Below are 576,716 nucleotides of genomic sequence, written 5' to 3' on the forward strand. Positions count from 1 at the left end.
CCACAACGTGTAAAATAACTTATTTTGTTACTATAAATTGTTAAAACTAATTGGCTACTTGTATGAAATTTCCGAAATTGGTTACTATTACTGTGATCAGTAATGTTTGATTAGCCGCGCGGTCCAGGGCGCTGCAGTCATGGACTGTGCGGCTGGTCCCGGCGGAGGTTCGAGTCCTCCCTCGGGCATGGGTGTGTGTGTTTGTCCTTAGGATAATTTAGGTTAAGTAGTGTGTAAGCTTAGGGACCGATGACCTTAGCAGTTAAGTCCCATAAGATTTCACACACATTTGACATTTGATCTTTGACTTATTGTTTACCTCTCCTCCACGGACTATCAGTCACTTACAGAAACGTGTGATAGACCATTTTTCTTGATAGTTTATCGTTCTTAGTAATAACGAGCTGCTATTTACTAAGATTGTTCTTACAGGTTTAAAAGTTAGAAGTTTCTGAGAGGAACTGGATGGTGGAAACGAAAGAGTTCTTTAACACTGTATCCGTAAAAATTTTTGTAGCGTTTGTGTAATTTTTTTTTGTTAATGTATTCTCGAAGGCTTTTGCGGTTTGTGTGCTTCAATGAAATCTTCTCGGTTTACAAGCCGTGTCATTTCAAATAAAACAATCGATCTTTCGATAGCTTTCTCCACCATTGTCATCAGGAGCTGAAATCACTGACTGCCGGTGCCGCCATACAGCTGTAATGGCAGCGTCTGAGACCTTCGAGAGAGAGCCGCAGTGGAGCATGCATGGAAGACTAGTTTATCTGTCGATGTATACCGTAAATATGCATGATTAAAATAGCATTATGTCTTCTCTCTTTGTTTCCATCGAAGGTGCTATGAGAAGGGGGTGGAAAAATCATGTCATATCAGTGATGTGTATAATATTGTAAATAATATTTACTGTAAAAATGGTATGTTAAACAACTTCTATTTCTTAATGTTCCGAACCAGTAAGTGGTTTATGTTGTGCAGTGGAAGAGTACCAATGACACCAAATTCGTATTCAGAAGAAAAAATAGAATTTAGAGAGTCTAATGCTTGTAAATCTGTTGCGGACCAAACGTTTGAAACGGTCTATTGATGCAGTAGCTCACTGTGTGACCCGCTCATTCAGAAAGTGGAAAATTCCTCTGTGCCACAGTATTGCGTTGTATGGCCAGCTGTGAGGAACTGCTGAGGTATGTGATGTTAAGATTCATAAGTGAACGTTGATTCTGAGTGGGTATATTATTCTGGGAAAGGAGAATTTTTTTTTTTTTAAAAAGGCTTCAGTAATAATTGTAATCAATACAAAACAGATAGCATAAAGAGGTATATTATGAAATATGCAGTAATGAGAAGACAATAAGAGAGTATTGGTTGAAAATATCGTGATCAACGTAAGGATGTGGTATCATTCAGACAATGAATACACCCTCTCTTGGCTGGCACGCAAGCCATGAGCTACAGACAGAACGAACTAAGGCGGTGGCGGAAACGGATGCCGTGTTCACAACTTCATGAAGAGGACAGAAGAAGACTTTAAGGATAAGTAACGCAGTGCATATGTTTAAGGACAACGCTTCGGACAGTAAGGTACTGCAGTCCAAATCAGCTGTGGTGCATTTGTATCGACAATGCGCGACAGTACGATCTCAGTGATATGTAATTGTACCTGGACGCATGCATAACTGACACTGTGTGATTTTACTACAAAGAAGTTACTGATATGGTACGCCAAGTGAAAAAAACTGGACGTAGCAAGAGGAATTGAGCCTCACAGTCGAACTATTTAACTGACGCAGTAAGCTACCAGTATTCCAAATTTGCCTGCTAAAAACTCTATATCGCATCGAGACTAATTTACTGAAATCCACCAAACTCACGTTGAGAGCAGTGGAAACCCTCAAATTCTTATCAGTGATGTAAAAGGTTGTTTGGCCATTACTTACATGTTGGTGGTTGAAAAGTAAATAGAAGATTTGATCGCACAGACAAGACTATTTCCTATCATTATGTCATAATTAACTATGGGAATGTTCCCTGTCACTGCCAAAGTAAGACAATATTGGTAATAAAATTTCCGTGTTGAATCGCCTCGTGTGGAGCGGCATTGTTGTTTTTCCCGCCTCCAGAGAGTCTTCTTGTGTGGAGTCTCATGCTGTGGCTGTGAAAGGGCAGACAGTTTGGAAACGTGATTGACGTCAGCGTCACTGTGGACCAAGCTGGTGGGACCGACGGTCGGCGGAGTGGCCAACTGCTGCTCTTACACGAGCGAGCAAGTTCTGGGCAGAACTGAGAGCGAGGACCTCGAGAAACTGGTGTGCTATGGTACCGTCAGCCGGACGGCACTACAGTCTAGGCGCGTTGTGGCCACTGTGCACTCAAAAGCATGATGGAGCAGATAGAGTCTTCTTCCTAGTCGGACGGACACCAAACCCAGTGGTGGTGCTGGAGGGGGCTTCTGCAAGTCAAGACGAGCATTATGTGAGCGCCTTTGGCAGTTGAAGATTTCACGCTCATAGTTTTATACGATGTAATGTATGGTACACCAGCATTGCATTGAGTGTTTGTTAGCCAAACATTCTGCACAGAAGTGTATGGTTTCGTGGGAAAGCTCATGGTTTGTTACTCATGTGGCGTGCATGCTATGATAAAGAGTAGATCCTGGCTATGAGCGTGTTTAATTATGTTAATACTGAAGCGTTTGGCTTAAACTACGCTGTGTGCAACACTGCTCAGAATTCTTCTCGTTCTGTGTGAAAAATCGAATGTTGGGGCCATTGTATATGGTGTAACTGGTATAAGTGCAGATATTTTTATATGTGGTACATTAATATGTACAAACGTCAGTGTGTAGGTTGTTTTCTGTCTGTGTCGAATAGTCTTCCCACAAACACATCACAAACATTACAACCTGATGTTATCTCCAAGGTCGTAATTGCAACTCTGAGAAAACTATACCTGTCAGTGTAGACTAACCGTTTTGCATCCACGCATTCTACACATCCATATTTCTCTTCTTGCTATGTGTGCTTGGAAGTACTAATTCACCTAAAACAATGCTACTCTTATTACCTATAATTATTAGTCAACAAATGACATAAATACTAATGCAATGTTGCTCAGTACACCATTCTGTCACGAACAAAATATCTGCACAGCGACATGAACATGAAAGGGAAGCAGTGGTTGTGAAGGGAATGAGACAGGGTTGTAGCCTATTCCCAATGTTATTCAATCTGTGTATTGAGCAACCTGTAAAGGGAAGAAAAGAAAAATTTGGAGTAGCAACTAAAATCACTGGACAAGAAATAATTACATTGAGGTTCGCTGAAGACATTGTGTAAGTAGGCTGTTTATGTTTTCTTATTGGCAACGTTATGTATCGCTCTGTATGAAAATCACTGGCTGTGCTGAGTGCAGTCTGTGGCTAGTTTGCATTGTTGTCTGCCATTGTAGTTTGGGCAGCTGGATGTGAACAGCGCGTAGCGTTGCGCAGTTGGAGGTGAGCCGCCAGCAGTGGTGGATGTGGGGAGAGAAATTACGGAGTTTTGAAATTTGTAAGACTGGATGTCATGAACTGCTATATATATTATGACATTTGATGACTATTAAGGTAAATACATTCTTTGTTCTCTATTAAAATCTTTCATCTGATAACTATGCCTATCAGTAGTTAGTGCCTTCCGTAGTTTGAATCTTTTATTTAGCTGGCAGTAGTGGCGCTCGCTGTATTGCAGTAGTTCGAGTAACGAAGATTTTTGTGAGCTAAGTGATTTGTAAAACTTATAGGTTAATGTTAGTCAGGGCCATTCTTTTGTAGGGATTTTTGGAAGCCAGATTGCGTTGCGCTAAAAATATTGTGTGTCAGTTCAAGGACAGTCATGTATAATTGTTCTAAGGGGATGTTTCAATTGTAATTCTGTCAGAGACAGCAAAGGACCTGGAAGAGCTGTTGAAAGGAATGGACAGCGTCTTGAAAGAAAGAAGATGTACGTCGACAAAATTGAAATGAGGATAATGGAATGTGGTCGAATTAAATCAGATGATGCTGAGGGAATTAGATTAGGAATTGAGACACTTAAAGCAGTAAATGAGTTTCGTTATCTGGGGAGAAAAATATCTGATGGTCGGGGTAGAGATGATGTAAAATGTAAGCTGGCAATGGCAAAGAAAGCGTTTCTGAAAAAGAGAAATTTGTTAATATCGTGTGTAGATTTAAGTGTCAGGAAGTCTTTTCTGAAAGTATTCGTATGGTGTGTAGCCCTGTATCGAAGTGAAACATGGACGATAAATAGTTTAGATACGAAGAGAATAGAACCTTTCGAAATGTGGTGCTACAGATGAATGCTGAAGATTAGATGGGCAGATCATTTAACTAATGAGGAAGTACTAAATGGAATTGGGGAAAAGAGAAATATGTGGTACAACTTGACTAGAAGAAGGGATCGGTTGGAAGGACATGTTCTGAGGCATCAAGGGATCACAAATTTGGTATTAGAGGGCAGCGTGGAGGGTAAGTGTCGTAGAGGGAGACCAAGAGATGAATACACTAAGCAGATTCAGAAGGATGTAGGTTGCAGTAGGTACTATGATATGAAAAGCTTGCATAGAATAGAACAGCATGGAGAGCTGCATAAAACCAGCCTCTGAACTGAAGACCACAACAACAACAACAACAACAGCAACAACCCGTTACACCCCACACAAGACTTTAGTAAGATATGTGCCTAAGAAGGTTGGTAAATAGGCGCTTGCAGCTTGTTCAGGTAGCTATCTGGTGAGGGTAGTATTAGTAGATGAATGCATAGTTGTTTGTGCTTCTAACTGAGCCCCTTTGACCAGTGAACATGTACGATAGTTACCACTCAGTTACTATTATATACACTCCTGGAAATTGAAGTAAGAACACCGTGAATTCATTGTCCCAAGAAGGGGAAACTTTATTGACACATTCCTGGGGTCAGATACATCACATGATCACACTGACAGAACCACAGGCACATAGACACAGGCAACAGAGCATGCACAATGTCGGCACTAGTACAGTGTATATCCACCTTTCGCAATGCAGGCTGCTATTCTCCCATGGAGACGATCGTAGAGATGCTGGATGTAATCCTGTGGAACGGCTTGCCATGCCATTTCCACCTGGCGCCTCAGTTGGACCAGCGTTCGTGCTGGACGTGCAGACCGCGTGAGACGACGCTTCATCCAGTCCCAAACATGCTCAATGGGGGACAGATCCGGAGATCTTGCTGGCCAGGGTAGTTGACTTACACCTTCTAGAGCACGTTGGGTGGCACGGGATACATGCGGACGTGCATTGTCCCGTTGGAACAGCAAGTTCCCTTGCCGGTCTGGGAATGGTAGAACGATGGGTTCGATGACGGTTTGGATGTACCGTGCACTATTCAGTGTCCCCTCGACGATCACCAGTGGTGTACGGCCAGTGTAGGAGATCGCTCCCCACACCATGATGCCGGGTGTTGGCCCTGTGTGCCTCGGTCGTATGCAGTCCTGATTGTGGCGCTCACCTGCACGGCGCCAAACACGCATACGACCATCATTGGCACCAAGGCAGAAGCGACTCTCATCGCTGAAGACGACACGTCTCCATTCGTCCCTCCATTCACGCCTGTCGCGACACCACTGGAGGCGGGCTGCACGATGTTGGGGCGTGAGCGGAAGACGGCCTAACGGTGTGCGGGACCGTAGCCCAGCTTCATGGAGACGGTTGCGAATGGTCCTCGCCGATACTCCAGGAGCAACAGTGTCCCTAATTTGCTGGGAAGTGGCGGTGCGGTCCCCTACGGCACTGCGTAGGATCCTACGGTCTTGGCGTGCATCCGTGCGTCGCTGCGGTCCGGTCCCAGGTCGACGGGCACGTGCACCTTCCGCCGACCACTGGCGACAACATCGATGTACTGTGGAGACCTCACGCCCCACGTGTTGAGCAATTCGGCGGTACGTCCCCCCGGCCTCCCGCATGCCCACTATACGCCCTCGCTCAAAGTCCGTCAACTGCACATACGGTTCACGTCCACGCTGTCGCGGCATGCTACCAGTGTTAAAGACTGCGATGGAGCTCCGTATGCCACGGCAAACTGGCTGACACTGACGGCGGCGGTGCACAAATGCTGTGCAGCTAGCGCCATTCGACGGCCAACACCGCGGTTCCTGGTGTGTCCGCTGTGCCGTGCGTGTGATCATTGCATGTGCAGCCCTCTCGCAGTGTCCGGAGCATGTATGGTGGGTCCATTTCCAGGAGTGTACATCAATGAAAAAGAGGATGAGGGCTATTCGACGTTTCTTTGCGTACCAATGCCGAAATATCGTCGGAACTCTTATGGGAATTATGATTTGCGACAAGAAACTGTTATGGATGACGGACGCTGCATTGCACGGAGCAAAAAGTTGGAGATTTGAATCAGTCAGGGACTGTTACCGGATGACTGAAGATAGAGGGGTCCGAGTCCTGGTCCGACACAAATATTCAACTTTCGACATTGCATTACCGCAATACCCTGCGCACTTTGCCGCTACGATTCCCCACCCACTCCTTCCTTTTCCGTCTATTTCCCCTTCCTACATTTCATATTTAAATCTATTCAACGTCGAGTAGAAAAAGCGTAACGCAAGAACTGATGAATATAACTGGAACTGGAAGTAGAGATATCTACCAAAGTCCAACGTCTGAGTAGGCAATAGTCCGCCATGCCTCCATAAGGCCAATTCACCGTCATCGCTTGATGGGTGTCTCTTTGCTGTATCTACCTGCCTCAGTCTCCTCTTTCTCTCTCGCTGTCAGACCATCTGACTCCCTCTCTCTCCCTCTCTCGGAATCTTCTCTCCCCCCCTCCCCAACCCCCGCCCCCCCCCCTCACATATCACACAGACTGTTCGAATTTTCTGTAGCATCGACAATGAAGGAAATAAAAGAAAGGTTCAGGAGTGGAATTAAAATTCAAGGTGAAGGGGTCTCAATGATACGATTCGATGATAACGTTGCTATACTGAATGAAAATGGGAAAGAATTACATCACCTGCTGAATGGAATGGACAGTCTAATGAGCACAGAATATGTATTGAGAGTAAATTGAAGAAAGACGAAAGTAATGAGAAGTAGCAGAAATGAGAACAGAGCAGAACAGAGGCATTCGAGACATGGTGCTACAGATGAATGTTGAAAATTAGATGGACTGACAGGATGAGGAATGAAGAGGTTCTGTGCAGAGTCGGAGAGGAAAGGAATATGTGGAAAACACTGACAATGTGAGAGGACAGGGTGATAGACGTCTACTAGGGCATCAGGGACTGACTAGAGGGAGCTGTAGAGGGCAAAAACTGTAGAGGAAGACAGAGATTGGAATACATCCAGCAGATAATTGAGGACGTAGGTTGCAAGTGCTACTCTCAGATGAAGTGGTGGGCACAGGAGAGAAATTAGAAACATGGACTATGGGAGAACCGGAACAGAAGAGAATCCAAGCATTAGAGATGTGGAGCTACAGACGAATGTTGAAAATTTTGTGGACTGGTAAGGTAAGTGATTAGAAGGCTCTCTACAATGAGAAGGAGCAGGATAATAGGACATCTGTTAAGACATTGGGGACTAACTTCCCTTGTACTAGAGGGAGCTATAGAGGAACTGTAGAGGAAGACAGAAAATACATCCAACAGATAATTGAGGGCACAGGTTGCAAGTGCTCCTGTGAGGTGAAGAGGTTGGCACGGGAGGGAGATTATTGGGGGGCCGTATCAAACCACTCAGAAGACTGATGACTCAAAAAAAAAAATTGCCTTGTCATTGGCAGGTCGAATTCACAATTGTACCCACTGCCTGACCACTGTTTCATGACCATGCCTCCCTGTCTTCAGGCAAGGTGAAAATTTCCAATCCTACAGTGGACGGCGGGTGCGACTCAGAAATTCCCGTCTTATTCCCACGTGATTCAACTTGTGGTAGTTTCCACCTTCTGTTTCAATGTCCCCAGCGAGTCGTTCAGGTGATTTTCTGCATTTCTGAGTTATCATGGAAGCCGCCACAGTAAAACAAACCCACTAGTTTATTACGTAAACGCCACTGATTCATTCGAATGTCTGGTCTCCTGACTTATTTGTACCAGCATTGTTGCGAAGCTAAAACGTGAGACAAGAAATCACTGTATTTATCCTGTGGGAAAGTATGATTACCCTGAGCATCGTTCGTGACCCAAGCATCCCCAGGGCCGGTTAAACAATATTTTTTCCACACAACCGCCTTAACATTTGGCGCCTCTCTCACCTCCCCCCCCCCCCCCCCTTTTGTCCTGTACCCTCTCATACGCGTCAGTTTTCGCTACTAACTGTGATAGGTCCTATTTACAAATATTGCTGTTAGGACCCCGTGGCGCCTCTCTCAACTTGGAGCCCCAAGCGACGGCTTTTGTCCCCCGCGCCTTAAACCGGCCCTTAGCATTTCTCCTGTGAGCATTGACTGGCGGTTAAGTATTACATTACACAGTTAAGAGATTCGACTATCATTAAGAAAAAGTTGACAGCTTCGTCTCGTTTCAAAATGGAACCATTGTATCAAGACCTCATTACAGCTGGTGAAAACGTTTGAAAACATAAAGAAACCATCATATGCCCCTATATTCATATCCTTTGGGCCACCACTGTTGCTCTCCTTTACAGAAATCACGTCTGTGTTAACCTGAGCGTGAGCCCTCAAAAGTTGAAAACTGCTACCCCATGTATGTCCTTTGTGTCAGATTCATACTCACGGAGAGGCTCGTTCATGACAAAATCAGCTCAGCCATCAACAAACACGAGCCCACCGTGTAAACTGCGATGAGACCAGCTAGAGAATATGAAGAACAAGTGGTCTCAAAAACCACTCACATCGCAAACGTCTTTGAGAAGCAGAACATAATCAGGAGAGTTTTCGTACAACTAACTGCAGCTTGTGATACCGTTTGACTTGAAAGCTCCTGCTGAAATTCATCACTGTCACTCCACATGAGAACATAATCGCTCCGACTGCCAACATTCTGAAAAATAGAGACCACCAGGAGTTTTCAGACACCTCTAAAAGTAGAGTACACAAAATACATGATATTATCCCACAAGCATCCCACTCCTGTTTTATTTGCATGCGTACAAATCTCTCAGAAACAAAGTCTAGTAAATTTATATACACAAATATTATAGCTATGATTGCACTTTATCAAATCATTACGATAGCTGAAGTGAAGCTAAACTGGATCTGAAAGTGATGAACGAATACTTCAGACATAGCTCTCACTGACTGTATTATTCAAAGAGTCTTATGTATTGCAATGTTTTAAACATGACTGATTGGTTCAGTGACCGTTTATAAATGAAAGTTGTTACCTGTGGCTTTACTGATTTGAGAATCCCATAGTGGCTCGACTTCACGCATTCTTTTCAAAAAAAATTTGTGACTGAAGCCCTTATGGCCTGTTATTTACTTTATACGTGACATGTAAGTACCGTCTCTGTCTTGTATTGTTAGTGCTTATACTTTTACGTAAAAAATTTTCTTTACCGAATAATTTGTAATTATGTTATAGGCCACTTTAAAAGATTTAAATTCTGATGAAGGCACTCTTAGAAGTGTCAAAACATGGTTAATAAGACTAAAAATTGTCACTGAGGACTCACTTGTTCCAACTTTGCTGTTGTGTTAGTTTCTGCTTACGTAATAAACAAGTAAACTAACAACCTAACATCACATTTAGCGATCAACTCTCCAATACTGCAACATTCCAAACACCAAGGTGTTTGACGTGCAATATCCATCTTCCTTATGTGGCAGCTAAGACAAAAACTTCCGGGTGGAAAGCGAGTTCATAATAGACTATTTTCCTTTGTTAAAATGTGGTTGGATTTGTTGTTACTGTGAATCATTATAGCATAAAAAACAGTTTCTGTCAATATTCTCACAAAATACTTGTTATTTTTATGCAATTAAGAGTTTAAAAGGCATTAAATTTCGAAAGGTCGTCTCTGTTTACGTATATTAGATGAGTGTTAGTTGAAATTACTAGTGACTTCATGTACTCAATTCCGCAAATGGTTTACTTTTTAACTATCAAACGCCTTTAAGTAACAATGCAAAGGTATTTTGTGAAACGTTACAGAGGAAACCCTCCAAAATTTCATGTATTTACTGCTCACGCCCGCATCATTCGGCAACGAAGTCAGCCCGCGTCTTACTGGAGTGTGGAATAAAGGAACGAAGGCATGCGGGTTGTAATATTGAAGTTGGTATGGCAGCCAACTGCAGTCTCGAAGGTCGTAGGTTCGTAGGCTGCGTGATACAATTTTTTTTTCTCTCTTCGTGTTTGTACCAAATTCTGAGACTTCGTTAAACATCAAAGTTACGCATTTCTCTAAAATATTCGTTCTTATTTTCATTTAAGAGCGCGCTTTCTCAGCAACAGATATCTTCGATTTCGTGACTTCCATATGTTTAAGAAATGAAAGATGAAATGCCTGTGCGTGAAACAACTGATAGTGACATTTATATTCTTTCTTGTCATAAATAATTCACCATTTTTTCAGAATACGTAGCTATTTCCGAGAGTGTGGTCAGTCAGGAATCTAAGAGCACAACTTAAATTACTACGAATGAAACTAGCAGCAAGCGTCTTTATACTCTAGCTTGTCAAAAGTATTTATCTGCAATCGAATCATTAACAACAATAAACAGAGATTAAAGGTTTCCTCCACCATATTTTCAGACTATGGCACCAAATATGAAACATTTTGATTCAAATGCATGTTATAAACTACGATGAACTTCAATAGCTTCTCTCGCCACACGCTCTCGAAAAGGCGTTTTTTACATTTTGTTTTTATGAAACAAATTGTTGATGCATCGTATAGGGAAGTAGGCTACTTCATCATCTGGATCTCTAACAGCGAGTTACAGCCACATTTTACGCAACTTCTTATTCTTTGACACTTAAACAATTTTTCGGGTTAATGGAGATGTGTTCCGTCTATGCAACTAATTGATGGCAGTTTTTTTATTGCCATAAGAATTTTATTTGTGAAGCATACTCCGAAACGTAAAATCCAAAACAAGACGTCGATGTGAATGAGATTAAAATGACATAATATGACATTTATGACAGTTTCCAGAACACAGTCAATATTCTATCGCTATCATGGATTCATGGAAGCACGTGGTCAGCGAAATTTGAACAGTATTATATATTCTAACCACACTTTTCGGTACTGTGAAGAATAGCGTGCTTGTGTCGGCTGCTAGCCAGTTCGGGTTCATGACGCCGCGGCGCTGCATGTGCGATTCTGAGGCAGATTGCTCTTGATTGATTGGCGCGATAACTGACAACAGCGTTTCGGTTCTTTAAGACCGTTCGACATCGCTTCCGCAATGTTTACAAAATAATTTTGGGGCTGTCCTTCGCGTACCTTACCGATTGGCAAAATGGTGGAAAGACAAAGAATATGGCTCCTGGCTACCGGTTCGTAGTAACGTTCCACTATAACTTCTGAACATGTGAGCTAGGAAAAAAAAGAATGAATACGACCTCTTCATTCAGAATTTTCATTCTCTGATGTCAAGTGGCTGAAGTCTATAATAATATTCTGATGCACAGCAGTCTGAAAAACAGTCATTTAAACGCGCTAGGAACGTGGAACAATTCGTAGCAGGAGCAGACTTTCTTGATGCATCATCACCTAACAAAAACTCCCTGTCAGCAGGTGTTAATCCACTCCAGCGACAGTGGCGCATGCTGAATCTGATCTGACTTCCGCACTTGTTGACTATGGCTACGCCTATTGGGAAGGAAGTCCTGTCCTCAGTGTGACAGTGGCAAAGAGCAGGAACCTGTACATCATATAACATCTGGATGTTCCCTCAAAGTATTCAAAGGATAATCGAAGACTTTCTGAAAAACATCATCTACACAGTTCCGAATATTGGTAGAGTTGACATGTGCGAGAGGTAAGGTCAGGGCAGCAGAGAGGCAGCTCTGAAGTAGCGGTTGATAATGAAACAAGTCTGAAGAAAAATGAAGACACGTTCACAGGATTTGCCGACCTGGAAAAAGCGTTCGAAAAAGTAATTTAGTGCCAGATTTTCGAAATCCTGAGAAAAATAGAGGTAAGATGTAGGGAAAGACGGATAATATTCAGTATGTACAAGAAACAGGAAGGAACAATAGGAGTGAACAAGAACGAAGTATGGATCGAAAAGGACATAAGAAAGGGATGTAGTCTTTCCCCCCTCCGGTTCAGTCTATAAATCGAAGAATCAATGACGGAATTAAAAATGTTCAAGCGCGGGACTAAAATTCAAGGTGAAAGGATACAAACGACAATATTCGCTGATGACTGTGCTATCTATCTTCAGTGAAAGTAAGAACGAAGTATAGTGTCTGGTGGACGTAATGAACAGTCTAAAGTCTACAGAGTATGGATCGAGAGTAGATCGAGGAAAGACGAAACTAATGTGGCGTAGTGGAGATGAGAACAACGAGAAACTTAACGTCAAAACTAGTGATCAACAAAGTAGATGAAGTTAAGGAATTCTGATACCTAGGCAGCAAAATAACCAATGATGGATGGAGCAAGAAGGATATCAATAGCAGAGTATGAATGACAAAAAGGGCATTCCTGGCCAAGAGAAGTCTACTTGTATCAAAAATGGGCCTTAATTTCTGGGAGAAATTTCTGAAAGTGCCCGTTTGCACCACAGCATTGTATGCTAGTGAAACATGAACTGTGGGACAACCGGAACATAAGAGAACCGAAGCATTTGAGATGTGGTGTTACAGCCGAATGCTGAAAATTTGGTGGACTGGTAAAGTAAGAAATGAGGAGGTTCTGAGCAGAATCGGGGAGGAAAAGCTCAAATGACTCAAATGGCTCTCAGCACTATGAGGTCATCAGTCCCCTAGAACTTAGAACTACTTAAACGTAACTAACCTAGGGACATCAAACACATCCATGCCCGAGGCAGGATTCGAACCTGCGACCGTACCGGTCGTGCGGTTCCAGACTGTAGCGCCTAGAACCGCTCGGCCACACTGGCCGTCCGGTGAGGAAAGGAAAACATGCGAAACACTGACAAGGAGAAGGGCACGATGGTAGGACATCTGTTTAGACATGATGGAAAAACTTCCATAGTACAGAGAGAGCTGTAGAGGGCAAAAACTTGTAAGTAGGCTGTTTAGGTCTTTTTATTGGTAACGCCACCTAGCGCTCTGTTTGAAAATCACTGGCTGTGCTGTGTGCGGTCTGTGGGTGGTTTGCATTGTTGTTTGCTATTGTAGTGTTGGGCAGCTGGATGTTAACAGCGCGTAGCGTTGCGCAGTTGGAGGTGAGCCGCCAGCAGTGGTGGATGTGGGGAAAGAGATGGTGGAATTTTGAGAGCGGACGATCTGGACGTGTGTCCATCAGAAAGAGTAAATTTGTAATATTGGATGTCATGGACTGATATATATACATATATTATATGACTTTTGAACACTATTAAGGTAAATACATTGTTTGTTCTCTATCAGAATCTTTCATTTGCTAACTATGCCTATCAGTAGTTAGTGCCTTCAGTTGTTTGAATCTTTTATTCAGCTGGCAGTAGTGGCGCTCGCTGTATTGCAGTAGTTCGAGTAACGAAGATTTTTGTGAGGTAAGTGATTTGTGAAACGTATAGGTTAATGTTAGTCAGGGACATTCTCTTGTAGGGATTATTGAAAGTCAGACAGAATTGCGCTAAAAATATTGTGTGTCAGTTTAGTGTTGATCAGAATAGGTAAAGAGCGAAATGCGAAATCTCTGAGTACGTTCAGTTCTGCTCAGCTGTTTGAAAATCAAATAATGTAAGAGATTTATCAGCACAGTCATTCATTAATTTTTCTATGGGGACGTTTCAAACTGTAGGGGGAAACAGACTGTAATGTAACCAGAAAATAAGTGAACACAAAGGCTGCAAGAGCTACTCTGAGATGAAGAGGACAGAAATTCATGCCGGGCTGCATCAGACCAGTCAGAAGGCTGATGACTTAAAGAAAAACCAGTTTCAAAATTTGTCTGCAGATGCTTCTGAATGGATTTCAAACCTGAATGTAGGTCTATGAACTCATTATGAACTAAACGTTGTGTACAGCTTTCTAGAAGTGAATGAAAATTGATCCCCACTGGAGCCTTTGCTGCGTTACGTTTATCACTGGGATTCTTCGTAATATCGTCGAGTCCACGTTAATGCAAAATCTTCATGCTATGAGCTGTGGTTTAGTATGTCGCTCTCACTTACCTTGAGTACTGAGCGCACAACGTACAGGGAGTAATTTATAAATAGCTATGAATGTGCTATTTATCCAGTTTTTCCGTTTCTATATCACTGAGACGAAAGTTTACTGTTCCGTGTTTTAAAAAGGCCGCCACCCGAGCCACCCTTCTGTGCGTTAAATTAAATCTCTCCGCAGCCAGTGGCCGGGATTTTTTAAGGACTATGCATTATCCTCTGTGAAGGACACGGAATTAACAAGTGCGCTCGCGCGGCGTTGGTGTGCTGAGATTATGCGGGGCAGCGCACACACAGTGACACGAGTTAAGGGCGAGGGAGGAGGGCGCGCGCTCGGCCCGGGGCAGGAATTTCCACTTTGCATAATTCAGGTTTGTGTTTGAAACAGAGCGATCCTCAGAAATGCTGAAGTACGCTCGTAATATGTGCGTGTAACGGGAGCGGAACCCGCGCACCCGACCCATGCACCACTTTAAGGGGGATTTCTGTTCCCTTAATAACTCCGGACCAGAGTGGAACTGGAGAGTGGGAACGCGAGTGACGGCGGTAACGTGGCGCAAAGAGAGGTAAAAAAAGGAAGGAAGAGGGAAGGAGCTCTGTGACACGGTGCGGAGGTGTTGGAACTCCGATAGCTCACTCAGCCGACTACTCAAGGGACAAGAACAATCGGAGACTCACGGGTAGTTATTTCCGGAAATTCCAGGTTTTATGGAGTAGCACTGGTCCGTGTTTATCCCTGTCAGTCTGTTCATTTTTAATGTACCAATAAATTGATCGACTGAATATGAACCGACATTAAAATGCCGTAGAAGAACTCCTGACAACACAGAGACTTTGTACTGTTCCTGACATTGTTGTATACCAATATGTTACTGAAAATAATCATTCAGAATTTCGTGTAACTCTTTGGTGCACGAATGGCTGGATATGCATAAATGCATGAGAGTGCTGTGTAAGACACCAAACTTAAAACAAGTAATAAATGTTGGTTTTGAAAGGGTCAGTCATACAGAATGAATATGAAAGTACTTATTATGATATTGCGACTTTTATTTTAGTATAATATGAAATACAATATTGTAAATTATGTTATAATTTTTCGGAGTTCAGTGACTTATTTTCAGTTTTACTAATCCACAGCAGAATACTTTGTCATTAAATGTAATACTCTTCGCAAGAAATTTCACTGTGCCCATTACATTTTTCTTGCATGTCACAATAATTGACCGCTTCTTGTTTTGTACATGTGGGCACATGAAGCGCCTTCGAGTTGCCACAATATTTGTGCCTTGCCACCTAATTCCAAAATGTGCGGTGCGTTGTGTAATTTTGTTTAGGTGAGTGGCTTGTTGGTTCTGCTCTCCGTAGGAGAAAAGTTTTGTTTTTAACAAATCTGGCTTCTATGTAGTTGGGATATTACTGTGAAAATAAGCACAAGATATTTAGGCTACTGCATCAAGTACATTTGTCGGTAAATCAAAATACCATCTTTTTGACGATCGCTTCTAAGTGTGTATAACTGCCTTCTCCTCAACACAGACAGCTCCTGATGTACATTCACTGAAGAAAAATGTTGTTTTTACGTCTTTCATCTATAGTACTGCTGTTTTGCAGAGACTGAACGACATCATTCATTTGTTCTTTTTTGGCCACACAACTTACGTGTGTCATATTGTCTTTCAGACGAAAATGATGACTATAAAAGTTCTCAAGTTATGAATGCAATCATTTCGATTGTATTTTCCTTTTTGTTTAATTCCACTACCTCTCAGCCGACAAGGTGGAGGTTTCATACTGCTGTGTACTTGAATTCTGCTAATTGGTGGCAATTCTATCTTAACCGATAAGGAAATCCGAGAAATTCTGTAGTCTGTACAATCTGATTCCTCACTGCTTGTTTCACCTGGACTCCTAGAAGACTTGAGTTCATCATCCTGATGACCATCAGCGTCTGAACCTCTACTGTCTTCTTGATCAAAGAGGGCTTCATCTTCAAGCCAATCAGGAATAATTGACTTAAAATTTTGATCACTTGTGCTGACTCGAAATGTTCTAGCTTCACCAGTAGTATGGAATATAATTATGTTCTAAGTAAGGAGTAATAGTATATAAAAAACTTATCGTTTATGATACAAAACTTATTTTCACCTGGAAGTGTTGTGGCATTGAGAAAATCACCCACCTTCAATCGAATACTGGGATGTAACTTGTACAGTACTCCTGATAGCATGAAGAGTACAATACGGCCAGATCGAAACTGTTGTCAGTAATCTAGTTAATTTAACACAATGTTCTGGTAAAATATAAATAAATTATGAAAAGACAACTTTTCACTATGGATTCTAAAAGACCTCTGGCATGCGTTGTACGAGCTGGACAACAAAATTCACAAAATAAAATAACAATTTGACTAGCACAAGCTATGTTACTTCTGAAGTAACCCAACTGTAATTTCAAGGATTACACAGGAATGATCAAAAGCAAATAAATTTTACACATTTTCTTGAGAGAATGAAAGTCTTCCAGGTTTAAGCGACACGTGTTATGCATACATGAGTTAAGAAAATTCTTATTTTAATGTACACATAAGTTAAAATTAGAGTAACTGGTAGTTTTCAGTCATTCATTCTTCACACAAAACTTTACATTGGTTTTCATTTCATACTGTTTTGTTACTTTACTGACTGGAATTTTGACGCAAATGTTATAAATATCGAGATTTTAATATGAAACAACAGCTTTCAACACTGGGAATTATTTTTGAAAGCAGAATATTTGTTTTGTTACTTTTATTCTTACTCGCTGGAGTTGGTACACAAGTATGTGACGCGTGTTTAGCAAATATATTTATTACATTGCGCACACAATATGTTTGTTTTATTCTCACACGCTTATAGCGAGCCCATTTAGTAGTTTTTCTTGTTGATACTGAATCTCACAACATTCCTGACGTTCAGCGCTTAAGATGCATTTGATCATTCTCAGAGGATCTACTGTTCTGGGGAAATTCTCCTTGATGGAATGTGTCCTGCTACTTCTTGCTTTCCAATTTCCTCTAAGGATATTCAGCTCTTCAATATTTGATGTTTCTGTTATTCCAATTTGAATTACTCTACAAAACAACTTCATTTTAAGTTTTACCTAATTTATTCTGCTTGTTACGTATCATATAACTCCTGCAGTACTGTTGATGCACTCAAAGCGATAAGTGGCCCGGTGCTGTTGGTAGGTGTAATTGCCATTCCGTATTCCCACTTTTACAAAAAACGACTGTACACTATTTTGTATGGGCTGTGGGCTGTCGTCACTCTCATCCAAACTCTTGTTTTCAGATGCATTACTTCCGTGAACCTGGAAAGAGTTTCTTCATATGTTCAGGAATTTACTAATTTGACCAACTAAATGTCGGTCAATGGTCTGATTTCCATGGTGTAACAATTCAAACTGAACAGAAACAATAAAGATTCATTAACTGAGAAATGCTACACAATTTTATAGAAGAAGGCAGAAACAATCACATTGTTGGAGTTGCAGAGGCTTTATTGATTGTTCAGAGTATAAAAACTGTTATGTATTGCAGAAAGCTAAACCGTGGTTGACATTAACGTAATAAAATTGGTGTAATGTTATTTTGACCACGCTCGGTAAATGCATTTCTATACGCGTATTGCATAGAAATTTTCGGAAAAAGTTACCAAGTATCATAAAATTATCTTGGTATCTTAATAATGAGAAACGAATACTATAAACAGTTCGGATCACACAGACCTAAACAGAACACCGCGGTTTAAGAAACCACCAAGAGCTTGCAATCCGACAGTTTAAATTTATCCTAACTGCTTTTCATCTTTCAGAGATGTGATTTGAAAAGGATGGAAGAATAGTGTTCATTGTTCCGTCATTGGAGACAAATATCCCGTACGGAACAGGTGATGATTGAGGAAGGAAATTGGCTGAGCCATTTAAAATGAAACATCTCAGCATATATCTGAAGCAGTTGAGGGAAAAAGCACAAAATGTAAATTAGGGTAGGTGTACATAGATTTGAACCACTCTTCTCCTGAATAATATCCGACAGTTGTAAGCACTTAGGCACCATACTCGGTAGAGTTTATTGCACATGAAGGGTTATTACCATTAGCTGACGTCACTGGATTAACTCATCTGCCGTAAGCCGTGCGTAAGTCATGAGACTGCGAGCTGGCTCTTTGCTATTGTCTTCACATTCGTCGGTTTTTAAGCTCTGTAACCGGACATAAGATTCTGAAAACAGTACAACGTAATCTTCTAAAACACTCGCCAAGGTCACTTTTGAAGATTACAAGATTTCCGAACACTTTTAAGGGCAACAGATTTCTATTGGACAGACGTGAGTTGGGATAAACCACAATGAACCTGCCCACAAGCAAAGATAATTAAACAGTGAAATCTTCAAGGTACGCAAAAGCGAATTTCTTAAGCTCTAGAAAATAATTTGATAACACTACCTGGCTCCTAACTCCTTACGTTTACTGGAAATAATCATACACACACACACACATGCAAACACTTTCATAATGCGGCGCTACTGCGAAAAATGTTCTTGCGTAAAATCCGGCTCAGTTCTCGCGGCCTACCGACCTCGTCCGCCCAGTGGAGCTTGCTGTTTCACTTCAGCCCAAGTAATGTAGACTTATGTCTGGTTACCACGGTGCTACAGTTTTATACTTAACATGGCCAAACTTTGGCATGCAGTAGTTTAGTGTCTGCAACTTCTTGTACAAAGTAAGTCCAAATGATACAAATATGGTACATAAGTTGAAATACAAGTAACAGTACATGTGTGCAAAGAAATATACAAAGCTTTGAGAAAATAAGTCATTTTATATATTCTTCATGATACCAAAAACCTAGTACAACAAGATGTTTTTCTGTCATAAATCAATAATATACCTATTTCAGTCAAATACGTTGGTGTAAATACACACAACTTTACAATAAGGTACACAGATTTACAAAGTCATTACAATAGGCTGTACAAGTGTTAAAGAGAAACCTATGAGGCAAGTAAGAATTGCTGTCAATTCAAATGAAGTAAAAAGCATACACACATTTCAGACAACAAGGTACAAAACTTTAAAAATCAGTTGTTAAGATATTTGAGAATATCTTATGAAGACAAGTGAACGCTCTTGTCAGTTCAAACAAAAGAAGAATGATACACGCATTTACAGTATGGAACAAAAATGCTTACAGTTGTAGAACAATGTCTTGCAATGAGAGAAAAAATGTCATGGCAAAATGTCACACGTTTCACTGTTTTGCCATACACACACTTATCACAGCTCCACTAACATGGTAGCATGAATACATTCCTGGGTAGTCTCAGGGAGCGTAGTACTTTGCATTCGGTTTGTCCACTGACAACCCACAGAGCTCAAATTAAGTATGTATCCCATGAGACTCAATGAGGATAAAGTGTCTTGTCACAACCTACACTGACAATCCAGAATTTGAAAACCTGCATTCATCAATTTACAATACCCATAATAAGCAGTGTTTCCAACATTTGTAAGCTTAGACATGTTGTGACATTCAGCTTAGTGCAACGACAAATTGCATGAAATCATCCGGCATAATTTTTGCATTATGCTTTTTGTCTGAGAGTTAACCAAGATCATCTTCCATGCTTGTTCAGAATACATGAAACAAATTTATAGAGGAACTAGATAACAAATTACACTCAATTTAGTGCCAAAATGAACTGTCCTGGAAAGCATGGTAATTTCACAGGAAATCTAATAACTCAAAAATCCTTATCTGATATATATACAGTAGATGTGTTTATCTTATAGCACAGGCATCATTTTTTTTTTTTTTTTTGTCATCAGTCTACTGACTGGTTTGATGCGGCCCGCCACGAATTCCTTTCCTGTGCTAACCTATTGATCTCAGAGTAGCACTTGCAACCTACGTCCTCAATTATTTGCTTGACGTATTCCAATCTCTGTCTTCCTCTACAGTTTTTGCCCTCTACAGCTCCCTCTAGTACCAAGGAAGTCATTCCTTCATGTCTTAGCAGATGTCCTATCATCCTGTCCCTTCTCCTTATCAGTGTTTTCCACATATTCCTTTCCGATTCTGCATAGAACCTCCTCATTCCTTGCCTTATCAGTCCACCTAATTTTCAACATTCGTCTATAGCACCACTTCTCAAATGCTTCGATTCTCTTCTGTTCCGGTTTTCCCACAGTCCATGTTTCACTACCATACAATGCTGTACTCCAGACGTACATCCTCAGAAATTTCTTCCTCAAATTAAGGCCGGTATTTGATATTAGTAGACTTCTCTTGGCCAGAAATGCCTTTTTTGCCATAGCGAGTCTGCTTTTGATGTCCTCCTTGCTCCGTCCGTCATTGGTTATTTTACTGCCTAGGTAGCAGAATTCCTTAACTTCATTGACTTCGTGACCATCAATCCTGATGTTAAGTTTCTCGCTGTTCTCGTTTCTACTACTTCTCATTACCTTCGTCTTTCTCCGATTTACTCTCAACTCATTTTGTGCACTCATTAGACTGTTCATTCCGTTCAGCAGATCATTTAATTCTTCTTCACTTTCACTCAGGATAGCAATGTCATCAGCGAATCGTATCATTGATATCCTTTCACCTTGTATTTTAATTCCACTCCTGAACCTTTCTTTTATTTCCATCATTGCTTCCTCGATGTACAGATTGAAGAGTAGGGGCGAAAGGCTACAGCCTTGTCTTACACCCTTCTTAATACGATCACTTCGTTCTTAATCGTCCACTCTTATTATTCCCTCTTGGCTGTTGTACATATTGTATATGACCCGTCTCTCCCTATAGCTTACCCCTACTTTTTTCAGAATCTCGAACAGCTTGCACCATTTTATATTGTCTAACGCTTTTTCCAGGTCGACAAATCCTATGAAAGTGTCTTGATTTTTCTTTAGCCTTGCTTCCATTATTAGCCGTAACGTCAGAATTGCCTCTCGCGTCCCTTTACTTTTCCTAAAGCCAAACTCAATTTTCTTTTCCATTCTTCTGTATATTATTCTTGTAAGCAGCTTCGATGCATGAGCTGTTAAGCTGATTGTGCGATAATTCTCGCACTTGTCAGCTCCTGCCGTCTTCGGAATTGTGTGGTTGATGCTTTTCCGAAAGTCAGATGATATGTCGCCAGACTCATATATTCTACACACCAACGTGAATAGTCGTTTTGTTGCCACTTCCCCCAACGATTTTAGAAATTCTGATGGAATGTTATCTATCCCTTCTGCCTTATTTGACCGTAAGTCCTCCTAAGCTCTTTTAAATTCCGATTCTAGTACTGGATCCACTATCTCTTCTAAATCGACTCCTGTTTCTTCTTCTATCACATCAGACAAATCTTCACCCTGATAGAGGCTTTCAATGTATTCTTTCCATCCATCTGCTCTCTCCTCTGCATTTAACAGTGGAATTCCCGTTGCACTCTTAATGTTACCACCGTTGCTTTTAATGTCACCAAAGGTTGTTTTGACTTTCCTGTATGCAGAGTCTGTCCTCCCGACAATCATATCTTTTTCGATGTCTTCACATTTTTCCTGCAGCCATTTCGTCTTAACTTCCAACACTTCCTATTTATTTCATTCCTCAGCGACATGTATTTCTGTATTCCTGATTTTCCCGAAACATGTTTGTACTTCCTCCTTACATCAATCAGCTGAAGTATTTCTTCTGTTACCCATGGTTTCTTCGCAGCTACCTTCTTTGTACCTATGTTTTCCTTCCCAACTTCTGTGATGGCCCTTTTTAGAGATGTCCATTCCTCTTCAACTGTACTGCCTACTGCGCTATTCCTTACTGCTGTATCTATAGCGTTAGAGAACTTCAAACGTATCTCGTCATTCCTTAGTACTTCCGCATCCCATTTCTTTGCGTATTGATTTTCCTGACTAATGTCTTGAACTTCAGCCTACTCTTCATCACTACTATATTGTGATCTGAGTCTATATGTGCTCCTGGGTACGCCTTACAGTCCAGTATCTGATTTCGGAATCTCTGTCTGACTATGATGTATTCTAATTGAAATCTTCCCGTATGTCCCGGCCCTTTCCAAGTATACCCCCTCCTCTTGTGATTCTCGAACAGGGTATTCGCTATTACTAGCTGAAAGTTGTTACAGAACTCAATTAGTCTTTCTCCTCTTTCATTCCTTGTCCCAAGCCCATATTCACCTGTAACCTTTTCTTCTACTCCTTCCCCTACAATTGCATTCCAGTCGCCCATGACTATTAGATATTCGTCTCCCTTTACATACTGGTGCATTACCCTTTCAATATCCTCATACACTTTCTCTATCTGTTCTTTTTCAGCTTGCGACGTCGGCATGTATACCTGAACTATCGTTGTCGGTGTTTGTCTGCTGTCGATTCTGATTAGAACAATCCGGTCACTGGACTGTTCACAGTAACACACCCTCTGCCCTACCTTCCTATTCATATCGAATCCTACACCTGTTATACCATTTTCTGCTGCTATTGATATTACCCGATACTCATCTGACCAGAAATCCTTATCTTCCTTCCACTTCACTTCACTGACCCCTACGCAGCCAAAACCTCTCAGACAAACAGAAGCTAAACGATGTCAAAGTTAGCGTAAGGAGGGCTATGCGTGAAGCGTTCAGTGAATTCGAAAGTAAAATTCTGTGTACCGACTTGACAGAAAATCCTAGGAAGTTCTGGTCTTACGTTAAATCAGTAAGTGGCTCGAAACAGCATATCCAGACACTACGGGATGATGATGGCATTGAAACAGAGAATGACACGCGTAAAGCTGAAATACTTAACACCTTTTTCCAAAGCTGTTTCACAGAGGAAGACCGCACTACAGTTCCTTCTCTAAATCCTCGTACAAACGAAAAAATGGCTGACATCGAAATAAGTGTCCAAGGAATAGAAAAGCAACTGGAATCACTCAATAGAGGAAAGTCCACTGGACCTGACGGGATACCAATTCGATTCTACACAGAGTACGCAAAAGAACTTGCCCCCCTTCTAACAGCCGTGTACCGCAAGTCTCTAGAGGAACGGAGGGTTCCAAATGATTGGAAAAGAGCACAGATAGTCCCAGTCTTCAAGAAGGGTCGTCGAGCAGATGCGCAAAACTATAGACCTATATCTCTGACGTCGATCTGTTGCAGAATTTTAGAACATGTTTTTTGCTCGAGTATAATGTCGTTTTTGGAAACCCAGAATCTACTATGTAGGAATCAACATGGATTCCGGAAACAGCGATCGTGTGAGACCCTACTCGCTTTATTTGTTCATGAGACCCAGAAAATATTAGATACAGGCTCCCAGGTAGATGCTATTTTTCTTGACTTCCGGAAGGCGTTCGATACAGTTCCGCACTGTCGCCTGATAAACAAAGTAAGAGCCTACGGAATATCAGACCAGCTGTGTGGCTGGATTGAAGAGTTTTTAGCAAACCGAACACAGCATGTTGTTATCAATGGAGAGACGTCTACAGACGTTAAAGTAACCTCTGGCGTGCCACAGGGGAGTGTTATGGGACCATTGCTTTTCACAATATATATAAATGACCTAGTAGATAGTGTCGGAAGTTCCATGCGGCTTTTCGCGGATGATGCTGTAGTATACAGAGAAGTTGCAGCATTAGAAAATTGTAGCGAAATGCAGGAAGATCTGCAGCGGATAGGCACTTGGTGCAGGGAGTGGCAACTGTCCCTTAACATAGACAAATGTAATGTATTGCGAATGCATAGAAGGAAGGATCATTTATTGTATGATTATATGATAGCGAAACAAACACTGGTAGCAGTTACTTCTGTAAAATATCTGACAGTATGCGTGCGGAACGATTTGAAGTGGAATGATCATATAAAATTAATGGTTGGTAAGGCGGGTACCAGGTTGAGATTCATTGGGAGAGTGCTTAGAAAATGTAGTCCATCAACAAAGGAGGTGGCTTACAAAACACTCGTTCGACCTATACTTGAGTATTGCTCATCAGTGTGGGATCCGTACCAGATCGGTCTGACGGAGGAGATAGAGAAGATCGAAAGAAGTGCGGCGCGTTTCGTCACAGGGTTATTTGGTAACCGTGATAGCGTTACGGAGATGTTTAATAAACTCAAGTGGCAGACTCTGCAAGAGAGGCGCTCTGCATCGCGGTGTAGCTTGCTCGCCAGGTTTCGAGAGGGTGCGTTTCTGGATGAGGTATCGAATATATTGCTTCCCCCTACTTATACCTCCCGAGGAGATCACGAATGTAAAATTAGAGAGATTAGAGCGCGCACGGAGGCTTTCAGACAGTCGTTCTTCCCGCGAACCATACGCGACTGGAACAGGAAAGGGAGGTAATGACAGTGGCACGTAAAGTGCCCTCCGCCACACACCGTTGGGTGGCTTGCGGAATATAAATGTAGATGTAGATGTATATCTAGACTGAGCCTTTGCATTTCCCTTTTCAGATTTTCTAGTTTCCCTACCACGTTAAAGCTTCTGACATTCCACGCCCCGACTCGTAGAACGTTATCCTTTCGTTGATTATTCAATATTTTTCTCATGGCATCATATCAGTTGAATATAGGGCTTGCTAGCAAAGTTGTGGTGTTATTTCAAGCACTACTTAAATACATAAAAAGCTAACCATAAATTTGGTATGAAATGTCAGTGTTGAATATGTATCTCCAGTTTTAAGGTACCTAACGTAATTGAAAAACGGTATGTTAAGTTAATATACTTTTATCTACCTGGGAAAAGTGGTAACTACCACGTATATCATGTACTATAATAACACAATGAAGTATGGTGATCACCAAAATAGCTAATTGGTATATATATTCTCCTAATACAGAAAACCTTATTAGAGTACTACTAATATCAGCCATGTGTCGGTCAGTGTCTTATACTATTGCAGCAAAAAGTTTAGGTGCAACATCATTTAGCATCTGTTTCACTGTTACCATTATTACTAAAATACTGTTGTCATTTCTGGTGGTAAAATTGTAATATATTGAATATATTTTCATTAACATGCTGAAAGATTCTGAAAATCAAAGATCAGATGTCAATCGCAAAGTGGCTCTATTACCTGTTGAGTGAATTCCTCGTACAGAGATACAAACACAGCCAGTTCTGAACCAAAAAATGCTCATCTTAAATGTACTTTGGTTCTTGTTGCCACTGCTACGGAATGTACCTGTAAAATTAATATTGAACCACATAAAGTATCATTACTGGGACGAAAACCTTCCTTTACTCTTCACTGTTTACCTGAAATAGTAATACATGAAAACATCCACATACATAATCAGTACTGAAATAACGCCAGCTTCAACTCCTCACTGACTTTCTGAAATGTTTATACTTTAAAACATCTCTTCATTTAGATGTTGTTGTTGTTGTGGTCTTCAGTCCTGGGAATGGTTTGATGCAGCTCTCCATGCTACTCTACCCTGTGCAAGCTTCTTCATCTCCCAGTACCTACTGCATCCTACATCCTTCTGAATCTGCTTAGTGTATTCATGCCTTGGTCTACGATTTTTACGTTCCACACTGCCCTCGAATACTAAACTGCTGATCCCTTGATGCCTCAGAACATGTCCTGCCAACCGATCCCTTCTTCTAGTCAAGTTGTGCCACAAACTTCTCTTCTCCCCAATCCTATTCAATACTTCCTCATTAGTTATGTGGTCTATCCATCTAATCTTCAGCATTCTTCTGTAGCACCACATTTCGAAAGCGTCTATTCTCTTCTTGTCAAAACTATTTATCGTCCATGTTTCACTTCCTTACATGGTTACACTCCATACAAATACTTTCAGAAACGACTTCCTAGCACTTAAACCTATACTCGATGTTAACAAAATTTCTCTTCTTCAGAAACGCTTTCCTTGCCATTGACAGTCTACATTTTATAACCTCTCTACCTCGACCATCATCAGTTATTTTGCTCCCCAAATAGCAAAACTGATTTACTACCTTAAGTGACTCATTTCCTAATCTGATTCCCGCAGCATCACCCCATTTTATTCGACTACAGTCCATTTCGTCTTTTTGCTTTTGTTGATGTTCATCTTATATCCTCCTTTTAAGACACTGTCGATTTCGTTCAGCTGCTCTTCCAGGTGCTTTGCTGTCTCTGACAGAACTACAATGTCCTCGGCGAACCTCAAAGTTTTTATTTCTTCTCCATGGATTTTAATACCTACTCCGAATTTTTCTTTTGTTTCCTTTACTGCTTGCTCAATGTACAGATTGAACAACATTGGGGAGAGGCTACAACCCTGTCTCACTCCCTTCCCAACCGCTGCTTCCCTTTCATGTCCCTCGACTCTTATAACTGCCATATGGTTTCTGTACAGATTGTAAATATCTTTTCGCTCCCTGTATATTTCCCCTGCCACGTTCAGAATTCGAAAGAGAATATTCCAGTCAACATTGTCAAAAGCTTTCTCTAAGTCTACAAATGCTAGGAAAGTAGGTTTGCCTTTCCTTAATCTAGCTTCTAAGATAAGTCGTAGGGTCAGTATTGCCTCACGTGTTCCAATATTTCTACGGAATCCAAACTGATCTTCCCCGATCGGCTTCTAATAGTTTTTCCATTCGTCTGTAAAGAATTCGTATTAGTATTTTGCAGCTGTGACTTATTAAACTGATAGTTCGGTAATTTTCACATCTGTCAACACCTGCTTTTTTTGGGATTGGAATTTTTATAATGTTCTTGAAGTCTGAGGGTATTTCGCTTGTCTCATACATCTTTCTCACCAGATGGTAGAGTTTTGTCAGTACTGGCTCTCCCAAGACTGTCAGTAGTTCTAATGGAATGTTGTCTACTCCCGGAGCTTTGTTGCGGCTCACGTCTTTCAGTGCTCTGTCAAACTCTTTACGGATTATCGTATCTCCCATTTCATCTTCATCTTCATCCTCTTCCACTTCCATAATATTGTCCTCAAGAACATCGCCCTTGTATAGACCCTCTATATACTCCTTCCACCTTTCTGCTTTCCCTTCTTTCCTTGGAACTGGGTTTCCATATGAGCTCTTGATATTCATACAAGTGGCTCCCTTTTCTCGAAAGGTCTCTTTAATATTCCTGTAGGTAGTATCTATCTTACCTCTAGTGAGATAACCCTCTACATCCTTACATTTGTCCTCTAGCCATGCCTGTTTAGCCATTTTGCACTTCCTGTCGATCTAATTTTTGAGGCGTTTGTATTCCTTTTTGTCTGCTTGATTTACTGCATTTTTATAGTTTCTCCTTTCATCAATTAAATTCAATATATCTTCTCTTACCCAAGGATTTCTACTAGTCCTCATCTTTTTACCTACTTGATCCTCTGCTGCCTGCACCACTTCATCCCTCAAAGCTTCCCATTGTTCTTCTATTGTATTTCTTTCCCCCATTCTTGTCAATTGTTCCCTCATGCTCTCCCTGAAATTCTGTACAACCTCTGGTTTAGTCAGTTTATCCAGGTCCCATCTCCTTAAATACCCACCGTTTTGCAGTTTTTTCAGTTTTAATCTACAGTCATAACCAATAGATTGTGGTCAGAGTCCACATCTGCCCCTGGAAATGTCTTACAATTTGAAACCTGGTTACGAAATCTCTGTCTTACCATTATATAATCTATCTGAAACCTGTCAGTATCTCCAGGCTTCTTTCATGTATACAGTCTTCTTGTATGATTATTTAACCAAGTGTTAGCTACGATCAGGTTGTGCACTGTGCAAAATTCTACCAGGCAGCTTCCTCTTTCGTTCCTTACCCTCAATTCATATTCACCTACTACGTTTCCTTTTCTCCCTTTTCCTACTGACGAATTCCAGTCACCCATGACTATTAAATTTTCATCTCCCTTCACTATCTGAATAATTTCTTTTATTTCATCACACATTTCTTCAATTTCTTCGTCATCTGCAGAGCTAGTTGATACACATCATAATTCAGTACATACTATTCCCTCATTACTACTCAGCATGAATACCATTTATGTCACTGCATTACATCAACATCTTATTTTATTACACAAACGTAGTTACATCATAAGTACATCATTTCTTACCTTTTCACCTCAGTATTTTTTAAATAAATGTGATACTACACCCTTTCTCAGTCATTCTTTACACTTTTTCCTATTTTCTGCTATATACATATTCATTTGAAGCTGGGACGCAATGTCTCTGTATTTGTAGTAGTCAATGGCTAGGATTGTTAGCTTCATATAACTATTTATAAACATCTCAAAATGGCACCAATACAGCAGAGTTCTGCAACATCATTCACAAATTACCAAAGTTCATAGCAAAATAAATTTATCGCCAGTTAGAAAAAAAGTTTCTTTAGTGGAAATTAAACCAGTCTCAAAACTTACTTCATTGTACCTACAATATGATTGTAGGAGACAGTTATTTGCACTTAGTACCTGTATAGGACGTTAGATGAAGTGAACAATGAACAATGAACAATGAAATAAGAGTATAAATAGTAACATTCATCATGAGGAGGTACCAGTTGCCAGTTGATATACCCAAAAAATAGAGATGGATCATCTACCAGCTTCACTCATTAAATATCTTGACATTAGATACATGATGAATACCTCATGATTTATGTGTCCTCAATGTTACCACTTTCACAGAATTTTCCGGAACAATGCACTGTGTATGAAATGGTCCATTTTATAGAAGAAAGAACTTATGACTGAGCGATTTTTTCTTGTGAGAAAGGTAGTGACACTTCAGCAAAACCTTTTTGCCTACATACAACTGTTTGATATTTATGCTTTGTTGCAACTTCTTCCTATTTTCAACATCTCTCTTAATGTTTGCTGAGACTAAATTAATCACTTCATGGTGATGTAAACTTTCTGTTTGTGTAATAATTCAATTCCTCTGAGTCAGGTGGCTGCTTATTCTTTAACACCAGAAGAGGGGACAGAGATGTAGAATCATTTGTTAACTCTTCAATACATTCTGTAACAAATGAAGATACCTGTCACAAGTGTTGTGATTGTGGTTGACAATACAATCTGCAGCATTTGCAAAGGTCTTTCATTAGGTGATCACAAGAGTTTGACGATGCATGATACAAGGAGATGAAGAGAATTTTTGTATAGGATAATGTACACAACTGAAACTTGGATTGGTACTGAGGTCCGTGATCAGATACCACTTTGTGAATGTAATTAACTAGAAGTGTTTCACAAATGCTGCAGGTATATATTTTGCTGTTGCTCTACATAGTGGGGTAAATAACACATATTTCGAAGTAAGTTCTACTGCCATAAAAACAAAAGAGTAACCATTGTTTGTTCCAGGAAGGGTTTCAAATAAATCGACAGCTGATAGTTGTCTTAATTTAATATGGATTGTGGGGAACACCTGGAGCAGAGTTGCATGTTAGGAAGTTTGGTCTTTTGATATAGTTTGCACTTTGAAAGCACTTAGAAACTCTTTTCTCCATATTTGGAAAATAGTATGTCTCACATAACTTGTAAGAATACAATGAGCCCAACTAAGGTATGTGTACCACGTATGTTTACTTGCTACATCATCAGGAATACATACAACTCACAATTCAATATCAGGACTCCTAAATTTGAACACAAAAAAAGAAATTGTTCCACATCAGCTACATTATCTCTGTCATTCCATTTATCTACGATTTCACTCCATAGAGTATCTATCCTTATCTTATTCCTTAGTGAGGACAGAAAGTGGTAGTAAAATGTAATTCTCAAATGCCACATTCTGAATGTGTAGGATTCTAAAGTTATTTTCCTGACAGACTTCTCCAGTTGCTTTGACGAGACCGACAGGTGAATGAGGCTAAGTATCAGCTTTTGTGTTTTATGTTCCCAGAATGTAATCAATGGTAAAATGGAACTCCTACAGAGTTAGAGCCCAACACTAAAGACGATCGTTATTTAACTCAGCAGTCATCAGAAACTGCAGGGCATGGTGATCAGTGTATATCGTTGTATGCTTGCCATACGAGAAGTAGCATAGTTTATCAAAAGCAGAAACTTCAGCCAGGGACTCCATTTCAGTTACAGAGTAATTATGTTCTAATTTAGATAAAATGCGACTGGCAAATGCGATAGTCCTTTTAAAAATGAACCATTTTCCTCAAATTCCTGAAGAAAATGCACACCAAGTCCAAATCTGGAGCTGTCAGTAGATGTATAAAAGTCACATGACAGATCTGAATGATACAGTATACGTGCAGTAACAAGTGCATCCTTCAGTCTTTGAAATTCATCCTAGGCTACCTTGTCCCTAGGGTACATTGTATTCTTACAAGTCAATTCATACAACCTCGAAACGTGCGCCAGTGACTGAGGACGAATTGTTTCAAGAAGAATAATGGTACTGATTTGTCTTAAATATAACATGAAACTTATTGACCTATCTCTTTTTCCAGTTACATGATATGGATTGTTGTAAGAACTCACAATGGCTTCAGTGACATCTGAGCTAAAATAGACAGGATCCCATTCTTCACCCTTCCCTTGTAGACAAATAGATTAGTACAAGGTGGAACAAAAAACTTCATATGTTGCTTTACTTTAAATTCATACAGAAAGGTTTGTATGGTACTAAGTTTGTTGACAAAGACTTCAGAGTGTGACTCTAAGATATTGGATCAAACTGCCTAACTCCTTCAGAAGCACCCTCCACACTATTTTCTCGCATATAATTCCAGAGATATGAAAAGTTTCCTGAAAAGTAACTGATTTCAGATTAATAGCTTCAGTGGAAGGTTGTGATATTGATGAAGATAAAAACTTCAAATAGTGTATGTCTTCTTCCTCCTTTGAAACATCAGTCCTCGAACTGCAAACAGACTAACTTGCCAGAGACTTCAGATTTCGCCTTATAGTCATTAACAATTAGAACAGCCTTGTATCCAGTTAGGAAATCAACACATACCATTATTTGTGTAGTACTAAGGGGCACAATTAAGACGTTGGCAGGGAGCTAATGACCTTGGCAAATGAAATCCAAACGTAATTGGTTTCTGATCTCTACAGATTTACTAGTAATAACTTCCTTAATTTTGATTTGTAGCAATGGAAATGTGGGAAAAACAGTTAACTCCTGACACTTACTGCAAGCTGTCTCGTTGATAAATGAAGTAGGACCACCCAAGTCTACTAATACTGACAAAGAAACCTGTCCAACATTAACTGACAGTACAGGATGGATTAAGATTTTCTGATTGTCTCATTATCTTGCAGCAAGATGTATCTAATGAGCAAACTAGACAAAATGTATTCATCTCTCATCAGAATGCGTGTCACAAAATGTTTCTCTAAGAAAGTATCATCATAATCCACTACAATATCATCAGTTATGTTCCCTACTGCTTGTGGATGCATGCCTGTTTCATTTTTATCCTCATCATCTGACCAATGCATGTTGTTGTTGTTGTGGCCTTCAGTCCTGAGACTGGTTTGACGCAGCTCTCCATGCTACTCTATCCTGTGCAAGCTTCTTCATCTCCCAGTACCTACTGCAAACTACATCCTTCTGAATCTGTTTAGTGTATTCATCTCTTGGTCTCCCTCTACGATTTTTACTCTCCACGCTGCCCTCCAATACTAAATTGATGATCCCTCGATGTCTCAGAACATGTCCTACCGACCGATCCCTTCTTCTAGTCAAGTTTCCACAGGCTCCTCTTCTCCCCAATTCTATTCAATACCTCCTCATTAGTTATGTGATCTACCCATCTAATCTTCAGCATTCTTCTGTAGCACCACATTTCGAACGCTTCTATTCTCTTCTTGTCTAAACTATTTATCGTCCACGTTTCACTTCCATACATGGCTACACTCCATACAAATACTTTCAGAAACGACTTCCTGACATTTAAATGTATACTCGATGTTAACAAATTTTTCTTCTTCAGAAACGCTTTCCTTGCCGTTGCGACCAATGCATTACCCAGTCAAAAACACTTTGAAACTTGCTGGCAGATTAAAACTACGTGCACACACTTTTAATCTACCAGTTGGTTTCATATCAGCGCACACTCCGCTGCAGAGTGAAATTCTCATTCTAAAAACACTAATTATTTTCAAGTTTGGTACTTGGACTTCATCAGTCCCTATAATCGCATGATTATGCTCTGTTTTATCTGACATCTCTCTCTTTGCGATTACTGATAGTTTCACACAGTACAAAATTTATTGTATGAATAGAAAGACTCCCTGTGTCGACAGACGAGTTGTTGGCCTGTACGCTGTCTGTCGTCTCTGTGACGGCCCATCACGCCTGGCATAGCCACGTAGATTAGGTTATCTGACCTCAGTTACTTCAGCGCATAGTTCCACACTAAGGTTTCTGTGTTCACGCCTCTCCTGATTATTCCTTTCACCATAATTTTACGATCACGTGAACCATCTCGTCCTTTATTGTGGTGATAGTCAGGTTGCCTGGAACCAGTGTCCTCAGTTTTGCGGTCTGAATTAACGTGTAGTCTTTCACGTCAGTTAATGTTATTCCTTTCATTATACTGGTGTCTACTGGAAGCACAATTATTGTCGTAATCTCTCTGTTTCTGTCCCAGAAATTTCCGCGATTTTTCAGACTGGCCTCTTGAATGCCAATTTTATTCTGTTCACTACTCTTGATGCAATTTAAAGAATTTCCTTCATATAATCTGTTATGTTGAGACTGTAATTTCTGTCAGCTACTGTCTCTGTATATCTAGTTCGGTACCTCACGGTCAACTTCAGAATCTTGGAGTACATTTTGAAAGGCCTCAATGTTTTTCTTGTAACCTGTGGTTAAAATAGTGTGTCACAAACGTGTCGGCAGTTTAGCCAAATTATTATCAATATAGAGGAACTATGTACACTGGAAAAGAAGCGATTCTTGCGTGTCATGTGCTGAAAATAAACTGGTAGGCTGGAAAATTCTGAGTGTTTAAAATCCTTTAGCGTAATGACACTGTTTTTCACTCTGTCTGGCGTTGCTTCAGACCACTATGCCGACAAAAACGCGAGATATAGTTCCCCTTCAGTTTGGAATTCATGTGCGATTGCTCTCATTCTTAGAGCTGCTTCAAATTCTAAACAGCCACACATAGGCCTGTATCTGTGCTTAAAATGTGTGAATTCCTAAGGGGCCAAACTGCTGAGGTCATCAGTCCCTAGGCTTACACACTACGTAAACTAACTTCAACTAACATATGCTGAGAACATCACACACACCCATGCCCGAGGGAGGACTCAAACCTCAGGTGGGAGCAGCCGTGCAATCCGTGACATGGCACCCGAAGCCGCACGGCCACTCCGCGCTACTATTCGTATTTATGAACAATTAGCGATGAAGGTCGGAAACAATACCTGAAATCGTTGTAGCCACTCTCTGGAGTGAATGTCGCTTGGAGAATTTTGAACAGTGAGGTAATATTTGTAATGAAATGAATCATTCTGGTAGGAGGACAAATTATTTTTCACTCTGCGAGAAGAATGTGCACTAGCTTGTCTCCGTAATGCACTACGTTGGCGTATCAGTTCACCTGCGTGGCACAAATCAAAAAGTTCGCCAGGAGTACTGAAACGCAGAGTATGACTTTGGGTATTATCAAGTTCGTGACTGATTTTCCGTTCATTGTGCGACAATCTATCGCCCATCTTCCTCACATCAGACTTGTACTGTTTAAAACGATGGAGAGAAAGATATTCTTCCGAATTTGCAAAGGGAACAGGTGGGGTAACATCAGTTTTCGTCTGCATTGCCAGTCATTTGGGTCACGGCTACAGAAGGTTAGTCTGCCAGTTTGGTAAACGTATGTAAGTGTTCTAGGGTCGTTTTTTTACCCTTAAATGACGCATATTGCTCTTGAAGACCTTGTACCTGAGTTTCAAACTAACTATCCTTCTTTTATAACTGTGATATATTAGCCGTTTTGACGTGTACGACTCCTGACTTTAGATTATTTATTACAGGGTTTGACTTCTCAAATATATCTCGTTGAACCAGTTTAGCTTGCTCACTTAAATCAGCCTAAATTTAGTCTTCAATTTTTTTTATTATTCTGTTCTAGATCGCTCATAAAATCCCCTAACTTTTGTCCAGTCTTCTGTCATGTTCTTCAGATTTTCTACCCTGTTCTTTATTGTGATCCGATATATCTGCAGAATACTTTGCTACAAATAATTGGTCACATCTTTAGCATGACTAAAGGAAAGGGTAGAGACAGCTCATTTTGATCAACGTTTGCGGAAGAAAAACCTGAATCTTTAACTACGGAACCGGACTGTTTGACAAATTACGTACTACAGATTCATTTTCCATAGCACAATCCCCAACTGCACGTTCTTGTACCATGTTTGAAAGTGAAAAACTATCCTGATCATTCCTTTCAGGCATTGTCCTGTTTGTTTTGGTTAAATAAGTGTTATGGAAGGATCCCTAATGACTTGTCCCTTCTGTGTCCACAGAACCATCATAAGTTGCGTTAGCTACAGCTCTAATATTTGACTTTTGTGTGGTAGCTCTTGAGATTGTAATGCAACTATAATGAAGCAGCAAATAAACAAAAAAAATTCTCACACACGGATCTACAGTACATAGATAACTACTAAAATACCTTCCTATATACGTCAATGAAAACCGAAATATGATGTAGTTATCACCGACAAAGTTCACTGAATAAACGCAAACCCAAGCTACTGATAAGATCACTGTGCAATCAAATATCTACACATCAGTAGAAGACACAAAGTAGCACATACCATAAAAATCGTTGGATAATATAACACATTGACATTCAATATACAAGAATACCCTTAACTGGGAGTATATCATTAGCAAAAGCAAAGATCAAAAGCAAATTCACTTATTCTAAGAGCAATATAGTACTACAAATACACAAAATGAAAGAATCTCATTTGCACTCCACTCTGCAATATTTAAGAGGTTCACAACTGAAAATAAAATACTTGTCACAAAATTGCCGTTCAAATTTGCAGAGAATACATAATACTTCTATTGCTGCACAAGCGAACTTCAACTGTACTCCGGAAAATTTGTCTATATCGTTCCCTCGCAATAGATGTGGAAATAAATTATGTTGCAGTACTGGCAAGCAGTATCTAATTACCTTATTTTTACATCACAAATTCCGAAATTAATTACTAGATCAAAGTATGTATATGTGGCTACAGATTAAAGCTTCATGTGACTGGGGAGATTTGCAGACTACCATGGAATTATGCATCCTGGCAAGGTCGCTTATCAGAACAGTAATCGTAATTACACAGAAAATGAACATAGAAATTAATCCATCGGACTTTCTGGTAAAACAGCTTGAAAATTCAGAAGGTAGAACTATACTAAAATCTTCAACTAGTATCAGTTCAGAGCCATAGGGCATTATTTTCACAAATATACCCTGATAATCACCGTGCCTTACATTGGAAATGAACTTTGATGGTAACTAAATTTAATGGCCTACCTATTTGTATGGAATTCTAGTCTGCTCTGCAACTTGTTGCTATTAGGAATAATAATGTGACAGCCAAATATCCAATTTCATTTGATGTACATGTGATCTGTAATGCCATAAGGTATCTTGTCGACTTTCGTAAAATGCTTTTCTGTACACAACTCATGAGTTGCAATGCGATTATGCAAACAGGGCCATGAAAGTAAAAGTGAAAATAGAGAACTAATCTTAATTACTGATAAATGAGAACAAACACTCTAATTTTAACTATGATTCAATAATGCATTACCGTAATACACCTTCTTATAAAGCTTTCACGTCCAGGTAAATTAGCTAATATATTTCTTAATAATTCTCATGCGAACAGTTGCCTACCTTAAGACTTGTTTTAGTGATAAGATATGGCCATGTGGTTCACTATAAAATATCTATAGCTGGCTTCAAACATATGCAATGCTTTAACATTAATATATTCCTCAGAAAGCATTACAAAATTCTTTCTAAATAATGCTGCCTGCACTACATATTGGGCTAGCTTCTATCCTTTTTAAACCAAGAACATAGCCAGACACTCCAACACACTCTGCTACTGCTACTCTCTGATCTACTCCGACCAGCATGTCAGCTCTCAAACACAGTCTTACAAAGGATACGATTGTATCGTCATCACAGAGGTAGAGTACATTTATCATACTCACAACGTCATTAACATTTACGGCAAAAAATTCCTGAAAATCATCATGGCAAATAGGACAGCTGTCTTTCAAAATGCGGTACATACTTACGTAATGTTGGTCAATACACTGACCTCAGTTACTAAGAAAAGTATCTAAACTTACATCCCTAACACCATATATAACTACTTAGATAAACTATTTCTCTGGTCTCAAATAAGTCGTTGTCTGTAAATACATGTAGCACGTCTGCAACTGTATTAAACTATGATGATTAAATTAGATTTACTTTCATTCCATTTGATCCCTAGTGAGGAGGTCCTCCAGGATATAGAACCTGTCAGAAATGCAATAATACATGACAAATATTTACAACTGAAACGAATAAGCTAATATACTTTCCACACGTCCCTAGTGGAATGATCGCCATTTTTTAAATGAACGCTATATGAAATAATCATTTTGCAAACACCAATGCAGTGAATTTAAAATAAAAAAGTTTTATTTATTTATTAGGTAATAAACATGTAATAGAACTACTATAATACTTATTTACAAGGAACACTTTACTGCACTGAAATGGTGCGGAAGTTAGATTGTATTTACACACGCACGCACGCACGCACACACACACACACACACACACACACACACACACACACACACACACGTATTTACAATGAACACTTTACTGCTCTGAAATTGTGCAGAAGTTATATTGTACTTATATATATACACACACAAATCAGTTTTTCTACTGAGAAATTTATCAATGGAGTAGAAGGAGTTGGCCACCAATAAATCCTTGAGGCTTTTTTTAAACTGAATTTCATTGGTTGTTAAGCTTTTTATGGCTGCTGGCAAGTTATTGAAAATGTGTGTTCCTGAATAATGCACACCTTTTTGATCAAGAGTAAGTGACTTTAAGTACTTGTGAAGATTATTCTTATTTCTTGAATGTTTGAATTTGTTGTATTTATTGACAACAATTGTGCAATCTGTACAATACGTTAACTGGAATGATGCTACCAGTGTGACTTGCCTCATCATCGTCTCAGCCTTTTCCCACGTCATGTGGGGTCAGCGTTGCTTTGCTGGATTGTTCTCTTCCATAAATGTCTGTTCAGTGCTTCTTCTCTGAGACATTCTTTCTCCTGTAGATCCTCTACTACCTTGTCCCTCCATCTCAGTTTCGGTCTTCCTCTTCTCCCCGGTCCTTCAATTTGTCGGTCTTCAGTTCCTCTCCCCACGTAGTAATCCCCTCTTCTCTGCACACGTCCATACCATCTTAGCCTACTTTCTTGGATGTCCATCCCTATGGGCCCCACTTTCACTGTTCCCCTGATGTACTCATTCCTTAGTCTATCCTTTCGTGTCACGCCACTCATCCACTTTAACATTCTCATTTCTGCCACTTCCATCTTTCTCTCTTGGGCTTTTGTAATTTTCCAAGTTTCTGCGCTATACAGCATCGCAGGCTTCACCACAGATTGTAAAGCTTTCCTTTCATTCTGTAGCTAACCTTCTTATCACACAGTACTCCGCTCAGTTTCCTCCAGGTCTCCCATCCACAATTTACCTTGTACTGTATTTCGGCCTCCAGTCCTCCAGCTCTTTGCATGTAAGAAAAAAAGGGTTCAAATGGCTCTGAGCACTATGGGACTTAACTTCTGAGGTAATCAGTCCCCTAGAACTTAGAACTACTTAAACCTATCTAACCTAAGGACGACACACACATCCATGCCCGAGGCAGGATTCGAACCTGCGACCGTAGCGGTCTCGCGGTTCCAGACTTGCAGCGCCTAGAACTGCTCGGCCACTACGGCCGGCTCTTTGCATGTAAGAGTCGAGGTATTTTAATTTCTTGACCAGCTTCAGTTGTTCTTCATGCAGGTTAATATATAGGTCTTTGGTATCCTTTGTACACATATACTCTGTTTTCACCCTGCTAATTCTCATTCCCATTTCCTCTAGAGCTTTCCTCCACTGTTCAAGCTTCTCATGAAGTGCCTCCTGGGTGGGTCCATATATTACATCATAAGCAGACATCATGCTCCAAGGAGCCTCTTTTTTTCACATCTCTGACTAGTACATCCACGAAAAGATCAATGAGATATGGGCTGAGAGCAGATCCCTGATGTAGCCCTATTCTCACTGGAAATGCCTTTGTTGCATCTGCACTGCTCCTGAAATCTGTCATTACACCTTAATACATGTCTTCTACCACCATGATATATTTTCATGGCAGGCATTTATTTCTCAGAAATCTCCATACATTTTGCCTCGGCACTGTGTCATACGATTTCTCAGGATCGATAAAGGCCATATGCAGTTCGACTTGTACTTTTCTGTGTCTCGGCGTCAGTTGCCTTAGTACAAATATTGCGTTGGTTGTTCCTCTTCCTGGCATAAACCCAAACTGTCCTTCACATACTACAGTTTCTAGACGCAACCTCTTCTCAATTATCCTTCCCCACATCTCCATTGTGTCGGACATGAGTTTTATTCCTCTATAATTGCCACAGTTTTGGATATCCCCTTTCCCCTTGTATACGGGAACCAGTATACTGCTCCTCCAAGCATGTGGCATCCTGTCTTCTTTCCAGTTCTTCATACGCCTCTTCCATTGCCTCATCCTTTGCTTTTGCCACTGCTCTTTTTGCCACCTGTTTTGTAGTATTGTAGGCTTCCCTATCCTCCTGTCTTCTTGTTAAGTCCCATTATTTTCTCTTCCTCTTTCTTTACTTTTATCGCTTTCTGAACCTCCTTATTCCACTACCATGCCTCTTTATCTTGTCCCTTTCCTGTTGTCACAGCCAACATATGTTTTCCAGCTTTTGTAGTTACATTGCTATTATAATTCCACCACTCCTGTACATCACTTCTCTTAACACCGTTTTCGTGAATTTTTCTCGCAGCACCTCTCATTTCAGTTTCCACCACTTTATTCTTTTTCTCCTCGCTTGACACATTTACGTCTTTTCATAATCGGCCACTACGAGTTTGTGTTGCGCAGCCATACTTTCGCTAGACATAACCTTGGTATTCGTTATTTCCTTTATGTGTTTCCTTCTGGATAACAAGTAGTCTTACATCACTTCTATGGTCTCCACTCTTCTACGATTGAAGTAGGTATTGGCAATCATTAGGTCAAAAGATACAGGGTATACTGCAATCTTGTGTCCTGCTGCACGTCTTTCTCCATAGCTCCATCCACCATGAATTCCGTCTTCCCCACACCTCCTCTCACCAAAATGTCGACCTAAATCTCCCCCACTTATCAGCCTATCATTCTCTGGTATTTCCATTTTAACTCCATCTAGGATTTTTCGAAATTAGTCCTTGTCCTCTTCCAAACACCCTGTCTGGGGCACATACACACTTAGAACCGTGAAGACGTGTCCTCCGATAGTAAGTTTTACGCTCATGATTCTGTCACTGATTCTGTCCACTCCACAGTCCTCCTCTTTTAGATATTTATCCGAAAAAACCCTACTCCATTTCTGGACTCTTTGTCTGCACTGCTATAGAACAACTTGTATCATTCTACCAATAGTTTGGCTTTGTCACCCTTCCACCTGGTCTCTTGGAAGCACGGGATATTTGCCTTCCTTCTTTGCACCATGCCTAGAAGCTTTCGACTCTTTCCCTTCAATGTCTCAATGTTTAAATTTCCGACTCTGATTTTGCACTTCATTTCCTCTTTCGCATCCTCTTGTTTTGTAGGATTCTTAACAAAACGTCTCCCCCAGAGATCCGAGTGGGATACTATTATTCCGGATCATTTACTTCGAGAAGTATCCATCATCGTTTTGGTTTTGGCAGGGTTTTTTCCAGTCGGACGCCCTTCCTGGCGCCAATCCTCCTCCTTTATCCGGGCTTGGGACCGGCAACAACAGTTAATGAGCTACTCAATCCACTCGCTACCTGTTGCAGGGGGAGTGCAGTGTGATCTGCCCATTAACCACATAAACGTGCATAAATGTACGACGGTTCTCCTGAGTAAATTCAGAGGTGCATTATTGTGCATTACTGAAATTTCTGATAAACTTTCATATAAAATTACAGTTCGAAACGAAACGGTAACATGGAGTGTTTGCTGTATGATTTCTGTTGTGGGGTATGTGACACTTTCAGCCCTATTCTGTTTTCGTTAAAGGCGCGTGGACCTGATACCTTGCAAATGTATGCATTTACAAAACTGTTCAGAAATTACAACACTGTCCGCTGCAAACAACGTATGAAATGACATCATGTTTAGCACTTAACAGTATGATACTTGGGTTTTCTCAGTCAGTGTTAATGAGGTGACAGAAATACGTATTGCGAGAGAAATCTGTGTCTGAGTGAAAACAACATATATTCTTTTGAGAATCTTCAGTGTATTCCACATTTGCCGAATTTTAGTTGGTGTCTACACACAGAGTTCGTTGCGAGGTAAATATTTAAAGAGGTGGCCATCAACCAAAAATTTACTTTTTTGCCCACCTGAGATCTGCTGCTGAGGGCATTCGTAATCATTTTTCAGTATTACTCATATATAAGGTATTCATGTGAAGCTTAAATAATTTTTCTCTACAAATACTATACTATTGGCAATAATGTTACTGGACAGGATGACATTTTACGAAATTCACATGGAGGTTACGTGGTTTGACAGCTACATTGTGACTGACTGCCTCGTTTTAATACCCAGTAAAATAAGAGTCTCTGACTGGCTTGAGAAGGGCAGGGGGGAGGCGGCAATGCTTGAAAGATCAACGTGACGATGTAATGCATTCAAAGAATTAATTACCTCATGAAGTCAAGGTCAAAGGTAACACACGTTTATTCATGACGTGTAAGCAACATTAAGGTCAACTTGTATCGCGTTATTACGTTGCCATCTTATTGAAGTGTTTTATTTTTGTGGCGGTCCACGACCTCAGGGTGTTTTGAGAATGAACACATGGTCCAAGTAGGCTGTATTCCTTTCACTGTCATTCTAATTGGCCAGTTTCAACCGTTGGTCATTTTCCGGCACCTGCAATACGTTCAAAAATGGTGACAGTTGCTTATACATCAATTGTCTACAAGCTCTTACATATAAATACATTCCATAACCGAAGTTACTTATGTATTTTAAGCTTGAATGCACATTCTAATATATTGCTGTTTAATGTGGCCAGGTATACAATGGATATCTATGCGTATGTGGCATAGCCATGTACATTATTGTATTGTTTTTGTGACGTATACGTACAGAAATGCGATGTATATCTGTACATACGCACCAGCGATGTACCAGAATGTGAAATGAAGCTGGAAGCTTAAAACAGGTAAGTAACTTAGGTTATACAGTATGTGTATATGCGAGAGCTTGTAGACAATTGATGTATAAACCAACGTCACCATTTCTGAACGCATTACAGGTGCTTGAAAATTATACAAGTTTGAAATTGGCCAACTGAACGGATAATAAATAGAATAACCTACTTGGATTATGTGTTCATTCTCACTGTTATAGTGTCTTGTTGTATTACATTACATTTGATTTCTTACCCTGATTTATTTTTGTACTTATATTGCACAGAAAACATCTGTTAAACAAATGAAAATATCAGCGCAATCTGTAGTATTATGAGCATTGCATAAATATTCAACTGCAAAGATCGCTAAAATCGTTTATTCTTGTAGATGAACAGATTCGGCAATTCTCTGTTCCCATCTTCGGATCTATTTTTACATCATTACATAATATTTTCGTTCAGTACAGTAAGTGGTGGTACACAACGTACGTCCATATCAATATCGTGAGTAGTACTAGAAGCTATAGAAGAAGAATTCATCTAGATGAGTAAATGATCTTAGCGATTTTCGCAGTTGAAAATTTTCGCAATGTTCACGGTGAAGAAACTCTCCTGGGTGCAGTATTGCTGACAGCATATTCTGACTTTATAATGTATCATATGGGGATTTCAAAGTGTGGATTTACTGAGACGTAACTGAAAAATGGAAAGGTAACCTTATTATTTCTTCGAGGTGGCAAAGCTTTCTGCTTACCCTTCATATAACGTAACATCGCCACGAATCTTACGTTACATGATACTGTCAACAGAACTCTAATTTTGTCACTGTGTCGACTATACTGTGCTCAAACTCGTTTTATGAATAAGTGTGAGTATCAGAACCAATACAGGTAGACTTGTGGCTGGGAGTGTTTTAAGCAGCTTCGGAACTGGATTATATTCGCTGCTAGAACGAGGCTGTCAGAGAGATAGGGAAGTTTCCAGTATCTTTATAATCAGTCAGGAGCTACGTCTGGAGTTTTCACCAAAACGCAGAGACCTCATGGCAGGACTCCGGGCGTGTACCGCGTTTCCGCTCCTCTGCGTTCGTACGGGAAGGCAAGCCAATAAGCCGACCTCCGACTGCGTCGCCATGAATATCGAATATCGGTGCTGCCTCAAACAAGGACGCCTGTTAATGAATCGCACGCCCGTACGTGTTTTGCCTCTCCCACTTGTTTTCGGCTGCCTTTTCCTTCTGGTCGCTCCGCCTGCGTCCAGTCATTATTAAGCCCCGCGGCGTTCGGCACAGTGACGGTGACCGCTCGAACAGTCAGTTGCGGGTAGGCAGAGAGAGAGAGAGAGAGAGAGAGAGAGAGAGAGAGAGAGACATGAAGAGAACGACAGAATAACGGCAGGATGGAAGTGGGAAACAGGGAGGGATGACTAAAGCGACCCTGCGTTGCCATCGCTGACGTCGTTTATGCGCTTGTGAATTTATGTCCAACCATTCGTGTCTGTAAGCCGCGACCTCATTTCTGTTTACGTTGTGCAGGAATGCTTCATGTGTATTTGCTTCTTTTCCTGCCATACTTTGGACAAGTTTCATACTACGAGGGTCCACTCGTGTGTGTGTGTGTGTGTGTGTGTGTGTGTGTGTGTGTGTGTTTGTGTGTGTGTGCCTGTGAGTACTGGTTTCTTCGTCAATCAAGTGAAACAATGTGGCTAGGTGAGCTGACCTTTTCTAAATATTATCTAAGCCTGGTGAAGAAGCGGTCTGTTTCTGGCCTTTCCCCTCACTTTTTGTACTATTTACATATTGAGTGTGCGTGCGAGACTCTCTTGTTTCATTACTCTCGGTGTCAGTTTTTACTTGTCAACATGTCTCCGATTACATGAGTGGTTAGAGGTAGCTAGTAGAAACGTTGAATACCCACATCTCTGTACGTAACATTACGCTTAATTCTTGTAGCAGTTATATGCCGTTAAATGCATCTGGTCTTGACCAGGGGAACAAATTCTCTCTCCGGTGAAAAGAAGAGGAGATTTCACAAGCTTTTGACGACCTTCTGGTCACTCAGAAGGCAACTCCTACGCTAGCCAACCGCACACGCGTCAGGCGGGCCTTTCAAGGATTATCCCCGTGGCTCATGCTCTGCAGACAGCGCCGGTATGGAAGACTGCTGCCCTCTATAACAGAACAGGACACCAATCAAGAAAGGTGTGTGAATTCCACTTGTCACTACCCTTAGAAGGGAGTCCTCAGCTGTCCACTTGCCATTACCCTGCTGTGTGTGATTTCTGGACGTATTTCTTCACGTAAAATAGATAGTAGCTCGTGCGTCTACGTACAGATTTCTAAAGTTTGTTCTTCCCGTATGAACTCTTTGTGAAGTCCAACAAAGGTTACAGAATTTCCAGATTTAGGAGTCTGTAAGTAGGAACAGGGTGACACTCGTTTGCCATTTCCTGGTACTCCAATCTCATTGGCGGATACACCTGCAACTTTTCGGTGGGAGCTGCAGAACAGACTTCGAGATCCCTGATTGGAGGAGCACGTAGGCTCTTTCTGGGATTGGCTAGAAAAGCCGGTACGGAGTACCTTTTAGACATCTGAATCAAAGGTATCTAAATTTGGAGGGGCATTCGTAATCGTATTGGTAAGGGTTTTCTGATTCGAACTTCTACTTGTTGATGCTACTCTGGACTCGGAGCTGTTATGTGTTTTTCTTGACTTTGGCCTTCTGAGAAGCCTTAGAAATTTCCCTTTGACCTTTCGCAGATCCACGATTCGTAGGCAATTAACAACGGCACTGCCCAGCAACAGTTAGCAGCGGACTCTTTTCGGCGTACCTCGACTTGTCGGTAACCACATCAGTGGCGATCAAGGTAAGATCGCTTTTTCAATGCACACTCACGACTTCAGAAATGGCGATACATTGAGGGAAGAGGATTTCATTCCTGACTTCCATTTCTTAATCTCCATACTTGATATACACGTTTCACACAACTGTATGCAAGTTTTCTTACAATTTGATTCTTGCCTCGAAAGGGATTCTTTTCGTAACCACTCTTGTTTCGTTTCGTAATCGATTTAACTCAATGGAGTTCACACGTCTCATGGCGATTCTTTCTGACTGTTGCTTTATTCATTAATCTGGCTCCGGTTTATGTTGCAATGCACATCTTTTTTGTGTAATCACATAATTTTGTGACCACTCTTGAAAACATAACTTGTGCCTCTATCTAATTGGGCACAATCTCAGTCGTATTAGTCGAGTATCATGCTTGTGACGATCCTAGAAACCATTTTCTTGTCATTTCTATATTTTAATCACATTCTGAAACTGTTTTATAACCTCGACGTTCGTGTGTCCTGAGTGATTTTTACGCAGTGTTTGAATAAATATTACTTCACCTAATCATACTCTATCATTCAGCAGCCATTAAAGTAAACTATTATACTGATATACCCATGTCCTCCAGCCACAACCAATAGCAGAGGACCCTGATGAGTTCAGGAACTTATCCAAAAACGTTTTCCCTTGTGCGCGGCAGTTAATTTTTTCAAATAACCCATTAGCTTCACGGGGATACGCTAACATTTTATACGATCTGAGTTAATCGATTCAGCACCAGTCTAATCTACAGACCTACGGAGCCCCTGATGACGAAGAGGTCATGTTCAAAGCACATCTGGCTTCTGCACCCTTTTCATCTATCACAATTCAGAACTTTCCCAACAGCAAAATATGCACCCAAAAATTTACTATCTCTACGACTCGTTTCAGAGATATTTAATCCATGTCTCCACATGGCAAATGCGAACACCACAGACCAAATTTTGGAGGCAGTGATATTTTCTGAGAACAGCTATTCTGGTTTTTGGTACGTAATTCAGAGTAATAATGTAATAATGAGTTACGGTTTTCCTCATCGCAATCACCTTTGCTTCTGGTACTGTGTATGCACAGGTATGTAGTTTCATCAAAATATACAGCATAAAGTACAGAATAATACAGCAACGCCCAGAAGAAGTACTATGTCGTGGTTGTCGTCACCGTGTGAACAACTAAGCAAAATGCCGTCCTGGCGCTCTGCTACCGCATTCAGTGAACCCATACACGGGGTGCACATTCGTCAACTTTTTATCAGCAAACCTGTTCATATTGATGTGTATCTCTGTTAATGTGCACAAACATTGACAGAAATTTTAACTACAGACCGAATCTAGCAGCACTGAATAAACGCTTGAGGGCGAAGAACTGCAAGAAGTTGATTTCCAAACAAGAAATAGAGCTCAGGCTATCGACATTTTCATTTGTTCAACAGATGTTTTCTGTGCACATAAGCTTCTACAACCTTAGTCATCGTTTGCATATTATCTACCACAGCTGATTTATTTACATTCCAAATGTAATTAATTTTTCTTCCATTTACTCCTTCTAGGGACAATATCCGTATACGATATTATAAAAATGGTTGTATGTGTATGTGTGTATGCGTGTATGTATGTTCCACATCTTCTCCTAAACCAGTCGACCGATTTCAACCAAACTCGTTACACATACACCTTACTGTCTGACAACAATACCCCAACTACGTATCAAAGTGGTGTGGGTGAGAAAGAAGCGTAGTACATGACACGTGATTTCCCAAACTTTATTTACCCAGTATTTAAGAATAAGAGCACGTAGCGACTCGCAACAAACATTACACATTGTTTCAAACCTGTAAGAAGCTTTTACTCGCTAACAGCCCTTACGAAGTGACGAAAGAAAGAAAAAGTTTATCCCTTACTACTTTTCCGCTGTTTATACGTTAAAAGTACAACAAGAGGCCTGACGTTATAATTTATTACTTCTCTACAACTTGCTGTATTTGCCACATATTTTGAAGACTGCAAAGCACGGAATAAAACAGTAAAATTTTATTACTATACGAGAACAAGATCAGGAGATATGACGTCAGAAGACAAAGAGATGCACGAAAAACTGCCGCATCACGTATGAAATTAACATTTATTACTTCGTTGCTACTAAATCTATGCAAAACGCATTTCGCAGGCAGGATCCACATATGTCGCTGAATGTACGTACAAAGTGCTATCGTTGTATGAGGCATATTTCAGGAGATACATCATAAACATTAACACTTGAGCAGTCGTATGAAAGACATAGTCACCCAATCATTTTCTTTATGTGGTCACCGGTGCGGATTATCCTCAGAAGAAAATTTTTATAGATTCGAGGTCCACTTTAATTCTCACTGATTGAGCAATGTGCGAACGTGGCTGTTGTTAGGAGGCATAAAAATCACGTTGTGTACTACGGTAACCAAATTGTCATCCGAGAGGCCAATGGTGTCACCATTTCAGTTTCAGTTTCAACAGTGAAGTTACTTATTTTTCAGAATTTAATTCAACAAAACTGAAGATGAACCACTGAAGAGAATAACTTTCCTTATAAATATTGCTTGGGAACTTTTAAAGGCCCAAATGGAAACGATATGTCAAGCACTACAGGTACCTAAGATGATCTGGAGGTGTGGAGTTCCAGCGCGTGGAATGGAGGTGTTTAAGATCGGAAGACGAAAGGAAGGGAAAAAGAGGAAGGTGTTTGGAGTGTGGTAGAGAAAGGGCCAAATCAGCCAGGAAGTTGTGTGTTAGGCGTGATAAGGGAATCCGCCCTGATCATTTGTTGGAAGTTTGTGTCAATTGCTTGGACATTGCGGACTGAGATGATACGTGCGGCGTCAAAAAGTAATTTAGGAAATATTGATTTAACTGTTGTATTAGTGAGGCTCATGTACACGTATTGCAGTGTTTACTTAAAAAAACTACGCTAATTATTCATTGTTGCTGCATTAAAGTTTACTTTCGCTTGTTTCCATTAAAATATACTGGCGGAAAGAAATTAGTAGGGGAAGGTGGGGGAATTACACGCATATGGGTAACCCCATGCAGGCTGATTTACGCAGTTTGAATAGCTCAAGCTGTTCCCAGAAGGTGCTACACCCTTCCGGCAGGAGTAACAACTACTACGCGGCTTACGCCAGCCATTTTGCAGTGGCATTGTTGGAGCAGTGAAGTATTGTTTGTTTTCGGCGTACCTCATGTAATTTTAGTCAGCTGTATTTTGCAAGGTAAGTGCTACTATAAGTTGCTTTAATGTAATTCTTGCGTATCAACTACTAACCCTTGAAGAAACCTTAAATTTAATTGCAGATTTGTCTGGCTATTTCAATTAGGTACCGAGTTATGCTTAGGTTAGCCATCGAACTTACAGTGGGGTAATGCCACACAGCGGTTGAAGTGCGTGGTATTCCCCCTTGGAGGTTATATTTTCAATACTAATGAGGTTTTTTCAATTTCAGATGGGTAGATATTATCAAAGAAAAACCCAGAAAGCAAAATGGACGCAAGAGGAAGTTTGTAAGGCTCTTGATGCCAGCAAATCTGGAAGAAAAATAAGAGAAGTACCAAGAGCTTTCGGGATTCATGAAGCTACTCTGCGAACGAGATTGAACGTTAAAAATACCGAAGGTCCAAAACTTTCAAGAAACCCAACATTTTCGAGAGAGCAGGAAAATGAGATTAGGGATCATGTTATTACAATGGCCAAGCTGTTCTGTGGCATTTCATGCATCCAGCTGCGTAAGATTGCATTTCAGTATGCAGAGGCTAACAACATTGCAAACGATTTTGATAAGTCATCTAGGTTAGATGGAAAGGGTTGGCTAGCTCTATTTTTAAAAAGAAACCCAAGTATTAGCATGAGAAAACCTGAAGCAACTAGCATTAACTGAATACAGGCATTTAATGAAGAAGAGGTTAATGCATATTTTAAAAACTTAGAACATGTCTTTGAAAAATATAAATTTAAAGAGGGGCGAGTGTTCAACGTCGATGAAACAGACATAAATACTGTACAAAGGCCTGAGAGAATTTTGGCTCCTATTGGTGTTAAACAAATAGATTGGTCCTCGTCTTGGGAATGGGGGAAAAACGTGACTGTGATATGATGATTCAATGCTGCTGGTGCCGCCATCCCCCCTGTGTTTATCTTCCCCAGGGGGAGGATGTCAAATCTCTTAAGTAAAGGTGGACCAGTTGGAGAAATATATGGTTTTTCCGTCAAAGGCTGGTCCAATGAATCATTATTTTTCGAATGGATCCCACATTTTCAGAACAATGTAAAATCAACTATTGATGACCCTGTACTGCTGATTTTAGATAATCGCAGCAGTGGCATTTCACTTGATATTTTTTAATCTGGTAAAAAACATTCTATTGCCATGGTAACCATACATCCACACACTTCTCACAAGCTTCAACCACTAGATGTTACATTCTTTTCTTCTTTGAAATCAGCCTCCAATCGTGAACGTGACATGTATATGAAGTCACAAGTGTATCAAAAAATTACACCGTATGAGTTAGCAGAACTTTTTAATAAGGCATATATTAAGGTCGCTACCATGGACAAAGGGCAATCAGGGTTTAAAGCATGTGGGATTTGCCCTTTCAATGCAAACAAATTTCAGCATGACGACTTACAACAATGTGAGATCTTCAGAGATGTTGCCCTTGAAGATAAAGAGGTTCCGAATGCTACAAATTGAAATGAAGTTGTTGCATCTACAAACGAGCCCCATATCCCCAAGATGATTCAAGAACAGATTCCTGGATCTTCAGCAGAAGATGTTCCACTTCTAGTAGGCCTAGAAGAGGTCACAACAACATCAACTAAAAGTACATGTGTCACGCACGTTAATGTATTTGACATATCTCATATTCCAAAACAAAAACATGTTCTTCCTAACACGAAACAAGCCAAGGGAAAGCCTAAGGGAAAGTCAGCGATCCATACAGCAACTCCAGAGAAGAATAACTTGAAGTGTATAAATATGGAATAAGTTTGAGATCTGCTTCGATAGGACTCAATACCTAGTGTACATAAAGACTCTATTATGTTTCACAAGAACGATACTTTCTGAATCCGTGCTGACTATTTGTCCATAACTCGTCTTGTCAGGGGTCATTCATAATGTTCGAACACGATTTATGTTCCAGAATCCTACGGCAAATCAACGGCAGTGACATAATTCAAAGGGTTACACCTATTTCGTTTCTTAAGTATAGCTGTGGCCTATGCAACTTTCCAGTCTTTAGGTACGGATCTTTCATGGAAGGTGCATTTGTATATGATTACTAAATATGGAGCTATTGTATCAGCATACGCTGAAAGGAACTTAAATGGTAGACCGATGTCCTCGCACTTATTGCGTGGTTTAAGTTGCTCGCTACTCCGAGGATATTTGCTTCTGAGCAAGTCGTGTGGGAAGCCGCTCATGATTCGAATTCAGTTTCTATCAACGATTTGCTGTCCTGCCAGAGAAAGTACTGTTCGAACAACGGATGGAGGAGTGGTTCTTCCATTCTTGCGCGATGCATGATCAAGTACCGGCGAATTTTTTCCGAAATGTCGGAGAACATCTTTCGCAGACATATAATTGGCAATGGATTGGGCGCAGAGATTTGGTATTTTAGTTTGTTCGTCCTCTCAATCTTCAAAAAAATGTTCAAATGTGTGTGAAGCCTTATGGGACTTAACTGCTAAGGTCATCAGTCCCTAAACTTACACACTACTTAACCTAAATTACCCTATGGACAAACACACACACCCATGCCCGAGGGAGGACTGGAACCGCCGCCGGGATCAGCCGCACAGTTCATGACTGCAGTGCCCAAGACCGCTCGGCTAATCCCGCGCGCCTCTCTATCTTCATCCATTCGATTTTTGGCTTTGGGGATACGAAGTATTTGGTGTATGCAAGACCTATTAAGGAAGTAAAAATAATTACGATAAGGAATCGTCAGTGTCAACCAACGTATCCGTGACCAACATAGAGTTTTTCAGGGACTGCGTGATTACTTAAGAAATCGGACAAACCAATGTGTTAGCACTACCCAATGAGACGCTGTAGAGAAGTTTGGACTTTAATTGCAGACAGTAAGCCCAAGGATGGTGCTTAGGAAATTTATTCCACAACCTCTTCTCCTTTTCCGGCCAACCTTTATCGATGAAAATATGTTCCATCATGAAGATTCGAATTGGCTAATTCCAAAAGGGTGGCCACCGCACTTTGAAGTACGTCACTTATGGAGGCGGTTTTCAGAAACATCACTGTGGTGTCACCACCAGACACCACACTTGCTAGGTGGTAGCTTTAAATCGGCCGCGGTCCATTAGTACATGTCGGACCCGCGTGTCGCCACTGTCAGTGATCGCAGACCGAGCGCCACCACACGGCAGGTCTCGAGAGACTTACTAGCACTCGCCCCAGTTGTACGGACGACTTAGCTAGCGATGCAACACTGACGAATCCTCGTTTATTTGCAGAGAAGATAGTTAGAATAGCCTTCAGCTAAGTCAATGGCTACGACCTAGCAAGGCGCCATAGCAATTGATAGTTATCGTATGAAGCATGTCTCATCAAGAACGATGTATACATATGATGGATTAAAGTTAAGTATTCCAGAAGCTACGTACTTTTCTTTATAGCATTCATTACGTATCCTGTTTCAGACCTCACGCCATCCTGCGTGAGCTTATAGCGTGCATTTCGGCCTTCTCTAGCTATATAATAATCACAGTACGTTCCAGTCACGTTAGTGAAATTATCATCCACAGAAGAACATTCGCAACGTGTTCGAATACTTCTATGTCACACGGAGGTCTGACGTGGAAGTAGTGCCACGATGTGTCCGGTTTGCATTATGGAATATCCGCTCTCAATATGGATGACAGCTAATCAGAAGTCGTCTGATAAAGTAGCACGTTGCTGAATAGAGGCGGCAGCCGGTTGTTTCCTACGTCACTCCATATGTGCTCGATGGGATTGTTAGCGATACTGTCGTTTGGGTTAAATACAAACGTAGTTTATGAATAAGTTTAACACTACAGTGGGCTTCTCGTGTGTCAGGGGATAATATACCTTCTCGCTACTATACGAGAGCTGCAAGCAACCTACAGAAGCTTATTCGCGAGAGACCAGCGAAAAATGCTCATATCGAATCACAAAAATTATGAATACGTTCCTGTTCATTTAAAATACTATGACTGAAAAGTGAGGCACCAACTGCCTGATTCTGCCTTCCTTAGTAACTTAGCTTTGAAAAGTTCTAAAAATCGTTGGCATGCGAACACATTCGCGTTGTTGTTTTTTTTCACATGCAGCTGACCTCAGAATCTCACACACTCCCCTAACTGTTACTTACTCACACCCCCATTCTCTCCCAACTGCCCCTTGTCACTCACCCATTCATCCCAACTCATTGTCATTATCTCTTCGTGCCTTTCTGTCATCGTCTCTTGTATCACAGCCATCCTCCTCTTCGCTCTGTTCTACTACTACAATCTCTTCTCACTGTCACTGTCTCTGTGCTGCTCTCTCTTACTGCTAATATTTCATTCATTCCATCCTATTGCTGCTGTCTCTTCTCAGTGTCACTATCTCTCTCTTCCTCGTTGTCGCTCTTATAAACTCTCTCATTATGACCAGCTCTCTCCCACTTCCTCTTTCTCTTCATGTTTATTTCTCACCCCTCCCTGGCATAGTCTCATTCACTCTTTTCCTAGCACTGTTATGCCTCTGTCAACTATGTTCCAATAAACTCTGGCCCTCTCTTTCACTCACATTGCCACTGTCTCCTTCGCTCTTCCTATAACACAGCCACTGTCTGCTATTTCCAGTATTTATTACTTTCCCGTCTCCTCGCCAATACCACTGTCGTCTTCTATCTCAGTATAAAAGAGCGCGAATAAGTTTACATGCTAGAATTTTCGGGAAAATATTTAAAGGTGCTAAGGAAGGAAGAATAAGGTAGCAGGTACCCCGCTTTTCACTTAGTCATTTAATAAAACAGGAACATAGGAACACATCCGCATTTTTTTTTTCTTTTGCTCCGTTCGAAGCATTCTTCCGCTGCTTCCCTTCATTTCCCTGTTGGAGAAGGGAATGTAGCTCATACGAAAAGAAATGTATTGGTCAGCAAAATTTAGATAGCTTACTTATGTGAAATTGAAACATCGCAAGACTAATTTTACCCCTCAGGTCGGATTACACGTGGAAAAAAAGCGTATACATTTTTCCATGCTACGTAACTTTATAAACTACGCTTCCGCCTCACAACGGATCTTACGTGCGTATCTTACGAGCGGAAGTAGGGTAACTTCGAACCTCTGTATCTAGAAAACGTATAAGGAAATTCAGAAAATTTTCAAGACTATATGAGATCAGGATCTTAGAAACATATTGCACAAATTTTAGCCAATTTCTATGCATAGTAGTTTTGGAATCCTTGGCTGAGTTTTGGTCCGTTGGTGACGGAAAAAAAAGAAAGTCTATTTTAGGGATTTTCCGAAGTACTGCCCATGAAATGATGGTGCCTCCGTAAGTCCCATCACACCCACCAAAGACCGCATAAAATACAAAAAGAACCAACCGATTTGCTAAGTTCTCCTAGACAGGACAACTGTGTAATATTCATATTTTGACATTGTACTGAAGGATAGTTACACTCAGACGATCCTTCCGTTGGGCATTTAACGGGTCCGTCACAAGTGATAATCAAAACACTTGATCCTACCTTTCCACGACCAATATAGCCCGAGGAATGAGCACCGGTAAATCTCGTTTTTTATTAGTGATGCTTTAGAACGTATGAGGCTGTCGCGTGCATACCGATTCATAGTGAGACGGCACTTATACGAAATACTTTGTACTTGAATGACGGTTCCCTGAGTGGTTAATAACGCAGGTGGCGTCCACAGCCAGTTTTACATTTGGTCGCTCTAGAATTAGAACGCCTGTTGCACCAAGCGAGTTTTTTTTTCTGCTTCTTTTTTGACACTGTCGCGTGAGAGGCGAGTGATGCTGCGGGATTTTGCTGGATTAGCCGATACGTGCTACTGAGCGCGACGTGGCTAACAGCGATATTTTGCCTGGGGCTGTCAGCTGTTACGCTGAACTGCGTGAGTTCACACTTTGTTGCCAAAACCGACGTTCCCCTACAACATAGGCCTACTATGTATCAGTGATGAAGTTAACACAAGTTACATACATCTGTTGCGCCTTCCTAACATGCAACAAACTGCACCATTTTTGATGCCGACGTACCATGAAACTGGGATGTTGAATGTTGTTCTGTACCAAATATCTGAAACATTTCTCATTTCGCATACACCTTGACGTTCACGACCCTCTATCCGTCAAGTACTTGAATAATGATAACTACACCAGCGGCTGTATTTGAAACAAACGTTGTTTATTCTTTTTAAAACATGCATATAAGTTAGATTCTAAATTTTGTCTTCTATGGATAACAATACTATATTTTTCTTCTATAAGTTTATGATGTTATTTATTCCTTTTTAGTCATAAATTATGATTTAAGTCGTGTGTGCTCTCTTACTCGTCTATCTTATTATGTGTTTCCATATGAAGATAACACCATTTTTGGTGTCGAAATTGTTAGCATTTTTTAAAGAAATAAACGACGTTGGATTCAAATACAGCCGTTGGTTTTGTTATCATTATTCAAGTACTTCGTGTCCGGCTACAGTTCCACTTTTCTTGATGGTGTTGTTCTTGGTGCTGTTTGCTTTTTTACAGGAGTAATCATTACTTAATAATCGATCAAAGTACTGGTTCACCATTTTTACACATCAGTTACACAAGATTAAAAGTTTCTTGCGATCCAGATTACACAGCTCCGATAAAGCTACGGAAATGTGAATGAAAATCATCGTGGACGAATGCTCCATTCTGAATAACATTTTAAAGACAGATGGGTGAAACTCATGCAAATTTTCCATGCTGGCAAATATCATAGGTATATCACTTCTGCAGGAATATTTTCAAAACGTCGGGTAGTAGGCCGGCCGGGGTGGCCGAGCGGTTCTAGGCGCTACAGTCTGGCACCGTGCGACCGCTACGGTCGCAGGATCGAATCCTGCCTCGGGCATGGATGTGTGTGATGGCTTTAGGTTAGTTAGCTTTAAGTAGTTCTAAGTTCTAGGGGACTGTTGACAATAGAAGTTGAGTCCGATAGCGCTCAGAGCCATTTCATACGTCGAGTAGTAGGTCGTACAGTTAAGCCTTGTCTGAGGTTGAATGTTACTGGAATAATATGTGTTTACGCGTGAACTGTAGTGTTAACGTCAGTAATTTGAGACAAATGATCGAATGATATAAAGATGGGAAATAGCACAAGAACGTCAAGGAATCAAGAGAAACTGAAGCACAATAGATGCTACTTTCGCTCAAAGATACATTGTGGAGAAATTCTTAGAGTTTAATAACCCAACCTACCTCTGTTTTGCTGATTTATTAAAAGCCTTTGACAGACTTAGAAAAAGAAATATAATTCGAACTTAGATCTACAACAGTCTGCCAATGGATATTGTAAAAATTATAGAAGGTATATACACAGGTAAGTATATACACATATAACAGTACGAGAAATAAAACATACAAAGTATTGGCAGATAGAATTATAATAGATAAAGGAATTAGACGAGAAGACTCACTAAGTCCTCTCCTGTTCAGGTTAATAATGGATCACATCACTGATGCCGTAAGACAAAGCTGGGATACAAAATGAGAAATAAAGTGGTACATATTGTATTTTATGTTAATGACGCTTTGCTGATTGATGCTGATGAGAACAGTTTACAAAGGTTACTTCTTCAATTCAATAAAGCAGCTAAGGATATAGTCTAGAAATCTCATCGAAAAGTAAATGAGTATGGTGATAACAAATACACCCCTCAGATGGAATTAAGACTGAACTCAGAAACTGCGATTATGGTTCCACGTCAGCTGCCACGTATTTCAGAACATATTAGAAGTAGATGGTGTTTCAAGTGATGAACTTTAATTATCTATGGACAGTTATTAACAGCAACAAACATAGAAGTGAAAAACTGAGTTACAAAGGCGGTAAAGCTAGCTGGATGCCAGCAAAATACTATATGGAAAAACAAAAATATGACAACTACGGGGAAAATAAAAATATATAAAACAATTCTGCGTCCTGTTACAACAAGTGCAGCAAAAACTAGAGCGGAAAGGAAAAGCATGAAACATAATTCAAGGGCAATGGAAATGGAGATGCTAAGGCAGATCGAAGGAGTAATCATGTGGACAAAGACGGCAGATTTATTGATAAGGGATCGGTGCGAAATCCATACATATTGTAAATGTGGAGGGGTACGTAAGTTTGTACATGCGTAACAAAATAAAAGGATCACTTTTATTAACCCCTGTAGTGTCTCCCGTTGCGACGCCTGAGTTTTATATTTGGCCTACAGGTGGCTACAGCCTTCCTCTGTGATGGTGCAAAAGCGTGGCGCCCTTCAGTGTCACCCGCAGGCTCGGTGACATTTCGAACAGCAAGGTGTCGTCACATGTGAAAACATGGATACAGCTCAGAAGTTCGTTTGAGTTTTAAGATTGGTTAATTATGTCACGTTGGCACCTAGTTTCACGACATTTCCACCCAAGGCCACCGTGGACCTGTCATGCGATGAGACGATTCTCACATCTCCTCTTGCCTACATTTCGGGCCTTCTTCCGGCGCCTCTGCGATGGAGGTCACAATCACGACACCCAGATTTTATTCCCGCATATTTCGCGGTCAAAAAACGCCAGTTTGTAGCGCGAAGAGCAACAGGACGATGTTTTCGACAATGATCGACATTGCTGCCAATCATGGATGTCCCAAGCCTACTCTGAGGACATCAAGGGGTTGCAAGCCCTACAAACGGGATCCGACCCCATTGTAGTGTACTGCGACTGCTATTTTTGCTCTGGTATACACATTGGAATGACTAGGAACCGTTTAGAACCATTTGACGCCATTTTATCGTGACGCGAAAGAGCAAAGGTTGTTTATTCTTTTTCAGCCCACCTATTCCGCGTCCTCCTGAGGCGTAGTCACTGGAGGCAGGAGTGCAATTTTTACAACAGCATGAGTATAATGTCAAAGGGTTGCTCTAAGACCCCCACTTCGGCAACACACTCGGTACTTCCCAAGCACGTTTGCTGAGCACGTTAAAAATATTCCTGTCAGAAACTTTGAAGGCAATTCAGCGTCGCGGCTGCTTTTGCGTCTGAAGGAAGGCAAACCCCAATTAAATGGTATCGAAGGGGTTGCTAGAGCAGCTGCAAGGCTGAGTTGGTGTCAGAATTTCTGATAGGGACCTTTTAACGTAGTCAGAAAAGATGCGCTTGTGACACTCAAGGCGTTGTCATGTTGCAAGGTATTAAAGCGATCCTTTGCTGTTTTATTCATGCAAAAGTGAAAGGCCAACCTCTCAGAGGTATGGGTGTGAAAAAAAAATCATAAGTTACGAGACGCAAACAGGCAGAAAATGTTCATCCAGCATTTGAAAATGAGAGCACTTAGTTAGTGACTTACAATCATCTTTACATGTAATTCCTAACCTTTACGAGAATTTTTGATACTGCTCCCCCCCCCCCCCCCCCCCCACCCCATCCCAACACACACACACAACTGTTATTGCTCTAGATCAAATGAAATATTCGTATACTTTATTACAAAACTAAATAAAAGATTTACATACGTTTGACATACTTCTTTGCCACAGAGTGCTTGTTGAAATTTACGACGGTCATGGACTAGCAAAATATCACTTGAGCTGTAATTAAAAAACTGCTCTTGAAGTACAGTGTTCAACACTGACAGTAGTATAAGCTCATTCTTTGTATAGCGTATGACAATTTTTAAATCATAATATTGAACTCTGAAATGTTTTGAACTAGTGACTATTTTGTACATTTAGATTAAGAAATGGATTTAGTTTTTGCATATCCTTGACGACTATTTAGATTGGGGATTTTGCTGTCATCCTCGTAATGCGCTCAACGTAACTTTATGGTCGCTATAACCGCGAGTAGCACGCATCAGAACAACTAGAGAGAAACGATAACGACGCAAGACGGGAAGACCGTCAGCGTACGGGATTGAAACCCACGCCGGAGTCGAGCAACAGGGCTCACCGAACGGCGGACCTGACACAAAAAGACAAGTCAGTACTAGCCTATGCTATAACGAACTGCAACAAACGTTCGCCACAACGCTGTCTGCAGATCAAGTAGAGGCACAGTCCAAATCGGGACCAAAGAGCAAACCCAATACGAAAGCAAAGTCGTCGGCAGGTGGTCAGTAGTACGGTGCAGATAGTAACGAACGCTGTCAGACGAACTACTAGACTGATTGAATGGTCTTTCTTTTTCCTATAGAGTTATTTCTTACCCCTGCCCCACGTGGGCATGAGTGGGCTGGCAGCAGCACAATTCGCTGTTCTTCTGTTAAGAGACTATACAAAGTATCACAGGAGAACGGTACACACATAAAACACCAGGATAAAAGATGATGTTTACACATGGGAAGGGGAAACAATTGCAGTTAAAATACGCAAAAAAGGGATAGCTTCACGAGGCAAATTTGCAAAAAATCTACATATAATGGAAATTGAAACATCCCCTTTGAAAAATTAATGAATTACTCTGCTGATAAACCTCTACGTTATTTGATTTTCAAACAGCTGAGCAAAACTGAACGTACTCAGACATTACTCTCTTTACTTATTCTGATCAACACTAAACTGACACACAGTATTTTTAGCGGAACGCAATCTGATTTTCAAAAATCCGTACAAAACAATGGCCCTGACTAACATTAACCTATACCTTTCATGAATCACTTACCTCACACAAATCTTCGTTACTCGAACTACTGCAATACAGCGAGCGCTACTAATGCCAGCTACTGAAGGCACTAACTACTGATAGGCATAGTCAGCAAATGAAAGATTTTGATACAGAACAAACAATGTATTTACATTAATAATGTTCAAAAGTCATAATATATATATCCGGTCTTACAAATTTACTCTTTCTGGCGGACACACGTCCAGATCGTCCGCTCTTAAAATTCTGCCATCTCTCTCGCCCCATCCACCACTGCTGGCGGCTCACCTCCAACTGCGCAACGCTACGCAATGTTCACATCCAACTGCCCAACACTACAATAGCGAATATTATAACAATCCAAACCAGCCACAGACTGCACACAGCACAGTCAGTGATTTTCATACAGAGCGCTACGTGGCGTTACCAGCATAAAAACCTAAACAGCCTACTTACAAAATGACACTCGAAGAAGACGTAGCACATAAACACTAGTAGCACGAATAGCACAATGAAAAACGGTGGTCACAATATAGGACTACGACACTGTGCACACATTGCTCTTATGTAACATACACGGCGAGCACCAAAACGCGGCAGAGAGTACCTGGAATGAAATTGTATCTGCCAAAGGAGGGGAGGTCAGATAGGAAAGAGAGAAGGGGTTCGGCGGAGGAAGGTTCAAATGGCTCTAAGCACTATGGGACTTGACATCTAAGGTCAACAGTGCTCTAGACTTAGAACTACTTAAACCTAACTAACCTAAGGACATCACACACATCCATGTCCGAGGCAAGATTTGAACCTGCGACCGTAGCAGCAGCGCGGTTTCGGACTGAGGCACCTAAAACCACTCGGTCACAGCGGCCGGCGCAGAGGAAGGGGGCTGGCAGCAAGGGGCGGAAGGGGCGGGACGGTAACACACCAAGAGGAAGAAGAGGGGGAGGGTGGGTAGGGAGCAACCTAGGAAGGAATCAAGGACTGGGAAAGCAGAAGTGAGAGGGACAGGGAGAGAGGGGCCATTCAGAACTACTATGTGAGTACCATTTAGTTACATTTTGTCACTTGCCATTTATATACCAATGAAGTTACCTTGTCACTTACTATACTACGACCAAACAGTCTGGAATTAAGTTAGCAAATTGCCAGGGATTTGAATGCTTTTCTTCCCCATTAGGCGAGGCCTAAGGGAAATCCTCGCGCAAAAGCAGAGCAGAAGCCTTCTGTCTAATTGTTTCTAACTCCTGCAACGTAATACTTAAAATCAATCATACACATAAGGTAACATTAATTCCCAAAGATATAGAATGTACGTTGATGATCTGGCAGTAGTCGTCTGGCCATGTCAGTGGTTGAGTCCGCAGTCCGCCTGGACAACGAACGCGAACTGGGCAGCTGTTGGCGTTGAGCGCAAAGTCAGGAAAACAGCATCCGGACCGGCTGCAGAAGCTCATCACTGCTTCCTCCCGACCTTCGCAACAGCTCATCCGGGACCGCGAAAATGAAAGTATCCAAAACGGCATCAGAGTTTCTTTATGACCTTATGTCCGCTGCAAATATCTCAAAGAGGTTAGTACAATATTAATCACGCAAAAACGTTAATTACAGTTATTTGTGAAGTTTTTGTTTGTAAATATTCATTGTAGGAATATCGCAGCAAGTGCCTCCATTTCATGCAATGCACTAACATACACTCCTGGAAATGGAAAAAAGAACACATTGACACCGGTGTGTCAGACCCACCATACTTGCTCCGGACACTGCGAGAGGGCTGTACAAGCAATGATCACACGCACGGCACAGCGGACACACCAGGAACCGCGGTGTTGGCCGTCGAATGGCGCTAGCTGCGCAGCATTTGTGCACCGCCGCCGTCAGTATCAGCCAGTTTGCCGTGGCATACGGAGCTCCATCGCAGTCTTTAACACTGGTAGCATGCCGCGACAGCGTGGACGTGAACCGTATGTGCAGTTGACGGACTTTGAGCGAGGGCGTATAGTGGGCATGCGGGAGGCCGGGTGGACGTACCGCCGAATTGCTCAACACGTGGGGCGTGAGGTATCCACAGTACATCGATGTTCTCGCCAGTGGTCGGCGGAAGGTGCACGTGCCCGTCGACCTGGGACCGGACCGCAGCGACGCACGGATGCACGCCAAGACCGTAGGATCCTACGCAGTGCCGTAGGGGACCGCACCGCCACTTCCCAGCATATTAGGGACACTGTTGCTCCTGGGGTATCGGCGAGGACCATTCGCAACCGTCTCCATGAAGCTGGGCTACGGTCCCGCACACCGTTAGGCCGTCTTCCGCTCACGCCCCAACATCGTGCAGCCCGCCTCCAGTGGTGTCACGACAGGCGTGAATGGAGGGACGAATGGAGACGTGTCGTCTTCAGCGATGAGAGTCGCTTCTGCCTTGGTGCCAATGATGGTCGTATGAGTGTTTGGCGCCGTGCAGGTGAGCGCCACAATCAGGACTGCATACGACCGAGGCACACAGGGCCAACACCCGGCATCATGGTGTGGGGAGCGATCTCCTACACTGGCCGTACACCACTGGTGATCGTCGAGAGGACACTGAATAGTGCACGGTACATCCAAACCGTCATCGAACCCATCGTTCTACCATTCCTAGACCGGCAAGGGAACTTGCTGTTCCAACAGGACAATGCACGTCCGCATGTATCCCGTGCCACCCAACGTGCTCTAGAAGGTGTAAGTCAACTACCCTGGCCAGCAAGATCTCCGGATCTGTCCCCCATTGAGCATGTGTGGGACTGGATGAAGCGTCGTCTCACGCGGTCTGCACGTCCAGCACGAACGCTGGTCCAACTGAGGCGCCAGGTGGAAATGGCATGGCAAGCCGTTCCACAGGACTACATCCAGCATATCTACGATCGTCTCCATGGGAGAATAGCAGCCTGCATTGTTGCGAAAGGTGGATATACACTGTACTAGTGCCGACATTGTGCATGCTCTGTTGCCTGTGTCTATGTGCCTGTGGTTCTGTCAGTGTGATCATGTGATGTATCTGACCCCAGGAATGTGTCAATAAAGTTTCCCCTTCCTGGGACAATGAATTCACGGTGTTCTTATTTCAATTTCCAGGAGTGTATTTAAAATTACTTATTGCTCTGAACGCACTGAACGTAAGTTTGATAGTTTTCACATTATCAGTACGCAATGGCGGCTTCAAATATTTACATTGTCTTATCTGCCTCGGAAACGTTATTTTGCACTCAAAAGTTTTCGCAGTTTAGTCTTAGCAAAGCCAGACGCCGTCACCCAGAAATTTGCGAAGTACCGTTGTTTTCTCGCTGTAGCTGTCCGTCCCGTAAATCTCGAAATTTTCACTGCACGGCACTTTTTATTGCATCACACACGACAGGGGAAATTTCAGTCACTTCTGAGTTTGTTTGGACGCCACTGAACTTAGATCTATTAGCTCTATACATATCGAACATACAGTTTTCCTTATGTCACTTATAAAATCTTTTTACATACATTTCGCGATTACACGATGTACGAGTATTAGCCATCCGTACGTTATTGTCACATATTATAATTATACAGACGCGTCCGTAACTTTTTCTGGATACATAATATACTCACATGAGCTTACATATGTATCCCTCTGTTCCATGTTTTATGATCAATTGACCAGAAGGATTCTGCCACTCAACGCTATGTCTTGACTTTTACAAAGTCATGACCAGCGTACCATTTTTCATGTTCAAGAATACAGTTATATGTGTAGAGGACACCAGTGTAAATTCCTATCTATCCAGAAAAGCAAGTTACCGTTGCCTAATTGCGAATAATGTTGTCGCCAGGACAACATCAGAAACGCGAAAACTAATCGGCAACACTGCCATTACAACGGGTAAGAAAAACTTTATCTCAAAGCAGTTCATACTCTGATAATCCATGGTGCATCCTGTAATATTTGTCAAGGCACACAAGGACATTTAAGTAAATAATGAATCATTGTTAAATTGTGGGCCCAATACGGAACTTGTCCTAACATTCTTATATTTCAGATTCACAAAAAGTCAAGAAGAGACTACTATTCTCATGAAAATTTTTAAGGAAAATAATCTGAATTAAAAGATGAATTAACCATCAGCAATTTTCGTTTCAGGTAAATAGCATATAATGTTGTTCTGTCCCTGTTTAGAATATTGTGTAAAACATATAATGAAAATGTTAGAAAAACTTTTCAAGTCGATTTTTAAATGCAGTAGACCTTATTTGTCTAGACTGATTTCTGCTTTAGTTGCCTCCTGGGCATCCTATTAACAGTTACATTGAAAACGTTACTTGAGATAAAATCTACTATCTTCTGTTTACAAACTAGAAGTATTTACCTCACGAGAAAAAATACGTATACAAAGAAAACAAGTATTATTTATAGAAGTCTCACACTTCTTTTTGCAAGTTATTGTATAATTTTTTTCAAATCCTTATATGGATTCAAGTCTTTGACAGTCATACTGCCAGGTTGTGCCAGCCCGTAACTGCCCCCAAGGGTCTAACCTCTACAACGTTGTAGGGACCAGTGTACAAAAGTTGCCAATTTTTGTTCTATTTTTTAGGGCTCGGAGCGTTGTGATGTGTTCGTATGAACACTGAACCGTGACGAAATGCCACGGTTGGTTCTCTGCGTGTCCTCCTTGTCTGTAGCGCGTTCCTTTTGAAATACCCGCTTCGCGCTCTGTTGTTTCCTTACCTTAGCCAGAGGGAGCTGTGGCGCTGCTGCGGCCGGCTGTCTGCCGAGTTTGCGGGAGAACGTCGGTCTGGAGGAGGGACTCCAATTGTGGAGGTCTGGAAGTGTACAGGAGGCCACGCCGTTTTGTCAATGTTAGGCGTGACTCGTGTCAGGTGTGATGCATCGTTAGTGATAGCAGCCAATGTTACTGTCTTGGTCGCAGATGGATCAAAGGGGATGACGCCTGGTTGTCCATTGAAACTCCTATCCTACGGATGTTGTCGGACTTCAAGAGAGTCATTTTGACCATCATTTTACGTTATTTGCAACCAATTCGGCGAAGATTACTTGTTTCGTCGTTGTGTAAATGACTGAACAAGTAGCAGTTTATTTAATGACCATCTTATGCTCGTGTTCTGCGTGTGCTGTTTGCGAGTGTAAGCAAGACTCTCAGCTTTGTCTGTTGATTTTGAGTGCATCGTGAAATACTGGATCCAAGTAGAGACTTTCAATTAAGTAGCTGGTTTCTTCCTTTCCTCGTCACGATGCGTGTTAAATGGCAAAGTAAAACTTGCTACCTCATTTGCGTGGCTTCAATAATAGAGCCTAACCTGTTAACTACTTAAGGCTTGTGGTAAACAAATGTATTTAAGTATGTCGTTTTGAAATATTCTCTGAAATACGTCAATGATTTATGTTGCGCTGGTTGATTGTGCGGTATGAACGGACGTGTCGGCATGTCTGCCGTGTAAGGGAATCATGCTAGTTTTGATTACCTTCTGACCAGGTTCATTGCCCGACGCTTGTCTTTAAATACGCTGCTAACCTAGTTAGCGTATGTTGCGGCTATTTTAAATTAATCACTGCTCAATAGCCCACACAGTTTTTCTGCCGTCAGTAGCCGTGTATGTGTTATTTATTCCTTTATTCTAGTCACTCTATAATCATGCTATTCTTAATTTGTTACTCTATGTAGCCATTAGGTTGCCATTTTTGGGGTAGTTAGATGGAGTGTGACTCCTTTGAGTATAGATTTGTCAATTTCCAATTTATTGTTTTTCCACCAGTTTTTGATTGTGCTTACGCGAGTCTAAATTTTTTATTACTATTGAGCTGTACTTATTGTCATATTGTAAAGAAAGGAATTTACTGCAGATTAACTGTCGCCTTAAGGTGTCGTGGACGGTGCACTTCCCTGTTATTCATCTGAATGTTCTAGTCAATGTGTGAACTTGCTAATCATTTTCTCCTTACATGGAGTGTGCCTGCTTTGATGTCGTAAGCAACTGTTTCATAACCACCTACGCGCATGTTTATATTTATGGGAGAACTTAATGTGTGTTCCCATGTTGAACTTTAACTAAAGTGCAGAAAACTAAATCAGGGGTTTATTATTGTTCAAGTGCTGTTTTTTGTCAAGTGTAACACGCGACATTTTCTTGGTCTGTTGTCAAGTGTTACAATAAATGCAAATTGCAGTGAAGCGAAGCCCTGTTTTAGTTGTTCCCGTCATTTCCAATCTCCACATTGGTTAATCTAAACTCATAACATTTAATTCTTTAAATATTGAAGGGAGGTGCGTGTGTCCCAAGCACTAACTCTCTAGTGTCACAGTCTCTTACTCTCTTTGCATTTATGTCATTTTCCTTTAGCGTTTGTCTGCTTCTTGAGTTAATTTAATTAAAGTTCAACTGATCTTTGCTTCGCGAGATACTTCTGCTCCGATTAGGTTAGGTGTCAGAGTTGGCCACTCGGTCTATTCTTTAGCAGTTAACATAATCTCCACTGGGATACGCCCAGTGGAAAAAAAGGGGCAAATTATTGTATATTTGCTGAAACTCACCCACATAATCTACACAACGTGTATTTTGTCTATTGTTGTAGGTGCGTATTAAACTGTTAATTTTCTGTTAAGTACCCTGTTTGTATGTTGGCAGCGCTATAGACGGTGTAAATAACGCTGACAGCGCTCTGCGCATTCGGCAAGAGATTCTGTGGTTGGATGGACTAGCAGGTAGCGAGTGGATAGGGAAGTGTATGGACATGGTACTCTTAGTGAAGTGTCTGTGTTGGTAGGAGGTGCATTGTAAAGCGCGATGAAATAATGTGTTTATGAGAAAATACACAAGGAAGTTTATGAAGATGAATGTATGGTTGATAATGTTTGTGCAGTGGAATTATTGAAAACTATATAATTTTTGGAACTTTGTAAGACGGGTATATTTCTATTCTTTATTGTCAAATCACAATTTATGAAAGATGTTTATATTTTATTAATAGGATTAAGTAGGAATAATTAATATTTGTCATGCTGGAAATAATTGTGGTCGCAGGGAATGTCTGCGACAAAGTATTGTTGACAAGAGAGACCGCAAATTTTTAAAAGGGCGGAAGAGACCGCGTATGGATCCATTTTAAGAAAAGAGCGGGAAAGACCGCGCATTGATACATTTTGTAATGGTAGCGGGGATTGTCTGCACCAGAATGCATTGTTGGCAGGAGAAACGGCACTTTAGCGCTCGAAGTCAGTAGTAAGCGAGAAGTGAAGCGAGTCGGTAGCAGGTCTGAAGCGAAAGGTTGAGAGGAGCGGTGTGCCGGCCAGCCACTAGCTATGATTTACAAGAGATTATAAACGGATGTACAGAGACATCGGTTAACTATTATAATAAGAGGAACTAACATTATTGAATTAATTTTTTTGAGAAACTCAAGACTACTGAAGGTATGTTTGCGCATTGCTGGTTGTAGGATTATTGTAAAAGTAAGTCCCATTTGAACGTTTGTAATATCATTTCATTCAGGATATAATTAAGTTTTGCCAGCAATATTGCATTTCTAATTATAAAGCAAAGAGAGCTCCACACCAAGTTTAAACGCAGCCAAAACCTCTCAGACAAACAGAAGCTAAACGATGTCAAAGTTAGCGTAAGGAGGGCTATGCGTGAAGCGTTCAGTGAATTTGAAAGTAAAATTCTATGTACCGACTTGACAGAAAATCCTAGGAAGTTCTGATCTTACGTTAAATCAGTAAGTGGCTCGAAACAGCATATCCAGACACTACGGGATGATGATGGCATTGAAACAGAGGATGACACGCGTAAAGCTGAAATACTAAACACCTTCTTCCAAAGCTGTTTCACAGAGGAAGACCGCACTGCAGTTCCTTCTCTAAATCCTCGCACAAACGAAAAAATGGCTGACATCGAAATAAGTGTCCAAGGAATAGAAAAGCAACTGGAATCACTCAATAGAGCAAAGTCCACTGGACCTGACGGGATACCAATTCGATTCTACACAGAGTACGCGAAAGAACTTGCCCCCCTTCTAACAGCCGTGTACCGCAAGTCTCTAGAGGAACGGACGGTTCCAAATGATTGGAAAAGAGCACAGATAGTCCCAGTCTTCAAGAAGGGTCGTCGAGCAGATGCGCAAAACTATACACCTATATCTCTGACGTCGATCTGTTGTAGAATATTAGAACATGTTTTTTGCTCGAGTATCATGTCGTTTTTGGAAACCCAGAATCTACTATGTAGGAATCAACATGGATTCCGGAAACAGCGATTGTGTGAGACCCAACTCGCTTTATTTGTTCATGAGACCCAGAAAATATTAGATACAGGCTCCCAGGTAGATGCTATTTTTCTTGACTTCTGGAAGGCGTTCGATACAGTTCCGCACTGTCGCCTGATAAACAAAGTAAGAGCCTACGGAATATCAGACCAGCTGTGTGGCTGGATTGAAGAGTTTTTAGCAAACAGAACACAGCATGTTGTTATCAATGGAGAGACGTCTACAGACGTTAAAGTAACCTCTGGCGTGCCACAGGGGAGTGTTATGGGACCATTGCTTTTCACAATATATATAAATGACCTAGTAGATAGTGTCGGAAGTTCCATACGGCTTTTGGCGGATGATGCTGTAGTATACAGAGAAGTTGCAGCATTAGAAAATTGTAGCGAAATGCAGGAAGATCTGCAGCGGATAGGCACTTGGTGCAGGGAGTGGCAACTGACCCTTAACATAGACAAATGTAATGTATTGCGAATACATAGAAAGAAGGATCCTTTATTGTATGATTATATGATAGCGGAACAAACACTGGTAGCAGTTACTTCTGTAAAATATCTGGGAGTATGCATGCGAAACGATTTGAAGTGGAATGATCATATAAAATTAATTGTTGGTAAGGCGGGTACCAGGTTGAGATTCATTGGGAGAGTGCTTAGAAAATGTAGTCCATCAACAAAGGAGGTGGCTTATAAAACACTCGTTCGACCTATACTTGAGTATTGCTCATCAGTGTGGGATCCGTACCAGATCGGTTTGACGGAGGAGATAGAGAAGATCCAAAGAAGAGCGGCGCGTTTCGTCACAGGGTTATTTGGTAACCGTGATAGCGTTACGGAGATGTTTAATAAACTCAAGTGGCAGACTCTGCAAGAGAGGCGCTCTGCATCGCGGTGTAGCTTGCTCGCCAGGTTTCGAGAGGGTGCGTTTCTGGATGAGGTATCGAATATATTGCTTCCCCCTACTTATACCTCCCGAGGAGATCACGAATGTAAAATTAGAGACATTAGAGCACGCCCGGAGGCTTTCAGACAGTCGTTCTTCCCGCGAACCATACCGTTGGGTGGCTTGCGGAGTATAAATATAGATGTAGATGTAGGTAATCCACCCCAAAAACCATCAACGTAAAACTTTGCAAAATTTTATTGTTGTCAAGAAAAAGTTTAACTATGAACTACGTAATTTCTGTCAAATTAATTAAAGAATAACGTCAGCTATGCTATTAAAAAATAACGTCAGCTTTGGTAATAAATACAGCCACTTATTATGAAAGCCCACCAGCAGCTAATAGAGTATAGTAAAACAGAGTAAGTATATTCATGTCGCAGTTTGATGTAGCAGTCAGATGGCGATCCAGTAACAGTAAAAAAGGTAAGGAACAGTTTTGGGTTATTGCAGATAACGACTGAGGGCCACGACGACGACACATTCTATGTTACGTCGAAATAATCAGAAAATCACTTTTAATAAGCAGCAATTAAATTTGTATGCGAAGATAGAGAAAGAGAATAAATTTCAAAGGGAATATTTCATTTGTTATTATTAAGCAAGAGAGAGAAATCCTAAGGGAAGGTTTTATACTTTATTGTAAAAGGGAATATTATCATTAACAAAAGAGATATAGAGGAGGCGACGGGAAGGTTTCACTTGGCGACATCCAATCGGTACGGCTCTTTAGTGAATCTACTGTGAAAATGAATATACTGACTCTGACAATTGTATGAATAAGCTAGTGTAAGTGGCGCAACGCTTATACTAAACTGTATACTTTTAATTCTCAGCCCATCGGCAATTCTGTTTGCTCTATTGATTCTACGTTGAAAAGTGTTTGTTCAGTGTTAAATCCGCTTTGAACAGTGATATATTTTGTAGCGTGTGTTAATTATAGACAACGTCCTGCAGAATAATTACTCGTTCTCAAAGCGATAAAAGTGTAGAAAATAGTGACGAGAAATTCTTTTCAAGAATAGACAGAAATAATGTGTGTGAAAAACGTGGTAGTGAAACATTAGGTGAACAGACATTCGAGAGCAGTAATAATATGGAATCTTTTGATGAACAATCACCTTCAGAAATGCCAACTGATAATGAGACATTAGCGCAAATAATTTGCTTTTAAATGCAACAGACGCTCCACAGCCACAAATTACGCGTAACACACATAATAGTTTCAGTAACGAAACCGCTATAATGCAGTCAAACAGTGTGACTCCATTACGTTCCGAAACAGATTCTAACGGTACACAGATACACAATCTGCGTAGCAGGTATCACAGTTTTATTGATTAAAATTCCAAAACCACGGAAGAGGTGACACGATTACAATCGGCTGAGGATGTTCAAATGAACACAGATGTACAATATTTAACAACGAATACAAATACACACAGAAGTCAATCCGAGACGGATCCAATAATGGCATTTTTGCTACAAATGAGACAAGACTTGAATCAAAACCTTAGCAGAAGGGCACAAGAATCAGCAAATCTAAAACACGAAATCAAAGTAGAAATTCAAGCAGTTGCTGAAAAATCAAACCAAGAATTACACGCCAAGATTCAAGAAATAACAGATAAACAAGACGCATTCGCGGTTAGCATACGAGAAACAATGACAGAGAACTTTTGTAAACAAAACGCTCACATTGATGAACGTTTTAACAATCACACAGAAAACTGTTTGATAAGTCACCGCAAACTGGTGCGATCGCAGGATAAAAAACGAAAAGAACTATTACAAACAATTAATAAACAGCGACAGGACGACAAAAAGAAAGTGTTTGCTCAGGGAAAAACTTACGTGGACAATTACATACACTCGATTTCGGAAGAAACCGAAACGGTTAAGGAGACAAATATTCAAATACAAGAGAGGCTCACGGAAATCCAATCGCACACAATTGAGGCGAAAATTTCTACAGACACTGAAATCCAGAATATTAGGGATAAATTAACAGAAGAAGTTCTGACACTAACTGACAGAATGGAACACATAGAAACCAATCAAAACTCAGAAAATTTGAAAGCAGATTTTAAGAAAGTAACCAAATGTAATCGTAAATTACGAAACGAATTGATAGAGAAGATCAACGAACTCACTACAAGAACAGACCTGTTAGATACTACCAATGACAGTAAATCAGATGACACTACACCAGTCTCAGTTCAACAGATTTCTAATAGTAAAGATACGCAAATTACAAATGTGCAACAAACAATCGCAGACCTAGAGTCACGTAATAATTTGCTACATCTAAAAATTAATTCTTTACAGCAAAGGATAGCTGACACACAAGAAACAACTGCAAACAATCAATTCCAACAGAACACACACCATTACGACATGCTTCAGATGCACAATACATATAATGTCGGTAGACTTCAGAGAGTAAGAGATCTTAACCAGGCAGAAAGACACACAAATTCATATTCACAACATTACGAAAATAATTACACACAAAGACGTGATGGTTTCGACCACAAGCATTTTCTTTCAGTGAGAAAGTTTAAAACATTTAAAAACGACAGGACGCAAATACATCCACTAGAATGGATCCAACAATTCAATGCGACACTCCCACCATCATGGCCAGTTCAACATAAGCTAGAATTTATTATTAGTTTTCTTGAAGGGGAACCAGCGAGAAGAATGCGACCAATTGCTAGACAGTGTTTTTCAGTAGAAGCATTCCAGGAAGCATTTCTAGCAGCATATTGGTCAGATACCACACAGAGTATCATTAAAGATCTGCTAATTAGTCTACCAAATTTCAAGAATTCTACTTTCCCAACAATCACACAATTTTTCGAGTATATGGTTGAACAAAACCAATACCTCAATGAGCCATACAGTCAATCCGCATTAATATAGTTGTGTATTTCAAAACTCCCCAGACCATTGAAAGTGTCATTATTGACAGGCCAGCAAAAGGACAGCGTGTATGCATTTACAGACATCCTGCAGTTGCTAGAGGTACACCAGGCAGATTGTGCGTTTGTTAATAAGAACTTTTCACGACATAACGCAAACCAGGCAAACAATAATCATTTTGAGCAAACACGATTTGGTAATAACAATCATAATAAACGCTTTCGCAGCGAAAATGAAAACTTTAGTCGGGAATACACACAGGGATTAAATAAACAGCAGTATAATAACAATGTACATTACAATTCATGACAACAACAAAGCCATCCAAATAACACGACATATATACGACAGGAAATGCCGAACCGGTCAAACTTTCACATGACTCATCGCCAAGAAAAGGCGACAGGTGCAAACAATTACATGGGTCAGCCGCAAAATACACAAAACGATCAAAGACAGCCTTTTCAGAGAAACACGCGTGCCTCGCCGCATAACCACAGTTATGACGAGAGAAGGAGATTAAACGAACACCGTCCGCAAAGGACAATCTACAATGATAATTTTCATAGAAATTCAAACAGTGCACAACAACCAAGTTATCGTATGAATATACCAGACACAAGATTTCATCCGCACCTACCGCTAATAATCAAAACGGTAGAACAGTGCAGCTCATAGAAAACACACAACACTCCCCAACAGAAAATGTAATGTCAGAACATTTATGACTAGAGATAGCCTGTGATGAATCTCTAAATGACGACACTATGGATAAGGACAGAGAAAAGATAACGATAGAGAATGCCATTACATTCGACGACGTGCGAGACATATTGTTACAAGAAAAACCGATCATGCAAAAAACTATATGCCACCCAATAATCCAGATAAATTTAAAGTCACAAAATATTTTAGCCATAATTGATTCTGGCTCACCAATGTGCGTAATTAACGAAGAAACATTTAACAGATACAATAGCGATAATGATTATGCAGTATTCCCGTTACACAAAACTAAAGTTAAGGGAGCATATCCAGGAAAAACATTGAAGTCAAAAGACAGACACAATTAACGTTTGTTTTTGCAGGGCAAACTTTCCACAGCAATTGTTGGATAGTTCCACATTTAACAACTGATATAATATTAGGAATGAATTTTCTCGTACAGTACGACGCAAAGATTGACTTTAAATCGTCATACCTAACATTACAGAAGGAAGACAGTGAAGTGGTAGTGAGATTTCAAAACACAGTATCCTCAGAAGAACAAAATATGCACAGGATCGAGATTATTGCAGACTCTAAGGATAACGATTGTTATCTCACACTATACACGAATACACATAATAACGACATGGCAGAGGAACAGGAGTATAATGTATTACAGACAATTACACACAAGGCTGGAGACAGTATAGCAGAAGTCGACACAGAACGCACAGAATTAGAAAATATTCTTGTGCAGCATAAAACAGATTTTAACAATGTTACAGGAACGAAGACAGGATTTATGAACGAATTTCAGGTGAAACCGCAAGAGACTTTCAAAGCAAAACACCATCCAATCCCGCATATATACACAAAAGCAGTTAAGAAAGAGTTACGAGCAATGATTAATCAGGGTATAATTGAACCAGCAGCAAGCCAATATACAAATCCATTACACATCGTTGAAAAGAAAGATGGACCACACCGTTTAGTTTTAGATTCACGCGAGGTTAATAAAATAATCATTACAGAAATTGACCGACCACAGACGTTAGAAGAGTTACTGCAAAAGTTTCATGGCACCCCTACATATACCACCCTCGATCTCAAATCAGGATTTTGGCAAATCGAGTTGCATCCAAATTGCCGAAAGTATACGGCATTCCTTTGCTTTGGTGAATGTTACTAATTTTGTAAACTTCCGTTTGGAGTAGCGATTTCGTCTGCAGCCTTTATACGAGGCATTAATACAATTCTCCCACAGGATCTTAAAAACAAAATTACTACATATGTAGATGACATTCTAATCGCAGCAGAAAACTGGGAACAGCACAACCACTCCCTTCAACAATTACTGAATACCTTCGATCAAAATGGTATAACTATAAACCTCCGTAAATCTGAATTTGGAAAAGCCTCAATAAAATTTCTAGGTCATATCATTTCACAAACAGGTATTGCACTAGACTCCGACAAATTGCAAGCATTCAAAGATATCGACGTGCCAACAAATAAGAAGGAACTTCGGAGCTTTTTAGGCCTTATTAATTATTTTGGAAAATTCAATCACTATAAAGCATTAGATACACCCTTGCTATACCAGCTCACAAGTAAAAACACAATTTGGTCATGGAATGAATACGCTGAAGCCGAATTCGAGAATTTGAAAGAAGCTTTACTAAGGACACGTTTGTTATCGCATCCTGACCCAACACGAAACTTTTCCATTGCAACAGATAGTTCAACTACAGCACTAGGAGTACATATTTTCCAGGAAGTAGAGGAGGACGGTAAGATAATCGATAAACATATTGCGTTTGCAAGCAGGATACTTTCTCCAGCAGAGCGCAATTACTCTGTAACAGAATTAGAGACGCTATGTGTAGTTTGGGCATTTAAGAGATTCCGTCATTATCTACACTCCTGGAAATTGAAATAAGAACACCGTGAATTCATTGTCCCAGGAAGGGGAAACTTTATTGACACATTCCTGGGGTCAGATACATCACATGATCACTCTGACAGAACCACAGGCACATAGACACAGGCAACAGAGCATGCACAATGTCGGCACTAGTACAGTGTATATCCACCTTTCGCAGCAATGCAGGCTGCTATTCTCCCATGGAGACGATCGTAGAGATGCTGGATGCAGTCCTGTGGAACGGCTTGCCATGCCATTTCCACCTGGCGCCTCAGTTGGGCCAGCGTTCGTGCTGGACGTGCAGACCACCTGAGACGACGCTTCATCCAGTCCCAAGCATGCTCAATGGGGGACAGATCCGGAGATCTTGCTGGCCAGGGTAGTTGACTTACACCTTCTAGAGCACGTTGGGTGGCACGGGATACTTGCGGACGTGCATTGTCCTGTTGGAACAGCAAGTTCCCTTGCCGGTCTAGGAATGGTAGAACGATGGGTTCGATGACGGTTTGGATGTACCGTGCACTATTCAGTGTCCCCTCGACGATCACCAGTGGTGTACGGCCAGTGTAGGAGATCGCTCTCCACACCATGATGCCGGGTGTTGGCCCTGTGTGCCTCGGTCGTAAGCAGTCCTGATTGTGGCGCTCACCTGCACGGCGCCAAACACGCATACGACCATCACTGGCACCAAGGCAGAAGCGACTCTCATCGCTGAAGACGACACGTCTCCATTCGTCCCTCCATTCACGCCTGTCGCGACACCACTGGAGGCGGGCTGCACGATGTTGGGGCGTGAGCGGAAGACGGCCTAACGGTGTGCGGGACCGTAGCCCAGCTTCATGGAGACGGTTGCGAATGGTCCTCGCCGATACCCCAGGAGCAACAGTGTCCCTAATTTGCTGGGAAGTGGCGGTGCGGTCCCCTACGGCACTGCGTAGGATCCTACGGTCTTGGCGTGCATCCGTGCGTCGCTGCGGTCCGGTCCCAGGTCGACGGGCACGTGCACCTTCCGCCGACCACTGGCGACAACATCGATGTACTGTGGAGACCTCACGCCCCACGTGTTGAGCAATTCGGCGGTACGTCCACCCGGCCTCCCGCATGCCCACTATACGCCCTCGCTCAAAGTCCGTCAACTGCACATACGGTTCACGTCCACGCTGTCGCGGCATGCTACCAGTGTTAAAGACTGCGATGGGGCTCCGTATGCCACGGCGAACTGGCTGACACTGACGGCAGCGGTGCAAAAATGCTGCGCAGCTAGCGCCATTCGACGGCCAACACCGCGGTTCCTGGTGTGTCCGCTGTGCCGTGCGTGTGATCATTGCTTGTACAGCCCTCTCGCAGTGTCCGGAGGAAGTATGGTGGGTCTGACACACCGGTGTCAATGTGTTCTTTTTTCCATTTCCAGGAGTGTATATGGAAGACACACCACAGTATATACCGATCACTGAGGAATCCAGTTTTTATTATCAGCAAAACTTACGCATCATAGATTAAGCCGTTGGAAATTATATCTACAAGAGTTCGACTTTACTATTGTACACATTCCAGGCACGCAGAATATTGTTGCCGACGCACTATTGAGATCTATTCAGGATAAACGACTAGAGAAAGAAAATACCTTCTGCTACAACAACCATAGTATTATGTATATCTAACAAGTAGCTTTCGAAAACTCTATATCATCAGCATTATGGGACGTAGAGAGAGAACAGCATAAAGATGAAACACTAAAAGAGATTTTAACGCTTTGGCGAGACAAGAGCAACGAAAAAATCAGACATAATTACACTATACATAAAAATATTCTGTTTATTTGCTCGTACTCAGACGGCAACAATTGGCTTTTATGCATTCCAGAAGGAATCAGAAACAAATTGATATGGTATACACACCTAAGCTATGCACATTACGGAGCTAGGATTTGCTTTCTAATTCTTCAACAAAATTATCACTTGAACAATATGGAAAAACACATTCGCAAAGTTATAGCATCCTGCAAGATATGTCAGAAAGCTAAATCACCTACAGTATCACATATTCCACCACTGTATCCCATGATACCGGGTAAGTTAAGACACATGGCAGCAGTAGATCTTTTCGGCCAAATCCCCAAAACAAGTAAAGGTTATAGTCATATTCTAGTAGCCGTAAAACTGACATCCAAATTTGTAACATTTTCTCCACTAAGGAAAGCAACAGCTAGATCAGTATCAAGAGCATTTGTAAGAGATTTACTATCAATAGTAGGACATGTACAGAAGGTTATTTCAGATAACGGACCACAGTTTAGGTCAGACATATGGAAACAAATGTTAGAGAGTAAGAACATAACACCAATTTACATATCAAGATATCACAATTCATCTAACCCGGCAGAAAGAATAATGAAAGAGATGGGGAAACTTTGTAGAATTTATTGCCACAGAAAGCATACAACATGGGACGAATACATTTCACAGTTTCAGGAAGTAATAAATGCAATACCTAATGAGTCAACGATGCTCTCACCAACTGTAACACTGACGAATAAAGACCCACCGAATGAACTTAATGAAATGATTACTTTTCCAAAGAAGCGTAGACTTCGTCATTGTGAGATAATAGACATGGCATTAGCGAACATCAAACGAGCTGCAGATCGTCGGAAGAGACAGCAGAAGCAGGTAAGTAGATTACGCAAGTACGAGATTGGCGATAAGGTACTAGTCCGCACCCATTATCTGTCACATAAAGGGAAGAACCGATGCAAAAAAATTGAACTTCTATACGCAGCACCGTACAGAATTCGAAATATTCCGCACGCTAATGTAGTACACATTGAGACACTCACAACAAAAAAATCGAGAGGAAATCATCATATGTCAAACAAAGAAATTCTTAAAATAGAAAAACCTTCTTACAGGGATACATATAGACAGAGTATAACAATGAGCTTTTTGACACATTCCAGCAAGCCCGAATACAGTGAGCTCTTAATAGGTTATTTACGTGCACAACAGGTCACCTCGATTCGTCCGCAGATAAATACACTGAACATTAATAGCAGTCTTAGAAGCGTTCTCGCAGGACATTTATTTCATATTATGTAAGGTAAGTGAAGCAATTAACAGGACTACTTTAAATGTAAATGTATAACACGTACAAATAATTTTCATACAGTAGTAACAATTCGATGTATTCTTTAACCCATGCATGCAGCATTGTTGCCATAGTTCACCAAAAGAAAAGTAGTTTTAGTTATAATATAAGTATTGAATATGGAGAAATGTGGATAAATGCTTTACAGGTCATGCCGAGAGCTGACGCGATTTTCCAGATGCAGAGAGATGTTGAAGTCATGCCGTGCGCTGACGATTATTAACCATGAATATTTTATTATAGGTAATATAGAGAGATATTGAAGTCATGCCATGCGCTGATGATTATTAGCAATGAATATTTTATTATAGGTTATGCAGAGAGATGACACGAGGTGCAAAGGAGAGAGGAGAATGAAGATGTTAGTATGTAAGGAATATAATTTAGTAATGGTTTATTTTGATAACAGGTGACACAGTGCAGTGCAGCACTACGGATGGAGAAACCACATTAAATTGCTTACTATATGTATTTCGCTATTCGAAAAATTTTTTCTGCATTGAACATGATATCTTTTATATCAGATACATACATAGGAAAAACAGATCACACCAAATGTCAGCATACCGATTCGCACTCCGCGTAAAATACAAATGCTTTCTCTTAAATAACAATGACGATATGTGCTAAACAACTCAAACATAATATATAGTCGACTGACAATATGACTCGTAACTGACGATCACATTACCGAATGTACTGAAGTCACAGAAAGTGACATAGTTTGTCAAAATGTACTTTCATATTTCAAAAACTGTGTCTTTATGTAATTATTTATATGTGTACCTGCTAAAATACTTTAATATTTCAAAAACAGTGTCTGTATGTAATTATTTATATGTGTACCTGCTAAAGTCACAGAAAGTGACATAGTTTGTATAAAGGTACTTGTCTATTTTATTTAAAATGTTGATGCCTAAATGTACTACTAAATTCCACTTACAGAAATATTTGTTTATGTTACTGACTGTCACGTAATGTAATATGTATTGTAGGCTGAATTCACTACAGATGGAAAATGTGTTTTTTATGTAATTGTTTAAAACTATAAACTTTTTCTACAGTCACACAAGGTGACATATTTTGCCCTTTTAAACGTAAAATAAGAATACGGTAAAGATAATTTTTATGAGCACAGAGGAAAGAGATGAAGTAAAATTTGGTAGTAACGGTGTCAACCATATCTGTGAACCTTTTGTTAAAATGCTTACACCTGTACCTTAATTGCTGTGCATCCCCATGGTCATGGAGCACAAACAAAGTGGATAGAGGTCCACGTTACTTCAATCTACGATGTTTTCTATGAGGTGTCGGCATACCAAGATGCACACCACAGTCATGATGTACGTCAATAGGTGCTTGCATACCAAGATGCATACCATCACTACTAATGGACAATTGGACTTGGAACTTGTACCTGATGTAGCTGCGGCAACTCAGGCAATTCGATGGTTAACTTAGTGTTTGGTTACACTAAAACCATGGATCAAAGAGACGACAGAATCACATGGCGAATCCTGGTGTTGTGCTACGTGATGGAAAGAAACAGACTTTTGAGTGCATTCACAGACAGTTGCCAGTGCTTTGACCTTGCTATCCAATTCTTTTTTTCCTTCCTTGAATATGGTACTAATAGATGCCAATTTATAATGAAACATATTTATGTTCTCATTTTTGCCATCCATTACTATTAGAAATATAAATAAATTTTACTACCTGCTGGAAATAATTGTGGTCGCAGGGAATGTCTGCACCAAAGTATTGTTGACAAGAGAGACCGCAAATTTTTAAAAGGGCGGAAGAGACCGCGTATGGATCCATTTTAAGAAAAGAGCGGGAAAGACCGCGCATTGATACATTTTGTAATGGTAGCAGGGATTGTCTGCACCAGAATGCATTGTTGGCAGGAGAAACGGCACTTTAGCACTCGAAGTCAGTAGTAAGCGAGAAGTGAAGCGAGTCGGTAGCAGGTCTGAAGCGAAAGGTTGAGAGGAGCGGTGTGCCGGCCAGCCACTAGCTATGATTTACAAGAGATTATAAACGGATGTACAGAGACATCAGTTAACTATTATAATAAGAGGAACTAACATTATTGAATTAATTTTTTTGAGAAACTCAAGACTACTGAAGGTATGTTTGCGCATTGCTGGTTGTAGGATTATTGTAAAAGTAAGTCCCATTTGAACATTTGTAATATCATTTCATTCAGGATATAATTAAGTTTTGCCAGCAATATTGCATTTCTAATTATAATCCACCCCAAAAACCATCAACGTAAAACTTTGCAAAATTTTATTGTTGTCAAGAAAAAGTTTAACTATGAATTACGTAATTTCTGTCAAATTAATTAAAGAATAACGTCAGCTATGCTATTAAAAAATAACGTCAGCTTTGGTAATAAATACAGCCACTTATTATGAAAGCCCACCAGCAGCTAATAGAGTATAGTAAAACAGAGTAAGTATATTCATGTCGCAGTTTGATGCAGCAGTGAGATAGCGATCCAGTAACAGTAAAAAAGGTAAGGAACAGTTTTGGGTTATTGCAGATAACGACTGAGGGCCACGACGACGACACATTCTATGTTTCGTCGAAATAATCATAAAATCACTTTTAATAAGCAGCAATTAAATTTGTATGCGAAGATAGAGAAAGAGAATAAATTTCAAAGGGAATATTTCATTTGTTATTATTAAGCAAGGTATAGAAATCCTAAGGGAAGGTTTTATAGTTTATTGTAAAAGGGAATATTATCATTAACAAAAGAGATATAGAGGAGACAACGGGAAGGTTTCAACTTGATGTACATGAATGAGGTAAAATTTTCTAAATACATTGTTTGCTCTTCAATAAAATCTCTCTTTTCGCGAAAAATATGCCTCCTAATAGTAGAGTCTATAGGAGTTAGAATATTTTTATGGAGATGAGTTTTTGCTACTTTCTGTAATTTCTTTAGTTCGTGTTATGAAGATTTTCTCTGAGGTAAGGAGAAAGAATGGGGTTTATACTATCGTGATTCGTGATTGAAATGACTTTAGGCAATTAACAGGAGGTACTTTAATATTTGAAGGGGTCGGAGAGATATAGTCGTAAGCCACACTTTGTCGGAATTGATAAACTCTGTGACATTCTTAACGATGCCCTCCTCATCTTAGATTAAAGAAGATCCGTCGTTCTCCAACAAGTGGCAAGTGATGACGTAGTGTAGTTCTGTACTTTGCCACCTGGTGTCTTTTTCAGAAGATACAGAGTCAGAAGCCACATCAAAATGGCTGAATGCTCACGTACATCTGATCCTTTTGACAGTGACGGTGATGAGTCTTGGTGTCCATCAAGCAACAGTACTAGCTCATAAAATGTTTCGGTAAGCATACAAAAATATTTTTTACTAGTGATCATTGTTCAGTGGCTTGTGACTTTGCGTCTCGTAGCATTTCTCTCACATTTGATAGTCGTCTTTTGTGTTAGTGAGGAACTTTAGAGCCTAATTTTAATGACCACGGATTGCGGTAATAATACATTTTTCATGGCTACAAACTTGTGAGAATATTTTTATTAGCAGTTCCATTTCAGCGGCATTTAATGATTTGTGTGGGTTGTGTCTATATCTCACGGAAGTTCTGTGACTATTCTTCTATTCATATTACAGCTCGAAATAAGTAGAGCAAATGAAGTATCACCCCAGAAACCAGGCTCTTCAAGAAAAAGAAAACGTAATATTGATCAGTGGAAACAAATTAAGGCCAAACGTCGACGCTAGAGCGGGTCAGCAGTATGTGTCTTCTAAAACTAACAAGACTGGTCAGGTAGCGTCTTTGGGAATTCCCTGTAGTTGTTCAAATAAGTGCTATACGAAACTACTCGGAGAAGAAGAAAATATTTTCCACTCGTTTTGGGACATAGGAAACTTTAATATCCAGAATACCTACATAATGGAAAATAGGGCAAAAAACGCGAAGGTTCGTTTCACTTTTTTAAACAAAAATATACCAACTGTAAAAAATTCACTTTACCTCGTTCTGCTTCACATTTCTTTCTTTCACAGCTATCCAAAAAGACTACAAAGGAAATTCCATCTAGAGCTGTGACATTTTCATTCGGAGTGAAAGTAAATGGAATGGAAGTCTTGCTTTGCAAGCAAGCTGTCCTCAGGGTTCATGGCTTGCAGAACCACACAAGAAGAGTGAGGAATTTGCAACAGCAGATGAAGTTGGTTCGCGCAGTTCGAAAAGAAGATGGATGAGATATTTATATTACACTTTACTATAAGGTATCCACTTTAACCAAATAAAGCTGAAGTATAATAATAACAGCTCGCCCAGTTGGCCGTGCGGTCTAACGCACGGCTTTCCAGGCGATAAGGAGCGCCGGTTCCCGGCACGAATCCGCCCCGGTGGATTTGTGTCGAGGTCCGATGAGCCGGCCAGCCTGTGGATGGTTTTTAGGCGGTTCTCCATCTGCCTCGGCAAATGCGGGCTGGTTCCCCTTATTATGCCTCAGCTACACTATGTCGGCGATTACTGCGCAAACAAGTTCTCCACGTACGCGTACACCACCATTACTCTACCACGCAAACATAGGGGTTACAATAGTCGGGTGTGAGACGTTGCCTGGGGGTTCCACCGGGGGCCGAACAGCAGTGGGGTGGCGGAGGGGTAAAGTGGTCTGCGGTAGTCGAAGTGGTTTGCGGACCACTGCGGCTGCGGCGGGGACTGTGTCTCTCTGTCGGTTATAGGTCCCCGGATAACATAACACAACATAATAATAACATCAAGTAATGTATCAACTCCTGGGCTCTTTTCTTTCAGGTAAACATGGCAATCATCGACATAAATTTCAAGATGCAGCTGTGCAAGGTATCAGAGACTTTCTCAATGCTGTACGAAAACATAACAGTCACCATAGTAGGCAGCAGAACCGCAACAAAATATATTTTGGATATGATCTCACAATTGCATGCTTATTTCGGGACAAATACTCAGCATACTGCAAGGGAAATTGTGTCCTTATTGTATCACAAATCGAATTCAGGGCAATTTTTGTGTCCGAATTTAACTACCGAAAAGCGACACCTGTTCAACATGTGATGCCTTTCTAACAGCAACGAGTAACCCAGAATTATGTACAGGTGAAATTACACAAACGTAAAAACAACATGAGTTGCATCTAAGAAAGGCTGATAACCGGCTAAATATGACCGCGTCTTTAACTTCTCTGGCTAACAATAATGTGAACGAGCACCACGTAATAGCAATGGACATGCAACAAACGTTTCCCACATCAAAACTAACAGTTAGCCCAGCATTCTACAAGAGAAAAATACGGACTTATAACTACGCTATCCACGATTATGGGTCAAATAAGGGATACATGTTTCTGTGGGGTGAGAAGGACGGAGGAAGAGGTTCAGATGAAGCTGGGAGCTGTTGATCAAAATACTTGGAGATAACTAACACTCAAGCCAAAAATCACAGATAACTGTGTCAGGCAACGAATTGGTCTCTTATTGCCCTGGAAAGGACTCTCGTTGCCACCAAACGATTTAAAACTGTGCAGTATTATTTTCCAATGGTAGGTCATACTAGACTTCCACGCGATCGTGATTTTGGTCACACTGAAATTTATGCGAGAAACTGACGTCCAATAGCATACACATCAGATGATTAGTCAGAAGAAATTAAATCTGCTAGCACAAAAAATTACATTGTGACGAAAAGGCACAGATAAGATCTCAGAAGCTTGAGCGATCTGATGTTATTCATCTCGATACCCACTGTGTTCAGATCTGGAGATCCCATTCGTTTTAGTGACGCGACTGAATTTAAGTTTGAGTATAAAAATCCCTTCACGCTAAGCGTGAAGCATTGCTACTCAGATATAGGAACCTTCACGTCAGTGGATCTACGTAGCAAGAGGAAAGGAAGACCTACTGAACCAGATCGATTTCATCTGCCAATAAAATATAGAAAAGCCCTTTAAATTAATCAGAAAAAGATTGGTGACATACCGTCTCTTATGGTATATATACCTGCAGCATATCAAAGCTTTTTACGGTCATGTGCTGGAAATAATGTGAACGATGACGACGTAGAAGAACTTCCTTGCTTTCACATTTGTAGTGTAAAATAAAATATTACAGTGGTTTATCTGTTATTTATGTGTATATGTGAAAGTGCAAAAACAGTTAAAAATTACTAGGTGTTACATAATTTTCAAAATAAAACCTGAAAAACTTATTTTGCGTTCAAAATTATTTTCAGGGAGACACAGTCATAAGCCATTTTCGACCACATCATAATTAAAAATGATACTACATAACAGAAAGAAGATCGTGTATTTGACGGAAGGTTTGCTATGTATTAAAGTACAATTAAAAGCAAAAATGAAATGTCTATTTTATCATCAAAACGTGTATACTGCCATGAAACTTTAAAGTCGCTGAATGTGGCTTGTGATTATATCTCTCCGGCCCCTTCAATTCTTTAATTTCACATTTTTTGATGTGTGTTATTGTTAGGATTTCTTGCCATTCAGGGCCATTCTTTTGTGTTAATTATTGGAAGTCATGTTGTCAATGTATAGCCGTCAGATTGCGTTGGGTTTATACATTGTGGGTAATAAATGAATAGGTTAAATTTGAGTTGTCTTTGCCAGTGAATATTCTGTAAGTCAGTGTCTTATAAAAAATAAGAGGAAGTTTCAATTCGTCACATCCAACAAAAGTCTTACAGTTACATCTGCCTTTGGTATAGCCAGTAGTGGACTGCTAATCGTAGAATAGGAAGACTCTAGAATATTCCATTCTAACGTCTTTCTGATTTCTCTGGTTACCAATTCCTTTTTCGTCCAAGGGACGGAAAAAGGAGCGCGGCAACATGTTTCATGGGAATACGCCGGAATGTTATAATCGTAACCTTTTATGGTTCCTGGTTTCTCACAAAGGAGTCCTGTATAGTTATTAAGTACGCCCATTAATTTTGCGTGCTGCTGCGTATCTAAGCACTCTGACACGGCATCCTTTTGCTGAATAACTGATTTAGTGGCAATTATATCACTGCCTTGAGTAAGTCTTGGTGCTACAGTACCCCTGAGTGGGTACATTGCTGTTTATGTATAACAACTGAGATTGGGTGTACTTAATATAGACACTTGCCATGTAACATTTCTGTGGAGATCAAGTCCAGTACTTTTCTTTTTCCTAAATTATCTACGGTACAGGTACCAGACGAGAGATCGATCGTTGCGTTCCTCTCTCTGACAAATTCCTAACACAGGATAAAGGCCGCTGATATTTTTTTATCACCGAAAACTTGCTCTTAAACGCATAATTTCCCATTAAAAGTTCGGCTTGCACCTGTGGTTTGATTAACTGTAATGTCTCGTTAATAGCTCCGACTACTCTACAGCCTTGTATTAGAAAATCCGGCATTACTCTTTGTATAAACCGAAGTTCGTCAGACTTGTCGTTGACCCTGTATTTATAAATCACAGTAATCGGTATATTGCCTGTTTTAGCGTGCAATGCAGCTTGCGTCACGAATTTACCCGTCTGACCACCGACTTTAGGCTAAGCGTATACCATGACCGTTGTTGTATCGCAACCTGTTTATAATATTCATACAGATGTCTTCACTTCGCTCCTTGACCGCTACTGGAGGGCATGGAGCGGTCGACTTTAGTTTCCACGACTCTTGTCCTCTGGCCTAGATGTTGTTGCATCATGTGACCGTCTTGTCCCTACACGTTACTGTGCTCAGGATTACTCCGGTATTGATTGACCCCAGCACACTGCCATCTTTCGAAATTACATCTACCTGCATGTGACCACTAGAAGTAAGGATTATTTTCCCTATCACGTGTCCGCGTGTCTTCCTGTTACCACCTAGTTGACTGTTGCCGTATCCGTCCGCATTTGAATCATGATACACAGCATTATTTTGTTGTTACCCACCACTACCAATGTTACTCTTGTTGTTATGGTAATCGTTCCTCTTTCGATTTCCGCTACCGTTACCATTGCTATTGTTATTCCCCCTGTGTGGCGGAGAGTAGCTACCTTTATTTGTGTTTTTCTTCTTTCGATCTTCATGTATGGATCGAGAGAATCTGCAGTGGTTAGAAATTTTTCTAAATCGTCTTCAGAGATGTGTACCAGCTAATTCCTCACAGTGATAGGTAGTTTCGGTTTAAGGGTACATAACACTTCTTTCGTGATCATGGATTCATCCCAATAACGAGTTTTATTGATGTAGTTTTCAATAAATTTGCGCATGATACCAAGGTATGAGCTGTACATTGTGGGATTGTACACCTCCTGTCTCAATCGTTCCTGGATGCACGCTCTACTGCCCACAATGCAGCTTCATCGTAAATGTGGGAAGTTACAAACTGTATCTCTTGAGATTATGTCCAGACTTTGGACATAACTTGTCTAAACCTCTTCATAAAAATAACGGGATGTATAGTCTTTTTCTCAAGTGACAACATCTGATTGCCTATGTTTTATACACTACTGGCCATTAAGATTACTACACCACGAAGATGAGATGCTATAGACGCGAAATATAGCCGACAGGACGAAGATGCTGTCATATGCAAATGATTATCTTTTCAGAGCATTCATACAAGGTTGGAGCCGGTGGCGACACCTACAACGTGTTAACATGAGGAAAGTTTCCAACCGATTTCTCATGCACATACAGCAGTTGACCGGCGTTGCCCGGTGAACCGTTGTTGTGATGCCTCGTGTAAGGAGGAGAAATGCGTATCATCACGTTTCCGACTTTGATAAAGGTCGGATTGTAGCCTATCGCGATTGCGGTTTATGGTATCGCGAGATTGCTGCTCGCGTTGGTCGAGATCCAATGACTGTTAGCAGAATATGGAATCGGTGGGTTCAGGAGGGTAATACGGAACGCCGTGCTGCATCCCAACGGCCTCGTATCACTAGCAGTCGAGATGAGAGGCATCTTATCCGCATGGCTGTAACGGATCGTGCAGCCACGTCTCGTACCCTGAGTCAACAGATGGGGACGTTTGCAAGACAACACCATCTGCACGAAGAGTTCGACGACGTTTCCAGTAGCTCGGATACCATGGCTGCGGTTACCCATGACGCTGCATCACAAACAGGAGCGCCTGCGATGGTGTACTCCCCGACGAAACTGGGTGCACGAATGGCAAAACGAAATTTTTTCGGATGAATCCAGGTTCTGGTTACAGCATCATGATGGTCGCATCCGTGTTTGACGACATCGCGGTGAACGCACATTGGAAGCGTGTTTCGTTATCGCCATACTGGCGTATCACCCGGCGTGATGGTATGGGATGCCGTTGGTTACACGTCTCGGTCACCTCTTTTTCGCATTGACGGCACTTTGAACAGTGGACGTTACATTTCAGATGTGTACGACCCGTGGCTCTACCCTTCATTCGATCCGTGCGAAACCCTTCATTTCAGCAGGATAATCCACGGCCGCATGTTGCGGATCCTGTACGGGTACGGGCCTTTCTGGATACAGAAAACGTTCGACTGCTGCTCTGGCCAGCATATTCTCCAGATCTCTCACCTATTGAAAACGTCTGGTCAATGGTGACTGAGCAACTGGCTCGTCACAATACGTCAGTCAGTACTCTTGATGAACTGTGGTTTAGTGTTTAACCTGCATGGGCAGCTGTACCTGTACACGCCATCCAAGCTCTGTTTGACTCAATGCCCAGGCGTATGAAGGCCGTTATTACGGCCAGAGGTGGTTGTTCTGGGTACTGATTTCTCAGGATCTATGCACCCAAACTGCGTGAAAATGTAATCACATGTCAGTTCTAGTATAATATATTTATCCAATGAATACCCGTTTATCATCTGCATTTCTTCATGGTGTAGCAATTTTAGTGGCCAGTAGTGTAAGACTTTCCTGTAATTTGATGTCTGGGTAGGAGTTTTGTTCCTCAACTACAACTACTACCTTCTCCGATGTAGGACTGTAATTGTTCCGCTACGGGAAAGCTATCGGTCCATAGTAATTTTCGTTTCCGTACCTTTTACGATCTTGCTCTTTATTTTGATCACTGTCCTGCACACTAGATTCCTTTCTATCTAGAGGTGCAATACGCGCCGTAATTTCGTTTTTCCATTGTGAAAGTTCCTCATCTAACGTTTGTTCAACCTGGTTTAATTCGATTGTTAATTCGATTGCAGATTCACCACCACTGAACGCTGGTTCAATTGTGGCTCTTTGTACTACCACTTGTACTTCAGCGATTACGTGTTCTCTGACCTCAGCAAGTTTCTTCGCTAATCACTGAGTTACTCCAATTCCTGTTTTCTCAGTTCTTCCATCATGTGCTTTTCTACCTGCTCTGTTTGTTATAGAGAAAGCTGGTTCATACCAGTGATCTCCTGTACTTTAGGTTCCAGGGTATTTTGTGCTTCTTAACACTATTTTAACTCATTCGTAACCTTGGTTACCGCATCAGAAAGCCCACGATAGGCTTCCTTCTTAGTGATCCTCGGTTCGTATCGTCCCTAGCTGTTCATCTAGATTTTGTAATAAATCATCTCGCTTTATTAAAACTACATTTAATTGACGTGTGAGGCTATTATTCCGGTCAGCCGGAGTGACCGTGCGGTTCTAGGCGCTACAGTCTGGAGCCGAGCGACCGCTACGGTCGCAGTTTCGAATCCTGCCTCGGGCATGGATGTGTGTGATGTCCTTAGGTTAGTTAGGTTTAATTAGTTCTAAGTTCTAGGCGACTGATGACCTCAGAAGTTCAGTCGCATAGTGATCAGAGCCATTTGAGCTATCATTCCGCAGTTTCCCTCTAGCCTCTGACCTCTCTTCTCGTTCCCTTTCTTTAAGTCCTAATGTTCCATTCATTTGCTTATCGCTAGCCTCTAGTTGTTGACTCAGCTTTGCTGAAAGAGCTTCGTTACATTTCTTTTCTCTAAGTCCTATTTTTTGACAAAATAGTGTGAAAAAATCATTGCCCGGCATTCCTGCCGGTGATGTTTTAACTACTATTGGATTTGACATCGCTTCGGAAGAAGTCAATGCTACTGATTTAGTGCCATCTTCTAACTTAATTGGTTCCGGACTGTCTGTGTATTAGCTAATCAGATTCCGTTCCTAACATGTTTTCTTGGGAAAATGGTTCGGCTAATTCACTGCCTTCACCTTGTAATTCTTGTAAATTGCCTAGGGATTTGGAATCAGACATTAAATTCTCGCTTGTTGACGTGTTCTAGCCCAGTTCATAGTGTGAATAAATACAAAATTTATTGTGCTTGCTGTAGCGTATAAATCCAGTCAGTTGTTGAGTCAGCTGTTATCTGGCTGCGAGTGAGACTCCCTACTAGCCGCAATAAAAATGTAACTCAAGCTCCACATAGTTACAGCCCATTTCAGTTATACGCTGAAGATACATACAATACTAGGTCTAACACACAATAAATGAAAATGTACCATGGACTATCACAGTAACTTCCTGCCGTATCACCACGAAAACCGTAGGAAAACACATTGGTGTCTTACCTTATTTAAGTGCAGCGATGGATCCAGGTCGTCACGAATGTAGTCTTGCACAGTAATAGTTACATAGTTCCTTGCGGTACAGTTTCTCTCGTCAGTGCAAGGAAAATTTCTCAGCAGCTTTCCATTCATGTAGAAGTCGATGAACATGTGGAAAAAATTTACAAAAATTAACTTCAAGTACAATACAACAAAACACAATATAATAACTCAATGTAATTTTTTCTGTTTCTTCTATTCCGGTGGAAATGGGGCCCCACGTTGGTCGCCAATTACATTGATTCTCTCTTTTTTCTCTTTGTACGAGGTATCGGTTTATTGCTTCAGGAATAGTATAGGTGTATATATTTTCAAGTCGAGACGTCGCTTATAGTTTGCACACTCGTAGTTGCGTCTAAAATATACACTAAGGATCATCCATGTTGCTACGCAGGAAACTAATTCTGAGTAAAGGCACTACGTTGCGTTGTAAAAATTTACTTATGTTATCAACACACACGGCTACCTCAAAAATACGCGTGATTTGTTGGAAACTGTGGTACTTACTGCCCGATAAATAAATATTGCTGCAGAGAGAGTAACGGTATAATCAACTACGTAACTGTACTACTATACTCAAAGTTATGTAAGTTCATTGTTAAAAATTAACCTTTTATACTGTTAATTATTATCTGAATAATGTTTACGACAGTGAGAACAAGATTTTTATCAGTCAGCGATTGACTCATAAGCTTGCCTGAGTCTTGTGTTATTATTTATTGCCTTTGGATTTGTTGCGTGTGTTTAATGAAAACCCTTCTGCAAATAAAAAAAATCCTTCTAGGAAAATATCAAAAATATTATTTCTTCGTATTTTGTGATTAATTGTATTTCACATAATGGCTGCTAATGCGCCATTATGACAAAAGAATGGCAGATAGCCAATGACAAAACTTGAATTCTAGCAATAATAATTGACACTTAATTATATTCATATGGAGGGAGAGTTATGAAATGAGATTGAAAGGATAAATAGTTTTATACACATATTGTGTAAGAAACTTATTTACAATTAACAGAATCGTGCGTTCAGAAGCAGCCTCTTACAAAAGCGTCTAATATATCCAACAGCTGACACCAAAGCGATTATTCTATTCATTCAAGTCATTTTCCCAAACTTGTATAGAAAGTCTTTGTTACTCGTAGTATTTGTTACATAGATATATATATATTATTTAAATTTTTATGTTCACAATACCTAAAGGTGTAGAGTTTTCTCGTTCCAAAATTATATTTCATCATTGATAGCACATTTACTTACATAGACACGCATATTTTTATTTGATATTGACACAGTTCACTTGTGGTTATCGTAACATTTTCCGACGGTATTTAGAAGGCTTTCCAGGAGACAGTATACTTCATTTGCTCCGGCCAGCATTCAACTTTTTAACTGTATACTATAGGACAATTTCTCATTTATTTGAGATGTCTTTTCTTGGATAAACATTTTTCAGCACAACTCTCTGTCTTCTACATCAACTACAGACGTTTGAATAGCACCCTTGGTATTAAATTATTCGTTTAACTTTTGTTTTCTATTTATGTTTATTGTATTAACTCGCAATTCTAGTCAACGCACAGACTATTTGACTGCAGGGTCACAGGTAAAACTTATTATTTGCACTGAATTAGCTGTGTGCCATCAAAGCAGACGTGTGCATCTCTAACCTATTAGTTGAAAGAGCAATTTACTTTAAACGGAGATGAGCGTAGCCCCATTGTAACAACAAATAGAGACGCAACTGATTTGCTCCTATAGGATGCTGTTAGGAAGAGCAACAACACTAGCAGTAACCGTTGGGTACAGTCGCAGGCGTCTATTACAGAATTACCGTGTCACTGGGATATCTGTAAGTCTTCATTTCTTCTCGCTGAACATTAATCTCGTTTCGAAATTTTTTCTTTGTTTTTACTACTGCCTGCCAAATCTACAGATTAAATAGCATTAAGGAGTGTCTGCGACCCTGTCTCATTCCGTGCTCAATTGCCGCTCTCCCTTTCACGCCATCCAACTTTACATCTGCCGTGTGATTTCGGTACAAGTTGCGAATAACCTGCCACTGCCTGTACTTTACGGAAAGAGGTGGCGCAGTGGTTAGCACAATGGACTCACATTCTAGATGACGAGGGTTCAAATCCGCTTCCGGCCATCATGATTTAGATTTTCCGTAATTTCTCTAAATCGCTTCAGGCAAACGCCGGGCTGGTTCCTTTGAAGAGTATGGCCGACTTCCTTCCCCATCTCTCCCTAATCCGATGTGACAGATTCCCTCGCTGTTCAGTCCCCTCCCTCAAATCAACAAACTAGACTGTACTTCATTACCCTTACCTTAGGAATTTCAAAGAGAATATTCCAATAAACAGTGTTAAAAAGCATTGAACCGTAGTATTTACTTTCAAAATTTTTTAAAGAGTTTACTTTATTTACTAGCGATTCATAAATAACATTAACACATTTAATCACACTACGTGAGCGTGGAAGTAGTTGCCAGGAAGAAACTGATTGAAAATGAAGTTACTTTTAACACATGTGAACTTTATTCCTAAAAGCTTTTTCAAAAACAGAATTAAAATTATAAGCAGAAAAGCACCAACGAAGTATCAAGTTACAATTTTATTTAGAGGCAGAAAGAACAATATTAACAGTATGAGCCTTCTGGCTGAGAAACTTGCCCGCTACCCTTCCACATGGCCGTAGTCATGACCACTCACAACAACCTCTGAAAGATACTGGTGCAAATCTGCAAAACACCAGATTACCTTAAACTAAAATTTTTTAATAACTCACACAAACACGTAAACTATGCATCCCGTAAGAGGGATGGAAATGGTACAACATTCAAATTATTTGCCACCGAATGTGGAATCTGTTTTTTCTTTTAATTTTTTAAAGGACTCTTACGGTGGAAGGGTGGCAACCTTATAACCTAAAATGACTATTTAAATAAAACCTGTTGTGTCTAGACAAGACAGCCTAGACACAATGAGAGGAAGCCGAAAGGCACGCGCTACGCTCACGCAGATGGGCGTGAGGTCTGAAACAGGATACGTAATGAATGCTATAAAGAAAAGTACGTAGCTTCTGGAATACTTAACTTTAATCCATCCTTGTTGTATACATCGCTATTGACGATATAAGTGAGACTCCATAGATACATGCAATGTTACTAATGGCGCCTTGCTAGGTCGTAGCCATTGACTTAGCTGAAGGCTATTCTAACTATCTGCTCGGCTAATGAGCTATGCTTCGTCCGTGTAGTTGCTAGGAAAGTCGTCAGTATAACTGGGGCGAGTGCTAATCCGTATCTCGAGACCTGCCTTGCGGTGGCGCTCGGTCTGCGATCACACAGTGGCGACACGCGGGTCCGACATGTACTAATGGACCGCGGCCGATTTACAGCTACCACCTAGCAAGTGTGGTGTCTGGCGGTGACACCACAAAACCCATAAAATGCAGACTTACATAAAATGTACAACATGCCCTACATTCACATATACCACTTTGCAAGATGATGATGTTGTTGTGGTCTTCAGTCCTGAGACTGGTTCGATGCAACTCTCCATGCTGCTCTACCCTGTGCAAGCCTCTTCATCTCCCAGTACCTACTGCAGCCTACATCCTTCTGAATCTGCTTAGTGTATTCATCTCTTGGTCTCCCTCTACGATTTTTACCCTCCACGCTGCCCTCCAGTACTGAATTGGTGATCCCTTGATGCCTCAGAACATTTACTACCAACCGATCCCTTCTTCTAGTCAAGTTGTGCCACTAACTCCTCTTCTCCCCAGTGCTATTCAATGCCTCCTCATTATTTACGTGATCTACCAATCTATTCTTCAGTATTCTTCTGTAGCACCATATTTCGAAAGCTTCTATTCTCTTCTTGTCAAAATTATTTATCGTCCATGTTTCACTTCCATACATGGCTACACTCCATACAAACACTTTCAGAAACGACTTCCTGACACTTAAATCTATACTCGATGTTAAGAAATTTCTCTTCTTCAGAAAAGCTTTCCTTCCCTTTGCCAGTCTACATTTTATATCCTCTCTACTTCGACCATCATCAGTTATCTTGCTCCCCAAATAGCAAAACTCCTTTACTACTTTAAGTGTCTCATTTCCTTATCTAATTCCCTCAGCATCACCCGACTTAATTTGACTACATTCCATTATCATTATCCTCGTTTTGCTTTTGTTGATGTTCATCTTATATCCTGTTTTCAAGACACTGTCCATTCCGTTCACCCGCTCTTCCAAGCCCGTTGCTGTCTCTGATAGGATTGCAATGTCATCGGCGAACCTCAAACTTTTTATTTCTTCTCCGTGGATTTTAATACCTACTCCGAAATTTTTTCTTTGGTTTCCTTTACTGCTTGCTCAATATACAGATTGAATAACATCGGGTAGAGGTTACAACCCTGTCTCACTCCCTTCCAAACCACTGCTTCCCTTTCGTGTCCCTCGACTCTTATAACTGCCATTTGCTTTCTGTACAAATTGTAAATAGCCTTTCGCTCCCTGTATTTTACCCCTGCCACCTTCCGAATTTAAAAAAAAAAATATTCCAGCCAACGTTGTCAAAAGCTTTCTCTAAGTCTACACACGCTAGAGACGTAGGTTTGCTTTCCTTAATTTATCTTCAAAGGTTAGTCGTAAGGTCAGTATTGCCTCACGTGTTCCCATATTTCTACGGAATCCAAACTGATCTTCCCCGAGGTCGGCTTCTACCAGTTTTTCCATTCGTCTGTAAAGAATTCGCGGTTTTATTTAGCAGTTGTGACTTATTAAACTGATAGTCCGGTAATTTTCACATCTGTCAACACCTGCTTTCTTTGGGACTGGAATTATTATATTCTTCTTAAAGTCTGAGGGAATTTCGCCTGTCTTATACATCTTGCTCACCAGATGGTAGAGTTTTGTCAGGACTGGCTCTCCCATCTATCTTACCCCTCATCAGATAAGCCTCCGCATCCTTACATTTGTCCTCTAGCCATCCCTGCCTAGCCATTTTGCACTTCTTGTCGATCTCATTTTTGAGACGTTTGTAATCCTTTTTGCCTGCTTCACTTACAGCATTTTTGTATTTTCTCCTTTCATCAATTAAATTCAGTATCTCTTCTGTTACTTAAGGATTTCTACTAGCCCTCGTCTTTTTACCTACTTGATCCTCTGCTGCCTTCAGTGTTTCATTTCTCAAAGCTACCCATTCTTCTTCTACTGTATTTCTTTCCCCCATTCCTGTCAATTGTTCCTATATGCTCTCCCTGAAACTTAGTACAACCTCTGGTTCTTTCAGATTGTCCAGGTCTCATCTCCTTAAATTCCCACCTTTTTGCATTTTCTTCAGTTTTAATCTACAGTTCATAACCAATAGAATGTGGTCAGAGTCCACATCTGCCCCTGGAAATGTCTTACAATTTAAAATCTGGTTCCCAAATCTCTGTCTTACCATTATATAATCTATCAGAAACCTTTTAGTATCTCCAGGGTTCTTCCGTGTATACAACCTTCTTTCATGATTCTTAAATCAAGTGTTAGCTATGATTAACTTATGCTCTGTGCAAAATTCTACCAGGCGGCTTCCCCTTTCATTTCTTAGCCCCAATCCATATTCACCTACTACGTTTCCTTCTCTTCCTTTTTCCTGCTGTCGAATTCAAGTCACCCATAACTATTAAATTTCCATCTCCCTTCAGTACCTGAATAATAAGATGATAGACAAGATAAAAACATATTTCAAGAATTTGGCCTTTAAACAATAAATTCGTTAACACCGAATCCGACAAACATGACAAAGGCAGCAATTAACGTACGACAGACAGACACTAACTGTCTAACAAATGCGGACGAGAGACAGACGAGCAAGCTGGGGACGAGAGACTGACCAAGAAATCAAGTAGAATTTAACAATTAAATGATACAACACATCTCTAATAAGCTGCGATATCTGGCGATAATCTGGCGCAGCACCCCCAAAACGCTTCCACGAACCGTCCGTTGCCAGCCTCTTCAACGGACGCAGGAAGGCGCGCCGCTCTCCCGTCTCACGGCGTCGAAGCTCGCCCCGGCCAGACCGACGTCGTGGATTGACTCCTGTAGCTCACGTGTCGGCCGCGAAGCCACTATCCCTCGCTATACGGCGCGGCCACTGGACTCATGTGGCGACGTCACCTGTGCCGACGCTACAGGCGGACAAGTCATCTGGTGTCTCAGTGCGCGACAGACAAACCAATCGACCCAACCGCCAATGCCCATTACCTGAGCAAACTCGACCAGACTGGCGGCCTAACACTTACTAGCACTCCGAGCGACAGACAGACAGACACTGACGGGCCCACACTGACCCGGCTGACCAACTGCCCAGACTCGCCCCCTCGTGCCGGCTTTAAAGTTTGATCCTAACGACAGACATACTAGAACTCCGAACTGCGGACAGATACCAACTGCCGCACAATGACCCGTCTAACCAACTGACCAGACCCGCCGAGACTGACAGACTGCCCTGGCTGACCAACTGCCTCCGATTAACTAGACTCGCCGAGACTGACAGACTCCCACTGCCGAGATCATAGCGCCCCTTAATTGCACGTGAACAGGCAACGTTTCCCCTTTCCCACCAGAGGGAGACACCAAAGCTGTGATGCCACAGCGGCGCCACCGCCAGAAACGGAGGGCGACTGCTTCACGCTACGCGCTGCGGCGCGCTCTTCAAAACAAATTTTACCACGGCTCAACCTCCTCTCCTCAAACTAGAACAGGCGACCGAACTTAGAGACTTCACCTGGCTCAAATGGACTCGATATTCCATACCGGTCTGATCATGTCTGACTAACAGGTTAACCGGCCCCAACACACTCGCCCCCCCATCCCTCCTCGACCCTAAACATTCTTAATATAGACTTGATCCCCCGCTTTTCCCTGATAAGGGCGCCTACTGCGGTTGTACCTCAAGGCTTGACGACCATGGGCAGCTGCTATATTGCGACGAGCCCGAATCCAGTTCTTTTTAATTACCTTCCGGGATACCCGCTCAGGAAGTAAGTCTTGCATGGGCCATAAGTTAGACAAAGGCGAATTGATAGGACAGGCCAATAAGAGAGAGGCCGGAAGCGTCTTCAATGCCTCATGAGCCGCAGTGTTAAACGCAAAATTAATCCAGGGTTTCACTTGATGGTAAATTATTAAAGCTGATTTTAGGTTGCGATTCACATGTTCAGCAAAGGACCCCTGAGGGTAATACGGTGTTGTGTTTATATGCTTGATGCCGTTCCCGAAACAGAAGGCCTTAATCTTATCTGGCACAAAAGCAGGAGCATTATCACTAACCAGACTCTTAGGAGGCCCAAAGATCGAAAAGATGTTAGTAAGGTGAGAAATAGCTACGTTGGTAGTACTACTTCTACTGGGAATAAGCCAAGTAAAGCGAGAAAAGGCATCAATTAACACCAAAATATACATATTTCCTCTAATGGAACGTGGAAATGGACCCACATTTTTTTTTTTTTTCATCAGTCTACTGACTGGTTTGATGCGGCCCGCCACGAATTCCTTTCCTGTACTAACCTCTTCATCTCAGAGTAGCACTAGCAACCTACGTCCTCAATTATTTGCTTGACGTATTCCAATCTCTGTCTTCCTCTACAGTTTTTGCCCTCTACAGCTCCCTCTAGTACCATGGAAGTCATTCCCTCATGTCTTAGCAGATGTCCTATCATCCTGTCCCTTTTCCTTATCAGTGTTTTCCACATATTCCTTTCCTCCTCATTCCTTGCCTTATCAGTCCACCTAATTTTCAACATTCGACTATAGCACCACATCTCAAAAGATTCGATTCTATTCTGTTCCGGTTTTCCCACAGTCCATGTTTCACTATCATACAATGCAGTACTCCAGACGTACATCCTCAGAAATTTCTTCCTCAAATTAAGGCCGGTATTTGATATTAGTAGACATCTCTTGGCCAGAAATGCCTTTTTTGCCATAGCAAGTCTGCTTTTGATGTCCTCCTTGCTCCGTCCGTCATTGGTTATTTTACTGCCTAGGTAGCAGAATTCCTTAACTTCATTGACTTCGTGACCATCAATCCTAATGTTAAGTTTCTCGCAGTTCTCATTTCTACTACTTCTCATTACCTTCGTCTTTCTCCGATTTACTCTCAAACCATACGGTGTACTCATTAGACTGTTCATTCCGTTCAGCAGATCATTTAATTCTTCTTCACTTTCACTCAGGATAGCAATGTCATCAGCGAATCGTATCATTGATATCCTTTCACCTTGTACTTTAATTCCACTCCTGAACCTTTCTTTTATTTCCATCATTGCTTCCTCATTGTACAGATTGAAAAGTAGGGGCGAAAGGCTACAGCTTTGTCTTACACCCTTCTTAATACGAGCACTTCGTTCTTGATCGTCCACTCTTATTATTCCCTCTTGGTTGTTGTACATATTGTATATGACCCGTCTCTCCCTATAGCTTACCCCGTACTTTTTTCAGAATCTCGAAAAGCTGGCAGCATTTTATACTGTCGAACGCTTTTTCCAGGTCGACAAATCCTATGAAAGTGTCTTGATTTTTCTTTAGCCTTGCTTCCATTATTAGCCGTAACGTCAGAATTGCTCTCTCGTCCCTTTACTTTTCCTAAAGCCAAACTGATCGTCACATAGCGCATTCTCAATTTTCTTTTCCATTCTTCTGTATATTATTCTTGAAAGCAGCTTCGATGCATGAGCTGTTAAGCTGATTGTGCGATAATTCTCGCACTTGTCAGCTCTTGCCGTCTTCGGAATTGTGTGGATGATGCTTTTCCGAAAGTCAGATGGTATATAGCCAGACTCATACATTCTACACACCAACGTGAATAGTCGTTTTGTTGCCACTTCCCCCAATGATTTTAGAAATTCTGATGGAATGTTATCTATCCCTTCTGCCTTATTTGACCGTAAACCCTCCAAAGCTGTTTTAAAGCCGATTCTAATACTGGATCCCCTATCTCTTCTAAATCGACTCCTGTTTCTTCTTCTATCACATTAGACAAATCACATAGAGGCTTTCAATGTATTCATTCCAACTATCTGCTCTCTCCTCTGCATTTAACAGCGGAATTCCCGTTGCATTCTTAATGTTACCACCGTTGCTTTTAATGTCACTAAAGGTTGTTTTGACTTTCCTGTATGCAGAGACTGTCCTTCCGACAATCATATCTTTGTCTATGTCTTCACATTTTTCCTGCAGCCATTATGTCTTAGCTTCCCTGCACTTCCTATTTATTTCATTCTTCGGCGACTTGTATTTCTGTACTCCTGATTTTCCCGGAACATGTTTGTACTTCCTCCTTTCATCAATCAACTGAAGTATTTCTTCTCTTACCCATGGTTTCTTCGCAGCTACCTTCTTTGTACCTATGTTTTCCTTCCCAACTTCTGTGATGACCCTTTTTAGAGATGTCCATTCCTCTCCAACTGTACTGCCTACTGCACTATTCCTTATTGCTGTATCTATAGCGTTAAAGAACTTCAAACTTATCTCATCATTCCTTAGTACTTCCGTATCCCACTTCTTTGCGTATTGATTCTTCCTGACTAATGTCTTGAACTTCAGCCTACTCTTCATCACTACTATATTGTGATCTGAGTCTATATCTGCTCCTTGGTACGCCTTACAATGCAGTATCTGATTTCGGAATCTCTGTCTGACCATGATGTAATCTAATTGAAATCTTCCCGTATCTCCCGGCCTTTTCCAAGTATACCTCCTCCTCTTGTGATTCTTGAACAGGGTATTCGCTATTACTAGCTGAAACTTGTTACAGAACTCAATTAGTCTTTCTCCTCTTTCATTCCTTGTCCCAAGCCCATATTCTCCTGTAACCTTTTCTTCTACTTCTTCCCCTACAACTGCATTCCAGTCGCCCATGACTATTAGATTTTCGTCCCCCCTTACGTACTGCATTACCCTTTCAATATCCTCATACACTTTCTCTATCTGTTCATCTTCAGCTTGCGACGTCGGCATGTATACCTGAACTATCGTTGTCGGTGTTGGTCTGCTGTCGATTCTGATTCGAACAACCCGGTCACTGAACTGTTCACAGTAACACACCCTCTGCCCTACCTTCCTATTCATAACGCATCCTACACCTGTTATTTCATTTTCTGCTGCTGTTGATATTACCCGAAACTCATCTGACCAGAAATCCTTGTCTTCCTTCCACTTCACTTCACTGACCCCTACTATATCTAGATTGAGCCTTTGCATTTCTCTTTTCAGATTTTCTATTTTCCCTACCACGTTCAGGCTTCTGAAATTCCACGCCCCGAGTCGTGGAACGTTATCCTTTCGTTGATTATTCAATCTTTTTCTCATGGTAACCTCCCCGTTGGCAGTCCCCTCCCGTAGATCCGAATGGGGAACTATTCCGGAATCTTTTGCCAATGGAGAGATCATCATGACACTTCTTCAGTTACAGGCCACATGTCCTGTGGATACACTTTACGTGTCTTTAATGCAGTGGTTTCCATTGCCTTCTGCATCCTCATGTCGTTGATCATTGCTGATTCTTCCGCCTTTAGAGGCAATTTGAAACCCCTAGGACAAGAGAGTGCCCTGAACCTCTATACGCTCCTCCACCCTCTTTGACAAGGCCGTTGGCAGAGTGAGGCTAACTTCTTATGCCGGAAGTCTTCGGCCGCCAATGCTGATTATTTATCAAAATTTAGGCGGTGGTGTGTATCGAACCCGGGGCGGAATACGTTTTGACTACGAATCAATGGCGCTACCCCTACATAATATGTATAAAGGCGATCCATCGGACAATTTTCACGTTCCGAAGACAATAGACCTTGCTGTAGGGCATTGCTAGGTTTCGCGGCCCGGCGCAAATGACAACCGGCTACTAATTTATTAATGTTATTCTCACGATGAGGCCAGGTCACATACTGCTTAATTTTCTAAATCGTTATATATATGCCTATGTGACCTCCCACCGAAGAGGACTTTTGAACGTTCGCTGCTATTGTGAGTGGTAGGCCTTCCCACAGCCCATAGTTCCTGCTCGCGTCCGACGTAAAATGAACAGAACTATGATATGCGTGCATCCCACTCCAGATTATGTACATGCCGTACACAGCATTGGATTACCAACCTCCCATGAAAGTGTGATATGGTAGCAAAGTAGCACTAATTTGCATCTATGCAAATTCAGATTTTAGAAATGTGATGTAGACTGATTTGATAGCTCTTAATAAGGCTATAAAGAGGCCACCGGGCCTGCCGTCATGCAGCACCTGATAGTGTTGCGGGAATTCGGCAAACAAGGAGAATACTATATCGCAGGATTCAAAGGTTCGACTGTTGAGGACGTGACTGAACGAAAAAGCTGTTGACATGAAACTTACGTTGGAATTAATTGGGAGCGAAACTTCAACGCCATAAGCACAGAAATAGATGATTTAGAGAAAAACCCTCATAGTACTAAAATGTAGGATAAGCCAACTCTAGATATAACTCTGTTTGATATTGTGACGCCACTGAACACGAGGAAAGGAACCGCAAAGGATGCAATAGAAGAAATGAAATCAGAATTTAAGGGAAGTCAAAAGCAAACCGTGCATAAATTAAAGTCAGAATGAAAGGAAAATTAACTGAAGCCTGTGAAGTAATTAAAATAAATAATTTAAAGCCTAAAGGAAATAGGGAAGGAAATAAAGGAGAAACTTCAATCAGAATTAAAGTCAGGAAAAAAACCGTGCTAGGATCCAGACTGTTTAATGATAGCCGAGAAAAGTTAACAGTGAACTTCCAGAAAAAACAACAGCCGGTAATCATAGAGTTCAGACAGTAACAGAAAACAAAAACGGTGCCAGATGGGAATCTTACGAAATTTTGATACAATTGCCAATACTGACTTCAGCTGTTTTTGGCATAGAAGTGGTAACTATTTCTGATGCATGAATATTTGTGCTAGACTGGGACTCTAAACCAGACATCCTGTTTATTGCAATCGGTTGCCTTAATCTTCTCGGCTACCCAAGCACGCTTCCAGAACCAGTCCAATCAGAATTTATTCACTATTGCGACAGATATTCGTAATATTACTGTCGTTTCAGATCGTCGCCAAGACCGTTCCTTCAGACAAGGATGCATTAACCTTGTTGCGAGAATGCAGATAATCTGTGAGTAATGGAACGTAGACTCTGCGGCACGTACTTGTTTGGATATATCCTGGAAGTGTGCATGGATAGCTGAGATGGTTAAGGCAACTGCTCGTGATAAGCGGAAAATCAGGGCTCAAGAGATTTTCGTGTGCCACCAACAGATGTGAGTTTCATGCCTAACACAGCTGATGTCAAAAGTATTCGCAGTTGTGAAGAAATTTCGTATAATTACTACAGCTGTATATCGTCACCATTGCCTGTTCCTTCAGACATGCATGCCTGGCTGGAAGAACAGTCATACAATACATATAGGAACAAGTTACGGAGACCGAAGGTACACATAATATGAGTTTCGGCAAGGTAAAATAACATACGGAAAGGTATGGCAAAAAACAAATCGAGCTTGTAATTAGCACTCAAAAAGTGATGAAGGTACTTGTGAAATGGCAGGAAGAAGTAGTCCTACTTGTGAAAGACAAGACAAGAAAAATACATGCACTAAACACAGTAATACAACAGAATGTTGAAAGGCCGTGTTGAGTAAATGATGCTAGAGAACGAATAGAGATGTGTTGCAAGCCATCCCGAAATGAGGGTGAATGGAGATGCATATGTGTAATTTGCAAATAGCCGTAAGTTCTGTAAGTAAGGTGCACCTGTTTGCTTTAATACGCAGTTTCCGTTGTTTACCGCCAGAAGTGTGGAACGACATGACAAAAGTAGATATACAACGAAGCTTAAATTTGGGAACACGGCTTGAAGAAAGAAATTTTCTTGCACAGAATTTGAGACGAAGTTACTGGCTAAATACTGATCTAAAATCAAACGAGATCTTAAATTCGATTTGTAACTGTTCGTACACTCAAGTATATGACACAACTTACTCCGAACATTTGGAAAAACAGTTAGAGAGGAATTAGTACATGGAAGTGCCATATGAAGAACGCCACATAGTACTCTGGGTGGTGCTACGCCTGCTATGAAGTTCGTAGTCACTGATTGGCTTGATAACTATATATGCAATACAGGGGGGGCAAATACTAGCACAGACTGAGACAGAGAAGAAACAAAGACAGAAAAGAGAAAATGTCGATGAAGGAAGCGAGAGGAGGCAAGACCGTTGTCACGAACACGGGCGTGATAATTATGTCCCACGCCCCCCTTTTCCCTAAAAATATACAGGGACGCAGAACTATGTGAAGCGACAGGAGCGTTCGTATCAGATGGTGACCGTATGCTTACGGGCCGGGGAAACGTAACAGCACAGCAGGTGGGATGCACTTCCATACGAACGGCTACAAAGAATGGAGGCGTCTCGTATTAGTTATGGATGACAACCTCTCTGCAACAAACAATAGAACGTCAATGGAGATGAACAGAATACGGAGGGTGTGTGGAATATAGATGGACGTACTGAAAGAAGAATTAATAGATGAAGAAAAAAAATACAACGATGAACGTGAAAGTGTAATTTCAGTCTTTTTAAGTCATCAGTCTTCTGACTTATTTGATGTAACCCACCAAGGATTCCTCACCTGTGCCACTTGCAACCTAGGTCCTCAATTATTTTCTGGATGTACTCCAGTCTCAATCTTTCCCTACAGGTGTTGCCCTCTACAGCTCCACCAAGCACCTTGGAAGTCATTCCCTCATGTCTTAACAGGTGTCCCGTTGTCCTGGCCCTTCTCCTGTCAGTATTTTCCACATATTCCTTTCCTCTACGATTCTACGCAGAGCCTCCTCATCCCTGACCTTATCAGTCCACCTAGTTTTCAACATTCGTCTGTAGCACCATATTTCGGATGCTTTGATTTCTTCCGCTCCGGTTTTCTCACTGTCTGTGTTTCAATGTCATACAGTACTGTGCTCCAAATGTACATTCCCAGAAATTTCTTCCTGAAACTGAGGTCTACGTTTAACACAAGTAGGCTTCTCTTGGCCAGTGCTAGTCTACTTTTGATGTCCTCCTAGTTCTGTCTGTCATTGGTTATTTTGCTGTCTAGGTGGCAGAATTCCTTAACTTCGTCTGCTACGTGACCATAAATCCTGATGTTAAGTTTCTCGCTGTTCTCATTTCTGCTTCGCCGGCCGGAGTGGCCGAGCGGTTAAAGGCGCTACAGTCTGGAACCGCACGACCGGTACGGTCGCAGGTTCGAATCCTGCCTCGGGCATGGATGTGTGTGATGTCCATAGGTTAGTTAGGTTTAAGTAGTTCTAAGTTCTAGGGGACTTATGACCACAGCAGTTGAGTCCCGTAGTGCTCAGAGCGATTTGAACCATTTCATTTCTGCTTCTTCTCATTACTTTCGTCTTTCTTCGATTTACTCCCAATGCCTATTCTGTACTCATTCCTGTCCATTCCATTCAGGAGTTTATGTAAGTTTCTTCGCTTTCACTGAGGATAGCAATATCATCAGCAAATCATATCTTTAATTTCCTTATACATTCCATTTTAATTCAACTCCCAGCCGTTTCTTTTACATCCATCATTGCTTCTTCGATGTACGGATTTAACAGTAGGGACGATAGACTACAACCCCGTATTACACCCTTTTCGATCCGAGCACTTCGTTATTGGTCGTCCGCTCTTACACTACTGGCCATTAAAATTGCTACACCAAGAAGAAATGCAGATGATAAACGGGTATTCATTAGACAAATATACTACAAATGAAATGTGATTACATTTTCACGCAGTTTGGGTGCATAGATCCTGAGAAAACAGTACCCAGAACAACGACCTCTGGCCGTAATAACGGCCTTGATACGTCTGGGCATTGAGTCAAACAGACCTTGGATAGCTTGTACAGGTACAGCTGCCCATGCAGCTTCAACACGAGGCTACAGTTCATCAAAAGTAGTGACTGGCGTATTGTGGCGAGCCAGTTGCTCGGCCATCTGTGACCAGACGTTTCCAGTTGGTGAGAGATCTGGGGAATGTGCTAGCCAGGGCGGCAGTCGACCATTTTCTGTATCCAGAAAGGCCCGTACAGGACCTGCAACATACAGTCGTACATTGTCCTGCTGAAATGTAGGGTTTCGTAGGGATCGAATGAAGGGTAGAGCCACGGGTCGCAACACATCTGAAATGTAACGTCCACTGTTCAAAGTGCCGTTAATGCGAACAAGAGGTGACCGAGGCGTGTAACCAATGGCACCCCTTACCATCACGCCGGGTGATACGCCAGTATGGTGATGACGAATACACGCTTCCAATGCGCGTTCACCGCGATGTCGCCAAACACGGATGCGAGCAGCAGAACCTGGATTCATCCGAAAAAATGACGTTTTGCGATTAGTGCACCCAGGTTCGTTTGGGAGTACACCATCGCGGGCGCTCCTGTCCGTGATGCAGCGTCAAGGGTAACCGCAGCCATGGTCTCCGAGCTGTTAGTCCGTGCTGCTGCAAGCGCCGTCGAACTGTTCGTGCAGATGGGTCTTGCAAACGTCCCCATCTGTTGACTCAGGGATCGAGTTGTGGCTCCACGATCCGTTACAGCCATGCGGATAAGATGCCTGTCATCTCGACTGCTAGTGATTCGAGGCCGTAGCACAGCGTTCCGTTTTGTCCTCCTGAACCCACCGATTCCATATTCTGCTAACAGTCACTGGATCTCGACCAACGCGAGCAGCAATGCAGCGATACGATAAACCGCAATCGCGATAGGCTACAATCCGACCTTTATCAAAGTCGGAACCGTGATGGTACGCATTTCTCCTCCTTACACGAGGCATCACAACAACGTTTCACCAGGCAACGCCGATCAGCTGCTGTTTGTGTATGAGAAATCGGTTGGAAATTTTCCTCATGTCAGTACGTTGTAGGTGTCGCTACCGGCGCCAACCTTGTGTGAATGCTCTGTGAAGCTAATCATTTGCATATCACAGCATCTCCTTCCTGTCGGTTAAATTTCGCGTCTGTAGCACGTCATCTTCGTGGTGTAGCAATTTTAATGGCCAGTAGTGTATTATTCCCTCTTGGTTCTTGTACATATTGTATAATACCCATCACTCCCTATAACGTAACCCTATATTTCTCAGAATTTCTAACGTCTTGCACCATTTTACATTGCAGAACGTTTTTTACAGGTGGACAAATCCTTTGAACCTGTCTTGATTCTTCTATAGTCAGAATTGCCTCTCTGATGTCTTTACCTTTACTAAAGCCAAACTGATTGTCATCTAATACATCCTCAATTTTATTTCTTCTATAGTCAGAATTGCCTCTCTGATGCCTTTACGTTTACTAAAGCCAAACTGATTGTCATCTAATACATCCTCAATTTCATTTTCCATACTTCTGTATATTATTCTCTTAGTTACTTGGATGATATTTATCCGAAAGTCCGATGGTATGTCGTCAAACTCATACATTCTACACAACAACTTGAATAGTCGTTATGTTGCCACTTCCCGCGATGAGTTTAGAAGTTATGATGGAATGTTATCTACGCCTTTTGTCTCATTTGATCTAATATCCTTCAAAGCTCTCTTAAATTCTGATTGTAACACTGGATCCCCCATGTGTTCTAAATCGACTCAGACAAATCTTCCCCATCAGAAATGCCTTCAACGTACCCTTCCCACCTTTCCGCCCTCTCCTCTGGTTTTAATAGTGTAACTTTGGTTGCACTCTTAATGTTACCACCCTTGATTTTAATTTCGCCGAAGGTAGTTATGATTTTAGCATATGCTGAGTTTGTCCTTCCGACAATCATTTCTTTTTTTGGAATTCTTCATATTTTACAGTTATCAAAGCAGAAAAATGTGGAAGGGGGATAAAAATAGTCATGGATTCTGGGATTCAGATCTTTGGAATTTATAAAAATTTGTAAGAAGAGCTGTTGTAGTAGGACGTAAAAATACCTGTGACTTATGTTCGTGATTTTAAGATAAAAGAAGCTGTTGGAGAAAATGCGGAGTGCATTAAATGTCAAATCTTCTCAAATGTGAAGATTGACGTTGAAATAATAAGATCGATGGCGTCGAAGTACTTACTTTGCAACCGGAGTTGATCATGGAATCAAGCTGGGTGATAGAACATCAGGTAGAAATAGATCACAGAATAAAAAAAGATGAGAGCTGTGGTGCTAAAGGCTGCTCAACCCTTTCCTCGTAACCAGAAGAAAGATCATCTTGTAAAAACATTGTTTAGATACTTAGCATCTACTGAAATTTTACTGTGCACTCTTCCGACTTTGTTTTGTGCAGAGACGATGGGAGAAGACTGAGCAGAGGACAGTGGCAGAGCGCGATATGATCTCGAGTTCCCACCTGCAATAGAGGTAGCTCTGTGTTAAGGCGGATGACGTGTCACTGACCTCACTTTTACTAAGGTTGCAGTCGCGCAAAGTTGCAGAAAAATGGTGACAAGACTGACCCGAACAACTACAGAGGAATATCCCTAATACCGGTCACATACAAGATCCTCTCTAAAGCTTTACTAAACAGACTAGAATGCCAGACCGACCACTTGACTGGGAAATACCAAGCAGGCTTCCGTAAAGGGCGGTCTTGTGCGGAACAAATTTGGAACCTGAAAATGATTTTACAACACAAACAGAACCTGATCATTACCTTTGTCGACTTTAAAAAGGCGTACGAGTATATCGACCGGAAAACTCTCTTCAAAACTCTAGCAGAAAACAAAGTAGACAACAAAACACGGGCTATCATAGAGCAAACTTTAACGAACACGACCTCCAAGGTAAAGTTCTGTGGGGAACTATCAGAGCCCTTTGAAATTCGCACAGGTGTCCGACAAGGCGATGGCCTCTCACCTCTCCTTTTCAATCTGGTGTTAGATGAAGGAATAAAAGAATGGGAAACATCACAACAGGGGATAACCTTAGGAAACCTACAGATTAACTGTCTGACTTTTGCAGACGATTTGGCTATTGTCACGAAAGGTATTAAAGAAACAAAAGACGCTATTGAAAACTACACGAAATCGCTTCCAAAACTGGACTACAGATCTCTTACGAAAAGACACAGTTTATGAGCACAAAGAAACTCTCATCTCTGAACACAAAGTACGGCACGATTTACAAAACGGCAAACTTCAAATATCTCGGTGAAACACTACAAATGAACGGACATAACAGAGACTCAAACGAAGAAAGAAAAACTAAACTGGACAAGGCATACAAAGCAGTGTGGAATCATTACAACAAGAAGTCTATCTCACAAAAAGCCAAATTACGCCACTACGACACGGTGGTGCTCCCCGAGGCACTATATGCAGCAGAGACCACACTAATACTAGGGCATACACGTATCAGACAACTAGAAAAAGTAGAACGGAAAATACTTAGGAAAATATTTGGCGCAACTGACAACAGTGGAATATGGATCAAGAAACCAACAGAGTAACTATACAAACATACAGAGACAATCACAGAAATGATTAGAAAACGCAGACTACAATTCTATGGACACCTATACAGAATGCGATCACACAGAGTGACCAAACAGATCTTTGACTGGGTAACCACTAGAAACAACAAATAGGCGGCAGAGGTGAAAAACGACCTGAACCAACTCAACATAACAGCAGACACAATAAACGACAGAATAAAATTCAGAAACAGCATTAAGAAAAGTAAACTACATGAAATACAATGGGACAAACGAGCAATAGTAAAATGGACTGAAGAACGCAAGCAAGATCACAGCCCTAAGATGAAAGAAATATGGGCAACCAAAAGGGCTTTTGGGGGATTGAGAATTCGAATTTCGCGATCGAGAAGTGTCTTCACCCTAAACGCGTGACTGTGTCGTGTGCAGTGTTCAGCCACGAAATAATTGCTACGATATTCCTTGGTGGCAAGGTGACCACTGAACGACACATGAAGAGTTTGGGAGATGATTCCATCCCCATTGCCGAAAGTGACCCTGATTTTTATAAGATGTGTTTCATACAAGACGGAGATCGACCCCAACGAAACAGGAGAATATTTTATGTTCTGGAGGAACACTCTGGGGACCGCAATCTGGCTCTGGGGTACACAGACGCCACTGTCAAGGGACCTCGATTGGCCGTAATATTCTCCGGATCTGAAAAAAGCGACTCCTTTTCACGGGGCTATATTACAGACAAGGTGTATAGAAACAACCCCAAAATCATTACTGAGCTGAAAACAGCCATTCAGAGGCCACAGGCAGCGTCGATGTCCAGACGTTTCAGCGGGTCATGAAGAATTTCGCTCTTCGTCTGCGCCACAGCATCGTCAAGGATGGCAGACAAATCGAACCTGTCATAACATAAATCCGAATATCTGTAGTGATGAAACTTCCTGGCAGATTAAAACTGTGTGCCCGACCGAGACTCGAACTCGGGACCCTTCCCTTTCGCGGGCAAGTGCTCGCAGGAGAGCTTCTGTAAAGTTTGGAAGGAGGAGACGAGGTACTGGCAGAAGTAAAGCTGTGAGTACCGGGCGTGAGTCGTGCTTCGGTAGCTCAGTTGGTAGAGCACTTGCCCGCGAAAGGCGAAGGTCCCGAGTTCGAGTCTCGGTCTGGCACACAGTTTTAATCTGCCAGGAAGTTTCATGTCAGCGCACACTCCGCTGCAGAGTGAAAATCTCACTCTGGAAATCTGTAGTGATGTTTACTTGTTGAACGAAGTGTGTGCATGCGGTAGATTGTAACGAACTGTCACACAGCACCATCTTTGTGTTAACACGGATGACGTGTCACTGACCTCACTTTTACTAAGATTGCAGTCGCGCGAAGTTGCCCCTCTACTTTCTTCCACCGACCTGTTTGGAATGCGTAAGTTCTAATTAATGTTCATCAACCCGCAATCTTCTGTGGTTTTTGTCCACTCCGCAGAAATCAGGCTCTGCTCGTGAATCCGTTACCTTGAGGCTGTAACGAACTCATAGCGAGGAACCTGAGCCGTGCCTTCCTACGATGCTCTTTCCAGGATAGTTGCTCTGTCGAAGTTACGCGCTTTGCGGGGTCCTGGTTGGATAGCGCCTACTATTTAGGACGGCCGCGATTCGCGAGAGAAGACTCGGTCGGGACAGTGACGGAGACTCGGTTGGCGGTAGCGGCAGAGGGAAGACAGCGCACGGATCATCGCGAGTAGTCAGGCGGCGCTTGGTGTACTGCGAGGACGCACTGTGTTGACATTCCGGCGCCTGGGTCTGGTGTGACTATTAGGCGCCGTCAAACGGTGCTTTGGTATTTAAGGTTGTGTGCAGATTGTCTGGTCATTATCACCTTGAACTAGTTGTGATTTATAAATTTATCAAGTGAAATTTCACGTCACTGGAGACTGTTTAATGAACTACTGCTTCAATACTAACAGCGATTGTCACTCTATGAGGTTTAACATCTCTTCCTGCGTTTGGCGCTACCCAGCGCTTGGCTGTTTATTTTAGTATTTTAGTGAACTGTGTATTAATACTGGGTCATTGGTGAGCGCAGGTCCTCCAGCCTGTTGTTGACACTTCAACTCTCGAGCACGGAATTTATATACGCGGCCGATGTGAACGCCAAACGTCGAGAATGTGCCAAATGATGTGAGGATCTTTCAGGGTATGATAACATCATGTTGCCAAATGTTTTCCCATAATAGTTAATTCACATATTTTTGAGATCTTGCTATTTGAGCATTTTTTTGAAACCCAATAGCTTTTACAAATTATTATTTTTCGTATTCAGAAGGCCTGATAATTGACTAGTGAGCTGAGATCTGCCGTTCTTCTCTTTTCTTCTTTACTTGCATAAAGTAATTTTTTTATGAGTTTTAAGTTGGGGACATAAGGCCGTTTCTCTTTTAAAAGGTTTGAATTATTCTCATTGCTTTTATACAACTGGATAATTGGTGTAGATCACCGCATTTCGCAAATAGTAATTAACCATTGTGTTGTTACCAGAGCTCTGTTTTAATGAAGGTGGTGAAAACAAAATTTTGTTATCCTTATATGGCTTTAGCATTCCTCTCCAGCCGCCCATGTGCCCTGCTTACCACCCCAGACCTTACCAGAACTTATATTTTAGAAATAATTAAATTTCCAATTAGTTTGTTTGTGGGGGATGCCACTCACTTTTCATTAGCAAAACATGAGAAACTGCACAGTTACATTCTACTTTACAGTCACAATTTCCATTCTTCAAGAAAATATAGAACTGCATATTTCCGTAATTACTATCACGCTGTTCTCAACAACATGTACAAATAACCAAAAATAGCTAGTAAAGTCATAACTTACACCGACCGCGGCAGACAAAATTTCTGTCCTCCGAGGCTGCCGAACCAGCTCTGTTCTTAGAGCCGAATCACTGCACCTCGCATACAAGTTAGGGATGATCGGTAGATCACTGAAGTGCTTCGTATGCCTTTCCGTTTAGCAATTTTTTTATACTTGTGTTAATTAACGTTGTTGAAGAAATGGAATGATAGCCTGCCATTGAGAGATGCTTTTATATCAAATGCAGGTAAATACACTGTTTAGTTTTTCTAATAATAATACACTCATGCTCATAAATTAAGGATAATTGCAGAATGTGGTGCCACACAACGTGGCACTAAACAAAACAGGCGCTAATAGCATAGGCACGTAGGGAAAACACACGACACAGATCTGTAAGTCCACGGTATTAGTGATAAGTTGAGAAAACCGTTCCGAAACACATGTGATACAGAGCGCCACTGTTTCCTGAGCATGTACCGCGACATCAATATGGGATATGATCCCCATGCACACGTACACAGGCCGCACAACCGGTTGGCACACTCTGGATCAGGTGGTCGAGCAGCTGCTGTGGTATAGCCTCCCATTCTTGCACCAGTGCCTGTCGGAGTTCCTGAAGTGTCTTAGGGGTTTGAAGACGTGCAGCGATACGTCGACCGACAGCATTCCAGACGTGCTCGATGGGGTTTAGGTTTGTAGAACAGGCAGTCTACTCCATTCGCCTGATATCTTCTGTTTCAAGGCATTCCTCCACGGTGGGGGCTTCTGGAGCCGTGCGTTATCATCCACCAGGAGGAAGGTGCGACCTACTGCACACCTGAAAAGGTGGACACACTGGTGCAAAATGACGTCCCGATGCACCTGACCTGTTACAGTTCCTCTGTCAAAGACATGCAGGGGTGTACGTGCACCAATCATAATCCCACCCTAAAATGGTTCAAATGGCTCTGAGCACTATATGACTTAACATCTGATATCATCAGTCCCCTAGAACTTAGAACTAATTAAACCTAACTAACCTAAGGACACCACACACATCCATGCCCGAGGTAGGATTCGAACGTGCGACCGTAGCGGTCGCGCGGTTCCAGACTGAAGCGCCTAGAACCGCTCGGCCACAGCTGCTGGCAATCCCACCCCACACATCAAACCACGACCTCCATACAGTTCCCCTTCAAGGACATTAAGGGGTTCGTACCTGGCTTCTGGTTTACGCAAGATGAAAACCTGGCGAGACTATACCTGGACTCGTCCGTGAACATAACATGTGACCACTGTTCCAATGACCATGTACTGTGTTCTTGTCACCAGGCTTTACGGGCTCTCCTGTGAGCAGGGGTGAGTGGAATGCACCTTTCAAGTCTCCGGGCGAATAAACCGTGCCTGTTCAGTCGTATGTAAACTGCGTGTCTGGAGACAACTGTTCCAGTGGCTGTGGTAAGGTCCCGAGCGAGGCTACCTGCAGTATTCCGAGGCCGTCTGCGGGTACTTCTTGTGGTGTTTTACACTATGGACATCTCGTACTGTAGCGCCTGGAAACGTTTCTTGTCCGCTGGAATCGTTGCCATAATCTTGAGATCACACTTTGTGGCACACGGAGGGCCCGTGCTACGACCTGCTGTGTTTGACCAGCCTCCAGTCGCCAAAGTATTCTACCCCTCATAACGTCATCAATATGTGTTCCTTGAGCGCCGGCCGTTGTGGCCGAGCGGTTCTAGGCGCTGCAGTCTGGAACCGCGTGACCGCTACGGTCGCAGGTTCGAATCCTGCCTCGGGCATGGATGTGTGTGATGTCCTTAGGTTAGTTAGGTTTAAGTAGTTCTAAGTTCTAGGAGACTGGTGACCTCAGCAGTTAAGTCTCACAGCGCTCAGAGCCATTTGAACCATTTCTTTGTTCCTTGAGCCGTTTTCAACACACAGTCACCATTAGCACGTCTGAAAACATCTGCACACTTACTCGCTGCACCGTACTCTGACATGCACCAACACACCTCTGCGTATGTGGACTGCTGCCAGTGTCACCGTGCGACGACAGCAGGTCGAATGCACCGTGTGGTTATTCCCCGAGGTGATTTAAACCCGCAAACCGCTCACCAAATCGTTGTTTCACCATGTATCAGCATTATCCTTAATTAGTGAGCATGAATGTAGAGTTTATCATTTTGGCTCGCAACTTCCGAACACAGCAGCCAATGACGGAGAAGGACCACATTTTAGGCGCTCTTTCTTACGATACCCGTATCGAACAAATCATCTGTCATCGGTACCTCTCACCAAATGACGATCTTCCTACTGCTGCCTTCTCAACTACTCTGAAAAGAGCATCGAGAAGTTGAATATCATGGCTGTAAAGAAAGAAGTATTAACGTCTTCCATCCCTCCCCTTCCGCCCCGTTCTGAGGTTTCCAAAAATTGGGATGTTATCGCGGACAACATTCAATTTTTGAAATAAACAATTTTTTATTCGAATTTTTATAAATTTTTCAGCTATGATCCCTCAAGAGCCTTATCATTCTAATAAACTTGTAATTTCTAATTGTTTCTAAAAAGTTGAATGTAGCTTATAATTTTTCGTTCTCAGATTATTAATTTACTGATGCTATCACAGACGTAATAGTTTTGTGATTAGAAACAAAATAATTGTTACCCTCAATAAATTCTTGCATAACCTTATGTACCAAAATCATTCATCTTAATTAAGTTTTCAATACTAATAACATTTTTCTTATAACTGTAAAGGTTTGCATAGTATCATTATTCTACATGTTTATATTGTTGATAGACTTTTGTCAACTTAGTCTACCATTTCTGCTAGAATACTCTAAAGCGGTCTACTACCTCCAAACCAATTTTAAGTCATGTAATTTTATACTGCTGTTATACTATTATCCGCTTATTGCCGTCCTTTCAATTCGATGAAACATTCTTTACACTTTACACGTTTCCTCACTATGTCGGTACCGTGCCGTTCTACATTTATCCATATTTGAATGCGACATAAAGATGTCCACTTCACATGGTTACAAATAAAAAAAACACAACACCTATACATTTTACAAATTTGTGGAGACGGAAGTACATTATACTCACATCTTTTACCAGAACGTACGCAAGCAGCTCACCACAGCGACATATTTTGATGATTCTGTTGTCCACTATTTGTTCTTGCAATTCTGAAACTCCAGACTTTCCCAACTGATGTTGAGTTCAACAACTGTCAGTCCATTCCCTCTGCACAGAGCTCCATTACAATTCCATGAAACAATACAAAATGTCTTAATTTAGTTTTCTAATAATTTCAAAGAAATTTTAAATAAACGTGTTTTGATGCACTATTAAAATATAAATGTATAGTACCTAATGTATTGTTTTGAGTTTGGGTGTTTATAAACAATGCCACTGTTTACTCGTACTACGACACTGGTTCATTACTGTTTTTGTTTTGATCGGAGCTTTGGCTACTTACAGCCGGGGCATTGCCCGTCGCACTCTGAAACAGCTCTGTGTTTGCTCGCATCACCTATTACTAGTGACTTGCTTCGGTAATGACTCACGTCACTAGCTGGTGTCACCTGCTTTGCTCTTTAAATCTTACCAGCGGCTGCTAACAACTGCGGTTCACTGGTACACTGAGAGGACCTTTCAGAATTTTGCTTCGAACAAAATACACACACTCATTAATCAAAATGTTGCTTCATTGCACAGTATGAGACATTATTCCGTCTACATCTGAGCTTCATTGTTGCTACTAAAAGTAAAGTGGCCCTCTGTTCATAGAATGACTGTGTATTCTGTAATGATTTTCATATGCAAGCATTATGTGACTTTGTAATATGTAGGTGCTAACTACCTTATCCTTAGCCAGACCTTTATTCTACCTTCATTTCATATTTAAAATCAGAGTGTGGCATTACTCTCTAGCCTTCATGTTACATGGCCTCCTATTTGGACGAGTTTTTATTTCGTTATTGTCTTTTATGAGGCTTCCATGTCAGTGATGTGTCGTATGTCGAGAATATTTCGACAATATGTCTACTCACTTGTATTTCATAAAATAGTTGGCGTAAAACACTTCGCCCATGAATACTACTGAATGGCCGATTAACACGTTGCTTTTTGCATTTCCTCTCTTGCTGCTCATAACTAACTGTTCGACTTTTCTGTTGCGTGATACCAGTCTTCACCTTTCTCTCTCTGAGTACACAATTGGCCAACTTTCCAGCCGCCTAATCTATAACTACCAGATTAGCTCTTTTCTGTCTTCGTAAATAATTGGCAGACTATTGACGCCTGGGAACCATAACTCTACATTTACCATAAACCTCTTTATCATGACTATACCTAGCCTATCAGTGTATCATAACTCATTACACTTCGCCATTTCAATTCGTACTAAGCAGAAACAATATGACTGTTCTGACACAACTTGTACGTCATCTCAAGACTACATTTAGTGATTTACATTGATTTTGCCATAACTGTTTCTTCTAATGTACATTGTCATATTCACTTACCTGATTTAGCGTTGTCCTCTTTTTCCGCATTTTCTGCTTATTTATATACGTTATTTCATCTGAATAGCCCTTGTCTTGCTTCCTATTGTAAGAATATTTTCAGACATAAAAGTTGGTGTACTGCCGTTAGAAATATTTAAAAATTATTCCACTACACACAGTATAAAATATTTTTCTTATATGTATTACTCTGGTATTGTTGTCTTGTTGTACTTATATACTGTGTCCTCTTATTACTGTATCTGTAATCGTATAGGTAAACGTAGCATTCAGCGGCCGTTGTGACAGTCAACAAAATTCTTGTGGGTTTGTGACCGCATTGTCAACTATAAAATCCGAACGTTTCGGCGACTATTGTAAGACGCCTTCCTCAGGGTGTATGGGCTAAATGGCCGCTTGTTTAATTATTTATAGACTACGGGGGAGTGCTGGCTTTTCGGTGGTCTTTAATTGGTCTTTGCATTGCGTCTTGTCGTTGGCGGACATAGGCGTGCTCAAATGGAGTTTCCTTTAGTGCTTGCCATAGTTGGAAATCGACGAATAGGAAAATTGAGCGGCGACTGTCACAGCAGACATTTTTATGCAAGCGTTAGAAGTAACAGCACTTCAGTCCGCACCATTACGCCCAGAATGCTGGCTACGATACGTTGACGACACCTTTGTAATCTGGCAAGACGGAGAAGAAGAGCTTCATATCATCCACCAACATCTCAGTCCGCAGCACTGCAAAATTCACTTCACCACAGAGGTAACTGTGGTGTCACCGCCAGACACCACACTTGCTAGGTGGTAGCTTAAATCGGCCGCGGTCCATTTAGTACATGTCGGACCCGCGTGTCGCCACTGTGTGATCGCAGACCGAGCGCCACCACAAGGCAGGTCTCGAGATACGGAAGAGCACTCGCCCAGTTGTACGGACGACATTGCTAGCGACTACAATGACGAAGCCTTTCTCTCATTTGCCGAGAGATAGTTAGAATAGCCTTCAGCTAAGTTCATGGCTACGACCTAGCAAGGCGCCATTAGCCTTACATAGTTTGATAGTTATCGTATGAAATGTCTCATCAAGAACGTTGTAAACCAATGACGGATTAAAAGTTAAGTATTCCCAAAGCAACGTACTTTTCTTTATAGCAATTCATTGAGCGTCCTGTTTCAGACTTCAAGATATTCTGCGTGAGATTATAGCGTGCCTATCGGCCCCCTCAAAATAACACTGTGTCGGCACTTCTGTCGCACATCAGTAACAAAGTGCGTTGTATAGTCTTTTCTCGACGTGGAAGTTTACCGTAAGCCTGATGGGAAGCTTGGACACAGAGTTTACAGAAAGCCCACCAATACGGACAGGTATCTGTATGCACCCTCCCACCATCGTCCTACGCAAAAGAAATTCGCTTTGCAATCTTTAACTAAGAGGGTCCACAGGATCAGCGATGAATGCAGTCTCAAAGCTGAACTACGGAACCTCAGGTCCATTTATGGAGGTAATGGCTACGACATGAAGATAATACATAAAACTATAGCGCCAGAGGAGTAGAGCAATTGGTAAATGCTGAACGAAGCACGGAACACCGTCCTGCTACCATATGTACAAGGAGTCACTGAACGTCTGGGCAAAATTCTCCGTCGGCCAAGTATTAAGTCGATGTTTCGTAGCAACAACAAAATAAACGAGACCTTCGGCCCGAAGAAACACACAATTGACAAGTTTCATGTCACCAGAGTTTATGGAAACGGGAGCGAATATGGACTGGTGTATGTAGGCGAGACTGGGCGTCCAATAAGCACAAGGTTTTCTGAAGGCGAGAGATACGTACGTCTCAAAAAATACACAAATCAGCGGCGGCAGAACACCAGGAACAGTGCAGGATAAAGATTGAATTTCGAATCACCCGCTAATGCCGAAACAACCGTTTAGCTTGAGGAGGAAGGTCAGAGATGCTATAGAAATAGCCAAGTGACCCGACAACATGAATAGAGAAGACGGACTCCCAACGTCTCGGCTGCCAGCAGTGACAGCCTTGAGGAAGGACAGCTCTCGCCAAGCATCAGGCGCGATACCCCACAGCAGCGGAGCGTACATAGAGTGCTGACGCGCCCTAGCCGACACTAGGCAGCAAACAGCGCTATTCCGCAGTCTCCGCTCAATTTTCCTATTCGCCTATTTCCAATGACAAGCAACAAAGGAAACTCCAATGGATAACGCCAGTTTCCGCCAATAACAAGAAGCAATGCAAAAACCAATAAAAGGTCACCTAACCCCCCTCCCCCTCGCCCTCATATCCAACCACAGCACTCCCCTGTAGTACATATGTAATGAAACTATTCAGTAGTTAGCAGTAAACGCTGAGGAAGGAGTCTTGCAATAGTCGCCGAAACGTCGGAATTTTATAGTTGACAATACGGTCACAAGCACAGAATTTTATTGACTGTAATAACCCTATACTTCGTATATTCTAACCTGTCTACATAATTCCAGTAAGTGTCTGTTTTTCACCCCTACTGTGGAAATGTTTATTTTGCTGAGTTACTTTGTTTGTGTCGTAGCTTGGCTCAAATGGCTCTAATCACTATGGCACTTAACTTCTGAGGTCATCAGTCCCCTAGAACTTAGAACTACTTAAACCTAACCAACCTAAGGATGTCACACATCCATGCCCGAGGCAGGATTCGAACCTACGACCGTAGCGGTCGCGTGGTTCCAGACTGTAGCGCCTATAATCGCTCGGCAAGCTGTCATAGCTTGTTTCGTTGTTGTCGCGCTGAGCGTAAGGAAATTCTCTATGTTGATAGTGAAGAATGTTAAAGATTTCAGCTATAGTTCTGAATGACAGATGGGGAAGATCTAACAGCAGGAAAGAAAATGAATCATTCTGTCAGTTAGTGCGGGCACAAGGTAATTGTCAGTTACCTAGCAATACAAAGAACATTATTGCCGCTGAGGTTTAGTAGTCATATTTTTTAATTTCACTGACTGACATTTCATCTAATAATTGTTGTGGCGGCATTTCCATGGTGGAATGAGGCAATTCATCAAAAACTTTCTCAAATTTACCAGGTGATCTATCCCCTTATGATGCTTCTTCGACCTGAACTGATAGCTTTGTCTCCGATGGACGAATGCAGAACACATTTGGCCATTTTTTGCTAGTGGTCTTCGACAGAAGTGACAGAAGCTGAAAGGTGGCTACACTGAGTCACAGCGCCAAAGATTATTATTCCGCCGCCTCCACTGGTGCAGTAGTAGTTCAGAGGATGTCGAGGGCAGTTGTTGTTCTGTTGGGCGAGACAGTAGACGCTTTTAGGTTGGTGTAACGTAAAGATGGAAGAAGTTGCAATTGTCAGAACAAAGTTGAGAAAGCAGATGGGCTTTAGATTTATGATGCTGGTGTAATGGCATATTTTCGTCAATATATTATGAGGTAAATAGGTATTACAGTTTTCTTTAATAGCAATTCCTCTTGTTCACAGGTACAGTCAACAAATCATCTGGCTTGTGTTCATTTATTAGACTTCTAATTCTGGTTTCTATGTGCAATTACAGTATTTCTGGTTTTTCAGTTACTTCACTGTAAATGGTGTTTAAAATATTTTGTCGCATTGAGAAAGAACCGAGCCAGGTACATGTACTTTGAGTCACACCATCACACACAGAACACTTAAACTTGTGCTTTGTTGTTTCGTAGCTATTATAGTTGCAGGGGACTTAATTAATCAGTTGTGTCAATGGAAATTCCTTGTCATTCTTTATTTTTATTTTATGCAGTCAGATTGCAAGCTAATACAAGTCAGGGCCAACCGGTTACGAGAATTCGTAACCGGTCACACAGCTACTAAAATTATTGCATTTATTCATTAATATTAGTCCTTTTTCTTTTTAATTAAGCCGCCATGCAAAGCTAGCTGTCAAATCCATATTTATTACTATCCTGACGCCACTGAACTTTGGTACAGGGCTTTCCAGTACCTTACTCCCATCCATTTCTTGACCAATGACTTTTGCACCATCAAATGTTTTGTCCACAAATATTTCACTTCCCGCTCGGTTTTGTGTTCTGCCAAACCAGTATTAATCCAAGAATGCTTGAAACAATTGTTTATATGTTTTATATGTGTTATGACCATTGTTCCCCATGATGCTGCTTCCTTCTCCTTCTAACCTACTGGCCACGGATTTGATTTTTTACTGTTCTGTCATGTTTTCAGGAATGATGCCCTCAAACTGTCTAATGAAGGCTACTGGGTGTATAATTCACTTACTAGAGAAATAATCGAATTTACGAGCATTAGTGTAATTTCCTACGTAACATACGTGAACAATATCTTTCTTTCTTTCTCGTTCACACCAAATTTCTACTTTAACTTCATTAAATATTTTGTCTTGCATCTCAGAAGTACGTTTTACTCTATTTCTCTCAGTTTGCCCTGAATCGCAATTATGTTTTTTTTACGAGAGGATTCTACACGTGAAATATTACGATTAAGTTTGCCATGGTCGATTCTGATACATTGCAAATTATTCCACTACATTGCATGCTTGTACTGACATTCTTCGATAGTTTTGCTTTGTTCTTGTCTTATATTACTAATTTCATTAAGTTTGGTTTGTATCACCCCGTTTCGATCCTGAAAATTCAAATTCTTATTTCAGTTTTGGACTTCATGGTCAACCTTTTGATTTATTTCTAACTTACGACCTTCTAATTTTTTACCCTACTTTTTTGTTTCCTAATCTATTTTCCTCTAACGTCCTTCAGTTTTAGCTGTAAGATATGTGACCTTTTGTTCCTAAGCATTCAACTTAACATTAATTTGAGGTATTCCTACATTGACTTCTTTTAATCCCTTACGTATTTTGTCTATTTTGTTTTGTGACATTCTTGATTCCGCTTTATTTTTGTTTTGTGTTTTATTTTTCCTCCTCATATTCGTTTTGTGCTTCACTTAATTTCTCCTTATATTCATTTCTTGCTAGGTTTTGCTCTCGCAAAATTAATTTCAATATAGACCTTATATCCTGATAATCATTCTCGGTTGAAGTGTCAGCCGATGCTGTACCATGATTTAACGTACATGACTCATCCACTGCTCATTAGTAATGACAACAGTCATTTCATCTGGAATCGTCATTCGAATCAATCATTTCATTTTGACTAGGCACACATTCTGGGTTCATATTATGATTGTTTGTCACTAAGTCTTCATACTCACTATCTTTACTATTAATTAACTCCACATTTGTAGTGAAATCATTGATGGCTACTTCAGAATTCCCAATGAGATTATTGGTTATTGGATTTACTATTTGGGACTCAACACTAACGTCTGAATTTGCATTTTCACTCGGGTTACCTTTGAATAAATTTGACATATCAGTAAACACATAAAATACACTACCATTTATTTCTGACCCACCGGATTCCTGCGGTACTTCTGAGAGTGTATCTTACTTTCTCTTCCCCTGAGATTTTACCAGTACTGATGTTCCAACTACAAATCTTAGACTGCTGTACGTAAGCGCAACACTTACACTATTTTTCTTCCTCGGCTTAACGGCACTGATTCTCGTAGCCGCGGGCTGCATCGCTGGCTGCAACTCCGCTGGCGTCGTGTGCTGTAGCTGACGTTCCAAACGGGACCTGTACTGTTACATGTGCCCGCCGCTGAATGCTGCCGCCCCACCTCTTGGCCTCACCTGTTGTCTGTGGCTGTGTCAAGCTGCTGTGAGCGCTGCACCGTCTCATAGCATTATGAATCTTGAAATAATGATTAATAACGTAATCCCACGGATCGCTCACGCTACGTTAGCTTTTATTCTTATATCACTTCAGCACCCCCTATTCCTCAATCACCGATACTACTTTCACTGTAACAGGAAATTTGAGCTTTTGGCATCAGATATTATAGTTCAACTGAAGTTCAAAAACAGTTCAAACTCATTTCAAAGCCAACTTATCAAAGTTCCCATGTAGTTCTCAGCCCATTCAGAGTTCACTCATATCACAGACCTTACACAGTTCACTTATCGGTTACAGTTCACCGTTCTCGCTATTAAAATGTAGTCTCATAATTCCAAAACACTTCGACATCAAAGATTATCCCTATAAGGGATGCCATGTATGGCAAGTGGTTTTATCACATGTGCTTGTGGTAGAACCTAAAGAAGACTTACCTAAAGGCACCGCTGTTGAGCTCACCAACATATAACTGCAAACAATTTTTTTCGCTAAAGCCAAGAGTGGTACTAGGATTGCCCTACAAAATAAAAATGAAGTACGATCTATTTCACACATCCATATCTGATTCTTCAAGCAATAAAACGCCAATAAAAAAGGAATTGCGAAAGTTTTCGCAGCATGAATAATAGAGTGTGGTTGCAGTCTATACAGCAGTTCGTATTTTGTTGTATGTAAGGAGGGAGGAGACGTCCATGTTGTAGTAAATGTACGGAAGCTGTTTCAGATTTTCTAAGATGAAAGAGTTTGAGCGGAAAACATCGAAGAGTTACTGCAGAAGTGTTGTGGCGCTGAAATGTTTACAAGTCTGACATGACTTCAGGGTGTCACTCGGTGATACTGGACCCCCCACTGCAGACAATACGCGACCACTACGGTCGCAGGTTCAAATCCTGCCTCGGGCATGGGTGTGTGTGATGTCCTTAGGTTAGTTGGGTTTAGGTAGTTCTAAGTTCTAGGGGACTGATGACCTCAGAAGTTAAGTCCCATAGCACTCAGAGCCATTTTGCAGACAATACACTGCGTTTCTAACGAAAAGCGATGCTGCCGATATCGAATGCTCCTCTTTGAGCTAAATGTGGCCACGTAAGTATTTATTTAGGCACTGGACAGAGTTCTCATTGAAGATATAATGCAACACATCACCTTGTATGTAGATAACAAACTGATCACGAGTAGTAGGTCGAGGGAAAATTTGACAACGTTAGAGAAAATGTTACAGAAATTTGAAACAGCGGGAGCTAAATTGAACTTAAGAAATTCAAAATTTTGTAGTCAAGAAACAAAACTCTTAGGGTGTGTAATCACACTAGAAGGTAAAAATGTACAAGAGTTCTGAGTTTCTTGACGTCCAATGGCAAGAAGCAACTCAGGAGTCTCTATGGGCAATGCGTCTTCTATTTCTTTTTCGTTGACTAAACGCTAAACAACGAAGGCTTCCACATTCTGCTTCAGAAAAATAGTCTTTACTCATGGACAGAAAAATGCGAAGAAGCATATCAATGGATTAAAATAGTGTTTATCAACACGTCGTTATTGTCCCTCCCAGAACTTAACAAAACTTTTTATTTAGCCTGTTATGTCACCAATTACTGCGTGGGAGTGGATCAGCATGAGACGGATGAGGAACAGGAATCCTGTTTTGTGAACAAACGTACTCGGTAACAGAGATGGAAGCACTGGAAATACTCTTTTGATTCATGAATTGCCGTCGTTATCTAGCTTACCGGAAACATGCAGTGGCAAAAGTGGACTGTTCGTTTTAACAAATAAACTAGTACGAAAAAGATTATCGACATGTACTTTAACTCAGCAATAATATGAAGTACAGTTGTGTACCAGGAGAACAGAATTTGGTGCCCGACGCACTCTAGCTATTACAAGTGTGCCTAAAAGGACGAGAAGCATGACTACTGGCATCGGGAAACAGGATACTACTCATTAAACGTCTGGTTCCTAAAGAAACAATCCGCAAAATACTGAAAAATATGCCACTAGCAAAACACCGACGAATGTCCATGGTTGCTGAAAAGTTTGTACGGATGGTCTCGGAAAGAGAAAATCCGAGCTTATTACGTAGCATATAGTCCCGAAGAACGAGGAAAAGCGGAATAGAAATCGTGCGTACAAGAACAAGCCATAGAACACCTCGTATGGGACACACTTTCTAGCTGTGGGCACATTGATCCCAAGAAGTGTCTGAAAAAATTTAGGCAAAATTGTTTATTTTTCAACATGGCCAAGAGGATACAACCTTTATTGAGGACGTGAGAAATATTCCAGAAATAAAAAACTACCACCATTAAGCATGAGATTTATTCACCTATTGTTCACAAAAGCTCTTAAAGTGTCAATATCTCTCCGTCCGAACATCCCTTGGAAGGCCCAACGGTAGCGACATACCGCCGTGTTATCCTCCGCCGATTGGCGTCACTGGATGCTGATATACAGAGGCATGTGGCCAGCATGCCGCTCAGCCTCCCGTAGTCAGTTTTCATGACCACAGCCACTACTTCTCAGTCGAGCAGCTCCTCACCTGAGGCCGTTGGGGAAGTTTCGATATCAGTCGATCTAATAGGTCAAGTACCTAGCTCGACAGGAGCAGTATGATAGGATGTTCTAGTTATTGAGCTTTTCTCAGAATACGTAAAATTTAATCCACTGAAAGAGAACACGAGCAATAAGATAGTTGGGAGTATGGGAAGAGACTACTTCATAAACGTTTGTACCTCGAAACGAATTGTTAGCGATAAGAAAAGGCAGTTGACATGCAAGAAATGGACTGATACTTTAAGAAGACGCAATGTAAGACCAATATTTATTTCAAGCTGCTTCAGACACTACAAAACGGATTGGGAATGTGTAAAATAGCATGTGTCGCGTGTACTGCCATTATAGGCATCTGACAGATGTCTAGAGGATCTAAGCAACAATGAGTCATGCATTCATGTATGATGTGTGGCAGCAAAAATTCTGTTTCACAGGACGCCTGACTGTCTGACTGGAGAAAGCCTGAATTTCCTCACGAAGAAGAGACGTGGGAGGAGAATATCACGAAGAGGGAACAAACGCTAGTGCGAAACACTCATGTCAAAGTAGCAGTATCTTATGTTGGGATGTTGGGACATCCGATTATGTATAGGAAGAGATACATCGTTTCTCTCAGGACAAAAATTCGGTACAAAAATGACCACGAAATGAAAAACTTCCATAATTTATGCGAAGGCCACATGATTGTAGAAAATAGACACTCGAGTACCCTAAAACCGGAAAAAATATACAAATTCTGAGCGTTTGTGGAAACCTCGAAAACCTACAATTATCCTACGATGTCAGAAGATGGCAGGAATGTCGGCAACGATGTAGCTGAACATGATCTAGGCCAGCATGAACCACGAACGCTGAGTGGAACCAAAAAATAAAGGAACGATCAATTTTTGTTAACAGTGATTTGTATAGTGCTTCTATTCTTTGTGACAATATATTGTATTTGTAGCACTAGTAGCAAAGTAGGCTGTCATTTCTGCGAAATGTGGACGTTTCTATCCTTTCTTTTGGTGTTTGGCATCATGAAATGTAATGCAGTTTCCCTTTTATCTTGCCGTGTCCGTTGCTACATATCGAGGCAACGTACGAAGCTGAAGCTATAAATCGATCCGCTCATCCTTGGTAGATGCATGGAAAGGGGCAGCGCACAGGTACGCTATGCGATCGTCCTGATTCACTTTTCACATTCTTCTGGGCAATCTAAAGGTAATCGACGTCACCCGCACTCACAAAACAGTGCGAGCGACTACTTGGCATACCTTCTGGTTGGGCGACACCAACGCATGATTGTTGCACCCTAGCAAATCCGGTAGCAGACACCAAAATCAGGTGTTATGTACCGTGCCCACGGAGTATCTTTATGGTTTAACGCGTTGCATGGTACACAAAGAAGAGAATTTTGTGTAGAGCAGTGCCGCGTTTCCTGTATTACTTTAACAAGTTTAGCAGCTATAAATATATTTTGTTTTACATTACACAAAAGTAAACTTTTTACCTATTTCTTGATGTCACGCTAGTTAAGACTTGAACACTGATCACACCATACACATATATGATTTCTTACATTGACGAAAAAAATATCACAACACAAAAAAATTATTAATGTAATGTAATGAAATGTAGAGAATAAATTTGTCTAGGTAACTTATTTAAGTTAACGTTTACATATTAACGTGAGCGCGAATAATCCATTGCAAATCTCAAACAATGGTGCATTAATAGCCAGTGTGACCGCCAGAGTGCTGAATGTAAGCATGCACACCGCTTATCTTATGTTAGTTTGTGGGATGACGATCCATGCCTGTTGCACTTGGTCTGACAGTAGGGGGACAGTTAATGCTGTTTGTGGATGACGCTGGAGTTGTCGTCCGTTGATGTTCCATATGCTCGACTGGTGACAGATCTGGTGATAGAGAAGGCCAGGGCGACATGTCGACACTCTGTAGAGCATGTTGGGTACGTGGGCGAGTGTAATCCTGTCGGAAAATATCTCCTGGAATTCTGTTCATCAATCGCAGGACAACAGGTCGAATCACCAGACTGACGTAAAATTGTAGTGTCAGGATACGTGGGATAAACACGAAATTGCCCCTGCAATCATACGAAATCGAACCTCAGACCAAACGTAGGCCCAGTGTGTCCAGCACGCAGACAGGTTGGCTGCAGGCTCTCAACAGGCCTCCTAAACAACATGCGGCCTTCACTGGCACCGAGGCAGAACCAGCTTTCATCAGAAAACACAGACCTCCATCCTGCCCTCCAATATGGCTGGCTCTGAGCACTATGGGACTTAACATCTGTGGTCATGAGTCCCCTAGAACTTAGTACTACTTAAACCTAACTAACCTAAGGACATCACACACACCCATGCCCGACGCAGGATTCGAACCTGCGACCGTAGCAGTCGCGCGGTTCCGGACTGAGCGCCTAGAACCGCTAGACCACCGCGGCCAGCCCTCCAATATGCTCTCGTCCCATTGAGCCACTGAAGTCGAAGATGGTGGTGGTTTGAGGTCAGTGAAATACACAGTACAGAGCATCTGGCTCGGAACTTTCTTTGAGGTAACCGCTTTGTCCCTGTGGTCCCAACTACTGTTTAAATTTTTACTGCAGATGCAGTACGATGTGTCAGAGCCATACGCCGAACACAATCGTCTTCCCTCTCGGTAGTGTCACGTGGCCACCCGGAGCACGGTCTTCTTGCGACCGTATATGCTCTATGCTCATGATCACCGCTGGAAGCAATCATGTACAGTGACTACATTCCTGCCAAATCCTTCTGCGGTATAGCAGAAGAAACATTCAGCTTCTCGCAGACCTAATACACGACCCCGCTCAAGTTCAATGAGGTGTTGATATTGGCGTCTTTATCGCCTTAAAGGCATTCTTGACCAGCATCAACTCACCACATACAGGGTGTTACAAAAAGGTACGGCCAAACTTTCAGGAAACATTCATCACACACAAATAAAGAAAAGATGTTATGTGGACATGTGTCCGGAAACGCTTAATTTCCATGTTAGAGCTCTTTTAGTTTCGTCCACCTACGCTCAATGGAGCACGTTATCATGATTTCATACGGGATACTCTACCTGTGCTGCTAGAACATGTGCCTCTACAAGTACGACACAACATGTGGTCCATGCACGATGGAGCTCCTGCACATCTGAGTCGAAGTGTTCGTACGCTTCTCAATAACAGATTCGGTGACCGATGGATTGGTAGATGCGGACCAATTCCAAGGCCTCCACGCTCTCCTGACCTCAACCCTCTTGAGTTTCATTTATGGGGGCATTTGAAAGCTCTTGTCTACGCAACCCCGGTACCAAATGTAGAGACTCTTCGTGCTCGTATTGTGGACGGCCGTGACAATACGCCATTCTCCAGGGCTGCATCAGCGCATCAGGGATTCCATGCGACGGAGGGTGGATGCATGTACCCCCGCTAACGGAGCACATTTTGAACATTTCCTGTAACAAAGTGTTTGAAGTCACGCTGATACGTTCTGTTGTTGTGTGTTTCCATTCCATTATTAATGTGATTTGAAGAGAAGTAATAAAAGGAGCTCTAACATGGAAAGTAAGCGTTTCCGGACACATATCCACATAACATATTATCTTTCTTTGTATGTGAGGAATGTTTCCTGAAAGTTTGGCCGTACCCTTTTTGTAACACCCTGTATAAACCCTAAGATTACTAATGCACGCGTCATTTACAGCGTGTATTTAAAGCACACCTGATCTGCATCCTGGTAGTGGTGCTACTAGCGACTGCCGGCCGCTGTGACCGAGCGGTTCTAGGCGCTTCAGTCTGGAACCGCGCGACCGCTACGGTCGCTGGTTCGAATCCTGCCTCGGGCATGGAAGTGTGTGAGGTCCTTAGGTTAGTTAGATTTAAGTAGTTCTAAGTAGTTCCGAACTTATTTGATCAATCATTTTAATAGTCACTATTGTACTGCTACCTACTCCCGACACAACTTCACCCACTGAAATATGAAAACCCTTCCAAAAATTTACACAAAAAAAAAATGGTTGAAATATCTCTGAGCACTGTGGGACTTAACACATGAGGTCATCAGTCCAATAGACTTAGAGCTACTTAAACCTAACTAACCCTAGGACAGCGCACACATCCATGCCCGAGGCAGAATTCGAACCCGCGATCGTAGCAGCAGCGTGGTTCCGGTCTAAATCTCTTAGAACCGCTTGGCCACAACGGCCAACTACAAAATACACACACTCAAGTTGAACTACTTACTTAGTTGCAGTCAAAGTTCATGGCTACGTTATCAGTTTGCTAATGTCTTTCCCAGCTTTGCAATAATAATTATTCAGAAAATTTCCCCACGTGACTCTACATTCCAATAAACATGAAAAAGCAAACATTATCTTTACTTGGTTAGCTAAAATTCGACTCACGCTTTCACACGAGATGCCACGTGTCGTTAACAAAAGGAGCCACGTTACTAAATCTTTCAGGATTGCTGATATGTAGGAAAATTGGAAAATTATGACAGTACTTAATTCCAAACGCATATTCCATGTAAGAGCACACTTCCTATTTACATGCTATAGGTCCCTATCACTCGTGCCTCCACTAGTTATAAGATTCTTGATCAGCCCCACGTGGTGAGTGCCAGGTGTAAAACTAAATAAATTGCCACACGCACACAAATAATTCATTTTTCCTAATGAACATGCTTGCTCAACAAATTAAGATTCACCGCGAAATTCTTACAAAACCTCAGAATTGCGAATTACTATCAGAAAGCAAAGCAACATTTCTACATCACATACTACTGCACACTACCTACCTAAATAAATTTCGATCCCCCAAAATATTAATATTACTTTACGTCTAGCTGCAAAAAGGGGGTTGCTCACATGTGAAACCACTGAACATAAATATAGCACATTTCCCACACTCAAATGAGCATCGCTCGACCCATCTCAGAAAAGCGTCCTCTCTCGACCAAGTGTTCAGCAGCAGTACCCGACTCGAAACCAGGCTACTGTTCTCCTCGCCTGACCGCGGTGGTGGTGGTGGTGGGGGGGGGGAGGGGGGGGGGGCGGCTCCCAACCAATCATCAGCTCAGAATTTCTCCGGTTTAAAGTTGCCGGTCAGACCACTACTAGAAAGTGGTCCACACAGCATTACCACAAAGCTGTCCAGGACGGCCAGACCATAATTACACGACACTCTTACGTCACAGTCCGAAGCAACCACTCCGGACGATCAGGGACTACCTGCAGATGAGGTCGCAGATTTCTACATACCCTGGCGTCGTGTCCTACTGCTTTCTGAATTTTTTTTTTTTTTTGTTTTTTTTTTTTTTTTTTTTGCAGGTTGAGGTACAGCGTCACCGGTGTATCTCGGTCTTACCGTCCTGATGTAAGGGTAAATTTGTCCTGTCCTACAATGATGCCATTCCAGTGACATCATTTTAGTACACGTTCAAGATGTGGCGGTGGCACTTGAAGTTCCATACCAACTTACGACGGTGGAAGTTCATGGTAGCAGGTAATAGGTATCACAACTATTTAGGTTCTAAGCGCGACAGTCTTGAACCGCGCGACCGCTACGGTCGCAGCTTCGAATCCTGCCTCGGGCATGGATGTGGGAGATGTCCTTAGGTTAGTTAGGTTTAAGTAGTTCTAGGGGACTGAGGACCTCAGAAGTTAAGTCCCATAGTGCTCAGAGCCATTTGAACCTATATAGGTACTGATATTGGTGGTCGACGTATATAGAGTTGTCGTATAGACTGTGACACTTCGTTAGTAACCGCAACAGGGATATCGTTAGCCATGTTCTGAATCTGATCTCTGAAAAACGGTGAGAGGAACTGGCTGGGGGTGGCCTTCTGGCTGATAAGGCCGATTGGCGGATGGATCTTCTGGGACTATTCTCGATCATGTCAGTGGTTTAAGAAAAACAGTCCGCTTGGTGATGGCGACTTCTGTCGCTGCTGTCGATCCACGATACTTGGACAGATGAGTCTGGTGGCCGTTGGCTGGGATGCGAGGCTTTTTTTTTTTTTTTCTTTCTTCAGTGATACCGTAAACATCTGCTTTGGTTTCACTTGCTGTGATTAAGGCTTCCCGCATCTCTGCTCTGTCATGCGGGTTGTGGATGTCGCAGGCGGATGGGACGGACTCTGCAGTTTTAGTATGTTGGGTGTACCACATAAATTAATTAGCTGCCGACATATGTTGCCGTATTTATAACGGCTTTATATTTAGTAATTGAAAGTAACATGAGAGCGGTTTCAGCTAATCTGTTTTTTTAGTCTTTAAGCTTAATTGACTTCCTTGTATGTCCTACATGTACTTAATGCCATTCATTTATAAACGTATTATAACATCAGGTCTAGGGATGGGAGAATTTGAAGCGTGTCTGATTTTTTTGTTGTGTTACTGTTAGAAGCAGGGTTCCATTGCTGACTTGTCGAAAGTGTGCTGCTACATATATTTTTATGCTTCCGACATCGTTATTGAGTTCAGATTTTCTATAGAGATTTGCCGTTTGCTTTTGGGCTCTGAAAACACTTTTTTCGAATTTTAATGGAAAGTCTGGTGGGGTAGTACGCAGCAGAACATCGCACATCATCCAGTCGCTAGTTCTCTAAAATTACGGAAAAAGGGAACCTGCTGTCCGACAGGGGCGCTGTGAAACAAGGCCAAGCGATACGAGTCACACCAGTCACACTCCAGTATGAGAGGATGAAGTTGATGTACGGGTTTTGTGTGGAACGGTCGCATGTTGTTATGCCAGACGTAAATTATTTGAAACCAGTGAACGAAACAATATCACCATTCTTTGGCAGCATCTTCTATTCCGAAACCTGCTATTATATGAGGGAGCTATAAAAAGGCTATCATGGACACTTATTCGGAAAATCAATCTAGCGAGAAAATAGAATAATTAACAATTATAGAACAAAAGTTATTTCTGAAGATGACGACCACCTACTATCTGAACTGCAGCACTTGCGCCACATGCTAAGAGAGAAAGGTTGTATCAAGAGAGACATTGCTAACGGTTTCAGGTTCGACCGAAGAAGAAGAACCTTGTGAATCAGCAGAACAGCCGGCTCCTCTCCTGCCATAGTGTGGGGGGACGAGCAGCAAGATAAGACGTGTGCTACAGAGGCGTGGACTGAACCAGTGTTCCGGACCGCCTTGCAGTATACGGGATGTGCTGAGCCCTGTTAAGGACAACATAGCTCTTCGTGTGCCCGGTGTGTATGTTGTACTTGCTAATGCGGCAGCATCTATATAGGTCAGACAGTTCGCAGGCTGCAGAGCGTTGTACCGAGCACAAAAGACACGTTAAACAAAGGGAGTTCGACATGTCGACCACGGCTGAGCTTGGCCTCGTAAACGGATGCAAAATACTGCTTGAAAAGACAAGAGTCTTGACTCATGCGTCAACATATTATGATTCCGTTATAAAATAGATGGCTGAGAGTAGAATGAACCAAAACAATTTCCACAGAGATCTGGAGTAAACATTCAGTAGGGCGTGGGCGTGGGTGTTGGCGCGAGCTTTGGATATCGAAAAGAAGCGACGACGGATGCTTGACACTTGTAGGGAAACGGGAGCGGCATGTTCAAACGTGGATCTGGCCCCTCACACCATCTGACGTCACTCGGTCCCGCTCGAGGTCCACGAGAAAGACGTGCTGCAGCTAGAACGTCACAAGGGTAGGAATGAGCTCGTTCGCTCGCTTAACTCAGCTGGCAAAATGCGTTTCTTTACCTGTCAACTCGCAACTGGTTGTGCACGTATTAATTAGAACTGCACCCTCTACAGGAATTGATATTAGGAAGTCTTACCGATTGCTAGTCCTACAGAAAAATTAAAAATCAATTCCCGACATAAATGGTATAGCGGATTGTCTATAGCATTTAGTCCCTTCTGCGTAGCAGTCCTCAATTCATAGAAGATGTGATACCTTATGCAACTTATAATCATTTTGGCACGATGTTAACTATATTGTACTTCAGTACATCCGTAGCAGATCATTAGTAGGCCTATGTAGGACTAATAACAATAAGATTCCATAATAGTGGATTGCAGTAGAAGATGCAATTCTCGTTTGTACATTCACTCCTAGTTACGAGTTAACAGGTGTGGAAGCGCAGTTTGTCTGCCGAGTTGAGCAAGCTTGGCCTATCTTCGTGAAGCACGCGCCGCAGACTGTCTTTCTGGTAGGCCTCGCCTAGCCGTTTTTTTTTTCTTTTTTTTTTTTGGTCATCAGTCTACTGACTGATTTGATGCGGCCCGCTACGAATTCCTTTCCTGTGCTAACCTCTTCATCTCAGGGTAGCACTTGCAACCTAAGTCATGAATTATTTGCTTGACATATTCCAATCTCTGTCTTCCTCTACAGTTTTTCAGTTTTTGCCCTCTACAGCTCCCTCTAGTGCCATGGAAGTCATTCCCTCATGTCTTAGCAGATGTCCTATCATCCTGTGCCTTCTCCTTATCAGTGTTTTCGACATATTCCTCTCCTCTCCGATTCTGCGTAGAACCTCCTCATTCCTTACCTTATCAGTCCACCTAATTTTCAACATTCGTCTATAGCACCACATCTAAAATGCTTCGATTCTCTTCCGTTCCGGTTTTCCACAGTCCATGTTTCACTACCATACAATGCTGTACTCCAGACGAACATCCTCAGAAATTTCTTCCTCAAATTAAGGCCGGTATTTGATATTAGTAGACTTCTCTTGGCCAGAAATGCCTTTTTTGCCATAGCGAGTCTGCTTTTGATGTCCTCCTTGCTCCGTCCGTCATTGGTTATTTTACTGCCTAGGTAGCAGAATTCCTTAACTTCATTGACATCGTGACCATCAATCCTGATGTTAAGTTTCTCGCTGTTCTCATTTCTACTACTTCTCATTACCTTCGTCTTTCTCCGATTTACTCCCAAACCATACTGTGTACTCATTAGACTGTTCATTCCGTTCAGCAGATCATTTAATTCTTCTTCACTTTCACTCAGGATAGCAATGTCATCAGCGAATCGTATCATTGAAATCCTTTCATCTTGCATTTTAATTCCACTCTTGAACCTTTCTTTTATTTCCATCATTGCTTCCTCGATGTACAGATTGAAGAGTAGCGGCGAAAGGCTACAGCCTTGTCTTACACCCTTCTTAATACGAGCACTTCGTTCTTGATCGTCCACTCTATTATTCCCTCTTGTTTGTTGTACATATTGTATATGACCCGTCTCTCCCTAAGGCTTACCCCTACTTTTTTCAGGATCTCGAACAGCTTGCACCATTTTGTATTGTCGAACGCTTTTTCCAGGTCGACAAATCCTATGAAAGTGTCTTGATTTTCTTTAGCCTTGCATCCATTTTTAGCCGTAACGTCAGAATTGCCTCTCTCGTCCCTTTACTTTTCCTAAAGCCAAACTGATCGTCACCTAGCGCAGTCTCAATTTTCTTTTCCATTCTTCTGTATATTATTCTTGTACGCAGCTTCGATGCATGAGCTGTTAAGCTGATTGTGCGATAATTCTCGCACTTGTCAGCTCTTGCCATCTGCGGAATTGTGTGGATGATGCTTTTCCGAAAGTCAGATAGTATATCGCCAGACTCATATATTCTACACACCAACGTGAATAGTCGTTTTGTTGCCACTTCCCCCAATGATTTTAGAAATTCTGATGGAATGTTATCTATCCCTTCTGCCTTATTTGACCGTAAGTCCTCCAAAGCTGTTTTAAATGCCGATTCTAATATTGGATCCCCTATCTCTTCTAAATCGACCTCTGTTTCTTCTTCTATCGCATCAGACAAATCTTCACCCTCATAGAGGCTTTCAATGTATTGTTTCCACCTATCTGCTCTCTCCTCTGCATTTAACAGTGGAATTCCCGTTGTACCCCTAATGTTACCACCGTTGCTTATAATGTCATCAGAGGTTGTTTTGACTTTCCTGTATGCTGAGTCTGTCCTTCCGACAATCATATCTTTTTCGATGTCTTCACATTTCTCCTGCAGCCATTTCGTCTTAGCTTCCCTGCACTTCCTATTTATTTCATTCCTCAGCGACTTGTATTTCTGTATTCCTGATTTTCCCGGAACATGTTTGTACTTCCTCCTTTCATCAACCAACTGAAGTATTTCTTCTGTTACCCATGGTTTCTTCGCAGCTACCTTCTTTGTACCTATGTTTCCCTCCCCAAATTCTGTGATGACCGTTTTTTGAGATGTCCATTCCTCTTCAACTGTACTGCCTACTGCGCTATTCCATATTGCTGTATCTATAGCGTTAGAGAACTTCAAACGTATCTCGTCATTCCTTAGTACTTCCGTATCCCACTTCTCTGCGTATTGATTCTTCCTGACTAATGTCTTGAACTTCAGCCTACTCTTCATCACTACTATATTGTGATCTGAGTCTATGTCTGCTCCTGGGTACGCCTTACAATCCAGTATCTGATTTCGGAATCGCTGTCTGACCATAATGTAATCTAATTGAAATCTGCCCGTAACTCCCGGCCTTTTCCAAGTATACCTCCTCCTCTTATGATTCTTGAACAGGGTATTCGCTATTACTAGCTGAAACGTGTTACAGAACTCAATTAGTCTTTCTCCTCTTTCATTCCTTGTCCCAAGCCCATATTCTCCTGTAACCTTTTCTTCTACTCCTTCCCCTACAACTGAATTCCAGTCGCCCATGACTATTAGATTTTCGTCCCCCTTTACATACTGCATTACCCTTTCAATATCCTCATACACTTTCTCTATCTGTTCATCTTCAGCTTGAGACGTCGGCATGTATACCTGAACTATCGTTGTCGGTGTTGGTCTGCTGTCGATTCTGATTCGAACAACCCGGTCACTGAACTGTTCACAGTAACACACCTTCTGCCCTACTTTCTTATTCATAACGAATCCTACACCTGTTATGCCATTTTCTGCTGCTGATGATATTACCCGATACTCATCTGACCAGAAATCCTTGTCTTCCATCCACTTCAATTCACTGACCACCTACTATATCTAGATTGAGCCTTTGCATTTCCCTTTTCAGATTTTCTAGTTTCCCTACCACGTTCAAGCTTCTGACATTCCACGCCCCGACTCGTAGAACGTTATCCTTTCGTTGATTATTCAATCCTTTTCTCATGGTAACCTCCCTCTTGGCAGCCCCCTCCCGGAGATCCGAATGGGGGACTATTCCGGAATCTTTTGCCAATGGAGAGATCATCATGACACTTCTTCAATTACATGCCACATGTCCTGTAGATACACGTTACGTGTCTTTAATGCAGTGGTTCCCATTGCCTTCTGCATCCTCATGTCGTTGATCATTGCTGATTCTTCCGCCTTTAGGGGCAATTTCCCACCCCTAGGACAAGAGTGTGCCCTGAACCTCTATCCGCTCCTCCGCCCTCATTGACAAGGCCGTTGGCAGAATGAGGCTGACTTCTTATGCCGGAAGTCTTCGGCCGCCAATGCTGATTATTTATCAAAATGTAGGTAGTGGCGGGGATCGAAACCGGGACCGAAGACTTTTTGATTATGAATCAAAGGCGCTACCCCAAGACCACGGGTAGATCTTACTCCGGAATTGTTATGAGTTCCCCAAATCACCTTCTGCGCACACGTCGTTTCGGCCCTCTCTTATTGGCGCCAGAGGCAGCAATCTGGCCTAGATAACCGGAAAACCGTAATGGCCCCGTAACCACCAGTATCAATAAGCCAATAAAACCCACAAGAACAAAGACTTATAAGATTATCAGTAAACTCTGACGCATCAAGACTATCACTGGAAACAAAAATTATGGAGTTCTACACAAACTGCTGATCAGATTAAATATCCCAAGGTATAAGTACTCTTAGTCACCCACCGCCGTATCAAGAGTGATTTAAATAACATATCTTGATTCTTATACACTATATGATCAAAAGTATCAGGACATCTGGGTGAAAATTACCTACAAGTTTGTGGCGCCCTCCATCGGTAATGCTGCAATTCAATATGGTTTTGGCCCACCCTTAGGCCTGATGACAGCTTCCACTCTCGCAGGCATACTTTCAGCTGCTGGAAGGTGCTGGAAGGTTTTTTGGGGCAAGGCAGCCCATTCTTCACAGAATGCTGCAGTGAGGGTAGGTATCGACGTCGGTCAGTGAGCACTGGCACGAAGTCGGCAGGTCAGGACTCTGTGCTGGCCAGTCCATTACAGAGATGTTTCCAGAATGAGATTTTCACTCTGCAGCGGAGTGTGCGCTGATATGAAACTTCCTGGCAGATTAAAACTCGAGTCTCGATCGGGCACACAGTTTTAATCTGCCAGGAAGTTTCATATCAGCGCACACTCCGCTGCAGAGTGAAAATCTCATTCTGGAAACGTCCCCCAGGCTGTGGCTAAGCCATGTCTCCGCAGTATCCTTTCTTTCAGGAGTGCTAGTTCTGCAAGGTTCGCAGGAGAGCTTCTGTAAAGTTTGGAAGGTAGGAGACGAGACACTGACAGAAGTGAAGCTGTGAGACCGGGCGTGAGTCGTGCTTCGGTAGCTCAGATGGTAGAGCACTTTCCCGCGAAAGGCAAAGGTCCCGAGTTCGAGTCTCGGTCGGGCACACAGTTTTAATCTGCCAGGAAGTTTCACAGAGATGTTATTGTCGCGCAACCACTCCACCACAGTCAGTGCATTAGACACACGTGCTCGATCGTATTGAAAGATGCAAACCATAACACCAAGGCCTCAGAATTTTACTGTTGGCATTACACACTCTGACAGATGACATTCACGGGGCATTCGCCATATCCATATCCTGCCATCGGATCGCCACGTAGTGTACTGTGATTAGTCACTCCACACAACGTTTTTCCACTGTTCAGTCGTCCAATGTTTACGCTCCTTACACCTAACGAGGTATCGTATGGCAAATACCGGCGTGATGTGTGTCTTATGAGCAGCCGCTCAAACATGAAATCCAAGCTTTCGCACCTCCCGCCTACCTTGCAGTGGATCCTGATGCAGTCTGGAATTCCTGTGTAATGGTCTGGATGGATGTCAGCCTATCATACTGTACGATCCTCTTCAACTGTCGGCGGTGTCTGTCAGTCAACAGACGAGGTTGGCCTCTACGATTTCGTGCTGTACGTGTGCCTCCACGTTTCCACTTCACTATCATATAGGAAACAGTGGACCTCGGGATGTTTAGGAGCGTGGAAATCTCGCGTACAGACGTATTACAGAAGTAACACCCAATCACCGTACCACGTTCGAAGTCCGTGAGTTCCGCCTCATTCTGCTCTTTCACGATGTGTAATGACTACTGGAGTCGTTGATATGGAGTACCTGGCAGTAGGTGGCAGCAGAATGCACATAATAAGAAAAACGTATCTTTTGGGGGTGTCCAGATACTTCTGTTTACGTAGTGTATCTTCGAGGGAGTCATAGATGGAAAGGATATAACACGACATCTAAAACAGCCTGAAGGTTTGTTGAAATCCACCCCGATTGCAGTTTTTAGGGGAGATTTTCCGTCAGTTTCAACGTGTGCCCCAATAAAAGTCAAACCAACAAATTAAATAATAGCAGGAAATAGAAGATGGTACCCTACTCAAATTTGAATAAAATAAAGAGTGTCACCACAGTAGAACCTATAACATTTGGTCCGAATGAACCAAACGGTTGTTCGAAAATGGACATGCTATCCCCGTCAAGGATGGGGAGTAAAGTGGTTTTGCCCCTGACGACGATGGGCGAGATAGCCATCGAGTGCTTGAAATTTTTTTCGAATTCTCGTGACTTGAAAATCGAGAGGAATTTTTTCAGGAAATGTGTTACTTGCAAAAAGTCTATAAACGAAAAGAAATCAAACCATTCATTCCTTATAAGCAACATTTCTCCACCTAAATTTGATGAAATTTAATAATCACAGATTAGAGAACACAGTCAAATTTATTTTGCAACAAATCTGTCCCTGTTAACCACTGTGCAACGAAGTTCGATCACTGCAAAATTAATAGGAATGGAGGTTTGGGGGGGGGGGGGGGGAGATAACATAGCACTAATAGATAGGAACTAGTTATTTTATTGTTATTTTGTTGGTGACTTGGACCCATGGTAGGAAATAAATTGTTATTAAACAAAACAAACGATTGCTGGATTTATTTCTCTTTCGGTCAGGATTTCAGCGGGTGCGACGTTTCAAGTGATTTCTCACAGTGAGGTATATTGGCATATTTTATTTATTATTAACAGGCAGTCTATGTCCTGTCCACGCATATTTTCATACATCACTTTTCACTTCACCTGTAGAATGCATTTTACTGAACACCCTGGACAGTATTGGTCCCTAAATTATCACAAGGATAACTCTTCGTTGATTTACATGCCTATATCGTTCTCTTGTCTAATTCTTTAAAATGATAGTATCACCGAGCACGGTATACATACATGCACAACTCATCTTCACCTACCGTAACGAAGGGCCATCCTGTGTTAATGCGGCCATTCACTCTACTTATAAATTTTGTTTGTCATCAGTCTTCTGACTGGTTTGACGTGGCCCGCCAAGAATTCCTCTCTTGTGCCAATCTCTTCATGTCAGAGCAACACTTGCAACCTACGTCAGTTACAGCTTTTGTCCTCAAAGCTCCCTCTAGCACCATGGAAGTCATTCCCTGATGTTTTGACAGATGTCCTATCATCCTGTCCCTTCTCCTTGTCAGTGTTTTCAAGATAGGAGTTGGAGCTAGACGCATGGAACATTCCATTTCGGATATCGTTAGGGAAATAAATATTCCGAGATGGACAGTGTCAAAAGTGTTCCGAGAGTACAAAGTTTCAGACATTACTTCTCACCGCAGACAACGCAGTGGCCGACGGCTTTCGCTTAACTACAGAGAGCAGCGGCATTTGCATAGAGTGTTCCTTTCCTATCCGATTTTCCGGAGAACCCCCGCATTCCTTATCTTGTCAGTCCATCAAATTTTCAACATCCTTCTGTAACACCACATTCTCCCCTGTTCCGGTTTTCAAGACTGTATTTCGCTGGATCCTAAAGTCATCAGTGAATCTTAACATGATATCCTTTCACTTTGAAATTTAGCTCCAATCTTGAACTTTTAATTTATTTTCCTCATTCCTTCTCCGATGGATAGATGAATCATTAGCGGTGAATGCTTACGTCCCTTTCTTTTAATCGTAGTACTTCGTTCTTGGCCTTCCTCTCTTATTGTTCTCTCTTGGGTCTTGTCCATATTGTACATAGCAGTCTTTCCCTAAAGCTTACCCCTATTCCTCTCAGAATTTCGAACATGTTACACCATTTTATATTATCGAAGGCTTTTTCTAGGTCGACAAAACTTATGAACGTGTCTTGATTTTTCTTTAGTCTTACTTCCATTATCAGCCACAATGTCAGAACTACCGCTCCGATGCTTTTACCTTTCCTAAACACAAACACGTACTCAGTTTCCTTTTCCGTTATTCTGTATGGGAACTCTTTGTCAGCTACTTGGATGCATGAGTTGTTAAGCGGATTGAGCGATAGTTCCCGCACTTGTTGGCTCCTGCAATCTTTGGAATAGTGTGGATGATACTTCGCCAGACTCACACATGCTACACACCAACGCCGGTAGTTGTTTTGTTGCCTTTCCCCCAATTATTTGAGAAGTACTGGTGGAATATTGTCCATCCCTTCTGCCCTATTGTGTCATAATCTTTCCAAGGATCTTTTAAATTCTGATTCTAATACTGCCTTCCGAATCCCTTCTATATCAACTCCTGTTTCTTCTTCTCAGACAAGCCTTATCCTTCATAGAAACCTTGAATATACTCTTCCCACCTATCCGCTGCCTCCACTGCATTTAACCGTGGACTTCCGATTGCACTGTTAATGATACCACCCTCTCTTTTAATTTCATCGAAAGTTGTTTTGACGTTCCTGTATGCTGAGTCAGTCGTTCCGACAATCATTCCTTTTTCGATTTCTTCACATTTTACGTGTTAAAGCTTCGCCTTAGCTTCCCTGCATTTGATATTTGTTTCATTCTTAAATGACTCGTATATCAGAACTTCGCTGAACCCTTACACACTTACATCTAAACGCTACCGGCTTCTGCTAAATTGGTCAGGCCGGATAATGTCACTCCTGTGCAGAAATACTTATTTGATCGTTATCGTGCGTAATGGAAAGGTGTCGGACTATTTTTGTTTCTCTAAAGATATCTGTAGAGAAGAGTCAACAGCAGAACAAATGGAAATCGAGCCACAGCTCTATCTAAACTGCAATTTAGTAAAAGCAAACGGTCACCAATCTAATTAGGCAGTGTGGTACCAAATAGTAGCAAAGCCCTTTTGGGACTGACTTTATACTAATATTCTGTTTTCGTGCTAAGATACGAGGCAGTAGTGCAACGTAGCAAGTAACGTATTATTGGTCTGATATGAACTACATGGAAGAAGTCTTCGGCCGCCAATGCCTATTGATAAACAATAGTGTAGTATTTCGTGGGCTATGGGCTGTGCAGCTGCTTGTTCGTACCACATGTCGCTCCTGGTCTGCAGAGAAACGTCCTCTAGCAGCCGTGGAAGACGATCTGTTAGGAAACTGCAATACTTGGTGCGTTCAGTATTCCGTCTACGAAAAACAGGTCTATTCGCTGATGGTTCACTACACCACACGTTTATACTCCATTGACGCTGACGTTCCACCTGATGAAGTGAACGGGGATTGTGAACAGACCAGTTGCGCTTGTTTCGGCGATTTATCTGGCCATCATTGGTAAATATGGCTGTATCACTAAACCAGATACATGAGACGTCTGGAGTATCCTGTCTTAATGCCCATACACAGATGTGAACATGATGCCTTAATCGTTTTCATGAAGCTTTTGATGGAGAGAGATGTGATAGGGATGGAATCTATGTCGATGGAGAATGCGTAGGTCACTTTCCTGACTCAAGTCACTTCTTCGTGCGATAGCGCGGGAGCTAATGTGCAGATCAACTGCAACAGCAGCTAGAACATTAATTCCCCTCCACCCTTTCTATCGCCAGTTTTTTCTTTCTGTTACGTTTTCTAGGTGTGCCGCTACTCCTTTCGCTTAACTAGTTGAAGAGGTTGGTAAGTAATTGCCTAGATGGTTGACGTGTGTTGCGATATCATGCCGTATAAACCGTACAAAAACGAACTGCGTTCTTCCTACACTCTTCACACACCATTTCCCCCGGCGGGACCGTGGGGTTAGAATAAGCCAAGGTATTCCTGCCTGTCGTAAGAAGCGACTAAAAGGAGTCTCCTACTTTTCGGCATGGAGGAAGATCGTGAAGTTCTTCATCCAGCAGCATTTGGCTCCTCTAGCCACTGGCAAGTGTCCGCTGTGGCACTGGAAGAACATTGGAAGAGAGTCCCAAGGGACCCCTTCCACACGAGAGGAGCCGGAGGAGGCTGTTGCAGGTGGAGCCACGATGAGAAGAGGTTCAGGAGATTGAATCTAGTGGCACTATTGATAACTGGTGCACCACGTAAGGCGTTCTTCTCCATATGGCCGCACTTCGGTCGAATTTGGGCAGCAGACCTCTGGTCTCCGCAGCTATAGTGGATAGTACAAGAAATGTAGCGAATGTACTAGTGTCAGGTGGAGTTTGAGTATGTGTCCTGAACTCGGTATGAAGTGAACCTGTGCCCTTCAAACATCTCTTGAAGCTGTGGCTGTCAGGATAAGGACAACACAGGAAATAACCAACTGCCACGTATATCTTTCTTCAGATGGTGCAGCACCCCTGAACGTATTGGGTGCACTGATTCATCAGCTCCCTAAACCTATCTTACTTTTGGGAGATTTTAACCCACGTAACCCCTAGTGGGATGGCACCATGCTTACTGGCCGAGGTAGAGACGTCAAAAATTTACTGCATCGACTCGACCTCTGCCTCCTAAATACTGGGGCCCCCACACATTTCAGTATGGCTCATGGTACTTAATCAGCCATTGATTTATCACTCTTCAGCCCAGGACTTCTCCCATCTGTCCACTGGAGACCCGGCCGAGGTGGCCGAGCGTTTCTAGGCGCTACAGTTTGGAACCGCGCGACCGCTACGGTCGCAGGTCGAATCCTGCCTCGGGCATGGATGTGTGTGATGTCCTTACGTTAGTTAGGTTTAAGTAGTTCTGAGTTCTAGGGGACTGATGACCTCAGAAGTTAAGTCCCATAGTGCTCAGAGCCATTGGAACCGTTTTTCCACTGGAGAGCCCACGATGACTTGTGTGTTGGTTGAGAGATTCTCCATCTTCCTGTCACTCCCCCCAGATGGGCTTTAAATAAGGCAGACTGGGAAGCTTTCACCTCTGCTGTCACCGTTGAATTTCCCCCACACGGTAACACCGATGTTGGGGTAGAGCGAGTCACCAGGAAGATCGTTTCTGCAGCGGAAAACGCGATCCCTTGTTCCTTAGAATGCCCCCGGTGAAAGACAGTTCCTTGGTTGTCGCCGGAAATTGCTGAGTCAATTAAAGAGCGTAGGTGGGATCTAAAGCGAGATAAGTGGCACCCTTCCCTGGAGCACCTAATAGCTTTTAAACAACTCCGTGCCCGCGTTCACCAGCTCATAAAAAGATGGAAACAGAAGTGTTGGGAGAGGTACGTCTCGACCATCGGGTGCCATACGTCACCTTCCCAAGTCTGGACGATGTTCACACGTGTTTTTGGGGACCAGACCCAAACAAGTGTCCCAGTCATTCGTATCAATGAAGTGTTAACTACCGATGCAAATTCACTTGCCGAGCACTTTGCTGCGCACTATGCTCTGGCCCTGCGTCGGAGAATTATCTGCCAGCCTTCTGGACCCTCAAACGGCGGATGGAAGGGAATCTCCTATCGTTCATTACACGCTACAATGAACCCTATAACTCTCCATTTACTGAATGGGAGTTTCTCATCGCCCTTGCTCATTGCCCCGATACAGCTCCTCGCTCAGATTGGATCCACAGTCAGATGCTTGAACATCTCCCATCGGACTACCAGCGACAAATCCTCGCAATCTTCAATTCCATCTGGAGCGATGGCGTTTTCCAGTCGCAATGGCTGGAAAGCACCATCATTACGGTGCTTAAACCGGTTAAAACCCCTCTATCGGCCCATCAGCCTCACCAACGTTTTTTGTAAGCTACTAGAACGTATGGTAAGTCGGCGGTTTAGGCTTCTGGACTCACATGGCCCATTGACTCGATGACAGGGTGGTTTCCGCCAGAGTTGCTCTACCTCTGATAATCTAGTGTCCCTCGAGTCTGCCACCCGAACAGCCTTTTCCAACCGCCAGCACTTGTTTGCTGTCTTTTTTGATTTACGGAAAGCTTACGACACGACCTGGCGACATCATATCCTTGCCACATTGTATGAATGAGGTCTCCAAGGCCCGCTCCCTATTTTTATCCAAAATTTCCTGTCACTCCGTACTTTCCGTGTCCAAGTTGGTGCGTCCCATAGTAGCCCCCATATCGAGGAGAATGGGGTCTCGCAGGGCTCTGTATTGAGTGTATCTCTATTTTTAGTGGCCTTTAATGGTCTAGCAGCAGCTGTAGGGCCGTCTGTCTGACCTTTTTCAGTATGCAGACAACATTTGCATTTCCTACTGCTCCTCTAGTACTGGTGTTACTGAGCAGCGCCTACAGGGAGCCATGCACAAGTCGCAGTCATGGGCTCTAGTCCCAAGGTTTCCATATTTCGGCTGTGATATCTTGTGTCATGCACTGGAACCCGAACTTTACCTTAAAGACGATCCACGTACTGTAGTGAGGACATATTGATTCTTAGGACTGGTTTTATACGCGTAATTGACTTGGCTTTCTCAGCTTCATGAGCTTAAGCAGAAGCACTGGCTGCACCTCAGTGTCCTCCATTGCCTGAGCAACACCAGCTGGGGTGCAGATCGCTCTACAGCCCTTGTTCAATCCGGCCTTCGCAGTGGAAGCCTGGTTTATGGTTCAGCCACGTCCTTGGCGTTGCGGTTGCTTGACCCAGTGCACCACTGTGGTGTTCGACCAGCGACGGGAGCTTTCATTACGAGTCCGGTGACCAGCCTACTTCAGATTCTGGAGACCCTCCAGCGCAGATCAGACGTGCACAACTGCTCGCCAGTTACGTTTCTTACATTCGAAGTTCTCCTGCGCATCCAAATTACCGTCTCCTTTTCCCAAGCATGGCGGGTCATTTCCCACATCGGCGTCCCAGGTCCGGGACTACGATTGAAGTTCGCATCCGATCCCTTCTATACGAACTCGAGTCCTTCCCTTTACCACCTCTACTCCAGGACCATTCACACACAGCTCCATGATGTTACCCTAGTTCTCAGATTCGTCTGGACCTTCCGCATGGCCCTAAGGACTCAGTTAATCCTGTGGCTCTCCGCCGCCACTTCCTCTCGATTCTTGACGAGTCCAGTGGGTCTGAAGTGGTTTACACCGACGGCTCGATGGCTGATGGTCACGTTGGCTTTGCCTATGTTCACGGAGGACATATTGAGCAGCACTCCTTGCCAGATGGCTTCACTGTTTTCACTGAGGAAGTATAACCATACCGCGTGCTGTTGACCACATCCGTTTGTGCTCTGGCGAGTCATTTGTTATCAGTAGTGACTCCTTGAGCAGCCTGCAAGCTATCGACAGTGCTAACTTCGTCATTCTTTGGTAGCGACAATCCAGGATCCCATCTATGCGCTGGAACGGCCCAGTCGTTCAGTGCTGTTTGTATGGACCCCAGGACACATCAGAATTCCAGGCAATGAGCCTACTGACAGACCGGCCAAATAATCTACGCAGAATTCGCTGCTGGAGATGGGCATCTCTGAAAGTGACCGACGTATATAACTATGCGGCAAGGTTCTTCGGCTTTGGGAGACGGAATGCCATAAATTTGGTATGCACAACAATCTACCTGCCATTAAGGAGACTATGAATGTGTGGAAGTCTTCCATGTAGGCCTCTCGCAGGGACTCTGCGGTTCTCTGCCTTCTCCGCATTGGCCACGTTGGCTGACCCACAGCTATCTCCTGTTCCATGGAGACCCACCTATCTGTCAGTGCGGCGCCCTGTTGACAGTGGCCCATATTATGTTGCGCTGTCGTACTTTGGCTGCCCTACGACGAAATTTCCAGTTACCGGTTTCGTTGCCGTTAATTTTAGCAGACAAAGCCTCATCGGCTGATTTAGTTTTACGTTTAATACGTTAGGGGGTAGGGGGTTACCTTCTATCTAAGTTTTAGCACTTGTAGTTTGATCCTCTGTGCCCTCCACCCTAGTTCTTTTAGGCTGGATGTTTTAATGTGTTGCAGAGAGGCTGGCTTATCCTTATTATTCTCGTAGTCAGTCAGCCACTGTCATCTGCTCTTTTGTTTTAATCCCTTCTACCTGCTTCTTGCGACTCTCTTTCTCTGGTTTTCTTGTCCTATTTTGTTCATTGTAGTGTTTGTCACCCTCCTTGAGGTCTTTTTTCCTTTCTCCCTGTTTTGTGCTGTGAGTGTCGCTTGTTTTATTCTTTCTCTTGTAGAATTAATTTAATAGGAACAACGGAACCATGACCTAGCAGTTTTGTCCCTTCCTCCCTCTTTAAACGAAGCAACCAACCAGCACCATGAGTATGCCGGCTTCTTCTGAACTGACAAGTCCGACCATCCACTTAGGACCTACTGCTTGGTCTGTCACACACTAACTGACTAGTAAGTCAAGGAACACACGAGGACGTAACAAACTACATCGTATATGGCAACTACGCAGGTTGAATGGAACAAACAACTTTCGGTGTGGAAACTTCTTAAAATACTACATCTAGTAAACGACTCGCGCTAGAATTCTGCAACGAACGTCTCTGACGTTCATATTTAGGGGCCTACCCTTCTTTTAGTCTGGTAATGTCAGAGGGCATTGTTCCATTCATAAAGTGCATGTTCGCACTAAAATATAATTTCCAGATCTTTTCTGTTTATCCGCTAACAATACGAACCCCTGATTACCAATCCATTTTGTGAAAACTGCAGATCAACAGCTCTTTCCATTTCCGGAATATTTGCGGGTCAAGTATCAGGTGATTCAACCTGAAAAACGACCTTTGTTTTAACGGTTGACACCGTAATTCGAGTAGCATATCCGTGGCCCTTTTTCCCTATTTCGCGATAAAATAAAACGTGATGCGAATCTTTAGACTTTCTGGATGTCCTCCGTCAACCTATCTGACGTGGATCCTGTATCGCACAGCAATACTCCAGAAGAAAGATAACAAGCGCCGTGCAAACCACCTCTTTAGAAAACTTGTTGCATTTTCTTTCTTCCAATAAATCGCAGTTTTTGATGTTCTTACCCCACGACATCGTTCCAACTTACGTTATTCGTAATTGTAGGCCTAATGAATAATTACTGTATTTATATTTTTGTGACTTGTCTGTAACCGAAATTTAGTGGATTCGTTTTAGCACTCATGTGGATGACTTCACACTTTTCATTATTTAGAGGCAGCTTCTACTTCTCGCATCATGTAGATATCTTGTCTTAATCATTTTGCAATTGGTTTTGATCATCTGATGACTTCACGAGACGGTAAATGATGGCATCATCTGCAAACAATGAAAGAGGCTTGCTCAGATTGTCTCCTAAATATTTTATGTCTATCGGGAACAGTAGAGGGCCTATAAAACTTCCTGGCGGAACGCCAAATTTGCTCGATGACTTTCCATAATTTAATACAAACTGTGACCTTTCTGACAAGAAATCATGAACCCAGTCGCTTTCAGAGACGGTACTCCGTGGGTTAGCTTTTGAAGAACGGTTTCAAAACCCTTCAGGAAAACTAAAAATTTTGAATCAAACTGACATCCATGAAAAACACGTAAATCGAAAATGTTTTATACAATGAGAAATTCATAGCTGACAGAAATCAGCCCTTATTCGGCTTGCACAGATGAGAGCTAGATATGTGTCATCTCGTAAGGATGTAACTGAACATACGTTTCAGTGCTTGATAGTGTAATTGCATTTTTTATGAACTGTAATATATAATAATTTGACTTAGACCAGTGTTGTATCATCGCCTTAATGTGCAGTCCACCATATGAAAGCAATATATTAATCTCTTTACACTGCGACAACTTCGTGTACGTTTGTTGAAAAGAGGTTATTAGAAAAGTGATCAATCAGTAACAGACACAAAACATCAGGTAGGTGTTTAATAAACAGCTCTCAAATGAATTTTACGAACATGACACGTATTACTGCGAAGCTTGTCACTTTTTATCTCACGGCAAGCATCTAACAGTCGACCCTAAGTGAAATGTAAGTTTTCTTTTATCTTTTCTCGGCAGCCGCAAGAACTGAGGAAATTGGATCTCTGATTCTCTAAGAAATACAGGCACCTCTGATTCCTTCCTACAAGCGACCTCATTTCAGTGTTCTTTGCTCTTTCGCTCCCATCTGCGCTCCCCCCACCCTCCCCCCACCCTCCCCCCTTCCGTCACTCTCTCTCTCACTCTCTCTCCTCTCTCCTGGCTGTCTTCTCCCGGCTGAATCGAGGGATAAAAATCTCTTTTCAAATTAATGAACATACGTTCCTGCGAGGGTTAAATTTCCCCAGAGATAGCGGCCGACGCATCCCTAAGTCGCCCTGCCACTCAGCTTACGTAAAAGGCGCTTAATGCTTGCGCACAGTAGAAGATTTTTTCCAGTTTGCTTCTGAGAAGACCGATTTCCATTAAGGAAGGGCTATCGAAATTTTCCATTGCGAGGGACGTTCAAAGCAGATGCGCGAATCGATCGCTAGTGCGGGAGAATTTTGAGAAACTTGCATAGCTGCCTCCTAGATTCTGCATTGTTGCATTATTCATGAAGTGTCCTACTCGCTGAGAGCGCATATCCCTGCTGATACTGAGGGAAGTTTTACTGGAGTACAGAACTGGACAAGTCCACGAAAATTGTAAATGCTAACCATCATGTTGTAACCTCCCAACAGTTTACTTACCGTAACCTCGGAATAATAATATGACTAACTTCTAAATAAAATTGTGGTTCACATATAACCTTTCAATAATTAACTGACTGCGAATTTAAACTGGTAAATTTTGGACGTCAGCAGTGCTGCGTCATGGCCCTGAAAGATAATTCTGAACAAATTGAAAATTCTTACCTCAGTGAAGTCGCCGGATAACGCGTATACAGGATGAGTCACCTAACGTTACCGCTGGATATATTTCGTTAACCACATCAAATACTGACGAACCGAATCCACAGATCGAACGTGAGGAGAGGGGCTAGTGTAACTGTTTAATACAAACCATTAAAAAATGCACGGAAGTATGTTTTTTAACACAAACATACGTTTTTTTAAATGGAACCACGTTAGTTTTGTTAGCACATATGAACATATAAACAAATACGTAATCAGTGCCGTTTGTTGCATTGTAAAATGGTGATTACATCCGGAGATATTGTAACCTAAAGTTGACGCTTGAAACCTCCGACGTTTAGTTGCGTGATGTAACAAACAACTGCAACATCGCGTTTCTACAGAATGATCAGCCAACGTTGCTCGGAAATGTCCCACTGGATACGCGTCGACGTATGTGGTATCAGCATGATGGTTCACCTGCACATTCCGCAATTACCACTAGGCTGACCCTTGACAGGGTGTTCGACGGGCGTTTCATAGGATGTGGAGGACGCATAAATTGGCCAGCCCGTTCTCCTGATCTTACACCTCTGGACTTCTTTCTGTGGGGTACGTTAAAGGAGAATGTGTACCGTGATATGCCTACAACCCCAGAGGATATGAAACAACGTATTGTGGCAGCCTGTGGCGACATTACACAAGAAGTAGTGCGGCGTGTACGACATTCATTACGCGAGAGATTGCAATTACGTGCAGCAAATGATGGCCACCACATTGAACATCTATTGGCCTGACATGTCGGGACCCACTCTATTCCACTCCGTAATTGAAAACGGAAACCACGTGTGTACGTGTACCTCACCCCTCATGGTAATGTACATGTGCGTCAGTGAAAAAGACCAATAAAAAGGTGTTAGCATGTGGACGTCATGTGCTGTTCCAGTCTCTTCTGTACCTAAGGTTCATTACCGTTCCGTTTGGATCCCTACGTAATTCGGTGCTCTCCGATACACACGATCGAACAGCAGTGGAGCGGTACTGAAGCGTCAACTTTAGGTTACAATATGTCCGGACGTAATTAACATTTTACAACGCACCAAACGGCACTGATTACGTATTCGTTTATATGTTCAGATGTGCTGACAAAACTAACGGGGTTCCATTTAATAAAACGTAGGTTTGTGTTAAAAAACATACTTTCGTGCATTTTTTTATGGTTTGTATTAACCAATTACACTAGACCCTCTCCTCACGTTCTGTCTGTGGAACCAATTCGTCAGTATTTGATGTGGTTTACGAAATATATCTAGCGGTAATGTTAGATGACTCACCCTGTATATCTCCTCCTATAAGAAATTTTTCTGGCACAGCCCAGTGCAATGCTGGCCACTAGATTTGTTATGTATAAAAAGAAACAACTGATTTGTCTTTACGATAATAGGGATGACCATGGATAGGAGAAATTAGTAAAATAAATTCAGATGAATGATTATCAAAAATTATCTTTATAAGAAAGATTATTATTAAAAGATTAAAAAAAACATTTACATGGTACTTGATATAACAAGAGTACAAAATCAGTTGTTACAAATTACACATGCTCGCGGCTGCTTTTACCTTATACTACATCGTTCATGCATGGCCATCGCTCTCCACGCCCGACCCAACCGCCCGACTGTGAGCTACGCCCACTACAGCAGTCGACACTGCTCTCTGGTCTGCGTTTCTATTGCAGCTTACATATCGCAGGCAACGCGTGAGCAATCCATCGAGCGCTAGCAATAAATTCCTTAGTCATGGACCTCTTACTGTGTACCTATGTAATTGAAATACCGTTATAATCAACCTGCAAATCAAGAACATGCCAGTACTGAATTCCAGCCATAATAATACAATCATTCTCAGCTGTGCATACGCTTGATATTAACTTATGCTTCATACACGACATGAACTGAAATTAATAGAATAATTGCCAACAGAGACCATAAATAAATTTCTTAAGATTAAACAAACCAAAAATAATTGAAAACCGCATACTTCATCTAAGAAGAAATACTACACCAATTTTTCACAGGTGTGCTACTTGCTATATCATTATTACTGACAACATCGTTCTTCGCGTATATGTCATCGTGTTCTTTAAAATTAAGTTTGTATTCAGTACCTATGAACGCTTCGAATCCTTTATTGTGAGAGCGCTGTTGCGGCATTGTCTCATTATGTTGCAACTAAAATATTTATATGTGACGGGGAATAATTGCGTGTTCACCATTATCAATGGAAGTAATTGTCACGTGCGTTTTTGTAAATAGATGATGCTACATTTCGCAGTTCTAACAAACAATACTCTGTGTATATGGAATTGTTCACAGTAGACTACATAGTACTTTTTCCGAACTGCTTTTGCACCAATATGTGATTGACTCACAGTTTGATTGTCGCATAAATTGACTATAAATCAGTGGACTCCGGGAGGATGACTGTTCGAATTCGTGTTCGGTCACAAGATTTTAGGTTTCTCCTCAACAGCTTAAGGAGAATGAGATTTCCTTCTCCATCATATCAGAGCCCGATATCTTATTGCAACGACACCGATATCGATAGGACGTTGATGCTCAATCATAATCATAACAGCAAAATTTTCCTGTGTTGTACTTCTTATGGCAACGGTCATTTTTCAATAGAAATCCGTGCTTTTAACAATATGTTCCGTTGTCGTCGTGAGAAAAGAAACAGACTGACATGGACGAAAGTCATTACCTCACATCTTCGACATTTCTCTGGTGATGGCAGTGGTGGCTAATGACGAAATCTCTGATCTTCACAGAGTAATAATGCGACGCGTGCACCGAATACTTGATATTGAAAAGTGTCGCCTCTCCGTTCCAACTTCTGTCATGACTGCCAGCATTCTGTTAAGTTCCAAAGAATGGTTGTTCTAATAGTCTATGATAATCTTCAAGCCTGGCTGGGTGCGATAATTACACTGCTTGACAGTTTATGAGGAACAGACCAATTGTGGGAGAGGAACAGGTACAGGTAATGATGGGCGACATGAAACACAGTATATACGAAATAGAGGTGAGTGGTATATTTACACAGAGTTGAAGAAAGGCACGAGACAGCATGCGCACTTATACAGAAGGCGGTAGTGTCGTGTACGCGAGGTATAAAAGGGCAATTCATTGGCGGAGCTGTGATTTGTACTCAGGTTACCCATCTGGAAATGTGTCCCACGTGATTATGGCCGCACGACGGGAACTGACAAAATTTGAAAGCGGGATGGTAGTCGGAACAACCCCGCATGCCGCACTTCACTTCGTAATTCGTTAGGATATTCTATACTTCGAGATCCACAGCGTCATGAGTTTGCCGAGAATACGAAATTTCAGGCATTACATCTCATCAAGGACAACGCAGTGACCGACGGCTTTCACGTAACGAGCGAGAGCAGCTGCGTTTGCGTGGAATTGTCACTGCTGACAGACAAATAACACGCTGTGAAATAACGGTAGAAATAGTGTAAGACGTATGATGAACGTATTCGTTAGTACAGAGCAGCTTCATTTGGCGTGAATGGGCTATGGCAGCTGGCGACCGACGTGAGTGCTTTTGCTAACAGCATGACATCGCCCGCAGCGCCTCTCCTGAGATCTTGATCATATCCGTTGCACCCTAGGCGACTGAGAAACCGTGGCCTTGACAATTGAGTCCCCATTTCAGATGGTGAGAGCTGTTGGTAAGGTTCGGATGTGAATCACAACCCCACGAACCCATGGACCCAGTTGAAAAAAGGCAGTGTGCAAGCTGTTGGTAACTCCATAATGGTGTGGGCTGTGTATAAATGGAATGGACTGGGTCCTCAGATTCAACTGAACCAATCGTTGACTGGAAATTATTGTCTTAGGCTACGTGGAGAACATTTGCACCCATTTAGTGATGGAATGGTTACAGATTACACTAAGCCATGTTACTAGGCGACGATTGTTCGCGATTCGTTTGAACAACAACCTGGACAACTCCAGAGAATGATTTAGCCACCCAGATCGCCTGACAAAAATCACATAGAACACATGTGGGAGATAACTGAGCTGTCATTTTGTAAACAAAACCCTGCACCGGCAGCACTTTCGCATATGCCAGATGATCAAAAAGTCAGTATAAATTTGAAAACTTAATAAACCACAGAATAATGTAGATTTTGTTGTGGTCTCCAGTCCTGAGACTGGTTTGCTGCAGCTCTCCATGCTACCCTATCCTATGAAAGCTTCTTCATCTCCCAGTACTTAATGCAACCTACATCCTTCTGAATCTGCTTAGTGTATTCATGTCTTGGTCTCCCTCTACGATTTTTACCCTCCACACTGCCCTCCAATGCTCAATTTGTGATCCCTTGATGCCTCAGAACATGTCCTACTAACCGGTCCCTTCTTTTTGTCAAATTGTGCCACAAACTCCTCTTCTACCCAATTCTATTCATTACTTCATCATTAGTTATGTGATCTACCCATCTAATCTTCAGCATTCCTCTGTAGCACCACATTTCGAAAGCTTCTATTCTCTTCTTGTCCAAACTATTTATCGTCCGTGTTTCACTTCCATACATGGCTACACTCCATACAAATACTTTCAGAAACGACTTCCTGACACTTAAATCTATACTCGATGTTAACAAATTCCTCTTCTTCAGAAACGCTTTCCTTGCCTTTGCCAGTCTACATTTTATATCCTCTCTACTTCGACCATCATCAGTTATTTTGCTCCCCAAATAGCAAAACACCTTTACTAATTTAAGTGTCTCATTTCCTAATCTAATTCCCTCAGCATCACCTGACTTAATTCGACTACATTCCATTATCCTCGTTTTGCTTTTGTTGATGTTCATCTTACATCCTCCTTTCAAGACGCTGTTCATTCTGTTCAACTGCTCTTCCAAGTCCTTTGCTGTCTCTGACAGAATTACAATGTCATCGTTTTTTATACCTACTCCGAATTTTTGTTTTGTTTCCTTTACTGCTTGCTCAATATACAGATTGAATAACATCGGGGAGAGGCTACAATCCTGTCTCACTCCCTTCCCAACCACTGCTTACCTTTCATGTCCCTCGAGTCTTATAACTGCCATCTGGTTTCTGTACAAATTGTAAATAGCCTTTCGCTCCCTGTATTTTACCCCTATTACCTTTAGAATTTGAAAGAGAGTATTCCAGTCAACATTGTCAAAAGCTTTCTCTAAGTCTACAAATGCTACAAACGTAGGTTTGCCTTTGCTTAATCTTCCTTCTAAGATAAGTCGTAAGGTCAGTATTGCCTCACGTGTTCCAATATTTCTACGTAATCCAAACTGATCTTCCCTGAGGTCGGCTTCTACCAGTTTTTCCATTCGCCTGTAAAGAATTCGTGTTAGTATTTTGCAGCTGTGACTTATTAAACTGATAGTTCGGTAATTATCACTTCTGTCGAAACCTGCTTTCTTTGGGATTGGAATTATTATATTCTTCTTGAAGTCTGAGGATATTTCGCCTGTCTCATGCATCTTGCTCACCAGATGGTAGAGTTTTGTCAGGACTGGCTCTCCCAAGGCCGTCAGTAGTTGTAATGAATTGTTGTCTACTCCCGGGGCCTTGTTTCGACTCAGGTCTTTCAGTGCTCTGTCAAACTCTTCACGCAGTATCATATCTCCCATTTCATTTTCATCTACATCCTCTTCCATTTCCATAATATTGTCCTCAAGTACATCGCCCTTGTATAGACCCTCTATATACTCGTTCCACCTTTCTGCTTTCCCTTCTTTGCTTAGAACTGAGTTTCCATCTGAGCTCTTGATATTCATACAAGTGGTTCTCTTTTCTCCAAAGGTCTCTTTAATTTTCCTATAGGCGGTATATATCTTACCCCTAGTGAGATAAGTCTCTACATCCTTACATTGGTCTTCTAGCTATCCCTTCTCAGCCATTTTGCACTTCCTGTCGATCTCATTTTTGAGACATTTGTATCGTTTTTGCCTGCTTCATTTACTGCATTTTTATATTTTCTCCTTTCATCAATTAAATTCAATATTTTTTCTGTTACCCAAAGATTTCTACTAGCCCTCGTCTTTTTACCTACTTGATCCTCTGCTGCCTTCACTACTTCATCCCTCAGAGCTACCCGTTCTTCTTCTACTGTCTTATGCTCTTCCTGAAACTCTGTACAACCTCTGGTTCTTTCAGTTTATCCAGGTCCCATCTCCTTAAAATCCCACCTTTTTGGAGTTTCTTAGATAGAGAGGTAAAAATTGACACACATGCTTGGAATAACATGGGGTTTTATTAGAACCACTCCATATTGCTAGACGCGTGAAAGATCTCATGCGCGCGTCGTTTGGTGATGATCGTGTGCTCAGCCACCACTTTCGTCATGCTTGGCTTCCCAGGTCCCCGGACCTCAGTCCGTGCGATTATTGGCTTTCGGGTTACCTGAAGTCGCAAGTGTATCGAGATCGACCGACATCTCTAGGGTTGCTGAAAGACAACATCCGACGCCAATGCCTCACCATAACTCCGAACATGCGTTACAGTGCTGTTCACAACATTATTCCTCGACTACAGCTATTATTGAGGAATGATGGAGGACATATTGAGCATTTCCTGTAAAGAACATCATCTTTGCTTTGTCTTACTTTGTTATGCTAATTATTACTATTCTGATCAGATGAAGCGCCATCTGTCAGACTTTTTTGAACTTTAGTATTTTTTTGGTTATAATAAAACCCTATGCCATTCGAAGCATATGTGTCAATTCGTAACTCTTTATCTACATTATCCCGTGATTTATACTGACTTTTTGATCACCCGGTACAGATGGCTATAAAGGCATCTCGGCTCAATATTTCTGCAAGACACATGCAACAACTTGTTGAGTCTATGTTACGTCAGGTAGCTGCACAATAGTGTACAAAAGAAGGTCCAACACGACATTATTAGGTATCCCATGGCTTTTGTCATTTCGTACAAAACGAAATATGGTACAGATTTCGCCACATGAGGAAAAAGGATAACAGACGTAGGTAACGTCCACGTTTCACACGTCAGACTCTCAATAATGGATATGCCTTCCTCGGGCACTAATGCTCGTTTTTCATCTGTTATTCATCCTGGCTACCAGTCTGTTGAGGACTCCTTGTTCTTGAGTGGCATTGTCCCACACCTCTCTCAAGGCGGTGTTCAGTTCCTGCACGGTTCGAGGAAGGGGTGTTCGTTGAGTAACACGTCTGCCAAAAGCATCCCAGCATGCTCTATACAGGGTTCAAGTTTGGGGAGTATGTAGGCCATTCCATACGTTTCATATTTCCAATGTATCCTTCACCTCATCGGTCCTGTCGTAAATAAATTGGAAGTCGAGACCCACTACACCCCTAAACAGTCGGACATGATCGAGAATAATATCCCGGAAATGCTGCTATGCCGTATTAGTACGCTTGCAAAAATATGCAGCGGTGTTCGGCCATTCTGCATAATGCGTGCCCACACAATACTACCTACGCCATACCAATGACGTTCGTGAACATTTTGTGGCGTTTAACTTGTTCCCCTCCCTCTTCACACAAAGTAGTGACCAGAATCACTTGCCACAATGTAGCGGGATTCATCGGAGAAGAACACTCTTCACCACTATTCCTTACCCCAACATGATCACCACACGAACGAAATCTTTCTCGACCATGGCGTGGCTGAAGTGGTATGCATATAACAAGTTTCTATGCACAAACCCAGTGTGATTTATTTTCTGCGAAATGGTTCTGGCAGAGACACTTATACTACTGGCATTTACAAGATCTGCACAATCTGCCTCTTGCGATGTTGTGGTCGGTCTACGACCACCAGCATGATTCCGCATTGCATTTCCTCGTTTAGCACCATTTTTTTAATCTTGAGATGACACTTTTGGGCACCGTCCCCGAGCATTCCAACTGCACACCCACTACCGTAAGCACTCGAATAATGTCTTGCAATCATGTTGCCGTCCCACACAGAATGTTGCACTGATCGATTTCACAACAACCATCGTCAAACACAGTACTGCATGGACTGTCGAATGCATACAGTACGTCCGAGCACAGGCTTCACTGAAGTTAAGACATCCTATCCTCTTCATTTATTTTTACTGTCATTGGATGAGTGATCCGTAACAATTTTCGGTTGTTCCGTGAAACAGGCAGTTGTTTCTTAACAAGTGTCAGTTCCACACGTGGAATGTGTGCCCGTCTTCAAGGAACTTAGCCTGTGGGAGCCAATCATGTGTTCGGCGCTCAGATTTAACGTGGTCGCAATAGGAAGGCCTTTTGGGCCCGGCTTTGGTGCCGTTGCGACACTCAGGTGCCAGTTTTGGGACGATTTCTGCAGTTACAACACGTTGTTTTACGCACTTGCATGATGTCGCTGCATGCTTCAAACTTACACTGTAAATTTCACGCGTACCAGTTACGTTTCTAGCGCATCATATTGCTTTTCACTCAGTTTACACAGAATAAATTCTCGTGTCACATTTTTGTTTATGTTACAACAAGAAACATTTCTTTGCGATCAGATCGGAACCGTATGTTTAAGCAGATGACGATATCTAATTGCGAGTAATGCACACGTGAGCGGTAGTGGCATTTAAACTCTCTCTTTCTCCCTGATAACAGTAGAAAGGACGATATCACTGTATGACTTTTTTGATGATGAATTGGTTATTGTGGCAATCAACAGCGTGGTTATCAGCGCCAGTTCAGAGTCCCAATCTGCCCAGTCTCGCCATTTTGATGAAGTAATGAGGACAACTCGAACACTCCAGTCGCCGGGAGGAGAAAATACCCGATTCGGCCGGAAATCGAACGTGGGACCCGTGATCCAGACGCAACAACGCTGATCACTAGACCACGACCTGCAGACAAAACTTCTGCCAATGTCGGGACTTTAACCCAGGTTTCCTGTTAACTGGGTAAGTGTGTTTTTCACTACATTTTGATTTTTTGGTCCTGTTATGTACAGACGCTACTCACGGTTAATGAGAAATATCCGAGAAAAATTTCGCATGAGAATGCGTACTGCATAAAGAATCTTCTGAAAAATTTACATTTGTTTACAGCGCAATTTGTCTCCCATCTTTCATTGCATTAAAACGTTTCCTTTGCTTCAAATGACATACACGTGGTTTTCTATATTTGCACCAGTGCTGGGTTTCCTCACAGGGTCTATCCCCTTTCAACTCTTTTATGTCGCCATCTACCCTTGCAGTGTCTTGTGTAAGATTTACAGCTATCGGGTAAACTGACTTGATGCAATTTGCTGATGTACGCAGCTCAAATCAGCGAAATCACCAGAATAATCTCTTACAAGGGGAGGCCGCCAATTGTGAAATACAGATTCGATTCATACTGCGCATAATAAAAGCTCGTGGCCAGAGGTGTAATGTGGCAAAGCACCAGGATGCACTACTCAGCCGTTGTCGAGAAAATCGACAGTTAAAAGAAACCGTTGCGGTGAAATACTCTCTACGATTAGTAATTTTCTACAGCGTGTTGGTGCAGCGGTAAGCGATCGGGTTCGTAATCCGAAGATCGCCGGATCGAATCTCCCGCCGTGCAACTTTTTTTTTAGTATTTGTTTTTTGTAATTCATATATATATATATATATATATATATATATATATATATAATTCCCGGCAATCAGTTGCTACAATTATGCATATAATAAGTTGTTGAAAGTCGTTTGTCGTGGAAAAACTGGCGACTTCGAACATCATTATGTTTTCCGCAAACAAAGTTGTGTTTCACAAATGTTATTAATAGTCTTCATAATGTTAATCACGTATAGTTAACGGAAGACGTAGAAACGAATACGTATAGCGTAAGTCAAGCGTTCGAATTAGAATAGAGACCCCACGAACACAAACTTGCTGTGGCAGGTATGAAATATAAACTCCGTTACTCGTTCGTTACACTTGAAGGACAGATGTTGAATGGACCGAAACGAGCCGCCCCATAACAGCGTAGTTGCCTGCTAACTTCGAAAGAAGGTAGATGCGGTCCCTAGCGCAACTTGTAACATCGTCGAAAATCAGTGCGGACGGGACAGCTTCGGTACACCCTGTTAAACAAACGGAAAAATGGAGGCGGTACAATTGGAGAGTGATCCGCCTTCACCAACATGCGTAAGCAATTCATTAATAGTTTATATATATATATATATATATATATATATATATATATATATATATATATATTTGAATTGCAAAAAAACTAATAATAAAAGAAATATTGCATGGCGCGAGATTCAATCCGGCGACCTTCGGATTACGGACCCCAGCGCTTACCGCTGCGCTATGACGCTGTAGAAAATCATTAATCGTAGAGAGTATTTCACAGCAACGGTTTCTTTTAACTGTTGATTTTCTCGACAACGGCTAAGAAGTGCGTCTTGGTGCTTTGCCACATTACACCTCTGGCCATGAGCTTTTATTATGCGCAGTATGAATCGAATCTGAATTTCACAATTGGCGGCCTCCCCTTGTTAAACATAAATTTTGTTATTGTTTGTTAGCATTTGAAAGGTCTACTACCGATAGCTTATTGCAGTACGTAAAGTCCAAGCTGAAGGATGAGAGATGGTGCGCGTAAAAAAGCAGGAAGATGCGTGCAGCGCCTAACATCGTTGACGGGGCCCTCCTGCACGGCCCCTCTTATCCACGGGGATGGACATCAGACGACTGAGCGGCTCGCGGCACAACACCGAAATAGCAGGAACCACGGAATCAGACCGTGAAGGAAAACTAGTCCACACCAGCGCCATGGGTATAGAAATCGCCCTTTGTTTTCGATCGCACAAAAATGACAACTATAGATTTTAACTAAGTATTTCTAAAGATAAAAGTAAATTGTAAAAATCTACTTAATACAGTTAAGTGCATATGCAATGTAACAAATGTACCAGACGCCACCTGTCGGTAGTTTTATAATTCATACAAATGAGGGCATTCTGCCAACCAATTTAATGTGAAGCAGCATGTGAAGGTTGCTGTGTGTGGACGGGTTACTCCTGTAACCGAAATTGCAGGTGCGTTCTGGTACATTTGATGTTGATCGGATAGGAGGAAGAAGGTTTGCGATTGTGAAATAGCAAATTAGTGTCATTGTCTTTTCAGATCTGACGATGTTCTAGAGGAACCGAAACCGGTCACGTGAATGAACATTTTTGCAATAAAGACGGATTACAGGTAACATTGTATAACCAGTGACTGCGGTATCCCATCAGACATTATGTCTGTTTTTGCAAAATTTAAGTTTTATGAACATGATGAAAGACTTCCCTCAACGAGACTTAATATAAAATTACAGAATAAGTGGGACAGTTAACGAAAAAATTCCATGGATCAAACAAGTTAAAGGAATTCGTCGAAAAATTAAGGAATATACTATAAATCAAACAAGTCAAAAATGACCTCGAGAAAGCCAAAATAAAAGCAGTGGAAGTGGTAGATGGGAATCTTTTCAGTCCAAAGAAAATTTGTTGGTTAGAATGAGATCAAAAAATACGAAAGAAAAATAGCATACGGAGAGAGAGTGAGAGATTTAGGGAAGATCAGAAAAATGAATCTAAAACCGCTGCGTGATACAACAGGGTCGTAATAACAATAATAATAAAGAAGAAATTTTATTTGTGCATACATTACTGGTTAGAAGTGGAAGAAAATATCTATAATTAACAGATGAAAAATTGCCCTTTCTACAGTTATGTTTGTATTGTAATTTCACTTTGGATTTCTTTGTTTTGAGCGAAGAAAGCTCAATGATTATGACATCAAAGGGGATTGTAACAACTGTGTCGCCCCTACGGACAAGATGTTAACAGTATGCTTTCCCCTACTACACTGCAGTCCCTGGCAAAGCTGTTTCGACAGCTACATTCAAAAACCTTCAAAATATTCAAAGTGGACTCCTTTTTCTAAGCTTTTACTCTGCTCTTTCATTTAGAACTTGAAATCAGTAGCTTCTATAATTAACTATGTTGTAACAATGAATCATGAATCTGATGTATTTGTCACCAGTATCAGTTGCAAGTTTTTGTAAATAAGTTGCAGAGCTCTCATTTAGGGTGTTTCTTGACAGGAGAAGTCAGATGAAAAGTTGTGATGTATGTGAGTTCTGTTCTCCATTACAGTTATTATTGAGTTAAATACCTTGGAGCACTGTAGAAAGCTAAAACTTTTTAATTCCAGTCCTCATTCGGCAAATGGATGCCTTCAGTCAAATAGAATAATAATTAGAGGTCCGACAATGTCATAGCGCAGTAGCCGCAGGATAATGATGATGATGAGGTCTCACACTCCGAGGAGCGTAGCGAACGATGCGGGAGACCCCCACCGCCGACGAGGCAAGGTCCTAGCGGAGGTGGTTTGCCATTGCCTGCCGCGAGAGCTCCAGTATTTAACACGAGCGAATCATATAAGCGGCACATATTTCAACCAAGCACACGGTTGTCACGTGAAAAATCTTAGTGACATGCGTCTTTTCGGTAGTAGTCGTTATTTCTTGGATGAAATGACATTGTAGAAATGAGAGTGTAACAACCGTGTTGGAGACTTCAGTCAATTCTTCTAATTTCGTTTCTGTTTCATCTTAATCCCGTAATTTTGGTGCGTGCGCGATTGTGTGTGTGTGTGTGTGTGTGTGTGTGTGTGTGTGTGTGTGTGTGTGTGTGTGTGTAGTCTCAAATTGTATTTAATGCTCAGCAGGCCGTTCATTTAATCAGTTCTATCATTCTTCCTCGCATTCACAGAGGACAGTAATGTGAACATCGAAGTCCGCAGTTCGTGGTATAGTGGCTAGCGTTACTACCTCGAAATCACGGGGTCCCAGGTTCGATTCCCGGCCCAGTTAGAGATTTTTCTCACCTCGGGGACTGGATGTTTGTGTTGTCCTCATCTTACCATCAGCATCATTTGTGACTGGCTAGATTGGACTGTGTAAAGAAAATTGGACTGTGTAAAAATTGGAACTTTTTACGGGCGCTGATGACGCCGCAGTTGAGCTCTCCACAAACCAAACATTATAGACATCGAATATTACCACTGACATTCTTTCACCCTGAAATACAATCACGTTACTAAAACCTTCTGCTTCTTACGTCGTTACTTATTCCATACAAATTTTGAAGTTGTACTACCAGCTCTCTTCACTAGTATTATCTATATGCAAATGATATCAGAATGTAAACTAGGTAAAATTTACAATAATCTGTGGCATAAAAAGAGTTTTTTTCTGTCTGAATCATAAACCTCGGCCAAAGGACAGGGAAATGTGCACCACAGTATTTTATTTCAACAAGCATTCCTATGTGTCACACTATTTCGTCCTATCTATACCTTTTCTAATGTGTATGAGGGTATGATATGAGAGTGTAATGGGATGTAGGCAGATGAAGGACTAACACAACGATACGAGAAAGCAGTAGGCTTGTCAAAGCACAGGATGAGAAGTATAGAGTTTGTCTCAAGGGGCTTAAAGACCGATTCGGAAGAGAGTGGAGGGCGTAGATTGGCCTTCAGCCGATGAGGAACCTGCAGTTTGAAAAATCGACCATGGCCTCCTGAAAGCAACTGTGTTCCTGCAGTTCTGCTAGCACGGTCGAGCTGAAGAGACGTGTTTTTAGCTGAGCTAATTCTGGTATGTGGTAGGCAGTTTAAAAAATCAGTTACATAAATGGGGATAGGACTTGCGATGTGCTATCTAGGACTGATTTGATTACTGAAAAGTCAAATATTGATATAATGATTATTATTTTTTCAGAATAAAATGATGACTGAATGATAGTTGCAACCACCTTTGAACCAGTGCTGACAATCTGTCTTGCACCTTGTACGAAAAGCTTCATAGTATTACATGGTGTTATTTATGTAAGAGGGTGAAGATATTTCCTTTGTAAGAAAACTTTGTGGAATGGAAGTAAATTTCAAAGCAGTTTTCTTTGAAGTGGGACCTAAGCCACCGGTTAGCACCGTTCCTGGAATGTCACAGTAACTGCAGAAAATACATACGTTTGAAATGGGCCCATAGCAGCAACATTCGGGAAAGACAGTAGAAAGCGGAATGGAATGCCTTCAGTTAATTTTTGACGAATTCGTGGCTATTTCGTTGTAGCTTGTGTTCGCGTGACTTCCGAAAGACAGCAATAATGGTCAGAAATCATGATCGGCGAGTGTTTAACTGTGGTAAGGAATTATTAGAGGTAACATGAATTGCAGGATAGATTATTTTACTCCATTAACTGCAGTGTTGAGCTGACTCTTTGTGGTTCGCGCTAGATGCATTGTACTCGCCGTGTGTATGTAAGTGGTAGGCAGTGTCTCGAACAATGCAGCTAGGTAATAACACAGTCTCAAAAAGCGGGTTTAATGTGGAACACTTTGTTGTTGGTTTTGCATGAATTTAATGTAATTTTGAATTTGTTTCTTTGTGAAAGAGAGATAGCAATGTGCTTAGCAGGGTTCCATGTGGTGCTTGTTCTTTCAATTTCAAAATCAGAATTATAACGCCTTCAGCCAAGTATATGGCAACATTCATGAGGATTTTGCGTGAATGATAGCAGTTCTGAGTGTTCCCACCAAAACGCGTAGTACCTTCATGTCTGTTCATGTCATTACGTCAAGTTGTAAAATATTTTCTGTATTATTAATGGCCATCAAAGCCTCCCTTTGAACGTGGTTTTGCTCATTAACTCAATTTTTCTCACTCACTTCACCAGCTTACTTAAATAAGGCACTTTGACGCAGAGGTGTCGCACGATGTATGCTTACGCAGTTAGTCCTATCACTAGCGTACTGCTGCTTTCGGTGTGCGTATCTACAAGAGTCATTGCATGAAAAAGTATGTTATTCTTAGAGCGTTTCCCCTTCTTGCCTTCATGATATGCGACCAAGATGAAATTTATGGTTAAGAGACTGGTTAACACCCTTTCATTTACTAGTAACGCCATATAACTAAAGTGTACATTATTCCAATTCAGAAATAATCTTGATTAAAGTCCGTGTCTTACCGGCTGACAAAGGCAATGCCACAGTTGTTGTCTCCCATAAGGACTACACTGATAAGATGCAGAGCCTGCTAAATGACGATTCCTACCGGAAGATCAGCGTTGACCCTACAAAGAAGGTGGAGAACAAGACGAGGGCGCTTCTCAAGGACGCAGATTTACCGGAGGGTGACGCTAAGAAATTGTTACCCCAAGGTCCGGTACCGCCTAGACTATATGGACTCCCGAAGGTTCACAAAGAGGGGGTACCATTACGCCCCATTGTCAGCAACATCAGGGCACCTACATATTTGTTGGCCAAATACCTGACGGGAATATTAAGTCCTTATGTGGGTAAATGCCCTCATCACATCCGTAATTCCGTGGATTTTGTTAAACGCCTTGATAGCTTCAGGTTGGATGAGTCAGATATCATGGTGAGTTTTGACGTCGTTTCCTTGTTTACGAGGGTACCCCTGCGAGAGTCACTAGAACTGATTAGTCAGAAGTTTGACGAGAAGACCACTGAACTTTTTAGGCATGTCTTGACTTCCACGTATTTTCTTTTTAATGGAGAATACTACGAACAAACGGAGGGAGTCGCCATGGGTAGCCCACTCTCACCGGTGGTAGCGAATTTGTACGTGGAGAATTTCGAGGAGGAAGCCCTGTAGTCATCCGTATGGAAACCTACTTGCTTTTTCCGTTACGTGGACGACACGTTCGTCATCTGGCCACATGGTATGGATAAATTCCTTGACTTCCATACACATCTAAACTCCATACACCCCAACATCAAATTCACTATGGAGACTGAAACGGAGGGTAAATTACCTTTCCTTGACGTCTTGGTCAAGAGAAGGGCTGACGGCACCCTAGGTCATGGGGTATATCGGAAGACTACGCACACTGATCTGTATTTGCACTCAGACAGCTGCCACCACCCTTCACAGAGGAATGGGGTACTTAAAACTCTAGTACATAGGGCGCGCACTATCTCTGACGCAGAGAGTCTACCCCAGGAATTGGAACATCTGAGAACTGTAATTCGAAAAAATGGGTACTCAGAGTGGCAGATTCATCGTGCTCTCCGCCCAACCACTGCAGTACAACCTGTTGAGATGGATGAAATCACGAGGGAGGTGGTAGGCACTGCATTTACTCCATACACAGGCGCACTCTCGGGGAAAATCGCCCGCATTCTGAAGAAACACCGGGTCGGAACTGTGTTTTGTCCTCTAAATAAAACTCGTGCATTGGTGGGGAGCGCCAAAGATGACCTCGGTTTGAGGAAGGCCGGCGTGTACCAGATTCCGTGTCAATGTGGCAAGTCGTATATTGGTCAGACGATGCGTACCGTCGAGTATCGATGCCGTGAACACCAGAGGTACACTCGACTGATGTATCCGAGCAAGTCGGCGGTCGCTGAACATTGTTTGTCGGAAAATCACGCCATGGAGTATGACCGCACGAGGATTCTGGTACAGACGTCGAGATACTGGGGCAGCGTTGTTAGAGAGGCCATCGAAATTCGCACCAATGACGACCTCATAAACCGTGACTGTGGCTATAATCTTAGGAAGGCTTGGGAACCAGCGATCGGGTTAATCAAGAGTAAATCGAGCAGACGTATAGTTGTGACGACCACGGCGGACAGAGCCATCACACCGACGTCATCTCAGACGCCGTCGCAATCTGTTCCACCGCGCGACCGTGGCGTGGGGCGCGAACGGCGGAGGGTGCGCGCCGCGGGCGGAGGGTATTTAAATCGGCCGCCGTCGCGACCGAACCCAGTTCCCTCTGAGCAGCCATAGCGTACGGATCTCCGTGCCGGCACGTTCACAGGAGCTCATTCCGTCAGTTCACCTGATGATGGCGATATGTATGATCGCCGAAATATTGTGCCTGTTGGACACTATAGACCGGCAGCATACACGTGGATATCTTGAAAGTCCATGTAGTTCAGATTAGGAGAGAATGTTGTGTGATACAATAAAAGAAGATAGTTCGTTCTTATTATGTGTTGCTCATTGAAATTCCTGAACCCATCTTTATTAATTGAATAATGCAAATCAAATATAACTTCCATAAGAGGAAAAAGTAGCAAGAATATTAAATGAAACTAAATCACATATTTAATAAAATTCTGATTTTTCACTTTAGTGTCAGCTTGATTAGGGGCATGTTTCAAGCAAGCGATTACGTACCTCTATGTTTAAAGTCGGGCCATTGAGAATAAAGAGAATCTTAGCAGCACAACCTCATCAAAATTTCTCTTAATAACGTGCCATACGATAGCAAAGAGGCAGTACCGATAGTAAAGAGGCAATAACGGCCGCACAAACGTATTGCTTCATGTACTCGGAGGAACGCCAAAAGGAAACTAAAACACACCACTAGGATAACCGTGCAACGTTTTGCAGTTTGGAAGAAAGGTTCCATTTCAGTAAAACGCCTTTTGAATCGATCAGTTCAACTTATTCCTCCCTTTTCATTACTTCCTCTTCATTCTTGCACCAACTGTGTATTATTTGCCATTCCCTATATCCAATATTAATTTTTCTGCACGATTTTTTTTAAGTCGACAAATTCCAAGCAAGGGTCTTGATTTCTCATGCACCTCCCCTGTATTAGCAGATGTAACGTCAGATTTACCGCCCTGGAGCATGTTACCTTACTGATGCGTTTACCTTCCTTCACACCAACCTCATTGTCATCAAACAATCCCCACTTTTCTTTTATGTTGATCATACTCTCATAAATTCTACGCACTAACTTGAATAGTCGTTTATTTTCAACTATGTCAGGAATATTAGAATTTCCGAAGGAAAAATATATTTTGCCTTTATCTTATTTGATCGCAAATCTCTCAAGAACTGCCAGAGTGTGATTCTACCACTGCATCCTCTACGTCTTCCAAATTAACACTCATGTTTTCTTCTGTTAAGCTACAGCGTACTTTCTTTTATGTGGATTATACTCTCATAAATTTTACTAATGTTAATAGTTGTTTGTTTTCCACTGCCGGCAAGGGTTTTAGAATTTACAGTATAAAGGAATAGTATATTTCGTCTCTGTCTAATTTGAACGGAGATCTCCCAAAGAACAGCCATACTGTGATTCTAAAACTGCATCCTCTGTGTCTGCCTAATGAACACTCATTTTCTCTTCTGTTACGCTACCAGCTAGTCTCTCTCTAGGAGTCCTCAGTAACCTATTTCCAACTATCTGCTACTTTTAAAAATGGAGTTATTCGTAATTCTGCGTTTTGGCGTTATTGTTTAAAATTGTACGAAAATTATTTTAACACCTCTGTTCCCCCAATCTGTGGTTCCGACTTCCATTTTTTGCAGTTACATAGACTTCCTATTGATTTATTTTATAACTGACTTATTTCTGTATTGCTTTCCTATCCCGAAAATTTTAATATCAATTATTTATTTCTACCCGATTTTCTTTGGTTACCCTAACTATTCCTGTGCATGTCTGCACCAATTCAATGTTTACCCATTGTTGATATTTCCATTCGTCCCCAAGTGGATTATTCACTGAGTTACCTAGTCTCAGACAATGACGAATAATGTTTCATCAGTAATTCAAAGAATACGTTTATTCATCCTGACAGTCTTACACAGTACATAAATACACAGAAATATAATTAAATAGAATTAGACATGTACAGTAATCTAATTAAAAAAATGTTGTAGGTCAAAGACAAAGTAGTGGAAAGGTTATGTTAGCAACACTACAAAACACAAACCACAACACATACTTGAAGTACAAAAACAAACAGAATACAGTGGTGTGCACAAAAATGTGTTGTAAAAAACGTAAGACGTAAGAAATGCGTAGTGCTTCGGAACATCTAAACATTAGACTAAAATTATCAGTGCCTATTGCAGAAAAACAACGATGTGCTAGCAGACGACATTTCCCGATGCAAGCGAGAAATCCACCAAAATTCACAGTAAGTACAAATCAAATTTATTCTTAACGAACTGTTTTTCGATCTAAAAAATGGTTCAAATGGCTCTGAGCACTATGCGACTCAACTGCTGAGGTCATCAGTCGCCTAGAACTTAGAACTAATTAAACCTAACTAACCTAAGGACAGCACACAACACCCAGCCATCACGAGGCAGAGAAAATCCCTGACCCCGCCGGGAATCGAACCCGGGAACCCGTGCGTGGGAAGCGAGAACGCTACCGCACGACCACGAGATGCGGGCTTTCGATCTAAAAGCAAATCAATAGTAAATGACGTAATTAACAGACCACTGACGATGCTTTATTTCAATCAAGTGAAACGCGTCTGGTGAAAAAAATCACGCATTTCTGTAGTTCCAACGATAGAACAAAAATACCCTCAAGAATAATAAAGTAAGTACGGACACAAATGAAGAATTATGAGGAGGTCATTGGAGCAGAAGCTCGGATTAGGGAAGGATGGGAAAGGAAACCGGAGTTGCCCTGACAAAGGAACCATCCCGGCATTTCCCTGAAACAATTTAAGGAAATCACGGAAAACCTAAGTCAGGATGGCCGGAGATGGGTCTGAACCGTCGTCCTCCCGAATGCGAGTCCACCTGCGCCACCTCGCTCGGTGAAGAATTATGAGTCACCCCTGTAAACAGTACTGTCAAAGAAATATCTGAGAGTAAATAAGATCTGAGCATAAAATGGTAAACCAAGTGGCAGGCTTACATTAATTGATAATAACCATCTACGAGTGGGAGTGCTTATAAAATACATACGATGACAGTAAGTACACTAGTCTGCTGTTTGTAGTCTTTATCAAACACAACTAAATTGCATTGTGGGTACAAAAAAACGATTTTTAAGTTGCAATAAAAGCCCATGTTCTAATGAACAGCGTCGATGGTTCTACATCATAGGGTCCTGGGTTGCAGTTGCGGCCAGGTCGGAGATTTTCTTTGCTCGAGGAGGGGATGCTCATATTGCCATCCTTTCGTCACATCTTCATCCGCAAGTAAATAGCCAAAGTAGAATGACTTGCACCTGGCGACCGAACCACGCCAGATGGTGACTCACGGCGAATAATGTCTTACAGTTATTTACTTTTGGTTCAATTAAAATTATGAAAAAAGAGTTACGCTGTTTTTCAACCAGTCTTCAGGCTTGGTTCCCTAACTAGTCATTTTGACACTGAAATTCCAATAACAACGAGAATTTGATTTCAGATTTTCGAAAATAAGCTTGCGTTAAAGGACAGCTGAGTAATAATCTTTGTATTACAGACGAAATTCACGCGATACAGTGTCTCTTAGGTGAAAAAAGTCATCCGATTCCTCCAAAGATCGTGTCAAATCTTCTTTTGCCTGGCTTAGTGTAGCAACTCGAAGTGGCATAGGCTCTATCCGTCCATAATAGTGAAAATGTCACCGGTGTTGGATTTTGTGCAGGAACTCACCTCTCAGTTATATACCATAGATGTAGATGGGATTCATGTCGGGTGATATGAGTGGCCAAATGATTTGCCTGAATTGCCCAAAATGCTCTCCAGACCACTCGCGAACAACTGTGTCTCGGTGGCGTGACACATTGTCATCCATAAAAATTTCGTCTTTGTTTGGGAACTTGAAGTCCGTGAATGGCTGCAAATGGTCTCCAAGTAGCCGATCATAGTCAATGTTCTGTTCAGTTGGATCGGCCAGTCTGTTCCATGTCAACACAGCCCACACCCTCATGGAGCCCCTACCGACTGAATGAGTGCCTTGTTGACATATTGGGTGTAAGGCTTAATGGAGTTTGCGACACACTGGAACGCTACCATCAGCTCTTACCAAATAAAATCGGGACTCATCTGTCAAGTCGATGGTCTACACTGTGGACGTGCAGATCAGCGAGAAACATAGGAGGGCAGCCCACCGCCAGTATCTATGGCGATGAACGAGGATGAAACCCGCGAAATCTAGGTGCAGCCGCATTTAGGCGGCAGAACTTCTGGCCAAGGAAAAAATATGACTAGCTTCCTATGGCAGGTGGGTGAGGAGGTAAACATGAGGTCGATCGCCGCATCCGTGCACCACCAGTAGACGCATTGTAGGATTGACACTTGCTGAGAAACACGAACCAATGCGCTACCTGCAAGGGAGAAAAAACGCACCTTGCTAAGCACTCCACGAAACACTTGGTCCCTGGCAGTATGGAGCGTGACAAGCTTGACATACAGCGTAAGGTTGGCCATGTGTACCTCTAATCGGTTTCCAGGTGAGAGAAGAATTCGGGTTCCAAGCCGAAGGGAGGCTCGTGACTTGCCCAGGAGCATATATGATTACCAAGTCAGGTTGTTGAACTGTACTAAATGTTTCAAACGTAACTTGAAAAACGTAGAGCCAACCACTGAGGGCTGCATGGCATTTAGGTGAGAAATTTTGACGACACCGTGGAAAGAGGGAGATTCATTGGAAGAATCCTAAGGAAATGCAATCCGAAAACAAAGGAATTAGGTTACAGTACGCTTGTTCGCCCACTGCTTGAATACTGCTCAGCAGTGTGGGATCCGTACCAGATAGGGTTGATCAGTTAGTAATCGCGAAAGCGTTACGGAGATGATAGATAAACTCCCGTGGAAGACTCTGCGGGAGAGACGCTCAGTAGCTGGGTACGGGCTTTTGTTGAAGTTTCGAGAACATACCTTCACCGAGGAGTCAAGCAGTGTATTGATCCCTCCTACGTATATCTCGTGGAGAGACCATGAGGATAAAATCAGAGAAATTAGAGCCCACACAGAGGCACACCGACAATCCTTCTTTTCACGAACAATACGAGACTGGAATAGAAGGGAGAACCGATAGAGGTACTCAAGGTACCCTCCGCCACACACCGTCAGGTGGCTTGGGGAGTATGGATGTAGATATAGATAGATGTAAAGGCTTGTGGTCTGTGAACAGTGTGAAATGGCGGCCGTAGACATAGCCATGAAACGTGGACAAAGCCTCTTTTACTATCTCAATGTAGTCACATTGTGCAGGAGAGAGAGTCTGCCACAAATGCAGTTGGTTGCTCCACCCTGTCGATAACATGTGATATGACTGCCCTCAGCCCATAGTGCGATGGATCAGCTGGCAAGATTAGGGGCTTGACAGGCTTGTACGCTATGAGATACGTGGGGCGGATGAGGTCTGTTTCCAAAAATGGTTCAAATGGCTCTGAGTACTATGGGACTTAACATCTATGGTCATCAGTCCCCGAGAACGTAGAACTACTTAAACCTAACTAACCTAAGGACAGCACACAACACCCAGCCATCACGAGGCAGAGAAAATCCCTGACCCCGCCGGGAATCGAACCCGGGAACCCGTGCGTGGGAAGCGAGAACGCTACCGCACGACCACGAGATGCGGACAAGAGGTCTGTTTCCATTCCCAGAAAGTTCCATCACATACTAGGATCCACAGTCAGTGAACGTTTTTGCGTGAGAGTTGGTGAAAGGGTTTTGCAATGGCTTCTGCATGCAGAATAAATGCACGGTAATAAATGAGCTTCTCCAACACTGATTTCAAATGACTGGTATTGGTGGAGGCCAGAAATTTTTGCAACGCCTCCTTATCTTGAGGAGTAGGCAGATGTCGGACACTGAACCTGTGACCTACCAAGAAAATTTATTGCATTTTAAGTTGGACTGTTGAAGGAATGTGAAAAATGCGTGAAGGTTATTAGGGAAGTCCTGTATGTCCTAGCCTGCAATAAAAACTTCGCCATCCCTGGGGCACTGATGGTGAAGTGCTCGATGTAGTTCTGAAAAATAGTAAGAGCACTGACAATGCCAAATGGAATTCTGCTATACTGAGACAGGTGCGATGCCATGGGCTAAGAAGTATTGTCCATGAGCGCAATTTTTTACGCCCGTGGCTCGACCTCAATAACGAACTACTGCGACGGTGGGGCCGCCGTCCGGAAGCCCATGGCACTGGCGATGACATTGGAGTCAAGGTGGGAGCGAAGTTTGAAGAGCTCCAGAGACCACATGGAGATGACTGCCAGCCGCTTAATCATGAGTTCATGGGCGTGCTCCATCTGCTGAAGCACTAACAACACCTAGGTCGAGATGTCTTATCACTTACGTCATGCTAGAAGCTATATCACAGTAAGTGGCCTTGAAAGTGTGACTGATAATCATTTAAAAATGGAGATCTATTCAATAGGCGTCTCTCGAAACAAAATTATAGTCCCTACATTTCTTGTTGAAGTTATACTGGTAACAGAAAGCTGTGTGGATGCAATCGCCTTTGATGTGCATGGTTCAGTGTTTTTGTATAAAAATGTTATTTCGAAGCATGTCAGTGTTTTTACTCTGTCACTACTGTATCTTTAACAATGGCCCAGATGATCCTAACAGTTCTCAAGCACTAAAGTAGTGCATTTTTCAAAGAAGTTTGCGGCTTTGCTTACAGGCGTAGAAGTCATGTGCACGAAATTAATTACAGTTATGCTTTGTTAATAGTTTGAGCCTCATTTTCACGTAAACAATTGTATATGTTTCCTCTGTTAATTAACCTCATTTAACTATCAACTCCAGAATAGCTAATTTCAGGAGTCGCATAATTGTTTTGGTGTTGGCCGCTGTGAATTACGACCGTCGCTTATGTATGACGTCACGATACGATTGTTTGGGCTTTCATACTCATAATACAACCTCTGGTAGCCAGACCGTACGGATCATTCAGGTGTGCAGGCATCAAAAGATGCTCATAGGGGCAAACATTCCAAACAAACTGACATTTCACATGATTCATGTGTCTTCCTGTGTAGGTGAGAGTCCACAATATTTTGACATTCGAAGGAGAAAGTGATATGATTTTGTGACCAAATCGAAAATCATATCCAGGTCACTCTCTCCCCTGTTATGCCATGATACTAAACAAGGTTCTGTTCTTTCATGTTTTTGATATCTTCGTCAGTCCTATCCGGAAAGGATCCCACATGGAGCACACGTACTCCATAGGATGACGGACAATTGTATCATAGGTAGCCACGTCAGCACATTTGTTGCACCAAAGCGTTTTGCAAACAAATCTCAGTCTTTGTTTCGCTTTCGACAAATCTGTTTTCTGTTTGGAGGTTCCAGCTTATCTCTTTGGTAATTGTAAATATTTAGTTGAATGGACAAGCTTCAAATGTGAGACGTTACCGCGTAACCGAAATGTAACGATGTTCTTAGCACTCGTATGAAGGAAATCAGAATTTTTACTGCGATTCTTCAGTTTCTCCCGGCGTATTTCTTGCTCGAACAGTCCACGGGTGTACTGCCGGTCCATAGTGTCCTCCGAGTGCAATATCAGGTGCTCTGTCAAACTGAGCTCCTACGCTACGCAAATTCACGGGGCTTCGTACTCCGGTGTGTTGTAGGGTGAGCGGATCACGCCTTCCCTACTTCTGAGTGTGTTGGAAGTTGTCATCTCGTCAGAATCTTCCTCACGGTTGCGTTGCTTCTTTTAGTTCATCTGGCTCATGGTGCGGCGTGCCTTTACTGCAGCAACAGGGCTGGCCACCTTGTGGTCGGGCGCCAGTGCACTTGGTTTCCCAAGTTGCGTATGAGGTCGTTCTCCGACATCTGGGCGGCCGCGTAAAAACGATGTGCCGCCTGCCGGAATCGGTGTTTGAGTAGCGGGACTCTTGCTACTCTGTGGAGTTCTCTGGTGCTGAATTCTCGTGGCAGGTGAATCGCTAATCTAAGCGCATTGTTCTGGACCGTCTGGAGCTTTGTGATGGACGAGCCGGCCGCGTTGCCCCACACCAGAGCAGCGTACTGTAACACTGGCCTGATTTGTGTCAGATACAGAGTTATGCCACAGTGTGAGGGCAGAGTCGTCGCTGGGTTGAGTAAGGGGTACAACAGGGCAATCTGCGAAGCGCTTTACCCCTTACTTCCCTGATGTGCGCCTTCCACGTCAGGCGCCGGTCCAGAGTGACGCCTAGGTAGCGTCTGGTGTTCTACCATGGGATGGGGGACTGAACTCCTGACGGCGAGCGGCCGTCTTAAATCCCTTCCTCCTGCGATGCATTCTCTCCGCGATCCGCGCCCGCTGCCGCTCGTCGGCGGTCGCTGAGACGCTGGTGTCGGCGTCTGTTGTGGCGTCGGTGTAATACCCCCGTCCGGCGTGGTCGCTCGTTCGTTTTGTTTGCTGAGCGTCTTTTTAATTAGAATCGATGCTGGTTCCCATGTCTTGCTGAGGTTATAGCAGCAATCTCGGTTTATGAGTCCGTCCCTGGCAGGAATTTCGATTGCCTTTCTAATGACGCTGTCCCAGTATCTCTGTGCAAAGACCATTGTATGTTGGTAGTCCATTTCATGATTTTCGGACAAACAGTGCTCTGCGACCGTAGAGTTGTTAGGGTACCTAAGTCGTGTGCCTCTGATGTTCTCGGCAACGATTTTCGATGGTACGCACCGTCTGTCCAATGTAAGTCTTCCCACACTGGCACGGAATTTGGTATATGCCGGCATTCCGCAGATAGTGCGCCAGTTTACGGTATATAGGCTGTGGCTATCTCTTCCTTTGTGACTTATTCCATCTGCACACACTGTACTGTAGAGGTGGGGCGGAGAGCGCGTCTGATCCGTCATTCCGAGTACCCATTTTTCCGAAATACAGTTTTGAGGTGTTCCAGCTCATGAGGGAGACTCTCTGCGTCAGAGATGGTGTGCGCCCTGTCCACCAATGTGTTTAGCACGCCATTCCGCTGCGAAGGGTGATGGCAGCTATCCTCATGCAAATACAGATCGGTGTGGCATATACAGATCGGTGTGCGTTTTCTTCCTGTATACCCCGTGGCCCAGTGTGCCATCCACCTCTTTTTTTCACCAGGAGGAATGGTCACCTGGCGATGGCGACATGTCTGATCGCCGATATAGTGTGCCCGTTGGACACTATGGATCGGCTGTACACCCTTGGACTGTTAGAGCACAATTTTAGCTGTTTATTGTCAATTGACACTTTTCACACCGAGCAGCTATCTAAACCATTTATTTCGATCTTTAGTTGAGTTTACTAGGAGGCAAACGACAGCACTATCTGCAAACGGTCTAAGAAGACTGCTTAGATTTTCTCCTAACTGGTTTCTGTAGTGAAACGTGTGTTAAGAGTAGCGGAGGGCTTGTAACACATTCTTTTCTTATACTGCTTGAATTTCGCCAGGTAACTTACTGTCACCTACCACGAACCGAAACCTTTCATATAGTACATCACGAATCTAGCTTTGCAACTGAGATGACACTCAATAGAAACGCAATTTGATTAAATGTGGCGAATGGTGTGGAAAGCCTTCCATAAATATAATAATATGGAATCAACTTGCAATCCCCTGTCTATAGCACTCATTACTTCCTGCGAATAAGGAGCCACTTCCATTTCACAAGAACGATAATTGCGTTGATTGCTTGATTACGCATGCTGCTGTACTATGTTGCAAAAAAATGGCTCTGAGCACTATGGGACTCAACATCTTAGGTCATAAGTCCCCTAGAACTTAGAACTACTTAAACTTAACTAACCTAAGGACATCACACACACCCATGCCCGAGGCAGGATTCGAACCTGCGACCGTAGCAGTCCCGCGGTTCCGGACTGCAGCGCCAGAACCGCGCGTACTATGTTGCATTAGAGCAAGAGTCGAAAGAAAGCCTTTCAGTAAGCAATAGGCTACACTGATCCTCCCATGACAGTGCAGACGAGCCGAAAGCTTACGTGCAGACGGCAGGCGAAGCAATTAGCGAGGTGCGGACGACGTATCCGGGACGGCAACATTTTTCAGACCAAGAAAACGAGAGAAAAATCCTTTCCCGTCTGTATGAATACTTACAGAATAATCTGTCTACTTAGCAATGTAAAGAGAGCCATTTATATTCGGCCGCTTCGTGCAGATTTTTTTTTCCTCCACCCCTGTCCGCGCGGGGCGTGACGCCTAGCAGCTTTACATTAGGGGCTCTGGACTATCTCCCGCGGGGGCGGCCACAGGGCCCTGGGCCTGCTGTTGTTATAAATGACCCTGGAGGCGCCAGAGGGAGGCGGCGAGAAGGAAAGCGGCCGCGACCTGGTCGATCGGCCCCCCGCGGAGATAATGGTTCCCGCCCACCCCTTCGTGCGACTGCCGCGTAGGGCCCACGTGGCGTCCACCTGCCAGTCCGGCGCTTCCCAGAACCACTCCACCGGACCACTGTTGTCGGCGCCATCTGCGTCGTATTCATGCACGACAAAAAAGTAACATTATTCCTACACCCAGCCACACCGCCCGCTGTAGGTTACTCAGGGACACGACATTTGATGGATGTGCTCCACTCCTAATAGACAACTTGTCGCGTTACAGGGATCGCTACGTAATTACCCCGTTATAACTCGAAATTTCATAAATTGCATATTTTGAATTTGTTGTATTACATTATTAAAAATTCATTGAGATTAAACAATGTGGAAAACAAGTCTTACATACGAGGGTCTTTCCGAAAGTAATGCCTTCTATTTTTTTGTGGTGACTTTGGATATCTGCGCCAGATGTGGTGTAGTACCAATGCTTGACTCTTCCTCTTTCATTTTCAGGTCGTTTCGTTGTTCTGCGGTTGTTGGTGCCAGCAGAGGTGTGTCCCAAATTGGAGTCTGATGCGGATGACCGCGCAGAACAGCGATGTGTGATGGAATTCCTCGCTGTTGAAGAAATGCACCAATTGAAATCCAACGACGCTTGCTAAAGGTGTATGGAAATGATATAATAGAAAACAGCAATGTGAGGTGAAAGGCACGGAATTTTCAAAATGGTAAACAGGGTTTGCACAACAATCCACGGCCAGTTCGACCCTGCACCCTCGCAATGAAAAGCGTCTTCATCAACTCATCCATGCTGATCGGCGGATAACAACCAGAGAATTTTGTGCAATGCTGAATATCGGCTTTAATGCCTAGGAAGCAATGTTGGAACATCTTGGTTATCGCAAAGTCTGTGCGAGACGGGTCCCGCGGATGCTCAGAAGAACAAAGAACTCGTCGAATGGAAATTGGTCGGGACATGCTGCACCGATGTGAATCTGAAGGTGACAGTTTCCTGAACAGAATCGTCAGCGGAGAGGACGTGGTGTCACCACGTCGAGCCGGAATCCAAGAGAGAATTTATGGAATGATGAAATGCGAATTCTCCGTCAATGAAGACATTTAAGACACAGCTGGCTGCGGGCAATGTGATGTACCGAGTCTTGTGGGATAGCGAAGATGTGGTTCTTTTGGATCTCCTGGAGCCTGGCGAAACTGTCAATCCTGCTCGCTACAAGACGACACTGACTAAGCTGAAAGCCCGAATTTCCATGGAAAAAGACCAACTTTCATCTGCAGCACAACAAGGTCAGGCCAGATATCAGTATTTCAACCTTGCAACTCATTCCAAAATTTGGCTGACCTGTCTTACCACATCCACTGTACAATGCCGATTCAGCGCCTTCAGACTTCCATCTCTTTGGGCATCTGAAAGTTGTAGTACGTGGCGAACATTTTCAAGACTTAGATGCTGTTGCCAGAGTTGTAAGGAAATGGTTAGACTCAGCTGGTCCAAATTTTTACAAGTGCGATTTGCAGGCTCTGGTTCATCGTTGGCAAAAGTGCATAACGAATGGTGGTGAATATGTGAAGAAATGACAGTCTGTAGCTGAAATATTGCTCTATGTAGCTGGCCTGTTGTGATTTATGTACCTGTATCTCTTGTCGGATAGACCATCAGTGACAGAGCGCCTCGTGTTCCTGCTGATAAGAAGGCGAGTACACAGTTTGTTTGTTGTACACTTTTACGAGCTCCCAGAAGGAGCGACTAATTTATTAATTTACAGATGCCTGTGTAGTTACAAGATTATTTTTGTAATTTCTTGCATGTTTGAGTGCCTACTAGGCACAAGCTTTTATTTCGATAACAATGTAGCGTACCGTACCGCCGTTGCTATCGACCCTTATATCGACCCTCGTATCGTACAGGCTTATGTTTGTTTTGGTTAGTTTAGTTCAGTGTCGTTTAGACCGTTAGTAACAGAGCACTTCGAATTCCTACTACTAATAAGCCGAGTACATCGTTCGTTTGTTGTATATTTTTATCAGCTTCAAATGGGAGCGACTGCAGTAATGGGTGGGAACGGTGATTGCTGTGTACAGATGCGAGCTGAGTTGGCTAATCTTCGCTCACAGGTCCAGGCTGCGTTGGCTTCCGTCACACAGCTTAAGGCTGCTGCCAAGGGGCATCACTGTGGGGGGGGTCAAATGTAGGGCTGCGAGAGACGTCGAGCACGTCCCACGTGTCCGCCGTTCGGTCTGCTGCTGTGGCCGCCCCAGGAACTTCCTGCACTGAGGTTGACCCCTCACCCATGGTCGCGTGGGAGATCATTCCAAAGTCTGTCCGGCAATGAAAAACTTTCCGAGGGGTCGATCGTAGGGTCTCCCCAGTTCGTTTGACGAACGGGTTTTGGGCGTTATATGTGGCTGAAAATCTCTCTGAGCCGCATGCAGTCGCCCACCCTGTTCCAGAGGAAGCTTCTCAGCCCACAAGGTCTGGGCGTTCACAGAGGGTGGGTTTGCTGCTAGTAGGGAGCTCCAATGTTAGGCGCGTAATGGGCCCCCTTAGGAACATGTCTGCCAAGAAGAGAAAGGATGCCAGTGTGCACTCAGTCATTCCGAGTGTGGAGAGGCTGCTTCCGGATGCCATGAAGAGTACAGGGTACAGCTAACTGCAGGTCGTGGCTCATGTCGGTACCAATGACGTATGTCGCTTTGGATCGGAGGAGATTTTCTCAGGTTTTGGGCGGCTAGCGGAAATGATAAAGACTGCCCGTCTTTCTTGCGAGATTAAGGCGGAGTTCACCATCTGCAGCAACGTCGATAGAAACGATTGTGGTCCTTTGGTGCAAAGCCGAGTGGAGGATCTGAATCAGAGGGTCGGGAGGTTCTGTGAGCGTGTAGGCTGCAGATTCCTTGACTTGCGCCATCGGATGGTGGGTTTCCGGGTTCCGCTTAATAGCTCAGAAGTCCACTACACACAGGAAGCGGCTACACGGGTAGCGGGGGCCATGTAGAAGGGACTGGGCGGTTTCTCAGGTTAGAGGGCCTCAGGGAACCACAGAAACGGCGCCCGTCTAAAAGGGCGCAGGTAAAACACAGTATGGTAGTTGTAGAAACGATCGGTATTGTAGCAGTGTTGGAAAAGAACGAGAGATCCAAGCCCTAATAGAAAGCACTGAAGCTCAAATAGTTATGGGTACAGAAAACTGGACAAAGCCGGAAGTAGGTTCAGCAGAAATTTTTTCAAACGGTCTGACAGTGTTCAGAAAGGCTAGATGAAATACAATTGGTGGTATTTATTGATATCAGAAATAGTTTGTCTTGTAGTGAAACTGAAGTAGAAAGGTCTTGTGAAATAGTGTGGGTTGAGGTTATACTTGGCAAGCGGACTAAACTATTGATTGCGTCGTTTTACCGACCACCCGACTCAGGAGATGTAGTTGAACAGTTCAAAGAAAACTTGAGTCTCATTTCAACTAGATACCCTACTCATATAATTATAGTCGGTGACTTTAATCAACACCCCACACGCTGGAAAAATTATACGTTCAAAACCGGCGGCAGGCATAAAACGCCATCCGAAATTGTACTGAATGCTTTCTTAGAAAATTATTTTAAACAATTATTTCATGAGCCCACTCGAAGCGTAAACGGTTGCGAAAGCATACTTGACCTCTTGGCAACAAATAACCCTGGACAAATTGTGAGTATCGTGATTATTACAGATATTAGTGACCACAAGGCAGTACCAGCTAGGCTGAATACCGTAACTGCTACAACCATCAAAAAGAAACGCAAAGTATATGTATTTTCAAAAAAGCTGATAAAAATGCTCTTAACACCGTTTTAAGAGACAGTCTGCACTCCTTCCGGTCTGATCATGTAACCGTAGAAGGATGGAGTAATGATTCTAAAGAGATACTATCGACACCAATTGAGACACATATTTATGAATTAATAAATGATGGTACTGATCACCCATGGTACACAAAGCGGGTCAGATCGCTGTTGCAGAAGCAGCGAAAAAAGCATGCCAAATTTAAAAGAGCGCAAAATCCCCAAGACTGGCAACGTTTTGCAGAAGTTCCAAATACAGCGCGTACTTCATTGCCAGATGCTTTCAATAATTTCCACAACGAAACTCTGTCTCGAAATCTGGCAGAAAACCCAAAGAGATTCTGGTCATACATAAACCAGTGGCAAGACGCAATCAGTACCTTCACTACTCGATGAAAACGGTGAAGTCACTGATGACAGTGCAACTAAAGCAGAGTAATTAAACACGACTTTCCGAAACTCCTTCACCAAAGAAGACGAAGTAAATATTCCTGAATTCCAATCAAGGACAACAGTCAAGATGATAAATATAGAAATAGATATCCTCGGTGTAGCAAAGCAGCTTAAATCACTTAATAAAAGCAAGGCTTCCGGTCCAGATTGTATACCAGTCAGGTTCCTCTAAGAGTATGCTGATACAATAGCTCCATATTTAGCAATTATATACAACCGCTAGCTCACAGAAAGATCCGTACCTAAAGACTGGAAAATTGCTCAGTTCACAACAATACCCAAGAAGTTCAGTAGGAGTAATCCGTAGAGTTACAGGCCCATATCACTAACGTCGATTTTCAGTAGGGTTTTGGAGCATATACTATATTCGAACATTATGAAGTACCTCGAAGAAAACGATTTATTGATACGTAGCCAGCGCGGATTCAGAAAATATCGTTCTTGCGAAACACAACTAGCTATCGACAGGGGCTGTCAAATTGATTCCATATTTTAAGATTTCCAGAATGCTTTCAACACTGTGCCTCACAAGGGTCTTCTAACCAAACTTCGTATCTATGGACTATCGCCTCAGTTGTGCGACTGGATTTGTCATTTCCTGTCAGAAAGGTCACAGTTTGTAGTACTAGACGGAAAGCCATCAAGTAAAACAGAAATATTCCCCGGCGTTACCCAAGGAAGTGTCATAGGCCATCTATTGTTCCTGATTTATATTAACGACTTGGGAGACAATCTCAGTAGCCGTCTTAGATTTTTTGCCGATGATGCTGTCATTCACAGTCATCAGATGACCAAAACGAATTGCAAAATGATTTAGATAAGATATCTGTATGGTGCTGAAAGTTGCAATTGACCATGAATAAAGACACATGATTACTAAAAGAAATCCGCTAAATTTTGATTACGCGGTAAGTCACACAAATCTGAAGGCAGTAAATTCAACTAATACTTAGGGTTTACAAATACAAATACACTGAATTCGAATGATCACATAGATAATGTTGTGGATGTTTGCGATTCATTGGCAGAACACTTAGAAAGTGCAACAGGTCTACTAAAGAGACTGCTTACACCACGCTTGCCCGCCATATTCTGGAGTATTGCTGTGCGGTGTGGTATCCGCATCAGGTGGGACTGACGGATTACATCGAAAATGTACAAAGAAGGGCAGCTCGTTTTGTATTATCGCGAAATAGGGGAGACAGTGCCACAGGCATAGTACGTGAATTGCAGTGGCTATCATTAAAACAAAGCCATTTTTCGTTGCGACGGCATCTTCTCACGAAATTTTAATCACCAGTTTTCTCCTCTGATTGCGAAAACATTCTATTGGTACCCACCAACATAGGGAGAAATGACCATCGCAATGACATAAGAGAAATCAGGGCTCGCGCAGAAAAAATTTAAGTGCTCGTTTTTCACGCGCGCCGTTTGGGAGTGGAACGGTAGAGGGATTGCTTGAAGGTGGTTCATTGAACCGTCTGCCAGGCATTTTATTGTGAATAGCACAGTAATTACGTAGATGCAGATGGAGATGTAGTTTCCTTGAATGAAGCTGTATTACAGACACAGGCCCTTCCACTGTTCAGATATGTCACTAAACCCGCCCAAACATATAAGCAACCTTGCATGAGCAGCGCCTTTTAAACAGAGTGGTCCGACAGCCGATCAGTTCCAGTCATTCCACCAGGAACAAGGTACACGGATCGTGTTGTCTCTAGTTCAACAAGGCCTAGACAGTCAATACCACGGCTCGATCGCGTCCGCATTGTTACTTGCTGCCAGGAAGGGCTCTAACAAAATGGCTCTGAGCACTATGGGACTTATTTTCTGAGGTCATCAGTCGCCTAGAACTTAGAACTAATTAAACCTAACTAACCTAAGGACATCACACACATCCATACCCGAGGCAGGATTCGAACCTGCGACCGTAGCCGTCGCTCGGCTCCAGATTGTAGCGCCTAGAACCGCACGGACACTCCAAGTGTCCAGGCGACGGGGAGTGAACCAAAGTGATGTTGTTCGGACATGGAGGAGATACAGAGAGAGACAGGAACTGTCGACGACATGCCTCGTTCAGGCCGCCCAAGAGCTACTACTGCAGTGAATGACCGCTACCTACGCAGGGCACATCGCCGACATTTTCACCTTTGCGAAAATATTTTCTTTGAAATAAAATTACAAAGATGAGTTGGGTAAAGGAAAGATGAGCATTGCGATTACTGTGATAGGAGCTAACGAATACTTCGAGCACCTGAAAGAAACGTACTCTGTACTTACGAGACGTTCGTGCACTGACTTAGATTGAAATTACAGTCTAAATGTTCTGTCAAGAGTGTGAGTAACATTTATTTAACATATGTAATTGTATCTGATGACATATTCTGTTGGTGTGTTCATACTCCTGGCGCTCTGGTCATAATATCTCAATGTTAATCTCGTAGTTACCGACAGCCGGCCGGCAAAGCGGATTGAAATTTTATTTTGTGCAAACCTGTATGGAATGTGCAATGCACCCTCCACTAAAACATTAACAAGACATGAGTAATTAACAAACGATGGAACTTGACGTTCAGCCAAAAACATTTCCAAAACTTGAAGACAGTCTTACCTGTCTAAGGCTGCCAATAGTAAAAAGTTTTGAAAGTGGTCTCGGTTATAAAAAATTACTTAGTCTGCTTTGTGCCATCGTTGAACTGAGAAATTTCTGTATTTCTCGGCATCAGTTTCGGCTAGCCTGCCACAAATGATATTTCTCCCCTGTCCGTTCTGAACTAGAAGCTAAAACCACTAGGGGAAAAGGTGAGTTCGTGTATCAGAATTACTGATTGGGAACCATTTAACATTTCAGTCACAAGTGTTCCAAATACACTGTCACTCTATCACATGTGAACCGAAGTTAATGATACAATAGGTTTTAGCACACAATAATAATTCACTTAGTTACGAACTCCGAGCATGCTTGAGTAGTTGCTGGGCAGCAGCTTATGTTATTGAGTAAAACCGCAAAATCAGTCAAAGTTCCAAAATTCACTTTTATTTACTTGATAACGAATTTCGGTTTGAGACCTTTTTTCAAATTATCCTGCATGACAGAAAACCAAAGCTGCAACCTTGTACAACACAGATGTTTAAAAATTATTAAGCAATCTTAGCAAATACAGAACGTATTGTTTCAAGATGTACGTAGCAGATTGGCTAAATAGTATTTTCCAAATTATAAGAACCATGTCAAGATAACATACATACACGTATACGAAAGTGTAAAGAAACAGTTACAGGGCATACAGATATCTGACAATCTACTACTTCCACTGCCATAAAGAAACCTCGGGAAGTGGCGCCCTATCAGGATACAGGAAACATTTTTGTGTTTTTTACAATTTTCTCCACTCATAAAAAGACAATTAATGGAATGAAATTATAAGTCTACAATAAAACTAATATTTTTAAAATTTCTCCAAACACAGGAAAATACTTAAAATTACCGAAGTCTAAAGCATGTTAGCACCACTTACGGCACTTATAACAGAGTTGTGCGTCATTGTTTCATCTTCATATAATTCTGTAAAGTTTGTTATGGTTAAGTTCTTACGCTTTAAAAGGATTGGAACTGATGAAGTATTTTTTAATGTCCTGTTATTATTATTTCTTTAATATGGTTCAAATGGCTTTGTGGTCATCAGTCCCCTAGACCTTAGAACTACTTAAACCTAACTAACCTAAGGACATCACACACATCCATGCCCGAGGCAGGATTCGAACCTGCGACCGTAGCGGTCGCGCGGTTCCAGACTGAAGCGCCTAGAACCGCTCGGCCACTTCGGCCGGCTTTAATACTAATGTTGTGAATCACATTAAATGATTTTTACTTACCGTCATGGCATACACATTTTTGCGGTGCTTGACTGTTCGATGATTTTAAGTATTTTACAGCTTTTGGTAAACGTATTAAAAGTATTAATTTTATTGTTGACTTGTACTGGTATTGTGCATTTCCAACTTCTCGCGGCGTAATGAATAGTCCATTACATTTTTGGCATGCAGCAGCGCAGGTAACCTACCAACAAGGTGACAAGAAGGACTGCTGCCTTGCTGAACGCTTCATCACTACCAAAGGAAGTCTTAAGAAATTCCGAAGTGCAAGGTGCAGTATCAGGCTTCCTAAAGTTCACAAGATGGATAAGGATGAGCGTCTAGAGGATTTGTCTATGAAGCCTATAACAACAGCTATTGGTTCACCAACGTATTTTTCTGTGGAATATTGTCGCAGCAGAAGCTGAGTAGTGCCGTGCTTATGATACTAACCTGTTGCATGGACGGTCGTGAGTTCAAAATTCACCTTGGACTGTACTATTTTAATTTCTATATTCGGTTCGGGTACATTCTAGAAGTATTCACAAATGTTGAGAATCGTTGAACTGGAATGTTCCGTAACTGTATATATACTGTAAGTGTAAAGGACGGAGGCACTTCGCTTCGCGCTCTTGTATGTGCAAGTGCTGAATATACGTTTGTTAAGTGAAGTTAGTGTTCGTTATTCATCTAATTACTACTTCTTCTACGTGACATCATTCTGGTTGAGGCGCTGGGTATTGGAACTTGTGGTACCGCACATCATCAACGACACAGTGGCTCCCATCAGGCCACGACGAAGCCACCATTTACGTGGCGAGAAACCCGAGTTCGAGCCATATTCAATAGATCGCAATCCATCGGAGACAGGAGAAGAAGAGGACGTTACGATGACAGCAACTGTGTGTCACTATATCCTTGCTGGTTCTCTGGTGACGATGGCCAGGATCCAAACAAGTGGCTGAAGGTATATGAGCATATAGCCAAATTTAACAAATGGGATGACACCGTGTGTTTGGCTAACGTATTTTTATACTTCGAGGGCACTGCCAAGCAATGGTATGAGAACAACGAGGAGATGTTCAAAAGCTGGGAAGTATTCCAGGCGGAACTGCGCAAGTATTTCGGCGACACACAACGACAGACGTGCAAGGCTGAAGGTAAATTAAGGAGCAGGGCACCGCATCCAGGAGAAACTACAGCATCCTACATTCAAGACGTCTTGGAGCTGTGTAAAATAGTGGATCTTAGAATGATGGAGGAAGATAAGGTTGCACATCTCATGAAGGGTGTTGCTGAGGACATTTATCAAGCCCTACTCCTGAAGGAGATTTCGACAGCAGACGACTTATAAAATGGTGCCAGTATATCGAGACAATGCATCAAAAATGAATTACACGCAAGAAGTTTGAACGAGTTCCAAACTTCGTATCGATGTCTGTGATGGAGGCAGAAACTGATTTCAGAAGTGTTCTTCGTCCAATAGTGGGAGAGGAAGTTCAGAAGGCGCTTAGATTGCACGGCGCGCAGAAAACCGAGACGTTTCTAGAGGTCATAAGGGAGGAAGTGGAACAGACATTGAACCCAATCTCTCGTCCTTCATTTCCCTTTAAAACGGTGAAAAAGTGGAGACCCAGTCGGAGTTACGTTCCTACAAAGCCGCATGAGGAACCTGTTTGGGCACCAAAGAAGACTGACGTCTGGAGGACCCAGCATAACCAACCTGTCTGATTCCACTGCGGATGACCGGGACATGTGGTGCGCTGTTGTTGAGAAAGTCGGCGGATATTTGATGACGTCCGCGGCAGAAGACAGCAGACTGTTCTTAGCCGACGCCAAATCCGGGACGACGAAGATGAACAAGAAGATGTTGGTGCAGGACAAGGAAGGTGACCATCGCCGCAAGCTAGCCACTGGAGGGGATGCTCCCCAACACGCAGACAAAGGTCTCCATCGCCACTTAGAAGCTCCAGCTGATCACCTAGCCGCCGCAACCTGGAAAACTAAAGGGTGCGACCTTCCTTGGAGGTGAGGCCGCTGAAGAGAAAAATTCTCCTCCGTCGATCATTATAAAAATGATAGGAAACTACATGGATACCCTCATGGATGGCCGACCAGCCGAAGCTAGAGACTAGATCTTCTATCTCGGCTATCACCAGGTCTCACTATGGAACAACAGAGGAAGCTACTTGCCATTCTTCAAAAGTTCTCTGAATGCTTCAGTCCACAGGTGGAGGGCATATTAGACAAATCGACGGCGTAGTACCGGATTAGCACTGGAGACCATCAACCAATAAGCCAGAGAGCAAACCGCGTATCAGCAACCTAACATCGAATAATTCGCGAGGAGGTAGAGAAAATGATGAAGAATGACATCATTCAGCTTTCGCAGAGGCCATGGTAGTCGCCAGTGGTCCTCGTCTGTAAAGAGGGTGTTGATTACAGGAAACTTAATAACTGAAAAGAACATTTACCCTCTTCCACGAATTGACGATAAACTAGATTATCTGAAGGGGGCTAAGCTTTTCTAAACCATGGACATGTACTCGGGATACTGGCAAATCGAAGTAGATGAGGCTGATCATGAGAAAACTGCATTCATCACCCGTGAGGGCCTGTATGAGTTTAAGGTAATGCCGCTTCGTTTGTGTAATGCACCAGAAACTTTTGAACGGATGATGGATAATCTTCTAAATCACCTGAAGTGGACGACGTGTCTTTGTTATTTAGATGACATTACAGTGTTCTCAGAGACGTTTGATTAACATGTAAAAAGACTGAGGGCTGTTCTAAAGTGTCTCTTACAAGGCGGACTGAAACTTTGTCCAACAAAGTGTCTCTTTGGAGCAAACGAAACCAAAATACTTGGATACCTTGTGTCAAACGCAGGTGTACGGACAGACCTAGAAAAGGTGAGATCTATAACGGAATTTCCTACTCTTAAAAGTATTACAGATGTGAGAAGCTTCCTTGGACTATGTTCTTATTATCGTCGATTTATGAAAGACTTTTCTATCAAAGCCAGGCCACTCCAAGAGTTGTTAAAAGCTAATGCTAATTTTATCTGGGGTGGTGCTCAACAAGATTCTTTCGATATGCTGCGAAAAGCTCTGACGACTAATCCTGTACTTGGTCCGTATGATGAGAGAACGCCTACATAACTACACACAGATGCCAGCAGGTATGGGATCGGTGCTGTTCTGGTGCAAATTTCGGATGGAAAACAAAAGGTTATAGCCTATGTGTCTAGGACACATAGGCCGAGAGAAACTTCTCAACTACAGAAGGAGAATGTCCTGCTGTGATCTGGGCCATGTGCCAATTTCGACAGTATCTCTATGGACGGCCATTCACCGTAGTTAAACTTTGTTGGTTGACAGGTCTTAAGGTTCCAACAGGACGACTCGCCAGGTGGGCACTACGTCTTGAAGAGTATCACATTACCATAGTGTACAAAAGTGAAAGAAAACACCAAGATGGCGACTGTCTCTCAAGAAACCCTTTGCCAGACCATCAAGACGTTGATGAAGGTAGTGAATGTGTCGCTGCACTCCAGGATCTCTCTGCTGAGCAGAAGAAGGATGCCAAGATATCTCAAATTATGCTTGCCTTAAATCGGTCAGAGAATGTGACACGACAATTTAGGGTTGTTAATGGATATCTTTGTAAGAAAAATCCGTTTGGAAAGAGGTGGCTACCAGTGATTCCTAAACACATACGCTTAGATGTTCCACAGAAATTCCATGAGACACATGAGGCCGGACATTTGGGATTTATTAAGACATGCGATAGAACCCGCAAGAGATTTTTCTGACCAGGTTTATTTAGGAGTGTCCGTCACTATGTGTCGCACTGTCGAGAGTGCCAGAGGAGAAAGGCATTTCCTCAGAAACCACCTGGCCGACTCATACCTATTCCACCAGGCGAAACGCCTTTCCAGCGTGTTGGGATTGACCTCCTCGGACGATTTCCAACGTCTGCTAGTGGCAATAGATGGATTATTGTTTGCACTGATTATCTGACATGCTATGCCATTATAAAAGCCGTGAAAACAGCCGAAGCATTCGAAGTAGCCAGATACATCGTGGAAGGTATTGTATTAAAACACGGTGCCCCAACGTCGTTAATTACGGATCCAGGGAAAGTTTTTCAATCGAATCTTGTGACAGAGATAAACCGTCGTGGAACGTGACTCATCGCATGACAACTCCCTAACACCCGCAAACTAACGGGCTTACTGAACGCCTTAACAAGACCTTGGCCGACATGACATCAATGTTCGTCAATGTTAAGCAGAACAACTGGGATGAGGTGCTACCTTTCGTGATGTTTGCCTACGACACCGCCAAACAAGACACCACAGGGCTTACGCCATTTTTCCTGTTGCATGGGCGTGAGGTGACTAAGACGATGGACACAGTGTTTTCGTTACATCCGGATGACGTGGACGACGACTGCATCGTCCAGCTGTTAACCAGAGCTGAGGAAGCTCGGCAGTTAGCTCGACTCCGTACGCTGCAGGCTCAAGGAAACGATCGCCGAAGGTATGACGCGAGTGAAAGCCATGTTGTCTGCCAGTGTGGTGACCTCGTCTGGATCTTCACTCCTGTTCGGAAGGTTGGTCTCTCTGAGAAGCTCCTCAGGCGCTACTTTGGACCTTATAAGGTAGTAAGACACTTGTCTGATATTACTTACGAAGCTGATGATTTCGACCCTGACACGACGAAAGATCAGACATACAGTCTACGTCCTTAGAATGAAGAATCCTGCACCCAGCGTAAAGTCGAAGCTCCAACGACAAGCAAAAAGGGAAAGGTGACGAAGAACGTAGCGGCAAAAGAAGTTCTAAGAAGATTACTGCCAGGGCGAGAATCAGCCATCGGGAGTCGGACTATGCAGGACCGATGACTCGTTCCCGGACTAGGACGGCGAAACACAGAGACGATGTTCTCTTAAGGAGGGAGCAATGACGGAGAAGAAGCCGAGTAGCACCGTGATGTAGCGGTTATGTTACTAAACGGTCGTGAGTTCAAATTTCACAAGGACTGTACTATTTTAATTTCTATATTCGGTTCGAATACATTCTGGAAGTATCCACAAATGTCAAGAATCATTGTACTGGAATGTGGCGTAGCCGTGTATATACTGTACGTGTTCTGGCCGGAGGCAGTTCGCTCCGCGCTCTTGTATGTGCAAGTGCTGAATAAACCTTCGTTAAGTGAAGTTAGTGTCCGTCATTCATCTAATTACACCTTCTTCTTCGTGACAATATTTAACTTCCTTATTAAATCCATTGGTTGGAAAATGTAGTCACCGCACTCGTGATTCGATGGATTTCATTCAGAAAATTAGCAAAGCCAGGTTAAATAGTACGGATGTGCTCGTTAGTTTCGACGTGGGTAACTTTAGAGGATTGTTTATCTCTCTTTGCCCAACATTTTGATAAGAACATCACGGCCTTATTTGAACATGCGCTTTTGTCATCTTATTTTCAGTCTTGTGGTGAATTTTATGAGTAGAATGATGGAGTTGCTACGGGAAGCCCCCTCTCCTCTCTGGTAGCTAATCTATTCATGGAAGAGGTCGAGAGCAAGGCACATGTTTCAAACCAACGGTCTCCTGGAGCTACGTGGACGACACATTTGTAGAACGGCACCCAGTAATGCATAAATTACATCGATTTCCTGAGCATTTGAATTCTATCCATGCTAGTATCAGATTTACTATGGAAATAGAAAAAGACGGTCGGCACCGCTTTTTGAATGTTGTCGTTGGCCGTAAAGTTAATGGCATATTAGGACATGCCATATATCGTGAACCAACACATACAAATCAATATCTACATGACAGTACCTGCCATCGCCCTTCACAGACCACAGCTGCCCTTGCGACCTCAGTGCATAGGGCGCACTGTATATCCGATAAAGATAATTTGCAAAAAGAGCTCACATACCTCAAGAGCATTTTTAAAGCGAATGGGTTTCCTGTGCAACCAATTCGTAGAGCATTCAATGTAAAACCTAGAATGCAGGTATGTGGTGGGGAAGAGGATAGTAACTCCTTCGGATCAAGAGCGTTTTTGACCTAAGTGTCTGCTCCTTCCTCGAAGATAGGTCGTATTCTCGAGAACCACTGTGTTAAGGGGATCTTCCGGCCTCCCATGAAAATTGCAGCTTTATTCGGCTCTGTAGAGGACGCTTTATTGGTTCGTAAGGCACGTGTGTATCAGATTCCCTGCGGGAAATGTGAGAAGTCATACACAGATCGAATAACACGCGCCGTTCATTAGAGACGTGTGGAACATCGAAGATACATACGCCTTTCACAATCAGACAAGTAAAATGGGGCCAAACATTACATCGATACAGGGTATTCCATGAACTACAGTGATGTGAATATTTTGAACATCCGCCTTTTCGTTTTGGGAAGCTGTCTTCAGGGAAGCTACAGAGATTAGATTAGCTAATAATTTAATAAATGGAGATAATGGTTTTAATGGGCTCTTTGGGAAATTAAACTGCAGAGAAGTCGTCATGATGTCACCGCCGCCGAAGATACATCGATAAGCGAATCGAGCGTCTGTACGCCTTCGCCACAGGTGGCGCGTGTGTAAGCAAATATCTTTGCCGCCGACCAGCGAGCGTTTGTGAGCCGCATGCGCAGTACCGACGCGGTGGAGCATGTAAGACAGTACTTGGCACCTTGTCGTCAGTCTTGCGACTCACTCTGAGGACGGCCGGACGATACGCAGACGAAATATCAGTGGAAGAAATTTTATTTGCGCCGCTACATACCCGAAATTTATTGGATTATATTGATACTATATTAAGTGTTGTGTTTTTAACGATTGGAGAATATTATAATAAATACTAAAGACGTTTACTGTATCGTGAAAGGGCGCCAACTTCGCGGGAAAGAGGAGACTACCAGTTATCTGTACGCTCAGTAACTGTCCATTTGCAGTTTCTTATAGGTATACGTACGTTATCATGACGTGGTTGTAATTTTTTGGGAAATACCATTTCGACAACCGGAAACATACACTACCGGCCATTAAAATTGCTACACCACGAACATAACGTGGTACAGATGTGACATTTAAGCGACAGGTATAAGATGCTGTGATATGCAAATGATTAGATTTTCAGAGCATTCACAGAAGGTTGGCGCCGGTGGCGACACCTACAACGAGCTGACATGAGGAAAGATTCCAATCGATTTCTCATACACGAATACAGCAGTTGATCGGCGTTGCCTTGTGAAACGTTGTTGGGAAGCCTCGTGTAAGGAGGAGAAATGCGTACCAACACGTTTCTCACTTTGATAAAGGTCGGATTGTAGCCTTTCGCGATTGCAGTTTACCCTATCACGACATTGCTGCTTGCGTTGGTCGAGATCCAATGACTGTTAGCAGAACATGGAATCGGTGGGTCCAGGAGGGTAATACGGAACGCCGTGCTGGATCCCAACGGCCTCGTATCACTAACAGTCGAGATGACAGGCATCTTACCCGAATGGCTGTAATGGATCGTGCAGCCACGTCCCGATACTTGAGTCAACACATGGGGACGTTTGCAAGACAACAACCATGTGCACGAACATTTCGACGACATTTGCAGCAGCATGGACTATCAGCTCGGATACCATGGCTGCGGTTACCCTTGACGCTGCATGACAGACAGGAGCGGCTGCGACGGTGTAGTCAACGACGAACCTGGGTGCATGAATGGCAAAACGTCATTTTTTCGGATGAATCTAGGTTCTGTTTACAGCATCGTGATGGTCGCATCCGTGTTTGGTGACATCGTGGTGAACGCACATAGGAAGCCATGCTGGCTTATCAACCAACGTGATGGTATGGGGTGCCATTGGTTACACGTCTCGGTCACCTCTTGTTCGCATTGACGGGACTTTGAACAGTGGACGTTACATTTCAGATGTGCTATGACCCGTAGGTATACCCTTCATTCGATTTCTGCGAAGCCCTACGTTTCAGCAGGATAATGCACGACCGCATGTTGCAGGTCCTGTAAGGGCCTTTCTGGATACAGAAAATGTTCGACTGCTGCCCTGGCTAACACATTCTCCAGATCTCTCAACAATTGAAAACGTCTGGTCAATGGTGGCCGAGCAACTGGCTCGTCACAATACGCCAGTCACTACTATTGATGAACTGTGGTATCGTGTTGAAGCTGCATGGGCAGCTGTAACTGTACACGTCATCCAAGCTCTGTTTGGCTCAATGCCCAGGCGTGTCAAGGCCCGTATTACGGCCAGAGGTGATTGTTCTGGGTACTGATTTCTCAGGATCTATGCACCCAAATTGCGTGGCAATGTAATAACATGTCAGTCCTAGTATAATATAAGTGTCCAATGGATACCCGTTTATCATCTGCATTTCTTCTTGGTGTAGCAATTTTAATGGCCAGTAGTGTACATCTTGAAACGAGAGGTTCTGTATTTTTTACGTGCATCTAACAATATGGTGACACCTGTATTGTTCATGATTGTAGTTTTGGGTTAGTGTCCTGTAGGACGATTTGAAAATGTGTCCCGAACAGAAACATAAAGTAAATAAAAGCGAAATTGGCAACATTGACTGCTTCTCCATTGTATTAATTCGCCTAGTGATGAATTATTTACTTTACCTAGGTACCCCCTGGGAGTGGCATTTGGATACAGAGCACCCTTTGCATGCCTGAGCAGGGCCGCCTCTGTAAACAGATGATGAATTTACTGCGCCAAACGGTCGCGTCAAAAATCGTGATAGCTCCCCCCTGCTGCCGACGGCGTTCCGCAAATGACGGAGAAAACAGTGAGATAGTAGCGGTAATTAGGCGAGCACACACGCAAACAAAGGTGGGGATATCGCGCTGGCCTTAAACGCCGCCTGCGGTCCCCCCCTGGGTGGGTTCTGGAGCGGCGAAGCGCCGCTGTCGGCGCTGAAAAGCACGCTAATAACTGCACGGCAGATAAGGGCGGCATTATGATGCAAATTCGGCGGCGCGCTGGCCGGCGCCGGCAGATTGGGGCAGAAGTTCACCGGAAGGCCTTTCAAGAGCAGCGCCGTCCTAATGGAGTTTGCGTGTCTGCGCTGGCCGCGACCGCGTGATTTAATGAACCCGGTCTCGGCGCGGGGCCCGGGGGGGCGCAGCCGCGGAGGCGCCCTCGCAGACGTCCCGCGACAGACAGCCGAGGAATCTGCCGGCAGAAAACTGATCTCGCCCGTGTCTGCCAACTTGGGAGGTTGTCGCAGCTGGCGGGGTGCTGCAGGTTCCGCACGGCGTCTAAATTAAGGCCTGGAGATGCGGCTGTCAGGAGGTATTTGCTTCCGTTCAACGTACAGTACCAGCACCACTCCACAGATTCACTGTCAAACTCACTTCGCTGCAGATGAGTCTCCCAGATTGTATGGCTGTGATCTGCAAAACCAGAGCAGCGCCGGACATCTTCAGAGCGACTCATGGTTCCGCTGAACCTTGCTGACAGACAGGTTAGACGTTGGAAAATATCAAGCTCAGCTGTGGACGTCGCGTTAGGAACGGAAAAGTTTCGTGGACTGCGGCCGAACAACTAGGAATACTCACGAGCAGCGGCGACAACGGGCCATGAGAATCTTTATTGCACACAGAGCTGACAGAATTCGTGAGATACAAAATAATCCCCGAGGTAGTGCATCAGCTCGGCATGGACACAGCAAATCCCCTGCAAAAATATTGAGCCGTCAATAATTGCAGCATTTTGTATATGAAGTGACCTCTCGATTACATTCAATAAATGTTCATTGGGATTCATACTGGGTGATTTGGGTGCCTATATCGTTCACTTGTCCTGTCCTGAATCTTCCTCAAACCAGTCACGAACAATTGTCGCCTGGTGACGTGACCCATTGTCATCGATAAAAATTCCATCATTGTTTGGGAACATGAAGTCCATGAATGGCTGCAGATGGTATCAAAGTAGCAGAACATAGACAAACTGCCTATTGGCTTCTGTCTCGGGTTTTTCGGCCGACGTTCATCTAATTATTTTACTGACGTTTCACCAGAAGGAGTGGCTAGCATTGTCAAATCTTGACCCTCCACTGCCGGTGGTGAACTGGAACCGATCTCGCGGTCGCAGACTGTATATACCTGGCGCGCCAACGTCCGAGTGCTTCTCTGCGGTCATTTCCGGAGCGGTTCTCCTTTTGCTACCTGCTACGGTCGTTCGCTTCAGTACGGGAAGCCAGGATCCGTTCACCTTATGGTTTTTCTCTTTCTTGTTGTAACTGTTCGCGTGTTTTTGTAATTCTACAGCTTCTCTGAACAAGCACGTGTGATAGTACTTCTCGACAGCCAGAATTTCCGTGCCGGCGAGTTTTATTACGTGGTCGGACTCACTCAGTGCGTGCTCTGCCACGGCCGATTTCTCCAACTGCTCCAACCTGTAATGTCGCTTATGTTCTTTGATCCTGGTGTTGATCGATCGTCCAGTCACTCCGACATAAACTTTTCCGCATGTGCATGGTATACGGTATATTGCAGACATTGCATGTGGGTCCCTTTTTTCCTTTGCCGACCTACGACACTCTTTGATCGTCCTTGTCGGTTTGAAAATCGTCTTTACGCCATGTTTGCGCAACATACGGCCGATTCTGTCCGTCACTCCGGCAATTTAAGGTAGAAAGGCCGTACCCGACATTTCTTTTTCTGATTCCTTACTTCTCCGAGTGTTTGGCTCTGTTACACTTCTAATATAATTTGTGGAGTACCCATTGCTGCTCAGAACACTTCCAGGTGCTGCATTTCGCGACGTACATTCTCAGACAATTCTTCCTCAAACTAAGGCCGGTATTTAATATTATAGACGTCTCATGGCCAGGAATGCCGTTTTTGCCATTGCTAGTCTGCTTTTGATGTCATCCTTGCTCCGTCCGTCACTGGTTATTTTACTGCCTGGGTAGCAGAATTCTTCACTTCATCTGCTTCGTGACCGCAGATCTTAATGTTAAGTTTCTCTCTGTCCTAATTTATATTACTTCTCATTACCTTCGTCTTTATTCGATTTACTCTCAATCCTTACTCTGTACTCATTAGACTGTTCATTCCGTTCAGCAGATCATGTAATTCTTCTTTACTTTCACTCAAGATAACAATGCCATCAGCGAATCGTATCATTGATATCCTTTCACCTTGAATTTTAATTCCACTCCTGAATCTGTCTTTTATTTCCATCACTGATTCCTCAATGTTCACATTGAACAGCAGGGCCATAAGGCTACATCCTTGTCTTACACCCTTTTTAATACGAGCACTTCGTTCTTGGTCGTCCGCTTTTATCATTCCCTCTTGGCTGTTGTACATATTGTATATGACCCGTCATTCACTACAGCTTACCCCTACTTTTTTCAAAATTTTGAACATCTTGCTCCATTTTACATTGTCGACGGCTTTTTCCAGGTCGAGAAGTCCTATAAATGGGTCTTCATTTTTTAAGCCTTGCTTCCATTATTAACCGCAACGTCAGAATTGCCTCTCTCTTGGCTTTAGCTTTCCTGAAGCCAAACTGATCGTCATCTAGCGCATCCTCAACTTTTTCCGTTCTTCTGTGTATTATTCTTGTAAGCAACTTGAATGCATGAGCTGTTAACCTGTTTGTGCGATAGTTCTTGCACTTCTTAGCTCTTTCCATCTTCGGAATTGTGTGGATGATGCTTTTCCGAAAGTTAGGTGGTATGTTGCCAGACTCAAATATTCTACACACTTACGTGAATAGTCGTTTTGTTGCCACTTCACCCAATGATTTTAGAAATACTGATGAAATGTTATCTACTCCTTCTGCCTTATTTAATGTTTTAAATCCTCCAAACCTCTTTTAAATTCTGATTCTAATACTGGATCCCCTATATATTCTAAACCGACTCATGTTTCTTCTTCTACCACATCAGACAAATCTTCCCCCTCATAGAGGCTTTAAATGTATTCTCTCCATCTAACCGCTCACTCTTCTGCATTTAGCAATGGAACTTCCGTTGCAGGCTAATGTTATCACCCTAACTCTTAGTGTCACCGAAGGTTGTTTTTACTTTCCTATGTGCTGAGTCTGTCCTTCCGGCAATCGTTTCCTTTTCGAGGTCTTCACATTTTTCTTGCAGTCATTTCGTCTTAGCTTCCGAGCACTTCGTATTTATTTCATTGCTCAGCGACTTCTATTTCTGTACTCCTGAGTTTCACGGAACATTTTTGTACTTTCTTCTTTCATCGATCAATTTAAGTATTTCTTCTTTTATCCATGGCTTCCCTGCAGTTACCTTCTTTGTACCTATGTCTTCCTTTGATGGCCCTTTTTAGAGATGTCCATTCCTCTACAACTGTACTACCTACAGAGCTTTTCCTTATTGCTGTATATATAGCCTAGAGAACTTCAATCGTATCTCGTCATTCCTGAATACATCCGCATCCCACTTCTTTGCGTATTGATTCTTCTTGGCTAATGTCTTAAGTTCCAGCCTACTCTTCATCACAACTTTATTGTGATCTGAGTCTATATCTGCTCCTGGGTACACCTTAAAATCCATTATCGGTTTTCGGAATCTTAGTCTGACCATGATGTTGTCTAACTGAAATCTTCCCGTATCACGCGATCTTTTCCAAGGATACTTCCGCTACTTGTGATTCTTGAACAGAGTATTCGTTATTACTAGCTGAAACGTGTTACAGAATTCAATTAGTCTTTCTCCTCTCTAATTCCTTGTGCCAGGTCCATATTATCCTGTAACCTTTTGTTTTACTGCCCGCATCTCGTGGTCGTGCGGTAGCGTTCTCGCTTCCCACGCCCGGGTTCCCGGGTTCGATTCCCGGCGGGGTCAGGGATTTTCTCTGCCTCGTGATGGCTGTGTGTTGTGTGCTATCCTTAGGTTAGTTAGATTTAAGTAGTTCTAAGTTCTAGGGGACTGATGACCATAGCTGTTAAGTCCCATAGTGCTCAGAGCCATTTTTTTCTTTTACTCCTTCCACTACTACTGCATTCCAGTCCTCCATGACAATTAGATTTTGATCCCCCTTTACATAATCCATTACCCTTTCAATATCCTCATTTACCTTCTCCATCTCTTCATCTTCAGCTTGCGACTTCGGCCATGTATACCTGAACTATCGTTGTCGGTGTTGGTTTGCTGTCCGTTCCAATAAGAACAATCCTGTCACTAAACTGTTCACAGTAACACTCTATCTGCCCTACCTTCCTTTTCATAACGGATCCTACTCCCGTTATACCATTTTCTGCTGCTGTTGATATTACCCTATACTCATCTGACCAGAAATCCTTGTCTTCGTTGCACTTCACTTCACTGACCCTACTGTACCTAAATTGAGCCTTTTCATTTCCTTTATCAGAGTTCCCCACCACGTTCAAGATTTTGACATTCGGCGCACAGACTCGTAGAACTTTATCTTTGTGTTGATTATTGAATCTTTTTTTCATAATAATCTCCCCCTTGACAGTCTCCTGCCGGAGATCCGAATAGGGGACTATTCCGGAATCTTTTGCCAATGGAGAGGCCATCATGACACTTCTTCTATTACAAGCCACATCTCCTGTGAATACACGTTACCTTTCTTTAATGCACTCGTTTCCATTGCCTTCTGCATTCTCATGCTGTTGACCATTGCCGGTGCTTCCACCTTCAGGGGGCATTTTCCCACCGCTAGGGCAAGAGAGTGCTCTGAACCTCTGCCCACTCCCCCACCCTCTTTGACAAAGTGGTTGGCAGAATAAGGATGACTTCTTATGCCGGAAGTTTTCGGCCGCCAATGCTGACTATTAACCTAAATGCAAGCAGCTTCAATTTTCGAACCCGGGCCCAAAGAATTTTTGATTACGAATCAACGACGCTACCGCTACACCAGTCTATGCAAACACCGCTGCTGTCGGTTGTTACATGTGGGCTGTGGGCCACAGCGTGGTGAGAAGTAATGCCTGAAATCAGGTATTCTCGATACACTCTTACCACCGTTTATCTCGGAATGTTGAATTCCCTAACGATTTCCTATATGGAATATCCCCGCGTCCAACTCCATCACCATCAGCGTTCAAAGTCTATTAATTCCCGTTGTGCGGACATAATCACGTCGGAAATCTTTTCTAATGAACCACCTTATTGCAAATATCAGTTCCGTCATTGGACTGCCCTTTTATACGTCACGTCCGCGATACTATCGCCATCTACGTATGTGCACATCGCTATGTCATGACTTGTCACCCCGAGTACAGTCACACCTACACTCCTGGAAATTGAAATAAGAACACCGTGAATTCATTGTCCCAGGAAGGGGAAACTTTATTGACACATTCCTGGGGTCAGATACATCACATGATCACACTGACAGAACCACAGGCACATAGACACAGGCAACAGAGCATGCACAATGTCGGCACTAGTACAGTGTATATCCACCTTTCGCAGCAATGCAGGCTGCTATTCTCCCATGGAGACGATCGTAGAGATGCTGGATGTAGTCCTGTGGAACGGCTTGCCATGCCATTTCCACCTGGCGCCTCAGTTGGACCAGCGTTCGTGCTGGACGTGCAGACCGCGTGAGACGACGCTTCATCCAGTCACAAACATGCTCAATGGGGGACAGATCCGGAGATCTTGCTGGCCAGGGTAGTTGACTTACACCTTCTAGAGCACGTTGGGTGGCACGGGATACATGCGGACGTGCATTGTCCTGTTGGAACAGCAAGTTCCCTTGCCGGTCTAGGAATGGTAGAACGATGGGTTCGATGACGGTTTGGATGTACCGTGCACTATTCAGTGTCCCCTCGACGATCACCAGTGGTGTACGGCCAGTGTAGGAGATCGCTCCCCACACCATGATGCCGGGTGTTGGCCCTGTGTGCCTCGGTCGTATGCAGCCCTGATTGTGGCGCTCACCTGCACGGCGCCAAACACGCATACGACCATCATTGGCACCAAGGCAGAAGCGACTCTCATCGCTGAAGACGACACGTCTCCATTCGTCCCTCCATTCACGCCTGTCGCGAACCCACTGGAGGCGGGCTGCACGATGTTGGGGCGTGAGTGGAAGACGGCCGATACCCCAGGAGCAACAGTGTCCCTAATTTGCTGGGAAGTGGCGGTGCGGTCCCCTACGGCACTGCGTAGGATCCTACGGTCTTGGCGCGCATCCGTGCGTTGCTGCGGTCCGGTCCCAGGTCGACGGGCACGTGCACCTTCCGCCGACCACTGGCGACAACATCGATGTACTGTGGAGAGCTCACGCCCCACGTGTTGAGCAATTCGGCGGTACGTCCACCCGGCCTCCCGCATGCCCACTATACGCCCTCGCTCAAAGTCCGTCAACTGCACATACGGTTCACGTCCACGCTGTCGCGGCATGCTACCAGTGTTAAAGACTGCGATGGAGCTCCGTATGCCACGGCAAACTGGCTGACACTGACGGCGGCGGTGCACAAATGTTGCGCAGCTAGCGCCATTCGACGGCCAACACCGCGGTTCCTGGTGTGTCCGCTGTGCCGTGCGTGTGATCATTGCTTGTACAGCCCTCTCGCAGTGTCCGGAGCAAGTATGGTAGGTCTGACACACCGGTGTCAATGTGTTCTTTTTTCCATTTCCAGGAGTGTATATACGCTGTATATCGGATGTCAGAGGTGGGGAGAGCAGTACTGCTAAAAATGTTTGAAATTGTCGTGTGAACCAAACCTTGTCTGCATCTGTTCCATCGATTATTTATTTCTTTTTCCTTACTGTTTTTTCATCTCTCTTGACACACAGAAGCGGCGATTGGGTTGTCAGCATTACAATATGCCGCTCTTCAGCCATACGATTTCAAAATTTTAATATAACGTTAAAAGGCATTAAATATTGTACGTTTTCACCAAAATGAAACACAAATGTTCAGTTGTTAATTGTGGAAAACCCCCTGTGGGTGGAAACCTATCCGGTGCCAGAAAATGTACTGTGAGCCAGGTACGCCTTTAAGACCTAAGTTAAAAATTTTAATGTGTGCAGTTTTAATGGATAACGCCATTTCTAAGGCCCTAAATATAAATCCAAAAGTGGAGATCTACACTAAAATTTTTAGCATGCGTGAAAGTTTGAGAGGTGGCATGAGCCCCGTCTCATATTTCTATCTTACTCTGAGTACTTCGATTTTCCTCTCTGATTGCATGAAGTGAAAAGTTGCTATTCCTTCACACGTGGACTTCCCAAGCAGCATCTCTCGTCACCCAGGTGGTCCGGTGACAGGCGAGTCCTCCTGAGCTTGAAAGGGTTAGGCTAACGGATGTAAGGGAGTCGAGTGGATGCTTTCCAGACGCCGAGATTGTCATAAGAGCGGGAGCGACACGCCCAGATGGGCCGGAAGGGGCGGCTGGGCTAGAGATTCCGTTACTTCGCAGAAACTTAGTGAAAACCGTTTCTGGCGGGCTACCGGCGAGGTGTGGGAGTGACTTGTGTTCCCAGGCAGTCTTGGTGGGCAAATTCCCGCGTTTTATGCAAAATCGTAACTGTGATTGGCTTGCTCAGGGCACAGCTCCGTGACGTAGCAAAATCGGCGCAGAAATTGGAGCCAAGAATCTCCATTGGTGGAATAGTAGTGCGTTGGCAATAGAGTGGAATTTTCCGCCGGTTTTCGAGTTGCTGATTGGAACGTTTAACCACGGCCACTGTCGTGGGGGCGGGAATGTTCTGTGTTCGGCTTGTACAGGTGCTCCTGAGGGAATCGGCTCTCGCCTTTAGGTCGGAGTAGGTTACAAGACTGAGCTCTCGCTGCTCTGGACAGGCTGACTTCCGTTGGCTGTCTGATATACTTTTATTTGATTGTAACTGTTTGACGAAGTTGCTGAAGTTTCGACTGCAACGTAACTTTCCGAATACAGTTGGCAATTGAGCGTTCTGCGTAGAAGCGGCCTATGTTGTCTGTCTTGGGCAGGTTTGGCTAAAGTTGACTGTATCGGAGTTACTGTGTGACTTCGCTTGTTGAAATCGGTCACTGTACCGTCAGTGATTGTGTGGCCAGCCTTCTTTGTCTCCCTCAGAGGCGCATTTGTATTGATAGGAAGACTTTAGTCTGAAACAACCAGACCAGGATAATTTGTTTTGGGCTATACTCGCGACATTATCATCACCACGACGGGACGTCGAAGCAACCAGCCATCGCTTCCGGTACGCCAGATTGTGTCCTTGCAATTAAGAAGACAGCTTGGTAATGTATGTCCGCAGCATCGGCAGATTAGGGAATTTGCACTGTGATAATCAGAGCTCAGCAGAGCGCGCCTGTTCCCGTCTTTTCTTACGTGGTTCTGTCCTGGATGTTCATTGTCTGAGTTCTCACTACTGTAGCAGCAATTAATGTTGGGTTGGCTGGGTGTTTCTCTTAAGATTTGAGTTGTAAGGGATTGGCTCCACATACCACTTCATCATAAATGTCACAATCTAATTTATGGACAACTTCACCTTCACAGCATTTATTTGAGTATCCAATTTGATGTATTGTAAATGTTTCATGTGTTTTGTTTATGATTTTGAGTTTAGTCATAATAAATCAAACTGGACAGAATTTTCATTCTGTTAATTGGTAGAGCAACCATTTCATTTCTCACTACGTTACTGAAACTTTCCTTTATTTAATTAATGTCTCTCAAATTAAATTATTGCGGGTGCCAAGCTCTTTTCTACTCCACTGCAGGGTCGATTACAGTCAGTTAGCGTTTCTCTTAATCCATGTGCAACAGCAAAAGTAGGAGTTAGAAAAGGTGGGGCTTAGAGCATCATTTCCATATGAAGATTCGAGAAGAATTTAGTGTTAAATACACTGCTAACCCCGGAACCTCGCAAGGTGTGTAATAGAGGTATTCTATCAGTAATCACAATAACTTATTCTATAAAATACAGTAAAAATAAGGAAGTATTCAAGACTGCTGAATAACTTGTAAACGAAATGCATATAACTACTGGATTTTGAATGGTTTAAGGAGTTAGTTTCCCCACAGAGATAACTAAGCCCTTCTAATGCAAAATATCATACAGGAAATTTATCTGAATCGAACATAGCAGCTGGACACCTGTTTGTTGAAGCTAGAGGCTCATGTACTCTATACAGCAGCTATGAATCTGAGACAAGTTATTCTAGAAAATTCTCCAAGTGACGACCAAGAATGCCCTGACACATAGGTGCTGCAGCTTAGACTCACCATAACTGTTGTCGGACAGCTGTGGTGGACGCCAGTGACATGCACAGGGCAACTCCGAACCCCGGTCGCCTGCCACTTCAAAGTCCCGGCTGCATGTTCTGAACTCCATGCACTGTGGATCTTAACGACGCTGTTCCTATGCGGAGCAATATTTTCCCTGCAATCTCTACACATCCACCAAAACCTAAACGTGCAGAGAAGGTGCCCAATTGAACTTATTCCCTCTGTCACACAGTATCCCACCAAGAGGATCCGTCACAATACTAGTACAAATAGTATCGAAAATCGCCTTGTCACACCTAAAAACAGTCGATTCAGATCCGGCTCCATAATGTCGATAATTAATTAACCAATGGCATGTTTTCACACCCTGCACTAGCATCGCATCAGTTGTTGAAAGTAGGGTGTCCTGGCTCGTCACTTCAGCATTCCGTGTTTGTTTGGGAAAGCGAGCAATGGCTTTATTCGAAACAATAGGAATGCAGCGCTCCTCTGCTGTCTGCAGTGCGACTCGGTCACAATTCTGCTACTGTTCAGGGCTAGGTTGCAAACTACACAATAGCGGCTGGGACCCTCTTTGCGTGCTGGCGACCCGACTTCTGTGAACACATGCTGCAGTCTATGCTCATGGCAAAGGCTTCCTCTTTTCTAGTAGCCATCTGTCCATCTTCTGCCAGATCTGAGACTCTGCGCCCTGCCACACTTAACAAAAGTCATCCAGAAAACAAGTTGTTCCAACACAAAATTAAATTGAAGAGAAATGAGACTTAACTATGTCCAATTCTAGGAATTCGATATACACACATCAAAAAAAGTTTTGCATCACCTCGGTTCAGATAGTTCCGGAACCAGTACAGAAAACTGGAATAGAGATCAATATAAACATCATTTCCGCCCTTTGTATTGCTCATGAAAACCACATGTTGCGTGTTGTACTACCACACAGCGAGACATTCGGAGGTGGTTGTCCAGATTGCTGTACACACCGGTACCTGTAATACCCAGTAGCACGTTCTCTGTTATTGATGCATGCCTGTATTCGTCGTGCCATACTACTCAAAAGTTCATGAAGGAGTTGTTGGTCGAGATTGTCCCACTCCTCTACAGCGATTTGGCGTAGATCCCTCAGAGAATTTGGTGTGTCACGTCGTCGATAAACAGCCCTTTTCAGTCTACCCCAGGCATGACCGATAGGGTTCATGACTGGAAAGCATGCTGAACACTCTAGTCGAGCGATGTCGTTATCCTGAAGGAAGTCATTCACAAGATGTGCACAGTGGGGGCGTGAATTGTCGTCCACGAAAACGAATGCCTCACCAATATGCTGCCGATATGGTTGCACTACCGGACGGAGGATGGCATTCACGTACCATACAGCCGCGCACGGCGCCATCCATGACCACCAGCGGCGTACGTCAGCCCCACATAATGCCACTCTAAAATAGCAGGGAACCTTCACCTTGCTGCACTCGCTGGACATTGTGTTTAAGGCGTCCAGCCTGACAGAGTTACCTCCAACCGACGATTGTCTGGTTGAAGGCATGTGCGACACTCATCGGTGAAGAGAACTTGGTGCCAGTCCTCAGCGGTCCATTCGTCACGTTGTTGGGCCCAACTGTACCGCTCTGAATGGACGTCAAAAGTGAAGTTGCGAGTCATGCAGGCTATTGCGCACGGTTTGAGTCGTAACGCGACCTACTGTGGCGGCACGGAAAGCATTATTCAACATGGTGGCATTGCTGTCAGGGTTCCTCCGAGCCATAATCCGTAGGTAGCTGTCATCCACTGCAGTAGTAGCCCTTGGAGGGCCTGAGCGAGGCATGTCATCGACAGTTCCTCCCTCTGTATCTCCCCCATGTCCAAACAACATCGCTTTGGTCCACTCCGACACTCCGAAACGCCTGGAAACTTCCCTTGTTGAGAACCCTTCCTGGCACAGAGTAACAGTGCGGACACAGTCTAAACACGATATTGATCTAAACACGATATTGACCGTCTAGGCATGGTTGAACTACAGACAGCAAAAGTCGTGTACATCTACATCCATACTCCGCAAGCCACCTGACGGTGTGTGGTGGAGGGTACCTTGAGTACCTCTATCGGTTCTACCTTCTATTCCAGTCTCGTGTTTGTCGTGGAAAGAAGGATTGTCGGTATGCTTCTGTGTGGGCTCTAATCTCTTAGATTTTATCCTCATGGTCTCTTCGCGAGATATACGTAGGAGGGAGCAATATACTGCTTGACTCTTCGGTGAAGGTATGTTCTCTAAACTTTAACAAAAGCCCGTACCGAGCTACTGAGCGTCTCTCCTACAGAGTCTTCCACTGGAGTTCATCTACCATCTCCGTAACGCGTTCGCAATTACTAAATGTTCCTGTAACGAAGCGCGCTGCTCTCCGTTGCATCTTCTCTATCTCTTCTATCAACCCTATCTGGTACGGATCCCACACTGCTGATCAGTATTCAAGCAGTGGGCTAACAAGCGTACTGTAACTACTTCCTTTGCTTTCGGGTTGCATTTCCTTCCGATTCTTCCAATGAATCTCACTCTGGCATCTGCTTTACCGACGATCGACTTGTATGATCATTCCATTTTAAATCACTCCTAATGCGTACTCCCAGATAATTTATGGAATTATCTGCTTCCAGTTGCTGACCTGCTATTTTTTTAGCTAAATGATAAGGGATCTATCTTTCTATGTATTCGCAGCACATTACACTTGTCTACATTGAGATTCAATTGCCATTCCCTGCACCATGCGTCAATTCGCTGCAGATCCTCCTGCATTTACCTGCATGTACCTGCTTCCTGGTCGAATGACTGGAACTGATCGACTGTAGGGCCCCCTCCGTCTAATAGGCGCTGCTCATGCATGGATTTTTACATCTTTGGGCGGGTTTAGTGACTCCTCTGAACAGTCAAAGGGACTGTGTCTGTGACAGAATATCCACAGCCAACGTCTATCTTCAGGAGTTCTGGGAACCAGGGTGATGCAAAACATTTTTTCATGTGTGTACTGTAATAGACATCAGCGATGTAATCCTTCCTTGAGGGAAGTTTGGAGCCCAATCCCGACAATGTTATATTTACTGACTTGGCTTCCCTGTATTTCAGGAACCACTGTAGCCATTTACATTAAACTTTTACAGGACATTACACTGTATGTTCTGAATCTACCGAACTACAATAACTGTATTTCAGGCACTGCTTTCTGGAAATACAATTGCCGGACCGAGACTAAAACCTGTGTCCCGAGTTCGAGTCTCTGTCCGGCACACAGTTTTAATCTGCCAAGACCGAGCGAGGTGGCGCAGTGGTTAGACACTGGACTCGCATTCGGAAGGACGACGGTTCAATCCCGCGTCCGGCCATCCTGATTTCGGTTTTCCGTGATTTCCCTAAATCACTCCAGGCAAATGCCGGGATAGTTCCTCTGAAAGGGCACGGCCGACTTCCTTCCCCATCCTTCCCTATTCCGATGAGACCGATGACCACGCTGTCTGGTCTCCTTCACCAAACCAACCATCCAACCAACTAATCTGCCAGGAAGTTTCATATCAGCGCACACTCCGCTGCAGAGTGAAAATCTCATTCTGGAAACTTCCTCCAGGCTGCGGCTAAGCCATATCTCCGCAATATCCTTTCTTTCAGGAGTGCTAGTTCTGGAGATTCGCAGGAGAGCTTCTGTAAAGTTTGGAAGGTAGGAGACGAGATACTGGCAGAAGTAAAGCTGTGAGGACGGGGCGTGAGTCGTGCTTGGGTAGCTCAGTTGGTAGAGCACTTGCCCGCGAAAGGCAAAGGTCCCGATTTCGAGTCTCGGTCCGGCACATAGTTTTAATCTGCCAGGAAGTTTCATATCAGTGCACACTCCGCTGCAGAGTGAAAATCTCATTCTGGATACAATTTTTTAATTACACGTTAAGATTTTCTGTACTTTTATGTACGTTATCCTCAATAATTTTAATAATACGTAACATTATGTTCTTCTTTTGGTTCAGTTGGCTCAGGATACGTATGTGATTACTCCCTGAAAATTTGAATACTCTACTCAAGGTGGTTTCTGAGATTTAGGGAAAAATGCAACAGAAAATGTAAATTTTAAGGAATGGCTTCTAAAGTTTCAAAAGACTGTAACTGAATATATGGTTAATTTTTTATTTTTAGTCACTCAGAAGCACTCTGCACCATGCTGTATATCATCCTCTTGATCTTTTTCCAAGTGTTTTCTTTTTTCTCGACTCCTTAGTGGTCAAATGTGCTGCATACTCTGCATTATAAGTGCAAACCTGGTCCATCCGTTCAAGTTCACTGACAAAGTTTGCTCCAGGGTTAATTCCCATATTTCGTAGCGCTTTTACCCTACCAATGTTGTCACCATTAAAAGCAATGACAGTATCACTGACCTCCCTCTTTAGTGTCTTCATTCCAACAAAAATGTTTTTTGGTAAGCGAGTACATAAAATACTATTGAATGACTCATTGGGATTTTGAGTCTGACCATACAGACACTTCTTCAGTAATTCAGGATTTGTTAGGTCTCTGTAAATATGTTTTACGATAACCATGACTGCTGATGGGATGGAATGCTTATGGCTATGTGAAATGTTTCAGTACTGGGCATTGTGGTAGTTGCACCATAAATCTGGTCCAGGAGGGCAAAGGTGGTGTACTGGTTTTTCATCAGTTGACAGTCTGTGGAAGAAGGTAGCTCGTACTGCCTGCTGCTTTTTCAACAAATCGTTAGTATTATTTCTAATGGTCATCCCATAATACAGCAGTAGTTAATCAATCATTTAGTCTGCCAGCCTGTCTTTCATGGTTTTTACCATCAGAAAGTTTCTTGTCTCTCAAACTTTGTTTCAACTTCCTCAACCAGGTGCCCATCCTCTTCAGGAATAACCAACATATTCCAGTTTTGTAATTATCTTCTCATCGTAAGGCTGAGCGACTACAACACTGTTATGTGCTTTTGAGTCTCCATCATATAAGAATTTACTGTAACATACTCCTCTTTCTTTCACAGATCGACTATAAATTTCAGTAGCTGCAGAGGCCTCCATACCACCACTTGTTCCTTCATGATTTCTATCATAAATATGTTCTACTGCATTCCTTGATTTACACTTATAACAATGTTTGATTAAAATCTGCAAATGTATTATCTTTCCAGTATCCACTCTGATCACTGTAGCAACAGAATTCTTAGAACTGTTGCCGTGCTTCTGACAAGTGCCATCAAAAGCTACTGGTATATCAGTCATACCATCATTCAACAGTTTCGTTTGCAGCACTGTTCATCGACTCCCATGCAACAGATTCCAAGCAGCACCAATAAATCCTGCATAGTTATCGATTTTACAGGGTGGGCGTGACATTTTCATCACAGCACAGATTGTTTCTGCTGCAGTGTGTCATTTGCCGATAGCTCTCAATCCATAAAGCCCCCTAACATTTACTTCAAAATAATTATCTTTACACTTATCAGAATTCCAAAATGAATCAGTATATTTACAACTGGCACAATTAATGATGAGTTTCCTGGCTTGTCCATTTGATACCTCACTGTATTCATGTAAACTAAAGGGTCTTCCAAATATTTTACAACACACACGTTCACCTAACGCCATTGTTAGGATGTGTAAATATATCAGAATATAACGTAACCTACCATTTACAACACTTTTGTTTTGAGAGAACTGTGCATCACAAAGTTTTATTTCAATCTTAGTAGCACTAATGGGAGTATCTCCAGATACTGCAAGATTGCTTGTATTTCATTGTCTGTAACTTGAGACACCACATGTTGAACACAATGTTTCCCTTTATTCAAAAATCTGATGCCATGAAACCCACGTTTCTTAAAAACACTTCGTTTTGGCGTCATACTTCACTTGTGAGAGATTTATGAATGTATTCGCCACTTTTCCTCGGAAAAACATTCGCACTTCGACATACAGCGCTTGTTTATACTATGATATGATACGATACTGTTTCTGACAGTGCTACCGATACAAACACGTAATTTAACCTTTAAAACACAGCAATCCACAACCTTCTGTATACAAATTACCAATTTTTTTAGATCTTGAAGTATTGCACGTAAAAATTTTACTATTTTCAACCAGTTTAGATTATATTTAAAAAAATTAAATTAAATGCTTCCGGTGTGAGTTTATAAGTGACATATATAACATTTTATTTGGAAAATTGCAAATTTTATAATGAGGATAAAATCCCTAAGTGTGAAAAAGAAAAAAATTATTTCCATTCTATCTCCCTTTACCGACTTCATACTCAATGACAAAGTCATGTGATATAGTATGTGAAATAATATGTTTTAAATGTTTAAAATACTGATAAGTAAAAGAATGGTGTGATGAGCTTATGTGGATTAGCAGGGTTAATGGTACTATGGGGACTGTAAGGTTTTGGGTGCTGTGCAGATGGATTTTATACACGTGGGTGCTTAGATGAGCGATTTGGGATGATGATGAGGGAGAAGTTCTGAAACAAGTCTGAGAATGTTGATTGAAGTGAGTAGTGAGGGCAGGAGCAATGATAAGGTAAGGAGAGATGGGTTATGGTAGACCTGGTACGATCTGGGCAGATTTCATGATTATGTAAGGGGAAATGTAAAAGTTTCATTGGAAGAAGGTGTGGAAAATATGTAGGCGTAGTATTGGAGGAATGTATTGGTAGAGGTACAGCAGAATACTAGGATCAAAGAGCGCCGCGCGCGATTAGCCAAGCGGTCTTAGGCACTGCAGTCATGGACTGTGCGGCTGGTCCTGGCGGAGGGTCGAGTCCTCCCCCGGGCATGGGTGTGTGTGTTCGTCCTTAGGATAATTTAGCTTATGTAGTGTGTAAGCTTAGGGACTGATGACCTTAGCAGTTAAGTCCCATAAGATCTCACACACATTTGGTCAAAGATCAGTGACACGGGAAACTATATGGTGGTTAGATTCACCGTCGTAAGTGTTCATAACGGAAAAGAAGGGAAGTTAATTTTATAGGTCGATGGAAGCTTTCTGTAGGGGAGAGTAAGCGAATCTGAAAGGCTAGGCAGACTGCTTGGAGATTTGGATCTGTAGGGACTGACAGAAGTTTGGAGAAGTGGAACACGCGCTATCTTTACATAGTAGGGGACGGATAAGATGAGGGATTTATAGATATGTAGGATTGAGGAACGATGTAGTGTCCATGAATGACTGTTATTAGTTTTAATAGTTCAGTCTGTTGTGTGATTTCAGTTGAATGGTTAGTTAGGGGGGGAGGGGAATAAATGCAAGCTGATGGTCATGTGTAAAGTTGAGGTATTTTAATGTAAGATTTAACTGGATAAGACAGTCGCAAATGGTAAGGCACGAGTTTTGGAGTCGGAAGCAGCAGATAGTTCATCCTATAATTAATTAATGGTTCAAATGGTTCAAATGGCTCTGAGCACTATGGGACTTAACATCTATGGTCATCAGTCCCCTAGAACTTAGAACTACTTAAACCTAACTAACCTAAGGACAGCACACAACACCCAGTCATCACGAGGCAGAGAAAATCCCTGACCCCGCCGGGAATCGAACCCAAGAACGCTACCGCACGACCACGAGCTGCGGACAATTAATTAATGGGTTTTGGATTATTTTATATTGAGTTGCCACTGGTAACAACAGGAGCTGAAATGTTTGAGATTGATCAGGAGTGACCCTTGGTTTATTGGTAGGGCAGAAGGCTATCTGGATACTGGAGGGGATGTACTGAGGACACGGCTGACACTTATCGGCTGTCTGCAGGACATTCCGGAGTGGAGAGAGCATGAAACCTTGTGGCACACTTGCAGTGGGATAGATGGTAAGCGAACTGATGTTGACGATGCTGTTATAAAAATAGTATTTGGATAGTAACCCTCGTGGAATTCACAGCTGGTTTTTAAAGCGACTTGAAAGCGAGTGGAGTGCATTCGAGTATTCCAGTGGACAAGTAGCTACCGCTTTAATATTCCACAATGATAATGTAGATTCGGGGGCGTAGACCTTAGCGATATCTGAGTCAACACCTCCAGATCACGTCCTTACGAGTCGCCAGCAGTGGTTCAATGAGGACCAGACCTCTAGTGTGTGTGACCACTGTCGAGCCTTTCTACGGCAACAAGCGTATTGTCACAACGCCAATTTCTCTCCGTATGAAGCCTCAGATCATACACTATTACAGTGCCAAAACAACGACCCAGCACTATTCTATTAGGTTTAACTTAAGTTGCTACGGACTTAACTCGCGACGTAATCTACTTTCTCATGATGCGTAGACGCCAAGTATCACAGCTCAATGAAACTTATGCCGTACAAAAAAAGAACTGCTATAGTAGAGTACTGTACTGTACAGAAGGTTACTGAAAGAAACACGCTATGTCACAAACAAAAATGACATACACATTCAAATACAATAAGCACAATAAAGTCACCGCGATTGATGATGGTCCCTTGGCTGTTACACGCTTTTTAACAGGGTGACTAATCAATGCAGACGGGAATTCATGGTCTGCGATGTATTTTCAGGCCGACCAAAGGATGGCAAAGAGCTCCTGTGGTAGGACGTTGCATTTCTCCACCACTGCGGCAGATGGTCTTTCTTGCAAGAGGACGCCTTGCCAGTGCATCCCATAGAGGTTCGATGGGATTTAAGTCAGAGGAATGAGCAGGCCATTCCATTCGCAAACATCTTCCAATTCCAAGAGCTCATCAGTGCTGTTCGGTTTGATTGCGCATTGACATCCATAAAAACGGAGTCATTCCCGAATGCACCGCTGAAAAGACGCAGATGGAGGAGTGCAGTGTCATGATGACGTTGACTAGTGGGTGTACCATGTTCAAACATATGGAGGTCAGCATCCTCATGTAAAGTTATGCCTCTCCGCCACAGAACACCAGGACAACCAAAAGGGTCATACTCGACAGTTTTCCCGGGTGCAAACCAATTCTCGTCATGTACAGAAATACTACTCACAATCAGAATGCATCTTCTCTCATCCGAGAAGATCATGCAATTCCACTCCTCGTTGATCCAATTCAATCGCAAATGTGGCCGCCGATCTGAGTGCGACAACAGATACAATGTACTGGTCGCCAGGAAAAGAGACAATAAGCAGACGCCTTGTTACTGTGGAGCTCGGGATTGCGTGCCTTGCAGTCCTGCGATTTCACCCGCAGTTTACTTTGGCCCTTTGTTGCCTTTTTTTCCTGTTTCACAGTGGAGCCATCACCTGCTGCTGTAGCTGACCGTGGTCGGCCACATCCTCTCCTTTGAGTAGCAGTGCCCGTGTTTCGGAACGCTCCGCATACACATGAAACAGTGCTTTGAGCAGCACCAAATTTCTGGACTACAATCGGCTCTTTTCGTCCTTCTTCTTGTATCCCGACAACTCCTCCTCGTGTGAAATCACACACACACCGTGTACGGGTCATACTGTAATGAAGATAACCACCACAGTGCATCGTAGCTAATCGCTGATTGACACACGCTATACTTTTCTGTTTCTTCAGTAGCATCGTGTTGAGGGACCAGCTACATTTGGCGCTGTAGCCAAGCTGACCTCACGCTATGTGACGCCCAACTTCCTGTGAACGACCGGGAAACCTCTGGCAACACACTCCCGCACTTTCCTTCATTTCCACCATGTAGCTAATTTCTTACGTTACTTTACCGCGTCCTTAAGTTTTGCAGAGCAGTCTACTTTCTAGAGTGAAATTTTCACTCTGCAGCGGAGTGTGCACTGATAAGAAACTTCCTTGAAGATTAAAAAAGTGTGTGTTGTTTGGAACGCAGGAGACGTGGTACTGGCAGAAGTAAATCTGTGAGGACGGGGCGTGAGTCGTGCTTGGGTAATTCAGATGGTAGCGCACTTGCCCGTGAAAGGCAGAGGTCCCGAGTTCGAGTCTCGGTCCAGCACACTGTTTTAATCTGCCAGGAAGTTTCAGTGTAGTTTCTAGTTTTCAGTTAATCTACTCATCTTCATCGGCATCTTACATGCTGACGGGATTGTCTGTAGCTCCGATATATCTCGTTACCACTTCAAATAGAAGGTTACTTACCTTCGCTGCTCTGTGCTCTTCACCATATACAACTATCGTGGACGACAGAGGACGTTCTATAGGCAAACTTTTTCATTAGTGCATAATATGATGATGCGGTATGCATTAGTGTTCCACCTAACACAGAAGAATACAGTAAACTACTTCTAGGATATCCAGTTCCTTACCGTAGCGATTGTATTGCTGTGTTGTTTTACTCGAATGACGAGTTCAACAAAATACGCAAAATATATTTTTGTGTTTCAAAATCACACACAGACGATAACTGTCTACGTTTCATGATTTTCTGAAGACGTGTATAGATAATACTCCATACAAACAGCTTATACACCTGCCAAAAATAATGTGTCAGTACATTTACGTTCAAAACATTACCGTTCGCCTCTAATTTTGTCCCCGGCTCAACACCAATCGTGATGCTGATTTTGTTAATAATGTTTACAGAGGAAGTCACATTTAAACAAGGTAGAATCAATAACTCAAGAAATAGCCATCAATGGTCACGTTATCATAATTCACCAATGTTGCATTAATGTAGCCGTGCTTATCTATTTCTCCACATCTGGCAACAATTGAGGCGTTCTCCGGAATAACATCTTTAAGTATATAAAGTCGTTTTTCCGTTTCCTGCAGATACTGAATCTCTAGTGAAAAGTTTTCCTGTTCACAAAATACCATCACTCTCCGGCAGACGCAACGCGCCCTAGAAACACTTGACAGCCGTGCTGCACAAAGTTGTTGTTTCACAGACCATTGAAGACGTGGAATGTCCGCCAGCTTATTACAGTGCTGCCGAATCCAGCACTCTTCGAACTGGTCGGAGGAGTGCACGTTGTTCAGAACTGAGTATTGTCATTATTACTATTCATGAAAAAAATCATGAATTCTAAACATGAACGTAGAAGACTGCTTCCGCAAGAGAAAAGTAACGCTCAGAATCGCAAATAGAAAAAAATGATCATCAATACGCGTTCGAAGACTACTGAAGATCGTTTGAGAGCAAGTCATTTTGTGCTTTTTACTTGTTTATTTATTTTAAAAATGCATTTACTTCACATTGTTACTTATAGGTTTTTAAAGACAAATGTTCTGTGTTACATTCAATGACTGAAGAAACAACTTTAAAATATCCGGTTACTTTGAAAATTAAGATTATTTGTTTCATAGAAGTACGTCTGTTATCGGATTAAGGTCTGAGGATGTTACTTTTAACTTCAACAACTGTTGAATAGTAATATAAGAAAAGTTTTTATTTTTTATGTTATACAATAATCTATGAAAGAACAACTTAAGTTGGTACTATGCCATCACATCATATCAGTAAGTCTTCCATGCTGTATTAAAGTACGTCATGTATTCTGAAACCAGAACATTTCCTTTATGTTTGAACGTAGTTTATCCCACGTGTGAAAGAATGAATTGATTACAAATATTCTATGTTTAATGCTCTTTACCTTACATTCAGTATATTTCAGTTAAGTCGTTGTTCCATAGAAGGCCTTAGTTTTTCCCGTGGGAGTCCAACTCCTGTTCACACAATGTGTTATAGAAGATCCTCCCATAAAGATTCCGTCAAAGATTTCTTAAGTTTCTAGTAGCCAACTGGGCATCTAGAGAAATTCAGCTTTTTGTTTCTGTAAGATGCGATTCCTTATCAGCTTCACGAGTTGTTCTTGTAAACCTGGCTCCTGTAGTTTACTCCTATTTGTGATGTTTTTGTAACTTTCCCGTATCCACCCCTCTGTATTGCTATCACCTCTCATCCAAATGCCGTCATATTTTAGCATTTATAGCCAGAGCCTGTGCCACTCCAAACAAATTTCTACCATACTTCTTGATTAATACGGTTGCTGATTGTTAAATTACTTTTTTCTCTTAACGTCTTATTTGGTCATTGGTGTCCTTCTTTTAATTTCTATCAAACTTCAATTCATCTTAGTTACTGTACTACATAACTCCAGAATACATTTAGCTGCTTTAATGTTTGCTTTGTAATATAGCTATCCGGTTAAGATTATGTAACTCAATCATTTTTGTTCTATTTGAGTTTATCTCAGCTTACGGTTGATTAAGACATCAGTCGAAAATCTTAATAAACATTCCATGTCCTTTCCTGTATATACATAGATGAGAACTATGTTCCGAGATAAAGATGAAAAATGGTTCAAATGATTCTGAGCACTATGGGACTCAACTGCTGTGGTCATAAGTCCCCTAGAACTTAGAACTACTTAAACCTAACTAACCTAAGGACATCACACACATCCATGCCCGAGGCAGGATTCGAACCTGCGACCGTAGCGGTCTCACGGTTCCGCACTGCGCGCCTAGAACCGCGAGACCACCGCGGCCGGCCCGAGATAAAGAATTTAATTGTAAGACTCCTCAGGAGTAGAGAGCACCGAGCTAGAAGTAATCTTTCTAGAAATGTGTGGAATAACCAAGCTTCGGAAGCTTCGATGTGCCGTACGTGACGCGGTTTTTGTGAGAAGAGGAAAGCGTTCTGAAATTCCGAAAGTAGTGGTCACAGCCTAGCTCCAGATGGTACACTTGCTAAATACGTGCTTGTATTCCACCAAAGTTATGGATGGTCCAATCTAATCCCTCAGTACTGTGGGCGTCTTTGCACTCCTTAGAGCATGAGTTTCTCTCCCGGGACACTATACCTCAAGAGACAACAACGGACATATGACAGATATTCACAGGACCTATACTGGAATACCTAACTCAAACTCATACACTTGATAGATGAATTATTTAATTTAAAAGTGGTTTCCTAGGAAAGCTGAACACCTTATCCTTAAATATGAAAGAAACCGCAAAGAAAAATAAAAACTCAGCAAATACACATATATTTAGTCTTCCTCGCCTTAGTGTGTCGACCAATATTGCAATCTTGGGTCTTTATCTTGAAACTATTGATGCAATCAAATCTCTCTGTTTGGCTCAGACGCAATATAAAACTGAACCCTTATCAACTTTCCTATACAGTGTGGTCCATTATATAAATGACTGAACTTAGCTAACTTCCTCTCCAGGACATCTCACTTTTCGTGTCTTCTAAATGGGATCAAATCTCCGTGTGCAGCTGGGTGTACTTTCGCAGTTGTTCACGAAGTTCTTTGCATTTTCTTTCCTTTTACTTACCACTTCTACAGCTAACGCAATCTGTTTTCCCCATGCTGGCTCTGGAACAGAAAATACGTGTATCATATCTTCTAGTGCTACCTTACCGGGTCATCCAAACATTAACTCATTCTGCTGGAACATCGTAGAGGATTGCACTAGTGCGTTTATGACATCTAACTATGGCTTCACTTAGGCTACGTTTCACAGGATTTCCTACGGTGTGGTAATAGCTCGTTCTCCCTCTCCTTACCAAGTTTCTGAAACGAGCATCGGGCAGTTGCCCAAGGAGACCACATGTGTTTTCAGAACTATTTTACTTACCACCCACAGCACACAGTGAACACTATATCGGTCGTGACTCTCACTGGATAACACTTGATGTGTTTAGTGAATAAATCGAGTGCTGCAAGCATACAATTAATATGAGAAGCATTTGTGAGGACAGTGGTAAGGAATGCGAATGCTCGATTCCAATTTATTGGGAGAATTTTTGGAAAGTTTTGTTCCGCCTTGAAGGAGACCGCATATAGAACGTTAGTGTTCTTGAGTATTGATAGAGTATTTGGGATCCGCATCAGGTCGGGTTAATGGAAGACATCGAGGCAATTTAGAAACGGGCTAATAGATCTGTTACTGGTAAGCTCGAACAAAACGCAAGTAGTACGGAGATGTTTGGGGAACTCAGATGGGAATTCCTGGAGGGAAGGCGACGTTCGTTTCGAGGAACACTACAGAGTTAATTTAGAGAACTATTCTGTTCTCGCCAACACATATTTCACGTAAGGGCAGCGAAAATAAGGTACGAGAAATTAGGACCCAAAAGAAGGCACACAGGCAGTCGCTCTATCTGCGAGTTGAACAGGAAAGGAAACAATTAGTAGTGATACAGAGCACCTCCGCCACACATCATACGGTGGCTTCTGGTGTATAAGTGTTTACGTAGAAGTACACCCTATTCGTAATTTACCCATGACGTCGACGAATACTGGCTCTTCCATTGGGTTCGTGGTGCAACCTGCCATACAGCGTTTCCTCTGTCGGCTTCGCCCTCTGGCACTAAACACAACCGTGCAAGCTGCTTTGCCGTCTTTCACGACATACCGTTAAAGTATGTGTTCCTGCCGGCCAGAGTGGCCGTGCGGTTCTAGGCGCTACAGTCTGGAGCCGAGCGACCGCTACGGTCGCAGGTTCGAATCCTGCCTTGGGCATGGATGTCTGTGATGTCCTTTGGTTAGTTAGGTTTAATTAGTTCTAAGTTCTAGGCGACTGATGACCTCAGAAGTTAAGTCGTATAGTGCTCAGAGCCATATTTGTTCCTTTTCAACGCCTCCAGATACTTGGCTGCGACCTAATAACCGAACAGTAAACGTGTCCAGTGAAATATCTCTACTTTCATGGATTCAGGAATACACACTCCTCAATTTTTGAGTGGCACTAGAGCACCTATGATCTTATAATGCACCGAGATCAGGTCGTCTGCATAATCTCCGAGAAGATTCACCTAACTAAAGGCTAATTTCTGTCCTCAGAGTGGCGTCTAGCTATCTCCTTCAGGCTCTTTTCACTGCTAGAGCCCAATTGGACCTCGCGGATCGTTTACACATCTGCCTATTGTCTCTTAAATAGTAACAACAACTGTGCAAAATGTAGGTTACTTTCGTTTGCTTTAAATAAGTACTAGACATAAAAATTTAGATTCTTGGTTCAAATTGATTTAAATACTGGTTAAACAGATTGCCAACAACACATCTTACATCGTTAAGTGATCTAAAGAATTAAATATCCTCGTACTTGGGACACGACATGTTAAAATTTTACTGGCTGTTATTAAGAGAAATAAACCTTATAATTTTTAAGGAACCTAACTAGGAAGCAGAGTTCTGCTGCAAGGTACAACAGATACAACTTAAGAAAATCACTGAATATTTGTTTCTTAACTGTAAACATACGAGGATATTAAATAAAACACAATTGCTTCGAATGGTGGTGCTCAAAATTCGACACATGGCTCCCTATCTATCGTAAGAACACAGCCTCCCACACGTGGACCCAAATCTCCTAAATAACCCCTTGAATTTACTTGATGCCCACACGAACGTTCACACTGACCGTCCATATAGAGTTTGGAAGAATGTCTCCATATTCTACGTTGGAGCAAAGAGTAACTGGTTTGACGGTCAACTTCTGAGGACAAAGGCCTGGTCGAGGAATTCGGCACGAAGTTACTACTTTCAGGGTACACACACACACACAAAAATCTACTCCGTAGTGAAATTGAGGATACAATCCGATCACAAGCAGAGATTACGTCGTATCGTACTCCCATAATGTATGAGAACGCACGTGGTGCATCAGAAATTAAGTAACTAAACCCACGAAGATAAAATACCAAAGGGATGGTAAATCAAATAAAATTTAGCACAAACACACAGAAAACATGCAAGACATTCACACATGATACACAAACCCTGAGGTATTGCGTCATTTGGCGTCATCGCTCGCCACCGCCAAGTTGCAACTGAAGAAAGGAACACATTAGCTAAACTGAATGTTATTAACAATTACATCGTTCCCTAACTGAAACGTTTTTGTGGTTACCGATGCCTAAATTGAAGAAAGACTGCTAGAAACTATGACAAAACTAAGTTTCACACATTTCAAGTTACGCTGCTAGAGATGACCATTGAGACCAGCCTTACGCACCGGGAATCCAGGAACAAATAAAAGCTTACACGCTACGGTAGCTGGGGACCAAGCAGAAGCCGGAAACGCTCAGACAGCCTATGCAGTTTCAGAATAGCTGTTGAATAATTGCCAGTATTGGCTCTTTGACCCAACGTAGCTCTATTCAAACTTTACACAAAATTTGACTAAACTGCTCAAATCGTCCGCAGTAACCTTCTTCCAACCAAAGAATTCTGAAGTACCACACATAGACAACTGACACATTCACCCAAGTAACGAACCCAGGAACAGGAATGATATGGCATGGATATACGATAAACAGGTTATATGGGCATACACAAAACACGATGCATAAACTAGAAATTGAGCAAAAACTCTCTCTTAGTGCTGTACTCCCCCTGAGGCTATTAAATCACGTACTCTCCCGTTCCTCTTTCTCTCAAGTTTCAAGCACAGACGCACCGAACAGCGAAGGTGCGATAAGATGCTGCAAAACTGCAGACTGTTTGCAAATTCTGTGGAATAGCTCACACGGAAGCGCTCCAATAGGTACCAATCGAACTAACTGACGACGTGTACTACCGTCAGTTGAGTAGAAGCAAACAATTCCACGATATGGTCGATACAATTTGCGAGCTAAAACATCTGAATTTGTCACACGTGATGGATGAATCACTCGGGTGATTGTGTCCGCATATATACTGCTCGCTACTCTAACACTATTCAGCTAGCTACTGGCTAGAAGGCTCACTAGGGCCGCCAGGTCTGAACCGACTCGGAGATTGTGTTGGCAGCACTGAGCGAGCTCACCCGCCGCTCCGGTCCCCAGGTGCCATTGTCTCTCTGCAAGGCGCGCCACCTGCCGGCGCCCGTGGCTCAGCTCTCGCCTCAAAGTCTCCCCGGCCTTTGCCGGCACCTCCCTAACCTATTGAGCGCCGCCGCTTTGTCAGGACTCAGCGGGGGATTGACGGACCTTGCTAGCAATGTCCTCCAAACTTTGCAAACCTGACACAATAGGGCCCAGCTTCTCTCTCGGCTCGGCACGACGTGCAGTAAAACGCTTGTCTCACAAGGTACTCAGCTATCGAAATTTAACAATCCTATAGTTGCTGTGATAACTACATTTAACATGAATCTCGATGTCTACTTTTTCTGATGGGAGTTAGCTGTCGACATTACTGGTTACAAACGCTAACCTAGTTTCTAACCTCTTCCGTTTGTTTTCCCCTTGTGTAGTATCTTGTCCACGGACATGCCCTGACCGAATGATCGGCAAAACAAAAGCAGTCTGCTGCTGATTAAACCTAGTGTTGAAGCCTTCAGTTTTTTTCTGAACTGCAGATATAATTTACTGTTTATTGCTTGAAATTTTTTAAAACCACTAGATTGTTCCCTTAACTAAATGCCAAGTTTCCTCATTCTGTATCCTGACTTCTACTGCATGCTTCTCAACTTTACTGTTCAGCCTGAAACGGAATGGGGTTACATTTTACTTTCAGAGGTGTGCTCAAATGTAATGCCTGAGGACCTTTTATGTGAAAACTCTTACAGCATTCTAAATAAAACAAACTTTATTAACGTTCTGCCCTTTATTCTCCATTTCAACATGTTTATTCCTCAGCATAGTCATCCTGAGACGAATACATTTCTCCCCACTACAGACAAGTCTGTAGATATCGCCACTGTGGAACATTTTACTTTGTCTCTGTTGGACCACAATGGACACGGGACATCGCCTGGATAAGTAATTGTCAATGCCAATGAAATTCACAAACAGCTGTGTAGCTTAAGATGTTACTTTATTTTATTTTGTAGGTTAGCAGTTTCAGCATTTCACTATGCCATCTTCAGGCCCCATATGCATCTCTCCAAATAAACTAAAATGTCATATGGAGCCATAAATCTCAGGATGTCATGAATTCAGTCGTTACACTAATGATTCATTCGAAGACTTGAGTTGCTATAAAGTCTTCGAATGTAGCACTACTGTAAAGGTTGAATTCGTGACATCCAGAGATTTATGGATGTATATGAAACTGGTAGCCTTCAAAATAAAATTAAATAACATCTTAAGCTTAACGGCCGATGGTAATTTCATTGATACTGACAATTTTACTTCGTTGATGGAGCCAGAACCTTATCTCTGCTTCATCACTGTCAGAGTATGTCCTCGTAGATATTTCTTAGGTTTTGGAAACAGATGAAACTCTGATGTTTCATAGTCGGGACTGTATGGAGATGATCACAGGCGGAGAACTCAAAGGTTCCCGATTGCTGCAGATGTCGCAGTGGTCGTGTGTGGTCTGGCATTCTTGGAATTTTCTATTACGAAAATTATAAATTTCTGCGAAAGAGCTGAGAACGCCATTAAGCTTGAGGACGGCCAAACCCGTCGTTCCATTTTGTGTTCAGTTTTTCAGTGAAAGAAAAAGGGCACTAGGTAGGCCCAGTGGACAGCGCCGAGACAGCATTGCAAAGTGTGCCTTGTTTCCTGTTTTTGTGAACTCGCATCATGTAGAACGAAGTCTACTGCCGACTGGCTAAACTGTAGGTAGAAACTTGCTAACAGTGTTACAGTGAGGTCATATTTATGCTGAACAAGACTTTAGATGTCGCTGACAAAATTAGCACTAATTATGGAAGGAGTCGATAGTTATCACTTCTGCGAATGATAGCTGTGGGCTTTTTCAGGCTACAAAATACGGTGTTGCAGGATTTATACCATCTTGCTAAAATAATTTTTTCGAAAAGGAAACATTATGGAGACTGGTATATATAACTAATAAGAGACGTGAACAATTTGCAGGAGTATTTGTGCAGCCCATTCTCAACTTCACTGCTTCCGACAAGGCAAGCTGGAGGCAATGTAATTCGTTGTTTGTGTACAGGAATGTGAGATGTGTTAATACAGGCTTTGTTGAAATGCGCTTTGGGTTCAATGTATGGACAGCTAATTTAAACTATGTTACTCTGTCATAAAATTATTGTTTATTGCGTGGAAAAGTCACAACAATGAGTGCCTTGTTTGTATGATTTATGAAAGTAAGGAAGTGGAAACGCACTGCTTTGATCTGTCACATTTGCTGTATCCTTAGTGGACAAGCAGAGCAAAAGTATGGGTTCAATTTGAGGAAGTTTTCCAGGATGTGAGGATATGCAACACAAAGCAAACAATTAGTAATAACTTGTATTAAGAGATAAACAATTACATAACTTCTGATATGTTGAGCGAAGCAAAGCGCAAGATACAATGTTCATAGATAATTTGTTCTTCTCCGCTGGCTTGCCGGTGTACGTCTGCTGTATGGCTCGTGTTCTCAGCAGGAAGACTCGGTGCTCTTCATCTATTGGCTGCCGCGTGGCGGGGCCCCCTCGTAGCGGCCCGCAGCAACTTTGCTGCCAGCCTGCGTTTCTTCTCGTGGCAGGGGCAGTATCGCAGCTATCGATACTTCCACATTTTTATCGCACTCTGTTAAATTTTATTTGCTTAAATTAATTCAATAAAACGCTCAAACGTAAAGAAACTTTAGTGAAATGAAATTTTGCTAAATGAATTTTTGTTTTGCAAAGTTCGCTAATTAATGTTTAAAAAGAGACTCATTAAACATCTTGGTAGCTTCAGAATGATACAAAAAGTAATTATTATACGCGGCCAGAAAAAAATTAGTACACCATTTTAGAGATTTCCAATTAACTAAAGAGTTATTGTTGCAATAGTCCATATGAAGCTCATGAAATGGTTACATTTACATATCAATAGCACCAGTAGTTCCAAGGTACCAATGCTGAAACAATCATATTTTTGAGGTGTAGCCTTCCCAGGCGGAAATTCGGGACCTGACTCTGGTATCCAGTCGATTGTACATATGGCGAATACTGTTGTGCGACACGTTATTAACATTCAGTTTACTTAATGAGTTCCTTTCTTCAGTCGCAACTTGGCGGTGGCGAGCGATGACGCCAAATGACGTAAACCCTCAGTTAGTTTTGTGTATCATTTATTTGAATGTCTTGCGCGCTTTTCTGTGTACGAGCGCTAAATTTTATTTGAATTACCATCTATAGTTTTGTAACTTGAGTTCTGATGCACCCCGTGCGTTCTTATGTACGTACGTTATGGGACGGAGCAGTTAAGGCTAAACGCCCAGGGAAACTGCGACAAGGAGTGCTTCTGCTTCTTGATAATGCGTAGGATACTCGAGCACACGCCCAATAGTCCTTATCTCCCTTAACCGATCATCACGCTTCCAGTCCCTTACAAAATGCCCTGAATGGACGACGATTCCCATCAGTAGAGGACGTCCAGCAGGCAGTACGGGCTTCTTCACAGAGTTGGACATTGTTTTTTGCCAAATGGGTATCTTCATCCCGGTGTGTCGTTTGAATAATTACCCCAATACTCACGGATATTTTTCCTGATTGGCATACCTGTTTTCGATGTACGACCTTTGAGCGGAAAATTTATGATCGTCCCTTATACAAGCTCAACTAGTTCTCCACCATCTGCACCACACCGACCACAGGTTTTTATAAAGTACAATAACGCATAATCTGAAGAAACGCCATTTAATTTTGATACTTCAGATCAATGCAACTAACACCGGTGTTAATCAAAAGTGATCTAGATATTCCTTGGAATAATTTGACTGTCGTTTACGTATAATGAGATGTTAGACATTCGCAGGCCATTATAACCGACTGTGTTCTGTCTTCCAGCATAATGAGTGTGTGTGGCAGGAGTATTTGATCCTTCTACTTTCGCTTGAGGATGTATGCATCTCATTATGATGGCAGTCTAATACATTCTGTAATGGTAAACTGTGTGCTATTGCCCATACAGTGATACAAATATGTATGGAAGAATCGCAGGCAATGTCCTATTATCATACACTGTATTACAATTTTATAACAATCTTCTCTGTCGCATCTGGTATACTTCCCAAACGAGACAAGCAAAAGAATTCCTTAGCACCGAAAGAATTTCATCACAAATGATTTACAAACCCTATGAAAACATGTGCTATATATGTGCTGACCGGCCGTTGTGGCCGAGCGGTTCTAGGTGCTTCAGTCTGGAACGGCGCGACCGCTGCGGTCGCAGGTTAGAATCCTGGCTCGGGCATGGATGTGTGTGATGTCCTTAGGTTAGTTAGGTTTAAGTAGTTCTAAGTTCTAGGGGACTGATGACCTCCGATGTTAAGTCCCTTAATGCTCAGAGCCATTTGAACCATTTCGTATATGTCCTACAGCTAAATGACTCCACATCATCTACAGCATTTCAAAAAATGGTTCAAATGGCTATGAGCACTATGGGACTTAACATCTATGGTCATCAGTCCCCTAGAACTTAGAACTACTTAAACCTAACTAACCTAAGGACATCACACAACACCCAGCCATCACGAGGCAGAGAAAATCCCTGACCCCGCCGGGAATCGAACCCGGGAACCCGGGCGTGGGAAGCGAGAACGCTACCGCACGACCACGAGATGAGGGCTACAGCATTTCCGAATAGATATACTGCACTACCACCTTTCTTCGTCCGTTAACTTCGACACCTGTCATCAAACTTTCATGTTCGAAATACTTAGGGTCTGAAATCACAAAATGCCGGCCGCGGTGGTCTAGCGGTTCTAGGCGCTCACTCCGCAACCGCGGGACTGCTACGGTCGCAGGTTCGAATCCTGCATCGGGCATGGATGTGTGTGATGTCCTTAGGTCAGTTAGGTTTAATTAGTTCTAAGTTCTAGGCGACTGATGACCTCAGAAGTTAAGTCGCATAGTGCTCAGAGCCATTTGAAATCACAAACAACACATCTTCTAAATTCTTACGGTTTTCTTAATAGAAACAATACAATACCACAGATATCTAGTTTCGCGAGGTCAATGCATAAAGCACCTGTGTTCTACTGTCAAAGACATAGACGTTGGTGGTTCACAGGTCCATATGTTGTTAAGCCCAAAAAGACAGCACAATAAGAAATGTCCTACGTACAACGTAAAATACATAATATATGTCAGGAATAGCTTAAAATCGCCTAAATACTGACTCGCTTTCTGTTTATGGGAGGATAGAAGATTGGAGCTTTGTGTGTCTTGCGTGCATAACATATGGACCTAAGAACTAGATGGCGTTAAATCACCAGCAGCATGTTCGCAATGTCTCTTGTGCAGTCGCATTTTGTGTGCATACGTCGGATACAGTAGGAAACCTTTCCATCCGAATATATTCCACTCAAGATAGACGATAAATACTAACAAGTTCAAAACTGCTCATTTTAGTCCCTTTCAAGCTATCAAGTACATGTCCGATCCCTGTAACATAGAATCACGACAGTGCACTGTGTGCGGTAAAACAAGGACGAACAAGATAGAAAGGAGGCCTTCACTTTTCCAAGAACTGTCATCGAGTTCATGCAAGCAACTATAGATGTATATCATGAACTTTGACTCATGGGGTTTTTGTCTCTGAAAATTTTGAAAGATATCTGTTGATTCAGCTATCATTATTTGAATCACATATTTTGCGCATAAAATACGGGAGGGCTCTTTACCTTTATTTTCCGATCGTATGTTGATCGATTTCGATATTATATACACTGTGTGATCAAAAGTATCCGGACACCCCTAGAAAACTACGTTGTTCATATTAAGTGCATTGTGCTGCCACCTACTGCCAAGTACTCCACAACAGCGACCTCAGTAGTTATTAGAGACCGTAAGAGAGCAGAATGGGGCGCTCCGCGGAACTCAGGCACTTCGGACGTGGTCAGGTGATTGGATGTCACTTGCGTCATACGTCTGTACGCCTCATTTCCTTGGTCCACTGTTTCCGATTTGATATTGAAGTGGAAACCTGAAGGGATACGTACAGTACAAAAGTGTACAGGCCGGCCTCGTCTGTTCACTGACAGAGACCGCCGACAGTTGAAGAGAGTCATAATGTGCAATAGTGAGACATCTATTCAGACCAACACACAGGAATTCCAAACTGCATCAGGATCCAGTGCAAGTAATATGACAGTTAGGCGGTAGGTGAGAAAACTTGGAATTCATGTTCGAGCCGCTGCTCATAAGGCACACATCACACTGGTAAATGCCAAAAGACCCCTCGCTTAGTGTAAGCTGCGTAAACTGAGGACGATTGAACATTGGAAAAACTTTTTATGGAGGGACGAATCACGGTACACAAAGTGGCAATCCGATGGAGGGTGTTGAGGGTTTGGCGATGCGTGTTGAACGTCATCTGCGAGCGTGTGTAGTGCCAACACTAATATTTGGAGGCGGTGGTGTTACGGTGCGGTCGTTTTTTTCATGGAGGGGGCTTGCACCATCTGTTATTGTTCGTGGTACTATCACAGCACAGGCCTACATTGATGTTTTAAGGACCTTATTGCTTCTCACTGTTGAAGAGCAATTCGTGGATGGCAGTTGCATCTTTCAACACATCGAGCACCTGTCCATAGTGCACGGCCAGTGGTGGAATTGTTACACGACAACAACATCCCTGTAATGGACTGGCCTGCACAAGGTCCTGACCTGAATCCTACAGAACACCGACTTCGTGTGACGCCTCACCGACCGACATCGATACCTCTCCTCAGTGCAGCACTCCGTGCAGAATGGGCTGTCATTCCCCAGGAAACCCTCCAGCACTTGACTGAACGTATGACTGCGAGAGTGGAAGCTGTCATCAATGCTAAGGGTGGGCCAACATCATACTGTATTCCAGCATTACCGATGGAGTGCGACACGAACTTGTAAGTCGTTTTCAGCCAGGTGTCCGGATACTTTTGATCACGCAGTGTGTGCTGCATGGAATGTTCTTATGTTTTCAGTTTTGGAGGGGTAGCTCGGCCAGTCAACAGCTATGGCGTGGTCACGCCATGTGAGCAGGAAGAATTGGAAAGGAAGAAGTAGAGACGCAGTTGTATGGAATCTGTCAGTATGTTACCGTCAGACTGGGGTTGCTAAGTAATGCAAAATTGTGGCTGAAAAAAGTAGCTGAAGGAATAACGAAAAATAAATAATGTCGGAAATAGATTTACAAGCCAGAGTATTAATGAAATTGTTGCTGATGCAAGCGGCTCTAGTTATGAAAATCGAAGATAGTGACAAATTTTGTGGACCGGTAACCTCCAATATGCTGATCTTAGAGGTAAATGAATTCTGTTGCTATCCCTTATAGTAATTATATAATGTTGCCGACAGAATTGTATTTAATTCATATCAGCCTTACGATTGCAATCATGAACTGCAAAAAGTTTATTGTTTTGTATAAGATTAAAGAACGGCATGTCGTAACCGTCAGATTGGTTTGGACGAGTTGAAAAACAGGCAATTTACAACACGCTAATGGTTATTATTGCCTAAGGAACTGCACAGTAACATCTGAAAATAATAACTTGGGTACGATCGATTTGAACTACTGTTGTTTAAGGAACACTTAGTTGTCTTAAAAATTGGTGAGTGTAAAATAAGCGCCACAGGAAAAAGCAGATAGCCGCAGCTCACCTGATTAGGCACAGGAAAAGAAATGTTTGCTGACAATTTGCAAGTGCAAATAAAATGTTTGCTGACAGTTTGCAGGTGCGGTAACGGCTAGGACTAGATTCAAAATCCTTAACTGATTAATTGTGCAGCAGCTTACGATTTCTTTACAAATTTCCGTAGACAGTGATGGAAAAGAAAGTTTTGCCTTTTTTCAACTGTTGTAAAATAAGTCCCCGAAACCAGTACATTTCGGAACACAGTACTGTGGATTTCATTTTGTCTTTTCGAGGAAAATCTAAATTCGGGTGTAGTACTCTTGTTGTCCACATTGGTTACCACGACTACGCCTTGAGTCTAAGTTCGTCGAGTCCCTCAAAGGCCTTTGTCCTCTGCTAGTTTGCATTTCCTTTGTCTGATGTCCCTTAATTAAGTTTTGACTAACCGGGTAGTTGGTATAGTGTCTGTTGGTGTCTGTACATGGCCAGCATTTAATTTGCGATGTCAAACGGTCCTGTCCAAATACAATTTAGCACTTCATGTACGCAGCTAATGTGCAATTAGTTTAATACTCTACGTATCAATTGTATGGAACAGAGAAATTATCAGTAGAGCGAGTGGACTGTATACGCATTTAAATTTAGTTGCTTTATTAACAGGAGGCCCAGCAAGAAGAGAAGGATTTTAATGCCCTTAATCAATTTGCTTTTGAGTTAAATGAGTAAAACTGTTTGTAGGATTAAGTTAATCATACCTACTGGCTTGGTTATGATGAAGGGCCTTTGTCTTAAGTTGTTTTGAAATAGACGACATTTTCATACTGTATCATACGTATATAAAACAGTACTTGTCAACAGTTTCTCGTCGGATCTCGAGCGTATAACCTGTTAATTTGCTATTCATACCGGATCACTTTTAATAAGGTATAGACAACTTATCATAAAGGTGAACCACCAACGTTTGTTGAGTGAGATTACATCAGCATTGCACGACATACTCTGATGCGAGACACCAATCTAAGAAAACTTATCATTTTCGTAAACAGCATTCTTGCAAGAGAGAGAATAGTCAGTAGATATTTTTCAGTCACCTTCGTGGTAACTCACTTAACTGTCTCTTAGGTATTAAATTAATCAGCGAAAGGATAACGTTCTACGAGTCGGGGCGTGGAATGTCAGAAGCTTGAACGTGGTAGGGAAACTAGAAAATCTGAAAAGGGATATGCAAAGGCTCAATCTAGATATAGTAGGGGTCAGTGAAGTGAAGCGGAAGGAAGACAAGGATTTCTGGTCAGATGACTATCGGGTAATACCAACAGCAGCAGAAGTTGGTATAACAGGTGTAGGATTCGTTATGACTAGGAAGGTAGGGCAGAGGGTGTGTTACTGTGAACAGTTCAGTGACTGGGTTGTTCGAATCAGAATCGACAGCAGACCAACACCGACAACGATAGTTAGGTATACATACCGACGTCGCAAGCTGAAGATGAACAGATAGAGGAAGTGTACGAGGATATTGAATGGGTAATGCAGCATGTAAAGGGGGAAGAAAATGTAATAGTCATGGGCGACTCGAATGCAGTTGTAGGGGAAGGAGTAGAAGAAAAGGTTACAGGAGAATATGGGCTTGGGACAAGGAATGGAAGAGGAGAAAGATTAATTGAGTTCTGTAACAAGTTTCAGCTAGTAATAGCGAATACCCTGTTCAAGAATCACAAGAGGAGAAGGTATACTTGGAAAAGGCCGGGAGATACGGGAAGATTTCAATTAGATTACATCATGGTCAGACAGAGATTCCGAAATCAGATACTGGATTGTAAGGCGTACCCAGGAGCAGATATAGACTCAGATCACAATACAGTAGTGATGAAGAGTAGGCTGAAATTCAAGACATTAGTCAGGAAGAATCAATACGCAAGGAAGTGGGATACGGAAGTACTAAGGAATGACGAGATACATTTGAAGTTCTCTAACGCTATAGATACAGCAATAAGGAATAGCGCAGTAGGCAATAATGTTGAAGAGGAATGGACATCTCTAAAAAGGACCATCACCGAACTTGGGAAGGAAAACATAGGTACAAAGAAGGTAGCTGCGAAGAAACCATGGGTAACAGAAGAAATACTTCCATTGATTGATAAAAGGAGGAAGTACAAACATGTTCCGGGAAAATCAGGAATACAGAAATACAAGTCGCTGAGGAATGAAATTAATAGGAAGTGCAGGGAAGCTAAGACGAAATGGCTGCAGGAAAAATGAGAAGACATCGAAAAAGATATGATTGTCGGAAGGACAGACTCAGCATACAGCAAAGTCAAAACAACATTTGGTGACATTAAAAGCAACGGTGGTAACACTAAGAGTGCAACAGGAATTCCACTGTTAAATGCAGAGGAGAGAGCAGATAGGTGGAAAGAATACATTGAAAGCCTCTATGAGGGTGAAGATTTGTCTGATGTGATAGAAGAAGAAACAGGAGTCGATTTAGAAGAGATAGGGGATCCAGTTTTAGAATCGGAATTTAAAAGAGCTTTGGAGGACTTACGGTCAAACAAGGCAGAAGGGATAGATAACATTCCATCAGAATTTCTAAAATCATTGGGGTAAGTGGCAACAAAACGACTATTCACGTTGGTGTGTAGAATATATGAGTCTGGCGATACACCATCTGACTTTCGGAAAAGCATCTTCCACACAATTCCGAAGACGGCAAGAGCTGACAAGTGCGAGAACTATCACACAATGAGCTATACAGCTCATGCATCGAAGCTGCTTACAAGAATAATATACAGAAGAATGAAAAAGAAAATTGAGACTGCGTTACGTGACGATCAGTTGGGCTTTAGGAAAAGTAAAGGGACTAGAGAGGCAATTCTAACGTTACGGCTAATAATGGAAGCAAGGCTAAAGAAAGATCAAGACACTTTCATAGGATTTGTCGACCTGGAAAAAGCGTTCGACAATATAAAATGGTGCAAGCTGTTCGAGATTCTGAAAAAAGTAGGGGTAAGCTATAGGGAGAGACGGGTCATATACAATATGTACAACAACCAAGAGGGAATAATAAGAGTGGACGATCAAGAACGAAGTGCTCGTATTAAAAAGGGTGTAAGACAAGGCTGTAGCCTTTCGCCCCTACTCTTCAATCTGTACATCGAGGAAGCAGTGATGGAAATAAAAGGAATGTTCAGGAGTGGAATTAAAATACAAGGTGAAAGGATATCAATGATACGATTTGCTGATGACACTGCTATCCTGAGTGAAAGTGAAGAAGAATTAAATGATCTGCTGAACGGAATGGTCTAATGAGTACACAGTAGGGTTTGAGAGCAAATCAGAGAAAGACGAAGGTAATGAGAAGTAGCAGAAATGAGAACAGCGAGAAACTTAACATCAGGATTGATGGTCACGAAGTCAATGAAGTTAAGGAATTCTGCTACCTAGGCAGTAAAATAACCAATGACGGACGGTTCAAGGAGGACATCAAAAGCAGACTCGCTATGGCAAAAAAGGCATTTCTGGCCAAGAGAAGTCTACTAATATCAAATACCGACCTTAATTTGAGGAAGAAATTTCTGAGGATGTACGTCTGGAGTACAGCATTGTAAGGTAGTGAAACATGGACTGTGGGAAAACCGGAACAGAAGAGAATCGAAGCATTTGAGATGTGGTGCTATAGACGAATGTTGAAAATTAGGTGGACTGATAAGATAAGGAATGAGTATGTTCTACGAAGAATCGGAGAGGAAAGGAATATGTGGAAAACACTGATAAGGAGAAGGGACAGGATTATAGGACATCTGCTAAGACATGAGGGAATGACTTCCATGGTACTAGAGGGAGCTGTAGAGGGCAAAAACTGCAGAGGAAGGCAGAGATTGGAATACGTCAAGCAAATAATTGAGGACGTAGGTTGCAAGTGTTACTCTGAGATGAAGAGGTTAGCACAGGAAAGGAATTCGTGGCGGGCCGCATCAAACCAGTCAGTAGACTGATGACCAAAAAATAAGGTATTAATCAGACAGTACATCAGACTGATCACTAAGTTTCTGTGTAATATTTTCGGGCCTCTATCGTGTTAAAAGGGCTTAGAAGAGTCCGCATAATCTCTCATAACGAAGCAATTACTAGCTGACCTTCCACTAGGCACTTCATCATATCGCAGCATTTCGCAGGTAATAACGAAATACATCTGAGTGTTAAGCGAAGAAGCCCATTTGCATAATGGATGTTTAACAATGCATATGAAGTAGGACTGTTCGGAAAACTTCATAGCAAGAGTGCGACAGCATATCAACTGAAACCATTCACTTACAAGAGTGACTTTCCGATAGAAATCGACTACTCGAAGCGCGTGCGTCTTTCGTGCCACCGTCAAAATCAACAACCAGTCACGACGCAAGTGTGTCTATGACGTCAAAGATCTACAGAGCCGAGTGCGAGATCTACGTTTCCGAGTGTGCTAAACACTGCGCATGTTCAGAAACAGTAGGCTATGACGGGTTCTGCTAACATCGGCAGTTAATCAGTACTGTGCAAGATCACTGCTACTATAGAAGGGCGTGCCACGGACCGAGTGTGTGGACTACGTGCGGACTAAGGCACTTCGTGGTTTGAATTTGCGCGACGTTTCATTGATTACTACGGTGTGACATTTTTCGGTCACCTCAACTCTCTTCAGTTCGTCAGAATCTTGATGTCAGTGCTTATTATCCTTCGCTATTTATTTCGCGGTATGAATGACGTCCACAGGTCCATTGGCTTTTTGCACAAAAGAGGCAATCTAACGATCTACGGTCAAGAGCCTCTAAAATGAGTGGGAAAGGCAGAAGGACGAGAATTCTCATTATATATCACACAGTGTCATAGGTGTCGGGTACTGCAGATTTGCTATGACACAATGTTATAGCACCTTGCAGAAGGAATTTAAAGATTAAGTTCTTAATGAAAGAGCAAAAAACTACAATGATCCATGGACTGGATTCATTGTTCAGTACATCAATAACCACTTTGAGCTAAATTCGTAGACATGCAGCATATGAAGAAATTCGTGGCACGCTTACTAAAATTTCGGGTCACACGCATTATCACACTGTCAGTTGCAACAGTTTTCAGTGGCAATGAACGAAGAGCATATATTACGTTGGTTCAGACAAGAGGTGCGCCTGGAAAGAATTTTGGATGTAAAACTCGCTATTGTTGCATTCATGAAGGAAAAAGTAATGCAGAAACGAAAATTAGAACATCCCGAACGGATTGCAGATCTCGCATTTCAAGTGGACTTGACTGCACTCTGCTCACAATAAGACCTATTTCTGATTTGATGGGAACACATTTATAGAGAAAACCACGTATACAGTTTGATGGACACAGTCCAGATCCTTCAACTCAATGTCGTTACAGGAAGTGCTAAGTTTGAAGAATCCAGTGTGGCCTTGAAAGAATTACAAGGATAGGTTCGTAAAAGTTTTGAAAGCACTCTCAATCTTATATCTGTTTTCGAGACCGGCTGCCATTTTAGTTGAAAGCGCCCTTGTGCGTGTCCAGATTTAAGTGATTGGCCTGCAAAGTAATTCCCGTTTTAATGATAAATCTTTGTATGTTAAAACTGTGCAGGACGCCTACATTGCCTTCCTCAGGTACAGTTTCGCGTCTCCATAATGAGGTTAAAAAGTGCTACAGTATTTCAATCGACATATTTGTGTGAAAGAGTATGGAACTAAGTGGCAACTTGAGTAAGAAAACCTGTGGAATTGACTGTGTATGTCTGCTTGACAACCAGATAAAAATTAGGCTGTACTAGATCTTCAGCGCCCCAAAATTAATTAAATGCTGCTGACAATTTATTTTGTTTGTGATCTGTGAAGTTGCGAAACGTGAAATATAAAACCATGTCGTATGCAGTGCGACTACACTCCCGTTTAAATGTGGCACGTTGCAGCTGCTCAGAGGACGAGGCTTGGCGGTGGGGGAAATGTAAAGCGAGGCTTGCCGCTATGGCACTCGTGTTAGGGCACGGTTCTGAGCCCAAATCTTGGCTATTTCCTTATTTTGGATGTGGATTTCGTCCTTTCGTGTCTCTTAATCTAGATCGTGTTATTTGCTTCGTTTTCATGGCACATTGAAAAGTTACGCAAGGTTCTAGTATATTTTGATATTACTGCTCTCCTACCACAGAGATGAAATAACTGAAACCAAAAAGATACTGAAGTTTTACTGCGAAAAAGTAGACACTGTGCATAAATAACAACTTAAATAGATAAACGTGTTTTAGTGACAATTATTTCAACAGTGAAGAAGTCAGTATTATCTGACGAAAAAAATTTGGCGAAGTAGTAATGATTCGGTGCTACAAACTGCTGTTTTAGTAAGACTATATACACTGAAGCGCTAGAGAAACTGGTACAGGCATGGGTAATCAATTACGGAATACGGAAATAGGCAGAATACGGCGCTGCGGTCGGCAATGACTATATAAGGCAACACTTGTCTGGCGCAGTTGTTAGGTCGGTTACTGCTGGTACAGTGGCGTATTATCAAGATTTAAGTGAGTTTGAAGGTGGTGTTATAGTCGGCACACGAGCGATGGGGCACAGCATCTCCGAGGTAGCGATGAAGTAGGGACCATTTCACGAGTGTACCGTGAGTATCAGGTATCCGGTAAAACATCAAATCTCCACCATCGCTGAGGCCGGAAAGAGATCCTGTGAGAACGGGACTAACGGTGAATGAAGTGAATCGTTCAATGTGACAAAGTGCAATCCTTACGCAAGTGGCTACAGCTTTCAGTGCTAGGCCATCAACAAGTGTCAGCATGCGAACCATTCAACGAAACATCATCGATATGGGCTTTCGGAGCCGAAGGCCCACTCACGTACTAATGTGACTGCACGAAACGAAGTTTTACGCCTCGTCTGGTCCCGTGAGCACCGACATTGGACTGTTGACTGGAAACACGTTGTCGTCAGTCGAATCTAGTTTCAAATGTACAGGTATGGAGACAACCTCATGAACTCATACAGCCTGCATGTCAGCAGGGGATTGTTCAAGCTAGTGGAGGCTCTGCAATGGTGTTGGGCGTGTACAGTTGGTGTGACATGGGACCCCGGATACATCTAGATACGACTGTGACAGACGACACGTACGTAAGCATCCTCTCTGATCACCTGCATCCTGGGCATTCATGCCAACTGTGCATTCCGACGGAAGTGGGCAATACCAACAGAACTATGCGATACCCCACATGTCCAGAGTTGCTACAGAGTAACTCCAGGAACACTCTTCTGAGTTTATACACCTCCGCTGGGTACCAAACTCTCCAACATAAACATTATTCAGGGTATTTGGGATCCCTTGCAACGTGCTGTTAGGAAGAGATCTCCCTCCCGTCGTACTCTTATGGATTTATCGACAGCCCTGCTGGATTCATCTTGTCAGTTCCCTCCAGCACTACTTCACACATTAGTCGATTCCATGGCACGTCGTGCTGCGGACCTTCTACGTGTTGACGGGGCTCTACACGTTATTAGGCAGGTGAACTAGTTTATTTGCTCTTCAGTGTAACTGTCTTTTACAAAACGTATTGGTAAAATGAAAGTTAGTTTTATTTTTAACTATTTTATGTATGTAAACTACACTTAGCCCGCATCTCGTGGTCGTGCGGTAGCGTTCTCGCTTCCCACGCCCGGGTTCCCGGGTTCGATTCCCGGCGGGGTCGGGGATTTTCTCTGCCTCGTGATGGCTGGGTGTTGTGTGATGTCCTTAGGTTAGTTAGGTTTAAATAGTTCTAAGTTCTAGGGGACTGATGACCATTGATGTTAAGTCCCATAGTGCTCAGAGCCATTTGAACCATTTAAACTACACTTATGTAGACTTTCGGAAGACAGTCGTCTGTATATACATCGCAAAATTGGTAACAGACGAACAAATGATTTGTTTTGTTGTACTTTATTGTAGATGTGACTGGTTAAGAAAGGCGCTGTACTAACCCCTATTTTAATGCGATGCGCATATTGGCTGTGAACATGCACTTGAAAATGAAATGCTTGTATTCTGTTCAAATACGCGACGAGCACATTACACAAACATTTGTATTTGTGTGATACCTGTACATTTGTTGTTGACATTCGCTGTATTGATGTCAGATTTAATAAAGGTCCTTAGACGCATCCTGCTTTTAAAACGCGACGTGCCCATTGGGTGGGAACATGCGCTTGTACGTCAGGCACGACGCTAGCGCCGTCGAAAGTTTCATGATGCTGTTGGCAATGTTGACCTCCAGTTTGATTCTGATTTGATATGAGGCGTGTGGGGATTGTGATTTCATCCTCGTAACGTGGGATTTAAAAATTACCTGGCTTTCATATTGTTCCACAAAATTTCGGGATAACTGCCGGATGTTGTAACTCCCTGCCACAACATTTCGGAGGGAAGTCTTCTGGCCATCTTCAGGTGATACTGGCGAAAACGCACTGAGCTCTGGTATTTAAGGCCCGGCCGGCACATGCATGGTGGATTCGCTTGGCGTTGCGCGTGCGCTACTTGGGCGCGCTCGATTCTGCTGTGCCGCGCCGCTCCGTGGCGAAAACTCGCAGCATCCGTATCAATTCGATTGTCTTCGCGCGCTTCCATCACAGAACTACGCCGGCTACGGAGGTCACCAAGTTTTTTCAACGATTGGACTCCATGCCGGTGGGACCTTAAATACCAGCGCTCAGAGCGTTCTCGCCAGCACCACCTGGAGATGGCCAGAAGACTCTGCGCCCAAGTATTGTGGCAGGATTGTTACAAACATCTGGCAGTTCTCCCGAAATTTTGTGGAATATCCTCCTCACATTTATAGAGCGTGTGTTGCCACTCAGTGCTCAATATGAAGATCAGGCACTGTCGGTGCAGGTATGTATGTATTCTAGTAATTAATTTCTGTTACAACTGAAGGTTTGATTGTAACACCACTTTTGTTTTCACTGTTCACTGCCAAATATGTACTGTTTTTGCAGCCTCAATGGGTCAGGTTTGAAAATGAACTGCAACTGTTGACATACCCATTAATACAGGCCTTAAAGAAAATTTGTTCGACGTTATTTGGCACTTAGCAAGAAAACAAGACACAAACGATAAAGCAAAAGGACGCTACTTACTGCGATCTAGACATTGTTTCATGTGCTTCAAAGTCTGTATTATCTCTAACAAATAAATGTATATGTTCTGAAATGTTTTGGTTGATACTTTTCTAATTCTTTCAGTTCCCTGGAGAGTAAAAAGTTTACATGACGATACTTGATCAGGACTCCACTTTGAATTCTGATTTGGTTATTAACAAACTACTATCATTGCTTTTTACTACATTTTGTTACTACTTTTAGACTTTTTCGTAAAAGTATAGTTCGTCAAAATCTCACTTTCATCATTCAGACGTTGCAGAAGACCGCTCTCAAAACGATCGCGGTTATGGCGCTGACGTGTAAAGGAAAATTACAAATCGAGACAAACGAGACTCAGTACAGGAATGAAACGCCATGAGAGCCCCCTTGTCTCGAGTAGTCAACTGAGGCAAGAAAGTCGATAGCGTGAAAGGGACTTCATTTAAATGGTATTGTTTGAAGGGGCATTTAAGTATACAGGAAGTGAAATGGTAAGAGTAAAGCTATGACATGCTGTGTAAACAGCGATAAGGCTCATTGTCGCCAGAGTGAGACTAGTGTTTTTCATTAGACAATTCCACATTGGCAATCGCTTTCCATAGGGATGAATTATTTCAGTGGGGCGGTGGCAACAGCATTGAAAGATTTCAACAGCAATAAGTTTCCATGTACAGGTATTTGCAGAAGAGCATTGGCTTAACGCTGCTGAGGAATATCTTGGCGTATACTTATACGCCAAAGTATAATTAACTAACTACTTATTCTAGGAATGCGATTCTGAAAATTTATTTATCAGTAGAGGTGAGGAACAAAAGAGACTGTTTCAGGAATTTCTGTCAGACATTACGTCCACTGATATCTACATAGCCATTGTTACTCCTCATGTACACTGATGATTTTAATTTATTAAGTATTCTACGGCGGTGCAACGAAGTGGCAAAACTTTAACAGGCTGTCTCTATTACAGCTTCGCGTTGTTTGTGAACAAACCGAAATTATTCACTAATGTAGAACTGCACAGGCTCTATCGCGAGGTTAGGAGAATGAACACTGACGAATAGTTAAAGATACAGCCTCCTTTAAAAAAAGAAGAGAGAAAAAAAGAAAAGAAAAGAAGAAAAATAGGAAATTTACGACCAGCCACGTCTGTTGTTGACTATATACGGCGAAATGACAGCAAAAGTACTTCAAATGAAAGTTCTGAACGAAAAATAAGAGATATCATGCTGAAGCTTGGCACGACACATTCTACTGTTGTCTAGTTCACTACTGGAATACTATATGATAATACAATGATATAAATGATTCTGAAACGTACGGACAGTCATAACGACCTGTGAAACTTCGTATTACTTAGCTGATTATTTATTCGACAAGTAGTAACAGAGAAATGTGGTGCTATCCTACTTGCTCTTAGGCCATTCCTGACATCAGGATAGTCTTTTCCACTTTATTTTATCTAATTTAGTTGACAGTACATGTACGATAGTTGCCTGAAATAGCTAATTCCTTATTCATTCGGTATTTTCTTCAAATTTATTCTCCACGGAATGGTTTTGATACTAATGTTAATAATACTGCATTTGGTTTTTATGGGAACATTCTCTTTAAGGTAAAATTCACGATTTATGATATATAAAAATCAGGTGAGGGCGAAAGTTCCTATGAGCGATGAACTGTTTCCTTCGAAATGATTATAGTTCATTTAAAAGTCCTCAAACTCCTCTTTTTAACGAAGTTTTAATTTTTCCAAATACTTCATATTCCTAACTTTAGTGTACTAGAGTTTTCCTGTCTGTCTTAAATTGTGCTTGTATCCAAAATTCAGCCCTGATTTCTTCCGATTACAAAATTGCCTACTATCATTAAAATAATGCGATAGTTTATCAATTATTCAGATTAGAAAATTTCTCTTTCTCAAAACCTTATGGTGGACTTTGGGAATCCCAGTCTACCTTAATATCACCTCGAAAAATAGCTCCTATTATATTTGCCGATTTCTAGTTATAACGACCTTAGTTAAAAGATATACGTCACTGCTATTGTATCTTTATGCTATTAAAATTTTCATGATTTTTATATTACTGCCTAACTATTTAAACGAAATGTGATTTCTGATTTTAAGTGCCCCTACAAAAATGATGTGGAGTTCAAAGGCTGAGAGAGTCACTATTATCGTTCATTTTGTTTACAGTAACTGTATTAGTCTATCAAGGACTAGGATTCATTTTGTAGACAGCATGTAGTTTTTGCAGTTTATGTTCAGAGGTAATTATTTTAACATCGTGGAGGCCGCCTGTATTTATATGTCAAAATGTGCAGTGTCAATTACTGTATTTGTCTGTCACAAAGAGAACTTTGTGATATCATGCTATTTGGTGTAATTTACTAATCTGGTTCAACGACGGAAAGTCCATATTATGTTATAAAGGATGCCAAAAAGGAGAGATAAAGGAAACAATTCAAAAACTGAGTAAAAGTAAATTTACAAAAGAATTAATTAGAAAGAAAAATCTGTCAGCACATCAAACAATAAAACAGCAGGTAAGGGCATTTCTTGGTTTGCTTCTTGGCATTAGATAACACAAATGATGAAGTTTGTGGGTAAACTGTCATATCGTATAGTGAGTTACATCTCTTCGTAAATTACAAAAATTGTAATACACAAGCATTTTTGAATTCACAGTTTGTGACATACAGATGGACCCTGGCGCGCATATTGCATTTACAGTGTCGATTTAACCTTTGTTGTCGCGAAGTGAGTGACGTAATTTATTATTGCCATTAAGGTATTTGTAAGTACACTATTCCAAATAAAGCGAGTGAACTTAATTTTTAAGCATATTTTGTGTTATGACAAAAATCTGTTAAAAGGGAAATCCAGAATCCTTTAGAAGCAGTTCAGCCAGTAGAAAAAAATGAAGTTAATCATATATACAGGGTGTTCCATTGATCGTGACCGGGCGAAATATCTCACGAAATAAGCGTCAAACGAAGAAACTACAAAGAACGAAACTTATCTAGTTTGAAGGGGGCAACCAGATGGTGCAATGATTGGCCCGCTAGATGGCGCTGCCATAGGTCGAACGGATATGAACTGCGTTTTTTAAAAATAGGAACCCCCACATTTATTACATATTCGTGTAGTACGTAAAGAAATATGAATGTTTTAATTGGACCACGTTTTTCGCTTTGTGGTAGATGGCGCTGTAATGTATTACAAAAGCTACGCGGCAGTGCGCACTTCCGCTTCCTATTCCCCGACTCTCACTGGCGTCATTGTTTGGCATGTGGGTGTCTACATTCACTGACTGGATGTCCGGTTTGATGACACGAAAAAGCGTCTTCTCAAATTGGTACTTTGGATCATACCGACAGACTGAAGGAATTCTATTTGCGGTTAGCTGGTCAGAACACAAAATATTGTCACACATAGTAACCGCAAGTCTAACATTCTGTGTTATCGAAATTACAAGAAGTAATTCGGCTGAAGAAATTGATTTTTCACAGAACACCAACACACTGCGATCTTGTGATCGTGTTCCTTCTAAAATCAGATGGGTCACATTGATTTCGGGTCAATCTAAATGTAAGGTAGCGCAGGATATGTTAATGCTTTCAGTATACAGGCTCGAATCCTTGTGTACTACTTGAACCCTAAAACAATATTCATGCGGACTCCTACCCTTCTTTAAGAATTAATTTATGAACCTCTGAAGTGGTGTTCCGTTTCAGAACAGCATCCGCCAGTAACATGTGCAACTGATCTTTCGCAAGTGGGAAAATTGCTGGCAGTATAAATGACTGAGATAATTGCATTACCATAAACTGTTCGTCCAGCTGCACCATCAATCGCTAGAAGGTTATAATGGCAGTAATAATATCGAATGACAGTGAATCATGCTGACTTAAAATGATAATTTATTGAAACCTTGCCAGAACAGCAGTAACGTCTTTCAAATCGAAAAAGTCAGTCTCAAGAAAGTAACAGTATTATTGGCCTTTCTATGGCTTACTAATTTAAAATGCTGATGGCGAAGAAATGACTGTAGAGTTACTAAGAATAAATGCGTAACTTGTCGGATACTGTGTGTTAACGATGTACGAGGGTGAGTCAAATGAAAACCTTAAATATTTTTTAAATATTATTTAATGATCAAAAGTGGTACAAAGCTGTATCACTTTTCAACATAATCTCCCCCACGCTCAATGCAAGTCTACCAGCGCTTACAAAGTAAATAAATTCCTTTTGAAAAAAATTCTTTTGGTAGTCTGCGTAACCACTCATGCATCGCGTGGCGTACCTCTTCATCAGAACGGAACTTCTTTCATCAAATGGTTCAAATGGTTCAAATGGCTCTGAGCACTATGGGACTTAACATCTATGGTCATCAGTCCCCTAGAACTTAGAATTACTTAAACCTAACTAACCTAAGGACATCACACAACACCCAGCCATCACGAGGCAGAGAAAATCCCTGACCCCGCCGGGAATCGAACCCGGGAACCCGGGCGTGGGAAGCGAGAACGCTACCGCACGACCACGAGCTGCGGGCCTTCTTTCATCCCATTGCGTCTTTGAGTGGTCCAAACATATGGAAATCACTTGGGGCAAGGTCTGGTGAGTATTGTCGATGAGGGAGACACTCAAAATGCAGGTCTGTGATTGTTGCAACTGTCGTACGGGCAGTGTGGGGCCTTGCATTGTCATATTGCAAAAGGACACCTGCTGACAGCAATCCACGTCGCTTTGATTAGATTTCAGGCCGAAGGCGATTTTTTAGGAGATATATGTATGGTGCAATGTTGACGGTAGCTCCTCTAGGCATGTAATGCTCCAAAATGACTCATTTTTCGTCCCAAAATGGAGTCAGCATACCCTTCCCTGCTGACGGTTCTGTTCGAAATTTCTCTGGTTTTGGTGGTGAGGAATGACGCCAATCTTTGCTCGCTCTCTTCGTTTCCGGTTGGTGGAAGTGAATCCTGGTTTCGTCCCCAGTAACGATTCTTGCAAGGAAGCCATCACCTTCTCGTTCAAAGCTCCGAAGAAGTTCTTCACAAGTATAGACACGTCATTCTCTCATTTTAGGAGTCAGCAGCCATGGCACCCATCTTGCAGACTCTTTGAGAAACTGGAGCACATCATGCACAATGTGGTGTGCTGACCCATGACTAATCTGTAAACATGCTGCAGTGTCATTCAGTGTCACTAGGCGGTTTTCCTTCACAATGACTTCAACTGCTGCAATGTTCTGTGGAGTCACAACTCGTTGTGCTTGACCTGGACTAGGAGCATCTTCCACTGAAATCAGACTATCTGCGAACTTTCTACTCCAGTCGTAGACTTGCTGCTGTGACAAATATGCATCACCGTACTGAACCTTCATTCGTTGATGAATTTCAATAGGTTTCACACTTTCACTACGCAAAAACCGAATAAAAGAACGCTGTTCTTCCCTGGTGCAAATCTTAAGTGGCGCGGCCATCTTTATACTGATACTGCGACGGTATGCGTGCATCTGCACTATGCTGCCACCTACAGGCCATTCTGCACGCTGTTTGTAGCACGCTCACCAACTTACGGGATAACGGCGTGAAATTTCGATTTGTTATTACAAATTTAAGGTTTACATTTGACTCACCATCGTATAATGTCACTGTGAAATTTAACCCGTATCATAGTACAGTAACACTTCGAATGTGGAATTAAACAAGGTCCTCAATGCAACAAATTGTCAATGTGAAAATGAAACGGTATTATACTACAGTTTAACACTTCGCATGTGGAAGCAAACAAGATCCTCAACGCAACAGAGCAAGCTGATTTAATCAATTTACTCAATACATTCACGGAAGTGTTCTCAATGAAAAAGGAATAATCAAGGGACATCAGTATAATATGGATATGTTAGTCCACAAAGCCTACTATTCTTCAACATGCCCCACTCCCGCCATGCATCGCTCTCTTATTAAGAGTAGTAGGAGTATTTTTTGAAATATTTGTTTGTAGATGGAAAGCTGTGTATGTCTTTAAGATACCCCTTATTTGCAGATAAGAGCACGATTTACTTTACTTCCAGTTTTGCTATTTCACATACGTGAAGTTAATGGATCGGCGCTGCAGTACGCACCGAGTAAGGAGCGAACGATAGGTTCCCACGCTGGCTGATAAAGGCAGTTGGCCATCTGGCGCTTTCAGAGCCAGAGAGATGAGGTGCCGGTGCAGAAATCGCTCATGATGTCAACAAAGAGATACGTAGGGGTAGTAAATTTATTCTGACGCTAATCAAGTCATTGTCATTAACAAATTTTTGCTATTGGCCACTCATACATTAGGAGGCTTCTACGTGTGACAAATACAATCTTTCACTAATTTCACAATGACAGGAACCGTTGATATTAATAAATGAATAACTTCGTCGTAAGCGAAGATGTATGATCTCACACGGACTATACCGATTGTGCTGGGCACCATAGTCAGCAGTTGTCGATACGATGCCTTTCTATCTAGTCATGCGGTATACCATGCTCTCGTACCGTTAGTGGTTGGCTTATAATCAGTGTGGCCGAGCGGTTCTAGGCGCTTCAGTCGGAAACCGCGCGACCGCTACAGTCGAAGGTTCGAATCCTGCCTCGGGCATGGACGTGTGTGATGCCCTTAGTTAGGTTTGAGTAGTTCTAAGTTCTAGGGGACTGATGACCTCAGATGTTAAGTCCCATAGTCCTCAGAGCCATTTGAATTTATAATCAGTGTGAACAAGTTCATATTACGGTGCTCCTTAAATAAACGCTCCATAACGGCATCCCATGTAAAAATTATTAGCACAAAAATACTTCTGCCTGCTAAATTACGTAAAACGTAGACAAGACTATTGCACTTTCTGTGAAAAATAGGGGTCATCTATAGGGAGAGACGGGTAATATACAATATGCACACGAGCCAAGAGGGAATAATAAGAGTGGACGACCAACAACGAATCACTCGTATGTAAAAGGGTGTAAGATATGGATGTAGTCTTTTCCCCCTACTGTTCAGTCTGTACATGGAAGAAGCAATGATGAAAAGGTTCGAGAGTGGAATTAAAATTGAAGGTGAAATGATATCAGTGATTCGATACGTTGATGACATTGTTATCCTGAGTGAAAGTGAAGAAGAATTACACGATATGCTGAATGGAATGTAATGAGTACATACGTGGATTGAGAGTAAATCGATAAAAGACGAAAGTAATGAGAAGCAGAAGACACGAGAACAGCGAAAGACTTAGTATCAGGACTGAAGGTCACGAAGTAAATGGAGTTAAGGAATTCTACTACCTAGGCTGCAAAATAACCCATAAGCAAGTAGGACATAAAAAGCAGACTAGCATTGGCAAAACGGGCATTTCTGGCCGAGAGAAGTCTACTGGCATCAAACATGGGTTAAAATTTGAGGAAGAATTGTCGAAGAATGTAAGTCTGGAGCACAGAATTGTGTGGTAGTGAAACCTGGACTATGGGAAAATCGGAACAGAGGACAATCGAATCATTTGAGATGTGGTGTTACAGGGGAACGTTGAAAATTAGATGGACTGATCAGGTAAGGAATAAGGAGATTTTGATCAGAATCAGAGAGGAATGGAATATGTGGAATACACTGACAACAAGAACGGACAGGATGACAGAACATCTTTTAAGACATCAGGGAATGAGTTTCATGGTAATAGGGGGAGCTGTAGGGGGCATAAGCTATAGAGGAAGACAGAGATTGGAATACACCCAACAAATAATTGAGGACGTAGTTTGCAAGTGCTACTTTGAGATGAAGAGATTGTCACAGGGGAGTAATTCGTGACGGACCCTATCAAACTAGTAGGAAGACTGATGACCCCCCACCCAATAAAATGAACGTAATTTAACTAGTCATGGGTAAAGCTGTATAAAAATGGGCTACGATAAAAATTTTTGATATCTACTACGATTTTTAGAGTGAAACTACTATTAGCTGCTAAAAACACTACTTGGATATCCTCCCTATTGAACTTTACCTTTGCTTGGTCGTTCTACTGAGCCGGTTGTAGCTACGTGTGCCAATCTTGTACTCTGATTTATTCTGAACAATAATCACTTATTTGAAAACGTTTCTGCAACTCATGTAGTCACCTATACATTCATCTTACGTATTTTCTGTTCTAGAAAAGGTATTTTAGCGAGGATAATGCACATTGTTCGAAAGCCATCATACTGATCACGTATCGCGTACTTCTGTTTGTGCAATTTTTGTCAGATAAACGGTGCATCTTTTTAGTACGAAGTCCGAATCAGTACTATTACACCTAATTAAAGTGGAAACCAAACTAACAATTTACACGGTCAATGGCACGTGCAGCAACACCAACGACCCGATACAGTCGTCAATCAGACAAGCGGTGGCTATTTTATTTTACAGTAAAACAAGTCAGTAATTAACAGTATAATTAAATATTTGTAGTGTGGATTTAAATTCAATGCGTTATACCACTGCTTTTGTAATGTATCATTTAGACGGAAAACCTTTTCTTTCGCACAGCTACAGGCTAGCTGATTCAGTTATCTCTATCATTTTTATTTGCTCTTTGCTGACAAAGGATACATTACGATGAGAAAGTGTGAAGTGACGATGTTGTGTCTTCTCCTGAGCTACACAATGCTATATTTACTACTTGTAAGTAAACGTTATTTGAGATTAAGTAATACACAGACCGCTGCAACATAACATAGATTATTCTCGGTGGTCAGAGAGCTATGATATTTTGGAAAACTCGTTAACATGCCGAATAAAATAATTCGCATTTCATAGGAATTTTAATTATCAAGTATCGCATAAAGGTTGTTAGCCACTGTTGTACATGTCCGAAATAAGGAATGGATCATTGGCCCCTTATGCTGCTGAACGCGTCGTGGCAGTAAATACAAATATAAGTGAAGCAGAAATGGGTTTTTATAATTACTGATAACTACGCTCCTTATTTTTTCTTTAGTATTTCGTTTATTGCTAACAAAATGAACTAAGATTTCTGCATGAAGGAAGATGCTGAAACAATTATATAGTAAAGGGACAGCGAAGAAACTTCAGTGAGACGTTGTTGAAGGTCTTTGCTAATTTTCGTGTTCAGCATTCGATGTAACTGAAGAGGAGAGTAAGTAATCAGTATAAGAATAATGAGACAGAGGTGCGCCTTTATTGCGGGAGACTTTCGCAAGCCATGGACGGACTAGCGATAAAGGGAAAGATGTGTGTTCAACATTCCTATGAGCGACTGGAAAACAAACAAATAAATAAGGGAGCAGCCTATAGTGACCGAAATTGTGACTTTAATGGAAATGAAGATGGGCCACACATTAAATTTTAATCTCGTGAAGGATCCCGATAGATTTATAAGTAATTATTTCACAGTGGATCATTATCAAATCGTGAATGATTAATGGAGTGTCGTTTGGGAAATGCTCCTCTTTTCTGAATTCAAGTACGTAAGAATGGATCCAGACGTCTGCCTGACGGGGGATAGGTGCAACACGATGACGTAGCAAGTGGAAAACGAAGACCGCAGTGCAGGGGAAAGTATAGATGACGCCTTCACTTAACAGTGAATGTTGGGCTGGTTTATGGCAACAATGATGATGATGATGATGAAGCATAGATGTCACCAGCGGTGCTCGCAACAGTAATAGCAACATACCCAGGAAGGGCCACCGCTTGGTCACCAGGTAAATAATTTACATCTAAAGTACCTCTCAAATTGATCGCTGAAGGCAAAACTGCGTGCAGTCATCCCTTGTTTCCTTTCATTCATGAGATGAAACTAAAATGGAATATATGCAACGTATTGACATTGTGATTAATAATGCATGCTGTCTCTCTTGCGAAATGTAATTTACCTGTATATCCAACTACAAACTCCCGTATAGTCGACACCAGCCGCATGATTGGATTCCAGTGGGAATCCTCGTAAGCCTAGCTCTACCTAATATAGACAGCTGCCACTACGGTATTCAAAGGTAGAATGACATAATGCTATGACACTATGTCTTCGTTTACAGTACGAGTACAAAACGGTAAGTATTATGTCTCCAAGACATTAATTTACGATTGTTAACGGATATTTTTTCGTAACAACTCAAATAATGCGTTATTACATTATTATTTATTATTGTGGAAGCGGATGAAAGTACCAGGCTCATGATACATAGTTAACAATCAGATAATGTCTATATGTGAATGCAACCATATCTAGAAAATTGCATGTAGTGAACTTCCTTGTCTTAACACGAAACGGCCTACCTGAATTGAGCTACTGTCGATGGGACGTTAAATCCAAATATTCCTTCCATCTATCTGCGTTTTTGTTAAAATTTACCTTTTAGTACTGCCAGCCAGTTCCAATATTTATCTGGTAATATACAGGGCTCAAAAGAATTGCGGGAATACGTGTATCAACGTCTGGTATATCAAATCTATTTTGATACAGGAGACACCTGTGGTCTTGAGACCTTCACTTTCAATGTAAGCAACAATTAAAATCATTTGCCATCCACTGACCTGTGTTACGCGTCACACTGTCACGTGACTACTCAGGAGAAATTGAATACTGGCATAGAGCGATTTCTAGTGAAGTACAGAGATGGCAGTTGCCATTTGTGGACGTTGTATTCAAATATGCCCATTTTAATGCAGTGCGACATCTTAATGCAGTCCAAGTTTCAAGGGCTGTACAGTTCATTCAAAAAGGATCGACTTTCCGTCTCGTTGCTGAATATGCCAATGCTTCTCCATGCGTCGTCCATATGTTGCGGACACGCTGCAAGGAGACCTGTGAGTACATAAATCAGTTTGGACAAGATAGCCGAAGCATAATAAACATACGTGAAGAACAATATCAGGCCATCGACAATTTTCGGTTTCGTACGGATACCACCAGGGCACTGCAAGGCGATCTCAGAAGTGTTACTGGAACCGTTGTGTCCGATTAGACTGTAACGAAGAGGTTACGGGAAAAGACTTTACGACTCAGACACTTTGTTTGGTTACCCCGCTTGACACGGCAACATCTTGCAGCTCACTTTCAGTTCTGCCGATCCTATGTCAACAGGCAAGTTCGTCATGGTGAAGCGTATTCCAGATATCCTCTGACTACAAGTGATGGCGGTGTTTTTGTGCTGAGACGCTTGGTGAGCAGTACCTCCCACATGTTGCTCATGAAGTCGGCAGGTTTCTAAGGTTCTGTGACGTCGACAGCCATACGCATCTTGTAGCTGTCCATTGTCGCCCTATCGCCAGGCAGTACATCGAACAGATCCTGTTTGACCACGTGGTGGCCGCTAATGCCAGGGCCTACGCGGCGGGCGTCAGAGCGCAATGGGAATTCCGCTGTTAAATGCAGAGAAGAGAGAGGATGGGTGGAAAGAGTAAGTTGAGGGTCTCTATGAGAGGGAGGACTTGTCTGATGACAAGTAGTGAGAAACAATAATCGACAGGGACCAGTGTTAGAATCAGAATTATTGAAGAACTTTGAAAGACTTAAAATTAAACAACGCAGAAGGGACAGATAGAATTCTATCGGAACTTCTGAGCTCATTAGGGGAAGTGAGAGCAAAACGATTGTACAAGTTGGTGTATAGAATGTATGAGACGTTCGGAAAAATATTTTTCACAAAATTCCCAAGACTAAATGAGCCGACAAGTGGGAGAATTATTCGCACAATCAGCTTAACAGCTCTTTCATCCAAGTTGCTGACACCTCAATTGAAAGTGTGTATTGGTACATGTACATCCGAAAAAATCTCCTGTGGTTTCACCTTCAGGCCTGCCTTGCTTAATCGCTCAAAATCGTTCCACAGCGGCGGTATATGTTCCTGAATCGAGTTACTATATGCCACCATATCATCAAGATGATGGTAAACATAGCTAAATAGTATGCGCCTATAACGAATCCAAAGCGGATGCAGTCAAACTCAGATGTATTCCTGTCTGTTACGCACGCTGTAACCGGCCTCCAACCCTTCTCCAACTGTTTCAGGTAATGCGCTTGACTTAAATCCAGGGTGGTATTGGCTCATGGTAAAGACTCTCATTCCATTAAACCATCGAAGCACAAACTTAAATCCTGCAGTAGCACTGATCTCAATATTTCTTATTTAATTCACAGTTGCCCACCATGGGGCGATACTAGCCATTATAGGGTGAAGCAAAATTTGTGCACTTGGGCTCCGCAGCGCGACTCCTCACACGTCAGCGATAAAAAAAATGTCTCTCGCAAAATTTCGTCCAGCGAGTACGTCAGGTAGAAAAAGGACGGTAAAGAGTGGCAATCTGGTAACAGTTTAACCACATGTATGGTAACTACCTCAGTCAGCACGCTTTAGTCGTACTGTGCAGTTGGTGCATTGAGTACAATTTTGGATTAGCGTGCAGGAAGTCAATGGTTCGATCCTGGGTTGACGCATATGTTTTTTATTTGGTAAGGAATATGTTTTTTATTTGGTGAATGTAGTCCAAGTGGTACGGTATTTGGCATCTTAATTGTGAACAGCGATTTCAGTGGGTCCTCTAGAAAACATTTGCACTTAGATGCTACAATCGTAGAAATGGAAGATTCGTAGCTTTGAAAGAAGCCCACTCCACGTCATGGGCGTGAATTTATTCGCAACACTTCATCTACTAGATGCGAAACTGATTTTCTTTGTCCACTCCTCAGTAGCCTCATAGATTAGTCCAACTATGCCGGCCGCGGTGGCCGTGCGGTTCTAGGCGCTACAGTCCGGAACCGCGGAACTGCTACGGTCGCAGGTTCGAATCTTGCCTCGGGCATAGATGTGTGTGATGTCCTTAGGGTAGTTAGGTTTAAATAGTTCTAAGTTCTAGGGGACTGATGACCTAAGATGTTAAGTCCCATAGTGTTCAGAGCCATTTGAATCATTTTTTTAGTCCAACTATTATTCTTGCCTTGTTCAAGTCCATTACATTTCGTTAGGGCCCTACGTTACGAATAGGACTAGCAACGTGCTTTGCGAATAATGTGAAAACTCGGTTATTCTTCGTATGTGTTATCACCGTGGGTTCACTAATTATGTCTTTCAACATTGAACCTGCATGCAATTTCGTACATATGTCAATGCATTATTATTACTATTATTATATCGATGGGTTTGTGCAAACATCACATCTATTACCGTTAGGGAAACAGTGTAATTAGAAACTTGACATTCCACAATTAGCGGTGTCGGAATGAATCACGCAGAATAATATCTGTCAGAGGGGTAACGTGCATTGCGTGGAACATCGCACAGAACTGACGTCATGTTTATACTGTGCTCTGTGAACTAGACAGGGATTAGCTGCGAGTGGAGTAATGCGCCCGTGACGGGCTCCATTGCACGTGCTCACATGTATCGAATTTTCTCATTGTCAACCTCTAAATCAGTGTGGCAGACGCATGGCATACACAAATGGTGAATATGTGGAAATGGTTCTGGTCCTTGGTTCATCTGATAACCGCGCCACTCGAGAATACACTGCTAGATATCTTCGTCGATGCCATCCAAATAAAAATGTGTTTCATCGTCTGGAGCTGTGCCATCAGCAGTCAGGTTCTCTTCTTCCACCATCGCGTGACAGAGGTCGTTCACGGACTCGCCGTACTTCAACTACTGAGGAATCTATTCTGGAGGTCATACACCTCATACAACAAGAACCTCAGCGAAGAACATGTAGCGTAGCAAGGCAGTTGCATGCCTCGCAATGCATGGTCGTTAACGTGCTGCACGAGCATGGGCTGCATTAATATGCTTTGACGCAACACCTGCATCCTGCAGATTGCCATCAGCAGATGCAACTTTGTGAATGGTTCCAACAAAAACAGGACCCAACAGTGACTTCGTGAACACTGTAATATTGTCAGATGAGGCAGCATTCATTCATGAAGGTATCTTCAATATGCGCAATGCCCACCATTAGTGGAATTAATGCGCGACAATATTTGGCCAGAACATGTCCAGGAAAATGGTTTGGACGTGGAGGTCCAGTCGTATGGCCACCGCATTCACCTGACTTAAATCCTCTGGATCTCTTCCTGTGGGGACACCTGAGGGAGCACGTGTACTCTACTCCACCGACGAGTGTGGAAGAATTGGTAAAGCGTGTTCATGCTACTGTTGTTACTGTGGACGAAGCTTTTCTGCGAGGGATTCAGAGCTGTGTGATCTGTCGGGTTGCCAATGTTTGGACATACAGGGAGGTCGCTTTGAAAGTCTGATGTTTTGAGGACAAATTATTCTGCTGTGAAGGTCTGGCGGTCATTAACATGGATATTACTATTGTCACTGGTTGCTAATATGTGACATCTGAGCGCTCATATTACATATAGTATAAATGACAAGTAGATGTTGTTGTACTGTGCTATCATCTGTAGCAGCTAGAAATTGATATTGTTTTTGTAGTTATTCTGTCCTATGACGGATCATTTGTTTCAACTGCCTATTTCTTATTTGTCTAACCACGTATTTGTTATGTTAGCACTACAAAATGTTGTAAATTTAGAATACACGTGACCTAATAAACGGTGCATACTACAGTATTAAAAAAAAAATGCTCCCTAGCCAAGATTGAACCCTCGACCTCTTGCATGCTAACCCGAAACTATGTACACTGCACAACTGACGTGTGCTCAGAAAGATACTTACCATATAGGTAGTTACAGTGTTGCCAGATTGTCGTTATTTAACTCCCTCTTTCTGCTGGATGTACTCACGGAACGAAATTTTGTAAGAGACATTTTTTTATCTCTGGCGTGTGAGTAGTCGCGCTGCGATGCCCGAGTGCGCGAATTTCACTTCACCCGGTATTTAGGAGCAGTGTAAGGAGATTCAGAAGATCGACTCATTCTTTGTTCTAAAATCTTCCCTATATGTTCCCTTAATATCTTTACCCCCGATGGTGACAATTTTTAGCATGATCTCTTAACTAAAAAGTGTTCAGTAATGTAATATGATATTGCAGAAATCTGGTAACTCTCAACTCATTGGTCAATACATCCAGAAAATCAGCACACGCATCTTTTCTTTATTTTCATATGTTCATCTAAGTGAGCTAACTGTTCATCTGTTTCCCACACAGCCTGCCTTCGTACTGGGTTTATCATATGCCACTACCATCCTCCTAGCATATGGCAGCAAAACTGCCTTGGCACCCGTGGCTTGTACTTAAAATTGTCGCTGAAAGGAATCAGGAATCAGTTCCACGTCAACAATGAAATACAATTGGTGTTCAAATTCTCTAAAATCTTAATGCCAACCTACCAAGCAATATCACCACCTGTGCCTTGACCTGTATAAACAACGTTTGATAATCAAACTCCATTCATCTGCAGTCAAACATAGCCCCACATCTGCTACCAACCTTTCTCACTTGCAGATTTGTTGATGCTCCAAAAACAATTTATAATCTACTGCTACCAGTGCTGAATCTCGAACAGAGAGAAAATGAGGAGTTTCTTTATTTTTAATTGCACTAATTAACCAGGTCTGCCCTTGTTTTAATTGTGAAAATTCTTTTCTCAGGCTTTTCTCCCCTACACATTTTCGCCGTACAGGCTGGGGCTTGGCAGACTTGAACAGTTTGTTTCAGATGGAAACCCTGCCATGTGTTCTTGTGAGGTAGTGTTTCCTTGGTTTCCTTTTCTATTAAAGTCTTCCTCCTACTGTCTCCCATCTAAATTTTTACTCTCCCAAACAGCCTCTCATGACCTGGCTATCCCTCCATGAGTCCATAAATTTCGCAGCCTGGGTTTCGTGGACTACCTAGCCTAATTATGACAATAATTTGGGCAACCACGAAAATACCGTTCTGTGTCTACTCTCAGGAATTAGCCAACCTCAAATATGACCTAATACTTGCTCTTCAATATATGTCACCTCCAAGCGCGCCTGGCACCTTTTGACTTGCTCAACGTAAATTGTTAATTGTTTGTGAGTTCTGTGCAAGTCGACATTGATGAGATATTGCCCCTGTGGAGCTCTGGGAGTAATTATTCGGAAACTTCTAGCTTTAAATAGTTTCCAAGTGTTATTTACCCTTGTGTTTTGCAATATCTGTTCACATAAATTATCCTTCACTTTTACAGCGATTAATGTTAAACCATATAAATGACTCATTTGCACGGACCTTGCTCTATTCTGAAACGTCGCAGTTTAATACAAAAATTCCACTATATGGTCAACTGAATTCAAGGATAAATGAGAACAATAATTCCAGAAATTATGTAATTGAGTCTGCAACCTCGCAACAAAGTATCAATGATTGTTTACCCAGCCTCACTAGTACGACATTTCTAATTAAAAATCACTGCCAAAGTCATTTCGTTCGGTATTATGGGCCTGTATCCTTTCATGAATAGTTTTACCACAGATTTCTAAGCACTGATTCTGTTTCTTTCCCACAACAACTAGGTCACTCATTGTATCAATGTAGTGGCTAAAACGGCCCTGTAGTCTCCCTAACTGATCAAATGTACAACTATCCTCACAGTCCATAACCTGTGTCATTTCTTCAACCGTGTCACAAATTGTGGCAGTAGCAAAACTTAACTCATTGAATTCAATTATCATTTCAGTAACTGGTAAATTACTGTTCTGGCATACTTCTCCAACTAGCTCACGGAGAATATCTTTACGCAACACATACTTTCATTTTAATTCTTCCATTAACTCATCTCCTCCCAGGAACGCCAGATTCTTCATATTGCCAGGCTTTCCGAAAACTATCAGACTACTATAATCAAAACTGAAAATAACATTAGATCAGAAAACATCGAGGCCTTTAGCATCAACTGGAGGAATGGATGGTTCTTTTTTGTTATTATTTGTACTTTTTTCTTTTATTTTCTTTAAATGTTTGTGGATAGAATGAGTTTGTGTTACCAGCACAATATTTATATCCTTACTGATAACATAAATAAATAGTATCATAGAGACATAAATCTGACATGACCAGTACTACTGGATTCATAAGCAGAATGTTTCCAAGACCTAATATTAATACACCAATAAATTATTAACAAAGACTCAGAATAAAGTAAATTTAAATCACTTTAGCACAATACTTAATACCGCATCAGAACAACAGGCTGCAGCCACAAGCTTCATTAACAGAAAGCTCCCAAAGGTGATATATTAACCGAAATTCATTGTCAACATAATCTATGATCAAATGAAAATTAAACCAATTTTGCATCATAACTGAACAGAACATGAGGAAATATTTAACCTAAATACTATAACAATTATAAACAATATCATCCCATTGAACGACCGTAGGTGTCTGTCATTTCAGTACTGCTACACACATGGTATACCACAGAAACCAACCTTAAACAATTCAGTATTAGAAACAGATAACACTCGTGCCCCATTCTATCCTTAACAAGAGCTACTCATGGTACACACAACGATTGTAGCAGCACCATTAATCGTAACATGTACAAACATCTAGCAAACAAACTGTCCGACTGGTAACAAGTAAGTGGGAGATTATCCTGTAACCTATACACCAAACTTTATACAGTATAGGCATCCACCTCACATCTTTAGTTACTAATTCAGTCTAATGATGCACTATTTGTCGTTAGTTATAAGACAACGTCGGTTTTAACAAGCAATAAATTATAGTATTTAACTATACAATGCTGTTCGGCACCGCTAGATACATACACTACATTAAGGTAGCAGAAGTACGCGTGTCTGACATGCATGGAACACTGACACGCTGCTAGGAATAGCTATAAGTCACAGTTTAGAGCCCAGCCTGCCCAGTTCAACAGGTCCGTGGTAACTGTCGTGAAATAATTAACTGGCATTCGACTTGTAACCAGACTTCTAAATGCGGCTGATCATCACCATCAGCAGCTGGGCTCCCTCACAGTCCTCTCTGTCATTTCTCTGTGAATGCAAGCAAATATTTCCTCTCCCAGACAAACAACAAGAAGTAGTGCCGATCTAGGAAATCAAGGCAACATAGTGACACACTTGACTCCCAGCAAATAAAACATCGTTGTGTGTGTTCAAACATGAATCACCAGCAGCGCTGCCAAACCACATACAGTAGCAGGAAGTAAATTTCTGAAATTAGGGTCAGGTGTAGTATTTCCATGTACAGCGGCCGTTATTTTTCAACGGTTAAATCTGCAGTGCACTTAAATCATGCCAGAGATGATTAACCAATACGTAAGTTTTCTAAGATTTCAATAGACAGATGTCAGCATTTTACTGCAACAGCCGGCCGGGGTGGCCAAGAGGTTCTAGGCGCTACAGTCTGGAACTGCGCGACCGTTACGGTCGCAGATTCGAATCCTGCCTTGGGCATGGATGTGTGTGATGTCCGTAGGTTAGTTAGGTTTAAGTAGTTCTAAGTTCTGGGGGACTGATGACGTCCGCAGTTGAATCCCATATTGCTCAGAGCCATTTGAACCATTTTACTGCAACAGTGAGCCTAATAGCAAAAATTTTTCACTAAATCAGTATTCAAGACTTAGTATAGGACACTGACTGTAAATAATTTGTTGCTCATTGTAATCAGTCACTGGTCATTCTGTGAACCAGGGAGGGGGGGGGGGGGGGGGGGAAAGAGGGGAGTGTAGCGTTACATTTTTTTGTTACATTAAGATGCAACTGAGATTATATGCAAATATTTTCGATAGTCCTAACGTTTATAGTGCTGAGGAAGCCTCTTCTCAATAAGCTTTAGAAGAATGAGGAGAATTACTCAACCACTTTTCAGAAAACAGAAGCCATTTCGTTCTTAAAAGTTTGGAGACCGCAGACACGTTTATTGTTGCTAATTGTTCGAAAACTGACGTTTAGAGTCACTGGATGTGTACAAATTACAGGATAATTTTCGCATAGAGGAAACAGCAACCAGCCATTTCTAATAACTCCATTTACTCACATAAATATCGCCTTTGCGGGTTCGAACCGGCAGGTTCATTATCGGATGACTGTTAATGTTGAGTCACACGTTCGTTGTTGTTTGCGTTAGTCTTCAGTTTTTATTTCCCCTTGCGGTGACAATCGCGTTGGGATGAGGTGTCATTACACAGCAATGTTAACTTCTCGCGTTCATGCATCAGTGAAAACCGTAACAAGAACGTTATATATATGTATATGTTTGTGTGTGTGCGCGCGCGCACATAGTGTAATGTTACACTCACACACACCAAAAGGTTTGTAGTGCGCAGTGCGTCAAGAAACCATGAATATCAATCAGCATAGTAAGGTTGAGTCATTATGTCATTTCTTTCCCACCATCCATATGGGAAAGAAAAATCTCTTCTCGTGGCAGTTCCTAGGGGCTGTCACTTTTCATTGTGACATATGTCAACTCATTAGTTTATGAAGTGCAGATCATAACTCGAGGTCTTGCACACAGCACATACAGGCCATCCGAAAATTATTATGACACAATATGAGGATTGTGGAGGGTGTCTTGATGAAAAAAACGAAGGTAGGATCCCGCGTCTGGAAACGTCATCCACCAACAACGCTACAGAGCCTCACAATTATAGGCCACAGAGTCAGCCCTTAGGTCAACCTTCCATCAACGAAAGTGATTTTGTGTGCTGTCGGACGGTAGGTGGAATATCTCCCAATGTTGTTTGTTACTCAGCGATCACGACTGATTGCCAGAATCTCCAATGGAGAAGATTGAGCTAGCTGCTGGGTTGAAAGGCCTTATATTATGTGAATGAGACTTTTGCACTCTTGGTGGATGACTGTTTTGGGCACATGTTTCCATTTGCAGGTTATACCGAAAAACGGAGGATATTTTACAGTGTTCTGAGAGAAAAATAAATTTCAGACAGAACCCAGTGTCTCAAACCGTCATCGACTAAAGCAACAGAGCATTGCATTTATAGGAGACATGGACTTAATTACAGCAGTTCGCTCCATCTTCTCCACTGGCGATCAAGGCAATCAGTCTCGATCACTGAACAACAAACCACATTCCTAGACGTTCTGCCTAAGCTCCGTCAACGTACGAAGTCAGGTTTGCTGCACATGGGGTGGCATACCGGCAGGCGGCGGCTGATGGAGGGATGGCCAGGGCAGGTTCTGGAGTGTATAACTTTGAGACTGTGAAGCATCGTTGAATGACGTTTGCATTCTTGATTTGTTCGTCCGGACACGCTAAACAACACCTCGGATTGTGTCACAACTTGTCTGGAACATACTCTACCAAACTGAAAGGATGTAACATTTACTCCTGTAGCTCAAACTGGTACCCAAAATTAACTAAGGGCCTGTTTTAAAGACAGACGACGCTTCATCAAAAGATCTGAAAATACTTCACCATGTTGTACGAGAAATGGGAAAATTGTTTTCACATAGTTGCCATAGCATGACAGAAATTCGCTATAAATTAGTAATCTGTGAGAGTGAAGTTATGTAGCTTTGATTTTGGAACTAAAAAATAGATGAGAATCCTACTGCTTATCCAACTGGGGCTCCTTCAATTAAATTTGACAGTAGTGAGATTCTTACACTGTTTTAAGCAAGCAGCATACAGGTGTTCTCTGCAAAAGTACTTGTCATTCTTGTTAACGTTTACTGAGAGTACCTTAGAGAAACAGAATAAAAGACTGAAGAATGGTTTCATTTTAGAGTGGGCGAAGATATGACAGTTAAAATACTATCATTACATTTAAAAATGGAAGCTGAAAATGAATAACTCATGGAATTCACGAATCGCGAAATAGCCGTGGACACTGAAGCAAATATAGACAGTGAATAATCTGAGATAAACGGAAATAATGGTATTGAAAGAACAATGTACAGTACGTACAAGAGCAAAGTGGCATCAGTAATTTTGGAAATCGGGAAGCACAAGGCTGTCCTAAGAAGGGTGAATGCTAAAGCACAAAGGAACGAAATTAAAGAACACAAATGAAAGATAAAGGCAACAAATTTAAATGGTAAAATTTCTTTGACGTGAAGAAAGTTTCAGAAGAAGGAGAAGTCTAATTAAACATACAAAATAGAAAGATTAAGATAAACAAAATAACTGCTTCCTTCTTTAAACTTTGAGTAAGAAACAGTAAAAGATATGAAATAAATTTTACCACGAAACAAGAAAGATCGCGCAAGATGGAGAGCACAATCAGTAAAACAGAAGAATTTCTGCTACAGATGAATTGTTCTTTCAACACGACAAACTAATGTTGAAATGAATACGTGATTTTGAATCAGTATTTTCAGATCATGGCTTTGAATGAATATGACATGTGACCCGTTAGGAAACGTACATAGAACAAACTGAAGTAATTTGATAACATGGCGTAGAACACCATTAAATATTATGCCTACACATCATACACGGTATAAAGCTCTAATAGAACAAATGAAAAGAAATCTATGTTAGTGAGACATTTATTAAGGCTACCTGGACTGTTAACTGTAGATCAGAACTGTAATGGAGGCACTGGGTTAGTCAGAAAGTAAGTTATTAGCTAATGTGAAGCACACTATCGAGTCTGGTGTTCCTTATTACTTCCAGCAATTCGTTCCCGGTTGTTCCGAAATGGCATACTTCTTGAAATGCCATTCTTAATTAAGTTTCTATGTTCCTAATCTATGATAGCAACATAGTAATTGTACTATGTTACAGTATACAGACTTTGTAAGAGATGGAAAGTAACCGTCTGCATTAAATCACGTTCGTATGTAGAGAGAGGAATTAGAGAGGAATGTAGCGTATGACATCGAACAACATGAAGTAGTAGCTAAAAATGTTGTCTCAACGTATTGAGGGTTAACGTGGTAAGTGGGAGAGTGACAGTTCAAGTAAACAAGAAAGCAGCTATGATAAATATTCAGCGAATGTTTTTCGCTCTCTAGTCTCTATATACGTATTTTTGTTTTCATGATGTGTGCGAAAATACAACGGGTACGTCTCTTTTAATGAGTGTAGTGTATGAACGTTTGTAAGTTGATATATCCCATAAAACCTGAAAAAAAGTATTCGCAAAGGTTCGTCAGCATTCGATATATGTACATTAATTATTATGGCCTTAAAACGTTTTCTCGTATAGGATTACGCTGCAGCAATGGAATAAATCACAGGACTCTTACGTTTAAATATAGCTGTAATCTGCATACACGTAAACTAAAGGTCGAAACTCATCGCGCGCAATTGTCAATGTGCGTGTATACTTTGCCATTATTTAAATTTGTTTGCTGACATGATACGTAGAGCAAACTTGCAGTCAAATTTGCGCTCTGTTTCCACCTCACCATGTTTGTTTTCCGATATACAAACTTACAAATAAGAACTGTTGTTCAACGATATTAACGTACAATACGTACTGCACAGAATAAGTCATCAAAGAAAATCTGTTTTGGATAAATAGGCAGTCACCTGTTTACATTTTTCTGCTTCTTATTTACCCTAAAATATCAATGTGGAACATTGTGAATATAGATTTGGCAGTGTCGTCGGAAACTTTACACTGTGAACCCTAGGCGGTTCTCTTTATTTCCATAGTGAAAACACAAAAAGGTGAACAAGAATATCGCTACGTTCAGTAATTTCTCAAAATAAGTAGTTAGAATGAATTTTCTAAAGATATGTTTCAGTACATTTTAGTATATTTCTCAGTGTATATTTAACTGGTCAAATGTTTAACCGGAGCGGAGTGAAAACAACACTCCGTCAGAAATTACACGACAAATTTTACTCCGAATTTTCATAGACAAACGAGGCTTGGGAAATGAGCAAATCGGTGTTAAAATGAACTTAATAAGGTGAAGTTTTGGAAGAAGTATAATTTATTCTAATAGGCAGGGCAATCAACCCTTCGTTACTGTGCTAGGCTTTCAAAAGCTTTAGACAATTCAGTTCTCGAAGTTCTTCTAAGCTGCTGCATAATTTGTACTTGGGAACTTCGGTATCTTACTTTTACACCTGTAGATGGCGTTATTGTAGTTGACGTCAATTTGACTTCATTTATTGAGGATGATAGACTCGTTTTTGGCCTCTTCTTTCCATCAAACGCGTCCACAATAGGATGGAGTATAACTGTTTTCACAAATGTGGAAAATTAAAACTGTAATTGAAATCAATGCACATGTTACATTCTTTCCAAAGACTGTATCATACGTGAAGCGAATTTATAAGCTTGCTTGGACTCCAGACGGTAAATTAGTTACATCCAAAGAAAATTCATCTACTGGGACTGCGAAGTCATCTTCAACTAAGAATTAAAAGGCAATGTAACACAATATTCAACGAACCAGCCCTAAAAAGAGAAAAAAAAGTTAAAAATGAAGCTTCTGTGCTCTAAATATTACTTGTAAGTATACTAGACATTACGACTAAAATCAGGACAATATAAGAGAAGTTATAATTTCCCCTACTTTTGACAATAAGAGCTTTACCATCGAAAGATACAAGACTTTTCATAATTTGAAGAAAATGATTCTGCTATGGAAAAATCAAAACTGTTTATAATTGAGATATATTGTTTTCACCAATATTTGGAACAAAAGGTTTTTTTATTTCCAAATAAAAATTTAAATTTTTGATTACTCAAACCCTAGCGCACTAACTTATGGTTAAGAAAAACTTGATTTGTGATTTGATGGAAAGTTGAAATATTCACGCAAGGCTGTTGACAGTTACATAAATAAAATGTAAAAAAAATATCAAGTCATATCAGAAATTAAAACCATTCCGCATTTTCTTGTTCTATATATATAGGGAGTCCCATTCATCTTGACCACGCGAAATAATTGTTTGTCCAGATGAAAATTAAAAAATATTCCAAGAAAATGTTCTTTATCCGTCAGGGGGGCATAAATCAGCATGATTTCCTTCGTTGTAGCTTTGTTTTAACAAATATATCAAGGGCGGTATGACTTTTTTAAATGGCAGACTGTATTTTTTATTCGGTAATTTATTTCATCTCCTAAAGACCTATTCAAAAATATATCACAGTGTACCATTCACTGAAACACAACGCTACTAATCACAAAACACAACATTGACTTTGAGCCCGGGATCGCAAACTCGTGCACTTGCTGGAGTTGTCAGAAAACAAATGAAAACCAAATAAAAACATAACACAAAATTTGACTTTGACTCCCCTGTACCATTGCCCAGGAGTAGAACATTCAAAGGTGCTCGAAGTGGTGATCCTGGACCCCGATACACTGGTGCACTCGTTGAACGAAAGAATTATTTACTGCTTCCAGTGTTGCCTGCTGAAGAGAATTACAAGCAAACACGATACGTTCCTGCATGTCCTCTGGAGTTGTTGGAATATGGTGATAGACTACGTCTTTAATGCATCCCCAAAGAAAAGTGTAGATAGGGAAACGTTTATCACGCCACTGAACGATCCTCGAAGCCACGTACAGCACGAAACGGGTCAGTTGAATCCGTTTCATGAATTTTAAGCGCGTTTGGTGCCTTAACAAGCTAATATTGGACACTTGTAGAATGTAGAAGAACAAAGGTATTGGTGTTACGTGAATGCAGTATGTTTATTTGGTTTATTCCGGTCGTTATGGCTAGGGAAGTGTTCCACGATCATCAGCATTTGGATGTTCTCGCTCAATTTTGCACGTTTGTGTGGACTTGTAATGCTACCTTCCGTTCTGACAGTAGAACAGCCAGATGCGTAGTTCTGTCTTGTAATGATAAACATTGCTTACTATTATATCTGATATTGGAACTCACTTTTCTTGACTTTTGCGTCTTGTTTTGTAGGCCATGATTTGGGAAGTGCTGATCTTTGTGTCTGATGGAGTAGCATCTGATCGTTAACTTACCATCGTGATCGATCGATGGTTGCGGTGATGTAATGGTTTTGCTAAAATTATGGATTATAGAATGCAGTACACATCAAATACCTAATACGTGCGTGTTGATTTTATTACAATCCCTACTTCTGAATTTATAGGACCTCATTTAATTACTACAATTCAACTCATCTTGTGGTTTCTAAGATGCTACTGCAGTCAAATGGTGTTGCAGAAATTTCAGCTAAATTTCTTTCCTGTTTTTGAGTTTATTTGGTTTGGGCCTTCGGCCTTCCACATACCGTACATCAAGATAAACCATTTCGGATGTATCGGTGTGCCCAATCATCTTATAACCCACTTCATCCTGAGAGTCAAGAGTACCTATTTGTACGGAAAGTTCCTTCCAGTTGATGATTTACGTACTTACATCTTCTTTAACTGACACCTGTGGTCTAGGGGTAGCATCTCTGGTGGTTCTTCAGAGACGAGTGTATCGCCGGGAGTGCCACAGGGAAGTGTGATAGGACCGCTGTTATTGTCTGTATACACAAATGATTTTGCGGAAAATATGGGCAGCGATCTGCGATTGTTCGCTGATGGTACTGTGAAGAACGGTAAGGTCTCTGAGTTGACTGACTGTTGGATTATACAAGATGATTTAGACGAAATTTGTCGTTGGTGGTCCGCAGCTCGTGGTTGTGCGGTAGCGTTCTCGCTTCCCACGCCCGGGTTCCCGGGTTCGATTCCCGGCGGGGTCAGGGATTTCCTCTGCCTCGTGATAACTGGGTGTTGTGTGATGTCCTTAGGTTAGTTAGGTTTAAGTAGTTCTAAGTTCTAGGGGACTGATGACCGTAGATGTTAAGTCCCATAGTGCTCAGAGGCATTTGAACCATTTGTGGTTGGTGTGATGAATGGCAGCTGGCTCTAAATGTAGGGAAATGTAAGTTAATGCGGATGGGTAGGAAAAACAAACCTGCTGTGTTCGGATACAGCATTAGTAGTGTCCTGCTTGACACAGTCACATCGTTTAAATATCTGATCGTAACGTTGTAGAGCGATATCAAATGGAACGAGCATATAACGACGTTAGTAGGAAAGGCGAAGGTTGACTTCTGTTTATTGGGAGAATTCTAAGAAATTGTAGTCCATATGTAAAGGAACCGCAGATAGGATGATAGTGCGACGTATTCTTGAATACTGCTCGAGTGTTTGGAATGGGTACCTGGTCAGATTAAAGAAATAAGAAATTCAGAGGCGGGATGCTAGATTTGTTAGAGGTAGGTTCGACCAACAGGCAGTTGTTATGAAGATGCTTACGGAAATGAATTGGGGATCCCTGAAGGGAAGGAGATATTATTTTTGAGGAATACTACTGAGAAAATTTAGAGAACCGGCATGGTTCTGTTGCCTCCAATATACATTGCCCTGCAGCAATTGAGAGTCTTTTTTTTCAAAGTTTGCTCTTTAGCGATGAAGCAATGTTTACTAACCACGCTAATGTAAATTTGCATAACAAGCTCTACTCGGCAGTCAAAAATCCACACTGGTTTCGTCAGGTGCAACATCAATGGTCCTGGAGCGTACACTTGTGATGCTGGTTCGTAGGACCTTACTTCATCTCAGGCATTCTAAATGGACATTCGTAGATGGACTTTATAATGAACATTCTGCCGGCTCTTCTAGAAGAAGTATCACTGGAAGTTCGACATTTGTCCAACTCACTCGCACAGTGTTGCAACGCAAATACTGACTGAGTCCTTTCCTGGACATTGGATTGGTTGAAATTCTGTAGTCAAATGGCCTGAGAGTAGCCCGATTTCACTCCTTTTGATTTATTTCTTTGGGGAGCACTCAAATACGTAGTCTGTGACGAAGTTCCAACTACGCCAAACAATGTGTACCGTCGAATCCCCAGAGCATGCTTTACCTTGTCATCCACTGTAACTACATCCGATCATCGTTCTTTCGAACGGTGTTTGGAAATGTATCTTTCAGTCCATGTGTTCGAACACATGCTTAAATAACGGGTGAAGCTATTTTCTAGGAAGACAGAATTTATGTTTTGTGATTAGTGTGTATACCAAATCTTTGTTAGTAAATTGTTTATTTGGTTTGTGTATGTATGAAATTGCATTTCAGTGTCACAAAAGTCGATCTTGTGTATTGCACGTAGCTGGTAGCACTGTCGTTATGAGCTTACGTTCAGCACGAAACAACGTTTATTTAGGATCAATATTGATTTTTCAGTGTACAGGTGGTCAGCAATGTATTTCAGTAATATGTATCCCATATGATATACTGTAGTTAAGAGCAGTGTAGTTAGGGACAGTTGTCCGAAAGGAAATAATTTACCTCTAAGAAGTACACAACTACGTACAGGAAAAAGATACGTCAATTCCTCGTTCTAACGTTTAGGCATGTAACACTGTAGTTGCTTTTTGCAGCGTATAAGAGCTCTTTATTTTTGAAGTATGAACAGCTAATTTCTCTGTTTCAGCACACATAAATCTTGGGACAAAAGTGAAGCAGTTTCCCAAGCCCTTTGTGATGCGCTGGATTCCAGCCTATGTCGTAGTTCCACATACAACATTTGTAGGTGAACCTGCATATAGGTCAAAGTTGGTTCAAGAGGAAACAAAGCTTTATTTTCGTAATGCACGCCTACCTTATGGTATGCAACTACGTACCATCGCTCGAGACGCCTGCTTGAAAGTGTTTGCACCACAAATGCCATTTCCGGCCTTTGTTCTCTCACATTCTAGCACATTCCTTGAACTTTTTTACCACGCGTTTCTACGTCAGCATTAACATTTATATCACTGTAATTGCCTTCTAAAGAGCTATCGAAAGCGCTTGTAAAGCGAATACGGTCCCATTAGAACAAACGTACTTACTTCAATATTTCATTTTATACCAGCACTAAAAACATCAGCTAAACAAAAACGTACGTGTCCGTCGACGCTCTAAAATTTGCCAAAAACCGCTTTTCGATACATATAACCGATCACGAAATAAAAGGGTGTCACGTCCTATATGAATAACCCCATAAAAGATACGACTAATTAAGGCCCATACGGAGACATATAGATACTAGTTTTTACCTCGGTCGGATTGCGAATGGGACACCAAAGGAGCCGATTAGCAGTGAGAATCCGCCCTAAGGTGGATTTCGGAGTATGAATTTACATGTTGAATAATCAAAACGTCGTCGATCCCGAGTTAGAACCATACCACTACTTAAATTTTGAAAAGAAGTGATCATTTAGCCAATAGTCTTTCCAAAGAGCGCGGAGGAGCGAGCAGGAGTTCGGTACACTCCCTAGCCCTAGGATGAGAAACGCCCTCTGTAGGTGGAAGAGTCAGCCATGATCAACGGCATCAGGATGCAGAAGGCAATGGAAACTACTGCAATAAATACGCATAACGTGTATCCAAAAGAAATGTGTCTTGTAATTGAAAATGTGTCAATAAGATCTCTCCATTAGCGAAAGAACTTTCCGCTCTCCAGGAGGGGACTGTCAAGGGCAAAATGACCAAGAGAGAAAGATTGAGTAACCAACAAAAAAGATAACGTTCTACAAGTTGGGGCGCTGAATGTAAGAACTATGAACGTGGTAGGGAAGTTAAGGCTTAGTGGGGATACTGTTGGGCCAATGAAATGAAACGGGAAGATGATAAGGATTTCTGGTCAGACGAATACAGAACAATATCAACAGCAGTAGAAAATGATATAACGGCAAAGGGTGGGGTACTGTGAACAGTTAGGTGACAGGATTGTTCTCATCAGAATTGACAGCAAATCTGCACCGACAGCAATAGTTCAGGTACAGATATATACGTCACAAGCGAATTATGAAGACACTGAGGCAGTATATGACGATATTGAACTCTTAAAACAGCACGTAAAGAGAGATGAAAATCTAATAGCAATGAATGACTGGAATAGGGGGAGGAGTAGAAGAAAGGCTACGGGACAATGCGGGCTTGGTAGTAGGAATGAGACATAAGAAAGACTAACTGGATTCTGAAATAAATTTCAACTAGTAATAGCGAATCTTTGTTCAAGAATCACAATTGGTGGAGGTACAACTGGAAGAGATATGAGAAGATTTCAGTTAGATTACATCATGGTCAGCAGAGATTCCGAAGTACTGAGGAATGAGTAGGTACGTTTGAATTTCTCCAAGACTAAAGATACTGCGATAATGGACAACACTGTAGGCAGTTCAGTTGAGGAGGAATTGACATATCTAAAAAGGACAGTCACAGAAGTTCGAAAGGAAAACGTTGGTACAAAGGACGTAACTGCGAGGAAACCGTGGGTAACAGAAGAAGTGCTTTAGGTCATTGATGAAAGAAGATATTACGGAAATATTCCGGGAAATTTAGGAATACACAAATACAAGTCACTTGGGAATGAAGTAAATAGGAAGTGCAGGGAAGGTAAGGCGAAATGGCTACAGGATAATTTGAAGAAATCGAAAAAGAAGTGATTGTCGGAATGACTGATTAAGTATGCAGGAAAATCAAAACAACCAACTGTGAAATTAATCTTTCGCCCCTACTTTTGAATCATACATGATAAAAGCTATGACGAAAATAAAAGAAAGTTTAAAGCGTAGAATTAAAATATAAAGTGAAAGAATTACAGAACCTGTTGAATGGAATAAACAACCTAATCAGTACAGAATATGGATTGAATGTAGAACGAAGAAAGATAAAAGTACTAAGAAACAGCAAAAATGAGAACAGCGAGAAAGTTAACATCAGGGTTGGTGATCATGAAGTAGATGAAGTTAAGGAATTCTGCTCGTAGGCAGCAATGTAACCTATGACAGAAGTAACGAGTAAAATATAAAATGCATATTAGCAAGGGGTAAAAGGGCATTGTTGGCCAGGACAAGTCTTTTAGTGTCAAACACAGGCCTTAATTTGAGGTAGAAATTTCTGAGAATGTAGGTTTGGAGCACAGCATTGAATGGTAATGAAACATCGACTTCGGGAAAAGCAGAAAAGAAGGATTCGTAGCATTTGAGACGTGGCGTTGCAGAAGAATATTGAAACTTAGGTGGTATGAGGTAAGGAACGAGGAGGTTCTCCGGAGAATCAGCAAGTAAGGAAATACATGGAAAGCACTGACATTTATTAAAACATCAAGAAATAACTTCCATGGTACCAAAGGGAGCTGTAGATAGTACAAACTGTAGAGGAAGACAGAGATTTTAATACATCTAGCAAATAAGTGAGGACGTAAGTTGCAAGTACTACCCTGTGATGAATAGGCTGTCACAGGAGAGGAATTCGTGGCGGCCTGCATGGAACCAGCCGGAAGACTGATGACAATAAACGCCATTTTTGGGCGGAAGACTATGAAGACTGATGTGCTTCTGAGCCAATCTTTGTAGCTCTTTGGTCATTTGAATGATAATAGGTTACAGAGAAATCGTTGCTGTGCTTCTGCATTTGTTCATACATGAGTTCTTTGACTGTCCCCCGTTTCCCTTGCCATGCCATTCCCGTTTTTTACGCTTAGCTATAATAGTTTATGTGTTCCCATTTATTTTACCCTAGAGTTTATTAACGGACCATTTATTGGAAGTTTGACAGTATATTTCAGATAACTTTTATTTAATATACCTTTCAAGTTACAGTACGTTTGTTCAGAGGCCTCATATTTAATGACATGTGTTGTAATGCTCCATTCATCTTGTTATTAAATATTTCTCTTTATTTTTGAAGCTAAAAGAACTATCAAACGAAAGTATGGAAGCCTTGCACAGATATCAAACTTTGTTATGTAATTAATCTAATGAAGTTCCTACAACGATTATGTGTTTCTTATACGTTGCAAATATTAAAAGTATGTATTGGAAGAATGAGAGATGTCATTTTGAAATGATAACAACTTGAATAAGTTTTGTTTACTGTTCCTTTTGTACGTTACACGCTTCTCACATTCTATGTTCATCCATGTTCATCTAACAGTTATGTTTGTTCCACATTCAAATTGAAGTAACCATTGTTACGTGCCGTTTCCACGTTACCTGAACCAGAAACAACTGATCACGAAAGCTTTTCCATTTATGTACTACAGACAACATGTTACTCCGAGACCATAACTGATTCTCAAACATGACACTGTATGAAACGTAAATCTCTTTTTAAATCCCTCGCGCCTTTCCACAGAATAACTAAAATGCTCTTCTTCTACAAACCAACGTAACACTTGCAACTATTAATTGCTGGTTCTACTAAATTCTGCATGTTAATTATCCGCAGTGAGGCAGTACTCGACCGCTCCTAAGGGAAGCTCAACACCGACTCTTCAGACACTCAATGACAGCGCGTGACCCCTAGTCAGGGGCATTGTTGTCGTTATACAACAATATAAAGCTTTGACAAAGGAAGGTGCGCTCAGCCCCTAAGTTTCCAGAATCGAATGATTATGTAAGGAGTACAATATCGATACGTTTGACATGAAAGTTAGCAGTAAGTCTTAAATTCTGCAGGTAGACTTATTTTTCGTAAAACGTGAGAAAGATGTTTCTTGAAATCCCAAAGAAAAAGAAAATATAAATCCTACAGAAGAAATAAATAAAGGATAAACAACCCAGCAGCGGTTCCCTCCTCACTTGTATTTCAAACCAACAGGAATAAGATGTACACCTCAAATTCTTCCATTCCTAAACTGAAAACTACTATCTTTAAATTTTTTTTTTGTATTGAATAAGAAGGTAATGAATACACACATAAATCAAATTTGTCATATCACGAAGTTAAACGGAAAAAATATCAGTTTTCCTTCAGAGCATACCCATATTCGAATCATGCAAATATTAATATATATTCCTGTAGATCTACAGAAGTTATATACACAGCTTTCACAGAAGGAAAATCTCATCTTAAGAGCATTAAGTTAGTGAAAAAGATTTGTCTTTAACTGTACACCATAGCGTAAATAACAAAATATCGTTACACATGTCTTAAAGCAATTTACTCTGGTATGTCATTAGAACAAAGGAAAAACGAAGAAAACAAAGTAATTTTTCACTCTTTATTGTCACATTTATTAGGTAAAAAGTCAATAAAATAAATAAAAGACTTATGTCATAAGAGTAAACAAGATACCAACATGTATAGTACAAACAGTAGTTCAAGACATTTAGTTAACATAACATGAAGAAGTAGATAAAATATGTTTGTAATGTAAAATAGGCAGAAAATGTGGTGTTTGCATATTAAAAAATTAAATAAATACAATTAGCATAAATTGGAGGACATTTTCGTTAGACACAACACACAAGACAGATGCACCCGGCGTTTTACGTTTCCACACAACACTTGTAGTAGCACATACGATGCAGCAGACTGATGACGCCTGGTGGTAAATGCCAGGTTTGGCGTGATGATCGTTGACTGTATCGTAGTAGTCGGTTTCCTGGCGTACGGCATGCTTGAAAACTGTCGACCTTTCTAAGCCTTTCTGAACACGCCTCACCGTGAACGTAGCACCGGGTCGCACTGTAGAAAAAAGCTCTGCACTTTCCCCCTATAGAGTTGAAGCAGATGTGGCCAGGCGGGAATGGCAGCTGCATTATGTCATAGCCCCTTCTGCTGTCCTTTCGGCGGCACCTCGGGCATGTAAATCAAGGGGCTGAGCTTCCGTACGCGCAATAAGAAATCAAAGCAGGCGCAGTACGTAACGCTCATACTTTATAAGTGTTGCAAGTGAATTCCAAGAAGAAGAAAATTTCATTCTACATTACAGCGGTCTATACTGCTGCTATCTTAAACATGTTTTCAGTATTTTAACAAAAGTAATATTTAACTACTAAATAAACTACCGTTATAAAATATTTGACAGTCTTTTTATATTACAAGAGCCATTTAGGCGGTTGGTGGACGTACGAGATGCGCAATGCATTGCGGTGATCTCTCATCTTTCCTCTCTGAATGCACTGCGTAATATCTACGTTACTGTAGGCGACTCACCAACATTATGCCAATTGAGCTCTCTGCTTGCTCCACTTCATACCATTTCCTGCATACTTGTATGACCTTGACCGATCCCAGATCCATCATTCCACTCCCTTTTACGCTTCTTACCATAAGCCTGTGTGCCATAATAATCTCGGACGCCTTGACGACGATAATCGCGTCTTCTGTTGTTCACTTCGATTGCATTTCCTCTTGACTCCTGTCGCTTCTTTTCCATTCTGTTTTGTGTGGAGTTTCGGCACGCGTGCTCCGTCCATAAAATTTTTGTTCCCGTCAGAACACAATGCACTTTTCGCATCAGTCGTTGTTTCGTCCTGCTCACAACTCTTCAGTGAACTTCAAAATACTCGTTCGCTCCTAAATCCTTTTCGAAAACTTCTGTGCGCATTTATTCATGTCTCTTGTTGTACGGATTGTTGGACATAGTACTTTATTCTAAGGTTTCATATTTTTAATCTTGTATTTTTATAGGAACAACATTTCAACCTCTTCAAGAGACAAATTTCTTTTTCTTGCTTCACAAACAACATTTCATCGATTTCCTTCTATGACTGAATAAACTCTGACACTCCTTTCGTTTTTGTTTCTTAACAGTTTCCTGTATCATTTCTATGACGATAAACATTCTTTTCTCTGCTCGGACCTCAGTCTGCTTCACAGTGCCCTAGAACATCTTCTCTCCTTTCTCTGCAGACGATAAAGGTCTGTCTTCTTCCTTACAAGACAACGTTCTATCACATCCTCATTAAAATCGGATGAAATCTGTCATTTTTCTTCTGAATTTCGTTTTCCTTTCGTATCGCTTTGCTTCTCTGCCAAAATAGACTGCTGTGAAGTATTTTCCTTATCGACGGAAAAAACACCTGCACCTGTGACAAGAATGTGTGCATCCTATAATTTACTTCACCGTCAGTGAATGTGCTAATCTCTTCGTCATCTAAGATGGCATCAGCTGTCACTCTGCTTCACATGTTAAATTCAGAACTAGATGCTTCCATTAAGGCCAGTATTCCTTTCATTATATTATTTCCTACCCAGTTTTTTTTAACTTTCCGGTATTGTACTGATTAGTGTTGTCATATCCAGCTGACCGCTATTTTGGGGTGATGGCTGTTCAGTTTTTCGATTAAGTGGTGCCCTCTCTAGTTCTTCACGTATCTGTAACATGGGCGTTGAGGTTTTACTCGCAGTTAACTCCTCCACTCGTTCCATGTCTACCGACTCTCTGTTAGTCACATCCTGAAAGTGGGAATTTTTGATCTCCATGTTATAACGTTCTTCCACTTTATCGGGCAGATTTACTGCATCACTATTGACTGGTATTTGCTCCGTTATTGACGACAATTTTTACATTTGGAAGTTGAAAGTACAAATCACAGTCACAGGACTAAGTAACTTTCTCCACGCAAAAAACGCCAAATAACTGAATAGAATCGCCTACAGCAGCAACTTCAAAATACGAGTGCACAATTGATATTATTGCAGCACTTATATATCTGCGACTGTTGGTTGCTGTGTCGTGCTGTGATGCTGCAAGCTCCGCCACTCCCTTGTCGTGACGGTCGTTTCAAACCACTGTAATCCTAGATGATGTCGATTTTCGTCTCGAAAAACTGCAATCCAAGATGCCATCGATTTCCGATTCACATACTTTCTGTTGCGATGACGCACTACTATTACTTTTTCTGCACGTAGACTCGTAGCTCTATTGTTCACAGTTAATTCACATTATTTCATTTCGATCCCTATTTTTTACCGAACGGCAGTCGTCCTATCACGGTCGCCAGATGCAAAACGGCACGTCTCTAGTTATTAAATGTCTTTTCTATTTATTTTAGCAGATATCAGACTATCAGAGTCAATTACGGGAGCTTTACGCTGAGATCACGCTTCGTGCCGTATTTAACATGATATTGAGCTTAAAACGAATATGTGTTTCTTATACATTGCAAGCATTAAAGTTAAGTAATGAACATATGAAAAACGTCACTGCGAAATGACAACAGTAAAACACAAATAACTTTGGCTTATTCTTCCTTTTTCACATAGCACACTTCCCTAGCAATGTCTACGCTCATCCTGTCTCCATTAACATAATGTTTCTTGCACATATACACTGAGGTTACCATTACTACATTGCGTTTCCACACTAATTAGAGAGGTAATCAGTGATAAAGCAAATCTTTTTATATACTTTATACGGTAAATATTTTCCTCCACGACAATTACTTATTCTCAAACAGGACACCTATTAACCATACTTCCCTTAATTAATTTCTCTCGCCATTCTGAGGATAACCGAAATAATTTTCTTCTACAAACCGACGTAACATTTTCAAGTACTAATTCAACTTTCTCGTAAATTCTGCACATTACTTATCCGTGGTAAGGCAGCACTCAACCGCTTGATAATGAAGCGCAACGCCGTCTATTCTCCTCTCGCCAAGACGGTTCCTGAATGCTAGCGCTGGGGCATTGTTGTTATCAAAAAAGACAACGATGCATTTACAGATGAAAGTTGCAATCAGCTTCAAATGTTCGAGAAGCCAGCGGTTAAGTGAGGCGTACAACATCGTTACGTTTGACATCAAAGATAGCAATGATCCCTACAGCGCAAGATACTTACAAAAACATCTACATGCAACAGCATTGTACTCTGTTGTCATCAGTTCTCAAAACACCATACAACACTATTGCTAACTGTAAAGTATACCTCTCTGGTCTGTATGAAATGAATAATCTCGATACACAGATCGCCCCCGACAGACTTTGATGTGACTTGGTGAACAGTGTGCAGTGGAAACGATTGGAAAAATAAAGGCCACTAACAAATGAGTCGATGGTGTATTCTTGGCCAAAATCAGTAGCATTAAATGAAGTTATTGGATTGATTTATTTAATGTCCGCCTCGACAGCTGTGTTCGATTCCCAGCCAGGTTTCCTTGCTCAGGGACTGAGTAGTGTGTGATCTTCATCATCATTTCAACCACATAGATATGCAAGTCGTCGAAGCGGCGTCAGTTAAAAAGGACTTGTATCAAGGGACCTGTCTTCCTGATGGAAGGTCTTAGACACATACCTTTTTCATCTATACTGACATCAAAGACTGCTTTGACCGTAGTTTAGTGTTGTAAAATTGTAAAAGGACACCAAAACCTTGAATTTGAAATTATACAATTAACTTCTCCAAACCAACAGAGATAAGAGGAAGTTGGAGTACAAAATATTTGCATTAAATTAAATGTAGCCAATGAATGCCAAACGCTCTTGGGAAAAGTTACAGAAAGAAATATAAGATGACTGCATCGATCTACTGCAGGGTAAAAAGAATTACATGCAGGATCACCACTTTCCTGATTCTTTAATGAGCTATCAACACTAAGAACGTTAGAACGAAACACACCTGGAACTGTCTCTTCACTCTCATCTCAAAATCATCTGATGGCCTGAACTTAACATTATTCTTCATTATGAGAAGCTGTCCAGCAACCTCATCCCAGAGAATTGAATACCAAAGTCGAAGTCGCTCCTGTCTCCATGTATCCAATTTTGTCAACTGTCTGTCCCTGAGTTTATAAACTTAGACGAAGAGTCTGGAAGATGACAGACCTCAGAGTCTTCTATGTAGAAATCTCCGAAAACGCCTGTTTGCCAGTCAGAAAGTTTGTGAGATGCACTCCCAATACGATACTGCTTAACAAACATTGCCCTCTTCCCACGAAAAATTCATTGTACCCGCAAGCAAGTCCCTTATCTTTCCAAGTTAAGCGAGATCCTAACAATTTGGCATTAGCTCCCATTGTTGAAAAACGTTGTAGCTCAGACCTGTGCTACCAAACCCATGCTTCCCTTTTTTTTTTTTTTTTTTTTTTTGAGAATGGTGCCCTACCTGCTATCCTGCTTATTTTTTTATGCAGCATCCAGTTATCACCAGTACCACTGTCTTCATCAGTAATTTAATCAACAAAGTCCACAGCCTGGCGACGAAAAGGAATTGCGGTCTTTTTCAAAGAGGGCCCAAAATTTCACCAAACTTTGGTGGCTCAGACGAGTGGTATCGAAACTATGCTTTCTTTTCTCGAAAAATGGAACGCTATCTGCCACCCTACCTCCTTTTTTAGGGAACATCCAGTCATCCAGTCATCTCTGTGCATCAGTTATTGGGTTAACAACCTCAGTGACCTGACGACAGAAAGCCGCACCGGAAATTTTCAAAGAAGGCCCAACGTTCCCCAACTTCTACACTCCCGTGGGCCTAGAAAGCCGTTGTCTACCACTTTGGCCACACTCTTACTGTTCTTTTGAGACACAGCGTCCAGAATGTGGCCAGCAAGTATTACCCGGGTTAGTCTGATTCAGTAGGACACTCCAATAAAATAATCCACAAATCTCCCTCACTTCCAGCTATATGTTTATTCGATATTGGTACAAGTTAGCTGCGCTGCCCACCCACCAGACGTGTGTCCAGTGTATCCTAACAAGTCCCACCGTGGCAAAACCGTGGCGCGTACAGTATATAATGGTCAACCGAGCAGCGACCGATCTCTGGGACAGGATTCACACTTCCTTGCGCATGCGGCGTAGCTCTTAGAACTCGAATTACGTTGTCCCTTGAGGGGTGTCCTCCCTGCAGCTTGCAGGACACCCACTGATACTATGGCTCGCCTAGACTCGGCTAATTCCCCAGACCTAATAGTCTATCACTCGGATTACAGTATTAGAAGGACGTTATGACCTCCGTAATCATCTGTATCCCATTTGGATATACACTCCTGGAAATGGAAAAAAGAACACATTGACACCGGTGTGTCAGACCCACCATACTTGCTCCGGACACTGCGAGAGGGCTGTACAAGCAATGATCACACGCACGGCACAGCGGACACACCAGGAACCGCGGTGTTGGCCGTCGAATGGCGCTAGCTGCGCAGCATTTGTGCACCGCCGCCGTCAGTGTCAGCCAGATTGCCGTGGCATACGGAGCTCCATCGCAGTCTTTAACACTGGTAGCATGCCGCGACAGCGTGGACGTGAACCGTTATGCGCAGTTGACGGACTTTGAGCGAGGGCGTATAGTGGGCATGCGGGAGGCCGGGTGGACGTACCGCCGAATTGCTCAACACGTGGGGCGTGAGGTCTCCACAGTACATTGATGTTGTCGCCAGTGGTCGGCGGAAGGTGCACGTGCCCGTCGACCTGGGACCGGATCGCAGCGACGCACGGATGCACGCCAAGACCGTAGGATCCTACACAGTGCCGTAGGGGACCGCACCGCCACTTCCCAGCAAATTAGGGACGCTGTTGCTCCTGGGGTATCGGCGAGGACCATTCGCAACCGTCTCCATGAAGCTGGGCTACGGTCCCGCACACCGTTAGGCCGTCTTCCGCTCACGCCCCAACATCGTGCAGCCCGCCTCCAGTGGTGTCGCGACAGGCGTGAATGGAGGGACGAATGGAGACGTGTCGTCTTCAGCGATGAGAGTCGCTTCTGCCTTGGTGCCAATGATGGTCGTGTGCGTGTTTGGCGCCGTGCAGGTGAGCGCTACAATGAGGACTGCATACGACCGAGCCACACAGGGCCAACACCCGGCATCATGGTGTGGGGAGCGATCTCCTACACTGGCTGTACACCACTGGTGATCGTCGAGGGGACACTGAATAGTGCACGGTACATCCAAACCGTCATCGAACCCATCGTTCTACCATTCCTAGACCGGCAAGGGAACTTGCTGTTCCAACAGGACAATGCACGTCCGCATGTATCTCGTGCCACCCAACGTGCTCTAGAAGGTGTAAGTCAACTACCCTGGCCAGCAAGATCTCCGGATCTGTCCCCCATTGAGCATGTTTGGGACTGGATGAAGCGTCGTCTCACGCGGTCTGCACGTCCAGCACGAACGCTGGTCCAACTGAGGCGCCAGGTGGAAATGGCATGGCAAGCCGTTCCACAGGACTACATCCAGCATCTCTACGATCGTCTCCATGGGAGAATAGCAGCCTGCATTGCTGCGAAAGGTGGATATACACTGTACTAGTGCCGACATTGTGCATGCTCTGTTGCCTGTGTCTATGTGCCTGTGGTTCTGTCAGTGTGATCATGTGATGTATCTGACCCCAGAAATGTGTCAATAAAGTTTCCCCTTCCTGGGACAATGAATTCACGGTGTTCTTATTTCAATTTCCAGGAGTGTACGAATATTATCTGTAAGTAGTCACATAAATATAATTGCATAAGTGGTCATATATATATATATATATATATATATATATATATATATATATATATATATATATATATCAGGCAATGGCATTACAGTGTGATAAATCATAAAGTATGTTCATTCAATAAAGGGTTTAATATTGGAGACGTGGTGATTGCCTTTGCCTTTCATGATATTATTGTGCTATCATCAGTTAGTTATTAAACCTGTTCTAGTACTTGCATTTTTTTTACCCAGTTGTGTCTATCATTTATGAATGTGATCCCATATACTGTACTTGTATCATAACCTAGCTACAGCTGACTCATGACAAATGACGTTATTAATCCTTATTTCCAGCAATAAGTCAAAAGCAAATATTTTCATGTCCCATCAGGTGACTGTTGATCCCAATGCAATGCATTGCTAGCACAAAAAAAAATTTATTACCAGTCCCAACATTACTAGTATACAACTAAATAATGCTATCAGTTTAAGATATATTTCTAGTCCTAAAGATAATGCAAATTTCTCTGATGTATTGATTCCATCGTTTCTATGTATTATTGGACTAAACACCTTGAATACTAGTTCCAGTGTCTTACATTTTAAATATGTCTTATGTCTCTTGCATGATATCGTATATAAAAACTAACAGCTTGATGCTACACACAATAACTCTTGTTTTGAATGATGACTTGTGAATAATACTGAATAATGTTTTGTAAAACTATATGAATACTTTGTAACTGGGCAATGAGTGCCAATAATTACTGTAACAAGATGACTTATGATGCCAGTGATTACTGTAATATGATGACTTGTGCATAAATGCTATGCCAATAATTAACTCTTGTTTCCAATGATGACTTCTGAAAAATTCATAAAAAAAGCTTTGTAAGTGGACAATGAATGCCACTGATTACTGTAATGAGATGACTTATTAATAAATGCTATGCCAATAATTACTGCAATGATATGACTTCTTAATAATATTTTGTTATACTCCATAAACGAATGCTAATAATTACTGCAATGAGATGAGTCATGAATAGTGTTTAGTAATACCCACATGTTTAGTAACTAGCCACTGAATGCCAATAATTATTCAGATCGGTTGATACACTATTGTAATTCTGAACGATGACTAGCATAAGACTTCATGTATCCTTCACCTTCTGACCTAGTTACCAGTAATTACTGCAATATCCGTATGTCCTGTCCATCCTCATGATCATGGAGCACTATATTTGGTTTCTGCACTAATTCTATGTTGATGTGAGAGTATGGATTCTACAAGAATGTGGTGTTGACATATCAAGCTGTCCACCACCTTGAACGATGGAAATGTCATTATGGTCGAACTGTTTGGTGTACCTAATGTACTACCAAAATGATAACGTACAATATTAAGACAACATTTCAGTGTCTTGGGTACACTGATAAATACTTCTGGGATGAGAAATTCAGATTGTCTCACTTGGTGTTGTGCTTCTATAGAGAGATATGGACTTCAGTGCAGCTACGTGCAACCTGCTGTGCTACAACCATGATATAATCCTTCACATTACTTTCCTAGTTCTTGTAAAATGGTAAAGACTTATACAGTGTGTTTAAATTCTTGTAAAATGCTAAAGATTTTTACAGCGCGTGTGCACTTTATTTCATTTGTTAATATATTTTGTACTCATTGCGTACACATTTTGTCTTTTCTTAATGTGTTCTGAACTTAGTGCTTGTGCACTCTATTTCATTTCTTAATATGTTCTGCACTTATCAATAATGTATATACTCTGTGCTGTAGCCTTAGTAAACACAATAGATTACAGAAAAATTTGTTGCTCATGGCAAGTCCAATTGACTCACTATCGCTGCCAAATTTTTGCTTCCCCAGTGGAGGGTTATGTAAGAGGTCCATGATTAAGGAATTTGTTGTTAGCGCATTCGAGCAGATGTATTTTCGATGGATTGCTCACGCGCTGCCTGCGATATGGGAGCTATAAGAGAATCCCAGACCAAAGAGCAGTATTGTATGCAGTAGGAACTGTGTAGTAGCTGTAAGTTGCTGCTAGCGAGCAGTCTGGTGTATCGTGTTGGCTGGGCCGGCTGTGGTGGAGCGATGGCGGAGCCTGAGCGTTGTAGTATAAGGTAAAAGCAGCCTCGCGCATATCTAGTATTGTTATATCAAGTCCCAAGTAAATGTTTTTAAAAAATCTCTTGATAATAATCTTTCTCATAAAAAGTAACTTTTGACAATCGTTCATTTCAATTTAAAGAATTTACTAATTTCTCCAATCCTTGGTCATCCCGATTTTTGAAAAGAAATATCAGTTGTTTCTTTTTATACATGAAAAATCTATCGGCCAGCATTGCACTGAGCTGCGCTAGAAAAATTTCTTATAGGAGCAGATATATACGCGTTATCCGGCGACCTAAGTGAGGTAAGATTTTTCAATTTATTCAGAATGAATTTTCAGGGGCATGACGCAGCACTGCTGACGTCCAAGATTTACCAGTTTAAATTCACAGTCAATTATTGAAAGGCTATAAGTGAGCGACAATTTTATCGAGAGGTTTGTCACATTGTATTATTGGTAGGTTACGCTAAATGTCAATGCTATACATATTTTCACTGTTGGGTAGTTACGCTAAATGATAATATTATTTATATTGTTTTTACTTTTGGGAGGTTAGGGAATTTATATTGTGGGGAGGTTACAGTCTGCTAAAGCCTGAGAACTTTTTTTCACTTACAAGTTCTGTAAATCATTTGCAGAATCGCTACCCCTGCTGAATTTATAAAGCTCTTAGCTTCCGCTATGCATTTCAGAATAATTTCCACACATCTCAGTCTTTGAGCAGCCTTAATGCAGTTTTCAATTTCGAGCTTATAGCGTCTTACATCTACAATTTTACTCTGAAACATGTCAAACAAAATACTTGTATGCAGCAAAATCAAACTCTACAGCTGCAGTAGCAAAACAAGAGTTTGATTATCCAGTATACTATTCAGGCCAGATGCTTGTTGCATAGATTTAACATCCCACTCTTCATTGCTTATCACATCATTAAATGCTACGCTCAGGTATGTATAACGGAGAATAACGGTTTGTATAGCACATGAATGAAAATTCCACCTTGTTTCACAAGAACTTGGTAGTTTTAATTCCCTTTCCCTAAGAAACTAATTTCCTTTACTGGAATGGCTAAAAAAAATACGTAATGTCCTGATGTATTTGACACAAAAAATTTTACTTTCGTAATTTTTCAACAATCAGAGGACGACCAGGTTCAGCCGATGTGCGTAGCAGTGAATAAGGAAAGCATGAGGATTGCTTGTTTCAAAGTAGAATGGACTCCGTAGTCTTTCCATGCCAGTGCAGTGCAACCGTCTAATGTTTGAGATACTAATTTGTGTTTATCAATATTCCAAATGTTTAACATTTGCAACAAATCAGTGACTATGCCATGTGTACTCCGGTGTGTGGATACGTCATAAAACCCTACACATCTCTGTGGTTCTTCTCCTGATACGTTATTAGCAAACCGTCATTTGACTTCTAGTTCAGACGTTAGTTGTTTCGTCGGCTTGGACTATTTCTAACTGCGCTTGAAATTTGTTCTATGTGACATCCGCAAGACAAGCTGCTAATTCATTCTTTGTGTCAGAGGTAGTGCCTTTAAATATTCCGGATTCTAAATGATGTTTCATGTATGGTTCTACTGCCAAAAAATCCAAAAGTTCTAAATGATTTCCTTTATTTACTGACACCTCAAATTCGTGATGGCCTCTTGCCGTGATAAAAGGCAGATAGTGAAAATAAGTCTTTTCATAATATCTCGGTTTTTACCAACTTTCTTGTAATGTTTCACAGCCTCCAGATGTGTTACTCCTGAAAGAACGTGGACAGTTCTTACTATACGTAGCTGATTGTATTTAACAGCTGATTGTATTTAAGAGCTGCTGTATTGTGCGAAAAGGAAGATTCACGCCTTTTAGCTTTCGAAAGGATATTTTGAAGACTCTTCGCCTACTCCCCACTAACGTCATACAAAACCGTCATTATCCATTCCATATAGTACGCATTAATGACAAAATTTTGCTCCTTACAACGCTCTGCTTAACCATGGTTTTGAATTGTACTACTGTGTTTGGACACGTTTTACAGATTTTCCGGCCGGCCGTGGTGGCCAAGTGGTTAAAGTGCTACAGTCTGGAACCGCGCGACCGCTACGGTCGCAGGTTCGAATCCTGCCTCGGGCATGGATGTGTGTGATGTCCTTAGGTTAGTTAGGTTTAAGTAGTTCTAAGTTCTAGGGGACTGATGACCTTAGAAGTTAAGTCCCATAGTGCTCAGAGCCATTTGAACAGATTTTCCGTAAGATTTTTACTAGACAGACTTCGCGTCGGCTTTTGTTCTTTCACCAGGAATTTACCTTCCAAAGAAAGACGAGAGAAGAATGCACTGTTTTCTATTTCAACATTTATTGCATGTTGTGATAAAATAAAAACGTCCATAGGCAGTCTAGAGCGGTCAGTAATACCAAGCGTTACAAGATATTGATTTCAGTGCGAGACAACTTACAGACTAACTCTCGACAACATACTGGCAAGACAAATTGTCGATGAGGCCTCACACGTGACAGGGCAAATATAGTTCACTAACCCGTTAATCTTTGCCTCTACTTACTATATTTTCTTTACGGAATCCATGTTTCAGGGTTCACCATAAGCATTGTTGATATGAAAACCTACAGACACGCTACGGTACTATCAACGTCTGAAATAAGTAAGTCTACTAAATTACTATATTTCAATCTGGGGAACAATAAACATACATAGGCTATTTCCTATCATTTTGTAACAAAAGCCGATGTGGCGAGTCGGTCCTGTGGCCGAGCGGTTCTAGGCGCTACAGTCTAGAACCGCCCAACCGCTACGGTCGCAGGTTCGAATCCTGCCTTGGGCATGGATGTGTGATGTCCTTAGCTTAGTTAGGTTTAAGTAGTTCTAAGTTCTAGGGGACTGATGACCTCAGAGGTTCAGTCCCATAGTGCTCAGAGCCATTTGAACTATTCTTTTTCCTATGTGGCATTCATATTTGTTTTTCTATGAATTATGAATGGCTTCCTGTTCTTTGTGTTTTAACCAAACAATTAAACAAAGAGTTAATGCTTTATCTTTCTGTCCGGCTCGTTGATAGCGCGCTACACGATGCGAAGTAGCGCTACCTGATATGGAAGTGCTGAATGACTTTTCATTCCACTTAGGCGTGTATCCGCCTTCTGGTGAGAATTCAAACGCCAGCTTTTAAAACCGTATCCATGCTGTAGAAACCCCAGTCCGCCGCGTGAAAGAAATGGGCTAACTGCGCATGCTTGTATAAAGCACGAAATTCCAATCTGTTACAGGTTGTAAAGCCAGAGGAGTGATTCATTATACAGGCAGAAGCATATACGAAGATCAAGCGTAAAACATTTGAAAACGTTTACGAGGATACGTGATAAGATCAGATTAAATTTAGTATCGACTGTTTTTTTTATTCTTTTTTTTTAATTTAATTTTTTTTTTTTTTTTATAATTCATCGTTAGAGCCTTAATGGACGCGACGGCACTACCGGAGACGGAAATCTGAAGACCTTCGTCTGTGGCTCGGAGAGTAGGTAATAATTTTAAATAAGAGACGCTATCTACTGTTCTACAAAATTATACTGATTTGGTCACGAACCACCTTTCGTTTTATTATGCTTTCATGACCTAAGAACTGAAAATTCGGAACCTGGTTCATGAACAAATAAATATACACCAATAGAAAATAATAAAATGTACCCTAGTTAACATTGTTATCGTATTCTATGGAACACTGGCAGAAAATTTAGTTAATGAGTACCTATTATTTCAGTGCTATCAAATAGAAGTCTCTTACGTTTCTGTTTCAACCTTTTACTCAGTTATTGTAATAATAATAGCAATCTTAATAACAATAATAGCAAGAAGAAGAAGAATATATATAAAACAGTAAAAAATAAAACGCTGTTTGTAATAAGTAGAACAATGATAAATCAGTGTCCCTAAATTTACCCCTTCCTGACTGACAAACCAATCTGGATTTGCCGTATAATACTACTGTGAATGTACGAAACAGAAATACGAATTCAGTTAACATTGTAGCTGGCGCTGATAGAGAGGTCACACAGAACATTCTGCGTAATGTGAGTGTTTTACATCATTTCAGTTTTTTACATAATTTTCTTCTGTCCATGAGTATTAAGTTAATTTTTTTGATGTAAGTCACTATTTTTCATCTCGCAAATATGCGACTATAATGCAAAATGGCTTTAATGCCTGCTTTCTCCTACTAGTTTATGAAGACGCTGAAATTTGAATTACATTGCTCACAGTGACCGGTTCAATTACCGTTAGTAAAATGATTGAAATAACATGATGCTTTATAATTTTTTCAAATTCTCCATGTTAAACGTCAAGTAAAATTTACATTGAAAGGTCTATTTTCGAATTACACAATACTTTAAATATAAGATATTAACCTAACTTTGACATTAAAAATGATAGTCAGTAATTTATTGGGGTAACTTCATCGTCACCATTGGTTTTTCAGCTGAGAAAATAAAAAAAAAAGAAAATATATAATGGTTGTGGAAAACGGCCTTTGAAATGTAATAGTTTTTGGGAGTGAATAATAATATAAAATCTGAATAAAATGTGTCAAAGTAGTCTGGAAACTAAAATACACCACCGTAGTACCAATGAACTGCTATTACATATTTCAATAATCTTTCTTGAGATTCGTCTTCTAAATCTGTGTAGGCAGCTTCCGACTTCCTTAGAAACTGAACTGAGCAGATATGATGTTTTCTAACAAATTAAAATAAATAAAGTGACAGGGATCAGCCTTTCTCATTAGTGTAGACGACCTCTTATCAGAAAAAAGGAAAACACATGTAATTGCGAAAAGGTCACACTTCCCCATTCCATATAAATGATCTATGGAAAAACTTCCTGGCAGATTAAAACTGTTGCCGGACCGAGTCTCGAACTCGGGACCTTTGCCTTTCGCGGGCAAGTGCTCTACCGACTGAGCTACTCAAGCACGACTCACGCTCCGTCCTCCCAGCTTTAATTCTGCCAGCTGAGAGGACGGGGCGTGAGTCGTACTTGGGTAGCTCAGTCGGTAGGTCACTTGCCCGCGAAAGGCAAAGGTCCCGAGCTCGAGTCTCGGTCCGGCACATAGTTTTAATTTGCCAGAAAGTTTCATATCAGCGCACACTCCGCTGTAGAGTGAAAATTTCATTCTAGAAACATCCCTCAGGCTGCGGCTAAGCCATGTCTCTGCAAATATCCTTTCTACCAGGAGTGCTAGTTCTGCAGGTCCGCAGGAGAGCTTCTGTGAAGTTTGGATGGTAGGAGACGAGGTACTGGCAGAATTACAGCTGTGAGGACGAGGCGTGAGTCGTGCCTGGGTAGCTCAGTCGGTAGAGCACTTTCCAGCGAAAGGGAAAGATCAAGAGTTCGAGTCTCGGTCCGACACACAGTTTTAATCTTCCAGGAAGTTTCATATCAGCGCACACTCCGCTGTAGAGTGAAAATTTCATTCTAGATCTATGTAAAGTTGTTAATTTAAAAATCCGCAAGATTATTATACAAAAACGTAAAGTTCATGAACACCACTCAGTAGACCATCCTCCAGTTGTTCTCAAGAATGTGTTTACGCTGAACATCCAGTTATTCGTTATGCTGAGCACACGGATCCAAAGTTGTTACAATGAAGCTGTCTAGGACACAGTAATATACCGATTGTTTTTTTAGTAACATGTTACAAGTATATCGTTAGTGTCCATAAATATTTTTCTTTCATGTTATTAGTATGTCTAATATGTCTAAATGTCTAATATCTCAGCAGATTAATGTTATAAATTCTTTTCCGCTGTGTGGTTCTTTGGTGGATATAGGAACGAGGAACAGAGGCTGTTCTTGAAAAGAAAATTCAGATATTAATTTATTCTACTCCTAATATCAAACAGTAAAAATAATACCGAACTTGGTTGCAGCATTTGCAGCGTCAGTACATAACAGTAGATTTGAATGCAGAAACATATACCGACACAAGAGATCTCTATATCTGTCACTCATCAGTATAACATCTGTTCAGAAGATATTGAGCCCTGACCACAATGAAAGTCTGTAAATGTTATTCAACTGCCAAACATACAAAATGGGTTCATTCCATGAATGTTCCAACTTCAGTGCACCCGCCGGTGGAGATCCGTAGAAGGGATGCTAGCGTATCATTGGCAGTGGCGTAATCGTTCTTGGCAGCGCCCTCGAGCAGTGATGGCGGCTGTGAGAAACGGGACGGCGAAACTGGAGGCGCTCGTATGTGAAAGTGCGGACGACCGGATAGCGGCCGATAACGCAGTTATCACCGAAATTCATAGAATGACAGCTGTAACGTATTAAAATACTATTAAACAATAATGAACTTGAAATGGCAGTGACAGTATATTATTTCGATGGACTAAAGTGGCGACAAGATTGGAGCAAGTCTGAAGGGGCGGGAGATACGTCAGCTTGCAGGAATGAGGGATGAATAAGTATAGTCTAGTACTAGGGACTCAAGTGACTGAGAAAGAAAACAGTGAAGTGGTGTGTCCAGAAAAGGATGAGGACAGAATAGTCATGAGAGTAAATGAAGAAACCTCTGCTGCAGCATGAAGAAAAAATCATCTTATACCTCAGTATAGTACAATATATTGTTATCTTTCTACACAAACACTAAAAGTAGGCGAACCTTAAGTACAACTCAGGATATTTGTTTCTAGAAACGGATAACAGCTTTGATGGTCATTTCGAGGTATTTTGCTACAAGCTAAATCCGCACTTATCTCTAAGAAATCGCAGTGATCAGCGAAAGTTACATGTTTGCCCATAGTGCTCTACGCACAAGCACAGATAATTATGATAGTTCGAATGTTTAGAGTTGTCTATACAGATAGAGACTTAATGATGAGGCCCTATACTAGTAGCACTAAACGAACTACGTATTCATTTTTTTCTTATAGCGGCAGATTTCAATGGTATTTACAAACCTTAAGGGAGCTACCGAGACGATTCCATGTTATAGAGGTGATAATGTAATGCCCAGTTACTGAAGGTTTCTTCGTGTGTTTTAGTTTGGCACGTGATGTGGCCTCGTTTATGGAGCGAACTCTGACGTCAGTATTATTTTCGCAGGCGATTTTTGAATCATAAATTTCGTACTCAATCGAACTTATGACGAACGCACCATATATCTCCCGGCTGGGACAGCGGGACGTTTTTAATGTTTTTTAAGACTCGGAAAACGACCGGCGTAAATAATTTTGCGATTTAATTACTGTAAGCCTTTTAAACGTCCGAAATATGGTTGGAATTAGATTGGTAGCGAAGCCCGCTACAGTTTGTTCGCCAAATTGTGTTTGGAGTGAATATCGATGAATGCTAATATTTATTGATGGCTCTATACACCAACAAGAAAAACTCGTTTCGCTTGTGGTGCAGTTGCAAAGTGAAATATTTGAAATGCAAACTGAGCACTGAAAACACGCCACATATATGGAAGTATTCTGGCAAATTTTCAGTCAATCACTAGAAGATTAAAACTGTAATTTCATTAAAGATAGTTTTACTTTCTTTACGGGCTACTGCAATACGTAGAGTCACGTCCTTTACAATTTGGTCATTATCAATAAAATAGTTTTCCATACTTATAGACTACATCACTTAGATGGAGATATCAAAATATCTCGTTAACTATGCATTTCACTAGAAAATAATAAAGTAGAAATTCATTTGAGCGACACTGCCGTTATGACATTATAAGAGATGCTCTCTACCAAAACTAATATTCGGTAATTTCGATACATTACTTAAATGATATAATCAATGGTAGGATTACCGATAGTTTTGGTAGGATTGATAGAGAAAGAAACATAAATGAAATTCTGAGAGAAAGTGACAGATAACCACTTCTCCTTAATTTTTGTTTCTTATTTGAATTGCACATAATCAGAACTGCAGAGTGTTCAGAGTTAGTCCACTGCTAATTTTACATGTACAAACACAAAAGCGCCTGTAGAGGGTGATTCAAAAGTAACTGTACACACTTCGTGCGCGTAATGTAAGCATCAAACAAGCGTAAAATGTTAAATGAAGTCCTGTCCGAAACTGCTTCATTCCAGAGTTGTATCAATAGACTAGGGGTCACAAGAGCAACACAAACAACATAAAATTAATTCTTCTCTGAAAGTAACGACACGAAGGGGCCCCAAATTCAGCTGTACTGTACATTTGCACCAGACATGTTCAAAATTGTGTCAGTATAGGCGAAGGCAGTGATCTGCTCGATATCTTACCGCTTCCGGAATGTTGCAGGATCTTTTCGTCGATTTATGCACAATTGCGCAGCCATTTGCTACATTCCTCATTGCAACTTCATACAGGACCTCCTTGAAGCGATCCTAAAGGTACAAGTGCAAGGGGTTAAGTTCCGAAGATCTGACGGGCCAAGTGACTGTTCCTGCACAAGCTCTCCACTTATCGGGATAAGCAGTATTGAAATATTGTATTGCCTCCCGATTGAAATGTACGGGGGCAATGTGTAAGCCTTAAGTTGGTTCGTGTAGCGAGTAGGACATCGTGTGCAGACCACCCAACTCATGCTCTAAAAAGTGCCAAGTGCTTTGGAACAACATGCGATCCTAGTAACTATACAACAACGAATAATCACTGCAAACCCATGTTGATATCCTCTTACTGTAGTTACGTGAGGATTCCAAAACGACCACACGTGCACGTTATGAGCGTTCACGATACCCGCACAGCACAGAGGCTCTTATAAGCAAAAATGTACCCGACGTCCGAACAGTGGGTCAACAGCATGACGCTCGAGTAAAAACTATAACGTCAAGGGCAATCTACAGGTGTCGGCTCCTGTACCTCCTGCAGGTGAAATGAGTGGAACTGTTGTCTCCGAGGCAGGCGTCATGTAGTTAATCGATGAACCGCTGCAGTGGCAGTTACACGATGGTTACTTGTTGTTGTATCTTTAGCTACCACTCCCAAAATGTTCTCGACAACCACGCCATCCAGTTGAGGCCGACCTAACTGTTGCTCACCATGGTTGCCGTATTCGCGTTGATGCTTACCACAGATGTGGAGGTCTGATGATTTGCTACTCGACTGTTGGGAAATATTTCCATATGCCGTCACCTTGCTGCTCGCTCATGGCATTCTGCTGTGCCTTAAAGTCATGCATATCCGAGTATTCACCGTTTGAGTAAGACATCGGACCGTACACAACGACTGCAGTCTGTGATCTACCGACGGAATAATACAGCCATTACGACTGGTCCTGCTACACAACAAGACCGTAGGGAACCGAAGTGAAGTAAGCGAAGGCATTTTGTGTCAGAATCAACCGAGCAGTGTAGAGGGGTGTACAGAACAACTTCAATCGATAGGCAGATGAGCACGACATTCCAAAAGACTATACTGGCCCATGCTGTAATGCCTATCACAAATGTATTATGCACCATAATGTTTATTTGACATTTTAATCTTATTTTCGTGCATACATTACATGCACGAAATGTGTACAGCTACTTTTGAGTGAACCTATGTTACTAATGTTGTTATTTTATACTCAATAGAACGTTCTTCAGCATGTTGATAGATTCTTGTTACTATTGATAAGTGCTAAAGTTGTTTTCGAACATGAGAAACATGTTTTATATTAGCTCTACGGAATATTAAAGCGATGTTTGATATGATTTCGTTTTGCATTTTTCGTAGATTTTACCATCTTTTTTGAGGAAACTGAGTTTTCTAGCACTACATGATTTTCTAGCGCTGTATTTCTTTTATTCTAACTAGGACATCCCTTCGTTTCACGCTGGAAATAAATCATTTTCGAATTAAAGAATTAAATAATGGCAATTTCAATTTTGCTATAAACACTGTTTATTTTTCAGTAACAGACAGGAGGGTGACTAACTAGAGTAAAAACATTACTTTGGCTCCGCGGCTCTTAGAATACCCTCACTCAGTTTCTAGACGCTTCTCTCTTCCCGTTTTTGGGGTCTATAATAATACACTAATCGCTTACGCAAAGTGATCTAAATGAGGTAACACCCAATAGGTCTTAAACACACCGAACGATCAGGTAACGCAAGTTACATTCTTAACCGACCAATGTTGCTAGGAAAGTTACCAAAGTCTACGCCTACCTATGGTGGTCTACATTAGCCGACAGTAGTTTTATAGATCTAGACATTGCACTTAAAAGCCAGTGCTAAAAGGGCTCAGGAAACATTCACAGATAAACAACACCTACGCGACGTGCATGGAATCTATCTGGCCAGCACAAGTGCCACTGGAGTGAGAAGGCAAATGGTTCAAATGGCTCTGGGCACTATGGGACTGAACACCGGCAATCATCAGTCCCCCATAACTTAGAACTACTTAAACCTAACTAACCCAAGGACATCACACACATCCAGGCCTGCGACTGTAGCGGTCGGGCGGTTCCAGACTGAAGCGCCTAGAACCGCTCGGCCACCGCTGCCGGCAGTGAGAAGGCACTTTCGGGACAGGAACGCTAAGTTTAAGAGATTACGAAGTATTAAGGACGACGGTAATGCCATTCTCTTTTAGCAAAGGACTTTGGTCAAGACCTACATAATCACTTCTATTCGCAAAAAATGTGCTACAGTCTTAATGGAACATCGACATTTCCTCGAACTTGGTATGTACCCTTTTCCAATCCTTTGGAACGCTACGCTCTTCTAGAGACCTACGGTACACCGCTGCAAGAAGGGGGGGGCAAGTTCCTTCGCGTACTCTGTGTAAAATCGAACTGGTATCCCATCAGGTCCAGCGGCCTTTCTCTTTTGAGCAATTTTAATTATTTTTTTTTATCTCCCATTCTGTCATCTAGAGAGGGAACTTCAGTGCAGTCTTCCTCTGTGAAACAGCTTTGGAAAAAGGCATTTAGCATTTCGACCTTTGTCACCCTCTGTTTCAGTACCATTTTGGTCACAGAGTGTCTGGACATTTTGTATTGATCCACCTACCGCTTTTACATAAGACCAAAATATCTTAGGATTTTCTGCCAAGTCAGTACCTAGAACTTTACTTTCGAATTCATTGAACGCCTCTCGCATAGCCCTCCTCACACTACATTTCGCTTCGCGTAATTTTTGTTTGTCTGCAAGGCTTTGGTTATGTTTATGTTTACTGTGAAGTTCCCTTTGCTTCCGCAGCAGTTTTCTACCTCGGTTGTTGTAGGAGAAGGAGTAGGAGATAAGGTTACAGGAGAAAAGGGGCTTCGGCCAAGAAATGAGACAGGAGTGAGACTAATTGAGTTCTGTAATAAATTTCAACTAGTAATAGTGAATACTCTGTTAAAGCATCAGTGGGGCAGGAGGTATACTTGGAAAACATTTCAGTTGGACTACGTCATGATCAGACAGAGATTCCGAAATGAGATACTGGATTGTAAGGCGTACCCGAGAGCAAATATAGACTCAGATGACAACGCAGTTGTGACGAAGAGTAACGTTAAGTTTAAGAGATTAGGCACAATCAGTACGCAGAGAAGTGGGATATGGAAATACTAAGCAATGACGAGATACGTTTGAAGTTCAAAATTGGTTCAAATGGCTCTGAGCACTATGGGACTCAACTGCTGAGGTCATTAGTCCCCTAGAACTTAGAACTAGTTAAACCAAACTAACCTAAGGACATCACACACATCCATGCCCGAGGCAGGATTCGAACCTGCGACCGTAGCGGTCTTGCGGTTCCAGACTGCAGCGCCTTTAACCGCACGGCCACTTCGGCCGGCGTTTGAAGTTCTCTAAGGTTATAGATACAGCAGTAAGGAACACCTTAGTTGGCAGTACAGTTAAAGAAGAATGGACATTTCTAAAAAGGGCAGACACAGAAGTTGGAAAAGGAATCATAGGTACAAAGAAGGTAACTGCGAAGGAACTATGGATAACAGAAGAAATGCTTCAGTTGATCGATGAAAGAAATACTCAAGGAACCACAGGAATACAGAAATACCAGTCGCTGAGGAATGAAGTAAATAGGAAGTGCAGGGAAGCTAAGACGAAAAAGAAGTAATTGTCGGAAGGACCGACTCAGCATATAGGAAAGTCAAAACAACCACCGCTAAAATTAAAAGCAAAGTTGTAGTTTTAGGATTGTATCGCGAATTCCGCTGTTAAATGCAGAGGAGAGACCGGATAGCCGCGGGGAGTAGCCGCGTGGTTTGAAGCACCATATCACGGATTGCGCGGCCCCTCCCGCCGCAGGTTCGAGTTCTCCCTCGGGCATGTATATGTGTATTGTTCTTAGTATAAGTTAGTTTAAATGATGTGTAAGTCTAGGGACCGAAGACCTTAGCAGTTTGGTCCCTTAGGACTTCAAACGCATTTGAACATTTGAAGAGAACGGATACGCGTAAAGAGTACATGGAGGGGGAAGACTTGTCTGATGTGATAGAAGAAGAAATAGGAGTCGATTTAGGAGACATGGGGGATCTAGTACTAGAATAAGAAGTTAAGAGAGTTTTGGAGGACTTAAGATCTAATCAGGCAGAAAGGATAGATTATACTCCACCAGAATTTATAAAATCATTGGAGGAAGTGGCAACGAAACGACTATTCACATCGGTGTGTAGAATGTATGAGTCTGGCGGCAATACCGTCCGCCTTTCGGAGAAATATCAGCCACACAATTCCGAAAACTGCAAGAGCCGACAAGTGCATGACTTATCGCACAATCAGCTTAACAACTGATGCATCCAAGTTGCTGACAAGAATAATGTACAGAAGAATGGAAAAGAAAATTTCGGATATCTATATAACGATCAGTCTGAGTTTAGGAAAGGTAAAAGCACTGGCGAGGCAATTCTCATGTTCCGGTTGGTAATTGAAGAAAAGCTAAAGAAAAATGAAAACACATTCATAGGATTTGTCGACCTGGAAAAAGGATTCGACAAACTCAAATAGTGCAAGATGTTCGAAATTCTGAGAAAAATAGGGGTAGGCTCTAGGGAGAGACGGGTGATATACAATATGTAGCAGAGCCAAGAGGGAATATTTATAATAATGGATGACCAAGAACGAAGTTCTCGGATTAAAAAGAGTGTGAGACGGGGATGTAGTCTTTAGCCCATACTCTTCAATTTGTACGTCGAAGAAGCAATGATGGAACTAAAAAGAAGGTTCAGTAGTGGAATTAAACTTTAAGGTGAAAGGATATCAATGATATCATTCGCTGATGACATTGCTATCCTGAGTGAAAGTGAAGAAGAACTACATTATCTGCTGAACGGAATGAACAGTCTAATGAGTACACAGTATGTACTGAGAGTAAATCGAAGAAAGACAATGGTAATGAAGAGTAGGAGAAATGAGATCAGCGAGAAATTTAACTTGATGGTAGCCGAGTAGATGAAGTTAAAGAATTCTACAACCTAGGCAGCAATATAGCCAATGACAGCGGCAGCGAAGAGGTCATCAAAAACATACTAGCACTAGGAAAAGGGCAATTCTGGCCAAGAGAAGTCTACTAGTATGAAACATAGGCCATAACTTGAGGGAGAAATTGCTGAGAATGTAAGTTTGGAGCACGGCATTTTGTGGTAGAGAAACATGAACTGTGGAAAAACCGGAACAGAAAAGAATCTAATCATTTGAGATATGCTGCTACAGACGAATGTTGAGAATTAGGTGGAATGATAGGGTAAGGTTTGAGGAGGTTCTGCGCAGAATCGGAGAGCAAAGGGATATTTGGAATAGACTAAAAAGGAGAAGGGACATGATGGTAGGACATCTACTAAGATATCAGAGAATCACTTCCATGGTACTAGAGACAGATGTGGAGGCAAAAAACTGTAGTGAAAGACAGAGATTGGAATACATCCACCAGGTAATTTGAGGACGTAAATTGCAACTGCTACTCTGAGATGAAGAGATTAGCACAGGAGAGGAAATCGTGTCGGCCCGCATCAAACCAGTCAGAAGACTGATGACTCAAAATAAATAAATTATATTGTGTAATGGCACATGACAAGATTCGAGTGTTCAATCGATGATGACTGAGAATGTCATCCACAATACCTACGCAACACGAAGTTGTACCAACTGTTCCATGAATGAAGTTCTACCTTTACTTGAAGAGGGACGAATGAAACTGACTTTCTTAAGCCTACTGCAAGTGATCACAGACGCCTACAACCACGGTTGAGATGTCTTTAGACATTAGTTGTGATGCAATATTATACATGTAAAAATGTGCAGCATAGATGTGAGCATACTTGAGTTGCGTTAGAAAAGATCATTTTTTCAATCCAAATGTGGCAGCTATCCTCAACCACGCGAGAGCCGGGCTCACTCTGAACTATACGTTTCCTTGAACTTGGGTGTCTATCTGCGTTTGGTTTCCCGCTGTTTTTGCTGTGGTTCTCCCTCCTTATACGTGTGGCAGCAGCGATGTGTATCGATATTTGCACCGTCTACCATCTTTGGTCTTGTGCATATAGTTTCCGGCTTACGTGTGTGCGGGCTGTTGGTCGGTTGGTGCGGACCAAGGAACGTATCCCCATGTGACTGGGTCCGCTGGCGGTCCCTGCGCAGTGTCTGAGCGTGTGTGGAGCTGTCCGACTGCTACAAGCTTCGTGGCTCACCGACCAAGGACGTCAAAGTTGAGTGTATTAAGTACCCAAGTACCCGGTAGTGTCGCTCGTTTCGGTAGTTCACTGTTGGGGAGATTTCCCTGTGCGCCACACCGAGTGTTTGTAGTGGTGAAATCGAACCGCTGTGCGGTGGAATTAACTATATTGGTTCACTACAATTCAAGTGCACCAGCGGAATTTTCTGCCTTTGTCCGCAGTTCGTGGTCGTGCGGTAGCGTTCTCGCTTCCCACGCCCGGGTTCCCGGGTTCGATTCCCGGCGGGGTCAGGGATTTTCTCTGCCTCGTGATGACTGGGTGTTGTGTGCTGTCCTTAGGTTAGTTAGGTTTAAGTAGTTCTAAGTTCTAGGGGACTGATGACCATAGTGCTCAGAGCCATTTTCTGCCTTGTGGCCGTTAGTGTTCTGGTTACCTTCTCTGGCCACTGATGTAAATTCAGGCAGTGTTCGTTTTTGGTAGACTTAACTAATTACCTTGTTTCAAATTCAAGTGTACCAGCAGAATTTTCTACCTTGTGGGCGTTAGTGTTCCGTTTACCTGCCTTGGCCACTAACATAATTTCAGGCCGTGTCCTTTCCTCACCTGTTGTCGCTGTCCAACATGGTGTGTAGTTTTGACAGCCTAATACATATTTCATTGGGATAATAACGTTGGTAACAGTTTGGTCTTTGAGTTTTCATGTACCGATGGCTACCAAGTCATTTGGTTTGTCGGTGCCCCCCTCCCTCACCACCCCCTGGAGGCGTCTGGGTGATGTTGCCTATACTGTCCTTTTCATGGGTGTTTAATGGTCTGTTGGAAATCTATTATAGCCAATGCTTCAAGGAAAAAATTTTTTTTTGTGTTTTATGTTAATCTAGGGCCTTCAGCCCGTATAAGTAAGTCTGAATTCTGGCAAGTGGATATTTTGCTGAAATTAACCGTTGTTGTGCTATCTTTTCATTTAGTATGCTGTCAGCCACTTAAAACGTAATGGTTTAAGGTATTTTGAATTTTTGGAAAATCAGTTGTAATCCTTCAGCCGCTTAAAACCTTATTCTTAAATTTAGTTGTGAGGTTGCGTTGCCTTTTCATCTAGTGTGCTTTCGGCCACTTAAAACTTAAAGGTTAAGGTATTTTTGGAATTTTTGGAAAATCAACTTTGGGCCTTCAGCCGCTTAAAGTCTTACTCCTAAAATTTCCCCTTAAGTGAAATCATTGCGGCCTTCTGCCTTAACAGATTTATATTTTAAAATTTTGAAATTTAATTGTGGCCTTCAGCCGTTGGTGTTGCACCTTGTTTATGTTTGTTGTATCCACTTTGGCCTTGAGGCTTTTAGCCTAGCTGTGATATATACATAAATGTTTAAATTATTTTATTTGCAATTTTAACTGCGTGTCTTCAGTCACTTGAAATTTATCTTGTTGATTTTTAAGATTTCTTGTTTGGAGACCTTTGCCGTGAAAGAATTGAATTTTGAAAATCATAGTATTAAAGGTTCGGCTATGTGCCGTTTTGGTTTAAATGTGTTATTACATTACAGTAAATTACAATTTTGAAGTGAAACCGACCTCCACCTTATTTGAGCCTGCGGGTTTAGTGGGCATTTCAACACACTGCATTATTATATAAATTAAAGTTACAGTGCATTATTGATTCCAGTAGACTTAACAAATACTGTTACTGAAATGATTAGTAATTATATTTAGTCCTAATTGGGGGAAGTGAATTTTTCATAATTAATTCATGCGTAATTGTCAGAGTAGCTGCCTGAATTTCAAATGTTGACGTCGATACATTAAACGCAGTTTGTAATCGTTGATTGGATTATAGATATTAGTCGTGCAATAAGCGTAGTTAGTGGGAAACAGACGTGTAACTACCAGAGTTAGAGTAGTATGACTAATCAGAATGTTCACATGAAAACTGTGGGACTGAATGATACTGTCATTTACCGGTTCTGTGGGTTGGTGTATTTTAGGTAACTACATGCATTAATACTTGGGATGCGGAAAGAAATACGTCTAGCAGCGCATTCTCCAACTCGTATGTGGTAAGAACGAACACGCCCGACGATAAGTAGGGAGGATGTGCGGACTGAGGAAGTCGGTAGAACATACTTCGATAATCTCCTGCAATATATGCGATAAAATATGAAAGTTATCTTAACCAAACAATTACCAGACAGTGACACAATATTTCTCACAAGGTCGATAAAAATGAAATAAATAAAATAAATAATTTTTCATCCAAAGAGAGAAACTGTTAATACTTCCTTGGTAGGGAGGACGCATTATTTTGGTGGTGATGTCGTCGACAGATGTTAAGTAAATTCGACAGAGTCCCGGGAAGTGCGTTGGGATCCGTGCTGTTCTGCTCGCGTTTTATATTAGGGAACCAGCAGATAATATTAATAGAAAACTTAGACAGGCTGTAGATGATGCAGTTATCTATAACCAAAATACAGAGAAACATTCAGTGAAGTCTTGACGTAATTTCAAATTTTTTCTACTTGTTTCAAATATTTAGAAATTTCAAAATGTACGCTTCACAAATCACAGAAACATAATAACCTATGTATACTTTTTCGGTCACAATTGGAATTAGCCAGTCGGATGTAAAAAGTTGTGGGGAAGTGAAGTAAAATGTTTAGATAGGGTTCATCATATTTGCAGCAGTGACAGACTTTGGTTTATTGAGAGTTAATGGGAACATGCAGTTTGTTTGTATGAATGTATCAAAGAAGGGCAGCACGAATGTTCACTGTTTTCATGTCCGGTAGAGAGTAACAGAAATGCATCATGAACTGAGCTGAAGATCCTGAATATGCAGGTGCTTCAATACAGATGCAAACTATCGCAGAAGGATCCATACCAAGTTCGAGGAAGCGCAGTTTCGCGCTAAATATAGGAAAATACTGTGGGCCCTTTGTATAGTTCTCGTAGGGACTTTCAAAATCAACGTTAATATACACACCTAAAAAAAGGTCATGCGTCCGGTAAATCGTGCATGTGTGTTGCAATTGTGCCTATTCCTGTACCGATCGGAAGGTTACAACTGATGTTCTTTGTAAACGTACACACAGTTATCGTGCTTGTATCCTATGGATTTAGTTTAAAATAAAGCATCACTAAGGTCGCTTCAGAGACTTCTGTGGAACAGTATAGTGAACATCGATCATGCCATGAAGGGCAATCGCGACCAATGATAGGTTCCGCAAAATTATGGTCGCGCAGAGTGCTTGTGAAAGAGAGAACTTGCTTGACATGCACACCGGAGTCAAGGTGATGTGGCGCGGACATGAAAGGGGTTTCAACTGAGTGTGCTGACGATTTACACCGCACGGGCCGTCCACATTTAAGACAAGTATGGCTTGATCGATATCTACGACTTTTGCAACAAAGAAAGCATGAGCTGAGTGCCTCAGAATTCAGCATTCGCAGACGCTACAGGACGTCATGTGTAGCATCAAATAGTCGGGCGACGATTTCATAGTGTGAATCTCTATTCCAGACGACCCTGACGAACAACACGTCGTACACTGCAACAACCTGGACTCAGCTGTAGAAGGTCAAGGAATCATGTGGAATGGGCGCCCCAGGATTGTCGTCATGTGTTGTTCACGGACGAGATTCGTATCTGTTTCGACCTTGATAATACAGGCAACCTCTTTGGAGGAAACCCGGTAATATTGAACCCTTCCATACTATGACTCACGTGTGCATGAAGGTGGTAGTGGAACGATGTTGTGGAGTACACCATGGGGTTACCGTACAATCCTCATGGTTGCTGAGGGCAATCTCACTACTCTGCGGTACAGGGCTAGTTTCTGCAGAATATAGTGGGACCGAATACGCAGCATTCTGGTGATAATATCATCTTAACTGATGGTAACTCACATTTCCATCGTGCTGTTTCTTGAACACGTGTTTGCAGCATGCTAGGATCACCAGAATGGAGTGACCTGTTCCCCGGACATGAACCCTGTCGAACGTGAGTGGAATCGACTCGAACGAGCTGTTTTTGGACGTCCGCAACTACCAGACACTTACGACACCTATGCAGCATCGGCATTGAATAGTGTGACACTTTGGTCTCATCGATGGTATGCCACAGAAGATTCAAACCTGAATCTGAGCAAGGGGACGTCCAACAATGTGCTGACGTTGCTCACGAGTGCTGAAAAAAATCGTCCATGTGAAATAGACGATTTTGTCGTTACATTTCTTTTCAATTTTTTACTTACTTACTTTTTTAATATGGACACATTGAAAATGTATGCCTCAGAGCCACTTTTTGTTTTCAGTTGCGTGAATTTTGAAATAAAGAAATAAAGGGACGATGCAAAACTTTTGTTGACGTGTGTAATTACAGAGCGCAGGGAGGCACTGAAGTATTCATTCTGCCCGTTCTCCACACGCGAATGGAACAAGAAGTAACCATAATACTCGGTACATTGGGAATGTTCCTCTGCTGGGCTATTCATTGTGGTGGAAAATGTAGACGTAGATATTTGCGTTTCGTTGAAAATGCTTTTCACTCGTGTAGTCTGTTGAAAAAGCTTAGCTGGTTACCGAAACGTTCAGCTACCGGTAAGAAAAAAAAACGATCTGTCGGATCTGTGATTCTGTTCTACTAATATTGGTTATTGTTTACCATGATGTGACAACTGAATCCATAAACTTCTACAACTGTCATGTTGACAAGCATGAGAAAATCGGTTATTAGAAAAATGATGTGGGCTTTACTGCTGTGAACATGTCTTATCTCATCTAAACCAATATGTTGCTGTTACATCTGTGAATGCGACTTGTATTTGAACATTTTATACTCCACGTTCCTTCTACAGTTGTAATAGTTATGAATGAAAGTGTTCAGTATCATGTAAATGTAACCACTTAAAATTCAACCTAAGCGAGCAGAGGAGAAAAAATGGGTTAATAGAGCATCATTACCTGTTACTAGTGACGTTGGAGCGGAAATCAAACTGAAATAAATACGGAATGGAACAATGAACGTGGAATTCGGTGACGATACGGAGACCAGTGTGGGTGAGGTATTTCTGCAGGGGGACGATATTTCACTTCCTATTGATCGTTCTGAGTTTGTGAACCTTTGTGGAGAGGAAACGCTGGGATGGTAAGGCAGAGGGAGCAGGTGAGCCTAATGAAACATGGGATCAGTCAAAGAAGTGCTTCTTTGTGGTAGGCGCGGCAACCGTGCGGAGCTTGTTCGGCGGTCTGTCAAAGCAGAGTAAAGGGATCGACCGGTCCTCTCTGCCAAAAACCAATATCGCAGCTTCCGGGAGACTCAGGAACTGACTTCCGACGTCGGATCTCAGTTTCCGCCTCCAGCTCTCCCGGTATACGCCAGTTCGTCTCGCTCTCAAATACATATACGTCAGTTTACTTCCGCAATGTCTCGGGGCAAGGGTATCCTCACTTTAGTGAGCGACAACGCGTCTGCTTTCAGAATACGGTTTCCTTGGTTCATATAACGCTCTTTGAGGCTTCTGTAGGGGCTTACGGACAACGACGCTCATTGCAGGTCGTACGTCTCAGCAAAATATTTTATCTACATACAAGGTGATTGAGATAAAATTGCCTCAGACACTTTCTGAACCGTTTACGATATCGCAATTCTGTTTTCATGCAAATGAAATGTAAACATACTTTCATTAAATGTTGTACAGTGTCTTTTCATAGCTATAATATCTTCATGGATATCTAGAGCAACTTCGATTTTTTCTGATGGAACTATAACAACTTCGCAGGTTTGAATCCTGCCTCAGGCATGGATGTTTGTGATGTCATTAGATTAGTTAGGTTTAAGTAGTTCTAAGTTTAGGGGACTGATGACCTCAGACGTTAAGTCCCAGAGCCATTTGAACCATAGTCCAAACTTCGATTAGCAGTTTCGGAAAAACTGCAATATGTAGGACGAAGGATTTGTTTATTCTGAATACGAATTCTATTGCTGTGTTAAGCGGCCTGTGTGTGATCAGGGGATGAATGCTTTTTTTCGCCAGTCCCGGAAGAACTGCTATTGTACGAGGGTTGCCCTGAAAGTAATCCACCGCATTTTTTTCTTCAACAGTTGTTTATTAAACATAACGAGAATGCACACGAAAGAATTGTGTTTTATGTACACACACTATTTTTCCACGTTACCTCCATCCCGTTCTATGGCCTTCCTCCAGTGCGAAACAAGGGCGTGCATGACCTGTCGGTACCAATGCTTCTCTTCGCGGCGGAGCCAGTGCTTCACTGCATGAATCGCTTCCTGATCATCCTCAAAATGTCTTCCACGAATGTTATCCTTTAAAGGCAAGAGACAACATCAGCTCGCTGCAACGTCACCTGTGGATGGTCTGCCAAATCGCTGCAAATAGCGGAGGTCCGCCGAACCGCCTTCGGATGACCTCACCCTCCGTGCCCAGCGACTAACCGTATTTTGTCAATAGCAGATGCTCTGTACAATTTTCATAAGCGTTTTTGAATATTCCCCACTGTTCCTTTCTCTGTAGTGGGAAATTAAATGACGCCACGTTGCTTGTAGCGTACATCACTTACAGGCGCCATTTTGAAATTGTCCTGCAGCTACGCTATCTGTCGGATGTGACGGAAACGTGCCTCAAAAATGGTTCAAATAGCTCTGAGCACTATGGGACTCAACTGATGAGGTCATTAGTCCCCTAGAACTTAGAACTAGTTAAACCTAACTAACCTAAGGACATCACACACATCCATGCCCGAGGCAGGAGTCGAACCTGCGACCGTAGCGGTCTCGCGGTTCCAGACTGCAGCGCCAGAACCGCGCGGCCACTTCGGCCGGCTTGAAAACGTGTCTTGCTCACGCAAGAGACTTCAAATATTCCATATGTAACGTTTCACATTCTTAGCTTTGTCTTCGGCTGAGGAAAAACTGCAGTGCATTACTTTCTGGGAAACACTCGTAGAAACAACTACAGGCAAGCAAAATTCACCGAAAAACTCAACGTTTGAAGATAAAGTGTTAAAATGTTGAATGTGAACGGGTAAGTTTAGGGGTGCTTTGAAGATCTTGAGACAGTGGCATCACACTCAGCTCCCGAAAATGTCGAATGTTTAAGAGACAGTAAAATCGGCAACTACTGGTTAATATAAATAACTTAGAAATGGTGGTAATGAGTATGGCTGTGCTTACTGAGATTCAACCTTATTGGACAGTACACGAACGTATACTGAGAGACAGAGAGAGAGAGAGAGAGAGAGAGAGAGAGAGAGAGAGAGAGAGAGAGAGAGAGAGTAGAACACAGTTTTGGAATACCATGTATAGGGAAATTTGTAACCTGTCAACCACATACAGTGCGAGTGAAGGGGGATAGGAGGGAGTCAAGCGTATTATATGAAAACTTCTTACTTATCGACGCTCAACAATATTTATCATTGAACCAATCAAAATTACACGACCACAGAAAAAAGCAGAGATCAGGGTATTGGGGTCAGATGCACAATGGTGGAAGTTGCTTCTTCCTCCACCGTCTTGATGGCTAGACATCTCATCTAGTTGACTTCTCCAGGATCGTCCTGACCGTGAGGCTCTCATCTAGCTATACTGAACATAGGCACAGGTTGTTGGCAAACTGCCAATGACTGATTCTGCAGCCAATCCAGCCACCTTCTTCAGATCCAGTGGCATCAGCTAGGCAAACTAGAGGTAAAGTCGAATCACTTTTGACGATGGACAGGTTATTTAGTCTTGTTTCTGAATATTTGGCTGCAGTTGAAGCTTCAAAATGCTTCCACATCCTGAAACAGATACACACGAATATCATTCTGTAGTACTGTATATCTCTATGCACTAACCTTCGTCAATCACGGTATGACTTTCATAAACGTAAATGTTTTGTCTAGAGATAGGTACAACTGAATCAGATTCCCGAATCCTTGTCCATGTTTGTCCCAGTATTAGCTTATTATTTCCAATGTTTGTTAAACCATTTCTTTTGGTTTTACTTATAATAAACTGAGTTAAGTGAGATCCTTGTCTAATTCTGTAGTAAAATTAATGTCCTTACCGTTGTTTTGGTGGCTAATAATTTGCCTGTGTCAAATATATACGGCAAAATCGAAATATTTAGTTAAAGCATCCCACCACACTCGAAACCTCATACCAATACATTACAAAAGTAGCATACACCTCTTTTTTCTACTTTTTACAAACAAACGCAATGCTATAAACTGGCAATCTATATAAAAAGATTTTTTTTTTACATGCGGAATTTGAAAATTTGTTCTTAGCAGTCCAATACGTTATTTAGCACAAATGGAGGTTACGTAGTGTATAGTCCTAGATTTGGTTTTGAAGTAAACAACAGGCATCGTCTTTATCTATCCGACAGAAATTAAAAAAAATAATTTTCCCGATGAAATGTTACCCAAATGCTACCGAATCGTTCACCGACAAAATTTTATTTCCTTAAACCATGCAGAATAATTCATAGTTCGTCACACTGGCCAACAGCTGCCAGTGCACTCAAATCAGAACAAACGATGTGAAACGGAATAGGCATGTAAGTTCCGTAGTAGGGAAGCCGAATGAGACTTAGATTTGGTGGAAGATTTCTAGGATACTGTAATGCATCCCTAACGAATGTTACATACGATTTGCCAGTGTTGACCTTTCTATAGTGATGATATAGTGTCTGGTGTACTTGTCAAGTAGAAAAGACAAGAGGCAGATATAAACTGAGAGACGCGTTGGAATTACGACAACATGTGAATATATGGCACGAAAATCTTTTACCGAGACCATAGGGGATTTAATTAGCAATATTCGGGAAGAAGGGGTTCACGTCCTCGGAAAATCTTTTTAGGAGAACATAGAGTGTTTGACGAAGACTGTACATAACTCTTCTGTTTCCAACGGACATGTTAGCTAAATATCATGACAATGAATGCATACATTAAAAAAAATCTCTGGAACTGAATTCAGATGAACAGTCCTGCAACTTACTTCACCCACTCTAAATGCAATTTCCGAACAGATAGTGGAAGTAACAACGTATTAACTGCGCCTGTAATCGATCAACATGATGGTTTATTCTTCCTACGCCCTGTCCACAAACGAAAAGAGTAAAAAACATCATCACACGATACAGGAAGATCCATGAAAAGCACCCGGGATTTTATGTTGCGACTACAAATGAAAATGTCATGGCGAGAGAAAAGAAGTAAATTTATGGTGCTAACTTAGATGAAAAAAGGATTTTTTTACTTGTAGAAATTACATTGGTGAGGTAGCTATTAAAGAGAGTGGCTGACGGGACTTTTTGCGCGTGGGTTCGCGAAAGTTCACAGGGAAACCTGTCTAACAAGCAACAGAGAGAATGCTCAGAATGGAATCTATATCTAGCAAGTACGTGATTAGACCCATGATGTAGCAAACTGATATTTATAGCAACTGAGTTTTTTCTGGTAACTACCACGAAATTAATATTAAAAAGTTGTCAGAACCTCCGTTCTGCATGGATTAAGGAAATAAAATTCGGTCGGTGAACGATTCGATAGTATTTGTGTCACACATTTCGTCGGGAAAATTCTTTTCTTTAATTTCCGTTAGATAAATAAAGAAGATGCTTGTTGTTTACTTCGAAACCGTATCTAGAATTGAAGTTAGTCCATTTACATTCACGACTAGTGGAACACATCGTGAACATGTTTTTGCTTAATTTAACCATGTAGTGCTATTGTCTTTAATCTACTATTGTTTTATGTGTCTAACTTCAACTGTTTGTGGAACACTGAAGAAGAGAAACATGTGCCGAATAAATAGCCACTTTGATGAAGTAATTGTATTCCAGGATTTACTTTTCTCATAATGACTACTTCCAGCTGCCCGTCAAAACTTTAAAAACGCTTTACTAGGTCGTATCATCCTGTCCCTTCTTCGAGTCAGCATTCTCCATATCTTTCTCTCTTCGCTGAATCCGTGCAAAACCTCTTGTCTTTCCACTCCACCTAATCTTCATTAGCCTTGTAACCTCGAATTCAATGATTCGTTAAAGTTGCGTTATGCATTACATTGGCGATGATACTATTGTTAATTAATTATTTATAACGTAAGACGGTAGTTGTCACTGAGATAGTCAGAGAGCTAAATATGTACAAATAACTGTACTGATATTTTCGAAGTACAGGGCTTTTGCATGGAAAGAACGGACTGAAACCTGCGATGAAGTTAAGACCAAATTTGTAGCCAAGTTAAAAGGCGAAATAAGGTAATTCTGGTACCTGGGAAGCAAAATAACGCAAGAGGAACGAGACAAAGATGTAAGAAGCAGTGTTGAGAATGAGGGCATTCTTACATAAATGAAAACTACTAATACCATAAGCCTGCATTTGGGAAAGAGACTTCTGAGAAATGTGTGTCTGGAGTGCAACATCATACGGTAATGAATCGTAACCTGAGAAATTAAGTCTGAGTTGAAGCATTACAGAAGGTTGCAGTAAATCAAGTATACTGATAAGGTAATTAATGTGAGAAAGGCGAACCAGAAGAAAGGATGGAATGGCACCGTATATTGTTAAACATGAGGAAATAGTATCAACAGTGTTTCAGGAAAGTGTATAGGGAATAGTCTGTAGAGCAAGATAGAGGTTGAAATATATAAAGCGCGATCAAAAAGTTTTCGTTCGAAGGCCGTTCAGCCCAAAATCGGCATGCCATTCAAGCGAAATCGTCGTGGGCACTGAGGCAATCCTGCCACCTACGCACCAGTTTTAAGATAACCGTTTGGTAAAACAGTGTCCTGCTGCGTGAAGAAGACTGTAACTGCCAGCTGTACATCAACGTACGACATGTATCGTCTACCTTTCAATGCCTTTTTTAAGCGACCAAAGGCGTGATAATCGGATATAGGGAGATCAGGACTATAGGGCGGGTGTTCGAGTGTCTCCCTCTAGGCTAGCTTCTACGTCACGCAATTAGCGCTATGGGGACGTCGTTACCATAAAGCAGCGGCACAACTTGTCGCAGTTTTCCACCACGTTGGTTTTCAACAGACATGCTGCCCCATATGCACTCTCCATTACCCGATGGATTTGTACATGTGTTTGTCCTTTAGCAGCTAAGAAAAGAATAACAGCATGTTGCTCTTCTTTCTGCGCATTTGGCAATAATATAGCATAGTTCACATTTCCGCATTTACCGCATGGACGTCGGAAATAACACGAATGCCACAACAGTACCTTGCCTAGAGGTCGGTGCTTGTATTTTACAAGGACATTGGGTGTAGACGTCACTCTGATGTGTGCAGATCAACACAAGAGTGGAAGTTATGGAGGTCAAACTAGTCGAAAGACCGATTAAGAACTAAGAGGGAGGAACAGGGGCCTCCTGTCGTAAGGCGAATGTAGTAATTCGTCTTCTCAGCTCAGTACGTGTCATCAGACATCGCAGTGGCGGTTGATGTGATACTCGGTACTTAACACCTAATACGCATCTACTTCTATACTCAGCAGAGCACTTTCAAATGCATGGCAGTGGTACCTCCTATTGTACCACGTAACGCAACACATATTTTTCTGAAAGCAGTTTGCTTTGGTTCAGCATTCCAGTATACCATATTATCCCACATTCTTTTGACTACAAAACTCTGTTTTACAACATAATCGCCGTTCAATACGCTGCACTTACGCAGCCTTACTGGTAGAGCTCTTATACCTACGTGATACCAATCTACTGTTCGACGCCGGAGCCAACGTCTTGCTGCATCTATGACTCCTCATCATCCTCGCACTACATCCAGCGGAATGCATCGTTCACTGGGCTACACAGATGAGAGTCAGAACGTGTGAGATCCGGGCTGTAGAGCGGATGAATAAGAATTGTAGAATGAAGCTTTGTGAGCTCGTATCGGGTTTGCAGACTTCAGTGAGGTCTTGCGTTGTGGTGACGAACACGCTGAAGTCGTTTCTCCAGTTTCCTGAGGGTAGCACAATACACTTTCAAGTTGATCGTTGCACCATGATGGACAACATCAAACAGAATAACCCCTTCAGGGTCCCAGAAGACCGACACGATGACTTTATTGTCTCAGTGTACGGTTTTGAACTGTTTCCTCGGTGGAGAGGTCGTCCCGTGCTTCTCCATGGGCTGCTGTTTGGTTCTGGTTCTGAGTGATGAACCCGCGACTCACCACCAGTGATGACCTTTGACAAAACGTTATCACGATCCGCCCCGTAACGCTCAAGCAATTCCGCACAGATGATCTTCTTTTCTCTTTATGGTCTTCTGTTAAGATGTGGGAAAGCCATCAGGCACACACCTTCGAATACCCAAACTGGAGGACGAGTGTATCAGCATAGCAATACAGACGACCAGCTGTGCTGTGCGGTGTTTGATCGTGGTCCGTCCACCACCTCGAATGAGAGTGCCGGCACGTTCCAACATTTCAGGAATCACAGCTACACTATGTGATCAAAAGTATCAGAAAACCTGGCGCTCTCCATCGGTAATACTGGAACTCAATATGGTGCAGCCTTGAAGACAGCTTCCACTTTCGCTGGGATACGCTCAATCAGGTGCTGGATGATTTCTTCGGGAATGGCGGCGCATTCTTCAGGGAGTGCTGCACTCAGGAGAGGTACCGTTGTCGGTCGGTGAGGCCTGGCACGAAGTCGAGGTTCCAAAAAATTCCCAAAAGTGTTCTATACGATTCAGGTCAGGACTCTGAGCAGGCCAGTTGATTACATGGATGTTACTGTCGGTAACCGCTCCACCATGCGCCATGTATTATGAACACGTGCTTTATCCTGTTGAAAGATGCAATCGCCATCCCCGAATTACTCTTAAACAGTGGGAAGCAAGAAGTTCCTTAAAACATAAATGTAGGACTGTGGTGTGACAGTGCCACGCTAAACAACGAGGTGTGCAAGCCCCATCCATTAAAAACACGACCACACCATAACACAACGGCCTCCGAATTTTACTGTTGGCACTGCACACGCTGGCAGATGACGTTCACCGGGCATTCACCACAACCACACCCTGCCATCGGATCACCACATTGTGTACCGTGATTCGTCACTCCACACAACGATTCTCCACCGTTCAATCGTGCAATGTTTACGCTCCTTACACCAAGCGAGGCGTCGTTCGGCGTTTACCGGCGTGATGTATGGCATATGAGCAGCCTCTCGATCACAAAATCGAAGTTTTCTCACCTCCCGCCTAACTGTCATAATACTTGAAGTGGATCCTGATGCAGTTGGAATTCCTGTATGATGGTCCGGATGGATGTCAGTCTATTACACATTACGACCCTCTTCAGCTGTCGGCGGTCTCTTGTCAGTCAACAGATGACGTCGGTCTGTACGCTTTCGTGTGGTACGTGTCCCTTCACGTTCCCACTTCACTATCACATTAGAAACAGTGGACCTAGGGATGTTTAGGAGTGTGGAAATGTCGCGTGCAGACGTATGACACAAGTGACATCCAATCACCTGACTACATTCAAAGTCCGTGAGTTCCGCGGAGCGCCCCATTCTGCTCTCTCACGATGTCTAATGATTACTGAGGTCGCTTGTACGGAGCACCTGGCAGTAGGTGGCAGCACAATGCATCTAATATGTAAAACTTACGTTTGTGGGTGTTCGGATACTTTTGATTACATAGTGCATTTCCAGCCGGGCGGCAGGTGGGAGATGGTACAGGTTTGCCCTATCGCCTTGCGATGATGACAGAAGTCCCGCCCAACTATTCACCGCGCTTATGTTCGCTGACAGGTCTCCACAGGCAATCTGCAAGCGCTTGTGAATAACTACGATGTTGTACTTTCCACCAAAAGAAACTTAGTGGCAGCTCTGTGTTTGCAACGCACCTCCGTTGCACACACCATTTTGAAGGATACATAAAACGTAGCCACCAATAGTAGCTTCATGAAACTTCAGAGGCTAAAGCGGGAATATTCCATCTGTCGCACAAAAAATTGCATAATGTTTCAACCGAAATAGGCTGAGAAAAATTTGTTGTATTACTTACTTAACGCTCCTAGTATCAGAGATTCGTCCCACTTCTCTCGCGTTTAGAGCGCTGGTGGGACGTATGTGTTTGCGGTACTTTGTACCACGCTTTCACAGTCCCTCTGAGAGCGATTAGCCGGCCGCGGTGGTCTCGCGGTTCTAGGCGCTCAGTCCGGAACCGCGCGACTGCTCCGGTCGCAGGTTCGAATCCTGCCTCGGGCATGGATGTGTGTGATGTCCTTAGGTTAGTTAGGTTTAACTAGTTCTAAGTTCTAGGGGACTGATGACCACAGATGTTAAGTCCCATAGTGCTCAGAGCCATTTGAACCATTTTTAGAGCGATTCCCATTAGACAGTAGTAGAAACCTCAGTATTAAATCTGTGAAACACAGTAAGTACACTTTCACAGTATAATAGGCGCCTATGAGCAACAATCAACCACTTCTTGTTTTTCAGTATATAAAATAAATAAAATAAATAAAAAAAATGTTATTTTAAATATGTTAATTATTCTATCTGTATGATGGTGATTGTGATTGCAATTGTAATTAATATTTTGCTTATCTGGAACGTGGACGTTTAATTATTCGTTATCAGACGCTTAACAATGGCTTTTTCGTAAAGGCAATGTTATTCGTAGTTGACCGTGAAATAAAACTGAAATAATCGGACTTCGTAATTAAATCGTTTCCAAAGACTGCTGCGGTAGGTGCGGACTCATAATCTAAATCTCAATATTACAATAATTTGCCAGCCATGCCAATACGTCGTACAGAGGTGACTGTCTACTAAACATAAAAAAGTTACACAGTTAGTTAAATCAGATATATTCAATGAATAAGCCTACAGTTCATAATCCTACTTACTTTTATAAATATAAATTCTTTACAGAATCGAGTGCCTAGTGTGGTTGCAACTCGCAGTATTCTTCTATAACATGAAATATGGCGGTGTGCCAGACAATAAAATAAAATACGTGCTTCTCGCACCAGTTCAACCAGAGCTCTCTCTTTCTTAATCAAACATAAGAGTAACGTAATTGTGCTTTTGTTTTATCAGCGACACAGCGCTGCAGTTGTGTGCCATAGGCTTTATTTATTTGTCACTGATTATTTATTTAATTAGTATTTCGCGTTTCCGCGGAAACTCACGCTCGGCATGCAAATGTGCCTTTATATTGCCCCCTGAATTGCGAGGCGAAAGGACACACCTGCAGACGAGCAATTCACCTAAAGGCACAAGAAAATCTAAGTTATCTACAACTATTTACATGACTTACATTACACATTATACACATTATATACAAAATTTGAATGACGCGGGTGCGCCGTAAAAGTTCTTATGTTGGCAGATAGAGTGCGCGCATGCGCAGAAGCGTCTGTGTAACTTCGGGACTGCCGTTATATCGTACAGTTAGATCACGCGGCACAGTATTGCAGTTCATATTGTTCGTGTGCACGCGTTTTTCAGTCGTTGCACAAAGAAAATATTCAACCAAGATTACATATGAAGACTACATTCTATGACAGGTAACTTAGTTTTAAATTTACAATATTTGTTATAACACAATACAACTTAGATTGTTGAATGTTCTTAGTTACATAGTATTGTTTTGAAATACTTCAAAGAAAAATGTCCGTATTTTTCAGGTGCGTTGACCTATACACATCGTGTCGTTATTACAGTTCATATTCATCCGCTGCACAATAATTTTTTACAGGTTAGTATCGTCGTGGTAAAGTTTTTTGATCACAGTAACATCGTTGTATAACAACGTGATTAATACATAAGCGTGTCCATTTCTCATTTCCATTATAGTCGTAGTGATGCAGTTCGTTGTGACTAAAAGCATTGCTTATTACAGATCAGACGTGACCCGTCGAGTAATTGGTCCACGTGCAGTTCGTTTTTTACATTCCGTGGAAGCTTGGTTGCAGAACCTCGGACGGCACATAGCTGGCGTCGATCCTTGGACAGTCCAGGTAAGAGTGTCCGTCACATTTCGAGAACATTTCATTCCCTGAAGTTCCAACCAAAATTCTTCCACCCGTCGTGTTGTTTTCTGGACAGGCACTTTGTGTCCATTTAATCCAGTTAACATCTTGAAGTTGGGTACTGTAGTAATATCACTAGACGATGCACGAATTATGCACTTCACATTTTCAGTTTTTTTTGCTGAATATAGCTCACCTAAATGTTCGTAGTTATTAAACAAGGAAATCGTTCATCGCGTTTACATAGATACGCTGCATAATGAATGGCATTAACAGTTTCTTTCACATAGGTTTCCGCGTAGTTGCAGAGTTAGTAATGTTCGTTAATGTCCGTGAACAGTGGTTCACTATGCAATGTATTTTTGGCACTCGTTTTGTTCAAATTTTTACATAGCAACAGTTACACTATACATCAGTTAAAAAAATAGGTAATTATACATACACACGTCACATATTTTCTTAACATAAACATAATATAGTTGCACATAAACATGTTTACATCATCATTACATCGCTATAGGTTATTACATTGTGTCACATTTGATTACATGAATTGCAGATATTTACATCCTCTTTAGCGGTTTTGCTGGGATATTATCGATTTTTTTTGTGATGTCATCTGAAATTAAGATAGGTTAGACACAACATTCATTACATCAGTAGGCAAGACCAGGCGTTTTCACTACTCAATAAATATTCAAAATAGTAAGAGAGAGAAAATGTTCGATTCCTCGCGTTTTGTGCGTGTGTGTAGAGTGTCTTTGTGGCCTTGACTACTGATAGATGCTTTTCGTGTTGAGAGATGTGCGTCTAATCTATTTCTCAAAGTAAAAGATCGCTTCACAGATGACGTCTGTCAGTTCGTCAGGTGTCACACCAAGTCAGTGGTACCTTCAGTAACAAATGTTCCGTGAAAAATTAATATGTCATCCACTGCTACGTAATCATAAATTTTACTTTAATATTCCGTCTTTCAGGTGGAGGCGCGCGCTGAAAGAAGAGTTCTTCTGTCTTCAACTGCGTCACTGGAACCGCTGAAATGAAAATTTCTATACTACTTATTATCTGTGTTGTAACAACAGAGTTTTTCGAGTTGCTTAGCAATATTTTGATGGGTATGACTTTGACATTATTCAGCATGAAATGCTCTAAGATCTCGGTGTGCGTATAGCCCAATAATTTTGTTAGTTCTAGGATGTTGTAACAGATACGCACCAGGATGCGGTATGTTAACAATTATATAAGGTCCTTCATATAGCAGACGCCACTTAGCGTTGCGTCGTTTGAGTGCTACAGATTTATGATGAGTACGAAGTAGTACAAGCATTCCTACCTCGAATTTTTGTTTTCTTTTTATTATGTTTCTGTGATGTTTGTTTCGTATTTGTGCGTGATGTGTCAATGTAGTCAATACTTCTTTTATTTTCTGTTCAGGTGTGATTTCCTTGTCTGACAACTTAGGTAATGGTTCTATCCACTGATCGTTCTGTTTGCAATTGAACATGATCTCGTTAGGTGTGTAATTCGTATCGTAAATATTCAAGTTATTGTGTACGTCTTCGAAAAGACTTAGGTAGGACACCCAATTAGTATGTTTTGATGAAATATAGGTCCTCATGAATCGATTTAATTCTCGGAAAAGTCTCTCAGTCGCGTTACATTGTGGACTAAACCTCGAAATAAATATACTTTTGATGTTATTGTCCTTCAAGAAATTTCTCCATTTGTACCCAGAGTAGTATGCTGCATTATCTGATAGAATTCCTTTAGGTTTTCCCACGTGCGTCAGGTAATCACTTGAGAATCTTCGTATTATAGCATTTGCAGTGGCGGATTTTAAAGCATAAAGTTTTACATGTTTAGAAAATATATCGTAAAAAGCTAAGATATATTTGACGCCTCCAGAGCTTGCTGGATGCGGTCCACTGATGTCAGTACACAGAATTTCCAGGGGTTTACTAGGTAAAATAGAATGTAAATCTGTTTTTGTGGATAAATTCTGAGGTTTTGATTTTTGACATATGACACATGTTTTTAGTTCCCTGTAAATTTTTCTTCCCATATTGCTAAAATAACAGTATGTGCTGAGCTTTGCCAAACACTTTTTCGTCCCATAATGACCCCAAACTAAGTGTGTGTGCCAAATTAGATTACGTTCAGACTCTTTGGGAATGCATACACACCAGTTAGTTGCATTTGGATGTCGGCGGTAAAATAACACATCATTGTGTAACTTGTAATACTTAGTCAAAGGATGATTGTGTTTTTCTACCAGTAATGTTATTATCTTATACCAGTGAGGATCAGATTTTTGTAATTCAGCCATGTTTCTGCACATATCAATATAATATTGGTGATACCGCTTGTCTTGCATTAAGAGAATCCTGTAGTCATTTATATTTTCTAAGTCACTATTGGTATCATTCATACCTTTTGGAAGTCTAGACAAAGTGTCTGCAATGGTGTTGTCCTTACCTCTTATGTACTTAATTTCAAAAGAGTTGTTCTGAAGTGTAACTGCCCATCGTGATAGTCTAGGATGTACAAGTTTACAAGTTAACAAAAATGTCAGGGCCTGGTGATCGGTGTAAATTACCGTATGTTTTCCAAATAAATAATAATTGAATTTCTTGAATGCCCATACTATGGAAAGTGTTTCTAACTCAGTAGTGGAGTATGTACGCTCACATTCAGTTAGAGTGCGACTCGCAAACCCAATAATTCTTATCTGTTCCTCCTCTTTATTCTTTACGACTTGAAATAAGCAACAGCCCAAGCCAGTACGTGAAGCGTCACAAGTCATACAAAAATCTAAATTGAAATCTGGATGGCTCAATATGTTAGCATTCACTAAAGCATGTTTAATTGTATTAAAGTCATTCTGGCACTGTTCCGACCAGATCCAAACTTGATTCTTTCAGAGTAGATTTAGCAGATGTTTACTGTTCAAAAGTGGTTGAGGCAAAAAACGTCTGAAAAATGAACATAGCCCAAGGAATGATTTTAACTGCTTTTTATCATTTAAAATACATTTACCCTTGGAGAAGTCTATAATGCAGTCCTTCTCGCTCATAATATCTATTCCTAATATGCAATTTGTCACAAGGTTTTGTACAACCAGGAATGGCCATTGTACGGTTCCATTACCTATTTTAACGTTTACAAAAACTTGCTTCGTAACCCTACATGACTTATTACCTAGTGCAGTAGTTATTTTACAGTTTTGGGCAGGAAACTCAGGCACAGGTTCCAATTCACACATCTTTTTATAGAAATTAAAAGACAAAACGCTCACAGCTGCACCTGTATCTAGGATAATAGTAGTTGGAATCCCACCTACTACACCAGTAGTAGATGCTAAAACAATTTCATTTGTGTTTAAACGACATTGTGTACTGTCTTGTAAAAGTTCATCTGATATATTGTTATTGTGGTTGTATCTTATAAATAAAACAGGTAGTTTTTGTTTAGAATTACTCGGCATATCATTATTCTGTTGTTCAAGTGTGATGTCAAATAACTGATTAACATTGAAGTCGCCCCCCAAGAATTCTTCAGCCACGACCTGGGGCAAAGTAGTGACTGTTTCTAGTTTGTTGGATTAGCATTTGTACTAGGTACTGACACAGATTGAGGTTGTGCATCAGGTGTCATTTCTATTACATTCACATTCGGATATTGCCTATTATGATCTCCAAACTTTTGCGGTTGTTGTTGCTGTTGCGCATTATAACTTACCTGTCGGTCGTAAGGTATGCTCCAATTTTGACCTGGTGGCTGCTGTGGTAAAGCAGAGTTTGAATGAAAGTACTGATCGTTACGAGTCCAACCTTGATGCTGTCTTGGCTCGTAGTTATTATTATTTCTATTTCTGTTTGTGTTTTTGTTATTACCTTTGTATCCGTTGTTACCGTTGTAGTTATTACCGCGGTGCCCTTTGTATGGATTGCCGCATGAAATGTTATTACTGTTGTAACTATTGTTTGTATTGGAATACGCGTGTTGATTTTGATTTCCGTACTGAGACGGCATGTGAGTTTGCTGTTTTTGTTGTACCGCGTATCCAACTGTGGGCGCGCCAGAATTGTGTTGGCAAGCCTGCATGTTTTGCATACCACTAGTGTAAACATTGTGGCTGCTGTTTTGCCGCGCGAAGCGCTGATCTTCAAGTAACATGTCAACCGAATCCAAAGCTGTTAAAAAATAATCTGAATCGTCATCCGGGATATGTAGGAGTTTTTCTTTAATGTTGAAAGGCAATTTGGCCTTCAACGCACGGAGTATATCACGCGTTGCGACTGGTTCGTCTAAAAAGTGTCCCATGTTCAAGTATTTTTCAAAATATCTGCGTAAGTTACCATTTTTACTGTTAAAAGTTTCAGGTTCTAAAATTTGTCTTCTGAGTCGCTCCTGGACGGATTGCGACCAGAATTTGTTCAGAAAAGCACGCTCAAACTCACTGTACGTGGTACATACGTCAGCTTGACTGTATGCCCAGACAGCTGCATCGCCTTGGATGTAACCGACAATATATGAAATCTTTTTCCGGTCACTCCAAGTGCGTGGAAATGCGTTACTAAAAGATTTAAGAAAAATCACCGGATGAATGGTTCGTTTTTCTGGGATAAAAATCTGAAATTGCCTGTGTTTCATTAAGCTTTCATCTTCCTTCGCATTGTGATATGGATTTATTCCACTGTAATTACTGGTATGTTCAGCTGGCGAGTAATTACGATAATGTTGCTGTGGTTTACCATGATATTAGCTTGTGTTTGTGTTTCCACATCGTGGTATGTGTTGTAGTTGTGGTGTGTTTTGTTCTTGTGTATTTGTCGTGTGCGGAATGTGTGTATCATACTCGAATGTATATTGGTTTCTGAACTGTACATTTTGACTGATATTTTCGTTACATTCAGACTGTAGTTGATCGGTGAATTGTCTCATGGGTGCAGTGACGGATTGTACTGCGTCACTGATCAGCTGTTTGTTATTAGTAATGTATTGCGCTACGGAGTCGTGCACAATTGTTGGTAAATTTTCACGTAAGCATCTATTAAAATGTTTGTCTTTGTTCTCAACCCAATCATGAAATTCTTTATTAATATTTTGAAAATGAGCTGTGGCATCTGATTGTAAGATGTCAGTCAGGTGTTGTTCAACATTGTCAAATTTATTCTGTACGTCAGTAATTCGTTTTTCAAGGTTGTCATGTACTGAAGGATATGTTTGAATTTGTTCAGTAAGAACTTCACACGTGACATTAAGGTTTTTTACTTGTGTCTGTAAAAGTGCTACGTCAGTTGTAGTCTTTTCTTGTCTCGTATTGAGCTGGGAAAATTTAGTACTGAGTTCGGTCATCTGTTTGGTCAGTGTGGCGTCTATAAGTTCCACACGTTTACACAAAGTGTCATTACCTATCTTGATTGCTATGAGATCAGATTTGATTTCGTCATTTTGTGTTTTTAACTGTTCATTTTGTGTCTCTAATTGTGCCTTTAAGGTTGCCATGTTTTCGGCGTTTTGTTTCATTAGCATTTGTAACATGTCGGCAATGTTTACCGTTTGCAAGGTCTCTGCCCCCGCAGAAGCAAGAAGGTGCTTAAGACAGCAATGTACGCCTGTGCTGTGATAGTGCCACACAAAACAAGGAGTGAAAGCCCCTTCCATTAAAAACACGACCGCACCATAACACTATCGCCTCCGAATTTTACTGTTGGCACTACACACGCTGGCAGATGACGTTCAAAGGGCATTCGCCATACTCACACCCTGCCACCGGATCGCCACATTGTGTACCGTGATTCGTTATTCCACACAACGTTTTTCCACTGTCCAATGTTTACGCTCCTTACACCAAGCGAGGCGTCGTTTGGCATTTACCGGCGTGATGTGTGGCTTATGAACAGCCGCTCGACCATTAAGTCCAAGTTTCTCACCTTCCACGTGTCATAGCTTTAGCAATGGATCCCAATGCAATTCGAAATTGCTGTGTGATGGTCTGGATAGACGTCTGCCAATTACACATTACGACCCTCTTAAACTGTTGGCAGCTTCTGGTAGTCAACAGCCGAGGTCGACCTGTACGCTTTCGTGCTGTATGTGTCCCTTCACGTTTCCACTTCACTATGACATCGGAAACAGTGGGCCTAGGGATGTTTAGAAATGTGGATGTGTGATACGAGTGACACCCATGGCCTGACTACGTTCCGATTCCTTGAGTTCCACAGAGCCCCACATTCTGCGCTCTCTCAATGTCTAATAACCACTAAGGTCTCTGATATAGAGTACCTGGCAGTAGGTGGCAGCACAATGTACCTAGGTGTGATATTTCCGCAACCACAGTGGATGGAGACCTTATCGGACGAACGCTGAAACGAAAGTCTTCTTTCTACGAAATACCTAGTGCGACGTGCCGCTCCGTTGGTGTGGGTGTCCAGTCGCAACATTTTAACAAAATTATCACCATTGGGCGCTACTCCCGGTCGGCTGTGAAAGTCACCTTTCGTCCGAAGAACTCCCCAGGCGCTCCCTTAGCGCCAGGGTCTAAACTGATCACTTTCGCTCCTCTGCCCACGCTCAAGAAATGTGGGTTCGAGATTCGCGGACGTACATTCCTTGCTGGTAATGTCGCCCTCGACGCTTTTGTGAGGACAGGGCGACACGTCCGAGGGGTAAACAGCGTCTCCCTGCGTCATTCACGATGGGGAGACGTTCTGCTTGTCTTTCAGGGTGCCAGAAATGCAACCTGCCTGTCGGGCGGCATCAAAGAAGCCCTGCCAATGGAGACCGCTCTGCGGTGCCAGCACCTCCTGGAGTGCTGGAGGTTTCAAATTTCGACGTTTGGGCTAATGCACTGCTGGCCTCCCGCAGCCGGCACCCTGAGTATAACTCCGCACGAATCTCTATCCGCAAAACCTGTCTGCACTTAACGTAATGCAGCACATCCTGATTGCTAATACCTTAGCTACCTCTGTTAACTTAAAGCGATGAAGCGCAAATTTGTTCACAATAATGTTGCTTCTTGTCATTGCTGTCTTAATCAATTATTCAAAATTGCCAAGCCCGATTGATGTGGGTGTTGCACTCCCAGTTCATAGACCATGTATGTTTCCATCTTGCAGCATTGTGGACCACAACCTCAATTACTGGACGTCTGTCAGTGAGATTATGGTAGTATCGACAGGAATATGGAACGATGCCGACTCCCATGCCGTGGTCAAGCAGCGCTAGGCTGCTCGACTGAGGATCCATAGCGCGAACCTCCCGATCGAGGTGGTTCCACAGATACTCTATTGGGTTTAAATATGGAAAATCTGGTGGACAGGGGTTACGGTAAGCTCATCCTCCTGCACTGTGCAAAGTGCAAGTACACTGTGCGCAATTACACAGTTTGAATAGTGCTGCTGGTAAATGCCATCGTGCAGAGGGCAAAAGAAATGCATTAGGGGTGGACAGGTCTACTTGGATGAATGCATGCTTATGTTGATCTATTGTGCCTTCCCAAATGGCCAGCTTACCCAGGGACTCCAACTAAAAAGTTCGCCAGACCTTCTCTGGCCTGAATCCTACCAACGATTGTTGAAGGATATTTGCTTTCAGACGTTTCACGCCATGACGCATATAACGTGATTCATCTGATAAGGCCACCTGTCGCCATTCAATGGACGTCCACTTGCGGCACTGGAATGCAAATTGCAGCCTTCATCGTCCATGAACAGCAGGGATGCGTGAACCACGTACCTGCTGCAGAGGCCTCTGGTAAAAGGCTTCGTCATCAGGACACATGTTGGACACCGCACAACGTATGCCATACATGTGTTGAGCGACTGATCCAGAGGGAATCAATTCCTTTTGCTATACCCGTGGTTTGTATGGAGCCGCAAACCCACGTACATCATTGTTATTCGTTTACGGTGAATGTCATAAAGTAAAAAGTATGAAGAAGGTAAAATATCCCAACATTTCTTTGGCCTTACAACCAGAAACATATAGAGTATCTCTTTCTATTCCAAATACACTTACCATTCTTGAAAATTTGCAACAGGAGAGCAACTCAACCAAAAAAAAAAAAAAAAAATAGTCCGCAGCTTGTGATCTCGCGGTAGCGTTCTCTCTTCCCGATCACGGGGTACCGGGTTCGATTCCCGGCGGGTTCAGGGGCTTCCACCTGCCTCGAGATGACTTGGTGTTTGTGTTGTCCTCATCATTTCATCATCAGTCATGCAAGTGGCGAGACTGGACTGAGCAAAGTTTAGAAATTTGTACGGACCCTGATACCCGCGCAGTTGAGCGCCCCACAGTCCAAAAATCATCATCATCGTCAAAAAATCATTCCTTAATGGTGATGATTACAAGAAGGTTTTACGTCTGAATTATTGAGTCAAAACGAATTAAATTATTTACAGTAACTTTTGACTTGAATTTGACAAGAGATGTAGTCGAAATGCATGAGTCAAGACTGAAAGCAAACCATGTTCGATTATCCCGACTGTTATTCTCTTGGTACAGGAACAGAGAAGAAGCATCAACAAAATTCTCTGTAGAAGGAGACTATACGGGTTTTTGTTGTGATTCTGAGGATTTGTTGAATTTATTTATCGTCACTTATCATTTAAGTCAGTGGAGATTGTTTACAGAATCGACGAAACAGCCTGTTAAGTGTACTTTTACAAGATGGAAATTTGTATGGTTCAATACCTGTTGGCTTTTGAGTACACTGTAATATGTTAACCATGAGAAGCTTTCTTGTACAATGTTACGGGATACGAAAATGGTTGAGTTGTTACTTGAGCAACATATTAGCTATACAAAACCGCCATGTTTCACTTCTGACTGGAGCAGTCAAGCGAAATACAAGCATTGGAAGGTAACTAACTGACCCGAAATAAAAATCTTCGTACCCGGTTCACAGAAGATAATAAACGAACCAACTGTTCAGTCAAGAAAGCGACATTCCCTCCTCTTTTCATTTAGCTTGGATTAATGACACAGTTCACTAAAACACTTCCAAAAGATGGTGATTGCTACCTGAACTTGATAATAAGATTACCAAAAATACCTTAGGAGAAACGTACAGAAGGGATGTTTGCGGGCCACAGACCAGAAACTTAATGAATGGTAATTTTTTATAATTACATTGAATCCTGGTTTCGGTTAAAGAATTAGCGACCAGCTTTTTGAGCTGCAACGGATCAACCAAATGATTGCAAAGTTGCATGCAGTTAGTATGTAACATGAGTATGTTCCATATTCATATGCTGGTTTTTCCCCTGGGACGCTTGGAGAGAACGGTTCCACCAGGACATCAAGGACATGGAACAGGGCTTCAAGGATATGGAGAAATGGTGCCAGGGAAGGTGGAATGCAAACAGGGTGGTGGACTACTGTTTTGAGCTAGACACAGACGCACTGGTGGAGGAACACAGACATGGAAGAGAAGTTTCACACGATTTCACAAAGAACTTGATGCACTGAAATGAGCGAAGGGAAATTAAAATTGTCATATATATGTTCTGTTTTTATAACAGTTATTACCATTTTAAGTGACCATATACCATTGGCTATCCTAATGCAGCTTTTAGTGATACGTACAAGTTTGAAAAATAGATAATTCATTTTTAATGCAATAAAAAATTCCCTATTAGGTATACCCTCAGACGTAAAAAACTGGCATGATTCAGAGAAAACAGAATCAGAAAAGAAATCAGAAAGAATAATACGTCAAATATCACCTTACAGTCGTAAAACAGTGTTCCTAACGTTTTAAAATGCACAATTGGCTAAATGATTCAACATTCCTATACTTAACAACAATTTTGAAGCTTCAAAATGGATGTGGACGATTGGCCTAGGCAAATTGCCACTTGAAGTTATGCTACAGAAATACTCGGCTGTACGAACTGCAATTTTATGACTGCTCTCACCTTAAAACACTATCCAAAGGAAAGTTTTCACAAGTGAATTGCAGGCAGAGAACTTACATAATACGACTGATGTACAGTAGATAGCTGCATTTCATCAAAAAAGCCAAAATCGTCATATCACTTGATTTCTTCCCTTTACTAATATTGACCCGTTCAGAAGTCTACTTGCTTCTGAAGGTCCATAAACATACCATCAGACGCGCCTCGAAGAGACTAGTTTCCAGAAATTAATGGTTTATTGAAGAAATATTTTCCCGTCGACTTAATAAAACTGAGTGAATAACACTGACGCATCCCTTTCCTTGGCAGTTTTCCATCCAAACTTTTCGCAAACTTGGACGTTAGTGTGCCATAAAAAATTAGTTACTTTCGAGACACTGAAAGTAACTTTGATGGAAAGTGTACGGCTTAGTAACCTATATTGTAAAATAAAGTGAACAAATTATTTTTGTTTTTTATCAGTTCCTGTTATTTGTGGCTGCAGTGCTTAAATAATATTTCCCCATACAGACAATTATCGTATATGATGTGAATAGTCGTTCAATATATGTTAAATCTAGCGCTGTGGATAAAACACGAGATTCTTCATTTGACGGAACTGCTTGCGACGTATTTGTTACGTTTTTCATGGCATCAATAATTCAGACAAAAGATGGGGTGCTTCATTCAACAGTTTCCCGATTTACTAACGTAGTGCAGTTAATGTGTAAGTAGGCTGTTTAGGTTTTTTTATGGTAACGCCACCTCTGTATGAAAATCACTGGCTGTGCTGTGTGCAGTCTGCGGCTGCTTTGCATTGTTGTAATACTCGCCATTGTAGTGTTAGGCAGCTGGCTGTGAACAGCGCGTAGCATTGCGCAGTTGGAGGTGAGCCGCCAGCAGTGGTGGATGTGGGGAGAGAGATGGCGGAGTTTTGAAATTTGTCATGAACTGCTATATTTATATATGATGATATCAAGGTAAATACATTGTTTGTTCTCTATTAATATCTTTCATTTGCTAACTATCCCTATCAGTAGTTAGTGCCTTCCATAGTTTGAATCTTTTATTTAGCTGGCAGTAGTGGCGCTCGCTGTATTGCAGTAGCTTGAGCAGCGAAGATTTTTGTGAGGTAAGTGATTTGTGAAAGGTATAGTTTAATGTTAGTCAGGGCCATTCTTTCGTAGGGATTTTTTGAAAGTCAGATTGCGTTGCGCTAAAAAATATTGTGTGTCAGGTTAAGCACAGTCATGTAGAATTTTTCAAAGGGGACGTTTCAAATGTAGCAATTTTTATCTCGCTTCCTTCATAGCCGACGAGCGATTCGTACTTATATACAAAGCCCTTACGGCTATCATACGTTGCTGAGTGATAGGAGGATGGAATCAAAGCAGGGAAAGCTTTTTCCTGGAAAATGATGCTGCTTTCATTAGAAGACTGTTCCAAACTGCATACCGTGAAAGATTTCTGACGAGTGAAAAGAAAACTACCTTACTACATTGATGTACCCACAACTGACGAAGTTGCTTTTCAGCATTAATCCCGATCACAAATCGGAGAACTTGACGCTCTGGATTTTTCTTTAATGATAGTCTAAAATTCTCATCTCGCCTAAGAGAATAGAGGATACACCTTACTTTCAGATTATTACGACTTGCAATCAGGGAAACAAAAGGCTTTTCCAACAGACTATTTTCGCTAAGATCTTGGTAGGAGCAGAAAATCTAAGCCTAAGCCTAGTGTAGGTGTTTGTTATAGGGCGTCAATTGCGTGGAGTGGCACTGTTCCGTACCACACAAGGCCGGCAACCACAGAAGTCGTGACTGCCCTCCGCCCTGTGCTTCAACACCGGCGTGACGACTGAGTCAAGGTAAGGCATGGGACTAGCTGCGCGGCTGCATCGTATGGTAGCGTGCTACACCTTGCCAGCGTGGTCGAACTACTGAGCTGCAACAAATGAAGACGGCCAAGACTCGCCCTGTCATATTCTGCGCCGCAGCTGCCATCTCCACCACGCAAGATATACCGGGCCAATAATTTTAACGAACATAGTATTTGCCTTAACTGAAATTACTTAGGCACTTTTACGGTGCATACCCTGCATTATTTGAATCCAGAATATAATAATATTGCACTACAGAAGTTCTCATCGTTATGATTGTAGCTGGTCTTTCTTAGAACTGACAGTCTTTATTTATGAATGATGAAGTGAAATTATTTATTATGAAGTATTTAAAATTTTGATTGTGGTTAATTATGTGCAAGGAAATAATTACTCTTAGGAATTTATATACTGTAATCTATGTGAATTCGACTTTTCATCACCTATGAGCAGTTACGAACTTAAACGTTTGGCCTAAGCAATTAGAAATTCTGTTCATAATAATATGAATAAATAATTTACACTAAGTTATTCTCTTTCCTCACCTCTCCTCGAACCCCCTCCATCTTCGCTGCTTGAGCAGTTGTTTGACGATTTTCCATTGGACGTTTGTCAATCTCTTATCTGTGAGGAGTGAAACTACTTAGCTCTTTGAGGTAGCACCCGGGAGGGTAACAGTTTCTCAGAGACTTGCTTTTACTAACTTTGAATTTGTCATAACTATTAGGTTTACGGCTACGATACGGTCACATTATAGGTTTTCTGTTGACAAACTGTAGCGACGTGCGCTGCTAAGACCAACTGAGTTATACGACTGTATTACCATGTGGCAAGTTAATTGTATAATCTGGGAAAGACGCTGCACTTCGGTATTTTTGAACAATATTCCCTCGGTCTGCGTTTCCATAGCCTACTACGACTTCTCACGAAACACTCTCTGAGCCTCAGGTTACCTTCCATTTGGAAAGCTGTTGCACTCAGTGACTGTCATATTGACTTGTAAATTATAGATTGCAGAAATCAGCCGTCCTTGCTTAAATTTTATTATGCAGACTTAGATTTCAGCTAGAAGCTAGCCAGTCTCAATGCTCAATGCTCAGTGAGAACTGTGGATGGAGCCCGATCAACAGGGGCGAAAATGATAGTGCATTGAGAACGGCTAGCTTCTAGCTGAAATCTAGATCCGCAGAATGGACAACTGATTGCTGCAATCTGTAATTTACTACTCTCTGAGCTTGTTGATAATTTTCTACGCGCATGCTCAGCGTCTCCGAACAGTTTGTTCAATGTAGAGAGGAGGTTTCTCTTACAAAGATAATTGAAGAAACTGAATTATTATTTCGGAACAAAAGTAGAAGGTAGACATACACCATTCCTAACATAGACGTCTTGCCAGAAGAGTTACAGAAGCTACTGAAAGGAATACAAAGCGTACTTAGAATACAATATGGCTTAAGGATAAATAAGCAAAGTCTTGTGCTCGTAGTTCATGGTTCGTAAGTCACAACGTTACTTTCAGCAAATTTGCACACATAGAATAGCAAAAAAGATCAGAAACCAGATCGCATCACTTGTCCTGTGTAGCAGCTGATCTAAATAAATTCAGAGTTAAATACATTAATAGCCTATTAAGATAGAGTTCTCATAGGGAGCTGTTTTAATTTTTCCTCGTGATGTCTATCAAAATACAGGGTGAATCACCTAAAACTTGCACCGCAAATATTGCGGAAATGCTAAATGCTGTTGCTGTGCTGTTTTCACAAATGAAATGGTAGCCAGGGGATGGTATTGTTAGCCAGTCAAGAAAGGTTTTTTTTTTGGGCAAAAATACACTTTTTAAATGAAATATTGCCTATTGACATTAACAAACTATAAGTCGGGTAGATTAGAAGGTCAGTGGTATTTGTTGCAGGATTCTACTGCGACTCGTCTGGGTGATATCCTAGTTTGGAAAGTTTCCACTCTGACACCTGTACAATACCTGTGGTAGCACTCACGAAACAACGCAAGTGCATACACTAGTTATGTGGACTCTGTCCAGTATCGGGACAATTAATCATCACAGATTGTGTTCAAAATTACCGCCGCAGCGGCAATACATACTTCCAGTCTGATATAGAATTACTGGTGCACACGTGCTAACAATTCAGGGAAGATGTTCGAGCAGGCTGCAGTAATACGTCGTTGCATATCTTCGGGTGTAGTTCTTATGTCCTTGCAGACAGCGACTTTCAGCTTTCCCCACAGAAAAAAATGTAAGGACGTGAAATCCTGGGAATGTGCCGGCTAAGGAACAGGTCATCTGCGACCAATCCAACGATCTGGAAACAACTCCTTAAGATATGCTGTAGAATTTCGTGTACTATTGGCTCCTCCCAGTCCCCAGAGGAACTTCTAGCATCCATTGAAGATGATCTGGCAGCAGGCTGCGATCCGTGTGAGCGTTCTGTGTTCCATCTATGAAAAGTGGGCCTATAAACAGGTGATTCACTATCCCGCACCACACGTTTACACTCTATGGGCGCTGACGTTCCACCTGACGAGGCGAAAGGGCATTGTCAGCAGACCAGTAGCACATGTTTCGGTGGTTTACCTCACCATGATATGCAAATGTGGCATCAGCACTAAACAAGATACATTTTACACCTGGATTATCATGTCTTAATGTCCACGTTCAGAAGTTAACATGATTCACATAATCTTTTCCATGCAGCTCTTGATGGGCAGACATGTGAGGGATGAAACGTATGGAGAAAGCGTAGAACACACTTGCCTGACTCAAGCCACTTCCTCGTGTGATTTCGCGGGAGCTAACGTGCAGATCAACAGCAACAGCAGCAAGAACATTAATTTCCTCCTCTTCTGTCGCCTCTTCCTTCTGCTGCATGTCTAGCTGCTACACTACCACTTTCACGTAACTGGTGGAAGAGGTTCATAAATAAGTACTGAGATGGTTAATGTCAATTGTGAGATCTTGCCACAAACACTGTAAAGAACGAACTGCGGTGTTCCTATACTCTCCATACACCATGAGCACATTGGTTTTTTCTGCATTGGTAAATTCCATCGTCAAATCACCAACTACTGCTTCGACTGCCACACACTAACTGAACAGCAAGTTGCATTGTACTCAGTTAACACACAAGCACACTGTAAGCAAACATAACAACATCGTACCTAGCAAATACGCAGACTGAATATTACGAGCAAGTGTTGACGTGGAACCTTTCCTGTACACTGTATCTCGTAGGCGAGTGGCTTTATAATCCTGCAACAAACACCACCTATAATCTAATTTACCGTACTTTTAGTTTGTTACTATCAATAGGCATTGTTCGAAAAAAGTATATATTTTCCCAGAAAAACACTTTCTAAGTATTTTTACACTCTGATTATTGGCTAATTCACGAACCACGCAAATCGATGTCACTCCCATTCCCGCAATATTTATGATTCAAGTTTTAAGTGATTCATCCTGAATATTGTGTTGAATCTCCTTTCCCTTTTTAATAGTATAATTTTTTTAAACGAAATACGATGCTATTTTAAGAGGAGAGGTTTCACAGCTTAGCAAACAACGGCCATTCTCACCTTTACAGCACATTCACTTCTCGCTTATTGAAAGAACTCTCTCATTCACCCTTTTTTTAAAAGTTTAATGCTGTTGTCTCTTAGCTTTTTATCGCTTTAATGCTAGTAATTTTACCTTAGCTTCCTGACCAAAGAGCAGATTCTTATCTTTTAAAACGGTGTAAACTTCTCTGTCCTAAACACGTAGTTAGGCATATATTCGTCTTTCATTTTTTTACTATTAAGGCAATGAGAAGGTAAAAAATACCTAATTTCAGTTAACATTAACAGAAACTGGACGAACAAATTGAAAACGTGGTCTGAACAAACCACGAATACACATATATACATTTGAAATTCTGTCCACAACCGATACACTCGACAATATTCTCATCCCTCCTACGCAAGATTACTCATTTCATTACCAGAGCCAATTTTCTGATACTGTATTACATAGATTAATATTAAATTACCCCTAGAAGGTCTCAGAACGGAAAGTGAAAAGCGAGTTGCGGCAGTTTCAAAAAAACGATTACCTGAAGTTGCATTTTATTAGAAGTAGAGTCTCTGACCATCCTGCGAGCTAACTTCCCAAAGATTTTCGGGCTCACATGCGGTTCCACTTCGTCGAAATATCGTGGCTCAAACTCGTGTAGGGATTGAACCGCGCGTGTCGCATTAGACGCCCTAAATTAGACACTTGTGACCATATAGTTAAATTGCCTAGCTGATGGCAAGTTTGTGAAGTTGTATGAAACAAAGTTAATGTAACATATAATAACAGTAATAATAATATCGGAAACTAAATTAACGACCCATAAATGATGTAGACCACACAGTTGCGATTTCTATGAGTTTCATGCTCACACTTACTATAGAGGTGCGTAGACAGCTTTCTCCTCCTAGGTAGACAGAATTTGGGGGGGGGGGGGGGGGTTATCGGCTTCCACGGTGAGATGGTGGTGGGAGAGAGCGCCGGAGGGTGCAGTCGGTTCCTTCTGTTGACACTGACAGTTGTAATGACACATTCCGGCGCAGAGACATACAATACCTAAGAGGCTGCGCCAAAGATTAAATTGAGAGGCATGTAGATTATAATCTTTGTAATGTTCACATTAGATTCTCTTTTGTTTCATACTCCATGAAGGAGTTAAGAGACACTTTCGATTGTTGGCCTGTAGAGGATGGACGTAATTTTTGGTGTGTGCGGAAAGGCAGCCATATTGTTAGTATTTGTGGTTTGTGCGACGAACACAGCAAGTCTTATTGTGTTGTGAATAAAAAATAGTGAGAGAAGTATCTAACTTTTATGAGGGTTTTTTAAAGCAACGTAGCATTGTATTCCTTGGTTTCCATCGTCCTCGTGAAGTGAACCAATGCCGACTCAGGAAGATACACACGGTCAACAAAGAGAACATTGATGGCGACTAATGAATTAATATTGTGGCAGGAGGAAGAATTTTACGTCTAAGGTGAGAACTCTGAATAACTCGACAATGACGTAGAATTCAAAAATGTAGTTAATCGGAATGGTAAATTATATTACAGGCAATTTTCACGCAGCACTGAATTTGTCCGCATTAAAGCCGGTCAATACAGTCCTTAAAAAAAGCCGTTCAAAAATTCGAAAGTTACAGTTCAATGTCCATAAATTCTCCTCTTTTCAAAAGATCAATAAATTTAATTTTTTTTATTTATTTCGCCGCACTGGCGACCGCTGACAGGGACAGTGCTGGTAGAACAAAGAGTAAGTACTTGATTGTTGTACAACAAATATGCTTGTACTAATTACTGTTTCTCTGTTACATGACACACATGGAAAATGACGAATAAGGTGAAACAATATTAAGGGGCTCCGGAACGCCCTATACTTGCAATGTTAAAATAACGCTTATAAATTACATCTTTCCTCACAAAGTATTTGAGGTCGGAAGTTGAACTTTTTACAGATTATTTATTGGAATATGGGCTACATCTTAACACAGGGATTTTACAAAATTTTAGTTCAGGTATTAAAGATGATTTTTTTCAATTGTTATGAAAATTCACAACATTTTTTTGCAATTTTTTATTTAGATATTCAAAAATATAATTTTTTGGAAAAAGGCTGTGTTAAATTATGCAGAAGGTACTGTGTAACATTTACTGAAAATTTGAAACAAATATGTTTGGAAGATCCTTAGAAAACATGTAATTAGTATGAGAAAATAAAAGTTTTGGGAATCGAGCGACAAAGATTGGATTAACTTTTTAGTGCATTCCAGGTCCATAGGATGGATTATCTTCATCCTCTGCAAACTCCTCCTCCAGCTTCCTCTTGTTCCTCCTCCTGTTTACTCTTGCTTGTATTTCTAGACTCTTTACAGCCCTGTCTCCAGCCCGAAGGCGTTCCTTGTCTAAAGCAAGCATCGCTCGTTGTTGTGTTCGTAGATTTTGCTACCATTTTCTTCCGTTGCAGTTACTGCAACACTGTTCCAAAAGGTGGTCATGTATGAACACTTATCACATTTCAGTTGTATTTCACTAGCAAGTCCTACTTGATTTATTATGGAGAGTTGCAGACCAACTTCACTTACACAGTTGGAAAAAATTCCTTTGAGAACCGACATATTAAATATTTCATTCACATCCGATTCGCCCATAAAACATTCATAGTTTTCACTCATTGAACCAAGCTTCTTCTGTGAAGTATTTTCTTTCCCACTTTGACTGCTATGGGCAGGTGTACTTGAGAGGTTAGGTTCACTCACTTGGTTATCGTCTTTATTGTTTACAGTAATAACACATACCTTTGGCTTTCCAACATTTCTGCTTTTCTTAAAAGCCTTCAGAGGATTTCTAATAACTTTACTTTTACTCATTATTATACTTCAACAAAACAGAGACTCAAGAAACAGAATTAATTACGAATATTTTCGAGATAACGACAGAGTAAATAAACATGAAACAATTGACAATCACACCAGCGATATATATTGAACCATCACAGGTTAGCCACAACACATACTTTATCTCACATCACTAAAATGTACCTGATAAACACGGACCTTAATAATAACACCATATGACAGTAGTTTAACAGCGCCACAGTGGGTCACGCCCATGTAGAACACATTACAAAAAAAATTTAAAAATAGTTGTAGTCTTCGGAATTGAATAAATTATATATCTATTAAAAGGTAATAGTCTGCAGATTCAGAAAACGCAAAAAAGTAAAAATTGAGCTTTTCATGATTTTGAGCCTTTCCGGAGCCCCTTAACTGTATAAACGGATGGCACAATAACCAGAAGGAAAATGGACAAGGATTTACAAAACTAACGTAATTGTGAGTGACGCAGCTCAGCCGGAATTAAGGTAGGAAAGCACAAACGCATGCAGCGGCTGCACCTTGGCTTAGCTCCACTTAAAGCAGAACCTTTTCCTTTCCATATTAAAATCCTGATGGTGTTGGTGGCAACATACAATTACACTTTGATAATTACTGTTTTATGTTCAACAATCGCAGAATTAGAAGACGTAGTGCGCCATCTTGTAAATTTCCGACGCGCAACAAATAACAATCGCGAGATACACTCCTGGAAATTGAAATAAGAACACCGTGAATACATTGTCCCAGGAAGGGGAAACTTTATTGACACATTCCTGGGGTCAGATACATCACATGATCACACTGACAGAACCACAGGCACATAGACACAGGCAACAGAGCATGCACAATGTCGGCACTAGTACAGTGTATATCCACCTTTCGCAGCAATGCAGGCTGCTATTCTCCCATGGAGACGATCGTAGAGATGCTGGATGTAGTCCTGTGGAATGGCTTGCCATGCCATTTCCACCTGGCGCCTCAGTTGGACCAGCGTTCGTGCTGGACGTGCAGACCGCGTGAGACGACGCTTCATCCAGTCCCAAACATGCTCAATGGGGGACAGATCCGGAGATCTTGCTGGCCAGGGTAGTTGAGTTACACCTTCTAGAGCACGTTGGGTGGCACGGGATACATGCGGACGTGCATTGTCCTGTTGGAACAGCAAGTCCCCTTGCCGGTCTAAGAATGGTAGAACGATGGGCTCGATGACGGTTTGGATGTACCGTGCACTATTCAGTGTCCCCTCGACGATCACCAGTGGTGTACGGCCAGTGTAGGAGATCGCTCCCCACACCATGATGCCGGGTGTTGGCCCTGTGTGGCTCGGTCGTATGCAGTCCTGATTGTGGCGCTCACATGCACGGCGCCAAACACGCATACGACCATCACTGGCACCAAGGCAGTAGCGACTTTCATCGCTGAAGACGACATGCCTCCATTCGTCCCTCCATTCACGCCTGTCGCGACACCACTGGAGGCGGGCTGCACGATGTTGGGGCGTGAGCGGAAGACGGCCTAACGGTGTGCGGGACCGTAGCCCAGCTTCATGGAGACGGTTGCGAATGGTCCTCGCCGATACCCCAGGAGCAACAGTGTCCCTAATTTGCTGGGAAGTGGCGGTGCGGTCCCCTACGGCACTGCGTAGGATCCTACGGTCTTGGCGTGCATCCGTGCGTCGCTGCGGTCCGGTCCCAGGTCGACGGGCACGTGCACCTTCCGCCGACCACTGGCGACAACATCGATGTACTGTGGAGACCTCACGCCCCACGTGTTGAGCAATTCACCGGTACGTCCACCCGGCCTCCCGCATGCCCACTATACGCCCTCGCTCAAAGTCCGTCAACTGCACATACGGTTCACGTCCACGCTGTCGCGGCATGCTACCAGTGTTAAAGACTGCGATGGAGCTCCGTATGCCACGGCAAACTGGCTGACACTGACGGCGGCGGTGCACAAATGCTGCGCAGCTAGCGCCATTCGACGGCCAACACCGCGGTTCCTGGTGTGTCCGCTGTGCCGTGCGTGTGATCATTGCTTGTACAGCCCTCTCGCAGTGTCCGGAGCAAGTTTGGTGGGTCTGACACACCGGTGTCAATGTGTTCTTTCTTCCATTTCCAGAAGTGTATTTTTAATAATTCAACTGCGAGAGAAAATAAAGATTTAGATTAACAGTAAGGTACAGATAAAAATAATATATTCACAATGGAATCGGAGAATTTTAATTTGACAAATGTTCATGGACACGTCACCGATTCTGACAATAGTGACGTAAATGATGACGCAATTAGTTCTTCACTACAACATAATGTAGAAGTAAATACAATTGCACTTCACACGGACTAACAGTAACGAACCACTTGCAAATGAAACCTTGTACAGAGTCGATGAAGCATTGAATACCAGATCAGATGAAAATATTTCGCGGAAAATCAGTGAACCTAGCCCGGTTTCGATTCAATCAGACCGTGGTAGAGAAACAATGGTTACAAATAATGGCATCAATAGAAACACACGAGCTTCACCAGTTACGCTTGAGGCATTATATAGTCTGATGGCAAACGTGAGCGAGCAGTTATCTGATTTAAAGATCAGTCACAACACAAAACTGTCGAATCTAGAAATCAGCCACAACACAACGAACACAAAACTGGCGAATCTGGAAATCAGCCACAACACAACGAACACAAAACTGTCGAATCTAGAAATCAGCCACAACATGACAAACACAAAATTGTCAAACATGGAAATTGGGTTCCCACAGCAGTTTTCAAGTGTAAACACGCAATTTGAAAATATGCACAAACATTTCGATCAACGCTTAAATAAACTCACTAATGAAATCGATCAAAAGATCGAAGACAAAGTCATCAAAACAGTCAATAGTGTATACAATTATTGGCAAATGATTCAGAAAAGAAATTATCAGATCTTACAAACAAACAGGAACAGGAACTTTCAGAAATCGTAGAAACACACAATCAAACACAAACGGTACAAAAAGAAATACATGAAAACGTACAAACTATTCAATTAAATTTAGTCAGAGTACAGTCCGCATGTGAAGAAATACCTGACCAAGTTAATAAAGTTAACAAAGAAGTCGGTCTTCTGAAACAGTAGTCTCGACGTATCAACGCGGACATTATCAAAATAAATGAAACTTTAGAAACTGGTAATGTAAATGAATCAATAACTGACAGGGAAACCAAAGCTTTTGAAAAATTAGGTAATGAAATCAAAGTAGTCGAGGACAGAATACGTAAGGAAATAGACTGAATGTTTCAAATGATTTGCCTACGTCAAGCAACAGGCAGCCTGACATTTATTCGCCCGCGTCAGATTACGATGTCAATAACGCAGAATATCACGCGCATAGTCCGGCGTATGTGCACGCACCGGCGCACACAAACAGTGGCTATTCGCCAAACGCGGTGCTGCAACAGGCAGTAGGCGTGTCGCCTTGCATCTCGACGATTCTAGTCGATGAGAGTCTGTTGAAACATTGACAGTTTCCAGTTTTCTCCACAGGATCCAGAAAAACTCATCCAGTTGTATTCGTAAGAGCATTTAAAAATGTCTTACCAAGAAACTGGACTGAGGCACAGAAGATTAGATATGTAGTAGGCTTCACACGAGGCGACGCACTTTTGTGGGCTACAGACATGGCTGAACAGTGCGTCACCTAGGAACAATTTGAACGGGTTTTCTTGGAGAAATATTGGTCTACTGGGGTCCAAGAAAGACTGCGACGTGAGGTATTCAACCCACAACCGTTCAACCCCAAAAACGGTGGGTTGAGAAAGCATTTCGAAAAGTATTTGAATAAGACGCGCTATTGGAACAATCCAATACCGCACGTAGATGTTCTCAAAATTCTGAAAAACAGAATACACGCGAACTTAAGCAAAAAATTGGTAACTATACCGGAGAACGACCTTGAATACTTTCTTTCCGTGCTTGACTCCATTGATCTAATATATGAAGAAGAGCCGAACACAAGTAATCGGAATGAACACTCCGTAACCAATCAAAACAACGATAACGGGAATCATTTTAATGGCAGTGGACAAAACCCACACACTTGGCATCCATATGCTACAATGCCAAATAATGGAAACCGGAATTACGGAAATCGTAGGAATTCGGCGCCACAGAGACGTGAAGACAGAAGATATAATACAGATTACGGTCCACGCTGGTATGGAACTGATATAAATCACGTGAACGATTGGTCAGGTCCGCGTTATGAAAGGTGGCACACAAATGAAAATTACAATAGTTATAGTAATAGGAATGACCGACCCCAGAAGAAATAGCGAGGGCCGGCCGCAAGAAAATGTTGCACCCAGCGGTCCGGAAACTACTTGGCGACAGAGTAACCACTCAGTACACTTCGTAGAGGTAACGGACAGTAATCAAGCAACGCCGTTGTCCCCCTCGGTAAACAACAATCGGTCGCAATGAGCCCCCACCGGCCGACCGATTTGACAACAGGGGGCACAAACAAGCACACATTACATCTTAAACATCTTAAACAATTATTATAAGGATGCTGCCGTAGAAGAAGATCTATGTGAAGAAGAGATGAAAGCACCGAACAAGGTAGGTGACCTCGTGCAGGCTGTAATAACAGCAAAGATAGGAACTACAATTACCAACGTAATTTTAGATACAGGCGCATCTAGGAATATTATTTCTAACAGTTTATTTAAAGAAGTTTCGAAAGCATTAAAAGAACCAGTGTTGCCAACGGAAAATTGTAAAATCTTGACAGCTGTAGGTAAGAAGTCAAAAAGTATTAAGTGGTGGACGCAAATACCTGTTACCATTAGCGATGTCACGATAAACTGTACATTCTTAATCGTTGACAAGTTAATCGTCAATTGTATTTTAGGTATGGAAGTTTTCCGGCAGTATAAAGTAGACGTCGACATAGGCTGTGGACTTTGCTATTTCCGAGTGGGCAGTCGTAGTGTGAAGGTCAATCTTGTAAAGTCAACAATAGAGCGTAATGTGCAATTACAGAAACAAGCTGAAGTAAAATTAGTTTACCCACAAGTGTTATTGATAGATATTCCTTACCCCGAACAATTAGACACGGAAATAATTAACGAACAGGCCACCTACGAGAAGGAAGGAGAATCCACTTGTCTTTCAGAAACTCAACAAAATGAACTAGCAGATCTTATTTATGAATACCGAGATATTTTTAGAAAACAGCCGACAATAATAAAAAATTATGAATACAAAATGGAAGTCTACCCACATAAAACGTACTGCCATAAATCATATGCGATACTATGGGCAAAGAAGGAAGCAGTTCGCAAAGAAATGGATAGAATGGTTCTGTGGAAGGTGATACAACCTTCGCATTCACCGTACTGCAGTCCCATTCTAGTTGTCAGCAAACCTGACGGGTCAGGTATTTAACATCCGTTGACATGAAGCCTTCGTATTGGCAAATAGCCCTACACACTGATAGCAGAAAATATGACGTCACAGCAGATTTTAAGAAGTCCGGATTCGGAAGGGATCGAATAAAATTTTTAGGCCACATTATTTCACCAGGCGGAATTTTACCAGATCCAAAAAAGTTTGATACCATAAAATATTTCCCCTCACCACAAACACGTAAACAATTGAAAGCTTTTCTGGGGGTCACGTCATCTTTTCGAAAATTCATGACCAAACAGTTACTGAACAGTGATTCCCTACTCAACCTTTTAAGGTAAAATCACACATGGTTGTGGACGGAAAAACGTGAGGAAGATTTCGTAAAAATCAAACTGGCACTCATAAACGCAACCGTTTTGAAGCACCCTAACATGTACTACAACTTTTGTTTGAACACGGACGCCTCATGTCAAGGATTAGGCTCTTGTCTGTTTCAATTAGTAAATGATAATGGAGAACAGAAAGTAAACATAATTACTTTTGCCAGTAGAACGTTAACGGAATGTGAAAGAACCTATTCGGCAACTGAACTTGAAGCGTTAGCTGTAGTGTGGGCTTTCCGCAAGTTCCAATACTATCTCTGGGGAAGGCATACACGAGTGTTCTGTGACCATCAAGCATTATCGTTTTTACTCACATGTAAATTGTTGCACAAACGGATTGCACGTTGGTGTTTATTCCTCCAGGAATTTGATTTCGGGATAGTTTATATCAAGGGTGAACAGAATGTAATTGCCGACGCATTATCGCGCTTGCCACAAGGTTTGAGCGAGTTCAATTAATTGATCGAACAGACTTCCGATTTTAGAGTTTTTCTGATGCATGATGGCACATTTCAACCATATTACAGAAAGATGTGTAAAGACATGAGCAAACTACAAAAGGAAGACAACAGATGGAGACAAGTCATACAAAAATTGCAGGCAGGTGACAATATTACATTGAAACAATATTACACACTGTCAAACTATGTTCTTTTCTACAGGCGCAATTCACAATCCAACACCTGGTGTGTATGCATCCCGGAAGAATACATAGACAATTTGATAAGACACACACACAGAGTATGGGGACTCTATGGGGTATCAAAATGTACAGCGAAAATATCAACGTATTGTTACTTCCCGAATCTTAGACGCAGGATTGAACAAATAATAAAAAAGTGTACAATATGCCAGAAGGTTAAACATCTTAATAGATCCTGTTTGGACGTATTACAACCTATCATTCCAACTAGACCAAGAGAACTAGTTTCCGTGGACGCAGCAGGACCGTATCCACAAGCTAGGGGAGGAGTTAGATATGTTATCACATTTTATGATGTCTTCACAAAGTACTAAAAAATGTATGCTATAAAAGCAGTACTGTCGGGAGCAATATTCAAACGCATGATGGAAGGCTACATACCATTAGTGGGAAAACCGAAATTTATATTTACTGATAATGCATCAAACTTCACTGGTAATAAATGGAAAACATTTCTCGAATCTCAAAACATGTATTGGTATCCAAATTTCACCCAGAATCGAGCCCGATTGAGAGAAATTTTAAAGAATTTTATCGCTTTATAAGAACTTACATACCAAATAAACCGACGAAATAGGTAGAATACATAGCCCCATTTTAGCATATTGTAAATAATTTAATTCATACTTCAACAGGCTTTACACCCACAGAGTTAGTGTTTCAAGGCACAGAACTTGACGAATGGGCTAAACCCTTACCTAAACTAGCCACAAAGGAAATAGCACTAGACGAAAAGGTACGTCAAGCATTACTACAGATGGAAGAACAAGCAGAAATAAGGAGAAATCAGTTTAACAAAAAGATAAGAGAGGTTACAGAATTTAACATTTGACAGGAAGTACTATTACGTACCTATCCAAAATGCTCTAAAATTAAGGCATTAAACAAAAAGTGGCAGTTGTTGTATGATGGCCCTTTCATTATAATAGACAAACCTCACCCAGGATGTTATCTGTTAGGTAACATACGAGCGATCAAGGTGAAAAGGTTATACCCCTACAAAGATATCAAGGAATTTTTTCATTAAAAGTTAAATATTATTTTAGCAAAATTGAAATTATACAACCTTGGATCACATAGTAAAATTGCTGTCATTAACATAAAAAACTTTCAAACACAAAAAAAACTCTAAGTCCGGTGTTCGTAGTTTAATAAGTACATTGAGAAAGACAGTCAGTTAGTGAAAAACATGCATTAAACTAGAAAACATAACTGAAGTTTCAATTAAACATCGAAAATAGTAACCAAAGGGGGGCATATGCCAGCTTAAAAACGCATAGTTAATCACACCTAATGAAACATGTCTTACTGTGAGTCTTAACACTATAAAATAAACCATACGGTACTTTTGCAGTCTAACTCAGTTATTTAAGAGAGAGGACCAATGACAAATTAGCGTGAAGGTCAGAGTTTTTTCGCTTGAGACGAGCAACAAACCACGCGTCCAAGTTAAAATACAACGGTCAGCTGACGAGCACAAGATAGCGGCATGGCAAGACGAGGGCATTGGCCGCGCTGTAGGCAGCGAGCCGGGGAGAAATCTTCCCCCCTACCATGGAGGTACGAATAGAGGGAGACGCCGTGACGTCACAGCTGTGAAGCTATGTGAAGCCGAGGGTAGCCATCTCAATCCGACCAAAACATTGCAGCTGTAAGCTTGTGTGCACAGGCTTGTCGCTCGCTTTTGGAAGGATTTTGCGCTATTTTGGAGATTTGTGTGGAGTTCGGATGTACGAATCGTTCTGATTGTGATGCGAAATCGAAGGGAGTAACATTTCATGCGTAAGTTGTCTCGTTAAGTGTGATTTTACAACTTCATTGTGAACGAACGTGTGCTACATCGGTACTTGTACTATAGCGTGTTTTTCTCCTGTATGACTTTAGATTTCCTAAAAATGAAAGTCGGAAAGCTCTGTGGGAGAATGCCGTGAGGAGGAAGTATTGGCGTGCACTATATGTTTTCAGCATTTCCGAGAAGAGGACATAGACCGAACCTCCCTTTCAACAGTAAGGCTCCGAGGAAATGTTGTACCATCAGTTTTCCCTACACACCCAAAACATTTGCAAAAGGTATGTTAATTCAAAGAATTACATTCTTAGTTTTCAAGTTCACGTTTCAGTATAATACGTACGTATCGTCGATAATCCAAGTGTTGAGTAACTCACTTTGTCTTCATCATGCACCAAATTAAAAGCTAACACTACATTAACTGGCGTAAAGTATAGGCCTAAACAGGACACTGTGTAGATTTGCCATTCTATGTACCGTATTTCAGTAAATAACGGTGGTAATAAACAGTGTTTCCCAGTAGCGTAACGTAACTGAAATGTCCCAGTACGTATTACAAACAAGATGTATTTATGGGGCTTTGGAGGGAGGGTATAGCTAACTTAGTTTTCAGTTTCTATTATTTAGTTTGTGATACAGGTTTATTACTGAATTAACAAAACTGCATCGTTTACATTGAAGGCTAGCTATTCGTAATATTACATTAAAAACTATTTTTAATCAGAAGAAGCGCGGAATTTCGCCTTTACGAGATTTTATTTTAAACAAAAACTTTGAAACAACCAATCTGATGACGTTAGATGCGTATATGGTGCAATTAGCGACTGTAATACACGCAGCGCTATAGCACACTGGCAATGTTTAGGTCAGAGTGTCATGGCAGCGAGCCACGCCCCCATGGCTTCAAAACGTAGTACGGCTGGGATACGTAGCACCATCTCCCCTTATTCTTACCTCCATGCCCCCTTCCCTGTCCGATCAGCTGAGTGTATACAAAGCGCGAAGTCACGTGCGCGGTCGAGTCCAGACGACACGTGACTCATATTACAGGACGGCTGCTATCACGAATAATGTTCACCAACAATGCAGACTTTTCCCCCGCCTGCAGTCCAGTCATGGTACATAAGCGCGCATGCGCGGAACGTTTAAAAGTTTTGAGACCACTCTTGCTATGAGACACAGTGACGAAAGTCGTTAAAAAACAAGAAAGAAAAGGGTACACAAGTCTTGTAAATAGTAGCTTAGAAAATTTAATTATAAGCTGGTACTACGTAATAAAAGTGAACATACAAGTACATACTGGTCATGGACGGTATTGTGATATTATATTATATTGAGTAAAATCTTAGCTCGTACGGAAGGAGAAAGAAAATAGCACAAAGAAATAAATAATGCAGATATATAACCGGAAGAAAGGCTATGTACACGAGAACAACACACAGTTACATGTAGGGAAAGCAGCAAAGAGGAAAGCAGAGAGATAACGCATACATTTACATTACACAGTAGCAACAGATTTTCAAAATGAACAACAAGATAAACGCGTGAGTTTTTGTGACTAAGGAAGAGAACGACACAAGCTTTAAAATAGGAAAATAATAAAAAAATCTATGCAGCGTGAGTAATGATCTGAATAGCCCTCAAAACAAATACCTAGGCTTTATAGAGAGAGAAACACATTAACGTTAGGAAACACCTAAAGCACTCGGCAAACAACTTTGTAAAATATCTAAGCTATATACGAGGGTACATGTACGAAAGCTAAAGTGTAAAGAAGGAAAATATGGAGTGATTGCGCATTAATAGACCGTAAGGCAGTTATGTGTGTAAGAAGAAATATTTAGTTCCAAGTATTATTAGTATGAGGGGACGATGCTCAGCACACCCAGAATTATTTTGGAATATTGAGGGAATGGTGCAGTACCGAAAAAGGGCCCCACCAGAAAAGTGTATATTATAGTGGTAGATATTTTTTTTGTGTATAAACGTATGTATGAATATGTGAACGGCGAAAGAATCTCTGTACATGTACGGAACCTAAACAACATAGAAGTGTATAAGGAAAATTAAACTCTAAGAAAATGGCTCTGAGCACTATGGGACTCAACTGCTGAGGTCATTAGTCCCCTAGAACTTAGAACAAGTTAAACCTAACTAACCTAAGGACATCACAAACATCCATGCCCGAGGCAGGATTCGAACCTGCGACCGTAGCGGTCTTGCGGTTCCAGACTGCAGCGCCTTTAACCGCATGACCACTTTGGCCGGCTAAACTCTAAGACAACCTCGTATAAACAAGTATTCCTAACGTCAAGAAATAACTTAATTAAAACCATAAGACTCTACGAGTTTACGAGAAAATAAGAAAAACCTGATACACAGTGCAACATTAGCGATGCTTCACTCACGTATGCGGAAGGAAGATATGAATTACTTTACCCACTTGAAACATCAAATGATAAATCATGTCAAAATGATGTCTTTCATACATATAACGATTTACAGTCACAAAGAATGAAAATGATATCCCCGCTGTACGAGAAACAGTTAAGTAGTGTGATCGACGACCTGTAAGCAAAAGGAATCGCGTATAAAAGAAACTATGAAAAAAACGTTCACAGAATTTTATGCTACACTGAAACTATGAAAGTCGGATTATTCGTGTACATAGATTTTCATGACAACCGATGCATTAAAATGTCTGTATTTTTTTTTCTCATGATAACACAAGACGCCTATAAGCGCACTTTAATTGAAGATGATACACGCACACAAGGGCGTATCACTGTTACGAAACAGTGTACATAGTAATAGTAGTTACCCCTGAACTTCAAGATTTTATGTTTATATGTCCATGTTAATGTAGGACGTTTTGCTAGGGGTAGTGATTTACAAGCACACCAGAACGTGCATAAGCACAAAACACTGTACATATTACGGTTATGCTGCATATAAATAATCATTTCGTGCATCTTCAGATTTTATACGTTAAAACCGTAGCATACACGTAGTCGTCACCATTACCCGAAGTAGAAGGTAGAAAACTCCCTTCCCAAGCTTCAGTGGAGCAGCTACAGGTGTATTCTCTGCATGCTGATGCATGTCGTTGTGTATGAAGAATACGTAACGTAAGGTAAACCTTAACTTAAACTCGATTTCAAGAATGAAAACAAACGACTTGTTCCTTCTAACAGATTAATGGAAAAAGGTCATGTGTCAGTAAAATCCAAGACGAAGAAGCCACTTTGAGCGGTCAACAAATTTTTCAATTTTCGTCGATAGTTTTTTTCCTGTAATTAATGTAAACAATGTATTGTATTTGTTATATGCTATTCCATTGTATGCGGTCTACTTTGTATTTCATGCCAAATCCCGTGACTTACAAATTTGTGAATACTTATGTACATTGACCAGAAGTATTGAGGGGAATGAATCTCGGTGCAATAGGTAAAAGGGGTTAATGTGAAGAAAAAGTGTAGTAAAAAAGAAAGTTTCGATAGCAACACTCGGGGTTAAAGTACTGTGTGTAGAAATTAAAATTGTGCAAAGTAAAAATTGTGCGAGCCTAAACAAGTGACATCGAAAATTGAAGCTTCTATAGTCAAACGACCCATGGCGTCACAATAAAAAAAGACAATGCCAAACAAGTTTGACATGGTACGCTTCTTACCTGGAGCTGCATCGACGGGATCGTCCTCCGCCTCGCACATAGTGTGGTGTGTTCGTCGGGGCATATATTCCAATGTACCTCGTCGTATCCAGTCTAAGTACTGGAAGGAACTACAAAAAGCAGACGCATACTCAGGTCCGGAAGTCTAGACGCTACCCACACGTCGGTGTATATTCACTGCACTGGCGCGCGCATTCAACCAAACGTCGCCCGCTAACGGACGACCAAACAATCAGGCGCGCGTATCGCCAGCCCATATTTAACACTGAGGCTAGCGAACAAAGCTCTCCAAGCCAAGGCACGCTCCCGACTCAGTCTCCTCAAGCTCCTCTCCGGCCGTACGTGGGGTCTGGACCCCTCCACAATCCTCCACACCTATAAGTGCCTCATCCGCCCTATCCTTTGTTATGCCCATCCAGCTTGGATCTCCGCCCCCCCTACCTTTTATAAATCCCTCCAAATCCTTGAACGTCATGCTCTCTGCCTCGCCTATCGCATCCGTCTCCCCTCCCCCACGCGGCTCCTGTATGATCTCATCCCCTTCCCCCACCCCCTCCTTTTCCTTGAAAGGATACAGCTCCTGTACACCTCCCGCAAACTCGATCCTCCTCACCCGCTCGTCTTCCCGATCCTCTCCCACCCCCGCCCGCTGCCACGCCTGTATTTGCACGTCCCACCCAGTCTCCATCTCTCCACCCTCCTTACCCTCTCCCAAGGTGGCTTCCGCCAGCTCCCCCTCCCTGATGATGCCCTCCTCCCCTCCATCTACCCCTCCAACCAACTTTGATCCTCCCGCCCTCCTCCTGTGCTTGCTGCTCTGGGCACCCTCCCTCCCTTCTCTCCCTTTTCCCTCCCTCCTCCTTTTCTCCCCCCTCCTCCCCCGGGCCTCCCCCCCCCTGTCCCTCTCCTCCTGCCACCGTCTCCTCAGCCATTGGCATCCTTTTTCTCCCCTCTCCCCCTCCTCAGCCCTGTTCCCCTCTTGGCAGGCCCCAGACTCGCACACGCTAAGTGGACATTCGCGCGCCGGAGATCACCGCCATCAGTGTTTCGTGAGTGCCGTCGTGTTTAGTCTTCAGTGTTCACCGTCACACTCCATCGTTCAGCAGTGCCATCGTCATCTTCAGTGTTTGTGCGTCGTCTCATCAGTTAGCAGTGTGGATTATCGACGAGTGTGAATGGCTCCGTGTTTGTCTCTATGTGTCTCCTGTTTTATTGACCACTGTTCTGTAACTTATGCGTCTTCTCACTGTTTTTGCTCCTTGTATATTCTATGGCTGAAGAGCAGCGTAGTGTGCTGCTGACAGCCTGCCTGTTGTACAGGTTTTAAAATAACAAAAATAACAATAAAGTAAAAAAAAAAAAGAACAAAGCTCGTCGCCCCAGGATAAATACAGAAAGCAATACAAGGACTTAATTTTCACCTCTGATGAGGAACGAAACATTTGTAAATAACGTTGTATTCATTGTATATTATATTGTACAGACTTTAGTACATGATGTCGTTTTCTCAGTATTAATCAAAACTTTGTAAATTAGGATTAAGGTTTGTAAATATTAGCATAAGTATACCAAAAAACTGACACACAAGCAGTAATACCAAAGAATTCAAAGTGCCATGAAAATGAGACAGTAAAATTGAAGTTTGTAAATGAAAGACCCCCAAACCTACCAATTGCAACGTCGACTACTGTATCCTGTCAACCAAATAAAGTTTTCTAGTGACAGTATACAGACACTGACAGTTGTAATGACACATTCCGTCGCAGAGACATACAATACCTAAAAGGCTGCGCCAAAGATTAAATTGAGAGGCATGTAGATTATAATCTTTGTAATGTTCACATTAGATTCTCTTTTGTTTCATACTCCACGGAGGAGTTAAGAGACACTTTCGATTGTTGCCTTGTAGAGGATGGACGTAATTTTTGGTGTGTGCGGAAATGCAGCCATATTGTTAGTATTTATGGTTTGTGCGACGAGCACAGCAAGTCTTATTGTGTTGTGAATAAAAATAGTGAGGAGTATCTAAGTATTTCGAGAGTTATTTAAAGCGACGTAGCATTTTATTCCTTGGTTTCCACCGTCTTAGTGAAGTGAACCGATGCCGACTCAGGAAGATACACACGGTCAACAAAGAGAAGAACATTGATGGCGACTAATGAATTAATATTGTGGCAGAAGGATGAATTCTACGTCTAAGGTGAGAACTCTGAATAAATCAACAATGACGTAGAATTCAAAAATGTAATTAATCGGAATGGTAAATTATATTACAGGCTATTTTCACGCAGCACTGAATTTGTCCGCATTCAAGCCGGTCAATACAGTCCGTAAAAAAGCCTTTCAAAAATTCCAAAGTTACAGTTCCATATCCATAATTTTTTCTCTTTTCAAAAAAACAATAAATTCTATTTTTTAATTTATTTCGCCACACAGTCTAACTGGCGTGTCGGCAACTCCTAAGCACATTCGCTACGTATGGCAAACGCGGGATTCCACTACGAACTAGGCTGATAGTCCTATTTGTAGCTATTTGAAGAGACTGTCCGTGGTACATCTCAGTGTATCCACGGGTGTGCGGACATTTGCCATCCCGGACATTTCCCGCGGTTTTACCCGCTCCGAAGGGTTGGGTTCCTTATCTCCCCCCCCTCCCCCTCCTCCTCCTCCTCCTCCACATCGCTTTCTGAGCCTTTCCGCTGATTTACTTAACATAGAACCAGAAGCTCTTTGGATTTTCCGCCACATTTCTAGAGAGAGTTTCGTTGTGGAAATTGCATCTCGCACTGAAAACTGCACCAAATTTCGAGCCTCGGTGAAACTTCGCCAATCTTGGAGATTTTGCGTTCGTCTAGATTACACTTGCCTTTTTAGGTGCTCCTGCAGCACATTTCTGTCGTGTTTTGTGTACCATGGGGGATTAGTTCCGTCTCTTATTAATTTATTTGGTATGAATCTTTCGAGTGCTGTTGATACTATTTCTTTGAACTTAAGGCACATATTGTATTTACTTACATAGTTTGCAAGAAATACGTTAACCGAATTTTTAGTTGCTTTTATAAATAGATATATGTCGCGTTTACTTTTGGTGAATTTCTTTGTTACGGAGTTGAGCCTCGCTACGTCCATGTGTTCACTAATCCCTGTATCCGTCGTGGTGCTCAGGGTTATTTGTGGCTAAGAGGTCAAGTGTGTTTTCGTAACACCTTACCATTGAATGACCATATGAACCAATTGTTCAAAATAATTTAAAAAAAAGCATTTAGAACAATTACGGAAGTTGTTTTCTATCTACAATAGGGTTTGAAAATGTATTTTTGTCAACATACGGAAGGTAGGTTGAAGTCACTGCCAACTGTAATTGTATGAGTAGGGTACCTAATTGTGATGAGATTTAAGTTTTCTTTGAAGTGTTCAGCAACTGTTTCATTTGAGACCGGGGGTCGGTAGAAGAAGCGCTATTAAATTATTCCGGTTGTCGAATATACACTCCTGGAAATTGAAATAAGAACACCGTGAATTCATTGTCCCAGGAAGGGGAAACTTTATTGACACATTCCTGGGGTCAGATACATCACATGATCACACTGACAGAACCACAGGCACATAGACACAGGCAACAGAGCATGCACAATGTCGGCACTAGTACAGTGTATATCCACCTTTCGCAGCAATGCAGGCTGCTATTCTCCCATGGAGACGATCGTAGAGATGCTGGATGTAGTCCTGTGGAACGGCTTGCCATGCCATTTCCACCTGGCGCCTCAGTTGGACCAGCGTTCGTGCTGGACGTGCAGACCGCGTGAGACGACGCTTCATCCAGTCCCAAACATGCTCAATGTGGGACAGATCCGGAGATCTTGCTGGCCAGGGTAGTTGACTTACACCTTCTAGAGCACGTTGGGTGGCACTGGATACATGCGGACGTGCATTGTCCTGTTGGAACATCAAGTTCCCTTGCCGGTCTAGGAATGGTAAAACGATGGGTTCGATGGCGGTTTGGATGTACCGTGCACTATTCAGTGTCCCCTCGACGATCACCAGTGGTGTACGGCCAGTGTAGGAGATCGCTCCCCACACCATGATGCCGGGTGTTGGCCCTGTGTGCCTCGGTCGTATGCAGTCCTGATTGTGGCGCTCACCTGCACGGCGCCAAACACGCATACGACCATCATTGGCACCAAGGCAGAAGCGACTCTCATCGCTGAAGACGACACGTCTCCATTCGTCCCTCCATTCATGCCTGTCGCGACACCACTGGAGGCGGGCTGCACGATGTTGGGGCGTGAGCGGAAGACGGCCTAACGGTGTGCGGGACCGTAGCCCAGCTTCATGGAGACGGTTGCGAATGGTCCTCGCCGATACCCCAGGAGCAACAGTGTCCCTAATTTGCTGGGAAGTGGCGGTGCGGTCCCCTACGGCACTGCGTAGGATCCTACGGTCTTGGCGTGCATCCGTGCGTCGCTGCGGTCCGGTCCCAGGTCGACGGGCACGTGCACCTTCCGCCGACCACTGGCGACAACATCGATGTACTGTGGAGCCCTCACGCCCCACGTGTTGAGCAATTCGGCGGTACGTCCACCCGGCCTCCCGCATGCCCACTATATGCCCTCGCTCAAAGTCCGTCAACTGCACATACGGTTCACGTTCACGCTTTCGCGGAATGCTACCAGTGTTAAAGACTGCGATGGAGCTCCGTATGCCACGGCAAACTGGCTGACACTGACGGCGGCGGTGCACAAATGCTGCGCAGCTAGCGCCATTCGACGGCCAACACCGCGGTTCCTGGTGTGTCCGCTGTGCCGTGCGTGTGAACATTGCTTGTACAGCCCTCTCGCAGTGTCCGGAGCAAGTATGGTGGGTCTGACACACCGGTGTCAATGTGTTCTTTTTTCCATTTCCAGGAGTGTAGCTTCTGCCCATACTAAGTCACAGGAACTATCTGCTTTAATGTCGCTTGTGAGCTGGAACACACATTACATTATTTTTCCTTAAGTTGTGCTTCTTGTTTCTGTTGTAGTGCAGATCATTACAATTACGGCTTTTCCCTCCAAAACGTAGGATGCTTTCTCTGTGACCCTGTAAATAACAGAGCTAAACAATGTAGAACAACAACGTACGTTACAAGCATAGCATTCTGTATTACTTCATTTTCTTATTTGTAACATTTTAAAATTGGACGTCGACTTTAGATGACATGTTAATCACAGATGTTCTTATCTGTATTTGGTGAACGTATTTTCAGTCATGTTTTGAACATTGTCCCGCTACACTTTATTAACTACTGTTTCGCGGGAAGAGATATCGCATTTTAGAGAGTAACTTAATATGGAGTATGTTGTTCTTAATTTAACGCATTCACATACCCATTTCTTCTTTCCTTATTGTCTTTTGGTCATGCAGTTGCAGTAATTAAAGTAGGCACAAATGCAGTGATCAAAAAGAAATGATTAGCGTACATTCGCATTCTCTTTACATCGTCCCTTTCTTGTTGCTCCCATCGTGATGGACTGTTTCTATCGCAATCAGTAAGCGTGAGAAAAAGCTACTGTACAGGCAGATGGATCTATATTTATACTTGGCAGAACTAATTACATACTGACATAGTCGTCGGTACTGCTTTCGTTTCCCAAGAGTTATAAATATTTCGTTTTCGAAAAAGAAGCTCTGTATTTGGCCAAGATATCGAAGAAGAAGGTGCCTTACGTACTGTTGTATCGAGTAAGATGTGGAGACGGCGGTTTGAAAGCGGACAGAAAAAGTACGAGGAAGAGCGTCCCTTACCTAAGGGATCGGTACTCAAGCTACCTGGCGGAGGGGAAAGTGTGGCAAATGTCCGACGTGTCAAATGTCCGGCGTGGCAAATGTCCGGCTTTCTATTCACGTATCTGCCAATGAGGCAGTTCTGTGTGGATTACATAATATGATGGATGTCTGTGCTAGTTTTAATCTCGTATTTTGTAGACGATACCGAAGATATTCTCAACAAAAGATGTTATAGGAAAAATTTAAGTGTTCTTGGAAAATTAATGTCTTGGCAGCGTGTCACGTGGAAGATCCATTCGAATCACGTAATAAGACTTAGACTTCAGACGGAGATATTCACACTGACAAGAGAATCTGTACGAAATATTCTTCCCCCACGTACTATACAATGGCTTCCATTACTCGTTTCTACGTACATGTAAATGTAGCGACGCAGATGAACTATTGTGACACCCAGTTGAGTTACATAAAGTAAAACCATTTCGTCACATTTATTTCAGGGATATTTTCAATGTGTAACTTACAATTCTCCGTCAAAAGAAAGTAGACAGACCAGATATCAAATCATATAACTCTCAGCTTCCTTTCTCCTATATACAAGATTTTAAAAAAATTCTGTTGAACCGCACAGAAGAAACTCCAGATTTGTTCAGGCAAAGAAAACAGCTGACGTAGAAGTAAATGTAATATGAAGGATACTATTTTTACAGCCTCTGATCTGTCACGAAATGGAAACCACTTGAAAATCAAAAACGTTTTCTTTAGAACATTTAGTTGCACGTACCCGCTACTTCACTACATAGCCGCCGCTCCAACTTACACATTTGTCTAATCGTGGTACCAACTTTGCAATACCCTCGACATGGACAGCAGCTGCCAATGCTTTTCGGCAATTTCCTATTCAGGTCTGCACTTGTTGCCTGTACCAAAATGCTGTCCTCACAGCCAATGGTTCGTGTAAAACAGATGAGAATCAGTGGGAGCGAAGTCCGTGCGCTATGGTGGTTGATCAAACAGCTCCGAACGAAAATTCTTCTGGAGTATCTTCACTGTCCTGCAGTATGTGGCCGATTGGTTCAAATGGCTCTGAGCACTATGGTACTTAACATCTGTGGTCATCAGTCCCCTAGAACTTAGAACTACTTAAACCTAACTAACCTAAGGTCATCACACACATCCATGCCCGAGGCAGGATTCGAACCTGCGACCGTAGCTGTCACGCGGTTCCAGACTGAAGCGCCTAGAACGGCTATGTGGCCGAGAAGAAGAAGAAAACACTTGAATGTTACGTCGTATAGGGTGAATGAAATCGAGTGGTAATCCTTAGGAGAACTTCATATTTAGCGGGATACATTATTTTCTGGATATCCTTATATGCTGACTGTGCTCAGACCTGAAAAATGTAACGTGATGCTGCAGACGCGCAGAGATATTGCGCAGCGCATCAGCGCAAAATGTTTAGCAGATTTTTCACTGTGTTTTTAATTTTGTACCAATCAGAGGTTGAAAAAATAACCATTCTACAACACTAGTTGTTAAAGAATTTATTTACTGGAGTAATAGATATATATTAACATTTAGTCTGCGATTCGTACCTTTTGAGAAGTGCTTGACTTGGTTACAGAAGAACCTGATTAGTGGATGTTGAGCAACAAGGCTTATCAGTTACATTTTTTTATTCTGATGAATTGATTCATAAACGTTTCCATCAAGTTTTATCCAGGTATTTCATAAGCGAAAGAGAAATAAGGCAAGAAGATTTAAATAGGTCAAGACTATTCTCAACCGTCATGAAAGCTTTCAAATCCTTAAACTGAGAATTAAGAAGGAATACGCGTTAATGGGATATATCTAACCAGCTTCCTTATTGTAGATGGAATAAGAGACCTTAAATCATGTATATACCTGAAAGTGAATGTACGTGTGTGTGTGGTGTGTGTGTGTTCGCATTTTTATAGACATGTGTTCATGATCAAGTATGTTTGTGTGTGTGTGTGTGTGTGTGTGTGTGTGTGTGTCTGTATGTTCCATATCACCTTATATTCATGGAATCGAATTCAGCCACTATGGGTATACATATTACTTAATAGTCTTGGAAGAAGTACTGTGGGGTTAAGAAAACCCAGATCTAATGGGTGTGGAGTTGGTGTGCAATGTTTTAATAACTCCTCATATCTGGGCTGCCCTGCATAGTAGGCACGTTATATGTGTTGTATCAGAATGTGTTACTGGGGGGGGGGGGAGGGGGGGGCGGTATACCACCGATTGGGCGTGACTGAACAAAGAGTGGAAGAAGAGAAAATGGACAAAGAGAAGATGTGGTCAGAAAAAGAGAACAGGATTAGATGGGCAGAGACGGGGAAGGAGCAGATGGACTAAGGCCGAAGGATGAGGTGGACAGAAGAGGGGAACAGAGTAGGACATCGACAGAGAGAGCGCAAAGAGAAGATGGAAAGAGAGAGGGGGACGAAGAGACAGAGAGAGAAGAGAGTAAGGAATGCAGCGAGATAGTGGAGGAAAGGGGGGGGGGGGGGTAGGTGATTGTCAGAGAGAGAGGAATTATAATGGACATATGGACATACAGAGGGAGGAGGAGGGGGACATGCAGGAGGCAGGTGGAAGGTGAAGAGGGTTGATGACAGATGGGAAAAAAGGAGAGAAGTAGATAGACAGATAGCTTCCATTTTGTTGGTGGAATTGTTGCGTTTGCCTCTAACATAGATAAACATAAATAATTTGTGGGTCAAAGGGATTATGTATAGGGAGATTGGGCAAGGAGGAGTTAGACAGAGAGAGAAAGTCAGAGGAGACAGAGGGGGAAGACGAAGATACGGGGAGGAAAACCTGGAGACAGTGAGGAGAAGACGGACAGGGACAGGGGAGGAAGAGATGGTTAAAGAGAGAGAAGAGTAGGAGATGGTCGGTGGTACGTACACACATGAAGTCGAAGCTTCAGGATTAAATTATAACACAGTAATAACGTATAATCATTTATAGAGAAGACAATAGTAAAATTAACAGAATGGGGGCTTAATTATTTGCATTTGAAGCAAATGAAGGTGAAAGGGTTTTAATGATGAAAGACGCCTCGCACATTACACACCGTGTTTTTGTTCACTGCAAGGTCTCCATAGACATTCTGCAAGCACCGCGTACGTATCTGCGATGTCAGGGTTTTCCGCCAAAAGATACTCAGCGACAGCTCTCTGCTTGACACGGAGCTCCGATACAGACGCCATTTTGGAGGCTGCGTATAGCGCCGCCACCTACCGGAACTTCATAAAAAATTGGGGCTGAAGTGGGAATATCCCACGATGTTCCACAACAAATTCCATGTTTTTCAACCGAAATTGGGCGAGAAGAAATGAGTTGCATCACTTACTGAACGCCCCTCGTATTTCAACCACCATCGGATATTTTGTATCCCACATACTAAGATTCTTCTACCACCCTTAATATATGATTTTCAAATAGTTAACTACACAATCCCACAAACGAATAATTTACACAGGACAGGAACAGCCAATGTAAGATATAGACGTTTCTATAATGTTCATATGGTACAAGTTCTTTCCAGCGTTCTAACAGATAATAAAGGACCGAACCGGAGCCCAACTGGAATTAGATTAGAAAACATGCTGGAACAACATGGATGAGAACATTTTAAGGCAATAGCACATGTAAATGTGTTGATGAAAACTTAAAAATTTGGTTGTTTGCAGACGCTGGACATGGGGGACTTCAGTATTGAATTATAACTTTTATTGGGCACAAAGACTAAATTCACGCAAAATGTACACAAATATTTGTTGTCTACTTTCTTCGCAATCGATGTCGAAGTGTTTGACCTTCATTTTCAGGTACGTAGGCACAGTCATCAAAAATGGTTCTGTGGCAAGGGTATCTTATTGTTGTGCCACTATAGCCTCAACTTTTAGCAGTAGTTGTTATGAAGTTGTGTCAGAAATGTGTAGATATTCTTGAAAAGTGGCTGTAGCCTTGTTTCATTATTTCGACACAGTTGTTTCGCGTGTGCAGTTACTGGCATGTGGTACCTCCAAAGAAAAACGCATCAGTGTATAATAGGCTAAAGTGTACCATGTTCTTTGAGTCTAAATGCGAGTGGGCGGTAATTGTATTTTCGCAAGTTCTCTAGCTAAACACAGAGGAATCACAGCGCACAAACATTTCGAGAATGAGATTTCTGCTCTGGTATGTGTGGAAGAGTGTCACAGACCCTGACAGTTGCAAGCGGTTGCTTCTTTAGTGAGATATAGCAATTATTTGTTTGTGAAATGCATTGTCACAATTAACTTTTTTGTTATCCTATCTGACTTCCTTATTCCTATTAATTTAGTTAATTTACATTCTTTTTTCCAATGATCACAATATTGTGTGCAATTGGGTCTTGTAGACATTCTGAACGATTTTGCAAAAAGTGCAGGAAATTCGGCGAGAGTGATCAGGGGCAGTGTTAAGTAAGATGTTGTTTTTGTTTTTGTGTAGGACACCACTCATTTAATTAGAAGCTTTAATAGAGAAACAAGGCTAAGGTAAATTTACATAATGGGTTCCTTTGTACTTCCTTGTGAGATTTTATTGTGCAGACACTTTCATAGTCCATATCATTTGGTGAATGGCGAGAGGATTATCAGTGTCAGTTATGGCACCTCTTGTTGAAATACACATATGTTTGTTAAGTAACTTTGGCCTCACGGGTGACATCTTCAGGATTATAGTAACACCTGATCCCTGACTATTACTGGACATTCTCTCGAGTCTGACTTTCCGCTGCAACAAAGCGATGTTTATCTTTTGTAATTTTCAGTTTCTGTACTGTGAGTTCACTAATCTGAGACCACATGCCGCGCAAACGTTGGTGAGTGGAATTCAGTCAAGGACTGTGGAGGCAGCCAGTAATGAAAAAGAGATTCTAGCATTATGGATGTATACTTTCCCAAATATTTTGTGATTAAGTTTTTGACCTAATATAGACAACGTAAACATGAATTTCCATGGGGTCTCCGTACAAGGAAAGATCTATTTACGCTACAACATAACCATGCATGTAACATCCCCACCTATAGCAGGTGTCGTTAGTGGCTCAGAAAAGCTGTAGCTTAAAACCTTGCCGCATAAGACGTATGGCGTGGGCAGCAGGCACGGAAAATACTTCTTACGTGATGTATGAAGTGTTGTGTGTCTCACCATATACCTACGCATGCAAAGACACAACTTTTATTCATGACTGACGGGTTTTTACTATTGGTGAACACGCAGTGAGCAGCATACGACGACTTTTCGTCTGTTTACAGTTTACATTTTCATACTGGGAGCGGACAGATACTGTATTATGGACATTTAGGGCTTTACCTATTAACTGAGTCATTTTATTCTCTCTCCTCTCTGCCTACCACAAACTCGGACGAGCCCACTACAGAACAACTGAAGCGCTCAAACAAATCTCTAGTGACAATGAGAATGTTTTAAGATAAAGATGATACAAAATTAAAAATGCTGGCATATTACGGTTAGTCGCGTTCCATTATTTCTTCAGGTAACTCTGCAAGTGAAGCTAAAGCTGTCCAGATAAAAAAAGTGTAATAATAATTTTTTGTGGTGTAGACTGAAGAATATTCTGAGAGGCCTGTTTAGGGAACTACAGGTCTTAACTATGGTCTCACAATAAATACCATTAATGGGTATGAGGGGCGATATTTCTATAAGTGACTGAGAATGGTGTGCTGAACAAATTACATTAATACTTACATCATATACAAATTAATAACTATAGCTATTGATGGTTATGTGTTTCTATGTTGGGCAGTACCTCCAAGTACATGTGACAGGAACGAGTCGTTAATGTGTATTTCCTCCCGGGCAGCAGGTCAAGCGTTGAAGTGTGCATGCTTGGTCACAAAAGGTTTAGTCTACACTGACAGGCGTCGTTCACTTCACATCCAGACACGGCAATGCAGAAAACATCTGGTAATTGGTGCTGTGTTTGTGAAAAGACTGTTCGACAGAGACAAAAATAGACAACACAGCGATTTGCGTACACTTAAGGTACAACATATAACAATATCTGCACTTATACCCGCTGCAACACTCCGAGCGAGGTAGCGCAGTGGCTAGCACACTGGACTCGCATTGGGGAGGACGACTGTTCAATCCCGTGTCCGGAAATCCTGATTTAGGTTTTCCGTGATTTCCCTAAATGGCTCTGGGTTGGTTCCTTCGAAAGGGCACGTCCGACTTCCTTACCTAAAGCGATGAGACCGATGACTTCGCTGTATGGTCTCCCCCCCCCCCCCCTCCAAAACAACCCAACACCGTTGCACCATTTATTTATTTCTTAATGAAATTTTTCATTAAAAATATATCTCGTGTCTAAACCAAATATCAGTTTATGGAACCAATAATAGACATAAGATTAATGTTCATAAAGATTTAAGGTCACTTACTTCGATTGAGAAAGGCGTCGATAGTCCTAGAACAGACTTCTTCAATAACTTGCCAGCAGTCATAAAAATGTTTATCTGCTGATAACGTTCAGTTGAACAGGAGTATAGGGGATTTATTGGTGACCAACTCATTCTACACCATCAAACGATATAAAATAAAATCGTCATAACATCTCAACGGTTTGCGTCAGGACATTCAAATTGCACGGTTAGCCGCGTGGCATGATGAGAATTAGTATGCGCATTATGGTTTGATTTAGCAACGAAGCCCCCTTTCATTTGGATGGGTTCGTCAGAAAGCAAAATTGGCGCATTTGTAGACCGAGAATCCGCATTTCGCTATCGAGAAGTCTCTTCATCCTGAACAGCTGACTGTGAGGTGTGCAATGTCCAGACACGGAATAATTGGTGCTACATTGCTTGATGACACGGTGACAACCGAACGGTACGTGAAGATTTTGGAAGATGATTTCATCGCCACTATCTAAAGTGACCATGATTTCGACAAGATGTGGTTCATGCAAGGCGGAGCTCGACCCCATCGAAGCAGCAGAGTGATGTCCTGGAGGAGCAGTTTGGGGACAGCATATTCTCCGGATCTGAAGCATTTTGTGGGGCTATATTAAGGACAGCGTTTACAGCAATAAACCCAAAACGATTGCTGAGCTGAAAACAGCCATTCGGGAGGTCATCGACAGCATTGATATTCCGACACTATAATTTTAAAAATCATTTCTATAAAGTATACTAAGACAAAAACCTACAAAATTATTTATATTAAATAATTAAATAAACAAAAAATCAATATAATCAGCGGGTCATGGAGATTTTCGGTATTCGTCTGCACCGCAACATCGCCAATGATGGCAGACCTATCGAACATGTCATAACCTAAATCTGAATGTCTGTAGTGACGTTTAAATGTTGAATAAGGTGTGTGTACCCCGTAGTATGTCACTAATTGTCAATAACTGTCACTCCTATGGAAGAGATTTTTAAACATCTCGAAACCTAGGGCAAGGGGTTCTGAATAAATATTATACTGCGGCAACTGATTTAGCTGCTTTTACATCTTTTTCTGTTAAATGAGAATTGCTTTTGATTTATCGGTTTTTTCCAGAGTTGCAAAATAATTTAGAACAGGAAAGGAGCTATTTTTTACAAGGCGTCAATGCCATCAAGTTCCATTAACTAATTAAATTGGCACAGACTAATTTCACGATAGTAGCCTCTATATGTGGCTGTAACAATGGATGTGATGACGTTGACGAAATGACTGGTATGTCAACGGAGACGCTGAATATGTACATCAGAGACTCGAATTGTCCTTCTAGCCTGTTACACGGGCTCTGTTCCCTGCTGGCTGAGCAATACACCGGAGCAGACTGCTACATTCACCCATAGCTGCTCCGAGCCCCTCACACCGCTCCCCCAGACAACAAGCGACACACGCGTACGCACACTCCGTGAATCGCGTTTAAGAAGTCGGCGGAGCGCGCCCGGCAGTTTAGTGTTTTCGCGAGGGGCACAGTGTTCGCTCAGATTTATGGGCCGGCCCCGCGGCGCCGGCGCCTAGCGCGGAGCGGGCGCAGCCTGGAACGCTCGCTGGAGCGCTGGAGCAGATTTTCCGCGCGAGTTTCTGGACGGTGCTGCCCTGGCGCCGACACTCACTGCTGAATATTCGCACCATAAATCTCGGCCGGGCCAATATGGCTTGCGGAGGAGGGGTGCGGGAGGTGGTGGGAAACGGGGGGGGGGGGGGGGGAGGGAAGTACTGAAGGAGGGCAGAGTGGAGGAAATCTCGCGATACCAGCTGCAGTGACGAGGGGCGCAAGCGCTGGAGGAGGGAGGGGGGGGGGGGGGCTGGATGGTTCTTGCCTCGCTGCATTCTGCGCAGCGCCTTCTCCGTACTCTACGGCCAGCACGCGGATACGCTTTGTAATAAATGAAATATTGCTATAAATCAATGAATAAATTTGAATAATACATATTCAATGGCCATCGGTGGGACAACCGGTGCGATTCCTGAGGGAGGTGACCGGCTAGATTGGGACGCCACGCCATACGCCTGGACTGCGCTCGCTCGCTGGCTCCCTCGCGCATCGATACCGGAGCCTCACCTATTTTTCTTCTTATCCTTTTTTTCCCCTTTTTCTTCTTTCGACAGTGCGGCCGAATACGCTGCCTGTCAGCGCCTTTCTCCCGTATCGCAGAGCGGCCGCGAATGGAAAATTTTCGTTCCTTCGGAAGGCTTGGAACTGCCACATACTTTGGTATTCCAGATACATCTATCTCTTCTCTGCTATCGGGATTGTCAGCGAGAGCAACCGTTTTATTGCAGAGAGGTTGCGGAATGAAAGCGGGCTGAATATTCGACGACGCGGAGAATTATTCAATGGCCAGTCGAGCTGACCGAGTGCGGGACATTGAATCTCTGTGGCAACTCAACCTCAGACAATGGAGAAACTTCGTATACGGCGTCCAGGTTTTATTTGAAAAAAAAATTATATACCATGTGAGCGGAGTATCACGGTGAAACTGTGTATGTAGTGCAAGTTTTACGGATAGAAGACTCTGTTATTGACATACTGACTGTTATGTAAGCATGTAGTCAAATATTGTCATGTTTTCTGCGCCCAAGTAATTTACATTACATTCATTGCCTTTCCATTTACAGACATGAACGAATTACCTGTCTAATGCATGGGTAAGAAATACCTTCCATCAATCAAATCTTGGTCTTACTTAATATGGACGAGGAATCACAGTCTGTGGCCTTGTCATCAGGCACATGGCCCAGGTTTTCATTATATACACACTTGCCTCTAACTCAATATGTTTATCATTAAAAATCTGGCGTTCTGAAGATATTTCTTAGCTTAGCAAATTGTTGTACCTAACAGAGGCAACAGCATATGCACATGACTGTTGTTTCTGTGCAATGGTTAGTCGTCACCATCACCACGGGACACAGCGTAAACATCAAAAATCTAAATCACTGCCTAACATCGTTTCTCACCAAGACCTTTTGAAACTGGTTGTTTGTCCAGGACAATCAGATAAAAATTCAAATTAAATGAATGGTTTCAGGCTTCACTGTCCATCTTAAGAACAAGAAGGTTAATGAAATGTGAATAGCTTAAAAACGTACAAATGAAGCTATAAAAATGTCGTCAAAATAAGAACGTTTAAAATACTGTGATTCATACCACAAGTGGCCGTAATTCTAAATGAGGTCGGATATCATCTGTTGTTGCTGGCGTGGTGTTCATTAGGTAGACCGGTTTAATGCTGCTCTCCATGCTCGTCTTTCCGTTGCAAGCCGTTTCATCTTTGTTTGCTGTATTCAAACCTTGGTGCCCTCTACAAATTTTAACCCTCCCATATACTTCCATTAACAAATTAACAACTCCCTGAATCCTCAGGAAGTATACCACATATATCATCGGATTACGCCTGTCTGTCAGTTTGTTCCTTAAAACTAATCTTTCCAATTCTGTTCAGTACCCTCACATATGTTATTCCATCTATCCATCTAATGTTCAACATTCTCCTAGAGGACCACATTTCAAAAACTGTTTTCTCTTCTGGTCTGCCGGCCGCTGTGGCCGAGCGGTTCTAGGCGCTTCAGTCCGGAACCGCGCTGCGGCGACGGTTGCAGGTTCGAATCCTACCTCTGTTAGTTAGGTTTAAGTAGTTTTAAGCCCAGGGGACTGATGACCTCAGTTGTTAAGTCCCATAGTGCTTAGAACCGTTTGAACCGTTTCTTCTTGCCGGAACAGCTTATTGTCCCGGTTAAACAGCACTAAAAGCATACACTCCAGACAAATACAGGCAGAATATACATCCTAAACCCCTAAATTTCGATATATCTGAGTGGTGTCTGTTCCTCAGATAAGTCCGACTTCACTCGTGATAGTGCGGTTGGTACATACACGGAAACATGAAATGTAGTCTATATCAGTCTTCTTTTTCTCATTACGATTGAAATATTTTCTATATTTTGATATGTTTCAGCACTAGTTCGTAATTTACAACCTTCTACTTTCTTTTGTGGTCCTAATATTTTCCTTACAATTCGCTTTTCTAGGGCTTTTAATTTACATATAGTTTAATGCCAAACATTCGTTTGTATATAGGCTCTCTGGCTTCACTACTACGTTGTAATGCCTTTTATTTTAGCTAGACGCTTTTTACTGTAGAGATCTCTAATGATTCCATATGCTCGTCTCATTTAATGCAACCGTTCCTCTATTGCAGATTTTTCCAAAGCATTTTCTTGGATTGTCTCCCCTAGATACTTCAATTTCTTTACCCTCTATAATTGGCCAATATCTGTTTTCTGGAATTTTGGAGCATCCTTAACATTTGTTAAAAACTGTGTTTTCAACAGAAATTCGTAAATCAGTTCTATTGACTATTTCTTCCAGGAGATTTATTTGTGTTAGAGCGATACCTTTCTGTAAGCCGCCTATTAATGTTCCTTGTCGTCAGTGAAGTACGAGTGGCACATCGGATCGGTGATGATCAACCCGCAGCTCTGGGTGCCCCTCTGACGATTGCTCTTTCTTCACGTGTCTGGGTCGACCGCTTACTTCTTGACGCTGTGTTCAGCTGCAATAATACGCTCAATGATTAAAAGAAACGTTATGTGTTGTGAAGAACTAAATAAAAGTGCTTGTGAAACCGTCATAACTTCCGTTATAAAGAAAATAACCGTCCTAAGACACGCAAGTAATGGGAATACTGGCTGGAAGAAAAATTGCAATGTTCGAAGTGAAGTGAATATAAATGCACTCTGCCTACAGTAAGAAAAGGGTCGTTGAGTAATATAATTACTTGAGAAACTCATGGTATCCTTCAAAGATTGCGGTGTCACACCAAAGTCTGTAATTTGCATCGTTACCACAGAAGTTAGCAATGTCTCGCGGCAATCCGCACGAACTAATGTGTGACTCATGTCTTTGATGGAGCTGTACTTTTGAACATAAAGACCTTTGTACTTCATGGTTTAAGGGTGCGCATCAAGTGATGATTTAATGTTCTGAAACAGCTGTATATATCCGCCGCATTCCTGTGGCAATTAACTGCTTGAAGATAAGTAAATCTTTTTATTATTTTTGTAATAAAGTGAACTAATACTTCACATGTTATAGTTCTGATCAACAATCTCCCAGAGTAATCAAAGAACCCACATTTATGGCCGGAGAGGTCATTACAAAAGCAATATAAACTTAAGTGTTAGATTTTTTAAAAGATATTTGTCTAGCGAGTAGTTTTACATAGGACTGAAACGTAAACGGCGTTCGGTACAGGCTAAAGAAGAATAGCAACTTTTGAAATGTGATGCTACAGAAGAATTTTGAAGATTAGATGATAGTGCAGGAGAACACTGCGGCACAACTGGATTAAAGAAGAGATTAGTTGATAGGTCACATCATGTGACCACCGAGGAATAGTCATTCTGGTAACGGAGACAAGCTGAGGATTAAAAATTGTAGAGGGCAACCAATGTGTGACTGCAGTAATTTGGTACAGGTGGAAATCAGGATGCAATAGCTATGCAGAAGTTAAGGAATGGGATATCGGTGGCACACTCCATCTGGTATACACAGAGCACGTACTCATCAACACGACCTATTGAAGTCCATACCGCCGCATGTCTCAAACCAGTGACCTAAAAATGTTTTGGCACACTTATGGGTAAGGTTGGCAGTAGGAAGAGAGCGACATATATCGAAAACTACCGGCATTCACGTCAAAGCGACAGATTTCACAGACACTAAGCCGACTGATAAAACGAGACATGACATTTATATCAAAGTTTTGACGAATAAGATTCTGCAGAAAATCCTGTATTTTTTTAATGAGCGAACAGGATATCTTAGAGCATTCTGTAAGTAAATTACATCCAATATAGTATTTTTTCCTTTTAGTTACGTTCAAAGTCCCTCATCTTCCTTTGCATTTACGAACGTACTGGATTATATATTAATTAGAACCAAGTTCTCTCTATAATCCTCAGATACTTTCTTCGTCTTATCTAGGAATACCTAGGTACATCTTAAATCAGTTTACTGAGAGTGATCACAGCAAATTAGTTACATTTCCTGCAAATAACTGACGGTGGAGGCTCTGTGCCAAAGTATGGTTGCAAAGGTCTAGATTAGTTCTGCAGTCAGTGCTTATTTTATTATCTGTCTCTAATCACTTCTTGAACCTCTCGTAATGTGAATAACGCCAAGTTGATCTATGTTTCGGAATCTAGGTTAAACTGTCGTTTGCCGCATATAGTGGCTAATGGAAAGCGAGAGCACAGTGCCTAATCGATGACCGTGGTAGCCAAACCGACGTTTTGTTTGATCATAGCTTCATTATTTATTATGTTTAAGTGATAGTGCACTTGAGAAGTTTGACAATGAATCCAAAACGGTCTCAGTGCAGACACATCAATTCATTGTGAAAGAAGCATAAGCTTCAACAACAGATTAAACTGAAAAATGCATTGAAAACAGTGGAGATCTGCTGTAGTGCTAGAATAGTTGCATGTGTTATGGGTGCGGCACGTTAAGCAGTAGTAGAGAGAATAACGTAATAGTATGCCCAAAGATCGTTTCCCATTTCCAAAAATATTGGAGTAAATAAACTGAAAAATAAAGTGAAGTCAGATACGTTTGACAAATGGTAGGAAACATCTGGAAATTTATGCTAATGTGTTATGGGATCAAACTGCTGAGGTCATCGGTCCATAAGTTTACGCACTACGTAATCTAACTTAAACTAACTTACGCTAAGGACAACACACACAATTATGCCCGAGGGAGGACTCGAACCTTCGACGGAAGGGGGGGGGGGGGGGGGGGGGGTCATTGCTAGGAGGAAATGGGAAAATGGTCTTACTGCTACAGTAGTCCGCCACAGAATCACTTACTTGGTTTCGAGAGTTAAATGGAAGTGGATATAAATTATAAAAGAAATACGGTTGCTCTCGCTTGATCTAAATAAATAACAAATGATGTCCGAAAAGGCTCACAAGGTCTCACACTGTGAAAGATCGCAACTCCTTATAATTTAAATAATTCAACAAGTGACTAGGTGTATGTTTAACGCACTCGTATCGGAATAGGAAGGCACGAGGTCAATTAAGATGTTTAATTTAGTTGGTTAACTATGAATGCGTGCTTCTTGCTTTAGATGTCAACTCACCTGCGCCTCCCTCCTCCGCCAATTCAGATTTTTTTTGAACATTCACACGTGCCCCTAACGAACTTCGGTAAAGTTTAACAATCGTCGAAGAAGTACTGGCCGAGATATAATCATCTGCTTGACTCCATGCGCGACTTCGCGCAAAGCGAACGTAAATTTCTCGTGAATTTTACATATTACATCTAGGACAATAATTCATTGAAAGAAATGTAATTTGGCCATCTTGTAAATATTATTGCGTTCTCTTAAGAAAAATGGTGAAAAAAATTATGAGCGATAATCATCCAGAAAATTTTATACAAAATCGCCAGAAGAAATGGGCGCCAGAAAAAAATGTTAAAGTTTGGATTCTAATACTTCAGGAACAAAAGGTATGACGAACGTGAAGCCTGCCATATAGAAACCTAAGACAAAGTTCACAAACATAAAATTTAATTTACTTCCCTCTTTCCAATACTAAATAAATGAAGTACAAATGGAAGATTATGTGAAAAACGCAAAGAATGATGTAATGTCGCCCTGATTTTGCAAAAATCTGTGTCCTATAAAACTCTCCAAACTGACCTCATCAGAAACGCCATGGTTAGAAATATAGAACGTGGGGTAAGAGTGCTAGATAATTTGAAACAAAACTGGTTGTGAAAATCGTGGCACAAAGAATGTAAATTTCGGTTCTTATATCTCATAGGGCAAACCCATTCGAAACATGAATTTTCATACGCAATACCTTGGTAATACAAGGTTGCGGAATCCAAAATTTCACTGTCGTACTAGTTTCTAATAATCTACAGGTCCGCCAAAACGACGATCATTTTTGTGAAACGATGAAAATAGGATGACACTTCCTTAACAAATATAGTTTTATAGCTAAAAAACCAGTCTTATCCGAAACAACGTGTTTCATAAACCACCTCCCCCCCCCCCCCCTTCTCTGAACACTGGGTTTCATTCCCAAGATGATCTAACAAAGCTACATTAACTGGTGCAAAAGTTGCGAAAAAATTGCCCTGGAAATAAAGTTTTAGCTTCGGATTCTTATAACTAGTTGATTATAGGCACGATAAATATGAAACTTTGAACGGAGCTACTCAGCAGCAAAAGATTTTCCAGTACAAAAGTATAATACAAGTATTACTTTTCTAAATTTCTACAAAATCAGTTCAGATTTGATTTGGGTAAAAATTACTGCAGACCAAATTCAGTTACATTTTAGAAAATTTGTATTCTGAAGTTGATTTCAAACTAATCACTGTTATAAAAAGCGTAGCATGTTTTCAAACATCCAGAGAATCAGTTCGATTTTCCAACGTGCCCTAACGATACCAGAAAATCTGTGACAAACTTGAGGGAATACACCACATCAGCAGGCTACACTGCAGCAAAATGTTGTTCGCCTTTCATTGCATGTAGTTTCTATTTTCCAATTGACAAGAAGGTGAAACGGAATCCCCATCGCCATAGGGGTCACGAAATATTAGCCAGGAGTGGATTTTTTCATCCGGGTCCTCAAGTCTGTATTTTGGTTTCTTGATTTACATTCCACAGCTTGATGGTAGTACCTATCTGCTTACAAAGGTATTTTATAAGTACCATATTTTCGATTCTCAAATCTGTAGAAGAATCTCAAATAGGTGGCAAGCAAAAAGTAATATAAATTTTGATTTTAAACGTATCAACATTGCAGTTTCCATTACTCAGAATTTTCAAGCCGCTTTCTATAGTTCATTTTCTGGAAATTGATACTGTTACCAGACGATGATAACTGAAGGAAAATAGAGTATGGATATGAGCTGTTGTTGTGGTATCCAATAAGCATTCGGTCTTTCGTACCAATAAAATAAATTAGCGGGGCCTTGAGGATTCGTACGTTTTGTCGGAGCATCATTTCGTTGTGCTGATACGTCAATAATGTAGCAGAGCCACCATTCATTATCAATCATACAGACAATGTAACGGTCAGGAAACAAAAACGTCAATTTCAGACGTAGCGTCGCTGCGCTCGATACTCTGGCAACAAAATTTGTGTCATTAAAAACTTTGCTGATACAAACCAACCTCGAGTCAAGAGGTACAAACTGACCATTTTTTCATATCGGCAACCGATCTACTTTCTCACCATCCAATTTCTCTAAAATTTTCGCTTTCTTGGGTTTCTTATATTGGAACAGTGTTGTTGTTGTTGTTGTTGTTGTGGTCTTCAGTCCTGAGACTGGCTTGATGTAGCTCTTCATGCTACTCTATCCTGTGCAAGCTTCTTCATCTCCTAATACCAACTGCAACCTGCATCCTTCTGAATCTGATTAGTTTATTCATCTCTTGGTCTCCCTCTACGATTTTTACCCTCCACGCTACCCTCCAATACTAAATTGGTGATCCAATGATGCATCTGAACATTTCCTACCAACCGAGCCCTTCTTCTAGTCAAGCTGTGCCACAAACGTCTCTTCTCCCCAATCCTATTCAATACCTCCTCATTAGTTACGTGATCTACCCACCTTATCTTTAGCATTCTTCTGTAGCACCACATTTCGAAGGCTTGAGTTGAGAAGCTGATTAAGCGGTAATTCTCGCACTTGCAGGCACTCCCTATCTTAAGAATTATGTAGTGATTTTCGAAAGTCTGATGGTACGTCGCCAGTCATTCAACACGCCCACGTGAATAGTTGTCTTGTTTCCGATTCCATCAGCTAGAATTTTATCTACCTGCCTCTATACCGCACCCAATGACGATCTCGGCAGAGGATGACACGACTGTGGGTCGCTCCCCACTGTCCCGTCAGGGCCAAAACCCGTCGCTCTTCTTGCTTACTTGTCAAACATCCACGTAGAAAAATTAATGAATTACTATGTTGATAAACCTCTTACGTTATTTGATTTTCGAACAGCTGAGCAGAACTGAACGTCCTCAGACATTCCTCTCTTGGCTTATTCTGATCAACACTAAACTGACAGACAATATTTTTAGCGCAACGCAATCTGACTTTCAATAATCCCTACAAAAGAATGGCCCTGACTAACAATAACCTATACCTTTCATGAATCACTTACCTCACAAAATCTTTGTTACTCGAACTACTGCATTACCGCGAGCGCCAATACTGCCAGCTAAATAAAAGGTTCTAACTATTGAAGGCATTAACTACTGATAGGCATAGTTAGCAAATGAAACATTTTGATAGAGAACAAACAATGTATTTACCTTAGTAATATTCAAAAGTCATCGTATGTATATCAGTTCATGATATACAGTATTACGAATTTACTCTTTCTGATGGACACACGTCCACATCGTCCGCTATCAAAATTATGCTATCTCTCTCCCCACATCCACCACTGCTGGCGGCTCACCTCCAAATATGCAACGCTACGCGTTGTTCAACTGCCTAACACTACAATAGCAAATATTCCAACAATGAAAACCAGCCACAGACTGCACACAGCACAGTTAGTGATTTTCATACAGAGCGATTCGTAAATATTCCAACAATGAAAACCAGCCACAGACTGCACACAGCACAGTTAGTGATTTTCATACAGAGCGATTCGTGGCGTTACCAAAATAAGAACCTAAACAGCCTACCTACACTTGTACTGTCCAAACGTGTTGATACCGCAACGAAGTTTCCGTAGATGTAAGAGAAGACCTCAAGCACCCTAGTTATGCCGTGTTAAATATACGCATAAATAATTAAGTAAATATTCTTATCGTGTAATTATCATCCATTCAGCCACGTATCCTGAAATGTTGCCAGCGGAAACTACGCCGGTAAAATTGAATGAGAGCAGACGGGCGTTAATTACACGAACGTGCAGTTACAGGTAGCGGCAGTTGCGCGGTGTCGGAGGCGGCGGCAGCACGGTGGAACAGCAGGTGCTATGCTGTGATGCAGCGTAGCGACGTGCGTCTGTCCTCGGGGTATTTTATCCTATTAGCGGCGCGTCGGCACGGAATATCTGAACACGGGCGCGGCGTCCCACAGGATGGAACCTGGCGCATCCCGCGGAATAAGATGAATAGTTAACAGCGGAGAACAACTTCACAAATTTGTGTTAACAGTTCGCTGCTTAAGGCGATAAAGACGGGCGCCGCGGCGCCACTCCCCTTAGCTCATTCTGCCGGCCTCGGAGTTAGTCTCCGCTGTTCAATAGTCGCGGATTTATCATTGGCGAACGGAACGACCCAGATTGGGCCAGAATCCTGAAAAGCCTAGCCAAAATTTCTAAATCTTCCCCAGTATGGCCAAAAATGGGTATAATGATGTTTCTGACATTATGATAACGATTTTTGTATCAAAATTGAAAATTTTAAGAATAACGGATCCAATACGGCTTAGGTGAAAATTTATAATTTTAAAGGTAATCTCTGTTCCAAAAGGGACTCTTTAATACAGAAAATATGTATATTACACTAATGGCCATTAAAATTGCTACACCAAGAAGAAATGCAGATGATAAACGGGTAGTCATTGGACAAATATATTATACTAGAACTGACATGTGATTACATTTTCACGCAATTTGGGTACATAGATCCTGAGAAATCAGTACCCAGAACAACCACCTCTGGGCGTAATAACGGCATTGAGTCAAACAGAGCTTAGAAGGCGTGTACAGGTACAGCTGCTCATGCAGCTTCAACACGATACCACACTTCATCAACAGTAGTTACTGGCGTATTGTGACGAGCCAGTTGCTCGGTCACCATTGACCAGACGTTTTCAGTTGGTGAGAGATCTGGAGAATGTGCTGGCCAGGGCAGCAGTCGAACATACGATAAACCTCAATCGCGATAGGCTACAATACGACCTTTACCAAAGTCGGAAACGTGATGGTACGCATTTCTCCTCCTTACACGAGGCATCGCAACAAAGTTTCACCAGGCAACGCCGGTCAACTGCTGTTTGTGTATGACAAATTGGTTTGAAGCTTTCGTCATGTCAGCACGCTGTAGGCGCTAACCTTGTGTGAATGCTCTGAAAAGCTAATCATTTGCATATCACAGCATCTTCTTCCTGTCGGTTAAATTTCGCGTCTGTAGCACGTCGTCTTCCGTGTTTTAATGGCCAGTAGTGTAGTAACAAAAATTGAAATTTTTGTGAGTCATCTTAACCGTCTTCTTCTTGTGTTTCTTGTTCTTCAATTTCTTTTTCACTTTTTTCCTGGCCAACATTTGTATCCACATTATAATCCGCAGTATCTGATTCTACTACTGCAGAAAACGTATTCAGAAATTATAAATACATCAGAATCTCCGAAATGGCTATTAACAGCAAATGTGAGTGATTTCAGTTGATACAATAAACATCCAAACAGATGCCAGAAGTTTATCTCTTAAGACCCGAACTTCGATGCTACTACGAGTATCTGCTTCAGAAGTACAGTTTGTTATACTGATTACATTTAAGCATGCTACATCAATCACGAGCTAACCAGTTGAAGGCACATGCAGTACAGTTAAATGTGCATTGAATCTGTAAAATTCAGATAGGCTGTTGAAAAGAGGCAAACATTCGACACCATGCACTTCTGAAGGAGATATAGTAGTATCGAAAAGCAGGGCGAGTTTAAATGCTAATCATCTCATAACAGGTTTGTTGCTTATTTCATAAATCGTTTATAAAGATACACGAAACTGATGTACAAAAGTCAAGAAAGCTGAGATAGCTGAACTATTCAATCGAAAGGCGCATCGGTTGGTCGTGGCGTCGTCTGGCTGCTGTTAGAATTCCTGAAGTTGCACTGAAATGTGTTATGTGACTTGTAGTGCATAGGACAAGAAGCTATTTGCTTTCTTTAGCATTAAATCTTAAAATTATTTGTTTTAAACTGCAACTAGTCAAGCTCCATTTCTCGGCTGATTTATAATGCTACCCGTTATGAGCATTTTCTGTTCACCTATAGGTGTGTATAGGAGGTAGAGAGAAATGTAACACCAGGTGCACAATACATTTTTGTGCGTTATATGATGTAGGAAATATGTTGTCATTCAAAAGAACTTCCAGACGTCTCGGAATGGACAAATAAAAGTTTTGTGTGGCTTTCAATGGAAGCACACCATTCTTTGTGAAAAGTAACGAAAAGTTCAGACAATAATGGTGGAGGTGTATAACGATCACGCACCATTCTCTCCAAAGAAGACCACAGTGGCTCAATAGAACTGATATCTGGTGACTATGGTGACCATGGGAGTTGTGACATTTACCATTGTGGTCAGAAATCAGTCCTTGACAATGCGAGCTGTGTGAGCAGGAGACCTGTCTTCTTAGAACACAGCATCACCATTCGGGAAAATATGTTGTACCATGGGATGGAGCTCATCAGCCAAAAGGATCATATAATACCTGGAGTAACGCAACATTGGAAATAATGGATCTCATTGGATACCATGATACAGGTGCCCAAATCGTCACTAAACACCCACCACATTTCACACTTGGGACGTAAGCTTGGTTACAAGCTGGAAACATTGTGCAACAAGACACAGCCAACAAAATGATTTTCTTCCATTGCTCAACAGTCCAGATCTCATGGCTTCACCACCATGATTTCTTGTTAGGGGCAATTGCATCACTGATGAATGCTTCTAGAATTCCACCTCACTCTGAAATTCTTTGCTTATGGAGCTCCCTTCGTGTTTTATTGATACTAATAAGGTTTTGCAGCTGTCGCCTCCTTCTTTTTCATCACAACCGTTTTCAAAGATCATCTGTCTTGGTCACTCGACACTCACTTTCATCAGCGTTGTATGTTGGATGATGTTATTCCTCTTTCCCTTACACGGCAGAAGGGGCCCACTGGCCCAATCCAGGTGTTATAAGTACTTGGAGCAGCGTGTTAGCAAGATAGAGGTGCACAGCCACGTATAAATAGGTCCCAGTACACTAACAAGGCATTCAAGTGTGACAGCTCTCCTAGACAGTGGGGTATGTCACACCACCGGCTACACACAGCAACAGATGGGGCGCCAGCATTCCAGCCCACAGCAGGTCGCTGGATCTGCAGCCAGCAGCCAGCCAGCAGTGGGTCATGCCATAGCTCGCTACTGCAAGCAATCTTGTTGGCTCCCAACACACGCCAGAGGCATACCAAGGTGAGGGCCACAAATTTTACTGTCAGATCACAGGCGCTTGTTGTCGCCGATATCTTAGCCACGCCAGCAAGGAAGCATGCTGCTGGCCACCTTTTGCAGCTCCCAGTGGGCGACTGCCAGTGCATCCTGACATCGTCACAACTCCGCGGCTGCACAAGGCTGGCACACAGCACCGGTCGGTGAGGCAGCCATTCCGCGCCAAACCATTTCGCAGACAGTGCAGTGGTGTCCTCAGCATTGCGGGTCCAAGTGATGCAGACAAAGAGGAACAGAGGAACGGAGGCACTGTGCCTGGAAATAATAAACCACTTGCAAAGCTCGGATGAGTTTTAATACTGACCGTCCTGACAGTTTCCATCCTAGTCCAACATCTCTCTACAGGGGCAATGGCATCACTGTTGAATGCTTCTGGAATTCCATCTCGCTCTGAAAGTCCCTGCTTATGGAGCTCCCTTCATGTTGTTTTGATGCTAACAGCGTTTTACAGCTGTTGTCTCTCTTTTTCGTCACAATCCTCTTCAATGACCATCTGTCGTTGTCACTCGGCTCTCACTTTCATCAGCGTTCTATGGTGGATGATGTTTTTCCTCTTTCCATTTATGAAGTAAAATCTTCAGTACAGTGCGTCTTGAAACACCAAACTCTTTGGCTACCTTAGTTACGGAAGCACCCATCATGAGAGCACCAAAAATTTGCCGTCTTTCAAATTCACTTAATTTTGATGTAACATTTTCACAAATACACAGAACACTGACAATTGCAAGTTGTTGAGGTTATTGCACAGGTGCAGTTTGTGGTCATACACAACAGCACAACCTGCCGGCTTGGCTAGTAATGCATTCAGCGGAATACCTTGTACTGCTAATCGCTTAACCACAAAGAACAACTAGACTACAGGGGTCTGTTAGGTTGAGTAGCCACTGCAGTGAATTATCAACCCACTAAAAGTCATCTGCTGTTGTTAATGCCATAGATAGGTGTAAGTAATTCCTATTCTGTTGTTCAGCAGACGAGAAGTAAACGAAATTTGGTGCTCTTCTCCATTAATTTTCTGAGAAAGAATAGCTTTCAACAGCGAAACTGCTGGCATCAGTTGCTAGGATGAAGGGTTTCGAGAAACCCGTATCAGCCAATACGGGAACTGTTTTCAGTGCTTCCATTGCTTGGGAACACAAGGAACTCCAATTAAAAACGGCTCCTTTATCCAGTAATTGAATCATTGGCTGTGCTGTGTCTGCATACCCCTGAATGTACTGTCGGTAGAAACTCACAGTGCCTAGAACACTGTAGTTATTTAACATTCGTAGGTACCGGATAATTCTTCACGGTTTTCCCCAACTTTGAGTCAGGTCTGACTCCATCTATGGCTATACTGTATCTCAAATACTCTACTTCAGGTACAGCAAAATTACATTGTAGCATAGACAAGGGAAGAGATGCTCTCCACACTGAAATACAGCTTGCAGTCCTTCATCATGTTGTTGCACGTCTGGGATGAAAGTGATAACATCATCGAGGTAAACCAGACATTGAGTGGAGGTCAGTCTTTTGACGACAGTATCCACTGGACGTAGTAATGTTGCTGGTGAAATCCAAAGACCAAAAGGAAGGTGGTTATACTTGTACTCATCTGTAGGTGTGGTTAACGATGTTTTAGCCTGATGTACTGTCAGCTGATTGTACCCGCTGGTTAGGTCACAAACAGAGAAGATTTTTCACTAACCAAGATAATCCAATAAATGTACAAGACACTTTAATCTTCATTTTTTGTTTCATTAACTTCTCACTTATTTGATGCCAACTGTCACGAATTCCTCTCCTGTGCCAGTTCTCCATCTCAGAGTAGCACTTGCAACCTACGTCCTAAGTTATTTTAGGCAGGATCATAATTTGTGTCTTCTTGTACAGTTTCTACATTCTACAGTTCCCTCTAGTACCATGGAAGTCATATCGTGATGTCTTAACAAATGTCCTACAATCTTGTCCCTTCTTACTGTCAGTGTTTTCCATACGATCAATTACTTGTTCTCTGGAGAACCTCCTCGTTCCTTGCCTTACCCGTCCACACAATTCACAACATTCTTCTGTAGCACCACATCTCAGATTCGTCCATTTTCTTTCCCGGTTTTCCCACAGTCTATATTTCACTACCACACAGTACTGCGCTCCAGATGTGCAGTCTCATAAATTTCTTTCTCACATTAAGGCCTATGTTTGATACTAGTAAACTTCTCTTGTACAAGAATGTTCTTTTTTCCATTGTTACTCTGCTTATTTATATCCTCCTGCCTTCGTCCGTCATTGGTTATTTCGCTGCTTATGTCGCAGAATTCCTGAACTTCACCTACTTCGTGACCACCGATAATAACTTTAAGTTACTCACTTTTCTCATTTCTGTAACTTCTCATTACTTTCGTGTTTCTTCGATTTACTCTCAATCCATATTCTCTACTCATTTGACTGTTCATTCCATTCAGCAAATCCTACAAGCCTTTCTCATTTTTAGTAAGGGTAGCAATGTCATCAACGTATCTTGTCATTGATATCCTGTGACCTTGAATTATAATCCCACTACTAAACCTTTCTTTTATTTCCGTCATGGTTTCATCGATTGAACTGTAAGGGTGAAAGATTACTTTGCGGTCTTACACCCCTACTTATCCGAGCACTTCATTATTCTTCTCCCATTCTTATTGCCCCCTCTTGCATCCTGTACGTATTTTATATTGCCTATCTTTTCCCATACCTTACCCCTATTTTCCCCAGAATTTCGAATAATTTACACCATTATGCATTGTCAAAAACTTTCTTCAGGTCGGCAAACTATTGCTTCCATTATCAACTGCTACGTCAGAATTGTCTCTTAGTGCCTTTACCTTTCCTAAGGCCAAATTGACCGTCATCTAACGTATGCTCAGTTTTCTTTTCTGTTCATCCGTATATACTGTCAGTAACTAGGATGCATAAACTGTTAAGCTGATTCATCGGTAATTCTCGCACTTATCGGCTCATGTATGGATGAGGCATATCCGAAGGTATGATGATATGTCACCGATTTCATACATTCTACAGACAAACGTAAATAGTCCTATTGTACCCACTTCCGTTAATTATTTTAGAAATTCCGATGAATTATTAGCTATCCATTCTGCCGTATCGATCTTAAGCCTTCGAAAACTCTATTAAATTCTGATTCTAATACTGGGTACCCTATTTCTTCTATATGGATTCCTGTTTCTCCTTCTATCACGTCATGAGACAAGCATTTCTCCTCATAGTGTCCATCAATGTACCACCCTCTCCTCCGAATTTAAAAGTTGAATTCCCATTGCACTCATAATGTTACCACCCCCGCTTTCAACTTCCACGAATTTTGTTTTGATTTTTCTGTAAGCTAAATGAGTTCTTCCGACAGTAATTTAGCTTTCGATTTCTTCATATATTTCACGCAGCCATTCCGCCTTAGCTTCCCAGCACTTCCGACTTATTTCATTCTTAAGTGACTAGCACCTCTACATGCCTACATTTTCCTGAACATTTCTGGACTTCCTTCTTTCATTGATCAACTGAAGACTTCTTCTGTTACCCATGGTTTCTTCGTAGCTACCTTCTTCGTACCTATGTTTTTCTTTTGTAGTGGGACGCGAAATTGAAGCGTCACCCATCCACTAGTGTCAGCCCAGTTTGCAGGTGAATATAAATTTAATTTAGTGTTTTGTTTATGTATTTTTGTAATCTTTGTAATTGTTGTGAATTATCTAAAGTGTTATATTTATTTTTTATGTTTCATGTACTGAGAGGGCGGCGCAACCAACGGAGACAGCATCTTCACTGCCGGGGCCAGAGAGAAAATTGTTGGCCACTATACGTCGCGGGTCGACAGCCAGACAGCAACAGAAGATCCAGAAACCGAGTTGTTGCGTCGTGCTTCTAAAAACTGAAAAAATAAGAATTTGTAATGTTTCTACAACAATGACGTCATAGAAAGTTTAATCATGTTGTAAATGTTCAGTCCCATTTTGTCAAGGCTCAGGTTCACGTTTATATGTAGTATATAAGAAGATAATAAACTAGTGTATACTACAAAAGGTTGAATACGTGATCCGAGAATTTATTTATGAAGAATTATATTAAGGAAGAAACATTACTGATTTATTTGACAAGATTATTAATGTTGATAACGTTCATCGCGAGTTTGAGTCTTAAAAGTTTATTCAATGTGGTTTTAATATTTTTTGAAGCAGGTAACTTGCATTAATATAGTGTCTGAGAAGAAACAAACGACAGCTAAATAGAAAAAATTGCGCAAACCAACTGGACTGAGTGACGTAATTCTGCGCATACGACTCAAATGATGATGTTTTACAGTCTCGTTCAAGAACCATTCAGAGACAATTTAAAAAGAATTTAAATAATTTTGAAGTGCGTTGTAACTGACGTAGGTAACGAAGCCTGCACATCGTCATATGTTAAAAGAAAATCAGTTATACAAAACTTGTTACGTCGTTACACTACACCGTGGCGACCTTATAAACAGGACTTGTGTGCAACTAAGACACACAGGTACGAAACCTAACATCAAGAGTCCTTCGGAAGTCAACGCGAGTTTCGTGGAGCCTTCACCAGCCAGCGGCGACTTCGCGGGTGTGGGCATCTGACGGAGCGCAGCCAAGGAATACGATCACGCAGTTATTCCACGAGAAGGCGCATCTGTTGGGCAGCAGCTGAACGCTGCAAACCCCGACAACTTTTTTCTCCGTAAACTAACAGGCCCAGTACGTCAGCTGGGGGGCGTTCCTCCGGCTGGTATTAGAGGTGTTGCTGAGGGCTTCGCCTGTCTACGGTGGAGCCGGGCATGGTTGCAGCCAGTGACGTCTCCGGTGTTCGACTCAGCGTCCTGCCGGTTGCGGAAGCAGGGTCGCAGCATCTCAGCGGCTGCATCGACGGCTGCAGCCCATAGCAGCACACTGATAACCGAGAACTACAAACTACAATATTAGTGTCCGGTGAGTCTGTTTTAAGTTGGAAGTGGAGTGTTGTACATAGGGAGTGTGCTTTTAATAGGATTGTTGATTACAAGTCGGCGTGTGTAACTAGTTAATATCTTACAATAATGTCGGGAAGTGAAATGTCAGACGAAGAGCAATCTGTGTCCGATAGGAGCATGAGATCCCTTTTTAGGGCGATCGCTACATTAAAACAATCTAACGAAGAATCTACTGCTAGATTAAAAGAGGAACTTAAAGGGGAGCTAACAAAATCTACAGGTAGGTTACAGGAACATCTTAATGAAACCCGTCGAGAATTAAGTGATAAAACAGAGGCTTCTAAAGTTGAAATGCAGGAAAAACTAGTAGGACTTAGTAATAAGATTGCTGATAATTGTAAAAGGTTAGATGAACATATCCAGGAATCGCGTGAAGGAAAAGCTCGCATGCGAAATGATATTACTGACTTAACCAAGAGACTAGATAATGTCAATGTCGTAGTTGTAAATGAAATAGAGAAAAATAACGATAAGTTACGAGACGAATTTTCTATGCACACAGAAAAAGTTCGTAGAGAATTATTAGAATCTATTAATGAGGTTTCTACCAATCCTGTAGAGATTTCTTCAATAGATAATGTAGAATTAGAGACATTATCTCATCGAGTAGAAAAAGATCATACTGAAATAGAAAACAAGAAATTTTTAAAAAATTTTAATTACTGATATATGCAGTAATCTTGAGACTTCCAAAGATAATAACACTGACGAAGGTACAGAGCGTTCACATCGTGAACACAGTGAAGAATCGATATTGGCTAACCGCATATACAATACAGAAATGCGAATACAGGAAATTACTAAACGGTTATCGGAATTAGATAATAATGAAAACATTTCAAGTAGTAGAAGTAATAACGTAATCAGAGACAACAGTCGCATCGTGTTTGCTAGCTCGGACGACAACAACACAAATAAAGAAATCTATCTAAGAGCAAGGACTTTAGATTACGAAAAATGTGAGAAAAATGTATAATATTAACAGTTAAATATTGTATATAGAAGAAGTTTTATTTTCGGTTAAAACCTGACAAACTGAGCTTGTGGGTGGGGTATGTAGTGGGACGCGAAATTGAAGTGTCACCCATCCACTAGTGTCAGCCCAGTTTGCAGGTGAATATAAATTTTATTTAGTGTTTTGTTTATGTATATTTGTAATCTTTGTAATAGTTGTGAATTATCTAAAGTTTTGTATTTATTTTTTATGTTTCATATACGGAGAGGGCGGCGCAATTAACGGAGACAGCATCTACACTGCCGTGGCCAGAGAGAAAATTGCTGGCCACTACACGTCGCGGGTCGACAGCCAGACAGCAACAGAAGATCCAGAAACCGAGTTGTTGCATCGTGCTTCTAAAAACTGAAAAAATAAGAATTTGTAATGTTTCTACAACAATGACGTCATAGAAAGTTTAATCATGTTGTAAATGTTCAGTCCTATTTTGTCAAGGCTCAGGTTCACGTCTATATGTAGTATATAGGAAGATAATAAACTAGTGTATACTACAAAAGTTTAAATACGTGTTCCGAGAATTTATTTATGAAGAATTATATTAAGGAAGAAACATTACTGATTTATTTGACAAGATTATTAATGTTGACAACGTTCATTGCGAGTTTGAGTCTTAAAAGTTTATTCAATGTGGTTTTAATATTTATTGAAGCACATAACTTGCATTAATATAGCGTCTGAGAAGAAACAAACGACAGCTAAATTGAAAAAAGTTTGCGCAAACCAATTGGACTGAGTGACGTAATTCTGCGCATACGACTCAAATGATCATGTTTTACAGTTACGTTCAAGAACCATTCAGAGACAATTTAAAAAGAATTTAAATAATTTTGAAGTGTTGTAAGAGGTATGCGCTGCCTGCGATATAGAATCGCTGACCAGAGAGCAATGTTGACTGCAGTACGAACTGTGTAACTGTAGCAGTTAGTTGTGGCTAGTCGCTTGTCTGAGGTAGTCTGCGCTTGTCAGTACCGTCTGGTGTATCATGTTGGGTGGGCCGGTCGCGGTGCAGCGATGCCGGTGCCTGAGTATTATTGTATAAGGTCAAAAAGCAGCCTTGCGCATATCGAGTAATGTATCTGAACTGTCATCCAAATGTTTTAAAAAAATGTCCTAATAATCCAAAATGATATTTTCACTCTGCAGCGGAGTGTGCGCTGATATGAAACTTCCTGGCCGATTAAAACTGTGTGCCCGACAGAGACTCGAACTCGGGACCTTTGCCTTTCAGGGGCAAGTGCTCTACCAACTGAGCTACAGAAGCACGACTCACGCCCGGCACCCACAGCTTTACTTCTGCCAGTACCTCGTCTCCTACCTTCCAAACTTTACAGAAGTTCTCCTGCGAACCTGGCAGAACTAGCACTCCTGATAGAAAGGATTTTGCGGAGACATGGCTTAGCCACAGCCTGGGGGATGTTTCCAGAATGATATTTTCACTCTGCAGCGGAGTGTGCGCTGATATGAAACTTCCTGGCAGATTAAAACTGTGTGCCCGACAGAGACTCGAATTCGGGACCTTTGCCTTTCGCGGGCAAGTGCTCTACCAACTGAGCTACCGAAGCACGACTCACGCCAGGCACCCACAGCTTTACTTCTGCCAGTACCTCGTACCTAGTTCTGCCAGGTTCGCAGGAGAGCTTCTGTAAAGTTTGGAAGGTAGGAGACGAGGTACTGGCAGAAGTAAAGCTGTGGGTGCCGGGCGTGAGTCGTGCTTCGGTAGCTCAGTTGGTAGAGCACTTGTCCTAATAATAAATTTTGCAATATAAAGTAATTTTTTTAAAAAAAGCATTCATTTAAAAAAAATTTGTTGCTTCCTTTCACAAATTACAAACGTATAGGCCAACATTGCACGGAGCTGTGCCGGAAAAATGTTAAATAAGAGCAGATATATTCGCCGTTTTTATTGAGGTAAGAATTTTTGCTTTTTATTCAGAATGATCTTACAGGGCCACGACGCAGCACTGCTGTCGTCCAAATTTTACCAGGTTACTGAATTTATTTTTTATTGCGAGGTTTAGGAATTTTTCTGTTTCGAGCTTACATTAAATGAGTAAAGAATTTTGTGGGTACATTAAATGTGAATGCATTTGTGCACGGAGATTATAAATGGGAACCAATTTTGTTCTGAGGTCACACAAAAATTAGAATCATCAACCAAATAATAATAGATAAAATTTTGTGGGGAAGTCACAGTGTGTTGTAACTGACGTAGGTGACGATGTCTGCACATGGTCATATGTTAAAAGAAAATCAGTTATACAAAACTTGTTACGTCGTTACACTATACTTTTCGACTTCTGTGATTTCTATGTCCATTCCGTTTCAACTAGTCTGTCCATTGCGCTGTTCATTATCGCATTGTCTGTAGCATCAGAGAACTTCGAGCTTGTCTCTTCATTCTGCTCTACTTCCGAATTCCACTTCCTTGAGCATCCCTTCTTTCTAACTAGTCTCTTCATCATTACTAAATGTGATCTGAGTCTGTATCGGTTCCTGACCAGGCCATATAATCTAGTGTCTGATTTCGGAATCTCTCCCTGATCTTGATGTAATCTGTAATCTTAGCATATCCCACGGCCTTTTCCAAGTATAGGTCCTCCTGTAGTGATTCTTGTAGAGAGTAGTCGCTATAACTAGCTGAAATTTATTGCAGAACTAAATTAGTATTTCTCCTCTATCATTCCTAGTACCAAGCCCATGTTCTTCCTAGACCGTTTGGTCTACTCCTTCCCCTGCAACCGTATTCCAGTCCCCCATGACTATTACACTTTCATCTCCATTTATGTAGTGAATTACCCACTCAATATCCTCATATTCTTTTTCTACCTCCTCATCTTCGGCTTACGACGTCGGCATGTATACTTGAAATATCTTTGTTGGTATCTGTTTGCTGTCGATTCTGATGAGTACAACTGTATCGCTCAACTGATCACGGTAACTCACTCTCTGTCCTACCTTCCTGTTCATAAAGAATCCTACTAACTTTACACCATTGTCTGCTGCAGTTTGTAGGTTCTCTGACCTAAAATCTTGTCTTCTTTCCATTTAACTTCACTGATCGCTATAGTATTTAGATTGAGAGCATTTACCTTTTCTGATTTTCTAGTTTCCCTACCACGTTAAGCTTCTGACATTCCACTCCCCAACTCTGAGAAAGTTACCAATTCGTTGGTTATTAAATCTTTTCCTCACTGTCAGCTCACCCATCGCAGACCCCTGCCAGAGATCCGATTGGGGGACTAGTTCGGATTCTTTTTCCAATGGAGAGATAATCATGACACTTTTTCAATTACAGGCCGTATGTCCTGTGGGTAGACATTATGCGTCTTTAATGTAATGATTTCTCCTTGGGCCAGATGTCTTCAGCCGCCACTGCCGATAATTTTTATTCAAATTTTAAGTTATAATGAATGGATGTTCTGTAACGTCACAGCATTCAGCTTCCGGCAATCAACACAATATCGATACTTCTCCTGTTGGCGATTTCTTCTTCACGATTACGATGGATGATGACCAGGGTGGATCTGACGGTTCTCTAATTATCTCGCCGACAAAGGTTTGTTGACTATGCGAATTCCGTACGGTCTTCGAACGATGGGTGTTGTTCCTCCTGCATGTATCCTCTGTTGCATTAATGGAGTTTTGGAAGATTATTTCGCTCCCACAAAAGACAAGAGTAGCTAATTAGTACTAGTGAAATTATTGCCCGATACTCCGACGATAAGTGATTTAATTAGGCAAGCAGTTCTTGTTGGATTGATGCGCGTGCTTCGTTACTTGCATTTCTCGTGCTGTCTTTCGGGGGACAACACAATACCTTCATTTTTGTAGGCACTTCAATCAGTTTTGCAGATCTATGTACGATACTGTTGCCAAAATAGTTCCGCGTGGTGATTCTGTTTCTGTATTACTCATGTTAGCAATGCTACTGGAATGAACAATTTTTCGCTTCATTCATCCTTAATTACACTGACAGTTCTTGCCAAGTAGCATTACCTCTGGTGTAGCAAGTCAACGTCTTCTGATGGTCCTGTCAGCAACAAATTACTTCAATGGCACTTCGGTACCTTCACGTCGATATGTGGTGTTTCTAGTGTCCACCGGGAGGGGGGGGGGGGGAGGGGCGATATGCTAACTGCCAGTCAAATGTACGTCGACTCCGATCGGTATACTTGGGTCGCTACTCGTTTTGCCCTCTTCCTCAGTGGCACTGACACTCCTTTCAGTCTGTTTCTTAAAGTTTCCAATGCAGCCATAATAATTATGACCGAATCGGATTTCTGTTTATTGATGCATCGATCTGAGCGTGGTTACCTGACAGAATATCCAACCTTAGAATACCTTCGTAGCGTTTGCCTCTGCTCCTTATCACTTGCATTTCGACCTCATATTCATCTTGGCCTATCACGAAGGTAATCACAACTTTTCGGTAATTGTATATACAGTTGACATTTAAACTTTTACTGGTACATTTCGGCCGCCTCTAGCTTATTTACTTAACTGAGTGGCGCCACATTCGCCACTATATCAACGGAAATTTTTTCCACGGTAAATTTCGCTAGCAAGAATACCATCCGAAATGTCATTCGTCACGGTCGCAGTAGCTACTGCTTCTTGGGAGCGGAAGCAGTGGAAGCCCTTCCATCCCCTCTGTCGTTTAACGTACTTCTTGTATTTATTTCTCTACAGTTCCTCACTATCTGGCCTTTTCTTTCACAAAAGAAACATCAGATATAATTCCCATGAGTATTTGTAGCCAGTTGCCCGTTCCCGTGGTATCTGGTTCTGAGCAAGCTTCGAACACACGACGATCTGGTTTACAGTCCATTTGAAGTCTCAGTATCTCTTCCACAAATCGAACTGCCTTTAGTATGGCTTCTTCAAATATCTCACAAATGTGCTAATTTGAGTGCACGACCGACTTCACGCTGTCCTGCTCATTGTGTGAATTGTTCTCATTGTGCTCATAATTGTTAGCATTAACTTTTCTAATGCGATCAGCAAACTGCTCAATAGATTCTCTGTCCAATTTAAGCACGCTACGCAGTAAAACCTTGCTTGTCCTTCGATTTGTACCCAGGGTTATTGTGCGGTTCGGCCCGCAGCGGAACTTCCTCCCCCCCCCCCCCCCCCCCCCCCAGGTGGTAGAGTAATGCTTTGTGTGTGTGTGTGTGTGTGTGTACGTGAAGAAAGTGTTTGCGGAGCAATCGCCGACATAATGTAACTGAGGAGGAATGAGGGGAACCAACCCGCATTCGCCGAGGCAGATGGAAAACTGCCTTAAAAACCATCTACATACTGGCCGGCACACCGGACCTCGACACTAATCCTCCGGTGGATTCTTGCCGGGGACCGACACGCTTTCCCACCAGGTAAACCATTGCACCATTATCAGCTTAAAAACGTCATAGTTAGCTGCTCGACTGCACGTGGCCTACACATAGCAAAATCGAGTGCATCGTCACGATTTCGCATTTTTGTGATGGTTGCTTCATTCGAAACACTCTAGTATCCTGAAGTTGCTGCCATTCCCATTTAACTAACACTGAACAAAAAAATGGTTCAAATGGCTCTGAGCACTAAGGGACTCAACTGCTTAGGTCATTAGTCCCCTAGAACTTAGAACTAGTTAAACCTAACTAACTTAAGGACATCACACACATCCATGCCTGAGGCAGGATTCGAACCTGCGACCGGAGCGGTCTCGCGGTTCCAGACTGCAGCGCCAGAACCGCGCGGCCACTTCGGCCGGCAACACTGAACATCCTCACTGGATTTACCACGAACTATTGGAACTGTAGGGATCAAAGAAAAATTGTTAACTGTCGCTGAATCCGTCGTGCTTTCATAGGCTCTATCCCGAGGGCTGCTATTTACTGCATCTATGTCCCTTCTAGTTTCTGCGTCTATTTTAATAGCTGAATTTCTGAGCATAATTGTGCTTTAACAGTCTCAAAATACGTTACTTGTTCAGCTTCCGCCGCAGTTGATTCACGCGGTCACTATATTTCTTAAAAAAAGAAATAAAGAAATAGACGTCTTTGCGGTTTGCGTGCAAGTCAAGCTAAGCCAGTATCTGCTGCGGTCGTACATTCAGTGCTGTGTCTCATTCTGCAGCATCACCCCATGATATGCGCTCCGGCGGAAAAATGGTGTCTCCACCTTCATTGTGGTCGTTCCACATACGCATACGAATCACGAACTTTCACGAATAATGCCAATCACCGCTACATCCTACTCGTACTGGAAGACTGGGGTTTTCTCCTCTGCCCAGGAAAGGAATTCTGGAGGAACTCCGTTACTGATTTTGCAAGGTGTTTTATTGGTCAAGATGATTGGTGGTGTGAGTATGAGGTTCTTAGGGCGAGCAGGCGATCAGCATTCGAATACAGTCCGTTGATTTACTTTACTGAAATCATGCTGCATAGGTATACTCTGCAGAAGTCAGCGTCCTTGGAGTCTGTCGACTTGTACGCGACGCTGAAGCCCTACGCGGAATTCCGGTAGCTGGCGACAGCAACGGCAGCCGCCCGACCTGTAGGAAGACCCGCTTTTATTCCGCGTTGATAGCTGACTCGAGAGGGTGTCGACCCGGCAGTGTGGTCTCAGCGGGAACGGAAACATGCGTTCCGCGCTGGAGGGTGAAGGATCGCTTGGCTACTTCCTCGTTCTCTTACATTCTCTGTTGTTTGAAAGTAACTGCGTGTTAAATTGTAGCGCCTATGATTGACATGCTGTTAGATCTTTATCCTATTGTTGTGTGTAGTAACAAGTGATGGAGCTTTACCTGAATTTATAGCGTGAAATTAAATAAACTCCAAGGATAAATAAAGACGCACGGTGAAGAAATTTTCCGAATGGGACAGATATCAGTAGATGTGATGTACATATGAAGGAAAGCCAAGAAATGCAATTTCATAACAATTACACTACTGGCCATTAAAATTGCTACACCACGAAGGTGACGTGCTACAGACGCGAAACTTAACCGACAGGAAGAAGATGAATTTTCAGAGCATTCACACAAGGTTGGCGCCGGTGGCGACACCTACAACGTGCTGACATGAGGAAAGTTTCCAACCGATTTCTCATACACAAACACCAGTTGCCTGGTGATACGTTGTTGTGATGCCTCGTGTAAGGAGGAGAAATGCGTACCATCACGTTTCCGACTTTGATAAAGGTCGGATTGTAGCCTCTCGCGATTGCGGTTTATCGTATCTCGACATTGCCATGGTGTACTCAACGACGAACCTGGTACACGAATAGCAAAACGTCATTTTTTCGGGTGAATCCAGATTCTGTTTCCAGCATCACGATGGTCGCACCAATGTTTGGCGACATCACGGTGAACGCGCATTGGAAGCGTGTATTCGTCATCGCCATACTGGCGTATGACCCGGCGTGATGGTATGGGGTACCATTGGTTACACGTCTCGGCCACCTCTTGTTCGCATTGACGGCACTTTGAACAGTGGCCTTTATACTTCATTTGTGTTACGACCCGTGGCTCTACCCTTCATTCGATCCCTGTGAAGCCCTACATTTCAGCAGCATAATGCACGACCGCATGTTGCAGGTCCTGTACAGGCCTTTCTGGATACAGAAATGTTCGACTGCTGCCCTGGCCAGCACATTCTCCAGATCTCTCACCAATTGAAAACGTCTGGTCAATGGTGGCTGAGCAACTGGCTCGTCACAATACGGCAGTCACTACTCTTGATGAACTGTGGTATCGTGTTGAAGCTGCATGGGCAGCTGCACCTGTACACGCCATCCAATCTCTGTTTGACTCAATGCCTAGGTGTATCAAGACCGTTATTACGGCCAAAGGTTGTTGTTCTCGGTACTGATTTCTCAGGATCTATGCATCCAAATTGCGTGAAAATGTAACCACATGTCAGTTATAGTATAATATATTTGTCCAATGACTACCCGTTTATCATCTGCATTTCTTGTTGGTGTAGGAATTTTTAATAGCCAGTAGTGTAAATCATTTGTTCACGAGAAAGAGCTCCACAAAATGAGCAAATCAGTCACGCGTTGGCTCACCTTGGCCCTTATGCCCACAACTATTCGGCTCGGCTTTGATGGAGTTTTCGGACGTCCTCCTGAGAGATATCGCACCAGATTCCATCCAGTGGTCGTGTTACATCGACAAAATCCCTAACTGGTTGGAGGGCCTAGCAAATAAGGTTCCAAATGTTATAATTTGTGTAAAGATTCCGCGTCCTTGCTGGCCAAGGCAGGGTTCGGCGAGCACGAAACAAGGAATGGAAAGTCTCTCCGTTTTCGGGCGGGCATTATCTTACCGGAATGTGAACGCAAGATGGCTTGCCATGATGGACATGGAAACGGGGCGTAGAATGTCTTCGACGTAACCCTGAACTCCAATCAAGGGGGTCCCAGTGTGAAAAGCAATGGCATCTCAGACCATTACTCCTGGCGAAATGTCAGATCAAAACATCTTCAGCTGCTTAAACTTCCAGGTTTATTTTGTTTGTGCCACCAATTTCAGCGTTACATTACTTTTCCAGTAGGAAAAATTCCACCTCTTGTAACTCTAAATATGAGGCAGCATATAGTCACTGGTGTCCGTAGATTTCTTTTTCACAAAGCGATCCCTTCGATCACTACCTGCAAACGTTCTACATGTGATGATCAAACGGAATTCATGGAAATGCAGAAATTGGACAATATTACAGAGAGCTTGGTCACGTGGACGTTGTGCGCTGCTGTCTATAATCAACCAAATGTGTTGCGTATAGTAATGTTTTTGCTTAATGCCAACTACTAAGTGATTAGTTGGTTTTTACTTGTTCATGTTCGTCATGGAGGTCTGGTGAGCATTGAAGGCGATATTTCAGAAGGCACGAATTTATCACGCCGGCGATTACACTATGCAACCATGAAGCATGAAGCTATAGGCCTCCCATGATTCCTCCGACGATTAATGCATTACACTGAAATAAATGAGGGTTGTGTATGTCTTTTAAAATGCACTTAGTTTCCTCTCGGTCACTCTAGAATATCACTTCTATTGCATTCGTCAAGTCTTTTTATTTCATGACGTGCCAATGGAAAATAAACCCCACTAAAATCTTTACGAGAAATAGTTAATAATCATTGAGTGATGTGTACTATCTTTAAATATTGAAGGACTCTAGCTACTACTAAAATCTTACCAAGTGGTTAGATTTATATGAAAAAGTGGTTTAATCATGAGAAGTGTTACAAGTGAAACGTGTATCTTTGGTTATATAACACGTGCAAGACATGTATTTACAAAAGAATATATTTTTGTTTCATGGACGGGAAAGATACAAACTGTTTGCTGCTGTAGAACTCACCTTCACATCACTTCGAAAATAATCATTTGGTCCAATAATTCTGGATAATTTTAAGTTACACCTGCAGGTGCATAAACCGATGGTTCACCGATTTTGTTAAGTGCTCGGTGGTATAATAAGGGTATGGTGCGGCGTTTAAGACACGTCTGTGCCTGCATGTTATTCTGTTTTGTTGTTGCGCTTTAATATACAGTGTAGAACGATTCACGTCGCTTTAGACTATCAAGATGCGTATCCGTAACGCAACGCGACAGATGGTCTCAGAGCATAAGAACGGTGGGGTACGTAGAAGCCGTATCATGCTGGAGTCTATAGAGACAGCGGGGATTCACCTATGGGTGGAGGTGTAGAACTACCGTAGACTATCGTAAGAAAGTATAGACTGCGGTAGTTCTCCTAGTACCTTTGATCAGTTAAGATCATCGCAGCGTTTCCTGTACTAGGTGTGTTGCATACATATCGGGCGTTACCTCATTTCGATCCTTTTCTTTGCATAGGTGATCAGTCTCTTACTAGATTCCCCTAGAAGTCGGAAGTGGTGAAAATTGGGTGAGGATATGTGAAGGTCCACATAATATACAGAACATTATTGTTATACATATCTATCCTCCTGTCTGTTACTTAAAAGCGGTTCTAGGCGCTTCAGCCTGGAACCACGCGTCCGCTACGGTCGCAGATTCGAATCCTGCCTCGGGCATGGGTGTGTGTGATTTTCCTTAGGTTACTTAGGTTTAAGTATTTCTAAGTTCTAGGGGACTGATGACCTCAGATTTTGAGTCCCATAGTGCTCAGAGCCATTGTTTTTAGTTAAAAATAACCTTTAATTCTGGTTTTAAAGGAGACTTGTTGATTTGAAACGTGAAACATGGGGATGTTGTAGTAGTACAAATTAAAAAATTCATATTTATTACACAGCGCAAGAAAATGCAATTTCCTAACAAAAGGAAAAACTAAAAAAAAACACACAAAGAAACAAATATGTCAAACAATGCTCAGTACTACTTTGAGGTTATATAAAACATTTTTCTGTTAGTCGTAAACAACTTTCCCAGTTATCAATCATAACAGGAAACTTTGGCCCTTGAACAGAAGAACGGTCTATTGAGTATACAGTACACTGAACAACCAGAACATTATGACCATCTACTTAACAGCCGATATGTCGACCTTTGGCGCGGATAACAGATGCGACGCGTAGTGTTATGGAAGTAATGAGGCCTTGGTAAGTCGCTGGAAGGAGTTGACACCACATCTGCACACACAAGTTACCTAATTCCCGTAAACTCCGGGGGCGGGACGATGAAATCTAATGCTATGTTCAATCACGTCCCTGATATGTTCGATAGCACATCAATTGGAACACGCCACTGTCTTCCTCGAATCACTCTATCACATTCCTGCCTTGTGCCATGGCGCATTATGTTGTTGAGAAATGCCACTGCCGTCGGGAAATATGATCGTCATGAAGTGGTGTACGTGGTCTGCAACCAGTGCACGATACCTCTTGGCCGTCATGGTGCCATGCACGAGTTCCACTGGACACATGGATGCCCACGTAATGTTGTCCAGAACGTAATGGGTCGACACCAGCAGGTGTCAATGGGCTATTCCCTTTAAGATGACGGATTCGTGCCCATCCTTCGGCATAGTGAAGAAGTTATCGGGACTCACCAGACCATGCAACGCTCTGCCACTGTGCCAATTTCAAGTGACTCTGGTCACGAGCCCAATACAGTGGTAGTTGTCGATGTCATGATCACATTCGCACATGAAAGGGTCGTCGGCTTCGGGTGCCCATCGTTAGGAGCGTTCGCTGCAAAATGTCATCAGACATACTTGTACTCCGCTCAGGATTAAAGTCTGATATTAGTTCCACCACAGTTCACCACCTGTTCTGTTTCACCAGTCCGCCCAGCCTATGAAGTTCTACATCCGTAATGAGCGGTTGCCAACCCACGGTATCTGGACGTGGATTCACCTTCGTTTCGCTACGTGTTGAAGATACTCCCCACAGCACTCCTCGAATACCCGACTAGTCGTCCCGTTTGCGAAATGCTAGTGTCGAGCCTCCAGGCCATCATAATCTGCCCTCAGTCATACTCAGACAGATGGTGCTCCTTCCCCAATCTACACGCGGCCAGTCGACTCACTGATACTAATTGCACCACATTCGTGTCTGACTAGCAATTATTCCTCGCCAGATAACGCTGCTATCGATCGGACATACATTTCACATAAGTTTTCTCAGCATGTTAGTCTTAGGTGGAGATTTCAATTTACCAGATATAGACTGGGACACTCAGATGTTTAGGACGGGTGGTAGGGACAGAGCATCGAGTGACATTATACTGAGTGCACTATCCGAAAATTACCTCGAGCATTTAAACAGAGAACCGACTCGTGGAGATAACATCTTGGACCTACTGGTAACAAACAGACCCGAACTTTTCGACTCTGTCTGTACAGAGCAGGGAATCAGTGATCATAAGGCCGTTGCAACATCCCTGAGTATGCAAGTTAGTAGGAATATAAAAAAAGGAAGGAAGGTTTATCTGTTTAGCAAGAGTAATAGAAGGCAGATTTCAGACTACCTAACAGATCAAATCGAAAATTTCTGTTCCGACACTGACAATGTTGAGTGTTTACGGAAAAAGTTCAAGGCAATCGTAAAATGCGTTTTAGACAGGTACGTGCCGAGTAAAACTGTGAGGGACGGGAAAAACCCACCGTGGTACAACAACAAAGTTAGGAAACTACTGAGAAAGCAAAGAGAGCTCCACTCCTAGTTTAAACGCAGCCAAAACCTCTCAGACAAACAGAAATCAACATGGATTCCGGAAACAGCGATCGTGTGAGACCCAACTCGCTTTATTTGTTCATGAGACCCAGAAAATATTAGATACAGGCTCCCAGGTAGATGCTATTTTTCTTGACTTCCGGAAGGCGTTCGATACAGTTCCGCACTGTCGCCTGATAAACAAAGTAAGAGCCTACGGAATATCAGACCAGCTGTGTGGCTGGATTGAAGAGTTTTTAGCAAACAGAACATAGCATGTTGTTATCAATGGAGAGACGTCTACAGACGTTAAAGTAACCTCTGGCGTGCCACAGGGGAGTGTTATGGGGCCATTGCTTTTCACAATATATATAAATGATCTGGTAGATAGTGTCGGAAGTTCCATGCGGCTTTTCGCGGATGATGCTGTAGTATACAGAGAAGTTGCAGCATTAGAAAATTGTAGCGAAATGCAGGAAGATCTGCAACGGATAGGCACTTGGGGCAGGGAGTGGCAACTGTCCCTTAACATAGACAAATGTAATGTATTGCGAATACATAGAAAGAAGGATCATTTATTGTATGATTATATGATAGCGGAACAAACACTGGTAGCAGTTACTTCTGTAAAATATCTGGGAGTATGCGTGCGGAACGATTTGAAGTGGAATGATCATATAAAATTAATTGTTGGTTAGGCGGGTACCAGGTTGAGATTCATAGGGAGAGTGCTTAGAAAATGTAGTCCATCAACAAAGGAGGTGGCTTACAAAACACTCGTTCGACCTATACTTGAGTATTGCTCATCAGTGTGGGATCCGTACCAGACCGGTAGAGAAGATCCAAAGAAGAGCGGCGCGTTTCGTCACAGGGTTATTTGGTAACCGTGATAGCGTTACGGAGATGTTTAATAAACTCAAGTGGCAGACTCCGCAAGAAAGGCGCTCTGCATCGCGGTGTAGCTTGCTCGCCAGGTTTCGAGAGGGTGCGTTTCTGGATGAGGTATCGAATATATTGCTTCCCCCTACTTATACCTCCCGAGGAGATCACGAATGTAAAATTAGAGAGATTAGAGCGCGCACGGAGGCTTTCAGACAGTCGTTCTTCCCGCGAACCATACGCGACTGGAACAGGAAAGGGAGGTAATGACAGTGGCACGTAAAGTGCCCTCCGCCACACACCGTTGGGTGGCTTGCGGAGTATAAATGTAGATGTAGATGTAGATGTAGACGGGCTTATATCAATAGTAGGCCGGTGGCTGGTCAGTGTATCAATAATTACACAGTTTTTTTTCTTATATTGGCGCACGTAAATTGCACGTGCGTCACAAGTAATTGCTCTGATTACGTAAAAGCGCAGAAGTTACGCAATCAACATAATTTTATGACATAAAATGCAATTTATGATTTGTAACGATATAAAATATTCGCAGGACTAACATTAAACTATACGCGGTTCTTATTACGTGCAAAACAAGCTAACAAAGAAAAAACCAAGAGACGTTGTCAGCTCTCAGTTTCTCTCTCACACATTCATTTAGGCCTACGTTCCTTTCCCCAGAAATGCTACCGGTAACGCTACTGTTTACTACGTCATTTATGCAATGTACCAAAATTACCGAACCTAGTTTTGGTAGAGCGTAGCTCCACCTATGGCTTGGCGCCGAGAAGCATAACTTTCATTATTTACATTTACTGTCCGAATGTTAACGGGGACTACATTTAAAATGCTTCTGCTAACGTTACCTGCACTGGTAACTTATAATAATTTCTGTAATTCTACATTTCATACTCAATCTTAGTTGCAAATTTCAGTTACTACTGTTATTCATTGGTGGAGAAGATAAAGCAGTGAAAAGCACGGTCTGAGATGGATAGCGCAAAACTGTTGCGGTAACTCAGGAGGAGTTAACGATCAGTTTCCGAAGAGACAACACGTGACCCCCTGTATGATCTCTTGCGAAACGGAATAATTTGTTAGAAATGGCCTCGGATGACTTGAGGCTGCAACCTCAAGTTAATCGTACGATCGTGTGGAGGTGTCTACGTTCTGTTTTTTAAAAAGCAACATGTGATCCAGCGTGTGACGTGCGACCTCACGTAAAGATTGAACTACTTGTCTTAAAAAGTTGCCTCAGAAAACGTTGAAGCGTGATATCGTACTGATGTTACTATCGTCTGAAGTACTAAGCCCATCTATGACATTTTATGGTGCTCGGTATATAATAAACAGCATCTGGAAACTTTGCTGCGAATATTAATAGTGGACTGTCTCTCGGAGTTGTTTTCTACTTTTTGTAAGTCTACGAATAAAACGAAATCAAGTGGCATCTCATTATTTCTCAAATCTCATTTTTAGGGACATTGAGGTTTTCCCATGTTGTCACTATTATGGACAATTTATTCCGTGCACGGTGAAGTTTGTGGCCGTCGGAGAAGAAACGTATCAGAACGACGAAAACAAGAAGTAAGCAAGTTGCCCCTAAATGTGCTTTGAGATGCGGGCATGTATGTTACATTCAGAAATCCACCGTTTATGTTATACATGGGATACCAGTTTGGTGGGAAGTGCTACATTCAAGTACCCACCTTGTAGTATTAGAGGATTACAATTTGCGGCTTTTGGGAATACAGTCAATAGACACCAGACATCCCTTGCAGATAAAATGGTTTGAACAAATGCTGCCCACATAAATATTACACTCGGCAATTATGTGGGTGGATGGATAAACATTACATTGGAAGGACCTCATAAATACTACACCCGAAAAAAAAAATAAAGAAAGAAGACCTAGTGTAGTATTTATGAGGGTATTCCGAGTGCAATGTTTATGAACATCTACGCACAGGAGTGCCAAGTGTAACAGTTATAATGGCTGCACTCGTTCAAACATTTTCACGTTGGGTTTCTGGATGTAACAAATTCCACCAAATAGTTACGCCATGTGAGCAGAAACAGTAGATTTCTGAATGTAGCATCCGCACTCACTTCTCACATCAAAACTGGAGGAAACTGGCTTAGCTTTTGTCTTACATAGATACTACGTAATTCGTAGAGGTCGTCCCGATTGGCCGCAGACTCTTACGTGCGTGGAATGAACAATATATAACAGAGTGAAAAACAGGAAACTCTGAACGTTCCTAAAAATGAGAATTGGGAAATAATGTGATGTCACTAGATTTTCTTCCATTCGTAGACTCGCACAATCAAGACGCGGTTTCGATAGCGACATTAGTTCACAGCAGTGTTTCCAATTGCTAATCATTATTTTCCTGTCATTATAAAATGTCATAGATGACCCTTCACACTACCTTAACCTCAGCACGAGACCACAGTTTTGCGTTTTCTGAGGTAAGTTATCAACAAGCTGTTCCGTCTTCAGACAAAATCATACTGAAGAAACTGAATTACATTTTACCTCTTCTGAAACGGAACGTAGATTCCTCCAAATGGCCATAAATTATGATGAGAATTTACATGTACGTCATCCGGAACAATTTCGAAAAAAATTATTCCCTTTTACATGAGACTTTCTGAATTTCGATCGAACTCCATTCACGAATTGATATTTTATCTCTTCTGAAACTGGTCGTAAACTCTTATTGACCCACCTTAACAGTTGAGGTTGTACGGTGCTATTTGACGTATTTGTCAAGAATAGAACGTGATTTGTGGTGTTTTTGATTGAATGAAAGATTAACAACTAGGCAGACGTTGTTTTTGTCGACGTTTAGCTGGATATGTTTAGTGAAAAAATTGTTTCATCACAATTTATCTCATTCTATCGCGATTTTTCACAACTACGGAAATTACGATCGAGCATAAAAGCAAAATAGATTTGACAGTCAACAAAATGTCAGAGGTATCACATCTTTCTCAGACATATATCACGGAGGAAGGGGTTATGAATGAAATCAATATTTTAGGAATAACATATAGTCTGCAGTGCTCTGAAATAAAAGAACTTAAAACTCTCCAGTTCTTTCACAAATTATTTTGGCTAAATGTTCCACTGTTATGCAATTTTAATGAACTGTCATTACAGGGCAAAGTAAAAGAGAATAAATTTTCACGTACTTTTATGTTGTTTTTCAGTGTGAGGACGAAACAGCTCTAAAGAAGTTATTAAAAGTTTCACCGTGCATCCGCGGAAAGTTGATGTAATCATTAGGTTCTGAGTTTAACATTTCCACTAGTAGGTTATAATGTGTGTATTTCTCATTCAAAACCATTTCCTGAAGCAGCATATTAATTCTTTCTTCTTCTTTAAAGGCAGTGCCAGAGTCCATGTTATAAATGCCTTATCTGTACCTCCAACCACTTCCACTAGTTCCAAAATAGAGCGTAAACGAAAAGCGCCTGCTTCATAAGTACCGTTAAATTGACAAGCGTTCTTGATTTGTATACAGGGCGTGCTTGACACGTCGGTAGCTAGGTAAGAGCGAATTCGACATGCAAGTTTACTCTTCCATGAGGGCCTTAATAACTTTTAAGAGTTTCATTGTCCATTCGAGGAAAGCTGAAGGAATCATCGTGCCCTAGGAATAACATTTCTTTTTTCAGATTTTCGTGGGTAATTCTCTCTCTCATTTTAAACCATTCGCTGGAACAGCGTCTTGTTTTCTTCGCCTTGTCCAAACGTAGTGCAAAAGTCGATACCAGGACTGCTTTGTATGTATTTGTGGCCATTCTCACCACAGTCAAGATAACCACCAATACGAACAGCCTATGCTTCAGAGTGATGTTAAACTGACAGCCGTTGTTTGTATGTGTAGGAACCGGTTTGACAAATCCTAGGCTAGACAAAGGCACATTTTACAAACAAGTTTTGCTGGTTTACTGGTTCCTTCAAGCTATACGTTGCTGAGAAGCCGGCGCTGTCGTGTTGGATGCCCCTAAACGTTAGCAGATTATTGTTTGCGGTTGTTTCTTGTGTACACGCAAATTGCTTTAAGTAGTAAATGTTGCAGTAGTTTTGGCTACAACACAGAGTCAGGAAGGCTACATCAGACGTTTTTCTCGGCATAAATGTGTATTTGATTCAGTAATACGACGCATTTAGCCTCTTAATGAATCTTCATTTTCGTTACATGTTTCGAATGAGCAAGAAGGGAATTACGTTATGTGACAAGGCTGCTTTTGCAATCGAGCACTTTCCGTAACTCGCACTCTGGTTCCTTCACATATCGTCCAGCCAGAGAGCATTTAGAGTTGGATGTACAGTAAATCAAAATCTAATGACAGAAACAAAAGCAATACAGTAAAAGTTATCAGCGTAAAATTAAAGTGAGTCAAAGAATATATCGCTTGAAATAGTCCAGCTATAAAGAAATAGGGATTCCCTTACACTTTACACTTCAATCGGAACGATAATTACACTCGTAAGTGACAAGCTGGTACTGTTTGATGAAAACACTTCCAAGAGAAGATAGTGTTCGTGCAGCTGAAACGACCGAAGTCGACTTCAAGTTTATGACGTCATGACAACTAAACTTACTATAAACTACTCGGTGAGGCATAGTATGAAAGCTTTCACGACCGGATGACATATCTTCTGGTAAACCTTCCGGGATGTAAGGTCGTGGTCCATGAAACTCTCCAGCTCCTAACGTTTCGTCCAGAGCTGCGCTGGACATCTTCAGAGGGGTGTTTCTCCTCCGGTGAGTCTTGCCGGCAAGACTCACCGGAGGAGAAACACCCCTCTGAAGACGAAACGTTAGGAGCTGGAGAGATTCATGGTCCCCGGTGAGTGCCTGTTAAACAGCGTTGCTGCTTGTCTGGACGACATACCATGCCAGTAACTGAATTTACATATTCTAAAATTGACTGTGGATGGAGCTGACCTTCCTTTTGGCACGTCCTTTCTGAAATGCTGCAGACCTGCAGACATTCAGGAATTTAATTACACACGGTGAAAGTGTATCAAACAATAGACGCAGATGCAGTGTTGGCCGAAAAGTACACATTGGTAACATCATAACATACACTACTGGCCGCTCAAATTGCTACACCAAGAAGAAATGTACTCATTAGACAAATATATTACACTAGAACTGACATGTGATTATATTTTCACTCAGTTTGGGTGCATTGATCCTGAGAAATCAGTACCCAGAACAACCACCTCTGGCCGTAATAACGGCCTTGATACACCTAGGCATTGAGTCAAACAGACCTTGGATGGCGTGTACAGGTACAGCTGCCCATGCATGACTCGCGTATTGTGACGAGCCAGATGCTCCACCACCAATGACCAAACGTTTTCAGTTGGTGAGAGATCTGGAGAATGTACTGGCCAGGGCAGCAGTCGAACATTTTCTGTATCCAGAAAGGCCCGCACAGGACCTGAAACATTCGGTCGCGCATTATCCTGCTGAAATGAAGGGTTTCGCAGGGATCGAATGAAGAGTAGAGTCACTGGTCGTAACACATCTGAAATGGCACCCCATTCCATCACGCCGGGTGATACGCCAGTATGGCGATGGCTAACACACGCTTCCAATGTGCGTTCACCGCGATGTCGCCAAACGCGGTTGCGACCATTATCATGCTGTAAACAGAACCTGGATTCATCTCACAAAATGACGTTTTGCCATTTGTGCACCCTGGTTCATCGTTGAGTAAACTATCGCAGGCGCTCCTGTCTGTGATGCAGCGTCAAGAGTAACTGCAGCCAAGGTCTCCGAGCTGATAGTCCATGCTGCTGCAAACGTCGTCGAATTGTTCGTGCAGATGGTTGTTGCCTTGCAAACGTCCCCATCTGTTGACTCAGGGTTCGAGACGTTGCTGCACCATCCGTTACAGCCATGCGGATAAGATGCCAGTCATCTCGACTGATAGTGATACGAGGCCGTTGGGATCCAGCACAGGGTGCCGTATTAACCTCCTGAAACCACCGATTGCATACTCTGCTAACAGTCATTGGATCTCGACCAACGCGAGCAGCAATGTCACGCTACGATAAACCCCAATCGCGATAGGCTACAATCCGACCACTGTCAAAGACGGACACGAGATGGTACGCATTTGTCCTCCTTACACGAGGCATTACAACATTTTACCAGACAACGCCGGTCAACAGCTGTTTGTGTATGAGAAATCAGTTGGAAACTTTCCTCATGTCAGCACGTTATATGTGTCACCACCGGCGCCAACCTTGTGTGAATGCTCCGAAAAGCTAATCATTTGTATATCGCAGGACCTTCTTCCTGTAGGTTAAACTTCTAGTCCGTAGCACGTCATCTCTGTGATGTAGCAATTTTAATGGCCAGTAGTGTATTAACATGTAATGGTCGGGGTTCACAGATAAGGAGAATATTTTTCAAAGACATCACTTTCACCGTTGACTGTAGAAATTAATTTCGCTTCACTGTTGAAATTTCGGCCATTCGGTCATTGTTAAGTGGTACTGCATAATATTTTGCTCCAGCATATGTCAGACAAGACTTGACATGACATGTATACATATCGGAAAATTCTATACGTCTGAGATGTACTGAAGAAAAGTCTTATGAATTACCACTTGATAGTGACCCAGAGACCGATATTGCAATACTGAAGCGAAATAAATAATTTTTTTCAGACTACGGCGAACATGTTGTCTTTCAAAATGTCATGAAAGACATTCTCCATCATCATTTCACAACTAAAAGGAACACGTTTCACTTGAGATCTCCCCTTCCTTGGTACCTGACACTGGGAGAAAATTCATCTTAGTTACACGGCAGAGTTACTCTGCCAACAGCTGTAGCCACAACGTTTCTGCATTTTAAACTACGCGAACGGTGAGTATATCCGAGGTACAGCGTCCGTGTATAGTAGCTAAAATAAAGAAACTGCTGGCCGCCCCCTTGGAAAATATCCACTGCCCGCTGCAGCGCCCTCACTTGTCAGGGAGAGACATTTAGCCCCGCCCGAGGGCACCGTCAGGGGATCAGACGGAACGCTCCCTCATTTTCAATACGTCGCCCTTATTTTCCCCGCAGCCCTTCGCAGGATTATGCGACTCTCCCCTTGCTGTTGTATATGGGGGCGTGTAGTTAGGGAGTAAGCCTCCCCTTTCTTCAACTCCCTTAGACTTCCCATACCCAAGGGAACGGCGTAATTATTAGCACTGAGTCCCTCCTTCCCTTGTGTCGTCACAGTTACTGGCGCTGCCGGGGGCTTCTCCTGAGGGTGTTGTCTGGCACTCAGTAGTAAGTTTATGTAAGTAAGGAGACGAAGGTTACGTAATAACGTCGCATTCCCTCTTTTCAGCTACAGAATACAACAACAACGTGGTAAGGGGTTTGGAACTTGTATCGCAGTAAGTTAGTGAAACGTGCGACATAATAAACATTTTAATAATATGAGGCTATTCTCCACATTTTAGGTCAAATTAACGGTTACATTACTTGCAATGAAAACAGCATAAATACGTATGCAAGCAAAATTCCAGAAAAAAATGGTCATAATATCTCTGGTAGATGAAATCGAATTCGCTTTAATTTACAAAAGACGATCTAATTCTTTCCACTTCTTTTATTGGTATGACGTTTTGATGTGATGTAAAGGACCCGCCTGTCATGGGCGACAATAAATCCTCGCTTGAAGTCGGTTCTGTTACTTTTAAACATCCTTTAATATTGTTTAGGAATTTTCTTTCTCTTTAGTTGCTGATTGGTTTTGAGGAAATACTGCAGCCAAATGGCGTAGAGACGCAACTAATTCCGCATCTAATATGTACAAGAAAAATTCAATGCGTGGACCGGACAGGATGCACTATCGCGCTTTCTCCGAGAAGTTTCCAAGGACTGGGTCCGTTTAAGACGACTACAAAGGATACAGCGGTAGAAAGAGATTTATGCCAACTGAAGAGAACATCATTCTCGTTCAGGAAGCAATGGTAGCCAGCCCAACAAAGTCCTTGCTCAGACATTCTCTAGAGACTAACATTTTTCAAAAGCGAATGGTTAGACGTTTGCACCGTGATTTGGAAATGAAGCCGTACCAGCTGCAGATTGTCCAGCAGCTCAAAAAAACGCAGAAAAGGAAGCACGTCCAAGTGCTGCACCAATTATCTTCGAATTGCTGAACAGGGGAGCTTGAGATGTCGTTCATGTTTTCCGACGAAGCAACGTTCGACACTAGTGGTCGTGTGTAACAACACAACTAAGTCTTCTGGGCAACAGAGAACCCACTAGAAGTTCGAGAGGACTCCCTCAGGGTGGACGTTTGGTGCGCAGATAACAAATTTCGACGACTGACAGACTGGCAGGGGAGGGAAGTACCTTGCTACGCTCAACACGGCCCTTGTCAGTTCCCAGCGAGGGTACTTTCAACACGACGGCACACATGCCCATTACAGTCAGATGGTTCGGACTTACCTGAACGACACATTCGGTAAACGGGGGATTCTTAGAGGTGGTCCTCTCCCATGACCAGCATGTTCACCCGACTTGACGACTTGCGATTTTTGGCTGTCAAGCATGGGGAACGATCGTTTCTATGCCAGCAAACCTAGCAACTTGGACGACATGAAGCACTGCATCACTGAGGAAGTAGCTTCTATCCCTGCCCAAATGGCCTAGTGGACCATACAATCAGCAATGGGCTGACTCTGCAGGGTGTTACATAAACGTACGGCCAAACTTTCAGGAAACATTCCTCACACACAAAGAAAGAAAATATGTTATGTGGACATATGTCCGGAAACGCTTACTTTCCATGTTTGAGCTCATTTTATTACTTCTCTTCAAATCACATTAATCATGTAATGGAAACACACAGCAACAGAACGTACCAGCGTGACTTCAAACACTATGTTACAGGAAATAGTCAAAATGTCCTCCGTTAGCGAGGATACATGCATCCACCCTCCTTCGCAAGGATACAGCGGTAGAAAGAGATTTATGCCAACTGAAGAGAACATCATTCTCGTTCAGGAAGCAATGGTAGCCAGCCCTGGAGAATGGCGTTTTATATTACAGCCGTCCACAATACGAGCACGAAGAGTCTCTACATTTGGTACCGGGGTTTCGTAGACAAGAGCTTTCAAATGCCTCCATAAATGAAAGTCAAGAGGGCTGAGGTCAGGAGAGCGAGGAGGCCATGGAACTGGTCCGCCTCTATCAATCCATCGGTCACCGAATCTGTAGTTGTGAAGCGTACGGACACATCGACTGAAATGTGCAGGAGCTCCTTCGTTCATGAACCACATGTTGTGTCGTACTTCTAAAGGCACATGTTCTAGCAGCACAGGTAGAGTATCCCATATGAAATCATGATAACGTGCTCCATTGAGCGTAGGTGGAAGAATATGGGCCCCAATCAAGTCATAACTAACAATGCCGGCCCAAACGTTCACAGAAAATCTGTGTTGATGACGTGATTGCACAGTTGCGTGCGGATTCTCGACAGCCCACACATTCTAAAAATTTACAATTTGATCGCGTTGGAATGAAGCCTCATCCGTAAAGAGAACATTTGCACTGAAATGAGGATTCACACATTGTTGGATTAACCATTCGCAGAAGTGTACCTGTGGGGGCCAATCAGCTGCTGATAGTGCTTGCACACGCTGTACATTGTACGGAAACAACTGGTTCTCCCGTAGCACTCTCGATACAGTGACGTGGTCAACGTTACCTTGTACAGCAGCAACTTCTCTGACGCTGACATTAGTGTTATTGTCAACTGCACGAAGAATTGCCTCGCCCATTGCAGGTGTCCTCGTCGTTCTAGGTCTTCCCCAGTCGCGAGGCTGGAATGTTCCGTGCTCCCTCAGACGCTGATCAACTGCTTCGAACGTCTTCCTGTCGGGACACCTTCGTTCTGTATATCTGTCTCGATAAAAACGTACCGCGCCACGGCTATTGCCCCGTGCTAAACCATACATAAAATGGGCATCTGCCAACTCCACATTTGTTAACATTGCACTGACTGCAAAACCACGTTCGTGATGAACACTAACCTGTTGATGCTACGTACTGATGTGGTTGATGCTAGTACTGTAGAGCAATGAGTCGCATGTCAACACAAGCACCGAAGTCAACATTACCTTCCTTCACTTGGGCCAACTGGCGGTGAATCCAGGAAGTACAGTACATACTGACGAAACTAAAATGAGCTGTAACATGGAAATAAAGCTGTTCTGGATACATGTCCACATAACATATTTTCTTTATTTGTGTGTGAGGAATGTTTCCTGAAAGTTTGGCCTTAAGTTTTTGTAGCACTCTGTATAAGTGCAATGAGCGTACCAATTTGGGTACCAATTTGAAACCCTGTAACTAAATCAGAGTCTCTAAATCTCAGGTGACCAAACACCCATTTAATGTTACCATATTTTTGCCTCATCCACACAAGAAGATTTTGAAAGAAAATGCGTCTTGGTAGCACGAGAAACAATGCATTTATTGAGGCGTTTTGCCCTTCTCCGGCATCACCGGAAAATCTGTAGGACAAAGAAAAATAGTGCAAATAAAATAATGTTCGTCTGGGTATGGTCCTGTCTTACAAAGCTATACTGGAATTTATCCGTATATTCGTGGAAAAGAACGATACGATTCGGATATTGGGAGCTACGCTACAGTGGAAACAGAAAAAAAAAATTCTCGTGCTGCAAACCTTATATTAAACACACTGTGGTCAGCTGAAGATGCAGCGGTGACGTAGAACCACACTTACGAATTTTGAAACCACTTGGTATAACCGGTACACCGAGCAATAATTATTTGCAGTGAGAGATACATGTTCGAATGCAAAACACACATTGAAACATTATGTTTGGAGTAATGTTGAGGCTGCGCGCCTGAGCGACACCTACGGGACCACTCAATTGACAGCGTGCACAGTATTTGTTTTGCATGCGAACTTGTAATTCTCCATGGAACGAGTTACTATTTAGTGTACAGCGTGTTTTACGTGGTTTAGAAACCTGTATGTGTGCTCCTGTGATTCCACTGCTTTTTTAAATGATACCGTTGTGTTTAAGCTAAGATTTACAGCACGCAAAATTTTTTGTCTGCTTTTCCCCGCACCGTAGCTGTCATTAACTGCATTGTACCGTTCTTTGCCCTGTAGGTACACACAACAGTCCCACAGATGTGACGAATGCAGATTTTTCAGTATATTAAAATATGTTCTCTAGCAAATCTTCTAACTTCCCAATATAGCTCTGTAACATAGAACCTTACTCTGACGAATACTACTTTATTTTTTAAGATTTTAAACATAGCTGCGCGTCATTAACTGTGCGTGCGAGAGTTTTAATATTTTGGTAATAACAGCCAAGCACAGGTTTATTAAACCTTGTGGGTTTACCTTTAAGGTTTAATGAACCTGTGTTTTGCAACTGTTTAACTGTTTTTTCTAATCGATTAAGGTTATTGTTTTTCTCTCGTAGGTTCTCTGATGAAACATACCAACAAAAGTATTGTTTCCCCTGTAACCAACACTCTTTTTCTCTCGAAAAATTACCCACGGTTGCTGTACCAGAGAACCCACGGAGCGGGAACAGCTGTACGTAAAAAATACTCCTTTCTCATATCTGGAAGACAGTTTGTTCTGCTACTTCTTTCTTGAAATATTTGGCAGGTTTCCATGCACCGATTCACTACACTGAGTCCAGCAATTTCTGTCTTCAGGTTGAATCACCACTTAAAACTTATTCCTGCTATCGGATCACGTCTCTCGACGTCCCGAGGAGATGATAACTCGCCGCCGTATAATTCACCTTTCACGGCAGCTAGGAAACGCTTTCAGCCGTTGGCTGCGTCACTAGAAGTTTCAAATCTCTTTCTCCTCGTGCCCCCATCCTTGCGGAAGTTCTCTCACCGAATCGTTTCACGGACAGGCGAAGCTTTGGAATTTGAATGCGCGCATGGAATTGGATCCCAGATATTAGAATCTCCAGGAGACATCGGGAACTATTTCCAAACAGGAGCTGCAGCGTCGCCCTCGTTGCCTTAATAATGACTGCATCCCGTCCCTAGCCGTGAAACTGATTCTATGCTTCTCTGTTGTGTCCCCCTAAACTTAATGCTCCGACTGTGTTCTCTTTAAGCTGAAAATACAAGTTACAATGTAGTAGATAACCGAGCGAATCTATACTTGCCAAGAGATTCCTTTACCCCATGAAACTAAATAAGTTGAACTTGTGATTGTCCAACTTATCTATATATAACACCAATTACTTCATAGTTATTAGAATATTGTTAGCCAATGCTGCGGAGGGTTGTTGAAATTTGTAGATTAGTGTGAATTTAATATGGTTTTGTTGCAGCACATTTTTTTTGCATTAGATGTGTGCATTAAGTATGTTTCAAACAACCACATCGTGCCTTCATTCTTAAAAGACGTGTGCTTCGTTTGAAGACGATTTATATAACAATACTTTCAAATTATGCCTTTATACCACGTTATTTAGCAGTCATCTATTAGCGTGTATGGCCTTATGCTCTAATTTTATCGGATACAGTCGAAGTGTTACGTAAAACGTTACTAGAACAGGGATTATAACTAAATAAAATATAGTAATCAATACCAAAAATAAACTTGTAAAACTGTTCTGTCTCTCTGTTGCTCTCTTTGAACATTCTTCTCCAAAATTGGTGTACGAATTTTGCTCGGGTCTTCGATGGTAATTTGATTATCGCTTGGGAATGGCATAGGCTTTATTTCGTCAAAATCGGATCACGGAAAACAATATCACCATATAAAGTTTTATCTACAACTGTCGTATCAGTTTGTGTGAACACTCTAATCTCTTTCATGGGCTTTTCACAGGTAACTTGTTCATTGCTTGAAGTACCGTGTAGACATTATTTCTTCAAAATCGATCTCCGTGTTCGCGTTTTACGAAATAATGTCTATAAGGCGTCCCATTCTACGACCAGTTTACCTGTGGAAACAACATGAAAGCGATTAGAATATTCAAACCGATAGATATCGTAACTGATCGTTCAGTCACTTTTCGAACTCCTTGTCAGTTACGGGATCACGACTGTGGAATACATCCTGCAGTATATTGGAGAACCGAATAACATCTCCAGTTTCTGAAGACTGTTACCGACATATCTGCTGAAGTAACAACAATGACCACCATTGTCCCTGCACGCTCTCTTACATCTCTACATCCTTCGTTCCAGCCTGATCTTCCTCATATCCCAGTATTTTTAGCTGGTGTAGTCTCTCTAGACTTCCTTTACCCAAAACTCGCTACATCAGAGAGCATCTATTTTGTAAATTCATTTTATATCTGCCATTATTATTATTGTTATTACTGTCATTACTATTATTATTATTATTATTAGTAGTAGTAGTAGTAGTAGTAGCAGTAGTAGTAGAAGTACTGCCAGTATTTACAGTCAATATTATCTACTCACATGATCTCTATGGAACCTTAAGTTATATTAATACTACCTCTCATACTAATATTATCGCTTCTTAGGTACTTATGATCTCAAAAACGTACTATGCGTGTGAAACCCTGGTCTGACGCAAGAAAGTGCCAAAGGCCCCAATAAGGACAGGTAAAATAAATAAATGTCGTGTGACTAGGGCTTCCCGTCGGGTAGACCGTTCGACGGGTGCAAATCTTTCGATTTGACGCCACTTCGGCGACTTGCGCGTCAATGGAATGAAATGATGAAGATTAGGACAACACAACACCCAGTCCCTAAACGGAGAAAATCTCCGACACAACCGGGAATCGACCTGGGACCTTAGGATTGACATTCTGTCGCGCTGACCACTCAGCTACCTGGGGAGAACATAAGAACAGGTTAAATACATAAATAAAATAAAATAAATAATAGCTCCGGTTTATCTGCATTTCAAACAAGTCATAGCTGCACTGAAGCGCGAAAGAAACTGGTACCGTATTGGCATGCGTATTCAAATACAGAGATATACAGGCGGAATACGGCACTGCTGTCGGCAACGGCTGTATAAGACAACACGTGTCTGGCGCAGTTGTTAGATCAAGATTTAAGTGAGTTTGATCGTGCTGTTATAGTCGGCGCAAGAGCGATGGGACACAGCGTCCCCGAAGTAGCGGTGAAGGGGGGACTTTCCCGTGCGGCCATTTCATGACTGTACCATGAATGTCAGGAATCTCATAACACAGCAAAACTCCGACATCGCTGCGGCCGGATACAGATCCTGCAAGAATGGGACAAACGGCAATTGAAGATAATCATTCAACGTGACAGAAGTGCAGCCCTTCCGCAAATTACTGCAGATTTGAATATTGGGCCACCAACAAGTGTAAGCGTGCGAACCATTCAACGAAACATCTTCGATATGGGCTTTCGGAGTCGACGGTCCAGTCATGTGCCCTTGATGGCTCCACGACACAAAGCTTTACGCCTCGCCTGGGCCGTCAACACTGACATTGGACCGTTGATGACTGGAAACATGATGCCTGGTCGGACGAGTCTCATTTCAAATTGTATTCAGAAGATGGGCGTGTACCTCATGAATCCATGGACTCTGCATGTCAGCAGGGGGCTGTTCAAGGCTCTGTAATGGTGGGGCGTGTACAGTTGGAGTGATATGGGGCCCCTAGTACTTCTAGATACGACTCTGACAGGTGATACGCATGTAAGCATTCTGTCTGATCACCTGCACCCATTCATGTGTATCGTGTATTTCGACAAACTTGGGCATTTCCAGCAGGACAATGCGACATCGCACACGTATGGAATTGCTTCAGGAACACTTGAGTTTAAACACTTCCGATGGCCGCCAACTTCCCAAACATGAACATTATTGAGGATATCTGCGATGTGTTGCAGCACGCTGTTCACCCCTCGCACTCTTACAGATTTATGGACAGTCATGCAGGATTCATGGTGTCAGTTGCCTCCAGCACTACTTCAGACGTTAGTTGAGTCCGTGCCCTGTCGTGTTGAGGCACTTCTGTGTGCTCGCGGGTGCTTACACTATATTAAGCAGGTGTACCAATTTCTTTGGCTCTTCAGTGTGTAATTCCTAATCACGTACTGTAAAGCTTTGATGCTTTCAGCTGAACTTAATAGTTCACGTAACTGCAGGACATTTGGCAGGCACATAGTACCAACATTATCTGTAGTAAATAATAACAGAATGACCTATTCCAGCAGCACTGATGTTAATACCTATATATAATAGCATTATCCGGATTTGTAGTCAGAATGAGGAGAGTGCGGAAAAGGGAGGTGGCCGAAGGACAGAATGGAGGCAGAAGTGAACCATTTGCCACTTCCATTTACTTATGCTCGAGGCAAGAAACAGATGAATTAGGACTAGAAAATATGGTGGTTAAAATTATGTCTTTATATCAAATGTTCCAACGTTTTTCGAACTCTACGTAACTTCGGGTGCCACGAAAAACACCATCTTCTGTGTAGGATGTTGGGAGGTAAAGCAAGTGGTTTGTGGTTTGGTGTGACCGCATTTACATTTCGTTTCGTCAACACTAGAGCCCCATTTCGTCATATTCTTCGCATTATGGATCGTAACATACGTAGTGATCTCCACGCGAACCAGCTATCACTGTAGCTGGGGATTCTAGATGTTCCGAAGCTGCCATCAACCTGTGAAGTCGTTCCCTTCTTTCACAATAACAGCTTCTCTTCTCGAGAAGTACGGTACCAAAATAGGGGGGGGGGGGGATGGAGCGTTGGAGGCATTGATGTGCGTTCCACTTCAAGACTCTTTTCACAAGTAGCCACTTCTATGCCTACAGAGGGTGATGCTAACACAGCTTGGTAGTAAGTTTTACCTACAACTACAGCTACACTATGTAAACACCTTGTGGTGTGCGTCGGAGGGAACTTGGCGTAAAACTTTAACTGACCCCCTTTCCCGTTCCATTTGCGACTGGTTCGCAGGAATAACGACTCTGGTATGCCTCAGTAAGGGCTCAAAGCTCTCGGATTTTCTTCTCATTGTCTTTTCAGATTACATACGTAAGAGCAGACGGTACACGTGGTTAAAAAAATGTTTCTAGTATCTTGAGAGGTGGTAGTACTCACGAAAACAAGAAAGAAAGTCTACTAAGCAAGGGCTCTAAAAAGCATACCTTAACAGCTATGGACACTTGTTCGTCTTCGATACTATGAAAGGGATTTCTTCTACTGCAAGCTTTTTGCTTTCCGTTTTTGAGAGGAGACAGTGTGGACTAAAACAAGTCAAAAAGTCCGGTAAATATGGGCTCAAAAATGGATACATTAAGAGCTAGGAACACTTATTCCGTGAAACACATCTATTCATTTCTAGTACGGGAGATGAACAGGTGCCCACAGCTCTAAGGATATGTATTTTAGAACCCCTGTTTACTGAACTTTTCTTCTGGTTTTGGTGAGTCTACCAACTCTCAAAATATTGGACACCTTTTTTTAACACCTTGTGTACTCGTTGACTCTTCTACAAACCTACGTTGTCAGAACTAAGAGTTAAACAACAAACGAGACCGTGATATAGAAAGCTTCTCTTGCAGCGTTTGCTGCTGGGGTTGATTGTTAATCTCATTGATGCTTTCCTGCTTACTAAATGCAACTGTAATGAAACGCGCTGTTATTCTTTGGATCTTCTCTGTTTCCTCTATCAATCCATAATGACATGCAACATGAGTGTATTGGTCGCTTTTTCTGAGCTACGTTCTATGCTGACGGTCTACAATTCCTTAGTGATCTTCCAGTGCCTCCAAGTGGCCTCTGCCATCTCTGAGATTTATTGTCAAGTAGTCTTTCAAATTTAAATAGCTGCATACGTGGTGTGTTCTGTTTGCTAGAAGCTCTTCATTCCAATTACACAGTTGGTCTTATATTCCGTACGCTCTTACTTTGTCCGTTGGTCGTCAATGTGGCATCTACCTGGGTGCCATTATCTACAGCTGTCTGGATCTCGTGGATGTACAGCGATATTTGTTTCAGAAACTCGTACAGAAGAGATTGTTTGTCTCGAGAAATGTGAGCATAAAACATGGCCCGAAACTGTGCAACATACCATCTCTTAGCTATAGGCATCTTCTGGGAAACGGGAATGACATGTGCCTTTCTACGATAATCAGGACGCCTTCGCTCCTCCAGAGACTTAGGGTACGCAGCTATGAGCTAGTTCTTCCACATACCCTATGTAGAATTTTACTGGTAGCCCGACAGGTCCAGTGGCCTTTCCTCCGTTGAGCAATTTCAATTACTCTCCTATCCGATGGTCCTTTATTTCGATATAAGTGATTTTTTTTTTTGTTTTAGGACGATTTAAAGTAGGTACTATGGTGAGATCTTCCTCTACGAAATAGTTTTGGAAAAATACGTTTGGTATTTCTGTCTTTCCTTCATCATCCTCCTTATCTCCTCCACCCATATTCCATACCAGAAAAACACTATCAATTGCCGATGCACGTTTTGTTCGAAAATAAGCCCCATTTTGATTCTGCCAGTTTCCGAACCAGATTTTTCGGTTGGAGATTGTCATTTTCGTGTATTTTGAATGATACAGTTCTGTTAAGCGCTACTCCCAGATACTTTTAAGCCTGATAAATGCTACTATTGAGTTTCTGGTCATACTATATTTAGCTTATGTTGGGTTTCTCTGTCCCGGGTTTCCCCATGACATTTTTCCTCGTATACCGGTATTCGAACTTTAAGTGGGATACATCCTAATCATGTGACCTCAGTGTTTGTTTGCTGTCATACATCGTTGTTAACTCACGCTGCCGGACTGTGAGTTGCGTTTACTTTAGATCAACAAAATTTTTAAAGCACTCAATAAGATCAAGCTTTCGTATTACAAGTACAAAGCAGTGCATAGATATAATTTACTAGTTGTCTGTCTTTGCGTATAAAAATTCAGCCTACGTACGTTTCCGCTCGGAAAACTCCAAATGGAATTGGTCGATTGACTCGAAATGTTGACATATCTTTGCATTCCAACACGCACGTGTTTTTACGAGGGTTGCCCAAAAAGTAATGCACCGCATTTTTTTTGTCAGTCGAAAACAACGCTACGAATGCGAAACGTTACGTATGTGTTATATGAAGTCTCTTGAGTGAGCGCTCCAAATTTCCGTCACTTTCAACAGTTAGCGTAGCTGCAGCACAGTTTGAAAATGGCGTCTGTAGGTGACGTACGCTACAAACAACTTGCCGTCATTGAATTTTTCACTGCAGAGAAACAATCTGTGGGAAATATTCACAAATGCTTTTGAAAAGTCCATGGAGCTTCTACTGTCGACAGAAGTGCAATTAGTCGCTAGGCACGGAGGGTGAGGTCATCAGAAGGTTATTCGGGGGAGCTCCACGATTTGCACCGACCAGGGAGACCATCCATGGCTATTACACCTGATAAGCTGCAGCGATGTGATGTCATTCGCGGGGACAGACACATTACGACTCGGCGGTCGCCGCTGTATCTGTCAATTAGCAAAGGAAGTTCGCATATGCTCTGCCACCAGGACAAGTATTAGTACCGACAGGCATACACGCCGTTGTTTCATGCTGAAGAAAGGCCATGGAACTGGATGGAGATCACATGGAAAAATAGGGCATGTGGATAAAACACCATTCTTTCATGTGTGTAATTTTCATTATGTTCAATAAAGAATTCCCGAAAAAAAAATGCGGCGCATTACTTTCTGGACCACCATCGTATATACCCAGTTTTAAATTTATATGATCTTAAATAAATATATAACATATACAAAGGAAATATTATTACAGAAATTCTCGAAAAGTTCTTGATCGATTTACTTCAAGTTTTTACACAATACTGTAACGAACGTACAGAAGGACACGTATATTCTTGGTATATATGCCGACCGGGATGGCCGAGCGGTTCTTGGCGCTACAGTTTGGAACTGCGCGACTGCTACAGTCGCAGGTTCTAATCCTGCCTCGGGCATGGATGTGTGTGATGTCCTTAGGTTAGTTAGGTTTATGTAGTTCTAAGTTCTAGGGGACTGATGACCTCAGAAGTCAAGTTCCATAGTGCTCAGAGCCATTTGAACCATTTAGTATATATAATATAGAAATATGTACGTAATACATTATCGTTTAAACATTATTGCCAAAAATTTAGAAACGCTCTTGACATATTTACAATTTAACAGTGAACAAGGCTTAAGGTCAGAGAGAGGAGTGAAGAGGAGACGGACAGAGTGGTGGAAGGATAATGGCACAGAGAAAGCAAAGGAGAAGAGTGACAAATTGGGAGGAAGAGATGGTGAGAAAGAGAGAGAAAGAGTGAGAGAGAAAGAGAGAGGAGTAGGAGAAGATGGACACGCAGAGGGGTGAGGGTGAAATTAGGACGTGATTTCTCTTATCTCTCTGTTCCATTTAACGGGACTGAAGCACAGCTACGCGTGACAGCAACGTGTGGGCGGGTAAAATTAGTTCTTCTTCATAAAATACTTGTCAGACATCCGACAGGAAAAAATTTCGCGACACACTCCAAGTTGGTTCTTTCAGGCGTGTTGACGAGGGTGGCAGCAGTTAGCGGCGGGGGCACGGGGGAAGGAGAGTGGCGGAGCGAAGAGTGGGGCAGCGGTGGCACTGACGCAGATTCGAGACGTTGTCCTGATGGATTCTGAAAAACCGCTGTCGGCAGTAAATAAAGCGTCAGCTATGTAACGGAGCAGTTAATCAAATTGAAGTGGGAAACGTTACAAGGTTTGAGAGCAACTGACAGCGCTAAACTGTTGGAATGGTTACAGGGTAACAAAAGAATCAGTGATGTCATCGACAGAGACCGCAGTGGACAACTGGGCTGCTGCACATTCAGACCAGCACACCACAACACACAGGCGTTATTTGTGGCGCTTCGCCAACAAATGCAGTATAACCTCGTTAGCGCGAGTTCGCATAAGACGAACTCGCGGTTAACGCGAAAAAATTATTGTTCCTACCAGGAATACATTAGTTCTTATGGTATGTTTTACCGGTTAACGCGAATTTCAGTTAAGGCGAATTACGAACTCTGTTTCAGTTCCCAGCGTAATTAAATTTCACTGTAACACAAACTTCCGCCCTTAGAGTATTCTAAAGCGTATTTTTTTCCGAAATGAATGTAGGAAATGTAGCTGCAAAGCTAATTATACTTATTGTTGACTCGTTTTTAACGTATTGTAGGTCGGTAGCCGCGATTATCACCTCAACAATCAGCGTATGCTGTATGTTGTAAGACATTGAATAACGTATGCAGCAGCATTTCGGAACGTACTCAGTGCCAGCTTTGACAGGTGTTCTGTTAGTCGTAGCCGTATCGAGTTGGAATACTGAATAAAAACTACAGTTACAACTGGTACCTTAGCACGCGAAAACGGCAAAGAGGAAACAGACAGCTCTAAATGTACAGTTAAAGCTTAAGATTCTAGATGAAGTGGCCTTGGTACCAAGAAAACAGCAATTGCAGAGCAGTTTGGAATACCTAAAGCTACTTTATCTAGTATTATTAAGAATCGAGAAAAATTATTAATGCTGCGGCATCAGGTTATGGAAACAAATCTAAACGACTTCGTTCCGCAAAGTATGAAGACATCGATACGTTACGTGCATCTAACATACCTTTAACTGATCCTGTGATTCAGTCAAAAGCAAATGATATTGCTAAAGAAATGGTATTCGAAGACTTCCGTTGTTCTGCTGGTTGGTTGTATCGGTTCCAAAAGAGACATTCAGTTTCACCTGTACAAGTTTGTGGTGAAGCAAATAAAGTTGATGAAGAAAGTGCGAACAGTTGGTTGCATGAATTCAACCGAGTGTGGGAAAAGTATGCGTCGTGTGATGTGTTTAACATGCATGAAACTGGATTTTTCTACAATCTTTTTCCAAATCATACCCTGGTGATAAAAGGTGATAAGTGTCACGGTGGAGCACTAAGCAAACAACGTGTACTGTGCTGTAATGCTGACGGCAGTGAGCAGTTTCGTCTTTGGGTTATCGGTAAATCCAAGAAACCACGTTGTTTTAAAAACCTAAATATGGACACTTTACCTTGCATCTACTCTCACCACAAGAAAGCTTGGACCGATGGCACATCATTTCTCAAGTGGCTTCTTCGTTTCAACAGTCGAATGGTTGCTCAAAATAGACATGTTCTTCTTACATTCCACAGATCTACTGGTTCAAATGGTTCAAATGGCTCTGAGCACTATGGGACTCAACTGCTGACGTCATTAGTCCCCGAGAACTTAGAACTAGTTAAACCTAACTAACCTAAGGATATCACAAACATCCATGCCCGAGGCAGGATTCGAACCTGCGACCGTAGCGGTCTTGCGGTTCCAGACTGTAGCGCCTTTAACCGCACGACCACTTCGGCCGGCACAGATCTACTGCCCTTAACGTTCATGATCTGAACCTATCCAACATAAAGGTTCAGTTTTTTCCACCCAACGCCACCAGCCACCTTCGGCCTTTGGACCAAGGCATAATCTCTCTCATAAAGAGAGCTTATCGTAAGCGACTTGTAAGAGCTGCAGTTCGTGCTGCTGAAAACAACAGTACAACCCCCAATTCGAATATGCTTGACGAGATAAAAGCCATCGCAGCAGCCTAGAACTCATAATCGCCACATCATATAGGGAAGTGCTATAACAGAGCTTGTAGACATAGCAACACTGAAGATGTCCACGAGTTAGAAGATGCCACTTCACCTGATGAATGGACAGTTCTGCAGAACTTTCCGAACCCTGGGATTAGTTCCGAAGAATTCATTAGTGTAGACGACGAGGTTGCCGTATCTGCTTCTGTGGAATCGGATGTGCCAAAAGCTGTGAACGAGGTGCAAGAAGGGCCATCAGAAGAAAGTGAAGAAGCAGAGAATACAGATACCATTCCACCTAGCCGTCAGGAGATGTTTACAGCCTAGGACTGTTTAGAACGGTTCGCTTCAACATCCGACGTCACTGTTGGTTTTACAGACGCTATCATTACAACTGGTTGTGAAATTACAAAATATTATCGTTTCCATGAATGTCAGCGAACCATGACCGAATTTTTTCTAAGAAAGTAACGTACATAATTTGTGAGTATTTGTAATTTTACAATCACTTTATAGTGTCTTAAGTCTACAATAACGTGACTGACAGTGTAGTGTATGACACATTAGTGTACTGCTGTACATGTATACTTATTAAAATCTGTGTTTTTCACTTAACACGATTTTTTTTTAACACGAACTCCTGATTTTTCGGTCCTTCGGATTCGTGCTAACGAAGTTTTACTGTAATACATTTTGTGGGTGCGTATCGGTACAGAATATGGAGCAGTCTGATAACCGTCCACTCCTTGGCACCGTTACAGAGAGTTGGTAGGTACTTCGCATGTATGACACCGAAACTGTCTCAGTTCCGTTACTGCAGTAGGCCAGAAGTTAGTAGCGTGTCCGATGAACAGCGATATGAGCTACACTCGAACAGGGACAGCTTTGCAATACATCTTACAAACATCTGCTATGTTTAAGCTGGCTTAATCGCAGTATATGCTTCTATAAGTTGATAGAACTTGGCTAGTATTACGATACAAAGTACTTAGGATATGGTAGGCGACGTTATAAGCGCCTGCATCGCAAAACCAGACAACTCAGCATTGTCCAAACTTTCACACTGCTCAAAAGAATTAATGGAACATGATTTTGGGCGTCAGCCCTACACCACTGACCAATATTGAGGACCGGATATGTTACCAAAATTATAGCTTTATATAAACAACAGAACAACATTACATCCTCGGTCATTTACGCAAAAAGGAGAGAAATATTCGACAGATGTCGAAAACAAATTTTAAAAAATCATTCTTCCAGTCGTCCTATGTTCTTTTCATTGGATTTTGAAAGCTTCAGTAACACGCATGCCCTCCAGGAGTATTAGTCACAGCCCGATATCTACGTAGCTTTCTTCGTATAAACCTATGGAAGTCAGCTTTTAGTACCTGCTCCCATTCTTCAGTGAGAGTACATGAGAGCTGTAATTTATTTTGGAAAAAGTAGTTGGAAAGGACCAGGTAAATATAATTTAAAAGGGGTAAATGATTTTTTTAAACATTATTCTCGAATACATTATCGGACAAAGGAGGGTTTCGGTAATACGAACAATCACCGCAGATAATGAAGGTAAGGTTGAACAATAATACTTAGACATAAAAATAAACAAATGTTTACACCTCTTCAACGCTGCGGTAACACATTGGTGGTTCAGTCCGTTAGCACTGGTGTCCTTGCAGGTCCTCACGCCAGATTAAAATTGTTACGGTGGATTTTGGTGGACTGATAAATAGATATTCTAACGAATTTTTACTATCACCCTGAATGTATTTGCACACACAGCCTTTACGTAATTCATTCCCGACGTTACTCATACTTGGCGGGCGTACACATGTGTCTAGTCTCTTTGAGATCCCAACACAGACAGACAGCTACTAATTAATTAGTGCGCGCTGGATTGCTCATTAATAATCATCTCGGGCCTCGCTATGTTTCATCGTTGTAACAGATGATATCCCTGTTTAGCTGCCAGAGAGCGCGCCTGTTAATCAACTTAAAAATTACCGCCACAGAGTTCTTGGAGAGTCTGTTGTAGAACAGAATGAGCCAGATAACGTCTGTTAAGCATATCGCCCCTATTCCCGATGTGATTTAGTTCGGGACTCACCGCCGGCCATCCCATTACTTCAATGTCGAGGCATCACAAGACATCCCTCCTGATGCCAGACACATAGGTATTTGCATTAGAAGGAATTCAGTCCACCACCGTATGCAGCAATTACCACAAAGTCCAATGCTCCAGAAGGGTCCGTTCGATGCACTGCCTGGAGGTGACAATGAACGATGGCAAGATCCCTGTGGTAGTCAGCACTGAAGCGCTAAAGCCTCCCACCAATATCGAAAAACCTAGGAAATCTGTCGACTTCCTGGACAATATTAGGCGGCTACCACCCGCCACGAGTCTCCGCGCACAACACGTACGACGCTGCAACGCCGAGATGGCCAGATATCGGTCTTTGAGTTTGGTTATAATGCGTTACTGACTGTCCAACGCACCTTGTGTAATGACCTGCCTCCCTGTATCATGTCCACAACCTATCTATGGCACATGGAGAGGCGTTGGTATTTGCATCAACACGACCGAAAATACATCCTTTTTAAATCAAACTTGCAACTTGCACGGAATGAAGATGCCATATTGCACGTGTCAGGCCGAATAGAGCGTTCACAAATAGCAACTGCTATCTGTATACCTTTTTAAAGAATACTGGGACACCGGCACTCACTTCCTTCTGAGGGGTCACCTGGCACCGTAACGCAGAACACAATCAACAGACGGCGAATGATTTTACTTGTCGCCTGCGCAGAAAACGAAGACCTCAAGCTATGGAATAAGACCACAGGTACCGCTTGTATCACAATACATTTAACACACCGGACCTTGATACACGTGTTCCTCTAATTTTAAGGGACATTGTAGTAGTGCAGGCCACTGTGGCCGAGCGGTTCTAGGCGCTCCAGTCCGGAACCGCGCTGATGCTGCGGACGCAGGTTCGAATCCTCTCTCGGACATGGATGTGTGTGAAGTCCTTAGGTTACTTAGGTTTAAGTAGTTCTATGTCCACGGGACTGTGACTTCAGATGTTAAGTCCCATAGTGCTTAGAACCATTTGAACAATTTGTAGTAGTAGTTGTCAGATAAGTTAGTAAACTATCATTAGTTCTCTTTTCCATCATTTTCTGTCTTTTGTTTCGTTATTATTTTCAATTTAAGCAAGTATTGCAACTAAAAATTCAATGAATACCAAGTGTCATATTTTCTGTAGGATTCATGGGGAGCTTTTACCAGAAGGCAGGCTTAATGAAAGAAAAGGAAATAAGAAATCGGAATTAATGAATTGTAGAGGGATAAAAATAAGTGGCTTATTGTTTCAAAGCAAGAATTTCAACGTATATTTGTTAGCGACTATGTCACTATTGAATTTCTATATAATAATGTGAGTTCATTAGTGACGATTGACGAGGAATGTGGACAAGAGTCACTCATGTGATGTAATCGGCGGAGGAGGAAGCTACTCCAGAGATATTGCACGGATGAGTAAACAGAGATACCCAGAACATGAAACCTCTTCCAACATTCAACACATCGTTCTTCTTCTGCTGCTATGCCAGAAGTACGATAGCTTCCTCAGTGGCAGAAGGTAAACGTTCACAAACCCGCAAAAGGCAACACAAGATGTACTGACAGAAATGAGGGAAGATTTTTTAACGCCGAAAAACAGAATAAATAGGAACATCTCGGTTTTCATCGTTACAGACTACTCCGCAATACAGTGGGCATATTTACAGCTTCCTTTTCAATCGTAAAACACGCTCACACCAATTTAATATCTAGAAAATATATTTGGTAAAGTCATAACAATTTTTCATTTACTTTATTTATTTCGTAGTTCTAAGTATCGGAATATTCTAAAAGAAATGTTGTTATAAACTGGTAATATTATTCTTTCAGTGTAATTTATATACTTCTACGTACCTTTGCAGCTCTGGTCCAGTAGTAACAATTTATCGATGTGTAATAAAAAATTGTCGGCATGGAAGTAAAAGTTGATAAGCGGTAGTCTACATTGGGACTCAGGTGTATTAAGACAGGCAGGTGTGGCCCTTTTCTTAATTAGTGGAAATTTAACTGTTGGGTGAAATCCAGAAAAGTAGCAGGGGAAAGTGGAGAAACTTTAAAGATATCAGGGGCAATAATTTACGTGGAGAGACGAGGACAACTTTTCACCTGCTGGAAAGCATAAGCATCACCAATTTTGCAATAAAGTTCCATTATTTCGAGAAGATTTATTCCGAAAGTCGACGGAAGATTTGAAGAGCCCTAACAAAATAAGAATTAGAAGAGAGAAGACCTGTTTCACGATTATCGCAGAAGACCCCAAGAAGAGGAACAAGAAGATAATGCCTAGAACAACGTTAAAGGAACGAAAATACTGCATGACGTGAAACTTCCTGGCGGACTAAATCTGTGCGCCGGACCGAGAATCGAGCACTGCAGCTTTGCCATTGGCAGGCAAATGCTCCAATGACTGAGCTACTCAAGCACGACTCCGACCCGTAGTCACAGCCTTGCTCCCGAGACTATCCCACCTGCTACCTTCCAAACTTCACAGAAGCTCTCTGGTTCGAATCTTGGTCCGGCACACAGTTTTACTCCGCCAGAAAGTATATCAGCGCACACTCCACTGCAAGGTGAGTATCTCATTCTGGGAAAGCCCCACAGGCTATGGCTAAGCCACGTCTCCACCATATCCTTTTGTTCCAGAGTACTAGTCTTAAAAGTTTCACTGGGGAGCTTGTGTGTTTGGAAGGCTGGAGACGATGTCCTGCGGAAGTGAGTGTATGAGGAGTGGTTGTTAGTCGTGCTTGGTTAGCACGGTCGGTAGCTACTTGCCCGCGGTAGGCATAGGTGACGAATACGAACCTCGGTTCGTCACAAAGTTTTAACCCGTCAGCGAGTTTCATATCAGCCCACAGTCCGCTGCAGAATTAAAATATAGTTATGGACGTTTTAAGTTGTTTCAGCAACATACCGAGTTTTTTGTGTTACATTTGAGAGAAAAAGAGACTGGATTTAAATCTATGAACTGTACTGCAAGCAGAGAGTGCCAGTTATCGTTTCAGATATTGGATCGGGAACTATTCTACGAGTTAAACAGTATGAGCATAAAATCTTCCGATCATTGAAGTAGCGGTTACTAATAAAAGTGTCAGTTCGACATTTAAACTCATCGTCAATTAGTCGTCAGCGTTGAAAGTGCAAAAATGTGTCCGCAATATTTACCCGACCACATAATTCAGTCCTCCATCCTAATCAGAAATATTTTACTTTCCCTCGAAATTTTACACTGTGTTCAGACACGAAACGAGGTACCGCAATATTTCTTTCAGTTTTGGTAGTTAATTTTCTAATTGACAACATAGTAACCGCCATCTTACTGTGGTCCAGTAAACTTAAAAAAAGGAAAAGAAAACAGCAGTATTGCTTCGGGAGGAAAGAGTTTTCTACACTACAATATGAGCCAAGGTGAACCACGCCAGTGATTCAAAACTATCTCACCATCTTTGTTTTACGTAGCTTGACTTTAAACTGCTGATAGGTAGTCGTGTAGAAAGTCATAAGAACAGTGTTAGCAATCCTTAATAAAATGAATTAACAGAAGTTGATTGTACATCATTTACAATGGCAACATAGCAGTCTTTCTGACAGCATTTGCTATCCTACGATGTAGCCAGAACTTTGTAAGCATTAGAACCTGTCCATGAAGTGTCTCTTCTTCCCGCTACTTTTAGCTGCCGCTTGGCCATTACTGACAGAATTACTACTTAATACGTTCGAAAAACGTATGGAAGGATCTACTGTGATCTAAGAAAACGAGATAAAATATAGATTATAATGTGACGCATAACAAAAATACAACTTACAAGTTCCATGCAGCATTCAGAAGTGCTTTTGTCATTCACTGAATTGCCATTTTCTACTGCGATAACCTAATTCTTGTTTAGCATTGCACTCCATAAGCCGTCAACATTTTAGCTATCAGTATTATGTCATTATTTTCCTTCTTTTTTCACACAGTACTGAAGAGACAATACGTGTCAGTAGCTCACATCCATTTACTTGCTCATAGCGTAATGTTACTGAAACCGTAAGGAGATAGGATCTGCGAGTGTTAACGTGCTGAGCATAAAGAAAATAATATTTAAACACAGAGGCTAAGTTTCAGATTATAAAGACAGTCTATACTTATTAGCCACAGAGGACAAGTTAAAGACAATACATATAAATCATTAAGTTCTGGGGGATGCCTCAAATAAGTAAGAAAAAAACAGTTTCTATAATACAACAGAAATCATTTTTAAAGTCAAACCAAAACAATTTATTTAAGTTCTATAAGCATTGAAAATCGCCCCAGAAGACTCACTTAATTAAACAACGATTTTACAATCAGAATACAACGTCAAAGGACTCAAGATAACAGAATATGTGACTTCCAAAATTGCGCAAATGAGCACTGATAAATCATCAGACGCTATCTGTTACTTCATGGAACAACGAAATTCGGGGCAGCTAAGGGCTTGAACCATATAAATTTGGCAAAACATGGAAACAGGCTCGATTTCGTTCAACGCCCCAGACAGTTGCTCAATACTCTGAAGATTCTAATACATAAACACAGAAAAAATGCATTAAATTCACATACACATAGCAGAGGGGTCCGAAACATGAGAGGGGAAACGTAGGCCAACAGATGAGTCCGTCTGACTCGCTAGTGCTTGGAATTAACAGCGTACATTTACGTAACGACATAATTACGACACAGACATCGACCTTTTTTAATCTTAACTATGAACGAGAAAAATTTACGAAAACTTAAACAGAGCAAGTAGTGCGTATGAGGGTTAACAGGCAATAGAAACATTTAAAAAAAATTAAAGCTCGAGATCACACCTCCCGTAGTGCAGTTAAACATCAAAGATTTTGAAAACAGTACACGACAAAATGTAAGCTCTCTTACACTCCATTAATGGTTAATTCTGGCAAGTCTATATAACGAGCATGCTGATCCATGCTAGGGCTTCACCCAAATCAAAGCTAGGAGTGCTACCCAAATCAGCATACGACGAACGAAATTCAGTGGCAAAGCATAGCGGTGGTTTTCACGAACCGCGATGGACATTTAACTGCACGGAACTCACAGTTGTTTCTGCATCGGGCCCAGGAGCATAAAGGGCGCTGTATGTGTCCACGTACACCAGCCAAAGCAGCAGGAAACAGGGTTAGTCGAGATTCAGACTGTGGCTCGGGGCCGCACGTACTGAAGGCACGCCCGCCCGGTTGGCCGTGCGGTCTTGGGCACGGCTTTCTGGGCGGAAGGAGCGCCTGGTCCCCGGCACGAGTCCACCCGACGGACTTGTGACGAGGTCCGATGAACCGGCCAGTCTGTGATTGGTTTTTAGGCGGTTTTCCATCTGCCTCGGCGAATGCGGGCTGGTTCCCCTTATTCCGCCTCAGTTACACTGTGTCGGCGATCGCTGCGCAAACAAGTTCTCCACGTACGCGTACACCACCGTCACTCTACCACGTAAACATAGGGGTTACACTCGTCTGGTGTGAGACGTTGCCTGGGAGGTCCACCGGGGGCCGAACCGCACAATAACCCTGGGTTCGGTGTGGGGTGGCGGAGGGGTGAAGTGGACTGCGGTAGTCGTCGTGGGGTTGCGGACCACTACGGCTGCGGCGGGGACGGAGCCTCTCCGTCGTTTTTTGGTCCTCGGTTAACATACAATACAATACATACAACGTAGGCACGCTACCTAACATAAATACGCTTCATACATATTCGACGTGCGGACATCCACGGCTTCTAGTCTGAGGCCGCGAACCGGGAATGCTGCTTCCGATTTACTCGACTCCCAGCATAGAGGCCGCAGTGTGAAGTGCGCCCAATACACGAGACGGCAGTGAAACCGTAGCTAAGCAAAGAAACCCAATGAAATTCCCCTAGCATAGGTATCGATATGAGCGGTCGCGCAGCTCAGATACATCAAACATAATTAATATAAGCTCGCTAGTTAGTCATCCTGGTACGCACGCACGGATTAATCGTTAATTCTTTACATATAGCGCAGCGATGGAATGACGTGCTCAACCGCCTCTTCAGGATGAGCATAACGTAGCAGTGATTAGTGAAGCATTTATTTTTCAAACGGGCTTTGTACGTAAACGTGGGTAAGTGTAAGGACGTGACGGTGCGGCGAAAAAGGCGCAGCCATGTTTGCCAGTGCCCATGGCCGTCAGTGGCGTACACAGAAAAACATCAAGGAGGGGCCGCTAATGATATCTTGAGCTACCTTCACTTTTACCGTAATAAAAAATTATAATAGTCCGTATTTATAACGCTACGTATCGAAGACTCTCTGTACAAGAAAACAGTAGAATATTAGTGACTTTTCCCGAACAAATGCCAGACAGAATAACGTATCGAGATAACTAGAATGGCCGCGACTTTTCTCGTAGGTATGTCTTAGCTATCCATGTGCTGGTCAGATACGTATAAAATATGGTGACGCGAAAGCGCGTTCCACATAGGAAAGTACAACTTCCTGATAACTCGACTCAGTCGAGTCGACTGCCGAAAGAAACGTATAAAATATGGTGACGCGAAAGCGCGTTCCACATCGGAAAGTACAACTTCCTGATAACTCGACTCAGTCGAGTCGACTGCCGAAAGAAACGAACGAACAGCGTCCTGGCTAGGCGCACCCTGCGCGCCCCTCTTGTGTATCTGCCTCTGATGGCCATACGGTGTATGAAGTTGCTGTAAGTAGTGGTGTTTCACGACGGACTGTTCAACACGCCTACGATCAGTTGTGTAACACAAGTTGCCACGAAACACGACGTCAAAATTGTGGTCGGAAGAATATCCTGACGGAGATAGACGGGAGAAGCAATGTGTATTACAGTTAGTAAATCAACATCCCTATCAAACCCTCGTGTTATCGAGAGAACATGGCGACGAGAACTGCGTGCAATGAAAAATATTGCTGATCTCATGAGAGGCCCTTGCTCACACAGAAACATACAGCAGCACGTCTGCAGTAGGCTACAAATCATCGAACGTGGACTGTAGCTGACTGGTGGAAAGTAGTGTTGTCTGAAGAATAACTTTTTTGCCTGTATTAAAACGAAGCACGTCGTCCAGACCAAATGAAGCACATCTTTCCAGGTCAGGTTCAGGACGGAGGTTGCCGTGGGTGTTCTTCTTATCGTGAATTGGGCCCGCTCAATGAAATGACCACTAACATGAACCAGCATGCTTATTCAAACATTGTGAATGACAGGTGCTGGCTTTCGGTCAATATCTGTATTATGGGTATGATACTGAGTCTCCTGTTTCTTAAGAACACCTCAGCAGAGTTAATCAGGCAGGAAGGATATGTGATTAGTTTTTCTTAAATCCATAACCCTATTACATCTGTATTGGCCTGCCAAATCAAATGACTTGAACCTAACGGAAAATTTGTGGGACGAAGTAAATATTCCAGAACTCTAATCAGAGATAGCTGCCTAAATTAGTGACTCATAAGTAGATATCTTCTGATAAGTGAAACAACTTAAATCACTTAATAAAAGCAAGACTTCCGGTCCAGATAGTACACCAATGAGATTCCTTCCTGAGTATGCTGATGCAATAGCTCCATGCTTAAAAATCATATACAACTGCTGCTCGACGAAAGATCCGTATCCAGAGACTGGAAAGTTTCATAAGTCACAGCAGTATTCAAGAGAGGTAGTAGGAGTAATGTACTAAATTACAGGCGCAATGCTGATATGCAGCAGGATTTTGGAGCATAAATTACGTGTCGAACGTAATGAATTACCTCGAAGAGAACGGTCTATTGACACATTACCGTCGTTCTTGTAAAAGCAGCTAGCTCTTTATATACATGAAGTGTTGAGTGCTATTGATAGGGGTTTTCAAATTGATTCCTTATTTGTAAGTTTCCAGAAGGCTTTTGACACTGTTCCACAGAAGCGGCTTGCAGTGAAATTGCGTACTTATGGAATATCACCTCAGTTATGTTACTAGATTCGTAATTTCTTGTCAGAGAGGTGTTAACTGACCGAAAGTCATCGAGTAAAAGAAAAGTGATTTCTGACGACTCCCAAGGTAGTGTTACAGGTCCTTATCTACATAAATGATTCAGCAGACAATCTGAGCCACCGTCTTAGGTTGTTGCAGATGATGCTGTCGTTTATAGCCTAGTAAAGTCATCAGAAGATCCAAACAAATTGCGAAACGATTCAGAAAAGCTATCTATATGGTGCGAAAATAGGCGGTTGACCCTCAGTTATGAAAATTGTGAGGTAATCCACATGAGTGCCAAACAAATACGTTAATTTCGGTTACACGATAAATCAGTCAAATCTCAGGCCGTCAATTCAACTAAATACCTAGGAATTACAATTACGAACAATTTAAATTGGAAAGAATACACAGAAAACCTTGTGGGGAAGGCAAGCCAAGCACTGTGTTTTATTGGCAGAGCACTAAGAAAGTGTAACACATCTGCTAAAGAGATTGCCTACATTACTCTTGTCCGTTCTCTTTTGGAGTACTGTTGCGCCAACAGGGATCCTTACCAGACGGGATTAACGGAGTATATCGACAAAGTTCGAAGGAGAGCAGCACGTTTTGTATAATCGCAAAATAGAGGACAGAGTGTCCCTGACATGATCCAGGATTTGGGGTGGACGTCATAAAACAAAAACGTTTTTCGTTCCGGCGGAATCTTCTCACGGAATTTGCATCACCACCTTTCTTCTGCGAATGCGAAAATATTTTGCTGACGCCGACCGACATAGGGAGAAATAATCATCATAATAAAGTAAGGGGAATCAGAGCTCGCACAGAAAGATATAGGTGTTCGTTTTTTACCCTCGCTGTTCGAGACTGGAATAATAGATAATTATTTGACGATTGTTCGATGAACTCTCTGCGAGGCACCTGAGTGTGATTTGCGGAGTGTCCATGTAGGTGACAATGTAGATGTTGGAACAGCAGATAAAACGCCGACATCAGCATTCAAGGAACTTGGCGAAATTAGATGATGAAATCTTCAGCGAGTAGCTTAAGGCGAACGCGACGTACCTACACAACAATGTGGTATCCGTTCCAGGCGGTTATCAAGTCCAGAGGCGGATTTACACGATATGATTTCCGTTGGAGTGACAAATTTTTTTGTCCGGAGAGCTTACTTGGCCTCACAATCGTTTCCAGCAGTAACTGATTAACCTTCCAGCAATTATAATTGGAACAGACATTTTGATAAAGGGTACATTTGTATCAGAGCATCTACACATTGGTGTTCATTGCTTTGTGAGAGCACATGTGAACGTATAACAGTACCACCTTGCCCTTACCAGACAGTGGAGGATAGTTAGCCACAAGGACGATTTCTTAGGTATATTCATTCATATTTCGAAGTATTCAGTGTTAAGTTGAATCTGTCAAAAGAAAGAGGGTGGTGGTACTTGATTTTGGTCAGGAATGTTTTGTTGCGGTCACTTAGTGCTCTAAGGTGCTTAATATTTGCGGCAGTATGCAGCACTCGTCACCAAATGGAACATTATTGTCAATGAGGTGAGGATAGTGAGTTTTACTGTCTGAGTCAGAAATGTAGCACGTTTTCTGGTTTACATAGACATGTTTCATAATTAAAAATTTATGTAACAGGCGTTACTAATCCAGTAGTGGTAGTAGCAGTCACTGTACAAGGAGAAGTTAGACGCAGTCCACCAGCACCAGTGCAGAGCCCATTTTCACACTCTCTGTTGTCAGGATTCATTATTTATCCGCCATGGTCTAATAACTTCGACGTCGGTGCGACATTATCGGTTGATCATGGCCACCGTTCATTAATCTACTGTTGCTGAACGTCACTTGTCAACTGTTCTCTCCCACCACTCAGTTTTAGACCTATGGATATTCCCGTTTCTGTTCTTTATTATTTTCTGCATGTTAAGTTTTAGATCTATGAATATTCCCGTTTCTATTCTGTATTATTTTCTACATGTTAATATTTGTTAATACGTTATTCCGGTTTTAATATGCATAATCAACTGAACTGCACGTTTACAACTCTGCTCCACATACATTGTCATTTAAGATGTACATTTATCCTGATTACCATTTTTATAGATCAGACAGTTTTGCAGTGTCATACTGTGAACATCTGACCTATTCGCTCAGTAAAGGTTGCCTGGAATGTTACACAGGCTTGGAGTGTTAAGAATTAAACCAGCAGTGTATCAGGAAAGAAGGTTTACAATCAGTATTTTTATTAGAAAAACAATATAAAAATCAAGGGTCGATAAGCAAGCAAGATAAAATGTGTAAGTCATAAATTCCTGTGAGACACAGAAAAAAGAACAAATGTATCAGAGAACAATCTAGAGTGAAACATTTAAGAATGTTCGTACATTTACCTACCATTGCATATTAAAAAGAGAAAAAAGTACATAATATTTATTGTACAACGTCCGTTCGTACATGCCGACATTAATTCCCAACAACATCGCCATTCACATTCAAACAGATATCGTAGCGTAACTCTAGCTTCTTTATCCTTTATTAAAATTGTACCGCATGGTATATCAGCCCGTTGTTGTCAGCATACTTCAGGTCATCATCGGTCATTAAGTGCTGATGTTCAGAAATCTCACAACCGAAAAGTCTGAGGTGCTGCTTGATTCGATTCGCTGGATGCAGTTGTGTATTGTCGTGATTCTTCGGTATTCTTTCCGTGCCGTTTCCTTTGGACTGGCGCTCGAGAGTTTTACAACAAACCTGTAATGTGACAGTATTTTCACGCATTACTTCCACGCCAATTTTCTGTCAAAATTCCGTTACGGTCCGAAAATAACTGTAACCGTGGTGAATCAGAAGTAAATTTATGAACACACCTCGTATCAGTAAAAAAGCAGGAGCAAAATAAATGGAAGACACCATAATATATCCTTTTAATACTGGACGTCAAACCTGATGAAGAAGATGAAAACACTCTGTGTCGTAACCAAAGACGAACTTATATTGGGCTGTGGAGAACAATTTCTTTGTCCCTCAGGAAATGCTTAGGCTTTGTAATTTTCTGTTTCTGACTTGCTTCGAAGAGAGTGAGAGATCTGCTCTGACAAAAACAGTGTAGATGTTATCTTGTGGTATTGTTTTGTACATTTCGCCAAGAAACCAAACGTTGAATGCAATGAAAGCCAAACACGTGACTTTGTTGCTGATGAAATCCTCCACGTTGCCTTTTGAAATGTGGGATAGTACGTTTGTCGATAAGCGTACGTCACATTCCCGTCATGCCCAGTGCTGGAGACGAATTTTCTATCTGTTGCCGGGAGTGTACGTTACCGTTGCTGTGGACAATCAAATTTGGGTAATATAAACTTTAAACAATCAATATTAAAAAGATAAACACTTCCTAATGTTATGCAAAATTTTGTGTAACGTTAGGAAGTGTTTTACTTTTTAATACTATTAACATGTTCTGGAAAGCACCGACGGAAAATTCAGTTAATACTAAACAGTTGAAATAACGCTGGTTTAGGGAACTTCGTGAAAAATGGAAATCGAGTTAACAGTTAACGCTTCTTCCCGATATCGTGTATACTGTCAAATAAACCTTCCTGGTATACTTAAATTCCATGCTGAGCCATATATCTAGTCATTGTTAAGCTTCAATGACAGCTGTTCATGAACACATTTCTAATAACACGACCTGTTATCCCTATTATACTAGAAATAATACAGGGCACATCTCACCATACTATTCACTCTTATATTACAAACTCATTTAAAGTAGCAGTTTGTTATAATATAATAGACCAACGACACACACAAATAAGTTAGGCAGAATTCGTAACGACTTTTGAACTATAAACAGGTGGTAGAGACTTGCAAAAAATAACTTTACTTCTTTATAAATCAGCTTCTATAAAGGTAATTTGGCAATGAAACGTGTCCTAACTGCACAGTGCGTCCGAAAAGATGAAACAGATTTGTCGTATACACTAGATGTAAGAAGTGTACACCAATGTCTGACGTATTGTTCTTGTTGGGTACTTCAGTCCGAAGACTGTATGATGCAGCTCTGCATCCTATTCTGTTCTCTCTAAAAAAAACTACATCCATTTGGATCTGTTTCCTGCATTGGTGACTAGGCCTCCTTCAGAAAATTCTCCCTAACACCAGAATTTATCTAGGATGTTGACCAGTTACTTTTCCTATTAGAAATTGTTTTCTTGATGTAGTCAGTCTGCATAGTATGTCCTTGTTTTGTCATTATCAGTCATTTTGCGGCCAAAATGACAAAATTCGTATACTATTTTTATGTCTCATTTATTTCCCTCAACTTCGCCTGATTTAATTCGACTACATTCAACAATCCCTTTTTTGCGTTTCTTGATATTCATATTTTAATATCTTTCCAAGTTGAATACCTTCAATACCTTTTGAAACTTCTTTGCCTCTCACACAAAATGACAATGTCACTGGCAACCCTCCAACTTATTTTAGTTCTTAATGAAGATGAATTCGTCCCAGAGGACTTACTTCATTAAACAGCGGTTTTACAATATGAATAAAAGGTCAAAGGATCCAAGAAAATCCAAGGTATCATTGGCTTGCTTTACTGCTTACTCATTGTACAGACTGACTAACTTTGGGAGTAGTTTGCAACGCAGTCTCACTTTCTTCTCAGTTGCATATTCGCTTTCATGTCTTTCAACTCTTACAAGTGTAGTCTGTAGGACATGTTAAGTACCTCTCGCTCCCTGTAGTTTGTTCCTACTGTCTTCAGTGTATTAGCCAGTAACAGTTTTATGCTGATACGAAAGTCAATGGAATATATTGATTGTTCTTACAATCGACTGCTATTATGTTGTCTAGTACCTGATTTTGATGCTGGAAAGAAGAATAAAGGTCAACGTATCGTTGTAAACGCTAATATTTATGAACAATTTAATCATAATTACTGCAATGGCTTTTGTTTCATTTTTGGTTAAAGTGTATTCCGAAATATTCGAATTGTATACAGACAAAAAGAAAGATTAATTTGGAAATCACACCACTCCATCTTTGGGCTAGTGGAACAGCAACTTGAGATGTTCAAAAAAGAATAGGCAGTCTCGGTTGCAAAATGGCTATTTATCTCATTTGTGATGCGTTTCATTCTCACAGCACTATCATCAGAGCGAGTAAAGCACTCGAGGACCACCGACAAGTGTTCAGAACGTCCCGCAGTTACCAAAAATACCTCGTCATCCACTAAATAATCAGTTTACAACCGAGACTCCCTATTCTTTCTTGAGATTAATTTGGTGTTTTGATGTACTTTTGAGTCTTGTTCAGATGTTCGTTCATTTGTGAATTATTTTCCTCTTTTATGCTACAGTAATGCTGTGGTATAATGCTGTGGTATTGTCGCAAGCAAACAATCATAAAGATGCCGAGCGGCACCCTGTAATAGATTGTACCAAATACCATGCTCTTTTTTTGGAATTCGACAGTCGTTCGTGCAGGCTCTGGAGAATGATCTTGCTGGCCAGGGCACATGCACATCACAGTGTTTTGCCGCAGCAGTCGAATGTGGGCGTACTTTGTCCTGCTGAAGAAGAATCTCACAATTATGTCGATGAAATGACAGCCTGTGCAAAGGAATGGGCTGAAACAGCAAATGTGAGCACCGGTTGTAACAGATGTTCCCCATACCTTGAAGTTTGGGAGAATGAAATACTGAATAGCTCATTCACACGGTCTGTGTCGTACACGTGTACATCGATCACTCGCCGACGAACCCTATTCTTGTCACTGAAGACGACAGAACGCGATTCCACTGTGCTGTTGATTGTTTCACAACACCAGAGTAGTCGTGTTTTCTGGTGTCGTGGTGTCATTTCAAGTGTAGCATCTGCTTGGATTTCGACCATAGGTGATGTACGATCGGTCATCGCTGCTCGCGCAATGCGTCAACCTTGACGAGCGTCTGTAATATGAGACGTCAAAACCCGGTCTGCTGGTGCGGAACTGTTCCCCAGATCACTGCTGAAAGCAGGAACACAGCATTGCAGTCTGTGCCCAACATGTTCAGCAGTCCGTCAATAAGATCCAGCACCTTCCTGCAGGCCGGCTAGGCCACCCCATTATAATGGGTTAAACTGCTCAAAAGGACTACATATCACACGTAGGTGGGAGATCGTTATACCGTAGAATAAATGTTACATCTTCGGTCCCGGGTTCGATCCCCGCCACTGCCTAAATTTTGCCGGCCGGTGTGGCCGTGCGGTTAAAGGCGCTTCAGTCTGGAACCGCGTGACCGCTACGGTCGCAGGTTCGGATCCTGCCTCGAGCATGGATGTGTGTGATGTCCTTAGGTTAGTTAGGATTAAGTAGTTCTAAGTTCTAGGGGACTTATGACCACAGATGTTGAGTCCCATAGTGCTCAGAGCCATTTTTTGAATGTTACAAACACTGTCCACTTCTAATGCAAGCACAGTTACTACCTTCAGAGTCGAAACACAGGTTGCACAGATAGGCCTCCTGAGCGTCATATGATCGCCGATGACAATAAGTGAATTCCTAAAACTAGGCCCCTAAAGTATGCACGTATTGCACATTGGTGCCAATGAACGTATTCCTTGAGGATGTCGCATTTTCCTTTCGACAGTGTACGAGTATAAGATCACAGCCGGCAGTAGAGTGTAGAGGATGGGCAGAAACTATAAACCTTGTGAGAGTGTTGCACGGTACGTTGTGCTGAGAAACAGTTGGGAAAAAATTAGATACGTTGCGCCTTTTCCCACTTATTTAGCCGTGAAGTTAGCCAATTGGGGTCTTGTTCGCGCAGTTCAAGTGGCCCACTAGAGATTGCTTCTATAAACGTGTTCTTAATTTCCTAAAACGGATTAAGAAAGCGATAATACAGTTAGTCACGCGACGGTAGTAAGGATCGAACCTGAGCCAATGGCTGAGCGGTCTAAAATGGTTCAAATGGCTCTGAGCACTATGGGACTCAACTGCTGAGGTCATTAGTCCCCTAGAACTTAGAACTAGTTAAACCTAACTAACCTAAGGACATCACAAACATCCATGTCCGAGGCAGGATTCGAACCTGCGACCGTAGCGGTCTTGCGGTTCCAGACTGCAGCGCCTTTAACCGCACGGCCACTTCGGCCGGCGGCTGAGCGGTCTCGTGCACTGTTATCTAAGTTATGAGAACAAGTGACAGTAATGCATCTAGCGGGACTTTTGAATTTGTGTACACAGCAGGTAAACGCATCGCTAATTAACTCGGAAACGGAGTAACATATAGATTTTTTTTTTTTTTTGCTTAATAATTGTTTTTCAGTAGAATATAGCCTTCAACATCCTTACAAGCTTTTCAGACTGTTTCTGACCGTCCTGTATAAGGTTGTAGCAGTAGATGTTCAGCAGTCATTTTACGTCACAACGTCCAAGGGGTACTTGCTCGAAAGGCAGAGGCATTTTAACCACTTGACGCAGCTGGACGCTCGAGAAAATAATATTGATCGTTGTTGTTGTGGCCCTCAATCCTGTGACTGGTTTGATGTAGCTCTCCATGCTACTCTATCCTGTGCAAGCCTCTTCATCTCCCAGTACCTACTGCAGCCCACATCCTTCTGAATCTGCTTAGTGTATTCATGTCTTGGTCTCCCTCTACGATTTTTACCCTCCACGATGCCCTCCAGAACTAAATTGGTGATCCCTTGATGCTTCAGAACATGTCCTACCAACCGATCCCTTCTTCTAGTAAAGTTGTGCCACAAAACTCCTCTTCTCCCCAATTCTATTCGATACCTCCTCATTAGTTATGTGATCTACCCATCTAATCTTCAGCATTCTTCTGTAAAACCACATTTCGAAAGCTTCTATTCTCTTCTTGTCCAAACTATTTATCGTCCATGTTTCACTTCCATACATGGCTACATTCCATACAAATACTTTCAGAAACGACTTCCTGACACTTAAATCAATACTCCATGTTAACAAATTCCTCTTCTTCAGAAACGATTTCCTTGCCATTGCCAGTCTACGTTATATATCCTCTCTACTTCGACCATCATCAGTTATTTTGCTCCCCAAATAGCAAAACTCCTTTACTACTTTAAGTGTCTCATTTCCAAATCTAATTCCCGCAGCATCACCCGACTTAATTCGACTACATTCCAATTTCCACGTTTTGCATTTGTTGATGTTCATCTTATATCCTCCTTTCAACACACTGTCCATTCAGTTCAACTGCTCTTCCAAGTCCTTTGCTGTCTCTGACAGAATTACAATGTCATCGGAGAACCTCAAAATTTTCATTTCTTCTCCATGGATTTTAATACCTACTCCGAACTTTTCTTTCGTTTCCTTTCAAATGGTTCAAATGGCTCTGAGCACTATGCGACTTAGCTTCTGAGGTCATCAGTCGCCTAGAACTTAGAACTAATTAAACGTAACTAACCTAAGGACATCACACACATCCTTGCCCGAGGCAGGATTCGAACCTGCGACCGTAGCGGTCGCCCGGTTCCAGACTGTAGCGCCTAGAACCGCACGGCCACTCCGGCCGGCTCGTTTCCTTTACTGCTTACTCAATATACATATTGATAACATCGGGGAGAGGCTACAACCCTGTCTCACTCCCTTCCCAACTACTGCTTCCCTTTCTTGACCCTCGACTCTTATAACTGCCATCTGGTTTCTGTACAAACTGTAAATAGCCTTTCGCTCCCTGTATTTTACCCCTACCACCTTCAGAATTTGAAAGAGAGTATTCCAGTCAACATTGTCAGAAGCTTTCTCTAGGTCTACAAATGCTAGAAACGTAGATTTGCCTTTCCTTAAGATAAGTCGTAGTGCCTCACATTTCTACGGAATCCAAATCGATCTTCCCCGAGGTCGGCTTCTACCAGTTTTTCCATTCGTCTGTAAAGAATTCGCGTTAGTATTTTGCTGCTGTGACTTATTAAACTGATAGTTAGGTAATTTTCACATGTGTCAACACCTGCTTTTTTTGGGATTGGAATTATTATATTCTTCTTGAAGTCTGAGGGAATTTCGCCTGCCTCATACATCTTGCTCATCAGATGGTAGAGTTTTGTCAGGACTGGCTCTCCCAAGGCTGTCAGTAGTTCTAATGGAATGTTGTCTACTCCCGGGGCCTTGTTTCGACTTAGGTCTTTCAGTGCTGTGTCAAACTCTTCACGCAGTATCATATCTCCCATTTGATCTTCATCTACCTCCTCTTCTGTTTCCATAATATTGTCTTCAAGAACATCGCCCCTGTATAGACTCTCTATATACTCCTTCCACCTTTCTGATTTTTCTTCTTTGCTTATAACTGGGTTTACATCTGAGCTCTTGATATTCCTGCAAGAGGTTCTCTTTTCTCCAAAGGTCTCTTTATTTTTCCTGTAGGCAGTATCTATCTTACCCTTCATGAGATAACCCTTTACATCCTTACATTTTTCCTCTAGTCATCCCTGCTTAGCCATTTTGCACTTCCTGTCAATCTCATTTTTGAGACGTTTGTATTCCTTTTTGCCCGCTTCACTTGCTGCATTTTTGTATTTTCTCCTTTCATCAATTAAATTCAGTATCTCTTGTGTTACCCAAGGGTTTCTATTAGCCCTCGTATTTTTACCTACTTGATCCTCTGCTGCCTTCACTGTTTCATTCCTCAAAGCTGCCCATTCTTCTTCTAATGTATTTCTTTCCTCCATTCCAGTCAATTGAACGTTAACGTCCTGAAACTCTGTATTCTTACACCATTTAGAAGGATCTCTCTGATAAGAAAAAAACATAATGTGATTTATATGTATGATTTTAGAGGTTTCTTAGAACAACCGGTTCCAATGTCTGTCTCCCAGTCTGACTATTGAAAACTGTCTTTCTCAGGAGTGGTTAGATGTATCAGGTTGAAAAATATGGCGTAGGCGGTGTAAAAAATTTAAGCCTGCACGTCAGTGCAATCAAGGGATACGCCTATTTATGTTACCTGTGGGGTACTCACTGAACACATAGAATAATGAAATTTGGCAAGAAGTAGGGTCTCAAAGTACAACCAAACGAAAAAAATTCGAAAACTGTAAATTTGTTATCAAATCACACGAAAAAAATTTTTGTTTGTTATCAGACTAACTATCTGTCTCTCCCTCCTTTTATTAAGATCCCTTGGCTTCCGAAATGGGTAGACCTATCAAATTGAAATTTATGACACATAAAGAGATTTATTGTCCTTTGGTCGTGTAAAAACGTTAAGTTTCTAAGTCAATGCAATGAAAAGTTATGGTCAGTAAAGTCACATGTTTGGATACTCGCAAACTGACTAACATATACAGGGTGGTCCATTGATAGTGACCGGGGCAAATATCTCACGAAATAAGCATCAAACGAAAAAAACTACAAAGAACAAAACTCGTCTAGCTTGAAGGGGGAAACCAGATGGCGCTATGGTTGGCCCGTTAGATGGTGGTGCCATACGTCAAACGGGTATAATCTACGCTTTTTTTAAATAGGAACCCCCATTTTTATTACATATTCGTGTAGTACGTAAAGAAATATGAATGTTTTAGTTGGACCACTTTTTTCGCTTTGTGATAGATGGCGCTGTAATGGTCACAGAAGTGTAAGTACGTGGTATCACGTAACATTCCGCCAGTTCAGACGGTATTTGCAACGTGATACATTGTTGTTGTTGTCTTCAGTCCTGAGATTGGTTTGATGCAGCTCTCCATGCTACTCTATCCTGTGCAAGCTTCTTCATCTCCCAGTACCTACTACAGCCTACATCCTTTTGAATCTGCTTAGTGTATCCATCTCTTGGTCTGCCTCTACTATTTTTACCCTCCACGCTGCCCTCCAATGGTAGATTTGTGATCCCTTGATGCCTCAGAACAGGTCCCACCAACCGGTCCCTTCTTCTTGTCAAGTTGTGCCACAAACTCTTCTTCTCCCCAATTCTATTCAATACCTCCTCATTGGTTATGTGATCTACCCATTTAACCTTCAGAATTCTTCTGTAGCACCACATATCGAAAGCTTTTATTCTCTTCTTGTCCAAACTATTTATCGTCCATGTTTCACTTCCATACATGGCTACACTCCATACAAATACTTTCAGAAATGACTTCCTCACACTTAAATCTATACTCGATGTTAACAAATTTCTCTTCTTCAGAAACGATTTCCTTGCCATTGCCAGTCTACATTTTATATCCTCTCTACTTCGACCATCATCAGTTATTTTGCTTCCCAAATAGCGAAACTCCTTTACTACTTTAAGCGTCTCATTTCCTAATCTAATTCCCTCAGCATCACCCGACTTAATTTGACTACATTCCATTATCCTCCTTTGCTTTTGTTGATGTTCAACTTATATCCTCCTTTCAAGAAACTGTCCATTCCGTTCAACTGCTGTTCCAAGTCCTTTGCTGTCTCTGACAGAATTACAATGTCATCGGCGAACCTCAAAGTTTTTATTTCTTCTCCATGGATTTTAATACCCACTCCGAATTTTTCCTTTACTGCTTACTCAATATACAGATTGAATAACGTCGGGGAGAGGCTACAACCCTGTCTCACTCCCTTCCCAACCGCTGCTTCCCTTTCATGCCCCTCGACTCTTATAACTGCCATCTGGTTTCTATACAAACTGTAAATAGCCTTTCGGTCCCTGTATTTTACCCCTGCCACCTTCAGAATTTGAAAGAGAGTATTCCAGTCAACATTGTCAAAAGCTTTCTCTAAGTCTACAAATGCTAGAAATGTAGGTTTGCCTTCCCTTAATCTATTTTCTAAGATAAGTCGTAGGGTGAGTATTGCCTCACGCGTTCCAATATTTCTGCGGAATCCAAACTGATCTTCGCCGCGGTCGGTTTCTACCAGTTTTTCCATTCGTCTATAAAGAATACGCGTTAGTGTTTTGCAGCTGTGACTTATTAAACTGATAGTTCGGTAATTTTCACATCTGTCAACACCTGCTTTCTTTGGGATTGGAATTATTATATTCTTATTGAAGTCTGAGGGAGTTTCGCCTGTCTCATACATCTTGCTCAACAGATGGTAGAGTTTTGTCAGGACTGGCTCTCCCAAGGCTGTCAGTAGTTCCAATGGAATGTTGTCTATTCCCGGGGCCTTGTTTCGACTCAGGTCTTTCAGTGCTCTGTCAAATTCCTCACGTAAAACGTATCACCCATTTCATCTTCTTCTACATCCTCTTCCATTTCCATAATATTGTCCTCAAGAACATTGCCCTTGTATTGACCCTCCATATACTCCTTCCACCTTTCAGCTTTCCCTTCTTTGCTTATAACTGGGTTTCCATCTGAGCTCTTGATATTCATACAAGTGGCTCTCTTTTCTCCAAAGGTCTCTTTAATTTTCCTGGAGGCAGTATCTATCTTACCCCTAGTGAGATAAGCCTCTACATCCTTATATTTGTCCTCTAGCCATCCCTGCTTAGCCAGTTTGAACTTCTTGTGGATGTCATTTTTGAGACGTTTGTATTCCCTTTAGCCTGCTTCATTTACTGCGTTTTTATATTTTCTCCTTTCATCAATTTAATTCAATATTTCTTCTGTTACCCAAGGATTTCTACTACGCCTCGTCATTTTACCTACTTGATCCTCTGCTGCCTTCACTACTTCATCCCTCAAAGCTACCCGTTATTCTTCTACTGTATTTCTTTCCCCCATTCCTGTCAATTGTTCCCTTATGCTCTCCCTGAAACTCTGTACAACCTCTGGTTTAGTCAGTTTGTCGACGTCCCATCTCCTTAAATTCCCACCTTTTTGCAGCTTCTTCAGTTTTAATCTACAGTTCATAACCAACAAATTGTGGTCAGAGTCCAGATCTGCCCCTGGAAATATTTTACAATTTAAAACATGGTTCCTAAATCTCTGTCTTACCATTATACAATCAATCTGATACCTTCTAGTATCTCCAGAATTCTTCCACGTATACAACTTTCTTTTATGATTCTTGAACCAAGTGTTAGCTATAATTAAGTTATGCTCTGTGCAAAAGTCTACCAGACGGCTTCCTCTTTCATTTATCTCCCCCAATTCATATTCACCCACTATGTTTTCTTCTCTCCCTTTTCCTACTCTCGAATTCCAGTCACCCTTGACTATTAAATTTTCGTCTCCCTTGACTACCTGCATAATTTCTTTTATCTCATCATACAGTTCATCAATTTCTTCATCATATGCAGAGATAGCTGGCATATAAACTTGTACTACTGTAGTAGGCATGGGCTTCGTGTCTATCGTGGCCACAATAATGCGTTCACAATGCTGTTGGTAGTAGCTTACCCACACTCCAATTTTTTTATTCATTATTAATCCTACTCCTGCATTACCCTTATGTGATTTTGTATTTGTAACCCTGTATTCACCTGACCAAAAGTCTTGTTCCTCCTGCCACCGAACTTCACTAATTCCCACTATATCTAACTTCAACCTACCCATTTCCCGTTTTAAATTTTCTAACCTACCTGCCTGATTAAGGGATCTGACATTCCACGCTCCGATCCGTAGAACGCCAGTATTCTTTCTCCTGATAACGACGTCCTCTTCAGTAGTCCCCGCCCGGAGCTTTACTGTATGGTAGCCGTGATACATTACCCGTGTTAAACTGGACCGTTTACCAATTGCGGAAAAGGTCAATGTCGTGTTGATGTATGACTGTTGTGATCACAATTCCCAAAGGGCGTGTGCTATGTATGCTACTCGGTATGCTGGACGGTAACATCCAACTGTCCGGACCGTCCGCCCGATAGTTACGTTATTTAAGGAAACAGCAAGTGTTGAGCCACATGTGAAACGTCAGTAACTACCTGCAACAAATGATGATGCCCAAGTAGGTGATTTAGCTGCTGTTGCAGCTAATCTGCACTTCAGTAGCAGATAAATTGCACGATAATTGGGAATCTGGAAAACGTCGGTGTTGAGAATGCTACATCAACATCAAATGACTCTGAGCACTATTGGACTTAACATCTGAGGTCACCAGTCTCCTGGAGCTTAGAACTACTTAAGCCTAACCAAACTAAGGACATCACACACATCGAAGCCCGAGGCAGGATTCGAACCTGCGACCGTAGCGGTCGCGTGATTCCAGACTGAAGCGCCTAGAACCGCTCGGCCACAGCGGCCGGCCTACATCAACATCGATTGCACCCGTACCATATTTCTATGCACCAGGAATTGCATGGCGACGACTTTGGACGTCGTGCACAGTTCTGCCACTGGGCACAAGAGAAATTACGGGCCGATGACAGATTATTTGCACGCGTTCTATTTAGCGACGAAGCGTCATTCACCAACAGCGGTAACGTAAACCGGCATAATATGCACTAGTGGGCAACGGAAAATCCACGATGGCTGCGACAAGTGGAACATCAGCGACCTTGGCGGGTTAACGTATGGTGCGACATTATGAGAGGACGAATAACTGGCCCCCATTTTATCGATGGCAATCTAAATTGTGGAATGTATGCTGATTTCCTACGTGATGTTCTACCGATGTTACTACAAGATGTTTCACTGCATGACACAATGGCGAAGTACATGATGGATGGCCGGCACATAGCTCCCGTGCGGTTGAAGCAGTATTGAATACCATATATCATGACAGGTGGACTGGTCGTCGAAGCACCAGACCATGGCCCGCACGTTCATCGGATCTAACGTCCCCGGATTTCTTTCTGTGGGGAAAGTCGAAGGAAATTTGTTATCGTGATCCACCGACAACGCCTGACAACATGCGTTAGCGCATTGTCAATGCATGTGCGAACATTACGGAAGGCGAACTACTCGCTGTTGAGACGGATGTCGTAACACGTATTGCCAAATTCATTGAGGTTGACGGACATCATTTTGAGGATTTATTGCATTAATGTGGTACTTACAGGTAATCACGCTGTAACAGCATGCGTTCTCAGAAATGATAAGTTCACAAAGGTGCATGTATCACACTGGAACACCCGACATAAAATGTTCAAACGTACCTACGTTCAGTATTTTAATTTTAAAACCTACCTGTTACCAACTGTTCGTCTAAAATTGTGAGCCATATGTTTGTGACTATTATAGCGCAATCTATCACAAAGCGAAAAATGCGGTCCAATTAAAACATTCATATTTCTTTACGTACTACACGAATATGCAATAAAAATGGGGGGGGGGGGTTCCTATTTTAAAAAACGCAGTTGATATCCGTTTGACCTATGGCAGCGCCATCTAGCGGGCCATTCATAGCGCCATCTGGTTTCCACCTTCAAGGTAGACAAGTTTCCTTCTTTGTAGTTTTTTCGTTTGACGCTAATTTCGTGAGATATTTGGCCCGGTCACGATCAATGGACCACCGTGTATACGGCATTTCCTGTTGACGCAGAGTAATGAAACTTGGCAAGAAGCAAGGTTTTGCAGTACAAGTAAAGGGAAAACGACAAATAATTGTTAATTTGTAATTATATCACACGAAAGGTGTTTCATTCGTCGTTTGCTGTCCGACTTTAAACGTGAAATTAAATCATTCTCGAAAATCTTGGAATCCCTGGGACCGATATCTTGCAAATAGCAACGTCAATATTAGGCAAAAATCATCGAGATTCTCGATTTACGAAACGGATGAACTGTATATGTACGTAGTTAAGGCTATACGTAAGTTCCGTTGAGTGAGGCTTATTATTTAGCATTTTTATACTAAATAGTGTTGCTGCGGCCACACGCATGTCTTATTTGCAGTTACCGGTAGCCGGCGAGCGAGCGGCAGGCAGTGTGGTGAGGGCCGCGCCGCGGCGCGACGCGTGGCAGCGGACCCTGCGCCTGCGCCGGCGCCGGCACTTGGCGGCCGCCTTCGCCATTTGTCAGTGGCTGAGGCGGCCGACAATTGAAAGCGGCTCCGCTCGGCGCCGGGCCGGTGCCGGCGCGGCCGGTCTAATGCCGAAACGCTGTAGCGGGAGCCGCCGCTGCCGGCAGCGCTAAGTGCGCGGCCGCAACTTGCAGCGCCGGCCGCAGAAAAGGCCGCAGGTCCCTTTTGCAGGAGGTGGCAGAGGGGGGGAGGGGGAGGGACAGCCTCTGTGGAGGGGCTTTTATAGCCCACCCACTTGGCCGCCTACAGGCGTAACCGTGGGAACTTCACCCCATTTCGTCATCCGCCCGCAGCTGACCGCGAACCTAATGACCTCTGCTGCTCCTACCACACATTCACATCTAAATGATTACTCTGCAGTTCACAGTTAAGTGCCTGGCAGAAGTCTCATCGAACCGCCTTCGAGCTACCTCTACACTTCCGCTCTAGAACAACACGCTGGAGAAACGAACACTTAAATGTTTCCGTGTGAACTCCGATTTCTCCTATTTTACTATGACGATCACTCCCCGCTATGTGGGTGGGCGCCATTAAAATATTTTCACACTCTGAGGAGAAATTTCATGAGGCGATCCTGTAGCCACACCACCCCAATCCGCGCATCATATCCGTTGGACTCTCTCACATATTTCGCGATGATACGTAACGAGCTGACTTTGAAATTTTTCGATGCCCTCAGTCCTATCTGATGCATATTCCACACCGCACAACAATAGTCCAGAAGAGGGCGGACAAGCGTAGTGTAAGCATTCTCTTTGGTACACCCCTTGTACTTTCTAAGCGTCGTCCAATGAATCGCAGTCTTTTTTTCCCTTTCCCCACAGCATTAATTGTGTGATCGTTCCAGTTTAAGGGAGGTAGTACGTTAAACGGGCCGTCTTGGAGCAGGAGAGACACCACAGGACGTTTTAAATCCCACTGTCTGTACTTTTACGAAGAAATTCATATAACTTTGTCAGCATGAGCAGGAAGGATTCAGGATTCACACTCATAGCAGTGGAAGTTCAAAAACATAACAAAATTAATTTTGTTTTACATGTGAAAGTTCATCATTTTTTCACTTACTATTGGCTGATTTTGTTGCTGTAGGTACACGTTTCTTCATAAGTAAGAGAGATTCTTCGATGAATTTTGCACAGCATACAAACCATACTTACAGGTGCATGAAACTCTAGAAATTATTTAATTTATGAAAAAATGAAGGTCCTGTTACATTTTAAACTTAATGTTTAGAAAAAACTCAAATTTTATAATTAAGCATCTCAATTTTTACCCCAGTTTTCAACAGATTTGGAAAATTCTAGAGTTTCATACACCTGTAAGTATGGTTTGTATGCTGTGCAAAATTCATCGATGAATATCCCTTACTTATGAAGAAAAGTGTACCTATAGCAACAAATGCAGCCAATGGTAAGTGAAAAAAGGTCAAATTTCAAATGCAAAAAAAAAAAAAAAATATTTTTGAACTTCCACTGCTGTGAGTGTAAATCCTGAATCTTTTCTGGTCATTTTGCAAAGTTTTATGAATTTATTCGTAAAAGTATAGACAGTGGAAATTAAAATGTCCTCTGCTGCCTCTCCTGCTCCATGTCGTCCCGTTTGACGTCCTACCCCCCTTAAGTTATTCGCAATTGTAATCCCTAAGTATCTAATTGAATTCACAGCCTTTAAATTTGTGTCCTTATTACTGCAACCGAAATTTAGCCGATTCCTTTTAATAGTCATGTGGATGACTGCACACTGTATATTATTTCTAGCCAATTGCCACTTTTCACACCATACAGATATCTTGGTAGCCCCATTTTGCAATTAGTTTTGACCATCTGATGATATTACATGACGGTAAATGATAGCATGATTTACAATAATTTAAGACGGCTGCTCAAAGTATCTCCTAAATCGCATATGTATATCAGGAATAGAAGAAAGACTAAACACTTCCTTGCGGAGCGTCGGATATCACCTCTGTTTACTCGATGATATTTCGTCGATTCCTACATACTGTGATCTTTCTGACAGAAAATCACGAATCCAGTCTCACAACTGAGGCGATACTCCTTAGACACAGAGTTTAATTAGAAGTCACTCGTGCGGAACTGTGTCAAAAGACTTCTGGATACATACAGATACAGAATCAACTTGACATCCCCTGTCGATAGCACTAATTACTTAGTTTGAATAAATGTTTCGCAGCCTCAGGCTGTAGCCGATTCATTTTAAACTGGTGTACAAAACTTAACATGAAAGTAATGTTCGCATAATGTGTCGCTGCCAAATACCAGAGCTCCATGAAGCTTGGTCCATATCTGGAAAGAACTACTACACTATAGGACAGAAGGTAACCGAAAGAAATGCGAATTGAGACTAACGGAAATGATGCTTTATTCGATGACAATAATTGCACTGTCACCGCGATCTGAGGTGCTTCCATCGTCATTACAAATGAAGGGACGTGGTTCTTAAAAGGGCTAGCATCCACCGCGGACATCATTGCATGCTCTTTCAGTGTGCTCCAATGTTGGCCATAGGGGTTGTAATAAGTTCTTGCTGCAGGCTGTTCCATTTCTGCACCACCGTGTTTGACAAGTGCTGGATAGTCATTGGTGCACGTGGATGCGCTGCAATACGTCTGCCCAACGCTTCCTGCACGGGCTCAGTGGGTTTCAGGTTTGGCAAAATGGCGGGCCAGGCCATTCGTCAAATACCCTCGCAACCCAAGAGCTGCTCCACGTGTGCTGTTCGATGAGGTCGAGCATTGTCTTCCGTAAAATTGAAGTCACGGCTGAATGCACCGTGAAAATACGCACAATATCGTTGAACGGTGAGTGTACCATGTTCCAAGATTTGGAGGTCAGTAGACACATCCTTCATCATCCCTCCCGCAAGAACCGTATGCTTTGCCGTGGTGGGGTGGCTTATGGGCCTCGACGATACCGCTCTCTGTTCTGTAGGTACAACCACAATAGTTGGGTATATGTTCAGAGGCCAGAAAAGTGTGTGGTTCCTGAAGATTGACAGCAGCCTCTTCATTAGTAGCAGGAGTGACAGTGTGGAATGGCTTATGGGCGTCGATGATACTACTATCTGCTCTGTAGGTGCAACCACAATTTAGGGGTGTATGTTCAAAGACCAGAAGTGTGATTCCTGAAGACCGCAACCTTGTCATCACTTGCAGGAGCAACAGTCTAGATGAGTGACTGATCTGGCCTTGGAATATGAGTCTTAATGGCCTTTTTTTTGGATGTGAGGTCCGCCAGTTATGTAAAACACCGTTTTTCTCAGTACCCAAACATGAATCGGCACCACTCTGCCATCATCAGTGGGTTTTCGTTTTTATTTATTCTGCAATGTGAACATTTTATTTAAATGATTATAAAATTATGTGCATTTTTAGTTCAAACAACAGATCGTTTCTTTTTGTAAATATCTTTACATTTTGTGTGCATGAAATTTCTACATTACTTTTGTGTTAATTACTACAGGTAGCATGTCATCTGTAACCAAACGATTTTGATGAGAAAGTTTTTTTGCTGGGAGTTAACCTATCTTCTAGAATGTAATTTAGATTTTCGCGATGTTTTTGCGCCTATTTTCGTATTTACTTACGTTTTCGTGTGGCAAGCACTTCCATTCTCCGCATCATGCGAGACGTTGTGATGCACACGTAACTATAATAAGTATTTTCCTCAAATAACGTAGTAAAACACTTTCACTATACCAGAACACAGTGTGATTGTGGTTTTTTATATGTCCCATCCCAGTCATTGTTCATTTGTTCACCAGAGAGTTCGGTGCCAAATTTAATTTTGTTTGCATTTTATCTTAGTGTGTGTGTGTGTGTGTGTGTGTGTGTGTGTGTGTGTGTGTGTGTGTGCGTGTGTGTAGACTTTATCTGTGCTGTTTTTGTTTATAACGTTCCTTTAATGTTTTAAATAGTGTGCCCTTGCAGATTGTACTGTATTCGCTTAAGTCCTGTTTTCCTTCTGCTATTGCCTTCTATATATGGAAGTTTTCCTCAATGGTCAGTTTGCTGTATAGGCTGTGGCGGACTTCACATCCAAAATTTTAACTGTAAACACGGCCAATACAAGGAGCTGCAAATTAAAAAGATGGACATAATGCCCTTACTGTGGTGGCACTAAGAATGGCTGAAAGCAAGGGGAAACTACAACTGTAACTTCTCCAGAAGGCTTGCAGCTCTGCTCTCCTGTATTCTTAAATGATTATGGCTTCCTCTTGGGTAAAATGCTTCGGCGAGAAAACAGTTCCCCATTCGGATCTCCCAGACGGGAATACTCAGGAGTGTGTAGTCATGAGGATTCTGGTAACGGCAAGAAAACAGTTTCGGAAGAAGAGATATTTGTTAACATCGAATATAGATTTAAGTATTACCAGGTCTTTTCTGAAGGGTAGTAGCCCTGTATGGAGGTGAAGAGTGGACGACAAACAGTCCAACCAAGAAAAGAATAGAGGGCAGGTTACTATAGCTTCATGGAGAAGAAGACACTTGCACAGGATAGATCAGCGTGGACATGTGCGTAAAACCAGGCTTCGGACTCGAGACTACGACTTCAACAGTAACGACATAAGCCCATTTAACGTTATGCTTCTCCACACCATAACATCTGGGCGAACGAAACCATAATGTTCCTCAACATTCCTGTGTGCATTGCGTGTTCCCACCACTCACCATATGAGGATACATCCAGAATCACTACTCAAACTGAAACTGTTCTCAGCACAAAAGAGACCACGGCCCCACTCATCGTTGGTCCAGTCCCTATGCTCTCAGCACCGATGCAAACAGTGTCGCCGATTTTCCGGTATTAACGGAACATACCGGGGCAAAGGGATCACGCCTCGTGGTATCACCCATCGACACCATCCCACATGCATCATAGCAATGGAATTGCAAGTTACCATCTGACTCCGAAAGCGGTCGCACTGGATGTGGCTGGCCTAATGGTGAACGCCTCCTGAGCCACACTTTCAGCGGCTCTGTGCTATGGGCGCCCTCTGCCACCGCAATGCAGGCTCTCCGGCGGCAGCGACTCAGCCCAAATGCACTCGGAGCCATTTCACGATGTACTGATACGCACACGCTGTCTAAGCAACACCAATGTTCATGCTGTAGTGCAGGGAACGTATTCCTTGAGGACGTTGTGAGCTGAATAATTTTTGCCACATAATGTAAGGAGTGTGTCAGAACTGTCAATTACAGTGAATAAATATAGTCTACTTAACGCTATTCTTTGCATTGTGTAATCACTCAGATATCGATAGTAACAATCTGAGAGCGAAACATTGGAGCGCGATTCTAAGCATTGTTGTGAGACGAGGTCTGTCTGCGAGATTGGAAATAGTGTCGGTCGGTGGCTCGGAGACAGAAGACGTGTCACGCTGCCCTCATGTCAGTGACGGCAGATCTTGCCACACTCAAAACCTGATTCAGGAGAGATTTAGAGGGCTTAACTACGCTTGAAGATGGAATTCAAGGTAAAATTCGCAACCATAGCGCTATAGAAATGGCAGGGTAAGGCTTGTGATTGTTAGTCCGGGTTTGCAATAATCCCATGTTCTACTTGTCGGTTAAAGAAGGCTCCTTATCCTCCAAATAATAACAATTATTCTCCACTTCTAAATAATATGCTGTCGTTATTAAATGTCAGTGTAACTTTGAAATTGAAATAATTTGTCCATCTGGTCCTCAGCCATTATTGACACATTGTAACTGTCACTGTCTATTAATGGTTATGGCTTATGCTCATCCTGAAGTTTTTAAATAGTCTTAATCTACGAAATCTCTTCTCACAAGTTATGTAGTAGTTAAGAGGACCCAAGCGAGGTCCTTTTTTTAAATTCATTCTTAGAAACAATAAGCTTTAGCCGTTGCTGCTGCATGATGCTGCGAATTGCTGTAAACCCCATGGAAAAAGGCGGACATCTAAAGAGGTGAGTGCAAAACTTATGACCAAAACAGAGACACTGACACACCACAACATGACATGTACTCCAATCCAGTAAATTCCGTCGCACAACCAAGAGTCTGTCTTATTTGTAAATTCTTATTCAAAAACGCAGTCAGATAGCTTAGGTATTCATTGTTACACTTTCATTTGTTCCTGTAGTTTTTCATGTTCAAAAATGCAATCAGATAGCTTATTCAATTGTTAGTTTTAAGTTTTCCATGTAACGATCTGTTGAAAGCTTAAAGGACAGTGACCCTCATACAACACGCACACAGCGTTACGCAGATTAGATTCAATGAACTGTGGATATAGCCCGACCAACAGGCATTACATGCATTGATCAAAAATGGTTGTGCATTGAGAATGGCTAGTTTGTAGCTGAAATCTAGATCTGCCAATAAAATTTCAAGAGGACTACTGATTACCGAAATCTATATTTACAAGTCAATATAACAGTCGTTGCGTGCAACAGTCTTCTGAATGGAAGGTAACCTGATGAAATCTGGTACACTTTTCTGCCCGAAAAGCAGATCGCCTTCTTTGTCAGTTTAATGACACTTAATAATCTTAGGAAGTCTGAAATTAATTTTAGCATTATCAGTCATCATAACAAAATTATATACGAGTAAATGCATAAACAACTTGCGATCTTGTGGTCAGCATTGCTGACCCTCAGTTATAGTGTCCCTTGTCCGACTGTTAGCAGGGTCTGATTTACTCCACTCAGTACTAGGTGTGGATGTGTTGCCCTCCTTACTAGGTGTGGATGTGTTGCCCTCCTAATAACGTTACCATTGTCGACGCAGTAGTCACTGGAGTTAAACAAAAAGACTGGCGCAAAGCAGCCGAACATGTCGAATGGGGTCACACAGCCCTACAACTGAGCACACATTTCATTTCATCTTACAGATATGCAAGTGCATCGACGACTAACAGCTAGAATACAATGATAACAGAATCCTCATCGTGTTTAATCCATTAATCAATCTATATTATAAAAGTAAGTGTACAATTTGCGTGCCGCTGAAACCTAGAAACGTGTCCCATTACGATGAATGAAGTTATATGGTGTGGTAGCCCTCTATCCCCATTCATGAAGAAGGTTCCCGTTTTTACTTGAAGAGCGTGTTTTTGAAGGTTTAAGGGCAGGGAAGTTTCGCTCTCTAGAAATTTGTAGAACATTTCAAGATATTCGAGAGTGTTCGAGAACATTCTAGAACATTCGAGAGTCTTCAGGAGCATTCCACTACATCCTGAATGTTCCGGAATGTTCCCCAATGATATGATATGAGATGTTATGGAATGTTTGGGCATAATCTGGAACATTCGGAAATATTCCAGGATATTCTGGAACATCTCTGAGCATTCAAGAGCATTGTGGAATATTCCAGAACACTCTAGAATGTTGTGGAATGTTCTGGAGCATTGTGGACCAATCGGAGCCTTTTTGGTATGTTCTGGAATTCGCAACTGGTGGGGCTACCCATTGGTAGGGGTGAATAAAGCAAGACCAGTCGCAGGTTCGAATGTCAACTTCTTATGAGTGACGAAGGGAGGAACCCGAAGAAGTAGTTCAGGGAGTGAATGAAAACTAACAGTGAAGTGGGACTACTCATAGTGATACAGTGGCTGAATATAAATCGAAAAAGTGTGAAAAAGTATGTAAAGTGTACTTTCTATATCTGTTAGTAAGAAGTTGATTTATATTTCAGACAATGCTCAAACGCAAAAGAGGAGATCTTGCACAGTTCTGAAGCAAAACCGCGAAAAAAAGCGAAAAAACGAAACAAACGAAGATCTTGAAGCATGTTTACGTTCCCAATGAACTTCAGCTCCGGCAGAAGCAGAGAAACCGAAGAAGAACGAAATGAACGGATTGAAAAATCAAGAATTATGACACAGTTTTATAAAAAAAGATTGCGAACTCAATCTTGCCATGAAGTTATCACCCATGAAGCGCAGACGAGGACAAGTAAACAGTACAACCTAACAAATGAAGCATTCCACTACGACCCGACGAAGGAATGTAACACAAACACATCGTAACAGCAAAAATGATAAAATCTGCCAATTTTGCAACGCGTAAAAACATAAGTAGAGAAATACCAGGACTCATTTACTTGAATGGAAAAATTCGGTCACCACCAGTGGAAGGAGCTCTACAGCAATTTAAACAATTTTACACTACATGATCGGGAAACTCCAGAATAAAAACACTTTCTTCAAAATATAAAAGCATAAAACGTCTGCTTCAAATGACTTCTTTCGATACACTTCGATCAACACTAACAGAAACGAAATCGATAATTTTTTTTCCATCCAAGGGTCAAATTATCACAAAATTGGATCATTACTACCAGAACCCAACGAACACCGTAAATTTATGCAAGTATATTTCATCGAAATTGAAGAAACAGAAACTGATCAACGGTACACAAATATCAGTAGATTGAGACAAGAAGTACTCCAAAATGTACAGAGGATCTTACACAAAGACAATCAACTTACACAAATGTTCGAAACAGCATCAGATAGAATGATTTCTGATGTCTATAAAATTATACTTCAAGCCGACGAAAGACCACCTGGCGAACACGATCGTCGATCTAATGCACCTCGGTATACGAAGTCGCCATCATAATTGTGGGCAATGAAAACACAAGCCGTGATATAAATGTGTAACAAAGGAGAAAACGACAACAACTCTTTGCAGAGAGAGACCGTTCATATGATGTCCTCCAATATCTACTGATGTTTCTGTACAGACAAGATGGATATAATTATATCGTGAAACAAATACAGCCTGAAAAGGTCGTAGAAACAAACAAAAAAAGTCACTTCCAAGGTTGTCTATGCTTACCATTTAATGATCAGAGGCAGTGAAACATACAATCATATACTCAACACTTGCTATTTATTCCAACAATTCTGGTAGATAAGCATGTAAAAATAGAAGCTGAATGGTTGTGTTACATTGGACTGAAATAGAAGAAACTACACACGGAAGAATACATCCACCTTCGAGACGCAATCACAAATAACGGAAACACTGACGATACTGGAACAGTGATAATCTTATCCTTATCATACACATGAAGTCCGAAGCACATGCACGAACACGCTAAGGATGTCATGACCTAGATAAGAAATTATGGGTTGCCTGACCTGTTCATAACACTCATGTGCACCTCGTCGTGACCAGAAATCAAAGAACAACTAAGACACGGATAAGCCCATGCATCGACACTAAATAATAGCCAAAGGTTTTCCGACAAAAACAAAACAGATTTGTTGGAGTTATCCCGAAATACCACATATCTGGAACCGTTAGATGCTGGATGTACACAATGGAATGGCAAAAACGAGGACAGCTTTTCTCATACAATCTCATAAGACTACACGATGGAATTGATCCCACAGATATCGACAAAATCCAAGCTGAATTCCGCAATCCACATTCAGATCCGGAACTGTACGACACAGTAGCGAAAAATATGTTTTCCAGACTATGCAGCCCATTAAACCCAAATTCGCCATGTATGAGTGATGGAAAACGTCAAAGAAATTCCCATAACCGTACTTGGACGACACAAAAACCGGAGATAGTGGCTTTCCCAAATACAGTATACGATCACCCAGAGTCGGTGGCTTCACAGCAAAAATACGAATACGACGCAGCGACGACTTGGAATAGATAATCAATGGACTAGTACCATAAAACACACTACTTACAGAAATGTTCCAAGAACACGTAAACGTAGAATACTGCAATTCAGTAAAATTCATCTAACGTATCTGTAAGTATGTGAGCAAAGGCAGTGACATCGCAGTATTTTTAATAACCAAAGACAGCAAACAACAAAACTGGAACGACTAGGTCCCCATGTTTCAAATGGGAAGATGCATCAACAGTAACAAAGCCAGGTTTAGGATTTTCGGTTTTCCCATACACCATCGCGAACCAATTGTGCAACCTCTGGCAATACATTTGGAGAATGACCGAGACTCTACTTCACAAAAGACACTGCCAGAAAAATTGCAAGCGAACCACTTGAGAACACAACACTAACAGCTTTTTCCCAAATGAGCCACACGGATATATTCGCTTGTGACATCTCAAAAATTCTGAATACGCTCGCCCCAATGCCACATAAACATTTACAGCATATAAAAACGTTTATTTTGTTTATAGAGAATTAACTTATATGATTCATTGTTTTCCACAAAACTGAATCAAGTAATACTCAGTCACATTGGTATTTTGTAATCTGAACTTATGGTTTTAACGCATGTGTCCTAGGCACTAGCGCTATATACCGTTTGAACTAACCAAGATATACCTGTTCGAACTTTACCAAGACGTGAGAAAATGTATGACACGCAATATCGCTACAAAGTTTTCTCAATACATTTTGTGTGACAGACAGGTGGATAAGGTTTAAGAAAAGTAAAATTATAATGTTATTTCATTAATTTTTGACCCACAGATCTCTCTAACAAGCAATGTGAGACCACACCTATAGCTTAATAGCAATAGCTTGATAACACTCCCGTGCACGAGCAACAAATGCCTGTTAATCGTGTAGTTCCATCGAACTCGCCTGACATGCGTCAGGTAGAAATGTGTCAGACACATGTAATGCAAACTTTAATGAAAAAGCAGTTCAGTGTAATCTCTAACACAAGTGAGCGTAGATATCACTCAAATGTAAAAGGATGTCAATGAAACTACACAGGACGAAAATGGAAACTTAGAATTCGTGGATTTCGTGGATCAATAAAGCATAATTTCAAAAACGCGTTGTCTGCATTATACGATGCAGTAAAACACGCAGATATTGTTATCTATAGTCACATGTATCCTGAGAAACTTTTGTTTACGTCATCTAATCACTGAGACAACTTCTAAGCAAACTGGAAACAATTTTGAACTGACTTCAGCTACAGCGAACAAAATTCCGAGTCGAGAAAAAAAGATTAATAATAACAACTACAGTAATAATTATAATAATATACAACATACTATGTTTAGGTTATGTAAGTGACATCCATAAAAGAATCGAAAGTAGATATACATACTGAGTAAATAACGTAAAGCACCTTGAAGACTTGGTCGAATGTCATTGTAGCTTTGTACATGTACACATCACCAGCAGGTATATAAAGTATTAGAGCTACAGTTCTGTGATAGGTAGTGTGCGTAATACTAATAAAAAGGGTTTCATTGTTAATAAAATAATAAATAATTATTGTCATGTAATTCAATTGTATCTCAGACAATACCCATGATAATCAAAATATCCACGGGTATGCTGCCGGTCTATAGTGTCCACCGGGCACAATATTTCGGCGATCATACATGCCGCCATCATCAGGTGAACTGACGGACTGAGCTCCTGTGAACGTGCCGGCACGGAGATCCGTACGCTATGGCTGCTCTGAGGGAACTGGGCTCAGTCGCGACAGCGGCCGATTTAAATACCCTCCGCCCGCGGCGCGCTCCCTCCGCCGTCCGCGCCCCGCGCCACGGTCGAGCGGTGGAACAGATTGCGACGGCGTCTGAGATGACGTCGCACTCTTCACAACTATACGTTTGCTCGATTTACTCTTGATTAACCCGATCGCTGGTTCCTAAGCCTTGCTAAGATTATAGCCACAGTCACGGTTTATGAGGTCGTCATTGGTGAGAATTTCGATGGCCTCTCTAACAACGCTGTCCCAGTATCTCGACGTCTGTACCAGAATCCTCGTGCGGTCATACTCCATGGCATGATTTTCCGACAAACAATGTTCAGCGACCGCCGACTTGCTTGGATACATCAGTCGAGTGTGCCTCTGGTGTTCACGGCATAGATCCTCGACGGTAAGACAACCGGCTGACAAAGGCAATGCTACAGTTGTTGTCTCCCATAAGGACTACACTGATAAGATGCAGAGCCTGCTAAATGACGATTCCTACCGGAAGATCAGCGTTGACCCTACAAAGAAGGTGGAGAACAAGACGAGGGCGCTTCTCAAGGACGCAGATTTACCGGAGGGTGACGCTAAGAAATTGTTACCCCAAGGTCCGGTACCGCCTAGACTATATGGACTCCCGAAGGTTCACAAAGAGGGGGTACCATTACGCGCCATTGTCAGCAACATCAGGGCACCTACATATTTGTTGGCCAAATACCTGACGGGAATATTAAGTCCTTATGTGGCTAAATGCCCTCATCACATCCCTGAGGGATGTGTGTGATGAGGATAAAATGTATGGAAATTGGTATCGTGGATAGTGACGTAGGAAGGACGATGTGAGAGTAGAAGGCACTGAGATGGACTAAATTGACAGGAAGGGCGTTGGTCTTGACTTTAAAGAGGAACCTGGGATGCCGAGGTCGAGGAAAACAAAGATAGCAGAATGATGGGAGTTAAGCTGGAGGGAAAGAAGATTGGTAAGGTTAAGGAGTTGGTTGTCAGTGGAGAAGGAGGGCCAGAAGACACACTGAGTAAGGGGAAGGACATGGCGCTGGTTGAGGTGGTGACGAATATGTCAGGAGACAATGGACTTGAGCCTTGAGCAGCCGCTGGTGAAGTATCAGTGCAGCAGCAGCGCAGTAGGGAGTCGCATGTTTAGCTTTCGTATTTGTTTTGTAGTTTGATTCGTAATTTCTTTTCGAGTGTTGGTGCGCTTGCTTATTTAACTGCATAAAATCCTTGCGTATTCTCGTATTCGAGAGGAGTAATATTACTTATTGATAGCTGCAGAGTATAAATTCGCTGAGTCGTTAGATATTAGCAGTAGGATGCATAGGGTGTGTGCGTGCTGTGTGCGGGCGCAGGAGGAGCTGGCCGCGGTAGCGAGCAGCTGAGCTTGATGTTGGCCACGGTCAGCCACCTTCAGGCTACTGCCTCGAGGTGCAACGACGGCGGAGAGTCTGGCGCGTCGCTTGATTCACCCCAGCTGTCGCTTGATGCGTCCGCTGACTCAGCCGCCGAGGCACCTTCTAGTGTACCCGCTGCGTTGGGGCCGCCCTCACCTCAGGGTGAGTGGCGGACTGCAACGCGTTCGCGTCGCTCGAGGCGGAGGGCCAATGTGGAGGCTAGCCGGCTGGCCTCACCCGTTCATCCTGTCAGTGGGCAGGTGGCCACTCCTTCAGCAGGGCCCGAGCAGGCACACGGATGCAAAGGCTTGCTGGTTATTGGGAGCTCCAAAGTTATGCGGGTGATGAAGCGCCTTAGGGAAATAGGGTACAGGGCTGGAAAGAAATCCAACATGCACTCGGTTTGTCTGCCGGGGGGCCTCATCCAAGATGTGGAGGCGGCCTTGCCTGCGGCTATCGAGCGTACGGGGTGCAGTCGTCTGCAAGTATTTGCTCACGTCGGCATCAATGATGCTTGTCTCTTGGGTTCTGAGGCGATCCTCAGTTCGCATAGGCGGCTGGCGGATTTGATGAAGACCACTGGCCTCGCACGCGGGGTGTAATGCTCGAACTCTTACAAGAATCGGCAACGCGCCGCGGCTAATGTGTATAATGGGCGGGGGCACTATGAATGTAGTGCGGGACAATACGTTGAGAATGTGGGTTTCGCGGGAGGCGTGTCAGAGATAAATCCCTGCAGTCGCACTATCCTCTGTGTCCTCGGTGGTTCAGATGGATAGAGCGTCTGCCATGTAAGCAGGAGATCCCGGGTTTCATCTGTCCCGGTTGACGTATGTCAACGCCTGTAAGCAGCTAAGGGTGTTCATTTCAAAGGAAATATTTTAGATCTGGTAGCCACGAACAGACCAGACCTCATCGACAGTGTCAGTGTTGAGACAGGGATAACTGATCATGAGGTTGTCATTACGATTATGTTTACGAAAGTTAAAAAGTCGGTCAAGAAGGCTAGGAGTGTATTCTTACTAGAAAGAGCAGATAAGTAGTGGTTACCATCCCACTTAGTAAATGAATCGATTTCCTTTACTTCCGGTACGATGGACGTGGAAGAATTATGGGCAAATTTTAAACACATTTTAAATCACGAATTGGACAAGTATGTGCCGAAAAAGTGAGTTATGGACGGAAAACACCCACCATGGTTTAACAGCGCAATTCGGAGAATGCTCAGGAAGCAAAGGCAGTTGCACTCGCGGTACAAGAAAGATCAGGAGAATGACGACCGACAAAAGTTAGTAGAGATTTGTGCTGCTGTAAAAAGAGCGATGCGCGAAGCATTCAACCACTACCACCGTCATACCTTAGCAAGAGATCTTGCTGAAAACCCAAGGAAATTCATGTCTTAAGTAAAATCGGTAAGCTGGTCGAAGGCTTCCATCCACTCACTCACTTATCAGTCTGACCTGGCAACGGAAGACAGCAAAACGAAAGCTGAAATCTTAAATTTAGCGTTTGAGAAATCTTTCATGCAGGAGGATCGTACAAACATACCGCCGTTTGAGTCTCGCACAGATTCCAGTATGGAGGACATAGTGATAGACGTCCCTGGGGTTGTGAAGCAGCTGAATGGGTTGAAAATAAATAAATCGCCAGGTCCTGATGGAATTCTAATGCGGTTTTACAGAGAGTACTCTACTGCATTGGCTCCTTACTTAGCTTGCATTTATCGCGAATCTCTTGCCGAACGTAAAGTCGCGAGCGACTGGAAAAAAGCGCAGGTGACGCCTGTATGTAAGAAGGGTAGAAGGACGGATCCTCAAAATTACAGACCAATACCCTTGACATCGGTTTGTTGCAGGATTCTCGAACATATTCTCAGTTCGAATATAATGAATTTCCTTGGGACAGAGAAGTTGCTGTCCATGCATCAGCACGGCTATAGAAAGCATCGCTCCTGCGAAACGCAACTCGCCATTTTTTCACATGATATCTTGCGAACCATGGATGAAGGGTTTCAGACGGATGCCATATTCCTTGACTTCCGGAAAGCGTTTGTCTCGGTGCCCCACTGCAGACTCCTAACTAAGGTACGAGCAGATGGGATTGGTTCCCAAGTATGTCAGTGGCTAGAAGAAGTCTTAAGTAATAGAGCCCAGTATGTTGTCCTCGATGGCGAATGTTCATCGGAGGAGAGGGTATCATCTGGAGTGCCCCAGGGAAGTGTGGTAGGTCCACTGTTGTTTTCTATCTACATAAATGATCTTTTGAATAGGGTGGATACCAATGTGTGGCTGTTTGCTGATGATGATGGGGTGTACGGGAAGGTCTCGTCGTTGAGTGACTGTAGGAGGATACAAGATGACTTGGACAGGATTTGTGATTGGTGTAAGGAATGGCAGCTAACTCTAAATATAGATAAATGTAAATTAATGCAGATGAATAGGAAAAAGAATCCTGTAATGTTTGAATACTCCATTAGTAGTGTAGCGCTTGACAGTCACATCGATTAAATATTTGGGCGTAACATTGCAAAGCGATATGAAGTGGGACAAACATGTAATGGCAGTTGTGGGGAAGGCGGGTAGTCGTCTTCGGTTCATTGGTGGAATTTTTGGAAGATGTGGTTCATCTGTAAAGGAGACCGCTTATAAAACACTAATACGACCTGTTCTTGAGTACTGCTTGAGCGTTTCGGATCCCTATCAGGACGGATTGAGGGAGAACATAGAAGCAATTCAGAGTCGAGCTGCTAGAATTGTTACTGGTAGGTCTAGGGGTAGGGGTCAAGGGGTAGCGTCTTTGATTCATAATCAAAACGTCTTCGGTCCCGGGTTCGATCCCCGCCACTGCCTAAATCTTGATAAATAATCAGCATTGGCGGCCGAAGACTTCCGGCATAAGAAGTCAGCCTCATTCTGCCAACGGTCTTGTCAAAGAGGGCGGAGGAGCGGACAGAGGTTCAGGGCACTCTCTTGTCCTAGGGGTGGGAAATTGCTCCTAAAGGCGGAAGAATCAGCAATGATCAACGACATAAGGATGCAGAAGGCAAAGGAAAACACTGCATTAAAGACACGTAACGTGGATCCACATGACATGTGGCCTGTATTTAAAGAAGTGACATGATGATCTCTCCATTGGCAAAAGATTTCGGAATAGTCCCCCATTCGGATCTCCGGGAGGGGACTGCCAAGGGGGAGGTTACCATGAAAAAAAGATTGAATAATCAACGTAAGGATAACGTTCTACGAGTCGGGGCGTGGAATGTCAGAAGCTTGAACGTGGTAGGGAAACTAGAAAACCTGAAAAGGGAAATGCGAAGGCCCAATCTAGATATAGCAGGGGTCAGTGAAGTGAAGTGGAAGGAAGACAAGGATTTCTGGTCAGATGAGTATCGGGTAATATCAACAGCAGCAGAAAATGGTATAACAGGTGTAGGATTCGTTATGAATAGGAAGGTAGGGCAGAGGGTGTGTTACTGTGAACAGTTCAGTGACCAGGTTGTTCTAATCAGAATCGACAGCAGACCAACACCGACAACGATAGTTAGGTATACATACCGACGTCGCAAGCTGAAGATGAACAGATAGAGAAAGTGTATGAGGATATTGAAAGGGTAATGCAGTATGTAAAGGGGGACGAAATTCTAATAGTCATGGGCGACTGGAATGCAGTTGTAGGGGAAGGAGTAGAAGAAAAGGTTACAGGAGAATATGGGCTTGGGACAAGGAATGAAAGAGGAGAAAGAGTAATTGAGTTCTGTAACAAATTTCACCTAGTAATAGCGAATACCCTGTTCAAGAATCACAAGAGGAGGAGGTACACTTGGAAAATGCCGGCAGATACGGGAAGATTTCAATTAGATTACATCATGGTCAGACAGAGATTCCGAAATCAGATACAGGACTGTAAGGCGTACCCAGGAGCAGATATAGACTCAGATCACAATATAGTAGTGATGAAGAGTAGGCTGAAGTTCAAGACATTAGTCAGGAAGAATCAATACGCAAAGAAGTGGGATACGGAAGTTCTCTAACGCTATAGATACAGCAATAAGGAATAGCGCAGTAGGCAGTACAGTTGAAGAGGAATGGACATCTCTAAAAAGGGCCATCACTGAAGTTGGGAAGGAAAACATAGATACAAAGAAGGTAGCTGCGAAGAAACCGTGGGTAACAGAAGAAATACTTCAGTTGATTGATGAAAGGAGGAAGTACAAACATGTTCCGGGAAAATCAGGAATACAGAATTACAAGTCGCTGAGGAATAAAATAAATAGGAAGTGCAGGGAAGCTAAGACGAAATGGCTGCAGGAAAAATGTGAAGACATCAAAAAGATGTGATTGTCGGAAGGACAGACTCAGCATACAGGAAAGTCAAAACAACATTTGGTGACAATAGAAGCAACGGTGGTAACATTAAGAGTGTAACGGGAACTCCACTGTTAAATGCAGAGGAGAGAGCAGATAGGTGGAAAGAATACATTGAAAGCCTCTATGAGGGTGAAGATTTGTCTGATGTGATAGAAGAAGAAACAGGAGTCGATTTAGAAGAGATAGGGGATCCAGTATTAGAATCAGAATTTAAAAGAGCTTTGGAGGACTTACGGTCAAATAAGGCAGAAGGGATAGATAACATTCCATCAGAATTTCTAAAATCATTGGGGGAAGTGGCAACTAAACGACTGTTCACGTTGGTGTGTAAAATATATGAGTCTGGCGATATGTCATCTGACTTTTGGAAAAGCATCATCCACACAATTCCGAAGACGGAAAGAGCTGACAAGTGCTAGAATCATCGCACAATCAGCTTAACAGCTCATGATTCTAAGCTGCTTACAAGAATAATATACAGAAGAATGGAAAAGAAAATTGAGAATGCGCTACGAGACGATCAGTTTGGATTTAGGAAAAGTAAAGGGACGAGAGAGGCCATTCTGACGTTACGGCTAATAATGGAAGCAAGGCTAAAGAAATATCATGACACTTCCATAGGTTTTGTCGACCTGGAAAAAGCGTTCGACAATATAAAATTGTGCAAGCTGTTTGAGATTCTGAAAGAAGTAGGGGTAAGTTATAGTGAGAGACGGGTGATGTACAATATGTACAACAACCACAGGGAATAATAAGAGTGGACGATCAAGAACGAAGTGCTCGTATTAAGAAGGGTGTAAGACAAGGCTGTAGCCTTTCGCCCCTACTCTTTAATCTGTACATCGAGGAAGCAATGATGGAAATAAAAGAAAGGTTCAGGAGTGGAATTAAAATACAAGGTGAAAGGATATCAATGATACGATTCGCTGATGACATTGCTATCCTGAGTGAAAGTGAAGAAGAATTAAATGATCTGCTGAACGGAATGAACAGTCTAATGAGTACACAGTTTGGTTTGAGAGTAAATCGTAGAAAGACGAAGGTAATGAGAAGTAGTAGAAATGAGAACAGCGAGAAACTTAACATAACGATTGAGGGTCACGAAGTCAATGAAGTTAAAGAATTCTGCTACCTTGGCAGTAAAACAACCAATGACGGACGGAGCAAGGAGGACATCAAAAGCAGACTCGCTATGGCAAAAAAGGCATTTCTGGCCAAGAGAAGTCTACTAATATCAAATACCGGCCTTATTTTGAGGAAGAAATTTCTGAGGATGTACGTCTGGAGTACAGCATTGTATGGTAGTGAAACATGGACTGTGGGAAAACCGGAACAGAAGTGAATCGAAGCATTTGAGATGTGGTGCTATAGACGATAGTTGAAAAGTAGGTGGACTGATAAGGTAAGGAATGAGGACGTTCTACGCAGAATCGGAGAGGAAAGGAATATGTGGAAAACACTGACAAGGAGAAGGGAAAGGATGATAGGATATCTGCTAAGACATGAGGGAATGATTTCCATGGTACTAGAGGGAGCTGTAGAGGATAAAAACTGTAGAGGAAGACAGAGATTGGAATACGTCAAGCAAATAATTGAGGACGTAGGATGCAAGTGCTACTCTGAGATGAAGATGTTAGCACAGGAAAGGAATTCGTGGCGGGCCGCATCAAACCAGTCAGTAGACTGATGACCAAAAAAAAAAAAAAAAAAGTTTGATCATCACGCGATTGTTACGGAAATGCTTCAGGAACTCGGGTGGGAGTCTCTAGAGGAAAGGAGGCGTTCTTTTCGTGAATCGCTACTGAGAAAATTTAGAGAACCAGCATTTGAGGGTGACTGCAGTACAATTTTACTGCCGCCTACTTACATTTCGCAGAAAGACCACAAAGATAAGACAATAGAGATTAGGGCTCGTACAGAGGCATATAGGCAGTCATTTTTCCCTCGTTCTGTTTGGGAGTGGAACAGGTAAAGAAGATGCTAGTTGTGGCACGAGGAACCCTCCGCTTCGCACCGTATGGTGGATTGCAGAGTATGTATGTAGATGTAGTAGACTTGTAGACCTTTCTGAACATGGGCGTGAGGCAGGTAGGACGATAGGAAGAGTTATGAAGGGGCGGGGGGGGGGGTGAGTTGTGGGCTTAAAGTAACAACAGGATGTCGGAAGTCTTCCACAGGTCAAGGTAAAAGCCAATGATAATGATGACGTTTTACGAAATAGCAAGGATGGCCAGAAAGGAGGGGGGCGTTCCTTGAGGTGGCAGTAGGTGGCTCAGTTGTGATGAGGGGAGTTTTTGTGCTTGGAGCAGAGTATGAGTTTGATGTCATTTGCTGTAATGCGAGTGTTGAAATCTGAGGGGAGTAACTGATCTAAGTACTGGTAACCTGGAGTGAGGGGCAGGGTGGAGGTATCGGTGTGTTCAAGGAATGTGAGTAAGATGGAGTATTCAAAGTGGGGATTGTCAGAAAAGTGGAAGACTCACAGAATCAAAGTGGTTTGCCTTACAGGGTAGGGGTGGTCGTCGTGGAGAAGGAGGTAATGCAGGGTTGGATAGCTACCAGTAGACATAGTGGAAGGCAGATCAGTACTTGGAGGAGGTGACAGGGAGCATGGCGTAGAGTCGTGTACATGTCTGGCATCAGTCTCAGCATTTCTTTGCTGTTGAGAGGCCACGCATTTGTCGCCGATTGCTGGTGGCAGAGGAATGAATCTCGATCATGGATGTGGAGGAAGGAGTGGTAGAGCCTGTGGAAATCAGGGAAAAGAAGGGCGGAAGGGCGGCCTGTGGAGGAAGAGGAGGGCGGCGAGGGTAAATGATTTTGGTAGGAACCTTCAACATCGAAGCGCGTCAGCAATCGGTGGTTAATATATTAAAAAACTAGAAACCCGCCTCGATTGCGAAAAATGCACCTAGTGTTAAGCTAGGTTTCGGCGTAGATAACTACACATTCTTCAGAAAAATAAAACCCACAAGTGCCTAAGAAGACCTTTGTCAATGATTAAAAGAACACCATAGCTATACATTTATAAACACCATAGCTATACACATATGAACGAAAAAAAGGTAAACACAAACAGTACATATATACAAAGTCTAAACCACTACTTAATGGTGTATGCTCTACCTCACACCGGCCTATGATCGATGGGCCATCACTGCAGTTTATGGCCAAGAGCGACCCTACCTTGCGTTAGGGTCGGTGTGGTGAAGGAGATAGAGATAACATGGTGAGGTTGTAGGGAGTTTCCATGAAGGTTGAAGGAGTCGACGTGGCATTGGGATAAGACGTGCAAGAAGAATTATTTGTTAGTATTGAAGAAGCGATACTATTGGTGTGCCAGAGCGGTGAGGGGGAGACGGGAGTGGGGGAAGGAGGAGAGAGGCTTAAATGAGGGTGTTGAGGTGGGTCAAGATGATCTGGACCACGTTGTGGGAGTCACTGGTACAGGTGTTCAAATGAAAGACGGAGCAGGCAGAAAGGGAGATCTGCCGGAGCTTGTGGGGGTGTTGGATGCAGTGGATGTTCTGGAGGACATGGTGAGGAAACAATATATTCGGCTGTAGAGGATGGGTGCATGGACTTGTTAGGGTGGGTGAGCTGAACGATTGTGGCGAATGATGACAGAAGGATTGGTGTTGGTAGGGGGGATTTGGCCTTGCATTTTTAGGCGTAGATGGGATGGGATTGTGTTGCAGGGAGGAGGAGAGGCAAGGTTAGGACACTGTTTTAGGAAGTGGTAGGCTTTACGCTTGGGGCAGGTGGGTTTTTTTTTTGCAGTTTTTCGTGAAGTGTTATAGAGGAGGCATTGCTGACCAGTAGAAGTGAGGCGCGAAATGGCAAGGGTCAACAAGGTGGTGACGGTTAAAAATCAGGGCTACATGAGTGAAGAGGTGATCAATAGAGGAGGCTGTTCCGGTGAACACGCACATCAGGAATGTAGGGTGGGAGTCAATGTAGATTCATTGAGGTGAGCGGTTTTCCAGCGCTTTCCAAAATCTCTGCTGAACATTGTGATCACGGTGGTGAAGGTTGCAGCATGACAGTGGTGTTGGGACTGAATGGGGGGGGGGGGAGGGAGGAGGTAAGGAAAGGTGTAAGAGATGCATGGAGGCCAAAGATGACTCACGAAAGTTTATGGAATAGGTCAGTGTGGAATGAGGGAGGAGGGGAGTTAATTAGGATGGAGACTCTGCAGTGGATAAACCGAGCAATGGGAGAACTGTGTATTTCTAGTGAGAGGGTGTGGTCATTTGGGGTTTGGGATTGCAGTTCAAAAGGACAAATGTAAGCAGGGTGGGGTCTGAGGATGTGGGAGGAGGGGAGGTGTCCATTGGGGGATTGGAAGGGAGATTGGTGGGTAGTGGTTTCTCAGAGGAGCGGGTGGAGGCGAGGAAGAAAGTTCGGTGTTTGTGACTCTTTCGTCGACGGTTACCTGGGAGGAAAGATGAGGGACTCTTGGGAGTGGGAGGTAATGATAGGCAGGTCCCTCGTGTGAGGCATTCTTTTGGATGGGAGGCTGAGTGTTCTGTGGTGGCGACTTTGGGGCAGCAGGTGATGACATGGGAAAGGGGAAGAAGGAGCAGTCGTAGCAAGGCGTTTGGGGAGTGGAGGACAGTCGTCCCTACGGGTAGTGGCGGTGGGCATGGCGGCAGGATCATGAGTAGGAGTGCGAAGAGGAGCAAGAGCATGAGCTGGAGCAGGAGCAGGAGCTAGAGCATGAGCATGAGCAGTATACAAGTGCATTTGCAGAGTGATCCATTGATAGTTACCAGGCCAAATATCTCACGAAATAAGCATCAAACGAAAAACTACAAAGAACGGAATTCGCCTAGTTTGAAGGGGGAAACTGGATGGCGCTATGGTTGGCCCGCTGTATGGTGCTGCCATACGTCAAACAGATATCAACTGCGTTTTTTTAAATAGGAGAAATTTAGAAATTAAGGTAAAAATAAACAAATGCGATAGCGATAAGTTAGAACATTAAAAGATCTGCCTACATTACGCTTGTCCGTCCTCTTTTAGAATACTGCTGCACGGTGTGGGATCCTTATCAGATAGGACTGGCGGAGTACATCGAAAAAGTTCAAAGAAAGGCAGCACGTTTTGTATTATCGCGAAATATGGGAGAGAGTGTCACAGAAATGATACAGGATTTGTGCTGGACATCATTAAAAGAAAGGCGTTTTTCGTTGCCACGGAATCTACTCACGAAATTTCAGGCACCAACTTTCTCCTCCGAATGCGAAAATATTTTGTTGACATCGACCTACATAAGGAGGAAGGATCACCAAGATAGAATAAGGGAAATCAGAGGTCGTACGGAATGATACAGGTGTTCATTCTTTGCGCGCGCTGTACGAGATTGGAATAATAGAGAATTATGAAGGTGGTTCGATGAACCCTCTGCCAGACACTTAAGTGTGATTTGCAGTGTATCCATGTAGATGTAGATCGCGCCGCGAGGGGCAGCCGCACGGTCTAAGGCATCTAGCAAGGGACGCGCGCCTCCTCCCGTCAGAGGTTCGAGTCCTGCCACGGGCATAGTTCCTTAGCGTTATTTAGTTTTAGTTAGATTAAGTAGTGTGTAAGCTAAGGGACCGATGACCTCAGCAGATAGGTCCCATAAGAACTTACCCATTTAATAGAGCGCTGTTTTTCCTGGAACAATATTCCAAAATATTTCCTTCATGTCTCCTGTACAGTTCAAGTTATTTAAACGAGATTCTGGCATATGATAGCAAGTAAAGATTAGCGTATTTTGCCATAGGTAAATGTGGAGCTACCTCATCTATCGTGGTATACGATAAGTGATAGTACGTGAAATGAACATTTGTGTTGCTTTGCATAAGGATAATGAGATGTGCTTTTTCATAAGGTAATGACGTAACCTCTCCTCATTTCCTCGTTTAATACACTAATGTTTAAAAATTTTGTTATAATTACAAATTATATGAGTACTAAGGAAAAAAGACGGAAAAATTTAAATTAATGTTAATCATCATGTCACATCTTAAATGAGTTAATTGTTGACTGTGAGTGGGACTGTGGCAATGACTATGACGATAACAGTCTATTTCCCAATGAGGACTTCGTGCCAACTTTAATCGTTCCTTCTCTGACCCTCACCCGTGTAACCACAAATGTCACGTGATTTACTACATAGGGTAGAATACTGAGATTCTGTATTACTCCACTAACCTTGTATCTTCTATAGATGTCTTTGTCCCCGTGCTCAGGTCGTGAATTCGTAGTTCTTGAAGTGACGCTGTAAAATACCTGGTGAGATTGCTAAGGCTCAACTCTAATAAATTACCTGATAATTTCCAAATAACTATATGCATTAACAATACACGAAGCCGATAAAGCTATAACGTTGGTGCTGTTGATTATAATATTGATGTTTATAACTGAATCCCAATATGATGACGCATGAGCCACGCATGTTCGATTTCAAAGTCGAAGTTCATAGTAGAAACGATCACAGTCCTATTACATTAAATCTCGTAGAAAACTTATCCAGAAAAATCGTATACACTATTATTCTAAACTACTCTGTTTTGCATGTAGATTCCCGTTATTTGAATACTACATTATGTGGTGCGCATCCGAGATTTATCTGTGCAGCCAGGAACATGAATCATACATTCAGCTCTTCGCTAAAAATCGACTGGATAGCCCTAATCACTTTATTTTGTATCGCACTTTTCGCGGGGGCAGAAGCCGCACGACACATCTCGCCTTAGTATCTTTATTCTAATGTTAATGAAAAAAATTGATATCCGAAATAAGTACTCTGAAGCTTTCTACTGAGAGTGTATTCAGGCAATAAAAACTCAGTTATACTTTATCAGATATTAACACATGACTGACCAATTTGGTGTGCTGCTTCCTGCGTCGGCAAACAATCAGATTATCCTCCTACGAAACTGGAGCAGTTTCTGGAGAAAATAGCACTCACTGTACCATGTGTTGTCTTCCTCTCACCTCATCTATTACGTGATGCCTGATCTACTGTAACATGAGTCAAACTGTGCAATGAATCTTGAGTATTAAGCTTACGTCTCCAACCCCAGAAATATCACGACTGCATTTGCTTGTTACTGAGATGACATTGTGTAAACTCTGCATTGTTTTTCCAAAATAAGCCAATAATAACACGAAAACAAGTGACTGATGACGCTTCCATGAAGAAGGGAAAGTAAGAAGTCTGGGGCAAATAAATCACTCCTTTTGCTGTTTTTTCGGTAGAATTCTGTAACCCATTGTATTTTTAATGATGAAAGTGAGGATTAATATTTGTCAAAGGATTTTGTTTCTACATCCCAACTATTTGAGATATATTAAAAGAATTCATAGCACACAGTGCACCATCCGTTTCTTCCTATCCTAGTTCAAAGGGAATTTCTGATTTTATCTCTAACATCTTTTTATGTGTTAAAGATATATTCTAGTTTCACCTTCATGAGCAGTTGCAGGTGGCTATGATATGCGCCAACGCGCGAAAACAACTCGCGGACGTCAGGTGGAAGCACCATCAATTTATGGTATGTTAATCGCGGTTTCGGGGAGAGGGGTGGGAGACGCAATAAATCTACATCTACATCTACATTTATACTCCGCAAGTCACCCAACGGTGTGTGGCGGAGGGCACTTTACGTACCACCGTCATTACCTCCCTTTCCTGTTCCAGTCGCGTATGGTTCGCGGGAAGAACGACTGTCTGAAAGCCTCCGTGCGCGCTCGAATCTCTCTAATTTTACATTCGTGATCTCCTCGGGAGGTTTAAGTAGGGGGAAGCAATATATTCGATACCTCATCCAGAAACGCACCCTCTCGAAACCTGGCAAGCAAGCTACACCGAGATGCAGAGCGCCTCTCTTGCAGAGTCTGCCACTTGAGTTTGTTAAACATCTCCGTAACGCTATCACGGTTACCAAATAACCCTGTGACGAAACGCGCCGCTCTTCTTTGGATCTTCTCTATCTCCTCCGTCAACCCGATCTGGTACGGATCCCACACTGATGAGCAATACTCAAGTGTAGGTCAAACGAGTGTTTTGTAGGACACCTCCTTTGTTGATGGACTACATTTTCTAAGGACTCTCCCAATGAATCTCAACCTTGTACCCGCCTTACCAACAATTAATTTTATATGATCATTCCACTTCAAATCGTTCCGCACGCATACTCCCAGATATTTTACAGAAGTAACTGCTACCAGTGTTTGTTCCGCTATCACATAATCATACAATAAAGGATCCTTCTATCTATGTATTCGCAATACATCACATTTGTCTATGTTAAGGGTCAGTTGCCACTCCCTGCACCAAGTGCCTATCCGCTGCAGATCTTCCTGCATTTCGCTACAACTTTCTAATGCTGCAACTTCTCTGTATACTACAGCATCATCCGCGAAAAGCCGCATGGGACTTCCGACACTATCTACTAGGTCATTTATATATATTGTGAAAAGCAATGGTCCCATAACACTCCCCTGTGGCACGCCAGAGGTTACTTTAACGTCTGTAGACGTCTCTCCGTTGATAACAACATGCTGTGTTCTGTTTGCTAAAAACTCTTCAATCCAGCCACACAGCTGGTCTGATATTCCGTAGGCTCTTACTTTGTTTATCAGGCGACAGTGCGGAACTGTATCGAACGCCTTCCGGAAGTCAAGAAAAATAGCATCTACCTGGGAGCCTGTACCTAATATTTTCTGGGTCTCATGAACAAATAAAGCGAGTTGGGTCTCACACGATCGCTGTTTCCGGAATCCATGTTGATTCCCACATAGTAGATTCTGGGTTTCCAAAAACAACATGATACTCGAGCAAAAAACATGTTCTAAAATTCTACAACAGATCGACGTCAGAGATAGAGGTCTATGTATAGTTTTGCTCATCTGCTCGACGACCCTTCTTGAAGACTGGGACTACCTGTGCTCTTTTCCAATCATTTGGAACCTACCGTTTCTCTAGAGACTTACGGTACACGGCTGTTAGAAGGGGGGCAAGTTCTTTCGCGTACTCTGTGTAGAATTGAATTGGTATCCCGTCAGGTCCAGTGGACTTTCCTCTGTTGAGTGATTCCAGTTGCAGACGCATTGCAGTCATTGGCTTTCGGGCTGGACCACGTGCCATACATAACAGGGTTTAACGACGGTTTCGGTGATCTGTATGAGCGGACAGACATGCAGCTTTTGAGCAGCTGACAGTTGAGATGATCCAAGGGGCTACCAACAGACTCCCCTCAATGACCGTTCAGCGAACGTTGTTGTGTATGGGCCCTCGGCTCCCGCAGTAGACGCATGCTTCATGCATTCCCGGTGACTACTGTCCATCAGCGATGAAGGCTGGAGCCTGTACGCGAGTACCGCAACTGGGCGTCCGTTTGACCCTCTTTCAGATGGATCCCACTTTTTGCTCCATTGGAAAGATGGCCGTTGGCACGTAAGGCGTGAAACGTCTGAAAGCGTACAGAGGAGGGATCGTTATGGTCTGGGAAATGTTCTCGTGCCGTTCCCTTTGTGATCTCCTCATTCTGGAAGGCACAATGGATCAGAAAAAGTACGAAACCTTCTTTGAAGACAAGATTCACCGTTACATGCAGTTTGTTTATTCTTAGCACGACGGTATGTACCAGCAGGACAGCGCAATGTGTCACACAGCGTGCGCTGCTAGTGCATGTTTGAAAGAGCACCCGGATGAGTTTACTGTGCTCCCCTGGCCAAAGAGCTCCCCATATTTATACCCGGTCGATTATCTGTGGGACCACCTTGATGGGCCTTTCTGCGTCACTGATCTTCAACCGATAGGGTGGATAGCAATGTGCGGCTGTTTGCTGATGATGCTGTGGTGTACGGGAAGGTCTCGTCGTTGAGTGACTGTAGGAGAATACAAGATGACTTGGACAGGATTTGTGATTGGTGTAAAGAATGGCGGCTAACTCCAAATATAGATAAATGTAAATTAATGCAGATGAATAGGAAAAAGAATCCTGTAATGTTTGAATACTCCATTAGTAGTGTAGCGCTTGACACAGTCGCGTCGATTAAATATTTGGGCGTAACATTACAGAGCGATATGAAGTGGGACAAGCATGTAATGGCAATTGTAGGGAAGGCGGATAGTCGTCTTCGGTTCATTCGTAGAATTTTTGAAAGATGTGGTTCATCTGTAAAGGAGGCCGCTTATAAAACACTAATACGACCTATTCTTGAGTACTGCTCGAGCGTTTGGGATCCCTATCAGGTCGGATTGAGGGAGGACATAGAAGCAATTCAGAGGCGGGCTGCTAGATTTGTTACTGGTAGGTTTGATCATCAAGCGAGTTGTACGGAAATGCTTCAGGAACTCGGGTGGGAGTCTCTAGAGGAAAGGAGGCGTTCTTTTCGTGAATCGCTACTGAGGAAATTTAGAGAACCAGCATTTGAGGCTGACTGCAGTAAAATTTTACTGACGCCAACTTACATTTCGCGGAAGGACCACAAATATAAGATAAGAGAGATTAGTGCTCGTACAGAGGCATATAGGCAGTCATTTTTCCCTCGTTCTGTACAAGGTACCCTCCGCCACGCACCGTATGGTGGATTGCGGAGTATGTATGTAGATGAAGATGTAGATGTAGAACAGAGAAACCTAGTGCAGCTGGTAATGATACTGCAGTCGGTATGGCTCCACAGAACTGTCGGTAATTTCCTAACCTCATTGGCTATGTCTCTGGTCTGCACTGAAAAATGATTATTGCGCGTTATGAAAGTGGCTCAGATTAATGTTGCTCGACAGTGTGTTTCGTAGCTCCGAAGCTGTGCATTCTGATGACATACAGGTTTACTAGTCGAGGAGAAAAAAGATTATCACTATCTTTTACAAAATAAAATATATTTGAGGTGAGTAAGTTAAGACTTTCACTCGCAGGATCTAAAGGATTGTTTGATGTGTATATCTTCATATTTCTCTAATCATAGAGGTGTAAAAAGTAATGAGTTAGTTAAAGTTAAGCTGTTGATTATAAAAAAGGGACTGAGTTACAGAGATCGGTTGCATCTGCACCAAAAGGTGTACGAGTAACTTATTTTCCTCTGCCTTAACTTTTTTTCCGAGGGAAATGTCATCAGTCTCGCCGTTTCTCCTGTTGCCACGGTACCATTAGTTCTGCCAAAGCAAATCGGAGTCGGCACCGAGCCAGTGTCACCTCAATAACGTGTTAATACAGTTGCAATTGCAACAGGAACCTTGAACATTGATCTATTAAATAAGGAACTGTAGGCATTCCAACTCTATATCTTGTGTAAAATAACATTCTCGTCATAAAAATAAACGTGAAATTTGTTCAATTATCTTGTTACAAAGCCACACTAATTTTCATTTCAACAATTATCGATAACCATTAAGAAATTACATTACTCCATTGGAAAATATCTGTTGTTACTCATTTATCCATTTGTTAACCATATAGGAAAATGTTCTGCTGTTTACACGCTATCGTTTGCCAAAATCTTGTTTTGAATTCTTAAACCGTTTAGGAGCTAGAGTGATGTTACGAATATTTCATTCTTGTACGCGCTATTCGAAATGAATGTGCTAGATGCACTCTACTCTCTCGAGATTGGAGCCCGCGTAAACAAAAATTTAAATGTGTTAGCTAAATTTCATACACAGAAATATATGGTGTAATATGTAGCAAACGCGAATTCATAGGAAGTCCTATTTTTTATTGCACGTGACACGAATTCTGTATAGTGATGTACAAAATAACAATGACTGACCATCAACGGAATACGAGGCAGTTTATTGTGAAGCCGCTATATGAGGCCATCAGTAATGAAAGAATCAAAATTTTGTACCAAATATTGTTCCTAATGTCGTTTCAGGAATATATCAAGTAAGCCAATATGAAAACCCCTCCATTCTGTCAGATTAGCATGTCAGCCTCCGGCTCACTTGTAAGAGGTCCATGCCTAAGGAATTTATTGCTAGCGCACTCGGGCAGATGTAACTTCGACGGATTGCTCACGCGCTGCCTGCGGTATGTAAGCTGTAATAGAATCGCAGACCAGAGAGCAGCCTCGGCAGCAGTAGTGGCAGTAGGTCGCAGTCGGGCGGTTGGGCCGGTAGTGGAGAGCGGTGTCTGTGCGATGTAGTGTAAGGTAAAACCAAGAACTACAATTCATAGCCGCGCACATATGTAATTTGTAACGACTGATTTTGTACTATTGTTGTATCAAGTCCCATGTAAATGTTTTCTTTAAATCTATTAATAATAATCTTTCTTATAAAATTAACTTTTGACAATAATTCATCTGAATTTAAAGATTTTACTAATTTCTCCTATCCACGGTAATCCCGATTATCGAAAAGAAAAATTAGGTGTTTCTATTTATCTAGCGGCCAGCATTGCACTGGGATATGCCAGAAAAATTTCTTATAGGAGCAGATATATACAAGTTTTCCGGCGACTTCATTGAGGTACGAATATTCGATTTATTCAGACTGATCTTTCAGGGCCATGACGCAGCACTGCTGACGTCCAAAATTTACCAGTTTATATTCACAGTGAATTAATTATTGAAAGGTTATATGTGAGTCACATTTTCATTGGGAGGTTAGTCGTTTTATTATTCCCAGGTTACGGAAGTAAACTGTCGGGAGGTTAAAATAAATGTGAATGCTATAATTAAATAAACTGTTAGGAGGTTACACTTGTCGACAGCCGGGCAGGATCGTATTTTTTTGTGAATTTCTGAGAAGTAGTCAGTTATATATCTGCTCTTATTTACCTAATGTTATATGTAGTTTGCATTTGGCGCAACGCATTTACTAATTTGTCACTCCTTCTTTCACAGATCATCTGCAATTTATTACTCCTTCTTGTTATTGTATTTGTTCCATTTTTGCTTTTCTTTGTTTGATTTAATGAATACCTTTGAGTTGTGAAAATGCCACGGAAAACTGCTAACAGTACTTCGCAATGCGTAATGAGTGAAAAAGCCGACTTGAATGATTTGGCTGATAATACTAGCGACACTCAGTTTCGTAATGATAATCCTCCAATTACAGATAATCAGTGTGTGCCGACCGCCAGTAATTATTTTAATCCAAATGAATAAAAAACAAATTCAAGTATGTCCTCAGTAAATTTAACGATAATTGATTAAGTGGCACGTTCCGATACAATGAACGCTGCCCAGTTTGACACACCCGATTTGCAAAATTTACATAGTGAACAGATAAATGTACCTAACAAAGATGTACAATGTACTCAAAATATGTCAGATTTATTTGATTCCGATGTAGTGACCCACAGTGCACATCGAATTGGCAAACCATTTCAAGAATCAGACAATGACGAAATGGTTACACAAAACGTGACAAAAGGAGATACACCATCACACAGCACAGGGAATAGAGTCGCTAATATTGGTATGGATTAAGTTGTGGCATTATTGCTACAACTTAATGAGAAAGAAGACAACAATTATAAATAACTTAACGAATCGAACAAACAATTTAATGAAAATCTCAAACAGTTGAATGAAAAACACGACAACCTTAATGAATCGAACAAACAACTTCATGAAAGTTTCAAACAGTCGAATGAAAAACACGACAGGTCGATCAAACTAATTAATGAGAACTTTAATCAGATTAATGAACAGATTACAGCCGTTTCCGTGCAGTGTCATGATACTAAAGAACAATTACGTGAGGAAATTAAGGCTTGTGCTAGGAATAGTAGTGAAGAAATTAGATCCGTTGCACAATAATTACGTAATACACATGCAGCCACAGCAAAATTACTTAGAGATAAAATTAGTGCAGTTGCTAAACAATGTTCAGAAGACGCAACACAGTTACGCGACGAGTTTAAATTAATGTCAGCAGAACTTTAACACACTCTGGATGCGAAAGTCGACAAGAAATTTGAACGACAAAACAGCCAAATTGACGAACGTTTTAATCACCACCTGCAAAACAGTGAAACGTGTTACCGTAAATTCATACAGGAACAGAACAAAGCGAAGAAACAAGTCATGGAAACAATTAATACACAGAGACAGGAAGACAAGCGCCAGCTGTTTACGAAAGCAAAAACATACGTAGATAACAACATTGCTACAGTATCAGACGAAATCAATACTATCAAACAGTTGAACACTGAATTGCATGGTGAAATCTCCGATCTAAAAACAAAAACAGACACTGATATTCAGACTTCGGAAAATAAATACGCAGTAGACTTTCAGACAATGACCAGTGTAGTGGGACGAAATTGAAGTGTCACCCATCCACCAGTGTCAGCCCAGTATGCAGGTGAATATAAGTTTAATTTAGTTTTGTTTATGTATTTTTGTAATATTTGTAATGGTTGTGAATTGTCTAAAGTTTTTGTATTTTTTTTATGTTTCATGTACGGAGAGGGCGGCGCAACGAACGGAGACAGCATCTTCGCTGCCGGGACCAGAGAGAAAATTGCTGGCCACTATACGTCGCGGGTCGACAGCCAAAGAGCAACAGAAGACCTTGAAACCGAGTTGTTGCGTCGTGCTTCTAAAAATCAAATAATTGAGAATTTGTAATGTTTTCTACAACAATAATATGATAGGAAGTTTAATCTTATTGAAAATGTTAGTTTTGTCTCATCAAGGCTCAGGTTCACGTCTGTATGTAGGAAGATAATAAACTAGTGGATGCTATTAAAGGTGAAATACGTGTTCCGAGGATTTATTTATGAAGAATTATGTGAATGAATTAATAATATGTTTGACAAGATTATTGAATTTTGACAGCGTTCATCGCGACTTTGAATCTCAAAAAGTTTATTCAATGTGGTTCTAATATCGATTAAATCAGATAACATGTATCAATATAATTTCTGAGGAGAGACAAACGACAACTAAAATTGAAAAAGTTTACACAAACCAATTGGCCCGAGTGACGTAATTCTGCGCATACGACTCAAATGATGTTTTATAGTTTCGTTCAAGAACCATTCTGAGACAATTTAAGAAGAATATAAATTATTTTGAAGTGGGTTGTAACTGACGTTGGTGACGAAGTCTACACATGGTCATATGTCGAAAGAAAATCATTTATAAGAAACTTTCGTCGTTACACTACACCGTGGCGACCTTATAAACAGGACTTGTGTGCATCTAAGGCACACAGGTACGAAACAATTAAAACATCAGGAATCCTTCGGAAGTCAACGCGAGTCTTCGTGGAGCCTAGACCAGCCAGCGGCGACTTTGCGAGTGTGGGCAGCTGGCGGAGCGCAGCCAAGCAGTTCGGTACGCAGTTATTCTACGAGAAGGCGCATCGGTTGGGCAGCAGCTGAACGCTGCAAACCCCGACAACCTTTTTCTCCTAAACTATCACGCCCAGTACGTCAGCTGGGGGGCGTTCCTCCGGCTGGTATTAGAGGTGTTGCTGAGGGCTTCGCCTGTCAACGGTGGGTCGGGCGTGGTTGCAGCCAGTGACGTCTCCGGTGTTCGACTCAGCGTCCTGCCGGTTGCGGAAGCACGGTCGCAGCATCTCAGCGGCTGCATCGATGGCTGTTACTTCTGCAGCCCATAGCAGCGCACTGATCACCGAGAACTACAAACTACAATATTAGTGTCCGGTGAGTCTGTTTCAAGTTGGAAGTGGAGTGTTGTGCATAGGGAGTGTGCTTTTACAGGATTGTTGATTACAAGTCTGCGTGTGTAACTAGTTAATATCTTACAATAATGTCGCGAAGTGAAATGTCAGACGAAGAGCAGTCTATGTCCGATAGGAGCATGAGATCCCATTTTAGGGCGATCGCTAAATTAAAACAATTTTACGGGGATTTTTTAGCTGAATTAAAGCAGTCTAACGAAGAATCTACTGCTAGATTAAAAGAGGAATTAAAACAGTCTAACGAGGAATCTACTCCTAGATTAAAACAGTCTAATGAAGAATCTACTGCTAGATTAAAAGAGGAACTAAAACAGGAATTAAAACAGTCTAACGAAGAATCTACTGCTAGATTAAAAGAGGAACTAACACAGGAATTAAAACAGTCTAACGACGAATTTACGGCTAGATTAAAAGAGGAACTTAAAGGGGAGCTAGCAAAATCTACAGACAGGTTACAGGAATATCTTAATGAAACCAGTCGGGAATTAAGTGATAAAATAGAGTCTTCTAAAGTTGAAATGCAGGAAAAATTAGTAGGACTTAGTAATAAGATTGCTGATAATTGTGAAAGGTTAGAAGGACATATCCAGGAATCGCGCGAGGAAAAAGCTCGCATGCGAAACGATATCACTGACTTAACCGAGAGACTAGATAGTGTCAATATCTTAGTTGTAAATGAAATACAGAAAAATAACGATATGTTACGAGAAGAATTTTCTATGCAAGCAGAAACTGTTCGTAGAGAATTATTAGAATCTATTAAAGAGGTTTCTACCAAACCTGTAGAGATTTCTTCAATAGATAATGTGGAATTAGAGATATTAACTCATCGAGTAGAAAAAGATCATACCGAAATAGAAAACACGAAATTTTTAATTACTGAAATATGCAGTAACCTTGAGACTGCCAAAGAAAATAACATTGACGAAGATACAGAGCGTTCACATCGTAGACTCAGTGAAGAATCGATATTAGTTAATCGCGTATCCAATACAGAAATGCGAATACAGGAAATTACTAAACGGTTACCGGAATTAGATAATAATGAAAACATTTCAAGTAGTAGAAGCAATGACGTAATCAGAGACAACAGTCGCATCGAGTTTGCTAGCTCGGACGACAACAATACGAATAAAGAAATCACGGCAAGCCAATCCGATGCAACTCCGTCTCTGCAATCTAAACAAAATCCAACTATGTCTCTCGCAGAACGTTGGGATGATATAACGACAAATTCAAATGTAGCAAGTCGATTTCCTGTATTCAAACCAGGAGGCGAACTTCACCCTATAATCTCTATGAAAGCTTTTGAAACTTCATTAGCTCGCATCTCGTGGTCGTGCGGTAGCGTTCTCGCTTCCCACGCCCGGGTTCCCGGGTTCGATTCCCGGCGGGGTCAGGGATTTTCTCTGCCTCGTGATGGCTGGGTGTTGTGTGCTGTCCTTAGGTTAGTTGGGTTCAAGTAGTTCTAAGTTCTAGGGGACTGATGACCATAGCTGTTAAGTCCCATAGTGCTCAGAGCCATTTTACAAAACAAAAAAAAAACTTCATTATCTCCTGAATGGAGTAATGAAAAACAAATTCAGTTTGTAATAGGACATTTAGAAGCAGAAGTTGCGGAATGGGCAGTACTGCATAGAACTGAATTTAGAAACTGGGATGATTTTTTAAGCAGTTTAAACACAATTATTGGTCAAGAGGAAAACAACAACACTTAACTTTAGAGTTGCTAGACCCTCCTCCATATTCTAAACGGTGTGGAGGTTATAGGAATTATTTCAAATGGCATTTAAACCGTGCTAAATTAATTGAAGAACCAATTATTGAAAGTCACCTCATACGAGTCCTAATTAGTGGGTTACCGTTTTATGTAAAGGAAAGAAAAATGTTATTCTACGAATTATCCACCCGAACGAGAAAGGGAGATCGTTTATTAGTACGATCTCATCCTAAAAGTTCGAAGATCAATAGGGAATGTAGAAAATTCTTCTTTATCTTTGAAGGTCCATATGTTGTACATAAGATTGTACATCCCAAAGCTTTATTTCTTATGGACCCTTCATCAGGTGGAATTAAAGGATTATATAGTGTCGATCAAATGAAACCCTTCATTCCTAAATAAGTTAATATTTAGTATATGTTACATACGGAAGAGCGTTCATAGTTTATTCATGGGAAGTTTTTCGTGATAGTTACGTGTTATTTTAAAGAAATGACAGGAAGTTTAAACAAGTGTTCTACAATAATCAACCGTACTTCAAAAAGGAAAAGATAACTAAAAGGGGATTTATATGGAAGAAATATTGTTATTAGGTCAGAAGGAATATTTACTCGGATAGTAGGAACCAAAGGGGATGGTTAATAATTTTAGGGACCATGGGCGTCCAGAGCTATATGGCTCACGAGAACATAGCAGAGTGCCTTTAATAGAGATTTGTAATAGTGTTAATATAGAACACACCAAACGGGGCTCTCTCGCTTGTTTCTTCCAAATAAATTGCCATTACCCAACAGAGTGTCCGAAGGTAAAGAAAGCCGTGCCGAGATTCTAAAGAATGTTTGCTTGATTTCTTCTTGACCTCAGGCATAAATAGGGCACTAGGGAAAAGAATGACGTAAAGTAAATAGTACTATTAGTTATTGTGAGAAACTTATTAGTAATATACATTTTGGGAAAGAATAACTCTGGTAAATGAATAAAACTGAAATTAATCTATCACAATTTGAACGCTCTGTCCAAATGTAACAACGTTAAAGAACGTACTAAATTAGTATTTACTAGCAACTATTAAATGAAAAGGAGTAATCTCCATATATTCGGTAATGAATTACCATAATAGCACAATTAAGGGTAAATGACAAATAGTCACAACAATATCGTAGTAAAAGGATTAAATCTATCTAAGAGCAAGGACTCTAGAGTACGTAATATGTGAGGAAAATGTATTAACGGTTAAATATTGTATATAGAAAAAGTTTTATTTTCGGTTAAAACCTGACAAACTGAGCTTGTGGGTGGGGTATGTAGTGGGACGAAATTGAAGCGTCACCCATCCACCAGTGTCAGCCCAGTTTGCAGGTGAATATAAGTTTAATTTAGTTTTGTTTATGTATTTTTGTAATATTTGTAATGGTTGTGAATTGTCTAAAATTTTTGTATTTTTTCTTTATGTTTCATGTACGGAGAGGGCGGTGCAACGAACGGAGACAGCATCTTCTTTGCCGGGACCAGAGAGAAAATTGCTGGCCACTATACGTCGCGGGTCGACAGCCAAAGAGCAACAGAAGATCCTGAAACCGGGTTGTTGCGTCGTGCTTCTAAAAATCAAATAATTGAGAATTTGTAATGTTTTGTACAACAATGATATCATAGGAACCGCAGGGGGCTCCCGTCTTGGGAATATGTGGGTGGCAACCACATGGGCCCTTCACTAAGCCTGGCATTACTTCCACTTACTTGTGTCAGGCTTCTCCTGTTTCCTTTCCTATCCGGCCCCCCTCGGCCAACTCATGGTTTCTTCGACCCCAACGGTATTAGATTTCCGAGGCCCAAGGGTGTCTTTTACTTTCCTCTCTAGTATCTATTATCTACCCTTCGACCCAACGGCGAAGCGAGCGGAAGAAGAATCTTATATCCCAGGTTCTCAAAGATCGTGGAGGCGGAAGAGATCATGCCAGACGAACTGGCTGTAAAGGCGCCGCTCAGCCATCATTGAGCTCGCGGCAGTTCGTTGCAGTTCTGGTACCTGAAGTCACATGTCACATACATATGTGCCGTGATGAATTGTTCCAGAATTATAGTGTGTGGGTCACTTCCTCGCAAGCTGTAATCCACCTTAAAGAAATTCACGCAAATGGCAATTTCTCCTGTCATTTTCTCTAAAGACCAATGGCGATGGGATAAGGACGATGGTAGCAGGCTCCGAGTGAGGCTGGAAGCTACTAGTCTGGACCTGCACACTGGCAGCATGTGTGTGATGGTCGCCTTCCTGAGAACCCGTGTGACTACTCGGGAATCCGGTCCTGCATTAGGCAGGCCTATTTAGGATGACCGCTGCCCACCCTGAATGGGGAAGGCCCTAGAAAATGTGGGCTAAACATCGGAAGTCACACTTGAACCGGGCTGGGAATCCGCACCCAGTAGGTCACTCCTTATACTGCGGACGTAAACAAAAGAAGAATGAAATGATTATGACAATAGGGACATGGAATGTCAGGACCCTCCTGGACGTGAACAATTACAGACCAGAGAGAAGAACCGCTCTTATCACCCAAGAACTAGCCCGTCTAGATATAGACATAGCTGCCTTGAGTGAGACAAGACTCTCAGGTGAGGGACACATTAGTGAGGTACGTTCAGGGTACACCATCTTCTGGAAGGGAAAGGATGCAGGAGAACCACGCATCCATGGTGCAGGATTTGCCGTAAAAACGAAAATAGTGAAAGATATTCGACTTACACCTGTCTCAATTAATGTAAGACTGATGACTCTTAGAGTACCCATTGGTTCAGACAGATTCATCACCTTCGTCTCTGCATATGCTCCTACTTTAGACAGTGATGAAGACACAAAGAATCAGTTCTACCACCAACTGAACAGTACTCTCTCTAAAATACCCATTCAAGATAATTTTACTTGGTGATTTCAATGCCAGAGTGGGAAGGGACAACCGTTTTTGGAGAGATGTCATGGGTAAACAAGGGGTGGGAAACTGCAATGCAAATGGGTTGCTACTTCTTGGTCTATGTGCTGAGCACGAGCTTTTCGTCTCCAATACCCAATTCCGTTTGCGTAACCGCTATAAGACCACATGGATGCACCCACGCTCCAAACATTGGCATCTTATAGACTACGTTATTACGCGACAGCGTGACAAGAAAGACATTCTCATCACAAAAGCAGCACTAAACATCGATGAGTGCTGGACGGACCATAGACTTTTAGTCAGCCGTTTGAGAGTACCAAAGTATCGCAAGCCACGATCCCACTTTTCAAACCCACCACGCAGAAAATTCGACATAAGCAACCTGAACAACAAAAACGTTCGCTCACACTTCCAAGACATACTGTCTGAACAACTTAACAAAGCTCCAGCAACCACAGATGACGTCGAACAAGAATGGACCACATTAAAGAACATCATCAAAGAAACTGCTGAGAATGTTGTTGGTTGTAGTGCACGGAAAAGAAGTGACTGGTTTGATGACAACCACGGAGAAATCCAAGCCATCATCAATGCAAAGCAGGATGCTTACCTATCCCTTGCTCAAGATCCATCCTGCGCAGAAAAGAAAGCACACTTTCAAGAACTCAAGCAGAAATGTCAAAGTGAAATACGAGTAATCAAGAACAAATGGTGGCAACAGAAAGCCACAGAACTCCAAAATCTTTCTGATGCAAGGAACCTGCGTGGCTTTTACGCTGGTATTAAAGAGCTGTATGGACCTATCCGCTCCTCATCAGGAGCACTGAAAGCTGCTGACAACTCCACCATTCTTACTGAAAGTCAGGACATCTTTAATCGTTGGAAAGAGCACTTCAGCTCACTGTTAAACAGCCCTTCTACTGCCGCTGGAGATTTTCTCAAAAATGTCCCACAGCACCCTCCAAAACCCTGGCTGGCTGATCCTCCAACTTTTCAAGAATTTTGCAAGGCACTCAAGAGTGTGAAACCTGGGAAGGCTCCTGGACCTGACAGCATCCCGATGGAGCTTATTGAGGGTGGCGGCTTGCCTCTAAAAACTAGACTCTTCTCACTTATTATATTAATGTGGGAAACCCGCAAGGTGCCAGCTGACTTGAAGAACTCCACAATTGTCACCATCTTCAAAAAGGGCGACAGAAGGGTCTGTGGTAACTACCGGGGAATATTTCTACTCTCTGTCACTGGAAAAATTTTTGCAAGAATCCTTTTAAATCGCCTCCAGACACTTTCAGAGACTATACTACCTGAGTCTCAATACGGGTTTCGACCTTCAAGAGAGACAATTGACATGATCTTCTGTGCACGTCAACTACAGGAGAAGTGCAGAGAACAGCAAAAGCCTTTACTAGTTGTTTTCTACGATCTAGAAAAGGCCTTTGATACAGTTCCCAGAGAAGCCATGTGGATGGTCTTTAAACGCTTCGGCTGCCCTGAACATTTTGTTGACCTGATTGAAGATCTCCACGTTGATATGACTGGACAGGTCCTCTGCCAGAATGAAATGGCTGGTGAATTCCCAATAACAAGTGGGCTTAAACAAGGATGCGTTCTTGCACCTACATTATTTGCATTGTATCTGGCAGCTATGCTTTACGAGACAACCGTAAACAATGCAGGAATAGAACTAAAGCACAGGTTTGATGGAGGATTATTCAACCAGTCCAGACTCCATTCAAAAAGGTTCACCAGTACCACTCGTGTGACAGAGCTGCAGTATGCTGATGACAATGCCTCTCCAGCTCATTCACCTGCAGAGTTGCAGCTGTCAGTTGATTCCTTCAGCAGGGCGTACGAACGATTTGGTCTCTCCATCAATATTCCAAAGACAAAGGTGATGGCGCAGCCAACTCCTGGCTCCTCCGTTCCTGACTTCAGCATATCCATCTATGATACACTCTTGGAACAAGTGGACCATTTCCTCTACCTGGGAAGCATACTGTCATCCATCATCAACTGATGGTGTACAAAGCTGTAGTCATTTCCACCCTGCTATATGGTTGCGAAACCTGGACGTTATATCGCTGCGATCTGAAGAAACTAGAACGCTTCAACCAACAGAAGCTAAGATATATCATGAACCTGAAATGGGATGACTTCATACCCAACACGGCTGTTCTAGAGAAAGCAAAAATGCGTAGCATGGAAGCTCTTATCATTGGGCATCAACTCAGATGGGTCGGACATGTCCAGCGGATGAAAAATGACAGACTTCCACGCCAAATGCTGTATAGCGAAGTGAGCACAGGTAAAAGGCCACGAGGTGCCCCTCTCAAACGTTATAAGGATCAGTACAAGAAAAATCTGAAAAACTTGAACATCGATCCGAGTAACTGGTCCACAATAGCAGAAGACCGAAGTCGCTGGCGCTCAGTTACCTCAAATGCTCTTCAAAACTTTGAGCTGGAACGTCGAAGAATGGAGAATGACAAACGCCAGAGACGTAAACTCCTCCAGGCTCAGCCACGTCCTCCACCTTCCATCAGCTGTAATGTCTGTGGCCGCCTGTTCCACGCTAGGATTGGATTGGTAAGCCATCAACGACACTTCCACGCCTGAACCGTGACAAAGGAAATCTCAGGAGAGAAATGAAAACTCGGATACGAGTATCAGCCGACGACGACGATATCATAGGAAGTTTAATCTTATTGAAAATGTTAGTTTTGTCTCATCAAGGCTCAGGTTCACGTCTGTATGTAGGAAGATAATAAACTAGTCGATGCTATTAAAGTTGAAATACGTGTTCCGAGGATTTATTTATGAAGAATAATGTGAATGAATTAATAATATATTTGACAAGATTATTGAATTTTGACAGCGTTCATCGCGACTTTGAATCTCAAAAAGTTTATTCAATGTGGTTCTAATATCGATTAAATCAGATAACGTGTATCAATATAATTTCTGAGGAGAAACAAACGACATCTAAAATTGAAAAAATTTACACAAACCAATTGGCCCGAGTGACGTAATTCTGCGTATACGACACAAATGATGTTTTATAGTTTCGTTCAAGAACCATTCTGAGACAATTTAAGAAGAATATAAATAATTTTGAAGTGGGTTGTAACTGACGTTGGTGACGAAGTCTACACATGGTCATATATCGAAAGAAAATCATTTATAAGAAACTTCCGTCGTTACACTACACCAGCAGACTTGAACAATTGGAATTAATACAGGATCCCGATGCCATTAAAGCAGACGTTAAGAAATTAAACAAAACCACACGTAAAATGCAATAACAAATTAATGCTTGTGACACTAAAAATGACGATCAGGTAAAAGCACTGACTGAAAAATTTGATGAATTGGCCAGTCGTATTGACGTTATCGAAAATAACAATGACACCAAATCAGACGATGTATCACCAGTGTCGATCAGTCAAACACCTAATTCCAAAACGTAGAGCAGATAATCAGTGAGATAGGTTCGTCTAATAATATATTACGTAGAAAATTGTCATCTTTACAGCAAGAAGTGACAGAAATGAAAAATGTCACAGCATTCTGAACATTTGTCACACTCACACAGCCAGTATAACTTAAATAATTTACAGCGAATACGTGACTTACATTTCGAACAGACACAGACAAACATATTATCATACAATCCTGAACCTGCTCAGGCATTCAGAGACAATAATTTTGATTACAAGCACTTTCTCTCCGTTAGCAAATTTAAGGTATTTAAAAATGATAGAACACAGATTTACCCCTTGGATTGGATACAACAATTTGCTTTTGCATTTCCACCGGCTTGGCCAGTTACGCAGAAATTAAAATTTGTTTGCAGCTTTTAGTCTCAGGGGATTCATTACACTTCGATGAATATGTGTCGTAGCGTGCACAGGGCCCCGACCGTAGTAGTGCTATTTCTTCATTAGTTTTCTGCACTGCTGCCTACTCTTTTACTATCCTTCATATCTATCAAAACAACTCTTAAACTATCGATCTATCTAGGATTAGGAATGAGTAAAGAAAACCTGATATGAGAAGTTTTACCTGAAAGTGACAGTTTTCATTAGACACTCCCGAAATGACAAGAACTGCCAGCATAATTTTAATAACAGAAAAAATTTTAATTACCAGTATCCTCATAATTATCAGCAACCTCAAAGACATTTTGGCAACAATCGCGGCTTTCCTCCACAACAGGAATAAAACCAACCGGTTAGCATACCTAACCAACAATATAATGTGCAAGGTCAACCAAGCTTTAATGTTTCGCCTCCTAAACGTATAGCGTCGGCTCCGCCAAATAGTAACGCACAACAACAAGGAAATCACTACGTAAGGAAGACACATCATTTCAACTCCTATGGCAACGCGCCATATAGTAATGATTATCATGACAGACGTAAAGGTAATGAGCACAGTCTTCTGCGCAAGTTTAATGTGTATTCAGTTGTGTGTGAAATCTTATGGGACTTAACTGCTGAGGTCATCAATCCCTAAGCTTACACACTACTTAACCTAAATTATCCTAAGGACAAACACACACACCCATGCCCGAGGGAGGACTCGTACCTCCGTCGGGACCAGCCACACAGTCCATGACTGCAGCGAAAGTTTAATAACAGTAGGTTTTATCAGCAGTAGAATCATCCACAAGCGCAGATTATCATGAATGAACCAGACAGTCGAAATCATCCTCAGCCAAATACGTCAGGACGAAGTAATGGAACAGTACAAATAGTTGAAATACCACAGCATGCTCCTGCAAATAACTGCACGTCAGATACAGTACAGGTTGCATCTTCCAGCAATGTAAGCAACTCTATTGATACACAGAATCTTGTTCACGGAAATGTTATTACTTTTGACGACATCCGAGACACACTTTCAAATTAAATTCCAGCTAATCAAAAAACCATTTCCCACCCTGTTATTGAAGTAAAGATTGGATCATCCACATTTTCAGCAATAATCGATTCTGATCATCTATGTCAGTTATAAATGAAGAAACTTTCAACAACTGTAACAAAGAATATACGTATCCTACGTTACAACTAGGCAAAACTAAAGTAAAAGGAGCAGTATCTGGTAAAGTGAGTAGATATAAAATTGCAGACAGACTTATCATTTTGTATTGCAGGTCTTACGCTCCACACAAATTTTTGGATTGTTCGCTTGTTGAGAACAGACGTTATCTTAGGTACAAATTTTTGGTACAACACGACGCAATTATTGACTTTCAAAATTCCTATTTAACGTTAAAGGATCAAAAGCTACAACTGGCATTAGAATTTCAGCACGCTGTATCAGCAGAAGAACAGGCAATTTATCAAACAGAGGTCATTTCTAAATCCCGTAACGTAGACTGTCATTCCACATTGTTGACAGATACGTATGTATACAACTACAATGAACCAGACGAAGCCGACTGTGACGCTATGCAAATGATTTCTGATAAAGTGAAACAGAGCAACGCGAATATGGATGACTAACGTACTCAACTACGCAATATTCTTTAACAACAAGCTCCAGTTTTTGACATCCCTGGTACTATGTCCGGTTTTACGTATGAATTTCAAGTTAAACAGCATAACACATTTAAAGCCAAAAATTACACCATTCCTTATATCCACAGAGAACAAGTTAAGAAAGAATTGCATGCTACTCTTGACCAAGGAATTACTGAACCGGCAGTTAGTCCGTACATAAACCCGCTCCATATTGTTAGGAAAAAGGATGGCTCACTTCGCTTCGTACTTGATTCGAGTCATATCAACGGCATTATTATTAATGAAACAGATCGCCAACAGACACTAGAAGAAATTCCATAGAAATTTCATGGTACTACTAATTATTCCACATTAGATTTAAAATCGTGATTTTGGCAAATTCAGCTCCATCCGATCTGCAGAAAGTAAAAGTACACAGCATTTCTCTGTTTTGGTGCTGTTATCAGTTTTGCAAATTACCGTTCGGTCTAACAATTACTTCAGCGGTATTTATTCGCGGTTTGAATATTATACTCCAGACAGAATTTAAAGACAGAATTACCACGTATGTAGACGACACCCTTGTTGCAGAAGGTAACTGTGGTTCAAGTGGCTCAACTGGTCTCAACACAATTTGATTATTGAACAACTGTTGTCAACGTTTCGTGCACAAGGACTCACAGTTAACCATAGCAAATCGCACTTTGGCAAAACTTTCATAAAATTTCTTGGCATGTAATTTCAGCAGAAGGCATTGCGCCTGACCCGGAAAAACGTCAGGCTTTACGTGACATTGCTGTTCCAACGACCAAGAAGCAACTACGCAACTTTCTGGGATTAATTAACTTTTACCGTAAATTTGTTCATTACTCTGTTTTAGACACCCCTAGAGTATGTCAGTTGATGGGTAAAAACGCTATTTGGTCCTGGGATAGCCAAGCATAGTCCGTTAATCTGTCACATGCCTTGTTGAATGCACCACTTTTATCACACCCAGATCCTACCAGAAATCTTTCCATTGCCACCGACAGTTCTAACACAGCTTTAGGCGCACACATTTTTCATGAAATTGAAGAAGACGGTACTACAGTAATTAAAACATCGCTTTTGGAAGTCTCATTCCGTCACCTGTTGAATGCAATTATTCTGTTACAGAACTTGAAACATTATGTGTTGTATGGGCATTTACCAGATTTGGGCATTTTCTTTATGGAAGACATTCTACCGTTTATATCATAGAGCTATACAGTTTTCACTTTCCGCTAAATTTACACATGACAGGTTAAGCAGATGGAAGCTTTATCTACAGGAATTTAATATTACAATTGTTCACATTCCCAGTACACAAAATACTGTAGCAGACGCACTATCCCTTCTCTCAGCAACAATCAGTAAGACATCGCAACCGAGTTCTGCCAAGCAAATTTTAGCCCCATGTATATTCAACAAGTTGGTTTTGAAAACTTCATTTCGTCGTCAATACGAGACACAGCACAAGAGCAGAGCAAGGACAACCTATGGAAAGAAATTAAACACCTTTGGCAAGATAGGAATAACGTTACCATTAGAAACAATTATACTGTAGGCAACAACATTCTGTTTCGCCGTTCTCACCCTGACAGCAACAACTGGTTATTGTGTATTCCTGACGAGCTTGTTAACAAATTAATCTGGTATACTCATTTTAGTTACCAACATTTTGGAGCCAGAAAAGTTTTCTTATACTGAGACAGAGCTGTTATTTTGCCAACATGGAGATACGTATTTGACGAGTTTTAGCGTCATGTAAAATCTGCAAGAAATCTAAATCAGACACGATTTCACATATTCCTCCGTTACATCCCATTGTACCCATTAAACTGAGACATATGGCCGCTGTAGACATTTCTGGACCGATTCACAGATCTAGCAGAGATTTTTGTTACATATTTGTCGCTGTTGAACTCACTTCTAAATTTGTTACCGTCACTCCGTTACGCATAGCTACTGCTAAATCTCCGACTGTTATATTGAAAAATGTTGAACCACCCAACAAAATTCAAGAATTAGTATCTTTTCCTACATCTAGTCGACTATGTCACCATAAAATAATTGGCATTGTGCTCACCAACATCAAACGTGCCGCAGAACCCCGCAGGAGACAGCAAAAACAGGTTTGTACACGCCGTGAATTTCACATGGGACAGAAGATAGTATGTACACACTATGTATCCAACAGAGCAAAGAGTAGATGCAGTAAATTTGAGTTTCTATGCACTGGTCCATATCGAATTCGAAGCATTCCTCACCCCAATGTAGTACATGTCAAACTTTGAGAACCAGAAAAACCAAGGGCAATCACCATATTACCAATATTCAATCCTTTTTTGAATAACATACTCTTTGGTTTTATCACACTGTAATGCCGTTTCCTGCTGTTTATGCAACCACTTACGCACTTATATCTATGTGACTACTTATTGATGATGGTCATATATTTGTTGGCAACTTCCTGGCAAGGTAAGGTTAGGAGGTCGCTTTGCTTCTCATCATTTATCACACTGTACACATTTTCCCATTTTTATGTGCATATGATGGTTTTCCTATCGAAAGTAGAATTTTCTCTGTATGCACTTTGAAATCTTTAAGATATAACAAACACCAGTTGACTTTGACTTTTTGCATTATGATATCCCAATATCTTGACTACTCTACATTTTTTGCTACCACATTATGATACTGTGTGTACATTTCTGCACTTGAAAATTGTCTATGGTTGTGACATAATACGTTTTCTGTCATGCTATGCTCTATGCTTAGTCATATCACTAGAAACCAGTTTTCATTTAATGGGTATATGAATTAAATGCAAGATATTAATCCATATTCATCATTTTCAGAAAGCAATACCTTGCAAAATAAATAAGTTAAACAACCACAGTGGTTTACTATGAAACGGAAATTTTACCATCATTATGAAAGAAAGAAGATGCAATACTTTGTCATGAAAAGTAAATGGACCGGAATTAACAAACATTAACAAGAATATACTATACACACCGTATGGTAGCAGTCTTTACTAATTATTTTTCTTTCAGGATATCAGGCGATTGTGGCAGGCTGTCATACAAAACTGCATATGTTACTTTTAGTGATGAAATGTGCTAGAAGTCAGAAACTATAATATTTGAAATAGTGAATGATAATGAAGAAAATGGTAATATGAATAATGAATTATGAAGTGTCTATTTTTAGCAGTTGATAATAAATGGTATTAATAGTTACATGAAGAATATGGTAATATGAATGATGAAGTTTTTCTTCACAGTTGATGATAATGATGAAGTTTATATAATTTCTATTAGTTAAGAGAGGCTATGTAGTTATTTAAGCTTTTGTTGCAGTTCTTTTTGACAGTATGTCATATCTCACATAGTACAATAAATGAAAAGACAGCTAGAGTACGTACATATTAAGTACACGTTTCATTACCTGTTAATTCGAAGTTTACTACCTTTCAGCATAATATGAGTACATCTCTTCTTTCAGAACAATAATCCACATTTTGTTTTTTCCAGAAAAGCTTATCATGATATTAACATCATTTCTGAAATATGTCCTTATCTTATATGCTACAGGCACTTAGTTATTAAACCTGTTCTAGTACTTGCATTTTTTTACCCAGTTGTCTCTATCATTCATGAATGTGCTCGCATATACTCTACTTGTTTGATAACCTTGCTACAGCTGACTCATGACAAATGACGTTAATAATCCTAATTTCCAGCAATAAGTCAAAAGCAAATATTTTCATGCCCAGCAATTGACTATTGATCCCAGTGCAATGCATTCCTAGCACAAAAGAGTTATTATTACTAATCCCAACTGTTACCAGTATACAACTAAATAGTGCTACCAGTTTAAGATATATTTCTAGTCCTAACTGTAATGCAAATTTTTCTGATGTATTGATTCCATTATGTCTATGTATTATTGGACTAAACACTTGAGTACTAGTTCCAAAGTCTTACATTTTAAATATGTCTTATGTCACTTGCTTGATATCAAATATAGTTACTAGCAGCATGTTGCTACATGCAGTAACTCCTGTTTAGAATTATGACTTGTGAATAATACTGAATAATGTTTTGTAAAACTACATAAATACTTTTTAACTGAATGACTTATGAATAGTGTTTTGTAATACCTGATAGAACGTAAATGTTTTGTAACTAGCCAACGAGTACCAAAAATTACTGTAATAAGATGGGTTATGAATAATGTTTTGTGATACTGTGTACTTACTATATAAATGCTTTGTTACTAGCCAACGAGCGCCAATAATTACTGCAATGAAATGACTTCTTAATAAAGTTCTGTAACACTCCATACATGCTGTGTAACTAGCCAGTGAGTGCCAATAATTATTCAAATCAAATGACTTACTAGTGTAGTTCTGAATGATGACTAGCATATGATTTAATGTATCCTTCACCATCTTACGTAATTACCAAAATTCCTGCGATATCCTTATGTCCTGTCCATCCTCATGATCATGTATCACTCTATTTGGTTTTTGCACTAATTTTACATTGATATAAGAGTATGTATTCTACAAGAATGTGGTGTTGACATCAAGCTGTCCACCACTCTGACCAAAGGAGATGTCATTACGGTCCTACTGTTTGGTGTACCTAAGGTACTACCAAAATAATAACATACAATATTATTACAACATTCCATTGTCTTGGATACACTGATAAATACTTCAGAGAAGAGAACCTCAGATTGTCTCACTTGGTGTTATGCTTCTGTAGAAAGATATGGTCTTTTAGTACATCTATGTGCAACTTGCTATGATACAACCATGATGCTATCCTTCCCATTCCTTTCCTAGTTCCTGTAAAAATGCTAAAGACCTTTACAGTGCGTGTGCACTTTATTTAATTTGTTAATAGGATCAGTTCTCCTAAATGTGCTAAAGACTTTTACAATGCTTGTGCTCTTTATTTCATTTCTTAATGTGTTTAAATTATTGTAAAAATACTAAAGACTTTTACAGTGCGTGTGCACCTTATTTCATTTCTCAGTGTGTTCAAATTCTTGTACAATACCAAAGACTTTTACAGGGCATGTGCACTTTATTTCATTTGTTAATTGGATCAGTTCTCCTAAACATGCTAAAGACTTTCACAGTGCGTGTGCACTTTATTTCATTTCTTAATGTGTTCAGTTGTTACAAAAATGCTAAAGACTTTTACAGTGCGTGTGCACTTCCTTGTAGTTGTTAATATGATCAGTTCTCCTAAACATGCAAAGGACTTTTACAGTGCTGTTGCACTTTATTTCATTTCTTAATGTTCTTAAATTATTGTAAAAATACTAAAGACATATACAGTGCGTGTGCACTTTATTTCATTTCTCAATGTGTTCAGTTCATGTAAGAATGTTAAAGACTTCTACAGTGCTTGTGCATTTTATTTCACTTCCCAATGTGTTCAGTTCTTTGTAAACTACTAAAGGCGTATACAGTGCGTGTGCACGACATTTCATTTCTTAGTACGTTCTGTACTCATTGTGTGTACGCTTTACGTCATTTCATAATATTTTCTGTACTCAGTGCGTGTCCACACTATTTCATTTGTTAATATGTTCTATACTTATATTATTTATCATACTCTGTGACTGTAGACTTAGTAAACGAAATAGGTTATAGAAAAATTTGTTGTTCATGGCAAGTCCAACTGACTCTCCATCGTTGCCAAATTTTTTTCACCCAGTTGAGGGTTATCGCAGGGAGCGCGTGAGCAATCCATCGAAGTTACATCTTCTCGAGTGCGCTAGCAATAAATTCCTTAGTCATGGACCTCTTACACGCCGAAAGCAGGCCGAAAATATGTCACTCATTGTGGTTAGCGGGCAGGCGTGTCTCCGCTACCGTCGACTCCGTCGCCATCCTGCAGCTGTGTTCTGTCCCTTTAGGCAACACCGGGGTATTTTTCGGGCAGTTTCAAGTCCAATTTGCAGGTAGCTCAAATGGTTCAAATGGCTCTCAGCACTATGGGACTTAACATCTGAGGTCATCAGTCCCCTAGAACTTAGAACTACGTAAACATAACTAACCTAAGGACATCACACACATCCATGCCCGAGGCAGGATTCGAACCTGCGACCGTAACTGTCGGGCGGTTCCAGACTGAAGCTCCTAGAACCTATCGGCTACTGCGGCCGGCATGCTGGTAGCTTTCTTTCTTTCTGTGAGAACATTAAGGCAGTAACGCAGCAGGCTTGACTCACCAAACGGCATCCGTTATAATTTCTTGTAATCGTCGGCAGCGTCTCTCCGGCAGTTAGCATTCTCTCTGAACCTGCGTTCAAAATTCTGTTATTCAGGCTGTGTGTGGTTGTCGTAGGAAGTAATCTTTGCTGTATGTAGTAACGTTTTCAAGACAGCTTTCTTGGATACAGGATAACTGCAAACTATTGGTGTTCAAGCACTGAACATTGTGCGTTGGTTTCCTGAACAATGAATGACAAAGTCAGCTCTCTGTCATCCAGTCAACTAAAAGATCCGAGAACAGTAACTTGCCATCGCTCGCCATCTCGATAGTAAATTTAAATTTTGGAATGGACACCGTTCATGTGATCGACTAATTGCTACTATACTTTTTTTACCGAGAGGCCATAGCAGGAACGTATGGGCAACGTACCAAAGGAAACAAGACGGACTTAGCATCACAGAGTTCAGAGCTGCACGAAGAAATTCCTGGCTGCCAGAGATAGTAACTAATCCGCCACAGTGCCATCCATAATCTCATAATATTCGTCACGGTACAAAAAGTATATTGACGTTAGTGCACGACGGAGCAATTTGCCGAACGCTGTTGGAAATTGTTGGAACAAAAGATCCAGCGGGTCTAGTACTGGCATCAGCGTAAAAAGTGACATTTCGCCTATCCTGTCTATAATGCAGTTTTTCTTTAAGTGTCTCAAAAATTTCTGCGGATTTATAACATGGAGTACACATTGTCCTAGTATGGGTGGCTATAATCCTACCAAATGTTTTGCCAGTTTGTAGAAGGGCAAGGGCTGATGAGGAATACCGGTTGAAATTCAACGAGGGAAGACGAAGATTTTGGAGAAGAAGTGGCATTCACCGGACAACAATGAAAATCAGAATCCCTAATAAGGGACACTTTTTTCTTCATTATTATTTTTGATACATTTTGAACATGGCGAAATTTAATTTCCGTACTTATTCTCAAATAACGAAAAGAAGAGGAGAAAAAATAAAAATAAGCGGATTAGAGTACATTGCTTGAGAAACCAGCCAAGGTAGGCAGTTCTGAAGAGGGAAAGAAAGGATGGGCTACAAGGTGTGAAAAGCACTAAAAAAGTGTTAGAATGGTTTTCGTCGCTGCCTATAGAGTGCGGGGTCCCGAATACGCTTCCCAGCCGGGTCCAAGATTTTCGTAGGTCGAGGAATGGGTGTTAGTATTGCCCTAATAATTTCGTTTCATATTCATCGAAGCGCAAGTCTTCCAAGTGGCGTCAAAGAAAGACTAACGCCAGGCAGCCGAACCACATCAAATGAGGGTCTCCGGCCGAGAATGCCATAAGATCACTTCCATTTCCTATTTCTAATCCTGTCTTCTTTCGGAAAAGTTCCAGTCGTAAGGAATCTTGTAGCAACACCAGTTCCATTTTTCCCTAAAGCTAATATATCCATGAATGTTTTTTGGAGACTTGAACTATTTGCTCTAATTTTCTCACGTAAACTAATGACTTCGCAGTCTGATCTCCTTGCTTTTGAGAAGATGTTTTGTAACTCCAGGTATGTCTAAATATTTTAAGATAAAATCGTCTTGTTGTAACTCCCCTGGAGATAGTTTGTGGAATATTATTGCATCTTTCATTGTCAAAGACTTACGACTGAGATTCCCTTTCGCAGGACGGTGACACAAAAGAAGTTTAAGTGCCCAAGATGCAGAATTACTGCAAAACAAGGAGGACTATGTTTTACTTTATGAGGCTGTGGTATCACCATTCTTATTATTATTATTGCTATTGTTATCATTATGATTTAGAACAAACACTCAAACATAGCTGTACAGTTAGGGTACCTTATTTTCTTCTCAGATGAGGTCATTTGAATATTTTTTTCTCCGAAAAACTAAAATCTACCTGAAACTGAAATACGGTTTCAAGAATGGAACGAGAAAATTTGATGATCCATAACAGAATAAAGTAATTATTGATCTTACCGATCTCGTTTTCGTTGTCGTGATTTCCAATTTGACATATATGTGGTTGTCTTTCTGGGGGTTTCATCTACTGATATTTCTATTATGTAGTACAAGGTAAGAATGTCAGTTTTTCAGTCCTACACCTGGAATAATATACACATTATACTATATAATAAAGACAAACTACAGCACACAAGTAACAGAATTGCTTTGCGCCAGTTACGGTAAGAGGCCTGCGAATACGGGGATTAGTGCAAAAGATTGTTATTGGCAAACGTACAAATCAATCATTAAGACTTCAGAGAATATACAGTATCAGAAAATATTTCGCCTGCAGGTGCGGTCACATTCTTGCGTGATTTAATAACAAAGATTTTATACAGAAACGCTGCGAATTGAATATTGTTACTCGTTCCTCGACATCGCCTGTAATAACTGCTTGCAAGACTGGGTCCATTCGCAGCACGACTAAGAATTGAGCGCTTCGTGATACCAAGACATGGCTGATTTTGAAGGGTATTCTTTTTCCGCTTTGCAGTGACATACTTCTACTTTAAATTGATAACTTGAACTCATTTTCATACATTTTGTAGATTGGCCAGTTTTGGTACTATACGCCTCAATAGCTCCACAGAGCTCAGAATATTTCCTATCAACCGATCACTTCGTTTAGTCAAGGTGTGGCGCAAATCTTTTCTCTCAAACTCTATTCAATACCCCCTTCTTTTTTGCGTGATCTACCCATGAAATCATCAACAGTCTTTTGTAGCAACCCATTTCAAAAGCCCCTATTCTCTTCTTCTCTAAAGTGTTTGGCAGCCATACGTCATCCCACACTTAACTCCAGACATGTAACGTTAGGAAAGACTTTCTAACGCTTAAGTCTATATTCGATCTTAACAAATTTCCCTTCTTCAAAAACACTGTTCTTGTCATTGCCAGTCCACATTTTGTATGCTCTCTTCTTCAGACAGCGTCGGTTATATTGCTTCCCAACTAGAATAATTCATCTTGTACATGTAGGGCCTCGTTTTCCTAATCTAATTCCCTCTGCATCATCTGATTTAATACAACTAGATTCCATTACTCTTGCTTTTTTTCTATTGCTGTTCATATTGTATCCTTCGTTCAAGATGCGGTCCATTCCGTTCAACTTATCTTACAAGTTCTTATTCGTCCCTGACAGAATTGCAGTATCATCGCCCAACCTCAGAGCTTTCGCTTCTTCCTCCTGAACTTTAATTCCTACTACAAAGTTTTTCTGTGGTTTCTTTTTCCTTGCTCAATGTACAAACTGAATAGCATAGGAGACTGGCTCTAGCTCTGGATCACTCAATTCTCAACCACTTTCATGCTACTCGACTCTTATTATTCTCGTCTGCTTTCTGTAAAAGTGGTAAATGGCGCTTCGCACCTTGTATTTTACCTATGCTACTATTTTACCTATGCTACCTTCAGTATTTCAAAGAGAGTATTCTATTCACCATTGTCAGAAGCTTTCCCTAAGTCTACAAACGCTATAAATGAATTACCTTTCCTTAACGTATCTCCTTAGACAACCCTTTGAGTCAGTAATGCATCCTGTGTTTTTACATTTCTCCGGACACTACATCAACTTCCATATCTTATTCTTCAAGCTACCTAACAATTAGTGATGGAGTGTACTTCTGGCACCTCTAACAGATTCCCCCCCCCCCCCTCCCCCGCGATGTTTCACTCCAGAATGGCGCTTGGGAACAACGAATGTCGGTAAGCTTCTGTATTTGCTCTAATTTCTCTCCGTGGTCATTACGCGAGATTTATGTTTGAGGAAGTAGTATGTTTGCCGCCTCCCCGTAAAGTGCTATCTCGAAATTTCAGTAGTAAACCTATTCGTGATTGCACAGTACCTCTCTTGTAACGTCTGTCCCTTGAATTTGTTGAGCATCTCAGTAACAGTTTATCGGCAACTAAGGGATCCCGTGACGAAACGCGCCGCTCTTCGTTAGATATTCTCTTTCTCTGAAGTCAATTCCTCCCTGTAAAGGTGAACCATACTCAAGAATCGGTCGAAGAATCACCTTATAAGCCACTTCCGTCGTGGATGATCGGCATTTTTTTAAGATTCTTCCTCTTAATCTCTAACTGTCACCTGTTATTCGTTATATGTGATCATTTCAGCCAAGGTTTCGCAGGAGAGTTGCTGCTAGATATTTTATGGCAGATATTGTTCGATCAGTTTCTCATGAACAGTGCAGTCATACAGTATTAGCTTTATTTCCCTATGTATGAGCAATGCTTTAAATTTGTTTGTGTTTTTGGTCAACTGCTAGAGCCCTCACCACCCATCAGTCCTGTGGAGGCCATTCTGTAAATCGTTACTGTCCTCTGGCGTTGCTACTTTGTTCTAGTAAAACCACATCATCTACGAACAGCCTTAAGCAGCTTCCGACGCTTTCTATTGGATCGTTTATATAGGTATTGTAAACAGCTACGGTGCTTTCACATTTTCATGGTGTACTTTGGACAGTTTGTTTCGTTAAGGGCGATGTGCTGAGCTCTATTTTCAAGGAAGCAATGAATCCACTCGAAAATCTGCTCCAATACTCAATAAGCTCGTATTATTAGCAGCTACGGTGCTTTCACATTTTCATGGAGTACTTTGGACGGTTTGTTTCGTTAAGGGCGACGTGCTGAGCTCTATTTTCAAGGAATCAATGAATCCACTCGCAAATCTGGTCTAATACTCAATAAGCTCGTATTATTTCTTCAATAAACGGCAGTGAAGGACAGTTTCAAATGCCTTACTGAATCAAGGAACATGGCACAACCACAGCACCGCTTCCTACTGCATTATGGATCTCATGGAGAAACAGAGCGAGGTGAGTTGTGTGAGATCATTCTTTGCGGAATCCATTCTTGGGCACGGAACATGTTCCGCAACACTACAACAAATTGACATCAACAATATAGAACTATAATTATATGTACCTGCTCTACGAATCTTTTCGAAAACAAGAATTACCTGTGCTTTTTCCAGCCGCTAAGAATCCAAACTGGTCTTCCTCGAGGTCGGCTTCTAGCAGTTTTTCAGTTCTTCGGCAAGGAATTCGTGTTAGTACTTTGCAACCATTTGTTAAATTAATAGTTCGATAGAATTCAAACCCATCAGCTCATGTTTTCTTTGGAAGTGGAAGTATTACATTTTTCGTGAAGTTTCAGGATATTTCGCCTGTCTCATTTATTTTACACACCAGATGGAATACTTTTGCATGCCTGCCTCTCCCAAGGCTATAAAAATTTCTGATGGAAAGTCATCTGTTCCGTGTGACTAGTTTTGACTTAGGTCTTCCAATGCTCTGTGAAATTCTTCTCGCAGTAACAAATATCTCCAAACTCATTTTCAATTACGATATTTCTATAGCATGGCCTTGAAGTTCATCACCCTTGTATAGGCTTGCTACATACTCCTTCCAGCTTTGAGCTTTCCCTTTTTTCCCTTAGCACTGGTTTTCCATTTAAGATGTTAATATTCCTACAATTGTTTCTCTTTCCTCCAAAGGCCTCTTTAATTTCCCTGTAGGGGTATCTGTCTTTCGTCTAATAATGCATGCTTCTAGATCTGTACGTTTGTGCCTGGTCCATTCCCCCTCAGCTATTTTGCTCTTCCTGTAAGTCATGTCCTTTAGACGTTTCTAAACCCATTGGGCTGCTTCATTTGCTGCAATTTAATAATTTCCGCTTTCATGAATATATTCATTACCTCCTGTGATACGATCTAAGGAATTTTTACTATGCCTTGCTTTTTAACATAGTTGATCCTCTGCTACCGTCACTCTTTCAGGTCTCAAAGCAGCCCATTTGTCTTCTACTTTATTTGTATCCCTTATGGTCAATCGTCGCCTAATTCTCCCTCTGAAACTCTCAACAAACTCTTGTTTTCTCAAGATATCCAGGTCCTATCTTTTTCTTAAGTTATGTAATCAACTGGAATCCTTCCTGTGTCTCCAAGCCCTCGTATACAGCCTGTCAGTATTCGTAAACCAGGTCGTAGGCATGATTAAATTATGATCTGCTCAAAATTCCATCACGTGGCTTAGCGTTTGATGACTTTTCCGCAATCTATATTCACCTACTATTACTACTTTTCTTCTTCTTCCTGCTGTTGAGTTCCAGTCCCCTGTCACAACTAAATTTTCACCCATCTGAATGATTTATTTTATATCAACATAAATTCCTTCAAACTCTTTATCATCAACGAATTTGTACACTCATAGAATATAAAATGTTCACATAATATAAATATACAGTTTGACTGAATCGTCTCCAGCAGCCTCATTGGTGAGGAAGTAACGCTAAGTGTGCTGTAGTGAATCAAGAAATTCGTTTTTCATTTCACATAGCATGAAAATCACCACTGAGGTCGTCCCACACTGGGGGCCAATAATAAAGTGATATCAGTAATTAAATTAAGTGAAACACAAAAGGTTACAAGATTAAGTGGTTGATGTATGCATAGAAAAGACTGGTTAAATTATTAAAACAAGAAAGAAACGCAAAATGAAACGAACTTACAAATCTGAGGGCCGATTTGACTGCCCGTGGACACGACTCAGTTGTTAAATGGTAAGACAGAGGGACGAATCACTTCACCACTATTCGTGATCATTCGTCACGTCGTGCTGTAGTCAGCAGGCGCTGCGTCAGTACGGCGCGTCGCCTCGGAGCTGTGCGGCGTTAGTCGGCAGCTTTCATCGGGAATCGCTGCTCTTCTGCGAGGCCCAGGTACGGTTTCCGCGTTGTGTGCCCGCTGTGGTTTGCGTGACCAAAGCATCGCTATCACCATGTCGGATGGTGGATGTTCGCGGTCGATGGAAGAGGCACCACATCCTCTCGCTTCTGCGCTTACTTAACGACTGCCTCTTCCTCCTCATCCACCTCGAAGCTCAACTGTTTCTCGAAATTTCCTCCTTTCGCGGCGCTGTCATTTGTGGACTCAGTTTGCAATTTGGCCAATGACTGATCGCCGTTTCATGGCCACGCCTCTTTGTACAGAGTGGAAATTTTCTATCTTGCGTGAGCTGGTGTTTCAATCGAGACTTGCCGTGTTTCTCACGATTTCACCTGCAACGACGGCACATTCTTCCAACGTTTCCCTGCATTCCGAAGCTGTTGTGAGAGGAGCCAAACAATACCTCTTTGTAATCGCTGTGCCAGCCGGAGTGGCCGAGCTGTTCTCGGCATTTCAGTCTGGAACTGCGCGCCCGCTATGGCCGCAGGTTCGAATCCTGCCTCGGGCATGGATGTGTGTGATGTCCTTAGGTTAGTTAGGCTTAAGTACTTCTAAGTTCTAGGGGACTGAAGACCTCAGATGTTATGTCCCGTAGTGCTCAGAGAAATTTGAACCATTTTTTTGCAGTCGCTGTCTCTCCGTAAAACGTGGACCGACTCATGTTTGAGTTTCGCCTCAGAGCCTGCTGGTGTCCGTAATTTACAAGGAATATCCTTAATGCCCAGAAAAAATCTCTTTAAGAAACCTGAATTCTTTCACACGCCTCCCTGTGTGAGGTCCTTGTGCTTTGTGTACGATTTTCACAGTAACTGTGGGGTCTTACAATTGTCGACGCGTTCTCACTTAAAACGACTCTTGACACACCAGAAGACTTGCTTTCGCTTTGCATTCTTGACGTTGCCTCATCATGGTTGCAGGGATTCATTGGTTTTGGAGCACGCCTCTTATTGTCCCCAGGCAAAAGGTGTTAATTCATCTACGTGTACATCTACATGATTAATCTGCAATTCACATTTAAGTGCTTGGCAGAGGGTTCATCGAACCACAATCATAGTATCTCCCTACCATTTCACTCCCGAACAGCGCACGGGAAAAACGAACACCTAAACCTTTCTGTTCGAGCTCTGATTTCTCTTATTTTATTTTGATGACCATTCCTACCTATGTACGTTGAGCTCAACAAAATATTTTCGCATTCGGAAGAGAAACTTGGTGACTGACATTCGTAAATAGATCTCGCCGCGACGAAAAACGTCTTTGCCTTAATGACTTCCATCCCAACTCGCGTGTCATATCTGCCACACTCTCTCCCCTATTACGTGATAATACAAAACGAGCTGCCCTTCTTTGCACCCTTTCGATGTCCTTTGTCAATCCGACTTCGCGCAGCAATATTCTAACAGAGGACGAACGAGTGTAGTGTAAGCTGCCACTTTAGCGGACTTGTTGCAACTTCTAAGTGTCCTGCCAATGAAACGCAACCTTTGGCTCGCCTTCCACACAATATTATCTATGTGGTCTTTCCAACTTGTTTGTAGTTTTTACACCCAGGTAGTTAGTTGAATTGACAGCCTTGAGAATTGTACTATTTATTGAGTAATCGAATTCCAACGGATTTCTTTTGGATCTCATGTGGATCACGTCACACTTTTCGTTATTTAGCGTCAACTGCCACCTGCCACACCATACAGCAATCTTTTCTAAATCGCTTCGCAACTGATACTAGTCTTCTGATGACCTTACTAGATGGTAAATTACAGCATAATCTGCGAACAACCTAAGAGAACTGCTCAGATTGTCACCTAGGTCATTTATATAGATCAGGAACAGCAGAGGTCCCTGGACGCTACCCTGTGGAACACCTGATATCACTTCAGTTTTACTCGATGATTGGTCGTTTATTACAATGAACTGCGACCTCCCTGACAGGAAATCACGAATCCAGTCGCACAACTGAGACGATACCCCATAGGCCCGCAGCTTGATTAGAAGTCGCTTGTGAGGAACGGTGTCAAAAGCTTTCCGGAAATCTAGAAATACGGAATCAATCTGGGATCCCCTGTCGATAGCGGCCATTACTTCGTGCGAATAAAGAGCTAGCTGCGTTGCACAAGAACGATGTTTTCTGAAACCATGCTGATTACGTATCTATAGATCGTTCCCTTCGAGGTGATTCAGAATATTTGAATACCGTATATGCTCCAAAACCCTACTGCAAATCGACGTCAATGATATAGGTCTGCAGTTCGATGGATTACTCCTACTACCCGTCTTAAACACTGGTGCGACCTGCGCAATTTTCCAATCTCTAGGTACAGATCTATCGATGAGCGAGCGGTTGTATATGATTGCTAAGTAGGGAGCTATTGTATCAGCGTAATCTGAAACGAACCTAATCGGTATACAATCTGGACCTGAAGACTTGTCTGTATCAAGCGATTTGAGTTGCTTCGGAACCCCTAAGGTATCTACTTCTCAGAAACTCATGCTAGCAGCTGTTTGTGTTTCAAATTCTGGAATATTCGATTCGCCTACCCTGGTGAAGGAATTTCGGAAAACTGTGTTCAATAACTCCGCTTTAGTGGCACAGTCGTCGGTAGCAGTACCATCGGCACTGCGCAGGGAAGGTATTGACTGCATCTTGCCGCTTGTGTGCTTTACATACGACCTGAATTTCTTCGGATTTTCTAACATATTTCGAGACAATGTTTCGTTGTGGAACCTATTAAAGGCATCTCGCATTGAAGTCCGTGCCAAATTCTTAACCAATACTGGGGCGTTTGCGCAGCTTCCCAGTGCGTGGTTGCAGAAAGTGTCCTGTGACCCCGTCACGGGCGCACGCCGCATGGGGTCTGGCCGGAGTCGGCCAAGGAAGCCCCGAGAGCACGTACACAGTGCTGCGGATGATTTACTCCTACAGTGAATTTTTGATGTGTACCAAGGAGGGGAGAACGTTGAATCTATAATGTATGTATAACTACACGATGTGTTTTGGTCGGCACTTCAGCCTTGTGACTGATATCATAATCAACTAAAGGAATGCACATTGGAGACCGCCATAAGGAGTTTCTACCATTTTCTACAGTTTTTGTTGTCCCACATAAGGTTATGCTATGTGCAGGATTTGCAAATATTTCGCGTTCTGCACATTTAGTAGCTGTGTTGTCTATTAAACCTATTTTGAATGTAATGTTAATTTTTCACGTGTGGAATATTATGGTGAGAATATGTTACATATTTTTAGAACTGTTTATGCAACAAGTGGATAGTTAAGCATCCTTTGTGTACCGTCTGATACCTTGAATCAGAAAACGAACTTTTACAACAGGAAGTGTGAAACTTGGTAAATGAAATGGGTTTCTTTAATTTCTTAACAATTTTTCTTGTCTTGAAAACGCAAATTTGAGTCAGTTTACAATAGTTTCTATTTCAGAACGAGTTTAATTTGTACCCGGGTTTGAAGATAAAAGTCTGTATTTTCTGATTTCACTTGCCGATTATTATTGCGTAGTAGAGTCATAATATATCAGACATACTCTTAAATACTGTACCGACAAGATTTTCGCCACTGCAACGCTTTTAAATTCGAATCGAATATTTACTTTTGGGTACATGACAATGTAGTAATTAGGAACGTGTTTCTACATTTGGAAAAATCTTTATTTATCGATCTTTTGTATCTTCAAAAGAGGACTGCAGCACGTAAAAAGTGAATACTGTTTTTTTCGAAATGGAAGAAAAAAATTGATTGGACTTCTGTCACAGGGGAGGCTAGAGGCGAATCAGGAAAATGTAGCTAGGTACAATGGAGGGTTTAATGTAGACCTACGTCTACATACATGCACCGCAACTCACAGTACGGTGCAAGGCGAAGGATACCCTATACCACAGCTAGTCATTCCCCTTGCCGTTCAGGTCGCAGATGGAGGGAGGTGAAAATAACTGTTCCTATGCCTTCGTAAGAGCCCTATTTTCTTTTGTCTTCGGGGTCCCTGCGTAAATAGTACGTCGGCGACAGCAGAATCGTTTTTTAGTCACCTGCAAATGTCGTCTCTTTAAATTTTTCTGCTACAGTTTTGCTAAAAGAACTCGTTTTCAGCCCAGAGATTCCCGTTTGAGTTCATGGAGTATTTTCGTAATACTCGCGTGTTGATCGAATCTATCAAGTTCTTCTAGGGCGGCTACCCGATGGACAACATAGACTATACGTTTTGGTGCCTCGTACATCCGGTAACTAAGCTGTTGCTGCTGCCCGTACCTATACTACACGATACCCTCAATGACGCCATCCCGAAAAGAAAGTTTTTCACCTCCTGGAACAACTCCTTCCGTAAATCGGTAATCTTCGTCCACAAATAATGGTAAGAGGTCGTCCACGGACTAAACGGCCTCGATAAACAGAGGACGTGGTTCTTGAAACCATTCACCAGTCACCTCGGCTAAGTACCTTTGAAATTACAAGGCAGTTCTAGATATCCAGCAGACTGGTTGTTGAAGGACTATGCGTTGGAGAACTGCATGTACATCATTTCACGCTAACAGGAGCGGCCAGAAGACCACCATCTACGAATGCAGTTCTGTGAATGGCTTTATCACGATATGGAAGATAAAGAACATTTGGTAAATAGTTTGGTACTGGCTGACGAATCTTACTTCACTCGTGGAGCTATTTTCAACCTCCACAACAGTCATTAATAGTTAGGGCACAACCCACATGGAAACCGTAAACGTGGCTTTCAGGCACGCTTTGATAGAACCCTATGCTGGAATCGTGAGAGGAGCCCAAGGCCCTTACCTATCGCCAAACAAGTCGAATGCGTCCCTGCATCGTACCTTTCCTTGCAATACTTTGCCTGACACATTAGAAAACGTTCCCTGACACGTTCCGTTTGGTGTTCGCCTACAGCTATGGCTTCAGCGTGATGGTACATCGCAACACTTGGGAAAGAAGCGTTTCCAAGCAAATGGATTTGATCGTGGGGGTCCAATGCCTTGACCTCCACGTTTCCCGCATCTAAACCCATTAGATATTTATTTATGGGGACACTTTGAAAAACAAGTTTATGGTACTCCTCCCATGGATGTACACGACCTAACAGCTCGCGTGCATAGCCCATCGGAAATGGGGGCAATGGTAGATGCAGCTGTGTTGTGTAGGGTCCAGCAAAGTATCATCCTGCGAGTGATGAAGTTTACAAACGTAAGATGGTTGTTTGAAGATATTCGCTAAAGTGAACGAAGCTCGTACATGTTCATACTGGCACTGTGAAGATAAGCCTGGATTTCAAATGTACGGAATTGTGCTTTCGAGGTCACGTTCTCGCTTCCCGAGCACGGAATCCCGGGTTCGATTCCCGGTGGGGTCAGAGATTTTCACCTGCCTCCAGATGACTGGGTGTTTGTGTCGTCCTCATCATTTGATCATCATTCATGAAAGTGGCGAGACTGGGCTGAGCAAAGATTGGGAATTTGTACTGGCGCTGATAACCGCGCAGTTGAGCCCCCCAAAAACCAAACATCATCATCATCAAATGTAGGGAATGGAGGTATTGTGCGTGGCATATTGTGCGGTCTATTGTAGACCTCCTGGTATGCCTTTTCTACCTCACTGGACACAAACGATGTTACTATATTGTTCAAATGTCTCTAAGCAATATGGGACTAATCATCTGAGGTCATCAGTCACCTAGACTTAGAAATATTTAAATGTAACTAACCTAAGGACATCACACAAATCCATGCCCGAGGCAGGATTCGAACCAGTGACCGTAGGAGCAGAGCGATTCCGGACTGAAGTGCCTAGAACTGCTCGGCCATAGCGGCCGCCGATGTTACTGTATCCACAATTATTCTCTGTTGGCTTTGTTTGTATCATGTGTGAGGCTGTGTACCCGTTCGCCATGTCACTGCCTCGTATCACTAAGCTAATGGAACGGTTTCGGCAGAGTGCAGATTTCATGCTATCTGTTCCTGGCCGCACTGCGCGCAGACTCGTAGACTTCCACGCGAAAGGCAAAGGTCCCGAGTTCGAGTCTCGATCCGTTTTAACCTGCCAGAAAGTTTCATATCCGTGCACACTCCGCTGCAGAGTGAAAATCTCATTCTAGGTACGCATTTGTCTGCAATTTGGATGAGGAATTACGTGCCAACGGTCAAGTGTGGCGTTTTCTTCACACCATATATATATGATTTGCGACATTACACGCCATTGTTCCGTACTGGTATCCCTGACGAAAAATTATCTGAACCGCAGATTCTGAGATGTGGCCAGACAGAACTTTAATTTTTACCGGTAAAAGAGTTGTATTCATACTGTTTCAAATGCTCTGAAAAGCGTTAAAATAGTTATATAAAGAGTCTACATTTCAAAACACACTCTAAAAGTCACAGTACGAGAATATCTGTCTTTACAAATGAAGCACTGTATGTGTATGTATGTTGTAAGTATATATGTTGTATTTATGTTTTGAATGTAAGCCTAAGTGTACTTATGTAGATGGCTTCATGAATGTATGAGTGGTTTCATGAATTTGAGAACTGATCTGTACACATATTTTAGTGGTAGAGTTTTGATATTAATTTTAACAATACTCAGTTTCATCAGGGTACCTTCCATTTCAAAGGCTGTTGCACGCAGCGACTGTTATATTGACTTGTTTCAGCTATCAGTCGTCCTTTTGAAATTTTATTGGCAGATCTAGGTTTGAGCTAGAAACTAGCCATTCTCAATGCACTATCGTTTTTTATCAATGCATGTAATGCCTGTTGGTCCGGCTTCTAGCTGAAATCTAGATCTGCCAATAAAATTTCAAAGGCACGACTGATAGCTGAAACCTATTAATTACAAGTCATTACTCAGTTTCCTCCATGATATGGTTTTTTCTCTATTGAAGATCCGTTAGTAATGTGCAGTAGCCCATCCCGTATTAAGTATTATTAGTTCACTGTGAAATATCTACTGTTTCATCATTTCTCATTTATCTTACCAGATCCAGGAATCATTTTTGTGTCTTAGATATAGTTCCAGCGTTTTTCCGTGGTACAGACGGGAAATCCACCCATCACTAACGTAAACAGGTGGGATAAACAGCCGACAATTGTGGACAGTCTGGCACTTGGATTGGACTAATCCTGGTTCATCCCAAAGCTGCAAGACAGTTCACAACGCTACACCACATCTGTATTCGTATTTTACGACGGCTACACATGTCATTAGACTAAGTTAACATTGTTATCATCAAGAAAAATAATTGTATTGCTTGTAAGGATAGTACGATTTTCATCGGGGGGTTCTTCATTTGGGTAAGTGGAGAGATCAGATTATCCCGGCAGGTCCAAATCAAGTAACTCCAATTCCTGAGGATATTACACCGCATCTCTCGAGATATATGCTGCGGAGGGCATGCCGTGATTGGTCTTAATAGACGAGAGGGTGGAAGCGGGCTTCAACAGCGATTTGGCGTCTCCCCTTGCCGTATTACAGCGCTGTGCGGGCGGATGCGGAGCACGTGCGGCCAAATACCTGCCCCCGAGGACGGGGCCCCCACTCCGCCCCCCATCCTCGCCCCACGGCGCTCATGAGTAAGTGAGTCGCGTGGCCAAATTACGCGCCGAGCCCGGCCAATTTATTTAATTCGGGAGTTGTTCCTGCGGGCGTCGGCGGCGTCGGTAAGAACTTTGCTCCGGAGCTGAGCGGACGAGTTAGGGGCAGCGGCCGCTCCGTGCCCCAGCCCTCCGCGCCGGCAAAGATGGGGTTGGGGGTGGGGGGGAGGTAGGGTGGTGGGAGACACGTTTCATAAACTGGGGGCGCGTGACGCGGAAGCAGAGCAGACTCGGCCTCCTGTGACCTGAGGCAGGGCGCGGCCACGACCTGCTGACGTGGCGAATTGTTGCCGTCTCCAAAGGCGACGTCGTCCCTCGTTTCTGAGGCTTTTGGCAATCGCTTCGCAGTCTGGAACGCGGTTCAGTCCGCAGAGCGGTGTGTGATTTACTCAGTAGGTCTCGACGAGCGAATCAATCGACACTTGATGAAAAATTTTCGAATGGGGTAATTACATTCTTCTCGTTTTTTCTACTTTTCCTTTTCAGCGTCCCTCCGTAGGAATTAGCCGTTTCCGACCTCCACAGGCCATTTTCGCTCCAGCCATCCCGCACTAGTTTTATGCCTTCTTGTGTTTATTTTCCCTTCGTAGGTCTTCTTCTACTGGGCAGCTCACAGTTTAAAATCTTCCTTGACAACCTATGGTTGGTATTCTCTGTACGTGCCTGTACTACTGAAGCGCTCTATTTCCCTACGTGTTCATTATAGAGTGCTTTATCTCCATTCTCTTCCATAACGTCTCATTTCGCATCCTATTTTGCCTCATTGACTGCCGCCATCTTCTAGTATAATCAGTTTTCACTTGTAATGCAATCAAGTCCATATATATATATATATATATATATATATATATATATATATATATATGTGTGTGTGTGTGTGAAATGGAAATGAAGACCCCATGCGTCTTTACAAAGCGTAGGGGAACGATGCGGGAGACCCGCACCGCTTTACTGGGCAAGGTCGTAGTGGACGTGGTTTGCCATTGTCTTCCTCCGACCATGATGGGGATGAACACCCAGTCATCTCGAGGCAGGAAAAATCCCTGACACTGCCGGGAATCGAACCCGCGACCCCGTACTCGGGAAGCGAGACCGCTACCATGTGAATATATATATATTCCTTAAATTTGGACACCATGCTGCGCATTACAACGGAGCGAGATGAAAGTGATCTACGTGAGTTATTGCTTAGAATACGTAATTGCAAGCTCAAATAACGTTTAATAATGACACTTACGGTATTGTACACATACTAGTATTGTTCCATTTTATGTAAACCGACTTCACCTGTCCAAGCAGTTCTACTAAACAGGCCAGGTGGCGCGAGTAGATTGCATGGCTATGTAGAGGTATGATGTTTACATTTCTGTTCACTTGTAGTTGCGTTTGCATAAAGGTATAACAAGCCGCGAAAGTAATTGAATATGGCCCCAAAGTGCCATATTCCTTATCAATCACGGTAATGATACTCACTTTGCACCAAGAAGGCAATACTGTCCGTCAAATAGCAAACAAACTGATGATTTCCATGAACGGAGCTGTCAAAACCATACACCAGCATCGAGAAACAGGCTCCTGTGGAGATCGTCCTCGCTCAGGAGCACCCAGGAAAATATCAGAACGCCAGGAAAAGTATTTGTAAGTGACCAGTAAACGTAACAAATGGTTCAAATGGCTCTGAGCACTATGGGACTCAACTGCTGTGGTCATTAGTCGCCTAGAACTTAGAACTACTTAAACCTAACTAACCTAAGGACATCACACACATCCATGCCCGAGGCAGGATTCGAACCTGCGAGTAAACGTAACAGATTAAAAACTGTCCGTGAATTGACTGCTGAACTAAACGCAACAAGGGATACACTGGTGAGTAAGTCAACAGTGAGACGACGCCCGGCAGACAACCTCCAAGGCTATGTAGCAACAAGAAAACCACTGTTGCGCCCTGTTAACAACAATAAAAGGCTTTCAGTGGGCTAAGGCACACCAACATTGGACAGCGGGGGATTGGGAAAGAATCTTATTCACTGATGAATCCAAGATCGAAATATTTAGAAGTAAACGCCGTCAATTTGTACGTCGTTTACCCCCTGAACTCTTGAATCCTCAGAGCGTAATTCCAACTGTAGAGGAAAATGGCTCTGAGCACTATGCGACTTAACTTCTGAGGTCATCAGTCGCCTAGAACTTAGAACTAATTAAATCTAACTAACCTAAGGACATCACACATATCCATGCCCGAGGCAGGATTCGAACCTGCGACCGTAGCTGTCCCGCGGTTCCTGACTGAGCGCCTAGAACCGCTAGAACACCGCGGCCGGCAACTGTAGAGCATGGAGGGGGTTCTGTGATGGTGTGGTGATCCTCTGGAGAGAATAAAGTCTGAGATTTTGTGAAAATAAAAAAGGCAAAGGTCCCGAGTTCGAATCTCGGTCGGGCACAAAGTTTTAATCTGCCAGGAAGTTTCATATCAGCGCACACTCCGCTGCAGAGTGAAAATCTCGTTCTGGAAACATCCCCCAGGCTGTGGCTAAGCCATGTCTCCGCTATTTCCTTTCTTTCAGGAGTGCTAGTTCTGCAAGGTTCGCAGGAGAGCTTCTGTAAAGTTTGGAAGGTAGGAGACGAAATACTGGCAGAAGTAAAGCTGTGAGTACCGGGCGTGAGTCGTGCTTCGGTAGCTCAGATGGTAGAGCTCTTGCCCGCGAAAGGCAAAGGTCCCGAGTTCGAATCTCGGTCGGGCACACAGGTTTAATCCGCCAGGAAGTTTCATATCAGCGCACACTCCGCTGCAGAGTGAAAATCTCATTCTGGAAACATCCCCCAGGCTGTGGCTAAGCCATGTCTCCGCTATATCTTTTCTTTCAGGAGTGCTAGTTCTGCAAGGTTCGCAGGAGAGCTTCTGTAAAGTTTGGAAGGTAGGAGACGAGATACTGGCAGAAGTAAAGCTGTGAGTACCGGGCGTGAGTCGTGCTTCGGTAGCTCAGATGGTAGAGCACTTGCCCGCGAAAGGCAAAGGTCCCGAGTTTGAATCTCGGTCGGGCACACAGTTTTAATCTGCCAGGAAGTTTCATATCAGCGCACACTCCGCTGCAGAGTGTAAATCTCATTCTTTGTGAAAATAGATGGAAAACTGAGCCAAAAGGATTATCTTGCCATTCTCCAGCGACATGCTAAGACATCTGGTTTGCGTCTGATTGGGAAAGGGTTTCTGTTGCAGCAAGGCAACGATTCGAAACATACGTCTCGCTTGTGTCAGTACTATGTGAAGTGTCTAGAGGTTCGTAAAATAATGAAAAACACGGCATGGCCACCCCAATCCCATGATTGTAACCCAATCGAGCAGCTATGGGATGTACTAGACGGGAGGATCTGAAAACGGGATATCATGAGTGGGTCACAATTGTGGGAGTTCCTCTAACCAAAATGGGTATTAATTCCAACTGAAACCTTGGCGAAACTGACGCAGCGCATGCCGAGAGTGTGCAAGGCAGTGATGAAAGCAAAGGGTGGCTATTTTGAGAAATCGGAAATTTAATTGTTGCATCTTCCAGTGTATTATCTGAGCTTAATAAACACTTGGAAAACAACAAAATGCATTTTTATACTGTATTTCTATTCCATTGTCTATAATTACTAGGTGTTTGCAAACTTAAAAAATTCATTTGTGCAATGTTTATAAATTCATTTTACACAAATTTAAATTAATGTTGATGAATTCTGTTTTAATTTCTGCAAATGTATTTTTATAAAATATTTCAGAGGTACAACAGCGATTGCGGTCGACGAAGCTGTAAGCTCGTCGTCAGTTGTATCGCAGCAGATGTAGAACTTGGTGAGTGAGTGTGCAATCTCAGCCCTAGAGATAATACCGGAACCAATTAGAATACAGTCGCATACATGCAAACACCAAAGTACAATTGTATAAATTTCAGATATAAGTCGAGGGTACGTGCCATAAATTACAGCGGTTATTTGGCGTAGACTATCTTGCAGTATGCACATCGAGCGTTTGAATTGCACTGACGTTCCTGTTTAATATTATCTGTGGTAGGTAAATGTAAACAGCAGCCGGCCACTTCCTTGAGGCTCACCTGGAGCTCATTTTATGGTGAATCACTCTTTTCTTTCTGCTTTACTGTGATTACGACACACAGGTGCAGGAACTCCTGTGAGATTCTCAAATGAATTGGGAGGCACGTCAGTGATATGGACTGAAAATAAGTATAATAGGGAAATAGGAAATGGACAAATGCTCAGTAGTGAAGTTAGTTATTTTAATATTCAACGTATTATTTAGTATAAGCTTCTAAACCATTTTTGAGATTCGCAGTGGTTTCAATTTTTAGCCCTATTAGAGTCTGAAAAACAAAGCAGATATATATGTTGGCAGAATAAGTTGAAAGAATGGAAAGCTACCTTGTTTGTATATGCTGAGTCCAACGGATCCAGAGAGAGTTTTAAAATTTATTTCTGTGTGTAAGACTTAAAACTTATCCTCCACTGAGCAGGTGTGTTCTTTTGCAATATTCAAGAGGCACTGACAGAAATCTGTGTCACTAGTGTTACGTGTCACTTAGATTTTCTTCTTTGTACCACTTATTTACAGAACTTGGGTTCGATGGACCCTGTGGTGAAAAAATTTTGTAGTTCCATTACATCAGATTGGGTTGTGATCAGTTACTTTTTGTTGCAATTGAGAGAATGCATTATTTACACACATATGAACTGTTGTGATTTCAAAAAATACATTGTTGCAACTTATAACTCTGTTCAGCTGTCAGGCTGCGTATTTCTGTTTTGTGTAACGTAGCGAAATATTGCTTTAGATGATTATGAGTGTGTGATGCAATACTGAAACTTGTAAGTTTTTGCTCTACATAAGTATTGCTCTGGTATTCGAAGCTGTTTTGAAAGGAAGATGAGAGTCATTTGAAACACTAAACAATAACATACACAGCAGCCAAGATTGCACTTACCTAATACCATCATAGTAGACTTTTTCGGATACTGTCGGAATATACACCTAAAAGCGGAGCAGGAAGGAATATAGCAATGTTTTTCAAGCCCAAATTTTGAATAAGTTGTCACTCACTGGGTAGTTTCAAGATGACGATTTCCTTTCAGCTATACGCGTAGGTACTGCTTCCCATGTAAACTATGAAGTCGTCCGTCAGGTAGCGGTATGCAGCTCTTTGGCTGAAGAACGAAGTACTGGTGCTGATGACGATGATGATGATAATGATGTAGGTAATAATGCCTCTGGTCAAACAAGCAGCGAGACTACTAGTATAAATATTGCTCCAAGTTACGAGTAAAAGCCCCCCCAGTGCAAAATAAAACGTCAACACACAATTTGGTGAAATGTATGCCAGGACCAGCACGGAGCACAATCACTTAACGCCTCAAAGATGCTTCGGATTTATTTACTCCCCTAGTCATTATGGATAGAACTGTGAGATGCAGAAACCTAGAGGCAGGAAACGTTTGTGTTCCAAGAAAAATAAACACGCATGATATACGTAAAGAAGATATGTTCACCCTCTAGGAAATTTTGCTACATATTCTTGGAGATAAGGACTGGGATGTTTCAATCAGGCAGCTTTTTCTCGGAAAGTTTTCCAACCCATTAAGTAGAGCTACGGTGTCAGTGAGTCAGTTCGAGGCAAGAAGAAGATTCATTAGATTTGATGATAAAAGAACAAGAGAGGCTAGACTACAAGCCACTATGCTTGCTGCTATGGCCTAAGTATGGAATATATTTATAGGAAGCTGAAGGAAAGTAATAATTCCTGCGATTAATGTTACGTTTGAATGAACAACTGATAAAACATAAAACAAAGTATTCGAGCACGGTAGTACCCAAAAATACTTCTTTTCATTAAAAATCTCGTATTAGACGTAACGGTTCTAGTGGACCCAGGGTATGTAAATACGTGAGTGATATGGATCACGCATAAAAGGGTTAACAGATCTGAAAATGTAAGTAAATAGTAAATTAAACTTGAGTGGAGTTATTCCTTCACTAATGTAGTTGTTGTCGTGGTCTTCAGTCCGAAGACTGGTTTTGATGCTGCTCTCCCTATACGATCCCTCCCCACCCCCCCCCCCCCCCCCTCCCCCGGGCCGTACACACACACACTTACCACGAATACTAAATTGGTGATCCCTTAAAGTGTCAGAATATGTCCTATCAACCGATACCTTCTTAAATCTGTTGTCTCTCCAATACCGTTTAGTACTTCCTTATTAGTTACGTGATCGACCCATCTAATCTTCAACATTTTTCTGCAGTGTCACATTTCGAAATCTTCTACTCTCTTTTTATCTGAACTGTCTATCGTCCGCGTTTCACTTCCATAGATAGCTACAATACCTTCATAAAAGACTTCCTAACACGTAAATCTATATTCGATGTTAACAGGTTTCTCATGTTCAGAAATGCTTTTCTTGTCATTGCCAGTCTACATTTTATATCCTCTCTACTTCGGCCACCATCATATATTTTGCTGCCCAAGTAGCACAACTAATCTACTACTTTAAGTGTCTCGTATCCTAATCTTATTCCCTTAGGAGCACCCGATTTAACTCCACTACGTACCATTAGCCTTGTTTTGCCTTTGTTGATGTTCGTCTTATATTCTCTTTTCAAAACGCTGTCCACTGCGTTCAAATGCTCTTCCATGTCCTTTGCTGCGTTTGACGGTATTATAATGCCATTGGGAAGCCTCAAATTTTTATTTAATTTCCCTGAATTTTAATTCCTACTCCAAATATTTCTTTTTTCCTTTACTATTTGTTCATTGTACAGATTGAATAACATCGTGAATAGGCCACAACGCTCTCTCACTCCCTTCTCAATCACTGCTTCCCTTTCAAGGCTCTCGATTTTTATTACTGCTGTCTGGTTTCTGTACAAGTCGTAAATACCATTTCGCTACATGTGCTCTACCCCTGCTACCGTCAGAACTACAAAGTGTACAGTAAACATTGTCAAAAGCCTTTCTCTAAGTCTACAAATGTTATACACGTAGATTTGCCTTTCCTCAACGTATCTTCTAAGATATGTCATAGGGTCAGTATTTCCTCGTGCGTTCTTACATTTCTGCGGAATCCAAGCTAATCTTCCCCGACGTCGGCTCTCACAAGTTTTCCATTCTTTTGTAAAGAATTCATGTTAGTATCTTGCAACCGTCACTTATTAAACTGACAGTTCGGTAATTTTCACACCTGACAGCAACTGCTTTGTTTACAATTGGGAATACTACATTCTTCTTGAAGTCTGAGGGTATTTCGCCTGTGTCATACACCTTGCGCGCCAAATGGAAGAGTTGTGTCATGGCTAGCTCTCCCAAGGCTATCAGTAGCTCTAATGGAATGTCATCTACTCCCGCAGCCTTTTTTCCACTTAGGTCTTTCAAAACTTTGTCAAATTCTCCCGCAGTATCACATCTCCAATCTCATTTTCATCTACCTCCACTTCCCTTTCTATCATATTGCTTTCAGGTTCATCTCCCTTGTACAAACCTCCTATATTCTCCTTCCAGCTTTCAGCTTTCCCTCCTTTGCTTAGAACTCGTTCACCGACTGAACCCTTGATATTCATACAGCTGCTTCTCTTTTCCCCAAAGGTCTCTTTAATTTTCCTGTAAGCAGTATCTATCGTTCCCCCACGTGAAATATGCTTCTACATCGTCGCATTTGTCGTCTAAACATTCCTTGTCAGCAATTTTTCACTTCTAGACAATCTCAATTTCTAGGAGTTTGTATTCCTTTTCGCCTGCTTAATTTGTTGCATTTTCAAATTATCTCCTTTCATAAATTAAATTCAATACCTCGCGTGTTTTCCTAGTGTTCAAACATTCTAGTCATTTTAATTAACTGCCTTAACTGTTTCATCTGTTACAGCTATCCACTCGTCTTCTACTGTATTCTTCCCCCTTCACTGATAAGTGGTTTGAATTTATTAACAGATTCTGGGCGCGGAGAAAACTAGTCCTCATTAAGAGGTTCTACAGATATTGGACGGATGTTTTCGGGGACATATATTGTTTTCTTGCCCATAAAGGCATATTGTACAAATAGGAACCACAAATTGCCACTCCACTATCCAGAAGACCTTCACACCTTCCCAGCACTCGAAATTGAACATACTAACCACTATATCCTCGAAGTCACGGTATAACAATACAACAATGTTATTAATATACGTCAAATGTTCCGATCATGGAACATGTGCTACTTTTCTGTCATGTACATCAAACCAGTCTTGGACCTTGTCCCTAGCTCATCTTCCCTCTGTTTAGCTTTGTCTCTCTCTCGCTCTCTCCCACTCTCTGCTATCTCTCTCAGTTCCCCCCTCACTTCATCTCTCTCTCTCTCTCTCTCTCTCTCTCTCTCTCTCTCTCTCTCTCCCTCTAAGAGAGGAATATTGTAAATTTCGTGCCATTTTTACGACGTCTGTACATAGGCTGCACATATTTTAAGGTTGCACTCGGTACCATTCTTTAGCTACCCTGTGGAGCAATCGATAATAAATGTTTCGTAGAGAATGTTTTAACTGTGTGCTGTGATTTTTTAAATCTTAGGATGGCTTCATGATGATGATAGACTACTTGTTTTGGAAGTAAATTAGTCCTGTGATACAATATAATTACATTTATAGAATAAAGCAACAGAGCAATATAATTTCAATCTATTGGACCACCATCTACACGACAAATAGTTGAAAGACTTCTGTCGCTAACTTTATCCAGAAAATTCTTTACTACGTCATAGAAAGTTATTCTCTCTCTATAGACCAGCTGAATTCTCGCCGTTGTTATTTTCTTCTGTTCTGCCTACTTATTATAAGTCCAGGCATTATTTGAATCTTAGCTCGTACGGCAAGAAAGCAGACTCGTTTTTCCGTTTTAATAGTGTTTCTGAGGTTTTTGTGGACAACGTATTCCTTCATGACTTCAGAGCAATCACTCGGCCCACCACTTCGAAACGGCGTGAGTGTCAGTGTAGAACGAAATCTTTGTTCCCGCATCAATGAAACTGGATTTTTTTAATAAATTGGGACAAAGCAAATGGTCTTCTCAATTCGGCTATTAATTAGAGTTTGCATTGAATTAGGCGGAATACATCCACATCCGCACTCGCCCATTTATAGCGTCCATAAACGGATATTGCCAACCCCTCTCAGTCCCAATGCCTCATACTGGCTAACTTTAATCTTTATTAGCAGTGCGAACGGATCTGGAACGAAAATAGCAATAACGTAATGTGATTGTCTGGCGCGAGTCAATTGAAAAATCAGTTTGGCAGGCTATAATGATGAAAACTGACGCCACTCTTACCCTCGCCAAAACGAGTTAACTGTCCAGAAAAAACCTATACTGTACGTAATAATGTAGTAGCTCTTTTTACGTTCGAAAACTGTTCTACCTCTCCCTGTTTCAGTTTTTGTGTACAGTCGTAAATGCTGCGCTATTAAACAGGGCCATCAGTCCTGATTAACGTCACTTACATGTTTCATTAACATTGTCAGTGGCTTTCCTTTAACTGGTTGATAGGGGTAAAAGTTCGCCTCTGCGCTCTCATTAGGCGGTGTATATCAGCTTTGGTTCCTACTTCACAGTTTTTCTGCATTCCTGTGAGCAGTTGTTCTTATCTAATTTAAGAGTGCTGATTTCAGATCCTAGGTCGATATTTGTCAGAAAGCTCCAGTTGCACAATGCCAATGTTTCATGTTTTTATGACTAATAACGTAAGTGGATAAACGTTTGGTTTGAGTCCTTTAAGTTATCTGAGTAATACAAATTAAATTAAATACAAATTAAATATAAGCTTGTTGTAAATCAATTCAGCGGTACAAACTGAAAAACACCGTGAAGAAAGTTATAGGTAGATAAAAGTGATTCATAACTACTTGCTGCTCTTCGGGTTTGTGTACTACTTCAGGGGGATATCATTTCATACTCATGCAATGGTTTGCCATCGTGTGTTGGCCCATCTTCCTAGATTTCGCTCTTCCAAAGTCTTGAGATCCTGATGAAACCGTTCACCTTACTCGTCACCGACGTCTAAGTTGTCAGGGAATTTATCGGGATAGCTGCATAGGAAATGAACTTTTTAATTACGAATAAAGTTTTCTACTAACTTCACGAATACCTTCCATGCATCCCTTTATTGAGCTTCATCTTTGTGATAAAGTCTATATGACGTGCAAGTGGCTGAATCTCAGACATTATGACAAAAAAAAAGACTTCTTGTCCTGTGTAACAAACGAAAGTAAGATCTCTTCCGAATTTCGGTAATATGACACTTTTACTATATTACACAGTACACATTCTTCTTGCAATATAGAAGGCAAATTCAAGCTACAAGTTTCGAGAGACCCAAATGACGAACAAGGTCATTCAGTTCCGAGTGGTTGGTCTGATGAGAAATTGAGGATTTTGAGGGTTTTGAGGACTACTCATTATAGCCTCTTTCTTCACCTGTCTCCGGATTGTTCATAATCCGCGTCTACGCACTGAGGAAATCTTGTAAAAACTGACTGTGGTATATCATCACAGTGCATAACATGTCTTAAATCAGAGGGGATATTAGCGTTTACTGTTTTACGTCTCTTTTTACGGCTTCAGCAGCAGTCAGTTCCAGCATTTTCTGTGATGACTAGCTTTTCAACTACGCTGATGTACTTCGTTCCTGAATTATAAACACCTTGTCGAGCCAATAATACAGGGTGATTCAGCTGCCCCTACCGATGTCGTTTTATGCAACTCGCACTACCTCCCTTTCAGTAACGGTACCCAGACAGGCGACTGCCATGTAATTGTTATAAGTTACCTACCAAAGCCTTGGGTTACTGTTGGCAAATGGAATCATTCTGTAAAATATACAAGGGAGGACTGACCATAAGTTACCAAATACATTTGGACCAAGATATACCATGTATCTTCCATAATAGCCCAAGTGTCTCCAGTCTTTTTTTGTGTCATTAGGTGTATAGTTTTGGATATCTCCCAGTTTATTGTGTCTATACTACTTAATTTTTTGTAAGTGATTCAGACCACCACTGGAAACAACAGTAAGGTTATTTCATTTACAGTAATTTTTCGTAAATGGTTCACAAACTTTGCCACACACAACGAAATTAACAGGAGATGTCAAAATGGAAAGCATGGAAGTAATAACTTAACGGTATACAACTCAATCAAAAGAATAATATACTACTCGCTGCAGTAATGTGCTAAAGTAGTTTCACGAACGCAATTTGTACAATAGGTCTCTCCTCGAACACTTTACCAATTATTTGCAACACTTTGACAAGGTTCTTCACATCTCCAGAGCGAACTAGCCGACACCATTGTTCTGCCATGTGAGATCGCATAAAACAACATCAGCAGGGGCAGCTGAATCATCTGTATAGAGTGAATCTGTAGTCAATCGACAAATTTTCGGATATTACTCAACAACGTTTTCTGACTGCATTGATCTGAAGCACAGGTAGTGTGTGATGCGCGTTGCAGGGTAATTTTATTTCTTGTGGTTGACCCTGTTTACCTTCCTACCTGCATTGCACTCAGAATAACTGTACACAATGCAAATGCTGACACTATGTTCAAATTAGAAACAACCTTGTTCCATTCACTCACAGGATGTGCTGTTGAAAAATTTAAAACTCATGTTTAGCCTTCGCCCACAACGTCTAATTCGCTGCTGCTCAGTTCTGTCCCAAATCTGCTCATCCGACACTGTTTGTTCTACCTTAGCAGTGATACACAGTAGTATGGATTCATTTACATATTAAAAATTTGCCTATATTCTCTTCGTGTACAGATTCGGTTAATGCAATGGAAGAGCGGCTCAGTGATTCTGTGTTTCCAATTCCTGCAGCGCCGGCGACCACATCACACAGTTATTTATTTTATCCAACATTTGTATTTTTCTCTATATCATGTCGTACATTTTGGTGATTTAATGTTACACAAGTATTAACTGTTATGAAGGTATTTTGACAGAAAAAGGGTAACTGAAGTAACAAATCACGTATATCATAATTGCGTTATTGCTTTATAATGAGCCACCAGAGACCACGCCTGTTGTGAAAATGCTCAGAAAGTATCCCTCAACAACCTCAGAAATTTTATCGGTTGAGTTCCCTGCTCTTTTTATTACAGGGGAGATAACCTCATTTCAGCCCCAGTCATTACGATTTACATGTAAAATTGAGTGAAATTCGCACAAAGCTGGGGATTACTTACATTTTCTGAAAGGAGTTTCGAGCGACTGTGTTAATAGATCTTTCAGCTACCAAAATGTACTGCAACAGTATATGATGGAAAACAGATTTCGGTGCATAATATCACACTAACCTGAGAAAATATGCCTTCCCTAACTCACTTCCCGCCCTCTTCATTCCGTTCCAGCGTGGAGAAATCACTTCGCCTTCTCCCACGTGGCACGGTCCCAGGCGCTCATTTGGCCGCTGTCCAGGCAGTTTTCAATTCCTCGAGCTCGCAGAAACTGCGAACAGGCGCCGGAGGGGCTGGGAGACCGGCAGAAGCGCGGAAGGCACGTCCGATAAATAAGGACAAGTATTTTATCTCGGGCCTACATCCGCGCTGTGGTTCGTAGGCGCGACGCCCAAGCCGTTGCTGTCTGCGAGCAGCGTTCTCCGGGTTGCCGACGCGACGGGAGGCAGAGGCAAGCGGAGATTGCGCTAGAATGCGGTGCCTTATTTAGAACCGAGATAGCGCGTGGTTTTTCCAGGAGCCACCGCGCTCACCGCTCCAGCTGCCGACCTGCTCCCGTATTTCAGAAAGCTTCCCCCTCATCCCCTACCCCGCCCCCCCCCCCCCCTCCCGTGTCCGTCCAGACGCAGACTCCAACCGCTCCCTGTGGGAAGCGATTCAGATGCGCAGTAGCGCCTGAGAGTCTTCCGGTTTATAACACTGCCCCACTTCAGATATTGCGACTGATATACCATTACTGTTACTGCACTGGATTTGTGTAAATGTTCTTGAATAGCGACGCTGAATTAATGAAGGAATTTCACTGGACCCAACTAGCGACAAGTAACTACTTATTATGTGGTGCAAGTAAACGATACGAGAAGCGAATAGTGAATGAATGTAAGTTTCTAATTCTATCAGGGACACGAAATGAGAGGGAAGGGGGTTGAATGGAATGGGTGGTGTCTACAATCGAGATTATAAAAATGAACAGCAACAAAAGTAAACCTAGGTGATTGAATGTGGAACTAAATCAAGCTATGGTGAGGGATTTAGAGTGAGAAACAAGACAGTAAAAGTAGTGAATGTGTTTGGTCATTTGTGCAGCAAAGCAACTGAAGACGGGTGAAGTACAGAAGATAAAAAATAGTCAATAGCAATACATTTCTGCAAATGAGAAATTCTTTAATATCTAAAATAAGTCTCTCTGTAAGACCTTCCCGAAATTTATTTGGAGAGAAGGCCTTTACGGAAGCTAAGCTGGGCGATAAACAACTCAGACAGAAAAAGACTATCTTCATAAATGCGGTGCTGTTGAAGAATGAAGAATATTAAGTGGGAGGATATATCCTGATGCATGAATAGATAACTAGTTTTGTATTGGAGGGAAATTTTGGGGGAGTAAAACAGTCGAGGGTCATCAAATGAAGAGTAAAATTACCAACTTCCAATGGGTATACGTGAAAGTAACTGTTCAGAATACAAGCAGCTTACGCAGAATAGACTACTGTGGAGAAATGTACCAAGCCGATTTTAGATGGAAGACCATAATATTAACAACGAAACACTCTAAGACAATTTAAAAAAATTAATGAATGCTAAATTCCTCACCAACGGTCTCCTTAACACCGAAATACACTTCCTTCACTGCACATTTGGGAAGGATATACGAACGATCTGCTCTTAACCTAAATTAAAATGAGTGACCCTTCAGTGGGACTTATTCTATCAGAAAAAGACAGAATCACAGTATTTCTACATTGAATTGCTGTATCCAAAAGTGTCACTTCTTCACTTGGAAATAAAAGGTAAAGCTAAGTTTCCGAACACACACTCAGTCAAACATACATAGATATCGTAAAAACGTTACAGTAATGTTTAGTACTTAAGTACATAAAATGGACTGCAGCTCGTCTCGGGCAGAGCCACTGAGTAAAGAGACGCTAGCGCAGTTTTTTCTTTGAGAAATTATGAACGGTTGACCTGCTGTGCACCTAATGAAACTCTGTTAATAAGCGCACTTAGTTGTAACTGAACTGAAACCGTAGTGTCAAATATCTAAAACAATGTTTGTCTTTGTGTGTGTTGTCATAGATATGAAAAGTGATTTCTTTCATGAAACGTAGCAGTGATACTCAAACAACGTTTTATTATCACGGAAAACGAAAGTAGTAATAAATGAATTTACGAGGGCAGTTCAATAAGTAATGCAACACATTTTTTTTCTCGGCCAATTTTGGTTGAAAAAACCGGAAATTTCTTGTGGAATATTTTCAAACATTCCCGCTTCGTCTCGTATAGTTTCATTGACTTCCGACAGGTGGCAGCGCTGTACGGAGCTGTTAAAATGGCGTCTGTAACGGATGTGCGTTGCAAACAACGGGCAGTGATCGAGTTTCTTTTGGCGGAAAACCAGGGCATCTCAGATATTCATAGGCACTTGCAGAATGTCTATAGTGATCTGGCAGCGGACAAAAGCACGGTGAGTCGTTGGGCAAAGCGTGTGTCATCATCGCCGCAAGGTCAAGCAAGACTGACTGATCTCCCGCGTGCGGGCCGGCCGTGCACAGCTGTGACTCCTGCAATGGCGGAGCGCGCGAACACACTCGTTCGAGATGATCGACGGATCACCATCAAACAACTCAGTGCTCAACTTGACATCTCTGTTGGTAGTGCTGTCACAATTGTTCACCAGTTGGGATATTCAAAGGTTTGTTCCCGCTGGGTCGCTCGTTGTCTAACCGAACACCATAAAGAGCAAAGGAGAACCATCTGTGCGGAATTGCTTGCTCGTCATGTGGCTGAGGGTGACAATTTCTTGTCAAAGATTGTTACAGGCGATGAAACATGGGTTCATCACTTCGAACCTGAAACAAAACGGCAATCAATGGAGTGGCGCCACACCCACTCCCCTACCAAGAAAAAGTTTAAAGCCATACCCTCAGCCGGTAAAGTCATGGTTACAGTCTTCTGGGACGCTGAAGGGGTTATTCTGTTCGATGTCCTTCCCCATGGTCAAACGATCAACTCTGAAGTGTATTGTGCTACTCTTCAGAAATTGAAGAAACGACTTCAGCGTATTCGTAGGCACAAAAATCTGAACGAACTTCTCCTTCTTCATGACAACGCAAGACCTCACACAAGTCTTCGCACCCGAGAGGAGCTCACAAAACTTCAGTGGACTGTTCTTCCTCATGCACCCTACAGCCCCGATCTCGCACCGTCGGATTTCCATATGTTTGGCCCAATGAAGGACGCAATCCGTGGGAGGCACTACGCGGATGATGAAGAAGTTATTGATGCAGTACGACGTTGGCTCCGACATCGACCAGTGGAATGGTACCGTGCAGGCATACAGGCCCTCATTTGAAGGTGGCGTAAGGCCGTAGCATTGAATGGAGATTACGTTGAAAAATAGTGTTGTGTAACTAAAAGATTGGGGAATAACCTGGTGTATTTCAATGCTGAATAAAACAACCCTTGTTTCAGAAAAAAAATGTGTTGCATTACTTATTGAACTGCCCTCGTATATTCCTGTCTCAAGATGAGACGGGATACACTCCTTGAGTTATACAGTAATGTCAAGAACCCGACTGCTAGTCACATCTTAACTCTCTTCAAAATGCATTTACTAATATTATTAATTTTCATAGGAATTAACACAATCCTGACATACTTTGCCTTTAACGTTATTGAAATATTTCTTTCTTCTCGTCTCAATATTTCAAAACTGCTTTGAATTCTCTGAATACCTCAAATAGCCTCCCCACTCTTCACCATCTGACCATTATCACAACGATACAATTTCCCTTAAAGAAATACAGCTCACCTCTCCTCTAACTGCCGGTTCCGTGCTGCCCATTTTTCCTTTTAAAACGTTCGTCTTCAACTGTCGATTGACGGAGTTAGTGAGATAAATTTTTACCTCTTTGTCTGTATCACTTTATATCACATTCGCTCATACTTATTCTTTATTTTAGGACTTGTGCAACTATTAAAAAGGAAAAAAAGAAACATACATCTGAATCTGCATTAATACCAAAAATTATGCAGAAAAGGTATTATACAAGCTTACAATGAAGAAAATCTTCGGCACAAACGCCTACTAATGGAAATGATTTCAAGCAACTCGTCATAAAATCAATAAATGGTCATCAGAAAACATTTTTGGGTTCTTGAGTCAGCCTTCGCGCCTGATTAAAGGAGACTGTACCTTCTACATATGCGGTGATACGAATTATGTAATGTGCCGCGTTTACACAGATACGGAAACGATGTCACGTTTGCTAATAACGATTTCTGCTTTTGCATTTTATGTAATTTCGGAATATTGTATATCTAGTTACATATGTATGCAATTTTTTCGGTTTAAAGATGGTCACAGACGACCTAAATTAATTACGTGCTTAGTAAAATTTTTGTGCTTCAGGACTGGATTCATAACAAAAAATCAAAAAGCTGAACGATAAAATAGAGTACGACATTTACACATGAGTTAAAAATGTGCTAGTAAATTCTTTCAGTATTATTATGCACGAACTGCCCTCTGTTCGTGCCTGTTTCCATATTGTCTACTAACGTGTGAGTCAGCTCCGAATTTTAAAATTTTGTTTTAGTGTGGTCCAGAGCCTCAACGTGTTCTGTGAATAGAAACATCGATCAAATAGGCTGTATTCTTTTAAAATCTTCTATTTTTCGTGCAACTGGGCAGTTTCAACAGTGTTTAATTTTTAAGCACAAATCATAAGCTTTAGTTTCAAATGCTGAGTATTCAGTTCTATCGTTGGTTTTCTTGTTGTCATATGAAAGATAATATGAAAGAGACTATGAACGAGAATAAGAATGAACCCCTCTGTTGTCGACTATTACGTCAGATAATTTTTCTCTAGCGAAGAGAGGGTCAGAACATTGTTTTCTGTTAGAGGTCTCTTTGTTTAGGATAGGAATTATTTGTTTTTAGTGATGCGGCTACTGTATTACTAAAGTAGACGATCATCCACCACTATGGCAATCCGACCCGAAGGATGCACGTTATGTGTCTTTAAAGCTATTCCTTCGGTATTATTATGTCCATGATCGTTGCTCACCATTTAGGGCAGTATCTGACCGGAAGAGCAAGACTGTGCACTGAAAATCGAGACGCTCCTCTCTTGATATGACCGTTGGCAGATTGAGGTGTGAGTGGTTATCGCTAGAAGGCGGTACAGTAGACAATATATATAATCTCATAAGGGACTGGAATATATCCGGTCCTTCCCTTATAGCTTGCATGTTAATCCTCATTCATGTCTTCTACCGCCTGACTCCTCATCATTTCATTGATTTACATTCAGATGGTGGATTTTTACTACATAACGCCAAGTATGTATAACTACTTATGACTCTTTTGAAATTGCTCTTCTTGTCGGTTGAAACGCAGAAGCAGCCTCTTGATAGCACGTAACACAAAGTGAACTTTGATTCGCTGCTTCTGTTCATTAAGTTAAATTTCTTCCGTAAGCAAATACTTAGGTTTGCTCTCTGCCCACAACTACATAAATCTGCATTATAGAGAGTCAGTAAGCTATTTAAGAGGGCATGATTACTGTACACCTTTATGGCCGGCTCGTTCTCGGTTGATTCGATGAGTACATCAATCCGCAGAAGTAGTGGTTTGTATCTAAAGGGAATAGAGTGTTTCAGACTGAGAGAAGTTATGATGTTGTTATATAATGCCTCCTTCTCGAGCTGGTATCTTCCCTCTGTCAATGCTTCCGTGATCATGTATAACACTTTATTTTTGTACTAGGAGGGACCTGACGGAAAATAAATTCTCTGACTGTTTTGAAGTCCGTGACAGAGACTTGGTTCTCCACGGACTATACTGTATATTTTCAGTGCCAGACGTTATAATGATATAACATAATTTGTGCAGCATCCTTTTTTAACATATATCTAAACAAATCAATCTTTTATATATATTCGTTGTTACCTTCAATGTAACTATCATTGTATGCAATGCAAGTGTTGACATCTGTGCAAATTTTTAATGGCAGTATAGTGACAAATGGAAAAGACAAATGTTTAGGCTGAGCAAAGGCGCTCAGAAAGGACGTGTCGTTTTATTAACGGAAAAAGTAATAATTCTACGGAAACAAGACAGTCTCCTTTTTCATAACAGCAGAAAGGTGTATTGTGAATAGAATTATTGTATGGCGACAATAAAAGCAGTATGGATGTGTGAAAGTGGATGAAATGGAGAAATGGTCAACTATTTATCACAACAGTATTTTTGCTATGAAATACCAAGTCTTAAAAGCTGACCACGAATTTTTGTTATTTGTCAACAGAAATGAGAAGCCAGAAGAGAATGAAGACGCAAAGGACAAGATTGAAGGTTTGAAGATTCAGGAGAAGTCGATTCAGAAGACTGAAATTTATCGAGAAGAATTTAGATATCGAAAAGGTACCATCATCTTCTCGAAACGCCTGTATACGCTGCACAAACAGAGACTATTGTAAGATATATAACGTTTTTAGCAATTCGTAAGCATGATGTATTAACAATGGGTAAAACTCATAGTACGAATCTCGTTCCTACACAGTAGATGTTTACGTGTACCAAATCTGGTTTTGTGAGTACCATGCTGATGATGTCATCGATAAATACTTAGTTATCGCTTTGAGGGATTATTTTATCGCGTTGTAGGTTTCCTTGACGTACATAGCTGTGCCCATTATGCGGAGATCAAGAAACCCTGAAAAAACTTTCAAAAATGAGCAGGTAAGCAATTTCAAAACGTGTATTAATATACTACTAATCCATTTGTGTTTAAGAACTGAAATCTGTGAGATTGGAGCAAACGGCACAGTATAGCTGCCCTTCGTAAGTAAACTTGAAAACAAGCCCTTCTCTGTAGTGTGTCTAGGTTCATTTACTGGACAATTAGCAACGATAATGTGACGCAGAGTCGCAGAACGTGGGTCATCGGCCAACGACACCCGTCCTCCCCTGTATCACACTTTCCACACCTTGACACTTGCCATTCTTCAGTGAATATCCGTTCCCCATGCACCTACTGCTGTCGGAAATCGAAATACACTCCTTTGCTCTCGTTTTTGAAATCTCCATTTCATTGTTTTCAGCACGCCTAGGTGTAGGACGGTAGACGCGTGCATGCACTCACGCGGGTGTACACCCTGACCCTCTAGCGGCGAATTAGCAACCTCATTGCTCTTTTAAAGACCGTACCATCTTCCGCAGGATATATCATTACAATCCTCTCAACGGCTTTTATTTTCCGGTCTCTGGCTTCATTTCGAAGGCAGCTTATCAATTTAAGGAGATAAAATAGCTGTCAGTTGATTACGCCCAGCACGTGGAAACGCTTATGAAATAAACCATTGCTTCAGAAATGAAAGAAAATGATCCCTTTCTTTGATAATTTTCATATTTGGTTTACCTCCGAGGGACAATATTCATGTGGCCATCTAGTTTCACCACAACAGACAAAAACTTGTTCATACACTGTTGGAAACATAAGTAGTCCACCTGGAAAGACGACATAGATTTTTATCCAATGACGGCATATGCCACCTTAGAGATAGTAGACTTACTGACAATGGTTTCAACGTTGTCCGTCAGCAGATAGCGTGGTTGCATAGGTACCAGAGCGCCAACTATGTCTACCCTTAATAGGGAATGCTCATAGCAATATGGCTCTTTGTGCGGTGCAACCGTATAAAGCAAGTAGGTAACCACTCCACGGAGACGCGCTCGTGCATCCTACAGCCAACTGATCGAGGTCAAATTGTGGCCTTCCCAGTAGCGGGATGATCCTTCCACAGAAAAGCCACGGAAGCTACACGTGGCGCGGCAGTTGGGCAGCAGTGCTGCTGTCACTTGGCACGGGATCATTCTCTCACCCGTAGACGACATTCTGGACGTCCACGCCGGATGATGTGACCGAGCGGTTCTAGGCACTTCAGTCTGCAACCGCGCGACCGCTACGGTCTCTGGTTCGAATCCTGCCTCTGGTATGGATGTGTGTGATGTCCTTATGTTAGTTGGGTTTAAGTAGTTCTAAGTTCTAGGGGACTGATGACCTCAGATGTTAAGTCCTATTGGTCTCAGAGCCATTTGAACCATTTTTTTGGACGTCCACGCAGCACAAACGCCTGCTGGAGTCACCGTATTATAAGGGCAGTAGTGGCAAATCTTCCAGCTACAACAGCACAGATAAGAGGACTTGTGACCCCAGAAGTGTGGACACGAATTGCTGCCAACCAGTTATTAGGAAAGTGACTATGGGCACGCCCAGCCCTAGCTCGTCTTCCACTCAGGCCACAGCACCGACGTGCAAGACTCGACTGGTTACGTCAGAGGATCACTTGGCCGATGGATGGGCGCGCCGTAGTCTTCAGCGATGAAAGCAAATTCTAACTGCACGCAAGCGATGGTCGTTTGCGCGTACGCCGTGGAGTGTGTTCGTCCAAGACACACTGGCCCCGCCACCCCTATGCCTTATGGTCTGTGGTGCGATAAACTACAACTGTCGTTCGTCTTTGGCGTTTCGAATGCGCTAACCAACGCTCGGTACGTGCAAATATTGTTTGACCCGTTCTTGTGCTTTCTTGCAAAAAGGAAAATGATATGTTAGTTGATCAGGATAATGCTCGCCCACACACTGGCCGTGAAACTCAGCGTGCAGACTTGCAGCAAATTTCCTGGGGAGCGCAATTTACGAACTTGTCTCCAGTCGAGAAAGTTTGGTATACAATGGGACGGGAAGTGACTAATGTGACTCGTCAACCAATAACTCTTACAGAACTACGTGAATAGGCGGAGCACTCTGGCATAACGTACCCCAGGATAGTATTCGCGATCTGTATGATCGATGGATTCCACAGTCGGCGCCTGCATTGCCGCCCGTGAAGGTTAGGCTAGGTACTAACATATATGTTTCAGCATTGGTCGGTACCGGTTACCTTAGAGTGGCTTGTGCTATCGATCTGTAAATGTAATCACTTCATGTTCTTCCTATGCACTGTTGCAACAATACATTCTGTGTGAACTGGGAACCTCTAAGAGGGTGTACTTTTTCCTGCAGTGTATTTAATATCCGCTATTCATTGCAATGACAAATAACTGAGCATGAAGTCAAAAAACACTTGATCATTTAATCTCGTCATACATATTTAATCTGTCTTCAGGAGTTGTCCTATTTACACCGCAGTTTAGAGCGAATTAGTACAGCTGCACGTTCTTCCTAAGCCAGCAGTGCATTGCGAGGTACCGAGTTATTAGCGTTTTCTGTTGTTAATATGCCTACTTCTCATCTAGTTTGGAGCAAATAGAAACTCTACTCTCAGGTTTTCCTTACCATAAGCCTCAGTAGGAACAAAAGTAACAGTTGTACATCAGTTGCTGTTCGTGAAAGTAAAACACATGGAACTTCAGTGCTAGGTTTCCAGTAATGGTTTTGTGGCTTACAAGTCGTATGAAATTCTCGAATGTATCAAATTATTGAAATCAGTGAAGAAAACGAATTATAGTATAAGTTATTTTATTAATTTGATCGATAGTTGTTACGTCTATTACAGTAGCAAGACGTTGGCACATGTAGGTTAATACTTAAGTCATTGCTACTGTTCTGAAGGAATTCGCTAAAGGAAACGTTTTCGTTAGTTTGGAACTATCTCTTTGCTACCACTTTCTTTCCTCACGTCAGCTACCTTGCTAGTTGACATAGTAATTAGGGCGAGACAACTAAAACACGCTCCAATGAAAATTGTAATGGAGTTTCGCATAATGGAGTGACGACTTATAAAAACACAAGTTGGAAAGTGACCTGAAGAAGTGGATATAGCAATCTGACTTGCTGTGTGTAATTCAGTTCTGAAGTGATACCATCCAGGACTCAGTACCGCGCAGGACTGAAACAACTGAATTACATTCTCTGCCAGGGTTTCGATTACCTCTCGTCGTGACCTGAAATGATAAATGTTCTGCTCACAATCCTTCCCACTCTTCCCACAGTGTTATTCCTTTGTCCACTAAACCAACACAATATACTCGTCCATACTTGAAGTAACTTCTCTCCATCCTCAAAGTTCTAGTGCTATGCAATCCCATGTCCCTGGAACCCATAAAACACATTGAAACTCTTGCCGTGCAGGAACCTGAGCAACATGCACAACGTCACCTCAAGAAACTCTCCACCCAGCTCACTTTCTACTCCCGCCTGGGAGTACCACTTTCCACCACCTCTACAACAACCTCCAAACCTCCCCCACGTCCTTCATCGCTAACGAGTCCTGTCTTGCAGATCTAATACACTTACCCCACCCTCCAAAACTCCTTCCCACCACCACACGGAATCCAGAACCTAAACAGACCTGCAACACAGACATGAACCTATCCTCCACAGGCCTTAGTCCCACGGAAATATTAAGCCGTTCAAAAGGCATCACCTTTTGCCACACTCCCAAATTGAATCATGCAGGACTTACTAAATACCTTCGCTCCTTCTCCCGTTCTCTACAGAGGAAACAAGTTTCCTCCTAAACAATTTTTCTCCACCAAGCCTACCAATCTGACTCAACCAAAGACCAATATTGAACCCTGCCTAACTCAGTTAACTCCAACCGTGACCCACTCCCACTGCCTCCAAATCACCCCCTGTTATCTTTCCAGAATTTCTTAACCTCGAACCTTGCCTCATCATCATTCTCCAAAAATCCCTCAACATGCAAACTAAGCTTACAACTGCAGAAAGAGCCGCAGTCCACCATCTAAAAACTGATCCTGACCTTATAATCCTACCTGTGGACTAAGACCCCACCACTGTTGTTTCGAACTGGAAGGATTACCTAGAAGTAGGAGTCTTCCAGCTGTCAGATACTTCCACCTACAAACCTTGCCACAATGAGCCCATTCCAGTACTCCAAGCATGGTCTCCAGTCACTACTAAAATTCTTAGGCCCATCTGAGAACCTCTCCCCAGAGTCCATCTCTCTGCTCACCCATAACATCCCCAACACTCCTACCTTCTACATGCTTCCTAAAGTCCATAAACCTAGACACCCAACTGTGGCCAGTTACTGTGCCCGCACTGAGAGAACCTCTGCTCCCATAGACCAACACCTTCAACCTACTACCTGGGACCTACCGACCTATATGAAAGGTAGCAACCACTGACTCTCCACAATTCCTGTCCCGTTTACCTCACAGTGCCCAGTTTGTCACTATTGATACCACCTCCACGCACACCAACATCCCTAATGCCTATGGCCTTACTGCTGTCGAACACTACCTTTCCCAATGCCCGACTAAATCCAAACCAGCAATCTCCTTCCAACTCGCCATTACTAACTATATCCTCCCCCACAATGACTTCTCCTTTGAAGGCATTACCTACAAACAAATCCAGGATATGGCTATGGCCACCTACATGGCACCATTCTATACAAACCTATTCATGGGCCATCTCTAGAAATCCTTCCTAAAAACCCAGAATCCTAAACCCTCAGCTGGTTCAGATTCATTAACGACACCTTTTGTTTGTGGATCGAAAGTGGTGACATCCTATCCACATTCCTCGAGAACTTCAACAACTTCTCCCTCATTTCCTTCACCAGGTCTTACTCAACCCTACAGTCAACCTACCTAGCTGTCGACCTCCATCTCAGTGATGGCCACATCAGTACCTCCAGCCATATCAAACCTACTAATCACCAGCAATACCTTCACTTCGACTCCGCCACCCATGCCATACCAAGAAGTCCCTACTCTACAGCCTAGCCACCCGTGGTAGTCGCATCTGCAGTGACGAGCAGTCCCTCTCGAAATATACTGAAGGTCTCACTGTAGCCTTCACTGATATAATTGTATTCCAGACCTTGTACAAAAACATATGTCCCATGCCTTATCTTTCCAGTCTCCCACCACCTCCCAAAGTCCGACCGTCTGACAACCGAGGAGCATTCCCCTGTAACTCAGTAGCACCCGGGACTGGAACAACTGAATTACATTCTACGCCAGGGTTTCGATTACCTGTCGTCGTGCCTTGAAATGAGATGTTCTGTTGTAACCACAAGCGCCGGAATGAAGATGTAAAACGCAAGAGAAGAGAAGGTGGTAAGAAGACGTAGACCAATAGATCACTGACTAGGATGTCACCACAACAGGAGCGGCATCTAGCCAAAGTGAATATAAGCACCTCTCCTGCCAGCCTCAACCGGACATCAGTGGACGGTATTTGTATTTACATGGCCGAGCTGAGGGTGCTACGAGAACAGTTATTAGTGATCCATATCCATTGCGTGTTTGGACATTGCCTATAGCAAAGGACATTACTTTTTTTATGTCTCCCATCACTTGCGACACTTGGTGCTTTATTGAAATAAAACTACTAATGTTATTTGCTTGTATTGTTGTACAGAATCCCGAGAATGCAGCATCCTTTAGGCATCCTACATGAGACAAATCCAGGACCCCACATGATAAATGTCCAGCACCCTAATCTTCCCACCCCTCCCACAGTGGTATTCCGCCATCCACTGAACCTACACAATATACTCGTCCATCCTCACACAACCCTGACTCCCAATCCATTATCTCATGGCTCATACCCCTCTAATAGACCTATATGTAACACCTGTCCCATCAAAGGCAGGGCCACCTGTGAAATCATTCATGTTGTCTACAAGCTGAGCTGCAACCAGCGTGCTGCATTCGATGTAGGCATGATAACCAACAAGCTCTCTGTCTACACGAATGGCCACTGACGAACTGTGGCCAAGAAACAAGAGGACTACCCTGTCACTGAAGACGCTGCCAAACATGACATCCTTCATTTCAATGACTGCTGCACAACCTCTGCCATATGGATCCTTCCAACTAACACCAGAATTTCTGAATTGCAAAGGTGGGGACTTCCCCTTCAATACATCTGACGCTCCCATTTCCCTGCCGGCTACAACAACCTTCGTTAGTCACTGTCCTCACCCATCTAGCCCCTTTGTTGTTCCCATTCCAGCACTACGAGCCGCATTCGACCGCCACATTCTCTCCCCTGCCTGCAGTGTAACATGTAGGAGTTCGCTGTCTGCCAGTCCAGTCTCACCATACTATCCCTCCCCTCTGAAGCCACCCCACCACTGTTGTTTCGAACTGGAAGGATTACCTGGAAGAAAGAGTCTTCTAGCTGTCAGATACTTCCACCTACAAACCTATCGCCACTCCCATCATGCACTGAAGCTGCTGCTCGCAGTGTGGTTTCAGTTGTCTGAGGCTGCAGTCATGTGTGTGATCTGCGTTTCCGTGAGTGGCGTGAGTGTGTGTGCTTATGTCTGTCTGTTGTTGACAAAGGCCATAATGGATGGAAGCTATAATTGTGAGAATCTTTTTGCTGTGTCTGCCTGTGACTCAGCACGTCCGTTGTATGGTGGTCTCATAATATTGTAAACACTGAATGAATTTAGTACACAATTTCTCCTATTCTGATTACACAAGTTGTGACGAGGTGAAGTCTCGAGAATGCTCGGAAACTTTATGAAGGGCTTCCTTTATTTAATATGACACTTTTTGGTTCTTAGAATAACGTCAAATGCTTCAACACGCATTCATAATTCCAGTCAAAAAATCTACAACATAACGAGAGGTCCCCTAACAAGCAGTTGCTTATATTTCGGTTAAACTGTCAAAAATGCACCGATATTCATGCTGCCGAGGTAATTGTTTATAATAAGCGAAAGCTTTTACTCTAAGGCATTCATCGCAGACACACATGGGAAATATGCCTTTCTGTCAATTACCGTTAGCTGCTCTACAACAATGGTGACAGACTGTAGATGCAGCACTGCCTAATCTTACAAGACTCTTATTAAACCCTAGGTACTATAAAAATGGTAGAGCTATACTTAGCGCTTACCGAAGATAACTGAGCCCATGTAAACGTAACAGAAATCGATAAATCACTAAAGTAACATATTCTGATATTTTTCTCCCAAGCCGGCCGGTGTGGCCGAGCGGTTCTAGGCGCTTCAGTCTCGAACAGCTTGACCGCTATGGTCTCAGGTTCGAATCCTGCCTCGGGCATGGATGTGTGTGATGTCCTTAGGTTAGTTAGGTTTAAATAGTTTTAAGTTCTAGGGGGACTGATGACCTCAGATGTTAAGTCCCATAGTGCTCAGAGCCATTTGAACCGTTTTTCTCCCAAGACTACATAGAAATGTTCTGACGAGCACATCTGTTCATTTACACATGTCAGCCAAAAGCGTTTAGAAAACGCACCCGCTGTCAAACGACTCCTCTGCTTTTAAAAGTATGGGGAGAGCTGTGTTGAGTTTGAAGCGACCAACCAGCATCTCTTTCTCCCGTCCAGACATTTCGCACTTGTCTGAGTCTGCCTCCCTCTCTGTTCTGTCTATAACCACACTTTCCAGAGGACGATGCCTTTCTTAAACAACTAAAGGCGTAAAATTCGTTAGCATTGGAAGAGTTTTATCTTTGTCATGGCTTGTTATTTTCTCTGTCGTGTCCACAATGAGAGTGACTGGTGAGCGGTTCCTTTGTGTAAAAATAATAGGGGGACGGGCAGAGATTCGTGGAATTTGAAACTTCCTGCTAACTGATGGCTCCGAGCCTGTATGGGCCGTTTCCTTCTCTGTCTCCACTCTACAACCTACACCTACAAAATCATCCAGCGACGCTCACGCTTGGAATTCAAGACAAAGGAAATTAAAATACTATACATAGGAATAAATGAAACAAAACACAATGCTTGGTTCGTATTCACTCCATACGACTATTGCTGTCTCGCCATCGTAAAATTTAGAGCGGCTGGCTCGTTAACGGCAAAACAAACATGACTCGTAAGCGACAAATGAAGTCAAGTTACTAAATACGTATAAATAGACTCTTTTCAGACGTGTTCCGTAGTTAGTTTAGTAATTAATTAGACACGTAAATATTTGCGTTCCATCCGAGTGTTTATCTACCAGTAGAACTCTAAAAATATTGAAAAATGAACAACTGTTTGCATTTTACACGAAAATTATTCACTTAAAAAAGCAAAAATTGGGCAAATCAAAGACATTTTAAATCAGATATTGAATATAAATCAATTTAAAAAACAACGTATACAACATATGCGACGGTACGTCAGGGTGCATGGGTTCTGTGTTCGGAGGGGATGGAGTAGGGGGGGGGGGGGAGGGGGAAGGCAGACCGAAGACAAGGCACAGGTGTCTCTCGCCTGTGGTGACCCTTTCAAGGAGGAGGACTGTATTGCAAACAAAGCATTCAGTGGACTAACACGGCTCCTAGATAGGAAATACGCAAGACAAAATGTATGGTGACAAGACAGCAACCTACCTAATTATAAATTTTATTTACTTTACGTCTATGGTCATAAAATTTTTGTTCACATGTTATCAGTTTTGGTCCATAATGACCATCTTCAGATGTGTGTTTTATAAAAACAGTGTCCTAATGTACTGCAGCCGAAGTGGCATCGTCAAATGTTAAGTGAAAAATGACGATACCACTGTGGCTGCAGTACATTAGGACACTGTTTTTATAAAACACACATCTGAAGATGGTAGACCGAAACCGGTAGCCTGTGAACAAAACGTTTTTTACCATAGACGTAAATTAAAGGAAATGTGTTGTATATAAGGGTCACTGTTTTATTCGCGACAATGTCGCAGCTTGTGCTACTTAATTTTGTCAAAGAAAATGAATCATTACACAAGGGTAAGATCTCAAGTGCAGTAGGTACCGATAAGGAAAGTAATCAGACAAGCCTTTTTATGGTTGAGAAATGAAGGAAGAATATAGAGAGATGGATTTGCGGGAAATGTAGAGAATACTCAGGTAAGTGTTTAAGTGCGGGTTAACTCGCGTGTAGCGAACATGAGTCAACACTTGCAACGCGCGTGCCGGTATAAAATCCTTACAGACCTGAAAGTATACCGTCCAGTCACATTAACGTTTGCCGGCCAGGTTGGCCGAGCGGTTCTAGGCACTACTGTCTGGAACCGCGCGACCACTACGGTCACAGGTTCGAATCCTGCCTCGGGCATGGATGTGTGTGCTGTTCTTAGGTTAGGTTTAAGCAGTTCTAAGTTCTAGGAGACTGACGACCTCAGAAGTTAAGTCCCATAGTGCTCAGAGCCATTTGAACCACATTAACGTGAGCACCTGTCAAAAACTTTAATAACTACCCGTAGCAGCGGGACCACTGGGAGACCTTCAGGAAGAGAGTCAGTGAGGTTCTGGAAGGCACAGACAGAGATGTGGAGCCAGCTGACTCCAGTGCCGGGGTCAGTTGCGCTATGTATCTCGGTTGAGGCTCGAGCGAGGTCTTCCCATAGATTCTAGGTTGACTTAAAATCTGGGGACCAGTGGAGTACCATAACACACGAACAGTTAGAGAAGCCCACATGTCGCTACTCTGTGGACGTTCGGTTGCGATACTGGGGTGCAAAATCCATCCTTCGTCGCTGATTAGTGCCAGTCGGCATTCTTGCATGAAATAGGCGCCTGGTGCGCAGAACCATTCGCTGCAATGTTCGCTTAAAGGTCGTTGAGGAGACACTTTTGGTATCCCACTGGTTCACCTGGACGCCCAGTTGGTGAGCAGTTGCAAGTCTACACAGCTCCGCAGCTGTCGTTCGCCACTGTGATCTATAATGACTCGCGGTGCACCACAGTTTTCTCGATGCCTGTTTTGGACAGAGCCGTTTTATCATCCTTGGAATACGTTAACCACGGCGGTAAGCGAACCATTTACAAAGTTAGTCGTTTTGGAAACACTTCCACCGTTGGCCCGAAAGCCAAGGATCATGACTTTCAGGCAGTCAGATAAATAGCTCCGTTTCTGCAATACGATAACGACTGCACTGTTATCCGTCTTTCCCAGACACAATTTTATACCCTCCGCTGCTAGTGCTGCCACCTGCCAACTACGAGTTGGTTTCGCATGCTGACGTCGAAGATAGCTGGTTGTCACATTAATGTGACTGGAACGTGTATAACTCACAAAAACAACTTCCAGTCGCCATGGCTCCACTGAAGCACTGACAACCGATAGGCATTACTTTATTCTTGAAGCATTTTTTTTTTCTGCGGGTCGCTGTGGAGCGGTTCTACGCGCTTCAGTCCGTAGCCGCGTTGCTGCTACGGTAGCAGGTTCGAATCCTGCCTCGGGCATGGATGTGTGTGATGTACTTACGTTAGTTAGGTTTAAGTAGTTCTAAGTCTAGGAGACTGATGACCTCAGATGTTAAGTCGCATAGTGCTTACAGCCATTTGAATCATTTGAAGAATTTTCTATTAAAAAAAACTGCGCTTCCATTAATAATTTAAGTTTTCAGTGCGGTAACTTGTCGGAAATATCACGAATGCCGAACTTCCTAGTCAGATCATAATCCGGGTCCGCTGTTGACCGAATCAGCTAACTTCAACGATTAAGCTTGCCCTCCTCGGAATCCGAAGCAGCTTCCCACCTTCCCCGACCATGGTTCTACATAACTCATTGCCCACATGCTCATTGAGGGTACACTCTGGTGTCAAATCTGTAACAGCTGACTAACTACACTTGCGCTTCCCTCGATGGAACGCCTGACTTTAAGCTGTTACTACAGTGAAAATGATGATACAAAAGTAAACCAATGAAGTTTAATGGAGAAAGGACAAGGATTTCTCGTCAGACAAATATAGGGTAGTATCAGCGGCAGCATGAAGTAGGGCACAGAGTGACTTATTGTAAACAATTCAGTGATAGGTTCCAGAATCCGCAGCCGACGACGATAGTTCAGGTATACATGTCGGAAGCGGAAGGTAAAGAGATAGAAGTGTAAGAGGATACTGAACGGGTAATTCAGTACGTAAAGGGAGGTAAAAGTCTAATAATTATGCGGGATTGAAATGTGGTTCTAGGGAAAAAGCAGAGGAAAAGGTTATTTGAGAGTATGCGCTTTGCTGTATGTATAAGAAAGGAGAAACACTAACTGAATTCTGAAATAAATTTAAGATGGTAATAGCGAATACTCTGATAAGAATCTCAAGACACAGTACACGTGGAAGATCACAACTACATCACGTCAGCATAAGAAAGTGTGGCTGATTAAGATCAAACCATATTGGCAAAGGCTGGTTATCGAAAAGGAAAGACCATTTAAATGCTGTTCCAACAATTTATAGTTTTTTTAGCCGTAAGAAGTTCTGCTGCTTCCTTGGAGTACAGGAACACTCGAGGAAATTACTGTTTTCGATTTATCACAAACCATTAACAAATCTTTCACTATCATCGTCATCACCCTGAAGTAAATATTTAAAAGAATAAAAAACCCAGCTACACTCAAATTTAATCCGTTAAGCAACGATCCTTTTACAAAGCGTAGTCACGATTTCTTCTTTACCATAACAATACGTAAAACATTAAACCACATCACTGCCAAGCCCGTTGTGACTGCATCTTACTGAAAATTACTCCGAACTTTTGCTCTGCCCGCTGAACAGGTTGCCAAACAGCAACAAAAGATCCCGCCCTTACACCTGTCGCTTACACACCGAGATTATTTTCGTACTTAAGTGTTGAATTTCAAAAATGGTTCAAATGGCTCTAAACACTACGGGACTTAACAGCGGAGATCATCAGTCCCCTAAACTTAGAACTACTTAACGACATCACTCACATCCATGCCCGAGGCAGGATTCGAATCTGCGACCGTAGCAGCAGCGCGGTTCCGGACTGACGCGCCTAGAACCGCTCGGCCACCACGTCCGGCTGTAGAACTTCCCTGTAGGGCTAGTAGCTTAGAAATCGTTCAGAATAACGTGTTTATACACCGTCACTAAATAACCTTCATAGTATAGCCCTTCAGCAATTTTCGTAACCCAGACACACACACACACACACACATGTTAAATTTCCACGAATACTTGATGCGAAACATACCATGGAAATACGGAGTCACGTTGAGCCCACTTATATCGTGCTTCTGTCTGGAGCAAGCTGCCCATCACACGGCACAGAACACATCCTTCTGTTCAACAGAGGTTCCGAAAGCTGCGCTTAGCTTCTAACATGCTAAGCACTCCTACCATTAAGGATAGCTGCCATATGCTTCCTCCCTGAAGAACTTGCTCACCGTATCACAGTCATTTCTCGAGTACAGGTGTATACTCTAAGCAAATGTGCGTCCACCACAGTCGAACGAACCCTTCCTAGTGTCCAAATATCCAACCGTAAATGTTTTTGAGCACGGAGAATCATCACGCTCTTCTCTGTTAAACACTACTGAACATGAAACTTCCTGGTGGATTAAAACTGTGTGCTGGACCGAGACTCAGACTCGGGACCTTTGCCTTTCGCTTCTAAGTGCTCTACCAACTGAGCTACTCAAGCACATGGTCAGCTCAAACCGCATTTCTCAGACGCTGCAGCACAGTGATACAACTGTACATACGAATGCCCAGAAGCAACTTATTCCTTTCTTCTCTGCTGACATACGCCTCCTCCCGTCCCATGAGCGTTCGATATATCTGCTTTCGCAATACTACATAACAATGGTGCAAACCTTTGATAAATACTCACCCCTTCCCATAGTTGCCGATAAATGACCCTTGATCTAAATTTAAGCCTCCAAACTAGAACTTAGTTTAATTTGCGTGACTTGAGTGAGTATAGTACTCTCCTTTTCCAGGTTTAATCAGAGTACCGTCACCGGCGACATAAAGTTATGTATGTCACTGGGCCTGCTAAATCTCGGTATGTGTTTTTCTGTAACTTTATCGACCGTTTTACTAGATGCCTGAAAATTCCTAAAAAAAAACAGATCACCGGTATGAGTTTATCCGCCGACCGCTCTTGTAGCGCAGGGTCCGAAATTAATGAACCCTCAAAGTGTTCCTCTTCGCCGCCCTTCACTAAAAGGCCAGTTGCTGTGGACTGAATTTTTCTGGTAACAGGTCTCACGAATACGTTGCTCAACAGGGTGTCAATCATAAAGCTCAGCAGTATCTTCGCAGGAGGGGACTTATGGCTCTCATTGTTTTCCGTGTTAATTGTAATCGTCGACGAGACGAGCAGAGCATTCCAGTTTTCGCCGGCCGCGGTGGTCAAGCGATTCTAGGCGCTGTAGTCCGGAACAGCGAGACTGCTACGGTCGCAGGTTCGAATCCTGCCTCGGGTATGGATGTGTGTGATGTCCTTAGGTTAGTTAGGTTTAATTAGTTCTAAGTTCTACGACTGATGACCTCAGATGTTAAGTCCCATAGTGATCAGAGCCATTTGAAGCAGCCACCCAGTTTTCCTGATTTTTACTGTGCTGGGAGCTGCCCTTAAAAAAGTTCCGTTTATCCTTTTATCATCTGAAGGTCTGGGATAATAAAGGATTGAGGTTACATGCCTAATGCCGATATCTGTGAATAAAAGGTTTCAAGCAACATGATGTAAAATATGTCAAATTATCACTTACAACGTACTGAGGTGGTCCAAAAATGCGATAACATTTTTCAAATTCTGTACTTCAGCATGCGTTGTTACCGCTTCTGTGGGATAAAGGCAGGTGAAGTGGGTAAATGTATCAATGCACACTAATATGTATCGGCACTCCTTTCCAAATTGTGGAAAAGGTCCCACATAATTAATGAATAATTATCGTAAATGCCGATCGACAGGTGTCGACTGGTCGTTAACGACTCCACCTTGGTGTTTTGTGCAGTTTGAATGCAGAACACGTCTTAGAACTACATACAACGGCTTTTAACATCGCCGTCCATCCCTTTCAGAATGAACTGTTTTCGGATTCTCTCTCTAGTTTTAAAGACACTCAAATGCCAGCGGACTAGGGGTTCATGGAAATATTTAAACAGTTCCTGAGGAATGATTATCTTTAACTTCTCATCATATAGAGCCTAGCAACATAGTACATTATCTTTAACAACATTGTTTTAGCCCTTTCCGCCTAACATTCTCATTGTTAATAGCATCCAACTGCTCATCTTTCTCCTGATGTTTCCTTATGTGTCTAATCAACTGTGGCAAATTCCTCTGCATAGAAATTATGAGGTTCCTTCTTCGTTATTGCCTGGGCACCATCATCCTGGTTCAAATGACTCTGAGCACTATGGGACTTAACATCTGAGGTCATCAGTCCCCTAGAACGTAGAACTACTTAAACCTAACTAACCTAAGGACATCACACACATCCATGCCCGAGGCAGGATTCGAACCTGCGACCGTAGGAGTCGCGCGGTTCCGGACTGAAACGCCTAGAACCGCTCGACCACCACGGCCCGCGCACCACCATCCTGCCCTACCCTCGTTTTATTACTACACATGCGGCTCAAAACATGTATTGTCTGAATCTCCGATCTTTTTATGTTCCGGACTAGAAACTGGAAGGCCAAAATACTTGTTGCCCACGGGGTAATCCTGCCTGTCTTCCGTTACCTGCCTAGGGACAGCGTCTTTATCTAATAATCAAATCGTTCTCGGTCACGGGTTCGAAACTAGCCACTGATTAAGTTTTGAATAAAATGGTGGCCGATAACTTACGGCATAAGACACCACCCTCTTTCTGCCAGAAGCCATGTCAAAGGCGGTGGAGGAGTGGACTGAGGTTCGGGGCACTCTCTTTCCCTTGGCTTGGGAAACTGCGCCTAAAATGCGGAAGAATTAGCAGTGATTAACGGCACGAGGATGCAGAGGGCAATGCATTAAAGTCGCATAATTGGTAGGCACATGACATGAGGCCTGTAACTGAAAGAATGTCATGATGGTATCTATATTGCAGAAATTCCGAACTAGTCCCCAGTTTGGATCATCATGAGGGGACTGCCAACAGAGAGATGACCACGAGAAAATTGTTGAGCAATCAACGAAAGGCTAACGTTATGCGAGTCGGAGCGTGGAATGTCAGAAGCTTGAAGATGGTAGAGAGTCTGGAAAACCTGAAAAAGGAAATGTGGAGGCTCAATCTAGATATAGTGGTGGCTAGCGAAATAAAGTGGAAAGAAGACAAAAGATTTCTGGTCAGGCGACAGCAGAATACGGTGTAACGGGAGTAGGATTCGTTACGAATAGGTAGACTGATCAGAGAATAAGTTATTGAAAGCAGCAAACTGATGGGGTTGTTCTCATCAGAATCGACAGCAATCGAACGAAGACAAAAACAATTAAGGTAAACGTACCGACGTCACAAGCAGAGGATGAAGGGGAAGGGAAACTGTATCAGAATACTAAACAGGTAATTCAGTGCTTAGAGGGAGAGGAAAATGTAGTGGTTATTGAGGACTGTAATGCGATCGTAGGGGAGGGAGTAGAGGAAAGGTTTACGAGAGAATATGGTTTTGGGAGTAGGAGCGAGAAAGGGGGAAGACTAATAAAGATCAGGAGTATATGCATATCAATTAGTAACAGCGAATACACTGTTCGAGAATCACAAGAGGAAGTGGTCTATTGACAAAAACCCGGGACTATTCCAATTAGATTACGTCACCGTCAACCTGAGATTTTGATGTCTGGTACCCGATATTAAGGTGCACTCAAGAGGAGGTATAAACTCAGATCACAATTTCGTAATGATGAAAAGGATGCTGAAGTTCTAGAGACTAGCTAGGAAGAATCAATGCGCATGGAAGAGAAATACGGAAGCAGTGAGCATGGAAGGGACAAGCTTGAAGTTCTGTGAGGCCAATACTGCGTTAGTGAAAAGCTCAGCAGGCAGTTCGATTGAGGAGGAATGTATATCTCTGAAACAGACAGTCACAGATGCTGGAAAGAAAACTGTAGGCACAAGGAAGGTAATGCGAAGAAACCCTGAGTAAAAGAAAAAATACTTCACTTGATCGACGAAAGAATGAAGCACAAAAGTGTTTAGGGAAACTCAGGTACACAGAAACACAAGTCACCTAGGCACAAATATGTAGGAAATGGAGGGGGAACTAAATGGCTGCATGAAAAATATGAAGAAATCTAAAAAGAAAGGATTATCGGAACAATTAACACAGACTAAAATGCAGTCAAAATAACCTTCGGTGAAATTAAAACAAAGGGTGGTAACGTTCACAGTCCAATGAGAATTCCACTATTAACGCAGATGGGAGTACTATGACGAGCTCTGTGAGGGGAAGAAATCGTTGGACGACGTGGTACAGGAAGAAATTGGAATCCATATGGAAGACGTAAGGGGATCCAGTATTAGAATTTAAACGGTCTCTGGAAGACTAAAGGCAAAATAAGGCATAGGAGACAATAAAAATTCTGCCAGAATTTCAAAAACCACTTGGGGAAGTGCCAACAGTCGACTAACCACGTTGGTGTGTAGAATCTATGCGCCTGGAGGCATACTGTCAGATACTCGGAGAAATATCATTCACACAATTCCGACGATAACAAGGGCAGATAAGTCGCTCTGTACGGTAAGATCTGAAAACATTCAACAAATAAAACAGAGCATAGGGTGCAGATGTTACTCTGAGATGAAGGGTTTAGCGCAGAATTGTGATTAGTGGAGGGTCACAGCAATCCGGTAGGAGACTGATGACTCAAGAAACATTTGGCATAAATACAACGTTTTAACAAAGGCATCATCAACATCCAAAACCGATACAAAGAAATTCTGTCCAAACTTAAAAACGTGCAGCTGGAATCACACCAAATAAATAACGACTCATGGAAACAACTTAAATTCTATGGTAAAGTTATAAACACACCGAAATGCTGTTCACTTGTGAAGAATTTAGCTTACTTAATTAAGATCTGAAGTAGAACATAGAACAACCACTTAATATTGGAAATATCAAAGAGGTAGTAAAAGCTACCCAAAATATAGTAGCTGCCTTTATGTTGGATAAAAGCAATAAACTGCTGTAGCAGAATAATTTGAAAAGTTACTTAAAAGGAGACTACATGACATACAGTTAGAAAGACCATCATGATTAATGAAAATAGATTACTCCACACGTTAAATAGTAAACTGAAACAATTTAAAATAGTTTCAAACGGCAGACTAAGATAAATCATCAATTATTAGATATGAATATGATTACATCCTGAAAACGTAAAGTTCTACGAAGAAAACAATACCTTGCAGGTAAACAAAGATCCTATTAAACACTCCAAACTGGACAAAAGACTCTCCTCAAAAACACTATCCTCCTACGTGCTGAAAAATAACACCAATATAGAAGAATGAATCGAGCGGCATCTCCCTAAGACAGTAATTGAAAGCTCAAAAAAAGAGCGCTCCTTGAGATCGACCTCAAACTCATTACGTTACCTTGGGTACAAGATTGCACAGAATCTTAACAAGATCCTACAGGACATCTTTGTGTTTGACAGTACGTACTAAATAGAAAGTGACCTCTCACTGTCCACCGATGTTAAAGGCACACATAATTCTAACAAGTGCAATATCATCTGACTAGATGTTACATATCTTTATAGTACCATCCCCAGTCGTGATGCTACAGCCATTGTTAAGCAGACTCTGATAAAAAATTCTCCCCTTAAGAAATCACAGAACTTATGACACTCTTGGAATTTGTATCATAATACAATTCTCGTGTTTCTCTTTCAGTGGGAAAATTTGCAGACAAGCAAATGGGCTTCCTATGGCTGGTAGCAATCAGGAACAACTGCCGAAATATTCCTCAACCACTTACAGCAGAAACTAAAATACAAAAAAGAAAAAGAGAACCGACACGCATTTAAAACTTTCATTTCGACAGAAGATCTGTAGATGATACATTTCTAATGACTTGGAGCAGTTAACGAAGATTATGTCCAAAACATACTCCAGTGCCTCAACACAATACACCAGAACATTAAATTCACCCTGCGAACTGGAAATAAATAATACCATTAATTTCCCAGATGTAACCATCTGCAAGCCAGATAACAAACGTATCTTCCGAATTTACAGGATACCATGGGCCCAAACACAAACGTATGTGTTTTGTCCTGTCCACCCCAACATGAACAAACTATCAACATACCTCTCAGTGAAACTTCCTGGCCGATTAAAACTGTGTCCCCGACCGAGACTCGAGCTCGGGACGAGATACTGGCATAAGTAAAGCTGTGAGTACCGGGCGTGAGTCGTGCTTCGGTAGCTCAGATGGCAGAGCACTTGCCCGCGAAAGGCAAAGGTCCCGAGTTCGAGTCTCGGTCGGGCACACAGTTTTAATCTGCCAGGAAGTTTCATATCAGCGCACACTCCGCTGCAGAGTTAAAAACTCATTCTGGATACCTCTCAGTGTTTGATAAAAATCCGTAAATCCAACTGAGTGATGGAGACCTCTAGAACGAAGTGAAATCAAAGAATAAATAGTTGTTGCTAATGAGAATAAACACACAATTGCTGACAAAATAAGCAAAAAAGAAAATGTACAAAGAAACCGTCAAAAACCACGAAAACACTGTAACAACATCATCCCTTTCCTCAGTAATATCTCGTAAGACATTGCCAATATATTCAACTACCGTAAAATAAGAAAACTATTCCAAACAAGAAACAAAATGTGCCACAAACTACCTGATGATCTACAAAGCAGCTAAATTTTCATTCTGTGGCATACATAAAATTATGTGTGGCAAATTTCCAGTTCAATAAATAGGAGAAACGGACAGTAAATTCCTCACCAGTTTCAAAAAACGTGTGAACGTATTCCAGTACTACAATCCTCACAAGTCTGCAACTGCCTGAAATATAAAAATACAAGACGTCCAATGGAAGCTGTACAAAGCAAATCTTAAGAGACTACACACATGAAATTATGGAAACAAGATGTCTCTGTATGAAGAATTAGACCGCTATATCCAAAGTAAGAAACTTGGCTAATATCTGCTCAATAACAGTAATGAAATAGAGTCTATCAAGTTTTCCAAAATCGTTGATAAAACTTTTAGTACTTAAAGCATTTTCATAATTTACAGCTTCAGTTCATATTATTTTGTTTAACGTCTTCCACTTTTGTAGTCCTGTCGTCCTCAGATGCGTGTAATATAGCGTTGCGTTGATAATTCTTTACTTGCGGATCACCTAATTATAACTGAATGAAACACAATTTTCCTGCGATACCCAAATCATCTTAATTTTTTTGCAAGGCATCTACAGTGGCCTGCAACATGCACGCCCCATCGGAGGTTCGAGTCCTCCCTCAGGCATGGGCGTGTCTGTTGTCCTTAGCGTAAATTAGTTTAAGATAGATTAATTAGTGTGTAAGCCTAGGGACCGATGACTTCAGCAGTTTGAGCCAATAGGAACGTACCACAAATTTCCAAATTTTTTACAGTATGTACATATTTATTTTTCTATTACGTAGTTTACATTTTGGTAGAATTTATACATAGGTTAAAACAGTTCTGGTGGTTGATTTTTCTATGATGCTGTAATAATTTAAAATTCTGCTTACTGTTTCGGTGGATGTTGCTCCATTTTTGGCGCTTTCTTTTTCCTATATTGTCATTTGAAATTTTAGTTTTCCAGATTTCAAAGACCTAGCAGCAGAAAAATTGTTTTTATGGTATGTTTTAGTTGGTGTTGCCAACCGTCGAATGTTGTTACCAAGGATCGAATGTTATTGACGACTATTCAGTGCAATTTTCAGTTGTCTGTGATCTGTTTGTGTGTGCATGTGTGTGTATTGGTGTGTGTGTGTGCTCAAAAATGGTTCAAATGGCTCTGAGCACTAAGGGACTTAACTTCTGAGGTCATCAGTCCCCTAGAACTTAGAACTACTTAAACCTAACTAACCTAAGGACATCACACACATCCATGCCCGAGGTAGGATTCGAACCTGCGACCGTAGCGGTCGCGCAGCTCCAGACTGTAGCACCTAGAACCGCATGGTGTGTGTGGGTGCGTGTGTGTGCGTGTTTGTAATGGTAGGTGTTTTGGTATGATTTCTTTTGTGTGTGTGTGTAATGGTACTTGTTTTGGTATCATTTATTTTGTATGCTTGTGTGTGTGTGTGTGTATGTGTGTGTGTGTGATTATAGGAGGAAAGAGAGACAGAGAGTGAGAAAGACAGAGAGAGACAGAGAGAGAGAGAGAGAGAGAGTGATAGACAGAGAGAGGCATAGACAGAGAAAGGGGGCGGTATGTGTTTGCTTCAATGTGGCTGTATGTGCAAGTGAAAGATTTTTATATTATCATTTTTATTGCATTTGTGCATTGATGTATGTTTCCTTGTTTACCACACATTTGCTTTCAGCAATGGCTTTCTGGATGTGTAAGTTTTCTTGCATTTGTGTAAGATGTTTGTCATGTTAGTTAATTCTGACTATTTTTATATCTTCTTCTATGTTTGTAGTATGGTGGTTGTGGCATTTTAAATTCTCTACAAACATGGAATGGTTTATTTCATATTTCCAGCACCAGATGTGTTGTTTGTACCAGGTTTTAAATTCCTCCAGGTCTTGCCTATCTGTATTGCATCAGGAATTTGACGTTCAAGTTTGTGTATTGCTGATCCCTGGAATTTCTCCCTCTTGAATGTTGGCTTAAGTTTGATTTCAGGATTTGCACAGTTTTATATGCTATTTGGGAGCTCTGTTTCTTTAGTATATTTGCTACTCTGTGTGTTAATTTATGTGTGTAAGTCATAATGTATCATCTGCTTCTTTTCTGTGTGGTATTGTGCATGCGTGCTGAGTGTGTTTGCTAGTTTGCAGCTCGTGAGTTATCTTGTATTCTGGAAATACTGGATATGTTTTGCTTGTTTTGTAGTTGTGTTTTTATTTTTTGATTGAGTTGATGTACTACATGTGTTTAATACCTATTATTCCCAGCTACTTCTACGATTGTACTCATTTCTTTTTCATAGCTTTTCTTGTTGAGCGTAATCCTATTTAATCTATAATACAAATGTCTTAGCGTCGTACGCCTATAGTTGTGGGAATGGTTGGATATTAAATGTATTATTCTGTCTGTGTCCACTTGTTTCTGAAAATATTGGATGTATGTTTGCCATTTTCTTTTATTATCGTTATGTCAACAAAATTTATTTGATCCTCTTTTTCGTTTTCAAGTGTGACTTTCATGTGCTTTCTTGATTTCAGAGTGGAGTTCATTTATTTCTTCATTTGGCTTCTCTATCAGACAAATACATATGTTTTCCGAAGATGTTAACTAAATAGAATAAACAAAACTATGCAGATATTCAAGGGCACCAAACATTCCTTGCAAAAACGCATATGACACGAAATTCTGTTTGAATCAGTCGTAGTTAGACGCCGTAAAAGATAGTTATCATCTTACAGTAATATGAACCTCTTCGTTTTATTGCCCCATTACACACCACATTTTTTAAAATAGAAAGAAAACCAATAGGTCGTATCATAACTGATGGCGTAGACGTATATAGTAGAAAATTCGCAGTATTAGGAGCAAAAAAGTTTAAGTATACATAAATCCACAAACGATACACTGGCCTGGTTATTACGACTTTGTAGTTACCAAACACAAACGAAGTTCTTCTCTGCAAGCAACGCGTTCTGGTCCGTGTGAGGCGTAGCGCCTCGCATCATGCGTATTCACATGGAGCATTACAGCGGTGATTGGACGTGCAGTGTGAGTTACGCACAAGACAAGTGGGGTCAGATGGCTCTTATCCATGTAGTTTCTATGCATGTGATAGAGGTCGCTAGCTGACGGACACTGCTCGAGAAGCATTCAAAATATTGCTAATTTCATTTCCGGTTTTTATATGATACAATGAAGTAACAGATCACTTGAGTAATGTTCGAGACTGACGTGTGTGATAGTCATTCATGCAGGGGAAGTTATTATAAATTTTTTCGGCAGTTTATGGTACTGGGGAAATGAGATTATGATTTCGGAAAAATAGTTGTGTTCAATAAGAATTAATTTTATATTTGCGGGTTTTCGAAAATTATTTAAGGTAATTTATTATTCTGATTCAATGAAAATCTGTGATTGGTTCTGCATATATGGAGAGGATCGAGTGGGCTTGATGTTGCTTTCCGATTAGCTGCGATGTTTCAAAAATGGTTCATGTGGCTCTAAGCACTATGGGACTTAACATCTGAGGTCATCAGTCCACTAGACTTAGATCTACTTAAACCTAACTAACCTAAGAACATTACACACATCCATGCCCGAGGCAGGTTTCGTATTTGCTGCGATGTTTCTCTGCCAATCACAAATTAACATATTCGCACATTATTTGGGGAAATGTTGTGTGGACAGTGTAGAGTCGAGGCTTGGATCTCACACTGATCAATTCTATAGATATGTCTTCCCTTGAAAATGATTAATATTGTAATATTAGGGTACCAAAATCTTTGAGAAGTGCCGCAAAGTGTGTAAGGGAGTCCGACTTAAAGCACAGTGTGAAATGCTGAACATTCCACGACATTTAAATAAGTAAATACCGCGTCGCGAGTTGCTTACCCTCGAACTTGAACATTTCGTTCCGTAATACTGATACTAGCAACATTTTAGCGAGCAATTGTAAAAGATTCAATCAATTTGTAAACTTTCGGTGAGGAATGGCCATAAACTGGCTACAATTATAAACTGGAGAGCCAAAAATCTGTTACACCCGCCCAAGGTCGTAAGCAGATGTGCCGCAATACGACGTGGCATGGACTCGACTGGTGTCTGAAGTAGCGCTGACTGACACCATAAATCTTATAGGGCTGTCCATAAATCCGTAAGATTACGAGGGGATAATTATCTGCTCTAAGCAGCGCGTTGCAAGGCGTCCCAGATATGCTCAATAATGTGCATGTCTGGGGAGTTTGGTGGCCTGTGGACGTGTTTAAATTCAGAAGAGTGTTCGTGGAGGCACTCTGTAGCAATTCTGAACGTGTGGGGTGTCGTATTATCCTGCTGGAATTGCCCAAGTACGTCGGAATGCAGTACGTGTCACACGTCAGAGTCGTATCTAGACATGTCAGGGGCCCCATGTCACTCCAACTGCACAGCCCTACACCATTACAGAATCTCCATCAGCTTGAACAGTCCCCTGCTGTCATGTACGGTCCATGGATTCATGAGGGTTTCTTCGTATACGTAGTCGTCCATCCACTCGATACAATTTGAAACGAGACTTGTCCAACCAGACAACAGGTTCCCAGTCATCAACAGTCGAATGTCAGAGTTGACGGGCTCAGGCGAGGCGTAAAGAGTTGTGTCGTTCAGTCATCAAGGGTACACGAGTGGGCCCACGGCTCTGAGAGCCCATATCGATGATGTTTCGTTGACTGGTTCGCATGCTGACACTTGTTGATGGCCCAGGATTGAAATGTGCAGCAATTTGCAGAAGGGCTACACTTCTGTCACACTGAACGATTCTCGTCAATCATCGCTGGTCCCATTCTAGCAGGATCTTTTTCTGGCAGCAGCGTCGTCGGAGATTTGATGATTCACCGGATTCTTGATATTTACTGTACACTCGTGAAATGGTCGTACGGGAAAGACCCCACTTCATCGCTGTCTCGAGATGCTGTATCCCATCGCTCGTGCGCCGACTGTAACACCACGTTGAAACTCACTTAATCCCTGATAAACAGGCATTGTAGCAGCAGTAACCGGTCTAACAACTGCGGCAGGCGTTGCCCATCAGTGCGCCGTATTCTGCCTGTTTGCATGTATCTGTTTTCGAATACGCTTGTGTATACCAGTTTCTTTGGCACTTCAGTCTATAACGACGTATGCGTGTGAACTTTTGAGATTATGTACAGTTGAAAGTAAGGCTTGGCAGTGACTGGTGTAAGCAAGCAAGCAAGAGTGAAATATTACGCAGACGAATACTTCCATTTAACTATTCCTTCCACCGCCAAAACAAGTTTAGTGCACCTTGATGGTATGGTGTGTACAGCTGTTTTTTCTGTAGCTTTTCCCGGGTGAGAAATGCATTCTAGTATCTTCAAGGAGGCGTGCATGTGTAAGAAGAAATTCACCACCATGTCAATGGAACTTTGGAAACTGAGCGACGTCGACGCACGTAGTGTAGTGTTTGTTTACAATTTCGAGACGTGGAGTTGTAAACAGAATGGGTACGACACTGCAGTACACTGTCAGACTGGCGCTGGTGTCAGTTGTTCGCGGAGTGTCAGTTGCGGTCCGCAGCTCGTGGTCGTGCGGTAGCGTTCTCCGCTTCCTACGCACGGGTTCCCGGGTTCGATTCCCGGCGGGGTCAGGGATTTTCTCTGCCTCGTGATGACTGGGTGTTGTGTGATGTTCTTAGGTTAGTTAGGTTTAAGTAGTTCTAAGTTCTAGGGGACTGATGACCATAGATGTTAAGTCCCATAGTGCTCAGAGCCATTTTGTCAGTCGTGTTGTACGAATTTTTTAGTGGTAACAAAGAACATCACAGTAACGTGGAGTGTGCGGGTATGCATGTTACGCATGATACGGCTAACAGTAACGCACTGGAGTCTGCACTCTTGTACCAAGAAGGATACCCCCTCCGAAGCACCCCGAGAATCGAACGTATACAAGGATGAAACAACGCCTCCAGGTCTCTCGACAAGCAGACTTGCCACCCAGATTTCTGGAATGAGCCAAAATTGTATTTCGAGAATAATGCATCTCAATGAACTGTACCCACACCAGCAGCAGCGAGTTCAATGTCTTGGTGAGGCGGTATTTCATTATAGACTAACCAAATAGTTCTGTCAGTGGATGCAACAGCAAGCTATAGGCCACTCAACGTTTGAAGATTATTTTCTTTACAGATTCAGCAGTGTTCACTCTTGATGGTGTGTTCAATTGCCACAATTCTCTCTTTTGTAGTCATCTTGGCTCCAACCTACATACTGTGCATGAGTCTCAACATCAGCTACGTTTCTCATTGAACGTGTGGTTTGGAGTAATAGGTGACTGTTTTACCCTCATCTTCACCTGCTATTATGAGAAGGCATCTAACAAGCTGAAATGGCCTAAAGTAAGACTAGTTGCCAATCTGCACCATGTCCTCCAAGATCTGGAACACCTCCTTTAACTAAAAGTACAGTCAGTCAGTGGTTGTTTTTATTAAAAAGACCTGCACTTTTACCAAAGTATCTCAAAGAACTTTTCCTAGTGCTGCACAGTATTATTAGCGCTCCTTGCTGAGATGAAGTTTACAATCTTTACCTGCTATAATGAGAAGATCTTTACCTGCTATTATGAGAAGGCATCTAACAAGCTGAAATGGCCTAAAGTAAGACTAGGTGCCAATCTGCACCATGTCCTCCAAGATCTGGAACACCTCCTTTAACTAAAAGTACAGTCAGTCAGTGGTTGTTTTTATTAAAAAGACCTGCACTTCTACCAAAGTATCTCAAAGAACTTTTCCTAGTGCTGCACAGTATTATTAGCGCTCCTTGCTGAGATGAAGTTTACAATCTTTACCTGCTATAATGAGAAGATCTTTACCTGCTATTATGAGAAGGCATCTAACAAGCTGAAATGGCCTAAAGTAAGACTAGGTGCCAATCTGCACCATGTCCTCCAAGATCTGGAACACCTCCTTTAACTAAAAGTACAGTCAGTCAGTGGTTGTTTTTATTAAAAAGACCTGCACTTCTACCAAAGTATCTCAAAGAACTTTTCCTAGTGCTGCACAGTATTATTAGCGCTCCTTGCTGAGATGAAGTTTACAATCTTTACCTGCTATAATGAGAAGATCTTTACCTGCTATTATGAGAAGGCATCTAACAAGCTGAAATGGCCTAAAGTAAGACTAGGTGCCAATCTGCACCATGTCCTCCAAGATCTGGAACACCTCCTTTAACTAAAAGTACAGTCAGTCAGTGGTTGTTTTTATTAAAAAGACCTGCACTTCTACCAAAGTATCTCAAAGAACTTTTCCTAGTGCTGCACAGTATTATTAGCGCTCCTTGCTGAGATGAAGTTTACAATCTTTACCTGCTATAATGAGAAGATCTTTACCTGCTATTATGAGAAGGCATCTAACAAGCTGAAATGGCCTAAAGTAAGACTAGGTGCCAATCTGCACCATGTCCTCCAAGATCTGGAACACCTCCTTTAACTAAAAGTACAGTCAGTCAGTGGTTGTTTTTATTAAAAAGACCTGCACTTCTACCAAAGTATCTCAAAGAACTTTTCCTAGTGCTGCACAGTATTATTAGCGCTCCTTGCTGAGATGAAGTTTACAATCTTTACCTGCTATAATGAGAAGATCTTTACCTGCTATTATGAGAAGGCATCTAACAAGCTGAAATGGCCTAAAGTAAGACTAGGTGCCAATCTGCACCATGTCCTCCAAGATCTGGAACACCTCCTTTAACTAAAAGTACAGTCAGTCAGTGGTTGTTTTTATTAAAAAGACCTGCACTTCTACCAAAGTATCTCAAAGAACTTTTCCTAGTGCTGCACAGTATTATTAGCGCTCCTTGCTGAGATGAAGTTTACAATCTTTACCTGCTATAATGAGAAGATCTTTACCTGCTATTATGAGAAGGCATCTAACAAGCTGAAATGGCCTAAAGTAAGACTAGGTGCCAATCTGCACCATGTCCTCCAAGATCTGGAACACCTCCTTTAACTAAAAGTACAGTCAGTCAGTGGTTGTTTTTATTAAAAAGACCTGCACTTCTACCAAAGTATCTCAAAGAACTTTTCCTAGTGCTGCACAGTATTATTAGCGCTCCTTGCTGAGATGAAGTTTACAATCTTTACCTGCTATAATGAGAAGATCTTTACCTGCTATTATGAGAAGGCATCTAACAAGCTGAAATGGCCTAAAGTAAGACTAGGTGCCAATCTGCACCATGTCCTCCAAGATCTGGAACACCTCCTTTAACTAAAAGTACAGTCAGTCAGTGGTCGTTTTTATTAAGAAAGACCTGCACTTTTACCAAATTATCTCAAAGAACTTTTCCTAGTGCTGCACGGTATTATTACCACTCTTAGCTGAGATGAAGTTTACAAGGAATGAAGTCAGTAGTTGCTGCTAATCACGAAGTCAAACCTTTCGTTTGAAGACGTACGCTAGGTGAGACTTTTTTGCTCCTACTATCATGTACTTTCAGCTGCAGGCGTTTACACAGTCGTTTGTGATACATCATGTACAAACATAAAAAAAAAGTTTTGCATTACCCCGGTACCCAGAACTCCTGAAGATAGACGTTGACTGCGATTATCGTTTCACAGACGCAGTCCCTTTGACCGTTCAGAGGTGTCATTAAACCCGCCCAAAGATGTAAACAACCATACATGAGCAGCGCCTATTAGACGGAGGGGGCTCAGTTCCAGTCATTCCACCAGAAAGGGTGTACACCGCTCGTGTTGTCTGTAGTTCAACCATGTCTAGATGGTCAATAATGCAGTTCGATCGCGTCTGCAGGAAGGGCTCTCAACAAGGGAAGTCTCCATGCATCAATGGAAGAGGACGGGCTACTGGGTATTAGAGGTACCGGTGTCTACAGAAATCTGGACCACCACCTGTGAAGGTCTCGCTGTATGGTGGTACAACATACAATGTGTGGTTTTCATGAGCAATAAAAAGAGGGGAACATGTTTATGTTTATCTCCATTCCAATTTTCTATACAGGTTCCGGAACTCTCGGAATAGAGTTGATGCAAAAGATTCTTTGATGTTTGTATTTATGTATACACCCATTTAATATAAAAATTTAATTGTAATTTACGGTAACGAATAGCCATTGTCCATCAATTGTACCTTTCAGTTTTGATTCTACCTAATAAAAGGTTTATGCAGCTATTTACAGTTGTATCCATTGAGTTTATAAACAGTTCATCGGTCTTGAATAATCTGCTCGTTTTTACTATGTTTTTTTGAATAAATTATTGTTTTTACTAAGGAACTGCTTTTGTTAGACACTTTCCATTCGCATTACAATAAAATTTTGTGAAAATTCGCGGTATAGGAACTATAGTTAGGGACATAGGAATCGTTTTATCCGTTAAAATTTCGTACATTTAAACCTTAAACTTAGTTTCTAAAGGCGTGCCTAGCTCAGAATTAGTTTTCTGGAATCGAATAGCTTCTTGCTTGCCTGGGGTTTTTCGGTGTTATCGTTTCATCAAGTGATATTTGTATCGACAGGGCTCGAACCATGGCCGTTTATACTTGTCCCCATCCAAGGTCGTCAAGTACACAGAGAAATGTATAGGTAGGATCAAGTTTTTACAAAGATCAATGCGAATTTTGCTAAGTTCGGTAGCCATTTAAATTACCTAATCCACTGCGCACAGGGGCCTTGCGGTGGAACATGCCTCCGGTGCTTTGTCAGATCTTGAAGCCAAGTATTCAGCTGGAGGCCTTGGCGGGGTTGTTCACGTAAGACAAGCTTAGAAAGTATTCGGCGCAACGGGCTTTTATCATGGAGATCGACAGTCAATCACTAAGTTGTGTCCTGGAATTTCGCAAACATATAAGGCCAATTTCTTGGTGGGCAATTAGAGTCATGGCATTTCAGTTTTAATTACGGGATACGCGGAGTCCAGGGAACCTAGTAAAAGGTGGTCTGAGCCATCAAAGAAAATTAGATCCTATCTGTGCAGATCAACGCCACGCTAACCCATGTGCACGTTTAGCTTAAGGGTGTAAGCCTACATCAAGATTCAGATCTGAAAATCTTATAAATAAAACGTTAAAAACGGTCCTATCCATTAAAATTCACTTTTTTTAGGGGTAACACGGTATGTCGCGCCAGTAACGAAGTCCATAGCACTGAATTTGTTATACCTCTTCATTTGGCCCACAAGTTGTTTCTTAATATGTTGCCAGAAAAATGTTAGTACAGCGTTATAGAGGTTACCAGTTCACTCAATATTTATTATTGCAGCAGAGACGCCTACAAAAGAAAAACTAGGCTACATAAAGAAAATAAAAAAAAATCTGAAAACTATATATAAATTATAAAGAAACAAATTACAAAAGCACAGCAAGAAAGGGAGGTTAGTAAACCATAGTGGAAGAGATACCTGCTGTAGATGGTAGCCTTCCTAGTCTCTATCTTCATCGCTGACCGCTGTCAGCTCCACTTGTTTAAGAATTGTTAGCACTCCATTCTTCCATTGCGTCCTTGGACGTCTCCTTCGACTTTTTCCAGCTGGCTGAGAACGAAGGACTCAATTATGGAGGAGTCCCTCAGCTTGATGAATGTGGCAAAACTCATGTAGCCTCTTATCCCCTAATATGCGGCCAAAGTGGGGCTTTCTTAACGATTGGTACAGACTTTCTATCGGTCTCGGTTTCCATTCAGCTTCCGTAGTTCTGTGCAGGATTCCATAGATCTTTTGAAGTTCGTTCCTCTCAAAATCATAGTTGGTTCTTTAGTTGTCGCTGATGTCACCCAGGTTTCACACCCTTATGAAAATACGAGCCGTACAGCTGAACCTCACCCTTCCTTGATATTAGACGCGACTTGAAAAAATTTTTCAGACTAAAGAACATGCGATTAGCGTTTGTTATTCGTTGAAGCACTCCTCCCGTCACTCAGTTTCCTTTAGTCTGTGTAGATCCCAGCTACGTGCATTCTAGAACTCGTTCAATGATACGCCCGTCATCAGCAATGCAAGGAAGATGAGCGTGATACAATGACATGTTTTGTTTTATTATCATTCACAATAAGCACAGGTTTTTAGCATTGTGGAGAAGCGGGAAGTATCAGCACATACTTGCTCCAGGGTGTGGCTAAGAATCACAACGTCATTAGAAAGTGCTCCCACCGCCTCCATTTCACTGATTCGACAAATTTCGTGGCTTACATTTCTCAAAGCGAAGTTGAATAGTATTAGCTCCAGAACGAGATTTTCACTCTGCAGCGGAGTGTGCGCTGATATGAAACTTCCTGGCAGATTAAAACTGTGTGCCCGACCGAGACTCGAACTCGGGACCTTTGCCTTTCGCGGGCAAGTGCTGTACCTACTGAGCTACCGAAGCACGACTCACGCCCGGTACTCACAGCTTTACTTCTGCCAGTATTTCGGCTCCTACCTTCCAAACTTTACAGAAGCTCTCCTGCGAACCATGCAGAACTAGCCCTCCTGAAAGAAAGGATATTGCGGAGACATGGCTTAGCCACAGCCTGGGGGATATTTCCAGAATGAGATTTTCAGTCTGCAGCGGAGTGTGCGCTGATATGAAACTTCCTGGCAGATTAAAACTGTGTGCCCGACCGAGACTCGAACTCGGGACGTTTGCCTTTCTCGGGCAAGTGCTCTACCAACTGAGCTACCGAACCACGGCTAATGGTTCACCTTTCTGTTCATATCTTAAGAAATTTTCCGCTAGCACATTTGTGGTCCCGAAATGATATTCTCCGGAAGAAATTCGGTGCAACGCAAATTCGGGAAAGCTGGAGATGTGCGAGAGCAAATTTAACGTCCTTCCATACTTATTAGGCTAAGAGGTACAATTCTGGGAGGAGCCCCTATCCACTCATACAGGGATGTTTCGTGGTAACTCGTAATTTTGGAATGACGAGCAAGGCAATGGATATGTCAATTGCGAAATTACTCCTCAGATTTGGTAGTACCTTGGTTTGTCACCCCTGTCACTGTCCTTGTTAAGAACCCCGAAAATAATAATCGTTTAGGGAAATCTTTTTCAGACCAAAGCTTATTTGATTTAAATCTAGACTGTGGACTTTTCTTGTCTTCTGAAGAGACTAGCTGAGCTAGGCTGTAGTAAGATTTTCTTTAATGAAGAGTCGAAGACTAGAGATTGTCTTATTTGGAAGATAGGTGATATATCTAGAATTCGTAAGTGTTTTTTTTTTTTTGGAAACTGTTGGGTATCTCAAGATTCTTCGTTAATCTACTGGCTTCTCATATTCGGCGAAATCCCAAAGCAAATAAGGCGCAGTTTCTTTAAAAGCCCTAGGTACATTACTCTACCTATGAAGGTGAAATTACTGTTTCAAATGTAGATTGCAGCTTTGTGACCCAGTTATCTCGAGAAGAACCTAACGTTCTTTAGAGTCTCCCAAGGAATTTCTTATCCACTGAGAAGTTTTAGGATTGGTGGTGTCAGAGATACTGTGTTGTGAAGCATGATAAAGCACAGTTCGAATTGTGCCGGTAAAGGCTATCAGTATCATGGAGGTAGGATGTGGTTGACACTGCCCTACCCGAGGCAGAAGGATACGCGACGCAGTCTTCAGTCTTTCTTGTTTGCGAGTGCAATTGGACGATGGGCAATGGAAATATAGGACACTGTGGTGTGACTTCTCCCTGACGGGTTGCTATACATCATAGCGATTATAGTCACAATCTATAAGGTTGCTACTAGCAAGGCTCGCTTCGAAGAATTTTCGGGACAGTTGTGTTACTACAATAATTGTTGTTGATTAAAACCTTTTTACGATCCTTTGGTATTATGTGTTGACGTACTGTAGTTTGGACAAATTTTTTGACTGTCTGTGGCCCCTGATATTTATTATGTGATTAATGACTGCTAGTACTATGGTCACTAAATCAGCCCAGTCCTAATATCCCCCTACCGCTTATTACCAATTATCACCAAAGTAAGACAGACAAATGTAGTTATAAGAAAGATGGCTGTGAGTATATCGTAGGTAACAAAGGAAATACATCCATTAGCTTGCAGAAAAGGGATTAAAATAGTTCAGGGGAAGAAGCGAATATATTATTATACATCGCTTGGAAATGAAATCAACAGGCATTCTAAAGAACCTAAAACAAAATGGCAAAAAGGAAAACTGTGAAGAACTGTTGAAGTTAGTTGTCATCTACATCTACATCTACGTACATCTATATGATTACTCTGCAATTCACATTTATGTGCTTGGCAGAGGATTCATCGAACCACAATCATACTATCTCTCTACCACTCCACTCCCGAACAGCGCGCTGGAAAAACGAACACCTAAACCTTTCTGTTCGCGCTCTGATTTCTCTTATTTTATTTTGATGATCATTCCTATCTATGCAGGATGGGCTCAACAAAATATTTTCGCTTTCGGAAGAGAAAGTTGGTGACTGAAATTTCGTAAATAGATCTCGCCGCGACGAAAAACGTCTTTGCTTTTATGACATCCATCCCAACTCGCGCATCATATCTGCAACACTCTCTCCCCAATTACGTGATAATACAAAACGAGCTGCCCTTTTTTGCACCCTTTCGATGTCCTCTGTCAATCCCACCTGGTAAAGATCCCACACCGCGCAGCAATATTCTAACAGAGGACGAACGAGTGTAGTGTAAGCTGTCTCTTTAGTGGGCTTGTTGCATCTTCTAAGTGTCCTGCCAATGAAACGCAACCTTTGGCTCCCCTTCCCCACAATATTATCTATGTGGTCTTTCCGACTGAAGTTGTTCGTAATTTTAACACCCAGGTACTTAGTTGAATTAACAGCCTTGAGAATTGTACTATTTATCGAGTAATCGAATTCCAATGGATTTCTTTTGGAACTAATGTGGATCACCTCACACTTTTCCTTATTTAGCGTCAACTGCCACCTGCCACACCATACAGCAATCTTTTCTAAATCGCTTAGCAACTGATACTGGTCTTCGGAAGACCTTACTAGACGGTAAATTACAGCAACATCTGCGAACAACCTAAGAGAACTGCTCAGATCGTCACCCAGGTCATTTATATAGATCAGGAACTGCAGATGTCCCAGGACGCTTCCCTGGGGAACACCTGATATCACTTCAGTTTTACTCGATGATTTGCCGTCTATTACTACGAAGTGCGACCTTCCTGACAGGAAATCACGAATCCAGTCGCACAACTGAGACGATACCCTATAAGCCCGCAGCTTGACTAGAAGTCGCTTGTGAGGAACGGTGTCAAAAGCTTTCCGGAAGGACAGATCCAGTATACACGATGGAACTGAAGCAGCATCTCCGGGAATAACACCAAATAACAACTACAATGGTGTCAAACATGTAAGTAGTTGTCTAAAGGTAGGTGGAGGTGTTGACATTAGCGGTAGCCCTCTTACATATTGGCAAAGTTCTTTATGGAAGCACAAAGAGAAGTAGAGCAATATGCCTGCAATAACCTGGTGACTGGTAACAAGCTTTTGTCTTTGTTCAGAGGCACACAGATGTGGGCGTGCCGCTGTCAGTACTTCTCGTAGAGGCAGCTCAGTAGTGAGCGGGCGGCCGTTGCTGGGTAAGAATGGAACGCGTTCCAGCTCAGCTGGCTTGAGTGACACAGACCATGCTAGTGGAAGACGACGGTGACGTCCGGATGACGAACCTTGGTTGCAGGCTGGCAGGCTAGAAGTCATTCCCTAATGTCGTAATATATGTCCTATCACCCTGTCCCGTCATCTCAGAAGTTTATTTTATATGTTTTTTTCCCGTCGGTCCTGCGAAGAACATCGTCATTTCTTACCTTTCCGGTCCACGTAACTATCAACATTCTTCTGTAACACAACACACCAAATGCTCCAATTCTCTTCTGTTCCAGTCTCCCCACAGTCAATGTTTCGCTAACATAAAGTCCTTCAAACGTACAATTTCAGAAATGTCTTCCTCAAATAAAGGCTTAAGTTTTATACTAATAGGCTTCTCTCGGGCAGGAATGTTCTTTTCGTCGGTGCTAATGTGATTTTTATGTTGTCATTGCTCCGTCCATCATGTGTTATTTTCTTGCAGAGATAGCAAACTTTATTAACTTCGTCAACTTCCTGATGTGTAGTTCTCGCGTTCCTATCTCTACTACTTCTCATTATTTTCAACTTGCTTCGATTTATTTTCAAAAAAATGGCTCTGAGCACTATGGGACTCAACTTCTGAGGTCATTAGTCCCCTAGAACTTAGAACTAGTTAAACCTAACTAACCTAAGGACATCACAAACATCCATGCCCGAGGCAGGATTCGAACCTGCGACCGTAGCGGTCTTGCGGTTCCAGACTGCAGCGCCTTTAACCGCACGGCCACTTCGGCCGGCCGATTTATTCTCATCTCAAATTCTATATTCATTAGACTGTTCGTTCCATACAACGGATCCTGCAATTATTTTTGATCATCACTCGGTTTAGATATTTCACCACTGAATATTATCACTGATACCCTTCCACACTAAATTTTATTCCCAGTCTCGAGCCAGTCTTTTATTTCCGTCATCGCTTCTTCGATGTGTAGATTGAACATTAGGGCAAAAGACTAAGACCCCTGCCCTGCATCGTTCTTTGTCGAAGCACTTCGTTCTTGGTCTTCTAGTCTTACTGTTCTTTCTTAGTTCTTGTACATATTGTACATAACTCATTTTTGTCTATGGATTACTTCTACTTTTCTCAGAATTTCTAACGTCTTTCACTATTTTTCACTGTCGATCGCCTTTTTAACGTCGACAAATCCTAAGAACTTTCACTGATTTCCCATTAACAACCGCATGACCAGAAAGGCCTTCCTGAAACTGAACTGACCGTCTTGTCTTGATTTATACGTAATAACTCTACAAGAAGTAAAGGATTTAAAACGACACGCCACCGAAGAATTATCCGAACGTGATGAATATTGGTAGCCGCGATGTACATGTAAAGAAAATATAAATGATTGCAATTTCAGAACATATGGATGATTTATTCAAGAGAAAAAGCTTCGGAGATTAAGCAAATCAGGAGAACGTTGCTCCACCCCTGGCTCTTACGCAAGTAATTATTCTGCTTCTCATAGATTGAGTCGCCCTCCTGAGGGACATCGCACCAAATTCCGGCCAAGTGGAGCGTCAGAGCTGGTTAGAGGCCCTTTACATAATGTTCCAAATGTTCTCAAATAGGGAGAGAACCGTCGACTTTGCTGGTCAAGGTAGGGTTTGGTAAGCAAGAAGATAAGCGGTAGAATCTCTCGCCGTTTGCAGGTGGGCTAAAATGTAAGCCCAGAATGGTTTGCCGTGATGGTCAATAAAACGGGGCGTAGAATATCGTCAACGTACCACAGTGTTGTATATGTGCCACGGACGAAAGCCAAATGGGTCCTACGATGAAATGAAGTGGCTCCACAAACCAATACTCCCGGCTACCAGGGCCGTCTGACGGGCAACAGTCCAGTTCGTACCCCACTGCTGCCCGTAGCGTCTCCAGACACATCTTCGCTCATCACTGGGGGTCATTTCTAAGTGGGACTCTTCACAGATGACAGCCCATGAGAGTCCAAGCCGAATGTGACCAGCATCACTGTAAACGTTTTAGTTCGTGTAAAGAGATCAGTGGTTGTGGGCACAAGGGGCGGCGTGAGCCCAGCCTCCTTTCCCTGAGCCGCCTGTTAATGGTCCTTTTGCTCACTCCAGGACCAGTTGCACATCAGTTCGATGGTAATAACGAATCTGGGGCCTCTGAGTGTCTCTCTTATAGCTCAGTCCTCACTTTTGTTGTGTCTCTAGCTCGAACGCTTCCTTCTTGAGGCTGCGTTCGGCTACAGCTCATCCGTTTATGCCAACGTTATTAAAAAAGAGGTAGCGCTCATATTCAAATATCGAGCGATTCGCCGATTACTCCAACCAGCTTCTCTGAGCCCAACTACACGTTCTCTCTCAAATGCTGATATCTGTGTATATTTTTATTATATTTCATATGTCATGTTCCATAGGACCACACTAAGGAGTAAGTCTTCATGGTCATGGAACGAGTCAGTAAATTAAATTATAAAAGAAGAATAATAAGATATAAAATTAAACGTATAAGAGTCATATGTAGATGACAAACCTTAAGTTTTAATAAACATAATCAACAAGGTAACAGAGCAACTAGCTTTTTTTTTAATTTTTATAGGAATTACGCAACAGAATAGAGTAAACCTTCAGAGTGCACTTGAATGTGGTTGAATTACTGCTTTAATGGTAAATAAAACAGCATTCAATTTTTGAACAAGGTCCTGGACATGAGCTTTCCACGAGGGCTTATTATCCGTCAGAATGCCTAGGAATTAGAAATATTAACTCTCACTAATCATATGCCAATGATGTCCACTCAAAATGTCATTTATTGTTGTACCGTTTCTTAGAAACTGTGATTTAGCATCAATTTATTTTCTACAAGCCATGAACTCACTTACTGAACTCCATTATTTGATATTATGTCAGTATTGCACACAACATCCTTCACTACCAATCTGGTGTCATCAGCAAATAGGAGTGTTTTAGAATCGCCTAAAACCGTAGAAAGCCTATCATTTATATAGATAAGAAACAGTAGCGGCCAGAGCACCGACCCCTGGGTTAGCGCACACTTCGCTGTGCTCCACTGGTGTTGCACGTCGTGGCCATTCTGAGCTCTGTGGACATTGTTCTGTTCTTAAAGTAAGAGGTGAACCTACTGCGATCTGCCGGCCGCGGTGGCCGTGCGGTTCTAGGCGCTACAGTCCGGAGCCGCGCTGCTGCTACGGTCGCAGGTTCGAATCCTGCCTCGGGCATGGGTGTGTGTGATGTCCTTAGGTTAGTTAGGTTTAAGTAGTTCTAAGTTCTAGGGGACTAATGAGCACAGATGTTAAGTCCCATCGTGCTCGGAGCCATTTGAACCACTTTACTGCGAGCTACTCCCCTAATTCCATAATGGTCCAACTTCTGCAATAATGTTTTGTGATAAGCAAAATCAAACGCCTTAGGTAAATCAAAGAAGACGTCTAGCATTCCCTTTCTTTCATTTAATCCGTTCAGAGCCTTACAGAGAAAATTTGTTAAACCGCTTCTAAAACTGTACATTTCACAACAGATTATGTGAATTTAAACGAGCAATTACCTTTGTGTGTAGGACATTTCCTATAAATTTAGTAAATACCGATGTCACAGTAATAGGTCTAAAATTATGTACATTATCGCTTTCTTCTCTTTTTTCCAACGTGGCTTCACAACTGAGTACTTTACTCGGTCAGGAACATGACAATTCCGAAAGAAAAAAAAATACAGGCCTGGCTAAGTATTCTGTCAGATACCCCGTCATACTCATGAAAGTGCTTAAGCTTTAGTGGTTTAATTACTGACTCAATTTTCCCTTTGTCAGTATAATGGAGGAGTATTTCAGGTAACAGTCTCAGAAAGCTACTTTGCATGGGGGCTTAATTAAATAAGATGCAAATATTTTTTTGTAGCTGTTTGTCCGATTACGCAGGTCTCGTAAACGGTTGGCCCTGACTAGTATTATTACGCTATCTGACTGCAAAGAACAACAACAAAGAATGAAATGAAAATTTTCGTTAACACATTTAATTAATTAAGTCCCCAGCAACTATGAAACCTACGAAACCAAAGCATAAGTATAACTGTTCTGTATGTGGAAGTATGACTCAACGCACATCTGGCACGGTTCTTCTTCAACAAGACAAGAATTTTTAAATACCAATTTTACTGACGTGATAAAAGAAAATTAGAAATACTATAATTGCGCAAGAAAACCAGAATTACACTCTAGTACAAGAACACACGCCAGACGCTTTGTTGACTGAACCTGTAATGACGCATTATTTAGGACACTGAAACAATAAGAAAAAAAAGAAAAGTAGTTTGTTACCTTAATTTATATTACAATCTCTCCACACCGACTCGCTACTACCACATCTCAACCAGAACTCTCCAATATCACATCTCAGCAAGCACTGCCTACAAACACTCTCTGCTACGAGTTCTTAACAAGTACTGACTGCTACGAGTTCTTAACAGGCACTGACTACTACGAGCTCTCCCCAAGCACTGTGTAGGCGGCTTAATAATACTCTTTGGCGCAATCTCTGGCGCAGTGGCTCAGTGTAACCACCTTTCAACTTTTTAAGAGAGTTACACATTGATACGCAAAATAAACTGGTAAAGCCATCCGTATTCAAATACAGAGATATGTAAAGGGGCAGAATACGGCGATACAGTCGCAACGCCAATGTAAGACAACAAGAGTCTGGCGGTATTGTTAGATCGATTACTGCTGCTACAGTGGCAGGTTATCAAGACATAAGATAGTGTGTTTTAACGCGGTGTTATAGTCAGTGCACGAGCGATGGGACACAGTATCTCCGTGGTAGAGATGAAGTGGGGATTTTCCCGTAAGACTACTTCACGAATGTACAGTGAATATCAGGAATACGACAAAACATCAAATCTCCGATGTCGCTGCGACCAGAAAAAGATCCTGCAAGAAAGGGACCAACGATGTCTGAAGAGAATCGTTCAACGTGATAGAACAACCATACCGCAAATCGCTGCAGACTTCAGTGCTGGGCCAGCAATAAAAGCCGGCGTGCGAACTATTCAACGAAGCTTTATGCCTTGCCTGGGCCTTTCAACACCGACATTAGCCTGTTGGTGACTATAAACATGTTGCCTCGTCGGATGAGTCTCGTATGAGATTGTATCGAGCGAATGAACGACCTCGGGTGCGGAGAGAACCCCATGAATCCATGGACCCTGTTGAAGCTGGTCGAGGCTCTGTAATAGTGTAGGGCATGTGCAGTTGGAATGATATGGAACCCTTGATAGTCTGGATACGACACTTGACAGGTGACACGTACGTAAGCATCCTGTCCGATCACCTATATCCATTCATGACCATTACGCATCCCGACGGGCTTGGGCAATTCCAGCAGGGCAATGTGACACTCCACACGTCCAGAATTGCTACAGAGCGGCTCCAGGAACACTCTTCTGATTTTAAACACTTCCGCTGGCCACCAAATCTCCCGAGACATGAATATCATTGAGCGTATCTGGTATGCCATTTAACGTGCTGTTCAGAAGAAATTTCCACCCCTTCGTACTCCTACGGATTTCTGAGCAGCCCTGCAGGACAATGGTGCGAATTACCTCCAGCACTACTTCAAACATTAGCCGAGCCCATGCCACGTCGTACTGCGGTTCTCCTGCGTGCTAGCGGGGAGCTACACGATAACAGGTTTCTTTGGCTCTTCAGTGCATGATTCCCTGTAGGTAATAGGCTTCACCTCCTATATTCAGAGAGTTGTTACTAAATACTGTAAATAGGTCCAACCTAACAGTAAAAAATGGTTCAAATGGCTCTGAGCACTATGGGACTTAACTGCTGTGGTCATCAATTCTCTAGAACTTAGAACTACTTAAACCTAACTAACCTAAGGACAACACACACATCCATGCCCGAGGAAAGATTGGAACCAGCGACCGTAGGGGTCGCGCGGTTCCAGACTGTAGCGCCTATAACCGCTCGGCCACTGAGGCCGGCCCTATCAGTAGCTGGAACATATCCACTACACACTGACTTTATAACCTAGTGCTGCTGACCAGACGCATCCTTCACGACTGTCCTTGTCGTTTCAGTTTTATCCTGAGGATTAGCTATTCTGTTTGCATACCACATACTTCTTTGCCTTCCTAGTAATATTTTAGGTGCCTTACATTACTGTACATAATGGGCTGCTGCAATTCCATTGTGACTGTTTCTAACATTTTGAGGTAATTCCCATTTACAAAATTAAGCCTTAAGTGGCCACTTGTTCACAAGCTGCCTATTGGCTTCTGTCTTGGGCTCTTCGGTCTTAAGGTAATCGAATCCTGGCTTCCCGTACTGCAGCGAACGACCGTCGCAGGTAGAAAGAGGAGAACCGCACCGGAAATCACTGCGGAGAAGCCTCCGGACGTCGGCGTGCCAGGTACATATAGTGTACGGCCGGGAGCTCAGCTCCAGTTCACCAATGGCAATGGAAGGTGAAGCTTTGACAATGACCACTCACAACCATATCGCAAAGAACCCCTACAAAAACACCCAGGGAACCTGTATCCAGGTAAAGGAAGACTCTGAACTGTCACATTACTTACGAAACGCTCTGATACACTATGTGATCAAAAGTATCCGGACACCCGGCTGAAAATGATGTACAAGGTCGTGGCACCCTCCTTCGGTAATGCTGGAATTCAGCCTTGATGACAGCTTCCACTCTCGCAGACATACGTCCAATCAGGTGCTGGAAGGTTTCTTGGGGAAACCCATTATTCACGGGGTGCTGCACTGAGGAGAGGTATCGATGTCGGGCGGTGAGGCCTGGCACGAAGTCGGCATTCCGAAACTACCCAAAGGTGTTCTATAGAATTCAGGTGAGGACTCTGTGCAGGCCAGTCCATTGCAGGGATGTTATTGAAGTGTAACCACTCCGCCACAGGCCGTGCATTATGAACAGATGGTCGATCGTGTTGCAAAATGCAATCACAATCCTCGAATTGCTCCTCAACAGTGGGAAGCAAGAAAGTGCTAAAAACATCAATGTAGACCTCTGCTGTGATACTGCCACGCAAAACAACAAGGAGTGTAACCCCCCCCCCCCCCCTCACTATGAAAAACACCACCACACCGTAACACCACCGCCTCGGAATTTTACTGTTGGCACTACACACGCTGCAGGTGGCGTTCACCGGACTTTCGCCATACCCACACTCTGCCATCGGATCGCCACTTGTGTACCGTGATTCGTCTCTCCACACAACGTTTTTCCACTGTTCAATGGTCCAATTCTTACGCACCTTACACCAAGCGAGGCGTCGTTTTCATTTACCGGCGAGATGAGTGGCCTATAAGCAGCCGCTCAAGCATGAAATCCAAGTTTTGTAACTGTCATAGTACTTGCAGTGGATCCTGATGCATTTTGGAATTCCTGTATGAAGGTCTGGATAGATTTCTGCCTATTACACATTATGACTTTCTTCAAATGTTGGCTGTCTTTGTCAGTGAACTGATGAGTTCGGCCTGTACGCTTTTGTGCTGTACGTGTCCCTTCACGCTTCCACTTGACTATAACTTCGGAAACAGTTGACCTAGGGGTGTTTAGTAGCGTGGAAATCTCGCTTACAGACGTATGACACACTTGACACCCAATCACCTGACCCCGTTCGAAGTCCGTGAATTCCTCGGAGCGCCCCATTCTGCTCTCTGACGACGTGTAATGATTACTGAGGTCGCTGATACGGAGTAACTGGTAGTAGGTGGCGTCTCAATGCTGCTAATACGAAAAACGTATGTTTGTGGCTGTGTCCGGATATTTTTGATCACATAGCGTATACCACTAATATGCCAATTTCCTCATTACTAGGATACCTAGCCTTTGTCAAATGGGGTTCCTTTGTTAGAGATACTTCCATTGAGCAGGAATACCTATCAACTGATTTAATCTAAAAAAGGTGCAGCTGTAACACCAACTAGTTTAGGAATTTACCCGTCTTGTTCACGCACCTCTTGCGAGGCATAGTAACTGTCCAGCTGAGTATTCGAAATGAAATTCGTGAAGATTTCATACGCTGGTATCGACACGTCCACTATTTACCATCATAGGCAGTTCCGCGGTGTTTCGCGCTGCAGAGTCACACATCGGTCGCCAGAGTTTACAATTGTGCCTTTTCCGTCGTAGTCGTCGACGACACCTGTATGAATATAAATGTTTTACTTGGGCTGTAGTTGTGCATTTGAGCCGTAATATATCATTTATGTATTCAGACATGTACTAAACGTCATGCAAATTTTACTTTTGCTGCGTACAGCATTCATGATGCAGCAGTTTCCATGACCTGCATAGTATTTTTCAGTTAGTCCTTTCTTCCGTCTGTAAACGGAACCAGCAATCAAACTGTGTGGGATACATGTTATGTGAAATTACCCCCTTAATATCTCGTTTAGTTTCATTCCATGATTTCCACATATTTCTTTCGCTGGTTATGCATTCTGTTTCAAAAACTCATTTCCTACATGAAACAATGTATTATTATCTTGTGTGCTTCTTTATAAATCGTAACTGAATTAATATGTTTCGTTTCTGACGATTTTCATTGTAAGGTCCCAAAACTAGACAGGATTCCGTAGTATTTATCACAAACTAATAATGTAGTGGATGGGGTATGAAAGCTTGCTAATACGCTGTGCAAGTACCGATAATCAAATGTTAGGTAGCTGTTTCTACAAAGGACATCAGGAATACAGATAATTTAAAGTACGTGTAGAAACTGCCATAACGCTGAAGAAGATGTTACTGAAGAAATTTTTCCGAATGCATATTTGTCTAAAATACATGAATTCAAAGTTTTCATTGATTTGTTTTTAACATAACCTATACTCTGAGATCGTGTCCCTAAAAATTAAATCTTTCAAAATGACAATAAGCTGCATGTCAGAAAAACCAGATGAAGTCCTTGTTAGAAGCATATTCCCGAGAAGGCGACGTCATGGTACCTCATCATTTAAAGAGACGCTTGCGCTGTCTGGCAGTGACACATTAATTACTTCGTGGAATATCTTTGTCTCGTAGCAGGGCCGGATAACAGAATCACTTGGGCAGTGGAAACACTGTTGTCAGTGAGGGTTACGAATCCAGTCCGTAGAAAATACAACTAGCAGCTGAAAGCGAGCACTGAATGTCCACTGAAAATCTGTACCTGACGGCTTCAGAAACACAGGTTTTGCCCTAAAGCTGAACTATTTCCGTAATCTCTAGGCTGTTGTGGACTTTGGATGCGCAGCGGCATAAGCATGCACTGGATGAATGCTTCACTTTACACAACACGGGTGGATAAATGTTCACACACTCTGCCTTCACTATGTGACTCCTATCTAAAATAAATACAAAAGTGTAGCTAGCGAAATGTCATCCGGTACATGTTTCAAGGAGAAAATGGAGGTTAAATGTAGGCATTTTGCCAATACTATAATCACATTTATGGCAACTGTCTGCATTCAAATTCAGTGATGCCTAGTTAGTGCACTGGGGAAAGTCTTGTGTTTGAGTGCTTGAGATGGAGAGTTTTATTTGAGTATAGAAGTAACAATTTTGATCTGATACTCTTAGACTGCGTTGCATCATATATGTCTTCTTAACTATTATACAACAATTTCAGCAAGATTTATACTAACGAAAAGATGAGAGTACAGTCGTTTTTATATTGTATGAAAGTATCATTTACTTCTCACAAAATAATTTGCTCTGTGCACTAGAAAATATTCCTCTTCATGTTCAGCAGAGAGATGATTATGAACCTCTTCACTTTCGGAATAATGTGTTCAGTATTTAAGCAGACGATATCGCTGGAAATATATTGATTATGGTGGCTCAGTTCCATAAGCTCCATGTTCACCTGAGCAAGGTGTCCAGAATATCTTCCTGTGAGGACACATGAAGAAGCACATTAATTGTACTCCGACGATTAATGTGGACGAGCTGTTGGAGCGTGTCAATGCTGATTGGCAACCTTGAAAGCAGCTTTGTTGAAAACCGTTAAAAGAGAGAAGAGCTACCAGCGAACAGCTAAATACACAAAGATGCGGCGAGGCCACATCTGCTCTGAGTGCAACAAATATTTTGTAAAAGACAAATGTCACTGATAGCGTATCTACAATACTTTAACAAGTTGTGGATGCATTACATCTGCCCATTCGTACTGAATGAAGTACTATATTCAAAGATCCAACCCATTTATAAATTGTGTAGTTATTTCTATCCTAAGGCAGATAACCGTTGTTTAACACACTATTCTTCTTCTTCTACTTCTTCAGTAGCTCTACAGCCCTTGGTGAGCCTTGGCTTCTTCAACAATCTTCCTCCACACTTCTCGGTTATTTGCTGCTCTTTTCCACCCCCGGACTCCCATATTGCTGATATCCATTATTACCTCATCGATCCATCTTCTTCTAGGTCTCCCTTTTCGCCTAACTGAATGGATCATACCTTTCATCATTTTCTTTGGCATTCTATCCTCTGCCATTCTCTCCAAGTGTCCTGGCCATCGTATTCGCTGTGATTTAACAAATTTTACTATGTCCCTGCCTTGTATTAACTCCTGTAATTCAGCATTGTAGCGTATTCTCCAGCCTTCTTCCTCCCTTATTGGTCCATAGATTTTGCGTAGTATTTTCCGCTCAACGCTTCTTAGAGCATTTTTATCGTGTTCTGTCAATGTCCATACCTCTGAGCCGTATGTGATAACTGGGCGGACTAGGGAATTATATATTAGCAATTTAGTTTTTCTTGTAACAAGGCTACTTTTGAAAAGCTGCATATTTGCAAAGTAAGCTCTGTTTCCTGCTTGTATTCTTTCCCTTATAGCCTTTCCAATACTGTTATCATTTGTTATTAGGGATCCCAAATAGTTAAAAGAGGACACTCCATTGAAGCATTTCCCATTGATGTTTAGGTTTTTAGGGGTTCTTCTGGCCTCAGATTGTGACATTACCATATATTTTGTTTTGTTTACATTTACTATGAGGCCAATTTTTAAGGCTTCTGTTTCCATTGCCCGGTATGTTTCTAGGAGTGTATTGGTATTTCTTCCTACTATAGCAATGTCATCAGCGTATGCACATATCTGGCTAGTTTTCATAAATATGGTGCCTCTTTTGTTGATTTTATTTACTGCACTATGCAGGGCAATGTTGAATAGGACAGTGGAGAGGCTATCCCCTTGCTTCACACCTTTATTAAAGTCAAAACACACTATTAGGCGACATGAATATTTGCGACAGGCGTGACAAATGACGGTTATGTTCACCACTGGAAAAGGATACTGTAGCTGTAGAAAAGTGTGGTTTAAGAAAAAGTATATACAGTTCTATATTATTACTGACCAGAACTAAATTAATATTCTGAAATTGAAAGATAAATACATTTAGAACTGGACTCGAACTCGGCACCTTGAGTATTCTAAAGCGAAACTCTACCACTGAAACAATTTAATAAATTTTTACTTAAATTGCAATAACTGAGACGGCGAAACTTCTTCATTTATTTGATTCTGAAACTGCTGAGTGAAACTGAACGTACTGAGCCTACATTCTCTTTGCTTATTCTTATCATCTCAAAACTGAGCCACAATATCCTGGCGCAACGCAATCTGACTCCTCAAAAATGATAACCTGACTTTAAAAAATTAATACAAAAGAATGGCCCCGAATTAGAAGAAATCCTAACAATAACCCATACATATCATAATTTACTTACCTCACTGAAAATCTTCATTAAATGAACTACAGCAATGCCGCAAGCACCAATACTGCCAGCTAAATAAAAGATTCAAATTTCTGAAGGATCTAACTACTAATAGGCATGTGGTTATCATGTGTTACTGCTCTGTTGCTGCAGAGCAAACAATATATTTACCAGATTTTACCTTAATCAAGTGACAACTAGTTCAAAAAGTTATGGAATCTTCAGTAATAAATTACCATGATAGAAACACATTCAGACCGTCCTCTCAAGCTAATACTGCAAACGTTCAACACTGCTAATTCTAGAAGGTACAGTCTGGAGCCACGCGACCGCTACGGTCGCCGATTCGAATCCTGCCTCGGGCATGGATGTGTGTGATGTCCTGAGGTTAGTTAGGTTTAAGTAGTTCTGAGTTCTAGGGGACTGATGACCACTGCAGTTAAGTCCCAGAGTGCTCAGAGCCATTTGAACCATTTTTTTTGCTGGCTACTCACACCCAACTTCCATCACTGCTGCCTGTTCACCTCCAAATATGAGTCCGACCAGCCAAAGAGTCTCTTACAGAGTGCACACAGCGCTGTCAAGTAGTTAATAGAGAGCGCTACATAGTGCTGCCAACATACAAACATATAAACAGCCTGCTTACAGAGCACCCCTGCTCCTCTCAAAAAAAATATTTACAAAATTGTTTGGACAGTAGCCAAGACTAATTTGTTATTAATTTTTTATATTAGGAATATTAAATAAATCAAACGCACACAATTAGTAATATACTGTTGATCAAAAGCAAAAATTGTCCTCATAGTCCCTAAAGACAGTCCTAATTATTCATCAGAAGAGTAGTCTATGACAGTTTTATGCACAAAGTCTGAACAGTAAATGAAAATGCACACAGAAGTAGTGGACCTCCCTGCAGTCTTGAAAAAGTAGAATTGTCCCTCAACGGAAACACAGTGCTGATTCTTGACATGAAGACTGGTAATGGGGCACAACAGATCAAATCCACAGCAGGGTCAGTCGAAGTCTTGAAGAATATTGGTAGGTAGGCCACCACAGAGCAGACCTGCAGTATGCCTTGTGGAAATTGTGGTAGTAGTGAGCCAAAAATGTGCAGATCCACTGTAGTCCTTGAAGAAATGGCCAGCAGCCATCAGTTGCGACTGTGCTGGTGCACATTCACAATTGAAGAGTCTTGATGTCAATGTAGCAATGTGCACTCACAAATTGTTTGGCAATATCCTTAGAACCAGCAATTATGTTAACCAGTCCCTTGCTGCATTATCAACACACATGGAAGCACTAACTCAGTCATATAACCTCTGACATGTAATACATATAGAATGACCAACAAAAGTGTGCAGTAAAATGAATCCTTACTATTTACATGAAGAACTGTTGTCTATACAATTACAATTTTACAGTATAAGAATACAATACAGAAAACATCATAATAGTCAAGAACATGATAACACAAATAACATTTGTAGTAATACAGGCTTTACAAAACAATAGAACTAAACATATACATGAGTATTACATGAATTGTGACATAAGTAAATAAATGAAAAAATTCAATACTCTTAGAAACATTAACTTAACACATGAGCATTAAAAGAAAACACAACAGAAAAAATAATATACAGACATCTTCCCAAAGTAAAGAATATGTTAGAAAAGCATTTAGGTTTGGGGATAACAGTATTCCTGATCACAGTGAACGCAGCTTAGTATTAGGAAAAGAAATTCTACGAAATTTATCTTATCAGGTAAACACATAGAGACAGGAAGAACACAGACACACAAGGCTGCACATAAACACATAGCGTAGTAACACAAAAGGAAATGACAGGGTTTGTTTTCAGTGTAACATGTAGTACTGCAGTACTTCAGTGCTTTTAGTACTTCATTTCCAATCAAAACTTCATTTCCCCAGAGAGCTTTCTTCTTATTTCAACATTTGTTCCCACAAAAAATTCCTATTTCACTCTGTTTATGCTTTCATATATTTCTTACCTCATCATTTCTTACCTTATCATTTCCTATTACAAAATAATTATTCCTCATTGTACAATACTCTTTGGCCAAACCTTTTCCACATACCTTCTCAGTGAATTTCTTCCCAACTCACTTTCTTGTAGAACATATCCCCTCTTAAACCAGCTTAAATCTACTGAGCTCAGATCTATAAACTACATAGCGAGGAGGAGTTGCTGAAGTAAGATGGAATGGACATGGAGAGTTGCAGTCAGATGAATATGTGTTCTACTACTCAGGAGGAGAAGTAAAAGGAATTAATGGAGTAGGAATGATTATGACAAAGGAATTGGCTAAATGTGTGGAATATGTAGACTATGCAAATGACCGGGTTATTGGTGTAAGGCTGAAAGGAGCACAAAAAGATTAACTGATTGTCCAGGTGTATATGCCAACTTCAGAACATGATGACCAAATTGTAGAGGAAACGTACAATGTCATAGAGAGAATAATGGACGAAAATAAAAAATGCTGCAAAATAGTAATGGGAGACTGGAACGCCATTGTGGAAGAAGGGAAAGAGGGAAACATAGTAGGCAGTCATGGTCTTGGAAAGAGAAATGACAGAGGTGAATGGTTAATTGACTTCTGCAGGGAAAGGCAGCTGATAGTGGCAAACACATGGTTCAAGAACCATAAGAGGAGGCTCTACACTTGGAAATCACCAGGGGATAAATATAGACACCAAATCGATTTTATACTGGTAGAAGAAAGATACAGGAATGGAATCAAGAAGGTGCACACATTACCAGGTGCAGATATTAATAGTGACCACAACTTACTTATGGCAGAAATAGAAATAAGAATGAAAAAACTGAAAAAGGCGACAATGGTTAAGAAATGGGATCTAGAGAAGAAAAGGTCCAACAAAGAACAAATTACAGAAATGCTGTCTCGGGACTTTCTAAACACATTACGAGACAAAGAAGCACCTGATAATGCCAACGAGTACTGGAATATGCTGAAAGAAGGAATCATTAAAGCAGGACAGCAAAATATAGGATTTGTAAAAGGGAAAAGGTCAAAAAAACCATGGGTCACACAAGAAATGATTTCCAATATGGAGGAGAGAAGAAAATTGAAAAACAAGAACACTGAAGATGCAAGAAAGATATACCGAAGGTTAAATAACGAACTGCGAAGAGAAACAGAGCAGGCTAGGAAAAAATGGCTAAAAGAGGAATGTGATGAAATTGAAGAACTGGACAGGAAAGGAAGATACGACTTACTATACAACAGAGTAAAGACTATGACATGGGAACAAAACAGAGCAGGAAGTGCTACTATGGAAATTTTGAGTAAAGACGAAGAGGTAGTGTATAAAGATCGTGACGATGTCATCCAGAGATGGGAAGAATATATAAAAGAGCTATATGACACAAATAGCAAACAAGAAACTCTGGAACTTGTATCACACAACAGTGTAAGTGATGAAGAGAAAGGACCGACCATCATAATGGAAGAAGTAAAGTCTGCTATTGCTGCAATGAAAAATGGCAAAGCAGTAGGTACAGATACAATACCGGGAGAAATACTAAAATGCTTGAACCACAATGGAATAAGAGAAATATTGAGGTTATGTAATAAAATATATGACAGTGGTGAATGGCCTGAGGACTTTTTGACAACGGTAATGATTCCATTGCCGAAAAAACAAGGAACCAAGAAATGCAGCGAGCACAGGACAATCAGCCTCATTTCACATGCAGCCAAAGTGATGTTAAGAATAATTAATAAAAGACTTGAAAAAGTAATAGAGGAGAATCTCGGCGAGGAGCAGTTTGGCTTTAGACGGAATACGGGCACCAGAGATGCAATAGGGCTCCTACGAATCTTAGGAGAAAGGTTTATTGAAAAAGGAAGAGACTTATATATGTGCTTCATCGATTTAGAAAAGGCATTTGACAATGTGGTTTGGGACAAGCTGGCGACTATTATGAGGGAAAAGAGAGTGGACTGGAAAACCAGAAGACTTATAAACTCATTGTACCTTAATCAAAAAGTTTCAGTTAAAGTGAGAGGAGAAAGTACGAACTGGATCAGAGTAGGGAAAGGAGTAAGACAAGGATGCTGTTTATCACCTACTCTTTTCAACCTGTACTTGGAAAATATGATTGACCAATGCTCATTAGATGACAAAGGAGTAGAAATTGGAGGAAGAAGAGTAGGGTGCTTGAGATTTGCTGATGACATGGTCCTTCTAGCCACAGGGGAAAAAGAATTACAGGATTTGGTGGACACCATTGCAACTAACGGAAAAAAATATGGAATGAAAATTAACACAAATAAAACAAAAGTATTGGCAATAGGAGGAAATAAGGAACTAAAAATTGTGCTGAATGGAGAAAAACTAGAACAGGTGCAAAATTTTAAGTATCTTGGAAGCAGGATAGACACCGACTGGAAGTGCACCACAGAAATTAAAACAAGGATAGCAATGGCAAAAGAGGCGTTTTATAAGAAAAGGAGAATCTTCTGCAGCGGTATGGACAGAGAACTCAGAAAGAGACTCATAAAATGTCTTGTATGGAGTGTTCTTCTATATGGCGCTGAAACGTGGACTATGAGGAAAAAAGACAGAGAAAGGCTGGAGGCTTTTGAGATCTGGACATGGCGGAAGATGGAAGGAATAAGTTGGATGGACAGAGTAAAAAATGAAGAGGTACTGAGAAGAGTGGGAGAGAAAAGGCAGTTACTAGATGTAATAAAGAGAAGAAAAAGAAATTGGATTGGGCATATATTAAGAAAGAATGACGGACTGATAAAAACAGTTTTAGAAGGTTATGTAGAAGGGAAAACAAAGCGAGGAAGGAAGAGATTCCAGATACTGGATGACATGATGGACGGTACAACATACAGCAGCCTTAAGAAGGAAGCAATGGATCGCAGAAAATGGAGAAGCAAAGGACCTGCTAATATAGCAGATAACTGATGATGATGACCAAAAAAATTACCAAATTATCTATGCAATTCCTGTTACTAGTCCCTTCTCATGCTTACTCTTCTCTCCTTTCCTAGGGCTCCGTTTTTAAGAATGTGGATCATAAATTTATTATTTAATGGATCTGTTGACAGAAAGTATTTACATAAGCGTATGTATTAAAACATTATTATTTTATTTTATAACACCAATGCTGCAGCGGAGCTGGAAACCAGCTATTAAATAAAATAAGCAAGTATGTGCAAAGCAAAGCATGAAAACATCATACAATAGCCTTGTGGTATTTAATATGTCAGTAAAAATTCTCTCAACTCTCGTAGAGAGACACTTGTCATAATCAGGTATGTAAACATAACAATATTTCCCGTCACTTCATAAGCATTTCAGTAAGTAGCACAAAGTACAAACTCCAAAGCGTAATTATATGTTCCCAAGTAATAGTGTGTCGTCCTTGTGGTGTGGTCTGCAAAGAAATGTCTACAGCAAGGTCAACGGCCTCTCTTATCTGCAGCAATGCGAGCGCCTGCCGGTGTGCAGCAAGCTTCAAAGTGGCTGAAGCGGCACCAGTAAAGCTGAAAGTCCACACAAGAGTGAGTATATTTGAAAGCGGCTAGCAGGCAGCTGGGCGCAGCCTTGTGTCAAGGTCACATATACTCTTTACGAAAATATTTACGACAGCAGATTCCGCTACAATGACAGTTTGATAGAAATAAAAATTTCACAGGTTGAAAATTTACATTAGAAGTGTGTAGAAATGAAATCTCATGAATAATAGAGTCCAAATATTTCTGTCAGTTTTATGATACTCATATTCACATATCTACTCTCTTTCATAACTCTGATAGTACGATTCTTAGTTTTCAAAATTCTTTTCCACAAACCAGAGTTCCTAAAACCACTCATTATTCATACAATATACGTCGATACTTCTTCAATACTTCATCATAATAAACACATAGCATAGTCATATTCGTCATATAGCATCGCCTTATTGATCATAAACATATTTCAGCATCCTAATACACATTGTCGCCGTCATAATATCATCACAACTCCTCAATCAAATTTCAAAATCATCGTAGCTTCCTTCAGTAATCTAAAAAAATTCTCTGCTCGTGTCGTTAATGTCATCTTCCTCAAACGTACTTCAAAAATCATGATCCCATATAAAATAAATCTTTGAAATCTCTCACAGAATCACAATGGTTCCGTAAATACATGAACAGTTTACAAAGTACAAAGTACAATTTCATAAACGTGAAGTAATCGAATTGTGTAATTACGTAGGCATGTGTCACTAACGTAGTAAATGTTCGTTTCTCTCATTAAAATGATCAGATAGCTGTGTAATTTTGTGAAATATGGTACCGATGTGTAAAAATGTATAAGCAAATACCATATTAGCTAGGGCTCCTTGCGTCTGCCAAACGCATGGTGCACAAAGTAGGCGTACAACCATGAAGGATAATGTAATGATAATCAGATGTTACATATGAAACCGCAAAATGAAATGTATCGCCGAGAAACTTCTCTGTATCATTGTAGCACAAAAATATTTTTTAAAATGTTCCAAGTACAAAAGGCAAACACTCAAATGAGTGTCATGTAGCACTAAACTATAGTTCTTACTGTAAGATAATTTCTGTCATTGGCTAATGGTAAAAACGTGTCAAGGGTCGTAGTTATCATCGTTCATAAGCAAAGTTCTCCCAAAATCAATGTACTTACATTGTCATATACAAAAGTAAAGGTCTATGCGTATAAATGTCGTACTTATTACGTTAGTAGCGGTGACCTTGAAAGCACAATACTGTAAAGTGTTACGAAAAATACCTTTCTCACTGTAGCTGTGCCAGTGAAGTCACTACTAAAACATGTTTTACTTTTCAGAAGAACGCAGAAAACTGTGCAGACATAAAACAGATACAGTATAAAAGCAATAATGAAAACTGTAGCACTCTTAAGTAGCATCACAGTATAATCATGTACCTGTCAAACAAACCAAATACTCTGTCATCTGTAACCTCTCACAAAGTACTTAAAATAATGTGAAAATTTATGGCAATGACTAAGAAAGCAGATTATCTCTCAATAAACGGTTTTACATGAGAAATGTGGTGTATTCCTTTACATTTCTTAGTACGCAGAGTTTCAACATCAACGCAATTATCATGCAGTGTACGTCGGATCCTATAAGGTCCATTGTAAATCTGAAAGAATTTGTGACTCAAATGTTCTTTCTAATGTGACAATGAATGAGCTTTAATGAGAACTTTCTGACCAATATGCAGTTTTTTTGCATTTGTCTTTTCTTTTGCCTGCAGCAGTATTCATATTTTTAATAGCCAAATCAATTATGTCTTTATGTCGAAGTATATGTGTATTCGGAAAAGGTACAAGGTCTCTGATTCTGTTCGGTGGTTCGTCATTCTTCAGTAAAGGACTAGGAGGCGAAGTAGTGGGGCCATGAGGCATATCGTTCAGTACATTTTGAAATAAATATAAGTATCTGTGCCAATACTGATGCTTCCTGTGACAATAAAGTCAGCAAAGCTTACTAATCTCTTTCATAATCCTTTCAGACGAATTACAATGTGGAGAGTACAATGAAATAAAAACAGGTTTGATTTTACGATACCGAAGCATGCGTGACCAAACAGCCGATCTGCATTGTGGTCCGTTATCTGAAATGGCTTTGGCAATGTGTCCAACTTCACGTAAATTTTTTTTAAGAAAGGCGTTGGATACAGACCGTCCAGTGGCTTTGCGTAATGGTGTGAAAGAAACAAATTTTGAAGTAATTTCAGCAGCGACTAGAACGTAAGAAAATCCATTCAATGTTTTGACAAGGGGTCCCAGAAGGTGAACAGCAGCAAATACTTTTAATCTGGTAGGAATGATAGGGAACAATGGAGCATAATGTGAGATGTTAGATTGTTTAGCTTTTTAACAAACTTTGCAAACAGACAAGACTCTCCTAATTCTCTTTCACATGTTGTTAAAATAACAAATCGTCCGAAGAATATGATAACATTTTCGTGGATCAAAATGTGCGTAGCTGAAATGAATGTACCAGATGAGCTTATTAACAAAATTGTCAGGAATACAAAGTACCCATAGCTTATCCTCAACAGCGTAAATTTTGAAGAGTATGTTGTTTCTAACTAGATAATAATGACGAATCTGCGTGTGTGTCTTCTCATGCCATTTACTTTTGATATCTTTCCAAATTGGATTTTTGTCTTGTTTATAAGCAACGCCTTTTAAAGATGCATTAACGAAGTTTTCAAAGGCTCTTTTTGAATGTCAAGAATACTGAAATTTTTCTCAAGGTTAGCTTCTGTGTTCCTTTTCTCAAGGCCAGCCGGTACACGTGAAAGTGCGTCCGCAACAATATTTCCTTGCCAGTAACGTAGACTATTGTGAAGCGGAATTCTTGCAGAAACAATGCCCAGCGTTTCAGCCGGTCATGGTTTAGTTTTGGTAACATAAGAAATTGCAATGCACGATGATCACTATAAACTTTTACGTGTTTGCCAGAATGAAAGAAACGAAACGTGTCAAATGCCCAAACGATAGCTAAAGCTTCTAATTCAGTAATGGAATAATTTTTTACATATTTTGTTAGCACGCGGCTAGCAAAAGCGATAGTTTTCCTAACGGTTATTTAATTTTCTATGGCTTCTTGAAATAAATGGGCACCAAGACCAACTTTAGAGGAACCTATACTAAGGCACTAAATCTTGTGTCAGACCTGGGTGAGCTAAGGTTGGCGCGTGAAATTGCGCTTCTTTCAAAGAATTGAATTCCAACTGTGCCTGTTCGTCCCAGTCTCTAATAGTGTTTTTGCCAGTGAAAGAACAAAGATTTGGTGTTACAAGAATTTGCATATTCAGGAAACGACGTCAGAAATTCACGAGACCTAGAAAATGCGAACTTGTTTTTTTGTGGATGGAACTGGAATATCTCTGATTGTTTCCAACTTTTTAGGATCTGGTTGAATGCATTCAGAAGGAATATTGTGACCCAAAAACTTCACCTTTGTCCTACCGAATTGATATTTTTCCAAGTTAACTGTAGTTCCAGATTCTTGAAAAATACTTAACACACTGTTGAGGATATGATTATGTTGTTCCCAAGATGATTCTGCTATTAAAATATCGTCCACGTATGAGATGATGTTACGTTTTAAGAAGTCAGGTAATATTGAATTTAGCCTACGAATGAATGCAGCCGAAGAAATGTTCAAACCAAAAGGAAGTTTCCGAAATTGATAGCATACGCCGGAACAAAGAAAAGCAATATATTTTCTACACTTTGGATGAAGTTGAATTTGATAAAAGTTAGACCTCAGGTAAATAGATGACAACACTTTTATGCCATTAAATTTTTCAAGAAGATTCAAGAATGATTATAGTTTTTATTTGTCTCAAATCTAAGACATGCCTGATCGATCCGTTTTTCTTCTCAACAACGTGCAATGGATTATTGTATGAACTTACTGCAGGTTCAATAATACCCTCGTCAAGCATAGATTACCTACGTCCGTTCTAACACGGTCCTTGTAATGTGCCAGAATTATCTATGGTCTGACGGAATATTTAGTATGCTCATGAACAAAAAATTGGTGTTGAAATCGTCTAATTGTTCCTGTTTTGTGAGTAAAAAGTGTGGAATGTGCTTGTAAAATGCAAAAAACTTACTGCCTATCAGTGTCATTACAGTTTTCAATTGTTTGTATTTTTCTCAGTTAAAACGTTAGTATCTAATACGTCATCATATCATCCCTGTCAGTACTTGCAAAGTGATTGTTAGTGTCAAACTCCCTCAAAAGTTCCAAACTGTGATGTAACAAGAGGTAAATCTGATTAATTTCCTCGTCATGGTTTGAAAGCCAGTCTTCAAATTTCAAAACCATTGACTTACCTTCTTTCTCCAAACTTATTTCAGTGTCGTGAAAGTTTGAAATTGCTTTATATTAATTCAAAAAGTCTACACCCAATATAATTTCCGTCGACAATAATGGAAGTATAAGAAAATTCATAGTAAATCTCTGACTTTCACTAAAGAATTATATGTTAGTTTGATGGTCTACATCTACACTTTTTCTAAAAATTGCACATTGTAATTTAATCTTACGTAAAGGAAGTGTTTGGTAATAGTCCGATTTGTTGCATTTCTGAAAGCTGTTTCCCTAATTACTGAAACAGGACTACCAGAGTCAAGTACTGCCGTATAATTTACTTCATTTACTGAGATGTGAATTACAGGACATGCAATGTTGTTCTGATTCGTATCATGTTCCTGGAGTAAGATGTCCCTAATGTCTTCCATTTTCACGTAATTGATAGCCACGGCAGCTACGTCATCAATATCATAGGTACGTTTTGTAGCTGTCTGCGGTGTGAGTCGTTGTCGATTATCTCTTGTTTGTCGCGTGTCATTATTGGGATTTGGAAGTCTAGTTTCTACTATTTCAACTTGACTAGAGGGACCCGCAATATTTGAATCACTCCAGATTTGATTGAATTCAGGTCTGTCGTCATGATTATAGCGTCCGTCTTCTTGTAGGTAATTTCTATAATTTCTTTCTTGTCGGTTAAGTGTTGGAGAATTTCTCCAGAAATCGTAATTGCGAGGTGGACCATTGCGTCTGAAGTTATTATGCCACCCTTGATAATAACTATCGTGGTTCCTATATTGTCTGTTTCTATGGTTATCTCTCTTATATTCATTGCCAGGCAATTTAGTTAAGAAAATGCGGATGAGTTCCGAGGGCCTGTACGGGTTTGAAAAATACTGGGTTTTGTGCAACATATCCTCAAAATATTTTACTGGGCTGGAAAATTCAAATTGTTCGAAATGATTCATCATTGTAATGCTGTGTTTTACTCGGTCTTGAGTAGCCTGAGATCAATACGCAGAAAGGAAGGAATGATAGAAATCTCCTTCTGAGTCGTGAAAAACCGATAGCACTCTTACAGCTGGTTCATTCTCTAAGTAACCACACATGAATTCTACTCCATGCTCTAATGAATAATTCAGAGGAGAACAATGAGCAAATTGATGACTCCAAGCTTGTGGATGAGTGTTATTACTGGAATTCTTCAATGTTTTAATTTACTTGTAGTGACGAAGAGCTTATAGTCAAGATCATCGTGTCGGCGAGTCGCAAATCGGTCATTGTTAATTCGTGTCGGCGATTCCATCTCAAGATTCGCTGCACCTTGCCAACTCCTTTCAAAATCTTGAAAATACCCAGTGTTATTAGTTGATGACTTTTCTTTATTTCTAAATCCCTCTTCCCGTGTCGGATCGCGAGCATCCTCTGACATACGTAACTCTTGAATCACCTGTACCGATTGATCTTGTACTTCCCGCATTTCTCTTTTGTGTTGCGTATTGATTTTTTTCTGACTTTGTTTGAATTTCTTAATTTCTTCATACTCCTCTTTGTCCGTAATGGCTATCGGCCCTGTATTATTCAAATCGTCATGTACCTTCGTAGATAAATTTGTTACCTGATCCGAAAGTTCGGTTACTTTTCCCGATAACGTGCTGATTTCCTCTGTGTGTTTTCCTGAAACAAGTTTTAAAGTATCTGCAGTGTCCTTTAAGTTTTCCTGATTTTGTACAAGGTGCGCGACCGTATCGGAGGATGCAACTGAGTCAAGTTTAGGTTGCAAGGTGTCGTGATTTTCGTGCACAATGATCTGTCGTTCTTTTATGGCTGCTTCATCGTTCTTTATTGCGTTTCCGTATCTTGAAAAAATAGGTTGAAAATGCTCACAAATTTGTGTTTGTGCTTCTTCAGAAAGCTTTTGACGTTTCGATTCGATTTTAAGTAGCTCAGCGGTTAAGCCTTCACGTGTTTGTTCAAGTGTTTCTTTAATTTATTTCTGATTTCGTTCCATTTTTTGCTGTGTTTGTTTCTGATTTTGTTCCATTAGTTGCATTAATTGCAATAACAATGCCTCAGTGCCTGAAACGTGTTCCTTTGTGATTTTCGGCAGTGCATTTGCACCGACAATATTCGTATTTAGAAAGTCAGATGGTGTATCTTGACTTTATTGAGAAAACTGCGATGACACAAAACCTGAATCAGTAGTTGCCAAATTTTGATATGTCATTTACGATTCCTGAGTCGAACAGTTATCGATCGATCGATCGACAACACTTCCCTGTTCACTAATTGTTTCACTGTCTACACCGTTATTTAGTGCCTGGTCCATGTCCCTATTCACTATTACCAAATTATTATGTTGAACATTTGTTAATTCATTACTAGGTAGTGTTAACACGCTACGCTCGTCTTCACTGCCAATTCTAAATTTTCTTTGCAGCTTATTGTTGTGATTTTCACACGCCATGATTATCACAGTATTTCACTTCACACGATAACACACAAAAAAAACAATTTGAGATGCAAAATTAGGAGGATACACTAAAACAGCAATAAAAATAACAAAAATCTAATTAGTTGCAAACGCCACTGCGAAATACTTGGTGCAAAATCCACATGCATGCCACAACTGCTTTGCTAATTACAATACAGTACAACAGTAAGAAACTACAACTACAATGGAAATTCTCTAAATAATTAAGCGCCAGCAGTGAACAATTCTAATCATGCACTAACTATTCAAATTACAAGAAAATCAGAAGATTCCAATGACGTATCCTCAGCTAAGGGTCGACAGGCGAAACTTCTTAATTTAATAATTTTTTTACTTAAATTGCAATAACTGAGACAGTGAAACATCTTAATTTATTTGATTCTGAAACTGATGAGTGAAACTAAACCTGAACGTACTGAGCCTACTTTCTCTTTAGTTATTCTTATCGTCTCAAAACTAACACACAATATCCTGGATAAACGCAACTTGACTGTTCAGAAATGATAACCTGCCTTCCGATAATTAATAAAAAAGAATGGATCTTAATTAGAAAAATCCTGACGATAACCAATACATTTCATAATTCACTTACCTCACAGAAAATCTTCGTTACACGAACTACAGCAATGCCGCAAGCACCAATACTGCCACATAAATAAAAGATTCTAACTACTGAACGCTCTAACTACTAATAGGCATGTGGTGAGCAAAGGAAAGATTTTGTTGCAGAACAAACAATGTATTTACCAGATTTTACCTTGATCAAGTGACAACCAGCTCAAAAAAAAAAAAATCATACAATCATCAGCAATAAATCTCCATGAGGGAAACACATTCAGACCGTCAACTCGCGCTAATACTGCAAACCTCAAACACTGCTAATTATTAACCTGTAACCTCCATCACTGCTGACTACTCACACCCAACACCCATCACTGCTGGCTGTTCCCCTCCAAGTGCGAGTCCGACCAGCCACAGAGTCTCTTACAGAGGGCACACAGCGCTGTCAAGAATTATTAATGCCGAGCGCTACATAGCGCTGCCAACATACAAACACGTAAAAGCCTACTGACACCCCCTACTACCTGCGCAGTGCTGTTATAAGCGCTTGAATGAAAGTAGTGATCAGCTATGTGATTAGACTGTTGCTTTTTTCTCTCTCTCTCTCTCTCTGACGTCCAGTATCTACAGAAAACAAGCACACGATAAAGACATTTTCGTGTTGCTAGTATGCAAAGAATACCGTTATGAAGCCTTCGCTCACCAGTGTATTGAACGATTATAACGCGATGAGAGTAATACGCGTGGAATTCGTTGATCTAATAGCTGCACGCAGCACAATTGAACATGAAATAGTACTAGTAAACTTTTCAAGGTAACAAAAGATATTAGTCTAACCTTTTCAATAGTAACAGGTAACTGCCATTAATATGTTGACTTTCAGAACACGTGCAGCATGTGGAGATACCACACCATTTATCTCATGGAAGAACCTTTTACTCGAACCAACTACACTTTATTGAACGCAGACGTCACTATTCTGGCGTAATTATGTTGTTGTTATTGTTGTGGTCTTCGTCCTGAGACTGGTTTGATGCAGCTCTCCATGCTACTATATCCTGTCAAGCCTCTTCATCTCCCAGTACCTAATGCAGCCTACATCCTTCTGAATCTGCTTAGTGTATTCATCTCTTGGTCTCCTACGATTTTTACCCTCCACGCAGCCCTCCAGTACTAAATTGTTGATCCCTTGATGCCTTAGAACATGTCCTACCAACCGATCCCTTCTTTTAGTCAAGATGTGCCACAAACTCCTCTTCTCCCCAATTCTATTCAATACCTCCTCATTAGTTATGTGATCTACCCATCTAATCTTCAGCATTCTTCTGTAGCGCCACATTTCGAAAGCTTCTATTCTCTTCTTTTCTAAACTACACTCCTGGAAATGGAAAAAAGAACACATTGACACCGGTGTGTCAGACCCACCATACTTGCTCCGGACACTGCGAGAGGGCTGTACAAGCAATGATCACACGCACGGCACAGCGGACACACCAGGAACCGCGGTGTTGGCCGTCGAATGGCGCTAGCTGCGCAGCATTTGTGCACCGCCGCCGTCAGTGTCAGCCAGTTTGCCGTGGCATACGGAGCTCCATCGCAGTCTTTAACACTGGTAGCATGCCGCGACAGCGTGGACGTGAACCGTATATGCAGTTGACGGACTTTGAGCGAGGGCGTATAGTGGGCATGCGGGAGGCCGGGTGGACGTACCGCCGAATTGCACAACACGTGGGGCGTGAGGTCTCCACAGTACATCGATGTTGTCGCCAGTGGTCGGCGGAAGGTGCACGTGCCCGTCGACCTGGGACTGGACCGCAGCGACGCACGGATGCACGCCAAGACCGTAGGATCCTACGCAGTGCCGTGGGGGACCGCTTTGCCACTTCCCAGCAAATTAGGGACACTGTTGCTCCTGGGGTATCGGCGAGGACCATTCGCAACCGTCTCCATGAAGCTGGGCTACGGTCCCGCACACCGTTAGGCCGTCTTCCGCTCACGCCCCAACATCGTGCAGCCCGCCTCCAGTGGTGTCGCGACAGGCGTGAATGGAGGGACGAATGGAGACGTGTTGTCTTCAGCGATGAGAGTCGCTTCTGCCTCGGTGCCAATGATGGTCGTATGCGTGATTGGTGCCGTGCAGGTGAGCGCCACAATCAGGACTGCATACGACCGAGGCACACAGGGCCAACACCCGGCATCATGGTGTGGGGAGCGATCTCCTACACTGGCCGTACACCACTGGTGATCGTCGAGGGGACACTGAATAGTGCACGGTACATCCAAACCGTCATCGAACCCATCGTTCTACCATTCCTAGACCGGCAAGGGAACTTGCTGTTCCAACAGGACAATGCACGTCCGCATGTATCCCGTGCCACCCAACGTGCTCTATAAGGTGTAAGTCAACTACCCTGGCCAGAAAGATCTCCGGATCTGTCCCCCATTGAGCATGTTTGGGACTGGATGAAGCGTCGTCTCACGCGGTCTGCACGTCCAGCACGAACGCTGGTCCAACTGAGGCGCCAGGTGGAAATGGCATGGCAAGCCGTTCCACAGGACTACATCCAGCATCTCTACGATCGTCTCCATGGGAGAATAGCAGCCTGCATTGCTGCGAAAGGTGGATATACACTGTACTAGTGCCGACATTGTGCATGCTCTGTTGCCTGTGTCTATGTGCCTGTGGTTCTGTCAGTGTGATCATGTGATGTATCTGACCCCAGGAATGTGTCAATAAAGTTTCCCCTTCCTGGGACAATGAATTCACGGTGTTCTTATTTCAATTTCCAGGAGTGTATTTATCGTCCATGTTTCACTTCCATACATGACTACACTCCATACAAATCCTTTCAGAATCGACTTCGTGACATTTGAATCTATACTCGATGTTAACAAATTTTTCTGCTTCAGAAACGCTTTCCTTTCCATTCCCAGTCTGGATTTTATATCCTCTCATCTTCGACCTTCATCAGTTATTTTGCTCCACAGATAGCAAAACTCCTTTACTACTTTAAGTGTCTCATTTCCTAATCTAATTCCCTCAGCATCACCCTACTTAATTCGACTACATTCCATTATCCTCGTTTTGCTTATTTTGATGTTCATCTTATACCCTCCTTTCTGTGCTTATGAAGCTGAAAACAGCTTGATCACTGTCTTTGTTAATGTATTCACCGATGTATGCTACGGCACTCACTGAACTGCAAGCCTCAAAACTGATACGTGCACTAAACAGTTTTGACAATATGGGGAGTAGGGAACCACCCAACTAGTACTGACATTAATTTAAATGACATTTCGTAGCTTTATCGTTGCCATTATATTTCTCTCTTCCGCTGAACTTCGTGGGTACAGGGGATATCGTTTTCATTGTGCATGTTCTCTTAGTAAAGCCTATGTGCAAATTTCTCGCGCGTAGTCCATCTTTCACGCATTTTGTTCACAGTAGTGTCTAAGAAGGTCTCAGAGACACAGGACGCTCTGCGTCTAAAATGCGACAGGCTTGTGGCTGTTCTGATGTCTCTCTAGCTCTATCTGTGTTCAGTCTTGGTCTGACCATAACAGTATGCCCTTATATTCCTGAGACCCGTGAAATAACTTCTTAAGCCAAATGCATCAGAACTTACAGTATAATGTCGACACTTAACCAAAGTTCCACTTGACTTGATTGAGTGTGGTAGTTCCACACAAAAATTCATTTAGAATTCCTTCCCGGTTTATTATGATCTACTAGCATGATGATATTTCACTATCAGTTCTTCTTCGTGGTACAAATGGTAGTGTCTTGCACTAGCAAACTATTCGACTAGAACCTGTCGACATTACGATACTATAGAAACTATCCGTAGAATAAATGAAATAATATTGCAACTTCTCGAGCCCATGTAGTAATCTCGTTCTTCGAGTCGTCATTTGTAATTGTGATACAGTGAAAGGCTCTACATGGATATTCAAAGTGTAGTCCACATAAAAATAACTTAAATCTCGAAATTGGTTTGTTTCTTAATGAGGCTTTGTTTCATTCTGGGAACTGACGGTTCTGCTACGCATTCTGATTAATTTGAAGTAGTATTTAGTCACTTAATGAAACAGGAAGCAGACGAAAATCCAATCATTTATCAACAGTTCACAATAACTGCATGGTTCTACGTTTAGTGTAATTTACGTTGCTCCTATCAGTCCAAAAAATACATTTACAAGACAATGCTGCAACTCACTGTTACGCGCCTGTTGGAGGGTACTTATCATGGTACAATATGTTCAGGGGGAATTACTGCTTAAAGACTTCTGCGTATGCTGTGATTAGTAGCATCTTCTCTTCACTGTCGCTATGAAAGCAGTGCGTAGATGCTTACAGGGGTGGATAACTTCCCTAGATTATTTGTTGAGTACTGTCTCTTGAAAATTCGTGAGTATATTTCCCAGGGATAGTTGGTGCCTGTTTTCAAACTTTTTCTAATTTAGGTTTTTAACAACTCCGTTAGGCGCTCCCGTGCATCAGACAAACCTGCTATTTGGTGGACCAAAGTCAGTTGAGCACTATTCTCGTCAGAAATGTATACTTCCTTGAACAGTCATTTAAAGTCACAAAGTGGGGAAAGATCTTTCACCGGCTACAATCTGCACTGTTAGGTCCATTATCTAGAGGTTATGTTTTGAAGCATCGCGGGAGCTGACATATAGACGCTTCATTACAATATTCGTGATCGATAACAAACTTCTAGTGAGTTACTGAAACTGTGTGAATGCTGCGAAATCGTTTACTGTACTATCTGACTTGTATATGAAACAAATATAAATAAAATTTTTAAAAAATTCCTCCTAGTTAATGAGAGAAAATTTCGTAGTGCTTAACATCTGTAAACTAGTGCGTGTCAAAGGAGTATTTGCCACACTACGGTTCTGAACATGTGATAGCTACTGTCTGCACCGAGAGCTATTAGAGATTTGAGGGCGCTCGGGTAACGCACTGCAGGGTCGGGCGCAAAAGGCCGAAGCGGAATTTCACTGCCATAATTAAAGGCGCCCAGCAGAAAGCGCGAAACCTGCTTTGCGGAAGCCAAAAAGGCTTTTAATATCTACGCCGATGCGCTCTCGTTTGCGAATTGAAGCGAAAATTTTTGGTAATCAGCAGCACAGGGAACCACTGATAAAAAAGATGGACTTTTTCTGTTTTGTTTAATTTCCGCTATATATTGGTAGTACCCTTCGCTGGACAGTTCGGTCGCTGTGGGAAATCGACAGCAATTTCAACTGCAGCACTGTATATGACCTCTGGTTCTCAGTACATTTCAAAAGGTGACAGGTCCCGCTATCAGGCAAAATGTGAAAAATTGCGAAGGCTGGCGTGGCTATTATTTCCCGATTCTCGAAATTACAAATAAAGGTTTGGTTTACGAATTTGTTGGTTACACTCATCCCACCTGTGAAGAGGGTTTGTAACATGAACGTACTGGCAAAAAATAAATGCATACATAAATTACATCTTTTCGGCTTCGTAATTGTCATTACTGTCCGAAATTAAGAGAAAATTGGGCACTGGACGGTAGAACGGATCTTACCATTCAGTATCTGCGTCGTTACCTGAACAGCCTATATCAAGGCAACTGACAGTCATAGTACAAATAGAACGTGTCCCCATCCCGAAAGAGTTGGAAAAGTCTGTGGCGGCTGGCTCTGAGGTGGCTCGTTCGAGTTATAGTGGTGGAGGGAATCCGTATTCCTTGAATTTTGTCAGAAAGGGATGGATAGCCTGTAGCAATCAGTTCCACATTTTATTTATTTATTGATTGTGCAGCATACACTTCTGTCTTTGGGCTTTGGTAAACCATTGACAGTCGTCTCTTCATTCGGTACTTTCGTTTCTTTGTTTTTAATAGATCACAATATTTGCCTCCATAGTACTTTACACGAGTCTGCTATAATCATTTCCGATTTATCGATATAAGCATCGTAGCAACGTCTTTGCGGAGTCAGTTGGTTTTCGACTAGACGGAATCGTTCGTGGGTTATAAGCCTTAAGTCAGCACTTCCACAAAAAAAAGCTTATTCACAAGCCTGTGACGTCATCTCACGTAGTCCGTGGCCGGCTTGGCTGCCTCTGTGCAGGGACCTGGAAGTCAGAAATTTTTTAAGAAATCTATTAGAACTCTCTGGTGGTTTATGGAACGGCTGTCTTGAAATGACGTAATTGTTTCATTTGTAACTTACTGCTGAGTGCTTTCGAATGAAACAAAATGACGTAGTATGGCCATCTTACGTAACAGTTAATGCTGTCTCACTCCCTCTGAAGCTTACTGCAGGTTTCGAGAAAATTTCCATACAGAGCCTTTTTCTGTTATTTAAAAATTTATAATTATTGCTTTTTCCCACCTTAAGTTCACTACAATTTAACAGAAGTTTTCGCCAGAAGCGTTTCGCTTATACAGGGTGTTACAAAAAGTTACGGCCAAACTTTCAGGAATCATTCCTCACACACAAATAAAGAAAAGATGTTATTCGAACATGTGACCGGAAACGCTTAATTTGCATGTTACAGCTCATTTTAGTTTCGTCAGTATGTACTGTACTTCCTCGATTCACCTCCAGTTGGCCCAATTGAAGGAAGGTAATGTTGACATCGGTGCTTGTGTTGACATGCGACTCATTGCTCTACAGTACTAGCATCAAGCACATCAGTACGTAGCATCAACAGGTTAGTGTTCATCACGAATGTGGTTTTGCAATCAGTGCAACGTTTACAAATGCGGAGTCGGCAGGTGCCCATTTGATGTATGGATTAGCACGGGGCAATAGCCGTGGCGCGGTACGTTTGTATCGAGACAGATTTCCAGAACGAAGGTGTCCCGACAGGATGACGTTCGAAGCAATTGATCGGCGTCTTAGGGAGCACGGAACATTGCAGCCTATGACTCGCGACTGGGGAAGACCTAGAACGACGAGGACACCTGCAATGGGCGAGGCAATTCTTCGTGCAATTGACGATAAACATAATGTCAGCGTCAGAAAAGTTGCTGCTGTACAAGGTAACGTTGACCACGTCACTGTATGGAGAGTGCGAACGGTCTACCCGATGGGAGGCCCTAGCCACACGACATTTCCATTTCCTTACGGGAGAACCAGTTGTTTCCGTATCATGTACAGCGTGTGCAGGCACTGTCAGCACTGGATTGGCCTCCACGGGTACACTTCTGCGAATGGTTCATCCAACAATGTGTCAATCCTCACTTCAGTGCAAATGTTCTTTTTACGGATGAGGCTTCATTTCAACATGATCAAATTGTAAATTTTCACAATCAACATGTGTGGGCTGACGAGAATCCGCACGCAATTGTGCAATCACGTCATCAACAAAGATTTCTGTGAACGTTTGGGCAGACATTGTTGGTGATGTCTTGATTGGGCCCCATGTTCTTCCACCTACGCTCAATGGAGCACGTTATCATGATTTCATACGAGATGCTCTACCTGTGCTGCTAGATCATGTGCCTTTACAAGTACGACACAACATGTGGTTCATGCACGATGGAGCTACTGCACATTTCCGTCGAAGTGTTCGTACGCTTCTCAACAACAGATTCGGTGACCGATCGATTGGTAGAGGCGGACCAATTCCATAGCCTTCACCCTCTCCTGACCTCTAACCTCTTGACTTTCATTTATGGGGGCATTTGAAAGCTCTTGTCTACGCAACCCCGTACCAAATGTAGAGACTCTTCGTGCTCGTATTGTGGACGGCTGTGATACAATACTCCATTCTCCAGGGCTGCATCAGCGCATCAGGGATTCCATGCGACGGTGGGTGGATGCTTGTATCCTCG

The sequence above is a fragment of the Schistocerca serialis genome, chromosome 9, assembly GCF_023864345.2.
Source record: "Schistocerca serialis cubense isolate TAMUIC-IGC-003099 chromosome 9, iqSchSeri2.2, whole genome shotgun sequence".
Lineage (NCBI taxonomy): Eukaryota > Metazoa > Arthropoda > Insecta > Orthoptera > Acrididae > Schistocerca > Schistocerca serialis.